This window comes from Oryctolagus cuniculus, chromosome 1 (assembly GCF_051225735.1).
Source record: "Oryctolagus cuniculus isolate XC-2025 breed Fujian yellow rabbit chromosome 1, ASM5122573v1, whole genome shotgun sequence".
Classification (NCBI taxonomy): domain Eukaryota; kingdom Metazoa; phylum Chordata; class Mammalia; order Lagomorpha; family Leporidae; genus Oryctolagus; species Oryctolagus cuniculus.
In genome coordinates, this window is record NC_142867.1 from 228,926,577 (window position 1) to 229,495,031 (window position 568,455).

General features: G+C 48.8%; 12 protein-coding genes, 2 long non-coding RNA genes and 1 other non-coding gene across 76 annotated transcripts in view; 8 read left to right on the forward strand and 7 right to left on the reverse strand.

The window, feature by feature from the left end:
* OLFML2A (olfactomedin like 2A) overlaps positions 1-25,139 on the forward strand; it is a 32,991-nt gene extending 7,852 nt beyond the window's left edge. The window contains exons 3-8 of the mRNA XM_002720458.6: positions 9,090-9,197; positions 12,725-12,925; positions 14,600-14,846; positions 17,191-17,421; positions 19,703-19,888; positions 21,014-25,139. Coding sequence (XP_002720504.2) covers positions 9,090-9,197; positions 12,725-12,925; positions 14,600-14,846; positions 17,191-17,421; positions 19,703-19,888; positions 21,014-21,618 — 1,578 coding nt within the window. The 3' untranslated portion in view covers positions 21,619-25,139. The remainder of the gene's footprint in view (positions 1-9,089; positions 9,198-12,724; positions 12,926-14,599; positions 14,847-17,190; positions 17,422-19,702; positions 19,889-21,013) is intronic.
* Positions 25,140-52,272: 27,133 nt separating this feature from the next.
* Positions 52,273-56,008, forward strand: WDR38 (WD repeat domain 38). Its single transcript, XM_002720436.6, has 9 exons — positions 52,273-53,004; positions 53,479-53,599; positions 54,185-54,301; positions 54,386-54,483; positions 54,750-54,830; positions 54,949-55,080; positions 55,169-55,318; positions 55,548-55,595; positions 55,697-56,008. The coding sequence occupies exons 1-9, from the start codon at positions 52,738-52,740 to the stop codon at positions 55,883-55,885; spliced, it is 1,203 nt and encodes a 400-aa protein (XP_002720482.5). The 5' UTR covers positions 52,273-52,737; the 3' UTR covers positions 55,886-56,008.
* RPL35 (ribosomal protein L35) lies at positions 55,999-58,528 on the reverse strand. Its single transcript, XM_008273329.5, has 4 exons — positions 58,472-58,528; positions 58,012-58,148; positions 57,348-57,429; positions 55,999-56,182 (listed from the first exon to the last, which is right to left on the reverse strand). Exons 1-4 carry the CDS (start codon positions 58,472-58,474, stop codon positions 56,033-56,035), a joined length of 372 nt encoding a protein of 123 aa, XP_008271551.1. The 5' UTR covers positions 58,475-58,528; the 3' UTR covers positions 55,999-56,032.
* Positions 58,529-62,211: 3,683 nt separating this feature from the next.
* Positions 62,212-67,775, forward strand: ARPC5L (actin related protein 2/3 complex subunit 5 like). Of its 2 annotated transcripts, XR_011382131.2 has the most exons (5): positions 62,212-62,502; positions 65,650-65,722; positions 66,239-66,415; positions 66,599-66,693; positions 67,243-67,775. XR_011382131.2 is itself a non-coding variant. In XM_070056888.2 (4 exons), exons 1-4 carry the CDS (start codon positions 62,354-62,356, stop codon positions 67,303-67,305), a joined length of 462 nt encoding a protein of 153 aa, XP_069912989.1. In that variant the 5' UTR covers positions 62,218-62,353; the 3' UTR covers positions 67,306-67,775. The 2 variants fall into 2 exon arrangements, 1 of the variants encoding a protein (XP_069912989.1); XM_070056888.2 differs by lacking the exon at positions 66,599-66,693 and having other exon boundaries at positions 62,218-62,502.
* On the reverse strand, positions 63,783-65,643 carry LOC149128891 (uncharacterized). The gene is made up of 2 exons (XR_016212053.1): positions 64,756-65,643; positions 63,783-64,571 (listed from the first exon to the last, which is right to left on the reverse strand). It is a non-coding gene; the product is annotated as an uncharacterized LOC149128891 (long non-coding RNA).
* Positions 67,776-68,764: 989 nt separating the features above from the next.
* Positions 68,765-138,165, reverse strand: GOLGA1 (golgin A1). Of its 13 annotated transcripts, XR_016211979.1 has the most exons (24): positions 138,018-138,072; positions 137,184-137,267; positions 136,024-136,247; positions 125,412-125,502; positions 122,572-122,646; positions 121,192-121,289; positions 119,455-119,487; positions 116,157-116,285; positions 113,301-113,470; positions 112,718-112,829; positions 107,643-107,768; positions 105,157-105,252; positions 93,320-93,415; positions 91,700-91,849; positions 91,096-91,191; positions 79,882-79,971; positions 78,974-79,076; positions 78,732-78,865; positions 78,367-78,510; positions 72,119-72,178; positions 71,478-71,648; positions 71,016-71,102; positions 70,448-70,600; positions 68,765-70,363 (listed from the first exon to the last, which is right to left on the reverse strand). XR_016211979.1 is itself a non-coding variant. In XM_089302531.1 (23 exons), exons 4-23 carry the CDS (start codon positions 125,445-125,447, stop codon positions 70,520-70,522), a joined length of 2,073 nt encoding a protein of 690 aa, XP_089158657.1. In that variant the 5' UTR covers positions 125,448-125,502; positions 136,024-136,247; positions 137,184-137,267; positions 137,955-138,165; the 3' UTR covers positions 68,765-70,519. The 13 variants fall into 13 exon arrangements, 11 of the variants coding, with proteins under 11 accessions (XP_089158657.1, XP_008271545.1, XP_069912915.1 ...); XM_089302531.1 differs by having other exon boundaries at positions 68,765-70,600; positions 122,572-122,632; positions 137,955-138,165; XM_008273323.5 differs by having other exon boundaries at positions 68,765-70,600; positions 137,955-138,164.
* LOC149128892 (uncharacterized) lies at positions 137,971-152,884 on the forward strand. Of its 2 annotated transcripts, none has more exons than XM_089302596.1 (3): positions 137,971-138,318; positions 138,610-138,787; positions 150,332-152,884. In XM_089302596.1, the coding sequence occupies exons 1-2, from the start codon at positions 137,971-137,973 to the stop codon at positions 138,745-138,747; spliced, it is 486 nt and encodes a 161-aa protein (XP_089158722.1). In that variant the 3' UTR covers positions 138,748-138,787; positions 150,332-152,884. The 2 variants fall into 2 exon arrangements, with proteins under 2 accessions (XP_089158722.1, XP_089158724.1); XM_089302598.1 differs by lacking the exon at positions 150,332-152,884 and adding an exon at positions 144,257-147,426.
* Positions 139,111-305,114, reverse strand: SCAI (suppressor of cancer cell invasion). 14 transcript variants are annotated; one of them, XM_089302557.1, is made up of 20 exons: positions 304,913-305,114; positions 304,310-304,354; positions 260,617-260,671; positions 247,748-247,773; positions 221,441-221,572; positions 200,902-200,997; positions 199,934-200,020; positions 196,831-196,929; positions 192,031-192,127; positions 190,216-190,314; positions 189,925-190,077; positions 183,265-183,366; positions 182,945-183,046; positions 181,871-181,949; positions 180,072-180,171; positions 177,659-177,740; positions 162,598-162,670; positions 158,937-159,110; positions 158,637-158,737; positions 139,111-147,813 (listed from the first exon to the last, which is right to left on the reverse strand). In XM_089302557.1, the coding sequence occupies exons 5-20, from the start codon at positions 221,545-221,547 to the stop codon at positions 147,667-147,669; spliced, it is 1,698 nt and encodes a 565-aa protein (XP_089158683.1). In that variant the 5' UTR covers positions 221,548-221,572; positions 247,748-247,773; positions 260,617-260,671; positions 304,310-304,354; positions 304,913-305,114; the 3' UTR covers positions 139,111-147,666. The 14 variants fall into 14 exon arrangements, 11 of the variants coding, with proteins under 11 accessions (XP_089158683.1, XP_089158681.1, XP_089158690.1 ...); XM_089302555.1 differs by lacking the exons at positions 247,748-247,773; positions 260,617-260,671 and adding an exon at positions 233,836-233,924; XM_089302564.1 differs by lacking the exons at positions 247,748-247,773; positions 260,617-260,671 and adding an exon at positions 233,836-233,929.
* Positions 291,223-291,327, forward strand: LOC127485122 (U6 spliceosomal RNA). The gene has a single exon (XR_007912297.2). It is a non-coding gene; the product is annotated as a U6 spliceosomal RNA (small nuclear RNA).
* A 4,029-nt stretch (positions 305,115-309,143) lies between the features above and the next one.
* PPP6C (protein phosphatase 6 catalytic subunit) lies at positions 309,144-345,032 on the reverse strand. Of its 2 annotated transcripts, none has more exons than XM_002720442.6 (7): positions 344,884-345,032; positions 328,114-328,209; positions 320,409-320,474; positions 318,138-318,279; positions 313,011-313,090; positions 312,624-312,833; positions 309,144-311,826 (listed from the first exon to the last, which is right to left on the reverse strand). In XM_002720442.6, exons 1-7 carry the CDS (start codon positions 344,956-344,958, stop codon positions 311,578-311,580), a joined length of 918 nt encoding a protein of 305 aa, XP_002720488.1. In that variant the 5' UTR covers positions 344,959-345,032; the 3' UTR covers positions 309,144-311,577. The 2 variants fall into 2 exon arrangements, with proteins under 2 accessions (XP_002720488.1, XP_017205585.1); XM_017350096.3 differs by lacking the exon at positions 344,884-345,032 and adding an exon at positions 344,240-344,812.
* A 23-nt stretch (positions 345,033-345,055) lies between these two features.
* RABEPK (Rab9 effector protein with kelch motifs) lies at positions 345,056-380,362 on the forward strand. Of its 10 annotated transcripts, XM_051837133.3 has the most exons (9): positions 351,969-352,095; positions 352,615-352,747; positions 356,321-356,379; positions 361,221-361,378; positions 362,489-362,641; positions 367,330-367,491; positions 375,132-375,281; positions 379,637-379,786; positions 380,055-380,362. In XM_051837133.3, the coding sequence occupies exons 3-9, from the start codon at positions 356,327-356,329 to the stop codon at positions 380,339-380,341; spliced, it is 1,113 nt and encodes a 370-aa protein (XP_051693093.3). In that variant the 5' UTR covers positions 351,969-352,095; positions 352,615-352,747; positions 356,321-356,326; the 3' UTR covers positions 380,342-380,362. The 10 variants fall into 10 exon arrangements, 7 of the variants coding, with proteins under 7 accessions (XP_008271529.3, XP_069912970.2, XP_069912966.2 ...); XM_008273307.5 differs by lacking the exons at positions 351,969-352,095; positions 352,615-352,747 and adding an exon at positions 345,056-345,329; XR_016212067.1 differs by lacking the exons at positions 351,969-352,095; positions 352,615-352,747 and adding an exon at positions 345,107-345,412 and having other exon boundaries at positions 367,330-367,576.
* Positions 364,172-365,157, forward strand: LOC149128893 (uncharacterized). Its single transcript, XR_016212070.1, has 2 exons — positions 364,172-365,020; positions 365,068-365,157. It is a non-coding gene; the product is annotated as an uncharacterized LOC149128893 (long non-coding RNA).
* A 2,022-nt stretch (positions 380,363-382,384) lies between the features above and the next one.
* Positions 382,385-386,488, reverse strand: HSPA5 (heat shock protein family A (Hsp70) member 5). The gene is made up of 9 exons (XM_051836812.3): positions 386,430-386,488; positions 386,098-386,332; positions 385,767-385,998; positions 385,363-385,500; positions 384,944-385,056; positions 384,463-384,853; positions 384,105-384,342; positions 383,656-383,823; positions 382,385-383,277 (listed from the first exon to the last, which is right to left on the reverse strand). The coding sequence occupies exons 2-9, from the start codon at positions 386,217-386,219 to the stop codon at positions 382,715-382,717; spliced, it is 1,965 nt and encodes a 654-aa protein (XP_051692772.3). The 5' UTR covers positions 386,220-386,332; positions 386,430-386,488; the 3' UTR covers positions 382,385-382,714.
* An 8,314-nt stretch (positions 386,489-394,802) lies between these two features.
* GAPVD1 (GTPase activating protein and VPS9 domains 1) lies at positions 394,803-494,997 on the forward strand. 11 transcript variants are annotated; one of them, XR_016212124.1, is made up of 26 exons: positions 394,803-394,956; positions 421,344-421,560; positions 423,104-423,947; positions 427,726-427,812; positions 429,649-429,783; positions 429,933-430,122; positions 436,317-436,477; positions 447,268-447,397; positions 450,544-450,669; positions 452,170-452,343; positions 457,297-457,437; positions 458,531-458,622; positions 459,135-459,254; positions 466,840-466,917; positions 467,056-467,426; positions 470,426-470,513; positions 471,390-471,470; positions 476,833-476,955; positions 478,242-478,371; positions 480,980-481,089; positions 481,381-481,540; positions 483,411-483,598; positions 485,185-485,398; positions 488,196-488,268; positions 490,148-490,345; positions 491,870-494,997. XR_016212124.1 is itself a non-coding variant. In XM_017350057.4 (26 exons), the coding sequence occupies exons 2-26, from the start codon at positions 421,376-421,378 to the stop codon at positions 492,008-492,010; spliced, it is 4,401 nt and encodes a 1,466-aa protein (XP_017205546.2). In that variant the 5' UTR covers positions 394,803-394,956; positions 421,344-421,375; the 3' UTR covers positions 492,011-494,997. The 11 variants fall into 11 exon arrangements, 7 of the variants coding, with proteins under 7 accessions (XP_017205546.2, XP_017205547.2, XP_017205548.2 ...); XR_016212129.1 differs by having other exon boundaries at positions 447,268-447,334; XM_017350057.4 differs by having other exon boundaries at positions 458,531-458,665; positions 466,822-466,917.
* Positions 494,998-545,081: 50,084 nt separating this feature from the next.
* MAPKAP1 (MAPK associated protein 1) overlaps positions 545,082-568,455 on the reverse strand; it is a 259,582-nt gene continuing 236,208 nt past the window's right edge. For 13 of the 15 annotated variants that reach the window (XM_089302685.1, XM_089302680.1, XM_017350085.4 and 10 more), the window contains 2 exons: positions 550,706-550,803; positions 545,082-546,469 (listed from right to left, as the gene is read on the reverse strand). In XM_089302685.1, the coding sequence (XP_089158811.1) occupies positions 546,344-546,469; positions 550,706-550,803 (224 nt within the window). In that variant the 3' untranslated portion in view covers positions 545,082-546,343. The remainder of the gene's footprint in view (positions 546,470-550,705; positions 550,804-568,455) is intronic. The other 2 variants (XR_016212148.1, XR_016212147.1) reach the window with 1 other exon arrangement.

A 568,455-nucleotide genomic window follows, 5' to 3' on the forward strand; every position in this document is an offset into this window, starting at 1 on the left:
GGCCAGGGCTGGGCCAGATGGAAGCCAGGAGCCTGGAGCTCCATCCAGGCCCCACACGTGACCTGGATGGGGCCAAGCTCTTGGGCCATCTTTCGCTGCTCTCCCATGCACATTAGTAGGGAACTGGATCGGAAGTGGAGCAGTGGAGATTTGAACCAGTGTGCATATGGGATGTCATTGCAGACAGCAGCTTAACACACTGCGTCACGATGCTGGCCACGATTTCTCTGGATTCTTGAAGCATGCTGTAGAATGTGGGATCCTTGTCCTCACGTTATAGGCGAGAAAGCTGAGGTTTGCAGGAGTTGAGTAACCTGATCCAGCTCTCCTGATGCCGGCGGGGGGGGGGGGGGGTGGCCTTGAACATCCCCAGCTCACAAATACAAAATTTGAAATGCTCCAAAATCCAAGACTTTCTGAGTGCCAACATGACTCCAAAAGTAGAAAATTCTACACTGTAAAGCTTTGTTTTATACACAAAATTATTAAAAATATTGTATGTATAAGGTATATATGAAGCAAGTGAGTTCCATATGTAGATGTGGGTCTATCCCCAAGATCTCTCTCTCTCTCTCTTTTTTTTTTTTTTTTTTTTTTACAGGCAGAGTGGACAGTGAGAGAGAGAGACAGAGAGAAAGGTCTTCCTTTGCCGTTGGTTCACTCTCCAATGGCCACCGCGGCCGGCGCACTGCTGCCGGCGCACCGCGCTGATCCGAAGGCAGGAGCCAGGTGCTTCTCCTGGTCTCCCATGGGGTGCAGGGCCCAAGCACTTGGGCCATCCTCCACTGCACTCCCGGGCCATAGCAGAGAGCTGGCCTGGAAGAGGGGCAACCGGGACTAGAACCCGGTGTGCTGGAACCGCTAGGTGGAGGATTAGCCTAGTGAGCCACGGCGCCGGCCATCTCTTTAAAAAAAAAAAAAAGATTTATTTATTTATTTATTTGAAAAGCAGAGCTACAGAGAAGCAGAGGCAGAGAGAGAGAGAGGTCTTCATCCGTTGGTTCACTTCCCAGATGGCTGCAACAGCTGGAGCTGAGCTGATCCAAAGTCAGGAGCCAGGAGCTTCCTCCAGGTCTCCCACATGAGTGCAGGGGCCCAAGCACTTGGGTCATCTTCCACTGCTTTCCCACACCATAGCAGAGAGATGGATTGGAAGAGGAGCAGCCAGGACACGAACCGGTGCCCATCTGGGATGGCGACATCATAGGCAGTAGCTTTACCCGCTATGCCACAGTGCCAGCCCTAGCGTCTCTTTCATAACTTCTGTTATGACTGTTTCATGTAAAGACCGCAAGGACTGGCATGTGAGCCTGCCAGTCTATGGATGCTGGCACAAGATACGAGCCTCCTGGGTCAAAGATAAAGGAGTTTATTACTCACAGCGAATACCCATTTCTCGTTCTTCTCCCAGCTCCAGTTTCAAAGGGTGATCAGTGAGGACCGGACAACAACACCTGCCTACACATACTTAGAGAACCTGAATCTTTTATGACAGGCAGCGGGTGGGCCTGCCCTGTCCCCTGCAGGGAGATGCCGTCCCACTTCAGGACAGGCAGACGGATGGGAACTGTCCGCAGAGCCACTCCATGCAAGACACTCGGAAAAGCAAGAGACTCATGAGGATTAACCCCAACATTCGGCTAAAAAAATCTTCTTTAAACTTAGCTCCAGTTTTATTTTTGTGGCACCTAAATGGCTGCCAGAACTCTCACTAGTGCTGAGGGAGAGGAGAAGAGACGTTTTGGGCCCAGGGGCTTCTTCACTGCTCGCCTGTCCTGGGATCGCCTGTCTACCTGGGGCCCCGCGAAGGCCATGGGGACTCCAGGTACGCAGGCCACAGGCCAGTCCTCCACAGCAGGGCAAACCCAGCATCTGCTCCACTCACTTCTCAGTAAGCGAGCTGTGAGCATGGCGTGAGAACACAAGGCCCTTTCATAAGTGCTGGCGTGGGGCGGGAGCGTTTGGCCTGGTGGGTGATTAAGCCACCAGTCGGATGCCAGCTCCCGCGGCTGATTGCCTGGGTTGGATTCCCAGCTCCGGCTCCTGACTCCCGCTTCCTGCTAACACAGACTGTGGATTTCTGTCCCTCACATAGAAGGCCTGGATTGAGTTCCCAGCCCCAGCCTTTGTGTCCTCGCTGCCCTTGGCCGTAGCCCGCATCCGGGGAGTGAACTAGCAGATGGGAGTGCATGCATTTGCTCCCACTCACTCATAAATTGATTAAACTAATAACAAGCAAACAGAAAAAGCAGGCTGTTTCATTCTTGCTACACCCTTCCGCGAGAGGGCTTATGACTACCAGCTTAACTTGGGCGGGGATCTGAGGCCCAGAGAAGGGTTGTGACTTGCCTAAGGTCACATAGCCATGGCCACCACGGCAATTACTCACCAGGAACCTGAGGGCTGCAGGGGTCTCACTTGAGCCTAACAGAACTGGAGAGGGAAATGCTGGGCCTGACTAGCAGGAGGGGCTGCAGGAGAGGAGGGTCCCTCCAGACCAGCAGTGTGCACTTGAAGGGTGCCCAGAGAGAATCGGGGAGCAGAGGCCCCAGGGCTCGGGGCTGGGCTCCCTCACTCTCAGCAAAGGTTCTCTGTGTGTGCCCCCCGTGGGAAGAGGCTAAGAGGAGCCCATGTGTTGGGGCACCCACCCTTTATCCCACTCCCCTGGGTTAGTAAGCACAGCTGGGGCTTGGCATGAGCGGCCAACTCTGTAAGAGACAGATCCACCAAGCCTCTGCTCGGGGCGGCCGGCTGCAGGGCTCTGCTTCTCACCTCCCCACTCCTTTGCCATCTGGACAAGGAGCAGTCGTGGCTCCATTGTTGAGGAGCCCCCAGGCTTGGGAACACAGCTGCTGACCCTGACTGGGGCGGCGTGCTCAGTGCTGGGCCAAGGGACGTGGCAAGGATCCATGGGAGGACTGGGGAGGGGGTGGTGTTGGAGCTGAGGCAGAGCAGGATCATGAGCATCTGGGTGGGGGCAGGGCAGGGGTGGGGTGGCAGTGCAGGTGCCTCCCCCACCCCCACCCTTCTCAAACCAGCTGCATGAAGAACCAGTGATTTTTGTTTGGTTTTTGAAAGATTTACCTATTTGCATTTAAAAGGCAGAGGCACAGAGAGAGAGATCCTCCAACCACTGGGTCACTCCCCTAATGGCTGCAACAACTGGGGCTGGGCCAGGCTGAAGTCAGGAGCCTGGAACTCCATCTGGGTCTCCCACATGGGAGACAGAGGCCCAAGCATTTGGGCCATCCTCCAAGGTCCTGCAGGGAGCTCAATGGGAAGTGGAGCAGCTGGGGCGGAGGCTGGTGGCAGACCAGCCGCGGAGTAGGCTGGCTACAACACCCCACCTTCCCCCTCACCTCCGGCCTTCAGCACAAGCCGTACACTTTGCAAGGAATGGCCTTTCTGGGCAGCTCTGCCTGATGTGTGCTTCCCACTCCCAGCTCCACTCAGGCAAGGTGTCCTCCTGGCATTCTTTCCTGGTCCACGCCTGCTCCAGACAAGCTCAGGTCCCGTTGCCCTCCCCCCCCCCCCACCTTTCCCCTCCCCACTAGTGATCTGGGCCCTCTGCTTTGGACACCTGCATGTCACTGCCCGTGTCCCCCGATGTGGACACCCGTGTGTCACTGTGTCCCTGACAGCCTGTCGTGGATCACGGGGACTCATGTTTGTCTTGCTCGCCTGGCCCAGAGGAAGCGTGCTGATCAGAGGGCAGTAGGGGGCCACGGAAGGCCAACTAGCAGGGGAGGGACCCTGTCAGAGCCAGGCTTGGCGACCCCAGAGGCAGCAGAGTGCAGATGGGAGCTCGCTGGGAGTCCTCTGGAGTGGCAGCTGTCGTGGCTGGTGTTGGTGACGCCCTTCCTGGGTGCCCAGTCTGTGCGGAGTTTGGCCCACACACCACCACCCCTTATCAGAGCCCTGTGGCTCCACCTCACAGTGAAGGAAGCCAAGGTACACAAGTATCTAAGGGGACCGGCGCTGTGGCGTACTGGGTAAAGCCGCCACCTGCAGTGCCCGCATCCCATATGGGCACCGGGTCAAGTTCTGGCTACTCCACTTCTGATCCAGCTCTCTGCAATGGCCTGGGAAAGCAGTAGAAGATGACTCAAGTCCTTGGGCCCCTGTACCCACGTGGGAGACCCGGAGGAAGCTCCTGGCTCCTGGCTTTGGATAGGCACAACTCTGGCCATTGCGGCCATTTGCGAAGTGAGCCATCAAATGAAGACCTCTGTCTCTCTCTGTCTCTACCTCTGCCTCTCTGTAACTCTGCCTTTCAAATAGATAAATATTTTTTAAAATGTCTATGGGCATGGTTTTCAAACTGTGTTCCACAGAGCTTTAAGGGTACCACACAGCCTTTCAAGGTCAAGGCAGGGCTGTAGGGGAGCAGAGAACTCCCGCCTCCACTGCAGCCTTCCACCCCTTTTTTCCGTTTTGGAGATCAGGTTCTGCTCAGAGAAAAGCTCCCGGGCTTAAAGTAGCTTAAACACCCCCGGTACAGGGAGAGTAAAACCCTTATGAACATTGCTGGCCTTTGCAGGACCCTGAGAAGTGCCACAGGGCTCAGGGCGGGGCCATGTTGGAAGTGGGGCCCGGCAACTGCCCTGCCCCCAGAAGCCAGGGGAGGCTGCTTGACCGGAGAGCCCCCTCATCCTCTCTCGGGCATGTTGGCCATCTAGAGAGTGTGACATCCTGATGAAGTGTGACAGAGAGGGCCGGGGAGGGTCAGCTGCAGGACAGAACCCTGGACCAGGCCAGAGAGGCTGACCATCTGCTCCAGGCCCTGCTGCTGACAAGTTTGCGAGGCCCTCGCCCACTCCTGGCCTCTGTTTCCCCTTCTGAACACGAGAGGGGTGCTGGGCTGGGCTCTGCTCCTGGCTCCAGCATTCAACAGCCGTGGCCCGCGGACAAGTCACTCCAGTCTCTGCCGCGGTCTGTAAGGTGCGGAGTGTTGTCGTGCCCTGTGTTAGGTTGAGTCCCTGGGAGCAAGCCCTGAAGACAGTATTCTGGTGCAAGAGGTGTGTTACGAAAGTGCACCCCGAAAATGCTGGCCACGCAGTGGGAGAAACAGGGCAGGGAGGGGAGGACACATGGTGTCTTAGCCCACTTTTCTGTGGCTAGAACAAAATTCCTGAAGCTGGGCAACCTAGGAAGTAAAGAGGTGTATGTGGCTTGTGATCCCAGGGGCTGAAGGTCCAAACGGCGTGGTGCCAACATCTTGGTGAGGAGGCCTGGCTGCATCACAACGTGGCTGAGAAGCAGACACGGTTATGCACGTGGGATGACCTTGCATTTTAACAGCCCACTCTCGGGACCCGTATTGTAGTACAGTGGGTTAGGCCTCCGCTTGCAATGCTGGCATCCCATATTGGAGTTCTGGTTCAGGTCCCTGCTGCTCTGCTTCCAATGCAGCTAATGCACCTGGGAAAGCAGTGGAGGATGGCCCAGGTACTCGGGTCCCTGCCACCCACGGGGGAGACCTGGATGGATTTCTAGGCTCTTGACTTCGGCCTAGCCCAGCCCTGGCTGTTTGGGGCGCGATCCAGGAGATGAAAGATTTCTTCCCCTCTCTCTGTTTCTCTGCCTTCCCAGTAAATAAATCAATCTTAAAAACAAACAACAACAACAACAAAACCGTCCTCCTAAGAAGTGACTCACTCCATCAGTCTCTGTAGGGGCAAGGGACATTTTCCCCTCCTACCTCTGGGACTAATTACCTTGCACTAGGCCCCACCTCTTTTTGTTCTAAGACTCATTCATTTATTTGAAAGAACTACAGGGAGGGATTGACAGCGAGAGATCCTCCATCTACTGGTTTCCTCCCCAAATGGCCACAATGGCCAGAGCTGCACCAGGCTGAAGCCAGGAGCCTGGAACTCCATCCAGGTCTCCCACGTGGGTGGCAGGGGCCCAAGCGCTTAGATCTTCTTCTGCTACTTTCGCAGGTGCATTTAAAAGGAGCTGGATCAGGAGTGGAGCAGCCAGGGCACAAGCCGGCACTCATATGCTCTGCCAGTCACAAGCAGCAGCTTGCCCACTGTGCCACCCCTAGGCCCCACCTGGGTTTTTTTTTTGTTTGTGTGGGGAGCAACTCGGACTAGACTAAGTTACTGGAATTAAGACTTATTCTATGCATCTGCTCTCCCACAATATGGCGCTGGGAGAGAAGAAAACAGCTTCTACACAGCTGCCTCCAGTTCAGCAGATAAACTGTAGGACTTGCTCCTGATTGGAGGAAAGCAGCATACTCGGCGTGTGGGCAGCCGAGTTGGGATTGGCAGAGGAGGACTATAAAGGAGGAGAGAGACGGCATGCACCAGGAACATCTAAGGGGAACATCTAAGGGGAACACCTGTGCAGCCCCCGAGAGAGCCGGCCGGCGGAGTGCCGCTCCCCCGCGGAAGTGGGGAATGTGGCAGGGGGAACCGCCCTTCCACGGAGGTGGAAGGGTCGGTAGCCAACCTGGGAAGAACCAGCAGCAAACCCGGGGAGGGCCGAGCAGACGAAAGAACAGCGCAGGGTCCTGTGTCGTTCCTCCACGAAGAGGGGGAGCGACAGTTTGTTTTTTTTTTTTTAGATTTATTTATTTGAAAGAGTCACAGAGAGATAATGAGAGACAGAAAGAGAGATCTTCCATCCACTGGTTCACTCTGCAGATGGTCACAATGGCCAATGCTGAGATGGGCCAAGGTCAGGAGTCAGGAGCTTCATCCAGTTCTCCCAGATGGGTAGCAAGGGCCCAAATACTTGAGCCATCCTCTGCTGATTTGCCCAGGCCATTAGCAGGGAGCTGGACCAGAAGTGGTGCAGCTGGGACTCGAACCAGCAGCCATATGGGATGTGGGTGTCACAGATAGAGGCTTTACCCGCTATGCCACAGTGCTGGACCCCCAACCTCTTTTGCTGTTGTTCTTTAAAATCTTTATTTCAGATGTCCATTCCAGCAGAATTGAGATAAAGCTTCTTGTACATGCACCCTTTTTTATAAATTCAGAACATGAAATGTTGAATGAATATTGCAAACTGTAAGACATAATCAAAGTGCTCAGCAAGGGACCAGAAGAAAAAGACAAAAGACTTAGGGATTAGGTTAGGTTTCCAGTGCAAACGTGAAACAAGAATAAGGGTTTGGTGTTGCTAATTTTCTTTCTTTTATTTAAAAAATATTTATTTGAGAGGTAGCATTTTATACACACACACACACACACACACAGAAAGAAAGAGGTCTTCTGTCCACTGGTTCACTTCCCAAATGGCCGCAACAGCCAGAGCTGGGCCAATTGGAAGCCAGGAGCCAGGAACTTCTTCCTGGTCTCCCACGTGAGTGTAGGGGCCCAAGCAGTGGAGCATGGCTCCAGGGCAGGGAATCAAGGACTTGGGCATCTTCTACTGCTTTCTCAGGCCACAGCAGAGAGCTGGGTTGGAAATGGAGCAGCCAGAATGCGAACCAGTGCCCATATGGGATGTTGGCGCTGCAGGCAGAGGCTTAGCCTACTACACCACAGCACCAGGCCCTGCTCATTTTCAAAATGGCTCTTCTCCAAGTCTTAATCTCTCTGTTCCCCTTCTCCTAAAACCTAAGAAAGCCTTCATTATGCACTGGACGTGCAGAATACATAAAAACCAATCGGACAGGGAATGGCCAGGTGTCTTTATAGGTAGTCTATTTGTCAGCAACCTGTAAGCCACTGAAAGAGGAACTCCATATCCAACAACAACAAAAACCCCAAAGCTCTGTTTGGCTGGGGAGGGGTAGCAAATACAAAGCTGGGGGTAGATCCGTGACCCCGAGAAAAGCCTAAGCACAGGAGCGGTGGGAGCTCTGAGCTGCTCCAGGAACGCAGAAGCCGAAGCTGAGAAACAGAGCGAGCGTCTGCAGGCCGTCCGGGCAGGCTGTGTGCTATGCAGTCCACTCTGGTCCACTCGGGGAAGCTTCTCGCCTTTTACTCTCTTGCCAAGACGGGCACAGTCTTCAGCGTTGGCACAAACCCTTCTTGTGCTGCGGAATGCAGCTGCAGCTTCAAAACCGTCCGTTTTTGAAAGCATGATTGTCACCCAGGCAGCAGCGGCCGTGACTGCTTCATTTCCCATCAGCTTTGGTCTGGAATAGTTCTGGTGGCTGGCAAGTTCAAGCTCATGGCCAGTGCCGGCAGATTTGGTGTCTAAGGTAGTGCCTTCTCGCTGTGTCCTCACCTCTGGCTGTAGGCCCCGCCTCTTAGAGAGTCCACCTCCGCACTGCCACACTGCGGGCTTTACTGTCAGCTCCTGGCAAGGACGTGGTCTCTCAGCCTGGCCCCCAGGAGAGCCCCACCGCAGGGGTGACAGTGCGTGTTGTCCCCTGGAGCTAGGGGGCTGCACTTTTAGATACCTGCCCAGTCAGCCGTAGCCTCAGGGGACTAAGCAGCTCTCTGAAAGGAGTTAAGGTCATAGGCCCTTCAAAGAGACACACAGCAGCTGGCGCTGTGGCGTAGTGGGCTAAGCCTCTGCCTGCAGTGCCCGCATCCATATTGGAGTGCTGGTTCAAGTCCTAGCTCCTCTGTTTCCATTCCAGCTCCCTGCTAATGTGCCTGGGAAAGTGGCGGGTGATGGCCCCAGTACTTGGACCCCTGCTACCCATGTAGGAGAGCAAGATGGATTTCCTGGCCCCTGCTTTTGGCCAGAACCAGCAGATGGAAGATCTCTGTCTCTGTCTCTGTCTCTCACTCACTCTGCCTTTCAAATAAATAAATTTTTTAAAAATCCTAAAAAGGGAGACACTTGGAATCAAGGGATGGGAACAGGACACAATGAGAGGGATCCCTGGTGATCCAGACTGGCTCCAGCAGTGCCCACTGCATGCCTCACAGGGCTGTTAGCAGGCAAAGTGACATAGTTCTTCCAAGTCCCAGCACAGGGCCTGGCACCTGCTCCAAAGCCGGAAGCTGTTGCTTCTCTTGTGACCACTGCCGGGCTGGGGCTAGGAGAGCTGAGAGCCCAGGCAGGCTGCTCCGAGGTCCTGGGCGTCCCAGCTACAGTGGTGCCCCCCTTGGGCCCTCTGGGCCTGGCCGTGTGTCGCACCCTTTGCCTGACCCTCTCCCTCCCACGTGCAGCTGCAGTCCATGGTGGATCTCTTGGAGGGCGCCCTGTACAGCATGGACCTGATGAAGGTGCACGCCTATGTCCGCAAGGTGGCCTCCCAGATGAACACGCTGGAGGAGGTAAGGGCAGGGCTCCCCCCTGAGGCTGGGCTGGTACAGCAGCACCTGGGCCTTGGAAACTCAGGTAGCCATTGGAAGCTGGACTCCTGGGGAGGGTTGGGGAGGGAGATGCAGGCTGCAGGGTGCAGCTTGTTGGGAAGAGGGGCCAAGTGTTCTGTGCTGGCTGCAGTGAAGGGCCTGTCCCCTGGGGACAGGGACAGAGTTGGGTGAGCGTGGGGGTTCCCGCCGTAGGTTCAAAGCGTGCATCTCTGCGGGCACAGCCTGGCCTCCACCTGTTTCCTGCATCCGGCCTCTGCCGGGCTGCTGGGAGTCCGGGGACGTGCGGCTGCCAGGAGTGGGCGTGGGGGCTTCCTCTCCCAACTTCCTTCCCAGAGGGAGGGGGCACCTGGGCATCCTGTGCCCCGGGGGGGAGATTAACCCCTTACCAGCCCCAAAGTTGGGGTCATGGTGGCTCTCATTCAGAAGGGCCAAGCCCATGCCAGCATGGGAGAAAGCGGACATTCGTTGACTTCCATCCATGTGCCTGTGTTTCCTGAGCACCTAGTATGTGCCAGGCTCTGAGGTTGTCCTCGTGTGACCCTCTCTCGGATAATCTCAGGAAGCACTAACTCGCTTCACAGAACTCTGAGCCAGGCTGAGCCTGTGATCTGGCTGCGCCTGGAGCAAATCAGAAGTCGTTTCCGCAACCACAGAGAAATGACTGCTAATGATCTGCTGTTCTGCATTATCTCTGATTTGATTCTGTTAACCAGGATTCACTCAGCGATAACCCTATGGGGAATTTTTAAAAGAAGACTTTTTTTTCGCAAGGCTGGAGGAAGTGGAGAGCACAGCCTCCCCTCTTCCCTCTGCCAAAGGGAAGACCCTCCCGGGGGCCGCAGCAGCTTGGGGTCCCAGCTTCATTCTGTTATCCTTAGCCCAGCAGCTTGCAGCTAAGGATGATTTTTGCAACGCTTTTGGCTGTCACACTTTGCACGGGGGTCAGGGTGGATGCTGCTGACGACTTCTGGGAGTGGCCAGAGATGCCGCCGACCACTCTGCCATGCACAGCCGTCCCCAGCAACAAATGTCAACACTGCCGAAGTTGAGAAGCTCTGCCCCACTGGCTTTGACCTCCCTCCGTCCTTCCTGGAGTCTAGTTTCAAAAGCAGCTTCATGTTCCTTAGCCTTTCCGGGCCTCGAAGTGACCCTGATTCCTGCCAGGCCATCAGGACTCCCAAGCGCTGCCCAGCGGATAGGGCCAGCCCGGACAACAGCCCTGCCCGGGGGGTCCCCTGGCACAGAGGGCTGTCAGGGAGAGGAGTGCTTTCGCGGGCCGTCTGTTCCCAGCAGATTCTGTTCCCAGAACTGACCCTAGTCCCAGGGGGCAGGGTGGGAGCCGCTGCATCCAGCGAGGGCAAGCTGAGGCCGAGCAGGAGAAGGAGGCTGGGAGTGGAGGCAGGACTCCACCGGGGAGGGGCGGGGCTCCTAGGCCTGGGATCTGGGAAGACCAGACACACACCATCTATGGTGCTGGGGCCTTCTATAAAAGGAAGGCCTTTATGCATTACTTGCATACAAAAAAGTGATTGGAAAGTAGCAGAAGACTGGCAGCAACTTCTATGACCACAGTAGGGGATTGGCTGAAGAAGTTACAGCCTGCCTGGACCCTGGCTTCCTGGGGAGCCCCTGAAAAGGCCGGGGATCACTATGTATACAGACATGGGGATATTCCCAAAGTAGGCCCCACAAGAAGGCAGAGCGTGGAGGACACGTGCGTAGCTGGGCTTTGGTCAACAGTAGGCCACGTATGCCGCAGGGGTCCAAAAAATTCCCATCACTTTTTATTGTAATTTGTTTTGTTTAAGATTTCTTTGTTTATTTGAAGGTCAGGGTTACAAAAAGCGAGACAGCTTCCTCATTTAGTACCATGAGCATATATAACCTATGTCCTTGTTCTCCCACTTCTTTTTTTGCTTTATTTATTTGAAAGGTAGAGTGACAGAGAGAGAAGGGGAGACAGAGAGACAAAGAGACCTTCCATCCACTGGTTCACTCCCCAAGTATCCACAATAGCCAGGGCTGGCTGAGCCAGGTCAACAGCGGGCCAAAGCCAGGAGCGCAGAACCCACCTGGTCTCCCATGTAAGTGGCGGGGACCCAGATACTTTGACCACCATGCACTGCCTTTCAGAAGCATCAGCAGGGAGCTGGACCCAAAGTGGAGATGGGACTGGACCCCAGGCGCTCCCGTATGGGATGTGGGCATCCCAAGGGGCAGCTTAAACTGCTGCACTGCAATGCCCTCCCCTCTTTCACATTTTTAAAAGATTCATTATTTATATTTTTTGAAAGAATTACAGAGAGAGAGAGAAAGAGAGGTAGAGACAGAGAGAGAAATCCTCCATCTGCTGGTTCACTCCCCAAATGGCCACAATGGCTAGAGCTCAGCTGATCAGAAGCCAGCAGCTTCTTCCAGGTCTCCCACATGGGTGCAGGGGCCCAAGCACTTGGGCCATCTTCTACTGCTTTCCAAGGTGTATTAGCAAGGAGCTGGATGGGAAGTGGAGCAGTTGGGACTCAAACTGGCACCAATATGGGATGCCTGTGTTGCAGGCAGCAGCCTTACTGGCTATGCCACAGCACCGGCCCCATCTTTTTCACTTTTTAAATTAAAAAAAATCAGTAAGTGGGGCCAGCACTTTGGTTTAGTACGTTAGGCCTCTGCCTGCAGTGCCGGCATCCTATATGGGCACTGGTTCGAGTCCCAGCTGCTCCACTTCCCATCCAGCTCCCTGCTAATGGCATGGGAAGGCAGTGGAAGATGGCCCAAGTGCTTGGACCCCTGCACTCATGTGGGAGACCTGGAAGAAGCTCCTGGCTCCTGGCTTCGGATTGGCCCCGCTCTTGCAGCCACCTGGGGAGTGAACCAGCAGATGGAAGACCTTTCTCTCTGTCTCTCCCTCTCTCTGTCTGTAACTCTGCCTCTCAAATAAACAAATAAATCTTAAAAAAAAAATCAGGGGCCTGGCACTGTGGCATAGCAGGTGAAGCTGCCGCTTGCAGTGCCAGCATCCCATATGGGCACTGGTTCAAGTCCTGGCTGCTGTACATCAAATCCAGCTCTCACGCACCTGGGAAAGCAGCAGAAGATGACACAAGTCCTTGAGCCCCTGCACCCACAAAGGGGATCCAGAAGAGGCTCCTGGCTCCTGGCTTTGGATCAGCTCAGCTCTGACCGTTGAGGCCATTTGGGGAGTGAACCAGCAGATGGAAGACCTCTCTCTGACTCTGCCTCTCCCTCCCTCTCTCTCTGTAACTCTGCCTTTCAAATAAATACATACATCTCTAAAAGAATCAGTAACTGCAGTGGCTCTCAGAGCACGCTCTGCTCCCCTCGTGCTCTGGGTACTACCCCGTGCCTGTACCCCAGCATCCCACTCGGGACCCCAGGCAGCAGGGCCTGGTGGCAGAAGCTGGGGTGTCGCTCCGGGGTCGGGGTTCAGAGAGGCAGCGGGCCCGGGAAGGACCTTGACTGTGCCCACACAGAGCATCAAGGCCAACCTGAGCCGGGAGAACGAGGTGGTGAAGGAGAGCGTGCGGCATCTCAGTGAGCAGCTGAAGCGCCAGGAGAACCACTCCGCCATCATGCTGGGCATCAGGAAGGAGCTGTCCAGCCTGGGCCTGCAGCTGCTGCAGAGAGACGCGGCTGCTGCCGCCCCCGCCGCGGGCCCCGGGAGCAAGGCTCAGGTGAGGCCCCCGCTCGGCCGGTGGGGCACTGCATGGCTGGGTGTAGGAGCATCCCCCTGGGGACCAGCGTGGTAGAGGGCTGGGGCCTCAGGATGGCACAGCTGACGAGTCCGTGGCAGGGCAGGGGACAGACGTAGCTCCAGCCAAGAGGGGGTGGTCTTAAACCCAGGTGCTTGGCTTATTCTCATTCCCAAGGGTCCACACTAGCTGGGATGAGCTTATAGGGATGACCCTGCCTGCTCTGGTCTCCTCTGGGAGACCAAAACTGATTCTCGCCTCCTCTGCTGTAGGTGGCTGGGCCCTGGGCAGGGTGAGGCCTGCTCTGGAGTAGCTGAGCAGTGTCCTGGGGGCCCCTGCAGACCAATACCAGTCCATCCCACCCAGCCTTTGGTGGAGGGCTCCTGTGGCAAACACCCAGGCATGGTGTCTCCAAGCTCGGGGCAGCGTGAGCACAGCTGGCCGGCACAGATAACACATGGCACTGGCTTGGTAAAAAGCCCTGCCGTGAGGCAGACCAGCTGCAAAGATGGCTGCCCATCTAGGCGGATAAACCTGGAAGAGGAGCTGCCTTTGGGTGGCCACATTGCACAAAGGATCCTTCCTCGAGGGGGCCAGGCCAGGGCATGTGACTTGGCAGAGGCAGTGTAGACAGGGTCCAGCGCCATCCGTGCCCCTCTAGCCAGGTGGCCATGGGCGGGACACAGCCCACTTGCCTGGTCCACAGTGGCCTTGGGTTTTAGTAAGCTGTGGAAGAAAGGAACTCACATTTGTGGGATTCCTTCTCTGAACTTGACTTTCTCAGACGTTATCAGTTAATCCCATAACCACCCGCGGGGCAGGAGCACCCCCGCCTATCTGGCAGACCAGGAAACGTGGAGAGAGGCCGGGCAGAGGGCGGGCTCTGAGCCAGGGCTGCCCAGCTGCGCTGCCGACATCGTGACAATGGAGCCATGTGTGTCTGCAGCAGGGATGGCCTGGAAGCTGATAAGGCGCGGAGGAAGCCTGTGTCTTGCCCAGAGCTGGCTTCCTGCAAGTCCAAAGGCGCGAGCGAGCGCCACCTTGGCAGCGGCACGGGCGGTGGCGCCTAGATACTGTACTCACCGTGTCCGCTGGAGCTGCTTCCTGACAGTGGGTGACGTCACAGGCCCTCTGTTCTGGTGCCAGGCCGTATCACAGGCATTTGAACAGGAAGTGAAAATAACGAAACTCACAAGACGTTAGAACCTGGACATGCAGTAGGGGTGACAGACCCTCCCAGTTTGCTGAAGCATTTCCCAGGATGTGGGATTTGTGGTGATAAAACTGGGACCATTCCAGACACTCTGGGGTGAGCTGCCCAGGGGCCCAAGAGCCTCTCCTCTGCCCGTGAGCTGAGACCAGTGAGTGCGAGGCCGGGCTGAGCAGCCAGTGGGGCCAGGAATCTAACCTGGCAGGCCGAGCCTCGGCCATGCAGGCCATGCAGGGGAGCTGGGGAGCTGAGTGGGGCGACGGAGGCAAACCAGTTGCAGGGTAGCACTGAGGGAGGGTGAGGAAAGCTGCAGCTTCCTAAACACATGGGGTGTAAGGCTGGGAGCAGCAGGACCACCTGCCACCCCCGTGCACTGGGCCACCCCAACCCCCCCCCCGCATCCTTCCTGCCCCTCCCCCGAGCGTGAGACTCCCCTTCTCTCCCAGGGCGCAGGTGAAGGGAAAGGCAAGGAAACCAACAAGTACGGCAGTGTTCCCAAGAGCTTTGCAGACAGGGGGCTCCCGAAGCCTCCCAAGGAGAAGCTGCTGAAGGTGGAGAAGCTCCGGGAAAGCAGCAGGGGCCGGTTCCCGCAGCCCACGGCCAAGCCCAGGGCCCTGGCCCAGCAGCAGGCGGTGGTCCGCGGCTTCACCTACTACAAGGCTGGCAGGCAGGAGGCGACCCAGGCCGCCGCTGGTGAGTCGGAGGGGAGCAGGGCCCCTGGGGTTGGGGGCTGATGGGCGGCCGCCCCCCGGCACCTTTCATCATCTCTGCAGTGCCACAGCCCCAGGTTTCCATTCCAGGGTTCAAGTACCCATCATGCAACGGGCATAACCCACTCTTGAGGTTCTTGGGAGCAGTGCAAGGGGCACTCAGTTTCTGGCCAGTGCTGACCACTGTCTCTGCCCTCACTGGGCCTTTCTTTATCCATTCAAAGGTTTGCTGAGGGTCTGTTTTGTACCAGGCCCTGGGGAATGACAGAAACACAGTCCCTGCCCCCACAGAGCTCATAGTCCGGTGGGAAAAATCGAGCCCCAGCCAAGCAGCTGTCGCAGGTGGCCATGGGAAGAGATGCAGGGACCTTGGATACCACCCTCTGGCCCCTCCCCCTCTCAGATGCTCCAGGAAGGACCCTCAGAGTCTAGAATTTTCCTGCAGCTCCCTGCCTCTTTCCAGGAAGGGCGACAGTGTAATTAACCAAGAAATAAGATCCGAGAGTCCCCAAATCTCCGAGCCATCCCCACTAGCTGTGGGTTCTGACTCCCCCCTCGGGGGCCCTGCCCAGATGCCTGCTGTCCCCAGATGACCCTAAAGGACACCCCATACCTTTCCTCCCTTCCCGAGTCCTGCTGACCACGCCTTCCAGCAAAGCCCTGTGCCCGGCCCATGCCCCAGGGGCCAGAGAGGTAGAGAGGTCAGAGACCAGCCTCCTGCAAGAGCCTCCCCACCCCCACTTCTTGGCCTCTCAAGGCCCAGACCTTGGTGCTGACTGCTGGACTTGCTGTCTACCAACTCAGCCTGGCCGCAGCACAGGGCCTCTGACCTCTGGCTGGGGCACTGCTCAGAGACAGCTGGAGGCATGTGACTGCCAGCCGGGCCTGTGGGAACAAGCCCCCTGCCCTGGCAGGCCGCCGAGGCCGCGCTCCCCTGCAGCTACCCTGACCAGAGGGACTGCCCGTGGCTGGGCCTGGCCAAGCCCCTGTGCAAAGAGGAAGCCCAGCAGGACACAGAAAGGAGGAAGTCAGGTCAGGTTCCTGGCACCAAGGGTCTTTGTGCCCCGCCCCCGCCCCTGCCAAGCGTGCAGGCTCCTGGGGGCCAGACCACCCCAGGAACAGCCGTGCCACCCCTCCGTGCTGGGAATCAGTTTTCTGAGCGCTTTCTCGCATGTGGCCATGTTTGTGCAGGCAGCAGCTGGATCGTACAGGCAACAGGACGGAGAAGTGGCGCAGCAGGGCTGGAACACGGGTCAGCAGGCCGCCCAGCCTGTCCCTGGGGCTGAGGGGCCTTTGCCCCCTGGCCGTGTGGCATTAGTCTTCCTGCCTTCCCGGTCCACCCAGCCCCGAGAAGGGGGGCATGTGTGACCCAAGAGTCAGCCCCCTGGGAGCTGCCAGAGCCTTCCAGTCAGCCAAAAACCTCCTGCCGTGGGGATTGGGGTGGGGGCCGATGCCGCCTGAGGGGTGGGAGATGGGGGTGAGTGCGGGAAGGAGAGAGGGGTCCCAGAGGACAGAAAGTTGGTGGCACCTGGCCCTCGCTGCCTGAGGGAGGTAGGAGAGGCTGTGAGACGGAAGGAGGGGTTTCTGCCTCCTGGAATAGAATCCAGCCCACCTAAGTGAGCCAAGTGCTGGGCACTCGGAACTCAAGAGCTTGCTGTTTGGCTCCTGCTGTTTGTCCCTCAAATTGTGCAAACAATTTTTTTTAAAGATTTATTTATTTATTTGAGAGGTAGAGTTACAGACAGAGAGAAGGAGAGTCAGAAAGAGAGAGAGAGAAGTCTTCCATCTGCTGGCTCACTTCTCAAATGCCCACAGTGGCCAGAGCTGGACCGATCCGAAGCCAGGATCCAGGAGCTTCTTCCAAGTCTCCCATGTGGGTCCAGGGGCCTAAGGGCTTGGGCCACCTTCTGCTGCTTTCCAGGCCATAGCAGAGAGCTGCATCGGAGCCAGAGCCCTTTGGGATACTGGCAGCTTTATCCGCTATGCCACAGCGCCCCCTATGCAGACATTTGAATTCATTTTCCTCATGGGAACACAACAGCCTAGCCCACCACTTGGCTAGGCCCACCAAAGCGGGGGCGGGAGGAGGAGGGGACACTCATCCCGGCCACCCAGCTGTGCGAGCTGGGGCTAGGCTTGGTGTCCAGCTGCTGGCCTGAAGTCCTTCCCGCCTCCCTCTTCGAGGCCTTTCGCTCTCTGGTGTGGGGAGGGCCCCCTCTCCACTTGCCCCAAACCTCAACGTGGCAGGGAGCCCCGTGGGCCTGGGGGAGAGGTGGCGGCGGCAGGGGCTGCGGGGCTGTGAGCACAGGGTCTCCTCCTTTCTGCAGACAATGCCCTGAAGGGTACTTCGTGGCTGGAGGTGTCACCCAAGGGGGAGGCCAGGTCACCGGAACCCAACTCGGCCGAGCAGGATGAGGCAGAGCCCTGGCCCTCGGAGGGAGCAGACTTGGCCCCTGGTATCGCTTCCTCGAACACTGACACCCCCACCACCACCCCGGCTCCCACCAGCACCGCCCTGCCCACCGAGCCACCTTCGCACTCTGAAGCCCCCAGCCGAGGTGAGTAAGCCTGGCGGGGGAGGGGGCGGTTGGCGACCACAGCCGTGGCCAGGTCGGGCTCATGGCCTGATTTCGTGTGGCCCTCACGCTAACTGGCTTTTCCAGTGTTTAAAGGCTGCCAGGAAAAAAAGGAGAGGAATGACCAAGGGACGTAAGTGTTGCGCATGGGCTGCAGAGCCTACAATAGTCTCTCTCTGGCCCTTTATGAGAAAAGACTGCCGGCATTCAAAAGTGGACATGAAACAGGTGTACTTTCAACAAATTCTTTTTTTTTCGTAAGATTTATTTATTTGAAAGGCAGAATCAAAGAGAGAGAGTCCCCATCTGCTGGTTCACTCCCCCAAATGGCCTCAACAGCCAGGCCTGGGCCTGGAGCCTGGAACTCCCAAGCACTTGGGCCATCTTCTGCTGCTTTCCCGGGCATGTTAGCAGGGAGCTGAATCAGAAGTGGAGCAGCCAGGACTCAAACTGGAGTCCATAAAGAATGCTGGCATCACAGGTGGCAGCTTAACCTGCTGTGGCAGAAAGCCAGCCCCAATACATTCTTAAAATGTCACCTAGAGGGGCCGGTGCTGTGGTGTAGTAGGTTAGGTAGGCCTCCCCCTGCAGTGCCAGCATCCCATACGGGCACCAGTTTGAATCCCCGCTGCTCCACTTCCCATCCAGCTCTCTGCTGTGGCCTGGGAAAGCAGTAGAGGATGGCCCAAGTGCTTGGGCCCCTGCACCTGCATGAGAGACCCAGAAGAAGCTCCTGGTTTCGGATTTGCCCAGCTCCAGTCGTTATAGCCATTTGGGGGTGAACCAGCAGGTAGAAGACCTTTCTCTCTCTCACTCCCTCTCTCTGTAACTTTGCCTCTGAAATAAATAAATATTTTTAAAAAGTCACCTGGAATCCCATCATCAAACCCAGCAATAATTCATTTCTCTAGTTCCTCTGTCCAGTCTCCGGTCTTGTTCTCATGTCCACATTTAAAGTTGTGACCTGGGTCTCATGGTGAAAGTCTTCCTCCTCATTCCATCGATGGCTCCCGCCTGGGGGACAAACCTTCAGACCACGCCCTGCTGTGGCCCAAAGGCATCCCCGCTTCTTCCAGAGGGTCCACCAGCCATGTGGACCACAGCTCCAGCGCCAGCGGTTTCACCCCAACACTACTTCCGAGCTGAGAAAACTGGGAGTGACCTAGCGAGCTGATGGGAGGGGCGTGGTTCAGTGACTGAAAGGACACAGCTGTCTGGTGGCCTGGCGGGACCCAGAAGCCACATCATTAAAAGGCTATTTAGCCAAGTGAGGAATTGCTGGGGGCAGGGGGAGAAGCGCACCCACGAAACCGTGTGCTGGGAGGCCTCGCCGCCCCCGCCCCTGCCCTGCGCTGGAGACAGAAAGTGTCCCGAAATGTCTTCGCATCGTGGAGTTTGTTGAGATTTTATTTGCTTTTTTTCAGGCTTAAACATTTTTTTGGTTGGCAAGTACAAACGTCCTCGTATGTTAGGTTCTGACGTATGCGTACATTACGAAGTGGTGAAGTCCAGAGTATTAGCTCACTCCCTTTTTTGTGATGCAAGCCCTTAAACCCTGCTCTCCCGGGAGTATCCAAGTGTGTGAGACCCTCGCTTCTTCCTCCTGCCTGACCAGCACTGAATCCTCAGACCATCACCTCCCTCTCCATCCACCCGCTGGACCCACCGCTCTGCTCACTGCTGCTACGAATTTGACTTTTTATGATTCCACATCCAGTGGAGAATGGAAATCTGGGAGGGGGGGAGTGTAAGATTTATTTTATTTATTGGAAAAACGTACAGAGGGAGAGGGAGAGAGAAAGAGAGGTCTTCCATCTGCTGGTTCACTCCCCAAATGACTGTAGCGGTCAGGGCTGGGCCAGACCCAAGCCAAGAACCTGGAACTCCATCCAGGTCTCCCACGTGGGTGGCAGGGACCCCAGGACTTGGCCCATCAGCTGTCGCTTTCCCAGGCGCGTTAGCAGGGAACCGGGTCGGCAGCAGAGTAGCCAGGACTCACACCGGTGCTACAGCGTGGGGTGCTGGCCTCCCACACGGAGCTGCCCACTGCACCACAATGCCAGTGCCATGAGAGTGGAACTGGAATGGTTTGTCCCTTTCTCTCTCCTCCTTTTCTGAATGCCCCGTGTTGGCTATGACAATCAGACATTTCTTTGATCGCTGGGAAAGCAGTGGGGCAGGGGGCAGGGGGTTGCCTACAACAACAGAACCTCAGGAGGGTGTGGGTCGGACCCAGTGGGCCTGTGGCCCTTGCTTCCCACAGGCAGGGAGGCGAGCTGTGAGGGCACCCTGCGGGCCGTGGATCCCCCCGTGAGGCACCACAGCTACGGGCGCCACGAAGGAGCCTGGATGAAGGACCCCACGGCCCAGGATGACAGGATCTACGTCACCAACTACTACTACGGAAACAGCCTGGTGGAGTTCCGCAACCTGGACAACTTCAAGCAAGGTCGGGGCCTCGGGGACGGGGACAGAGCAGGCCTGAGCAGCCTGGGGTCGGGGGTGCGGGTCCTGGGGACTCGGCCCTCCTTTGCTTTCTGGCTTCCTGCAGTCTGGCCCGGCCTGGGTACCAGGCCAAGAACTGCAGTGCCATGGTGACCGAGCTGGCCGTGGGGCTGCCCCTGCCACTGTCACCAGCCACTCCATGCGACCCTGCGCTCGCTCTGTGCCGCGTGCCCTGCGTGTGTCAGCTCTGTCAGCTTCATCGCTTCATGAGGTGCAGGCTGTCACCTGTCGTACACGTGGACAGGCCTCAGGCTGAGGAGGGCAGGGGCCAGGAAAAGGCTGCTGTTAGCACAGGGATGGGCAGAGTTTTGGTTATCAGATCTGAGGCACGAGGTGGGGTGGGGCAGGCGTACCTTCCAGAAATCCGCAGCCTGGTGTGGGAAGAAGCAAAGCTTCTTAAAGAGCCGATTCCAGTACAGTATTGGTGGGGCATAGCGCACGGGGGGCCGTGGGAACCCAGCCTGGAGAACAGGGAAGGCGACGCTGAGCTGAGCCCGAGAGGAAGCCCTGCAGAAGGGAGAGGGAGGTGATCCAGGTGGGAGGCTCAGCGTGCACTCGGCTCTGGCATGAGAAGCAGCGGGATGGCCCGAGGAGGGAGGGAGACGGCGAGGGAGAAGGCTGGAGCCATCCTGCTGAGCCACACGAATCTGGCCTGAGCCATGGAGTCCCAGAGTCCCTGGAACAGCTAGAAGCCTTCCTCTGCCAGTGTAGCTTTGGCCTGGTTTCCGCTGAGCAGCCCAGAGGCTGGGGGAGGAAGCCAGTGACAAATACCAAGAGGAAGAAGAGTTCTGGAAGGGTACAAGGGAGGCCCCTGGCTCAGGCTGGGGACGTCAGGGAAGGCTTCCTGGAGGGGGCACCATTGGTGGATGGCTCTGAAAGGCATTTTCTCGGGGCGTGGTAGTCAAAAAGAGCATACGCAGAGCCCCTGAGACAAAGCACAGGGGCTGGTGTCACCCTGGGTCTGAATCCTAACAGGGCCATCCTGTGGCTGGGCGACCTTGCACGCGGGCACGCGGGCTGGGCCCGGGGGCGGGGTGTGTGTGACTGTCTGCCTCCCCCCCCTCCGCAGGCCGCTGGAGTAACATGTACAAGCTGCCCTACAACTGGATCGGCACGGGCCACGTGGTGTACCAGGGCGCCTTCTACTACAACCGCGCCTTCACCAAGAACATCATCAAGTACGACCTGCGTCAGCGCTTCGTGGCCTCCTGGGCGCTGCTGCCTGACGCGGTATACGAGGACACGACGCCCTGGAAGTGGCGTGGCCACTCGGACATCGACTTCGCCGTGGACGAGAGTGGCCTGTGGGTCATCTACCCCGCCGTGGATGACCGCGACGAGGCCCAGCACGAGGTGATTGTGCTGAGCCGTCTGGATCCGGGCGACCTCTCCGTGCACCGGGAGACCACGTGGAAGACGCGGCTGCGCCGGAACTCCTACGGGAACTGCTTCCTGGTGTGCGGCATCCTGTACGCCGTGGACACGTACAACCAGCACGAGGGCCAGGTCGCCTACGCCTTCGACACGCACACGGGCACCGACGCTCGGCCCCAGCTGCCCTTCCTCAACGAGCACGCCTACACCACCCAGATCGACTACAACCCCAAGGAGCGGCTGCTCTACGCCTGGGACAACGGCCACCAGCTCACCTACACACTCCACTTTGTGGTCTGAGCGGGGACGGCAGCAGGGGGGGGACGGCGACTCCTGCAAGGGACCCAGCCCACGTCTATTTATTGGGGGCCAGCCCGGTGGCAGCCAGGATGGCCGCCCCGACACCCAGTGGACATTGCTGGCTCCCGCTGGCAGAGCCCCGTGCTAAGTGTGTCCCACGCTCTTCCCCGTCTAGCCCGCACAGCACCTCCCTTGGAGGTGGGGACCATCAAGCCCATTTAACGCGAGTGGCATCCCTGGCCGACACACCTTAGTTGGGGTCAGGCCGGCTGTGCTGTCACTACAGGCCCACTTGAAGATGCTCCCCCGCCCTCTTTGTCATCCTTGGTCTGGGTCCTTCCCCGGGGCTACTCAAAGCCGGAGGTCTCTGCGGACGATGCATCAGTGCCCAGCTCTGGCCGCCACCCCAGGCCTCTGTCCTGGCTGAGCTGTTGGTGGCCCCAGGTTCCAAGCCCCCACCCTGCTTCTTGCCTTTGGCCAGTCCCCCACCCCACCGCGCCCACTGTCCAGCCCCATTCCAAGCCTCCGCCGTCACCTGGCCCCTGAGCAGGAACCACACCCCAGAGAAAATCCTGGCCCCGCTTCCTAGGGCCCTCCCTCCTGGGCTCGTTTTCTCTCATCCTCCGGCAGGGCCCTCATGGGTTTCCGCAGCTGCCACTGCCGGCCAAAGGCAGCTCTGCCAGGGCGGGGGGACTGGGCTGAGGCCGCCCCTCCACCCGGAAACACTGATGCTGGCCACAACCCTAAGTCCCCCCCTGGGGCCTCCGGGAGCCTTCAGGCCTGGGGTCCCCCTTGTTCTTTTCTTGGGGCCTTCCACCCCCAGCCTCTACACACTCAGGGATGCTTCCAGTTTGCCGTGAGAAGGCCCCTAACCTGAGGATGGGTGGTACCAGGACAGGCAGGCTCCCCCCACCTGCTCACTGGGTGAGGGGCCCAGCAGGCAGCCTGGGGGCCTGCAGGGGACAGAGCTTTGAGCAGTCGGGCCGGGGGAGGCATGGGGCTGCCCCCTGGCTGCCAGAAAGAGCCAAAGGGAGGCGTCAGGGAGCAGGGGTCTCTGGATTGGGCTTCAGAGCTGTTGGTGCCAGGGCTGGGGCTGGGAGCGACAGGTGGGCCACCTGGACGAGGGCTGATTGTGGCTCCCTGCGCCTGCATCCAGGCAGCCCGGGGCTGGACCTTCAAGCCTGCCTCTCACCTGCCCCGGACAGGATTTGCAGAGCGGGAAAGAGGTTCTCCAGGCCAATTCCCTGTCTCGCCAAAGAGAAAAGAGGGCCCAAGAGATTCAGAGGGTAGCTCGGAGTCACCCTGGGGACAAGACACGGCCGGTCCCTTCCCAGGGGCCTTTGTCCCCCTCCTTTGTCCTCCCAGCGATGGGCCACCTAGTCCCCAATTCACCCTGCACCTGTGACGGGTCCCTCCTGCTGGCCCCGCATACCCTGCAGACTGCAGTGGCATCTCGCCTGCCCTGCCAGCTCCCAGGGTATCTGGAGCTAAACACGCAGGTGGCCTGTTCGGCAATTGAGCTGCTCAGCCCAGAGGTAGCGCCGGCAAGGCCGCAGCCTCTCTGGCACCGTCAGGTGATGTTTTGGTTGAGCTGTAACTCACCACCCCCCCACCCCAAACAGCGGGGGTGATGACACCCAGCGAGCGCTGGCCTGACTCATAGGCAGGGACGCAGCCAGCCTCCCCCACCCAGCTCCGCTTACAGACTCTTCAGGGGCTGTGAGGCCCAGAGCATTCCCCCCCTTGGGTGTGGCCTTCACAAGGCTGTGTCTTTTTGTGACATCACAGGCCAACCATGTGAGACACGCCGGGGCCTCTGTCTTCGTGGGCCTGAGAAGGGGGAGGTTAGAACGGGGCGATCTCACACTCAGAGGGACAGCAGCGCTGTTTTCTGGGGCAGAGGATGCGGACCGCAGCCCCCAAGCAGCCCCAGGCCCCTTCTGTTCCCAGGCCCGTGTCTGTGGCTTGTGTGGCAGGTGCAACTGTCTTCCTTGTCCTACAGAATGCCTCAGTAGAGCCCGAAGAGTTATGGTGGCAGAGTAGCCGAGAGCCGGGTCCCAAAACCACAGGCGACGTGCCACAGGCCTGTCCCTGGGACGACACCTCCGTGGCGTGGAAGGCGCATTCTCCCACGTGTGCCACTTTTATAAATAAGGATGTGGAGGGGACAGCACAGCAGCTCAGTCTGTGGTGGCATTGGGGCTTCACGCTGGGCAGTGCTTGTGCCTGGCCAACTGTGTGCCAGTCTGGGGTGGCCGCAGCAGCGGTGGCTGTGACTTTGATCCGGTGTGGCCAGGCCACAGATGGCATCCACAGACTCGCTCCAGGAAGGAAGCTGAAGCCTTGTACACAGCCTTGACTGCCAAGCCAGCAGCTAGCCAGCTCCACTCAGGTTTGGCATTGCTTAGGAATTAACAGAAAATTTGAAGAGAAGGCGATTTTGTCCCAACAGGGAGGGGAGGCAGGGGACAGTTTTTGCTGTGGGGGACTGGAGCTGGCCCACAGCTGGGAACTTCAAAGCTCGGAGGGCAAGCTGACCCCTGCCAGCCTCAGCTTGGTTTTGTCTTGTCGCCACCTTGGCCTTTATTTTGGCCACAGGTGCTTCAAGCAAGGAAGGGCATGGACTTGGGAGGGCGACCTGCCTCACCCGCCCGTGCCACAAATGCACAGGAAGCTGTCACTCGTGTTTCTGAACAACGGGTGCATCTAGGCCTGAGCTGTCACCTGCTCGCTCTAGGGAGGGGAGAAGGGGCCACTGCCTTGGGGACAGGACGGAAGTGAGGCTGGGGGACCTGCTTGGGAGTGATTAAAGGGTTCCTGGAAGCCCCTTTGTTTTGAAGCAGCGTTTGCTTCCTGACATCACCGGAAACCACAGTTGGGGTCAGAGGGCCCTGGCACTGGGCAGCTGTTGGGGTCTTGGCTAGGGGTCAGTCTGGGAGCCCTGGATCGGGATCCAGCCCCGCCCCTGCTTGCTCCATGCTTGGGCCACTTCTTTCTCAGGCCGGGGGGTGGGGAGGGGGAGGGCATTAACGCCCTCCTGCAACTGAGGACTGGGGGCTTAGTGAGGACGGAGACCACAGGGCCCCCGCAGCACCACGGACATTCACAGTCACTCATCCACTCAGAGGCCCCGAGACTGGCACTTCTTTTCTCCATTACAGGTAACAAACCTCAAATTCAAAGAGGTTAAGCAACCTGCTCAGGGTCAGGGATCTGACAAGTAATTAACAAGGTTTGAACCAGGTCTGCTCCAGACCTAAGCCCCAAATGAGCAGTTGTCAGGAACCTTGTAACCAGTCATGTTTTCTTCTTTGCTCTGGCCACTGGGAAGCTCAAAGTCAAACCTGAGCTCATTTGTAACCATTGTTCTGAGTCTCCTACTGACTTCCCTTCATCCTAGCTTGGCTTTTACCTTATCTCTTCATTTTTATTCGGTTGTATCTATTTTTGTAAAGTTGCCACAATACCTTTTTTTGCAACAAGGTGGCATATGCCTAAATAAATAGATGATCAAAAGAAAAGCTTGATTTAAGAGTCTTATCTAAATGCCGTGTCCATAAACTTACAGCACACGCACTGAACTTTTCCAAAAGCCCTTAGTTTGATAGAAGAACTGGCCTTGTTACTCCACAGTCCCTGAAAACACAGGAAGGAAGAGCCTTGCAGAATGCTGCTCAGGCTGAAAACGACAGCCCTCCGGGTGGCGAGAAGACACAGGCGGGGCCCACGGGGGCTCAGACATGACCCTCGCCCCTCCCCCACTTTCTTGTGCCAGCTACAGAGACTGCGCTGTGGTGTACGTGCCCTCCTGGGTCAGAGGCAGAGCGGGGAGAGCTAAGACCAGGAAGAGGGGCTGGCAGGCAGGCTAGGCACCACCTGCCTGCTGGCATCCTCTATCAGGGCACCGGCTCAAGTCCTGGCTGTTCCACTTTTTTAAATTTTAATTTATTTGTTTGAAAGGCAGCGTTAGAGAGAGGCAGAGAGAGAGAAAGAGAGAGAGAGGTCTTCCATCCACTGGTTCACTCCCCAGATGGCCGCAAAGGCCAGAGCTACATTGATCCCAAGCCAGGAGATAGGAGCTTCCTCCAGGGTGTTCCACGCTGCAGGGGCCCACGGACTTGGGCCATCCTTTACTGCTTTCCCAGGCCACAGCAGAGAGCTGGTTTGGAAGTGGAGCAGCCGGGACTTAAACCGGCACCTGTATGGGATGCCAGCACTGCAGGCAGCGGCTTTACATGCTACACCACAGCACCTCCACTGCTGATCCAGCTCCCTGCTAATACACCTGGGAAGGCAGCAGAAGATGGCCCGAGTGCTTGGACCCCTGCATCCATGTGGGAGACCCGGATGGAGTTCTGGCTCCTGGCTTTGGACTGACCCAGCCCTGGCTGTTGTGGCCATTTGAGAAATCCAGTGGATAGAAGATTCTTTCTCTCTCCGTCACTCTGCCTTTCAAATAAATAAATCTTTTTTTTTTTTTAATGTTTTAAAGGGAAGCTTCATGTTACCGTAGTAAAGTGAAAGGCAGTATCAGTGACCATGACCCAGGGAGCTACACTGAAAATAAGCAACATTGAGTTACTCCGTCCGTGGACCCGGGGCCACAGCGCACGGGAAGAAGGGAGATCCACCAGAGGTCAGGGGACGCCAAAGCGAGCAGGCAGCCCGCCGACGTGGTCCTCGACAATCATGGGGACAGTGTGGGAGGAGAACGGCTCCCTCCTGAGTGACACAGTCGACTTCCTCACAGTGCCTTAGGTACTGCCACGCAGTCATCTCGAACCACTGGTGGGAGACTTGGCTTCAGACAGACCTGTGTGCACACGAATGCACACAGCCGAGCCTTGAGCAGGCCTCACTGGAGCTGTCCCTGTAATCCCTGCAGCAACCCAGGTCCCGCTCCCATTGCGACAGGCCACGCCCCGCACGCCTCACTCGGCTGACCCTGTCCCAAGCATGACTGGGCCCTGAGAAACCTGGACCACAGCCTGACGCTCCCCTGCAGGCCCTCAACCACTCGCAGTCCCAACAGCTCCCCCTGTCCCATGCTCCCCAGCCAGCAGGGCCGCTGAATCAACGCTGGCCCCTGCCCCTACATTAATTCCTAAACCTCCGCAGGGCCACTTCCCTCTTGTCATTCAGGTCCCTCTGGAGTGACCCTTCCCACCTCTCAAGGTAGTGACTAATGTTGGCCCAGCCACCTGCTCGCCTGTCTCTGTTGGCTACCAGGAGGTAGCAGTTGACTCGCTGAGGGTCTGTGAGGACGGAGCTTGCTCCAACCGCATCAGCAGATGTCAGCAAATGGCCACGGGACCTGCGTTAGGACCGTGGGCAAGTTCCTCCACATGGCGCGTCCTGCATTTATCCGCATGATAGTAACCAGTGAGGCCATCCGGAAGTCAGGTTCCACCCAGAAATCCCCAGAATGGGACCTCAGGTCACTAAGGCCGGCAGGCAGAGAGGACATTTCTGGTGGCTCTGTCCCACCTGCAGGTGTGATGGGAAAATCCACCTTTTTTTTTTTTTTTTTTTTTTTTTGACAGGCAGAGTGGACAGTGAGAGAGAGAGACAGAGAGAAAGGTCTTCCTTTGCCGTTGGTTCACCCTCCAATGGCCACCACGGCCAGAGTACCGCGCTGATCCGATGGCAGGAGCCAGGTGCTTCTCCTGGTCTCCCATGGGGTGCAGGGCCCAAGCACTTGGGCCATCCTCCACTGCACTCCCGGGCCACAGCAGAGAGCTGGCCTGGAAGAGGGGCAACCAGGACAGAATCCGGCGCCCCGACTGGGACTAGAACCGGGAAAATCCATCTTGTCTTCGGGGTAAACACTTGCCACAACTTGCACAGCCAAGAAAGCTGTCACGTTGTCATGGAGATAACACTGTCACAGCACCCCTACGCAGGCACACCACTTGGTGCCTCAAGCCAGTGTTTGTGGCTACTCCGTGGCCAGCAGAGGCCAGAGGCCATAGAGCTCTTGGGGCTGGACAAGTTTAGCTGTGGCCCCTATCAGCTTGGTTCACAACAACTCCTGCCAGGAAGAACAGCCACGAGGCTCATGCGACTCTGTAAACCCTTAGTGTGTCCGGCACACAGTGGGTGTTCAAGTAGTCACTGCTAATGGTTCCCAGCGCAGGGAACCTGTGGGCCATCCCTGCAGGTCTGTGGGCCCAGCATGGCGGTTTGCACCCCGGGACTGATTCCCTCTGTGTGCCAGGCATGGACACGAGCCTGAGAAAGTCTCATCCCCGCCTTGAGAGCATGCTGGGAGGCAGGAAGCCACGTTGGGCCAGCATGTGATGCCATGGGGGCCCATGCAGCTTGCTGAGGTGTGTGGCCTTCTCCAGGCCAGCAGGAGGCGCCGCGGGGCCCTGCAGTGGCTGAGCCTTGCAATCCATCTCCACATCACAGTCACCTTGAAACGTGTCCTTGGCTTCAGGACCTGGGACGTCAAGACCCTGAAATCTCCCTGTGGCCAGGGAGAAAGAAGAAAGAAATAGCAGGGGCCATCCGGAGGGAGTGCACCTGCTAGGAGCTTGCTCTGCACCCAGCACTCTCGTAGAATCCACCGGTGGCCCTATAGAATCAAAGCTGTGGCCGCCCACACTTCACAAACTGAGGCCAGATGGCTGCCCCACCTGTCCAAGGTCCCGCAGCTGGTGCTGGCTGAACCCAGTGCCACCCTCCCAAAGCCCCACGCCTGTGGTTCCCAACTCCAGCTCATGTCGGCTCCCATCAAAATCCCTGGGCACCTGCCCAGGTGCCCCCGAGAGCAACATAGCAGGTCTCGGGAGCAATGGCTGAGATGGGGTGGTGGAGACTGGGTCTTGCGTTCGGGGTGGAGGCCTCCTGATCCTCACCCCCTTGGCACTCAGACAAAGCACGCTGGCAGCAGGCATGGAGGGGGCATGACAGCCTCGACCTGGAGGCTGGTCCATGTCTCCCGGAAGACCAGAGAAAGAGGAGACACTCAGATGCCAGGCTGCACCCAGGGAAGTGTTCCCTGGCCTGGCTGTCTCTTGAGCAGGCCCGCACCCGGTGTGCCAGCCACGTCCCGCCATGGGGTGTCTGCCTGGATGGGGGTGTGCCCGACGCACAGAGCACAAAGGCGCCCTCCAGCTCCCAGCAGTGCCCAGACACTGCCCCGCCTGCCCCGCCGGCCTGAACTCTGCCTACATCTGGGGCCAGCTCCTTGACCTCCTGCATTCCTGCAGGGACCCTGGGAGGCAGGGACAGACGGGGCTTTCAGAAGGCACGCCTGCTGGCAGGAGCCGCCGTCACCAAGGACGATCTGCCAGGAGCACGGGGTGGCATTTCACGCGCCAGAGGTTGCCCGGCCCCTCCCTGGCCCCAGCTGCTTGGCTCCCAGGCTCTCATTCCAACTGTGCAAGCACAGAAACTGTATTCTCTTCACAGAGAGGGGCCTCTGCACCCCACCATCTGTGCAGAGCACCCCCCACCCAGCTGTCCACTCCCCCCTCCTCCAGCCAGAGGCCAGAGCCCTCCTTCCTCTTGGCTCAGCACCACAGCACATGAGAGGAGGCTTTTAGAAGTCAGGTTTCCCAGGTCATTTTTTTTTTAAGATGTATTTATTTATTTGGGAAACAAAGTTACAGACAGAGAGAGCATCCTCCAGGTCTCCCACGTGAGTGCAGGGGCCCAGGCACTTGGGCCATCTTCTACTGCTTTCCCAGGCCACAGCAGAGAGCTGGATGGGAAGTGGAGCAGCCGGGACTCGAACCAGCACCCAAATGGGATGCCGGCACTGCAGGTGGAGGCTTAGCCTACTCTGCCACAGCATGGCCCTTCTCAGGTCTTTGAGAGCCTGGAATTTTATTGACAGGGAAAGTGATTGTTACCAAGTTGTGCACCCCAATCTGTTCTGGCTCTCTGCAGGAGACCCTGACAGATGCAAACGGCTGCTGCAGCCGGAGGCAAGCTCCTGGTTGGAGAGGGCAGGGATTTGGGGGGCCCACACCCTCAGATTCCAGCACCCGCCACATGCACACTTCGGTGCGCTGCTTGAAATCTCTGGTCTCCGTTTCCCCACCTGTAAAATGGAGATAACAACCTTGAGCTTCCAGGAAACTTTGAGCCTGAAATGAGATCATTGGACTTGAAAAATCTCCATGAATGGAAGATGGGAAGCGGGCAGTGAGAGAGCTGGCCTCAAGAGGGAATTGGGCTGCCACCCTCAGGCCAACCCTCAGGGCCTCGGGTCGGGGTGGGCTCCGTGAATTGTTAGCAGGCACAAGAGCATCCTCGAAATGGCCTTCAACAGCAGGGAGCAGAGGGCACACTTCTTTGCCGCAGCATGTCTGCTCGGACTCGATTGCTCGAGGCTGTTTTTGTTAGCCAGCCACCCAGGCCCCATGCAAGGGGTGGTGGGGGTGGGGACTCTTGAGCGATTAGTAATGTCTGCTGTGGCAAGAGGAAGTTAGGGTACTGGGATGTATGCTACATTTCACCTCTGCTATTAGAGAACAAGGCTTAAGCGCACTTCTTCTCTAGTTTGTGCCTGGATTTGTGTGACCCACGAATCCCCACAGATCCTGCTGCCTTTTGCATCTTGCCCCCATCGCGAGCTGCTGGAGTGAACTTTGCAAGATGAAGATTTGCCCATTCCACTCCCTACCACTGTACCTTGGCTCCTCTATCGCCCTGAGGGTCAAATCCACGCTCCCAGGAGTGGCACTGAAGGCCTTCACCGAACACCCCAGTCTCCTCCAGGCCTGCTCGTTCCCAAACATCCCAACCTTGAACCCCACCAATCTGAGGCCTTCAAGAACCAGAGTGTAGGGAACTGCAGCAGCTTGGGAAAGCAAGTGTTTGTGCTTGGACTCCCAGGATTGGATCAAGATCAGAGGTCCAGCCCAGAGAACCCGCTTCGTGTGCTGCCTGAGAGTTTAACAAAGCAGAGGGGAAACCGCCCACGACCCCTGGAGTGCAGTGCGGCACAGCTGTCATCCTGCGCCCTCCTGACCACACTGACGGGATTAGCCCCTGCTGCCCTGCTCTCTCCTTGACTGCCCGTTCCAGGGCAAAGGCCTCAGCCAGCAAGACTTGGGGCACCGGCTGCCAGCCACCGCTGGGTGTGTCCAGAGTGCTCCTGACCAGGACCCCGGCCTGCAGCAGGGTCTCTGCCCTCCTGCCGGAGGTCACTGGGGTCTCCTCTCCAGACCCTCTTCATGTCAGCTCTTGCTGTTACCCTGATGACAGATATTTTCATTTTTTTCCCAAGATTTATTTTACTTATTTGAAAGGCAGAATGACCAAGGGAGAGAGGGAGAGACAGAGAAAGGAAGAGTGGTCTTCCACCTGCTGGTTCCCTCTGCATATGGCTGCAACAGCCAGGTCTGCGCCAAGTGGAAGCCAGGAGCCAGCACTCTATCCTGGTCACCACATGGGTGCAGGGGCACAAGCGCTTGGCCATCTTCTGCTGCTTTCCCAGGTGCATTAGTAGGGAGCTGGATCAGTAGCAGAGCAGCCGGGACTCGAACCAGCGGCTGGCGTTTCAACCAACAGCTTAATCCACAGCTCTGCTGTGCTGGCCCAGTGCTCATCTTTCAACTTTCCAAAGCACCTCCCCTGGCCAGGTGCGGGAACAGTGAGAACACAGAGGGGGCCCACGGAAGTGTCCATCACTGGGCACGACTGCCAACTCACCCAACCCGCTCTGTTGATGCTCCAAAGGCCAACCTGCTTTGCATGGCTGGGGGACAAGGACCTCGTAAGCCAACCTGGGCCCGCATCAGAGAGATTGACACAGCTGCCAAAACCGTGCTGGGGCAGCCATGCAGTGGGCCCCTTGAGGGACAACAGCTGCCCTCAAGAACAGCGTCCAGCTGGGTGACTTCGTTCTCCTTCCCAGTTTAACTTCTTACTTTGCCACCATGTCAGTTACAGGCACGTTCCAACAACAGCCTAAGTGGCTCCCGGTCACCCTCCCAGGTTCACCAGTGACAGCGTGCTGTTGTGTTTGCGCGCTCTGTCACGTGCTCTCTCTGTCTCTCTCTTTTTTCTGAGCCGTAGGAGGGTCGGGTGTCAAGACGGTTTCCTGTTGCCCCTGCAGGCTTCGCTGTGCATTGCCTGGGAATGTGGACGGAGGCACAACGCTGTTGGCGAAACTGGAACACGCGAAGTTGATGTGCTGCGACACTGAGTCTGCAGATCTTACTCAAATCTGGTAAAGTGTCCGGTCATGCCCTGAGCCGGTCCAAAGCCAGAGTCTACAGTTTCCTCCAGGTCTCCTACGTGGGTTTAGGGGCCCAAGTAGTTGGGCCATCCTCTGCTGCCTTTTTTTTTTTTTTTTTTTTTTTGACAGGCAGAGTGGACAGTGAGAGAGACAGAGACAGAGAGAAAGGTCTTCCTTTTGCCGTTCGTTGGTTCACCCTCCAATGGCCGCCGCAGCCGGTGCGCTGCGGCCGGCGCACCGCGCTGATCCGAAGGCAGGAGCCAGGTACTTCTCCTGGTCTCCCATGGGGTGCAGGGCCCAAGCACTTGGGCCATCCTCCACTGCACTCCCTGGCCACAGCAGAGAGCTGGCCTGGAAGAGGGGCAACCGGGACAGAATCCGGCGCCCCGACCGGGACTAGAACCCGGTGTGCCGGCGCCGCTACGTGGAGGATTAGCCTAGTGAGCAGCGGCACCGGTCCCTCTGCTGCTTTCCCAGGCACATTAGCAGGGTGCTGGGTCAGAAGTGGAGCAGCCGGGTCTTGAACCAGAACCCGTGTGGGATGCCGGCACTGCAGGCAGCAGCTTTACAAGCTCCAGCACAGCGCTGGCCCCAAAGTTGCCGTTTCTGAGGCGTGCAGCCCATTGATGTTGTGGGACATCCCCTGACTTCCGTTTGCCAGATGTTCTCTCATGATTAGCTTCAGATGCAGGTTACGCTCCTCCACGGGGGACCGCAGAAGGGGCGCCAGGCCTTCCTCGGGGGTTGCTATTCATTTGAAGCATTTGAAATATAGTTCAATAAGTCACAAATACACAGCTGCTGCATTAGAAATGTTAGTTTCAGGGCAGGCGGCGTGGTGCCGTGTTAAGCTGCTGCCGGGGATGCTTGTATCCCGTATCAGAGTGCCGATCTGAGACCTGGCTGCTCTGCTTCTTTGTTTTATTTATTTAGAGGTCAGGGCTGGCGCCGTGCCTCACTAGGCTAATCCTCCGTCTTGCAGCGCCGGCACACCGGGTTCTAGTCCCGGTCGGGGTGCTGGATTCTGTCCCGGTTGCTCCTCTTCCAGGCCAGCTCTCTGCTGTGGCCCGGGAAGGCAGTGGAGGATGGCCCAAGTGCTTGGGCCCTGCACCCCATGGGAGACCAGGAGAAGTACCTGGCTCCTGCCACCGGATCAGTGCGGTGTGCTTGCCGCAGCAGCCATTGCGGGGTGAACCAACGGCAAAGGAAGACCTTTCTCTCTGTCTCTCTCTCACTGTCCACTCTGCCTGTCAAAAATAAAAAAATCTAAATAAATAGATGTCAGAATTATGAAGAGAGAGAGAGAGAGAGAGAGAGAGAGAGAGAGAGAGAAAATCTTCCATCAGGGTTCACTCCCAAATGGCCAGAACAGCCAGGGCTGGGTCAAGCTGAAGCTAGGAACTAGGAGCTGGGCCAAGCACTTGGGCCATCTTCCACTGCTTTCCCTGGTGCTTTGGTAGGGAGCTGGATACAAGTGGAGCAGCCGGGACTAGAAATAGTGCCCATATGGGATTTGGGCATTGCAGGCGGCAGCTTAACTTGCTGCGCCCTGTCGCTCCCCGTCTTCGTGGAGGAACGACACAGGACCCTGCGCTGTTCTTTCGTCTGCTCGGCCCTCCCCGGGTTTGCTGCTGGTTCTTCCCGGGTTGGCTACCGACCCTTCCACCTCCGTGGAAGGGCGGTTCCCCCTGCCACATTCCCCACTTCCGCGGGGGAGTGGCACACCGCCGGCCGGCTCGCTCGGGGGCTGCACAGGTGTTCCTCTTAGATGTTCCCCTTAGATGTTCCTGGTGCATGTTGTCTCTCTCCTCCTTTATAGTCCTCTTTACCAATCCCAACTCGGCTGCCCACACGCCGAGTATGCTGCTCTCCTGCAATCAGGGAGCAGGTCCCGCAGCTTGTTGGTTGAACTGGAGGCAGCTGTGCAGAAGCTGTCTCCTCCTCTCCCAGCGCCATATTGTGGGAAAGCAGATGAATAGAATAAGTCTTAATTCCAGTAACTTAGTCTAGTCCGAGTTGCTCCCCACAGCGCCCCAGTGCTAGCCCTGGCTTCTCTGCTTCTGTTTTTTTGTTTTGTTTTGTTTTTGTTTTTACAGGCAGAGTGGACAGTGAGAGAGAGACAGAGAGAAAGGTCTTCCTTTGCCGTTGGTTCACCCTCCAATGGCCGCCGTGGCCAGCGCGCTGTGGCCGGCGCACCACGCTGATCCGAATCCAGGAGCCAGGAGCCAGGTGCTTTTACTGGTCTCCCATGGGGTGCAGGGCCCAAGCACTTGGGCCATCCTCCACTGCACTCCCGGGCCACAGCAGAGGGCTGGCCTGGAAGAGGGGCAACCGGGACAGAATCCGGCGCCCCGACCGGGACTAGAACCCGGTGTGCCGGCGCCGCAAGGCGGAGGATTAGCCTAGTGAGCCGCGGCGCCGGCTCCTCTGCTTCTGAGTCAGCTTCCTGTTAATGCGCCTGGGAGGCAGCAGAGGATGGCCCAAGTGCTTGAGCCCCTGCCACCCACACGGGAGGCCCGGAAGAAGCTCCTGAAAAAGCTTCTGGCTCCTGGCTTCAGCCTGGTCCACCCCTGGCTGTTGTGGCCATTTAGGGAGTGAACCACTAGATGGAAGATCTCTCTCTCTCTCTCTCTCTCTCTCTCTAACTCTGTCCTTCAAGTAAGTAAATAAATCTTTAAAAAAGGAAAAAGGAAAAGAAAAAACTCAGCCGTGAACGCATATAGTGAACACTGCTGGGCGTGCTCTTCTCGCTGACAGCTTGCCGCTGACCTGTGCCTGCCCCTGCAGGACGGATCGGGGAGACTCAGGAGCCCCTTCCCCTGCCTGGGCTGCCCTGGCCCGGGGCGTAGCAAAGCCTTGTGGAGACTTCGCTGGAAGCAGATAGACCTTGGCCTAGCGCCTGGAGAGTTGGACATGACCCCTTGACTTCACTGCGGTCATATGATGCGCATCACAGTCGGATAATTAAGAAAAGTCTTAGCGTGTGGTGATCACTGAGTACTCTAACGTGTTGTGGGTCGAGCATGAACTAAGAACCAGGCGTGGTGCAACACTGTTTTATTTAACCCTCAGAATGGCCCCATTTTACAGATGGGGAAACGTGGGGTTTCGAGAAATAATTTGCTTTTATTATCTTTTTAAAAAGTTAGTTATTGAAAGGCAGAGTTAGAGAGAGAGGAGAGAGAAGGAGAGACAGAGCGAGAGAGACAGAGAGAGAGAGAAAAGTCTTCCATCTACTGGCTCATTCCCCCAATGACCACAAAGGCCAGGCCTGGGCCAGGCCAAAAGCCAGGAGCCAGGACCTTCTTCAGGTCTCCCACATGGGCACAGGGGCCCAAGGACTTGGGCCATCCTCCACTTCTTTTCCAAGTGCACTAGCAGGGAGCTGGATCAGAAGTGGAGCAGCCAGGACTCGAACTAGTGCTCATATAGGATGCTGGCGTCGCAGGTGGTGGCTTACCCCATGGCACAAGAACACTGGCCCCAGTGATTTGTTTTGCAACTAGGAAGCAGGTGAGTTGGAACTTTAATCCAAATCTGACTTGGAAATCCATGCCTTGTCAAACACACACAGTCCCAGGGACGCTGAAGCTGTCAGGTCAAGGTTCCTTAGCAAGAACCTGTCATCTGGCTCCCTGGTGACTCCCAGCCAGAGGGGAGCCAATGCCTGGGAGTCAGGCCCGTGGAGGTGGACGTCTCCTTTGGTGGCTTAGAAGTCTGGGGCCCTCCCAAGCAAGAGGCACTCGGATTTTGCATATTGGCCAAGCCTGGGGCAATGAGCCTTTTTGTCCCCTCCTGGTAGGACCAGAAATGACAAGGTACCCAAGCCAGGCCCCTGGAACTGCGATTTCTCAACCTCAGTGTTTTTTGTTTTTGACAGGCAGAGTGGACAGTGAGAGAGAGAGACAGAGAGAAAGGTCTTCCTTTTGCCATTGGTTCACCCTCCAATGGCTGCCGTGGCCAGTGTGCTGCGGCTGGCGCACCGCGCTGATCCGAAGGCAGAAGCCAGGTGCTTCTCCTGGTCTCCCATGGGGTGCAGGGCCCAAGCACTTGGGCCATCCTCCACTGCACTCCCGGGCCATAGCAGAGAGCTGGCCTGGAAGAGGAGCAACTGGGACAGAATCCAGTACCCCGACCGGGACTAGAACCCGGTGTGCCGGCGCCGCTAGGTGGAGGATTAGCCTAGTGAGCCGCGGCGCTGGCAACCTCAGTGTCAGCTCATCTCTGTGGGGCCGTCCTGTGTGTTGTAGGAGGCTGAGCAGCAGCGCTGGCCTCTGCGCGTGACACGTGTTAGTCGTACCTCTGTCCAAGTGTGGCAACTGGTAGGTGTCTCCAGGCACTGCTAATGTCCCCTAAGAGGGAAAATCGTGACCAGTGGAGAACCACTGCTTAAATGTATTGCATGAATTTTTAAATTTTCAAAGGCAGAGACAGAGACAGACACAGAGAGTTCTCTCATCCACTGGGTCACCCCTAAATGCCTGCAAGTGTTGGAGCTGGGCCAGGGCAAAGCCAGGAGCCAGGATCCCAGTTCCGGTGTCCCACGTGGGTGACAGGCACTCAACAGTGGAGCCATCGCCTGCTGCTTCCCGGCGTGTGCGTCAGCAGGAAGCTGGAATCGGAAGCCGCGCCAGAACTCAAACTCAGGCACTTAAAAAAAAAAAAATTACATATGTGGTTTGCATTTTGCTTTTTATTAAGTTTCCACTTCCCAGTGGTATTTTTTAAATTTATTTATTTGAAAGTCAGAGTTACACAGACAGAGAAGGAGAGGCAGAGAGAGAGAGAGAGAGAGAGAGAGAGGTCTTCCATCTGCTGGTTCACTCCCCAAATGGCCGCAACAGCTAGAGCTGGGCCCATCTGAAGCCAGGAGCCAGGAGCTTCTTCTGGTCTCCCACGCGGATGCAGGGGCCCAAGCACTTGGGCCATCTTCTACTGCTTTCTCAGGCTGTAGCAGAGAGCTGGATCAGAAGTGGAGCAGCTGGGACTTGAACCAGCGCCCATATGGGATGCCGGTACTGCAGGCCAGGGCGTTAACCTGCTACGCCACATTGCCAGCCCCAAAGTACAGTCTTAATGGCTGCACCAAACACCCTATCACATTCATTTAATTTTCACCACGGTCATTGAGATTGGCACCCGTCTCTCCCCATTCTGCAGACAAGACCACTGAGGCACAGGTGGGTTCAGATCCTACCACTGGTGAGCAGTAGAGGAGGGGTTAAAACCTCAGCCAGTAGGGCGCAGAGGCCACAGCGCTGCCCTGCAGGGGGCGACCTTTCCGATCTGCCCTTTCAGGGAATAATTTGGCCAAATTTTTTCAAAAGGAAGCCTACAGACCTTCTGGCCTGCCCTCCCCTATGCAGGACTTCAGGACGCTGTTTGTTCGAGGATGTTCGTTTCGTCCTCACTGAGACTCTCCAGGAGCTGGGAACGCAGGAGAGACTCCCCACAGGCACCTCGGCGCGGCCCCCTGGGCCAGAGCGCGTGACCACGGAGCCTGAGCCACACTCTTGTTTCAGCCCCATGATTCACTCTGCAGGCGCTACAAAGGGTTAGGCGGATCTGAACTGACATACAAAGACGCCCCTGCTACTATAGTTAATTCTTCAAAAGATTAAAAAACCACATGGACAGTCGATTCTATTTTAACAGGATATGACCATATAGGGAAGGGGAACGTGCTATTTTATTTTTATTTGAAGAAGTGAAATTCTCTTTTTTTTCTTATTATTGTTTGACAGGTAGAGCTATAGACAGTGAGAGAGACAGAGAAAGGTCCCCCTTCCATTGGTTCACCCCCCAAATGGCTGCTATGGCTGGCACTGCGCTGATCTGAAGCCAGGAGCCAGGTGCTTTCTCCCAGTCTCCCATGTGGGTGCAGGGCCCAAGCACTTGGGCCATCCTCCACTGCACTCCCGGGCCACAGCAAAGAGCTGGACAGGAGAGGAGCAACCGGGACTAAAACCCAGTGCCCAGACGGGATGCCGGTGCCACAGGCGGAGGATTACCCAAGTGAGCCACAGCACCAGCCCTGTGAAATTCTCTTTTTAAAAAACACAGATAGGCCGGCGCCGCGGCTCACTAGGCTAATCCTCCACCTAGCAGTGCCGGCACACCGGGTTCTAGTCCCGGTCGGGGTGCCGGATTCTGTCCCGGTTGCCCCTCTTCCAGGCCAGCTCTCTGCTGTGGCCAGGGAGTGCAGTGGAGGATGACCCAAGTGCTTGGGCCCTGCACCCCATGGGAGACCAGGAGAAGTACCTGGCTCCTGCCTTCGGATCAGCACGGTGTGCCAGCTGCAGCGCGCCAGCCGCGGTGGCTATTGGAGGGTGAACCAACGGCAAAGGAAGACCTTTCTCTCTGTCTCTCTCTCTCACTGTCCACTCTGCCTGTAAAAAAAAACAAAAAAAAAAAAACAAAAAAAAAACAAACAAACAAAAAAAAACTCCTCTACCCGCTGGTTCACTCCTGAAATGCTCACAACAGCTGAGCCTGCTGAGACCAGGAGCCCAGATCAATCCAAGTCTCCCTCAGGGTGGCAGGTGGCAGGGACCTAATACTTGAGCCATCAGCTGCTGCCTCCCAGGGTGCGCGTTAGCAGGAAGCTGGAGTTGGGAGCTGAGCAGGGACTCAGACGCAGGCACCAAGTGCGTCCATGGGGATGTATTTGTCCCAAGTGGCATCTCACGTGCTGCGCCGACTGCCTGCCCTGGGAGAGTGCTGTGTGAACAAGTGGTGATGCTAGCTAGCTGCTCTCAAGGTGCACCTGCTTAGAATCTTAGCTGATGGGACGTTTGGTGTGAATGGGGAAGCCAATGCCAGAAGGGTGCATATTTGTGACAGCGTTTACGTGAGATGTCAGAGGAGGCAGATCCAAGGAGACAGAAAGAGGCTGGGACATTGGTTTGTGACTGCTAAGGGGCATGCTGCTGTCTCTCTAGGGGGAGAAGGTAACGAGGGTTCTAGAACGCTGTGACTCTAGCGGATGGCTGCAGCCATTCCAGACGCCGCAAGCTCATCGCTGGTACCCAGGGGCAGGAAAGGGATTAGCGGGTTTTTCCCAGAAGTCCCTCTGCACCCTGTTCCTTCCGCATCTATGATCAGAACCAAACCATCTGTCCACCCCATCTCGCCCAGACGCCTGGGGAATGAGGATCCCACCATCAGCTGCGACCCCTCAGGAGCCACCCAAGGAAATCTTTGTACTAGCCACGCTCACTGCCACTCGGTAACCAGGGGTGGCAACGTTTGATTCATGTCTGTCGCGTGGAGGCAGCTCCACTCTTCATCCCCAGGACCGGGGCAGAGGCTGGCACTGGGTGGGACCTCAGGAAACAGGGAGCGATGAATCAGTGCGTCCTAGGAGGCAGACGTGAGCTGGCTCTGGGGGTGCGGTTTCCCACTAGGGTGGGCCCCATGGCTTCTTCCGAAGCAGCTGAGAGGCGGGGCCTGGATCACTTTATTTTCCTGTCTGTCCTCCTCTGGCTGCTCAAATCCTTGTTAACGATGTGCTGAGCATCATTTACCCAGGGCTGTGTCATTTGGACAAAAACAACGCCTTGTTTTAATTAAATGAAGAAAAAGCATCCATTTTCCACGATGGAAGACAAGGAGGGATCCCAGCGGGTGCCAAGAATTTCTCCCTTCCCCTCTTTTCTTTGCCTTCTTCTTCCTCCTCCTCCTCTCCTGGGTTGTCTCCAATTTGTTACAAAAAGCCAAAAGGTTACACTGGGCTCAGGATTAAAAGTGAAGTAAAAGAGAAGTTTCCAGGAGAAAATGAAACAGGTGTTTTTATTTTATTTTTCATTTTCTCCAAAAGCAGAAATTTGGGGAGATTTGAAATATTTGGCTCTTTGGATGAAACCTTGGAATCTAGTCTCAAAATAGGCATATTAATAATTAGTATGCAAGGAAATATGCAGATTAGTAATTAATATGCAATGATGTGTTGGCTCATTCATTCTTTCATCCACTCATTCACCCTCTGCTGTCCTGGCCCATCCTGAATGGGAAGAATACAGAGATTTGGCCGCTGTGCCCCGGAAGACGGAGGCAGTGACAACCATCACTTGAAACCATGGTGGATGCTCTAATGAGCGGTGGATGGGAGTGATGTCAGGCAGAAGGTGACCATATCCAAGAAGAGGGAGGTTGGAGGTGGGTTTTGAGAAATACATAGAAGTTTGCCAGGGGAGGGCACTATAGAGCAGGGGGCCACCCTCAACCCATAGTGCCTTGGATGGAGTCCCACCTCCACTTCCGAGCCAGCTTCCTGCTCTGGGAGGCAGTAGACAGACGATGGCTTGGGTTCCGCCCACCTATGTGGGAGACCTGGATGGAGTTCCTGGCTCCTGGCTGTGGCCTTGCTTAGCCTCAGCTATTGTGGACAAAGGGGATTGAAACAGCAGAAGGAAGACCCTTCTCCCAACTCTCCCTCTCCCTCTGCTTTTCAAATAAATAAATAAATAAATAAATAACTTTTTTAAAAGAAGTTTACCAGGCAGTGAGGAGCTGGAAAGGCGATCCAGGCGGGGTGGGGGGAACAGCTGTGCCGGGCGCAGAGGCTGCCACAGCCCCGGGATCGGGTGCAGTGATGGAGAGCGCCGGTGCCTCCCGGCCTGCCTGGGTTGGAGCCCTGCCGCCCCCACCTCTCAGCTGCAGTTTTCACCCTCTCTCTGCCTTTGCTGGGTGACGGTCCCCTGGTCCCCGCAGCACCTGCCCCAGAGGATTGATGGATTCTTTTACCCAAACAGCCTGGACCAGCTCCTGCCCAGACAGGGGTTTGCTAAACTGTCAGCTCCTAGGTTCGCTATTATGGCTATCAGGCATGAGGCTGGACAGGCCTGAACGGAGCTGGGCCACCGCTGGGGGCCAAGGCAAGTTTTCACCAGTCGAAAGCCATGTTCAGACCAGGGTGCCTGCAGGGGAGGGCAGGGGTGAGGAGCGGGAGCCACCCAGCAGGGGAGGTGGGGCTTCCAGAAAGAGACCAAGGTGGAGCCGTGGGGCCGGAGGCGAGCAGCAGAGAGGACCCCGCCTGGATTCTGGCAGGGAGGGGTGGAAGCAGGTGCAGCCATTCAGGCAGGACACGTGTGGGGGCAGAAAATGGCAAACTGTCACACCCGTGGGAGAGCCCCGGCTGTGAACCACAGATAGGGGTGGGCCTTGTTCCCTCCCATCTCAGACCAACACCCTCCCCATCTCCTCTTGGGCTCTGAGCACTGGGGCCCCAGGCCCCTGCCCCCTGACCTCCCGGGGCCTTGCCTCAGCATCAGGAGGAGGAAGGAAGCACTTCCGGTCTGGCATCAGGCCCCGGGCGTGCCCCTTGTAGCACCAGGAGTGCCCACTCCGCCGGGTGTCGTGCTCAGGGCTTCCTGTTTGGGCCTGTATGGAAGGAGCCGGTCACTTCCACCTCACAGCCGAGGGCACGCAGGCCCAGAGAGGTGAAGGACTTGTCTGGGGACACACAGCTCTTCAGGGGGCCTGTCTGTGTGGGAGGGCTGGGCTCTCACGACGCAGACGGGGTTCCCAGTTTTCTTTCCAAGCTGCCTTGGGTGCCCCAACAGTAACACCAGAAAGCACAGAGATTGCATAAAGAGAGGGACTCTGAACGTGCGACCCTGAATTTTACATTTACAAAATGGTTTTTTAAAGGAGGTTGCAAGGCTCATCTGCTAAAAACATTGAAGCATAGTAACTTGGCGTTGGGGGAAGCAGGAAGCAGCGATTACACCGAGCACTGGCTTTGCACCAACGCTGCCAACGCCCCAGGCCTTCTGGGGAGCCCAGGCCCAGCCCCAGGCTGGCCCCGGGGGAGCCCCCGCCCCCTCAGGGGTCCTGGCCAAAGCCACTTCCTCGGCCTTGCCCGAGCTCAGGGCCTGCTGGGAAGCTGGCTGCCTTCCCGGCTGTGGCTTCTGCCCTGATGAGCCGGGAGCCGTCCCACGGTCCGAGGCCTGGCCCTGGCTGGCTCCTCGCCTCCCAGGGGAGGCTGCGGCCTGGAGGCGCTGGGTCCTGGGTTTGAGTCCCTGCCTCCCAGAGGCTCACCAGTCCTCAGTGTGGTCTCTGGAGCCAGGTCCTGGGTTAGAACCCAGATTCCAGCCCTTCCCCGTGCTGTGGCCGTGGGCACCTCACTGCCCCTGGAACTCTCCTGGTAGGATGAGAACAGAGCTGACCTCACAGGTACTCCGTGAGCTGTCACCAATCCAGTATGCTGCAAGTACTTGAAACAGTGTCTGACACGGTGTCTGACATGGTCTCAGGTCTGGTGAATGTGGGATACGATGCTACTGTGTCTTTTAAGAGGGCCCGTCACCTGCCCTGGGCCTTAGTTTTCCTATCTGTAGAATGGGAATGGCACCAGACCAAGCCCGGAGCTCTGATGAGCTGATGGATGCCTGCATGTGGATACTTCGCATGGCTTCTGTCAATTAGTAGCAAATTATTAGCGATGATTTTTATTACCCCAAGCCTCCCTGGGAGGTCCACTCTCTGGATAAATTGCCTGGGAAGGTCAAGTTCATGAGAAGAGAGGCAAAGTCAGGCCACAGAACAGAATTCAGAGCGAGGACTGCAAGCCCGAGGCACTGGAGGTGGCACCCAAGGGACACGGGCGGGTGGCAGAGGCTGGAGCCTGGCGGCCCACAGCTGTGGGAGAGGAGGCGGCGAGGGGCGCGGCCGTGCAGGGCGCAGGGCGGGGGAAGAGGGCGGGGAGTTGGTGCAGCCGGGAGCCGGAGCTGGGTGGGTCGGGGCCGGCTTCCCATCTGCCGCTGAGCTCAGGCCCGTCTCTGCCCCTCTGAGCCACACTTTCTTCAGCTGTCAAACGAGGCCCACGGTGCAGTCGGTGAACTCAACACACACACTCACGGGACTGTTGTGAGAAGCCAGAAGCCTGGGGAGGGGTGGGCCTGGGGAGGAGATGGCTGCGCATCCACCTGCCAGGGCCCCAGGCACGAGACAGAGGGTAGAGAACCCTGCTGGCATCTTGGCCTGCCTTCCTGGCTCGGCTCCCGCCTAGCAGTTTCCCGGGGAGCCTAAGGAGGAAGCAGGATTGCCAACCTAGAAGTGGGCACGCCCTGGCAGCAGCCGGGGCTGCAGAGGGGCCCCTGTGGGCGAGGCTGCCCTCCTGGGACCCGGCTGAGACTCCCAAGGACCCTTCCTCCGCCTTACCTGTGTCAGAAGCAACACAGACTCCCTCCAGGCCCTGACCCCCAGGGGTCTGGCCGAGAGGGGAGCTCTCCCAGGAGCCCAGCGCCCCCGGCACACCCCGCCCCCCAGCGTGGGGCACGTGTGCAGCTGCGTTTGTCCTCCAGAAGGTGCACCCTGCAAGCTTGCATTGGTGGCAACAGGTTTGTTCTTAGCTGTGCTGGGCGCTGACCTCAGCGCTGCCCACATAGAAGGTGGGTCCCCGAGCCTGCTCCTAGAAGAGCCAAGCCATCACTTAGCGTCACACTGACGCACTGACCCAGCCGGCCCAGGTCGGGGACCTCAGCGCTGTCTGGGATTCTGTGGAAAAGCACTGGCTTGGGAGTCCATACACGTGAGTTGTGCCTCTTCCAGGTGGCCTGGGACCGCCTTCTACAGCTCTGCTTCCCCAAGATCCTGGATGAGGGACATGTATGAACATAAACGCACTATTCCTTCTTTTAAGAAATTGGTGGGGGCCGTGTTGTGGCGTAGTGGATTAAGCTTCCTCTTGCAACACTGCTATTGGTTATATGGTTGCCGGTTCGAGTCCCAGCTGCTCCGCTTCAGATCCAGCTCCCTGCTAATGCACCTGGGAGAGCAGCGGAGGACGGCCCAGGTGCTTGGGCCCCTGCCACCCTCACAGGAGAGCTGGGTGTCCTGCTGGCCGGCTGTGCCACAGTGCTGGTCCTGGAGTTGTTTTTCTCAGCCTGTACTCTCTGAGCACCTCGGGCTCCCCTGTGGGCCTAACAAGGAATGTCTGTGGTAGATACTGACATGCCCATTCTACAGAGAGGAAAGTGGAGGCTGCCAGCGCACCCGAAGTCACCCAGCTGGAAAGCAGCCAAGGGGCAGGCATTTGGAGCAATGGGCAAGACACCACCTGGGACGCCCGCATCCCGTGTCAGGTGCCGGGGAGCCGGGGAAACCCCACTCCCAGTTCCAGCTTCCTGCCGATGTGCATGCTGGGAGGCAGTGGTGATGGTTCCAGTGCTTGGGTTCCTGCCGCCGGCGTGGGAGTGGGAGATTCAGATGCAGCTCTGGGCTCTTGGCTTCAGCCTGGCCCAGTGGTGCTGTGGCAGGTACTTGGGGAGTGAACCATCGATGGGAGATCTCTCTCCTCTCTCTCTCTCCCTCTCCCTTTCCCTCTCCCTCTCCCTCTTTCCCTCTCTCTCTGCCTTTCAAATAAAATGAAAATACATACATGTTTGAAACTATTCAAGAAAAGAAAAAGCAGCCCAGGGTTATGGGATCCCGCGCGCCTGTGGACCTCCGAGGCGGCACAGTGCCCATCCTGTGTTTTAGGTGAGGAGACTGTGGCCATGGCCAAGGCCGCACGCGGGGCTTGGACTGGAGACCGGAGCCCGGTCCCGGTGAGCAGGAAACTGAGGCTGAGGGCCCAGGGACTCGGTGCTGGGGTGGCGGGAGGCTGAGGCTCAGGCCTGTGGGAAGGGACGTGAGGCAGTGCACCTGCACTGGCCAGGACGGGGACAATGCCCCAGGCTGAAGGCGAGGCCGGGTCTGGGGTGGGGGCAGCTGAGCAAACATCAGTGTCCTGGTGCCTGACACAAAACGGCCTTGGAAACAGCTGGAGGCGGGGCGGGGGCGGGGCGGGGCGGGGCTGTGTGACAAGTGCCCCTCCCCCACCCGCGGAGGTGGAGGGGCCGCTGTTGCGGGGCATCCCAGCTGCCAGAGCTCTGGGCTTCTTGGGGAGGAAGCCGAGGCTCAGATGAGCCTGGGCTCACCCAGCCGGTCAGGTGCCACCCGTCTGGCTGCAGGGTGGAGGATGGGCCGGTGTCCCGCACAAAGTGCCAGGCCTGAGCAAATGAGCCCGGGAACCCACCAGTTGCTGCAAGTCAGCCCTGGAGAGCAGCCCTAGTCCAGAGAGGCCCTGCAAGGACTCAGCGTCACACGGCGGGCGGAGGCTGCGGAAGGGCCGCCCCCACCCACCAGCTGTCTCCTTGCAGGGCTGCACCAGGCTGGTCAGATTCCCACAGGGCACGGAGGCGCCAGGTGTGGCCGCGACAGTTGGAAGGGCAGGTGGGCAGAGGGGGCTGGTGGCCACAGAGGCTCCAGCGTCGATCGGACCCCGGGCAGCTGCTCTGCACCTGCTGGGGGCCCCTGGGGGGGAGGCTGGCAGTGACTCTGGTCTTGAGTCGCAGTCACGTGCTCTCCTGGGCCCCAGGCCTCCCCTCTGCCCTTGTACCTGACGCGAGGCCTGCTGTCACGTGGCATGCACGGTTGCATTGTTACTGTGATTATTACCCCCGTGACCTGGGAAGAAAAGGTCAGGGCCGTGGCCACTTGACCCTCGCTGAATGCACCCCCACCCCGTGGCTACGCCCCTCCCCCCACCATGGCTCCCCACTGCTCCCCGCTACTCGTGGCGACACCAGGCCTAATGGCTGTGAGACTGGGGTCATTTGGGAGGGAACAAGACCGGGGGCCCTGAATTCCACCCCTCGGCCTCCTCCTCCCCTTCCAGGGAGCTCTGAGGCCCCATTCGGCACCCTCGGGGTTCCACGACTCCTACTGTGAGAACCACTGCCCAGGGGACTCGCTCTAAGTCCTCAGCCATCCGGGACCCCAATTCTGGTTTCCCGGGGTCCCCTGGGTAACCAGGTGCCTGTCTTGTTTTGCATCTGGCAAATATTTTCTTATTTATTTATTTATTTATTTATTTATTTAGACAGGCAGAGTGGACAGTGAGAGAGAGAGACAGAGAAATGTCTTCCTTTGCCGTTGGTTCACCCTCCAATGGCCGCCGTGGCCGGCGCGCTGTGGCCGGCACACCGCGCTGATTCAATGGCAGGAGCCAGGTGCTTCTCCTGGTCTCCCATGGGGTGCAGGGCCCAAGCACTTGGGCCATCCTCCACTGCACTCCCTGGCCACAGCAGAGAGCTGGCCTGGAAGAGGGGCAACCGGGACAGAATCCGGCGCCCCGACCGGGACTAGAACCCCGTGTGCTGGCGCCGCAAGGCAGAGGATTAGCCTACCGAGCCGCGGCGCCGGCCCCAAATACTTTCTTAACCCCAGAGGCCGAGATGCTCATTGCCTCCTCCCAGAAGACCTCCCAGATTGCCCCATGAGGGCGCATTCCTCCTCCTCTGAGGTCTCCCATGCCCTGCAGAGCTCAGGTGAGGCCAGGGGCAGGGGTGTCAGGGTTGTCAGGGGCGTGGCTGGGAAGAACAGGAGGGTGGCCCGGATGGAGGAGGTGAGGGTGGACGGACACAAGGAAGGAGCTATGCAAAGAGGAGGTTGGGGGAGGACATGGTGGTGGCTCGTGACTGCTGTCCGGGGCCCCTGGGCTGGTGGCCCTGCCGTGGGCCTGGGTGGGGGGAGGAGAGGAGAGGTGTAGGCCTACTCTGAGGGCGGGGGCGGAGGTGTCTTCTGTTTATTTGGGTGTAACTGGGTGACGTCTCCCCTCTGAGGGCCCGTGGAGCCGACATCAGCGTTTGTGCTTCACGGAGGAAAAATGGGGTTCAGAGGAGAGGCCGCTGCAAGGACACTGAGTCCCCGGGCTGTCCCCAGCGCTCTCTCGGGGCACAAGCTGGCCGCAAGGAGCGGCGGGCGTGAGCTGGCACGGGCCCTGTGGCCTTCTCCCGGTGCGTGGATAGGTTTTGCCGTGAGCCTGTAATTAGAAGCTTTACAATTTAACACGTGGGCTCGTTTGCTATGAATGGAGCTGACAGGGGTGTGTGTTGGGGCACAGAAGGCAAAGCCACTGCTTGGGACGCCCCCATCCCGAATCAGGAGCCTGGCACGGACCCCGGCTCTGCCTGGACCCGGCTCCCTGCTGTCGCATCTGAGAGGCAGTGGTGTTGCACAAGTGCGTGGGCCCCTGCCACCCACAGGGGACACGGGATGGGGTTCGGGGTTCCCAGCTTTGACCTGGCCCAGACCCAGCCCTGGGCCCCCCACGGTGCCTAGCCCCCGCGGCAGCTGCTCCCACCCTGTGAGAGTCGCCGGAATGTGGGAGAAGCGGAGACCCTGGGTTTGACTCCTGGGGCTGAGGAGTGGGGGCACAGGCCAGGCTGTGCGGGAGGGTGGCAGGTCCCCTGAGCTTCTCTGGTTCCGCCGCTACCCAAACAGAATCATCATCTTAGAAAAACAGATACTAAAAATAGAATAAGACAAGTAAACAATAAACAAGACTCTTGTCAGGCTCTAGTCTGGCAAATGGTGCCTCGAAGAGGCAGAGCGGCAGGCGTGGCCCTGACGCTGCACAGAGCAGCCCGGAGGCCAGAGGCCAGCAGAGCAGAAGCCCCTCGCCCCTCCATTGCTGCGGCCAGGAGCCCAGCGCCGACCACCAGCGACTGCCCAGCAGGTGCCCTGGGAGTGCTCCCAAAGCAAATGGTGACCAGTGGTGCCAACAGAGGTCCCGGGCACTAAATCAGGCCACTCTTTTTTGAAAAAAAAAAAATATTTCAATAATTTAGGTTGTATTTATTTTATTTTTATTGATTTGAAAGGTAGAGAGGGACAAAGAGACAGAGATCTCCCATCCACTTGCTCACTCCCCAAATGCCTGTGATAGCCAGGACTGGCCCAAATAAGCCAGGAGCCCAGTTCTCTATCCAAGTCTCCCACATGGGTAAGAGGGACCCAGCTACTTGACCCGTCATCGGCCACCTCCTGGCATGTGCATCGGCAGGAAGCTGAGCCAGGACTTGAACCCAGGCACTGGATCTTTTGTACATCACTAAAGACTGATTTATTTGAAAAGCAGAGTGACAGAGAGAGGGAAAGCTTCCACGCGCTTGTTCACTCCACAGCAACAGCTAAGCCTGGGCCAGGCTAGAGCCAGGAGCCAGAAACTCCATCCTGGTCTCCCACATGGGTGGCAGGCGCCCACTGGGCCATCATCTGCTGCCTTCCCAGGCGCGTTAGCAGGGAGCTGGATCAGAAGCAGAGCCCGGCTGAGCCACAGCTCGGGCCCGGGATGCAGGGGTTCTAACTGCTGCACCACACACCCGCCCTTCAACCAAGCCGCTCTTGCCTTCTTTAATAACAGGTGCACTGGGCCCGGCCGCATGGATTTCTGGAAAACACAGTTGCTTTTCTTGCTCTCTTTGGGGCTACAAAGGAAAACTGGCTTACAATACAGTTGTGATTTAACGGTACACAGCTAACCCACACAGGAGGCTGGCCACACGGGGCGCTGGCCACACAGAGCCGGGCGCTATTTGCTATTGAGAGCGCCTTCCACGTATTAACCTACAAGCAAAGCCGAGGAATGGGAGGCACCGAGCAGGCCGCCGGCCCGAGGCCGCAGCCTCTGGGTGAGGGAGGCAGATTTGAAGGCATCTGTGCAGTTCCTGAGCCCACGGGTGCACAGGGCCCGAGATCTGCGACTGATTAACAGAGCGGGTGGAGGTGGAGACCCGGCTGTTACCAGGACTGCCGCTCAAGGCACCCCTTCCCCTCACCAAGGGGCGGCCAAATCACCCCAGCTGGGTCTACCATGTGCTCCTCCCGGAAGTGCCTCAGCTTCTCCCCGGGGTGGGGGGTGTGTGGCTCTGCCTCGCTGGCTTGACACCCCACCCCTGCCCTAGCATCTTTCCCATGATGCCTTTGGGTCATCCACGGTTTCTGCTATTTGCACCAGCCAGGCCAGCTGGAGTGGGAGTGGGGGGGCTACTGCCCCTTCCTCCCCACCCCCATCTCTGCTGAGTGAGTGTGCTCTCCCCCACCCCTGTGTTAGGCCCACAGGCTGGCGGGTGTGGTGGTGGCCAGGGTGCGACTGACCAGAAGTCTCCAGTGACAGGCCACAGGCTCTGGCCCTGCCCCTGCCCCACGCTTCCCCCATTTGGGTTTGGAACACAGAGGGCCCTCGCACACGTTTGCAGCTGCCGCCGTCGCAGAATCACTGCTCTGGGCATGCAAGGGGCTCTCACAGTGCTGTCGAGGCTGGATGTTGGCGGGGGGCCCAGCCGATGACATTTAGCCGGCGTCATGGAAGGGCTTGCGTGTGTGTCCCAAGAATCCATTGTGCAAGTCCCACACGGGGGAGGGAGAACTGGCCAGACCGCAGTGCGTGGGGAAAGGGCTCGCTGCATGCGTGGGGAGTAACGGAGCCCACCAGTAACTGGGGAGCCCACCAGTGCCTCCGGCAGGGCAGGCTGGGAGCCAGGGAGACTGCAGAGGACGCTCCCTTTCAGCTTGGCGGCCGCCCGTGCGCGAGGTTCAGGCTCTGGTTCAGGCGCCCACGCCTTAGGGGGCACAATGACAACTCACCGTGGATCCCGATAAGGGGTAGGGCAGGCTACAGGCAAGCCGTGGCGACTCGAGTGTACTGGTTACAGCTCAGGGACCGCTGGGTACATGTAACTGCAGGGGGGTCCTGGGGACGAGGCCCCAAAGACAGAGCTTTAGGGACTGGCTTTCGGAAGTCACGGAGGTGTTTTACGTTAGGGCCCTTTGGGGGGCAACCAACCCAGCCCAACTGGAGCTCACCCAGCTGAAAGAAGACTTTTTTTTCCCCTGAAGAATGATTTATTTGAAAGAGTAATAGAGACAGGGAGGAACACACACACACACACACACACACACACACAGAGGGATTTTTCTATCCGCTGGTTCATTTCTCAAATGACCACAACAACCAGGGCTGGGCCAGGTTGAAGCCAGGAGCCAGGACTCCATCCAGATCTCCCCCGTGGGCAGCAGCAGGCGCCCAGGGACTTGGGCCTCTCAGACACATCATTAGCAGGAAGACGGATCAGAAGCAGAGCCTGGATTCGAACTGGACATTTGGAGATGGGACGCGGGTGTCCCATCATGGCTCCCTCAACTGTGCCACAACCCCACCCTCAAGCAGGAATTCACTCTAAGGAAACGGGCGTGGGGGGGCACCGCAGGGACTGGAGCTGGGGGCAGGGGGCTGGGGGCTGGGGGCTGGGGGCTGGGGGCTGGCAGGAACCAGGGCAGTCGTCTGCGATATTCTCCCTCTCTGCTTTGTCTTCTGCCACAAAGCAGCTTTCTCTGCTCCTTGGTGAGAAAGTGCTGCCCAGTCTGAGCCCCACGGCCAGCAGCTTCACAAACTGTTCAGGACTGGGGGTGGGAGGCCAAGGAGTGGGGCGGGGCCAGGAATCCCGGGGCAGGCAGGGGAGGCAGGCAGCGGGTTAAGCCTCAGCCTATGACGTCAGTGTCCCACATGAGCGCCAGCTCCAGTCCCAGTGGCTCTGCTCCCAATCCAGCTCCCTGCTAGTGTGCCTGGGAAGGCAGCAGGTGGTGGCCCAAGAGCTTGGGTCCTTGCCGACCATGTGGGAGACCCGGATGGAGTTCTTGCCTCCTGGCTTCAGCCTGGCCCAGCCCTGGCTGGTGTAGACATATGGGGAGTGAACCAGCGGAGAGAAAACCTGTCTCTCCATTTCAAATAAATCAACCTTACAACAAAACAAAAGAACAAATGGGACAGGCGGAGGGGTGCCCCCTGCAGGCTGTGAGCTGCCCTGACCCACCCTGTCCCTTCCTCTCCCAGGTCACCACTCTGGGGTCAGGAGGGCCCCTCCTTCTCCTGCTTTCCCCAGGAGACCCGTGACGCCCATCCGTGGGCCTTGGAAGCGCAGGGCTTAGCTCCCCCACCCAGGTTTGCTCTTTGCTGAGCTGGTGTTCGTGGGGTGCCCCTCCCCGGGACATAACCACGTGAGAAACGCCCGTGCAGCTTCCGTCCTGGAACTCCTGGCAGAGCCCCTCCCCAGACAGCCCGAGCTGCAGTGGGCCAGGCTCCCAGTGGAAATTCCCCCCCGCCCTGGGGGGCCTGGAATCCCTGGGAGACACTGGAATCTGGGTCCCCATCCCATGTGCAGGGCCCGAGCCAGAGAATTTGTCCTCCCATCCCCATCACTGTGGCCTCCGTCCCTCCCCCGCGGTGTCGCCCTGGGCCGTGCCCTGCAGGTGTGACCTCCCCAGAGCATGAAGCCACAGAGCATCTGCTCACCAGCTCCCCTCGACAGCACGAGGCGTCCCGGGGCTGTGGGTCCCTTGGGTGAGCCTGGAAAGGTGTTTGGAGCTTTGGGTCTGGGTTTCAAGCCAAAGAGACAAAGGTGGCCCCCAGCGCTTTCTCCCGCTCTGGGTCCTTGTTGGACATCGGTCGCCCTTGACAGGCATCGGCTCGCAGACCCCACCCAAGGGGGGGTGAGTGTGAGTGCCGCTGCTTACAGACGGAAGTCCCCAGGCGTCGGGCAGCGTGCCCAAGGTCGCAGAGCTGGCAGCTGGCAGAGCCCTGCTTAACCCAGGCGAGGGGCCCTAGTGCCCCAGTGCCAGGGCAGGGGGCTCTGACTTGCCTGGGGGGAGGGGCGAGGGACAGCCGTGCTCAAGGAAGCAATGCAGGGGCAGGAGCTGAGGGCCAGGTCGCCAGCAGGACCCACAGTGATGAGTGGCCGGGCCCAGGTGGCAGTGAGGATGGACCGGGAAGAGAGGGCGGCCCAGAGGCAAGGCCAGGGCACAAGAGGCAGGAAAGGTGGGCCTGGGGTGAGGGCAGCTGCTTCCTGCTGCAGACTCCCCAGCTGACGGTCCAGGCCAGGGCTCTGCCCAGAGGGCCCTGTGAGTGACAGGCTGGCCTGGGGAGGGAGGACCTGGGCCTCTGCCCAGGGACTCGCGTGGGATGGGAGGGTCTGCGCAGACGCAGGGGAGAGGGCTGGGGCCCCAGCTGCAGGCGGTGTCTGGGAGCCATGTCCTCACGGGCGCAGCGTGGAGGGGGCCAGCTTGGTGTCCAGGGCCCTCTGGGAGCTGGGCTGGGGGGTGGGGCCGCCTCAAAGCTGCCATTGTCGCCTGCTGCCCAGCCTGACTGTCTGGGGTCTAAAATAGAACAGGGGCACAGCTGATCTCGTGAGAAGCTTCTGGCTAAGGGGCCGGGGTGGGGGTGGGGAGTGGAGTGAGTCACCGCTGGGAACCTTGGAGTTTGAAGCTCCCGGTAGCTCTGCGGCCCTGCCCCCACCCCCAGGGAGCCTGGAATCCGCGGGGAGCGCTGGGTCCTGCTCCCAGGGCGGGGTGGGAAGATGGACGGAGTCCTGGCCTCAGCTCCGCCCTAGGGGTCAATCCGCCAAGTCCTGTTGTGCCAGGGCTGTGAGGGCCCTGGAGCTCCGGGCAGGTGGCCCTAATATAGACCCGCCCCCAGTGGGAAAGACTGATGAAGTCCCAGCTCCGCACCTCTGAAGTGCACACAGTGAAACCACTTCAGCCAGGGCCTGGCTCCACCCCCCCAGAGGGCACACGTGCGCGAACACGTGGCACACCCCCACTTTCAAGTTATCTATTGTCACTCTTTGATTTCTTCATTTTATTTATCTGAGACAGTCAGAGGTGGACAGACAGGTCTTCCCTTCGTGGGTCCACTCCCCTAATGCCCGCAAGGGCTGAGCCCAGGAGGAAGTCAGAAGCCCGGAATTTGCTCCGGGTCTCCGCCGTGGGTGGCAGGGGCCCAAGCACCTGCGCCGTCACCTGCTGCCCGCTCAGAGCTCAGCAGCAGGACGCTGGAGTCGCTAGCAGAGGGGACCTCCGCGACCCCAGGCCTTTCTCCCCTTCTTACCGCCCTGCCTCGGCTGCCCCCGCCCGGACAAGAAGGATCTTGGCGGCCAGGGGTCGGACCTTATGTTTGGTTCAGCCCTGCAGTCCTGGTGGGCAGGGCTGTCACTCTGTCCCGACCGGGTCTGCGGAGCCCGGTGTGTGGGGCTGGCGCGCCCTCTAGCGGCCTCCCGAGCACCGTCTTGTCCCCACGTCGGCTGGCGGGGCGGCCGGCTCCGATGTCCGGCGATCCTGCGTGCTGCGGGCCCACCTGCCCGGAGCAGAGTTGCCTCCTCTGGCCTGCTCGCGTGGCTTTACCAAAGACCCCACCGCGGCTGCGCGCCCCGCCTCCATTACCATGGAGACGCATGTACACAGTTTCCTCTTCACGTCCATCCTGTCCAGAGCGAGGCCCCGCGGGCCGGCGGCCGATGCCCATGACCAACAACGCCCCAGGCAAGCTGGCCGTGAGGAGAGTGAAGTTCTTCAGCCAGCACCATGGCGAGGTGAGGCTCAGCGGGCTCCGCCCAGCCTGGGCGCCTGGGTCTGCCAGGTGGGGGCTCCGCGGGCTCTGAGGCCAGCGCTGAACCTTGGGTCTCGAGTGGACGTCACTGACTTTAGATGGTTCAAAGCAGGCCCTGGACTCCAGTTCCAGAATGGGCCTCAGGTTCCAAGCTCTGGTTCTAACCAGGACTCGAGTCTCCGGTCTCTGGCTGGAGGGCTGCAAGCTCCCGGGCTGGCTGCGTCCAGCTCGGGTTCTTGGCGCCGGGCTTCCAGGCCCTGGGTCCAGGGGAGGCCCCCGCCTCTGGCTTCTGGCTCAAGTTACAGAGGGTCAGCGGGTCCTGCACACTGGGCCCTGGTTAGAGTGAGGCTTCAGGTCCACGCTCCCAACCCAGGCTGCTGGGGCCGGAAGCCTAGGACTGGGGTAGGCAGACAGGCGTTCCTTGCGCCAGAATGGGACCTCTGTGCTCTGCCTCCAGGTTAATTTCTCCGCCTTCTCGCCCGACGGTCGGACACTGCTCACAGCCTCAGACGACGGCTGTGTGTACGGCTGGGAGACCCGCAGCGGGCGGCTGCTGTGGAGGCTGGGTGGTCACACAGGTGGGCTGCACGGCCTGGCTAGGGGGCCGCAGCCCACAGGCCTGTCCTTGTGTTTCGGCAGAGTGCGGGCAGGGCTGGGGTTGCCCACCCTAACAGACCTGCCTTGGAACCTACTTCCATCGTGGTAAACATCAACCACATCCCACTCTTACCATCTCAGCCAGCTTGCAGTCTCCGCCTCAGCTCCCGCTGGGTGGTGCTAGGTACATTCACTGGGTGGTGCTAGGTACATTCACGGCGCTGTGCAACTTCCAGAACCTGCGAAACTGTCCCCGTTCAACAATTCCTGCTCTGCTTTGACCTCTGGGTACCTCACTCAAGAGGGACAACAGTGTTTGTCTCTCTGTGATTGGCTCCAGTCACCCCTTTGTGACTGATTTTGGCCCACGTCACCCCATCAGCAGGGTCCCAGTTGCTGCACCACCGGGCGAGGTAATGCGCGCCCAGGGCAGACTGACGAGCGCTGTTCACAGGAGAGAAGTCCAGGCATTGGTTCAGGCCAGGCTGCCGCCCCAGAGTTGGGGTGGGGCTGGAGGCGGGAGAAGCCAGCAGGGGCCCAGGGCAGCCCTGCACTTGCTGCCCCAGGTCCTGTCAAGTGCTGCCGCTTCTCCCCTGATGGCCGCCTCTGTGCCAGCACCTCCCGCGACTGCACCATCCGCCTGTGGGATGTGGCGAGAGCCCAGTGTCTACGGGTGCTGGAGGGTGAGTGGGCTGGGTACGGGCATGGGCACGGGGGGCGGAGGGCCCTTCCCGACCTTGCCTGAAGCCCAGGGCTGGTGCCTGCAGGCCACCAGCGGAGCGTGGAAACGGTCAGCTTCAGCCCAGACTCCAAGCAACTGGCATCGGGTGGCTGGGACAAGCAGGTGATGCTGTGGGAGGTGCAGGTACGTGGCAGGCCAGGGCCTGCAGCCACACAGGCTGGGGGGGGGGGCAGTCCTCCTCTGGTTTTCCTCAACTGGGCCCATGTCAGGCTGCAGCCAGGCACTCACACGCCCCTCTTGTACCGAGGCCGGCACTCATCAGCTTGCCCTTGCTCAGGTGGCTCCCGGGAGGGGCTGGGCCTGAGCCCCGAGCCTAGCACTTGACACCCCAAGGCTCCCGGGCTGCTCGCTCCCCACGGCCTCCCACAGCCCAGGGCTCTCTCCTCCAGTCTGGCCAGAGGCTGCAGCTCCTAACTGGACACCGGGACTCTGTCCAGAGCAGTGACTTCTCACCCAGTGCCAACTGCTTGGTGAGCCTCGTCTGTCCCCTCCCTCTCCCTGAAGTGGCCCCAAACCCTTTCCACTTGGAGCTGAGCAGTGTGGGAAGATACGGGCTTCCCACAGCCTACTCATGGCCGGCTGCTGCAGGCCACTGGCTCCTGGGACTCCAGCGTGCGCATCTGGGACCTGCGTGCGGGGACCCCGGAGGTTTCCCACCAGGAACTGGAGGGTCACGGGAGCAACATCAGCTGCCTGTGCTACTCGGCATCGGGCCTCCTGGTAAGCTGGGCGGCTCTGGGTCGCGAGCTTGTCCCTCAGGAATGGGTCCTGGCCGTCCTGGGGCCCAGCGAGCATGCTGTCTGTGCAGGCATCTGGCTCCTGGGACAAGACCATTCACATCTGGAAGCCGGCGACCAGCAGCCCGCTTGTCAAGCTCAAGGGCCACACCACCTGGGTCAAGAGCATCGCCTTCTCCCCTGATGAGCTGTGGCTGGCCAGTGCTGGCTACTCCCACAGGGTAACCCATCCCCAGGCCCCCCCGCCTGGCCCCTCCCACATCCCCACTTGCCCTGGGGGGGGGGGGGCAGGGGCCAGACAAGGGTGCTGGCTTCCCTGGTGAGCAGCCAGCTCCAAGCTCTGGGGCGCTGCCACACTGCACTTTGTCAGCCATGGCCCTGGGACTCCCTGGCCGTGGCTTCCAAGGGGTCAGCCTGGCCAGTCCTCCTCTCTGACTGCTTGCCGTCCAGGTCAAAGTGTGGGACTGCAACACGGGCAAGTGCCTGGAGACAGTGAAGGTAAGGCCTGAGGCTGCAGTGCCCAGGGACAGTGTTCCCACGCAGGGGAGGCCAGGGCAGGAAGGACTCGCACCCAGAGCCTAGAGCCCTGCTTCTGGCAGGGAGTACTGGATGTGGCCCACGCCTGCGCCTTCACCCCCGATGGCAAACTCTTGGTGTCTGGAGCCGCTGACCAGTCAAGAGGCCAGGTCCACTGCTCATCCAGACCCGCCAGGGCCCCCAGGATGTACCAGCACCACAGATGGCCTGACCTCACCCCGTTCCCAGCCAAGGGTGCAAAGGTAGGGTAGGCCCAGAGAACTAACAGTGTCCTCAGATTCCTGTGGCCAGGACTGCCGGCTGGGACCTGACAGTTGGCGACCACAGAGCCTGGTCGGGGGGAAAACACGGAAGCATGGAGCAATGGCAGCCATTCTGTGTTTATTAGCAGCACGGGCTCAGGCCTTGACCGCGTACTTGCGCAGGGGGTACAGCCGCTCCTTCCGCTGCTGCTTCTTGGTCTTCAGGCTCTCCTCGTGCTTGTTGAGCCGGCGGCGCATGGCGCGGGTCTTCTTGGGCCGCAGGTCCAGGGGCTTGTACTTTTTGCCCTGGGAGACGGACAGCGAGGTGAACGTAGGCTCAGGACCACTGATCGTGGTGAGGCATGGGGCTCAGCTGCCAACATGGGCCGTGCAGACAGCAGGCAGCCCACCACGTGCGCTAGCCCGCTTACCCCTCCAAGCCAAGGCCCACGGGGCTCCCCACCTTATGCAAGACTGCTGCGTGATCCCCAGCCGTGGAGCCCAGCCCAGCAATCCAGCAGGGGCTGTGGACCACATCCTGGGGGCGCTCACGTTTCCAAGGCAGTGCCCAGGAAGCAGGAGGGTCGGCCTGGAGATGCTGGCAGTCTGAGCCTCCCAGAACACCTGGCCCGGCCAAGGCCGGTGGCACCCTGCTCCTGCCTTGGGCTCCAGGACAGCAACAGAGCCACCTGGTTTTGCCCTGCGCCCTCCCTCTGGCCCCACATGCCGAAGATGAAGGCAGCTCTCAATAGCCCTGCCTGCCCTGTGGGATCCCCTGCATATTCAGGCCACGGCCCTGTGCCTCGTCTCTGCTCTAGGGGCTCCCAGCCTTGTGGGGAAGACCAAGAGGGAGCAAGGGGCCTGCACACGGGAGAGCAAAGAGCCCAGGGCAGGCAAACATGGCGGTCACCAAAACATCAGACCGGGAACCGCCAGGCAGAGGGGAGGTGTGAGAGTCCCAAGTCAGAGCCCTGCGGGTGGGCGGGGAACAGCCAAAAGCTGCTGCACAGGGCGAGGCAGGCGAGCGCACACCCGCGCCCTCGCACCAGCAGCCGCTCCTAACGCACTGGCCCCTTAGCCCTCTGCTGCCCAAAGCTGCAGCCATTAGCCCCATGATAGACGCCAACCGTCTCCCCCGGTGCTGCCGAATCCTGCTAATTGATGGCAAGCACAAGAGAATGTCTGTCCAGATCCGAGGCCGAGGGGGGACCAAACGCTGGCCACCTCCCAGGTGCGCTCAGCCCGTCCACCCCAGGGCACTGTGCAGAGCCAGGTCCCCGCCCGGGACTGACAGGGCGAGAGGCAATTCTCAGGAACCGCTCCACCTGCCCGCACCCCCCAGCGTCTGCAGCCCACAGCCGCGCGGCCTGCCTGCCTGCCTGCCCGCCAGCCGGCCCAAGGCACTGGGAGAGGGTGAGCCAAACCCAGCCGTGACCTGGGGCCCAGCAGCCAAGCCCACCTCCAGGCTCACCTTGTAGAATTTCCTGAGGTTTTCTTTCTGGGTCTGGTTAATGACGGTGAGAACGCGGGCGATGGATTTGCGGACAACTCGACTGGAAAAGAATCGTCAGTGAGGCTAGGGAGGACAGACGTCCACGTTCACGGGAAAGAAGGGGTCCTGGGGGCGCCAGAGTGCAGGAAGGCTCGGAGCCAGGAGCGAGGGGCTGGGAACGGCAGCGCTTCCACGCGGAGGCACACGAAGGCCTCGCCAGCGCCAGCCTGAATGAAGCCACGGGAGGGAACCAGGCCGCCGGGCGGGGGAGGGAGCTGAGGCTGGGAGAAGCTGACCCGGAGTCCCACGGCACACGTGCAGGGACGGGGGCTGCACCCACAGCCTGCAGGACTCGGCCCACAGTCCTGCTCTCACAGCGAGGTTATTCTGTGGCCAAGGGGAGCGAGCCTTCACTGAACGGGAGAAAAACCTCTGGGAAGTGACCACGCCACCCATGGGCTTGGGATGTGGCACAGGGGGGCTCCCACCCAGATCCGGTGTCTGCAAACCCGCCTTCCCCACGAAGGCTCGTGCACAGAGTCCGCCACAGCTCAGAGCTCGCGGGGTGCCAGGCGCCCACGTGCACGCGGGGGGCAGGTGGGAGACGGGGTCCACGGCAGGTGCGGGGGGGCCGCTCACTCACATCTTGGAGAGCTTGGACGCCGCGCCGCCGGTCACCTTGGCCACGCGCAGCTGGGACAGCTCCACCTTCAGGTCGTCCAGCTGTTTCAGCAGCTCCTCCTTCTTCTTGCCGCGAAGGTCCCGGGCCTTGATCTTGGCCTGCGGGCAAGAAAGCGTCTGGGCCGGGGAGCTCGCGGGGCCGCCGCCGCTCCCCCCGCGCCGAGGCCGGGTAGCCGAGGCCCCGCGGCGCCTGGCAGGGCCACCCGCCCCATCCTGCAGGCCGGGAAGACGCAGGCCCCGGCCGCGCGCCTCTCCCCTGCCAAGTCTGACGGCGAAGGCTGTGGCGGTGCTCAGCCTTTCCCCGCCGCTGCTCTCATCCGGGCCCGGCTCGGGGATGAGACCCCGAGGCTCACTCTGTGTCCCTCCACGAAAGCCCCCGCGCCCCACGGAGCTCAGATGGCGCTCGATGCCCTCGCCCTCACCATGGCTGCACAACCCCGCCGCCGCCGCCGCTCGGAGGGAAAGAGGAAGAGAGAAGGGCTGACCTCCGCAACTGCTTCCGGGTGGCGGCGGCCGCGGCCAATGGCGCCGAGGTCCAGGGCCTCGAGGCCCCGCCTCTTCCTCCGCGCAGGGACGCGCCTCTCCCCGGCGTCCCGCGCGGGGCGGCCGCCGCGTCCCGGGTAACCGAGGTGACGTGAGTCAGCGTCGCGTTCTGAGCCGCGCTGCTCGGGACGCCGAGGCCGAGGGAGGGCCGGGGCCGGGCGGCGGCGGGCGGCTCAGCTCGGTGCTCGCCGCGGTGCCGGCAGACCGGAAAGGGCGTTCGTACTCCGCCTTTTTCGGGAGCCGACTGAGTTTCAAGTTCTTGCTGTTGAGACCCTTGGCGCCCCCTTCCCCTCTCGAGTCTGTGTGTATGAAGATGGGAGAGCGCCTGGCACGAGACCTGGTGCCCAGGGCTCGCTGCGGGCATCACCAGCGAACACTGGAGTCGGTCGGGAGAGAGAGAGGGACCCCCGAGCGGGGCAGGTGACCCTGGCCGCCCCGAACAGCGGGCTTCGGTCGGTGCCTCCGTGTTACCCGCTCGGCATTCAGAAACTCTGCCTCCCAGGGCTCCCTTGCTGCTGTCTGGAGCCCCCTCCCCTCCCGGCCTGCGAAAGCCACCCCCTGCGCGAGTGTCCCTCTGCAGTCCTCTGAGCCCCGGGCATCCTGAGTTCGATGGTGGCCACAGCCGGTCTGGAAGGTCGCTGGGGCGCCACCGCCTGGCTCAGTTTCTCAGCTGTCCAGGCCCAGTACTGGGATGCTTTGCCCCAGGTCCTGCAAGGCAGGCTTCCCGGAGGTGCCGGGGTTGGGGAAACAAAGCAGACAAGTGGAGCCTGCGCTGTGCGATCCAGCTCCCTGCTGATGTGCCTGGGAGAGCAGCGGAGGAGGCTCCAGTGCTGGGGCCCCTGCACCCACGTGGGAGACCCGGTCGAAGCTCCTGGCTCCTGGCTCAGGCCTGGCCCAGCCCTGGCTTAGGTCGAGGCCATTTGGAAGATCTCTCCTCTCTCTGCCTCTCCTTCTCATGCTGTAACTTGGCTTTCAAATAAGTTAAAAAAAAAAAAAAAAGACTAGGTTGGCATGGATTATTCTAGAATGGAAGTCTAGTGGTACCTGGGCTTTGCTGTCCTATTTTCCAAATGTTTACTCTTGTTAGCGATTTGCATATCTTTGAAGCCATCCGTGAGTCCCTTTTCTCTTACTGTCCACTCCGGTGAGCTCTGCCCTCCACTCCTGGCGCTCCCTGCCGTGAGCCACCACCATTGCCTACACCTGGGCCCGTAGGCCTGCTTTGCTCTTGACCCCAGCTGTATTCTCAGTACAGCCGCTAGAGGGCCCCTGTTCAGACTTCTTAAGTCAGAAGTCAGGCCTGGGCACTGCAGTCCTTTGGGAGTGAACCAGTAGAGGGGAGCGCTCTCACATAAAACCTTCCAGGGCTGTGCGTCCCATCTGCCTTCACCTCCCCCATCCTGTGTCTGCTGCTCCGGCACGGCCTGTTTCTGGAACATGCTGGGCCTTCCCCACATCTGGGCCTGTGCCTGGCTCCATCTCCTCGTCTCCTCCGACCACGTTGTACAAGGCACTCCCAGCCCCGTGTGACTTTTCCCCTCCTTAGCTCTCAGTCATCCTGAGTAGTATGCTAGTACAGATTCTAAAATCCTGTCTCCCTGACTGCAACAGAAGTTCATGACTGGGGCCAGCGCTGTGGTGCAGCGGGTTAAAGCCCCAGCCTGCAACGTGGCATCCCATATGGGCACTGGTTCGAGTCCCAGCTGCCCCACTTCCCATCCAGCTCTCTGCTGTGGCCTGGGAAAGCAGCAGATGATGGTCCAACTCCTTGGGCCCCTGCACCAGCATGGGAGACCCAGATGAAGCTCCTGGCTTCAGATCAGCTCAGCTCCAGCCGTTGTAGTCATTTGGGGAGTGAACCAGTGGATAGAAGACCTTTCTGTCTCTACCTCTCTCTGTATATAACTCTTTCAAATAAACAAATTCTGTGACCATGACCTGGAACCTTTCATTCTAGTTTTTCTGGATGCCATTTCCTTGTTTGTAAAATGGGTATTTCCAGTTTCTTTCTTTTTTTTTTTTTTTTAAGATTTATTTATTTGGGGCCGGCGCTGTGGCACCGTGGGTTAACACCCTGGCCTGAAGCGCCGGCGTCCCATGTGAGCACTGGTTAGAGACCCGGCTGCTCCACTTCTGATCCAGCTCTCTGCTGTGGCCTGGGAAAGCAGTAGAAGATGGCCCAAGTCCTTGGGCCCCTGCACCCACGTGGGAGACCCGGAAGAAGCTCCTGGCTCCTGGCTTCGGATCAGCACAGCTCTGGCTGTTGCGGCCATTTGGAGAGTGAACCATCGGATGGAAGACCTCGCTCTCTCCCTCTGTAACTCTGCCTTTCAAATAAAATAAATCAATGTTAAGATTTATTTATTTGAAAGGCAGAGTTACAGAGAGGGAGACAGATCTTCCATCTGCTGGTTCACTCCCCAAATGGCTGCAACAGCCAGGGCTGGGCCACGCCACAACCAGGGGCTTCAGTGTGTGTGCAGGGCCATCCCTGCTGTTTTCCCAGGGACGGTAGCAGGCAGCTGGATCGGAAGTGGAGCAGCCAGGACATGAACCAGTGCCCGTGTGGGATGTCGGCTTCCCCCACTACACCACGCCGGCCCCTCAAGTCCCTTATCAGGATAGTCTGCGGATACAAACTTCTGCTGTCACGCGGCCTTCCTGAGTCAGAAAACTTCCCAAGTATAGAGTTGAAATGCAAGAGGGCTTTGCCTGCCACGGACGAGAAAAAAGAGAGGACATGCCCCGGTTCACTCCCCACACGCCAGCAAGGCCCAAGCCTGCAGCCAGGAACTCACTCGGGGCTCCCAGGTGGGTGGCAGGGGCCGGCTGCCTCCCAGGGTGCACACAGCCGGAAGCTGAAAGCGGGGGCAGAGCCGGGACTCAGGCTCCAATAAGGGATGACTCCAATATGGGATGCAGGCTTCCTGCCGGCTAGGCCCAACACCAGCGGCCCCGGCAGCATTTTTATCTGCAGACACAGTTGAATGAGAAGTATTCAACAAATCATATGTGAAACACGAGCTTTAGCCTAAGGCTGAAGTCAGTTAACAGAACCTCTCCGGCAGCGGCCCAGGCCGGAACCCGACCCTGCCGCTGCCCTGCCGCCCAGCCCCCCAGCTCAGACTCTGGGAATGCCGCTCCCGGCGCGCAGGGCCCACGTCCCGGCCCTCCGGCCAACGACGGTAGCCCCAGGGCCATCTCCTCCTGGCGGCACGAAGTCGCCGCACCCTCAAATCAAAAGGGCTCCAGCGTCGTCAACCCCCTGGACGCGCTCTGCTTCATAACGGGGTCACCTGCTCTGGCTCAGTGCAGTGCGTTCGAGGCCCCCTCCCAGCAGAGCCGCGCGCGCTCCGTCCGGGGAGTGATGACCCCTGGACTCCGCGGCGCCGTTCCCTGGGAAGGAGCTCCTCGGAGAGAGAACCAGAGAGCGAGCGCAGCTATGGCGCACACGGCGTTAAGCCTGCGCGGGCACGAGGCATCCACACCCCGAGACGTGCAGACAGAGCCGACGAGGCACGAGGAGACCATCCGTGACACCGCCGCGCCGGCACGCCTCCACTCCCCTAGGCCGCGCCCTCCTCTGCGCACTTCCGGTTCCGGCGCAGACCGGAAGTGGGCGGGCCGGCGGCTGCGCGCGGAGGAGGTGGAGGCGGTGCCCGGCGGCCGCTTCCCACCCCCGAGCCGGAGCCGGTGCCGAGCGGAGCGGAGCCGAGGTCGGTCCGGGAGCGGAGCCGGCTGAGCGACGCCGAGCTCCCACCATGGCCCGGAACACCCTGTCTTCGCGCTTCCGCCGGGTGGATATCGACGAGTTCGACGAGAACAAATTCGTGGACGAGCAGGAGGAGGCGGCGGCGGCGGCGGGAGAGCCAGGCCCGGACCCTAGCGAGGTGGACGGGCTCCTGCGGCAATATCCTTCCCCGGCGGGGCGGTCCGGCCTCCGCGCGCGCTGCGGCCTGGGCTCCTCTCTGGTGCGGCCGCTCCAGTTCCCTCATGCCGGGCTTGGGCTCCCGCTGCCCTTCCTGTCGGTCCCGGCCGGTCAGTCTGTCTCCCTTCCGACCCGGCTCCCCTCTGCGCCGGGCCGCACCGCAGCAGCTCAGCCCTGGGCCTTGGGGCACAGCTCTCGGCGGCCCCAAAGCTACGGCGACCGTGCCTCGGGCCCAGGCCCCTCGCCCCCCATCGCTCCCTCCGGCTCTTGCGGGAGATCGGGCGGCTGCAGGGGCCGTCGGGGCCTGGGCCTCCCCGGTTGCCTGCACACCTTGTGAGTAGGCGGCGGAGGGCGGAGAGGCTGGGCAGACCCAGCGGGGAATGAGGGCTGCAGCCCGGGGCGGCCTGGGGTCCGAGGCCGTGCGCTCCTGCTCCCGAGTCGGCCGGCCCCTCTGCACGCCAGCCTTGCGCACCCGTTCCCATTTCCTCGGAGCGCCTTGGGCCCTGCACCTGCACGCTCCCGGCCGCGCTTCCCGAGGGAATTTGCCGGTCCGCAGGGGCAAGAGCGGCTGGTGTCGAGCTGAGAAGCAGCGCACGGCGCATGCGAGGTGCAAGGAGGCCCAGGGCTGGACAAGGCTGTCCGTGGCCGCAGAAAGCAGGCGGCTAGGGAAGATTAAAAATAGAGGTGATTGGCGCAGCCTGCCTGGGCCCGCCGCAGTCCGAGCACGGGAAACCGGCTCGCTGGGGCGGGCGGGATTTGCCTGTGCAGACGGTGGCAGAGGAAGTGCGTGCCCCTCCCCCGCCCCTGCCGGGCCGGGGCTGGAGGCTGCCGCCGCCGGGTGGAGGTCAGATGCCCCGCGTTGAGTCAGTTGACTCAGCTTGGAGGCCCCACTGCCTTCGGGAGGAGTTCTGCGCTCCAGCCCTCTGTTTGAACTAGAATGGGTTCCAAAGGTGGAGGCTCCAACCTGTATTTCCTGCCTGGCTCACCCTGCTGGGGCAGTGGGGCCGGGGAGGGGCCCCCGGGAGGGCCTGCTGGCGGCGGGGCCGCCGGCCGCAGCGCGCGAGCCCAAGGCCTGGGCAGCTGACGCCGACCTTGCTGTGCAGGGACTTGCTGAAGGGCGCCTCTCGCTCGGCCCCTGCCTGGTTTGGTTCCTCGGGCTGCTTGGAGGCCTAGGGTCCTCTGCTCCTGGAGGGTGTGCCTCTGGGGTCAGGGGTCAGGGAGCGGGAGGTGAGCGAGTGAGGACTGAAATCCTGGGACCCAGCTGGCGGGAGGAAAGAGCTAATGTTTATTGAGTCCTACCCTGTACCAAGTATTGGACTTTAGATAGCTGGATGTAAGCTGTAGAGTTTCTTTCTTTCTTTGTAAGTATTCATTCATTCATTTGAAGGCAGTAGATGTTTTTTTTTCCGCTGGTTCACTCCCAAATGGCTGCAATGGCCAGAGCTGGCCTGGTCCGGAGCCAGGAGCCAGGAGCCAGGAGCTTCAGCTGGGTCTCCCACGTGGGAGCAGGGGCCCAAGCACTCGGGCCATCTTCTTCTGCTTTCCCAGGCACAGCAGAGAGCTGGAGCACGCAGTGGCCTCACCTGCTGTGCCACAGCGCTGGGGCAGAGGGGAGAGTTGCAGAGGGAGAGGTTACTTGACTGGGGGGAAGGGGCTGCCCGTCCTAGGGCTGTACAGGAAATGTGATGGTGGGAGGCGCCCAGGAGAGGTGGAGGACCACGGCCGTGCGTGCACACAGACCAGTTCCGCGCCGCTGCGGCTGTGTGACCTCGCACAGGCACACACCTGTCAGCCTCTGCTGCCGCCTCTTCATGGAAGGCAGCCTGCTGGGTGCTCAGCACACGACCTGGACCTGAGCGGCAGCGAGGGATTGTGGGAAGCGCTTGGGTCTGGAGGCGAGCTGGACGGCTGGACCTCGCCACCCTCCAGCAGCTTCATGGCCTTTGAAACCAGAATAGCCTTGCTGGGAGGGGTTTTCCCCCGGGATGAGCCGCCGTGCGAAAGCCCCTGGCGGGTCCGCGGAGTATCAGTTCCCTTTCTTCCTGGGCCGCCTGTTGAGAGCAGTGGTTTGGTTCTCTGAGAGGGCCTCAAGCCTGCGGGGTGCAGACACCAGCTTCCCAGGGGCGCCCTCCCTGCTGCTCCCGGCTGCTGCAGGCCTTCCCTCGACAGCCTGGTGCCACTGAGGGCGCTAACAGGCCCCCGCCCACCCCTCTCCCCCGACCGGCCTTTGCCTACCGTCTCCGGATGATTGGGTTTGCCAGGAGGGCAGGCTTCAGTGAAAAGCATGCGGGCCTGTGTTCCTGTCAGCCCGGGACCCCAGGTTAGAGAAGAGGGGCAGAGCTCATCAGCGCTGCTGGCCTAGGGACCCTGGTTAGGCTGGGGGGGGACTGCAGAGCTGAAGTGCAGGGGCTGGGTCGCCGCCCAGTCTGAAGGCAGCGGGGCGCAGGAGGCCCAGCCCTGTCTGGGGGCTCCGTTCTCAGGGGGCCTCGCCGCACGGCGCAGCAGACACCTGGTCGGGCCTGGTGCTATTTCTGAAGCTTGTGGCTGAAGCCAGTGTTTCACATGATGTAACTCGGTTTAAAATAGGTGTCGCCTTTGGGGACTTAACCCAGATTGTCATTTTCTTTTGCATGCTGGGTATTGGCAAAGAATGTGGTATCAGGATTGCCACTGAGGTTTGGGCGGGGCAGAGTGGCTCCTCTGTGGGCCGAGGGTTCTCACAGACTGGCAGTCGGACCTCTCTGGCCACGGTAGCTCCTGGAAGAAAGAAGCGTTAGTGTCTCTTCATTCCTTTAGTAGTGGAATTGATACAAAGCATCCGTGAAGAATTAGGAGACTTCCGGTTGTGCCTTCCTGCTTCCCTTTGTAGAGAGATGAGAGAGGCCTGTGAGTGCCCAGTGGGGGCAGGTGGGGCGCTGGGCGGGGCCCCTGGGACCTCACTGCAGTTGGCCCTTAGGGGCAGCTGCTTTGTGGGGAGGCAGAGAGGCGCTGCCTGGGGCTCAGGCAGCTCCAGGCTGTGAAGCAGCTGGGCCTCGGGATCCTCGTGAAGTGCCCCGGAGCGGTTCGGATTGGGCCCACGGTGCGCGCGGACACGCTTGGCCTGGCTGACCTTAACGGATGCTGGTGCACAGGGGACATGCTTCGGGCGTTCCACGCCGCCTTGCGGAACTCTCCGGTCAACACCAAGAACCAGGCTGTGAAGGTAAAGGGGCGGGGCAGGGCCCCGTCTGTGTGTGCAGCTCCCGAGGGCCTCCCTCCGGGGACTTGGCCCTGTTCTGCTTCTGTGGGCTCTGAATGCACAGGGAATTTACGGCTTCTCAGAGTCCTGTTCACACGGCCTGGAAAGAGGACAGATTACACTGCTGGCTGCGGCCTCCTCGATGCCGGGACGCGGGTCTTGACGGGGGCCGCAGCGAGTCAGCCTGTGTTCTCGAAGGGGCACCTCCTCCTCCACCTGTCCGATCCTGGCGCCTGCCCAGGAAAGCACCTCCTCCATGGGAAGTGGAGGAACTCAGTTACTCGGTCATTGACAGGCAGTACTGCGTACTCTGAGCCAGTGGGAGAATCTTAGCCCACTTTTTTTAAAAAGCTGTCTGATCCTAGATCGAGTTAGAAACTGGGCAGTGCTTCTGGCGAGCTCCTCCCACTTGTGCCTACAGTGGGGCAAGGATGGGCCCGGCTGTGGCTCTGGGCCTCACGCGCGCTCTTTCCTCTGCAGGAGCGAGCCCAGGGCGTGGTGCTGAAGGTGCTCACTAACTTCAAAAGCAGCGAAATTGAGCAGGCGGTGCAGTCTCTGGACAGAAACGGCATCGACTTGTTAATGAAGTACATTTATAAAGGGTTTGAGAAGCCCACGGAAAACAGCAGTGCAGTGCTGCTTCAGTGGCATGAAAAGGTACGTGGACATGCCGGCCCCGTGCCCAGCCCCTGCCTCACCCCGGGCTTCAGCAGGCGCCCTGCGAGAGCCGGGGCCAAGCCTCCACTTGGGACCCTTGGTCCCCTCCCCCTCCCAGGGAAGCACCTGGTCGGGCTCTGCTGTCTCTGGTACACTCACTTTATAGCTGCTGCTTTGTGCCAGGCAGGACAGGGGGCCCTTGCTGTGTGCCATGGGTGCAGGTGACCAGGCGTGGTGTGGAGTGGCAGGGATGCTTCCTGGCTGGCTGGCGCGTCATGGTACTTTCTTTGCATTGGTGGAGTCAACTGCTGGGTGAGTGGGGTGGTCCTAGGATGAAGGCTGAGCCTCCTCGCCAGCTGCGAGGGCTTCTGGCCCCGGCCTCAGCAGGCCAGAGCGCGCAGTGGGCAGCAAACACGACAGTCATTTACCATGGCCTCGTCCGCCTGCCGCTCTTCACCTGGGTGCCTTCCGTCAGGCCTGCGTGCCCACTGCCCTGCCCCGCATGCCCCCTTGACAGGGGTCAGGCGCTGGGGGCGGGGCGAGCAGTCCCCCTGCGCGACGTGGAGGCCACTCCAGTGGGCCGGTGTGCGTTCCTGTGCCTCGGGCAGCGCTGGCAGCCTGGAAGCGAGGGACTTGCTGAGAGAGGAACTGTGGCTCTGCCGGGCGTGCACGGTGCCTGGGCCCGGGCCACTCCTGCTGCCGGAGGCGGTGGTCACGTCGCAGGAGTCCTTTCTCCGAGGGTCGGCACATGCGGTCAGGCTGGGGGGCGTGGGCCCGTCGTGGCCAGCCAGGTCTCACCTGACACATTTCCTTTTCCTGCTCCGCAGGCCTTAGCAGTAGGAGGACTAGGCTCCATTATTAGAGTTCTTACAGCAAGAAAGACTGTTTAAAAGTCAAAGGACTTGTTACCTCGAGAACTTTGGATGCCCAGGCCGGTGCAGAAGGGACTGACAATGGACCACCTTCCTAGGAGCGCCCGACTCGACTCTTCCAGGACTCGTGGCCACTGAAGTGTATTTTATTTTCAAGGTGGAGGGAGAAATCGTCTGTTTCCCAAATCCTCTGCAGGACCTGATCGTCTCTTTTGCCTTCGTCTACACAGTACTGCAGAACGGGCACTGGGACCGGACAGAGAGGCTGGCCAGCACTGGTCAGGTGGAGCTGTGCGTGCTGCCAGCTGAGGCTGGGGGAGGGATGGTTTGGGCAGGTGCAGACCCAAGGGCTGTGGTGAAAGGGACAGCTTGTGGGAAAACCCGAGTTTGTACAGACCCCCGACCTCCCGGGAAGGTGGGCTCTCGGGTTCGTTGTAAAGTGCCTGCTGCATCAATAAAGCTCTTGGCTTCTTAGTATACACATCGCGGTGTCTTGTCTCTGAAAGGTAGGGTGGGATGGGATGGGAACGAGAGAGTTTGGCTGTTCCAGGAACTCTGGACGGGCTCGAGAGCGTCCCTGCTTGGCCGCTGCGAGCCTCGGCTGAGAGGTTTGCTCAGTAACTGTTGTTCCTCACTCCTTTGACCTGGGTGTCACTCTGGAGCTCACTTAAGCGAATGCAGAGCCAGGCATTTGATGATCAGTCAGGTCTTCAGTCTGTGACTACACTTGGTCTGCGCTGAGGGTGGGCCTGAACACCCCTGGTTCCCAGCTCCGGCTCTGCTGGGTGCAGCAGCAGCGTGAAGCATCAGCAGGTTTTCTTTTCTTTAAGTATTTATTTGAGAGGGAGAAAGAAGCTGAATGAGAGCTTCCATTTGCTGCTTCACTCCCAAGTCCTGCCGTGGGCCCAAGCTCAATGCAGGCCCCCACGGGGGTGGCCAGGACTCAACAACTGTTCAGCATCGCTTCCGCCTCCCAGGGTGTGCACAGCAGGAAGCCAGAACTGGTAGCGGAGCTGGGATTCAAACCCAGGCACTATGGGATCTACTGTGGGATGTGGGGTCCCAAGCTCCTGCCCGGACAAGGGTTCTTAAAAGAACTAAAAGCCGGGCACAGGGAACAGCCAGTGGGTGCGAAGGAGGTGATGTAACCACTCACAGCAAGCCCTCTTTTCCAGCTCACGGGAGAGCTCTGCGCTGTCAGAGGTAGGGACCCGAATGCCTCTGCAAGCTCCTCTGACCAAAGCACCCCCCCCTCCCCGCTTTGTAGAATGACTGTGGTCTTTGGGCGGTAGGACTAGGCTGCTGGCTGCATTAAATTACACGTTCACCCAAACCTGGCTGAGTGGGGAGGGGTTCTTTCTGAAAGACAGTTCTGTAGCCCTTGAAGTATTGGAAACAAGAGACAATGTACTAGCAGCAAACCAGGCAAACAAGCACTGAGACAGCAAACCATCCAGGAAAACCCCCGGCAACTGCATCGGAATTGAAGCGCTTTAATCAAAAAGTGTATTGCACCACAAGTGAGTTTTCTACAGCAGTCTCAGGAGTACAATCCTATTTACAACACTGAGTGAGATCAAGAGCAACGTCCATAGAAAGGGCTATGTATACTGCCTTATACAGGACATTTTATACAAGTGAAAGTGCACGAAATCACTTAGAATGTTTACTCCATTCTTCCCCTTAAAGCTGAGGGAAATTCAACATGCAGGAGGAACCCTGAATCCGAGCAACTCCTCCCTAAGGGGACACACTCCTAGGCCCCAGGACACCTGAGGCGGGGGTGACCCGCCCCCGGGGCAGGAGAAGCCGGGCGGAGCAGACCCTGCCTCCCAAGTGTTACAGCTGCCCCAGCAGCTCGCACTCCTCCTACCAAAGTGACGGAGCCCAGGGGACGCCGGTTTCGTGTCGCCCACCAGGGAATGGAACGCAGCGTTCTGAGGGACCCGAGCGGCAGGCTGCCCGGCACTGCCCTGGCTGCTGTGGCGCGGGGCAGCGCCGGTGAGCTTCTGCCAGGCCTGTTCGGCATCTGCCTATCCGTATGTGCATGTACATACGTGCAGTGACCCAAAGCCTAACTGAGAAACACCTGTACGTCACTGGATACGGACACTCCAGCCACTCTTGTTCATTTAGCCAGCGAGACTCACTGAAGTATCAATCAATCAATGGCTTCCCTTTCAGCTGAAGGACGCGCCGTGTCCAGAACAAGCGTCTCTCCTCTCCTCAGCAGTAACGGATCCAAGCTCTGGGCGGCCGGCGGCGGGGGTGCTGTCAGCTGCTGCAGCAGTGCCACCTGGGCCTCTGGTGTCAGGGGCAGCCCCTCCCAGGGTTTGGTCCAGGCTGGGGGAGGGGCATTAAGCACAGGCTCCGGGCGGGGCCCAGGAGGTCCCCGGCCGCCCCGGGGCCAGCAGATGCGCAGGACGCGAGCAAAACCACAGAGGGACAGGACTCCTGCTTTTAGAAAGAATTTCCTCTTGATGCGCTCTCATTGTCCTTTAAGAACATCAGTTCAATGGATTTTCTAAGACAGAAGACATGTTTATAACAGCAAAGAACTTCAGCTATAAAAAATAGTTTAAAATGGTTTGCCAGCAACCTATCCAAGACAAGTACATTCATTAAAAAGGCCATTGAGTGTATTTGGTGCTACACTGGGATCGCTGTATTTGCTAGCTTTCTTCTGGACAGTGGAGATGCCGTCAGCAAGCTGCATGTCCTTCAGGCCACCTGGCCTCAGCGTGCCTTCGCGATGTGCACATCTGAGGGTCCAGGGGAGCGCTGTGTTCTTGGGAGGAGGGCTTGACCAGCCTTGGCTCCTGTGAACCCCACGCCCTGGCGGAGGGCCCCTCTAGAAGCCGCAGCACAGCTGAGTGTGGCCCGCGTCATCATGGTCAGCACCGCCTGAGGGCCGTGGCCACGGCTCTGCACGCTAACGGGATAGGCAGAGGCTCGGGTGCAGACAGGGTGCTGGCCAGAGCTGGGCTACCAGCAGCCCTGTGGCAGCCGGGGAGTGCCGGACCCTCCTGTTGGTGGCCAGACACAGGATCAGCTCCCTCCCGAGGTGCATGTGAGCCTGCAGGGAAGTGGGCCTTAAGTGTTGTAAACAATGTTTAGACGCTTGTACAAAATACTGCAGTTACAGTGATTAAAAACCCACCCAGACTGGTGTGTCAGCGAACTTTTCACAGAAAAAGAGTCAACCCACGGCGCTCCGTCCTCGGGTGCTTCCCTAGGACCACGGTATCCGAGGGTTTGAAATAGACGGCCGGATGCTGCCCTTGGGGGCTGGTCTGGACCCAAACCACGACATCTGCATTAGAAACAAGAGAGGCTGCTGAGCGCGGGCAGGCCGGGCACAGGAAGCAGCAGCCCCTGCGGCGGGCAGAGCAGTGAGGAGGGGGTGGTGCCAGGAACCAGTCTGCGGGGCCAAGAGCCTGTCCTCACGGCAGGAAACGAGGTGACAAGGGCAAGGGCAAGGAGTTGGAGGCAGCTTTTAACGTCTGGGAGCCGGGCCAGGCCTGGGGCTGCTGGCGCAGGGGCACCTCCCACACACGCTAGGCCTGCTGCACAGGCACAGCGGGCGTTTGGGCGTGCGGCTGACCTCACCGAATCCTTCCTAGGTCAAGTCCATCACCTGTGCACAACCGAGCGGCGGCAGGGCGGCAGCTGGTCCGCTGCAGGGCCGGGCTCGCTGGGTGGGGGAGGCCGGGCGGCGGGAAGCCTACCTTGTACTCCAGGGTCTCCTTGAGCATGCTCTCTTCCTCCTGGGAGAAGTTCAGCAGGACCGACACCGCCTTGATAAGATGAAAAGCCTGGAACAGAGTAAGTTTTGCTGTGGGGTGGGGAGTGGGGAGTCAGGGGGCTAAACAGAGCATTTCCTGTTCTCGCCTAGCAAGAAGTGGACGGTGGGCAGGGTTCAGGCCTTCTGAGGTGGAGCAGCGGCCGCGCTCCCCTGAGCTCCACGTCTGCTGGGACGTCCCAGGACTGCGGGCCGCGCAGTTCCCAGGGCTCTGGCCTTGGCGCCCAGGTCAGGGTTAGAAGTGGCTCCTGCAGCTCCCACCAGGAGCCTGTGCCCACCGAGCTCTCCCCTACCCGTCGCTTAGCAGGAGGCACGGCTGAGTGCCCACAGGAAGGAGGGGACGGAGGAAGTGGGCTGGGGGAGCCATGCACGCAGGGCTGCCCGTTACCTCGGATTCCCGACAGGACATGAATTTTAAAACAACGTGCTTAAGGTATTCGAAGTTGATCTCGCGGGCATCGGTGAGGTCGGCGTTACTGGTGACAGAAGGTGCCAGGGTTGGCATCTCAGGGCCAGGCTTCTCTCGAACATCAAAAAGCTCATTATCAGGTCTGATTTTCTAAAAAACCCAAAAACAAGAAAAGGAACAGATGCTATGGCACAGTCTTCAAGTTGGGTCTAGAACTTTTCATGGGAGGCCCAGCCTATCCCCAGTGGGTTCTTAGTGGCAAAGACCAGATCTGAGAAGGGCTCAGCTCCTCCAGGAGGGGGCGGGAGGTCACGGGAAACTCAGACACTGCTCTCCTTGCCAAGGACACGGCCCTGCGGCAGTAAGCCCCCAGCCTGGGGCCGGGGCTGTTCCTGTCTGCACAGAGCCACGCTGCCCTCTGGAGGAAACCCATTTCCAGGGAGGCTGCGGGCTGAGAAGGCAGGCGCCCGGGCTGCAGAGCCCTTCTCGGAGGTGGGTTCACAGAGGCAGGGCCGGCGCACCACCAGAGCCCCCTCCGATCAGAGAGCAGGGGCCCAGTGGGGATGCAGGGCGCGGGCGGGGGCCAGCAGGGGAGAGGGCTGTGCGCCTGGGGCACTCACCAGCTCCTTCTGCAGAGTCTTTCTGAGCTCCAGCATCCTCTGCTGCATCTGCTTTATGGTCTGAGACAAAGCCCCACCCCCACAAGGCCGTGGTTAGAGGCCCTCCTCCGCGGCTCTGTCCCCTCCCACCCGGGAGGGGTCTGCACCAGGCCCGCGCTCAGCTGCCTCAGCCACGTGCCTGCTGCTGTGGGGCTGTCCTATGTGCTCAACACTGCGTGCCACGCCTACTGCCGGCGGCGTCCTGGGCGCTCAGTCCTCAGGCCCCTGCCAGCACCGCTACAACCGCTCCTTCGCACTTGTGTTAGGTGAAGGAGGGCACAAGGCCAGACTCACGGCTCCCACCGTCACTGTGGTTCTCCTCAGACACCACAGGCATGTGCAATACTTACTTTTTATTAAATCATTTATTTGACAGGCAAAGTGACTGAGAGGGAGATACATTCCGTCCACCAGTTCACTCCCCAGATACAATACCCAGGTCTGGGTCAGGCCAAAGCCACGAGCCTAGAGTTCCATCTGGGGCTCCCATGTTGGTGGCAGGGGCCCAGGGACTTGAGCCACATTCTGTTGCCTTTCCAAATGCAATGCTTATTATTATTTTTTAAAGATCTATTTATTTACTTGAAAGTCAGAGTTACACAGAGGGGTAGGGGGAGGAGTAGGAACAGGGTAGAGGGAGGGGGAGGGCACTTGGGCCATTTTCTACTGCTTTCCCAGGCCGTAGCAGAGAGCTGGATCGGAAGCAGAGCAACTGGGTCTTGAACCAGCGCCCATATGGGATGCTGGCACTGCAGGTGGCGGCTTTACTGGCTGTGCCACAGCACCGGCCCCAATGCTTATTATGAACAGTGTGAAAGATCATGGTTTTTCTGCACAAGCCACCAACATTGGCTTTCATTTCTTTTTTTTATTTATCTTTTAAAAGATTGATTTATTTGAAAGGCAAACAGAAAGAGAGGGAAAGACAGATCATCCATCCAGTGGTTCATTTCTCAAAAGGCTGCAACAGCTGGGGCTGGACCAGGCTGAAGCCAGGAGCCAGGAACTCCATCTGGGTCTCCCACGTTGGAGCAGGGGCCCAGGGACTTGGACCATCTTCTGCTGTTTTCCCAGGTGCATTAACAGGGAGCTGGACCAGAAGTGGAGCAGCTGGGACGCTGGAGGCACAGGTGGCAGTTTACCCTGCTGGACCACAACGCTGGCCCCCGAGTTTTCATTTCAAGGAAAAGCTGGAGTTTGCTTTGGCTCCCCAAGAGACATAGCCAGGGCTGCTGCTGTGGTGTAGCAGGTAAAGCTACCACCTGCAGTGCCAGTGGAGTGGCTGGGACTTCTGATCCAGCTCCCTGCTGGTGTGCCGGGGAAAGCAGCTAAAGATGACCCAAGTACTTGGGACCCTGCACTCAGATGGGAGACCAGGAAGAAGCTCCTGGCTGGCACAGCTCCAGCTGCTGCAGTCCTTTGGGGAGTGAACTAGAGAATAGAAGATTTTTCTCTGTCTCTAACTCGGCCTTTCAAATAAATAAATCTTTAAGAGAGAGAGAGAGAGAGAGAGAGAGAGAGAGAGAGAGAGAGAGAGAGAGATATAGCCCCGCTTCTCCTGGGGAGTGAGGTCCTCAGTCAGAGGACTGTGAAATGTGTCTAGCTCCTCCCTTTCTGAGCATTTTTTCATTTTTTTTTTTTTTTTTTTTTGGACAGGCAGAGTGGACAGTGAGAGAGAGAGACAGAGAGAAAGGTCTTCCTTTGCCGTTGGTTCACCCTCCAATGGCCGCTGCAGCTGGCGCACTGCGCCGATCCGAAGCTAGGAGCCAGGTGCTTCTCCTGGTCTCCCATGCAGGTGCAGGGCCCAAGGACTGGGCCATCCTCCACTGCCTTCCCGGGCCACAGCAGAGAGCTGGCCTGGAAGAGGGGCAACTGGGACAGAATCTGGCGTCCCGACCGGGACTAGAACCCGGGGTGCTGGCGCCGCAGGCGGAGGATTAGCCTAGTGAGCTGCAGTGCCGGCCCTTTCTGAGCATTTTAAATGACCTGCAACATGGCCAATTTTATACAATTTTATAAAACGGCTCAGTGTGGTTTCAACTTGTATTCTCCTGGTTGACTATGAGGCTGGACCTCCCCTTAAAAGTACATTTACAGGGCCAGTGCTGTAGCGTAGCAGGTAAAGCTGCCACTTGTGGTACCAGTTCAAGTCCCAGCTGCTCCACTTCTGATCCATCTCCCTGCTGATGTGCCTGGAAAAGCAGCAGAGGACAGCCCAAATGCTTGGGCCCCTCCAACCAATTGGGAGACCTGGAAGAAGCTCCAGGTTCCTGGCTTCAGACCCGCCCAGCCCCAGCCATTGTGGTCATTTGGGGAATGAACCATGGATGGAAGATCTGTCACTCTGTCTCTCCCTCTCTCTCTCTCTCCATAACTCTGCTTTCAAATAAATAAATGCATCTTTAAAAAAAATACATTTACAGGGCCGGTGCTGTGGCATAGCATGTAAAGCTGCTGCCTGCAGTGCCGGCATCCCATATGGGCATGAGTTCGAGTCCCAGCTGCTCCACTTCTGATCTAGCTCTCTGCTGTGTCCTGGGAAAGCAGTGGAAGATGGCCCAAGTCCTTGGGCCCCTGTACCCACATGGGAAGATGTGGAAGAAGCTCCTGGCTCCTGGCTTTAGATCCACACAGCTCCAGCCACTGCGGCCAACTGGGGAGTGAACCAGCAGATAGAAGACCTCTCTCTCTCTCTCTCTCTCTCTCTCTCTCTCTCTAACTCTGACTTTCAAATAAATAAATAAATCTTTTTTAAAAAATACATTCACTATTTCATGTTACGCATTCTCTTACATTTTTGGTCCATCAATTTCTCTAATAATTACTATAAAGTCCTATTATGTGCCTGGTGCTATGTTAGAGGCTGGAGAAACAGCAGTAAACAAAACAAGACAAAATTTCAGCTCTCAAGAGGGAAAAGAATGAGTGAAAAACCACACAGACCATCAGAAGGTGCTAAGAGGAGCGAGAGAAAGACACAAGGAGTTAGGGAGCTCTGTGGTGAGGGTTCGGGGGCAGAAGCCTGCCTCGCTGCTGAAACAACACGGGGGAGAAGGACGGACGGAAGGGGGAGGGAAGAGCAAGAGCCATCAGAGCGTCTTCCAGACAGAAAGCTCAGCAAGGGCGAGGCCCTGAGGCCCACGTGGCTGGGGGCGATGCAGACAGAGGGCATGCGCTGAAAGGTGATGCTTCGCAGGCCGCTGCAAGCACTTGGACTTCTGGGACAGAGGAGTGAGGGGGAGCAGAAGTTCAAGGCTATCTTCTGGAGGAGAGAGGAGGAGGATAGGCAGTGGCGATGAGAAGCAGTAGATTCTGGCTCTAGTTTGAAGGCAGAGCCAAAGGATTTGCTGCTGATGCGGATGTAGGTGGATGCGGCCCAGGCTTCACCATGAGATAGGCTAGATGGCAGCACAGAGCGGCTAGGCGGCCTGGCGAAGCCGACGTTTGGCTTCAGATGTTCAAGGTTGGATGCTTGTTAAGACACCCAGAGAGGCAGGAGTCTCAGTGTGCACAGCCACTTGGGCTAGAGGCAGGCAGAGGGGACGCAGCAGCGTGGGGCGTGGGTGAGATCTCACGGCGGCGGGCAGCCTGCGAGGAAGAGGCTGGAGACACAGTGGGGGGAGGCCGACCCTCAGCTTAGGCCAGGCAGGAGAATCAGCAGTGGACTTTCGGACTTTGGAAACGTGGCCTGGGGGGGAAGCGAGCATGGGAAGAGTGGAAACGTCCAGGGCACAGTCACAGGTGTCCCGCAGGCTTGTCCCGGAGGGTGGCGGAGGAATCCGGCGGCGGCAGGGGGCTGGGAGACAAGTGCTTCTCCAAGATGGCCTGCATCAGCACAAACGATGGCGATGGCGCAGCCAAGGCAGAGAAGGGCGGAGTGATGCCGAGTGGGTGAGGAAGGGGTGCCCCGAGAGGTGGATGGAGGGGCACCACAGTAACAGGAAGGCCCAGGGCACGGGAAGTGACAGCTGTCTTGTAGTGGAGCGAGCGGGGCATCAGCGGAGAGCGAGGACAGAAGAGGCGGGAGCAGAGGAAGAGAGAAGCCACGCAGAAATGAAGCTCTGGGGTGGGCACACGGTGCCGCAGCTGACCACTGCTTGAGCCGCCTGCATCCGAGCATCTCAGCTCTGGCTCCCGATTCCAGCTTCCTGAAACTGTGCACCCTGGCAGGCAGTGGAGACAGCTGAAGTATTTGGGTCCTTGCCGCTCATAAGGGAGACCCTAATGGAGTTCTGGCCTCCCGGCTCTGGTCTGGGCCAGTCCTAGCTATTGCGAACACTTGGGAGTAAACCAGTAGATGGGATATATCTGTCCTCAAATAAATAAGAACTTTTTATAACTTTACAAACATTTGTTTATTCGAAATGCAGAGTTACAGCGAGACAGAGATCTTCCATCTACTGGTTCACTCCCTAAATGGTTACAATAGCTGGAGCTGGGCTGATCTGAAGCCAGGTGCCAGAAATTTTTCCAGGTCTCCCATGTGCGTGCAGAGGCTCAAGCACTTGGGCCATCTTCTACCGCTTTCCCAGGTGCATTAACAAAGAGCTGGATTAGAAGTGGAGCAGCCGGGACTTGAAAAGGCGCACAAATAGGATGCTAGTGCTGCAGGCTTTGGCTTTCTCTCTCTCTCTTTGTAATTCTGCCTTTCAAATGAATAAATAAATATTAAAACAAGAAATACACTCAGTATGTCATTTTTAAAATCTGTATTTAGGGGCCAGCGCTGTGGCGTAGGAGGTAAAAGCACCACTTGCGACACCAGCGTTCCTTATGGTCACCAGTTCGTGTCCTGGTTGCTCTACTTCAGATCCAACTCCTGGTTCAGAATGGCCTGGGAAAGCAGTGGAAGATGACCCAAGTGTTTGATCCTCTGCTACTCATGTGGGAGACCTGGAAGAAGCTCCTGGCTCCTGGCTTCCACCTGGCCCAGCCCTGGTCCTTGTAGCCATCTGGGGAGTGAGCTAGCAGATGAAAAATCTTTCTGTCTTTCCTTCTATGTAGCTCCAACTTTCAAATAAACAAACAAATAAATCTTAAAAAACAGAAAAGCCAGCAAGCTGTGAAGCCATGGTGAAGGGCGGTGCAGAGGAAGGGCCCTGAGAGCGGCAGGAGTGCTGGGCAGGCCAGCACTGCACTGGGCACAGCAGTCCTGAGGCTCGAGAGACCGGCCTGCGCGACGGGGCACCCCCCAGCTGTACTTTGGCTACAGGTGCGGAGCAGGAGTGATTTAACCAGAGTTGAGGTTTGGCCAGGACAGTGTGGGAGAGAACAGAGTGTGTCGGTGAGGCAGAGGCTAGGGGACAGGCGAGGGGATCCAAGCTGTGGAGGGAGGCAGGCAGGCCCCAGGCATGGCGAGGACGTCGGTCTGACAGACAGATCATGGCGGGGGCACGTGAAGCTCCCCAAGAGGCCCGGCTGAAGACTCGAGCATTCAGAAGGCGGCTGCAGTGCTCAGCCCGGGGGAGGAAGCGCGGCAGTCGCTGCCACAGAAGTCAGGGTCCTGGTGCCTGAGGGGACGGCGAGGGGCGTGGGGGCTGGGCATCCGGGATACAGGCGGTGTCCCGCCTGGTGTCCATGTAGCTGCATGCGTGTTTGCTTTTTATTACCTCACGGAACCATGCATTTGTTTTGAACACATTTCTGTGTGTACTTTGTATGTCACACGGGGGGGGGGGGAGAGTTTTTTCTTTTGTTAAAGATCTAGAAAAAAATGCACACAATTTGGGAGAATTATTTCTGTCCAGAGCACCGACCAGCCAGCACACTAAGATTCACAAACAACAGGATCCAATGAGGCCTGAGGTGACAGGTGCAGAGGCTGGGGGCAGTGAGTCACTGAGTCTTTACCAGGTACCACAAAGCTGACCCAGCAGTAACAGACTCCTTTGTTTCATCCTCTTCTCCCACCAAACACAAACCCTTAAAAGCAAGGATCAGTGCTGCCACTCCCAGCAGCAGAAAGTACAGAGGACAGACGAGTGGCCCTAGAGCCCGGCAGGGACAGCAGAGCCAGGCTTGGGCTCTGGATAGTATCTCAAGGGGGCGAGGGGAGCACAGATGGAAGAAGATGGAAGCTCTTTGGACCAAAGAAGTAAGACTTCCCAAGAGGTGCCGGGGCACCAACAAAACCCTGAGAGTGGCCCGAGGATTCCAGCCCCAGGCCAGGAAGAGAATGAGACCCACCGCCAAGGCACAGGTGCCCTCACCTTGTTCTTCTCGGCGAGTTGCTGCTCCAAGTCCTGCTTCTCCTTCTGCAACTGCCCTAGCTCCACAGCCCCCACCTCACCATTTGGCGTTCCTTCGGTGGCTGCAAGCTGGTATGCAGGGTCTTGCGTGGCTTTCACGCTCACCTAAAGGGTGGGGATGGCTGGTTGAGAGGCAGGACGGCAATACTGAAGCTCAGCTGCAGGTGAGTGGGGAGAGGAGCAGGCTCATCTCACAGGTGTGGCCTGGCGCGCGGGGACAGGCAGCTGGCTCGGAACCACAGGTAAACTATGGCGAAGGCCCATGCCCACGGACAATACCAGCCCTGCACCCTGCTGCCACACGCAGTGGTCCGGCTGGGACTTACGCGCAGTTCGCGGGGCTCCTGGCCCTGCAGCCCCAGCAGGTCCTCGCGGGCCGCAGCTTCCTCTGCCCTCAGGCTCCGCAGGGCCTCCAGCTCACTCTGCAGCTGGTGCAGCTGCAGCAGCGCAGACTCCTGGCCTAGGGTGGGCGGAGGCAGGCGTGCAGCGTGAGCCCAGGGCTCTCCCGCGGGGTGCGCTGGGGCCAGCTCAGGCGGGCACGCCGGCCTGGCCAGGGGCTGCCTCTCACCTTTCTCCAGTGCCAGAAGATCCTGCTCCTTCTGCAGCAGCTCCTCGGTTTTCTCCTGCAGACTCTGCTCCTTCTCGTCCATCAGAGCTGTCAGGTGGGCGGCCTTGGAGGAAGCGGGGTGAGGGAAAGCCTGTGTCCTGGATCCCAGCTCCCTGCCAGCAAGCTCTGCCCATCCATCACCCAGGGCCCCCGAAAGCCTCCTGGAAGGCCGCAGGCAAGCTAACCCCTGCTCCTGTACATGTGCCCAAGTCCGTTCTCCCTAGCACAGGGATGAACACCTCATTGTCCCCTGGCCCACAGCGGGCCAACCAGCGGCCAGCTGCCCAGACTTCCGACACTGCGTCACAGCCTGCCACACACCCCACACCCGGCGGGCGTTTCAGACCGAGTCGCTCAGGGCAGCATTCCAGAAGGTGTGCTTATCCTTTTCAGAGGCTACTCTGACTCAGATCTGTGAAAGACTTAGCAAAGCCCGGAGCCAGGTAACCAGGAGCTGTGAGGCCAGACGCTAGGCCTACCATCCAGGAAGACTCTTCCCACACTTCCTGCTGGAGCTCAGCCCACTTATGTGAAGCCTTCGTGGTCTGTGGGCAGCGCTGGCCCCCTCACGGCAGGAGAGTGCAGGAGGTCGGTGACATGGCCTGTCCCACAGGGAGCATCTAACACCGGACCCCAAGGCAGCAGAGGGCGTCCCATGTGGTGCAGCTTCTTTAGAGCAGTCCCCTCCTGCCCCCCCCACCCCCGCCTCCTGGAGCAGGTCCCCCCCACCTCCTAGAGCACGGGGCACCACAGCTGCCTGTGGTCCAGACCGGGTCCACGTGAACCGCTGCTCTGACCAGAAGGGGGCGCTCCAAGTCAGTCCCCTGGGGGCAGGCCTGGACCCCCACCTTGCCTCAAACAGGGCCCACCTGTTGCTGGAACTCTTCCCTTTGCTTCCGCACCTCCTCCAGGGCTTGGGCCATGGCCACACTCACAATCTCTCTTTGGCTCCATTCTTCCTACAATCCAGAAGAGAGGTAGGAGAGACAGCCCCACACCAGGTGACACCCTTTTAGCCGCAACCTCACATGCAGCCTTGCAGGGTTACAGGAAACCCTTCCCGCGGCCCAAGATGCCATGGCTGCCTGCTAGGCTCGAAGGCACCTGTGTCCTCCGGACAGCCTTCCAGCTTCTTGGCAAAGGGCACACCACTGAGGGTCAGCTTCCTGTGAGCACACTAGCCAGTACCCAGGCCAAGGCCAAGGGGAGAGACGTAGGCCCATGAGAACAGGAAGCTGGCCCGGGACAGCTGGGTCACAGGGAAATAAGCACTCATTGACTTTTCATAGGGCCGAATGTCACTAACTCATAAGAATTAGCCCATTTCATAGGAGAGAACACAGAGGTTCTGAGAGGTTAAGTGATTTGCCCAAGGTCCTAGAGCTAGGAAGTGGCACAGCCACACTGAAAGTCAGTGGCAGTCCAACCTCAGAGGCAGAACCTTTGGATACCAGAGCCCCTGGCCCGAGCGGTCTCGACCAGGAACAGGGCTGCCTCACTGGCCTTCTGCCGGGCACAGGACTGCCTCCAGGACAAACACACGGTCATCCTCCAGCATGCTGAGGCCATGCTGCAGCGCCAGCACCCGGACGTCTGATTTCTCAGGTGCTGGACACTGCTCACAGAGAAGCCCTGGATTGAATGTGGTGATGTGTGTGGCCTCTCCACCCAGAACCCCTCTCTCTTTTTGGTAAGAGCCTCATTGTTCTTGGTCCTGACTCCTGCCCTGAAATTGCACATGGTCTGGCAGCGCTGCGATACTGATACCCTGATTTTGCGGAATGTGACTTAGACCTGGCTCATCACAGCATCTCATCTTTTTTTCCTGTTGTTAAAGTTTATCTTGGGGCCGGTGCTGTGGCACAGAGGTTCATCCTCCACCTGTGGAACTGGCATCCCATATGGGTGCTGGTTTGAGTCCCAGCTGCTCCACTTCTGATCCAGCTCTCTCTCATGGCCTGGGAGAGCATAGAAGATGGCTCAAGTGCTTGGGTCTCTGCACCCGCGTGGGAGACCCGGAAGAAGCTCCTGGCTCCTGGCTTCGGATCGGCACAGCTCCAGCCGTTGCAGCCAATTGGGGAATGAATCAGTGGATGGAAGACCTCTCTCTCTCTCTCTCTCTCTCTCTCTCAGCCTCTCCTTCTTTCTCTGTGTAACTCTGACTTTCAAATAAATAAATCTTTTTTTTTTTTTTTATCTTATTAACCATTAGCTGCCTATCTATCTGAAAGGCCAAATGACAGAGAGAGGAGACAGAATCTTCCATATGCTGGTTCACTCCATAGATGGCCACAACAGCTGGGACTGGACCAGACCGAAGCTGGTGTCTGGTGTCTGGGGCCTGGTGTCTAGGGTGGGAAGCAGACTCATGTCAGCTCCATCCTGGAGAACTGCACTTGCTGCTTCTAATCCAGTCATGTTTGGTCCCAGAGAAATCCTCTTGAGGTCAGGGCTTACCAGCTTCCACTCCGAACCCCCAAGAATCAGCCAGTATAGAAGTGGGCCTTTGGCTTAGTGGTTAAGACACCTGCATCCCATATCGGAAAACCCAGGTTTGACACCTGGCGCTGGCTCCCGATTCCAGCCTCAGGCTAATGCAGACCCTGGGAGAGAGCAGTGATGGATCAAGCAATGAGTCTCTGCTACCCACCAGGGGCACGTGGATTGAGTTCCTGCCTCCTGGCTGTTGTGGGCATTTGAAGGGGGAACCAGTACATGGCAGACCTCTCTCTGTTTGCCTCTCTCTCTTTCTCAAACAATAAAAATCAGCCAGTGAGGGACTAGGCTGGCACAGGGGACAGGACATATGTGTCTCTAAGTCTGCTGCATCCTAGCACTGTGGCACAGCAGGTTAAGCTGAAGCCTGCAATGCTGGATCCCTCATCAGAGTACCAACCCTGGCTGCTCACTTCCTACCCAGCTTAATGCTTGTGCACCTGGGAAGGCAGTGGAAGATGGTCAAGTACTTGGACCCCTGCCACAAACGAGGGAGACCCGAATGGAGTTCTGGGCTCCTGACTTTCAGTGCTGGCTGTTGCAGCCATCTGAGGAGTGAATCAATGGATGGAAGATCTCTGTCTATCCTCTCTGTAACTCTGCTTTTCAAATAAATAAAATAAATCTTAAAAAAATAAATAAGACTGTGCTGGTGCCACAGAGCTCCCTAAGACCCCTGGGACCGAGGTGGAAGGCTCCAGGCCAGATCTGCTCAGCAGAAAGCATGGCCTATACTTTGCATGAGCTGCAGGCCACCTGCACACAGCAGCTCTCTCACTTAGGGATGCGCCTGGCAGGAGCTCACAGAACATCTGTTTTGAGAAATATGGATAAAACTATTCTAAATACATATGCACCTAATTACAGTGCTTCAAAATACATGAGGCAAAGACTGACAGAACTAAAGGAGAGACAAGGGCCGGTGCCGCGGCTCACTAGGCTAATCCTCCGCCTAGCGGCGCCGGCACACCGGGTTCTAGTCCCGGTCGGGGCGCCGGATTCTGTCCCGGTTGCCCCTCTTCCAGGCCAGCTCTCTGCTGTGGCCAGGGAGTGCAGTGGAGGATGGCCCAGGTGCTTGGGCCCTGCACCCCATGGGAGACCAGGAAAAGCACCTGGCTCCTGGCTCCTGCCATCGGATCAGCGCGGTGCGCAGGCCGCAGCGCGCCGGCCGCGGCGGCCATTGGAGGGTGAACCAACGGCAAAGGAAGACCTTTCTCTCTGTCTCTCTCTCACTGTCCACTCTGCCTGTCAAAAAAAAAAAAAAAAAAAAAAAGGAGAGACAAAGCCATGATCGTAGCTGACTTAGCACATTCCTCTCAGTAACTGACAGAACAAGCGTGCACACACACACACACACACAGAATATGCAGAAGGTTTGAATAATACTATCAACCAATTTGACCTAGTTGGCATTTACAAAATACCTATCAGCAGAGGACAAATATTGTTTTCAAGTGCAATGAAATATTGATCAAGACACACTACAGGCTGGGTCATAAAATCCGTCAATAAAAGAACTGGGGGGGTAGGGGGTTTGGCGTTGTGGTGTAACAGGTTGAGCCTGTGATGCCAGCATTCCATATGGGTGCCAATTTGAGTATCAGCAGCTCCACTTCCAATCCAGCTCCCTGCTAATGGCCTGGGAAAGCAGCGGAAGATGACCCAAGTCCTTATGCCCCTGTACTTCAACGGGAGACCTGAATGAAGCTCCTGGGTCCTGGCTTTGGCCTGCTCCAGCCCTGACCATTATGGCCACTTAGGGGAGTGAACCAGCAGATGGAAGGTCCCTCTCTCAGTCTCTCTCCCTTTCTGTGACTCTGGCTTTCAAATAAAATAAATAAATCTTTTTTTTTTTTTTTTTTTTTTGACAGGCAGAGTTAGATAGTGAGAGAGAGAGACAGAGAGAGAAAGGTCTTCCTTCGTTGGTTCACCCTCCAGATGGCCGCCATGGCCAGCGCTGCGCTGATCCGAAGCCAGGAGCCAGGTGCTTATCCTGGTCTCCCATGGGGTGCAGGGCCCAAGCACTTGGGCCATCCTCCACTGCCCTCCTGGGCCACAGCAGAGAGCTGGCCTGGAAGAGGAGCAACCGGGACAGAACCGGCGCCCCAACCGGGACTAGAACCCAGGGTGCTGGCACCGCAGGCGGTGAATTAGCCTAGTGAGCCACGGCGCCGGCCAAAATAAATAAATCTTAAAAAAAAATGAATTGAAACAATTCAGAGTACTGTCTGACCAAAATGGTACTGAAATCCAAATATCAAGGAAAATTCTCCAAACATTTGACAATTAGCCACACATTTAAAGTCTGTTGTGCTGGCTTCTGAGTCAGTGCCTCTTGGTCTGTACTCGGTAAAGCAGGGCTCAGGACTTCGCAAACCGTATCCGCTCTCTTTCTGCAGGTGCAGGTGAAGTGGAGCTGGACGGAGACGTGAGGGCGAGGGTGGGAGAGAACACGCCCTGCCCCTCCTGCCGGCTTCCTGCGGCATCGGTGAACGTCACTTCAGCACTCCTCTGGCAGCAGCCATGTTTTCCTGAAGCAGCTGCTACATCCATGTGGAGCCAAACCCATTCACTGGCTCATCCCGAACACGCTCACCAGTGCCAGGTCTGTGTCAAGTCTGTGGAGCTCTGTTTCTCATTCCCAAATTTAGTAATTCCAATTTCTTCACTGTGTTCCCGTAGTCCTGCATTTGGAAGCTTCCTGCCATGCCGCCTTCCTGACGTCACTGTTCTGGGACCAGCTGAAAACTTCACATTAGAATACCTGTTCTTGGCTGGGTACTTCTTGCAGGGGTTAAGCTGCTATTTGGGATGCCTGAATCCCATTTTAGAGGGCCTGGGTTCAAGTCCTGGCTCCGTACCTGATGCCAGCTTCCCAGGAATGTATACCCTGCCAGGCAGCAGGTGATGGCTCAAGTATTTGGGTTCCTACCACCCATGTGGAAGACCTGGATTGAGTTAACTGGCTCCTGGCTTCAGCTTGGCCCAGTCCTGGCTGCTGCAGACTTTCAGGGAGTAAACCAGGAGATGTGTGATATCTGTCTGTCCCTCTGCTTTTCAAACATACAAAATCAATGTTTTCAGAAGTTGGTTTTTTTTTAATCATATATTCTGAAATACCTGCAGTTCCTACCTTCTGACTGGACCATGTATGACACTGCAGGGGTTGGATTTTCTGTTTCTTCTGTCAGTATAATAGTTTCCTACTGTTGCTGTAACAAATTACTTCGACCTGACTTAAAACAGAAATTTATTATCTCACAGTTCTAGAAGCCAGAAATCTGCATGGACTCTAGTGGGGCTAAAACAAGATGTTAGAGAGACAGGTAAGAGAGAGGTCTTCCATCTGCTGGTCATTCTCCAAATGCCTAGCACAGCCAGGTCTGGGCCAACCCAAAACCCAGGAGTCCAGAACTTAATCTGAGTCTTCCAGATGGGTGGCAGGGACCTAACTACTTGAGCCATCACCCGGTATACACTAGCAGGAAGCTAGACTGGAAGCAGAGCAGTTGGAATTTGAAAGAGGTACTCCAATATGGGATGTGGGCATCCCAAGAGGTGACTTAACAGCTGAGCCACACACTCACCTCATGAATTCTGTTTCTTAATTGCAAAAAACAGGCTTTTATATTTTTATTACTGATTTTTAGCTTAACTGCACTGTGGTCAGAGAATGTAATTTAATAGCACTTCAATCCTTTGAAATTTCTTGAGACTTGCTCTATGGGCAATTTTTCCAAACATTCTATGTATATGTGAAAAGGATATATGAAGGTACTTCAAAAGTTTGTGGAAAATGGAATTAAAAGGTACCTTTGAGTTACTTTTTTGTTCCTTCTTTAATTTCTAATTATTCATTTATTTGAAAGGGAGAATGATGGGACAGAGGGAAAGACAGAGAGAGGAAGAGATCTTCTATCTGCTGGTTTGCTGCCCAGATGCTGGTAACAGCCAGGGATGGGCCAGGGCAAAGTAAGGAGCCAGGAACTCGTCTAAGTACTTGGAGTCATCACCTGATACCTCCCAGGATATACCTTAGCAGGGAGCTGGATCAGAAGCAAAGGTGAGATTTAATTCCAGGTACAGCCACCTATATTTTATTCAATGCCCAACCCTATATTTCATTTTTTAAACCTTACTTTCTATTCTCAATTAACTTTTTAATAAAAGATTTTATACATTTATTGATTTGAGAGGTAGAATTACAGAGAGGGAGAAACAGAGAGAAATGTCTTCCATCAGCTGGTTCACTCCCCACATAGCCACAACAGCCTAAGCTGGGCCTATCCAAAGCCAGGAGCCAGGAGCCAGGAGCCAGGAGCCAGGAGCCAGGAGCCAGGAGCTTCTTTTAGGTCTCCCACATTGGTACAGGGTGCTAAGCGCTTGGGCTATCTTTTACTGTTTTCCCAGGCCAGAAGCAGGGAACTGAATCAGAAAAGGAAGAGCCAGGATATGAATCAGTGCCCATATGGGATGCTGGCACTGCAGGCGGAGGCTTAGCCTACTACGCCACAGCACCAGCCCTTTTAATTGACTTTTCAAAACTCTGCTTTCCCCTTTTTATAAGACTGGAAGTTATACGCTCTTTTATTGCTTTTTTAGAAGTCAGTCTGGAGATTACAAAAACCATTTTTGTCTTATCAAAAGTAAGCCAGCAGAGGGGAACTCTCCACGTCTGTTGCTCTCTCTCTCTCTCTCTCTGACTCTCAAATGCCTACACATTTCATACTGAAGTGCCTGGTTTTGAGTCCTGACTCTATCTCCACTTCCAGCTTCCTGCTCCTGTGCACCCTGGGAGGTAGAAGTTCACTGCTCAAAGGGCTTGGGTCACCGCTACCCATGTAGGAAACCCAGACTGAGTTCCTAGCTTCTGGTTTTGGCCTGGTCCAGTCACAGCGGCTAAGGGCTTTTGAGGAATGAACCAGCTTTGGATTGGCCCACCTTGGCCCATTGTGGCCATTTGGGCAATGAACCAGTGGATGGAAGACTTCTCTCTCAAATAAATAAATAAATAAATATATTTTTTTAAAACAGCTTTATGAAGCTATAGCTGATGATCAACAAAGTGTATACTGAAGGTATGCAAGTTGACGAACTGTGCTGAAACTGATATGGGGAACAGGCAGGGAGTTAGGGAAAGTGAGCTGGAAGATTTCCCCACAACTTCTGTTTCACAGTCATGCACTTTAACTCCTTACATACCAATTCAGTCCACACTTCACCATGATGCACCTGCATCTCTCCCAGGGCTGGGAAAAAGGAGCTAACGTGATCAACAGGTCCAAGCTAAACTCCCCGTGGAGATGCTATGAAGCCCCCAGAAAACCTCAAGCACACAAAGTCCCGCCCACATTCTACCTATTTGTATACTCAATTAGGGCACCACTGCCGACTGCATAAGGAGACTGCTGGAAGTGGAAGTGCCCCTCCTCTCGCCTTCTGCCCTTTCTCATCATCGGCAGCTCTCTGGCCCTCTCACAGCAAGTATCTCTCCTTGTAGGGTTAGCTACCCTAGTGCCTAAATTTATATTACTCTCTGTCAATAAATTCTCTGATTTTTACATTTTATTTATGCCTCTGATTTGAATTCCTATCTCATATGGGTGCAAGGACTTCGAATAAAAACTGGGACACACATTCCTACAACAAAACTATCACTACAACAGTAAAAATATCCATTATCCAAAGTTTGCTTATGCCCTTCTATAATTTACTTAATTTATTTCACAATCTATCAATCTACTGTATTAATTTCAGCAAATTCATTTCTAAAATTCTACTTAATTCTTTTTCAAAACTGCTTTCATTAGTTTCCAAATCCCTGCTGAAATTTAGAATTTTGTCTTTTCTCTCCTTAAGCACAGTAAAGCACTGTCATATCTGAGCCCCTGTGAGTTTGTCTGTTCTTGTTGCTTTGTATTTTTGTTTGCCAGGTATCTTTGATTTTGTTTGCCTTTTCAGCCTCCCAAGAACACTAATAACCTAGGATTACTTCAATCTAAATTGGCTCATGAGGTTTTTCTGGCCATTCCTGTATCCTTACTTCAGTGCAAAGTCGGGCAGGTGTGGTGCTGGTTACTCCCTGGTCACCCTCATTCCTCCTGCATGTCCTCTTTTGTTCCAAACCAAAGCTTAAAGGCGCTCTCAGGCTGGACCCAAGGGAGTGGCTTAAAGTCCAACTTTTATTCTGAACTCTGAGAAGCTGTAAAAAGCTTAGGGAACCTTTCAGGTTCTCAGGTTCTCGAGATCAGTGAATTCCCTCAGAGCCAAAGCTGCTCCACACACCGGGCTCCCCTCTCCAGACAGGACAAGTCATTCTTCAGTACCCTGCAGGCTCGCCCACGCTTTTAAGCAGATGTTTTCCTACTGTGGCCAGCTTTTCTGGCAGTCCTCAGGGCCTGAGTCGGTCTGCACTGCCCAGTCTGCCTTTATTGGAAGTGGGAATACCTCTAGTGTCACTTGAACCTAGTCTGGTCAACTTTCCCCACTACTCCACAGCAAGTCTTGGTCAAGGCTGCCAGTGCGACGGCCGACTGCTGCCTGGCCAGTCAGCAGCACCTGACAAGGACGCGCTGCAGGACTCGGCCTTCTCCTGCTCCGGGTGCTACCCTCCCTGCAGCTCCTGCGGCGCCTGCTCTGCTGCCTCTTCCCTCTGAGCCCCTGAGCGTCCCAGGGACCTGGGCCTTCACTGAGTCCTTCAGCTGTGAATGTCATCCGATGAGCTCTGAATTGCTATCTCCCCTGAAGCACTGCTCTGACTTCTGGGCTTCCTAGCCAGCATACTACCAGATGTGCCCCAGTCACCCGGTTAGCCCTGAGCGGCTGGCTGTGATTTCTGCCCCCTCTCCCTGAGACACTGCACAATGTCTAGAGACACTTTCGGCTGCTGTCAGTGAGGGCTGCTGCTGACATCTAGTGGGGAGACCAAGGCGTTCCTCAACAGCCTGCAGTGTCCATCTGCAGCAGCAAAGCGCCCCCAACAGACTGATGCGGCCTCACATGTCAATAATGCTGACACTGAGAAACCCTGAGTCACAGGCACCAAACCCAGGACTTGTCACCAACTCCTTTTCCTCTCATCTCCTTATTTCATCAGTGTCAAGTCCTAAAAGCTCCATCTCTACAAAAGATCCTGAATCTGGTATTTCTTCCTCAATCCCCTGCTACCATGCTAGTCACCTCTCGCCTGAATTACTACCAAGCCTCCTGAAAGGATTGTTATTTCTGTCTGTGCCTCCCTTACAGAAAATTCTCCACATGGAGCCAGAAGAATCCTTTTAAAACAAACCTTCTGGCCGGCGCCGCGGCTCACTAGGCTAATCCTCCGCCTTGCGGCGCCGGCACACCAGGTTCTAGTCCCGGTCGGGGCGCCGGATTCTGTCCTGGTTGCCCCTCTTCCAGGCCAGCTCTCTGCTGTGGCCAGGGAGTGCAGTGGAGGATGGCCCAAGTGCTTGGGCCCTGCACCCCATGGGAGACCAGGAGAAGCACCTGGCTCCTGCCATCAGATCAGCGCAGTGCACCGGCCGCAGCGCGTCAGCCGTGGCGGCCATTGGAGGGTGAACCAACGGCAAAGGAAGACCTTTCTCTCTGTCTCTCTCTCACTGTCCATTCTGCCTGTCAAAAACAAAACAAAACAAAAACAAAACACACACACACACACACAGCAACAAAAAAAACAAACCTTCTACACCACATCTGTGCAATGGCCTCTTGTATGTTCTAATCCCGCCTCCTCCTTCCTATTCCTGCCACCAAGCTGAAGTCACACTGGCTTTCGTGCTGTCATTCCAACAGACCAATTTCCTCTTTAACAGCCTTTATCTTTGTGATTCTGTTATTATTATTTTCTAGAATATTCTTCCCTGAATACCCATCCACTTTGCTGGTCTCTTCCACTATTCACATCTTTTGCTCGAATGTCGCAAGAAGCTTCCTTGACCATGAGTTGGAAAGCGTCCTCTCCCTCCTCGGTCCCTCGCTTTGCTTCTGCTCTTCACAGCACTTCCTACCACCCACACTGGTTTACTGTCCTAGTCACAGTTCCACAGGGGAGGAAATTTGCCTGCTTCACTCACTGCTGCATCCCAGCACCTGCAGTGGGGCCTGGCACTTACAGGTACTTAGATTTGTTACAGGAATGCATGAGAAAACACGTGGCTTTGAAGTTCACACTTTCCACAATGCAGCCTGATTGTGTTAGTGCCTCAGCAGCTCATCAGATACTATTACTGAAAGCTTCCAAGGTGCAGGTGTCCAGCTCAGGTGTTCTCAGAGATCTATACCAAAGGACTGACTGTAAGATCATAATGTCAGGACCAAGCTGGGTCAGCACTATAGTGACCTATCATCCAAGGATGCTGTGAAAGGGGCCTGGGGAACCAGGAGACCTGTAACAAAGGGGGGGGGGGTATGGAGGGGACAGGCACTGTGATGCAGAAGTGTAAGCTGCTGCTTGGGATGCCTGCATCCTGTATTGGAATGCCTGGGATTGAGTACCGCCTGGGTTCCTGCTGCTCACATGAGAGACCTGGACGGAGCTCCTAGATGGTTGGTTTTGGTCTAGTCTAGCCCAGCCCTGGCTGTTGTGGGCACTTGTGGATTTTGGGAGAGATCTTTTTCTCTTTTCTCTTCCTTTGCCTTTCCAGTAAATTAAAACAAAAACAAAAACAGGCCAGCACCGCAGCTCACTAGGCTAATCCTCCGCCTGCGGTGCCGGCACACCGGGTTCTAGTCCCAGTTGGGGCGCCGGATTCTGTCCCGGTTGCTCCTCTTCCAGTCCAGCTCTCTGCTGTGGCCCGGGAAGGCAGAGGAGGATGGCCCAAGTGCTTGGGCCCTGCACCCCATGGGAGACCAGGATAAGCACCTGGCTCCTGGCTTCAGATGGGCGCAGCGCGCCGGCTATAGTGGCCATTTGGGGGATGAACCAATGGAAGGAAGACCTTTCTGTCTCTCCCTCTCACTGTCTAACTCTGCCTGTCAAAAAACAAAACAAAAACAAAAACAAAAACAAAAAAACACCAAAAACAAAAAAACCATACAGGTTTTCTAGCACCTGCCAGCCAAGCCCCTCTTGGCTGGCTGGGAAGGCTACTGTGGGAGGATCTCTCTTTCCTCTCCATCTATGTAAGTCTAGTGAATGAAGGAGACAGCTTCTAGTACACAGAAGGGGAAGGCCACCAATCCTGTTTCTTCATTCCTATACCCGATCCCTCTCTCTCTCTCTCTCTCTCTCACTCACACACACACACACACCCACACACCCCTTATGAACTTCAAGGCCCTGTCTTACTTGTCTATTGGAAGACCCAGCCAGAGAGGGCTGCTTGGACAGCATGACTTTCAGATCAGCAGCACCTCTAACTCAGTACGGACCCTGGGTTAAATTACACAGAACCTCAATGACACTGCCTGCCAAATGGGCGTGATTTTCCCCTTCGTTCTGGATGCAAGAGGACTCGAGGAGGTGAGAGTGTAAGCAGCTGCCTGGAAGAAGTACTGAACAAATGCTCATGGGACTTCAACTTGGCTATTCCAAACACGCACTGAAAAGACAGGAACGTTTCTGTGAAACTGATTCACTCAAATACCTTCAGCTTCTTTAGTTCAAACTGATGATGCTGTAAAGAACGCTCGCACTCATTTCTGCTCTCTTTAAGGGCTGCATTTTCTTGCTTCAGTTCTCTCTGCAAGTTGAGAAAAACACATATGAAGAAGGAAGACCTTAACTACCACAGTCCACAGTGTTCTGCACAGCCCTGGCTCTCTGACATGGTGCCTGTGAAAGGCCTTTTTTCTTGTTATTGCAGGGGTGCGAGAAGAGAATGCCAAGTAGGGTGGGAAAGAGCGAACCACTTGAAAAACTCCTCACAAGAAGGAATGAGGAACATGACCTCTGAGACCATGGGTCAGGACACAACCGTGGAAAGGGAGAGGCCATTAGGGAGGAACAATGTGAAATTCAGAAAGACAAAAGGCAGAACTCAGAGCAATGGCCACAAAGCACAGGAAGTTCTGTGGGCCTAAGGAGAAAGAAAATGCATCTGTCTGGAGTTCTCGGTGCTCACTGGAAGGTAAGCACTGCTCTAACAAGCAGGGAGGCCCAGCGAGGTTACACCAGCCAAGCCTGGGGCAGACGGAGCTGTGCGGGGGCCTGGTGCCCTCGGGGCCTCCCTGCACTCTTTCTTCACTCACCATGCCATGCTCTGCAGCTGTCTGGTCAGCGGCCCGCGCTTGCTCCAGAGCAGTGATCTGGGCCTCAAGGGCGTGGGTGCGCTCTGCGTACTGCTGCTCCAGGGCCAGGGCCTGCTGCTGCATGCGGCTGCTCTCCTGGCTTGCAGCGGCCTGTAGGCATACCAGAGGACAGCCAGTCATGGGGACAATGGTTTTCAGAGACAGCCTTATTCTGATGACCCAAAGATGGGTGTCTGCCCTGGGGCCAACGTTATGGTGAGCAGGTTAAGCCACTGGCTGCAATGCAGGCATCCCATACTGGCATGGGTTCAAGTTCTAGCTGCTCCACTTCCAATTCAGCTCTCTGCGATGGCCTGAGAAAGCAGTGGAAGATGGCCCAAGTGCCTTGGTCCCTGTACCCATGTGGGAGACCCAGCCCCAGCTGTTGCAGCCATCTGGGCAGTGAACCAGCAGATGGAACATTCTTCTCTGAATCTTCCTGTCACTTTGCCTTTCAAATAAATAAATGAATCTTTAAAAAGAAAAGAAAAGAAAAGAAACCGGGCTCCTTCCTGACAACTCTGGCCCTGGTGTAGCTGAGGATCTGTCTCCTGCTTCTGGTCCTTGGCCTGTCGTGGGAGGTGGAATGTGGCGCAGGCCTGGATGCCATCATTCCTTGGGGTGAGTGGGGACAGCACCGGGCTAAGCCCATCCTCTGTCACAGGCTTCGGCTGCTGCTACTCAGTGCCACCACTTCCACAGTGAAGCCAGGCACTGCTATTCGGAAAAGGTGGTCCTGCTACCGACTGCCTGGGAGACTGTCAATGCTTCTGGGTGGCCCAGTCCTCCCACGCTGGCTTTCTCTACTGAATGACGATGATGGCACACGCCTCTTGCTTATGCTGTAAGGACTGACTACAAACATGTGTACAGCCTTAGCATAATGCCTGGCCTGGGCAAGCATAAAATTAATGCTGGCTGCTTTTATTTCTCTGGCTTCTAACTTAGCACTCCACCCGGGGCTAAGCCGCTGCCATCTCCACACACCTGTTCTCCATGCCTCTGATGCAAGCTGAGCTTGACTGTTTTTGGAGGTACCATCCCTAACAGCCCTCGAGCTGGGCTGGGCTTGAAGGCCAAGTGTAAGGTGGATAGTGCCAGTCAGTCCAGTTCCCTGGGGAACTTGGGCCCCCAGGAAATCTTTTTTTTTTTTTTAAGGTTTACTTTATTTATTTGAAAGAATTACAGAGAGAGGTAGAGACAGAGAGAGGTCTTCCATCTGCTGGTTCACTCCCCAGCTGGCTGCAACGGCTGGAGCTGCGCCAATCTGAAGGCAGAAGCCAGAAGCTTCTTCTGGGTCTCCCACGTGGGTGCAGGGGCCCAAGGACTTGGGCCATCTTCTGCTATCCCAGGCCATAGCAGAGAGCTGGATTGGAAGAGGAGCAGCCGGGACTCGAACCGGCACCCATATGGGATGCCGGCGCTTTAGGGCAAGGCTTTAACCTGCTGCGCCACAGTAACAGTCCTAGCCCCAGCAAGTCTTGACTCCCTCTGCCTGCTGTTGCCTCTCTAAGGTCAGGTCCAGAGATGGTGGCAGATGATGGAAGGCATCAAAGGAAAACATCTGAAGTAACCACTCACCAGCTCCTGGATCTGTGCTTCCTGGGCGGCCATGATGGCCCTGCTCTGCTGGAGCTTCTCCTGGGAGGCCTGCAGGGTCAGCTCTAGGTCCTTCACCTGCGGGACAGAGCATTCCTTCTGTTCAAGTGGCGCTGAAGGGAGTAACCCAGGCTTCAAAATGCAAATCAATCCAAATAATGAAACAGGTGCATCACAGCCAAGATGTCCAATGAGAAAAAAGATACCTGTACGTCTAATATTATAAAAACTAGCATTCTAATGTCTTTCAGTTAGCCATTTCTAATTTATTTATATTTTATTTTTAATTTTTATAAAGATTTAATTTTTTGAAAGTCAAAGTTAAGGGGGATGGGGGGGGGGAGAGAAAGAGAGAGAGAATGAATGAGAATCTTCCATCTGCTAGTTCAATCCCCAAATGGCTGTAATGGCCAGGGCTGGAGCAGGCTAAAGCCAGGAGCTTCATCCAGGTCTCCCATGTGGGTACAGTAGCCCAAGCACTTGGGCCATCTTCTGCTGCTTTCCCAGGTACATTAGCAGGGAGCTGGATCGAAAGCAGGGCAATCAGGATTCAAAAAGATGCCCATATGGGATGCTGGACCTGTAGACAGCGGCTTAATCCACTACACCACAGCACTGGCCCCATCCAATCATTTTTCAGATGACTTTTCAACTTTGTGTATAGCTTTAATAAAACAATGTAAAACTTTGTATTTTTCCCCCTCAAATTTCCTTCTGTGTCCCAGTTTCATCTTGAAACCTTATATTATTTCCGCAAAGAGTGTTCCATAATTTCTGATCCACTTGTCTGTTGTACGGGCCCTTAATTTCCATTCTGTCTAAAAATAACGCAGTTAACATCTTCACACAGAACTTCTTGACCTTCAAACAGTCTCTCCAAAGTGGGATTACTGGGGTCGGCACTGTGGCATAGTGGGTTAAGTCTCTACCTGCAATGCTGGCATCCCATATGGGTGCTGGTTGGAGTCCCGGCTGCTCCACTTCTGATCCATGCTAATGCACCTGGGAGAGCAGCAAAGGGTGGCCCAAGTCCTTGGGCCCCTATACCAACATGTGAGACCTGGATGAAGCTCCTGGCTCTTGTCTTCAGCCTGACCCATCCCTGGCCATTGTGATCCTCTGGGGAGTGAACCAGTAGACAGGAGATTTGTCACTCTTTTAAATAAATAAAATAAATCTATAAAAAATGGGATTACCGCTTAAAACACAAATTTAGGTTTTATTCATTCCACAAAATCTGACTACATTAGACTACCTCCTGGTGCTGTATTGGGGCACGAGGTTGGCACAGCAGGATAAACATGCCAGCCCTTAAGGAGTCACTGTCCAGTACTGAGCAGGACCTGGGACCTGGCCCACAAAGGTGGTATTTTTATCTGACTCATGCTATCTTTACCAATTTCTCTTACAAAGCCTTCATGTTTACGGAATTAGCCTAACTTTGGGAGCTTTACTATTAAGTCATAAACACAGGGAAGGCTGTATCTTGGTAAAGGAGAGACAGACACCAAAGGAACAGATATTTTTAAGGCTTAGGTTTCTTACATATATTCAAACATAAGATTTAACTAAAACAGCTTTGTGAGAAAAGGGTTACTATTTTCATAGAGAACAGTCAGGTTACTTGTCCATGGTCACACATTTTAGTAGTGGGAGAGCCAGAACTAGCAACAATTTTTAAAATTTTTTTGAGCTCAGAAAACATCCACCTAAATATCAATTTAGAGACAGTGCTTAAGAAAGAGATCCTCAGAAAGTTAAGCAGAGTTACCCCAAGACATAGTGTCCTACTACTTAGTGTACACCCAGGAGAAAAAACACAGATCCACACAAAAGCTTCGTGCGCTACTGTTCACAGGAGCAGTGTTTATAATACCAAAAGGCACAAACAACCCAAGTGCTTATCAGTGGATAAGTGGGTAAACAAGAGGTGCTACACACACACAACGGGCTATTACTCAGCCTCCAAAGGGAATGAAATTCTGACACATGCTAAAATAGAAACACTACAAATACTGTGCTAGGTGAAACAAGACAGACAGAAAAGGACAAATATTGTATGATTCCCCCTTTCTGAGGTACCTAGAGTACTCAAATGCATAGACAAAAATCAGAATGGTGGATGCCAGGGACTAGGAGTAAGAAGGGGGAGTTACTGTTTTAATGAAGGTAGAATTTCAGTTCGGGACGATAGAAAATTTCTGGAGATGGAGAGTGACAATGGTTGTACAACAATGTGAGTATACTTAATCACAGTGAATTGTAAACTTAGAAATTATTAAAGTGGTAAATTTTATGTTATATATATTTTACTACAGTAAAAAATCATAAAGTATATTCTGAAATAGTTAGAACTGAACTATAATAAAATTCTTGAGAAAAATAGTTACAAATACATTTATCAGAAAATAACTATTTTAGAAATGAACTAAGCATTCAATTCAGAAAATTAGGAAAAAAATGAAGCAAATTTAAATAGGAAGAAAATAAAGAATAAAAATTTCAGGTGAAATCAAAGGCTTTTTCTTTCAAAGGATTAATGAAATAGTTCAGGTATTGCAACCTTTTTATGTAAAGAGCCTGTCTTTTTCTTTTTTAATTAACTAATTTATTTGAAAGGCAGAGTTACAGAGAGGCAGAGGTAGAAAGAGAGAAGTTTTCCATCCATTGATTCACTCCCCAAATGATTACAACTGCCGGAGCTGGGCTGATTCGAAGCCAGGAGCCAGGAGCTTCTTCCGGGTCTCCCACACTGGTGCAGGAGCCCAAGCTTTAGGGCCATCCTCTACTGCTTTCCCAGGCCATAACAGAGAGCTAGATCGGAAGTGGAACAGCTGGGACTCGAACCAGTGCCCATATGGGATGCTGGAACCGCAGGCAGAGGATTAACCTACTGCGCTACAGCGCTGCCCCAGCCTGTCTTATACTCTTTGTCACAACTACTCAGTTCCGCCACTGGAGCATCTACAATTTGTAAATGAATGGGCATGACTTTTAACTACACTGACACTGAGGGTCAGCTGGCCCAATCATAAGACAGACTTCTGGCAAGATTAATCAAGAAATAAATGCAAAATACAGAAATAATGGAATATAATATAGGTTAAACATTGTATCTTACATACTGTTAGAGAAAAATATAATGTTAAGAAATTTATGTGCCAGGGCAGGTCTTGTGGCACAGTGGATTAAGTTGCCTCTTGTGCATCTGGTAATAGAATGCCAATTCAAGTTCCGCTATTCCACTTCTGATCTAGTCCCCTAATGTGCGTGAGAAGCAGAACATCAGGGCTTAAGCATATGAGTCCCTGCCACCCCTGTAGCAGACCTGGATGGAGTTCTTGGATCCTGGCTTCAGCCTGGCTCCACCCATGAAGGGAGTGAACCAAGGAAGCAAAGATCTTTCTCTGCCTTTTAAATAACTAAATCTAAATTTAAAAAAACTATTATATGTGAATAAACTGGAAAATGAAGATAAAATGAAGGGCCCAGTGCTGTGGCGCAGTGGGTTAAAGCCCCAGCTTGCAGCGCCAGCATCCCATATGGGCACCGGTTTGAGTCCTGACTGCTCCTCTTCGGATCCAGCTCCCTGCTAATGCCTCTGGGAAAGCAGTGGAAGATGGCTCAAGCCCTTGGGCCCCTGCACCCAAGTGGCAGACCTGGAAGAAGCCCCTGGCTCCTGCTTTGTATCGGCTCAGCTCCAGCTGTTGCGGCCATTTGAGGAGTGAACCAGTGGATGAAAGACCTCTCTCTGTCATTCTCTACCTTCCTCTGTAACTGTCTTTCAAATAAATAAATCTTTAAAAAATATAAAATGAATCAACTATAAAATAAAAACGTCAACTTAGCTAAAAAAGAAAGAGGGGCCGGCACTGTAGCATGGTGGGCTAAGCCTCCGCTTGTGGCGCCAGCATCCCATAATGGGTGCTGGTTCATGTCCTGGCTGCTCCTCTTCTGATCCAGCTCTCTGCTTATGGCCTGGAAAAGCAGTAGATGGCTGGAGTGCTTGGGACCCTGTACCCGCATGGGACATCTGGAAGAAGCTCCTGGCTCCTGGCTTCAGATTGGCCCAGCTCCAGTCACTGTGGACACTGGGGAGTGAACCAGTGGATGGAAGACCTTTCTGTCTCTCCCTTTCTCTGTCTGGAAATCTGCCTCTCAAATGAATAAATAAATCTTTAAAAAAATAGAAAACTTAAGTGTAATATGTAGGAAAGACTGAAATGTTAATGAAAGATCTCTTTCCCCAAAAAACTGCAGGCCCAGATGGTTTTTATAGGCTTATCCTACCAAATTTATATGGGTATTAATTTTGAATAACATTTTTTAAAAATTTTTTTGACAGGCAGAGTGGACAGTGAGACAGAGAAAGGTCTTCCTTTGCTGTTGGTTCACCCTCCAATGGCCGTTGTGGCCGGTGCACTGCGGCCGGTGCACCGCGCTGATCCGATGGCAGGAGCCAGGTGCTTATCGTGGTCTCCCATGGAGTGCAGGGCCCAAGCACTTGGGCCATCCTCCACTGCACTCCCTGGCCACAGCAGAGAGCTGGCCTGGAAGAGGGGCAACCGGGACAGAATCCGGCGCCCCGACCGGGACTAGAACCTGGTGTGCCGGCCCCGCAAGGCGGAGGATTAGCCTAGTGAGCAGCAGCGCCAGCTCAATTTTGAATAAATTGTATCTTAATATAAATTGCTTTGGAAAAAGAAAGCACAAAAGCTGCCCAGCTCCTTTTTCTAAGGCTGGTGTAGCATGAGTCTAAAACTAGATAATTATAAGCCCATTCAACTTATAAATGCAAATCTAAAAATTCCAAGTAAAATATTAGCTAATCAAATTCAGACATTCATTACAAATTTCATACATCAAGAGGTTAATTACCATAGAAATGGAATACAGTGATGGTTCAGCATCAGAAAATCTGCTAATATAATTCACTGAATTAACAATCTAAAGGAAAAAGTATGATTTTTTAAATTCATGAAAATGAAAGCATTTGAGGGACCAGCACTATGCCACAGTGGGTTAACGCCCTGCCTGAAGTGCCGGTATCCTATAGGGGTGCCAGTTCGAGACCTGGCTGCTTCTCTTCCCATCCAGCTCTCTGCTATGGCCTGGGATAACAGTAGAAGATGGCCCAAGTCCTTGGGCCCCTGCACCCACGTGGGAGACCCAGAAGAAGCTCCTGGCTCCTGGCTTCGGACCAGTGCAGCTCCAGCCGTTGCAGGCATCTGGGGAGTGAACCAGTGGATGAAAGCCCTCTCTCTCTCTCTCTACCTCTCTCTGTAACTCTGTCTTTCAAATAAATAAAAAAATAAATATTTTTAAAAAAATAACAAGAAAATGAAAGCATTTGAAAAGAGTTCTATGTAGTCATGATTTAAAAAAAAAAAAAAAAAAGAAATCAGCAAACTGATAGGGAACCTCCTTATCTCAGTAAAGATTAAATACCAAAAGCCAACTTCAAATTTTATAGCAAACAAAGAAATCTCAGGCACATTCCTTTTAAGACTGAGAACCTGGGGAGAGCATTACGGCAGCGGGGTAAGCTGTCTGAAACCTCGGCAGTCCGCACTGGAGTGCCATTTGAATCCAGGCTCTTCTTCTGATCCAGCTTCCTGCTAATGCACACTCTGGGAAGGCAGCAAGTGATGGCCCTAGCACTTGGGTTCTGGCCACCCACATGGGGAAAGCCAGATGGAGTTCCAGGCTCCTGGTTTGGCTTCAGCCTGGCCTAGCCCTGGTTGCTGTGGACATCTGAGGAGTGAACCAGTAGATGGAAGATCTCTTTCTCTTGCTCTCTGTTGCTCTTCTTTAAAAAAAAAAAAAAAAAAAAAACAACAAAAACAAAAAAGACTGGGAACATTACAAGGCTGCTCACAATCACTGATTAATTGATTAATATGGTACCAGAATCCTTGCCAACACTACAGAGACAGAAAGAGGTATAAGCAGTGGAAAATTGGAGGTCATAACATAAGATAAAGTTATCATTATTTGGCCAGCGCTATGGCTCACTAGGCTAATCCTGCGGCGCCGGCACCCTGGGTTCTAGTCCCGGTTGGGGTGCCGGTTGCTCCTCTTCCAGTCCAGCTCTCTGCTGTGGCCGGGGAAGGCAGTGGAGGATGGCCCAGGTCCTGGGCCCTGCACCCCATGGGAGACCAGGAGGAAGCACCTGGCTCCTGGCTTCAGATCGGCGCAGCACGCTGGCTGCAACGCACTGGCTGTAGCGGCCACTTGGAGGGTGAACCAATGGAAAAAGGAAGACCTTTCTCTCTGTCTCTCTCTCACTGTCTAACTCTGCCTGTCAAAAATAAAATAAAATAAAATATTATCATTATTTATGGATGATATGTCTATCTGCCAAAGGAAAACAAAAAAAATTACACAATATTAGAGTAAGACAGTTTCACAGGAGTACACTGAAGATTCAAGATCAAAGAAAAATAGCACTTCCCTAGAATAAATAGAAATAACTAATTAAAAATATAATTAAGAATAAGACAGGGCCAGAGTTCTGACACAGCAGGTTAAGCTGCCGCCGGTGATGCTGGCATCCCATATGAGTACTGATTTGAGTCCCAACTGCTCCACTTCTGATCTAGCTTCCTGTTAATGCTCTTGTGAAAGTAGAGGAAGATGGTCAAAGTTTCTGGGCCCTTGCTACCCATGTGTGAGACTGGATGGAGTTTTGGGCTCCTGCCTTCAGCCTGGCTCAGTCCTGGCTGTTGTGGTTACCTAGGGAGTGAACCAGCAGGTGGAAGAACTCTGTCTCTCCCTCTCTTTGTAACTCTGCCTTCCAGATAAAAAAAATCTTAAAATAAAACAAAAAAAAGAAGAAGACAACATCAAAATATTAATACAAACTTTAAAGTTTCAAAGAATTTACCAAGAAAATAACACATCAGGAAAAACGTGAAGTTTTAATAAAGGACACAGAAATGAATCTGAATGAATGAAATTTATTTACATTTTTGGAAGGAAATACTCAGTGTTATAAAAATGATAATTACCTATAGTTAATGTATATATATAATGCAATCTCAATAAAAATTCAAGCTGAATTTTTTAGGAACTTAAAAACCGTAAAACTTTAATGGCCCATAAAGTAAAGACCTTATGGGAAACCAAGATAAAGTACAGACAAAACTAGCGTAACAACAACATTGTAGGGTCTGCACGCGAGCAGACAAGGAGACGGGAGGAGTTTATTAGAGGATGCACAGGCAAACTCATGTACAGGACACTTCATACAGGACTCGGCAGTCTGGGCCGTCCAAGTGGAAAGGATAGGCTGTTTACAAGACGGTGCTGAGCAACACGAAGCAAAGTAAAGCTAATCAGCACTAACCCCAAAGGCTGTGTGAGCATGGATTATTAGAGATTTGGTATGTAAAGGACACAATTATAAAGTAAAGTGAAAAAAATGTACAAGTTGATCTATATGACTGCGGAGCAGGGCTGGATTGATTAAATGGAACTTCAAACCACAAGCAAAAAGATCAATGACTCTGACTACGTGAAACAGCAATTTCTGTTTAATTCAGGGTACACGGATGAAGGTGACACACTGGCTCAGGACTGAAATGAACAAAGGATTAGGAACTAGAATATAAACTGAAATCTTACAAACCAAATAAGAATAGATTAAAACTTCCAAAGAAAACAAATCAAAAATATTAATGGGCAACTTCAAAGATTGACAGGCACATGAAAAGATGGTTAAACTCATTAACTATAAAATGCAAATTAAAGCAATGAACTATTACTACATATTTATTAGCTGGCAAAAGCTAAAAGCTAGAAAATGCCAATGCTAGAAAAGGCTAAGAGGCAGATTTAGGAATCCTCACGTTTGCAGGAGGAGAGCCTGGTGGTGCACCCTTTCTGGGAACAATCTTGTCCTACCTGGTCATTTTAGGGTATACACAATTTCTTCTTCTTCTTCTTTTTTTTTTTTTTTTTAAAGATTTACTTACTCATTTGAAAGGCAGAAGGACAGAGGAAGAGGGAGAGAAGATCTTGCTACAATGCCTGTACCTCTTTCTTTCTTAAAAAATGCTTAAAAGTTTTTATGCATATATTAAAATATCTATCTATCTATCTATCTATCTATCTGAAAGAGAGAGGGGGAGAGAGAGAAAGATCTTCCATCTACTGGTTCACTCCCCAAATGACCACAGTGGTCAGGGCTGGCCAGGCTGAAGCCACGAACTTTATCTGGGTCTCTCATGTGGTTGGCAGGAGCCCAAGTACTTGGGCCACCTGCTGCTGCTTTTCCTAGGCCATTATTAGGGAGCTGGTTGGAGATGGAGCAGCCAGGACTTGAACTGGTGTTCATATGGGATAACAGCATTGCAGCTGGTGGCTTAACCCATTACACCATGCCAGTCCCTTAAAAAAATTTTTTTTTTAAATTTACTTGAGAGACAATGGAGGGTAAGTGGGGGAGATGGATGGATGGATAGATGGATGGATGGATAGATATGTATGTAGGTAGGCAGGGAGGTAGACTGATTGAATGATTGATAGATATTGTATCTGCTGGTTCACTGCCCCAGTGCCTGCACAGCCAGGGTTTAGCCGGAGCAGAAGATAGGAGCTGGGAAACGATTCTTGGTTTCCTATGTGGGTATCAGGGACTCAACTGTGTAAGCCATTGCTGCTGCCTCCCAGGGTAGCAGGAACCTGGAATCAAGAGCCAAAGCCAGGATTTGAAACTTTTTTTTTTTTTTTTACAGATAGAGTTAGACAGTGAGAGAGAGAGAGAGAGACAGAGAGAAAGGTCTTCCTTCCGTTGGTTTACTCCCCACCCCCCAAATGGCCACTACGGCTGGAACTACACCGATCTGAAGCCAGGAGCCAGGTGCTTCCTCCTGGTCTCCTATGCGGGTGCAGGTGCCCAAGCACTTGGGCCATCCTCCACTGCCTTCCTGGGCCACAGCAGAGAGCTGGACTGGAAGAGGAGCAGCCGGGACAGAATCCGGTGCCCATAGGGGAGGCCAGCGCCTCAGGTGGAGGATTAGCCAAGTGAGCCACAGCGCCGGCCCCTGAACCTGGGTACTCTTGATAAGGGATGAGGACATCCTAACTGGTGTCCTGTAACTGCTAGGCCAAATGCCCATTCCTACATGTATCTTCCACCATTCTTAAGGAGAAAGGATGGGCTATTTATTGGAGTGGAATCTGTGGGGGCAGGAAAAAGAAAACAGTCTAAATATTTAGTATGTAGCAGGTAACTACAAAGTAAAGCAGGTTGGCACAATGAAGTGGATATAGTCTGAAGATACAGAAGCTGGCCGGCGCCGCGGCTCAGTAGGCTAATCCTTCGCCTTGCGGGGCCGGCACACCAGGTTCCAGTCCCGGTCGGGGCGCTGGATTCTGTCCCGGTTGCCCCTCTTCCAGCCCAGCTCTCTGCTGTGGCCAGGGAGTGCAGGAGGATGGCTCAAGTACTTGGGCCCTGCACCCCATGGGAGACCAGGAGAAGTACCTGGCTCCTGCCATCGGATCAGCGTGGTGCGCCGGCCACAGCGCACCGGCCGCAGCGGCCATTGGAGGGTGAACCAACGGCAAAGGAAGACCTTTCTCTCTCTGTCTCTCTCACACTGTCCACTCTGCCTGTCAAACAAACAAACAAACAACAAAAAAAGAAGATAGAGAAGCTGAAAGTAACAGAGAAGACATACCTATAAGTATATCATTTTCATCCTTTAAAAACACAGACACATAAGCCAATGTTAACCAACTTTAAGGCAACTCTATAAAAAAAGGATCTGTATTAACCACATTATAATGGTTTCCTCCTTTCTATGGGAGGGAGAGCAATGATGGTAAAAAGGGAATAAATAATTAAGAGAATAACTTTGGGGCAGATGTTGGGCACAACAGGTCAATCAGTCACCAGATACCCGTATCCCATATTAGAGCACCAAGTTGAGCCCCAGCTACGGTACTTCCTATCCAGCTTTCGACCAATGTGCCTGAGAGGCAGCAGAAGATGGCTCAAGTTCTGGGGTAGCCATCCAAATGAGACCTGGATTGAGTTCTGGGTTTCTGACTTTGGAACAGCTCAGAAGATTCATGCCCCTGTATTTGGGGAGTGAAGCACCGCATGGAAGATAATCTCAATCCCCCTCCCTTCCTCTCCCTCTCACACACACACACACAGAGACATATTTTCATTCTCTTTCTCCCTTTTGAGCAGATGAAAATAAAACTTATTATTATTATTTTTTTTACAGGCAGAGTGGACAGTGAGAGAGACAGAGAGAGAAAGGTCTTCCTTTGCCGTTGGTTCACCCTCCAATGGCTGCCGCGGCCAGCGCGCTGCGGCCGGCACACCGCACTGATCCAATGGCAGGAGCCAGGAGCCAGGTGCTTTTCCTTGTCTCCCATGGGGTGCAGGGCCCAAGCACCTGGGCCATCCTCCACTGCACTCCCTGGCCACAGCAGAGAGCTGGCCTGGAAGAGGGGCAACCGGGACAGAATCCGGCGCCCCGACCGGGACTAGAACCCGGTGTGCCGGCGCCGCTAGGCGGAGGATTAGCCTAGTGAGCCGCGGTGCCGGCCATAAAACTTATTTTTTAAAAAAGATTTATTAATTTATTTGAACATCAGAGTTACACAGAAAGAGGGAGAGAGATCTTTCACCTGCTAGTTCACTCCCCGGATGGCCACAATGACTATGCTGGGCCAGGCCAAAGTCAGGAACCCTTAGCTTCTTCTGGGTCTCCCGTGTGGGTGCAAGGGCCCAAGCACTTGGACCATCTTTCACTGATCTCCCAGGCCACAGCAGAGAGCTGAATTGGAAATGGAGCAGTCAAGACTCAAAACTGGTGCCCATATGGGATGTCAGCTCTGGAGATGACAGCGTAACCACTACGAACAGCTCCAGGCCCACAAATAAACATAAAAAAAAAAAAAAACAAAAAAAAAACTTTTTGTGGAACCATGATTATAATGGGGCAAGAAAGACACAGATGACTAATTCAATCCTGTGTAAGATTAAAAATAAAATAGTTTTGTCAAATGGAAAACCTCCGACCAAGGGGATTCTCAGGGGCCGGTGCTACAGCTTGGCGAATAAAGCTGCTACTTGCAGTGCCAGCATCCCACATGGTGCTGGTTCATGGCCCAGGTGGCTCCACTTCTGATCCAGCTCCCTGCTAACGGCCTGGGAAAAATAGCGGAAGATGGTCCACGTGCTTGGGCCTCTGCTAATGACCTGGATGAAGCTTCTGGTTTTTTTATTTTTTTATTTTTTTTATTTTTTTTTTATTTTTGACAGGCAGAGTGGACAGTGAGAGAGAGAGAGAAAGGTCTTCCTTTTGCCGTTGGTTCACCCTCCAATGGCGGCCGCTGCAGCCGGCGCACCGCGCTGATCCGATGGCAGGAGCCAGGATCCAGGTGCTTTTCCTGGTCTCCCATGGGGTGCAGGGCCCAAGCACCTGGGCCATCCTCCACTGCACTCCCTGGCCATAGCAGAGAGCTGGCCTGGAAGAGGGGCAACCGGGACAGAATCCGGCGCCCCGACCGGGACTAGAACCCGGTGTGCCGGCGCCGCAAGGTGGAGGATTAGCCTATTGAGCCACGGCGCCGGCCCAGCTTCTGGTTTTGGCCTGCCCTGGCCCCAGCCATTGCAGATGTTTGGGAACAAACCAGCAGACAGAAGATCTCTATTTCTCTCTCTCTCTCTCTGTGTGACTCTTTCAATCAATCAATAAATAAATCTTAACAAAACAAAACAGGGATTCTCAACCACACCACATCATTCAGCCAGGTTATCACCCAAGCACAGGAAACATAGGGAGTAAGATCAGTACCCGACTCTCCAATTCACCAACGGCACTGGCCTGGCTGCTTCTGGCTGCCAAGAGCTGCTGTCTGGTATCCTCCAAATTCTGCTCAGCAAGTGTTTTCTGTAAGTTGAAAGAAGAGTAAAAGAAAACAGTCATTTCTCCATTGCCTAAGTATTCACTGTATCTACAACATACTCATACAATGATTTATGCTGGGCCCAAGGGACATAAATATGCTAAAAAAATAAAAATTCCAGCTGAAGGGTAGGCTTTATAGCACAGCAGGTTAAGCTGCTGCTTGCAACACCCTCATCCCATCTGGAGTGCTGTCTTGAGTCCTGGCTACTCTGCTTCCCATCCAACTTCCTGCTAATGCATCCTGGGATGCAGTAGGTGATGGCCCAAATACTTAGGTCCCTATAGCCGAAATGGTTGTGGCCCAGTCCTGGCTGTTGTGGACATTTGGGGAATGAAGCAATGGATGGAAGACCTCTCTCTCAGTTGTTCTATCATATAGATGAAAATAAATAAACATTAAAAAAATCCAGCTGAGGGGCCATCACTGTGGTGGAGAGGATGGCCCATGTGCTTGGGCCCCTCATCCATGCAGGAGACCCAGAAGAGGTTCCTGGCTCCTAGCTTCGGCCTGGCCCAGCCCTGGCCATCGCAGCCATTTGGGAAGTGAACCAGTGGATGGAAGATCTCTCTCTCTTGCTCCCTCTCTCTGTCTCTGCCTTTCAAATAAATAAATAAACCTTAAAAAAATCCAGCTGAGATATAATTCACATATAATATACACATAAACTTGACATAGTCCCTGACCTTGAGGCTGGGGCAAAAGACTAAGAAAACAATTACATAATGGAGTGTAAGAATTGCCAGCAAAGAAGGAGCACAGGGGAAGTGGGAAGCTTCTTGATTCACACAGGGGCTAGGAAAACACCATGAACCATGGGAATGTATACGAACAGCCTGCTACAACCAGGAAACTACAACTCCACAGAAGACAAAGAGATGATGGGTTTAGGTCAACAAATGAGACTAGAAAGTTAAGCAAAAGGGTCAGGTTGTAAGAGGATTTTTTTAATGTTACAAAAAAGAGTTTGAACATGATTTTATAGGCGACATTTTTCCAAGGGGCGCCTTCCACATTCTGGCACTAGACTGACCTGGGTGGTCATTAAACTAAAGGCCTTTCTCAAGGGCTACTGAAATCAGAACTCCTGGAGACAAGGCCGAGATCCAGATTTTAAACAAATTCCCTAAGTAACTCCACACACACAAGACAGTAACAGTAATGATGGCACAACAATAATTACTATAACACTAATAGCTGACCTTTCATGACGTCGAGACTTTACTATGTTCCAACCATGATTCTAAGCACTTCACATACTGTAATTCATTTACTCCTAACAATCCTGAGTTTGGTGCCACAATAAAAACAAACAGAGTAAGATAAAGTTACTTGCTCTAAGTCATAAGCTGGTAAGTAAAAGAAACAAAATATAAACATAGACATTTATTCTAGAAATCAACTTATAATGCAGAAACACATTCTACTCACTGGAGATTGTTTAAGGGACACGTGGAAGATGTTTAAGGGACTGAAATGGTTAGAAATGCTGTTTAGGAAGATGAGACTGGCAGTGAGCTTGGAAGACCGTGGCAGGGGCGAATAAGGAGATTGGTGCTGGAAACCCCTGAAGAGTAATAATGGTGGTGGAGATGAAGGGGGAGACACACACACTTTATGAGAGGCGGAGAGGCAAGGGGAGACAGTGAGAGCAAGCACGGGAGAGCAGGCACTCTCATCTACTGGTTCACCACCCAAAAGTTACCAATGGTCCTAGAGTTGGGGCCAAAGCCAGGAGCCAGAACTCGATGTAGGTCTCCCATGTGGGTGGCAGGGACCCAATTACTTGAGCTAAGACTGCTGCTTGAGATGGAGGTTATTTAGATGAAACTGAAGACTGAAACTGAGGGTCTAATCTAGGAAGAGCCTTTGATTTTGTTACTTTTGTCATGGTGAAGCCCATCATCCGGATACAAGGAGGAGGGGTGGAATGTGGGCAGATGACAAGCTCAGATCTGATGAGAAAATTCACCTACAACACTGCAAGGAAGCCAGCCCACTGAGCCTCCCCCAGCTAAGGAGAAGAAGCTGCCCAAAATAACTCTTGCTCATGCCAAAGGGCAGATGGTGATGACTTCCCCATGCCAATGCAGAGCACAACAGAGGGAAGAACCGGCAGTGCAGTCGGACAAAGCAGCCCAAGTGCTACCTTGCTAACTGTTCCGATTTCTGAACAGCTCTCCCCTTCTCTGGAAAAAGGCATGTCATACACAGGGGACATTCAGGCTGTTTTTGATGCAAGCTGAAAAACTGAAAGTTAAAGACAGCTCTCTTCTCACTAAGCTGCTTGCTGTCATCCAGCTCTGAAACTCTAAGACTGACAAATCACAGGAGTTACACCTTCCCGACACCGGTGGCTCAGAGTGAAAGTTACCTCTTTCAGGAGTTCTTGTAAATGCTCCTCCCCTGATAAGTTCAGTTCCAGTCTCTTCTCCAAGGATCCGACCTTCTCTTGCAAATGTGTGATGAGTCTGTCTTTGTCTTGAGTTTCAGCAGTGACCTGTGGGTGAATGCAGCAATCACACTACACTTCAAGCCCTCTCTTGTTCCCTTCTGATCTCATCATGGGCCAGTTGGTTTCCCCCCAGTCTCCAGATAATCAGGGGTCCAGAACGACACTTTGAAAGCTGTTGTTTAACAAATATTTATCATATGGCCCAACAATTTCATTCCAAAATATTTCTCAAAATAGATGAAAATATATGCCACACAGATATGTACATGAATGATCATAGCTGCTTAATTCGTGCTAGCTAAAAACTGGGAAAAACCTAAGTCCATCAAAGATAAACAGAGAGAAAAGAAGAGAAAAACAGATAAATAGATAATGTTGTATATCCAAAGAAAGGATAACTTAGGACTCAGCAATAAGAAGAAATGAACTGTACACACAGCAACAAGTAACTCTGAAAAGATAACTCTAAATGAGAGAGGCCAGACACGAGAGCACGCCAATGGTGTGACCCCATCTGTACGGAACTCCAAGGGAAGACAACGGCAACTGCAGGGACAGAAAGCATCAGTGGTTGTCAGGAGCTGAGGGTGGGGACCGACTGGAATGAGCACTGGGGAAGCTTTTTTGGGGTGATAGAAACATTCTATATTTCTTTTTAAAAGATTTATTTATTTTCAAGATTTATTTTATTTATTTGAAAGACAGAGTTACAGAGAGAGGTAGACACACAGAGAGGTCTTCCATCCACTGGTTCACTCCCCAGATGGCCGCAATGGCCGGAGCTGCGCCAATCCGAAGCCAGGGGCCAGGAGCTTCCTCCGGTCTCCCATGTGGGTGCAGGGACCCAAGGACCTGGGCCATCCTCCACTGCCATCCCAGGCTGTAGCAGAGAGTTGGATCAGAAGAGGAGGTGTTGGGACCAGAATTGGCGCCCATATGGGATGCCGACACTTCAGGCCGGGGCTAATTTAACCCGATGAGCCACAGCGCCGCCCCTAAAGATTTACTTTTATTTGAAAGACAAAGTTACAGGGGCCAGAGCTGTGGTGCAGTGGGTTAAAGCCCAGGTCTGAAGCGCCAGCATCCCATATGGGCGTCGGTTTGAGTCCTGGCTGCTCCTCTTTCAATCCAGTTCTCTGCTATAGCCTGGGAAAGCAGCGGAAGATGGCCCAAGTCTTTGGGCCCCTGCACCCACGTGGGAGACCCAGAAGCAGCTCTGGGCCCCTGGCTTCGGGTCGGTGCAGCTCCGGCCATTGCGGCCATCTGGGGAGTGAACCAGTGGATGGAAGACCTCTCTCTGTGTCTCTCTCTCTGTAACTCTTTCAAATAAATAAAATAAATTAAAAAAATAGTTACAGAGAGAAGTAGAGCCAGAAAGAGAGAGAGAGAGAGAGAGAGAGAGGGAGGTCTTCCATCCATTGGTTCATCCCCAAACTGACGCAATGGCCAGAGCTTCTTTTGAGTCTCCCATGCACATGTAGGGCTCAAAGACTTGAGCCATCCTCCATTGCTTTCCCAGGCCATAGCAGAGAGGTGGATCAGAGGAGCAGCAGCTGGGACTAGAACCGGTGCCCACATGGGATGGCGGTGCTTCAGGCCGGGGCTTTAACCCACTGCGCCACAGCGCCAGCCCCATTTTGTATCTCAACAGTGGCAGTCATCCTACGAGTGTACATGTCTCAAAACTCCCCATATGGCACCCCAGAAAAGTACGCCATTTCATTGCACATAAATCAGACATCATCAAATTGACTTAAAAAAAATAGAAAGAAGCCTCCTTAACCTGGTAAAAATCTACAGAAAATAAAATTTGTTGGGCAAACACTGGAAATCAAGAACAAAACAAAGGTGCCTTTTTTTTTTTTTTTTTTTTTTTTTTGACAGGCAGAGTGGACAGTGAGAGAGAGAAAGGTCTTCCTTTGCCGTTGGTTCACCTTCCAATGGCCGCCGCGGCCAGCGCGCTGCGGCCGGCGCACCGCGCTGATCTGATGGCAGGAGCCAGGAGCCAGGTGCTTTTCCTGGTCTCCCATGGGGTGCAGGGCCCAAGCACTTGGGCCATCCTCCACTGCACTCCCTGGCCTCAGCAGAGAGCTGGCCTGGAAGAGGGGCAACTGGGACAGAATCCGGCGCCCCGACCGGGACTAGAACCCGGTGTGCCGGCCCCGCAAGGCGGAGGATTAGCCTAGTGAGCCGCGGCGCCGGCCCAAAGGTGCCTATTTTTACAAACTGTGTTCAGTGCAGGACCTGACATCTTAGCTAACAGAATAAGGCAAGGGAAATAAAGTGTAAGAAGCAGAAAGAAACAAATGTCATTATTCACAGATAGGAACTCTAATAATAGAGGAATCTACAGATTATTACACTTAAGAACTAATAAACTATTCAAAAGCACGTATGTTAAACTAATAGCATTTCTATATGCCAAGACAAATACAAAAAGCAATTTTAAAAGTTACATAATTTACAGGCTCTAAAAAAAAAAAAGTGGGCAGACGTTGTGGTGTAGTGCATTAAAGCCTAAGCCTACAGTGCCGGCATCCCATATGGGCATGAGTTTAAGTCTGGCTGTTCCACTTCCAATCCAGCTCCCCGCTAATGCACTTGGGAAGCAGCAGCAGATGGCCCAAGTCCTTGGGCCCCTGCATCCATGCGTGAGACCCAGAAGAAGCTCCTGGCTCCAAATCGGCTCAGCTCTGGCCGTTGTGGCCATTTGGGGAGTGAACCAGCGGATGGAAGACCTCTCTCTCTCTCTCTCTCTATCTCTTTCTGTAACCCTGTCTTTGAAATAAATAAATAATTTTTTTTAAAAAAGCACCTAGGAATAAATTTAACAATATATAAATGTTTATGGAGAAAATTATAGATCCTTATAGAAGTTCTTATCTTACTGTAATTTCTACCATGTATTTTATAAATATTATTTATCTACTCAATACTAACAAGGACAAGAAAGAAAAACCCTAAGTCCAAATTTCAGTTCTTCACACTAAAACTGCCTGTGATACAGTGCTCCTGGAGCCCACGACAGATGCAGGCAGCCACCTGCTGTTCACACCAGAAACCCAGAATCACCTGCTACCTCAGTTCTCTTAGGGGCCCCAAGACTATTACATTAGCAAGTTCACCAGACTTTTCAAAATTTCTTAGTTACCTCCTCATCACTGTTATATTCACCAACGCTCTTTGTCAAAGCTACCATCATGTTACAGTCGGACAACTGCAAAAGCTTCCTAACTCCTAACAAGCCAAGAAACCCACTTCTCTCCCTCATTCTGTGTATCATTGTTCTGGCTTCCTTCTAGCTCCTTGAATGTGCTACTCCTTTCATTTGCCTGATGGCTTTGGTTCATGCCGTGCCCTGCTTGTAACCCTCTCCTGTCACCCCTTCCTCTCTGGCCTCAGCAGTACACCAGGTGTTACTTCCTCAAGACAAGTGTTTGGTGACTCTAAGACCAGAAGGCATCTGAGACCCTGTAATAGGATACCACAGCACCTTGCAGTTTCCCTCAGAGCATTCCCCACAATAATTACATATTTATGTGATTGCTGACTAATGTCTGACTTCCTCTATAGGCCACACGCACCACAAATTCAAGGGCGGTGTCTGTTTTGCTCAGCATAGCATTTCTAACACCTAGCCTAGCACACAGGATTCCTCAATTAAGATCCTTAGAATGAATGAGGGGCATTACTGTGACTAGTCTGGATTTCCCTGAGCCTCTTTTTTTCTGATTGTAACAAGGACGATGGTTCCCACTGTTATCAAAGGGTTCTCCACATCTCAAAGTTGTGTGTCTGTCCTCACCCTTCACTATTCAAACGGATTCTGTATCCTTCTGCCTTCTACTGTCCCACCCATTCATGACCTGTCCAGTTCGTCCAGGAAGATTTCTCCCACCCATGGGCTAGAAAGGCACGCCCTCGATGGCATACTTTTTGCATGTGAAAAATCTAGTTCCCTTATTTGGAATTTGCTATTTGTGGATTTTTTTCTTGTGTTTACTGGTGGTTTGTGTTCTGTAATAAAACTGTATGTCTTTGAGGGAAAATAACTGTATGTGTCCAGATTTTAAGTTCACTGAGGGTAGGAGCCTTGTATACAGTCATTCATTCATACAAAACTATTTTACTGGGTATTCCGTACTGTGAAGTGACAAACTGCAGTAGAACAAGCATGAGTTTTCAGGTAAGACAAGGAATATAACCTGTCTTGGTTCCTTTTTAGGTACCTGGAAGTATGACAATACTTAGCTGGAAGGGGTACTTATACTTCTATTTGCACAAAAATTATTGCACTGTAATCATGCGGTTAACTTGCTTCACTTGAGATTAGCACTTCTCAAGAGAAGGGTGATGGGAAGGATTAGATTTTCAATGAATAAACGATGCTGCTGGCATTGAGAACCCAGCATCCAGGAAAGCTAAATGCTTTGCAATCAAGGGATAATCACAAAATATAAACTATTCTGCTCAAAATGCCAGTACGTAGCATGTCACCAAGAAATACCATTTATACTCAATACTACTATATCACTCTCTATATTCTCAGAACTCAGCACATGCCTAGAGCAGAAGGACAAGAGATGTCAATCAGATGAAAAAACAAATGAGAATGATAGCACCTGATTATGTGCTCTGGAACAAAATGGACTAGAGCCAAGTGTGTCAAAGGTGCAACTCTGGCCACATCAACCATGACTTATGTTTTCTCCTGTTTAAGTTCCATCATGTGGTACTTTAAAGACATATCTGAGTAGGCCAAATGGAGTGCTTTAACAATCTGTTAGAACAATGCTGATGTCTGTTATGCAACCCTTGTTCAGCTGTGTGGCCATTTCCTTCTGAGTGTAATCTGGCTGCAGAAGTAGGGCAATGTGGGTTCCATGAGAAACATACTCTCAGCAATTACCTTGAGGATGAAGTTTGTGAGATTTTGTTTTGACCACATTCATGGACTTCTGGGAACCCAGGTCTACTCTCTGTACTTCACTTACCTTTTGCAAATCAATGGAAAGCTGCTGAATGAATGCTTGGAGCTCTTGTTCCTTTTGTTCCAGGGCTGTGATCTTATTTTCTGCACCTGCTTTTGAAGCTGTCACATGATCTCTTCATTGAAAGAAAGCAGACAATGAACAAATTTGGCTATCTCATCTATGACACACTTCCACAGGAAAATACAGATGATTCCTTGTATGTCAGGACTGCAAACATTATCAGCCACAGGAAGGTTATAAATGAAAAACACTTCTTGGCTCTCTCTGAAGCAGAAGTCCAAAGATAAAAAGTCCACCCAGGTTTAAGCAAGAAAACTGATCTGTCTTTGCTCACTCAGCAAGTTAAAACTAAAACGTTACTGACTTGCTCAGTAGGGTTGGAATGGTTCTGAGCCGGGGCAGGTGAAGGGCAGAGAGGGTGAGGGTCAGGGTGGGGGATCCTGAAACTGTTTGACAAGTCCAGACGCCTTTGCCAGCACTGAGATCAGCAAGTGTTGCTGCGAGCAATGGGGAAAGGTGGGTGGGCTACGGCCAAAGCTACACTAACACCTCTTCCCAAGCGCCCCACAGACCAAGCAAGAACCTCTGCTCTTCCAGCGTTGAGTAGTGTCTCTGCAATTCTTCCAGCTTCTGGCTTAAGTCTGATGACATCTTATGGGAAGTCATCAACTCTTCCTGGGTGCGAGTAAGTTCTCTGGTTCGTGCCTCCAACTCTTGCTCCATTTTCCCCAGACTTTCTTCTTTTGTTAAAAGCTGACACAAAAACAAACAGTTTCACTAGGCTACTGCTAAGAAAGAAACACTACAAAATAATCCAAGGGGCTAAGAAAGAAACACTACAAAATAATCCAAGGGGCCAGTGTCGTGTAATAGCAGATAAAGCCTCTGCCTGCAGGGTGGGCATCCTGTGTGGGTGCTGAATTGAGTCCCAGCTGCTCTGCTTCCAATCTAGCTCCCCTGCTGATGGTCTGAAAAGACAGTGGAGGATGGCCCAAGTCTTTGGGCCCCTGCACCCACGTGGGAGACCCAGATGAAGCTCCTAGTGCCTCGCTTTGGCTTGGCCCAGCCCCAGCCATTGTGGCCATTTGGGGAATAAACCAGTAGATGGAAGATTTCTGTCTCTCTGTGTCTCCTTCTCTGTAACTCTTTCAAATAAGTAAATGAAAAGAAGGAAGGAAGGGAGGGAGGGAGGGAGGGGGAGGAGAGGGGAAGAAGGGAGGGAGAGAGGAAGAAGGAAAGAAAGGGAAAGAAAGAGGGTTGACGTCACAGTGGGGCTGGGGAAAGGGCGCTCGACCGCGCTCCGGGCGTGAGGTTGCGGTTCCTGGGGTCGCCGGGCTCTGCGTAGGGTTAAGGTTAGTAGAAGGCAAAGCTTGGAAGTGACCTCCTGCCGGGTGCGCGGTGGGGCCCCCCCGCGCGCTGCTGAGCCGCAGGCGTTGGCCGCGGCCCCGGGCAGGGGGCTTTGGTGCCTGCGTCTGCGGATGCAGCAGGCTCAGCGCAGCTGCTTCCCAGGGCCTCGCGGCGGTTGGGAAGTGCAGGTACAGAGCGGAACCCCGGCCTCCCGGCCGCGGGGCGCCGCACCCCAGGGCCCGCACTCAGCGGCTTCAGGGACTTTCCACTACTATTAGTGGTCGCCGAGGGGAGGGCGGGTGCCCCAGCGAGATTCATGGATTCTTTTCCTTAGTTCAGTATAGAAATAAAAAGCCGGGAAACAATTTGCAAAGAGCAGAAACTTTGATTGGCAAGCTACAGAAAAAGCGTGTGGTCCGAGAGGAGACCCAGCGGGGACACGCTTTGAGGAAGCGTCCAGGGTTTTTAAGGCATTGCTGTCTGTTCCTTGGGTCGTTTGGGGGTTTCACATAGGTATGGTGATTGGCCTGGGGCTCATGGAAATGGGGGGGGGTCTCTTGGAAACAGCCCAGTTCCCCTGTGGGCTCAGCCCCTTCTCTGCCAGCTCTGGGCGGGAGACTGCAAGCACCCGGAAGGTGGGATTCAGGGCAGCACAGTTAGTGGGGGCGGCCGCAGCTCTGGAGACAGGCTGTGCAGCCGCAACTGCGACCTGCTGTGCAGGACACTGTCCCTGAGTCTGGGGGGCCCACACCCCAAGTACCAAGACGTCCCTCCGTGCAGACCACGCGTTTCTCGCGTTTTACTCTGTAAGTGGCACAGTGGCAGTAAGTGGACTTGATGTGCAGCCAGCTCCACTGCATGGCTCAGAGTTTATTAATCATTTTTAACTGCAACTCTATTCTTTCATGAAGAAAATTCTCAGTAAATTAAGAGAAGGGTAAATCTTTAGGGGGGGGCACACTGTGGCGCAGCAGGTTAATGCCCTGCCCTGAAGCGCCGGCATCCCATATGGGCGCCAGTTCATGTCTGGGCTGCTCCTCTTCTGATCCAGCTCTCTGCTATGGCCTGGGAAAGCAGTAGAAGATGGCCCAAGTCCTTGGGCCCCTGTACCCACGTGAGAGACCAGGAAGAAGCTCCTGGCTTCGGATCAGCACAGCTCTGGTCATTGCTGCCAATTGGGGAGTGAACCAGCAGATGGAAGACACCCCCCCCCCCCGCCACGTCTCTCCTCTTTGTGTAACTCTTTCAAATAAATAAATCTTAAAAATAAAAAAATAAAAAAAAAAAAAAAAAGAAAGGGAAAGAAAGAAAGGGAAAGAAAGGGAAAGAAAGGAGGAAGGAAGGAAGGAAGGAAGGAAGGAAGGAAGGAAGGAAGGGGAAGGGAGGAAGGGAAGGAGGGAGGGAGGGAGGGAAGAAGGACTAAAGATTGTTAACTGAGTAATGATTAAAATAAATTTGAATGAATGAACAGCCAAACATTTCAAGCATTTTTGTGGGTTTAAAAAGGGGCTTATTACCCAGCACTTAAGAAACGGAGGGTCTGGTGCTGTGGCTTAGCGGGTAAAGCCATTACCTGCAGGGCCGTCATGTCATATGGGTGCCAGTTCAAGTCCTGGCTGCTCCATTTCCAGTCCAGTTCCCTGCTAATGTGCCTGGGAAAGCAGTGGAAAATGGCCCAACTGCTTGGGCCCCTGCACCCACATGGGAGACTCGGAAGAAGCTCCTGGCTCCTGGCTTCAGATCACCCCAGCTCTGGCCGTTGTGGCCATTTGGGGAGTGAACCAGCAGATGGAAGATCTCACTCTCTCTGCAACTCTGCCTTTCAAATAAATCAATAAACCTTTTTTTAAAAAAAAGAGGAAGAGAGACCTGAGCTTCTGTATTCACCCTGTCTCATGGGTGGGGGGGAGGGGAGGGAAGGAAATACATTTCAAACAGAATTTTCTCATTTTAATAAATTAAAAACACACATATGACTAGTATCAGTGACTACTGGGGTACGTTTATTAGAAATTAGGGATTAATAATTAACAAACAAGAGTAAATAATCATGTCTTTATGTTTGGCTTATGAAACAAAAATGTAAACATACCATGTGCTTTACTTTACTTATTTCCTGCTGCTGGAACCCCTTTAATTCATCCATCTCATCTCTTCTTTGGAACAGATTCAAACTCTGGTTCTTCACTTCCTGTAACTGAGCTGTCAGAAGCCTTTTTTCCTATTTGGAAGAAAAGGACATCAACTCAGGCAATTAAACCACTAGGAATCAGCAGTTAGTGTGGGCATTTGGCCTTGTGGTTGATACATTCAGGTCCACATCAGAGCTCCTGAGTTTGATACCTGGCTGTGGCACATAACTCCAGCTCCCTGCTAACGCAAACCTTGGAAGGCAAGTAGTGATGGCTCAAGCAGCTGGGTTCCTGCCACCCACATGGGATAACTGGACTGAGTGCTCAGCACCCAAATTTTGCTCCGGCCCAGCCCCAACCAATGTGGGCATTTGGAGAGTGAAATCAGTGGACAGAAGATCTGTCCTGTCTCTCTGCCACCCTTTTAATACATACAAACATAAAGAATCCTTTTATAAAGATGTTTTAAGTGATAATTATTCATAAGAAAAACAACAGCAGCAATTATTTAAACCTTTAAAGTTCTTAAGTCTGCTTAGCAATTTCAGACACACATTTTACATGTCTAGTCTTAGATTAAATGGGCTGAAAACATCAATAACTGGAGCTACACAGAATCCCTCCTCCAGTGCTGACAAATGCTTTTAAGTAGAACTGAATTCAGTTAGCAAGTTAAAAAAATCAGACATATCTAATGTGAGTTACAATTTACTTAATGATAGCTTTTTTTTTTTAAAAAAAAAAGATTTATTTTATTTACTTGAAAGAGCTATAGAGAGAAGTAGAGACAAAGAAAGAGAGAGGTCTTCCATCCACCGGTTCACTCCCTAAACAGCCAGATAGGCTGGAGCTGAGCCAATCCGAAGCCAGGAGCCAGGAACATTTTCTGGGTCTCCCACGTGGGTACAGGTGGCAAAAGACCTGGGCCATCCTCCACTGCTTTCCCAGGCAACCATCAAGGAGCTGGATCAAAAGTGGAGCAGCTGGGACTGGAACTGGTGTTCATATGGGATGCTGGCATTGCATGCTGGGGCATGCAATCCCAGCTGCTCCACTTCCGATCCAACTCGTTAATGCACCCAGGAAAGCAGCAGAAGGTAGCCCAAGTGCTTGAGCCCCTGCACCCATGTGGGAGGCTGGAAGAAGCTCCTGGCTTCAGCCTGGCCTAGACCCAGCCATTGCAGCCATTTGAAAGTGAGGCAGGAGATGGAAGATTTCTCTCTGTCTGTCTGTCTCTGTCTCTGTCTCTGTCTAAGCTGGGAGATGGGAACTCAATCCATATCTCCCACATGGGTTGCAGGGACCCAATATTTGAGCCATCACGCTGCTTCCCGGTGTCTGCATTAGCAAGGAGCTGGAGTCAGGGGCTGAAGCTGACCATTGAAGCCAGGCACTCTGATGTGGGATGAAGGTATTGTAATCAGCATCTTAACCTCTGGCAGGCCCAACCCTAACATAATCTTAAGAGTTTCTTTAAAAAAAAAAAAAAAAAAGATCTCTGAATTAATCTCTGTCTATATTTAACACCAGCACTAACAGATATGTTAGAGGATTTTTTCCCTAAGCACACATTTCTTTGGGACTTGAGTATTTTGTAATCCTTTCCTTATTAAAAAACATTATAGAGCATTTTGATAATGATAATCACATTTCTACAGAACAGACAAAGAAAATCGTTGGCATGGCCAGCGCCGCAGCTCAAGAGGCTAATCCTCCACCTGCGGTGCCGGCATCCTAGGTTCTAGTCCCAGTTGGGGCACCAGATTCTGTCCCGGTTGCCCCTCTTCCAGTCCAGCTCTCTGCTGTGGTCAGGGAGTGCAGTGGAGGATGACCCAGGTCCTTAGGCCCTGCAACTGCATGGGAGACCAGGAGGAAGCACCTGGCTCCTGGCTTCGGATCAGCACAGCGCGCCAGTTGCAGTGCACCAGTCGCAACGCGCCGGCCGTAGCGGCCACTTGGAGGGTGAACCAGCGGAAAAAGGAAGACCTTTCTCTCTGTCTCTCTCTCTCTCTCACTGTCTAACTCTGCCTGTCAAAAAAATAAATAACTAAAGAATATAATAATATATATAATATAATATAATATATAATAAATAAAGTTGGCTTAACTTGATGTTTTATCAAAAGAATGCAACAACTCATGGGGTGGTAGCAGGCAGCTCTCTGCTATGGCCTGAGAAAGCAGTAGAGGATGGCCTAAGTCCTTGTGCCCCTACACCCACGTGGGAGACCTGGAGGAAGCTTCTGGCTCCTGGCCGTTGCAGCCAAGTGGGGAGTGAACCAGTGGATGGAAGAGCTCTCTCTCTCTCTCTCTGCCTCTCCTTCTCTCTCTGTGTAACTCTGACTTCAAATAAATAAATAAATCTTTAAAAAAAAGAACGCAACAACTATAAAATTCATCTATTCAATAGACAGTAAATATAGTTTGGAACTGAATATATCAATCTAAAATAATTTTCCTTCCATGAGGATTAATTTAGGAGTACTCAGAGAAAACAAGAAATCAATTAGGAGCACATAATTCAAGCTAAGAGAATGGACTCTAATGCTTAAAGTTAAATTTTTTTCCAATTGTAGGTTTGAAATTTTATGTTCTGTTCAAATCCTGGAGCCAGGGATATTTTACTTAAGGCCCCTACAGTGTCATATCACACAAGCTCTGCAACTAGAATAAGCACTTTTCTTCGTCTGTGGCCAGCTGCTCGGTGCTGATCTTGAGGAATGCCCTCCTTTCCACTGCTAATGTTATCTCGGGGTCAGTCACAGCCCCAGCAGGAAACAGCAGGTCGCATTAGGTATCCTGGGGCTGGTTTAACAAAGGGACTTATCAGAGCTGCAGGCTGAGGAAGAAAGGTCAAAAGAAACAATGTGCTGGTAAGAGCTGGGCATAACGGGGCAAATGGACAAAAAGGTTACAAGAAACGCAGGGAGAAAAACTATGCCCAGCAAAGGTTCAAATGAAGCTGTGACTTTTGGCCATGGGATGCAATGAATCAGACGGTGGACAGAGGTGGGGGGAATAAACCTCCCCATCACATTCTTCTTCCACTTAGTCCTTTGTGTCCTTAACCCTGTACCAGTATTCAGGGACACAGAGAAAAGCAAAGGGTGGAGAGTCCCACAGCAGGGGCAAGGAGGAGATCCAGCTCTTCAAGTCCGCGCTGTCACCATTAGTACGCTGGTTACCAAAGAAAACACTCTCCAAGCTCCAGAGATGAGACCAGCACCAGTGAAGACACGAACATAAACACAAACTAACCTTTTCGAGGTGGTCCATCTTTTCTAACCATTCCTAAAACAAAACAACAAAAAGTATAGTTTCCAGGGAAGATTATCTGTTATACCAACATATTCAGAAAATAAAACCCCACTGCCCTCAAAAAGCAACCAACCCAAACAAACAAAAAAGCAAATTAAAAAAAATCAGGAACTTGACTTAATATTAAGAAGGCCAAGAGTTTCAAAAGAAGAAAAGGAATTTTCTATAAAATTCTGCAACATAAATATATTTACAGATTGTCACTAAGTAGAGCAATGAAACAAACTGTATCTGCTGTTCTTAGGCAGCTTTTCAGCTTACTCTTACAAGTTTTCTCATGCATGGCGTTATGATTTCTTGGGAGTGGATGGCTGGGACCAGCTGAGCTGGGTCACTGCAAATTATGTTTAAAAATTAATTTGGCCGGCGCCGCGGCTCACTAGGCTAATCCTCCGCCTTGCGGCGCCCGCACAGCGGGTTCTAGTCCCGGTCAGGGCGCCGGATTCCCGGTTGCCCCTCTTCCAGGCCAGCTCTCTGCTGTGGCCAGGGAGTGCAGTGGAGGATGGCCCAAGTGCTTGGGCCCTGCACCCCATGGGAGACCAGGAGAAGCACCTGGCTCCTGCCTTCGGATCAGCGCGGTGTGCCGGCTACAGCGTGGCGGCCATTGGAGGGTGAACCAACGGCAAAGGAAGACCTTTCTCTCTGTCTCTCTCTCACACTGTCCACTCTGCCTGTCAAAAAAAAATTAATTTATTAAAAGGGGAGGATTGAGGATGTTCAGTAGTTCCTGATAATCATTTTCCTTCTCATTTTGATTTTAAATATGTGTTTTATGCCATCTTATATAACACAAAGGAAAAGGAATTATGCCTGATTCACAAAATAGGGAGAGGAGTAACCACTGATACAAAAAGTCATGTCCTGCTTGCCTAGAATCAGAACCCACCAATTTTAGCTTTCTTCATTTACATACACCCATACTATAGTTATTCACTGAGTATGCTGAGTGATGTTTTTTCTGGCTAGTAATGGCCCTAGGGGATGAATATGCACTGTAAACCCAGCCAGCCAACCACTCTACCTACTGTAGCTGAAATAAATTATATATTTTCTTAAATAAAATATAATAAACTGACCCAGTCTTATAAGTCAGGATTATTACAATATAGTGATGCTTATCTCAAATTTAAAATGCCATTTGTTATCTTGAGTAAAATATGCTTCATAATTATTTTAATAGCGAGTAATAGTATTATTTCCCTTTTTTATCACACATTTGGCATCTTCAATGGATGGTCCTGTTTACATTATGGGAGTTCCCTCTGTCATCTGGCTAGGGTTGAAGACACTTGGGAACAGAGGTTAGAAGAACATGTGCATTATGGATTATGACTAGCTCGACAATAACTTTGCCAGTACAAAAAGCAAGTGTTTTGGGTTGGGGCTCTGAGAAAGGTTTTTAAAGGGCAGAGACTTTCTCCTTATTTGGGGACTCACCATCAGATCACGGATTATGGACACATTACAAAGCTACACAGATGCAAAGGACGATACTCACATTCTGGATCTATTCCGTGATTACACTGTACATTTTCATAAGTTTACAAGATCATATGAAATCTTAAAGAACTTAGGAAAGTTGTAAATATTTTCTACCAGGTTATGTCACAATTTTTAAAATCATGTAAGTAAGCAATATCTTTCCATCATTCTTGGGCATTGTCAAATATAAAATACCTGGTCCTTTCTGGCTAATGCCAAAGCCAGTCCTTCTGCCATTTTGGCTCTGTTGGCTTGGAATGTCTCATTCTGCTCTTGAAATTTCCGCATGGAAGCTGTTAACAAAGAAGCTCTATTTGAGACATGGAAATACTTCAGAAAGAGCATGACAGAAAGCTCATGTGATTACAACTGTCATCAAATGAAAAAAGGCCAGGATTGCATGAGTGGATTATGACAACAGGAAAGTCTGATCCATCTTGACTTTCTAGAAGAATCTTTTGGCCTTGGTAATAGATCACTTTGGTTTGTTTGTTTCCTTGTTGTTTTTGTTTTTTGTAATATTCAAGTGTATTCATAGAAGGAGATTCAACAAGGTAACTTTTTAAATGGTACAGTGATAGAATACTGAGCTAGGTAAGTTGCCAGAAAACACTAATGTTGTTTCCAATCACAGCTACTACTTGTTTATCAGAAAAAAAACAAAAGCAAAAATCAGAACAAAGCTAAACAAAAAAATCTTTATTTTCCTTCAAAAAATTTAGTACATATTATATTAACAACAAAAAACACCCATTAACTTTATAGTTCCATTAGCTTATTTCTTCAACAGTACTTAAAGAAGAACACGAGAGTCAGGGACAAAATCTCTGTTGTATTACTGGGGAAGAGATGACAGGTATGTTCCCCAGTTACTCAACCCCGCAGCAATGAAGCTGTGGTTAGAATCCATCTCCTGGCTGGTGCCGTGGCTCACTGGGCTAATCCTCTGCCTGTGTGACGCCAGCACCCCGGGTTCTAGTCCTGGTTGGGGCACCAGATTCTGTCCTGGGTGCTCCTCTTCCAGTCCAGCTCTCTGCTGTGGCCTGGGAAGGCAGTGGAGGATGGCCCAAGTGCTTGGGCCATGCACCTGCATGGGAGACCAGGAGGAAGCACCTGGCTCCTGGCTTCAGATCGGTGCAGCGCGCCGGCCGTAGCGGCCATTTGTGGGGTGAACCAATGGAAAAGGAAGACCTTTCTCTCTGTCTCTTTCTCTCTAACTCTGCCTGGCAAAAAAAAAAAAAAAAAAAAAAAAAAAAAATCCATCTCCTGATCTAGAGCCAAGGGCCAGATGCTAGATTTTACTAAAACTTCATGTAGCCAATAAATGGGTCAATTGGACACAGACAAGCTGGCACACATACTGATCTCTTCCCAAGAAGCATACCCGTAAGACATAAATATAAGCCGTATACTTGTAAGTATCAGACAAATGTTATATTAATCTGAATAAGAAGTACACTCCTTATAAAACAAAGATATGAGCTCTGATGAAAGACAAACTTCACAATATACTATTGCTTCATTTAAAAAAACTAAACCCTGAAAAGATTGAAAAAGCAGGAAAAAAATACGTACAATCCTGATGTTTTTCTAATGCAATCTCAAGCTTCTCTTTTATCTTCTGCAAGTTTCGGACCTGTTCAGCATAGTCTTGGGTGAGGTGATGCACATACCAGGAATGGACAAACATCAGGAAAGGAGGTTAATTAAACACAAAAATGAGTGAAAATGAAGATGATTTTCTCGATCTGAAAACCATTCCTGTTAAGGAAAGCTAGGTAGACAGCCTCCCATTAACAATGAACACAGGTAAACAGGTATAATACAAAGTATCCATGGTGAAATGGTGAACACAGACAGGCAAATCTGTTCAGCCTCCATAGAGTACATGAATTAGGCATGTACTGGTTCTCAAAAATACCTTGTTGTGGCAAACACAGCATTATTTCATTATGTAACTTCAAATCTCAGTGTTCACTCTCCGTTGTAGCCCTAGCAGTAGGACAGATCAAAGGTAACCCATTGCACAGCTTGCCTGTCGTCTGCACCTGTAACAGTGGTCAAAGCACTAGCCAGCATGTTAGCATCATACTGTCTTTCCAGTAAAAGTACTGACTTCCCTAGAAAGGTGAGATCCTTTTCTACACAGGAACTGACTCACCTATGCTATATTAAAACTGAAAGTCAGAATTAATTTCCTGGGTGGCCAAAGACAGCATGGTATAGGGAAAAGTAGAGTAGTTCAAATTACAGCATTGTCAGTCCATAGCAGGGACTGTAAGCAAATTATCAATCTAAGTATTAGTTTCTTCATATATTAAATGATATTAATCATACCTACCTCAATGGATGCATTAGATAATATTTTACACAGTTCAAATGCTTTAAGAGCACACAGTGGCACGGTGGCATAGAAGGTTAAGCCTCTGCCTGCAGTGTCAGCATCCCATATGGGCACTGTTTTGAGTCCTGGCTGCTTCACTTCTGATCCAACTCCCTGCTAGTGCACCTGGGAATGCAGCAGAGGATGGCCCAAGGGTTTGAGCCTCTGCATCCATGTGGGAGACCAGGAAGAGGCTCCTGGCTGCTGGCTCCGTCTTGGCCCACCTCGGCTGTTAAGGCCATTTGAGGAGTGAACCAGCAGATGGAAGATCTCTCTCTCCCTCTCTCTCCTTCTCTCTCTGTATCTCTGCCTTTCAAATAAACAAATCTTAAAACAAACAAACAAACAAACAAACAAAAAAAAACCCATAGTGCTCATTATTCTCACTAAGCCTGAGGCAGAGTTGCCAGCACCTAAGTGGGCTCAATAAATGTCAGTTCTCAGCCAGATCTGCAACATCCCGGGGCTCAATGTGGAAGACAATGAGGAGGGGGGCTGGGCACCCCGTGATGCAGGGCTGGGGTGGGCAGCACCTTCATGGCCAAGGCTGGAAGTCAAATCTAATAAAGTTCTTTCCACCCCAAAACTAAATTAAATACATGAATAAATGAATGTCACTTCCCTTCCTTGTCCCTTCTCTAACACAAATCAAGCCCAGCTTTTCTTCCTTTCGTATTAGGGAGGTATGGCTTATTTCCTAATTACCTCACCAACATCAAGCAAATACAAGGTTATTTCACCTCTGTTGCTATTGTACTTTCTAACAGGAGTCACAACATGGTTACTGAGTACGAACCAGCATGAACTCTAGCATCAAGCATTTTTGAGTATGGATTCCAGCTCTACTACTTATTACTTATGTGACCTTAACCTTTCTATGCCTTATATAGCCACACTGAAGATAAAATGATTACCATGTACTTGTGAACTATGTGATGGACTTTTGATAGTTACACAAATTTTCACATACATTTGGTGGACTTTAGTCTACTGATTTTACTGCAGTAAAAGGGGCATAAAGCCAACGGACAAAAAGAGACACGAAAATCACAGACCACTTCACAGGATGAAACTTCCAAAATGTCTCCACCGGCAGAAACAAAAATAAGAATTCACCGTTTAATCATGAACATGCCCTACTCTGGCCAAGGAAATAATGGGAGCTGTGTAAATTCTAAACTGCACACAAAACAGGTAATGCGAATTATAGCTTTTAAACAAGTGTCAGAAGTGGCCCAGGGGCCAGCACCGTGGCACAGCAGGTTAATCCTCCCACTGTGGCACCGGCATCCCATATGGGTGCCGGTTCTAGTCCTGGCTGCTCCACTTCCGATCCAGCTCTCTGCTATGGCCTGGGAAAGCAGTAGAGGATGGCCCAAGTCCTTGAGCCCCTGTACCCGCTTGGAAGACCAGGAAGAAGCTCCTGTTTTCGGATCTGCCCAGCTCCAGCAGTTGCAGCTATCTGGTGAGTGAACCAACGGAAGGAAGACCTGTCTGTCTCTCCCTCTCACTGTCTGTAACTCTACCTCTCAAATAAAAAATAAATAAATAAATAAATAAATAAATAAGTGGCCCAAAGACCCAGAACAGCATTTGCACATGTGCCTTGAAGCGCAGCTAGTGACAATACAGTGCAAAGCAGTGCAAAGCTCTTTCTGGTGCTGATGGAGCCAACAGCTGTTTGCCATTCTCTCTGAATCCTATTCCCCACCCTTGTCCACTGAGACCCAGGTGTGCTAACTGTGGAAGACGGTCAAATCTATTCTATATTTACTTTGAATACCTTTATCCATGGTTAGAAACCTCAGGAGCAGAAAAATTATTTTTTAAAAATAAACTTTCGAACTCAGTTTTGTACATATACTATTCAACACACTACAAGAAGGGAACAACGAGGGGCAAACTGCTTTTTAGTAAGATCAAAATGATAGTTTAAAATAACTATGAAGTGATTCTAACTGGCTACTTTATAGGGGAGTGGGTCAGGCAAGGCGAGTGCACTACTGTTTGCATTTTGTGTTCTTAGACATACCAGAAAGTCTGGCTTCCAATTTCCGTATCTGTTCATTCCTTCTCAAAAGCTGGGACGAGAGATCTTCTCTAGAACTGCTACCGTCAGAAGCCTGTTGAGATAGACACAGGAGAGGTTATGTTCACACACGTCCAGCAGTGTGAGCCTGCACCACTAAGCCACAAGGCTCCAACGCTGCTTTAGGTTCCATTACACTTTACTACTAGTGGTCACTGAAAAGTTCCTTAACTGGGCCCTAGCTTCTCCATCCAAAGTGGAAGAAACACTACCTCCCTCTGTAACGGGAAGGAGAGATGAGAGGTTATATGTGTTCACATGTGTGCACTACTGGAATAAATGACAGGAGATAAATCCACTATGATTACATTAGGTAAATATACAGTATTTTAAAAATTTGCAATAATAGGGGTGGGTGCTGTGGTGTATTGAGTAAAGCTGCCTCCTGCAGTGCCGGCATCCTATATGGGCACCAGTTCGACTCCTGGCTGCTCCACTCTTTGCTATGGCCTGGAAAAGCAGTGGAAGTCCTTGAGCCCCAGCACCCGTGTGGGAGACCCGGAAGAGGCTCCTGGATCCTGGCTTCAGATCGGTGCAGCTCCAGTCATTGTGGCCATCTGGGGAGTAAACCAGCAGATGGAAGACCTCTCTCTCTCTCTCTCTCTCTCTCTCTGCCTCTCCTCTCTGTAACTCTTTCAAATAAATAAATAAATCTTTAAAAAATTTGGAATAATAAAAAAGAAAATCATTTATCTTTCCAAAGGTAGAATCTTGGGGAAAAGATAGGGAGGGAGTTCTTTAACAAAGGATCAAAGGCAGTCCTATGACTGAGAATCCATCACTGACACGGATAAAGATTCAGAATCCTCATCAATAAAACATAAAAGTGAAAATCAGTGCTTTAAAATGCAGACTTACACAGGTTATATACATTCAGAAAAATCAATATATTAAAAGACATCTATATTCCCCAATAATCCAGATTACCCTAAAAGTTATGGATACTACCATTACTTTGAGTAGTGCTGGTGATTAGTAATAAGCAACTTCTATTTAAAGATTTATTTATTTGAAAGAGTTAAAGAGAGAGGACAGACAGAATCTTCCATCTGCTGGTTCACTCCTCAATTGACCACAATAACCAGGGCTGGGCCAGGCCGAAGCCAGGAGTCAAGAGCTTCTTTTGTGTCTCCCACAGGGGTGGTAAGTGCCCAGGTACTTAGGCCATCTTCTGCTGCCTTCCCAGGTGCACTGGAAGGGAGGTGCAGGGGCCGGTGGTGTGGAGTGGTGGGTTAAGTCACTGTCTGCAATGCTGGTATCCCATATGGGCACCAATTTCAGGTTGCTTGACTTCCAATCTAGCTCCCTGCTAATGTGCCTAGGAAAGCAGAAGATGACCCAAGTACTTGGGACCCTGCCCCTACGTGGGAGACCCAGAAGAAGTTCCTGGCTCCTGGCTCCTGGCTTCGGACCAGCCCAGCTCCAGCTGTTGAGACCATTTGGGGACCAGTGGACAGAAGACTTCTCTCTCGCTTTGTCCCTGTCTCTCTCTGTAACTTCACCTTTCAAATATACAAATAAATCTTTAAAAAAAAAAAGCGGGGGGGGGGGGGGAGGAGGCCTGAATCAGAAGTAGGGCAGCTGGGTCTCGAACCAGTGTCCATTAGAGAAGCCAGCACTGAAGACCACAGTTTAATTTGCTGTGCCACAGTGCTGGTCCCAATAAATGACTTAAAAAAAATCTGTAACTACAAAAATTTTCAAAATATAGAAAAGTAGGGAGTATAGTTTAAAGAATTTCCTTGGGGCTGGTGCTGTGGCGCAGATTAATCCTCCGCCTGTGGCGCTGGCATCCCCTATGGGCGCCGGTTCTAGTTCTGGCTGCTCCTCTTCCAATCTAGCTCTCTACTGTGGCCTGTGAGAGCAGTGGAAGATTGGGCCCCTGCATCCACATGGGAGACTGGGAAGAAGCACCTGGCTCCTGGCTTTGGATCAGCACAGCTCCGACCCTTGCGGCCATTGGGGAGTGAACCAATAGATGGAAGACCTTTCTGTTTCTCCATCTCACTGTCTGTAATTCTACCTCTCAAATAAATAAATAAATAAATAAATCTTTTTTTAAAAAAACAACTTTCTCCATCTACTTTAACAATTACTGTATTTTTCCATATTTGTTTCACCAGTTTTTTTGCTTAAGTAGTTTAAAGTAACAGATATCATGACTTTTCAAATTCTCTTTGTTAAGCATTACTAAAACATAAGGACATTTTTCTTCATAGCCACAATACCATTATTGTAAATATAATACTAGACGCAGTCTTTTTTGAAAACCTTTTACTGAAGGTATACAAACTTCATGCATTTTACTAGAGCTAGTCTTTTTTTTTTTTTTTTTTTAAGATTTTCATTTATTTATTTGACAGGTAGAGTTACAGACAGTGAGAGAGAGACAGAGAGAGAGGTCTTCCTTCCGTTGGTTCACTCCCCAAATGGCCGCAACGGCTGGAGCTGCGCCAATCTGAAGCCAGGAGCCAGGTGCTTCTTCCTGGTCTCCCATGAGGGTGCAGGGACCCACGCACTTGCGCCATCATCTGCTGCCTCCCAGGGTATGCATTAACAGAATGCTACATCAGAAGCAGGGGAGCTGGGACTTGAGCTGGCACTCCCGAAACAAGATGCACACATTCCAAGCAGCAGATTAACACTGAACCACAATGCCTGTGCCCATGTGTAACTTTTTCATAATACGCATTTTCTTTTTTTTAATTTTTTTGACAGCCAGAGTGGACAGTGAGAGAGAGAGAGACAGAGAGAAAGGTCTTCCTTTGCCGTTGGTTCACCCTCCAATGGCCGCTGTGGCCGGTGCACAGAGCTCATCCGATGGCAGGAGCCAGGTGCTTATCCTGGTCTCCCATGGGGTACAGGGCCCAAGTACTTGGGCCATCCTCCACTGCATTCCCGGGCCACAGTAGAGAGCTGGACTGGAAGAGGAGCAACTGGGACAGAATCCAGCGCCCCAACCAGGACTAGAACCCGGTGTGCCGGCGCCGCAAGGCGGAGGATTAACCTAGTGAGCCGCGGCACCCGCCGCATAATACGCATTTTCTAAGAACTTTTTGAAAACTCTCAGCTATTACTAGTTGTCTAATCCATCTGGATTGCTATAACAAAAAGCCAGAAAATAGATGGCTTATAAACAAAACACCTTTGCAGTTTGACAAGCCTAAGAACAAGGTGCTGACAGATTGTCCCTGGTAGACAGCTGCTACCTGTGTCTTTGCATGATAGATAGGGGAAAGCAGTTCTGTGAGGTCTCTTTTATAAGGGCACAAATATCATTCATGGGGGCTCCTCCGTCATGATGTAACCATCACATTGGTGATTAAGTTTCAACATACAAATTTTGGGAAGACACAAACATTCAGAATATAATACTAGTATCTTAAGAAGCTGTTACAGCCCGTGGCACAGTAGGTTAACCCTCTGCCTGCAGCGCCAGCATCCCATATGGGTACTGGGTTCCAGTTCCAGCTGCTCTTCTTACAATCCAGCTCTCTGCTGCGGCCTGGGAAAGCAGCAGAGGATGGCCCATGTGCTAGGGCCCCTGTACTCATGTGGGAAACTGGGAAGAAGCACCTGGCTCCTGGCTTCAGACCGGCACAGCTCCGGCTGTTGCGGCCATTTGGGGAATGAACTAACGGAGGGAAGACCTTTCTCTCTGTCTCTGTCTCTCCCTCTCACTGTCTGTAACTCTACCTCTTAAATAAATAAATAAACAAAATCATATATAAAGTCATATATAAATAAAATCTCATATATATGTATTTTAAAAAGCTTTTACAATCATTATGGTTAGGGCCGGTGCTGTAGCATAGCAGGTAAAGCTGCCGCCTGCACTGCTGGCATCCCATATGGGCTCTGGTTCTAGTCCTGGCTGCTCCTCTTCCGATCCAGCTCTCTGTTGTGGCCTGGGAAAGCAGTAGAGGATGGCTCAAGTGCTTAGGCCCCTGCACTCACATGGGAGACTGGGAAGAAGCATCTGGCTCCTGGCTTCGGATCGGCGCAGCTCCGGCCATTGTGGTCATTTAGGAAGTGAACTAATGGAGGGAAGACCTCTCTGTCTCTCCCTTTCACTGTCTGTAATTCTACCTCTCAAATAAATAAATAAAATCATATATATATATATAAAAAGAAGCTGTTACAATAATTATGGTTAGGGCTGGCAGTAGCATAGCAGGTAAAGCCGCCACCTGCAGTGCAGGCATCCCATATGGGTGCCGGTACAAGTCCCGGCCACTCCACTTCTGATCCAGCTCTCTGCTATGGCCTGGGAAAGCAGTAGAAGATGGCCCAAGTCCTTGGGCCCCTGCACCTACAAAGGAAAACCTGGAGGAAGCTCCTCTCTTTAGATCAGCACAGCTCCGACCGTTGCAGCTAACTGGGAAGTGAACCAGTGATGGAAGACCTCTCTCTGTCTCTCTCTGCCTCTCCTTTTCTCTCTGTATAACTCCAACTTTCAAACAAATAAATACATAAATCTTTGAAAAAAAAAAAAACAACAACAATTATTATGGTTGGCGAGATACCCTAGGTCTCAGCTAAGGACTAGGAATAGCGATGAAACAGTCTCTCCCTAAATAAGCAGCAGCAGCAACTACTGATGAAATGCTAAGAGCCAGGCACAATGCAGAAGAGAATTATCATCACAGGACTAAGACTGCTCGCAGGTTTGGCTGTTGGCTGCCATCTGGGAACTTGGATTTTGGAAGGATTCTCACCATTGCTGATATGAATGCGTGTGGGGAGCAACTTGGACTAGACTGCTACTGGAATTAAGACTTATTCTATGCATCTGCTCTCCCACAATATGGCGCTGAGAAGGGAGTAACAACTTCTACGCAGCTGCCTCTCGCCAACTTGAGTGATGACCTGCAGGAGCTGATCCTGCAGGAGGAGAGCAGCGTACTCGGCGTGTGGGTAGCAGAGTTGGGATTGGCGGAAGAGGACTATAAAGGAGGAGAGAGACAACATGCACGGGGAACATCTATCTGAAGGAACCTGTGCAGCCCCCGAGAGAGCCGGCCGGCGGTGTGCCACTCCCCCGCGGAAGTGGGGAAAGTGGCAGGGGGAACCGCCCTTCCACGGAGGTGGAAGGGTCGGTAGCCAACCCGGGAAGAACCAGCAGCAAACCCGGGAAGGGCCGAGCAGACAAAAGAACAGCGCAGGGTCCTGTGTCGTTCCTCCACGAAGAGGGGGAGCGACAAATGCGTGGCTGTGCCTAAACTGCAAAACTGTGATTCATGCTGAATACCTGCTTTCCCTCTGGAGTCTGGACTTTTGATAGATTTAGAGCTGCTGTGAACATGACCAGCATCCAGTGAAAACCCTGGACACCAAGTCTCCAATGAGCTTAATGTTGCCTCATGGTAGACAACGTGTTACAAGCGCGGTTACAAGTTGCTGCTGAGGGACTCGGGAGTGCCTGACGTAATCCCACCACGAGAGGACTCTGGGAAGCCTGGGTCTGCTTTACTCCAAGCTTTGCCCACGAGCTTCTCCTTTGGCTGACTATACTTTTCTTCCTTTCATTGTAGTGCATGGTATCACTGACTAAAACCTTGAGTCCTGGGAGTCCTCCTAGTGAAAGACGGAACCCGGCATGGGCATCCCTGACACACATACTTACATAAAGATAGCCAGAGTTCTGTTTCTGATTTTACAGATGTGGAAACTAAGGCATAGAGAAGTGAAGGAACTAGGGCTAGCACTGTGGCACAGTGGTACAAGCTGCTGCCTGCAATGCCAGCATTCCCATACCTGGAGCACTGGCTCGAGTCCCAGTTGCTCCACTTCCAATCCAAATTCCTGCTGCCACACCTGGGAAAGCAGTAAAAATGGCACAAGTACTTGGGTCCCTGCCACCAGATGAAGCTGCAGGCTCCTGGGTTTAGTCTGGCCCAACCTTGGCCATTGTGGCCATTTGGGGATTAAGTCAGTGGGTGGAAGATCTGTTTCTCTGTCTCTCCCTGTCACTTTTTTTTTTTTTTTTAAAGACTTATTTATTTGAAAGGCAGAGTTACAGAGAGGCAGAGGCAAAGGCAGAGAGAGAGAGAGAGAGAGAGAGAGAGAAAGTCTTCCATCCACTGGTTCACTTCCCAAATGGCCACAACAGCCAGAGCTGGGCCAATCTGAAGCCAGGAGCCAGGAATATCTTCCAGGTCTCCCAAGCGGGTATAGGGACCCAAGGACTTAGGCCATCTTCTACTGCTTTCCCAGGCCATAGCAGAGAGCTGGATTGGAAGTGGAGCAGCTGGAACAAGAGCCAGCACCCATATGGGATGCCGGCACTGTAGGCAGCAGCTTTACCCGCTATGCCACAGCTCTGGCCTCTGTCAATTTTCTTTTTAGGTTTATTTCATTTATTTGAAAGGCAGAGAGTCATAGAGAAAGAGGGAAAGAGAACTTGATTTTCTATCTGCTGGTTACCCTCTATTACTTTTCCTAAGGCTCCTGGTTAGTGAGAGAGACAAACAAGGAATACTGCAGTCTAATTGGTGCTATTACAGAGGTGAGCCAGAGACAAGGCCCCAAACTCAGCCTGGAGGGGTAAGGGGTAAGGGACTGTGAGAGGGGCACTCTGGATTAACGGGGCTTCCTGCAAGTCACATGTGAGCTGAGTCTCGAAGGATGCATACGAGTTTATCAGAAGGAATGCAGGAATGAGAGAGAGAGAGAGAGAGAGAGAGAGAGAGAGGCACTTATCAGAGAGGAACAGTATATGCAAACATTTTCCGACACAAATGAATGTGTCCTCCAGGAAGTACAATAAAGTCAATCTGGCTGAAGCACAGGGTAGAAAAGTGGAGTGAGATGAGGCTGGGCATGTGGCCTGTGACAACATCCTGACAGCTCACTATTGCACTATAAAATGAATTTTCATTTTATCCTAAAGATGATGGGGAAGCCACTGAGGCAAGCACTGGAGAGATAAGAACAAATCTACTTTTAAATTTTTTTATTATTATTATTTTTTTGACAGGCAGAATGGAGAGTGGGAGAGAGAGAGACAGAGAGGTCTCCCTTTTCTGTTGGTTCACCCCCCAATGGCCGCTGCAGCCGGTGCGCTGTGGCCGGCGCACCGCGCTGATCCGAAGCCAGGAGCCAGGTGCTTCCTCCTGGTCTCCCATGTGGGTGCAGGGCCCAAGCACTTGGGCCATCCTCCACTGCATTCCCGGGCCACAGTAGAGAGCTGGACTGGAAGAGGAGCAACTGGGACAGAATCCGGTGCCCCAACCGGGACTAGAACCCGGGGTGCCAGCGCCACAGGCGCCAAGTGAGCCGTGGCGCCAGCCAACAAATCCACTTTTAAAAGATCACTTTGGGGGCCGGTGCTGTGGTGCAGTAGGTTGACACCTTGGCCTGAAGTGCTGGCATCCCATATAGGCGCCAGTTCTAGTCCCGGCTGCTCCTCTTCTGATCCAGCTCTCTGCTGTGGCCCGGGAAAGCAGTGGAAGATGGCCTAAGTCCTTGGGCCCCTTCACCCACTTGGGAGACCCAGAAGAAGCTCCTTGCTCCTGGCTTCAGATCGGTGCAGTTCTGGCCGTTGTGGCCAGTTTGGAAGTGAACCAGTGGATAGAAGACCTTTCTCTCTCTCTGCCTCACTTTTCTCTGTGTAACTCTCTTACGATTAATAAATAAAATCTTTAAAAAAATCACTTTGGAGAGTTATTGGAGGCAGGGAGCCCAGATAAGTTGCTATGTTTGTCCAAGAAAGAAAAGCAGCCTGAAATAAAATGGAAGCACCAGTGAACGTAAACGTACCAGTAGAGCGGAGTGGAGAGGCAAGTTTAAGAGACCCCGGAAAACGGAAGCCAAAACACTTGCTGACTGACTGGACACCAGCGAGTAAAAGGAGAGGAAGAATCTAAAATGCAACCGAGATTCCTAGCTGGTGCCTTGGAGGAGGAAGACACACACCTGGAGTTGGAGTTCAGAATCTGAGGAGCCGCAGGAAGGCATCTATTTGTGTAATATATGCAGCTGGATGTAAGTTCTAGACACAGGGAGTAAGGATGAAACAGCATACACATTCAGTTCAAAGAGACCACCCGAGAAGACTCAAAGCAAAGTAGTCCCTGAATTCAGGTCACTCCCTGGATCTGGAATACATTCTAGATGAGGCTCGTCATTTAGCATGTCAACAGGAAGACGAAGCAGGCTCCCCGCCACAGCACTGACACTGTATCCTGCAGCCTGGGGAACACAGGTGCACGCACAGTATCTGTTAAAGGGAGGAGCCAGTGATAATCTAGATCTGGTAATCCTTATTGCTCCGCTCCAATTAACCTAATAGCTTCTGCCACGTTATCTGACCCGGGATTCAGAAGAAAGGAGGAAGATGACTTATTGGGTCATGGAAACCACTCAAATGTCTATCACTGGGAGAAGACAGAGATGAACTGTGTTCACTTCAAATGCTGAAATCTTATACTGCAGTAAAAATAAATGAATCACAGCTTCACGTAATACAGATACATTCTGGAAACATGTTGAGTTAAAAAAAAAAAAGTCCAAGAAGATTATGGCAAGATATAACTTTTTATAAAATTCAAAAGCAGTACTAAAACAACACATTTATGAGGTAAACTTCAAAGCTTACCTCATAAATAAACTATAGATAATGATGCAATATTAAGGTTCAAATAATGTTTACTGTAAATAATAAATAGCCATTTATGAGGAACTTCAAAAAGTTAATGGAAAGAAGCTAAGCTAACTTTATTGCAAAAAGTTTTGAAACCCATGCATGTTTTTTCATAACACATGTTTTCCATAAACTTTTTGAATAATACATACAAAGTTTAGAACAACAGTTACCTACGGGGTAGATGGGGGAGAGGAAAGGTGGAAGAAGGGTGCACAGCTTCAACAGTAACAATAATGTTACTTCGCTGGATGTGTGCTCTGACTCTATAGATTCCTTACATATATTCTTTTGTATATAGAAAGCATTATAAATTACTTTTTTTTTTTTTTTTTGACAGCCAGAGTGGACAGTGAGAGAGCGAGAGACAGAGAGAAAGGTCTTCCTTTTGCCATTGGTTCACCCTCCAATGGCTGCTGCGGCTGGCGCGCTGCGGCCGGCACACCGTGCTGATCCGATGGCAGGAGCCAGCCAGGTGCTTCTCCTGGTCTCCCATGCGGGTGCAGGGCCCAAGCACTTGGGCCATCCTCCACTGCACTCCCTGGCCATAGCAGAGAGCTGGCCTGGAAGAGGGGCAACTGGGACAGAATCCGACGCCCTGACCGGGACTAGAACCCGGTGTGCTGGTGCCAAAAAGTCATCTAACTTGGGGCTGGCGCTGTGGCGCAGCAGGTTAACACCCTGGCCTGAAGTGCTGGCATCCCATATGGGTGCCGGTTCAAGACCCGCCTGCTCCTCTTCCGATCCAGCTCTCTGCTGTGGCCTGGGAAAGCAGTAGAAGATGGCCCAAGTCCTTGGGCCCCTGCACCCACTTGGGAGACCCAGAAGAAGCTCCTGGCTCCTGGGTTCAGATTGGCCCAGCTCCAACTGTTACCATCTGGGGAGTGAACCATCGGATGGCTGACCTCTCTTTCTCTCTCTCTCTACCTCTCCTCTCTTCTGTGTAACTCTGACTTTCAAATCAATCAATCAATCTTTTTTTAAAAAAAGTCATCTAACTTGAGGACCCTGCTATATGTCAAAGATACATTTGAAATCTTCAGTATAACATTTCCCTAATATAGCAGCAATCTCATTTTCTGAAATCTTACCAAACAATGATATTTTACAAAGAAGATAATGTAGTCATGGGTGCATGTTCCCATCAATTTTCCCCAAAAAACAGCACATTCTGACTAACCCATACCACAATCCAGACTAGTCAGGCAACAATGACATAAAGTATCTGTGTCTGCAGATAAAACACGCCCCAACATTTTGACGGATAAATGTAAAGGAAGATACATGAGGTATATAGGTGGAAAAATACTATATAGGCAATGTAGATAATATGGAAAGGAACTCATAAAAGATAAGGAAAAACAATAGAGCATTTTAACAATAACAACCAAACATTAGCAAAAAGGCATCTCAGAGTAGGAAGAAGATGTGCAGGGGTCTTGTGCAACTACAAACTACAAAAGATATGAAATAATCATGCAATTTTAAAGTACGTATAAAAAGGAATCCCGGGGCAGGTGCTGTGGCACAGTGGGCTAAAGCCGCAGCCTGCAGCGCCAGCATCCTATATGGGTGTTGGTTCGAGTCCCGGCTGCTCCACTCCCAATCCAGCTAGGGCCTGGGAAAGCAGCAGAGGACGGCCCAAGTCCTTGGGCCCCTGTACACGCATGGGAGACCCAGAAGAAGCTCCTGGCTTCGGATCAGCTCAGCTCTGGCCATTGTGGTCATTTGGGGAGTGAACCAGTGGATGAAAGACCTCCCGCTCTCTCTCTCTCTGGCTCTACTTTGCTCTTTAACTCTTTCAAATAAATAAAATCTTAAAAAAAAAAAAAAAGGAATCCCTGGAATATTATTTTTCTTAAAAAATTGAGTCTGCACCAAATATTATTAAAAACTAAAGAAGATACTCACAAAGTCGTCTCCTGAGTCAGCGCCCATGGAGGCGACCGACTCCTTGCTCACGGACCGTGGAATCCTAGCGGCACCTCCAGGCCTCTGAGCGCCAGCACTCTCTTCTGCAATCTTCTTCTTCAGCTTTGCGAACATTGCTGCTGTGTGGCTTCCCTGCACCGCGGCCGGTTCCTGCCTCACTGCAGTAGTCCTTAGGTCAGCGGCCAGGGTCCAGACACAGGTGCCTAAAAAGTTTCAGACATCCCAGCTAGCTGCCTTCCCACATAAATGTGGGCCAAGGGCTTATGGCAACATAGTATCTATAAACTAGATGGAAGCGATATCTGTAAGATAACACTGGAAAGATCCCCTGCCCGAGTTGCTGCCTTAAGCTTTAGGTTTCAAAATGAAGTTTCATAACTTACACGTAAAGGTAACAGAACATAATTACTAAACCTTTAAAAGGCCCTGGCTGCTTTCTATATGGACACACAGATGAGGAAATCCAGCCTCAAGGTGAAGTAATCTATCAAAGACTGTGTGGCTAAGCGGCAGGGCTGGGATCTGGGCACCGAACTCTGACTCACAGGCCCTACTTTTGTTCTTCTTAATTAGACCATAGTGGCTATGGCATATGACACATTTAGTAAAAGTTCCCAGGTCAAACACTAACATCATATAAGCATGACTGAACGCTTTTGAATCCTTCCTGTAATAATAAGCTTAACTAGCGTGTGTGTGTGTTTTTTTTTTAAGATGAAGGCAGAAAACATATGTAACTCAGTAAGAGGAAAAGATGTAACATTTTATGTTCCCTGTGGTCTGCAGAAAGCTCATCACTTTAAAAAAAAAAAACAAAACAAAACAAAAAAAAAAACAAGCAAGCCAGAAGATTCTACTATGATCATTCTTAAACTGTTCCTGGAAATGTGTGGTTTGAGTCTGAAAAAATGACCTCAAATCACAGTTTTCCTTCTCAGTGTTTCACATGATATCCAAGCACCTTTTCCTTCCAACACGGTCTGAAGCATGGCTGTTCTGGGTCCAGCCTTAACTTTCCACGGCCTGTGGACGCTGTTCAAGCTCTGCTCTAAGACCTACAAATGACTCCTTACCGCCTGGGATCACCTGTGAAACCCCTACAGTTCATCGGAAGCTCTCCCTGCAATGTCCTTACTCACCCGGTTAAGACGGCCGGCAGGTCAAAGCTCTCACGAAGACCAAGATGAAACACGTTGGGTATCTTTCAAGTACAAAGCCAGAATCTTGGGGGGCGGTGGTGGGAGATGAGTGCAAGGGAAGAATTAAGTCGGGGAGGGAAAACCTGTCACTGCCCGACTCCAGGCGGGCTAACCTCGCTCACGCTGGTCTCCTACAGTCTGGAATCTCCCTAGAGCTGGAGTCGCTCAACGCAGTCAGTGTCTAAATTCACTTCTAGGCAGCCCTGAGCCAAACTGCAACGCGAGTTCCGGTTTTCCAGAGCCGGCTTAGCTCTCAGCTGATTCTGGCCCTCACACACTGTTTACCTGGCCAGACCCTGGGCTGTCTGGTCACGGACGCCTAAGGCAGTCGCTGAGAGGAAGGACGGCAAAGTTAGGTTTAAAAAAAATTTTTTTTTAAAAAAAGAAAGAAGATGCTGACGCCCAGGATGGCGGGCAGGGCGCTGCCAGGCAGTTGGGAGCCCACTCCCTCAGCCCCCGCCAGCCCCGCCGGTGCTCCCACTGCCAGGGCTAGCAGCCGACGTCTCTCTCATCTGGAAGCAGGGAAACTGAAGCCCACTGGCGAGGAGGGACGTGTCCAAGGTCGCGCAGGGAGGAATCTCAGGACCCGAGGCGCCAGCCCCCCAGGCCGGGGCAGCCCGCCTCCGCCCCCATCCTCGCCCTCCCAGTCCCCAGGTACCGCCCCCCGCCTAAGGTCTCGGGCAACCCCGTCCGGGGCGCTTGGGGACAGACCGAGGACACCGGGAGAATGGGGGCGAGGGGCGGCTCCAATCCCCGGAGCTTCGGGTCGCGCACCTGCCGCTCTGTGGGCACCCGGCAGAGCACCGCCTCCGGGGCCTCTCGCGAGCGCCGGCCAGCGTCACCAGCCCCCACCGCCAGCCGCGGAGCCGGAGCAGCGACCCGGAACCGCACGTCCCCCGGCGCGCCGGAAGTGGCTGCGCGCGGGGCTGGGCCGCCGCGCGCATGCGCCCGCGTGCCCTCCGCGGCGCGCGCGCGAGCTCTGGGGCGGCGGTTGGGCCGGAACGGCTGGAGGGCGCGGGCGCCGGGCCTGGCGCTCGCTCAGGCGGACTCGCCACGTCAGCGGCCGGCCAGCCCCGTGGGTGACAAATGCGTCGTGGAGGCCTTTCACCTGTCTTTGTGAACGGGGTTGGTGTAGAGTCGAGGAAGTGGGAGGAGCCTCGTGGCAAAGGGAAGACCCGCTGTGTGCCGCGGGCTGGATGGAAACCCCGGGCCATGGCCGCCTGGCGCCAGCCCCGCCGCGCGCCGCGCAGCTGCCTGGTCACTGTGTCTGGGTGATCCCGGGAACCCTGGGGCTGCAGAGACTAGTTCTGGGATCTTGGCGATGTGAGTGGCGTTTCAACTTTTGTTGTCTGTGCCTTAACTGTAGGTGCTACCTTTTCCATCGCAACCCAGCACACGTGTAAACGGCACCTGGGAGAAGCTTCCAGAACTCTGCCCGTGTTCTGAAAGTACTCGGATCTGGTTGGCGTTTGAAAAATCCGCTGGGGGCAGCCCGCTGTATTAATCTCAGTATCCACTACTGATGGGCCGCCTCCTTTTAACACGTGAGGAAAGTCTAAAGCGTGCAAGTGCCTTGTGCGTGGCCACAGTGCCCATCAGTATCCTAGGTCAGGTCTCGAGTCCTGCCCCAGCCCCACCGCCAGCCAGTGCACCTGATTTTTCCAGTCTGACCACCAGGAGAAAGGCGGGGGTGGGGTGGGGGTGGGGGTGTGTGAAGCCCAGGGCTCTAAAGAGATATACCAGCTAGAGTAAGAAGCATCGAATCTGCAAACCCCAAACAGTTGGCAGCATCTGGGGTGCCAGCTGAAGGAGGCAAACCCTAACAGCTTACCTCTTAAACCGTCAGCAGTTCTGAAGTACCAAAAAGTTTAAGCAAATAATGTTTATTTTTATATTGATGATACACTTAATATATATGTGGATCAAGATACAAAATTCATTTACAAGAGTTCACACCTGATGTATGCAGTCACATTCCTAGAGAACATTTATCAATGCAAAAATTGCTTTAATATACTGACAACAAAAATCGAATACTCTGTAATCTTATTATTCATAAACATCAAAACAATAGTGTTTAACTTTCCATCCGCTAGTATTTTAGTGCCCTAAGGTGGTGGTCACCGTATAACAGAAGAAAATACTAGAAAGCCCACTGAATCCGCTCTGCAGAATCACAGTGTTTACTCAGTGAAGTAGTGAAAGGCTTGCTATCTTTTATGACAAATCACGTATCATACAAGAGTCAAGTGTGATGAGCTCAAGAAAATAAAATCTCGCGAGAACTTTTCAATTTCTAAAACCTATGAAGTATTAACCGTAACAGACAATGCAGAAAAAGGCTGCTGGAAAGGAACAAAACAAAACAATCCCTATTTAAGAGAATGTATGGCTTAAGCGATTTAGAAACAACAGACAAGAACGTTTACAATACCACAAATGTTCAAGGCAATTGATATTGACAGTATTGACTTTCCCCCTTAGTCACTGGTAGTAAATAACGCCTTCAGAATTTATTCTGGTAACATAAAAACATCCAAACGGTTTGCTGTCTTAAGAAGAGCTGAGCTAATGAATTTGGTTCTAAAATTATCACCCACAATATCCACATTTCAATACAAATGAACAACAAAGACTAGGTCTCAAGGATTACACTGATTTGTGAACATCTAGAGAGGCAACCAAATAGCTTCGTTATCGGCATGACAGATTAGCAGCACTTGGATAAGAAGTGTGACATGGACATTATTGTGCTTCAGTCTCTGGAGGAGCGCTAATGGAACTCTAATCCCTACAGTGCTAACGATTCTATAACATTTCAGTTACAGACAAGCACAACTGTTTTAAATAGTATTTCACACCACTAGAAAATCAAGTAATTAGGTCCTTCAAATATAGTGTTTGCTGTGATTTAAACAAGTGCATTTCTACCTGATACTCATAATGTAGATAATAGCTTCAAAATTGTAGACAGTTTTCAGGGGAAAAAGATCAAACATAACTTCTTTTAACTCCTATTTGATTAACTTAACCTTTAGTGATAGTTTGAGTAATATGAATGATACTCAACTTTATGAGGGGAAAAAAATGCATGGCCTGAGGTGACGAACAACCTTTACAGCAAAGTAAAAAGTGATTTATAACTGCTTCATCTGATTCCATGTCTAATATAACCCCTATTTTATACTGGTGCTATGCAATGAAGAGACTATTTGTAAAAATTTCTTCACTTGTAAAATCTACTATGAATATGTTAGGACATTGTATCTGCCTTCTCTATTATCTAACATCTTTCTATCTCAACTGGAAGAACCCTGAAAAATATAAGACTCTGATAGTTGAACAGCAAGGTTTATTAAAAACAAAAAAACAGTTGGATTAACTAGCCACAAGGTCTATGTGGCAAAAAGTGTTTCCAGGTAACTCTTGAGAAGCCACAAGACTCAAGTTGTAAGTTTACACTTGGAAGGTGATTTTAATGATGACAGTATTAAAACCACCAAAAATTTCAGGAAATAGTAATAAAAATTCTTATTGTTCCACAGCACTTTAAGCCTTTTTTCCTGCAGATTTTCAATATATCACACTACATACTTTTAATTTAGAAAAAAATTAGTAGCATACAAAGGAGGGTGGGAATAAAATTTTGAAAAAAAAATGATAGTTATTTTCTCTATGGTTTGGAAGTACTTGGGATTACATATCATTCCATATTTTAAAATGGCTATTCATACTGATTTGAAATTTGAGAATACTTATGATTTGAATTTTAATGTTTATAAATCTCAATGTTCAATCATGGACAGGTGGACATTCATAATAAAAGCTTCAAGATATATTATGATTTAACATCAAAATTTAAATATGCATCACTGCAGACCTACTAGAAGGCTAGCCATAATTCCTTACCTCACGCAGAGTGATAAAAACTCGCTCTATTGACTGTCATTCTGTAAGCCAATGAGAAAAGTAAAAATCTGAAATTATCAGTAAATAATGTTATACTTAAAAAGATGATTGTCTTAGGATATAGACGGTGTATCTACCAAAACAGGAAGAATACTCCCAATACATAGTGTGTTCTAAGATCAAATTCAGGGTTAATGATTTAAGTGAATCTGTGGTATATATTACACTGTACTTCAAACTATTTAAAAACTCTGAATCTACTGTTCAAATGTTGTTAAAAATCACCCTGCTTAGAGCAGTCTGATAACTAAAAATTTTAAAAACCACAAAAGAAATTAACAAAGATATTATAAATTAAGAAATGGTGCTTCCATCAGTGGTAAAGTAACAATGTTATGTAAAAATGGAATTCTTCTCAAAAGTCAGTATTACACCAAACTAGTAAGTGAAAAGTACCAATTTTAGATTAAGAAAACATTTTGTATTTACAAGATTCTAAAGAAAATATTTCTATGGCACCAACAAATTATACTTCACACATTTACCTTTACCTAATTAAGCGCATTTTCCCCTCTATCTGCTGGCACCTTTACTGTCAACAGGTGATTGATTGCTTTCACACATCAGTTATTTGTCCTTAAATACAAGGCATGCTTACGTGAGTCTTTGTGGTTAAAAACTTGAAACTGGAAGATAGTGGAACATTGTTTTGAAACTCTAGTTTGAGGAAGATCATTTGTTTACCATTTTTAATGTGAGTGGTCGCAGAATCTCAGAAGTACCACACAGAGTATCAGTGTGGGAGAATGGGAGAATGGGGGAAAGGGCTGCTTTTCTAAGTAATTCATTTCTTACTCAGCTGCAGTTACTGACTTCCCACAGTTAGAATCAGAGGCTGTAGTCACAATACAGTCTTTTGGCATTTTTTTCATTGCTGATGTTTTCAAATTAGTGCCCACACTGAGCGTGAGTCAATTCCCTGAATTTTAAGTAGCCTCGTATCTGTTCTCTCCAATTGCAAAAAAAAAAAAGTTATAAAACAACAGAGTATCAGACCCTATGGACATTTTCACTGACTTCTCAAGAAAAAGGCTGTAATTTTAAATTTAATACCATAATTGAATTGCCAATAGTAGACTAAGAAGAGGAAATGTACCATTTAAAACCGACTCCTGAACTAATTTCCCTCTGTAGGATCATTTTTAAATGTTGAATCAATTAGACTTAGTCTTCTGAAGAGTAGGGCAAAAAGTTGCTTTGCAAGTTGCATTTTGTCATGAAAAAATAACCTTAATTTCTCCAGTGAGCGTTTACTATGTACCCGAATACATCTCTTAACACTCACTCTATGCAAACATGTCAGTTGAAGACAGACAGGAGTAAATGAACACTGATACTCTGCAGTATTCCATAGATTCACAGGTTGGCACTGCACATATCCTCCCCAAACCTATCATCCTTGGTAAACATCTGAAGGCCCGGATTGTGATAGCATACCATCCTAATATTGAGAACTCTATGTGTGAATGTATCATAAAATGGTAGAACACAAGTGGTCTCACAGAGACAGAGCAAAACGACTGGAGGCATCTGATTCACCTGGAGCGCCTTCTCAGATGAGCACACTCATCTTGGGCATGCCGTTCCAGTAAGAAAAGTCTGTAGCTGGAAATGCCGACAGCTGCTGCAGACACACGGATTAACAACGTCCCGCTCCTCGCTGAACCCCATCCCACCGAGGACGGGCCTTCCCTTAGCTCATGCCCCTTTCACTGCCTCACAGAGACACGTACACAACGAGGCACAGTGATAAAAAAAAAAAGTTCCAAAATTAAAGTTCAGTATCAGGTATTGAAATGATAACTAGGAATATATTTTGCCCCCTTAAAGAACAATTTCCTATTTTAAATGTGAGTCAAGTGAGTTTTCCCAAAGTCCCTTGATTAAGTAACAATATAATTTCCCATTCAGTAACAGTACTCAAATGTGCGTCAAGAAAATAAAGAACTAACACACCTAAAGAACCTGCTGGTGTCTCAGTTTCACATACTTAGGCATTTCATGTTTATATCATGAATTTATCATCAGTTTAAATTTGAAGAAGGGTTTAAAGCTAAGAATGTCCAGCTTTCTGTTAAGATCTTCATATCCTAATTTCAACTCCAAATTAGCCCATTTATCCCAACACAAGCCCCTCAAAATAGAAGCTTGTGAATGAGATACAACCGCAACCTAATTACAGCAGCATGAACAATGCCACTAGGATGTCCTCACAGAACTTAAATAAATTCAGCCCACAATGGGTATGGGTATATAATATACACATACTGTATCATTGCATACCAAGATATTTACACGTATGTACACATATACAAAAAGTATACACATAGATTGCATTTAGCATCACAAAAATATACACATGCCATTGCAAATAAAACAAGAATTTCAAATAAATAAACTCAGTAAGAGTCCTCAATGTCAATACCCTTTGTACTCTCGAAACACACAAGAACCAGAACAACCAAAATATCACTAAGAGGCTCAAAGCATTCATATCTGCATCATATCTCTCAGAGGGTGGGGAGGTGGTTCTGAATCATTGGTAGGGGCCAAGTTTGCATATCTTGGCACCTTACTGCACTTACAGTCAAGAATGATCTGGATATCAGGCTGATTATAACTCTCCGTGGATAACTAAGCATGAGACTTTTCAACTGGGTCCAAACTGCTTTTTTACACAGTTACTGAATCACAGGTCAGAGATTAAACTTGAAGAATGCTAGAGAAACTCCAAAACTGATATATAAATAGGATTTGTCACTTTTCCCTTTGTCTCAACTAAATTCGGTACAATTAGCATCTATTCTGCTTCTGTTATCTCGAAACATTTCAATTTGGTAAAAACATAAAGGGTATGATAAATTCTGTGCTTTGAGAAGTTTTGAGAGCACCTTTCTAGGAGGAAAACACGTATACACACTCAAAGACAAAAGTAACTGGATTTTTTATAATTTAAAACCTTCAAGGCCTGAGTGGCAACCCAAACCAAACCACAGCTTTTTATGCCAACTTATAAATCTCCAGTTCCTTCTCGCTTGTTACAGGGAGCAAGCTGTCCGAGCTACTTGCAGACTGGACTGCGATGGGATTTGAGTTTTAGTTCTACCTCTATCAGAGTAACAGCGACATTTTGGATTGAGTTTCTCCTCAGTATCAGGAAGGATAGTCACTTTACTGACTTCAGAAATACACAGATAAAGAAAAATTACATTGTGCTTCCTTTCCTTCTGTACGTAACTGACTTCTTGGAATTGCATGTATTCTATATTCTGAAGGGAAACCAGAGACTAGATCAGAATCTCCAGGCAGAGTTTGAGCAATTTGAAAGCAAAGCAGCACTCTTTCCCATTGCTTTGCTCTGTTCTTAGTTCCAATACTTAAATTTTTGTGAATTATAAAATTAAATAAACAGGGCTTAAAATTTTTATATTTATACAGGAGAGGCCTATGCCCTTAAAACAATAGATTCTTTGCCATTGTCATGTTGAGCCCATTGAATGACTGTCCATTTACATTTCTCCTTCCTTGATTAAAATAAAACCTTAAAATGTAGAAGCTGGATAAAGGATACTACAAGGGGTCATTAAACTCTATGTGTGTTTAAAACCTCCATGATCAAAGTAAAGGGAAAAAAAAAAAAGACAAGACAAAGAAACACAAAGTGTGCAGATGTGAAGTTCCACTGAGGTTGATCCGGATCACTCTTTTAAAGAGTTGTTCTCTAAAAAACAAGAGACCCCTCAGCATGCTCCAAATGTCTTCTGGTCTACTAACCATCTTCTAACACAGACTTGTCCAGAAGGGAATCTGGAGTAAAGTGGTTGCTCAGTATACATTTGAAGGCATTAGCAAAGCAATAGTTTAGAATTTTCTAGGGCCACGCCAAGACTCAATAGGCTAATCCTCCGCCTGTGGCGCCAGCACACCCGGTTCTAGTCCCAGTTGGGGCGCCGGATTCTGTCCCAGTTGCCCCTCTTCCAGGCCAGCTCTCTGCTGTGGCCCGGGAGTGCAGTGGAGGATGGCGCAAGTGCTTGGGCCCTGCACCCCATGGGAGACCAGGAGAAGCACCTGGCTGGCTCCTGGCTTTGGATCAGCGCGGTGTGCTTGCCGCAGCAGCCATTGGGGGGGTGAACCAACGGCAAAGGAAGACCTTTCTCTCTGTCTCTCTCTCTCACTGTCCACTCTGGCTGTCAGAGCAAAAAAAAAAAGGAATTTTCTAGCACAGTTTCCTCTCTTTGAAGATTCAAGATCACTTCAGTCTACTTTAGATTTTTTTAACTGTCAGTAAAAAAATCGCATTTACATAAACTGAAGGGCAATGTCATAATCCAAACCCTTGTTGGATTTTTAAGATATATGTGTTTCTAATCATAAAAGCTCTAGTTTCTCCAGGGAGTCTCTCTGAACTAGTTTCTAAAACAGCTAAGGGGGACTCAGATATTTTCTTGAACAAAATCTAGGTAAATATGACCTAGAAATGAAAATGGAAATGTTGTGTATACTAAAAACAAGGAATCCAGTTTTCCTCACTGTAGAAGTGAGGATTTCAGTATTTTTGGAACCAAGAATTCAAATTGTAGAATTACTGAGTTGGAGAGGACCCTGGACCAACCCTTCATTCACAGTTGAGAGTGCTGAAGAGAAAAGAAATGAAGACACTGTGACCAGGAAAGCCGGAATCCAACACACAGCTCCCAGTCCTCAGACGAGTGTTCCTTATGCTTAGCAGGTGGGAATAAAGACCAGGACAGTAAATACTGTGGTAAACATCAGAGAACAGGAATATATATGTTGGCTGGACTTCACTAGCATAGAACCTCAGGGAACTTCACACAGAGGTCAGAAAACTCATGACAGTATATCACTAGCGTCCAGTAAGCACTGTCACAAAGGGAGAGCTGCGGGCTTTAGTATGGTACTGAAGAAAGGAAAGCAATCTATCTGAACAGGAAAACCCACCAGCAATGGAAACCTCTTTCCAGGGTAACCCTGCTCGAGTTTTCTGAAACACTGTTTGAAAGAACCAACAAAAATATTTTTAAAAAGGAAATATAACACGTCAAAGACCCCAAATCCAAGAAATTTTCTCAAGGCCTCAATGGAAAAACCAGCAAAATGGAGCTGGTATGGGAATAACTTAGACTCAAATTATCCTCCATGCCAGAAGTGAAAGTCAGTTAAAGATATTACAGGAACATTTCCCTAGGGACACAGGAAGGGGGTACCAAAAGCAATCACCTCATTGCACCTGGGACTGCCAGAGGTAGAATATGAGCCTAGACAGAAATTAGGTAGGAAGGCCTTTCGAAACATAGAATTCCCAACTTGAATGCTGTGCAATCAAAATAGGGAAGAATCCTAAAATGTCATAGCTGTTGTCTGTGAAATTATGAAGGGGATGACAGGGAAGAAAAATGCAAAAATCTTTATATATTTTTTAAATTAAAAAAAGGGCACGAATATAAAATTCTAAATACAGGGAGTTTGAACAAATCCTATTCCCAAATTGTCAATGCAAAATCAACTTACAGTTTAGGGTCACACACAGCTACCCCCAACTAAAGTTTGTACCTGACTGTGAAGTCTCATAAATTTGAATTAGGCAAAAACAATTAAAAACTGTACTGTTTGCCACGGGCATCAATGCAGCTTTAAACCTGATCTCATAAACTCAGAGTTTACGGTGGAGACACTGTAGTAGGCAACCAACAACCTGATGTTTTGACCGAAATATTTAAAAGTTGGTGTTTTTTCCATTTCCAGCAAAGACTACAAAGAAAACAAAATATGCAAATTTCATGATAACACAGTGCTCACATGTTCCAAGTAATATTTATCATCTCAGGTCTCCAATTAAAGATTTAGTTTTCAGATGCAAATCAATCCTCTACAGTTTCTGAAACTTTGACAGTGTTTAAAGGAATTAAATAATTTGAAGAACTGTCTTGATCATGCTTCGAGAATCACACAGATTTCTACCTACTAACTTGGAATGAAAAGGAAACCCATGGCAGGACTCTGTTCTTGATTTTCGGTAGTCCATGCTGGCTCGTCGCATCGCTACGAACAATTTTGTATTTTCCAAAATCAGACATTTAAGGTCCAAGTGTAAGAGCTGGATTTTCCTCATTATACAAAAATAAATGATTTACTCTTCTCATGATGAGAATAGTGACTACTGGAGTGTAGGGTTAGATGTTGGAGGTAAATACCCATACCTCAAAACTGAAAAATAAAAATTCCAAGATTGACTTTTTTAAAAGATCTGAAAGATTGCATTTTAAAACAGTTACCCTAAAAGTTTGAATATTTTTCTTTTCAGTTTCTTTTTTAAAACGGTGGTCCTAAATTAAAAAATAAAAACTAAGTAACACCACTATGTGTCTGTCATCACATTAGAAAACTGCACCATTTAAAATCTGTGGAAAATGAGAAACTGTTTCAACAAGAGGGTTTAATAGTCCTCTATGGTATTCTCAAAGAACACGTTTCGAACATCCAGAATGGATGCCAATTCCAAAATGTGCTTCTGCAGGTGAGGGTTCTCCACTGTTTCGTCTCTTGGCAGTTGTGGATATGATTCGGGGTAATTTCGTGTTTCCTGGTAGTGAAAGAAGAAAAAAGTCAAGTTTTAGAGTCAAATGGCAGAAAATTGCACTGATCTAGTATCAGGAGTAAGTTCACCTGCACTGTTTTCCTTCATGTTAGTATGAATCTTATTGCTAATATATTTGTTGAACATACTGAATGGCTCTTAAAATGATCATGTCGCATGACTCATTTGGCGGGTCGTTCCACAGATGCTCACTGAGGCCCGCTGTTTCCTGGGATTATAATCATAAAGAAACCATATTCATTCCTTCCTGCTGGAGGCAGTCTTTGAATGAATAGACAATGCAGTGGAAAATAAAATGGGGAAAAGACATTGACCTTGGACTTAGAACCTCAAGAAATTTGAGCTAAATAAACACCTTTCTTTATAAAGTTAGCTGTCTCAGGATTTTGTTACAGTGCCATAAAGCTGACTACACAGCACCGAAAGGGTCGATTAATTACAAGAGAAAGAGGCAGTGTTAACAAAGACCATGAGGGGCTGGCGTTATGGCACAGCAGGCTAAGCCATGGCTTGAGGTGCTGGCACGCAATGTCAGGGCACTGGGTCGAGTCCTGGCTGCCGTTCCCAATCCAGCTCCCTGCTAATGTGCCTGGGAAAGCAGTGGGCCTCTGCCACTCACAAACCAGACTGAATGGACTTCCTGGCTCCTGCGTTTGGTCTAGCCCAGCCCCCCACGGCTGTAGCCATTTCTGGAATCAATCAACACATGGAAGATCTATCTCAGTCTCTCTCTGCCTTTGAAATGGATCTTTTAAAAAATGACTAAGATTTCAGGAACAGATGACTAGAGAATAGAGTTGGTAGCTACTGAAGGAAAAGAGAAGTAAAGGAGGAGATAACTTGGGGATAGTATAACCTATTTGCGGTAACAGGCGATACAGAAAGAACCGTCACACAAGCAGAATTAGAAAAATCAAGGCTGTATCTCAGGAAGACAGTTTTCAGCAATAAATGTACAACATGAAAGTGATGAGATTTCTCAGAACATCAGAAAAAAAAGTGGAAAAAAAGTTCAAGAGGTACTAAAAAGTGAAGAAAAATCAGAAAAATACAATTAGAAAAAAAAGGAATAATAAAAACCTGACATGGAAGCAAAAGGTGCACTCTTTGAAGAACCAGGCAATTAACTGTCCCCTGGAAATTATTCATTTGGCTATTTCTACATATTCCCACATATTGAAAAATATTTGGAGGAATAAATTACTACTTTTCTCAGCACCTCACAAAGTTGAACCCAAAACAGATCTTCAAAATACACAAGGGAAAACCAAACTGAAATGAGAAACCAGTTCACAATTATAATTAAAGGTTAAAATACTCCTGGTCTCAGGCATAGAAAAAGCAGACAAATACTGTAAGAATACAGAAGATATAAATAACATGAGTTAAATCAAATTGAAAAAGTTCACATTTTACAGGATTCCGTCTAAGAAGATTAGAATACAAAGAATCCTGGGGTCAGTGCTGTGGTGCACCTGGCTAAGCCTCAACCTGCAGTGCAGGACTCCCATATGGGCAATGGTTCAAATCCCAACTGCTCCTGTTCCGATCCAGCTCTCTGCTATGGTGTGGGAAAGCAGTTGAGGATGGCTCAAGTGTTCGGGCCTCTGCATCCATGTGGGTGACCCAGAAGAAGCTCCTGGTTCCTGGCTTTGGATCAGCTCAGCTCTGGCCATTGCAGCCATCTGAGGAATGAACCAGCTGATGGAAGACATTTCTCTCTGTCTCTTCCCCATCTCTGTAACTCTACCTCTCAAATAAATAAATAAAATATTTGAAAATTTTTAAATAAAATAAAGAAGCAAGGATTTATTCTTTAAAAACATACAAAGGATTATTTTCAAGTGCAGAAAGACTATTTACCAAGTTAAATCACATTCTGGGTCATAAGTCTCAATAACCTGAGTCATAAGTCACAAGTTTCAATAACCTTAAAAACAGTAAAATACTACAGCTAAAACAGTGCATAAAAAGTCGAGTGCACCTGTGCTAAGTATTGCACAATTGCTTTCACTGAAATATCAAAACAACCTCATGAGACAGCTATTGCTACCACTATTTTACAGATAAAGAAAGTGAGACTAAGTTGCATTAAGATATCATTCATACAAGTCATTAATTCAAAGTGTATAATTTGGGGCCAGTGCTACAGTGCCAGTATCCCATATGGGTGCCAGTTCAAGTCCTGCTTCACTTCCGATCCAGCTCCCTGCTAATGCACCTGGGAAAGCAGCAGAGGATGGCCCAGGTGCTTAGAGCCATGCACCCACATGGGGGACCCTGAAAAAAGCTCCTGGCTCCTGGCACGGCCATTTGGGAAGTGAACAGTGCAGGGAAGACCTCTCTGTCTCTGTAACTATTCTGAATAAATAAAATAAATATTGAAAAAAAAATTAAAGTATATATTCCATGGGGCTGGTGCAGCGGGTAAAGATGCAGCCTGCAGTGCCGGCATCTCATATGGGCACCAGTTTGAGTCCTGGCTGCTCCATTTCTGATCCAGCTCTCTGCTATGGCCTGGAAAACCAGTAGAAGATGGCCCAAGTCCCTGGACCCCTGCACCCACGTGGGAGAACTGGAGGAAGCTCCTGGCTCCTGGCTTCAGATCGGCCCAGCTCTAGCCATTACAGCCAATTGGGGAGGGAATCAGTGGATGGAAGACCTCCCTCTCTCTCTGCCTCTCCTTCTCTTTCAAATAAATCTTTTAAAAAAATGTAAATACTCCACGGTATTTCATATATTTTCAGGTTTGTGCAACTAGCACCACAATTTTGGAACATTTTCCTCCAGAATGAAGTCCTGTGAACTTAGGATAACCTTCCCATATTGGTTCCAACACCCCCCTCCCAGCTTTGCACAAGCACTAATCTATTTCTACAGATTTGCCAGTGCAAACATTCCATAAAACTAAATCATATAATATGTGGTTGGAACCTTGGTTGTGGTGCAGTGGTTTAAGCTGCCACCCTCAAAGCTGAGGCCAGCATCCCACACTGCTCCAATCCTGACTGTTTACTTCCTGCTAATGCACCAGAGAAAGCCCTGGATGGCGGCCCAAGTACTTGAGCTCCTGCTTCTTCTGTTGGAATTCTGGATGGAGTTCCAGGCCCCTGCGTTTGGCCTGGCCCAGCCCTGGCCACTGCAGCTTTTTGGGGACTGAACTAGTAGCTGGAAGATCTCTCTCTCTTGGTATCTCTCTAGTTCTCTGCAACTCTGCCTTTCAAATAAATAAACTTTTTAAAAATGGAAAATTGTAAGCAGTATCAACAAATACCAACAAATTAGGCAAATGCCTTGAAAGATACAAATTATTGCAATTGAGCAAGAAGAAACAGAAAACATAAATATCCCTTTAAAACTGGATTAATAATTTAAAAATTTCCCAAAAGAAAACTACAGGAGTAAGTGGCTTCACTGATAGAATTCTAGCAACCACTCAAGGAAGAGACAGTAAGAAATTAAAACATTCTTTTCAGAAACAGAAGATAATGATATGCATTTCAGCACAATAAATGTGGCCAATATCACCCTGATAACAAAACCACATGAAAACATGCCACAAAAAGAAAATTAAATTCCAAAACCAGTCATAAAAACAGATGCAAAAGTGTATAATGAAATATTAGCCCGCTGAACTCAGCAATGTAAAAGGAAGATATGTGAGCACAAAACTGGTTTAACCCAGGTAAGTGAGGCTGATTTAACCTCAGAAGAGCAATTAAAGCTATTCATCATATTAACACAATTAATATATATTAATCAGTCACAGAAAAAAAGTACTTGACAACTTTCCATATTGATTCCTGATAAAAGCTTTGTGGAAATTATGAAGAGAAGGGAGCTCAGTCAATCTGATAAAAGATATCTATAAATAACCAACAGTTAGCACTATAGCTTATGGTAATGTTAAAAATTCTCCCCCCAAATCAGGAACACAAGGATGTCCATGTCCCGTTCTTCTAGTCATCATTTGATTGGAAGATCTAGCCTTGGAATAAAGCACAAAAAAATACAAAAGGCACACAAACTGGAAAGGAGGCAGTAAAATTGCTTTGTTTGAAGATGACATGGTCATGTATGAGTACACAGAGAACCTTAAGGAATGTGTAAAAAGCTAAAAGAACTACTAATTTAATAAGGTCAATTTCAATTTTTTTTTTTCAAATTTATTTCAAAGGCTGAGAGACAGAAACAGAGGCAGACAGAGAGAGATCTTCCATCCTCTGGTTCACTCCCCTCCCCAAATGTCTGCAATAGCCAGGGCTGGACTAGGCCAAGGCCAGGAGCCCAGATCTCAATTTGGGTCTCCCCTGTGATTGGCAGGAACATAGGCACCCAGGCCATCAGCTGCTGCTGCCTCTCCAGGCAGCTGGAATGGAGGCAGAACCAGGCCTTGAACCTAGGCATTCTGAAATGGGATGCAGGAATCCCAAGCAGGGTTTTAACTGCTGCACCAAATGCCTACCCTACAAGGCCAGTTTTTAAAATTGCATTTCTATTTTTAGTTATAAATGATGTAAAATGAAATAAAAATAATTTTATTTTCAAAGCAATATAAAACAAGAAATATTTTAGAATACATTTAGTAAGACACATATAGTTCCTCTATGATAGAAACTACAAAATCAGGGTTGGCGCTGTGGTATAATGGATAAGGCAGTTACCAGCTAGTGCAATGCTGGCATGCCATATGGGCGCCGGATCGAGTTCTGGCTGCTCCACTTCCAATCCAGCTCTCTGCCATGGCTTGGGGAAGCAGTAGAAGACAGCCCAAGTGGTTGGGCCCCTGCACCTGCATGGGAGACCTGGAAGAAGCTCCTGGCTCCTGGCTTCAGATCAGCCCAGATCTAGCCATGTGGCCATTTGAGGAGTGAACCAGAGGATGGAAGACCTCTCTCTCTGCCTCTGCCTTTCAAATAAATACATAAATAAATCTTAAAAATAAGAACTACAAAATTAGGGCCGGTGCTGTGGCATAGCAGGTAAAGCCACTGCCTGCAGTGCCGGCATCCCATATGGGTACCGGTTTGAGTTCTAGCTGCTCCACTTCTTTTCTTTTTTTGACAGGCAGAGTGGACAGTGAGAGAGAGAGACAGAGAGAAAGGTCTTCCTTTTGTGGTTGGTTCACTCTCCAATGGCCGCCGCGGGCGGTGTACCGCGCTGATCCGATGGCAGGAGCCAGGTGCTTCTCCTGGTCTCCCATGGGGTGCAGGGCCCAAGCACTTGGGCCATCCTCCACTGCACTCCCTGGCCACAGCAGAGAGCTGGCCTGGAAGAAGGGCAACCGGGACAGAATCAGGCACCCCGACTGGGACTAGAACCCGGTGTGCCTGCGGCGCAGGCGGAGGATTAGCCTGTTGAGCCGCGGCGCTGGCTGCTCCACTTCGGATCCAGCTCTCTGCTATGGCCTGTGAAGGTAGTAGAAGATGGCCCAAGTCCTTGGGCCCCTGCACCTAAGTGGGAAACTCAGAGGAAGCTTCTGGCTCCTGGCTTCCGATCAGCCCAGCTCTGGCTGTCGCGGCCAAAACTACAATATCTTGCTGAGAGACACGTTGACAACCTAAATTAATGGCAATACATACCATATTTATTAATGGTACAATTCACTATTATAAAAATGACAATTCCCAACAGATTGATTATATATATTCAAAGCAATCACAAGCAAAATGTGAAATTGATGCCAAAATTCATACAGAAATGCAAAGGACTGGAGCAGAAGATGGCAGAATAGGGAGGGAGCTTACTGCTCTGGTCCAGGGGAAGACAGTTTAACAACATGGAGAGAGTGCAATCTCAGGGAGGAGTTAGGAAGAGAAGGGCAGAGGAAACTTCACTCAAATTAGGAACACTGGATCCGTGTGGAGGGTGTAGACGCACACAATTCAGCAGCCCAGCAGCGAGAGCCTCAGCACCAGCCTCGCAGAGTGAGGTAAAACCAGACCGCAGCGGCCCAAACCACGGGCATTTAAGCTGCGGGAAGAGCCTGGTGTGAGCCTGGCTGGGAGCCCTGTGGGGGGCAGTATACTGCCAACCTACAGGGACAAAACGGGGCATGCTTCTCTCTTCAGTAGTAGTGTCCTGTAACTAGCCAAGAGTGGACGGGTGCCATTTTGGACATACATAACAGCTGTGCCTGCTCTGAGCACAGCGGCCAGCTGAGAGGAGACCCCTGAGTCTGGCTGGGAGAACTGATGGGGTGGGGAGGCTGGGTGATTTACCACACCCAATTTGGGAGTCACCGTGGACACTCCCCTTGTCCCGGAGCACTAAACAGAGCTCCCTGGCCACACCCTGCACCCGTCTCAGGGAATTCACTGAGTGAACAGATAGAACAGACACCCCACTATTCACAAGGACAAAATATAAACTACCAAGTATCTCCACAAATGCCTAAAAATAAATGCAGCAATTCAAGAAACGAGAATAAGGAAGACAACAGACACCCCAAAGGAACACAACAACGCATCTACACTAAATATGAAAATGAAGAGGTTGAAGAAATACCAGAAACAGAATTCAAAAAATTGATCATAGGGTTACTTAGAAGTAATCAGAAGCAAATTCACAAACTAAGGAAATCCATACATGACAAGAAAGAAAAATTTTCCCATGAAATTGAGACTTTAAAGAGAAATCACAATGAAATATTGGAAATGAGGAATTCAATAGATCAAATACAAATGCGGTGGAAAGCCTTAACAACAGACTCGGTGAGGCAGAATAAAGAATATCCAAGTTAGAAGACAAATCTCTGGAAATTTTATACTCAGACCAAAAAACAAGAAAAAATTAGAAAACTATTAAACAGTGTTGGAGATCTATGGGATACTATCAAACGATCCACCATATGGGTCTTAGGAGTTCCTGAAGGAGTGGAAAGACAGAATGGGTGAGAAGGCCTTTTAAGTGAAAAAATTATAGAAAACTTCCCTAAATTAGAGAAAGGGATGTCCAAGTACAGGAAGCACAGAGAACTCCTCAAAGACATGACCAGAAAAGATCCTCACCATGACACATTGTAGTCAAACTCTCCACAGTAAAACATAAAGAGAAAATCCTAAAATGCACCAGAGGCTGGTGCCGTGGCTCACTTGGCTAATCCTCCACCTGCGGCACTGGTACCCCGGGTGCTAGTCCCGGTTGCTCCTCTTTCAGTCCAGCTCTCTGCTGTGGACCGGGAAGGCAGTGGAGGACGGCCCAAGTGCTTGGGCCCTGCACCCACATGGGAGACCAGGAGGAAGCACCTGGTTCCTGGCTTTGGATCGGCAGAGCGCCAGCCGTAGCGGCCATTTGGGGAGTGAACCAATGGAAGGAAGACCTTTCTCTCTGTCTCTCTCTCACTGTTTATAACTCCCTCTCTCTCACTAACTGCCTGTCAATAAATAAATAAATAAATAAATAAAATGCACCAGAAAAATACCAGCTTTCTTTCAGAGGATCTCAAGTTAGACTCTCAGCTGACTTCATCAGAAACACGACAGGCTAGGAGAGACTGGTGAGATATAATCCACATCTTAAGAGAAAAAAACTGTCAACTCAGAATACTGTACCCTGCAAAGCTCTCATTTATGATGAAGGTGAAATAAAGACATAACAAACAGAAATTGAAAGAATTTGCCACCACTCATCAGCCTTACAAAAGATGCTTAAGGATGTGCTACACACAGAAACACAGTCATCACTATGAAAGGTGAAGGCAGAAAATCTCCCAGCAAATATATAAAGGAAATCCAAAGTAAACAACAGGAATATTTATGGAAAAATGGCAGAACCAAGTTGCTACTTATCAATAGTCATTTTGAATGTAAATGGCTTCAACTCTTCAGTTAAAGACACAGACTGGCTTAATGGAAAAAAAATCAAAATCCATCTATTTGCTGCCTACAAGAAACACATTTCACCAACTAAGATGCACACAGACTGAAAATGAAAGGATGGAAAAAGATATTCCATGCTGGGGCCAGCGCTGAGACACAGAGGGTTAACGCCCTGGCCTGAACTGCTGGCATCCCATATGGGCGCTGGTTCGAGACCCACTGCTCCACTTCCTGTCTAGCTCTCTGCTATGGAAAGCAGTAGAAGATGGCCCAAGTCCTTGGGACCCTGCACCGATGTGGGAGACCTGGAAGAATCTCCTGGCTCCTGGCTTCAGATCGGCACAGCTCCAGCCGTTATGGCCAATTGGGGAGTAAACCAGCGGATGGAAGACCTCTCTCTCTCTCTCTCTCTCTCTTTCTCTCTCTCTCTCTCTCTGCTTCTCCTCTCTCTGTGTAACTCTGACTCGCAAATAAATAAATAAATCTTAAAAAAAAAGATATTCCATGCTAACAGAAACCAAAAAATGACCTGGTGCAGCCATCCTAGTATCAGACAAAACAGACTTTAAACAAAAACTGTTAAAAGAGACAAAGAAGGGCACTATGCAATGATTAAGATATCGGTTCCACAGGAAGATGTGACTATAATAAATGTATATGCACCTAATTACAGGGCACCTGGCTATTTAAAAGAAATGTTAATGGATCTAAAGTGAGACACAGACTCCCATACAATAGTAATGGGGGATTTCACTACCCCACTTTCAGCAATGGACAGATCACCCAGACAGAAAATCAGCAAGGAAACAACAGTTAATCTACACTATAGACCGAATGGACCTTTTCATCCTACAATTGCAGAATACACCTTCTTCTCACCAGTGCATAGAACTTTCTCTAGGATATACCTCAGGCCAGGCCATAAAGCAAGCCTCAGCAAATTCAAAGGAATCGAAATCACACCATGAATCTTCTCTGACCACAATGGAATGAAGCTGGAGATCAACAACTTGAGAGTCTCTAGAACACATGCAAACACATGGAGACTGAACAGCCTGCTCCTGAATGAACTGTGGCTCACAGAAGGAATCAAAAGAGAAATCAAGGCCGGCGCTGCGGCTCACTAGGCTAATCCTCCGTCTTGCGGCGCCGGCACACCGGGTTCTAGTCCCGGTCAGGGTGCCGGATTCTGTCCCGGTTGCCCCTCTTCCAGGCCAGCTCTCTGCTGTGGCCTGGGAGTGCAGTGGAGGATGGCTCAAGTGCTTGGGCCCTGCACCCCATGGGAGACCAGGAGAAGTATCTGGCTCCTGCCATCGGATCAGTGCGGTGCGCCGGCCGCGGCAGCCATTGGAGGGTGAACCAACGACAAAAGGAAGACCTTTCTCTCTGTCTCTCTCTCTCTCTCACTGTCCACTCTGCCTGTCAAAAAAAAAATAAAAAATATTTCTTTAAAAGAAAATATAAAGGCAAGCCACAGAATGATATAAAATATAGCCAATAAGCACATGAAAAATGGTCAATATCATTACTGAACCATGAAATGCAAGTTGAAACCATCAGGTACACTTACATATCCAAGAAAATGGTCATAATTAAAGTCTGACAATATCAAGTGCCAACAAGGATGCAAAGCAACTTTCAGACTCTGTTCAGAGGAGTCAAAAATGGTACAACCGCTCTGAAAAAAGATCGCAGTTTCTTATAAAATGAAATACATTGCTACACTATGATCAATATACAGAAAGAAATAAAAATAGCAAAATATACTTTTTTTTAAAAAAAGGATTTATTTATTTATTTGAAAGTCAGAGTTACAAAGAGAGAGGAGAGGCAGAGAGTAAAAAAGAGAGAGAGAGAGAGAGAAAGAGAGGTGTTCTATCCACTGGTTCACTCCCCAATTGGCCGCAAAGGCTGGAGCTGTGCTGATCCGGAGCCAGGAGCCAGGAGCTTCCTCCAGATCTCCCATGCAGATGCAGGGGCCTATGGACTTGGGCCACATTTTACTGCTTTCCCAGGCCACAGCAGAGAGCTGGATTGGAAGTAGAGCAGCCGGGACTCAAACCAGCATCCATATGAGATGCTGGCACTACAGGTGATGGCTTTACCTGCTATGCCACAGTGCCAGCCCTACAAAATGTACTATTAAGTCAAGCAAAAAACTTGAAAACATGAAAACACTCCACAAAGGAGAACACAGAATAACACACAGAAGTTGTCCAACCTCAAGAGCAATCTGGAATGAAAATAAAAAGCACAATGATTTACCACTTTACAATGCCAGATTCATAGAAAATATGAACCATGACTGCACCACTGTAAGGAACGACTGGGGAAATGGCAACTCTCAGACACTGCTAGCTTGAGTGTCGGCTGGTGTGGCCACTTTGGAATACAGGTTGGCATTAGGTACTCAAGTTGAAGATGCTTACTCCCTTTGGCCTTGCAATCCCAGTATTAGGTATATTTCCCCAGAGAAAATCTTTCATATGACCATCAGGAAATTGATACAAGAATTTCACAGTGGCATCATTTACAGAATAATAAAACACCAGCAACAACCCAAGTGTCCATTATCAGTGGAGCAGATAATTTGTGATGTATGGTCAAACAACGCCTCATATAGTCAGAGCTACGTAGTCTTCAATTGGGCTTCGTCTCAGGAATATCATACTGACTGAAAAAAAGCAATGTGGATCCATCAATGCGCAGTGCAGAAATTCAAACAGGTGTGGTGAAACTATTCACAAGAGATGAACATAAAGTTGAGGATGACAGCTGGAGCTGAGAGGACCGCAGCAGTGACAGTGGACCACTTCTTGAGTAGGATGCAGGTCCTCAGAATGTTCCTTATGCCATCTTTTCACCAGACACACTGATTTGCAAGCATTACTCTGCATCTATTCAAACTTCAACATAATTAAAATACAATACATGATTCTTAAATAAACAAAATGGTAAAATTTGTCTTTAAAAGTATTCTCTGCCTACCCGAAAAATCTTGTGCATCCGCATGGTAGCTGAACAAAAGATAAATCTTGTGAGAAGCAAGCGAAGAAATTCATCTCCAAAAAACTGGAGGAATGCCTGATCTGCAAAGAGGAGAAAGGTGACAGTAAAAGGCTGCTTGCATGGAAGTAACAACTCAGAGGGGGAAGGAGACTGCAGGAAAGCCTCTCGACTCCCCTGCCTGGGATTAACACCTTCACAAGGCCAAACAACTTAAAATAAGCAACAATTTTAAGCCATTCTAATACATCTGGTAAGTGTGCAGTTAGATTAGTAGGGTACCTATTGAACGTGAATGTGTCAGTAGCTGTGCAATATCGCGGTTGATTTTTCGAAGATATTCTTGACACTTTTCCCACAGGCCTCTACGCATGCTTGACAATCCAGAGACAAATAGGAAGGCCATTAGAGGATTGTTCAAAAAGAGAGTGAAGAGGCTACCTCGTTGAGATTGATCTGTAATAACAAACACGTTTTATATATATAGACAACAGTTTTACAGAAGAGATACATATGAGGAACATTTAATACACTGATTGAGGTAGAGAGTTAAGACCTATATCATTAAATCATAATGCAACAAAACAAATTCTGCATTAAACTTTAAAATCCACCCAGAATGTCACTTTCTGCTAAGCAAACTTAAAAATAACTGATTCCTAATGCTCTATCTGTAGCCTAGACCAAATTCCTTAGGTCTAGCATTGTACTACCCCACAGTAGCTAGTGAATATTTAGAATGTGACTGCAGCCCACTGTAAATACACACCAGATTTCCAAGCCTTAATATGCAAAGACATGCTGTTAACACCCATTTCACCTCTTTCTTTTTACTTTTTAAATGGAGGTTCCACCAGACAACTTAAGTTACTGCACTCAGTCTAACTCTTAGCAGTGCCTCAAACTCAGAATGTCAACAGTTGAAAGCAAATTCTTTCCCTTTTGTTCTCTAAAAACATACTTCTCTTCAAATATCACTATTTCTACCAGTAACACAGTCAGAGATCTGGAAGTCTATTCCTACCGCCTTCCTCTCCCACACCCAGTGCACTGCCAGTCCGGTTGGTCTATGGGCTCAGTGTCTTTGGAAGCCAGCTACTCAGCCATTCCCCTAGCTCTGGCTCCCACCATTTCCTTATTTCCAATCGATGCCCTTTCTAATTCATTCTCCACGGGTTAAGTGGAGAGTTTCCATGTTACTCGTTGATTCAAAAATCTTTTGCTGTTTTCCCATTAGTCTCTACTTAAACAGCTTAACAAATCTTAGAGGGGTGTTATCACTTTAGGCCACAATTCTAAACTCTACTCTTTGGCCAGAAGGAACTACTTTAATTGCTGTAAATGTTCCAAGAACTCTCTTACCTCAGGCTCATAGCAGGTGCAATTTCTCTGCTGGAATCTCTTGTTCAGGCTTTCCCCCTCTCCCATCTAATCCTAAATGTCCTTAACGTCCACTTTAGATGTTGTCCTGGCCCCTTCCTTCACCCTCCCTGCCGGTCAGGAGTTCCTAGTAGTGTTTGTGTACCTCTGCCTAGGAGACACGGACAGCACTGCAGGAAGTGGCTGCTAGGCTGTCTCTGTCTCCCTGGAGACAGGAGGATGCGTGAGGAACAGAACTGTCAGGGCAGAGTGCCTAGCTCCGGCATCTAGCATAATACTTGACAAAACACGTGTTGAATAAATGTTTGTTAATTGAATGAAGTAACTCCTGGCTAATGAGAGAAAAACAGGCACTAGGTACCAGATGTGCAAGAAGCTTGTTGGGCATTCCAATTAGTTCTTCTGACCAGATAGAGGGTCAACCCCTTTTGCAGAGGTGAATAGCAATAATGCCTATTTGAATAAATCCAAAATGTTTACCACAAAAGAATTTCCCATCTGCTTATATAATTAAACAATTCATTTAAGGTAGTAGAGATCTATGTTTTATAGCACAAAGATCGGATACTGGACCAAAAAATGTTAAGGAACTGTACTACAACTAAGCATATTAAAAACAAGGATAGCCGGGCTAGCACTGGGCACAGTGGGTTAGGCTGCCACCTACAACTCTGGCATCCCACATGAGTCTCGGCTGTTTACTTCCGATACAGCTGCCTGCTACTGTGCCTGGGAAAGAAGTGAAAGATAACCTAAGTACTTGAGGCCCTGCCACCCACGTGGAAGTCGGGGATAGAGTTCCAGGCTCCTGGATTTGGCCTGACTGAGCCCTGGTCGTTGTGGCAAATAGAAGATCTTTCTCTCTCTGTCTCTCCTTCTCTCTAACTCTGCCTTTCAAATAAATAAAGTAAATCTTTAAAAGCAAAACAAAGTGAAACAATGATAGCACATATTGAGTACTTACGGTGTACCTACCATTATTGTATCAGGTAGGTAATATTATTATTTCGATTGGATAGATGAAGAAGCTGACAGACTGGCTGAGTAATTTCCCAAGGTCAAAAAGCTAGTAAGTGGCTAAACCAGGGTTCAGTTCAATCAGTTACCGCCAAAGTCTGTGCTTTTCTCCTCGAAACAATCTTCAGACCAAATAATCTTGGTATTAACCATCTGACCACATAATTTTAAGTACAGCTCCATTATGATAGAACAGACTGGTAGCAAAAAGTACTCTTAAAAAATTGGAAGGGGTTGTACTGCGCCAGAAAAGCTAGCAGGATAACAAAATCTCAAAGCAGGAGGATTTGCCATTGTTTTGAAGGTAAGTTCTATCCCTTAGTAATTTGACTCTTAGCTCTGTGAACTTACTATTTCTCCATGTTTCTCCCTGGGAAACAGAAGAACTTACCTTCAAACAACGGGAGAATCTCCAGCTTCTCTCAGGCATTCACTTCCTGTGTCAAGCTATGTCAGCAGACAGGCTTCCGGCTGGTAAGCGGCAGTAAAGTGCCGTCTCCCACAGAGACATCAGCACTATCCAGTCAGGGAGATAGTGAGACAGTGACAAGGACTGCTAAGACGGCACTACGGCTTATTTAGTATTTCACCTACTAAATGGTGGGGAGCTCAATGGTGTGTGTCACCTTGAAGGACAATCCACTGAGGACAAAATTTTAATTTTCAGCCATTGGAGAAGTGGCCAAAACACTAACCTGTCTGGCAGGCAAACCATAGAAGAGGTTCTTTTATGCAAGAAGTACAAGTAGAACGTGAATAAAAGAAACTCTTTAAGTTGTGCCAGTTAGGATATCCTAACTCTTATACTCAAGCTGAGAAGTTTTCTAGACCAGTCATCTTCTGGTCTTAGAAGGTGCCTATACTATATAATCAAAAGATCTAGTAAATCGGCCGTTGCCGTGGCTCACTAGGCTAATCCTCTGCCTGCGGCGCTGGCACCCCGGGTTCTAGTCCTGGTTGGGGCGCCGGATTCTGTCCCAGTTGCTCCTCTTCCAGTCCAGCTCTCTGCTGTGGCCTGGGAAGGCAGTGGAGAATGGCCCAAATCCTTGGGCCCTGCACCCGCACGGGAGACCAGGAGGAAGCACCTGGCTCCTGACTTCGGATCAGCGCAGCGTGCTGGCCGTAGCGGCCATTTGGGGTTGAACCAATGGAAGGAAGACCTTTCTCTCTGTCTCTCTCTCTCACTGTCTAACTCTGCCTGTCAAAAAAATTAAAAATCTAGTAAATCTACATTACATGGCCGTGGCAAGTCAGCCAAAAAAACACCTATAAAACAAATTTCAAAGTATATAAATCAGGAGATCAATAGCAAGGAACAAGACCATTTTCTCAGGGGCAAATTATCTCAAAGCTTAACAGCACCGAATGAAAGAACTCCAGTTATTGTGAAGGCTTCAGGGTGTTTTGCATTTTGACACCTGCCACGTTAAACATCAAAAACTCACAAGTGATCATTATGGGAGGAAAAACAAAGATCAGTATTATTCAAAATGTAGACAGTGGTTATTAGCGACCTATGAGGACACCAGGTAATGAGGGAACATACCTTGTAAAGCTTTTGGATATGCTGTAGGAGAAAGCAAGCACACTAGGGGCTGTCCAAACAAGTTTGTGAAGTTCTGTAATATACAAGAATTTAAAACTGGCATTAAAGACCTACCAAAAACCGTTTCTTAGAAATTTTCCAAAGCACATCATTTGCATAATGACTGGGCCCGTTAATTCAAGAGTAGATACAGAAACATCAGTAAGAGTTGGAGACTGCCATTCATATACAATTACCATGCCTCGTAGGCTCTCTTAAAGGTTTTCAGTCAAAACAATAAAGTAAGTGATCAACTGATTTTTCAAATAAGGGCATCTATATGTTGCTGCAGGGAGAAATCATGTCGCTGTCTCCACAGGCTCCTCCAGTGGGCAAAGCATACTAGTGCGAAAGAGCAAATGTTCCAAGATCTAGGATCAGGCTCTCAGCCTCCAAGGTGCCCAAAGTGATTTCCAGGCAGGTAAAGAATGGATCCATCTCTTAGTGTGGCTCATTGCAACTGTTCAGATAGAATGATGCATAAAACTGTAATGTCAAGGTGTTAATTTATAATGAAAATTGCACTAACATTCAAACTACAACTCTGTATAATTAAGGCTATCCTTTCTCTAAGGGTAGATCAACATGAGAAGTAAAATCATAAATTGTTTGTTAAAACAACAAGAAAGATAACACTCCTGGAAGTAAATTTAATAAGAAATGAAAAAAATAACTATAACATACTCCTGAATGACAAAGATGAAGACTTGAACAAATGGAAAGAGATATTATGTTCTTAGAGATGAATCCATTCTAAAATGTCATTACACCAATCTATTAAAGTTTGAATCAATCTCAACAAAAATAACCACAGATCTTTTTTCCCCCTACAACTACAAAAGGTAAATCTCAGGTTCATGTAGGAAAATTAATTATCCAGGAAGACTCTAAGAAAAGCAAAGATGGAGAACTAGACTCATCAGATATTATAATACACTTTAAAGCCTCAGTAATTAAAAATACATGGCACTGATTCAAGGGTGGATTAGAATCAATAATCCAGAATTAGACCCCCAAACATTTAGGACTTCTGTATATATGATAAAGGTAAAAACTCAAATTGGTCAGGAAAATTGGATAGCCATCTAGAAAAAAAGGTGGTTCTCCTCATCTCCCACCCCCATATACTAAGATAAATTCCAAATACAGCAAAGATTTAAATGTAGAAAATTAAATAAAAGTGGTAAAAAAATATAGTAAGAGACCTGGAAGATCTTCCTATTATGATGAACTAAGATTAATAAACCTAGTTATTATATACAAGTCAAAAGCCTGTGCATAGTGAAATACAGCTTAAACTAATCAAAAAACCCAAATGATGGGGCTGACATTGTGGCACAGTAGGGGTGAAGCTGCCACCTGTGACACTGGTATCCCATCTGAGCACCAGTTCAAGTCCTGGCTGCTTCACTTCTAATCCAGCTCCCTTTAATGCGCCCAAGAAAGCAGTGGAAAATGGTTCAAGTACTTGGGCCCCTGCACCCACATGGAAGACCCAGATGAAGTTCCTGGCTCTTGGCTTCAGCCTGGCCCAGCCCCAGCTGTTGCAGCCATTTAGGGAGTAAACTGGCAGATGGGAGATCTCTCTCCTTCTCTGTCTCTCCGCCTCTCTCTGTAACTCCACCTTTCAATAAATAAATCTTAAAAAAAAAAATACAATGATGAACTGAAGACAATGTGAAACTCACATTCTAAAAGATTAACCTCAATATATAAAGAGTTTCTCCACACACATAAGAAAACAACCTACTGGCCCAATAGAAAAGGGGGTGGAAGATAACAGAACTCACAGTAAAGAAAGATAAATGGTTCACATATATGAAAAGATGATCAACCTTACAGATAATAAGAGAAAAATCAAGGCTATACTGAAAATACTGCTTTTTTACCTGTCAGTTAAGAAACAATTCCAGAAGTTTAAGACTGTACACTGCTGGCAAGAATGTGGGACACACACACTCAAAGGTAGATGGCAGGAATATAACTTAGTACAAACATATTAGAAAACAATTTGGTTGTATCCATTAAATTCAAATGCACATGTGATTAACACAGAACTTCCAAAACTGGGAACGCTGCCTGCACATAACACTCTCTAACCCAAAAAATAACAAAAATTCAGTTGTTCCTTGAAGCACTGTTAGCAATAGTGAAGGATTGAAAACAACTGAATAACCATTCGAAAATACAGTGAAATATGCAGCTATGAGAAAGAAATGAGTTCTTGGGTTTGGCTATCGCAGTGCAGTGAGGGAGCTTGCACTCCACACGGGAGTGTCTGGGGTTAGTCCCACCTTCGCTTCCAGTCCAGCTTCCTGTTAATGTGCATGGGAGGCAGCAAGTGATGGTCAAAGTACTTTGTTTGCTACCACTAATGTGAGACATCTGGAAGAGTTCCCGGCTTCTGGCTTCTGCCACGGCTGTTGCATGTATCTGGGAAATGAACCAGTGGATGGAAGATCTTTTCTCCCTCTCTGTGTCTCTTTCTCTGTCACTCTTTGAAATAATAAATAAATAAATACTTAAAAAAAGTTCTTTATAAAAATGATATGAAAGATCTTATTTCTTATTAAATGCAAGACAATACAGAAGTGTACACAGGATGCTACCATCATTTACATAGCTAAGAAAACTAACAACTATATATATGTTTTGTTTTATATATGCATTTGTTATAATGCCTTGAAGGATAAACAAGAAACAGTCAATAGTGATTCCTGACAGGAAGAGATGGGTGAGAAGAGATTTCACAATATAGGTTAAGCAGGTCCATCACTGTGATGTAGCGGGTAAAGCCGCCGCCTACAGTGCCGGCATCTCATATGGGTGCCAGTTTGAGTCCTGGCTGTTCCACTTCCAGTCCAGCTCTCTGCTATGGCCTAGAAAAGCAGTGGAAGATGGCCCAAGTCCTAGGGCCTCTGCACCTGCGTGGGAGACCTGGAAGAAGCTCCTGGTTCCTGCCTTCGGATTGGCGCAGCTCTGGTCGCTGTGGCCAATTGGGGAGTGAACCAGTGGATGGAAGACCTCTCTCTCTGCCTCTCCTTCTCTCTCTGTGTAACTTTAACTTTCAAATAAATAAATAAAATCTTTAAAAAATCTATATATATAGGTGAAGCCTCCCTACTGTAAAAATCTGAAATGCTCTGAAATCCAAAACTTTTGAATAGTGACAGTTTGGGATCTGGAGCATTTTCAGATAGTTCTAAAAAAGAACATTGATTTCCCAAGCTCTCCTTTTCCTCTGCTTTCCTAGCTAGCCAACCACTTTCTTCTGACTTCTTTCTGTTTGTTTTTTTTTTTTTTTAAAAAACAAAACAACTTTATTTTCATCTAATTGAAAGGCAGAGACAGAAAGAAATCTTCCATTTGCTGGCTCTTCACCAAATGCTTGCAACAGCAGAGCTGGGCCAGGTAGAAGCCAGGAGCCAGTAACTCCATCCTGTTCTCCCATGTGGGTGGCAGGAGTCCAGACTTTTGAGCCATCATCTGCTGCCTCCCAGAATGCATTTGCAGGAAGCTGTATTGGGAGTGGAGTAGCTGGTTCACAAACCACACACGGGGAATGCGGGTATCCCAAATAGTAGCTTAAACCCACTGTGCCACGATGGCCACCCCAGACTTATTTTTTAAATACTGTGTAGAGAAGAGTCAGCACAGTAGGCACAGGCTTTGAAAGGTTTGCTTAGTAGCTGACCATTGGTCGGCTTCTGAACACTTAGCTGAGGGGAGGGGTCACACGATTAGCAGAATTGGCAGGAGAGGTTCACCTTGCCTAGACTGTGCAGTCCAGATGGCGTAGGCTGAACCTCTGTTTTCCTTCTAGGAGGCTGACATTTTGATGTGAGCCTGGTAGAGCACCCACATGACCAGTTCCCAATAAAAACCCTGGACACTGAGTTCCTAACAAGTGTCCCTGGCAGACAATATAATCCGTGTTATCACAGCTCACGGCTGGGGGATAAAGTGCATCTTGTGGACTCTGGGACAGGATGACCGCGACAGGACCCTCATGAGTTTGCACCTGGTTTTTTTCTCTACTTCATCCAGGGACCTTTCTCTTTTGCTCATTTCGCTCCAACTCCTTTTACTGTAGTAAGTCATAGCAGTATGACCATATGCTATGTCCTGTGGGTCTTTCAGCAAATCAATGGACCTGGGAATTATTTTGGGTCTCCTACTTGGGTGGCAGAGGTTCAAGTATTTGGGCCACCTCCCGCTGCCTTCCCAGGTGTATTGGCAGGAAACTGGATCAGAAGCTGGATTACAAGCATGGCAGCCAGGACTAGAAATCATATCTAACCATTTTGCTGAATGGATAGTTACGCTAGATAGTTACAAATAGTTGGGTTTTTTTTGGGGGGAGGAGTGATTCCTTTGGATTTTCTAAATATAAATCACACTATCTACAACTAATGATTTTTTTCTCGCTTTCTGAAATTTGTATCTATTATTCCTGTTTTGTTTCTCCTTTCAGAAGTCTGAACAACTTTTGTTACTGTTTTATTTTAAGAATGTTATAGAACTCTTGTCAAGACCAAAACAAGTGTGTGTGTGTGTGTGTTTTTTTTTTTTTTTTTTGACAGGTAAAGTGGACAGTGAGAGAGAGACAGAGAGAAAGGTCTTCCTTTTGCTGTTGGTTCACCCTCCAATGGCTGCCGCGGCTGGTGCGCTGCAGCCAGCGCACCGCGCTGATCCAATGGCACGAGCCAGGTACTTATACTGGTCTCCCATGGGGTGCAGGGCACAAGTACTCGGGCCATCCTCCACTGCACTCCCGGGCCACAGCAGAGAGCTGGCCTGGAAGAAGGGCAACCGGGACAGACTCCGGTGCCCTGACCTGGACTAGAACCTGGTGTGCTGGTGCCGCAAGGTGGAGGATTAGCCTAGTGAGCCGCGGCGCCGGCCCAAAACAAGTTTCTATCACAATAATAGCAAGTATTGCTTTTTTTCTTGCCAAGTTTCATTGCAAATACTATCAGTGTTCCTAAGTATAAAGTTGGGTATTAAATACAGAAGTTCGTCTCAGAATTTGGTGTTCTAGTTAAGAACAGACACTGAATTTTATTACATTTTACAAAATGACTACAGATACGCAGTGAGTTTTATTTATCCTTATGTCACAATATTAATATTGCTTAATTTTCATATATTTAGCTTTAATGCATGATTCAGATACTCTTTTGGCAGATATTCTGATAATAAGTCTATTTCTATTTACTAGTATTTTATTTAGATTTTTTTTTACCATATACTACCAAGCTAATCAGGGTAGAGTTGTGTGTGTTTTTAGTGTGTGTGTGTGTGTGTGTGTGTGTGTGCTATTTTATTTTTAGAAATACTGTCATTTTATAGTCATTCCTACCAATTACTGAATACTATCTGGTTTCTGATAGGCTTCTTAGCTCCTAACCTATAATCATAACAATCTTATAAATATCACTACTGGTAACCTATTTTATTATTATTATTATTATTTTTAAAAAGTTTACTTATTTATCTGAAAGCAGAGTGGCAGAGACTTCTTCCATTTGCTGGTTCACTCCCTAAATGCTCACAGCAGCCAGGGTTAGGCCAGGCTGAAGCCAGGAACTCCATTTGGTCTCCCATATGGGTAGCAGGAACCCAGGTACTTGGGCATCATTCACTGCCTCCCAGGAGCATTAGCAGGAAGCTGGATCTGAAGCAGAGAACAGCTGAGTTGAACCAGGCACTCTGATACAGGATGCAGACGTCCCTGGCAGCAGCTTACCCTGCTGTGCCACAGTGCCTGACCCCACAAGCTATTTTACAGAGAAGGAAAAAGGCTCAGTGAATCCAAGGATATACTCAGGCAGCACAAGTGTGAAGCAAGACCCTTCCCTTACACTTTACACAAAAATCTACTCAACATGGATCTAAGACCTAAATATACGACCCATACTATCAAATTATTAGGGAACATTGGGGAAACTGCAAGACATTGGCACAGGCAAACAGTTCTTGGAAAAGACCCTAGAGGCACAGGCAATCAAAGCCAAAATTGACAAATGGGATTACAACGAATTGAGAAGCTTCTGCACTACAAAACAAACACTCAGCAAAGGGCAGAGGTAACAGACAGAATGGGAGAAATTATTTGCAAACTATGCAACTGATAAAGGATTAATAACCAAAATATATAAAGAACTCAAACTCAACAACAACAAAACAAACAACTCAGTGAAGAAACGGGCAAAGGATTTCAAATCAAAGCCACAATGAGGTTTCACCTCACCCCAGTTAGAATGGCTCTCATACAGAAACCAACAAATAACAAATGCTGGCAAAGATGTGGGGAAAAAGGCACCCAAATCCACTGTTGGTGGGAATATAAACTGGTGCAGCCACTATGGAGGACAGTATGGAGACACCTTAGAAATTTGAATATAGACCCACCAAATGACCCAGCCTTTCCACTCCTAGGAATTAACCCAAGGGAAATGAAATAAGCATCTAAAAGAGTTATCTGTACCCCCATGTTTATTGCAGTTCAATTCACAATAGATAAGAAATCAACCCAAATGCTTGTCAATGAAGACTGGATAAAAAAATTATGGGATATGTACACCATGAATTACTAAACAGTGGTAAAAAAAATGAAATCCTGTTGTTTGTAACAAAATGGATGAAATTGGAAAACATCATACTTAGTGAAATAAGCCAGTCCCAAAAGGACAATGTCACATATTCTCCCTGATCTATGGTAACTAATAGAACACTAAAGGTAAACTATAGAAGTGAAATTGACACTTTAAGATGCAATGATGTTGAACAGCCCTTGCCTTGACTGTTGAGGGGAAGTTTTTTTCCTCATACTATCTGTTGAACTCTTTACTTAGTATAGAGTTAATCTCATGAGTATAAAGTTTATACTTTATACGTGGCTCAATAGGCTAATCCTCCACCTTGTGGCACCGGCACACCGGGTTCTAGTCCCGGTCGGGGCACCGGATTCTGTCCTGGTTGCCCCTCTTTCAGGCCAGCTCTCTGCTGTGGCCCGGGAGTGCAGTGGAGAATGGCCCAAGTACTTGGGCCCTGCACCCACATGGGAGACCAGGATAAGTACCTGGCTCCTGCCTTCAGATCAGCACGATGCGCCGGCCGCGGCAGCCATTGGAGGGTGAACCAACAGCAAAGGAAGACCTTTCTCTCTGTCTCTCTTTCTCTCTCACTGTCCACTCTGCCTGTCAAAAAAAAAAAAGTTAATTAAAAATAGATCTTAGTGAAAAACAAGAATGGGAAGAGAAGAGGGAGGGGAAGAAGTATGGGAACGCAGATACAGTGGGAAGAATCACTATGTTCTTAAAGTTGTATTTATGAAGTGCATGAAGTTTGTATACCTTAAATAAAAGGTTTCTGGAGAAAAAAAAGAAAATGAAAAAATAAAAAGTAGCAGGTAAAAATGCACAAGATGCAAAATAAGTTCTATAGTTTCATCAGATGGAAAGTACTACATATGAAAACACAGCACAGAGTACAGTTAACAGCACAGACTTTACAGCAAAATGCTGTTTGTCCCAACTTTGGCATATACTAGTTCTGTGTATGACCTTCAGCAACTTAACTTTCATGTGCCTTCCTTTCCTTATCAGTAAAATGAGAATAATAAAAGTACCATACTGGGTTGTGTGAGGATTAAATGTGTATACATACAGTGCATGGCACCAGTAGTCCCGATATAAAAATTACCTGTCATGATTATCTAGAAAAATAAAGTAAGAAAGGTACCTAAAAAATGTTGAGGAGGGCTGGCATTGGGGCACAGCTGCTTAAGCCAATGCTTGCAATGCCAACTTCCCATATTGGAGCACGGGTTCAAGTCTCTGCTGCTCAGCTTCCAATCTAGCTCACTGCTAATGAGCCTGAGAAAGCAGCAGATGGTGTAAGAAGTACTTGGGTCCTTGCCACTCATGTGGGAGACCCAGAGGAAGGTTCTGGCGTGTGGCTTCGCCCTGATCCAGTCCCATCTACTATGACCATTTGGGGAGTAAACCAATAGATGGGAGCTCTTTCTCTCTGTCTCTCCCTCTCTCTCTTTACCTCTTACCAATCAAATAATCTTTTTTTAAGAGCTGAGGGGGGATACATTTTTTAAAAAATATTATTTGAAAGGCAGAGATACAGTGTGTGCGGGAGAGAGGGAGAGGAAAAGGAAGAGGGAGAGGGAGAGGGAGAAGGAGAGGGAGAGGGAGAGGGAGAGGGAGGGGGAGAGGGAGGGAGGGAGGGAGGGAGGGAAGGAGGGAGAGAGGGAGATCTTCCATCTCCTGCCTCACTTTCAAATGGCTGCAATGGCTGGGTCTAGGCCAGGATAAAACCAGGAGCTTCTTCCAGTCTCCCACATGGGTGCAGGGGCTCAAGTCCTTGGGCCACCTTCTGCTGCTTTCCTGGGTGCATTAACAAGGAGGTGGATCGGAAGTGGAGCAGCTGGGATTGCATGCCCCAGCACTCAATGCCAGCATCCCATATGGACACCAGTTCCAGTCCCAGCTGCTCTACTTCTGATCCAGCTCTCTGCTATGGCCTGGGAAAGCAGTAGGTGGCCCAAGTGCTTGGGCCCCTGCACCCTCATGGGAGACCTAGAAGAGGCTCCTGGCTCCTGGCTCCTGGCTCCTGGGCTCCTGGCATCCACAACGGAATGTTCTTAAAAGAATCACACAGAACTTACAAAAGTGAAAAACACCATAACTGACATGAAACTCAACTGGCAATTTAACAAGTTAGACAAAGATGAAGCAAGAATTTAGAAACAGCTAGGTTCAAATAAACTATACAAACAAAATGATGGAAGAAAATACAGACACGAGCTTAGGAGATGTGGAAGACATAGTGCAATGTGTACCACACGTATTTAATAAGAGTTCCCGAAGGAGAGAGGCTAGGATGGAATCATATTCAAAGAGATGGGGCCAGTGCCATGGCTCACTTGGTTAATCCTCTGTCTGCGGCGCCAGCATCCCATATGGGTGCCAGGTTCTAGTCCTGGTTGCTCCTCTTCCAGTCCAGCTCTCTGCTGTGGCCCTGGAAAGCAGTGGAGGATGGCCCAAGTGCTTGGGCCCCGCATCCACATGGGAGACCAGGAGCAAGCTCCTGGCTCCTGGCTTCGGATTGGCGTAGCTCCGGTTGTAGTGGCCATTTGGGGGTTGAACCAACAGAAGGAAGACCTTTCTTTCTGTCTCTCTCTCTCTCTCTCTCTCTCACTGTCTAATTCTGTCAAATTAAAAAAAAAATTAAAAAAATATTCAAAGAGATGATGGCAGAGAACTTCCCAGCAGTACTGAAAAACTCTAGCTTATCAACTTAAGAAGTCCCAACTTTGGCAAGTACCAAGGGGCTAAGCCAAACCATCGCAATAGAACTACAGAATGCCAAGAGCACAGAGAATGTCTTTCAAAACAGCAAGGAAAGGAACGAGAGTGAGGCTGACGGGCAGAAGAGATCTCACGTACCAGAACCTCGTTGTGGACCTTTTAATAGAACGGAGCAATCTGCAGACGTCACAGACTTCAGGAAGAGGCTGTTTACATAAATATGCCTGTTTTTACAAACATGGAAGTCATGTTCACTGGCAGGGATCCGGCTGCTATAAATATTTAAGTGCTCAAAAGGATTTGCTTCCAAGGAAAAGACAGCTGAATCAAGGGCATTTATTTTTTTTTAACTTTCACTACTATTACATTACTAAAGGTAAGGCCAATCAACTTGCCTGGTTTATCTCAAAGGAAATCTAAGAGTCACATAGAGGCCACTCCTGTCACACAGCTCTCGGGAGTAGTTCAATCACTCTCCTCCAAAACAGGGTTCAGACTAGTGTGCAAATGAAGCAATGAAGCAGACTGGTTCTGGGAACATCGGTGAGATACTGAACATCCAAAGGGAAAGTTTCTTTAAGCATGAAGGAAGGACAACAGGGCCTTCAATTAATCAACCAACATAAGAGACACAGGTAACAAAGATATATGCATATAGGGGCTACGAAAGCAGCAGAAGATGGCCCAAGTGCTTGGGTCCCTGCTCTCATGTGAGAGACCCAGATGAAACTCCTGGTTCCTGGCTTTGGTTGGCCCAGCCCTGCCAGCTGTGGCCATTTGGAGAGTGAATCAGCAGATGGAAGATCTCTCTCTGCCTCTTCTCTCTGTAACTCTATCTTCCCAATAAATAAATAAATCTTATATAAACATACATATATGTATACGTATATGTATATACATATAAACACACACACATTTCAGAAAGAGACGACATGTTGGTAACAATTACATTCCAGTCAGAATAGTTATATTTTATCTGGTAAATGTGACAGCCCATGTTATAATACTGACATGAATTACCTGGTTTGAATGAGACAAGGCCTGGCTACACCCTTGTTGTTTTCAACCTGTTTGCTAGACTGCATTCTGAAATGGCAAAGACAAGTAAGGATGACAATACTGAGGAAAGTCACGAACACGAAAGGCACAGACCGCTGGCATCCCATAGCAGTTCTCTGCCCACTTCCGATCGAGCTCTCTGCTAATGCACCTGGGCAGGGAGTACAAGATGGCCCTAGTGCTTGGTCCCCGCCCACATCTGGGGGAGACGGGGTGGAGTTCCAGGTACCTGGCTTCTGCCTGGTGGAGCCCTAGTCATTGCAGCCACGTGGGGAGTGAACCAGAAGATAGAAAATTGATCTTTCTCAGTCCTCCTTCTCCCTCTAACTCTGCCTTTCCAACAACTAAATCTTTTTTTCTTTAAAGGTTCATTTATTTAGTTGAAAGTCAGAGTTACATAGAGAGAGAAGGAGAGGAAGAGAGAGAGAGGTCTTCCATCTGCTGGTTCACTCCCCAGATGGCCACAATGGCCTGAGCTGCACCGATCTGAAGCCAGGAGACAGGAGCTTCTTCCAGGTCTCCCACATGGGTGCAGGGACCCAAGTACTTGGACCATCTTCTACTGTTTTCCCAGGCCACAGCAGAGAGCCAAATTGGAAGTGGAGCAGTCAGGACTAGAACTTTTGCCCATATGGGATGCTGGCACTGCAGGCGGCAGCTTTACCTGCTGTGCCACAGCACTGGCCCCTCCAACAAGTAAATCTTGGAAGGAAGGAAAGAAGGGAGGGAGGGAGGGAGGGAGGGAGGGAGAGAGAGATAGATAGATAAATAGATAGATACAGGCAACCCCAAAAAGAAACAAATCAATGCAGAAGAAAATAGACAGCAGGCAGGGAGAAGGATTTTTAAATGATCACCGATATTCTCAAAGATAAAAAGCAAGATAATTATAAATGTGTGATACAGGTATATGTGTGTATAATAGGTATATGTCTGTATATAAAGAAATACTGGATGCTGGAAAACATTGCACCAGTCTTCCAAGTTTAGAAGGGAAATAATTTCTAACCTGTACCAAAGCCATCATTAAAATATGAGAGTAAATGAGAGACACCTGCAGAAGCTATTTAGATCACAGTCACCTTTCTCAGGAAGACGCTGTGCCAAAATAAGACGGTGAAGCCAGAGAGAAGACAACACCAGATTCTGGAGCAGAGTAGCCAATACAGCAGAGCCGCCAGGATAAGAATGAGGGAGATTCTGCAATGAGGGCTGTGTAGCACCAGGGAAGGGCACCAGGCCAGGTGCTCTACCCCGCAGACAACTCACCTCAAAGACAAACTAACTAAGAGACCAGCTGTCTAGGCGAGCTGGAAGAAGATTCAGACAATTCATGAGAGGCTGGGTAGGGCTGCTGATAAGTTCAGAAAAATAACACGGACGGAGAAGTAGTTATTTCAGGAAAAGTGCAAATTGCATATGAAAGGACAAGTAATCAGAGTTTACTAGGTAGCTAAGTTCCTATAAGCGTTTTACAGTTATAATAACATAAGCACAGATATTCAGTTAAGATTATATGGATAATATTATCTTTACCAAAATCATCTATTGTGTAGATAGAAGTATGGAAAGGATACAAACTTGAGTGGAGAATGGGAAAAGGAAATAGAGCTGCACCTCTCTTTCATAGCAGGAAATCAACTCATAATGCCGAAAACTGATGAATCAAGAACTATCAATCCTAGCATATTATTTAGAAAAATGGTGGATACACATCAAAGTAAAAATCAAAACAATCAGCAAACAAGCATGGAAGTTTTGGCTGCTGGGAAGAGGCAAAGAAGGGCAGGCAGGAGAGCAGGAGACAACTGGTTTCAGACAACCTCGAGGAACATCCTGCCCACGTGTCTCTACCCCTGACAGCTCGCTGGAAGCAGTCTCCAAAAAACACTGACAGCTAAGGCTCAGCCCAGGGCGAGTGAATCATAGGAAACGGGGTCCAGCCACAAGGGCTCTGCATGTTGCTGATGCACAGGAAAAATTGAGAACCACAGGTTTATGTGCATGTGTTACTTACATAAAAACAAAAAAGTAACATTTAAGTGAAGAAATATGTACAAAACACTGTGTTTCAATGAATAAAACATGTATGAAACATACATGTAGTCACAAAACATCCATATGGATGAAATATAAAAAGCAAGTACTCAAGAAACAATATAGAAATCACCAGCTCTTTTTCATTAAAAACTTGCAAACGGTAATTTGAGACTTCTTTGCATATGCTTTTGTGAGAAAAGTTTCAGACACCTTCATATATTATCAGAGAGAAGGGCATACTTGAATTAAATTCTTTAAGTATTACTATTTTTTTTAAATGTTATTTATTTTTATTTGAAATGAGGAGAAACAGAGAGAGACAGAAAGAGATCTTCCACCTACTGGTTCACTACCCAAATGCTTGGAAAGGCCAAGGCAGGGCCAGGCTGAAACCAGGAGCCAGACCTCAAGCCAGGTCTTCCACATGGTGGCAGGCACCCAAGTACTTGAGCTAATACATGCTGCTACCTGGTACACGTTAGAGGGAAGCTGGAATTGGAAGCACATCAGCACTCAGACATTCAGATGTGGGATGTGGGAGTCCCAAGCAGCACCTTAACTGCTGTGCTAAAGATCCACACTAATAAGATTTTTAAAAAGACCAAATTGGTCTGTGCCATGGTCTGATATGACTACTACATATGCAGCCCTCATTTCATTTCTGATCAGTATGTTCCAGACAATTAATTCTTGATAGACACCACATGTGCCATCAATGCAAACAAAAGCCTCTTTCTGTTCCACGGTTGTGCTGGGCACCAGAATATTGAAATTAGAATCAAATCATGGCAAATAATTGAGTCAATACATTTCCAATTACGCACAATGGTGTTAAAGATCAGCATCCAACACTCATTCTACATCCAAACTGCTCTAGAAATAGCAGGCCCATACAATGAATGACACTGTCGAGATGAAAAAAGGTGGTCTCCAATCATGTCCAATCAGGCTGAGAGAAATGAACAGGATGTTGAAACAGACTACATGCACGCTGGATCATGTTAGACAATACATGTGACCTGGTGTAGCCACACATTCTGCCTCATCATCCAAACTGTGGTATAACTGATTCCTTTCACTGGCAATCATAGAATGTTTCTTTTGAATTCTGTGAAGACAAAATGCCTGGCCTCTTCTATTTTTTTTAGGTTTAAGTGGGGGTAGCCCCTAAACTTTCCCTTCAGCAGTCTCTCATCCTCTCTCCCAACCCACAAACCACCACACATAACTTATTAAAGGATACAGCTAGCTTTCCCAATAATCAGAAGTTGTAATATTAAACTTGACAAAATGGGTAGCAAGAAACACTCTGAAAAATTCAGGGTAGGTGGAACACTCCTGGAATTCAGAGTTTAATTTTAAAAAGTGAAACTGAACATGAAAACTAAATGAAAAACATACACGTTCAGTGGTCTTCGCTCCCAGACATTTCCATTGCTCTCCTGAAATAAACCTACAAATGGTGGACTTTCCATCTAATTGCAAGGATGAACACATACAACAGAAGCAGTTTTTAAACATGCGTCCAGAGTGTTTCTGTACATTTATCACCTGTGAATCATTTCAACCAGGTACAAAGGACTATGTGTTCACTTCTCTGTAAATTACTACAGTGGAGTTCCAATATTCAACCTTAAAGTGTTTGGCTGCTGGCATTCTTTTTGATCATTGGTTCAAAGACTGGCATGTTAAGCCACCACTGTGGCATTGGCAACCCATATGTGTGCCAGTTCAAGTTCTGGCTGCTCTAATTCTGATCCAGCTCCCCTGCTAATGGCTGGGGAAAAGCAATGGAAGATGGTCCAAGGGCTTGGGCCCCTGCCACCCATGCAGGAGACCCAAAGGAGGCTTCTGGCTTCTGCCTGGCCCAGCCCTGGCCATTGTGGTCATTTGGGGGAGTGAATCAGTGAATGTGGACAATCTCTTTCTGCCTTTCCCCCTCTCTCTCAGTAACTTTGCCTTTCAAATAAATAAATAAAGAATTGTTTTTTAAAAAAGAAAGAAAGTCATTACTTCAATAACAGGTATACATATAAAGCAAAGGAAATTCAAGTTAGACCTCTGTTACTTATTTCAACATTCAGGGCCATCTGTCTTTTCTGATTCTCTCTCTCTCATCCCTCCCTCCCCACACACAGTGTATGTGAAACAGTCAGTCGATATTCAAAGACTACACCTGTATAACACGAGATAGAAGTTTCACTCAAACTGCAGCAGCTCAATATGTAGATGGGAAAAAGTTTCAGAACTAGGAAGTGAAATGAAATTCACCCATATACCTCTACCTCTAAAATGAAAGTTATTCTGGGTTATATAACAAAAATAAACCTCCCACCAGAGATCTTGGAAATCTTGAATTTTTTTTTCCTGCAGGAGGATTTATTATTTTCCTCTGAGTGTCCATTCATGCGTTTTCTTCTTGTTTCTATTCATAGCACCAGATCCTGACTAGCATGCACAACCTCAAAAGAAAAGAAACACTAAATACAAACTGTAAAATCAAATCAAATAAAGCAAAACAAAAGGCCCACGTCAAGAGTGGGAACCTCTGGGCTGGTGCCATCAAGTCTCCAGGCATCCGCGCCGGCGGAGCTCACCTTGTAGGCAACGCTATTGGACGAATCCACAATGATGAACAGGGGCTTCCTGGTGAACGGATACAGATCTCCAGGATGAAGGCTGAGAAAACAACAATGAAGAACTGTGTCACTGCACTGGCCGAGCCACAGAGGCTCAGAAATCTTATTCTTCAGTTTGGTCTCCTCCTATCTCTTTTTCATCACAGCAATAGAGAAGAAAACAATGATTGATTAAGCAAAGGACAAAAACTTATGCATTTAGTGGAATGGCCAAGTTACTTTTATTTGAAAAGAGAAAAAGTTCAGACAATCAGTTCTCAAGAATATCTAAGCTGAAGAGAAATCTATACATTTAAGGATGACACACTCAGCACGGAAATCTCAAGAGTTAGCATATGGAACTTATCTGACATTTCAAAGCTCTTTGTGACAATGTGCTTTGAAAACAAGAGGTAATAACACAGATTAGTACTTCAGTGTACTTCTCAATCTCTGTTTTACAGGCTTCTGATATTTCAAGCTACATCTTATTGGCAATGGCAAGTAGGGAAACCCCTTCTACTGCTCTTTACACTTCCTCTGGACGCCTGCAACGGAAATCCCAGGGTGCTTGCTGCAGACTGCACCGCTAGCCCCCAGGCCACCTGCTGGACCCACAGGCTGAAGCCCAGTCCCACGCATTTGTGAGGCCCTATTTAAGGCAGCTGGAATCCTGGTGCATGCTCTTCCCAGGACAAAGTGTATATGTATATAAATATTACTGTAAATGAACATAAATATACAAAATGACATGACAATGAGCAGTATCTTCAAAACTCAATGTTTCAAATACAAGTCATTTTTAACTGAAAAACAATAATTGCATATATTCACGTTGTACCACACCTTGATTTGACATATGTATTCACTGACTAGTGATTATCATGACCAGATGAATCAACACCTCCATCCCCACATAAGATGTGTGAGTGTGTGTGTGTGTGTGTGTGTGTGGTGAAGACACTTAAGACCTACTCTTTTAGCAGGCGTGTAGTAAGCAGCACAGCACTGCTGACTTTGGCCGCCATCCTGGTCTTCAGCTCACCAGAACCGGGGGTAATACACCTTGACCACCGTCTCCCCACTCCCCCTAGTCCCCCATCTCGGGCAGACACCACTCTCTGCTTCTGTGAGTTCAACTGCTTTAGATTCCACATGTAAGTGAGATCACGCATGGTCTGTCTCTCTGTGTCTGGCTTATTTCACTTAGCATGATGACGTCCAGGTTCACAAACGCTAGGACAAACGGCAACACGTCCCTTTTTTATGGATGAACACTTCATTCTATACACACACAAGATATTAAAAATTAGGTTTTAATTTTTATTTATTTGAAAGGGAGAGTGGAGGAGGAAGGGGATGGAGAGAGAAGGATCCTTCATCTGCTGGCTCATTCCCCAAATTCTCACAACATGATGCGCCCCTGCCCCAGCAGGGGTGAAGGTGGCGCTCTCCCTTGTGGTGGCAGGAACCCAATCAGCTGAGCCGTTGTAGCTCATTATACACTCCCCTGGGGTCTGCATTGGCAGGAAGCAGCAATCAGGAGCCGGATCAGGGAACTGAATCCAGGTACTTGTTATGGGACACAGGTACCTTACTGGCATCTCATCTCTCTTTTTGAGAATAGCCATCCTAATAGGTGGCAGTGGATAACCTCCTTGTGCTTTTGATTTGCATTTCCCTGAGGATGAGTGATCTTGGGTACCTTTTCATATATTTGTTCAGTTTTTCTAATATAAATACTTGACAACTAAGGTAAATGACAGCACTAATGTGTGGCTTGGGCAACTTTAGCTACTATACATACTCTAACACATGTACTTGCCTGCCCTCCCTTCCCCACAGTTTTGGACAAGTCCAGTTTTCCTTATAACCAGACTACTATCTCTTGGATAGAGAAACTCTATCACCAGTAATAGCCAAAGCAGTGAAGGGACTTCTTGGGAAAAAGAACAAGCTTTCACAGACAAGAATTCTACTGGAAATTGTACAACTGAGTTCACTGGTGCTGTAGCGTACCACCAGAACCTTCCAGTAAGAGTTCGTACTGAAGCTAACAGGTATCATGTGCTGTTGTAGCATTTATTTCTGAACCTATTTCCTGTCTTCTCCAACTAGAATGCAAGCTTGTTTTCTGAGACCTCCCCAGTGACTAAACAGCCTGACACATCATGGATACTCCATAAAATATCTGTTCAATGAACATCAACCCCAAATACTAATTTCCTGTGATAGTCGGAGCCTAAAATATTGCTGGAACCCAAATGAGGGCTATTAGCACTAGTTGATTTGGAATCTTTCTAGTACTAGACAAAAGTCCCCCTTTCACTTAATAGTTTAAGAGAAAGAGAGCTATACTTTTTACATAAGTGGGAGGTCCCGTAGTACATACCAGTGCATCTCCTTGTGTGGTTGATTCCGTTTGTGGATAGCATCTCCATTTATAATATCGCGGTTACTGTTAGTAAGCACACCTCCAAAATCGTAAGGACCTATAAAAACAAGGAAAAGAATCCTAGACTTCAGCTGGAGAGCGACGGTAACCTGCTGTTCAAGTGTAAAATCACTGTGTGAACCTCTCATGGACACAGTGCAAGATGTTTATAAAACATTTGAATTATTTTCAAATTTAACATTTTAATGTAATGCAGTATTAAATGAGTTCAGCAGGTTGCCTGTTCAAGATCTTTTAAAAAATTTGATGACTCAACAGTTCTTCACCTAGGCTACCATGAAAAATAAAGCAGGAAGCTTCTGCATGCTAGGACTCCAAGCAATAAAAGGGACGAAGACCCAGGATGTCCAAAATGACTTACTCTTCAAGTAAAATGGAAGTAACGGGTTCAACAAAATTATTTTACAAAGATGGTTGCAGGCTGAAAGCTTAATCTTTTAAAAATAAAATTTTAAATAAGACACTAATTGTAAAATTTTTGGGAAAAATTGAAATGGAATTTGAAAATTCTCGTTGAAAAAAGCCTTCATTTTTATGAGCTACATTGTCAAGATTTAATATGTGGAAAATTCATTATTATTACAATTTTATCAGCAACTTGAATTATGGTTCTGATGATAATCCTATCCAGCTGGTCATATGAATTAGCTGAACTCTTTTCTAAACCAAAGAGCAACTGCAGTATGTTTGGACAGTCTCTCTTAAAGGACTACTCATTTATAACCTATGGTATGTTGAAAAAGAAGAGACCGATATGTTAAACGGTGAAAAGCCTGATTTAACAATATATGTTAAGCTACAGAAATCATTATAGATAAATAAAGTCACAAACTTTATTACCAAAAAAAGTAAAGTAGTTTAAGATTTAGTATCACTTTTAATGTTGTGTTATATTCTATCCCTTTAAGAAAATCACTGCAAGTGAAACACTACTGAGATCTATTTTGTTCCTTCATTTTTAGCATTTTCAGAGAAGCTGTAGGTCATGCAAGGAAGATGGCAGGGACATGCATTTTATAAAGGAATGCAAATTTCAACAAACAGATGAAGAGGAAAATGTTACAGATGTCGAGAAACTTTTTCCCCCAGATAAAGTTTTAATGGCCGTGTTTTTTCATCTATTCACCAATTTCTGGACTCAGATTCTGGACAGTTTTAAGTTTTTATTCTGAAACAGCATCCCAGTATTCTATAGATTAAATCCATAGAAACAAAATAAAACAAAAAAAAGAAAGGATAGAAAAAAAATCATAACAAGGACTTGAACTTTCAGTTACAAAACTGCATTGATTTCTACAAGGACTTTTGGCCCTGGTACAGCCACTGACTGGCCGGGTCTTCTCATGATGTGAAGCAAATAATCAGGCTTGGTTACACCATCAGCCTTTGCAAATTCAAAATGTTGAACTGGAAATATAATATATACCCAGTTTATTTATATATTTAATTATATATATGATGCTTTATACATAAAGTTTTTAATAAGTTTGATAGTGAAGCATGCATTTAATATCTGAATTTTCTGATGACTTTTGTGCTTCAACATGCAATATTTCATCAAATAAAACAGACTGGAGGTATCTGAAAGATTGCCAAATTTAATAAATGGGCCAGGTTGCAAATCTGGAAGCCTTTCCAGCAATCTTGAGAGGGTCTGTGTGCTGTGGGCCATTGTCTTGTAGAAAATAAGGAGAATTCAAGCCCTGCTCACGACAGGGAGCATTCCTTTATTGTACCTTCACTATCAGAACGACCTGTGGGGAAAACGCCAGTGGCTGACAGGTAAATCAGAAGCACGCTGTTGGCAGGCAGCTCCTGAAATGAAAGAGAATCACAAATACAAACCAGCAAATGGAAAAACCAGGCAGCCGCATTTAGAATTCATGATGAAGCTGTAGGGGAAACAAGAACCCAACTTAATTGCCTTTTTTTTTTTTTTTTTTTTTTTTGGTGCTTCTGAGGTAAAATGACCTACACAGTACGGATCCATTATTAATCTATAATCTGGGGCTGACACTGTGGTGTAGTGGGCCAAGCCTCAGCCAGCAGCAGCACTGGCATCCCAAATGAGTGCCTGTTCAAGTCCCAGCTGCTCCACTTCCAATCCAGCTCTCTGCTATGGCCTGGGAAAGCAGTAGAAGAGGGCCCAAGGACCCACGTGGGAGACCCGGAAGAAGCTCCTGGCTCCTGGATTTGGATTGGCGCAGCTACAGCCATTGCAGCCATTTGGGGAGTGAACCAGCAGATGGAAGACCTCTATCTGTCTCTCCCTCTCTCTGTCTATAACTCTGCCTCTCAAATAAATAAAATCTTTAAAAAAAATCTATAATCTATCACAACTGCCACACTCTGTGAAGACATTCTCTGCTTCCACAACTCCATTTGGAGAATGTTCTGGGAACACCTGAACTGGAGAAGTAATGATCCTGACTAAGGATGGGCACCTCTGGGAAGCACATCCCTATTTCTCCTAGTTGCTTCAGACGACAAAATGTTTCACGGATTCCGTGCCTGTGCAGTCTGCTCAGGTCTGCGTTGAGTATTACAGCTAAAGGTGTTTAGTAATAAACGCCTAGAGAAAGGAGAATGATACTTAATGTTCTCATTAATCAACAGTGAGGAACATTCACAGTACCGTAAGGGATCTCTATTCCCAAATAGCTTTGATCAGGATCTTCATTCTAAAGTCAGTTTTTCATTTTTCATATTTTACCGAAACTCCTGACGCACCTATTCAGAGAAGAGAGGCTCTCGCATTGCACTCAGGGGACACTGTCCTTACAGGACAAACACTGCTGGGTCACACATACCTTAAAAGATGCTGCTAAGAACGTGTACAGCTGGCTGAAGGTTGGTTTGTAAAGGAGATACTTGTGAGGATTTTCTCGTCTGGTAGGCTTGTCACCTGATTCCTGCATTTTCCCAGAGAAGACAATATCATAAAAACTATATTTGACACATAATTATCTATGCTGTTTCCCCTAATCTTTCGATCAAATATCCTCTTTGCTCAAAATTGCTGTCACTATGCAGATCTGCTTCTTTGTGTCGTATCAACAGAACCCACTATTCACATTTAAGGCATTTGTTGAAAAATGGGCTGAGAACAGAAGTGTCAAGAGAAGGTCACCTGCATTCCTGGTTTATTCATCTGGGAAGCTAAATTCATTGGCTCCCTCTCCAAGGCTTGCAGCATCCGGAACATGTCAACGGTCAGTTCACTGAACTTCACCTGCAATGAACACACACCTGGTCATTAATGTGGCAGGTAGACCTTGAACTCTTTAACTGCACTGTTTAGCCCTGATGTTTCACGTGCAGGTAATTACACTGGGAATCTTGTTAACATTTCATTATAAAATTTGTAAGACAGAGAGGCTGAAAGAATTGTACAATGACACTCATATGCTGATCATCTAAACCCTATAATTAACATATTTAATATTTGCTTCAATATACATCTCTCATCTCTGGATATCACTGTTTATCCATCAATATCTTCAATTACTTTTACAAAGACACATAGATTTATATTAGCTCCTACAAAAGATGTTAACTTCTGGCAAGTCAGGCTGAAATATGGTGGTGGTCCGTATTCTACAATCCTTCAACACATTTTAACACTTTACAATATTTAACATGGCATCCTTCTCCATTTTGAAAATTACTTATGGGGCCAGCACTGTGGCATGGAAGGTTAAGCCTCTGCCTGTGATGCCGGCAACCCATATGGGTACCCATTCAAGTCCTAGCTGTTGTTCTGCTGATCCAGGTCTCTGCTAATGACCTGGGAAAGCAGCAGAAGATGGCCCAAGTCGTTGGGCCCCTGAACCCACGTGGAAGACCTGAAGAAGCTCCTGGCTCCAGGCTTTGGATCGGCTCAGCTGCGGCCATTGTGGCCATCTGGGGAGTGAACCAGCAGATGGAAGACCTCTCTCTCTCTCTTTTGTTTCCTTCTTTTCTTTCCTTCCCTTTCTTTCTTCCTTCCTTCCTTCCTCCCTCCCTCCCTCCCTCCCTCCCTCCCTTCCTTCCTTCTCTATCTTCCAAATAAATAAATAAATAAATCTTTAAAAACAAGAAAAATACTTATACAGAACTTAAGGTAGGCACACGAGGATTAAAAAAACAGATGAGAATTTTTAAAGTATCTGTATCTATGAAATTAAAATTTACTTAGTTAAGGCAACAATCAGGTTATGAAGGTTAGTTGCTAGAGTTTCAAACATCTAATTCATTTACTATATTTTTAAGCAGACTAAAGAAAAAATTTAATTCTCCTCCAACTCAATTTTCACAAAGCAAAGTTGTAAAGGTGTTATTTCCGACTGGAGTTTTCAGAAATGTGACAAAACTGCCCTACAGTGCCAGACACTGGCCACACTGCCACCTGTAACACGAAAACATGAAAGACTTACACCTGATCTCTCGGGCGAGGGATCAGAAACAACAACCTGGCTCATGTGTCCTTTGCACTTTCTTGAAAATCTGACCCATAAATGATTCAAGAGATTTACAAATACTTGTTTCAGCCTGATAATAACTACCACCCCTTTTGTTTTGTTTGTTTGTTTGTTTATTTATTTATTTATTTATTTATGTGAAAGGCAGAGTTGCAGAGAGAGGGAAAGACAGAGAAGAGAGATCTTGCATCTGCTGGTGTACTCCCCAAATGGAGGCAATGGTCGGGGATGGGCCAGGTCAAAGCCAAGAGTCAGGAGTCTTTTCCAGGTCTCCTACATGGAGGGCAGGGGTCCAAGCACTTGAGCCATCTTCTGTTGCTTTTCTAGGCGCACCAGTAGGAAGCCGGATCGGATGGAGATGAGACTCAAACTGGTGCACATATGGGATACCAGTATTGCAGTGGCTGCTTAATCTGCTGTGCTGCAATACCAACCCAATAGCTACCTCTCGTATACCAATTATTTTCATGTCAAAAGAGCACAGACACTCCATACTTCAAGCTTGTTGATTTCGAAATCTTACCCCAGAAACCCTGAATTTGAAATTCTCTATCCCTTCCCTTTCTTTTTTTTTCTTTTTAAAGATTCATTTACTTATATGAAAGGAAGAGCAACAGAGAGAGAGAAGGAAAGTCAGAGTGAGATCTTCTGTCACTAGGTCACTCCCCATATGGTCATGTGGACTGGGGCTGGGCTGGGCCAAAGCCAGGAGTCTGGAACTCCATCCGAGTCTCCTATGTGGATGGCAGCAACCAAGTACTTGAGCCACCAAGCACTGCTTTCTCAGGCACATCGGCAGGGAACCGAGAGCGCCCAGGACTCAAGCAGCACTCCAACATGGAACGCCAGCACCACAAGCTAATTGCCTAATCTGCCTAAGCTGTGTGCCACAACGCCAGCCTGGAGGCTGCTCTTTCTTTCTTAATGCCGAGTTGAGGCCCTTTATTCTTTCGACTGCTCACTGTCTAGCCCGGGGATGCTCCTTCGCCATAGTCCCCTCAGGAGGTAGCTTTGTTACATTCCATACCAAGTAACAAGGTTCGGTGACGGATATCACCACATATCTGAATGTACAACAAACCAGAACCTACAAATCTTCCTCCACATCTACTCTTTCCATACTTCCATGTCCAAGGACATCTATATGAAAATTCTAACCCATACTTCACACCAAACAAAAATAGTTTCCACATAGATTATAGATCTAAATATAAAAGGTAAGAGTCTAGATAAGAAAATAACAACCATGACCACTGAACAAGCAAAGATTTTTTAAAATAAAGGACAAGAAATAGCTTTTAACGTATACAAAGAAAATTATAAATTAGGTTTCATTAAAATTAAGGGGACAGCACTGTGGCGCAGCAGTTTACGCTGCCACTTGAGGTGCCTGCATCCCATATCCACGTGCAGTTCAAGTCCTGGCGCCTCTGTCTCCAGAGCCAGCTTCCCGCCAAGGCACCTGGGAGGCAGCAGACGAAGGCCCGTGTTTGGGCTGCCGCCTCCACATGGGAGACATGACTGGGGTTCCAGACTGCTTCAGCATGGCCCAGCCCAGGCTCTGCAGGCATCTGGGGAGTGAACCAGTGGATGGAAAACTGTCACTCTTTCAAGTAACTGAAAATAAATACACATTGGAAAAATAAGTAAATACAATTAAGGAGACTGTTGGCAATGTGGAGCTCCCATCTAAAGAACCGTGGACAATCCCACCTCCACACAGTACGCCAACCTCAGGCTCACCTTCACCCTAAAGGCACAGAGCACTGTGTGTGAAACTGACACCCAGAACTAATTCACCTACCTTCAAATTTGTCCCAAGAAAAATGAAACTATGGTTGCACCAGAAGAAGACCAGAGCCCATTCAAACCTATTTAGTGGCCCAAGGAATGGACTTCTCCGTGCCAGTCATTCGCACAGCTTCTGCAAGGGCCCACCCTCCCCACCTCTGACACCCTCCTGTGAGAAGCCTACCTGATTTCATTCTGACCTTTAATTCACTTTGCTGCCCTTGGAAAAGGATTTTTTTTGAAATAAAAGTAACCAAAATGCTCAAAAAAGAAATTAAGGATTTCTGTTCACTGGAATTTCAGTACGGGGGCACACAGTAGGCACACAAGAAGTATTTTGACTAATGTAAATTAATAAAATTTTATCTATAAATTTATATATAAAGTATTTAGAAATAAATAATATATACTATATATACTATTATATATAAATAAATTATTTTAATTAATTTATATATAAACACAGGGACACTAAGAAGACAATAAAAGCCAGGCCACAGAGTAGGAGAAGACACTTGATACTTAAATTTAACAAAGGACTTTTAAGCAGAACATATTAGGAACTCCTATAAATCAATAAGAAAACAGGGGCTTGCATCATGGTGCAGTGGGTTATACTGCCTCCTGCAATGCTGGCAAGGGGAGGTTCAAGTCCCAGCTGCTCCACTTTTCATCCAGCTCCCTGCTGGTGCACCTGGGAAACTAATGGAAGATGGACCAAGGGCTTGGGCCCATGACACCATGTGGGAGGCCTGGATGTTGCTCTAAGCTCCAGGTTTTGCCTAGTTCAGCCTTAGCTATTGTGGCCATTTGTGGAGTAAATAAGATTTACGATCTACCTGTCTCTCCCTCTCTCTCTGTAACTCTTCCTTTCAAGTGACTTTTAAAAAATTAAAAATAATCAAGAAAACATTGGAACTGCTGTAGGTGAAGTGGATATACCAATTTATACTTCTACCAATAAGATATGAAATACCTAGCTTTTGTACAAATGTGTCAGGACATGCTATCATTACCAGCTTGTCTGTTCGGTCTTGATTTTAGCCATCCAGGTGGGTGATCTCATTTAGTTTTAATGTGTACTTGTTTGATAAGCAAAATTCTCTTTGAAAAAAAATCAATAAAAATAATAAGCCTTCAGATAGTATAACTAGACAAGCAATAAATGTGTTTCAAAGTATGTCCACTGGGGTGGGTGTTTCCATATGGGCTTGATGCCTGGCTCCAGCTCTCTGCTAATGCAGACCCTGGGAGACAGCAGTGCCAGCTAAAGCGACTGGGTTCTTGCCATCCCCAACCACAAAGGAGATCTAGATTCAGCTTCTGGCTCCTGGCTTTAGCCTAGCCCAGTGCCACCTGTTGTGGACATTTGGGAAGTAAACTAGAGGATGGAAACTCTCTATCTCCCACTCTAATAAATATTTTAAAAATAAGAAATCTGTTCCCTTATGTATGTGTATATATAATTTCAAATTTGTTTTAATGGTTATAATAGCCAAAAATGAAGGAATTCTAGGAAATGTTAACAATGAACATGATAGGTACAAGGATAGGATACAAAATCAAAACTTATATATTGGGGCCAGTGCTGTGGTGTTGTGGGCAGGTCTCCCATCAGACCCAGATCCTTGAGCCATCACCTATTGCTTTTTGCAGGGTGCACACTAACAGGAAGCTAGAATTGAAAGTGCACTGGGAATTGAACTCGGGTACTCAAAAATAGGATACAAGCGTCCCAAGCAGGTTCTTTTTTTTTTTTTTTGGCAGAGTTTGACAGTGAGAGAGAGAGACAGAGAGAAAGGTCTTCCGTTGGTTCACCCCACAAATGGACGCTACGGCCGGAGCGCTGCGCCGATCCAAAGCCAGAAGCCAGGTGCTTCCTCCTGGTCTCCCATGGGGTGCAGGGCCCAAGCACCTGGGCCATCCTCCACTGCACTCCCGGGCCACAGCAGAGAGCTGGACTGGAAGAGGAGCAACCGGGACAGAATCCAGTGCCCCAACGGGGACTAGAACCCGGGGTGCCAGCGCCACAGGCAGAGGATTAGCCTAGTGAGCCGCGGCGCCAGCCCCAAGCAGATTCTTAATAGCTATACCAAATACCCAATCCAGAACTTCACTTTTGAAAAATGAACTCAAAACAAAACTCTCCCTTCTTTTTGCCAAATTTGAAAAGCAATATATAGAAATTATGGAAAGTTTATAGAGTTGTAAAGAAAGCATTTAAAATCCCCCATAATTTTGCTTTAAAGAAAAATTTTCTCAGGGCTTGCACTGCGGTATAGCAGGTAAAGCCACCACCTGCAATGCCAGCATTCCATATGGGCACCGGTTAGAGTCCCAGTGGCTCCACTTCTGATCCAGCACTCGGCTATGACCTGGGAAAGCAGTAGAAGATGGCCCAAGTGCTTGGGCTCCTGTGCCCACATAGGAGACCTAGAAGAAGCTCCTGGCTCCTGACTTGATTGGCCTAGCTCCAGCCATTGTGGCCATTTGAAGAGTAAAATAGCAGATGGAAGACCTGTCTTTTTCTCTCTGCCTCTGTCTCGCTGCCTTTCAAACAAATAAATAAATCTTTAAAAGAAAAAAAATAACACATACAGGAAAATAAATTACTGGTAACTTTTCCAATGTCCCATAATTTACAGTAAGTTACATTTCTAGCACATTAAAATCTCATCAACATGGGATAATTCTGTCATGGAAAACTGGGAAATTCACTTAAAATTATTTATTTAAAAGGTAGAAATGTGGCCGGCGTTGCGGCTCAATAGGCTAATCCTCCGCCTGCAGCGCCAGCACACTGGGTTCTAGTCCCAGCAGGGGCTCCGGATTCTGTCCCAGTTGCCCCTCTTCCAGGCCAGCTCTCTGCTGTGGCCCGGGAGTGTAGTGATTGGAGGATGCCCCAAGTCGTTGGGTCCTGCACCCGCTTGGGAGACCAGAAGCACCTGGCTCCTGGCTTTGGATCAGCGCGATGCGCCGGCTGCAGCACACTGGCCACGGCAGCCATTGGAGGGTGAACCAACGGCAAAGGAAGACCTTTCTCTCTGTCTCTCTCTCTCTCACTGTCCACTCTGCCTGTTAAAAAAAAAAAAAAAAAAGGCAAAAGTAAAAGGCAGAAATGCACAGAGAGATAACAATCTTCCACCTGCTGGTTCATTTCCCAAATGTCTCCAACTTCTCTCTCTCTGCCTCTGCCTCTTTTTAACTCTGTCTTTCAAATAAATAAATAAATCTTTAAAAATAAAAAAAATTTTTTTTCTTCCCAATCTTTTTGCCATGCATATAGTATTATTACATTCTACCAGTGAAATAGTTGTTTTCATAGCAAGTTTATTTTCACTTAAGTTATCATGAGTATCTTCCTAAGTTGTTAAAATTTGTCCTAAACTATTCAGTCATCCACACTCTAGCCATACAGGCACATAACATAATTTAATTCACCATTTCCTAATAGATGAATGTTAGAAATAATTTTGTGGTCATCCAAAGCACTATTTTCCCAAGTGAATTTTAAGCATAATTCCTTCACAATTCTTTACCTGATTATTACAATTACCAATAATGAGTGCATCAGCCAGAGACAACTGTCCCACAATCATGCCTTGCTCCAGCAATGGCGCTCCTGTTTCAGCCAGGCGATTTGATGTGATAACAATGGTATTATCATCGTTAAGTACCATAACAGGGTCTGCCTAAAGAAGAGGGCAGTGAGAAGTTAATGACAAAATATCAAGAGCATAAATTACTCCTTCTTGTTGACACAGACACACAACAAAAATCCTGCGCACACAGCCATTCATACTCATCCATGTTTCTTATCAAAAACTGACCTCAATGAAAGCTGCCACTTCTTGAAGCACCAAGTTCCATTCCACTTGATCTTCAGTATTAAAGCGGTGAGTATAATCCTCAATTTCATCTGACAATTCCTGATTTTAAAATATCACAAAGAAAAAGGATTATAAAAAAACATAAAAATGTATGGTTACATTGTACCATATTCTTGACAGATATTAATATAATTGTTCAATTACGATTAGTACACAATATATTTTTTTAAAGATTTGAGAGGTAGAGTTCCTGACAGAGAGAGACAGAGAGACAGAAAGGTCTCCGATCTGCTGGTTCACTCCAAATGGCTGCACTGGCTGTAGCAGGGCCAATACAAAGTAAGGAGCTAGGAGCCTCCTCTGGGTCTCCCACATGTGTGCAAGGGCCCAAGCACTTGGGCCATTTTCCACTGATTTCCCAGGCCATAGCAGAGAGCTGGATCAAAAGAGGAGCAGCTGAGACTAGAACCAGCACCCATATGGGATGCTGGCACTTCAGGCCAGGGTTTTAACCCATTGCACCACAGTGCTGGCCCCAGGAAATAGTCTTAATAGTAAGTGGGGTTAGAGGATAATAGTACTATGCAGAGTTACTTCTGTCCAAACAAGCATGTTGGGACTGAAACTATGGCGTAGCAAGTTAAGCCTCCTCTTGCAGTACTGACATCCCATATGGATGCTGGTTTGAGTCCCCATTGCTCCACTTCTGATCTAGCTCCCTGCTAAGTGCCCAGGAAAGCATTGGATGATGGTCCAAATCCTTGGGCCTCTGCTCCTGCGTGGGAGACCTGGAAGAAGCTCCTGGCTCCTGGCTTCAGTCTGGCCCAGCCCTGGCCATTGTGGCCATCTGGGGAGTGAACCAGTGTATGGACGACTTCTCTCTTTGCCTCTGCCTTTCCCTCTCTCTAACTCTGCCTTGCAAATAAATAAATAAATCTTTAAACACAACTACAACAACAAAACAAGCACGCTGTGGCTAAGTATAAAAAATGAATATGTATGCCTTTGAAACTACTGACTAGAGTGCAACCAGAATGCAGCGTGCAGAAATGAGACAGAAAGCGGCTCCTGGGTACGCTGAACTCAGTTACCACAGTGAATGAAGGGAAAAACTAAGTGTTGTTCACAACACCGTTGTGGACCATCTGTTCTATTTTTGGACTCAAGTCAATTATTTTCTCTTAAACCAAATTTATTTTTGTTTCTCACAGCTGTGAAATAAAAAACAAGGTGCAGGGACAAAACCTAGGAATTTAGATAATTATCTCCGATTCATTATAAACGTGTTAAAATGTGGAGAGCTGGAAAATATTTTTTCATTACTGCTCAGAATTAATATAGTCTTCTATATTTAGATACATAAAAAGTACTGGAGGGGCTGGCACTGTGGCACAGCAGGTTAACGCCCTGGCCCGAAGCGCTGGCATCCCACATGGGTGCTGGTTCAAGACCTGGCTGCTCCACTTCCGATCCAGCTCTCTGCTATGGCCTGGGAAAGCAGTAGAAGATGGCCCAAGTCCTTGGGCCCCCACACCCGCGTGGGAGACCCGGAAGAAGCTCCTGGCTCCTGGCTTCGGATCAGCACAGCTCTGGCCATTGCAGCCAACTGGGGAGTGAACCATGGATGGAAGACTCTCTCTCTCTCTCTCTCTCTCTCTGTGTAACTCTGACTTTCGAATAAATAAATAAATCTTTAAAAAATTTTTTAAAAAAATGAAAACAAAAATAAAAAGTACTGGAACCGAAAATCTACTTTTCAAAGACAAGCCACCTGTAAGCAGTTAGAGAGATTTCACTCTTTCACAGTGGCTTTACCTTCACTAGCTCCTTCACGACGTCCATCTTGTTGAGAAGAAGACAAACCACGATAAACCTCGCGTAGTACCGCAGCTTCTTGACCACCAGCTCAGGCCTGCGGAGCACAGATGGAAGGCCACTCGTTACATTCAAAAAGGGTCTATGCTTTCTTGATTTTTCCAATTTTCCGTGGCTAAATAACGCATACAACATTAACACAGGTATTTCTTCCTTTAGCATCTGTCTCACTTTTTTCTATTTCCTTTCCTGCCTACTGTTAAAATGGTTAATAATGTGTGCTGAAGTTGCACATTCTCCTTATTTTCATTAAAAACATCTTTCTCAATGTTTGAACAAGCAAACTCTACCTGCTGTAGGCCTGGTCCCCACAGTAAGTGGATCTAACAACATGGTGTAATTCCTTATCCCTTTCTCCTTTCAGGTCATGTCAGCTAGGATTCTGTCCCCTTTCTACTTTAATTATCTTAACTAACCACCAGTCAGACAACTATAAAGTCCACCTCTAGGAAACAAGGAGTTAATTTTTTCTCACTAGTGCTTCGTGTACACCTTTCTTATAGTTTCAACTTTACTCTTCATGGTTTTTTTCTGTCACCAAAACCAACCACATGCCGCAGGGCCAACAAAACTTTAGGGGCTTCTTGACTTTCTTGACACCTAAGCTGTCTATTTAAAAGAATGGCTGATCATAAATGCAAGATTTCTGGGTGTCTGGGAACACACAGTATTTTAGGCTCTTTAGCCAATTACAGTGTCAGAAGTGGATCCATAGGCTGGCATTGTGGCATAGCTGGTTAAGCCGCTTCCTCCAATGCCAGCATCCCATATAGGCACCAGTCAATTCATAGCTGCTCTCTGTCTGATCCCCCTCCCTGCAAAAGGCCTGGGAAAAGCAACAGAAAATGGTCCAAGTGCCTGGGCTCAGGTCACTCCTGGGGGAGACCCAGATGAAACTCCTGGCTCCTGGATTTAGGATGGTTCAAGCCCTGGCCACTGTAGTCATTTGGGGAGTGACCCAGCGGACAGAAAACCTCTCTGTCTCTCCGTTTTTAAAAATAAAATCTTAAAAAAAAAAAAAAAAAGACTCAGACCTGAAGGAAAACTAGTAGAAGGATAACATGAATACAGACTTGCAAAATTAATGATTTAATTCCTATAGTTTTTGATTAACAACAACAACAAAAATCAGGTTTTATGAATCTCTATCAGGGATCATACAACCAACAAATTTTCTGCAGAGGGTCAGATAGTAAATATTTTTAGCTTTGCAGACTGCATATAGTATGTGTGATATAATTGTCTTTCCCTTTCTTACAACGCCTTCAAAATGTAAAATCAATTCTAAAACAGCATGGGCTCAATCTGCCTTCAGGCCATAGTTTGCCAACCCTTTAGTAAATAAACGCACAGAGATGGGTAGAACTGTGCTAAACAGCAAAGCACAGATGAAATGTGTTCAGTGCTGTCCACTCACGCACATGACCAGCCATCCCAATCAAGACTGATAACCTGACCCACAGCCCACTGGCCACCGCCATATCCAACTGCGGAAGAAAAAGTCCGACCCTCATTGGAAAGGTCCACATTGAGTTCTCCTTATCCCAACCTCCACCAGCAGGAAGTGCCAAAGCTTCCCAGTCCACGTACATATTCCCACCCTACAACAACTTCAAAACTGTCAACACCAATGCTGACACCAGAGCTCCTCACAACCTTCTGGACTCCTCCGTTCCAGCCTCTGTCCAACCTGCCAGGCCCACTGCTCCTGAGACTCGAACTTGAACTATGCCTTTGCCTGTGAAGCTGTTCTCCCTGATGGCTAATTGCTACATCCCTTACAATGCTCAGAAACTTTGTCTTCTCCAGGTCCCACTCTGGCCAGGTTCAGCCCTGGCTGATTGCAACAGTCAGGGTTTGCAGCAACTAGGATGAGGGATTGCATGGTATGATATCCTCCATTAAGCAAGATGGGCCCATGGAATATTCTGAGAGGTGTCCCTGCCTGAGTGACCGCTGAGATGGGCCATCTCTTCTGGCCTCTAAGTAATAATCTTTAGGTGCTGAGACAGTGCAGAAAAAGTAAACTCACTCCCTATACAAAGAGAAGATTTTTGCCTTTTAAATGAACTGTGAAATAATGGACTAGGTTCTTATTTGGTTTTATTTGCTGACGGCTGCTGGTTGCTACTTTGGCTGGCACCTCTTGCTCTATGTAAACGAAGACACAACCCATGGACTGAGCAAAGCCCAAGCACAGAGAACAATGTCAGGATCTCCTGTGCTGGATTATCCTTTGATTCCAATTTCCTGGTGCAAAGCAAGAGATTTTGTCATCCTGTTTCCAAACAACCTTACCTCTGTTAATCTGCCCTGCTCTAGGAGGCAGCAAAGGAAAATAATTCAGATAAGGTGTTTGCTATTAATGTTGAAAATGATTGCAACAAATCAAACTGTTGGGCTTTAAGCCAGGGGGGGACCCAAGGCCAATTTCCCTTCTGGCAAGTTATAAAATGCAGAAAAGTGAATTACACAAGATATTTTGCTATTACTTAAAATAATTCTCGGCCTGGACGCATTTTTAATGCTGATAAAATGTTGCACAGCCCTTTTGCATTTTTCCTCTTTTCCATTTCTTAGGAGATAGATCATTTCCCTCATCAAGAATTAAGACAGGTGGGGCCGGCACTGTGGTGTAGTGGGCTAAGTCTCTGCCTGCAGAGCTGGCAGCCCATATGGGTGCAGGTTTGAGTCCCAGCTGACCTGCTCTATTTCTGATCCGGCTCTCTGCGATGGCCTGGGAAACCAGTTAAAGATGGCCTGGGTGCTGGGGCCCTGCACCTGCATGGGAGACCTGAAGAAGCTCCTGTCTCCTGGCTTCAGAACAGTTCAGCTCCAGCTGTTGCAGCCAGTTGGGGAGTAAACCAGCAGATGAAAGATTTTTCTCTCTCTCTGCCTCTGTCTCTGTAACTCCGCCTTTCAAATAAATAAATCTTTATTTAAAAAAAAATTAAAATAGAGGCTAGTGCTGTGGCATAGTAGGCTAAGCTTGCGCCTGCAGCGCCAGCATCCCACATGGGTGCCAGTTGTGTCCTCTTCTGATCCATCTCTCTGCTATGGCCTGGGAAAGCAATAGAAGATGGCCCAAGTCCTTGGGCCCCTGAACCCACGTGGGAGACCCGGAAGAAGCTCCTGACTCCTGGTTTCGGATCGGTCTGGCCCAGCTCCCATCGTTGCCACCGTTTGTGGAGTGAACCAGTGATGGAAGACTTTTCTCTCTCTCCCTCACTAATAAATAAGTTAAATCTTTAAAATAAAAAAAGTATTAAGACAAATTGTGGAACACAGACACAAATGAAAGAAATTAGGGTTGGGGGGAAATGTGAAGCAACTATAAGAAAAGGTAAAAGAAAAGTAACCGAAGAAACTGACATCAGAGGATGACAAAAAGACATCAGAGGAAGGAAGAATCCAACATCTGCATTACCATTGTTGTAGCAAACTCCCCTAGACAAGTTTGAACAAGATGCACAGAAAACAAAAGGGATGTACAAAAGTGGGACTTTCCCCCAAAATCTCGCTGGTTAGCTGGAAGCTGACAATAGCCAACTGCAAAGTGTTCTCCTGAGAAACAGCCAAAGCTATGTTTCCCTCCACTGCTCAGAAGACAATCTTCCCACTAGGAGAAGAGAGAGAACATCCAGACCTTGAACTTTCCCTTCCAAAAATTCCTAGAATGCTAGCAACGAAGATTCTCCAGCACTCCCCTGATCCTTCCATAACTGCACCTTCATCTGGAATCAGTAACAGCACAATCCACTGGCACGCATACGTCCCGGGCCCCTATTAGAAGACAATCTTCTGAAATGAACTTGCACACTTCCTTCTCTTTTTGCCTCTCCCACCCAAGTGTCTGCCACAGAGTCAGATATAGATGTTCAAAAGATTTTTACTGGGAATGAATCAACTCTACAGGATTTTGTTTGTTTTTTGACAGTACAGCTTCCCAACTGCAGAACACTGGTGGGTTTACAAAAGAAAATTCAAAACTGCATTAGCAGTCTTTTCCTTGTCCTGCAGGACAGCTGTCAACAGGCTTTTGAAGATATTTGAATTAAGACTACACAAACTGGGGGCCGGCGCTGTGGCACAGTGATTAAAGCCCCGGCCTCTGTGCCAGAATCCCACATGCACGCTGGTTCAAGTCTCGGCTGCTCCACTTCCAATCCCGCTCCCTGCTAATGCACCTGGGAAAGCAGTGGAGGATGACACAAGTGATTGGGCCCCTGTACCCACTTAGGAGACCCAGAGGAAGCTCCTGACTCCTGGCTGTGGATTGGCCCAGTTCCAGCTGCTGCTGCCATTTGGGGAGTGAACCAGTGGATGGAAGACCTCTCTCTGTCTATACCTCTCTCTGTAACTCTGTCTTTCAAATAAATAAAATAAATCTTTAAAAATAAAAAAGATTACACAGGCTAAAAAGGAACAAAGGTGGTTAGCTAAGCCTTACTGTGTAGCTGTTTCTTTTCTAGGAAGGCTGTGTGACCCCTGTTTCTCATAGAGAGGTAACTCCCAGCCCTCCTTTGTGCTCTGAATCGAGTCTGGTATTGTGACGTCTGTTACAGCACCGACATCCAGTACTGCTTTCAGGTGATCTATACGTCTGAATGCTTTAGATGGCCTGGAGATAGCATGAACACAAGTTTTAAGTCAATGTGTGCTTTTCTGTATAATTCCCACACAGACTGATGATTTTGAATGTTCTATCCTCGTGTTTCCAGAAGCACAGTGGAGGCATACCTGTCTTCTTTGTTGACTTGAGAATAATACGATCTCTGTCTGATGGCAGAGTAGAAGGAGAAAGCCTCGTTCAGGTAGCTGGTCTCAGACGTGCGTAAGCTGTGAGACAAAGAGCATTTTGAAACAGCTGGAAACTCTTCACCATGAGAAACTTGCTCCATATTGCCTCACTGTCCTAAATTTCAACCAGCAAAGCAGTATGTCATTCTTAACATATATAATCATAGTAATAATAATAACATCCCCCCGGTGCTGGTGCTCCCAAGCCTTTAGTGATGTCAACCCAAAGATCACATTCTTCTCATTCTTTGCAGGGCTGCCCCGGTGAAACCCACCACCCTGCTGGACTGCACCTTCGTGACCTCCCCAGGTGCGTGTCATCACTTGTCCTTCGGCCCATTCAGTTTCTTCCCTGAGAGAACTGAGCAGTGGATTGAGCCATCCATACAGATCCTCAGGGGGTGCTGACAGGCCATTTTTTCTGTTTAACATTCACAGTTTTACGAGGGACTTTTAGAGCACACATACTACCCAAGGGAGGGATTTTAATGGTGGGACTGGGGGATGGCATGCCAAAACAGAGCAAGAGGAAGGGATTGTCTTGCCTTTTAAGTTATAAATGGTCCAAGCCTTTTCAATTGTCTGCTATCTTTCCCTGATAATGAAATTTAAAGTCCTACAGGAATTCTCTTCTTTCCTTGACTTAAGGGTGGTTCTACAAAGGTACTTCAGAAAGTTCACGGAAAAATGGAATCAAAAAGTAAGTTTATACTCCACTAATCCACAGAGGCACAGTCCAAAGATAAAAGCCATCACAGGGGGGGAAAAAAGGCCAACAAGTATCTGCACAAATGCCCACAAATAAATACAGCAACTCAAGAAACAAGAATAAGCAAGACAACATGACACCTCCAAAGGAACACGACACTTCAACACCAGAATGTGAAAATGAAGAGACTGAAGAAATGCCGGAAACAGAGTTTAAAAAATTGATCGAAGGATTACCTAGAAGTAATCAGAAGCAAATCCATAAATTAATGAAATCCATACATGACATGAATGAACATGTTTCCCATGAAATTGAGAGTTTAAAGAGAAATCAAAATGAAATATTGGAAATGAAGAATTCAATATATCAAATAAAAAATGTGGTGGAAAGCCTTAACAGACTAGGTGAGGCAGACGGAAGAATATCCAAGTAAGAAGGCTGGAACTTTTATAGTAAGACCCCAAAAAAGAAGAAATTAGAAAACTATAAAACAGTGTTGGAGATATATGGGATACTATCAAACGGCCCACCATATGGGTCTAAGGAGTTCTGAAGGCGTGGAAAGACAGAATGGATAAGAAGGCCTTTTTAGTGAAAAAATTACAGAAAACTTCCTTAAATTAGAGAAAGAAAGGGACATCCAAGTACAAGAAGCACAAAGAACTTCTCATTGACATGACCAGAAAAGATCCTCACCATGACACATTGTAGTCAAACTCTCGAAGTGAAACATAAAGAGAAGATTGTAAAATGCACCAGAGAAATGCCAGATTACTTTCAGAGGGTCTCGAGTTAGACTCACAGCTGACTTCTCATCAGAAACCCTACAGGCTAGGAGAGAATGGTGAGATATATTCCAAGACTTAAGAGACAAAATTATCAACCCACACTACTGTACCCTGCAAAGCTCTCATTTATGATGAAGGTGAAATAAAGGACTTCCGTAACAAGCAGAAATGGAAAGAATTTGCCACCACTCATCAGCCTTACAAAAGATGCTTAAGGATGTGCTACACTCAGAAACACAGAAACATGGTCATCACTATGAAAGAAGGTGAAGGCAGAAAATTTCCCAGTAAAAGTACAGAGGAAATCCAAAGTAAACAATAGGAACATTTATGGGAAAACGGCAGGGAAATGGAAATTCCTCTGGTTTTTCTTCTGTAGTTCCTTAGATTTCAGACTATCCTGTTACTGGGAATCTGGCCACATATTAAGGCATCTGTTTTTGAATCTTTTTAAAAGAAGACATTGATTTTATTGGGCCATCTTTCTTTTTTCCTTCTCTTACTACATACCATTTGTGTGATTACAGTGTTAAGTCTTAGTTCTTATGTCTTTGGGAAGAAGAGTATTATCAGTTGTTTTAAATAAAATTTTCCCTGTCTTTGAAGCACAGTCCACACGTTTGTTGCTGTCACAAAGGAAAATACTTAGGTTTGCATTACTTGAATACTTGAAAATTGAAATTGATAAAGATACATCATGCAATGAATTAGGTTTTTGTTTCTGGATAAAATTAGAAATGAACCATGCGTGTACAGGATGAAAATGGTAGTGCTTATAAGCACTATGAACCTTTCTGTGTTCCAGGCTTCCAAAATTCAAGTGTTTACTAAACTTTTCTCCTGAAACCCTACTCTTCTTTTCTGTGCGTCATGCATTTTCTCTTGTTATCGATGTTGTAAAACAGCAGAGTTAAAGTGTTATCATATCTGTGTTCATTTTGAATCCCATAGCTTTTCTAGTTAGGAAAAGAATAGTCTCAAAAATACCCTTAGTGTCACTTTTTTGGTTAATATTTTACCTACTAATGATATTATTTTAGATACCTTTAATTATTTTAGTAAAGTATCTACAAAAATGTAAAATGTTACGTATTGTATTTGAATTAGTTAATGAAGAGTAAGGGAAAAAACTAGCTTACTGAGACTGCAGAGGTTCCATTAGTTAAATTTCAAAATGTGTAATAAAGGAACTTTCAGAGATCGGGTTAGACCCGACAGTATCCTTGAAACCAGCTCCAGTGACGTGAAAAGGAACCTGGGAAGCAGTGCAGGACATATGAGGGCATTTACTTGCCATCGTTGTGGTTGTGGTGTGCTCATACTTAAACACAGTAGTGACACACTGACCTTCTTGTTGCCCAATAATCTGGAGTACTGTCTTACATTTATCTGTACTAAAATAACTCTAAATTAATGGAAACTACAAAGAAGAAACTTTATGACTATACAATTTATTCCTCCAGCAGGGAGAAACCCTACACACAGATCTGGATGCTGGGTTCGAGTCAGGACAGTATTTTATTCTTCCCACGACCACATCACTTACTAATAATGGTAGTATAGCTGCCCAATCTTGGAAGCAATTTCCCCTATTTGCCACCGCTTCAAGCCATACCGATTATCCAAGACTTGTCTGTTTTATATAGGAAACAAGAAAATACAAGTAAGAGATGACAAATTTCAGAAAGAACCAAATCTGTAATTAGCAAAGCTCATGAATTTTTCATGAGATTTCAACATAATCATTCAAGTAGATTCAAAAAGCATTTATTAAATGTCTATTTAAAGTAAGTCAAAATATAAAAGAAACCACTTTGAGTTCTGTTCACAAAAATGAGAAGAAACAGGCCCCTTTCCACCAATTTTGGCCAGTAAACAACATGCATTCTGGAACAAAACACAGGGTTGGTGCTGTGGCATAGCAGGTAAAGCCACCGCCTGCAGTGCTGGCATCCCACATGGGCACCGGTTTGAGACCCGGCTGCTCTACTCTTGATCCAGCTCTCTGCTACGGCCTGGGAAAGCAGTGGAAGATGGCCCAACTGCTTGGGCCCCTGCACCCACGTGGGAGACCCAGAAGAAACTCTTGGTTCCTGGCTTTGGATCAGCCCAGCTCTAGCCGTTGCAGCCATTTGGGGAGTGAACCAGTAGATGGAAGACTTTTTCTCTTTCTCTCTGCCTCTGCTTCTCTGTAACTCTGCCTTTCAAACAAATAAATAAAATTAAAAAAAAAAAAAAAAAAGACCAAAACACAACATATCCCACCTATGTCAGGGTTAACTTGCAGCATTCTAGATAGAGCACTGTCTTTAAATATCAGACCAGAATATGACATCTTAAAGTCTTAGGTAAATAAAAGAAAAAAATCAGTTTGCTTTCATATGGGTCACAAGCATGAGTACATAAATACAGCAGTTAGCAAGCTTCGAGGTAAAAGCACCGGGGCAGTCGCGGCCACACTGTGACTGCTGGGAGAGGGGCCTTCAAGTGTCCTGCGACCGGGGGCTCCTTTACCGATGCTGCTGCTGGAACTTCCACAGCTTGGTGTAGACATCAAAAGTTCTTCCAAAGTAGGACTGCCACTGCTTCTGCCCATATTGTGGCAAATCTCTGAAATCACAAATAAGCATGTGTTAATTTCACATCTCTTAGTCTTGTTATGGTACAAACTGGACGGTACACAGTACTTACATCCAGGCTTTCTTTAAGTAGAAAGCAGACAGCTGTAGGAGCAGCCGTCGTTCTCCAGCTGGGAGCCTATCCTTCGCAGAGGCCTCCCTCGGGGCTCCCAGCACGGCACCCCTTTCTATCCGAGATCTTATTCACACGCGTTCACATACTGGTGACCACCAAAAGCTGATCTTCAGGTAAGAGTTAGGCAGTGTGAAAAACACTGCTTCAGGGAATATATCTAGAAGTGAGTGGGTAGCTATTTCTGTATCTTCCTTTTTGTTTTTAGTTTTTTAATTGTAAGATTAACAATTTCTAACATTTTGCTATACTCACTTCATATGTGGGTACACACATATACATATATGCTGTTTTGTCTTAAAAGCAAGGGTGTTAATATCATAAAATGTGGGGTTCATAACAATGATCATAACACGGGGAAAGGAAAGAATGTTGTCATAGGCATGGTATAATTCAGTGATGCAATATTTATATACCAAATACTATGACACCCACACAATTTTTATACTCTCTCCATATATATTAACTCCTACAAATGAGAAAAATCATATCTGCACCCTCCTTTTTTATTTATTTGGCTTTTAAAAATTATATATATTTTTTGACTGGTAAGACAAAACTAGTATTGAAGTCCTCAAATTTTCCCTTATACATGTTTCTCAGCTCTTTGTTCTCTTCCTTGGTCTATTTTTCTATTTTCTCATTAACAATCTTCTAAATAGTACAACTTTGAAAGTCTAGCATGCTTCCTCTGTTTCAGGAGTGCCTTGTCTACTCTTGGTTCCTTGTATTTACATGTAAATATAAACTTTAAAAATCAATGTATCAGAGTCCTACTAAAAAACCTTAATGAATTCTACTGAAAACAAAATGAATCTAGAGATGAATTTAGTGCCAACAGTATCTCTTTCTATTTATGTTGAAAATATTGTCATGAAACAAACTTTATAACTCTTTCCATACAGATCTTGGTTCAAATTATTACAAGGTCTCAAACTTTTTTATTGTTTTTGTGAAAGGTACTACTAAATTATACACTCTCAACTAACCCCATCCCAAATGCAAAATGAAAGTATCTCAATAAAGTTGTTGTTTCTTTTTTTAAAGTATCATAATAAAAAATTAAAAGAGATCGGGCATTCAGTCAAGATGCCTGTGTTCCATATCCGAGTGCCTGGTTTCATACCCAGCTTCCTGCTGCTGTGGACCCGGAAGACAGCAGGAATAGCTCAGGTGGTTGGGTTCTGCCACCTACACGGGAGACCTACACTGATCACTCACTGAAGGCACTTGGGGAGTGAATCAGGGGATGGGAGAACACCCCCTCACACACCCACACTCTCCTCTACATAAAGAAATAAAAATATTGAAGAAGCACCCAAGAATGGTACATCTTTTGCAAGCACTTAGACATAATTATAATACAGCTCACGGAGGACAGAGGTCCTGAATGGGGAGTTAGTGCACAGTGACTCCTGTTGTTAATTTAACAATTAACACTCTTATGCATGATGGCAGTGATCCCTGAGGCATTTGACATGAGCAGCCTAAAAAAAAGAAGTGAAATTAACTTCAAGATGCAATGACTTCGAACACTCCTTGTCTTGACTGGTGAGGAACAGGTTTTTTTTTTGTTCTTTTTTTCCATGTAAATTGTTGAACTCTTTACTTAGTATAGAGTTGGTCTTCTGTGTATAAAGTTAGTTGAAAATGGATCTTAGTGGAGAATGGGACTGGGAATGGGAGAGGGAGGAGGAGGAGAGGTGGGAAGAATCATTATATTCCTAAAGTTGTACTTATGAAATGCATGAAGTTTATATTCCTTAAATAAAAGGTTTTTTTGGGAAAAAAAAGAAATAAAAACAGAGGAAGGCCATCAACAGATGAGATTTCAATAGTTTTCTGGAAGAACAACTTTAGATGAAGAAATACCAATATTCTTTTCTGCCATTTGACATCCTGGCAGGAAATAGCACACTCAAATGGGTCACTGAGAAAGGGTTAATAAAGCGCTGCAATGGATTGAACAAGTACAAGGAAACCGACAGGGAATGCTGAGGCGCCCAGGAGCGAAGGCACCAGCCCTTAGATCTGACAGCAAAGAGGGAGCAGGAAAGACAGACTCTCCAGTGGAAGCCAAGTGGAAGAGAGAGGGCAAAAAAACCTGCTGGTGAGGCCACTGCAGGTGCGTTTCCTAGGGTGTGCACAGAGGCACAGGGTCAAAAAGTAGGTCTGTAGGGGCCTCCTGTGCAGCCCCATGACTTAAATAACAGAGCAGACAAAGCTGGAACCTAGAAAAACGTGAAAGGAGCCAACCCACAGAGGGAGGGGAAAAGGAATAAAAGGTGCTGTTTCAAACTAAGAGATCAACTAAAGGTTTATGTAAGAACCTTTCTCCTCTAACGCCATCCCAAATGCAAAATACCTAGGCAGTCACATTGCTTTCCAAGGCACAGAGGGAGGGAGGGAGAAGACCGGGAGAAAGCAGAGGAAATGAGAGAGGCTTTTCACACAAGAAACTAGATCAGCTCCTATGTGGCGTGAGATGGGGGTGGCTCCAGGATCAGGCCGACTTGCTCTGCATGGAGAGAATCTTTCAGGCAGCAAACCCTGCCTGAGCACTATGGTCACACACAGTGGTCACGGTCAGACCCTCGGTTAAGTCACTGAAGGAAGGTCTGCAACACGACAGAACATGGTTAATTTGGAGCTCAAGATAAAAAAAAGAATAATCTACTACTCTCGGAATTTCTTCTTACAATTTTTATATATTTGAGAGGCAGAGACAGCTACACAGAGCATGCTCCCATCTACTGGTTCCAAATGCCCACCACAGAGCCAAAACCAGACCTCCCACAGGGGTTGCCTCCCAGGGTCTCTACTGGCGAGGCTGGCAGCACGAGCTGGAAGCAGGCTCACGATGGAATGAGGGCATCTTCACCAACAGGCCAAACACCCGCCACTTAGAATTTCCCCATTCATCAGAGTAAGAACAAGATTTACTGAGCAAACGGTTTCAGAACAAAGAGGTCAGAAATTTTTTAAATTATGGTTGCTGAAATAAAACAGTTCTTCATTGGAAGAGATTTAAGACACTGTTGATGAAATCTACAAGAAAGCTAAAGAAAAAACAAGATGGAAAATAGATAGTAAAGTGCCAGAGAAAAGATGTAAGAGCCAAAAACTGGAAGAAGAACAAAGTTCACAAACTGAGGACCTACCAAGCACCAACTAGATGGAGAAAAATTACTCATCTTTGTGAAATTTCAAAACAGGAAGAATAAATCACAAGGCTATAAGAATCAGACTGCACCAGACTTTATCAGCAACACTGGATTTAAACCTAGGAAAACTGCTTCCAAAGCTCTATTAATCAGGAGTTCAGCGCTAAAAAACAAAATGTTCAGACAGGGACCGATTGAGAAACGGCCCCTACACGCACCCTTTTAAGAAGGTGCCGAGGGGGCTGGTGGTGTAGAGTAGCGAGTGAAGCCGCCGCCTGTGATGCCAGTATCCCATATGGGATCTGGTTCATGCTCCAGCTGCTCTACTTCTTTTTTTAAATTATTTAATTTTTTAATAATTTAATTTTTTTAAAATTATAACAGGTAGAGTTAGAGAGAGACAGAAAGAAAGGTCTTCCTTCCGTTGGTTCATTCCCCTTAAGTCTGCAACAGCCAGAGCTGAGCCAATCTGGAGCCAAGAGCCAGGAGCTTCTTCTGGGTCTCCCATGTGGGTGCAGGGGCCCAGGCACTTGGGCCATTTTCACTGTTTTCCTGGGCCATAGCAGAGAACTGGATCAAAGAGCAGCAGCTGAGACATGAGTCGGCGCCTATATGGGCTGTCGGAGGCTGACCCCACTACACCACAGCATCGTCCCAGATCCAGCTGAATTTGAATCTAACAATGAATTCCTTTGAGTCATACAGTTGAAATACAGAGAAGGAAAGGGAACCAGAGCTCAATTCCTAGCTCTGCTCCACACGATTTGCACACAGTCACATGTCAAAATGCTATTTATCATTCCTTTTCAACCTTTACATTCTATATGTAGATAACATGCAAGATACTTGACTATGATTCTGGAAGGTTAGGTAAATACTATGTTCCATGAATAAAGATGTAAAGTTATGACTGACTGAAACTGAGGATGGAAGAAGAGCAGGAAAGGTGGGAGACACAGAGGGTGACACATTTCCTCATCTCGAAAAAGGAGGAGTCAAAGAGATGCCATCAATATGGTCTACGGGTTAAGGGAGTGGCTGCTAACCATCGAATCTGGGCATGGGAATGCTACGCTTCACATGCTCATGTGTTATGTGGGACAATCACAGGGGCTAAGTCACAGGCTTAGTGAGAAGAGGGAATGAGCCCACGCGTGTAAAGAGCAAGGAGCAACAGACAGCACTGAACAGAAACTGAGAAAGTGCCAGACGGTACCACTGCCATGATTAAGATGCGGAAAGGGCACCACTGGTAGGGAACTGTGGATGTGAATAAGAAAATGAGAAAACCGAGAGCAGTGGTAAGATCAGCTCGGAGGGTGTGGGCGGGGGGGATTAGACAGCCGTGGGAAGTCCACGGAACAGGCCCGCCACGTGGTAAGCACTCACAAGGTAGTCACCTGCAGTAATGCTACCATGCCACTAGCTCTGCGGGGAGTAAGAGGCAGGGAGAAGAGCAGCTTTAAGTCAAAGGAAACCTTCACTTGTCATAATGCAATCAATGGAAAATGTACAAACAAACCAGGGAACAGAGCTTGAGAGACACATGCATACATGGGGGAACTAAAATTGGAAATGGGCCAGCATTGTGGCATAACAGGTTAAGGCACTGCTTGTGATGCCAGCATCCAGCACTGGAATGCTGGACTGAGTCCTCCCCTGGCTGCTCCATTTCTGATCTAGCTTCCTACTAATGCACCTGGGAAAGCAGCAAATGATGGGCAAAGTACTTGGGTAGATGGAGTTCCTGGCTCCTGTCTTTAGCCTGGCCTGGCCTTGGCTATTATAGGCATTTGAGTAATAAACCAGTGGATCTCTTTCTCTCTATTACCTTCCTTTTCAAGTAAGAAAATAAATGAGCCAAATTACACACACACACACACACACACACACACACCGCCCTTGGCCAAAGCCACACCTCCTTCATGCAGCCTGGACAGCTCCTGGTCCACGGCCTCTCTCAGATGCCAGCTTGGCCACGTGTTTCTCACCATGCAGCAGGCTACCTTGGATTTGTTTACTTGGTTGCAAGGATCCCAAAAGCCCCCAAAGAGAGAATAAGCTCTTTGTACGTTTTTCATTTCAAGTTTTTGCTTATTTTTCACTGTCCCAATGGCCAAAGCAAACCACAAGGCCCAGAGGCAACAAGGGAGGGGACTATTCACAGGTATGGATACAGGGAAGGGAATCATTTTTATATACAATCTATCCCAAAGATCTTTGGCTTCAATTTTCAATTTTAAGAATAATATAAATCTCCTAGGAAACGAAAATACAATAAAGCACATAAATCAAGATGTAAAAAGGGCTGGCATTGTGATGCAGCAAGTAATGTCGCCACCTGCAACACTGACATCCCATATGGGTGCTGGTTCAAGTCCCGGCTGCTCCAGTTAACTAACGATCAAGCTCCCTGCTAATGTGTCTGAGAAAGCAGCAAAGGATAGCCCAAGTCCTAGGGCCTCTGCCATGCCTGTGAGAACCCAGAAGAAGCTCCCAGCTTCTGGTTTTGGCTAGGCCCCGCCCTAGCCACGGCAGCCATTTGAGGAGTGAACCAGCAGATGAAGATCTCCCTCTCTCTCTTTCTCTCTCTTTCTGTCTTTCCCCTTCTCTTTGTAACTCTTTCAAATAAATAAATCTTTTTAAAAAATGTAAAAAACACAATTGCTTCTTTCTTAGTTCTACTCTCCAGAAATAACCAGCTTTAAGAAGCATTGTTCGTGGCTGGCGCCGCGGCTCAATAGGCTAATCCTCCACCTAGCAGCGCCGGCACACCGGGTTCTAGTCCCGGTCAGGGCACCGGATTCTTTCCCGGTTGCCCACCTTGCAGGCCAGCTCTCTGCTATGGCCCAGGAGTGCAGTGGAGGATGGCCCAAGTGCTTGGGCCCTGCACCCCATGGGAGACCAGGAGAAGCACCTGGCTCCTGCCTTCAGATCAGCGCGGTGCGCTGGCCGCAGCAGCCATTGGAGGGTGAACTAACAACAAAAGGAAGACCTTTCTCTCTGTCTCTCCCTCTCTCACTGTCCACTCTGCCTGTCCAAAAAAAAAAAAAAAAAAAAAAAAAACAAAAAACAAACAAACAAAAAAAAACAGAGCAGCTGGGACTCCAGCAGGTGCTCTGTTAAAAAAAAAAAAAAAAAGAGGAAGCATTTTTCGGGTCGGCGCCGTGGCTCAATAGGCTAATCCTCCACCTAGTGGCGCCGGCACACCAGATTCTAGTCCCGGTTGGGGCGCCGGATTCTGTCCCGGTTGCCCCTCTTCCAGGCCAGCTCTCTGCTGTTGCCCGGGAAGGCAGTGGAGGATGGCCCAAGTGCTTGGGCCCTGCACCCCATGGGAGACCAGGATAAGTACCTGGCTCCTGCCTTTGGATCAGCGCGGTGCGCCGGCCGCAGCGCGCCAGCCGTGGCGGCCATTGGAGGGTGAACCAACGGCAAAGGAAGACCTTTCTCTCTGTCTCTCTCTCTCACTGTCCACTCTGCCTGTCCAAAAAAAAAAAAAAAAAAAAGAAGCATTTTTCTATGCATATTTAAGCATTATGTGAGTTTTTCCATTATTATACACAAATAAGATGAGACTATACATAATGTTCTACATCTTTTCAATTTAATAATATATCAGGTTTCTTAGTACAATAAGCAGAATGAGCAAACTGATTTAACCCACGCCCTTCTAACGTACTGTCTCTAGTTTGTCCCTGTTATAACAATGCTGTAATAAACACCTTCATACTAATAAACTGGATTAGCTATGAATGACCAGTAAATTTCTGCAGGTGAAATGAAAAAGATCTGTGTTTCTGTACCAGACCTGAAGACAATGAATAAGAAAGCAAAAGGTTTTCCTACCTGAAATTTTTAGGCACACACAGCAAGAAAAAGCTGGAAATTACTTGGGAGCTGGATCGGAAGCAGAGCAGCTGGGACACACACCAGCACCCAAGTGGAATGCTGTGTTGAAGCCTGCAGTTTCACTCGCTACAACATAATGTAGGATCCTTTCTACACTTTTAAATTCATTTCCATGATGCTTATGGCAAGAAGAAATTCACTTCATATTACAGAAATAGGTATAGTATAGGTATTTGTTTCATTTATTTATTTGAAAGTCAGAGTTGCATAGAGAAAGGGAAAGAGAGCGAGCGAGCGAGCACTTCCATCTGCTGATTCTCTTCCCAAATGGCTGCAATGACCAGGGCTGGGCCAGGCTGAAGCCAAGGAGCCTGGGACTCCATCCAAGTCTCCCACATGGGTGGCGGGGCCCATGTACTTGGGCCATCTTGGGTGCATTAGCAAGGAGCTAGATTGAAAGCAGGGTAATTGGCACTCAAACTGGTACTCCAATATGGGATGCTGGTATTGTAAGCAGGGCTACTTAACCGGCTGTACCACCATGCTGGCTACCTATTTAACAAAGTTTTATCAAGGACCCAATATATGTTGAATATTATCCTAGGTTCTAGGTTACAGAGAGAAGAAAAGACTAAGAGATCTTCCATCTGAGGGTTTACTCCCCAGATGGCTACAACAGCTAGGACTGGGCCAGGCCAAAGCCAGGAGTCAGGAGCTTCATGGGTCTCCCCTGTGCATAGCAGGGGCCCAGGCACTTCAGCCATCTTTCACTCTTTTCCCAGGTACATTAGCTAGGAGCTGGATCAGAACTAGAGCAACTGCGATTCCAAAATACACCACAGAGGGCAGTTTAACCCACCGCGCCACAATGCTGGCCACAAGTTTTAGTTTTCAACATTTATTGTAAGGTTTCCTCTTTTTTATGTCCAGATGGTCCCTAGTGAAAGGCTGCACTACAAACACCTAATCAGATATTTAAGTGGAAGTTGCTACTAGGATCTTTAAGACTCCTACAAGCAGCTGCTGCTGGGAAACTGTATTGTTCTATAACCGCATTTGGCAGAAACATCAACTTTTTGACAACTGGAAATTACTGGATGCTTCTTTAAAGACATTTAAAGTCTTTAGGCAAATTTTCAAGTAAGCATTAGCCTGCACATTCCTTTGTGTTCCCAGACTGACAGATTTAATAAATCTCAGTAATACACCCTGTTAAGGAAGGAAACAGAACCAGAACTCTGTTTTATTTCATGACTCCATAATTTCAGAAGAGGCTGCAGTGCAAGGGAAATCTGCATGAGGGCTTGAAGTACATAAAAGGTGATGTTAAAGACTACAGTAAGGCCCCTAACAGCCAGGTGTAATAGACAGTATTTTCTGGTTTACAGCCATGACCAATGTTGGTTAAATGCTACACTATTTTCATGACAAGAACTGAGAACATCTACTACTCTAGGCTAAAGAATCAGCTATAAACATAGCAGTTTCTTTTCAAAATAAAATTAACTTTTAAAAATTTCCTAAAGCATAAGTCCTATCATCACCACTTTTCTAATGCAAAATATCATAGAAGCTAATATATAAACTCACCATAATATGATTAGAATTTAAAATTAGCCAAGGTAGTGTATAAAAGTATTTCAGACAAATTCTCTTACTATTCAGAGCTTGGCTCTGTTTTCAAACTCTGAATACATCACTGGGTCATTGTCACTGTCAGTAGAGATGCGAAATCAATGGTCCATAGAATTAAATTAAATGGGGCTTGGTGAATTACCCCATAAGCCAAATGACCTTATATTTCATATTTTGAAAAGCCACCTGTGTTATAAATTGGCAGTTCACATTGTTTTACTAAGGATTTAGAGGAGAGTGAAAGTATGAGATTCACCTCCCCATTTTTTTAAAAAAAGATTTATCTATTAATTTGAGAGAGAGCGTGAGAGCGAGAGCTATCTTCCATCCACTGGCTTATTCCCAAATGCCTGCAATAGCCAAGACTGAGAGCCAGGCCAAAGCCAGGAGACAGGAACTCCATTTAGGTCTTCCATGTATGTGGCAGGGTCCCAAACACTTCAGCCACCTTCCCACAATGCATTAGCAGGGAGCTGGATTGGAAGTGGAGGAACTGGGACTTGAATTTGCACTCTGATGGGAGATATGGGCATCCCAAGCAGTGGCCTAACCTGCTGTGCCACAATGCCCTCTCCTCTCAATTCTCAATCCTATCAACAGAAGTCAAGAGACTATGGCAGGAAGAAATGCACTGCAATGATTAAACCAGATTCTTAGAGATGTTTCAAATATAACATTGAGATGTCAGAACTCAGGAAAATTTCCTGCAAGTTTCTATAAATTCACCATCACTACTAAAACAAAACACCTAATAACACTATCTACACATAAAAGTCAAGACCAATGGACACTTTTCAGTCCTCCCTGTGGTATGCCACTGTCTACCACTTCCTCACCATCCTGTAACTTGGTCTTCTTTCTGTTCTTAGAATCTTTGTCTTGCCTTCCCTTTCCTTAACCCAGTTCTTAAATGGCTGGCTTTCCTGGGTATGCATATACATGCCTGTATCTACACACACATACATACACATATGCTGCTTGGGACTCACGTCCAGTAGAGCTATGATACAAATTTCAGCCTTCTAACACCCAATCCAGTGCTCCCTCTTTCCTACCGCATGGGATGACCGTCCAGTCAAGTTATTTCTGTGAGCTCAATCTGCTCTCCTGGTCTTAGGATGCTGCTGACCCCCAATCAAGCTGTGGGCAAAGGCCAAGCAATGAAGCAACCTGTGTGACTCAGGCCTGTGCAGGTCCGGGAGTACACTGCCCTCACACATTGCTGTTTACACAGAGGGTACCTGGACAACAGGGGCAGTCTTCGTCCAGTCCATGCTTCCATGTTCATGTATACTACACAATGTAGCGTTTGTGACCTGTAAAACTGAATGGCTTGTTTCCTTGTTTAACCATTAGCATTTTGTCAAGTCCACTGGAATATCCAGCTTTTAAATTTAGGTCAGGAGTGGGTCTGTAAGTTTGAAGGTGCACAGCTATTAAGTGGCTCAGGCTGATAAGGTTTGTATTTCCCTTAAAGAAAAAATACCTTAATAACACCACTGTATCAACCCTTTCGATTAAGCTTTCCCTGAATGATAGAGAAAAAATGTGCAAGAGTGTTCCTTACTTGAAGGCAGGCGCCCAAGTTACCTTTGCGTGCTGCCCCAGCTCCGTGCCTAGAATGTGCTGGCACACAGAAGACACTGAGTATACTGTTCCATTCCTAAGGACAGCTCATGAAGTTGAGTAGCTCTGAATAATCACTCCTATTTTGGATTTAGATACACCCAGTCAAATAAAGGCATGGAATGGCATCCGCTCCTCCTGTAAACCTGCTAGGGTTTGGGGCCCTCACTGGTCCTGGCAAATATCTGTGACTGTCTTGCAGGTATGGTGATATCCAAAGGAAGTCTACGAATGTGCATTCCTCTCTGAATAAAGGGAACATGGGCAAGAAGCTAAGACTCAGACGGCCTTCATTCCTATAGTCCGGTGTTGTCTGTGTTTGGGACCCTTACTCCTACATTAAGGAAGACTTCTTGGAAGCAGCACTTCCCAGGTTAAACTCCACCACATTAACACAGGCTATGACTTTATTCATCAGAGCTTTGGTCTTCTCAACTGTAGAACCAAAATAATAGACACTAATAAGGTTGTTATGAAGATTTAATGAACCTGCCAGGATTCTTAACACATCCTTTTTACTTTCTTTATATTCCTCCTTGAGGATCTTAAAAATTAACCACAAACACCCTTCTCCCTGATCTAGCTGCCACCAGCAACTTAAAAGAGGAAGCAAGACCTTTGTTTCTAATCAGAGCTGACAATTAAGATCTTAGGGGGAGGTTAATTTAGGAGACCAAGCTATACTGGCCTTTGATAGTTAAAAAAAATAATTACTGTTATTTCAACTGGAGGTTAGGATATTGGTTAAGATGCCTGATGAGAATGCCTGAGTTCAAGTGAAAGGCAGAGCAAGAGAGAGACAGGGAGACGAGAGATCTTCCATCCACTGGTTCACTCTCTAAATGGCTGCAACACCTGAGGCTGGACCAAGCTGAAACCAGGAGCCAGGGGCTTCATCTGGGTCTCCTACTCAGGTGGCAGGGGCCTGAGTACTTGGGCCATCTTCTGCTGCTTTCCCAGGTGCATTAGCAGGGAGCTGGGTTGGAAGTGGAGCAGCTGGGCCTCGAACCAGTGCTCTGCTATGGGATGCCCAACACTGAAAACAGCTTTACCCACTGTGCCTCAGTGCCAGCCCCCAGGCTCCCAACTTTAGCCTGGCCCAGTCCTGGACATAAGCATTTGAGGGATGTGCCAGTGGATGGGAGCTTTTGTCTCTCAAAAACAAAAGAAACTACTGAAAAACATATGGATTGATGTTTTTGTTTAATACATTGATTTAGAATTTAAATAGCTGAATTGATGGATTCTGGGGAAATGGAGTCTGAATCAACTCAGAAACCTTCCAGGCCGGCACCGCGGCTCACTAGGCTAATCCTCCGCCTTGCGGCGCCAGCACACCGGGTTCTAGTCCCGGTCGGGGCGCCGGATTCTGTCCTGGTTGCCCCTCTTCCAGGCCAGCTCTCTGCTGTGGCCCGGGAAGGCAGTGGAGGATGGCCCAAGTGCTTGGGCCCTGCACCCCATGGGAGACCAGGAAAAGCACCTGGCTCCTGCCATCGGATCAGCATGGTGCGCCGGCTGCAGCGCACCAGCCGTGGCGGCCATTGGAGGGTGAACCAACGGCAAAAGGAAGACCTGTCTCTCTGTCTCTCTCTCACTATCCACTCTGCCTGTCAAAAAAAAAAAAAAAAAAAAAAAAAACCCAAACTTCCAAAAACAAACAAAACAATCAGATAATAAAACCAAAAAAGCAGAGGCAACATTTTCAGCAAAAGTACATTGGGTGAAGTGTTTACCCTCAAAATTCCTACATAGACATTTTGCGTGTGGGTTTTTTTTTTTTTAAAGATTCATTTATTTATTTGAAAGTCAGAGAGAGAGAGATCTTTCACCCTCTGGTTCACTCTCCAAGTGGTCACAATGGCCAGTGCTTAACCAGGCGAAAGCCAGGAGCCAGGAGCTTCATCCAGGTCTCCCATGTGGATGCAGTGAGCTGGAACGGAGCAGCTGACACTCAATGTGGGGCTCAGATGGGATGCTGGCGTTGAAGGCAGAGGCTTTACCAGCTATGCCATAATGCTGGCCCCTACACTGAAATTCTAAGCTCTAGTGTCCCCCATAATGGCCTCTAGGTGGGGATGGGGCTTTAAACAGGAAACTGAGTTAAAGTGAGGCCTTAGGTGGACACGGATAAGACTTGTGTCCTGGGATTAGGAGGCACACAGAAATGCCAGGGGTGAACATCACAAGATGTAGCAAGAGGGCTGCCTTCTGCAAGTCAGGAGCTACAGAAGGAACCGGCCCTGCTGACACCTGGGTCAGACTCCAGCCTGCAGAGCCAGCAGGGAACGAGCTTCTGCTGGGGAAACCGCCCCATCTGGAGCCCTAACAAACCAATACAGGAAGTAAGAAAGTAGCAGTCAGATCCCGAATACAGAGCAACAACGCCCCTACCTCCAGCATCTGTGCAGGAAGAGACTGGGGAAGCAAATGGGCACATCTGACGGACCAATGAAAAAAGAACCCCCAAACAGCCGACTGGGATTCACCAGATTGCACACTGTGCCATTCCGAGAACAGAATCTAAAACCGGGAGGAACTGTGCCCGAGTTAACAGCCACAGCTGCTTATGAGCACTGGAAATCTGGGCTCTCACTCTGCAATGTATGTGAGCATAAAATATTCACTGTGTTTCAAAGGCAGTATTTAAAAAGGGATGCAAAACACCTCACTAATAATTTTTTTTTTTTTGACAGGCAGAGTGGACAGTGAGAGAGAGAGACAGAGAGGGAAAGGTCTTCCTTTGCCGTTGGTTCACCCTCCAATGGCCGCCGCTGCAGCCGGCGCACCGCGCTGATCCGATGGCAGGAGCCAGGATCCAGGTGCTTTTCCTGGTCTCCCATGGGGTGCAGGGCCCAAGCACCTGGGCCATCCTCCACTGCACTCCCTGGCCATAGCAGAGAGCTGGCCTGGAAGAGGGGCAACCGGGACAGAATCCGGCACCCCAACCGGGATTAGAACCCGATGTGCCGGTGCCGCAAGGTGGAGGATTAGCCTATTGAGCCACGGCGCCGGCTCTCACTAATAATTTACCTATGTTGATTGCATGTTGAAATAAAATGCTTTTGATATATACACTGGATCAAATAAAATATATTATTAAAATAAACTTTGAGGTGCACACTGTGGGTTCCACACCCCATACTGAAGTGCTAGTTCTAGTTCTAGCTACTCTGAATCCAATACAGCTTTCTGCTAATGTCCCTGGAGGGCAGCAGATGATGACACAAGCACTGGGGTTTCTGCTACCCACTCGTGTAAAACCTGGATGTAGTTTCTCTCTCTAGGCTGCCACCTGACCCAACCCCAGATGTTACAGGCATTTGGGGAATAAACCAGCAGACAGAAGAGCTCTCTTCTCTCTCCCTCCCTGTCACTATGCCTTACAAATAAGTAGATTTTGGGGCCGGCGCCATGGCTCACTTGGTTAATCCTCCACCTGCAGTGCTGGCATCCCATGTGGGCAGCAGGTTCTAGTCCCAGTTGTTCCTCTTCCGGTCCAGCTCTCTGCTGTGGTCCGGGAGGGCAGTGGAGGATGGCCCAAGTGCTTGGGCCCCTGCACCCTATGGGAGACCAGGAGGAGGCACCTGGCTTCTGGCTTCGGATCGGTGTACCTCCGGCTGTGGTGGCCATTTGGGGGGGGGGGGGTGAACCAATGTAAAGAAGACCTTTCTCTCTGTCTCTATCTTGCTAACTATCTGTCAAATAAAAAAAAATTTTTTAAAGTAGATTTTAAAAGAAAATTCAATTGTTTCTTTTTACACGTGTTAATATGGTTAGAAAATTTAAAATCACATTTGTAGGTTGTATCAAATGTCTATTTGTTGGGCCAGCACTGTGGTACAGTAGGTTAAACTACCACTTGCAGTTCCGGCATCGCATATGAGCACCAGTTCAAGTGCCAGCTGCTCCACTTCCAATGCATCTCCCTGTGAATGCACCTAGGAAGCCTCAGAAGATGACCCCAGTGCTTGTCCCTGCCACCCACGTGGGAGGCCCGGAAGAAGCTCCTGGCTCCTTGCTGTGGCCTGGCCAAGCCCTGGCTGTAATAGTCATCTGGACAGTGAACCAGTGGATGGAAGATCTCTCTCTCTCTCTCTCTCTCTCTCTCTCTCTCTCTCTCCCTGTCTCTCTCCTCTTCCCCCCCGCCCCGTCCTGTAACTCTGCCTTTCAAATAAATAAATAAATAAATAAATCTTTTTAAAAAGTCTATTTGTCAGTGCTTTCCCAGACCTTGCAATCAAGGTTACTACTGCACCCTGGTGGCAGTCCACCTCAAATGCAAGCCCAGTTCCTCAGGTGTCAAGTTACACAGAATGAAAGCCAACATCCTCAGCTCTTATGCACAGGTTAGGATAGAACCTCTGAAATAACAAGCAGTTTACTGTCGCTGTTTTGCCTGTAGGAGAATATTAACTTGCTGAAGAGGGAGGATGAGAAGAAAGAGAAAGGGAAGAAAGAAAACAAAGGCTAAAGGAGGGCAAGAAAGGGACAGTGGGACAAATTGTTAATTTCTCAGTTACCATCTCCTATTTAGGAACAACTACATCCTAAAAATAGGTCTAGAGGAAGCACTGACTGGGGCCAGCCACTGGCACAGTAGGTAAAGCCGCCACCTGCAGCACCGGCATTCCATGTGGGTGCCAATTTGTGTCTGGCTGCTTTTCTTGCGATCCAGTTCTGTTTGTGGCCTGGGAAAGTAGGGAGGATGGCCCAAGTCTCTGGGCCCCTGCACCCACCTACGCGGGAGACCTGGAAGAAACTCCTGGCTTCTGGCTTCATTCTGGCCCAGCTCTGGGTGTTGTGGCCATTTGAGGAATGAACCAGCCAGCAGATGGAAGATCTGTCTCTCCCTCTCTGTAACTCTGCCTTTCAAGTAAAATAAATAAACCTTCTTTTTAAAGGTTTATTTATTAATTTGAAAGGCAGAATTACATAGAGAAAGAAGGAGAGGCAGAGACAGAGAGAGAGGTCTTCCATCCACCAGTTCACTCCCCAACTGGCCACTGATTGGAAGCCAGGAGCTTCTTCTGGGTCTCCCACGTGGGTGCAGGGGCCCAAGGACTTGAGCCATCTTCTACTGCTTTCCCAGGCCACAGCAGAGAGCTGGATTGGAAGTGGAGCAGCCGAGACTAGAACCAGTGCCCATATGGGATGCTGGCAGTGCAGGTGGTAGCTTTAGCTGCTATGCCACAGCGCTGGCCCCAATACGTCTTTAAAAAAAAAAAGGGAAGCACTGATTTATGATTTTGATAGAAAAGACATTGATAATTTCTTCCTTGAGTATTACAACTATATTTAATAAAAACAATTTTTAAATTATTTTTACTTAAGACCCATCACGTGGTATGCTTTGGTGGAAATATTTAAATAGCACCCAAGGCTTGTTTTCATTCTGCATTTGCTCCTCTGGAGTCACGCAATTACTGACGTGAAAGCCTCTTCTTTGGCAAAGCATCCTGAGTTAGGGATATCACTGACACACAGCTGTGTCTCCCAAATACAGGTCTTGAAACGCTGCCTTACATAATCCCAAGTATTCCATTCTTCTCTGGCAGTCTCAGTCACCATAGTAACCAGAATCCGGCAAGCACTTGAGCTTTTGATCATTTTCCGACGGTATTCAAAGCTTTTTCTAACAATATTCTCCCTTCATTACAGCTGTAGCTACACGTGAGCACTATTGTAAGCAAGACGCCATTCATTTTGTTCAGTTCTTACTCTCTGGGCTGTTCTCTTATACAGTAAACAGAAAGAAGAGCTAATCTGTCATGCATATATTGTGAGCAGGAATTTGCAGTCAAGAAAAATACTCCATTAAGCTGTTTGCAGTTGGGAAAATGAAAGCTCTGACAATTTTGATGAACAGCTTAATGTGAGGTGTAAAGACAGACCTCCAAGAGTGGAACGAGAATTTATTACAGCCCGGATGAAACATTAAGCAGATCCGAGCCTTTCATGCAGTGAGCTGCACAGTGCATTTTCTCACCCCGCTCATAAAGAGTTCAGGAGTCCGTGTGAGAGGGAACACAGGGGGGCTTCAGGGGTGCTGTGTTCCGTTTCTTTATCTGATATACGTGAGTGTGTTCAGTTTGTAAAAAATACACATCTGGCAGGTGCACATTTCTTCAGTATGTTATCTTAGGTAATAAGTTTGATATCCAGTGTATGAGATGAAGTGTGAACAAGAAACCACAAAGGAAAGCTAGCAGAATGAGGACTCTCAGTGAAAGGCGCGTGTGCGAGGGTTGGGGAGGGGGGTTACACCCTTCCAGCTGGATCCCCACCCCACCCCCAGCACCCCCGGTGCTGCTCCAGACAAGCACCGTGATCTGGTTCTTATTCACACCAACACTGTGGGTTGGGGAGGCAGCAATAACAACCTCTCCTCTTAACTATTCCAAAAGCAACGCACAAAACCTGTGTCACTGCTTCAAAGTAGAGAGGTGTTTAACCCACAACCACCAGAGCTTTCCTTCAGGGAGAGAAGTGGGAGAGTAACGTCGAGAAGGGTGCCACACTCACCCCCCACCACCACCCAGGGGAGTTGTAACAAAGACCTAGCGGATCAAGGGGGCCCTTTCCAAGCAAAGTCTAAAATCGAACAAAGAATGTTTTCACTGATACAGCAGCACAGAGAATACACACAGCCTCACGCAGTAAACACTGAGGGAAAAACCAGTCCCTTGGAAGAGAGAGGCCAACTTGGGCACTATGAGCAAGTGGTTCCCACTAAGGGGTATTACAGCACGGATGTAAGTGTGATACGAAATACTCACTATAGAGAGAATCATGTAATAAACAGTATTTTTGTAATTTGCTTTTTATTTCTCATTTAGTCAAATGCCACGGACAACTTTTCATTTCTACCTCTACCAAAATCTTTTAATAGTTCTTTGCTAGAAGTTCTAGTTATACAGGTATGGAGTCACATAGCATGATTAAAACAGAGACATCGGATTTTCTTTAAAGATGACAAGAATCAGGGGTGGGTTTCTGCTGCTGGTTAAGATGCCCTCATCCCACACAGGAGTGTCTGGGTTCCATTCCGGCTCCAGCTCTTGACCCCTGCTTCCCACCAACGTAGGGATGATGGCTCATGTAGCTGGGTTCCTGGCACCCACCTGGGAGACCCAGACTGAGTTCCTGTCCTTGGCCCAGCCCTGGCCATCACAGGCATTTCAGTGTTGAGTAAGCAGATGGGAGATCTGTCACTGTCTGTCTCTCTGCCTCTCAAATAGCTTTTTGAAAAATGAAAAGAATGACAGAGCCAAAGTACTGACCTCTCAGTAAACCACAGATCTATGTTATCCAACATAGTGTTCCCTAGCAACATCTATTTTTGGTTGTAGCTATTAGAAATAATTAAGGCATTAATTAATAAGTACAGGCATTTGGCATGGCAGTTAAGATGTTGATTAGGATGCACATATCTCATGTTGGAGTGCCTAGGTTCAAGTCCTGGCTCTGCTTCCTGCTAATGCACACTTTGGGAGGCAGCAAGTAATGGCTCAAGTAGTTAGGCCCCTGCCACCTGAATGGAGATCTGAGCTCCTGGTTTTGGTATGACCTGGCCCCGACTCTTGCAGACATTTGGGGAATGAACCAGAGGATGGTAAATCTGTGTGTCTCTCTGCTTTTCAAATAAAAAAAATAAATAAATAAAATAAACATTTTTAAAAGGAATTAAGGCTTATTTAAATCGAAAAAAGGTCATTCATACAAAACAATGAAAATAAATCCTTGGTGAATTTCTTTCCCACTCTTCCAGGTGACAGGAGGATCATCAGATTTTAAAACAGCGTATGAAGAAGATCCTACTCTGCATTGGAAAGGAATCCCTGATTTCCAGGTAGATCATGATATCCGCAAGTTACACACAGGGATATTTCATTTTAATGAAGGAAGTATAACAGGTAAAAACATTAAATAATATGAAAAATGATACGTATTATAAAGAAAATTAAATGACTATAGGGATGAGAGACTGAAAGGGCAGCTTTAAGATAGGAAAGCCACTGAAAAGTCATTTGACAACTTTGTATCACCTTTTTAACTGGAAATATGTTTTTTAAAAGACAAATTTACTGCTTTAAAAGTAAACCTGGGGCCGGCGCCACGGCTCACTAGGCTAATCCTCCGCCTCGCGGCGCCGGCAGACCAGGTTCTAGTCCCGGTCGGGGCGCCGGATTCTGTCCCGGTTGCCCCTCTTCCAGGCTAGCTCTCTGCTGTGGCCCGGGAAGGCAGTGGAGGATGACCCAAGTGCTTGGGCCCTGCACCCCATAGGAGACCAGGAGAAGCACCTGGCTCCTGCCATCGGAACAGCGTGGTGTGCTGGCCGCGGCGGCCATTGGAGGGTGAACCAACGGCAAAGGAAGACCTTTCTCTCTGTCTCTCTCTCTCCCTGTCCACTCTGCCTGTAAAAAAAAAAAAAAAAAAAAAAAAAAAAAAAAAAAAAAAAAAAGTAAACCTGGCCAGTACATTTCCACACCAAAGTATATAAAACACAATTATAAAAGATAAAAGAGGGGCTAGTGCTGTGGCATAGCAGGTAAAGCCGCTGCCTACAGTGCGGACATCCCATGTTGGGGCAGGTTCGAGTCCCAGCTGCTCCACTTCTGATCCAGCTGCCTGTTGATGCACCTGGGAAGGCAGTGGAGGATGGCCCGAGTGCCTGGGCCTCTGCCCCCATGTGGGAGACCTGGAAGAAGCTCCTGCCTCCCGGCCAAGTATGGCACTGAGGTGCTCCCACGTGGAACATGGGCATCCTAGCCGAATGCCCTCCCGACCCTGAGCATTTTACCTATAGCAAGAATTTGTTCAGACTAGATCTAAGCTAAAGAAACTTTAGGTATGAAGTAGGTGAATATCCCAAGAATCTTAAGAACTAAAATAGAGGCTTAATTATTGAAATAAAAAATGGTGCAAAATTATTTACCCACCTCATACCAAGAAAATACAAAGACACATTTTGACAAAGACACACATGGGTTCAGCTCCCAGTCTGCTCAGGGTACACAGCACTAAACTAAAAATATCACTGTCTACAACATTCCATCACTACTTTCATCAACAGGTATTTTATTCTGAAAACTGAAAGAACAAAAACACAAGTAAACAATGCAGAAAAATGCAACAGGAGCTGTACATCCAATAGCACAGCATTCCTACGCTCCCAGGACCTCAGTGTCTTGAAGTGTAAAATCAGATGTCAATCAGGTGTGGTATGAGCAAGCACAGAAAATCACCTAACAAGAATACCCCTTTTCAACAGGAGTAAAGCAATGTAAGTTACCTTCCTTACAGTTTTCCTCTTAGAATAAAGAAATACTGTCAAGGAAAAGTAAACTGATCACTTCTAGTACAAGGGTACTTCAAAAACTCCATGGAACATGCAATTAAAAGATATAGTTTGGTGCAAAAAAATTGAAATCCATACAAGAGCTCTTCAATAAGTTCATGAAAATGTGTACTATGAAAAAAAAAACTATGCTTGGATTTTAAAAATGTCTTTGCACCAAAATAAACATCTTTTTTTAAAAAAAAAATTTATTTATTTGAAAGTCAGAGTTACACACAGCAAGAAGGAGAGAGAGAGAAAGAGAGAAAGAGGTCTTCCATCTGCTGGTTCACTCCCCAATTGGCAGCAATGCTCACAGCTGCACCAATCTGAAGCCAGGAGCCAGGAGCTTCCTCTGGGTCTTCGCATGTGGGTGCAGGGGCCCAAGGACTTGGGCTATCTTCTACTGCTTTCCCAGGCCATAGCAGAGAGCTGGATTGAAAGTGGAGCAGCTGGGACTCGAATCAGCGCCCATATGGGATGCCAGCACTGGAGGCGGCAGCTTTACCCACTACACCACAGTGCCGGCCCCAATAAACATCTTTTAATTGCATTTTCTACAAGCTTTTGAAGTACCCTGTACAGATATTTATATAACATTCTATGTGTAGCTTTCAGAAATTTCCCGCACATCAGTTTGAAAAAGCATGCAAAACTAGAGAAAAGCTTAGAGCAGCCAGAGCCCACTGACCTTAAGCCATTGAACAGTTGCTTAGATTTATCCAGAAGGTAACAAAAATCCGTAACTGTCTTCCTCTCCCCCTGAGGGATGTCATCTTCAGCACCTCCAGAGGACATGATTTCTTTGAGAGCAAATTCAGTCCTGTAGGAAAACATGCATTTAGTTATCCTGCACTAAGAACCAAGAGAGAAACAGATTTTAGTTATGTCACCTGATAGCATTCAGAGAGATACAGAATTCTGATCACAACCAATTCATCAAAATAATTTAATTAAGATGGCTGTTGGAAAATAGATAATCTCATTTCATAGTGGGAGTGAAAATCAGCAAAACAATATTGGAAAAATAATTCTCATCATATTCTTTCTTTTTTTTTATTTATTTTTTATTTATTTATTTTTTTGACAGGCAGAGTGGACAGTGAGAGAGAGAGAGACAGAGAGAAAGGTCTTCCTTTTGTCGTTGGTTCATCCTCCAATGGCCGCCGCAGCCGGCGCGCTGCAGCCGGCGCACCGCGCTGATCCGATGGCAGGAGCCAGGAGCCAGGTGCTTTTCCTGGTCTCCCATGGGGTGCAGGGCCCAAGCACCTGGGCCATCCTCCACTGCACTCCCTGGCCACAGCAGAGAGCTGGCCTGGAAGAGGGGCAACTGGGACAGAATCCGGCGCCCCGACCAGGACTAGAACCCGGTGTGCCGGCGCCGCAAGGTGGAGGATTAGCCTAGTGAGCCGCGGCGCTGGCCATCATATTCTTTCTTACAACACATATTACTTGCTGCATGTTATGTTCTGGGTATTCTTCTAGAAGGCCAACAACCTGGAACACTGATCCTTTCACCTACTTGTTTATTTGCTCCATTCTGCAAATCTATCTAGGAAATGAAATGATCATACAAATATAAAATACCTTATCCACATTTTTTCAGTAATATAACTTTAAAAACTGAAAACCTAAAGAAAGAAACCCAAAACAGGAAATGGTCAATTACATCATAGAATACTAACCCCTACACCCAGCCCTATCACTCACTAACTCACAATTAAGAAGGCGAGACAACAGAATGAGGACTCTTCAACATAAAAGGGATATAAAAATTACACACACACGGATATATATCACAACTATCTTTTATTGAGTCCAAACCATCTCCATATGTAGTCAATTATATTAGTCAGCCATTTAAAGATGGTGGGTTCCTGGCAAGTATGTGTATTATGACCCTACCACTAAATTCAAAAAAATGCATTTGTGTTTACACAAAGACAGAGATCCCTGGGGCAAGAGAGGGAAGCCTGGTCCAAGTGCAGGGTAAAGAAACAGGCAGGGTAGACGAGGGCCCGAAACCAGAGATGGAAGCTGGGGTGTGGTATGGTTATTTTGGTGAATATTTTTCTCTCTAACGTTGTCCTGAACAGGCAATTATGGTCAGAAGGCAGGAAGACTGTCAGCACGCCTAGAGCTGTCAAGGGGCTTCAGGGTAGCACCAAGGTGGCACCGGAGCCGGCTGGCGGGGGGTCCGTGACATGCGTGGACAGCACTGGGTGCTCCCTGCATGCTCACAGGTTCCCTCTTCTCACCACCTCTCTCCACACTGCCCAGACCAGAGCAAAACAGATCCTGAAAAGGACTGGCCCAGGAAGAGGTGTCACGCTGTAACACACAGCCCTTTTGGCCCTGGGCAAGTCCTGTCCTCTCCACCCTGAATCCAACACAGGCATTCATGGGACAGAAAAAGAAGAGTGTGAAACAAGCTCAGTGAGGGAGGGTGTTACAAATAAAGCAGGAAGAAGATGTCACAATGAAGCAAATAAAAACCTTGGTATGAAAAATACAAACACTGAAATAAGGAACTTGGATAAAGAGCAGAAAGGATAATGTTGAAAAAAATGAGTAAGCTAAAATACTAGGTTTAAGGTACTCTGCCAAAACATTATCAGGAACACATGAAATAAATAAATGAAAACTCAAGAGACATGGGATACAGAACTAGGGAAATAAACAGCCACATAACATGAGGTTGCTTCACCAAGCTCAGGGAGGCGTGGGGGCGTCTGGGATGCAGCCTGGGATGCCTACACCCCATGCGGAAGTCCTGGCTCTACTTTCTGATCCAGCTGCTTGCTGATGTGCACCCCAGAAGGCAGAGGATGACGGCCCAAGAACTTAGGAGACCTGGACTGAGCTCCGCCCTCCTGACTGCTGTGGGCACTTGGGGCGTGAACCAGTGGTTGCAAGATCTCCGTTTCTCTTTGTTTCTTTCTATCACTTTCTTTAAAAATGAAATTAAAAAGTTGTTCAAAGTTAGCGCATGCAGACAAGGAATTTACAAATACTTAACTGAAAATCCTATGCAAATATTTTTTAAATGTTTGTATCAAAATAGACTCCATTTCCCATGAACTTCTGGTAATACACAGCACACTTTCTAGTATATACAGGAGAGAAAAAAATTGAATGAAGACATATTTGAAGAAATAATGACTAAATCTCCCAGAATTATAAAAAATATAAGACATCAAACTGAAAAGACTAAAAAGAATGGGAAAGAATAACAGAGATAAAGGCATAATCTTACAGCTAGAAACATTAAAGTAAACAACAAATCCAGAGAGGTCCTCTCTCCTTCCTAAACAATTCAGTCCTACAGCCATTAGTGGGTGCCCACGTGGAGAGAAGCCTGCATGGACGTTTATCACTAGGATGAACACACCAGACACCTAACTCCTGGCTTGTAACATCTATCATTTGTGGGGCCGGCACTGTGGCACAGTGGGTTAATGCCCTGGCCTGAAGTGCCAGCACCCCATATGCACGCTGGTTCGAGACCCGGCTACTCCACTTTCAATCCAGCTCTGCTATGGCCTGGGAAAGCAGTAGAAGATGGTCCTAGTCCTTGGGCCCCTGCACCCACGTGGGAAGACCGGAAGAAGCTCCTGGCTCCTGGCTCCTGGCTTCAGATTGGTGCAGCTGTGACCGTTGCGGACAATTGTGGAGTGAACCAGCGGATGGAAGACCTCTCTCTCTCCTCTCCTCTCTCTGTGTAACTCTGACTTTCAAATAAATAAATAAATCTTAAAAAAATATTTATCATTCGCCAGTAAAAGGAACCAGACCTCCTTGGAGAAGTGTAATTGGCTAATGACAGCACTATGGTAGGATATTTTTGTGCCAGAAAGCAAGAAAGTACTCAAACAACCAAGGGAGACATGTCAAAAGGACATAAGCAAGAAAGGATGACAGGGACATGTCCAAACAACACAGGATCTAGCAGGAGGGACAGCACACTGGCCAAACCAGGGATAACCTCAGCAATGGAATAACTGCAGCAATGGAACAATCTATTGGATAAATAAGAAACCAAGAAGCATTACTGGTATAAATAAATGAGTGAACCAAAAGAACGTTTCATAGTGAATGGGATGGCTTCGGAGTATTTCTCCTCAAAATATAAATCAATTCTAAAAAGAAAGAGTAACTCACAGCAGTAAAACTTGGCAGGTACCGTCTGGATCAAGGGCTCAAAGCGAACATCTGTAGTAATCACACAAGTCAGAGTCCTGGACAATGAGAAGGGATGTGCCTGCCAAAACTCTAGCCCCTGAATTGAACCAGGAGGAAACATTCTACAAAATAACCAACCTGTCCTAATCAGAAACATCTCAAAGTTTCTTTCAAGGTACAATGCTGACTCCGAACTGGATTCTTCGGCTACAAAGGATGTTACCGAGCCCACTGGTAAGGCTGGAACGGATCCAAAGGCTGGACCGGAGTGATGTATCAATGTTAATAAGGAGGCTGTCACCACTCACCAGTTACAGGCAAAATACAAGCCTAGTGCCACAAAACTAACACATTATGAGGCAGGTGCTGTGGCACAGTGGGTTAAGCTGCTGCGTGGGATCACTTCATCTCATAATGGAGTATCTGTTTGTTTTTTTTTTTAAGATTAATTTTATTTATTTCAAAGGCACAACAACAGAGAGAGAGGAGAGACAGACAGAAACAGATCTTCCATTGACTGATTGACTCTCCAAATGGCTACAACAGCCTGGGCTGGGCCAGACAGAAGCAAAGAGCCGGAAATCCACACGTGATCTCTCCCACGGGTGGCAGGGGCCCAGTACCTGCGCCATCCTTGGCTGATTTCCCAGGAGCATTAGCAGGGAGCTGGCTCAGAAACGGAGAAGCCAGGAGGTGCTCCAATAGAGGATGCTGACGTCACAAGAGACGGCTTCACCTGTGGTGCCACAATGCGCCCGCGTGCTAATGCATCCTAGCTGGCAGCAGGTGATAGGTCTGCCACCCACACAGGGGCACCAGGCTGTCGTTCCTGGCTGCTGACTTCAGCCAGGCCCAGGTCTAGCTGTTGCAGGCATTTGGGGAGTGAATCAGCAGATGGAGATCTCTGTTTCTCCCTCTGTCTCTGCCTTTCAAGTGTGTGAAGATAAATAAATGAACATTTTGAAAGATATGTACTATTTATAGCAACTGAGAACACACTGGAACCAGTATGTCTGCTAGAGGCAGTGTAAAATAATTCAAACCTGTGTATTTCACTGAACAAATAAGGGGACATAAAATGGTCATTCTGTTAGATTCAGCAATTATACTTGTGGGAACTTACCTTCAGAAAGATGCTAACTGTCACCATTGGTAAATTATTCACAACACAGGAAAATGGTCAAAAAATGCTAGCTTGCTGGATAGCCATAACATAGCACCTGCCATCCTTCAATGTGTGTTCTTTCCCGTATCACCTGACACTCGCAAATGCCTCTTCTCTAATCTCACTGAACTGTCTGCAGGTGTCAGGACAAACCCTGCTCTCATACAGCATCATGATTTTACATATTATTCATTCTAGCTATTTGGTTCACCTGGCAAATTTATATTCATAGCTCAAGACATTCAAATGACACCTTTTCAGTAAAATCTTGCTTGACAATCTACTCTCTCCCTGGCACCTACCTGTGAACAAGTCCCTGGCGGGTTTTTCAGTTACTCCACAAAAAGTCAATCAAATATAACTACATGGGGTCTTTAAAAAAAAAGTCTGTCTCACCCTCTGGATCCACAATGTTCAGCTCTGCAGTCATTAGTCACATGTGGCTGTTTAGCACTTGAACCATGAGTACTCTCAAATCAATGCACTGATAAGTACAAAGCAGACCAAATTTAGAAGGTCTGGTATGGAAAAAAGGCTGTAAAAGATGCATGAATAATTGTTATATGGGTTGTATGTTGAAATAGTATTTTTGTTTCTGAGTTAAATAAAAATATATTTCTTTGTTTTTTTTTTTGTTTTGTTTTTTTTTTTGTTTTGTTTTTTTTTTTTTGACAGGCAGAGTGGACAGTGAGAGAGAGAGACAGAGAGAGAAAGGTCTTCCTTTGCCGTTGGTTCACCCTCCAATGGCCGCCGCTGCAGCCGGCGCACCGCGCTGATCCTGGCAGGAGCCAGGAGCCAGGTGCTTTTCCCGGTCTCCCATGGGGTGCAGGGCCCAAGCACCTGGGCCATCCTCCACTGCACTCCCTGGCCATAGCAGAGAGCTGGCCTGGAAGAGGGGCAACCGGGACAGAATCCGGCGCCCCAACCGGGACTAGAACCCGGTGTGCCGGCGCCGCAAGGTGGAGGATTAGCCTATTGAGCCACGGCGCCGGCTTAAAAATATATTTCTAAAATTAATTTCACCTGTTACCTTTTTAAAGTTTATTCATTAATTTTTATTTATTTAAAAGGTAGAGTGAGCGACAGACATGTTTCCTTTGCTGGTTCACTCTCCAAATTTCCACAACAGCTGTGGCTAGGCCAGGCTAAAGCCAGGGGCCTGGAACTCCATCCAAGACTCCCAAGGGGTGGCAGGGATCCAACTACCTGGAGTATCACCTGCTGGAGGCTGGTATCAAAAATGGAAGCCAGTAATCCTCCGCCTTGCGGCGTCGGCACACCAGGTTCTAGTCCCGGTCGGGGAGCCGGATTCTGTCCCGGTTGCCTCTCTTCCAGGCCAGTTCTCTGCTGTGGCCCGGCAAGGCAGTGGAGGATGGCCCAAGTGCTTGGGCCCTGCACCCCATGGGAGACCAGGAGAAGTACCTGGCTCCTGCCATCGGATCAGCGCGGTGCACCGGCTGCAGTGCGCTGGCTGCGGCGGCCATTGGAGGGTGAACCAACGGCAAAAGGAAGACCTTTCTCTCTGTCTCTCTCTCACACTGTCCACTCTGCCTGTCAAAAAATAAATAAATTAATTAATTTAAAAAAAAAATGGAAGCCAGGACATGAATCCAGCCACTGAGGTATGTGACACAGGCACCCTATGTGACATCTTCACCACTGTATACTCACTCTGCTTTTTACTTTTTAATATGGTTTATAGAAAATTTAAAATCACACATGACTTGCTTATATCTCTATTGAACAGTGCAGTGCTAGACTTGAATCTGAAGAGCCAGTATAGTCTTTATCTTATCTTTCTGTCTCCCACAATAAAGCACACACATATATACCACCTGCACATACCATGTATATAACAAACGTTTGTTGAATGAATGAATGAAATGAATGGAAATAAGGGAGAAAATCTATGTATTTATAATAGTAGAAAGCTTTAAGTAATTTTGAGTATTCCTACTATAATGGAATATTTAATTATGAGCTGGTCATTCCACAGCCTATTAGCACACAGATTCTAGCTATGTATATTATGCTATTTAAGAAAGTGTGTGTGTGCTTTTTAAGATTTATTTTATTTATTTGAAAGGCAGAGTTACACAAAGGGAGAGACAGAGAAAGAGTGAGAGACAGAGGGAGAGAGATCTTTCATGCGGTGGTTCACTCCCCAGATGGCCACAACTCCCAGGGCTGTGCCACATTGATGCCAGGAGCCTGAAGATTCTTCAAGGTCTCCCACATGGTGGCAGGGGTCCAGGCACTTCCACTGCTTTCCCAGGCCATTAGCAAGGAGCTGGACTAGAAGTGGAGCAGCCAGGACATGAACTGGCATCCATCTCAGGCAGCGGCATAACCTGCTACATCACAAGACTGGCCATGCAAAGTGTGTTTTGATACACTAAATCACAAAGAGAGGGAGAGACACAGAGAGATCTTTCATCCACTGGTTCACTCCCCAGATGTGATAACAGCCACGACTGGACCAGGCCAAAGCCAGGAGCCACAGCAGGGGCCCAAATATTTGGGCTAGCCTCTGCTGCTTCTCCCAGGCCATTAGCAGAGAGCTGGATCAGAAATGGAGCAGCCAGGACACGAACCGGAGCCCATATGGGATACCAGTGTCACAGGCGGCAGTTTTACTTGCTATACCACAATGCCAGCCCCAGAGTAGCATACTTCTCCAAAGTAGTTTCAATTGTCTTGCATGACAAGACAATCATACTTATGTTTATCAAACCTTACAATATTCTGTCATAAAAGATAGTTTGTATAATTTGACTTTTTTGGTGTTCCTGTTCAAGTATTCTAAGTACACCCCAGTATTTTATAAGTCAACGCACTCTTACTTGTAACTGCCACTTAATGACATTCTGCCTTAATGGTACAGAAACCAGGGCCTCATGCCACACCAGACTATAAATCCATTATGGAATAAATCCATTCTACATCGATTCTTTTTTTTTAAAAGATTTATTTATTTACTCGAAAGTCAGTTACACAGAGGAGAGGCAGAGAGAGAGAGAGAGAGAGAGAGAGAGAGAGTGAGAGTGAGAGTGAGAGTGAGAGAGAGAGAGGTCTTCCATCCGCTGGTTCACTCCCCAATTGGCTACAATGGCCGGAGCTGTGCCGATCTGAAACCAGGAGCCAGGAGCTTCTTCCAATTCTCCCACATGGGTGCAGGGGCCCAAGGACTTGGGCCATCTTCTACTGCTTTCCCAAGCCATAGCAGAGAGCTGGATCAGAAGTACAGCAGCCGGGACTCGAACCGGCACCCGGCGCTTCAGGCCAGGGCGTTAACCCACTTCGCCACAGTGCCAGCCCCGTGAATGATAGAGTATTTGGGCCATCTTCTACTGCCTTCCGGAGTATTAGCAGGGTCAGTCAATAAATTTTAATGATACACCTTGCATGATATTTTAAAACTGTGATAAGAGGTTTAATGTATTAAGAAAAACCAAGCGTCACTTAAGAACATTATCTTGCTAAGGTTATTTTCCATTTTTATAAGCATAATGTTAAAATATCAAATTACATGGTAGATTACATAATTTCGACTAATAATCTCAAACAACACAAATTAAAATAATTTTTTAATTAAAAAAGAAAAATACCATGTTAAAACTATTAAGAGTTAGAGGGTAGAGTGGTTAAGTCTCTGCTTGGGATGCCCACATCCCATGTCAGACTGCCAGTTTTAAGGCTGGCATCCACTTCCATTCCAACTTCCTGAGACTGCATTGTCGGAGTTGGCAGATGATGATGGCTCAAGTGCCTGAGCCCCTGTCATCCAAGTGGGAGACCTAGACAGCGTTCTAGGCTCCTGAATTCAGCCTGGCCCAGCCCCAGGTTGTTCTAGCCATTTAGGGAGTGAACCAGGAAATGGCAGATCTTTCTGTCTCTCTGCCTCTCAAACAAACGAACAAGTCATTTTCTTTAAAAGGTTAAAAGTAAAAGTATGGAAAACATACATTTGGCAAACATTAATCAAAAGGGATGAAATACAGCTATGTTGTTATCAAGCAAAATTAAATGTAAAGAAAAAATCTGTAGAGATGAGAGTATTTCTTTATCACAAAACGTTGAACTCAATACATAATTCTTAAAGTTGTATGCAAGTAACAACACAGCTTCAAAGTAGAAACACAAAAATGGATAAAACTAAGTAAAGCAACAGAAGAATCCACCATTATAATGGGAAATTTAGGACATATCCTTCAGCAACTGAATGAGAATCAAATCAAAAAAGAATTATAGTAAGAGTTTTTTAATTCTCACTTTTAATACCTGTCAATCACCCAACTGAAATACAGGGAATCATGTACTTAATGACTGTAGAATACATATTTTTTCACATATAAGTGGAAAAATTATAAAAACCATTTCTATGCTAGATATAAAACAAGTCTCAACTTGTTGCAAAGATCTAAAATCAGAGTATACATTCTAAACACACTGCAATAAAATGAAAAAATCAATAGAGCAAAATGAGAAAAATTTCTATTTGGAAATTTATATATGCATTAAAATAATTCACTGGTCAAAAAGAAACCATAGGCCGGCGCCGCGGCTCACTAGGCTAATCCTCCACCTTGCGGCGCCGGCACACCGGGTTCTAGTCCAGGTCGGGGCGCCGGATTCTGTCCCAGTTGCCCCTCTTCCAGGCCAGCTCTCTGCTGTGGCCAGGGAGTGCAGTGGAGGATGGCCCAGGTGCTTTGGGCCCTGCACCCCATGGGAGACCAGGAGAAGCACCTGGCTCCTGCCTTCGGATCAGCGCGGTGCGCCGGCTGCAGCGCGCCAGCCGTGGTGGCCATTGGAGGGTGAACCAATGGCAAAAGGAAGACCTTCCTCTCTGTCTCTCTCTCTCTCACTATCCACTCTGCCTGTCCAAAAAAAAAAAAAAAAAATCATAATTAAAATTAAAAATACCCTGAACTGACTGACAAAAAAAGCATTTGGATACAGAGAAATCTATGTTTAGGGAGAAATGTATGTCTTCAAATACATTAGAAAAGAGGCTGGAAAAAGAACAGCCAATTAATCCCACAGAAAGAAGACTGAAATAAATCTACATAAAAGGGAAGAAATTAGTTAAATACAAAGCATGCACACAACAGAAATGAGCAGGTATAAAGCCCGGTTCTTGGGAGACCAATAAAACCCTGGCAGAGTGATGCAGGGGAGTACCCCAAATCAGAAAGATCCAAGGGCACAAGAGGTTGTCACAGGAATATTGTGAATAGCTTTATGCCAATCGAATCTATTTGATCATTTAGGTGAAACAGACAAACACTTCACAGGAAACCTCATCCAAAAACCAGAAATTTTGAATCCCTTTCTCTCTAGTCAGGAAACTGCCTAATCAGAAACCTACCAACGATGAAAATTCCAGGTCCAGATGGCTTTACCAGCAAATTACACAAAACATTGAAAGAAGGAAAAAAACGTAAACCTTACACCAGCTATTGCAGACAATGGAAGGAAAAACACTGCAGCACAATCATTTTGTAAGGCCAACATAACTTTGATACCAAAACCTTGACAAGGATATTATAAGAAAGGAAAATTATAGACCATTCTCAGTAATAAACACAGATGCAAATATGCTAAACCAAATGTTAGCAAATCCCATTCAGCAACATATAAAAAGGACATGACAAAACTGGGCTTATTTTAGGAATATGAAGTTGACTTGATCATTGAAAACCAACCACTGTAATTTACCACATAAGTAGAATGAAAGGGAAAAATCATGACAGCTTCTTAACAGATGCAGAGCACGCATTGGGTAAAATTTCACAGTGACTCACAAATAAGAAAAAATAACTCAGGAAACTGGGAACAGAAAGAACTTCTTAATCACAGAGAACATGTAGTTAAAAACCATCCTATTTACTTAAATGTTGATCTACTTCCTCATGAGATTTTGAACACCTGATGTCATGAGGATCTGAAAACATATGGAATAAAAGAAAAGTGGGGCCAGCGCTGTGGCCAGCGCTGTGGCGCAGTGGGCTAAGCTGCCACTTGGCGATGCCTGCGTCCCGTATCTGAGTGCTGGTTTGAATCCCGGTTGCTTCATTTCCAACACAGCTCCCTGATAATGCACCTGGGAAAACAGCAGATCCAGCTTCCTGCTGATGTGCCTGGGAGGGCAGTAAATGATGGCAGTGGAAGATAGTTCAAGTATTTGGGCCTCTGCCACCCATGTGGAATACCTGGAAGAAGTTCATGGCTCCTGCCTTCAGCCTGACCCAATCCTGGTTGTTGCAGGCATTTGGGGAGTGAACCAGCAAATGGAAGATGTCTCTCAGTCTCTCCCTCTCTGACACTTTGTCTTTCAAATAAATGAATAAATAAATATTTTTAAAGTGAAACTTCAAAAATGATGTATCAAAAATAAAAAGTAACTAAGAATAAATAGATGAAGATATACAAGATTTCATCATAGAAAACTGTAAAACACTTAGAAATAAAGACCTCTAGAAGATTAACAATATACCATTCTCTTAGTGACGGAAAGTCTCAAAATTGTAAAGACTGGGGGCTGGCACTCTGGCATAGCAGGTAGAGCCGCCACCTATTGGGCCGGCATCTCATATAGGCACCAGTTTGAGTCCAGACTGCTCCACTTACGATCTACCTCCCTGCTGATGGTCTGGGAAAGCAGTAAATGGAGTCAGTCCAAGTCCTTGGGCCCCTGCACCCACATAGGAGACCTGGATGAAACTCCTGGCTCCTGGCTGGAATATCTCTCTCTCTCTCTCTCTATTTTCTCTTCTCTCTCTGTCTCTGACTTTCAAGTAAATAAATAGATCTTTAAGAAATACATTACTACTAGCATCTCTTACTTATCTGTCATCTCTTCTAAAGTCACCACTCTCCCAAATAAGCTATCAAATGCCGTAATTTGTTTGGTACTTTTTATTTTGGAATTATGTGGAATGTACTATTTAAAGATTTATTTGCAGGAGTCACAGAGAGAGAGGGAGAAATAGAGAGAGAGAGAGAGAGAAAGAAAGAGAGAGAGATCTTCCATCTGCTGGTTTACTCCCCAGATGACCACAACAGCCAGGACCTGAAGCCAGGAACCAGGAGCTTCTTTCAGATCTCCCAAACACTTGGCCATCCTCTGCTGCTTTTCCCAGGCCATCAGCAGGAAGCTGCATCAGAAGTGGAGCAGCTGGGACTCGAACCAGTGCCCATACGGGATGCCAGCATTGCAAAGCCACTATGCCACAATGCCGTTCCCAATACTGTACTTCTTGACCTGGAGTTAGCACTGGGAAAATTCACTGAGTTATTATTTATGTACTTCCTGACTGTGTTATTCTTGAATTAAAAAGACCTGAAAAACAGGAAGGAAAGAAGGAAGGAAAGAAGGAAGGAAGGAAGGAAGGAAGGAAGGAAGGAAGGAAGGAAGGAAGGAAGGAAGGAAAGGATGAAGAAGGGAAAAACACCAGATCCACACGTTTTTACAAGTGATTTTACTAAATATTTAAACAGTGAATATACTTTACTCCCAACAATTACTTTAATGAGGCTAACATAACCTTGACACAAAATCACAGAAAGGTGATACAAAAAAAGCAAACTCACAGGCCTAACTCCTTACTATACAAACAGTTCTTACAGCCCCAAATGCTTATCATATTAGATCATCAATAACTGATAATTTAACATACAGCACCAAAAACAATCTCATTGGTTTACTAATAAATAAATGGTGAATTATGACTTACGACCTGATTTGGAAGTAGAGTCTTTGCAGATGTACTGAAACTTAAGGTGAGGTAACACTGGAGTGGAGTGGGTCCTTTATCCAATGTGACTGCTGTCCTTATGACAAAAGAAGCAGAGACACAGAGAGAAGAATGCCATGTGAAGACACAGGAGGAAGGCAGTTGTGTGAAGACGGAGGCAGAGACTGGAATTATGCAACTCCAAGCCAAGGACTGCCAAGGATTGCTAGCAACCAGCAGAAGCTAAGAGAGGAACAGATTCTTCTGAGCTCCAGGAAGAACCAATTCTGCAGCAATTCACTTTTACTCTGGCTGCCTGCACTGTGACAGCACACATTTCTGAAGTCTTAAACTGCCTGGTTTGTCATGTCATTTTGCCTTTCCTTTGTATTTCTGAGATGACTGATGAAGTTCAGGGCCTGTCATTCATTCCAGCAGGCCCAGGAAACTAACAGGTATTTAATCCTTGGAGTCCTCTAGCACATACTACGACATGCACAGACAAGCAAACGAGCGATGATGGGGATAACAGCCAAGCTTAATCTGTTAAATACATAAAATTTAGCAAATTACTGACCAGCCTGTTGACAGTTTTTTTTTTTTAGATTTTTGTTTATTTATATAACAGGCAGAGATAGAAAGAAAGAGTTTTCCCATCTACTGGCTCACTCCTCAAATGCCTGCAACAGCCAGGGCTGGGCCAGGCCAAAGCCAGGAGCTGGGAATTCCATCCATGTCTCCCACATGGGTGGCAGGGACCCAAGCTACTTGAACTATCACCTGAGACTCCCAGGGTGCACATTAGCAGAAAGCTGGAATCAGGAGCAGACCCAGGAGTTGAATCCAGGCACTTTAAAATGGGATGAGGGTGGCCGGCGCCGTGGCTCAATAGGCTAATCCTCCAGCAGGATGAGGGTATCCCAAGTGGTACCTTACCTTACTAGGCCAAATACTTGCCCCAGATGGTTTTTTTTTTTTTTTTTTTTTTTTTTGACAGGCAGAGTGGACAGTGAGAGAGAGAGACAGAGAGAAAGGTCTTCCTTTTGCCGTTGGTTCACCCTCCAATGGCCGCCTCAGTCAGCGCACCGCGCTGATCCAATGGCAGGAGCCAGGTGCTTCTCCTGGTCTCCCATGGGGTGCAGGGCCCAAGCACTTGGGCCATCCTCCACTGCACTCCCGGGCCACAGCAGAGAGGTGGCCTGGAAGAGGAGCAACCGGGACAGAATCCGGCGCCCCGACCTGGACTAGAACCCAGTGTGCCGGCACCGCAAGGCGGAGGATTAGCCTAGTGAGCCGCGGTGCCAGCACCCCAGATGGTTTCTATAAGAAAGAAATCTTGAGAGAACATGGTGTAAGTCTGTACTGCATCGTACAGTCACAATGGCAGTGGACAAAGCCTTGACTAGTTCAGAAGCCTGAATAAGCCTGGTTCTTCTAACACTTACTACTTACGTGATCATACACAAACAAAAAAAACTGCAGTTAACACTTTGAGCTGTAGAGTTTTCTTTTGTCTTGTTTTACTTATTAGAGAGAGAGAGAGAGAGAGAGAGAGAGAGAGAGAGAGAGAGAGGGACAGATAACTTTTCAAGCCAGGGCTGTGTCAGCACAAAGCCAGGCACCAGGAATTCCATCCAGACCGCCCACGTGGGTTGCAGGAACCCAGGTGTTTGAGCATCTTCCACTGCCGTCGCAGGAACACCAGCAGGAAGCTGGATTGGAAGGACGGGAGTGGTTGGATACCAGGCACGCTGACAGGAGACGCGACATCCCAAGCTGCACCATCACGCCTACTTTGAATCACAGGTATTTAATCGACAGAAACAAGCAATGTACACCTGTCTTGACAAGCTCAGGTAACTGTTGTTAACATAAAAAAGACATTCTAAGCCGGCGCCGTGGCTCAATAGGCTAATCCTCCACCTTGCGGCGCCGGCACACCGGGTTCTAGTCCCGGTTGGGGCGCCGGATTCTGTCCCGGTTGCCCCTCTTCCAGGCCAGCTCTCTGCTATGGCCAGGGAGTGCAGTGGAGGATGGCCCAGGTGCTTGGGCCCTGCACCCCATGGGAGACCAGGAAAAGCACCTGGCTCCTGGCTCCTGCCAGGATCAGCGCGGTGCGCCGGCTGCAGCGGCGGCCATTGGAGGGTGAACCAACGGCAAAAGGAAGACCTTTCTCTCTCTGTCTCTCTCTCTCACTGTCCACTCTGCCTGTCAAAAAAATAAAAAAAAATAAAAAAAATAAAAAATAAAAAAAAAAATAAAAAAAAAAAATAAAAAAGACATTCTTGGGAAAGGTGTTTGAGGCAGCAGGTGAGACGGCTGCCTAAGTCGCCTGTATCACATATCAGAATGCCTGGATTTGAGCCCCACCTGCACTTCTGATTGCAGCTTCCTGCTGATGTATACCTTGGGAGGCAGCAGATGACGGCCCCAGCCCCTGGGTCTCTACCACCCGTGTTTGAGACCCAGACTGAGTTCCAGGTTTTCCAGTGTCAGCCTGGCCCAGCCCAGGCCATTGCAGGCATTTAGAGTCAACTGGTTGACAGGAGCTCTTTCCATCTCCCTCCCCCAATCTCTTGTCTCTAAAATAAATTGGAAAAAAAAAAAAAAAAGAAAGAATAACCTTGCGATTAGACTCAATGGGGAAATATGCCAACAAAAAACTTTAAAGTACACAAGAAATAAAATAAAAACATAATAAAACATTTATTCTGACAGAGAACAAAAGGCATTTATAGAAGTCATATGCTAAGAAACAGACCTTTTATAGTGAGTTCAGACTTTAAAAAAGACTTGTAAAGACATGAAATGATTGTATAATTAAGCATGAACATAAAACTGTAAAAATGGAATATTAACATCTACCTTACGAGGCTACTGGACAATAAAATGATGTAAATGAAACTGCCCCATAAATTATAACGTACTCTAAAATTGAGCTGTAAAATCTTTAAAAATGTACTCAGAAATAACATAAATTTAAAAACATAAGTACAAAAAAAGGTTGGACATGTGTATGTGGGGTGGTGATGACGACAGCCACTGAAACGGAATCGGGAGCCACTGCTCGGAGCAGCTGGTGCTCCTAGCACAAACACGTCACAGAGTTGCAAAGGCTGCTCCGTCTGGAGCAGAGCATATCTTCAGTTATCAGGGTAGCAGAAAAACACCATGAATTACACATAAATTATTTTTAAGATTTATTTATTTTGGGGAGACCCAGATGGAATTCCAGGCTCCTGGCTTTGATTTAGCTGAGCCCTGTCTATCGGTGGGCATTTGGGGAGTGAACCAAAGGACGGAAGATCTCTCTCCCTCAGCCTTTCAAATAAAATGAAAATAAATAAAGTATGTATTTGAAAGGCAAAACAACAGAGAGAGAAAGAGAGCGGTCTTCCATCCACTAGCTCAATATCCAAATGCCTACAACAGCCAGGGATGAGACAGACTGAAGCCAGCAGCCTAAAATGTGGTTTGGGCATATGGAGGTGGCTATCTCCCAGAGTGCTCAACAGCAGGAAGCTGGAATCAGCAGCAGGGCCAGGGCTTAAACCTAGGCACTTCCTTCAGTATGGGATGTGGGCATCCCAGGGGGCATCTTAACCAATGTGCTCAAATATTTGCCCAACAAATTACTTTCTACACACAATCTCTCTTTTATTCCAATGTGACATTGAAGTTACACACTATTAATAGTAATTGGAAGGGAAATGCACAGGTGCCAAGCTTCTCATTGCTCAAGGTGTTGAGAAACTGAGTAGCACCAGGAAGGCAAAAAGAATTGGAAAAAAACAAAGGTGCCGGCCGGCGCCGCGGCTCACTAGGCTAATCCTCCACCTTGCGGCGCCAGCACACCAGGTTCTAGTCCCGGTCGGGGCGCCGGATTCTGTCCCGGTTGCCCCTCTTCCAGGCCAGCTCTCTGCTGTGGCCAGGGGCCCTGCACCCCATGGGAGACCAGGAGAAGCACCTGGTTCCTGCCATCGGTTCAGCACAGTGCGCCAGCCGCAGTGCGCCAGCCATTGGAGGGTGAACCAACGGCAAAAGGAAGATCTTTCTTTCTGTCTCTCTCTCTCACTGTCCACTCTGCCTGTCAAAAACAAAAACAAAACAAAAACAAAAAACAAAGGTGCCGGCAGCAGTATCATCAGAGCCACGGGTTGAAATACTGTCCAGGAGACTATTAAAATATCATTTTGTTGACCAAATGTAAGCAGAAAATATGTGTTTAATACACACAAAATACAAACTTCGATATTAATTCAACTGAGACAGCACAGCCAACAGAAAGCACTGCGGTGAAAGGAAGGGGAGGCAGGAAGAAATGAGCGCACACAGCTGGACAAAACACAGCAGAACGGGCACAGGTCAGAGTGGATGTGGTCCACGTGGCATGTCCCACACTGGCTGTGGCTCAGCCACACCAGCACGGATGCTAGTCCACACGGACTCAGGCAACTGGGCTGTGATTTAGTAGAGGCGCTCAAGCAGCGCATTATCTTGCCTACCCGGGGCCACAGGTGTGCAAGTATGTTTCCATGCCGGTGCCAGAAAGGAAAACTAAAGAGGACAAGAGACAGGGGAAAGCAAGCAGGAGACTGTACTGAGGAAGATTCATGCAGTCAAAATGCAGTCATAACAGGGCCGGCGCTGTGGTGTACCACGTAAAGCCACCACCTGCAATGCTGGCATCCCATATGGGCACCAGTTTGTGTCCCAGCTGCTCTACTTCTGATCTAGCTCCCTGCTACTGGCCTGGGATAAGCAGCAGAAGATGGTCCACGTGTTTGGGCCCCTGCCACACATGTGGAAGACCAGGAGGAAGCACCTGGCTCCTGGCTTCGGATTGGCGCAGCGCCAGCCATAGCAGCCATTTGGGGAGTGAACCAACAGAAGGAAGACCTTTCTCTCTGTCTGTCTCACTCTATAACTCTACCTGTCAAATACAGTCATAATGTTGCGCAACTATCACTGCTGTCTGGCTCCACAGCTACTCTTTGCATCTTGCACAACTGAAAGTCTACACCAACTAAATACCACTGCCCTCTCCCCTCAGCCTCTGGAAACCATCATTCCACTTTCTGTCTCTGATCCTTACTACCCTAAGGACTTCCTGTCGGTGGGATTATACAGTACTTGTATTTGTCTTTTTGTAACGTGCTTATTTTGCTTAGGCATACTGGCCTCAAGGATCATCCAAGGTTGAACACGTGCAGGTTCTTCCTTCCTTTTAAAGACTTAAAAATAGCCCATGGTATGTATAAGCCATCGTTTGCTTGTGCATTCATCTGCTGATGGGCACTTGGGTTGCTTCCATGTTTGTAAATAACATTGCTGTAACACCGGTACACAAATATCGCCTCAAGAACCTGTTTTCAACTCTCGGTTGTATATACCTAGAAGTGGAATTATTGAATCCTATAGTTATCATTCTATCTTTAATATTGTGAGGAGTTGCTATACTGGGCTCCACAGCGGCTGTACCATTCCACATTCCCACTGAGTACGCTGAGAGTTCTAATTTCTTCACTTCCTCACCAACACTTGTCATTTTCTAGTTTTTTTTTTATTTTTTACACCAGCCATTTGAATGGTGTAGGGCAGCATCTCCTTGTAGTCTGATTTGTATTTCCCTAATGATGGGTGATGCTGAGCACCTGTACATGTGGTTACCCGCCATTTGTGCATCTTCTCTGAAGAAATGTCTTTCTTATTGCTCTATTTTCATACAGCAACAAGATACTTACACAATGTACTTTTAAAACAAACGTAATTCATATCAAATAAAGATCCTGTAATCCAATCATCTGAGAGGGTTTTTACTCTAAGGGACAAGGGGAACAGTCCTGCACTCAGCAGGCTGCAGGGTTCTGTTCTTCCAGATACTCTCAATTCTCTCGAATCCCTGAGACACACTTTTTAAAAAATCTTTTTGTTTTATTTGAAAGGCAGAGTTACAGACAGAGGAGAGAGAGAGAGAGAGAGAGAGAGAGAGAGAGAGAGAGAATCTTCTATTCACTGGTTCACTCCCCAAATAGCCGGGACTGGGCTAGGTCGAAGCCAGAAGCCAGGAGCTTCTTCCGGGTCTCCCACGCAGGTGCAGAGGCTCAAGGACTTGGGCATCTTCCAGTTTTCTCCTAGGCACATTAGCAAGGAGCTGAATTGGAAGTGGCGCCCACAAGGGATGGTGCAGGTTTAACCTTCTACACCACAACACCAGCCCCAAATTCACTTTTAGTTTCTCTTACTTTCAGGATAGTTACTACTTCCTTCAGTGACAAAGAACTGGTACAGTGTTGTAAGAATTATGGGTTTGGGGCCGGCGCCACGGCTCACTAGCCTAATCCTCCACCTAGCGGCGCCGGCACACCGGGTTCTAGTCCAGGTCGGGGCGCCGGATTCTGTCCGGTTGCCCCTCTTCCAGGCTAGCTCTCTGCTGTGGCCAGGGAAGTACAGTGGAGGATGGCCCAGGTGCTTGGGCCCTGCACCCCATGGGAGACCAGAATAAGTACCTGGCTCCTGCCATCGGTTCAGCGCGGTGCGCCAGCCGCAGTGCGCTGGCCATTGGAGGGTGAACCAACGACAAAAGGAAGACCTTTCTCTCTGTCTCTCTCTCTCACTGTCCACTCTGCCTGTGAAAAAAATTTTTAAAAATAAAAAACCAACCAAACAAACAAAAAAGAATTATGGGTTTGAAGTTATACTGGTCGCCAAGTTCAAACTAAAACATGTACTACTGTGTGCCCCACCATGATCTAGTATTTTGTAAAGACCCAATAAAATCGAGACTCTAGAGGTGAGTGCCCTGCCTACTGGCTACAATGCTGCTCGGGATGCCCATGTCCAATCCCAGAGAACTCACATTCAAGTCTCAGCTCTGCTCCCTACTCCAGCTTTCTGCCACTGTGTCCCCTGGAGGCTGCAGGTGATGACGCAAGTAGTTGGGTCCCTGCCACTCATGTGGGAGACCTAGATCAAGTCCCCAGCTCCCACCTTTGGCCTTGTCACAGGTACCTGAGGTGTGAACCAGCACATGGGAGATATCTCTCTCCCTCTCCCCTCCCTCCCCCCTCCCTCCTCTCTCTCTCTCTCCCTCTTTCAAATAAACAAATAAACATTTTTTATAAAACTAAATGTTAGGGGCCGGCACCATGGCTCACTTAGTTAACCCTCTGCCTGTGGTGCCGGCATCCGTATGGGCGCTGGTTCTAGTCCAGGTTGCTCTTCTTCCAGTCCAGCTCTCTACTTTGGCCCGGGAGTACAGTGGAGGATGGCCCAAGTGCTTGGGACCTGCACCCGCATGGGAGACCAGGAGGAAGCACCTGGCTCCTGGCTTTGAATCGGCGCAGCACGCTGGCCGTAGCAGCCATCTGGGGGGTGAACCAATGGAAGGAAGACCTTTCTGTCTCTTACTGTCTGTAACTCTGCCTGTCAAATAAAAAAAAAAAATCTTTAAAAAATTAAATAAGTTAAATAAAAATCTAAGAACCCCTTAAAAGATAGTTATTATCTATAGAGTGACAATTGCCTAAATTGCATATTTTGTCTGTAATAAGTTCAAAGCACAAGTGGTAAGAGAAAACTTACTATTTCTTTCAGCAGTAACTGACTGGTTGTATTTCTTTTGTCTTTTAATATTCCATTGTACAAATACACCAAAATCTGTTTACCCATTCATCAGCTGATGAACAGACTGTTTTCACTCTCTGGTTACTATGAATAGTGCTGCTATGAGCATTTGTGTACAAGCTTTTATACGGACAAATACTCTCTGTTGGGGAAACTCATATCCTTGTAGTAGAACTGCTTGGTCATAAAGTAACTCTGTGCTTAACCTTCTGAGGAACCAGCAGCATTTTCCAAGTCTGCACCATTTCACGTATGAGCAGGTGTGAGGCATCCTTTTCCTCCACACATCCTCGCCCACACTTGTCTTTCTGGTTGTGGCCATCCTGGTGGGTATGAAGCAGTGTCACCCTACGCTTTTGATCTGCTAATGGTTCTGAGCATCTTTTCACAGGATTATTGGCCCTTTGTATCTCCCTGGAATAAATGCCTACTCAGATCCTCTGTTCATTTTTAGTGGGTAGTTTTCTTTTTACTGTTTTGTTGTTAGAGTTCATTATATATTCTAAATAAAAGAACCTGACCAGATTATGATTTCCACACAGATTCTTGCTTTCTGTGAGTTGTCTTGCCATTTTTCTTGGACTGGTTGTATTTCTGTTTTTAATTTTGTCATAGACAGTTTTTATTTTTGTCAAAATAATATACATATATCCAATTGAAAATTCAACAGTACCCAGTAACCCTCTAGGGAAAAGCAGCGACAGCCTGCTGGCTCAACCTTCGCCTTCCAGCCGCACACCCCAACATCAACAACTCTCAGCTCTCCTGGCTGTCCCACCTGGAGGTTACCTGTAGTCCAACGTAAGAAGCTTCTCTCGGCTGGCACCACGGCTCACTAGGCTAATCCTCCGCCTAGCGGCACCGGCACACCGGGTTCTAGTTCCGGTCGGGGCACCGGATTCTGTCCCGGTTGCCCCTCTTCCAGGCCAGCTCTCTGCTGTGGCCCGGGAGTGCAGTGGAGGATGGCCCAAGTGCTTGGGCCCTGCACCCCATGGGAGACCAGGAGAAGCACCTGGCTCCTGCCATCGGATCAGCATGGTGCACCGGCCGCAGCGCGCCAGCCATGGCGGCCATTGGAGGGTGAACCAACAGCAAAGGAAGACCTTTCTCTCTGTCTCTCTCTCTCACTGTCCACTCTGCCTGTCAAAAAAAAAAAAAAAAAAAAAGCTTCTCTCACGATGGCTTAGTTTGTCTATTTTTTTATATGAAAGTTTATCCATAATGACAAGTAAGGATGTGATTGTCTAATAACTCCCAGAGCCCCTCCCCACATCATTAATTCTATCAGCATCAGTTATACCATGATTTGGGATTGTATCAAACTTTAAACTTCATCTATTGGTTACATTGGTAACTAATATTTATATCAGAAACATTTTTAACACTTCATTACATGACATATAGTAGGGTATTAAGAGGGAGGAAAGACCAGCATACAACTGAGAAGGTTCCTCAAACATCTTGAATTAGAAACTGGCTGTACTTTTCAAATCCTGTTCCTCCCTGCTTAGTAAATAATTTTTCACGATTCATAGGCAAATGCTATACAGTAAATGTTATACTGTTTAACTTCATAGAAATACATCAGATCTTTTTAACTACTTCAATTACTCCTTAGTTCAGGAAACCCTACTCACTGGGTCTGTGCATAAGTCTGCTCTTCTGTTGACACGGTGACAGCTACAGAAGTTATAAGATGACACATAAGAAAGTCTTGTTGGGGCTGACACTGTGCCATATGGGCTAAACTTCCGCCTGCAGTGCCGGCATCCCATATGAGCACCAGTTTGAGTCCTGGCTGCTCTTCCGGTTCAGCTCTCTGCTATGGCAGAGAAAGCAGTGGAAGATGCCCCACGTTCCTGGGCCCCTGCACCCACATGGAAGACCCGGAAGAAAGCTCGTGGCTACAGATCAGTACAGTTCTGGCCACTGCAGCCATCTGGGGAGTGAACCAGGGGATGAAGACCTTTCTCTCTGTGTCTCCCTCTCTCTGTCTATAACTCTACCCTTCAAATAAATAAATAAATCTTAAAAAAAAAAAAAAATTCTAGTCAGTGTCCAAACCTAGATGTGCTAGCAACATGCTATGTGGATGACTTAAAAAAAAATTTTGGCATTTCATGGGACATGAGGATAAGGGTATTAGGCCCCGAAGTTCATGGCTTAAAATCTATTTATCTAGAGAGGAAAATCTTAAAATGTTTATTTAGAGGGAAGTTCATGGTTCCTCAGTTATTTACAACTGAAGAGAGGAAGGAACAGGCAGGGGCAGTAGAAAGCAAGCTCCCCAAGGCGAGAAACAATGCCAGACCTCTCACACACTTCATCTTCACTCCCACGTAAGGCCTCTCACACACTTCATCTTCACTCTCACGTAAGGTAGGCATTGTCAGGTGACAAGACAGCCTCACCTACGTCACTTATCAGAATGACACAGTTAGAGAGGGACTTCAACGCCATGCAAAGATTATCCCAAAGCCCACGGGCCTACATCTCATTTCCATTAAAAGGTATAACATTATGGTACAGAAAGTGCTCAAAAACAGTCAATAAAAAGTAGCAAATGTGAAAACTGGAAATTTATATAACAGTAACAGCCATTGCTGGCTCATTCTTTCAATTAATCCTGAGAGTCTCTAGTGCCATGTACTTTTTCAAATGCCAGAAGACAGCAGGGAACAAAATGGCAAAATCTCTGCTTCCAGAGAGTCTAGTTTCTAGTGGAAAGTAAGACAAAGGTAAACTAAAACACACATACAGATAATATTCTGAGCGGTAAGAAATACTAGGAAGAGGGAGTGACTGGGGCTAGTATGTTAGAGTAGGCTGGGGACACCTGAAAGGACATCTGGACTAAGGAAGCAGGGAGCCAGGCATGGGCATGGAGATTCCGGACTTAGCACCAAGGTGCCCAGGCCTCTATGCTTGCTGTTCACAGGAGCAGGTTCTCCCTAGAAATAAAACACTAAAGAAACCCCAGCTCCTCATGAGTAAACATCAACAGGATGCATAACCGCTGCTTTCTGAGCGCCACATAAAAGGCAGAATAGAGGCCCACATCTGGATACTCGGTTTCTAGGCTCTGCCTCCTGGCACAGGCCTGAAACCGCCCCTCGCAGTGTAGCGACCGACCACCCAAAGGGAGCCCGAGGTCCACCCACCAACTGCCTTTCCCTAATCTGCCAACGGCGCCAGAGTGGCCACCGGCAGGCCCTTCGGGAGCTCCCTTGGACAAGTCACTGTAACTCACTCATCAAAGCAGTGCTCACAGGCCTGCCTGCTGAACGAGAGAACCAGGTTCATTATGTTCAACTAGATTTTACACTAAAGTTTATTTAAAAGGGGCTATGAGATCACAACCTTTTTATTGTTCTTTATCTTAATGGTGATCAAAATTTTTAAATCTAGGAAGTTGAAATAAGGCCATGTGAGGAACACTGCACTTGGATTCTGAAGACCCAAGGCCCACCATGGTCATATGACTTACAGTGTCCTCTAACTTCAGTTTCCTCATTCGTGAAGTGGAGGTGAGAACACTACACCATCTCACCAAGCTGTTGTGATAAATTCTACTCAAACGTAACTTTTTTCTTATTAAGAAATCAAGTTAAGAAGCAAATGTAATTATAATAAAAATAGACAATGTGTTCATTAAGGAAGACCTTACAAATATCAATAGGCTTTAGGTTTTAAGAAAAATATTAGGGTTGTGCATTTAAAAAAAATAAACTCCACTGCTGCTGAGTTTCACCTGTTCCTTCCGCTCACAACCTTCTGTGAGTGTTAAAACGCCCACGTGGGTAACAGCATCACAACGAGAAGGGGAGACAGCAACTAAGGAGTTCTCACGGGAGGCACAAACGCTAACCTCAGCAAATCCTTTTCTCCTGGAGGTTGGTCATGCTCACGCTTCTGTTGAGTCTCTAGTCTCAGCAGACTCAGGGAGGTCCTTAGACAAGGAAGCAGTCATTTTTTTTTTATTTGAGAGGCAGACAGAAGCAGAGGGAGCTCCCATCCACTGATTGACTCTCCAAATGTCTTCGATGGCTGAGACCGGGCTGTGTCGAAGCTGGGAGCCGTGAACTCAGTCCAGGTCTCCCTAGTGGGTGGCACTGACCTAATTGCTTGAACTATCACCTCCTACGGCCTGCACTGGCAGGAAGCCGGAGTCGGGAGTCCAACCCAACTAATCCACTGCAGATATCTCACATGTGAGGCTAAACACTTGCTCTAGGAGGTAGTAATATTTTTTAAAGGTACATCTAACTTCTTTATTATAGGAGGTAGTAACTTTTTAAGCAATATAGAAGTTACTAAACTGACTTAAGTGCCACCATCTACAAAAAACTTTTTTTGGATCACCCTTGTCAGAAAAAAAATTGTTTTTCTCTGAACTCTTAACTGACTTTACACATAGAGCTCAGCTGCCTTGCATCAGTTTCTGGGGTCCATTCATTGCTGTGACGGCACCACGTCACTGTGTGCGGTCCCTTCTTCCTCAGAGCACCCTGCGAAAGGGCCATGAACAGCGTTCCCAGAAGACTCCAGAATCTGGACTGATCACAGGCAGACTGTTCTAGAAGCTGGAGACACTGTGCATGTGAGCATGTGTGTGTGTGTGTGTGTGCGTGTGCAAGAGAGAGACAGAGAATGTAAGATAGCAAACATGGCCAGAAGTAAGGAAAAGTGACCAAGGCAGGGACTTGAGACTCTCCCAAAGTCGCAAGGGTTTCTCAAGCGTCTAGGAGGGAATGCCAAATAACCGGCATTACAAGCATGCAAAAATGGTGCACGTTCAATCTTCTGAGAAAGAAATCCACCATCTGATTGGCCTAGTGGAACAGGAGGAGCTGGGAAGGATTTTTCTGAAGACAAAGAAAACCCTTAAAATTTAAGAGCCTTAGCCAGACTTCTGATTAAAAAAAAAAAAAAAAAAGAAAGAAAACCAGATTAATTTATCAGGAGACTCCCAGTGGAGCAGGGTGCATTCTGCAAAAGATATATTTGGAGGCAACATGGCAGAGTGGTTGGGAGCACTGGTGTCAAACTGCCTACGTTCAGATCCTGGCTCTGCCACTCACCACTCAAATAGAGCTGCGTGGTCTTAGCTAAGTTACTTAACTTGTGCCTTGACGTCCCCATATGCAACACGAGAACAATTAACAGGATCTGCTTCTTAGGACTGTCAGGAAATCAAATGATTCATTCGCCATCTAAACGGGACAATTCTATGAACTAAAAGGGACACTTAATGATAAAATCTGGACTGTGCAAAAACTCAAAGTGTACCAGGCAAATCAGGACATATGGTCACCACATAAATAAGTGTTAGAAGTAAAAAACCGGGGCCAGTGTTGTGGCACAGCAGGTTAAGCTGCGCCTGTGACACCGGCATCCCATATGGATACCAGTTTGTGTCCTGGCTGCTCCACTTCCAATCTAGCTCCCTGCTAATGCGCCTGGGAAAGCAGTGGTAGATGGTCCAAGTACTTTGGCCCCTGCACCCATGTGCCAGACCTGGAAGAAGCTCCTGGCTCCTGACTGGTCCAGCTTATGCTGTTGCGACCATTTGGGGAGTGAACCAATGATGGAAGATTCTCTCTCTCTCTTTCTGTAACTCTGTTTTTCAAATAAATAAGTAAATCTTAAAAAAAAAAAAAGTAAAAAAAGAAAAAAAAAAAACACAAACTAAGCCAGGCCAGCGTTATAGTACAGCAGGATAAGCTGTCACCAGCATCCCATATCCCATGTGAGCTCTACTTTCAGTGCAGCTCTCTGCCATGCCTAGGAAAATCAGCAGAAGTGGCCCAAGTACAGGGACACCTGTCACCCACATGGGATGAGGTTTCAGGATCCTGACTTGAGCCTGGCCCAGCCCCAGGTAATGCAGTCCAGCAGATGGAAGATCTCTCTCTCTTATCATTTCAAATAAATAAAATAAATCTTAAAAAAAGAAGTAAGTGAAGAAAGCAAAATTCCAAGCTTCAGTCCTTTATATAGAAACCACCTATAAGTTCAGACACCAAATGTCAACATCTGAATTATCCTCTCACCCATGCGCATGTTAGACCTAAGTAAACATACCTAGCTTTTTTGGGTAAATAAATGCTAAATGGCAGTTGAGTTGAGTGATATGCCCATCAACCTTGAAGCAAGATTGCCTCAGTATTGGCACCAAGCATCCAGCAAATACTAAGGATGTGCTAATGGCATCGGGCAGGAAGTTGGTAAAATGTGGCCCTCAGGAAGCCCACCTCCAATTAAGTGAGGAACTCCGCCAGGTACATACCCCTAAGTAGTGCCCACAGGCCAGTGCTGCAGCAAAGCAGGAGAACATGTCGGGAAAACATTGGAAAAGATGAGAAAGGCAGTTAGGAAGAGACATCAAGTATTCCAAGGCATCTCCAGATAGGTTAAGACATTCTAAAAAGGTAAAACAAAATTAGCATAAAGTATTTGTAGCACATGGCTGTTGTTTGGCCTAGGTTGCATCCATTTCTCTCTGTAAAATTAGTGCTCTTTCATTTTATATATTCTCATATGAAACAAAAAGCCCAACCAGGAAGAGCTCATACAGAAAGAGGGGAGAGAGGAGAGAATTAACCAGGGAAACTGATAACCCTGTGTGTGTGACAATGGCTCCTGGGGCTGGTGCTGTGGCAGAGCAGGTTAAAGCCCCAACCTGCAGCGCCAGCATCCCATATGATACCGGTTTGAATCCCGGCTACTCCACTTCAGATCCAGCTCTCTGCTAACGAGTCTGGGAAAGCAGTGGAAGATGGCCCAAGTCCTTGGGCCCCTGCACCCATGTGGGAGACCCAGAAGAAGAAGTTCCTGGGTTCAGATCAGCCCAGCTCTGTCTGGCCATTGCTGCCATTTGGGGAGTGAATCAACAGATGGAAGACCTCCCTCCCTCTCTCTCTCTCTGGAAGACCTCTCTGTCTCTCTCTCTCTCTACCTTTCTCTGTAACTCTTTCAAATAAATAAAATAAATATGTCTTCTTAAAAAAAAAAAGTCTTCATGTTTTAGAGATGCATGCTGACATATTGACAGAGCATATTTACAAGCATTTAGCCCAGTGGTTAGGACACGTGAATTCCGCAGTGGAGTGTCTGGGTTTGACAGCTGGCTTCGGCTCCTGACTCTTGCTTCCTGTTAATGGGCAGTGATGATGGCTCAAGCACTGGGTTCCTGCCACCTACCTGGGAGACCTGAGTTGAGTTCTCAGCTCCTGCCTCCAGTCCCAGCCCAGCTCCAGCTGCTGCAGGCATTTAGAGATTGAACTAACAGAAGGGGGCGTGCTCTCTCTCTGTGTCTCTCCAATCAAAAAAGAAAAAAGGTGCTATTTACAGATAAAATGATGTGATGCCTGAGATATATGCTTCAAAATACTCAGGATGAGGTAAGCTGCTGTGGATATACAGGAAATAAAACTGGTCATGATTGGGCAATTATTTATTTAATTTAATTTGTGTTTTCATAAGAAAAAGGAGTTTTTTTTAGTACATCTCTATAGTAGGGTCCCAATTTTATAAACTCATTTCCATTTTATCTGTGTTCACCTAATGCTAATAATTATGGTTATTTCTGCATGGTGAGTTTTGAAATAGCCTTATTACTTCATCTTTAAACTTTCTACACTGTTTGAATTCAAAAATAATAGTTGTGTGTTGCTTCCCTCAAAATGATACGTATATTTACTTAATTTATATTTATTTTATTTCACTTATTTGAAAGGCAGAGAGACAAAGACACAGTAAAAAACCTCCCAACTGCTGGTTCACTCCCCAAATGCCCACAACAGCTGGGCCTGGGCCAGGCCAAAGACAGGAGCCAGGTCTCCCAGGGATCAGAGGCAGAGCCAGGATTGAAACTCAGGAACTCGGATACGTGGTGTGGGCATCCACGCGGAATCTTAGCAACGGCGTGCCTACTTTGCTCTCTTGTTCCTAATTCCATTACTAATGCTCTACTTGGAGTTCAGACCACCTCAAGTAGATAAATGAATTTTGCTGCTGTAGATACAATGATTCAGTAAAAATATATTGCTTCTGACACTTCTCTTCTTTTATCCATTTTCAAAGCCTGACACTACAAACCTTAAGCTATATATAGCACTAAAATCTTAAGAATATGGCAGAAAGCAGGGTAAGGTTATGTAATCCAATCTTCTTAAAATGTACTACTCAACCTTTGGTCAAATTAGACAGCCCCAAAACATGCCCCAAAGTAGAGGAACCCATTGAGAGATGAAAGTGCAAAGGATAATGTAATTATGGGCTAGCTTCTTACCACTCAGAATGACATCTACAGGCCAGCGGCATCAGCATCACCCTATGCTCAATAGAAAGGCAGACCTACTAAACCAGAATCTGCATTCTAACAGCTCTCTAGATGATTTCTAAGCATATTAAACATGAGAAACAGGGATTTGGCTATTTTTATACAAACTTGCTTTAAGCTGAAATTAATTGGGTTGTATTTTTTTTAGAAACCTTTTATTAAATGACTATAAATTTCATGAGTACATCTTTAGGAATACACTGATGGGCTGTATTATAATATAGGAAATAAGTTTCTTTCGGAGGGAGGGAATGATAGATGTTTTAACTACCCTTACTTGAACATTACTCTATTTTTACAACATTGAAACATCTTGCTGTATCTCATAAACATGTACAGGTATTATGTGCCACTTAATATTTTTAAAGTAATTATGAATATATATATATACATACTTATAATTTCTGTCTATAAAATGATTCATTAAATGGCCATCGGGAAGATATAATCATATTTAGATCACAGACTAGAATTAATAATAGCAAGCTCAGGATGAAATGTTTATGTAATCTTTAAAAATGGCATACCAGTGTTTACTTTTCATTTTCTTTACTTTTTAGTATAGTAGGTAACGTGACCATTATGTACTCTCAGGCTTGTTTTTGGATTTTTCAAGAAATTCTCCTAGAGGCAGGCATTTGGCACAGCAGTCAGGCCTAATCCCGTGCACAGTGCCCGGGTTTGAGCCCTGCCTCAACTCCCAATTCTCGCTTCCTATCAATGCACACCTGGGAGATGATGGCTCCAATTGCTGGGTCCCTGCCACCTGTGTGGGATACTCAGGTTGAAGGGAATAAGCTCCTTATGCTTCAGGGGAAGAAAAAAAAAAAAAAACTGTAAGATTACAGATTAGCCAAAGAGTAAGAGAAAAATTAATGGATTCCACCTTCAACACCACCCCAAAGAACTACTTAAAATCTCACAAAGCTAATCTCTACAAAGAAAGAAACATGATATAGCTTATAAAATCAAACTGAGAAATCCAAAGACTCATTTATAAGGGATTCTTCCCATTAAGAAAGAATTATCTCTCTGGATAAAGAATAAAGCTAGTCTGAATAGCATAAAGTTACAGTTCCTGAACAGAATTGATAATCCTGGAAAATTCTTTGTAAGATTTATTTATTTGAAAGGTAGAGTGACAGAGAGGGGGAGACACAGAGACCTGCTGGCTCACACTCCAAATGGCCACAAAGGCCAGGGTCGGACCAGGCAGAAGCCAGGAGCTAGGAGCCTCTTTCAGGTCTCCCACGTGGGTGGCAGGAACCCAAGTACTAGGCCATTCTCTACAGCTTTCCCTGACACATTAGCAGGGAACTGGATCAGAAGTGGAACAGCCAAGATTCAAACTGGCACATCAGAAGCAGATACAGATATCTGGGACTTACTCTCAGCTATGAAACGGGAGGAATGAGAGGCCATATTTTTTAAAACTACTCTAGCCATTCCTGATGATTACTCCATTTGAAAATCACTTTCCTAGGGGTATTAAAAATGATCATGTTTTCTCATTTTTTAAAAATAATGGATATGCATTTGACCTACTTCAAATAACCGCTATGTAAACTGCTACCATACAGGACTAATGAGTGCTGGAACACAAAGCTCAGATGACAGCTGGTCCATGTATTATCAGTTAACTACACTTAGAAAGAAGCGGGTTAGCTGAGCTGGCAGCAATCACTAGTGCCTTGAAGGAAACGAATCATTTGGGAATGCCGAGCCATGCCGCAGCTCTAGGATGACATCAACCAACAACTCCCCTCTGCACCACCGTGTGCACCGTGGACATTTTCCTTAGATGATCACTGCCGACTTGTCTGAAATATCTGCTGCACAAGTTCCACTTCCTTGTGCTAGTGAAGACTGCACAAAGACGCCTAGAAAAGCCCAGATTTCAAGAAAGAAAGAAGAAAAGCAGGAGAGGAGGGAGGAAGGAAGATTGTTCCGCAGACAACAATCTTAGCAGCCTCTTTTGGAATGCTCCATGAATCTGACTGCCTTTCCCTCGCCCCTGTCGCTATCCTAATCCACTGCGGAGCTTCAAGACTCATTCTCCCTTCCTCCACTCTTGGATTCCCGCTTTATTCTGGACACAGCAGCCAGAGTGATCTTTTAGGCTTATGTATTATTTTTATTTATTTGAGAGACAGAGAGACCTCTCACCTGCTGGTTCACCCCTCAAAGCCCTGCCAGAGGTGGGACCACGTGGAAGCCAGGAGCCAGGAACTCAATCCAGATCTCCGACATGGGTGGCAGGGACCCATCACCTGCAGTCCCCCAGGGTGTGCGTTTCTCAGGTAATTGGAGCCAACAGCAGAGTCAGCAGGTGCTCTCAGGCACTCTGATATTGGATGCAGGAGTCCCCAAGAGGTGGTGCCGAACACCCGCTCCCAGCATGACCTCTGTCAAGGACTTTGAGATGGAACAGTGACTCCAGAAAGGAGAGGTTCAGAAACCATTCCTCCAACAGCAGCGACAGGAGGGCTCGGCAATGCATCTGGGCCAAGTCCCCCATGGCTTTGGCAGTGATTCCGGACCTTTGAGTCCATGGGTTCCTGCCTTTTCCTGAACCAGATTCTCCAGCCTTCCCATCAGCGCTGGGGGGTACTTGACTGTCTTCCACACATTCCTTTCCTGTTCAAGTTGGCAGGAGTTAGGTTTGTAATTTTCAATCAACAACCCTTCCTGGAACAATGCCATGCCTTTATTAAAAAAAAAGACATAAAACTCACCAGGTTTAACCTTCCAAAATGTTTATAATGAAAAAGCAGCAATTCTAGACATCATTCACCATCACTCATCTTTTGAAAACAGCTTTCAAAGTCAACAATTAGCTTTATTTATTACTTAATTAAATACAACCTTCTACCTGCTCTATGCTTGGATCTGGGCAGCAAAAAATGGCTATAGAAACTCACACAGTCACACTAACTCGTCTCACTTTCAGTTCACGGCTACAGACAGACACGCCCAGTGTATTTTCCGAGTCTACTCACTCGTGGCTTTTCTAGAACACTATTTCACACGTTCTGTCTCCTCCAACATCCAATATCATGTCCCCCCCTCCTCACTTTCCAGCTGATGGCAACTGTTTTAGATGCCACTGAAAACCGGAAGCAATCAGCGCGGGTCTTTCGTATGTAGCCAGCCACCTCTGTACCACATGCTCCTATCTGCAGTCATATATGTTACTCTGTCTTCTCTTAACCGTAAAACCAACTCCTCCACTTATGTATTCAGCTTTCATATCCCCTTCAGCCAGGCAACTGTTCTCTTCCTACAAGATCACCAGTTGTCCCCTCTCTACGGGTAACATCAGCACACAACAACTGCGCTATCTGCCAACTTAAAAATTCTTCTTTCCTCTTTCATGCTGGTTCCCTACCTTCCTTCACAGTATGATTCTTTTTTATTTTATTGTTTATTTATTTATTTGAGATTATTTGAGAGGCAGTTAGAGACAGAGAGAGACAGAGAGCTCTTCAAACCACTGGTTCACTCTCCAAATAGCTGCAATGGCCAGAGTTGGACCAATCCAAAGGCAGGAGTCAGGAGCTTCCTCCAGGTTTCCCACTCAGGTGCAGGGGCCCAAGCACTTGGGCCATCTTCCACGGCTTTGCCAGAGAGCTGGACAGGAAGAGGAGTAGCTGGGACACAAATCAGTGCCCATATGGGATACCAGCGCCACAGGCAGAGGCTTAGCCCACTACGCCACAGCGCCAGCCCCCACAGTGCCAGCCCCCACAGCATGACTCTTAAAGACTTGTCTGAATGGCTGTATCCACTTTGTCTCCCATTTTCTCATGAATATACATTGGTACATTCGGATCCCACCCCATCTTTCCAGGAAGCACTGCTTGTCAATACTAATGATCTGCATAAAGATAAATCCAATGGGCAATTCTCAGTCTTTGTGTTATGTTACCTATCAAGAGCAATGGACACAGCTGATCAATTTCCTCTTCTCAATACACTCCTATTTGCCTTTTTTTTTTTCTTAAGATTTCTTTATTTGAAAGGCAGTGTTACAGAGAGAGAGGGAGAGAGAGACAAAGAGAAATAGGAGAGATCTTCTGTCCGATGGTTCACTACCCTGGGGCCAGGCCAAAAGCCAGGAGACTGGAACTCCTTCCAGGGCTCCCATGTGGATATAGGAGCCCAAGAACTTGGGCCATTTTCCATTGCTTTCCCAGGTACATTAGCAGGGGGCTGGATCGGAAGCGGAGCAGCTGGGACACAGATGGGGACTCCTGGTTTGTTGTAGGCTGTGGCTTAACCCACTGTACCACAATGCTGAACACCTATCCCCTATTTCTCCTTTTACTTCACTGGCTCCTCCTCCTTAAGTCTCCACTGGTAGTTCACCTCATGACCCAACCACAACTGCTGGAATGCCCTGTGGCTCAGACCTCTACACATTCCATAAATGACAGCACACACTCTCATGGCTTCTAATACCAACACCACACTGGACCTATGCCCTGAATTACAGCCTCCATTTTCCAACCTCTTATTAGACATCTCCATCAGTTTACCACATCCAAAACTGAATCCCAGACACAGTCTCCTACTTTGAACTGCACAGAAGGCCAATCAGGATAAACACTATTCTCTTTTGCATTCACATGTGGCCATGTAACTAAATCATGGCCAATGAGATTTGAGCAGAAATATGTATGTCACTTCCAGAATTTTCCTTAGGGGAATGGATGCGTCCTCTTCCCCCAGACATCTCTCCCCTTTTCCTAATGGGAATTTGGACATAATCCTGAACATCGCAGATGCACATGTGGACAGTAACTCAGTGAGGGCAGAGCAGCAAGACAGAAGGAGCCTGATCTCTGTGCCATACTATCCCCAGACAGCTTAAACTGGACGATGACAAGAACTATACCTCTAGCTTGTTTAAGTCCCTGTAACTTGGGTGACAGCTGCAGGTGCTGTCGGGGCTCTGCTGCCTTCTTCCAACCCCAGGCTCTCACCAGCAGGCCACCAGTATTTCCTGGGTATTGACTCATACCTCCCCCCAAGGGCGGGCCCTTGCGCACTGACTGACAGGTATGGAAATCCAAAGGCTCCACCTTCTTCCTCGGGTCCCCAAGAGGAAGTTCCAGAACTCCCCTGCAGGACTGAGCAAAAGCTGTCCCTCTTGGAGGTTTGGCTTGATAGTGTATTATTCCTTGGCCTCCAGCCTCCTTCTCTCACCCCCACTCCACTCCTTACGAGGTTTCCCTGAAACTCTTCCTAGTAAGTCATTTTCCCCTGAATCCTTTTTTCAAGTTCTGTTTCTGGGAATGCACTATGAGGCAGTGTTGAAAATTTTTCACCCCACTGAATTTTTGTCCCAAGACCATGAAGAATGAGGCACATGGACAACAAAGAGTGAGCAAAGCAAAGGAAGTGAGTGAAAGTTGGGAGGGGTCCCGAGAGGGGTTGCTGGTGAAGCTTCCTGTCTAACGGGTTTTAAGTGAGGGGACTTTCCCTGTGTTAATAAGGTGAAAATCTTCTATTCTTAATTGGGCCACTCAGGGAGCAGCTGCTAGAATCTTCTTTTTGCACAGATGTGCTAATGAAGTGAAAATTAAAGCCCTCAGCTCAGAGGTCAGAGCCAGAGCACCTCATCTTGCACAGGCGGAGTTGGCAGAGTGCTCCAACAGTTCCAAAGTGGTCAGGTTCTCCAGCTGGTACAACATCATCTGACGATTGCCTGATCCTTCCTGGGGTCTCCCAGTCCCTCTCTACCTGCATGTATTAAGAATGTCTGTCTCAGGGGCCAGAGACGTGGCCTAAGAGGTTAAGCCCCTGCCTGAGATACCTCATCACATACGGATGCCAGTTCAAGTCCTGATTGCTCTGCTTCCAATACAGCTCCCTCTCATGCACCTGCGAAGGCAGCTGTCTGGGCCCCTGCTAACCACACTGGGGACCCGGATGAAACTCCCGGCTCCTGGCTTTGGCCTGGCTCAGCTCTGGCCATTATGGCCATCTGGGGAGTGAAACAGCAGGTGGTAGGTCTCTCTGTGTGTCTGTCCCTCTCTCTTTTTCACTCTGACTTTCAAATAAATAACTATTATTTTTTAATGTTTGTTTCCTGTCTCCATTAGTAGTACCCTACTTCCCTAACATTCCCTAAGGCTCCTCATAGTCAACAACTATACACCCCTCCAAATCTTCTCTTTACAAAATCAAACATAATTCTCTAAAATGCAAACAGAGCTATATCATATAAACCACACAACATGGCTTTTTTACTTAAAATATTTCATGGACAACATCCCATGGCAATCATATATACATATAAATCATTATTTTTTAGAACATATGATCACCTAAAATTTAAAGACCTAAATATATTACCAACATTTTTGGAGGAAGTGAAGGAATTTAAAAAGATGGGGATTTTTTAGCTCATCCTTGTAGTTCTGTTCATCAATAAAAAAAAAAAGATTATAGTATATATACATTGAGTTCTAAGAACAATAAAAGAAGCATTAAAATTTTTGCTAAAAGTAGAAAAAGTACATTATTCTTTTGGTTCTTTAAACTTCTTAAAAGACTGAATACATTATATATATATATAATCTTCAGTACATTAATATTTAAGTATATAAAGACAGTGACACATATAAAAATATCAAGATGTTCTTCAAGTCTTGTGGTTTAAGAAGACAGGAGAAAGAAGAATTGTATGAAAGTCTAACAACTTGAGAAGTTTGATGTTTCTAAGAAATATCTTTTTGCTATTGACAAAATATAGTCTCGGGGGGGGGGGGGCGGCACTGTGGCAGAGGAGGTTAATCCTCCACCTGCGGTGTCGGCATCCCATATGGGCACTGGTTCTGTCCCGGTTGCTCCTCTTCCCATCCAGCTTTCTGCTGTGGTCTGGGAAAGCAGTAGAAGATGGCCCAAGTGCTTGGGCCCCTGCACCCTCATGGGAGACGGGAAGAAGCACCTGGCTTCTGGCTTTGGATCGGCACAGCTCCAGCCGTTGCAGCCATTTGGGGAGTGAACCAATGGAAGGAAGACATTTCTCTCTGTCTCTCCCTCTCACTGTCAATAATTCTGTCAAATAAATAAATAAAATCTTTTAAAAAGTAAATAAATATTTAAAAAACATAGTCTGGATATTTCAGAAAGGTATATTGCTTGAATTATACCTACATCTCAAGGAAGAAGAGACTATATAAGTAGATGTATAACACTCTTGAATGAGGAGACTTTTAATCTCATTTGGAACTGTTCAATATGACGTAACAAATACTTTGGCGAGTGAATAACCTATGACAGCATAATTTAAGATGCTAAGATGAGGCATCTGCACTAATTAGCTTCTTGTTCCTACAATTTAATAGCGAAGATAGCTATTAGGAAGGAGGAAGGTTTATTTTGGCTCATAGCTTTGAAGTTTCACAGTCCAAGATCAGGCGAGCTCCATTCGGCTACCCAGTTAGGCCAGTGCATGGCAGAGGTAGCGTGTGTGCTGAGAAAGGAACATGAGCCGGTGCCGCGGCTCACTAGGCTAATCCTCCGCCTTGCGGTGCCGGTACACTGGGTTCTAGTCCCGGTCGGGGCACCGGATTCTGTCCTGGTTGCCCCTCTTCCAGGCCAGCTCTCTGCTGTGGCCCGGGAAGGCAGTGGAGGATGGCCCAAGTGCTTGGGTCCTGCACCCGCATGGGAGACCAGGAGAAGCACCTGGCTCCTGCCTTTGGATCAGCGCGGTGCGCCGTCCGCAATGCGCCGGCCGCGGCGGCCATTGGAGGGTGAACCAACGGCAAAGAAAGACCTTTCTCTCTGTCTCTCTCTCTCACTGTCCACTCTGCTGTCAAAAAAAAAAAAAAAAAAAAAAAAAAAAAAGAAAGAAAAAGAAAAAGAAAAGAAAAGAAAACGAACAGCTAGGACCAACTCAACTGTTGTAACCAACCCTCTCTGAGAACTTCCCTCCAAGGGCATGTCCCCGACTGACCTCAGGACATTCCACTGGGCCCTCCTCCTAGACACCATTAACTGGATCAAGCCTCCACCTTCCAGCTCCACCAAACCATGACTTTGAGATTTAAACACCTGCATGAGTACGGGTACCATGGCAGCCAGATGTACTCACACTGTGGGCAGATTAAGAAATGGAGATCAGATTTGGAGGAAACTTCCAAGACGGTGTTTTTCCTATTTGCACACTGCGAAGGGAAGACTCTAATCTAGTTATTAAACCTTCACTCGGTCTGCGCTAATAGTTACTGTGCCAAAAGCAATTACACAGGCTAGAATCAGAGATGTGAGGGTTTTGTTGCTCGTTTAGTAGAAGTCAGATAATTCCTGGGTTTGTGTATATGTGCCCTTTTAGCTTAATCTCTCCCACATGTTTGGGGGAGTGGTTAAGTTGCCTCTTGAGACATCTGCATCCCTTATCAGAGTGCCTGGTTTGAGTTCCAGCTACTCCGCTTCCCATGCGGCCTCCTGCTAATGCAAATCCCAGCAGGCAGGAAATGACAGCTCAAATACTTGGGTCCCTGCCACCACATAAGAGACCCAGATTGAGTTCCAGGCTCCTGGCTCAGCCTGGCCTAGTCTTGGCTATTATTGGCATTTAGGGAGTGAATAAGCAGAAACAAGATCTCTCTGTGTCTGTCTCTTTCTCTTTGTCTTTCAATATAATAAAAATAAACAAATTTAAAAATTAAAAAAACTGGGGCTGGCACTGTGACATAGTAGGCTAAGTCTCCACCTGTGGCGCCAGCATCCCATCTGGGCACCACTTCACGTCCCAGCTGCTCCTCTTACGATTCAGCTCTCTGCTATGGCCTGGGAAAGCAGTGGAAGATGGCCCAAATGCTGGCTCAGCTCCAGCCATTGCGGCCATCTGGGGAGTGACAGTGGGTGGAAGATCTCTCTCTCTGTCTCTTCCTCTCTCTATCTGTAGCTCCACCTCTCAAAGAAACAAATATAATATTTTTAAAAAATTTAAAAATTGTCTCCATCCTGTTTCAACATCCTTTTGATTGGCAAAATCATAGAATAAGAAAATAACAAGGGGTGGACATTTAGCCTAGTAGTTAAGATGCTAGTTAAAGGTCTGGCACGTAGTACAGTGGGTAAAGCCACAGGCTGGAACACTGGCATCCAATATAGGCACCAGTTCAATCCCGGCTGCTCAACTTCCAGTCCAGCTCCCTGCTAATGCACCTGGGAAAGCAGTGGAAGATGACCCAAGTGCTTGGGTCCTTGCCACCCACACTGGAGACCTGGATGGAGTTTCAGGCTCCTGGCTTTGGCTTGGCCCAGTCCCAGCCATTGGGGGTTGGTTATTTAGGGAGTAAACCAGGAGATAGAAGAACCCTCTCTTTCTCTTACCCTCTGTAACTCTGCCTTTCAAATCCAGAAATAAAGAAAGAAGGAAGGAAGGAATGTAGGGAGGTAAAGACACAGCCGATGGCCCCAGCATCCCGTATGGGCACCAGTTCAAGTCCCAGCTGCTCCTGGTTCCTAGCTTCAGATCAGCCCAGCCTTGGCCATTGTAGCCATTTGGGGTAAACCAGAAGTTGGAAGACCTCTCTCTGTCTCTCCCTTTCTCTCTCTTTCTGTAACTTTGTCTTTCAGATAAATAAATAAATCTTTAAAAGGACAGAAGAAAGGGAGGGGGTAAGGAGGGAGGGAAGGGAGAAGGGAGGAGGGGGAGAGGGGAGGAAGGGAGAGAGGGAGGAGGAGGACAGGCTTCCCAGCGACCACTGTCTCCTGTCACACTCCAGCAGTCCCAGGCCCCTCTCAGACTCAGCACAGGCAGGTGGGCCTATTCAGAGGCAGTTAATAATCAGAAACATTGTGGCTGGCATTGTGGCTTGGCAAGTAAAGCCACTGCCTGCAATGCTGGCATCCCATATGGGTGCCAGTTCATGTCCCAGCTGCTCTAGTTCTAACCTAGCTCCTTGTTAATGGCCTGGGAGAGCAGCAGCGGATGACCCAAGTACTTGGGCCCCTGCACCCACAAGGGAGACCTGGAAAGAGCGCCTGTCTCTTTAAAACACACACACACACACACACACACACATTATTTTATTTAATTGGAAAGGCAAAGTTACAGAGAGGGGGAGAGAATCTTTATACCTCTGGTTCACTCCCCAAATGGTCACAATGGGTAGGATTGAGTCAGACAGAAGCCAGGAGCAAGGAGCTTCTTCTGGGTGAATGCAGGGACCCAAACAGTTGGGCTATCCTCCACTGCTTTCCCAGGCACATCAGCAGCAAGCTGGATTGGAAGTGAAGCAGCTGGAACTCAAACTGGCTGGCGCCTATATGGGATGCCAACATTGCAGGCGGTGGCTTTACCCACTATGCCACAACACAGGCCCATAAACCAACCTTCCTTCCTTCCTTCCTGCCTTCCTTCCTTCCTTCCTTCCTTCCTTCCTTCCTTCCTTCCTTCCCTCCTTCCCTTCCTTCCCTTCCTTCCCTTCCTTCCTTCCGTTGTTGTTGCTGTTGTAGTTGTTGTTGTTGTTGTTGTTAATTTGCTGGTCAAGCCACTGTCTGAGACATGAGCTTCAGTCCAGACTGCTCTACCTCCCATCCAGCTTCCTGCTGGAAGGCAGTGGAAAATGGTCCAAGTGCTTGTGCCTGGGTCCCTTCCACTAGAAAGTTCCAGGCTCCCGAATTTGGCCTGGCCCAGTCCAGACTATTGTGGCCATTCTGGGAGTAAACCCATGGATGGAGGATCTCCCTTTCTGTCTTTCTCTCTGTAACTTTACCTTTCAAATAAGTAAAACAAATCTTTAAAAAGAACACACTGCTGTTGAAGACACCCATGTCCTATATCAGAGTACCTGGGTTCAATAGCAGGCTCTGGCTCGTGACTCCAGCTTCGTGCCAAGACAGACCCTGGAAGACAGTGATGAGAATTCAAGTAAATGGGTTCCTGCACCTACATGGGAAACCTGAATTGAATTTCCAGTCCCAACCCTGGCCACTACAAGCACTTTGGAGTAAAATCAGTACATAAGAGCTCACTTCAGGGCTGGTGCTGTGGCATAGTGGATAAAGTCACTGCCTGCAGTGCTGGCATTCCATATGGACACTGGTTCAAGTCCCAGCTGTTCCACTTCCGATCCATCTCCCTGCTAAGGGAAAGCAGTAGAAGATGGCCCAAGTCCTTGGGCCCTGCACCCATGTGTGAGACTCAGAAGAGGCTCCTGGCTCCTGGCTTCGGATCAGCACAGCTCCCACCATTGTGGCCAACTGGGGAGCATACCAGCAGATGGAAGACCTTTCCTCTGTCTCTCCTTCTCTCTCTCTCTCTCTTTTTTTAAATGAGCTTACTCCTTCTCTCTCCCTTTCTCTCTATCCCTGTCCCTCTCCCTCTCAAAATAAAATTAAAAAAAAAGGCGCCACGGCTCACTAGGCTAATCCTCCACCTGCAGCGCCGGCACCCCAGGTTCTAGTCCCAGCTGGGACGCTGGATTCTGTCCCGGTTGCCCCTCTTCCAGTCTAGCTGTCTGCTGTGGCCCGGGAAGGCAGTGAAGGATGGCCCAAGTGCTTGGGCCCTGCACCCGCATGGGAGACCAGGAGAAGCACCTGGCTCCTGCCTTTGGATCAGCGTGGTGCGCCGGCCGCAGCGGCCATTAGTGGGTGAACCAACAGAAAAAGAAGACCTTTCTCTCTGTCTCTCTCTCTCACTGTCCACTCTGCCTGTCAAAAAAAAAAAAAAAAAAAAAAAAAAAACTCCAAAATTACCCTAAATATATGTGCCCAATATTGTCTTTGATACAAACATTTTTAGACTATTTCTTTAAAAGTATTTATTTGCAGGGAATTTTGTTGAGATGTGCAGAAGTAATCACAGTTCCTTAAGATTTATTTCTGATACTGCTAGCTATGTTCTTGATGTCATGTAATTGAGAAAAAATAGAGAAAATATACATAAAGACACTCCTCCAAATTAAACTCACCACAAAGAAATTCCTACAGAATTGTTATGAAAAACAATCATTTTAATAGGACAAAATATCAGATACATCATGGTCATTGGTACCTGGGTTTAGGCTCTGGCTATACCTAAACATTTTGGTTTTGGGGTGAATAAAGAACACGGGACAATCACATACCTATTAGTGAGGCAAGTTAAGTTCTAATTTCCACCTATGAATGTGACTAATCTATGTACCTTAGATCAGTGGACTCATATAACATTTGTCCTCTTATGCTTCAGTGTAGGCTTATGTCATTCAGCATGTCTTCCAGATTCATCTATGTTGCAGCATGGATCATAATCTCATGTATTTTTACAGCCCAGTAATATTCTACTGTGTGAATACACTTCATTTCACTGATGTGTTCATCTATCAGTGGACACTGCCATTGTTTCCATCTTCTGGTTATTGTGAATAACGTTGCTCAAACAATGGTATTCAAAGATGCTTGCATCTTTGCTTTCAATTCCTTTGGGTATAAACCCAGAAGCAGAACTGCTGATTTTTTTTTTTTTTTTTTTTTTGAGGAACCTCTATACTCTAATGCAAGACTGCAAAGCACAGATAACAGCAGGTCCTGCAGGTCCTTGAAAAGCAGCTCTTGTCTCTTGTGTTGATTATTCACAAAGCCTGCATTTACCCCAGAGTTGCCACTTGTAAGTTGTATGTCAGAAATGATCCAGCATTTCACATTCGGAAAGGGAAAATAGTAGCAACAGCAGCACCATTTATGGACTCTTTACCCCATGCCCAAGTCTGAGCTAAGAGCTTTGTATAGATTCTTGCATCAAATCCTCATGACAATTCCACTGGGTCCTACTCTCCCCATTTACAGATGAGCAGACAGGTTAGAGAGGCCACATGACATGTCCATAATCACCAGGCAGAAAGTGTCAGCATCCCAACTCAATGTCGTATGTAAGAGTCTGTCTCTGCTGTAATCACCATTCTCTCAGCAATCATTTATTGAAGGTATATGAATGATGTGGCACTGAACAAAAAATAAACTAGTTCTGGCCCAGTGAAAGTTAGCTCTAGTCAGGGGACACAGACAGTACAAATACATAAGGAAATGGTGTGTTGTATGAGAACACAAAGGAGCTACAGTGGAAACAGGTCACAAAAGCCCTCACCGAAATGATGTCTGAGCAAAACCTTGAGGGAGTGACAGAGGCCCCTGATGGAAGCCACACAGATTACTCCAGCCAGAGAGAGCGGCAGTACCCAGGCCCCAGGCCTGCTGCCCGATGTGTCTGCACACCTGCCGGAAAGTCAGGTTCCCCAGGGAACCAGCCACAAACTGATGCAGAGGGGATGCGGGCAGGGCAGTGCTGGGAGAAGCAGCTCACGTAAGGCCACGTGGGGCTGGAAGGACTCCGACATGTAAGCTGAGAGAAATGAAGAGCCACTGGCACATTCTGGACGGAGTGACACGATCTGGATGATGCCTGAACAGGATCACAGCGGCTACTGCGCTGACAGGAAGTCACTTAGGAGGCTATTCTGACCACCCAGCGCGAGTTGGCCTGGTGGCAATGGAGAGGGCGGGGAATGTTTCAATTCTGAATATTTTCTAGAGGTAGTTGTGAGGTTCCCTGATGTACTGGATGCAGAGGATAAGAAAAAGTGAAGAAGGAGTCCAAGGATTTCCTTCTGAGCACCTGGAAGGAAGACACGGCCACTGTCTAAGATGACATGTGTAAGAAAAAGAGGCGAGAGGAGACAGAATATGAACTCGCAGCCACACTTAATTTATTCAGAGAAAACAAACTTGCAGAGGTTGACCAACTGCCAGCGTGCACACAGTCCAAAATAAAATGTGGCTGATGGCCCAAAAAGTGGATGACCAACTGCTGGCACGCACAGACCGAACATGTGGCAGAGGGCCCAGATCCCAGCAAGCTGGGCCTTTTTATATCTGAGGTGGGCTAGGGGTAGGGGGCAGCAAAGGTTAAGCGTCTCCATACTGGTTCTTCAAGTTTGGCCCTCTGGCTTCCAATCCTGGGAAAGAATGCAGTGGGGGGGGGGGGGTGAGGGTGGGGAACAATATAGGGTGTGAGACTGAATTGGTCTCTTGAAAGAAGGCAGGGGTAACAAGACCCTAAAATGGCTGAGGTTTATGTTCTTGTTCCATCAATAGGCATCACAGGTCTGGAGGGACTATTAGGATTGCTCCTAATGGATGTTTGGCACTGCAGGTAAGACACCATTTGGGATGCTGCATCCTATTTCAGAGTCCTGGACTTGAGTCCCTGCTCCGCTCCTGATTCCAGCTTCCAGCTAATGTGCACCTCAGGAGGCAGCAAGTGATGGCTCAAGTAGTTAGGTCTCTGTCAGGTGGGCTTGGATTGAGTTGCTGGCTCCCAGTCTCTGCCTGGTCCAAGACCTGGGTGGCGTGGCATTTGGGGAGTGAACCAGTGGATGGGAGATTCATTCCCTCCCTCTTTTTCAAATAAATTACATAAATAAAAACTTTTTAAAAAGGAGTTCTTCCTCAAGTGGGCTACATTTAAGAAGTTGTTACAGGCCAGCACTGTGGTATACTAGGCTGAGCCTGCACCTGCCGTGCCAGCATCCCATATGGGCGGTGGTTCTTGTCCTGGCTGCTCCTCTTATGATCCAGATCTCTGCTAATGGCCCAAGTGCTTGGGCACCTGTACCTGTGCAGAGACCTGGAGGAAGCTCCTGGCTCCTGGCTTCAGATTGACTCAGCTCCAGCTGTTGTGGTCATTTGGGGAGTGAACTAGCAGATGGAAGACCTTTCTATCTCTCTCCTCTCTCTCTGTAGCTCTCTCAAATAAATAAATAAATAAAACTTTAAAAAAGGAAATTATTGGAACTCTAAGTAAAAATGTAAAAAAAAAAGGAGTTGGAATTTGAGTCTAGAGTTTAGGGGAAAAGTGTGGGTTGCAGTTCCAAATTTGGGAGATGGCAGCCTATTGTAAGTATTGCCTGCTAATACTGATCTTTAAACACACTAAGTGCTGGGGCAGGCATTCAGCTTGGCTGTCAAGACAGCCACAGCCCACACTGGAGTACCTGCGTCTGATTCTCCAGATCCAGACTCCAGGTCCCCTCCATTGCAGACCCTGGGAGGCAGCAGTGATGGCTCAAGTAATTGGGCTTCTAACACCCATGCAGAAAACATGAAGTACATTCCTGGCTTCCAACTTCCATCTGGCCTGGGTGTTTTGGTAGTGAAACAGCTGATGGAAGTCTCTCTCTCTCTCTCTCTCTCTCTCTCTCTCTCTGCCCCTCAGCATCAAAACGGAATCCACCTAAGTACAGGATTATAAATAAATTTATATTAGAAATAAATTTGATAAAATTAACTAAAAGTTTAAGGTCATGATTTAGGATCAACCAAATGTGCCCGACACTAGAGATTACAAGGATGAACACACAGAAGAAGACAGCCCAGAGATTCCAGTGCAGCCTTTCCTAAATGCATTCCTCAGTGTTAACAGTTGTTAAGAAAGGAGGGGGGGAGTCAGCTAAACAGCTTGTGTTTTCCCCTGCAGATTTTTTTAGACTTTAACAAATTATTCTGAAGTGTGACTTTTGAAGAAGAGATATATCCAGCTGTTATTCAAACTTGTTGGCTGTTTTTGAAGAGTATGTTGCAAATGTTCTTGTCTAGGGTGAGGATCTCAACCACAACACTTCCAAAGTCTGGGGCCATCTGGGAGGCGGAGCCACGCACTGTAGGATGTTGAACAGCACCTGGAACTCTACACACCAGATGCCAGGAGGACAACCTCACCTTGTGACCCGCAAAAATCTCCAGACATTGCTCAATGTCCTAGGGGGTGAGGGGTGGCAGGGAGAGACCCCGGCAGATAATCAGTGATCTAAAATTGTAATAGTATGTTCCCTTGGGGCCAATGCTGTGGCATAGAGGGTTAAGCCACTGCCTGTAACCCCAATATCCCATATAAGCACCAGTTTGAGTCTCGGCTGCTCCACTCCAAGCCAGAGCCCTGATAATGCACTTGGGAAAAGCAGCAGAGTACCTGGGCTCCTGCAACACACATAGGAGTTGGGGATGGAGTTCCAGGCTCCTGGCTTTGGTCTGGCACAGCCCAGCTGTTATAGCCATTTGAGAAGTGAACCAGTGGATAACAGATATATGTTTGTCTCTGTCTCTCTCTAACTTTGCCTTTCAAATAAATAAAATTTTTTAAATGTTCCTATAGAAAAAGAATGGAAGGATATTCTTTTTTTTTTTTTTTAAGATTTATTTATTTATTTGAAAGGCAGAGAATTACAGAGAGGTAGAGGCAGAAAGAGAGAGAGAGAGAGAGAGACTGACTCCCATCCACTGGTTCACTCCCCAAATGGCCGTGATGGCCAGAGCTGAGCCAATTCAGAACCAGGAGCCAGGAGCTTCTTCCGGGTCTCCCACTTGGGTGCAGGGGCCCAAGGACCTAGACCATCCTCTATCGCTTTCCCAAGCCATACCAGAGAGCTGGATTGGAAGTGGAGCAGCAAGAACTCTAACTGGAGCCCATAAGGGATGCCAGTGCTGCAGGTGGTGGCTATTTTTATTTAATTGGCAACAGAAAAATCTAGTCGATCCACATGGATTACCTCAATGAAACCCATTTTCCCGACTTAAACCAAGGCCATTAAACAAGAATGTCCTCACTTTCCCCTCCAGCCCCAAACTTACCTCCCCTCATTCCTCCTCTTCCAGGAAAGAGCTGTGCACCGACAACGTTCCCGCAGGGCTCAGAGCACACCTGCCTCTCAATTATTCACCTCCCACTAGGTTTGCTCTCTCCCTCAAGCTCCACACATGCTAAGGTTTTCACTTTCCCAACTAGAACAGGTGGAACCGCTTCCTCTTCCCCTTTCTCTCCATTTCTATATGATGGCTGTGGTTTGAACGTGTCTCCCGAAAAGCGTGTGTGGGAAATGTGACCCCTGTGCCAGGAGGCGGTGAGATGGGGAGGCCTCCCCCACCCATGAACAATGCACAGCATTAAACGTTCTCTCTTGCCTCTCTCTCCTGCCCTTGGAGCCTCTCACCACGCAATGACACAGCAAGAGATCCTTGCCTGAAACAGGGCCCTGCACTGAGATGGCAAAAGAATGAGCCAACAAAGTTCTGTTCCTCATTAACTGTAACCATAATAGAGGCTTCTTCTCTTCCCTTCTTTTCATATTCTGACTTGTTAGAACCTGTTAGCCATGGAGGCCTCAACCCCGAAAGGGGATGAAACTGGGCGTGGATGGATAATCCAAAGGCTAGTGGAATGTTTACTGCTTGGAAAAGCCCTGCACCTGGGACATTTCAGACTGCTAGGGGTACACGTCCCCCACACCTTCGCAGGGCCCATGCGGCACCCTGCACCTCCCCCAACAAACAGCATAAGCCGGGACTCTGCCTGCTGCCCAAATGGTAGGAGGCCTGGCTTCAAACCCCTGCCCTCTGTCCAGGCAGGCTGAACCCCTACTCCGTCCTGTATCCCCTAAAATATTGCCTTTTCTACTTTATCTGGCCACCTCCTCACCTTCTTCGAACTCTAAAATCCTAAAACAAAAACCAACCACTGACACTGTGAAATGCATGTGATGGTGATGTGACTAATAATGTTTGCATAAGAATTTTCAGAGGAGCCACCCCACCCCCCACCCCCGCAACGCTAGAATCCTACATGGACTCTGGGTTGAGTTCCAGATGCTCCACTTCCTATACAGCGCCCTGTTAATGTGCCTGGGAAAGCAGTGGAAGATGGACCAAGTGCTTGGGACCCTGCTCTTGGCTCCTGGCTTTGGCTGGCCCAGCCCTGGCCATTGCAGCCATCTGGGCACTGAACCAGCAGATGGAAGATCTCTCTCTCTGTAATTCTAACTTTCAAAATAAAATAAAAAATTTAAAAAAAAAAAGAAGAATTTTTGGAGCCCACTGAAAGGAGATGACTGGAATGGCAGACCCTGCTCCCAGCTAAGGAGGAAGCCTCTACCTCACTGATGTTAATCTGCCACCTGATTGCCACCTAGATTTCCCGGACCAGGACCATCAGAACAAAGCCTGAAAATCTGCCTGATTATCAGTTGACTGAACTCACTGGTTTTTGTTTTGTTTTGTTTGTTTTAAGATTTATTTATTTATTTGATCTGCTGGTTCACTCCCCAAATGGCCACAGCGGCAGGAGATGCACCGATCCGAAGCCAGGAGCCAGGAGCTTGTTCCATGTCTCCTACATGGGTGCAGGGGCCCAAGGACTTGAGCCATCTTCTACTGCTTTCCCAGGCCATAGCAGAGAGCTGGATCAGAAGAGGAGCAGCCGGGACTCGAACCGGTGCCCATATGGGATGCCGGCACTGTAAGTGGCAGCTTTACCCGCTGCGCTATAGCACCAGCCCCTGAACTCATTGGTTTTTTTTTGTTGCTGTTGTTGTTCTAACTCCCCCTGCAGCTACCCTTTTTCCTTTAGAAATCCTTTTTGCTGGCTTGTTTAGCAGAAGGAGCACATTTTGGACCCAGAGATGTCTCTCTGGCCAATACTGCCGGCTTTCTGAGGTCAGCCCTTCACTCTTACCAACTCTTGTCTCTGGAGAGTTGGCTGTCCAGCGTGGAGCAGCAAGAGCCTGAACAACTGTCTGCTAACAAAATTACCCAGTCTCAGTGGCTCCGCTGCAAAAGAGCTAAATTTTCACAGGAATCACCTTAAACTCACAGCCTCCATCTCGCCTCACACTTACCTCTCTACCTAATAAAATCCAGGTCCACAGCCAAAGATCGAGACTCACACCTGCTCAGAGGACTGGTCTTCCCCAGGTCCTTCCACTACCTGGCACCAACTAGTGCTGGAAATATTCTTGAATGAACTTCTGAAGAAAATATTTGACCAAATATGCAACCTATGCCTGAATCCCTTGACGTTACTCTCCCAGACCTCTGGCCTCAGTGATGGCTTTCCCTCAGTCTGTCTCTCTCTCTCTCTCTCTGCTTCTGTATCCACTAAACACAGGCAGTCCTCCGGGAGGATTTTCACTCCTCTTCTAAATGATTTCCATGACTCCAAGTACCCCCAGGAGTAATCTGTTTACCTCTGACTTCATATTATAGTTTGAGTTAAGATTTTTTTTTTAGGAGCCAGGTGGCAGATTTTTACTACAAGGAACCAGAAGTAATGTGAACATCAACAACTGACAACCACCACTGCCAAAAAAAGGTGTCTTCTACATGCCAGGCACAGAAAAACACATTTTATAATTACTAATTCAATTTACTCCTCAAAACCCTATCAAATAGGCCTGGGTATTCCAACCCCATAAATGAGGCTACACTTTCAGCAAGGTTAAGTAGCTTTCTTATGTAACTAGTAAACTATAAAGTAGGAGTAGAACTAGACTTGACGTCAAAACCAATTTTCCTAATCAACTTATACTATTTCATTTATGTCTCAATTTTTCCTCAAAATTCAATTCTCTTAGATCTTCCTGAATTTTACAAACTTAAAAGGCAATTTAAGGTCAACATTGTAAACTGTACAATCCTGGTTTCAGTTTTAAGAAAAGCACTATTTTTCTAAGAGCCTTAGTGCTAAATGGAAGTCAGTGCTATATAGTCCATCTCCGAGCCTGCAGGCAGAATTATATCTAACCCATTCCAGACAGATGGGGATCTTCTATTTTTAATGATATCTAGGAAAAGAGATTCTTGCCTACTAAATTTAGACAGTGAGCCAAAGGAAGGAAGTGTATCTAATTTTATGCTCCATATAGCTACACCTCCACACATACTTGGCAATATGTATCCTAACAGAATTATTACCAGGGGAAATTACACTAAAAAACTACAATCCAAAGGATTCAAGTAGACTCTTTACATTGATAAGACAATAAAATTATTCTAGTCCAAAGCATAATGGAGTTGGCATCATAACAAGTCTCTTTTTTAAGATTTTTTATTTCTTTAAAAGGCAGAGTTACAGGAGAGACAAGGAGAGAGGAAAGAGAGAGATAGATATCTTCCATCTGTTGTTTCACTCCCTGGACATCCACAATGGCCAGGGATGAGCCAGGCCAAATGTAGGGAGCTTCATCCAGGTCTCCTACGTTAAGTTCAGGGGTCCAAGTACCTGGGACTTCTGTTACTTTCCCATACACATTAGCAAGGAGTTAGATCAGAAGTAGAGCAGCCAGGACATGAATCACCACTCATGGGGATGCCTGCATCATTGCATGTGGCAGCTTAGCTGGCTATGCCACAACGCTGGCCCCATAACAAACCTTCCTACTGTATTAAAATCTGCCAGAAGTCACTGGGAGAATGACAAGGAGAGTCCAGTATGACCCATGCATGTTACATGTCTAACTAGTTTTAAAAAGTTAACTTTTTATTTATGTACATATATTTTTAGCAGTAAGAATGCTAGCAAAGTTTAACAAAGAGGATACACACCTGACAGGCCAGGTGGGCATTTCGGCAAAGAATCGCGAGCCCAGTCTGCTTACAGCTCGAGGCAGGGGCCACATTTCTTCTCCCACTCCCTCTCCTGGGATACTGCTGGGTGCAGGGCTTTCTGGGCATGGACTTTGTGAAACTCCCCCCAGGACTTTCTGATCACAGCGTTGCTGGACCTAACAGCCCTCCTGGCACAGAGCAGTCTTGGTTCCACTAAGCTGGCCCCCAGGCAGGATCCAGATCTTAACAGAGCAGGGGCATAACTGCATCTCCAGTTAGCAACACTTTCAGTTTACAGTTACGTCTCTGCCATAATTTCTCCTTAGCACTAGCCTTTAAAATTCAAACACTTCATAACCCCCAAAAGACTCCATTCAGATTCTCCCTGTCAGGACATCTTTGCTGGTTCTCAATATGTTAAAGGAAAACCAAGCAAAACAAAAAAATTCACAAACACTGTAAAATGCAGACATTTCTGTTGCTGTGTTTCACTGAAACACTATCTCTATGCACTATTAGAGCAAAAAGTTAAAATCAATTTAAGATAAATTTCTTGAAGAAGTTACTGGCTAGAGCTGACACCAAAGTTTAAATGGACTTAATTCATATACTTTCCCAAAGTAACCATGTGAAGAAGGGCTGCAGGATCTGGTGCTGTGGCGTAGAGGGAAGTGAGTGGTTAGCCTCCCGGTTAAGATGCCAGCCCCCACTGTGGCACAGCAGGTAAAGCCGCTGCCTGCAGTGGCTTTACCATCCCACATGGGCGCCAGTTCAAGTCCCAGCTGCACTACTTCCGATCCGGCTCTCTGCTATAGCCTGGGAAAGCAGTGGAAGATGGCCCAAATGCTTGAGCCCCTGCACCACATGGGAGACCTGGAAGAAGCTCCTGGTCCCTGGCTTCGGATCAACACAGCTCCTGCAGTTGTGGCCAATTGTAGAGTGAACCACGGATGGAAGACCTCTCTCTCTCTCTCTCTGTGTGTGTGTGTGTGTGTGTAACTCTAACTTTCAAATAAATAAATAAATCTCTAAAAAAAGAGAGAAAGTCATTAACATATATATTTAAAAAAGAAAAAGAAAAAAAGGAGGGCTGCAGTGTTCTTTCACATAACATAAACCCCGGGTCAAATCATACTCTAAAATCAAGTTCATCGCCTTTTTAATGATTAAATGAAATTGCAAAGCAAATTACCACATAAGCAAAACTTTTGACCTCCATTATCACATTAAAATCTGGCACAGTCTAGCAATAAACCCAAGTTGATAAAGCTAGGGAAATGCCTGCATTAAATTAGCAGGGCAGTATTTGTACAACTACGAAAACCCCAGTCACAGTTAAACCATCTCTTAAAAAAAAATTATTTCATCATAAATAGCAAATGCCAAAGAATGAAAATATTGACATGACCCAAAAAGGCAAAACCACCAAATACTTTTTTCGAAAATAATTCATGTTGTTTACCAAAAGATAGCATCTATTTCAAAAAAAAAAGATTTATTTATTTATTTATTTGAAAGTCAGAGTTACACAAAGAGAGAAGGAGAGCAGAGAGAGAGAGGTCTTCCATCCGCTGGTTCACTCCCCAATTGGCCACAATGGCCGGAACTGCGCCAATCCGAAACCAGGAGCCAGGAGCTTCTTCTGGAGCTCCCACATGGGTGCAGGGGCCCAAGGACTTGGGCCATCTTCTATTGCTTTCCCAGGCCACAGCAGAGAGCAGGATCGGAAGTGGAGTGGCCGGGACTTGAACCATTGCCCATATGGGATGCTGGCACTGCAGGCAGCATCTTTACCCACTATGCCACAGCGCCCACCCCAACAGCATATATTTCTAATGTAAGCATAATAATGAGGTAGGAAATTTGTGGCCAAATGGTACTTTCCCCAATCTGTTGTTTAGTGAATGATCTGATCTGACAATGAATTGGAATCAAGGGACAAGTTTTGGGGCTGGCATTGTGGATGGAACAGCGGATTAAGCACTGCTTAGGATACCTGCACCTCACACCAATCTCTGCCACTCCACTTCTGATCAGCTTCTTGTTAATGTGCAGGGGGGGGGGGGGGGCTCCAATTGTAAAGGAAACAAAGTTGCTAAGCCTTAGCTCCACAAGACCGCTAAGCAAGTTTGCCACACTTTCGCATCCCAGTGATTCAGCGTTTCCAACAATCCAAGATGGCCCCCGGGGAAGGTACCTAGCCTGACAGGAGACTTCCGTATTTGTGAACAGTATGTGTCCTCGGCTGTGATAGGCCCTTGAGGGCATGCCCAGCTCGTGTCCTGCCTTACCTTTCAGCTGGTTGGCTCGGTTCCCTTGTGCCCTGGACAGCCCCCTTTCTGTGTCTATAAAAGCTCTTCCCATCCCAATAAAGTCAAGAACCCGGCTGCGCCCTGGGCGTTGACTGATCTCCCGGCTCTGGTGTGGTTCCTTTGCCACCGACACTCATCATCCCACTCGACCCCTGAGCTCCCCAGGCTGGCCCTGAGGAGCTCTATCGGACCTGCTGCCCCGTGACGAGCAGCATGCCTGGGAAAGCAGTGGACAATGGCACAAGTACTTGAGCCCTGGCCACCTATGTGGGAGACCAGGATGGAGTTCCTGGCTCATGGCTTTGGCCTGTCCAAGATCAAACTGTTACAGTCATTTAGGGAATGAACCAGCAGATCGGGTGCTATCTCTCCCTCTCTATAACTCTGCCTTTCACAGAAATAAATAAATCTTTAAAAGGGGAGGGGAGGTTTTCTTTTGTCATAATCTAACTTCATAATCATTATTTTAAGCCACCTAAGTGAAAACCTGTTATAAGCATAAAGTATGCCAAGGATATGTTCCAAGACCCCCCAACAGATGTGGAAAACCACAATGGTACCATATGAGTCCCAGCTGCTCCACTTCTAATCCAGCTCTCTGCTAATGGGCCTAGGAAAACAGCAAAAGATAGCCCAAGTTCTTGGGCCCCTGCCACCTACAAGGGAGACCTGAATGGAGTTTCAGGCTTCAGGCTTTGGCCTGACCCAGTGTCTGGCTGTTGTAGCTATTTGGAAAGCAAAACAGAGATAGAAAATCTTTCTCTCTCTTTGTCTCTCTCTTTCTCTCTCTAACTCTGCCTTAATAAATCTTTAATAAATCTAAAATTCTAAAATCTAAAATAAATCTTTAAAAAATTGCTAGCATAAATACTCTTTTTTTTTTTTTTAAAGCTCTAATGGCCCTAATGGCCAGAGCTGGACCAGTGCGAAGCCATGAGCCAGGAATCCATCCAGGTGGGTGCAAGGACCCAAGGACTTGGGCCATCTTCTGTTGCTTTCTCAGGCTTATTAGCGGGGAGCTGGACCAAAGCAGAGCAGCTGAGACTCAAAGTGGCACCCACATGGGATGCTGGCATTGCAGCATCAATACTCTTATACTTTGGGACTCTTTTCAAGTTACTTGAACACAGGCACTATGAGATCCTGACAGTGGATCTGATACCTTAGTTGGTCTCCAAGTGACTAACGGGCAGCATACACAACATGGATAAGCTGTAAAAATGGGAGGCTCACATCCAGGCAGGGCAGAGCAGGATGGCAAAAGACTTCGTCAGGCTACTCAGAATGGTACACAATTTAAAACTTATGAATAGCTTGCTTCTAGAAGGTTCCATTGAATATCTTCATACTATAACTGATCACAGGTAACTGAAACTACAAATGGTGGGTAAGTAGGACAGGGACAGGACAGGAACAACTGTGTTTTAAACTAACAAACATCTTAAAATTTATATCAAAATGGCCAAATTCAAAAAAATTGAAGAACAAAAATGCTTCCTTTTGTTTGGCTATGCAGTAGCAACTTTATAACACCAGTCTCCCCAGTGTCTGCCAGAGGCTTGGTTAACTTTTCTCTCAGCTGTTTCTCTGTCCTCCTCTGATCTGGGGGCAATTAGCTGCTATGATTCCAACTCACATTTTATCACAAAACAAGCTTTTATTACACATTAAAGTAAGCCATCTTAAACACTTAGGGTTTTTTTTTAATAACAGCTTAATTAAGATATAATTCACATACCAAAAAGCTCACCTCTTTATAATTTATGATTCTGTGAACGTCAAGGAACACTCAGGACAGAAGAGGAGAGTGTGTGTCACCAATGCAGAAGCAGCTCAGTAACCTAAATGCTTTAACAACAGCATCCTCTCAATTCTGAGAACCTCAATCAGCCACCTTCATTTAACGTAAAGTGTCAACAATACTTTATTTCTGAATAATCATCTTCCAAGGCACTTGACGGTTTTTACTCTGGACTGCAGGCAGAGAACACACTCATTTCTTAAAACCTAATTTATTTTCATTTATTTGAGAGGTAGAGTAAGAGAGAGAGAGAGGTCTTCCATCTGGTGATTCACACCCTAAATGTCCACAACAGATGGAGCAGGGCCAGGAGAAAGCCAGGAGCCCAGAACTCCACCCGGGTCTCCCTCGTGTGTGGCGGGGACCCACGCCCTCGAGCCAGCACCTGCTGCCTCCAAGGGTGCACGTGAACTGGCAGCTGGACTGGAGCAGAGGCAGAGCTCAAGTCCAGGGACTGCAGTACGGGACTCAGGCGCCCCAGGCAGCAGCTTAACTGCTGCATCATAGGGCCCGCCTCCAACACACCCACTTTCAGAAGTCACCCTGTGGTGAGAAGACCTAGGCCATCCAACGCCTTTAAAATAAACAAAACTAGGGCACAACGGGTAAAGCTGCTGCCTGCAGTGCCGGCATCCCATATGGGCACTGGATCAAGATCCAGTTGCTCCACTTCTGATCCAGCTCTCTGATATGGCCTGGGAAAGCAGTGGAGGTTGGCCCACGTCCTTGGACCCCTGCAACAGCGTGGAAGACCCAGAAGAAGCTCCTGGCTCCTGGCTTCGGATCAGCTCAGCTCCAACAGGTGCAGCCATCTGGGGAATGAACCAGTGGATGGAAGACCTCCCTCTCTCTCTCTCTCTCTCTCCTCTCTCTCTCTCTCTCTCTCTCTCTGTCTCTCCTTCTCTCTCTGTGTAACTTTGACTTTCAAGTAATTAAATAAATCTTTAAAAAAATAAACAAAACTACAGGTAATTACTTTGGCATAACTGCTTATATATGTTCTCTACATTTCCATTTTGGTTTAGAAAATGAAATTTAAATTACCATTTTTTTTTTTTTGACAGGCAGAGTGGACAGTAAGAGAGAGAGACAGAGAGAAAGGTCTTCCTTTGCCGTTGGTTCACCCTCCAATGGCCGGTGCGCTGCAGCCGGCGCACCGCACTGATCCGAAAGCAGGAGCCAGGTGTTTATCCTGGTCTCCCATGGGGTGCAGGGCCCAAGCACTTGGGCCATCCTCCACTGCACTCCCTGGCCACAGCAGAGAGCTGTTCTGGAAGAGGGGCAACCGGGACAGAATCCGGCGCCCCAACTGGGACTAGAACCTGGCATGCCGGCGCCGCAGGGCGGAGGATTAGCCTAGTGAGCCGCAGCGCCGGCCCATATTTTATTTCTAAGGACTTAAGTCCCCTCTCTTTAGAAATTTCCAAACCCTAATATGAGGAGATAAACACTTTCTGGGAAAACGATACAAATAAGTCAATATTTAGCCAACATGACCTTTGAAAATCTCTTAAATTCTGGTTTAAATTTCATACTTTAAATTTTGTTAGCTGTAGTTAACTCTGAATGTCTATTCAACATACACCCATGATAAAAAATACAAGCACTGCCGGCGCGCGGCTCACTAGGCTAATCCTCCACCTTGCGGCGCCGGCACACCGGGTTCGAGTCCTGGTCGGGGCGCCGGATTCTGTCCCGGTTGCCCCTCTTCCAGGCCAGCTCTCTGCTGTGGCCAGGGAGTGCAGTGGAGGATGGCCCAGGTGCTTGGGCCCTGCACCCCATGGGAGACCAGGAGAAGTACCTGGCTCCTGCCATCGGATCAGTGCGGTGCGCTGGCCACAGCGCGCCAGCCGCGGCGGCCATTGGAGGGTGAACCAACGGCAGAGGAAGACCTTTCTCTCTGTCTCTCTCTCACTGTCCACTCTGCCTGTCAAAAAAAAAAAAAAAAAAAAAAATACAAGCACTGAAACATTCATTTCCAAGGGCCTATTCATCCAGCACAAATGTTAGCACCGTGAGTTTTATTTCCCATCTGACATTCATAGGAATCTGGTTTGACAGCTCCTCTGTACAATTTCTGCTCTGGTCTCTCTGGACTCCCTCCACACAGGAGAAGGCTGCTAGGTAGTATTTCTTTTGGCAACAACATATTTTACAGAAACCGACCTCCAGCTGAACCCTTTCCCCTCAAACCCACATTCTTCCCTAACATGTGAGTCTTAAGTCCTGTGTAACAAAATGGACAGCTTGCATGATACTGAAATGTTACCCATTCATTAATTTAATCCTGATAACAGGTTTCAGAACAAGTTATAATCTCTCTTAAATAGAAATTAAAAAAGTTTTGATAAATAACATTCTACATTTGAGTTACTTTTGTTTCTTTCAACTGCCCTGGGCAACTGAATCACAGGCAGATATCAATTCTACCTGGTTTTAAGAAATAAAAACATTTTCACTGTAATCTAAAGGGACTGGCGTTGCGGTACAGCGGGTAAAGCTGTCAGCTGCAACACTGGCATCCCATATGACCCTGATTCATGTCCCAGCTGCTCCCCTTTCGATCCAGCTTCCTGCTAATATTCCTGGCAAAGCAGAGGAGGATGGCTCAAGTTCTTGGGTCCCTAAACCCACATGGGGGACCTGGAAGAAGCTCCTGGCCCTGACTTTGGCCTGGCTCAGCCCTGGCCATTGTGGCCAATTTGGGAGTGAATCAGCAGATGAAAGATTTTTCTTTCTCTCCCCACTTTCTCTAACTGTGCCTTTAAATAAATAATTCTTTTTTAAAAAAAAGCAATCTAGAAAAACAAATGCAACAATATGAATTATACTTCCAAAAAGTGACAGAAAGGAGAGAGAGAGAACTATTTGCTATCAGCTGGTTCATGCTGCAAATGCCCTCAACAGCCAGGGATAGGCCAGGCTGAAGTCAGGAGCCTGCAACTCCATTTGGGTCTTCCACATGGGTGTCAGAAATTCAAGTATTTGAGTAATCGTCTGCTGCTTCCCAGGAACACTACTAGCAGGGAGCTGGATCAGAAGTGTGATAACCTGGCACTCCAACATGGGATGCAGCCACCCCAAGCAGCAGCTTAACTCCCTGGTTCACAGGAAGGGCCCACTCTACCTTATTATTCAATACATACCCCAACCCACTTTCCCTAATAAACAATAATCTATTACTGAGGAAGTAAAATGTACATTTAAATACTGACAAAGCCCAGTGACCTACTGAAGCAACTACTTAATTCAATTATCTCCTTATAAAACTTCAACATAAATAAATCCAAGTATGCTTTAATTTAGTTCAATATCTATTTGGCCCTAAACAGCAGATGATATAAAGTACCTGTTAGTGTTCCACAGGAGAAGACAAAAGAGTACAGAAATTTAAACATATATAATACGTTGGTATGACATAGTTAAAAAAAAAAAAAAACAGAATTGGAATAAGATATATGGCCTTGAACAGATCATTAGTGTCTTAAAAAAAACACCACTGACCAAAATAGAAACAAAAGCAGGCCGGCACCGTGGCTCAATAGGCTAATCCTCCACCTAGCGGCACTGGCACACCGGGTTCTAGTCCTGGTTGGGGCGCCGGATTCTGTCCCAGTTGCCCCTCTTCCAGGCCAGCTCTCTGCTGTGGCCAGGGAGTGCAGTGGAGGATGGCCCAAGTGCTCGGGCCCTGCACCCCATGGGAGCCCAGGAGAAGCACCTGGCTCCTGCCTTCGGATCAGCGCGGTGCACCAGCCGCAGCGCGCCAGCCGTGGCGGCCATTGGAGGGTGAACCAATGGCAAAAGGAAGACCTTTCTCTCTGTCTCTCTCTCACTATCCACTCTGCCTGTCAAAAAAAAAAAAAAAGAAAAAGAAAGAAAGAAAGAAAAAGAAACAAAAGCAAATAGAATATCTAAATAGTCCCCTAATAAAAAAGTAGAACAGGGTAGGCACTGGGTTAAGTCACCACTTGGGATACCCCCATCCCATTTCAGTGGCTGGGATTGGATCACACCTTCATTTCCAATCTAGTGTCCTACTAATGTGTCCCCAGGGCACATGAGGGTTCCCGTCACCTATGTGGGAAACCAGTTAGAGTTCCTGGCTCCTGGCTTCAGCCAGATCTGGTCCCAGCTGAGCATTTGAGATTAACCAGCAAATGGCATGTATGTATGTATGTGTGCGTGTGTGTGTGTGTGTATATATATATATATCCCTCTCTCTCTTTCTCTCCATTGTTCTGCCTTTCAAATAAATAATAAACAGATCTTTATTAAACAGCTGTTGAAATGAAATCACTACACAATTTTATCGAAGAATTTATGTAACCATTTAAGGAAGAAAAATACGAATATTATGCAAATGTTTCCAAAGAAAAAGGAACATTTCCCAACTCATTTCAGAATTCTCTATAAACTTTCATAAGGACAATCTTGAGAGCAAAACCTTTAGTAGGTATATGAACCAAAATACAGATAAAAAAAAACCTAAGACATATCTTAAAAAACTGAGCCCAGAGCCGGCGCCGTGGCTCAATAGGCTAATCCTCCACCTTGCGGCGCCGGCACACCGGGTTCGAGTCCCGGTTGGGGCGCCGGATTCTGTCCCGGTTGCCCCTCTTCCAGGCCAGCTCTCTGCTATGGCCAGGGAGTGCAGTGGAGGATGGCCCAGGTGCTTGGGCCCTGCACCCCATGGGAGACCAGGAAAAGCACCTGGCTCCTGGCTCCTGCCAGGATCAGCGCGGTGCGCCGGCTGCAGCGGCGGCCATTGGAGGGTGAACCAACGGCAAAAAGGAAGACCTTTCTCTCTCTGTCTCTCTCTCTCACTGTCCACTCTGCCTGTCAAAAAAAAAAAAAAAAAAAAAAAAAAAAAAAAAAAAAAAAAAAAAAAAAAAAAAACTGAGCCCAGCAATATATTAAAAAAAGGATCTGGGGTCAGCATTGTGACACAGTGGGTTAAGCCACTGCTTGCAACTCTGGCATCCCATATGGGTGCCTGTCCAATTCCCAGCTTCTCAGCTTCTGATCCAGCTCCCTGCTAATGTGCCTGGGGAAGCAGAGGAATATGCCCCCAAGCATTTGGGACTCAGATGAATCACCAGGCTCTTGGCTTTGGCCTGGTCCAGCCCCATTCATTGGAGCCATTTGGAGAGTGAACCAGCAGATGGAAGATCTCTCTTTTTCTCTCTCTCTATACATCTGCCTTTCAAATAAAATAAATCTTCTTTTAAAAAAAGATCATGACTGGGGCCGGCACTGTGGCGTGGTGGGTTAAAGCCCTGGCCTGAAGCGCTGGCATCCCATGTGGGCACTGGTTCTAGTCCCGGCTGCTTCTCTTCCGATCCAGTAGAAGATGGCCCAAGTCCTTGGGCCCCTGCACCTATGTGGGAGACCCGGAAGAAGCTCCTGTCTCCTGGCTTCGGACTGGCGCAGCTATGGCCTTTGCGGCCAATTGGGGAGTGAACCTTCGGATGGAAAACTCTCTCTCTCTCTCTCTCTGCCTCTCCTTTCTCTGTGTAACTGACTTTCAAATAAAAATAAATAAATCTTTAAAAAAAAAAAAAGATCATGACTAACTTAAGGTTTATTCCATAAATGTTAGGTTGGTTTAATATTAGAGATTTTTTAAAAGAAGAAATTCTATCCATTAGCAGGGGAGGAGGGAAAGGAACAAAATCCTATGATCATCTTAATAGACACAGAAAAAGCATTTGATAAAATTAAACATCCATTCCAGATTTAAAAAGATCCCAGGACTTCTACTTCCAATAAGATGTAATAAGGGCCATATTCACCCTTCTACCAAAAACAACCAAAAGAAAACTGATTAAAGGACTAAAAGCAGCTGTCAGTTCTCTGTACATTAGACAACAAGGAACAGTGATCTTGGAGAACAACGTGGAGGACAACAGCCCAGTTCATTGTCTTGAGAGCGTGTTCAGAGTGTGGCACATGAAAGGGAAACCCAGGCAGAACCCAAGATGTCCTGAGTGGGAAAGACAGGACTGAGAGTCCATGGAGATCAGGCAGCTGGAGCTCACAGAACAGAGAAAGCTGCAGAGAGAAAAAGCCAGAGATCTCGAGGGAGCTTCTCTTCCGTACTCTGCCAAGCACCGATCAACCTTTGATTGGGAGCAAACTGCCAAAGGCATAGGAAAACATTCGAAAGGACTGCTGGGAACAGTATCTGCAACCCACACACAGAAACGAAAGCCTGTCCATGCCAGTCAGACTTGGAAATCTTCTAATTTCCTGATAAGGTATACAGAATGGTCTTGCCATAAAAGAAGAGGATGGGGGCCAGCACTGTGGTGCAGTGGGTTTAGACCCCAGCATGTGGCACTGTCATCTCCTACGGGCACCAGTTCGAGTCCTGGCTGCTCTACTTCCAATCCAGCTCTCTGCTATGGCCTGGGAAAGCAGCAGAAGATGGCCCAAGGTGCATCCACATGGGAGACCTAGAAGAAGCTTCTGGCCCCTGGCTTTGGATCAGCTCAGCCCTGGCCATTGCAGTCATTTGGGTAGTGAACCAGCGGATGGAAGATCTCTCTCTCTCTCTGGCTCTACCTCTGTCTGTAACTCTTGTCTTGCAAATAAATAAAATAATTCTTAGAAAAAAAAAAAAAGTAGGCTGATGCCGCAGCTCAATAGGCTAATCCTCCACCTGCAGTGCCGGCACACTGGGTTCTAGTCCCAGTTGGGGCACCGGATTCTGTCCCGGTTGCTCCTCTTCCAGATCAGCTCTCTGCTGTGGCCCGGGAAGGCAGTGGAGGATGGCCCAGGCCCTCGGGCCCTGCACCTGCATGGGAGACCAGGAGAAGCACCTGGCTCCTGGCTTCGGATCAGTGAGGTGTGCTGGCTGCAGTGGCCATGGGGGGGCAGGTACCAATGGAAAAGGAAGACCTTTCTCTCTGTCTCTCTCTCACTGTCCACTCTACCTGTCAAAAAAAAGTAGAGGATGGAGCCGGCGCCGCGGCTCACTAGGCTAATCCTCCACCTAGCGGCGCCGGCACACCGGGTTCTAGTCCCGGTCGGGGCACCGGATTCTGTCCCGGTTGCCCCTCTTCCAGGCCAGCCCTCTGCTGTGGCCAGGGAGTGCAGTGGAGGATGGCCCAGGTGCTTGGGCCCTGCACCCCATGGGAGACCAGGAAAAGCACCTGGCTTCTGGCTCCTGCCATCGGATCAGCGCGGTGCACCGGCCGCGGCGGCCATTGGAGGGTGAACCAACGGCAAAGGAAGACCTTTCTCTCTGTCTCTCTCTCTCTCACTGTCCACTCTGCCTGTCAAAAAAAAAAAAAAAGAAGCAAGCATATGAGAAAAATCAACCAACCAAAGCCAACCCAGAACTGATATTAACATGGTTACAATGACAGAGGTAAGCAACTTTTCCTGTAGCAGGCCAGAGAGTAAATCCTTTAGGTTTTATAAGCCATTCAGTCATGGGCCTAACCACTCAGTGCTGCTCTTGGGTTTGTCACGCGACAAACAGGATATACAAATAACCAATAAATATACACAAGGGTGCCTGACTTCATCAATCACCAGAGTACAGATTAAAACCACACCGTGCCCCAGTAACAACAAGCATATTCAGTACCCAGATCTTGGCTAGTAACATCATTCTCTAAAGGAGGAAAAAGGCATCTTCGGGAAATGTCTGATTCCATGACTGAAGCAGAAAATATACAAGACGTGTCTGCAGCATCTTGCAGTGCCGGAGCAAGGAAGTACTTTAAAAAGTAACAAAACAGGCCGGCGCCGCAGCTCACTAGGCTAATCCTCCGCCTTGTGGCGCTGGCACACCGGGTTCTAGTCCAGGTTGGGGCGCCGGATTCTGTCCCGGTTGCCCCTCTTCCAGGCCAGCTCTCTGCTGTGGCCCGGGAGTGCAGTGGAGGATGGCCCAAGTGCTTGGGCCCTCCACCCCATGGGAGACCAGGAGAAGTACCTGGCTCCTGCCATCGGATGAGCGCGGTGCGCCGGCCGCAGTGCGCCAGCCATTGGAGGGTGAACCAATGGCAAAAGGAAGACCTTTCTCTGTCTCTCTCTCTCACTGTCCACTCTGCCTGTCAAAAAAAAAAAGTAACAAAACAAAACCCATAATGATGGTGGGATGCCAAAAGGACATAGCAGCCAACTGAAAGAGCTCCCAACAGCCAACACTGGAACGATCAGAGCAATAAAATAAGTGAAGTAGAATTGAATAACACAAGTATGAAATAAAATATCCATATAACCCAATTATATACATATAGGATTAAATAGAGATTATAGACAAAGGAATGGGGAAAGAAGAGGCAAATTTTCCATGAGGAATTTAAATTTATTCTGTAGACAGTCTGCCTTCAAAGAAGTGGAGCTAAACCTTCTTTAAGTGTAGACTGTACATGGAACTTCCTTATAAAGACTACAGTATGAAAAAGGGTAGCAAAAGAGTAAGTTAACAGTAGACCTGGGGCCGGTGCTGTGGCAGAGTGGGTAAAGCTGCCCCTTGCAGTGCTGGCATGCCATATGGGCGCCAGTTCAAATCCTGGCTGCTCTACTTCCGCTCCAGCTCTCTGCTGTGGCCTGGGAAAGCAGTGGAAGATGGCCCAAGTGCTTGGGCCCCTGCACCCATGTGGGAGATCCGGAAGAAGCTCCTGGATCCTGGCTTCAGATCAGCGTATCTCCAGCCATTGCGGCCAATTGGGGAGTGAACCAGTGGTTGGAAGACCTCTCTCTCTCTGCCTCTCCTTCTTTCTCTGTGTAACTCTGACTTTCAAATAAATAAATAAATCTGTCTCAGGCACGTGGCCAAGCAGAACATCGACAGAAGTAAGTCTGTGGGGAGCTTGTACCCATGGTATCACATGATGGGAGCATTTTTATCTCTGTGGTCCTCCTCCCTAAAACTTTGTAATCCCCATCTGATCACGAGAACACCACCAGACAAATCCCAATCTAGAGACAGTCTACAAAATGCCTGACCAAAACTCCTCAAAACTGCCAAGGCCATCAAATATAAGAAAGGCCCAGAAACCATCACCGTCAGGAGGACCCTGAGGAAATGCGATGACTAAATGTAACGTGGTGTCCAAAGGAGGACAGAAAAAGGACATTAGGCAAAGCCTAAAAAAATTAATAAAATGTAAATCTTAGTTAATAATATTTTTAAAGTAAATATAGGTTTTCTAATTATATGCTCATTATAAAAGCAGAACAACAATTATCCAGATTTCTATTCCCTGGAAGTAATCATATAATTAATACTCCAAGGACATGGTTCCCAGACTATGTACTCAGACACCTCAAGGACCTGAGGTCAAACTGACAAGGATGCTGCACCACAGCACCAGCCCTATATCATTGTTCTTTAAAGTCCATATATGTCACACAGACCTTTCTGGCGTGTGTGTGTGTGTGTGTGTGTGTGTGTGTGTGATTTCATTGTAAAATAACTAAGGGGTAGGCATTTGATGCAGCGACTGACGAAGCGGCTTAGGATGGCCACATTCTGCATCAGAGTCAACGGATGCAAGTCCCAGCTCCACTTCCAATTCTAGCTTCCTGCTAGTGTGCACCGTGGGAGGCAGCAGGTGATGGTCCCAGTCCTTGGGCCCCTGACGCCTGTACAGGAGGACCAGACTGAGTTCCAGGCTCCTGGCTGAGGCCCTGGCTGTAGGGTCATTCAGGGAGCGGCCTGTGAAGAAGCCTAAGGGCAGCTGCTTCCAGGGGATTGTTCTGCAGCTCCCTCATGGCCTGGCTTCTCTCCTTCTGCGAGAGGAGCACCGGCAGTTAACGAGGCCAGCTTCCCTCATCCTCTCCACCGTGTCCCCAGTGATAGAGCTGCACAGGACTTTGCCACCAGCAGGCTCACCACTGCAGCATGCTCACGGACCTTCCCCCACCGCCACCCAGACTGCAGGGGTCACACCACATTTTCCAAGTCAGTTAAAATGGGAACTTCAGCTGCTGCCTGTTCTGTGAGACCGGCAAGAACAGCAGAGACTTGATGCCGCTCACGCTCACTCTTCCACAGCCACGCTCATGAACTGCTTCTGCCTTGCACCCCGCGTGCTTCCTCTTGTGCGAAGGCCATTCCTTCCCTAGCACACTGTGCAGGTGCCCCCGGCTGGATTTTTTTTTTTTTTTTTTTTTTTTGACTGAATAGTTATTTCTGGGAAACCTCTGCACAATCCCTCTTCGGCAGGACCATGCTGCAAAGTCAATCGACTGCCTAGCAGGTGAATTAACTGCCATCTGCTGCCAGTCAGGTCTCTGACTTCAGTTTCTGGAAGCAGACTTCTGGCTTCCAACTGATTACGTTAATTTTCTACATGGAATGTCTGTCCACAAAATTCACACATTAACAAACATGACTGCTTGTCAATACAGAGGAGAACATGAGATGGACAGCCATGTGGTGTTTTTTTTTTTTAAGATTTATTTATTTATTTGAAAGCAGAGTTACAGAGATAGAGAAGGAGAGATGGAGAGAGATCTTCCATCCACTAGTTCACTCCCCAAATGGCCACAACAACCAGGGCTGGGACAGGCCAAACCCAGGTGCCAGGAGCTTCTTTCAGGCATCCCATGTGGGTGCAGGGGCCCAAGGACTTGCGCTATCCTCCACTGCTTTCCCAGGCACATTAACAGGCAGCTGGATCAGATGTGGAGCATCAAGGACTCCAATCAGCACCCATATGGGATGTGGGCACTGTAAGCCGTGGCTTAGCCCGCTGCACCACAGCACCGGCTCTGACGGGCAGCCATCTTCTTCCCCACTGACCGACCTCTATTTTGGAAGAATCTGTTCAGGGTGCTTCAATAGTGGCCTGGCGCATTTCTCAAGCCACTTAGGGAAAGGTAAGCAACAGCTCTATTGATACGTCTTGGGGAAAAGTTTCTAGATTTCTCCTGTCATGCTGGCTAAACGTTGAACTCCTCAATCTGCTTTTCAATGAAGAATCTCCGTAAGTTTCAGGTTTTGAAGCTCGAACTTTTCCTTTGTCGTCACAACTGTAGAGTGTGTTAGCCTTAATGTCTGGGTCCAGGTACCTGTCTGCAATTCAGCCGCCATGGCTTTCCAGAGGCCTTGCCTCAGCGTGTGGCTAATCTCCAAACCCCCTTAAAGAGCAGGTAGCAAAGTGCAAAACCCACAGGGAGCCACCTTGTGGACACAGGAGGCCCAGGCAGGAGGGACAAGGGGGCAAGGCCTCAGACTGTGCAGGCATGGATAGGTGCTTGTTCCCAAAACTGTTTACAGTCTTCAGTGTCCTTTATAAAGAAGAAAATATCCCTGCCCTAATAGAGTTTACGTTTTAGCAGTGCAAGGAATACAGAAAGCAAAACCCAGAATGAAGAACAGGTTGGGGGTAAGGTGGGGGGGGGAGTTATCCACATATATACTTCTTATTTAAAAAAATAAAAAAACAGATTGCATTCGGGGTCTTCTGTGTGTGGCAGGGATCCAAGTACTTGGGCCATTTTCTGCTGTCTTCCCAGGCACATTAGCAGAGAGCTGGACGGGAACAGAGCAGCCAGGGTGCAAACCGGGCTCTGCTATGGGATGCCGGCATCACGAGCAGGGGCTTAACCCACTACAGCACAACGCCAGTCTCCCCGAGGTACTGCTTATCATTAACGGACACACAACCTTCCAAATTAGAACAGCACAAGAATGGAATGATCTGGGCAGGGACGTTATTAGCCAACTTTTGCTTCCTTGTTTCAGACAACCCCATAACCTGATAGATACGCAATATGAAAATCAGTGAGAAAAGAATCTATAAAGAAAGAGGACACCTAGTCTACTTTTCCTCTCTTATGAGACTATCAGTGCCCCTGCAGGTGGAAACAGATCTGGCTCTTACAGCTGCGGCAGTTCAAGACTCTGGAAAAATGGAATACTAATGCAGCTACCTACTGCTACATAACAGCAAGAATCTTCAGCATGCTCATGAATCTGCAGTTGGGGTGGCTTGGCTCTCCTCTCGTAGGCATCTACTGGGTCATTCGGGTAGGATCTGGGTGGGTCAGGATCAGCTTTTGGGACAGCTGGTGCATGTGGCTGACAGGCTGAGCAGGATGTTCGCTGGGAGCCTAGTTGGGGCTGAGGGCCAGGAGCTTCAGTGTCTCTCTTTCACAGGCCTCCCATGTTGCCGGGGCTCCTTATAGGGCAACATGATAGCTAAATTCCAAAAATGAGTGTCCTAAGAGAGAAAGGAAGACACGCAGGGCATTCTGTATGCCCTAGCCCCGGCAGTCACATGGCATCCTGGGAGCAGTGCTCTATTGGAGACAACTGCAAAGGCCTGGCCTGCTTTAGTGACAGGCACAGGGGCTGCACCTGCATGTGGGAGGAGTGCCCAGGCCACACTGTAGAGTGAAAGATGGTTTAGCTATTGCAGACACGTAACCATGTAGGGAGTGAACCAGCCCATGGAAGATCTTTTTCTTTTTTCTGTTTCTCCCTCTCTCTGTCACTCTGACTTTCAAATAAATCTTTAAAATAAATAAATAAAAATTTTAAAAAGCAAATGGTAGAGAGATTAAAGACAATAACCTGGAGTTTCCCTCTCCTTGATGAAATGAATTCAATGGCCTACAAATAATTATCTTCAGAATCAGATGATATCAAAGAATAGAAGAAAAGTTACATAGTTCCCCAATTAAAAGAGCAATAGAATAAGGAAAATAAGTAATCTCTCACTAAAAATCAAATACATGGAGCTGGAAGAGACTTCTGACATTCCTTAGTCTACTGCCTTTACTCTCAGAGCTACAGAAAACTGAGCCATCTCATCTACCTCGCAAGGAAGGGCAGGAAAACTGCTTATTTTTAGTAAAATTCTAATATGCATTTTTAAAATTCACTCAACTCATTTCTGTTGTTACTTGCAGTAAAAAAAAATCCTCAAAGATGCAAACAGTGTCAAGTTAACGGCCAGGAAAGCCAAGCTGCCTGAATCCTGTTTCACAGGAGGATGGACAGGTAGAGAACAACAGGTTACATAATAAATGTTGGAAAAGAAACGAACCAAACCCCGAGGGCATGCAGCGTGCCTAGAAACCTGCCCCGGCCACGGCCACGGGATTTCACAAGCACACTGCACCATCCTCTCACCAGACTCGGTCTGACAGGATGTCACCCTTACGCTGCACCTCTGCTCATATCCTAGAGCTAGAAATGTCTCCAGCCATCATTCCACTCACTGGTTTCCAAAATTTTCATATATATATATATATATGTGTGTGTATATATATATATATATGTATATATACATATATATATAGATTGCTTATAAGGAACCCGCTCACATCGTGATGGAGACTGAGAACTCGCAAGATCAGCAGTGAGCCAACTGGAGACCCAAGAGAGCCACAGACGCGGTTCTGGTTCAAACCCGAAGGCCTGAGAACCAGGAACGACAATGGTGTCAGTTCCAGCCCAGGAGCCAGCAGGCTCAGCAGCCCAGACCTCGTTCCCAGTACCGGGCCCGTGAAGACTGAAGCTCAGTGCGAGGAGTCAGAAGGAGCTCCCCTTCTCGGCTGTTTGTTCTAGGCGGGTCTTAGACGACTGGATGGCAGTGGAGAATCCGCTTTCCTCGGTCTACTGATTCAAATGTTCCTCTCATCCAGAAACCCTCTCACGCACGCTCAGAATAATGTTTGGACAAAGGTCCAGGCATCCAGCGGCCCAGTCAAGTGGACACATACAATGGGCCATCACTGTACTTGGCTCTGATTGTCCCACTCTTCCTCAACTTCAAACAAGGAGTTGAAATCTGACTCCACTGTGCCACCAACTTCCAGCAATTCCTTTAACAAGGGCAAACACAAGTAGGAGACTGACTAATTCCCAGTCTGTGAGGATGGACAGAAAACAGTGCAATGACTCGGAAATGAGGACTTCACTGTCTAGAGTGAACTGCCTTTCCACACCTTCTGTCATAAGACAGCTGCTTCCACCACACACACACACACGAACGCTCTCTCTCTCACACACACACACACACGCTCTCTCACACACGCGCTCTCACACACACGCTCTCTCGCTCTCACACACACACATGCACGCGCTCACACACATACACACACATGCTCTCTCTCGCTCTCTCTCACACACACACGCTCTCTCTCACTCTCACACATACACACATACATACACACACTCTCTCTCGCTCTCTCACACACACACGCTCTCTCACACACGCGCTCTCACACACACACACGCGTGCCCTCTCTCGCTCTCTCACACACACATGTGCTCTCACACACATGCTCTCTCGCTCTCACACACACGCTCTCTCGCTCTCACACACACATGCACGCTCTCACACACATACACACACATGCTCTCTCTCGCTCTCTCACACACACACACACTCTCTCTCACACACGCGCTCTCACACACACACACGCGCGCCCTCTCTCGCTCTCTCACACACACATGCTCTCTCTCGTGCACGCGCGCGCGCTCTCTCTCTCTCTCTCTCTCTCTCACACACACACACATACACACACAATCCATCAGAGACCTATCCAGAACGAGAGAAACTCAGCCAGACGTTGAGCCCCTTGTGTACAACGGAGCCGGTGCTGAGAGACAGAAGACTCTCCAAGGAAAATCACGGGCTCATATAACTGAGCCTTTGTGCAGCCAGGACAATGAGTCAAGCTGTTGGCTGCCGCCGCAGTCATCCCAAGGCTCAGCTAGATTAAGAGGACCCCTTCCAAAGTCACTCATGTGGGCCACTCCTGAGGCTGCCAGCGTCGGATCAGCATCCAGCGCACTCGTGGTCGCTGGCAGGTCTTGCTTCCTCACCACATGGCCCTCCACTAGGCTGCTCGTTCGCCTCTATCCAGGGCTGCCTCCCCAGAGCAAGTGATGAGAAAGGGAAAGAGAGACAGCGAAGGAGAGGGAGGCAGGGAGACCAAGGCAGAAGCCACAGTCTCTGTATAACCCAAGCCTGGGAAATGACACCTCATCACTTCTGCCTTATTCTGTTCACCAGGAGTCAGTAAGTCCTGCCCACACTCAAGGCAAGGAGAATTAAAGTCCATCTTTTAAACAAAGGAGAATCAAAGAATTTGTATACTCATCTTTAAAACCACCACAGGGACTAAAGAAATACTGAAGAGAAAACCCAGCTGGATCAATTATTAAAACATCAATGGGTGCTTGATTTTCACTGAATTCCCCGATCCCCAGCCAAGAGTCCTATTTGCTTCCTGGCCTCAGGGGAGGTTTGTGTTTGTTTTGTGAAAATGTGAATTCCGGGACCAGCTTCGAGGTTAAGCCACCACCTGAAATGCCAGCATCCTACATAGGCTGCTCCACTTCCAATGCAGCTCCCTGCTACTGCACCTGGGAGAGCAGCAGAGGATGACCCAAGTGCTTGGGACCTGCTACCCACATGGGGGACCTGGCAAAGGCTCCTGCCTTCTGGTTATGGCCTGGCTCTGCCCTAGCCAGCTGTTGCATTTATTTGGGGAGTAAACTAGCAGATGGAGAATCTCTCTGTCTCTCCTCTCTCTCTACAACTCTGCCTTTCAAATAAACAAACAAATCTTAAAAAAAAAAAAAAAGAAAGAAAGAAAGAATGAAAAGTCCATGTCTTGTAGGAAAGCCATATGTTTGGGTTAGGAATACACAATTTCTATAACAAAGAAAAAAATCAATTCTACCACCTGTTCACTTTTTTTTTTAATAGCTTCCTTCCCTGTCATGGAAGAAAACTGTCTTTTTTTGACAGGCAGAGTTAGACAGTGAGAGAGAGAGAGACAGAGAGAAAGGTCTTCCTTTTCCATTGGTTCACCCCCCAAATGGCCGCCATGGCTGGCGCTGCACCCATCCGAAGCCAGGAGCCAGGTGCTTCTTACTGGTTTCCCATGTGGGCGCAGGGGCCCAAGCGCTTGGGCCATCCTCCACTGCCCTCCCAGACCACAGCAGAGAGCTGGACTGGAAGAGGAGCAACCGGGACAGAATCCGGCACCCCAACCGGGACTAGAACCTGGTGTGCCAGCGCCGCAGGTGGAGGATTAGCCTAGTGAGCCAGGCCACCGCCCCACCAGTTCACTTGATTTCTCAATAGACTCAGTCATAATTGGTTTTATAGATTACCTGTATGTCAGGATCTTATCCCAACTGTGTGCTACTCAACTTTTATCAAAAGGCTAAAGAAGGAGCCGGCACTATGGCACAGCGGTTTAAATCCCTGGCCTGAGGGGCTGGCATCCCATATGGGCGCTAGTTTGAGTCCCGGCTGCTCCTCTTCCGATCCAGCTCTCTGCTATGGCCTGGGAAAGCAGTAGAAGATGGCATAAGTGCTTGGACCCCTGCACCCATGTGGGAGACCTGGAGGACGCTCCTGGCTCCTGGCTTCAAATGGCATGGCTCTGGCCATTGTGGCCATCTGGGGGGTGAATCAGCAGATGGAAGACCTCTCTCTGTGTCTCTACCTCTCTCTGTAGCTCTTTCCAATAAATAAAATAAATCTTAAAAAAAAAAAAAAGGCTAAAGAAGAGAAATTACATTTATGGAAAATTATTGAGGGACACAGTTTATAATCTACTTCCAGATTTGTTGCTTTCAAAATTATCTTGGCCGGTGCCGCAGCTCACTAGGCTAATCCTCCGCCTGCGGCGCCAGCACCCCGGGTTCTAGTCCCGGTCGGGGTGCCGGATTCTGTCCCGGTTGCTCCTCTTCCAATCCAGCTCTCTGCTGTGGCCCAGGAAGGCAGTGGAGGATGGCCCAAGTTCTTGGGCCCTACACCCGCATGGGAGACCAGGAGAAGCACCTGGCTCCTGGCTTCGGATCAACGCAGTGCGCAGGCTGCAGCGCACTGGCCGCAGCGGCCATTGGAGGGTGAACCAATGGAAAAGGAAGACCTTTCTCTCTGTCTCTCTCTCTCTCACTGTCCACTCTGCCTGTCAAAAATTTTTTTTTTCTTTCGGTGCTCTCTTGGGCAGCACCTACACAAACTGGAATGATGCAGAGCAGGCCAGCATGCCCCCGGGGCAAGGAGGACAGGCACATTCGTGGAGTGGTCTGCATTTTTTCACTATCTCTTTCTCTCTCTCCCTCTCTCTAACTCTTTCAAATAACTAAACAAATCTTTAAAAAAATATTTTTAGGTCACATAATCCTTTCAAGCAAACTTCTACCAAAATGGAATTTCAGGATATAAGACGGGGGCAGGTATTTGGCGCGGAAGTTCAGACACTGCATCCCATACTGGAGTGCCTGCTTCCTATCCCAGCTCCTCAATTTCTGGTTCAGCTACCTGCTGATGTGTACCCTGGGAAGGCAGCAGACGGTGCCTTGGTAGCTGAGTCCCTACTCACGAAGGAGACCTGATGGCTTGAGCTCCCCGCTCATGGCTTCAGCCTGGCCCAGCACCACCTGCAGTGGGTATCTGGGGAGTAAAGCGGCAGATGGAAGATATCTCTTTGTCTTTCTCTCTGTCTCTCTCCCCCTCTTAAATAAAATAAAAAAAATAAAATATTTGAAGTATAAAAAGGACAGAAGAGTGATGTTAGAAAGAACACTTCCCCTTAGAAGAATGGCTGATTCCAAGTCTAAGCTTACCTGTGGAAATCTGAATATTGAGGAGATGTCTGATGACACTTAAGCAATATTGTTCCTTTTAAAGTCACTGTTAACAGTACTGTGGTTATGTATTCTAAAAGAGTCCTTAGCTTTCAACAATTCATGCTGAAATATTTAAGGTGAATTAGATGCTAAATGCAACGGGCTTCGGGTGCAGCAGGGGTGCGAAGATAAAACAGGAAGCCCGGTGATGACCAACTCAGGTTCACGGGAGTATTCTAAGTGCGTCTGCACTTGAAATTCTCCACATTAAGAATATACACATTCATGCACAAAGTAGAAGCAGGGCCTACAGGCCAGCCTGCTTATCTTTCTCTGGCCACTCCAGGCTCCCCACCCTCCAGAGAGCCCTTGAATGAGTCCCAGGGGATCCCTGGGCTCTCTTCAATGCCCTTGCAAAGTCTATGCTCGACTCTTCCAGGTTCCATTCCTGAACAGAGTATTACCATGAAAACGCTGCATACCTTGACCGCGCTATCTTGGTGGCTGCAGGATGTGCTGTCCCAGCACTGAGTGCTGGCACGGCGCCCTCAGCTTTCACCGACACGTGCTACCAGAAACCATCCCCAAAACCACTGCATCCGGCCGGCGCCGCGGCTCACTAGGCTAATCCTCCGCCTTGCGGCGCCGGCACACCGGGTTCTAGTCCCGGTCGGGGCGCCGGATTCTGTCCCGGTTGCCCCTCTTCCAGGCCAGCCCTCTGCTGTGGCCAGGGAGTGCAGTGGAGGATGGCCCAGGTGCTTGGGCCCTGCACCCCATGGGAGACCAGGAAAAGCACCTGGCTCCTGGCTTCTGCCATCGGATCAGCGCGGTGCGCCGGCCGCAGCGCGCCAACCGCGGCGGCCATTGGAGGGTGAACCAACGGCAAAGGAAGACCTTTCTCTCTGTCTCTCTCTCTCTCACTGTCCACTCTGCCTGTCAAAAAAAAAAAAAAAAACAAAAAAAAAACAAAAAAAAAAACCACTGCATCCGATGCAGATGCTGCTGAGGCAAACGCCATCACAGAGGTTCTCCCGTGTCTCAGCAGCAATTAGAAAATGTCTGCTCAGTTTTCCACAGAACCATCTCTAGAATATCGCAGTGTCTCACCAGAGAGTACAGAGATCTCTCTCGGAGAAAAACCCAACACCTCAAAGAGAAAGCACAGCGGCCTGTTTCGGCACCGTAGCACTGTAACATTCCATTCCTGGCATTGCATTCAACATGCTCTCCGAGGCTATTCCACTCATTTTCACGACTTAGGTCACCTCTAAATCTGGACCCCAAGTCCTAATCTCTCTTCTCAGCAACAAATCTGTATTGTTTACTTCTTTGCTTACAGATGGTTCATTCAAGCACCTCACACTTAATAGAACCAAAAATAAACTCATACTCTTACCCCTCCAACTTGATTTTGCTCCCACATATGCTGTCTGGATGAAAAATGCTCCCACTCAATCTATTATTCAAATTAAAACCCCCTCAAGAAACTGTTAGGAAAATAAACAAGCCATAGACGGAATAAAACATCTCCAAAACACATACCAGGTAAAACACTATTTCTAGAATATATAGAGAATTCTTATAACTAGAGAAGAAGACAGGCAACTGATAAAATAATAAAATGTGGGAAATTTGACACGTCATAAATTTTTTTTAAGATTTATTTATTTATTTGAAAAGCAGAGTTATAGAGAGAGAAAAGGAGACACAGAAAGACATCTTCCACCCGCTGGTTCATTCCCCAAATGGCCACAATGACCAAGGCTGAACCAAGCCAAAGCCAGGAGCTAATTCCACATCTCCCACATGGGTACAGGAGCCTAAGCACTTAGGCTGTCCTCTGCTGCCTTCCTAGAGGCATTAGCAGGGAGCTGGATGGGAAGTGGAGCAGCCAGGACTTGAAACAGGGCCCGTATGGGACACGGCACTGCAGGCTGTGGTTTAACCTGCTGAGCCACAGTGGTATGCCCAGAAGTTTTATGAATAACAAATTAATTATGTAAAACTACTCAAAATCATCAGCATCAGAGAAAGGCAAATTAATGCCACAGGCTATGTGCCTCCAAACACCCTCCAAATGGCAATCAGTGGTGCTGCTTTCAAGAGTACACGTGTGTTTCACAACTCGTCACACTGCACAGTCTAGATATGTGCAGCCCACTGTTATGTTAGCAATACCCCAATAAAGTGGTTTAAAAGAGAAAGAATGACAATACCAAATATTGGTGAGGATATGGAATAAATGCTAGCAGGATGCAATATGGTACAGCCACTTTGGAAAAAAATCTGGCAACTTTAAAAATACATACTTGCCCTAAGACCCAGCAAGTCCACTCCTGGTCATCCACTCAGAGAAATGGAAACACGTGTCTGAACAGACCTAACTCAAATGTTCCTAACAGTTGTCTTCAGATTAGCCAAAAGCTGGAAAGAAGCCAAGCAGCCATCAACTGGGGAACAGATATAAACAAGTGGTGGTACAATCAGACAATGCAATGCTCTTCAGCAATAAAAAAAGAATAAACTACAATTATAAATGATAATGTAGATGAATCCCAAAAGCATTATGCCAAGTGTTAAGAAGGCAGACATAAAAGACTGCTACACGATTTCATTTATATGAAATTCTGGAAAGGTAGTGATAAAAATAAAGATCAGAGGTGGGAGTCTAGCGCAGCACTGAAGAGATGCTTGGGTTGCAGTCCCAGTTCCAACTCCAGCTTCCTGCTCATGTGCACCCTGTGGGGGAGGTGAGTGATGCCTCAAGTACTTGGACACCTGCCACTCATGTGGGAGACTGGGACTGAGTTCCTAGTTCATGGCTTCAGCATGCCCAGCTCTGGCTGTTGTGGGCATTTGGGGAGTGAACCAGTGGACTAAGGATATCTCCCTGTCTCTCTGCCATTCAATAAAAATTAAAATAAATAGGGGCTGGCATTGTGGCGTAATGGGTTAAGCCTCATGTCTCAGCAGTTCCACTTCCAATCCAACTCTCTGCTAATGTGCCAGGAAAAGCAGCAGAAGAAAATCCAAGCCCTTGGGCCCCTGCACCCATGTGGGAAACTCAGATGAACCTCCAGGCTTCTGGCTTTGGCCTGGCCCAGCCCCAGTCTTTGTGGCCATTTGGAGAGAGAACAAGCGGATGGAAGATTTCTCTACTTTTCCCTCCTTCTTTCTCTGTAACTCTGCCTTTTTAATAAATAAAATAAATCTTTTTAAAAAATGAAAATACAGGACTGAAGTTGTGGTATAGCAGATAAAGCAGCTGCCTGCAATGCTGGCACCCCATATGGGTGCCTATTCACACCCTGGCTGCTTCACTTCTGATCCAGCTCATTGTTCATGTGCCTGGGAAAGCAGTGGAAGATGACCCAAGTGCTTAGGATCCTGCTACCCATGTGGGAGACCTGGAGGAGGCTCCTGCCTCTTGGTTTCAGCCTGACCTAGCCACAGTTGGCCAAGGCAGCTCTTTGAAGAGAAAACCAGCAGATGGAGAGTCTCTCCCTCTCTCTAACTCTTTCAAATAAATAAACAAATCTTGTGGAAAAGAAGAAATGAAAACAATTTTTAAAAATGAAACAAAGTCCAACAGTTGTGAGTCATGACCACAAGGGAACCCTGGCAATACGGGGTTGGAGGGCCGTTGCTGTGGTGTAGTGGGCTAAGCTTCCACCTGTGGCGCCACAATCCCATATGGGTGCCAGTTCAAGTCCCGGCTGTTCCACTTCTGATACAGCTCTCTGCTGTGGCCTGGGAAAGCAGTAGAAGATGGCCCAAGTCCTCGGACCCCTGCACCTGTGTGGAAGACCCAGAGGAAGCTCCTGGCTCTTGGCTTGGGATCAACTCAGCTCTAGCTGTTCTGGCCATCTGGGGAGTGAACCAGAGGATGGGAGAACTTTCTCTGTTTCTCTCTCTGTAACTCTACCTGTCAAATAAATAAATAAAATCTCTGAAAAAAAAAAAAAATACAGGGTTGTAGGACAGCAGTAGTAACGTTTCTGTATCACGACTGCAGGGGCAACCAGTCACAGATCACACAACTGAGCACAGTCGGAGCGCTGCAGACTGAGTGCTGAGAACCACTGCATGCAGATAACACCTAACAAAGCGGATTTTTAAAAAGACTAGAAGGTAAGGCCAGCGCTGTGGCACAGCAGGTTAATGCTGGCATCCCATATGGGCGACAGTTTGAGACCTGGCTGCTCCACTTCCAATCCAGCTCTCTGCTATGGCTTGGGAGAGCAGGGGAAGATGGCCCAAGTCCTTGGGGCCCGGCACCCGCATGGGAGACCCAGAAGAAGCTCCTGGCTCCTGGCTTCTAATGGGTGCAGCGCCAGCCGTTGCGGCCAACTGGGGAGTGAACCAGCGGATGGAAGACCTCTCTCTCTCCCTCTCTCTCTCTGTCTCTCCTTCCCTCTGTGTAACTCTGACTTTCAAATAAATAAACAAATCTTTAAAAAAATAAAAAGACTAGAAGGAAAAAGCAAAATAAAAATATTTAGGCGGATGACAGTAGCAGCTATCATTTCCTGAGTCGTCACTGCATGCACCACGTACTTCACGTGCGTTAGTCCATCGAATCATCTCAACTGCCACCCACAAAGGGGGATGCCGGCTCACTCTGCAGGAGGCACCGCTCTAGGTACTGGGACGACAGTAGTAAAGGAAACAGACAAAAACCTCCACACTCACCGTGCTGACGTTTAGAAGACAGGACTGATTCTACAAGGTGGACGCTACCACTACTCTCATTCTGCAGAAAAGCGAACAGGTTCAGAGGCTGATACTGCCCCAGGAGCCCAAAGCTAGCACTGGGAGAGCTGAGACTCGCACTCTTGCCCAGGAGCTCCCAGCCCGAGTGAATTCTCAGATCCAGAGGCTGTCCTGGGGGGTGCAGGATGTTCAACTGCACTCCTGGCCTCTATCCACAAGACGCCCCAAGCTGGAACAACCCAAGAAGTCTCCACTGTTAAATGTGCCCCAGGAGGCAGCCTCCACCCCTGTCAGCTGGAAGCATTGCTTAGTCTGGCACCCACACCTCACACTGGCCTGGTTTGGGGCCTAAATTTGGCTCATGAAGACTTCATCTTTGGGCAGTTTACATCCAGGCTCTCCGTCATTTCAGCAGTCACACCACCTCCTTGATTAATCTTCTGAGCCTTCAGGGACTACAGGACTGTCTATGGAAACTGCCCTCTCTGTCAGTATACAAAATTACTACTACCCTTTGTATGTACTGTATACAGTATATAATAGTGTATATACTTTGTATACTGTATACTATTAACCTTTGTATATACTGAATATATACAGTGTATACAGAATATACAAAGTTGTTACACTATCTCTTACATCAGTGTCTGTCTCCCCCACTAATTTATGAGTTTTTCCCCTGCAGGGCCCACATCTCACTCATGCCTAAAACCCCAAAGCCGAGAACCAGAAAGCATTCAAATGTTTCCCAACCAAATTACATATACCATCAAAGTGATGCTTGGATTCTTCACCAAAAAAAAAAAAATAATAATAATAGTAAAAGCCCGCAAATAATACAATAAAGCTCTCAATGTAAATTCTTTCCAAATGGGGCTGGTGCTGTGGCACAGTGGGTTAAGCAACTGACTGTGATACCAGCATCCCATGTGAGTGCCGGTTTGAGTTCCGACTGCTCCTCTTCCAATCCACCTCCCTGCTGATGGCCTGGGAAAGCAGTGGAGGATGGCCCAAGTCTTTAGGCCCCTGCACCTATGTGGGGGACCCGGTAAAAGCTGCCTCTCAATAAATAAATCTTAAAAAAAAAAAAGATTCTTTCCAAACACACAGGCCATGTTCCCAACAGGTTCTGAAAAGATTCTCTTAACTCATAACCCAAACATTATTCACAGATATACTGAAGTCTTCAGAATTTTCAAAAAAAAAAAAAAAAAAACCATACAGAACTCACGTTCCCTAATCTAGAAACTCCGTTCAGTCCAGTACAATTTATCACGGGCGTTAAACAGTACCCTGCTATTTTGGATCACCCAAGCCTCACTGTATACTAATTCCTCTTGCCACCAATTTATTGACTGGCTCACTAGTTATGAAGTTCTTCCTCAGTAACGTCTTCAAAAGGTAACTCAGCCACTAACCAATATCTATTAAAATAAATGATTTCTCACTAACTACTCTAAAATCATACTTCAGCAAGTGCTTTCCAAAATATAATAGAATATATGATCCTCAACAACTCTGCACAGCAGTCAACTTGAAGGGGTGCTTCAGGCTCCATTCAATAAACAAACCCATCCTGAAGTGTTCATCAGACAGATATCATTCGATATCGAAATTTCTATAACTACAACATGAAATCGACACATTGTATCTCAGAAAGTTTGGATACAACCATTACATTCTTTAATGTAGAGAGCTGGAGCGGAAGTGGAGCAGCTGGGACATCAAACCGGCACCCATATGGGATGCTGGCACTGCAGGTGGTGGCTTAACCCACTGTACCACAACACTGGCCCCATCTTCAGGGTCTTAACTGGCCATTTTATTTTCTGTTCTTAAATGAACTCAGAACTATTTTCTAAAAACTCATGGTCCTGCCCAAAAGACTTTTAAAAATGGATGCTGGGACCAGTGCTGTGGTGTAGCAGGCTAAGCCTCTACCTGCAGTGCCAGCATCCCACGTGGGTGCCAGTTCATATCCTGGCTGCTCCTCTTCCAATCCAACTCTCTGCTGTGGCCTGGGAAAGCAGCGGAAGATGGCCCAAGTGCTTGGGCCCCTGCACCCATGTGGGAGACCCAAAGGAAGCTCCTGGCTCCTGGCTTTGGATCAGCCCAGCTCTGGCCATTGCAGCCATTTGGGGAGTGAACTAGCTGATGGAAGACATTTCTCTCTGTCTCTCCCTGTCTCTGTCAGTAACTCCACCTCTCAAATACATAAATAAATCATAAAAAAAAAAAAGTATGCCAGCTGTCCATTCCAAACTCCAGACTTGACTAGGATCTGACCAGAATCAGACATGCAGAACACAGAACACATGCTCTCATGATTCCTGGCTGAGACCTTGAGCTATTTTAAACTCATTGTTGTCTGGATGCTAATCGAAACTTGGTTATGAGAAATATTCTGAAAATTGTTTAAGGACTCATTCATACAATAATTCAATAAACTTTTTTTTTTTCATTTTATTTGAAAAGACACAAGAGAAATATCATCCATCTACTGGTTCACTCCCCAAATTCCTAGAACAGCCTGGGGTGAGCTAGAGTCAATCCAGGTCTCCCACATGAGCCATCATCTGCTGCCTCTCAGGATGGGTTTTTACAGGAAGCTAGACAGCAATGCAGTAGCTAGAACTTGAACCAGGTACTCCAATATGAAATATAGGCATCCCACAGGGTGACTTAACCATTGTACCACACACCTGGCCCCAGTAAACCACCTGCTAAGCATCAGGCACTACTCCAGGTGCTGGGGACAAGCAGTGAACAAAACACCCATAACTGCAGCACATACATCCCTGTCTCTGAACCAAGCCACAGGTTACATCACTTAGGCCCTTGGGAAAGTGTTCGCTGGCAATACCTCAACTTACATTGAACAGCATTATTAGAAGCAACTTTTACAAACTCACTATTATATTTATCATTGGGATCACAGTGTTCCCACTATGACGACGAGTGAGAAAAATGTGTATCAGATCCAACAGTCAAGAAAAGTTATGCTTTTCTTCAACAACACATTTGATTTTATAGACATTATGAATCTGGAAATTGAACTTTATTTTTTTCACTTTATTCCAGGAAACTAAGAGCCAAATAAGGAAGCTACCTTTAGTAACTGTGCAATACTTTCTGGTCTACATACTAATTTTGCCCCTTCTTTAATTTTAGTTTTCTCTCATTTTTTCTTTGCCTTAATTTCTTTTTTTTTCAATCCTCTAGACTGTATACTTTTTTTTTTTATGACAGGCAGAGTGGATAGTGAGGGAGAGACAGAGAGAAAGGTCTTCCTTTACCATTGGTTCACCCTCCAATGGCTGCTGCGGCTGGCGTGCCGTGGCCGGCGCACCGCACTGATCTGAAGCCAGGAGCCAGGTGCTTCTCCTGGTCTCCCATGCGGGTGCAGGGCCCAAGCACTCGGGCCATCCTCCACTGCCTTCCCGGGCCACAGCAGAGAGCTGGACTGGAAGAGGAGCAACCGGGACAGAATCCAGCACCCTGACCGGTACTAGAAACCTGGTGTGCAGGCACCGCAGGCAGAGGATTAGCCTACTGAGCCGCGGCGCTGGCCTAGACTGTCTACTCCTTTTTTAAAGATTTATTTATTTATTTATTTATTTACTAGAGAGGCAGAATTACAGAGAGGTAGAGGCAGAGAGAGAGAGGTCTTCCATCCTCTGATTTATTCCCTAGATGGCTGCAACAGCCAGAGCTGTGGGTCTCCCATGGGGATGCAGGGGCCCAAGGACTTGGGCATCTTCTGTTGCTTTCCCAGGCCATAGCAGAGAGCTGGATGGGAAATGGAGCAGCCAGGACTTGAACCGGCGCCCATATGGGATGGCAGCACTGCAGGCAGTGGCTTTACCCACTATGCCACAGTGCCGGCCCCAGACTGTGTACGTTTTGAAGAGGGGGGAAAATAAAAGGCATATGATGATTGCTTTTTAACCTAAATTTCATTGTTTACTTTCTATGTAGCAACCCCTTAGTGGGGTTGGACTTTTTAAGATTTATTTGAAAGTCAGAGTTATAGAAAGAGAAAGACAGAGAAAGAGATCTTCCATCCACTGTGCACTCCCCAGATGGCCACAGTGGTCAGGGCTGGGCCAGGCCAAAGCCAGGAGCTTCATCCAGGTCTCCCACAAGGATGGCAGAGGCCCAAGCACTTGAGCCATCTCCACTGCTTTTCTCAGGCCTTATCAGGGAGCTGGATTGGAAGCGGAGTAGCTGAGACTCACACTGTGCCCAGGGGATGCAGACGTTTTAGGTGGCGGCTTTAGCTGCTAGGCCACAACAGGGGTTGGACGATTATTTCCATTATACAGATGAGGAAGCTGAGAGTCACTGCTATGTAAACTTTTTTTTTTTCTTTTTTTATTTTTTAGACAGGCAGAGTGGACAGTGAGAAAGAGAGACAGAGAGAAAGGTCTTCCTTTGCCGTTGGTTCACCCTCCAATGGCTGCCATGGCCAGCATGCTTTGGCCTGCGCACCGTGCTGATCCAAAGGCAGGAGCCAGGTGCTTCTCCTGGTCTCTCATGGGGTGCAGGGCCCAAGCACCTGGGCCATCCTCCACTGCACTCCCTGGCCACAGCAGAGAGCTGGACTGGAAGAGGAGCAACCGGGACAGAATCCGGTGCCCCGACCGGGACTAGAACCTGGTGTGCCGGCGCCGCAGGCAGAGGATTAGCCTATTGAGCAGCGGGCCGGCCAACTTAAACTTGCATGTGATCTTACAACTTGTATTTGACAGAGCTGGATTCAAACAGTTCAGATTACACATAAGGGTATGCACAGTCTCCCAAGGGAAGGAGGTAGAGCAGAGGAAGGGGAAGGAGGGTGGGGAAAGCCTGCACTGGGGACGTGACGTCTGAGCCCAGGTTTAAGGGAAGGAGCCTGGGAAGGAGAAGTATTCCAGGAAGAAAGAATTCACGTCAATAAGAACCAAAGCACGGAAAGAACGTAAGTTCTGGGAACGGCATGCGAAGCAGGGTCACTTAGCGCAATTTACTCATCTCGAAGTCGTCATCTGAAAGTAAAATCACAGCAACTAGACAGCTAATGGGTCTGTAAGTGGCATCTCCGTGGCTGGAAAGGTAGGTGCAGGTGAAATAAAGGCGGTCCTTTTACATGATTAGGCTAAAACAGTCTGAATTAGGTCCAACAGGCCACGTGGAACCACAGAGGATCCTCCGCGTGAGGATGACTAGGTCAGCTTGAATGGACCACACAGGATGGGGACAGGGACGCGGGTCAGGCAGCTACTCTAAGGGTCTGGTGGTGGGATAACGAGAGGTAAACCACAGCTGTCCAAAATACAATGCAAACCACATAAGCAATGCTTTTTATTTTCTGATAGCTATATTAGGAAAAATAAAAAGAAACAAGGAAAAATAAGTGTGGTAGTAGCTTCATTTAATCGAATACACATAAAATATTACTTCACTATATAATTAACATAAAATTATTAATGAGGAATTAAAAAAAAACATTTGAAAGGCAGAATGACATAGAAGGAAAGGGAAGGGAGGGCAGGGCAGGGTGAGAGAGAGGGAGGTAGATAGATATTCTATCCACTGGTCCACTCCCCAAATACCCCAACAGCCAGGGCGAGGCCAGGTCAAAGCCAGGAGCACAGAACTCCATCCAGGTCTCCCACATAGGCAGCGGGGTCCCAAGTTCTCGGGCCACCATCTGTTACCCTCCTAGGTACATTAGTAAGAAGCTGGATGAGAAGCAGCTGTCCCGAGTGGCAGCGTAATCCACTGCCCACTCCAGTAATGAGAAATTTTACATTCTTTTTTTGTAATAACTTGAAATTTAGCATGTGTTTTGTACTTATTTCAGAATCTAAATCTTCATCAGAAATATTTGGTATATGTTTAGACTTATAAGCATTTATAGATGGAAGTGAGTGGTTAGCCTCCCAGTTAAGATGCCAGCCCCTGCTGTGGCACAGCAGGTAAAGCCGCTGCCTGCAGTGGCTTTACCATCCCATATGGGCGCTTGTTCAACTCCCGGCTGCTCTACTTCTGATCCAGCTCTCTGCTGTGGCCTGGGAAAGCAGTGGAAGATGGCCCAGTGCTTGGGCCCCTGCACCCACGTGGGAGATTCGGAAGAAACTCCTGGCTCCTGGCTTTGAATCAGCCCAGCTCCAGCTGTTGCAGCCAATTGTGGAGTGAACCAGCGGATAGAAGACCTGTCTCTCTCTCTCTCTCTCTCTGTGTGTGTGTGTGTGTAACTCTTTCAAATAAATAAATAAATGTTAAAAAGAAAAAGAAAGATGCCAGCCCGAGATCGGGTGTTTTGGCTCGGACGCCAGCTTCCTCCTAGTGCAGCCCTAGGGGTGGCAGTTGATGGCTCAGGTAACAGGGATCCTGTCACCTGCCCGCAGACTCCAAGCTGGAGCGTGAACCAGCAGACGGGATCTCTGACTCGCAGACAAATAATTCTACAAAAATGTGTGGAATAAATCCTCTTCTTCACTACTAAAGGATAATTCAGTGCAGTGCACTTAAGCCCTCTGTTTCCAGTTTTTCTATTTTTCCATGTGAGTTTGTTATGGTCGACGGACAGTGGAAACATATAGAGCAATTAAAAACCTATTTTTAGGCTGGCGCCCCAGCTCACTTGGCTAATCCTCCGCCTGCGATGCCAGCACCCCGGGTTCTAGTCCCAGTTGCTCCTCTTCCAGTCCAGCTCTCTGCTGTGGTCCGGGAAGGCAGTGGAAGATGGCCCAAGTGCTTGGGCCCTGCACCCACATGGGAGACCAGGAGGAAGCACCTGGCTCCTGGCTTCAGATCAGCACAGTGCGCTGGCTGTAGCAGCCATTTGGGGGGTGAACCAACAGAAGGAAGACCTTTCTGTCTCTCTCACTTTCTAACTCTGCCTGTCAAAAAAAACAAAAAACTATTTTTAATGGTATATATATTAGAGGCATGACGGTATGACGGATAATAGCTTAAGCTCTGGAGTCAGACTGGATTCAAACCCTGGTTCTAACATGTATTAAATGTGTGATCTTGGCCAAATACTGACATCTTAGGCCTCAGTCCCTGGGTGACACAATACACTGCACACTCGCAATGCTTTGAGGATTACAGGAAGTACATATAATGACTTGCACATAGTATCTGGCACATAAACACCAGCTTTTCAAACATGATGGAGAAGTGGAAAATTTTTTCAGAATACGCTATATGATATATGATCTTGGCTTTTTAATTTTTTTTCATTTTTATTTAGGCAGAAGGCTGGGAGAAAGAGAGATCATTCCAATGCCTGCAACAGCCAGAGCTGGGCCAGGACAAAGCCCTTAAGTCTGGGTCTCTCACATGGGTGCCGAGGACACACACTCTGTAGCCATCCCCCGCTGCCTCCCAGGCTGTGCAATCGCAGGTGGCTGGAGCGGAAGCAGAACCAGGACTCAAACCCATGCACTCTGACAAGGGGGTGTGGATGTCTTCACTGTATGCCAAACACCTGTCCCAGAAGTTGAAATTATGACTAAAGTAAAAAAAATAAATAAAAATAGGATTTCTCAATTCTCCATGTTTCCCACCTTATTCTAGGCAGGAAAAAAAAGTGTAGAGGCAGCAATTTTAAGTCCTCAAAAGAAAAACCTTGCGGGCCAAATAGAAAACTTCATCCACTGACTGTGCAAGCATGCAGGACGGCACAGGTGCGGCCAAGCGACCAGGGACACACGAAGCCACAGAGGAAGGCGCTCTCGCCTTACCTGCTTTTCCGTTTCCGAGGTGGTTTCTCCACTGTGCCAGTCAGTCTACAGAGCAAACAAATAAGACGGTAACTCCAACTCCCGTCCAAGAGCCGAGCTGGGCCCTGCACCCGCCGGGACCCGACCCGACGAACGCCCCGTCCCCCCAGCGCCCGCGCAGCCTCCGGGTCCGTCACCCCATCCCCAGCCTCTGTTCGTCACAGCCCAGCTCCCCCAAACCAGCCGCCTCCACCGCCTCATTGTCTGCCGCGTCACCCCCGCAATCCCCCCAGCCTCCGCTCTCCCGCGCCCACCCCCTCCCGCCCGTGCACGGCCCCTCCGGGCCCCGCCCCTCCAGGCCCCGCGCCCCCCGCATTCCACGGCCCCTCCGCGGGGCGCGCGCCCTGCCCTTCCCGGCCCCGCGCCACCAGCCGCAGCTCTCGGCGCCCGTTCCTCCGCACGCCCCTCGCCCGGCCTCCAGGATGCGATCGCCGCTCAGCCCGCGCCCCCGGCCCTCGGCGCCCCCAGCCCTCCGGTGTCGGCGCCCCGAGTCGCTGCCCCTGGGCCCGCGCCCTCGCCCCCGCCCGATCCCCAACCCCGGCCTCCGCCCGGCTCCCGCCCCACCTTGGGGCCAGGCGACTCCGCGGCTGCTGGGGCTGCCGGGCTCCTCTGACCATCCGGCTCCGGCTCCGCCGCGGGAGATGCTCCGGCGGCCGCAGGGCTCGCTCGGCAAGCTGAGGCGGCGGAGGCTGGAGTAGGCGGAGAGGCGGGAGGAGGGCCTCGCGCCTCTGCCAGACTTGCCGCAGGGCCCGCCTCCTCCGCGCCTTTCCTCGGCTCCCATTGGCTGGGGCTTTAGTGTGGCCGAAAGCCTCGCAGCCGATTGGGCGCTAGAGCTGTCACATTCCGCGCCGCCTACCCACAGGTTTGGTTGAGACTGCAGGTGGCAGCAGAGGTGCCTTAGAGGCTGCTAGCGGGACCGGAGAAGACCTGAGCGCCACCGTGCGCCGGAAAGTAGGATCTGCAAGTCTGGCGCAAAACACCTGCCCGCAGGTTCTTTGGGGGGCTCTGCGTCATTCATCCCACACACCTGCTAGCGCCTCCCACCTCTGCACCACGCCAGGACCAAAAGTCAAGCAATGCAGTTTCCAAAAATTCCTCTGACAGGTGCGACAGTGAGGCACTTCTCCCAAACGAGCTTTCTTTTTGAACCACCTCAAATGCGGTCTCTTGTCTCTACAGCTTGCTGAAATGGTCTCGCAGCTCACAGCTAACCCTCATAGAAGATTCAGACATAAAGCTGTAAGAATCCACCAAAATAAAGCAGTTTGGATGCTCAGTCCTCCGCAGGAGAGATCCCCAGTTTGGGTGCAGGCTTTGAAGAATGCAAGATTTTTTTTTTTTTTTTTAAATCATCATGAATTAAAAATCAACACTGCAAACAGAATTGATGCCATAATTAAAAGCAACATGTCTCATTTTGGAAGGCCAAAACAAAATTGATGCCTGGGTGTGTGCTAACCATCCTGTGACACTACAGATAATGGTTAAGTTCTAGTTAATTTTAAAATAAATTTCATGCAAAATTACCAATACATAAGCACAGTACTAGCTACCTTTTTCTACTTTAACAAGGCTAGCCTTGTAAGTATAAGGCACAGCTAAGATATCAGCAAATTCTCTAAGGTGGTGAAGCCTCTCAACAGCCCTATTCCTGAATACGGTTTTTCATTGGTAGGTTCTCATCATCTATTTGGGTCTGGGAGGCAGCCTGAGTTTCTCCTAAGACATTACCATTAGAAAATATTTTTTCTGATGTGAATGCCTAGAATACACATCAACAGCCAAGGGATAAATCTTTCATATATCCATAAATGGCAAAAAATTAGGATATTTTTCCACAAAAAGGCTGCCCTTTATTTGAGATGGTTATTTTTGTGTCTGATAGTAACATGGCCTTCCTCTTACAAATACTGATGGCAAACTGTGCTGGTACCACTTACACAGCTTTGATAAGGAAAAATGTTGCTGAATCTCCATTGGTCCCCCAAATTAATTTTATGACACTGTTTGCTTCAACCCCCACCCCAAACAAGTGTTTCTACCTATATTATCAAGCCACAGAGAGAGAAGTCCAGGATAATTTGTCAACCAATGGGGAGGCTCGTAAGATATTAAAATTCTCTGCCTGCTCTTCAACATCTTCTGTCATTGGCCAACTCTCCGAAGCTATTCGTCCTCCCACTGAATACCCTCAAGTGTTATCCTCGTGATGTGTCCAAGTTCTGGTAACCTCTGCTTCTGTGTTCTTACTCTGTAAGATACATACAACCCATTATTCCAGCCCATATTAAATTTACACTCCCTCTTTTTAATCCTCCCCAGTTATCCCATCTCCCATTTAACATTTCCTTCCACAATGAATTGTAATTTAAAAAGCTGCAAGACGGACAGCTGCTTGGCAAGTTGAAGATGCCAATTGGGACTACACTCCATATCAGAGTGCGTAGGTATGAGTCCTGCCTCTGCTTCTAACTCCACCGTCCTGCTTACACACAGCTTGGGAGCAACCAGTACTGGCCCAAGTGTTTGGATCCCCACCACCCACAAGGGAGACTCAGACTGAGTTCTGGGGTCTCCTGGCTTTGGCCTGGTTCAACCTCTGGCTGTTGCCTTCATTTGGGAAGTGAAACAGTACAATCTCTCTCTGCCTTCCCAATAAATTTTTAAAATTTTGTTCCCAATTAAGTTTAAAAATTAAAAAAACCACAATATAGTAGCAATTACATATTATCTCGGATTATTACTTCCTAACTACACTGAAGCAGCAAATGTTGCATGAGCATGAACACTCAATAAACGGCAGCTTTGGGTCAGGAACTGAGCTCTTTGTGTGTGGAAACAAGATTCAGAGAACCCAGCTTGCTCAGGATCACAGAACTACAGTAACCAAGACAACTTAAGATAGCAATAGTTTACAATGTACTCTGGTGTGCCCTACAGGGTTCAAATTCCAGCTCCCCTGTGCAACCTGGAGCTAGTTACCTAGCATCTCTAAGCCTGTTTTCTTACTTGGGGTTAAAAAAAAAAAAAAAAAAAAAAAAAAAAAAAGATATTCACATGTCCACAGAAAGGATATCACAAAATAGGGCATATGTGGCAATGGCCAAATGCACTCTGCACAGGTTAGCTGCTACTGCTGCAGGGCACAGCTGTTTGCCTTGTTTTGCTTTTTAAACTCGATCTGGCTGTATTCTTTCCACTATTCCATGCTTTCTGCAGTCTTGTATACCCCTTCCCATTTACAGACAACAGCAAAGTGCTGAAAATCAAAGTGCTACCCAGGGAATGAATGGAATACTTACATGGATAATTTGGCTGACATACACAAAATCTTCTATAAATGTCATACATTTTTGAACTAAGAAAACACTGGAGAGATCCATGCCAGCCTAAGTTTTCTCTCACAAAGGAAAAAGGCATAAATTCACCAACTGATCAGAAAATAGAAAACAGGAGCACGAGGAGCCAACCTTCCTCAGAAATCGAGTGTGCATCGGGTTCAAGTCCCAGCTGCTCTGCTGCCTATCCAGGCTCCTGGTGCGACCTGGCAGATGGAAGATCTCTCTTTGTCTCTGTCTCTCCTTTTCTCTAACTCTTCCTTTGGAATAAAATCTTAAAAAAAAAAAAAAAAAATTCTGGGGCTGGCAAGGTGGTGTACATCCCATATGGGCACTGGTTCGTGTCCTGGCTGTTCCTCTTCGATCCCAGCTCTCTGCTAATGACCTGGGAAAGCAGTGGAAGATGGCCCAAGCGCTTGGGCCCCTGCATCCGCATAGGAGACACAGAGAAACTGCTGACTTTGCATCAGCTCAGCTCCAGCCATTGCAGCCATTTGGGGAGTGAACCAGCAGATGGAAGATCCTTCTCTCCCTCTGTCTATAACTCTGCTCTCAAATAAATAAATAAAATCTTTTTGTAACAAACCCCGTGGGGCTGTCATCATGCTAGGGGTTCCCAATGTTTGGTTTTGCTGTTGTCCATGGCAGACTGTAAACACACAACTGAAAGAGCTGTGGTGACCTCCTGGAGCACAGCCCTGGGCACTACGTTCAGGCCACGATAAATCCCACCTTTCAGGAACTGGAACACAGCTCAGAGTCTAATGCAGAATGGAAAAAAGTTTCACTTTTGTTTACCAGTCAAGCAACCAAGTAAAGGAAGAAGCATTTTTTAATTTAAATGATGTTATATAAAATGCTAACTTCTTGTCAGGACATACTACAGACTATGCATTGGATGAAATTATTTTTTGACAAACTTCCTATAATCTTTTTATTAATTTACACTGAGGGAAGATAGCACCTTTCATCCAAAGAACTGAAGGTGCTTTACAAACATTACATTTAAAAAACAATTACATTTAAAAGTCTGGATTCTTGCTGTTAAAGCTCTGACTCCTGGAAGCTGACGGAAAACAGTTGTATTTCTGACAACGAATGAGGCTCAGACAGAGTCCTGATTTGCTTTTAAGATACAGGCATTTTCCAAAACCTGGTGCTGGGCTTACAAAGCAAAAACACACACATCGTAACACAGCGAACAGTGTTTCAAACCTTATTTCAAAAGCGAAATCCAGAGTTTAAGATGTCAGAATCTCCCAACAGTTCTAGACATCCAGACGGAATAGGAGCTGAAGTACAGTTGCATATGAGGTGTACTCTCGATCCAGGCTTGTTAGGATCACACTCAAAGGAACACATTTCAGGTAGTGAGATTTTTCAGGGAAACACATTAACCTACAAAAAGCTAGCCACGAGAGGAAAGGAAGCAAATGGCAATTCAACGTAGACAGTTCTCACTAGAGCCTAGGACACTTTATTTAGAAACCAAGTATATCATCATAGGCAAATAAAAATAGTTCTTACCCCCATTAATACAACATAAGGGATTTTACATTCAGACTAGATATAGGGAGTAACAGGCCCTCCTGCCTCCAAATCCACCACCTGCAAGTTTCTTCCACCACATGATTGCTCCATATGGTACATAGCCCTTATTTATCAGAGGGGTCCAAATATTCCTTTCAGTCTTCACAAAGTCCAAGACATTCACTCTTTCTTCCCTTTACATGTCTAGTAGTAAAAACTATTTTCTCCATGCAAAAAGCCATTATTCGGTTGAAGAGATACCAGGCAAAACAGAAATGGCAGATCAGGAATGGACAGAATATTATTGGCACATGCCCAACTAGTGACAGACAAATGCAGTACGCCATGACCTACAAATAAAAGTCACATTACAGGGATAATGAAAACAACTACATCAAATTCAGCTAAGGGGTGTCAAACGGGAAGGGAAGGCTGAGGGTTACCGATTTTATTGGTACAACTGAAAAGCAGTGGAACGCAAGAACTTAAATACAAGTTATGGTTAACAGGGGGCAAAAAAATACTGTAGAGAGCTGTTCAAAGACCACACCAAGTTGTCTGCATCGTTATTTCCAGTGTTTCACAATTAGTAAAATACACAGCTACATATCCCTGTAAGATAAAAATAACTTTCCACCTGAATTACACTGGAGTCAGAGCAGTAACACATTAGTGTTACTGGCCCAACATTAGTTCAAGTGTGTGCAGCAAATGTCTTAGCCACTTCTTTATATAGCTATACAATTAAAAACTGTACAAGGAGCTGAGTGGTTAGGGGAAAAAAATCAAATCAAAACAGTATTGTGCTCATTCAATAAAAGGAAACCCTGATGAAAAATTATGTGCCAAGAAGCTTAGACTATAAAGATTTTTATTGCATTTTTAGGTGACCTGGAAGTTTTTATCCTGAAGGGGAAACGTTGGTTTTCAAAACCACCTGAACAGATGCTAAAGTGCTTTATTAATTGGCTGGCTTCACATGGATTTCCTGGAATGACAAGAATTAATTATTAGCAGTAAAGGGATACCACGTTTTCACAAAATGGTACATTCCAACATCATTTACGACTACAGTCATAAGAGATACTGGAATACTTGTCCTTATTAAAGTGGACAGTTGCATATCAAGAACTGATCATCACAACCCTTTGGATATTCAAATCACTTACATAAAGCCGAAATATGGTATCACAGACCTTTACAAAAAAAGGACAATTTGTTTCTTGCTACGCTTCAAATAATCTGTTTCAGATTACAGTTTACAAATACAAGAGACCTGACTTTTCAACCTTTCCAGTTGCAGTTAAAAAATGAACACTTTCTGAAAGTTAAGGTCAAGTGTTACAGCAAGAGAATGACTACTATTGAAAAGTACACAGATTTTACTTAATGATACTCATGATAGATTGTAAACTGGATCAATCGCATTCTACTCAACTGGTATCAAATGAACACATCAGCATTACAAGTATTAAATGTTTCTCTATTACTATAGAGGATATAACCAAAACATTAATATGGCAGTTACGTTCTTTAGGCACACTTTAGTGATTTTTTTTAAAATAAATACTACTTAATTTCAATTGAAGTTTTAAACTCAAAAACCATAGGGCCAAGAATTCTAATTAGGAAAAAAGAACGGTAAGCTAACAATGTAAGCTGTTTAAAATTTCTTACACTTAACCTATCTGGATTTTATTTAAGATTACTTTATTAAAAAATACAAGGAATTTGAAAAAAGATCATTACAATTATTTTAATATACAAAGTCATACGCTGTAGCAGTTTTTAACTAAAATTTAAAAACACAACAAGGAGGGCAGCCCTTTAGACCAATTTATTTTATATCCATTTAAAATATCATCCAACAAAGGACAACGGAAGTTTACAGCTGGGACAGGTGTACATAACTCGAGGCATCTGTAGTCCATCGTGCCCACTGAATAACAACTTTGCTGCTGAAATTTCTTAAAATTTACCAAATTAAAACAAAAGGCTCAATGATACAAAAGGTGTTTTCGGTGTAATTGTCAATTGGCTTTTTTAAAAATGGAAACACATCCTGTTTCCCCAGACCAGTAAATATGCAAGAGCTACATGCAGCAGTATGTGTATTAAGACATTTCTCAAGTCTTCTCAAATGAGTCCAAGGTGGGGATGGGATGGAGGAGAAATTGATAGAAAAACATTGCTATAGACACCATAACAAACAATAAACTCAGATAATTTAAAATCAAAAAAAGGCAAGAGGCAGCATTTCAGCAGCAAAGTGCTCAATAAAAAGTATACTGCAGAGGGTAATACGAGAGAGTCGGGGGAAGAAGAGGGTAGAGAAGTGGGTCAGCAGGATGGGCGAAGGCCTCAAAGGAAATACGGCGTCGTCGTTCTGGGAGGGATAACACGTTCTGAATCTGGAACTGCCCGGAATAACTTTGGTTCTCTTGTATTTACATCTTTGAAGACCATGATTGAAGCAATATTTCCACAACGATAGCAGTAATTAGGAGCAGACCATACTGTTACCAGCTTTTCATCAAACATAAATTTATAGCCTTCATGCACTAGTTGATGTGCTCTGCAGATGAGTTTTAGGTTGTTGATATGAACAAACTGCAATTCAGAAAAACTTTGTAAGCATTCAGAAAATCTTTTGAATGTGGCCTATAAGATATAAGGTACAATCATTTAAAATATCGAATTCTGCTGAAGTTCCCATAATTTTACAACCTGTTCTATAATTATCCCTGTAAAATTTCAATACATCAGGCACAGTCACTTTGGCCTGAAGCAATTACAGAGCTACAGACATCATACAGCCACATAATTTGATGTTTCTGGAAGAGTTAGATGAGTACTACCGTATAGGAACAGTTTCACTTTTACAGTTAATAAGAAATATTTGTATCAATATAATATCAGTTACTGAGAATGCAGTATATATAGTTCTTGAAATAATTATCCTTCTTTTGCAACTTGAGGAAACAAAGGCTGAGCCTGGATAAACAGCATACCCAAGTTCCACTGATGGACTCAACCCATGCCTCCATTATGCGGAAGCCTTCCCAAAATGCCATCATCCCATGTGTGCACATGTGTGCGTTTAACTGAAAACAGTTGACCTTCAAAAAGTTGCCTGTCTTGCCCATGCTGTCGTGTATTTAACTGCCACATTTGAAAGGAAAGGAGCACTTACTGTATACACAGCACAGGTGGACTCTGGAGTAGGAGCTTTCACAATTAACCACTATGGAAAGGTATGTGTGAATAAACCAGACTAGAAATGGGATATCCATAGCGCCCACAGTTGGAGGAAACTAGACTACAAATTTGCTTTCTAAGGCCAACATAATTCTGTACACAGTCCATTAGCAACCAACAAACTATTTTTCCAAAAATGTTGACTTTACCTCATTTGTGACCTTTGCTCCAAAAAGCCAGCCTGCTCCTCGGGGGCTGATCGCCCAGGTGTCCACATCCTCAGGGTCCGACCAGACCAGGTCACAGAACGCTCCTTTATGAGGGATTTCCTGATTCCGCTCGATAGTTCGAATCTGATCCAGTGTTTTGATATCAGGAGATAAACCACCATGAACACACAAAATCTGCTCATCTATTAACTAGCAAAAAGAAAAAAACAATAAAGAGGTGAATGTATAATAAACTCAGCCATATCTAAATTCATCAATGAATGCTAAAGATATCAATATAACTGACATGACCATCAGATAAAAATATGTAGTAAGTCACTGACAGGAAAACAGTTGAGGTTTTTAAAAAGATTCATAAAAACCTACAGCTGCTACTGTGAGCATGTCGAAAACTTTGGTACAGTATCTCCAGGCATTAGCATTTCCATATTTGGTTTGGCACTCATCTGTGAAAGAAAAAGAAAAATTCTCATTAATGAAGCTCTGAGTTTGCTGATAAAAATAAACAATGTATCCAGTACTAGAGCAGTCTTAAGTACAAAAGAAATTCAGCTTAAACTGGGATGGCAAATTATGACACATACTTGGCTCTACATACAGCACCTATCTCTGAGTGTGTGTGTGTGTGTGTGTGTGTATGTCTTAAGGATATGGTCTTGCTTTTCATTCCAGAAATGGCCCTAAGAAGCAGCTGAAATTATTGGCCAAAATGCTATCATCAGGAAGAGCTAAAAACTAATTTCACGCAACCTAAAGCAAACACTTTTGGCAGTTATGTTAATATTAGGCAATTTCATCAAACAGATTAATTTATTTAATGTGACTACCTTATTACAGCAGGATAATCAAATCAAATAAATTAGAAGATCCATAATTATAGAAGCATGAGTAATTCCTAGCTCAACATTTCTCAGGCCCAAGTTGTCTGCTCCGAGATTTTCTGTAAACTGTACAAGTAAACACTTAACTCACTAGGTACACTTGTTGGCCTTGCTGAAGACAGACTGTTCATCAGATTTTGATATATTCCCAGCTGAATCCTCTCTGCTATGTTGTTGACAGGATACATATCTGTTCTTTTAATAAACACTATCAACCTTTGCTATGCAGTTTCTTAATAAAAAAAAAAAAATCTAAGAAGGTTTTGGTGTAGCAGTTAAGATGCTCCTTAGGGGCCGGCGCCGCGGCTCACTAGGCTAATCCTCCACCTAGCGGCGCCGGCACACCGGGTTCTAGTCCCGGTCGGGGCGCCGGATTCTGTCCCGGTCGCCCCTCTTCCAGGCCAGCCCTCTGCTGTGGCCAGGGAGTGCAGTGGAGGATGGCCCAGGTGCTTGGGCCCTGCACCCCATGGGAGACCAGGATAAGCACCTGGCTCCTGGCTCCTGTCATCGGATCAGCGCGGTGCGCCAGCCGCAGCGCGCCGACCGCGGCGGCCATTGGAGGGTGAACCAACGGCAAAGGAAGACCTTTCTCTCTGTCTCTCTCTCTCACTGTCCACTCTGCCTGTCAAAAAAAAAAAAAATAAAATAAAATAAAATAAAATAAAATAAATAAAAAAGATGCTCCTTAGGAGGAAGGTGTTGTGGGCAGCCAGTTCAGTTGCCACTTGGGCCATGTGTGTGCCCAGGCCAGAGTGAGGGTTTGAGTCCTAGCTACTCTGCTTCCAATCCAGCTTCCTGCTGAAACGTCCTGGGGGCAGCAGATGGTGGTTCAAGTGCATGTGCCCCTGCCATGCATGTGGGAAACCTGGAAACCTGGATGGAGTTATGGGCTTCTAGCTCTGGCCTGGCCTGACCCAGCCCAGCCCAGCCCTGGGCATTTGGGGAATGAAATAGCAGATGAAAGAGATCTCTCTCCACCTTTCAATCAGATGAAAAAATAAATATTTTTTCAAAGATGAAGCTTAGGATGCATGCATTCTATAACAGAGTACCAATCCAGACTCAGCTCCTGATTCCAGCTTCTAGCTAACACATATTCTGGGAAGCAACAGGTGATGGCCCAACTACTTAGGTTCCTATCACCCCTGTGGAAGACCCAGGTTGAGTTCTTGGCTTCTAGCTTCAACCTGGCCCAACCCTGGCTGTTGCAGGCATTTAAGGAGTGATCTAGCAGTTGGGAGATCTCCCTATCTCTGTCTTTCAAATAAATAAGTAAGTAAGACCTAACATACCACATTATCATAAGTACCACTAAAAATGGTATAGGAAGGAGACTAGGCTATCATCAATCTTCATCATTTTCTAAATTTTATTTCTGTATGAAGCAAGACCTTACATAAACTTGCCATGAGAGATTACCACTGAGCTCCTTTTGCAGATGCTTTGCGTTTTTACTTTTTACACAGGCAAAGCACATGGTACTTAATAACTGCACAATATATTCTTATCAGTGTGAAATAAAGATCCAAGATAATTCATAACTATATATGGACACTTTATTACTTTAATTTTAATCTAAGTTCCATAACTAAAATCATTTCCTTCCTATGGGCTTTCTGGCTTCTCTTATTAAATAAAACCACTCTAAAAACACTAGATAAAGACAGCTTTGGGATCAAAAAAAATATAGTACTAGATCTTGTGCTATTGTCATTTTCCTCAGTCAAGACATATTTTTTTTTTAAAGATTAATTCATTTATTTATTTGAAAGTCAGAGTTACACAGAGAGAAGAAAGGCATTGAGAGAGAGGTCCTCCATCTGATGGTTCCCTCCCCAATTGGCCGCAACAGCTGGAGCTGTGCTGATCCAAAGCCAGGAGTCAGGAGCAAGATTCTTCTGGGTCTCCCATGTGGGTGCAGTGACTTGGACTTCCATGACTTGGGCCATCTTCTACTGCTTTCCCAGGCCATAGCCAAGAGCTGGATTGGAAGAGGAGCAGCCAGGACTAGAACCAGCGCCCACATGGGATGCTGGTGCTTCAGGCCAGGGCGTTAATCTGCTGCGCCACAGCGCCGGCCCCAAGATATATATATATTTTTTAAAGATTTATTTTTATTTGGAAGTCAAAATTAAACAGAGAGGAGAGGCAGAGTGTGTGTGTGTGGGGGTCCTCCCTATTGGCCGCAACAGCCAGAGCTGCGCCCATCCGAACAGTCACAACTTATTAATTAAAATGTCTTCCTTAGTGCTAGCATTGTGGTGCAGTGGGGCTGAGCATCCCATGAGCACCAGTTCAAGTTTCAGCTACTCCACTAATGCACCTGAGAAAGTAGCAGGAGATGCCCCAAATAATGCCAGCCAGGTTGGGTAACCCAGATGCAATTCCAGGCTCCTGGCTTCAGCCTCGCCCAGCCCCCGCTGTTGTGGCCATTTGGGGAGTGAACGAGTGGACAGAAATCTCTCCCTCTGCTTTTCCCTCTCTCTTTCTAACCTTCCCTTTCAAATACAATTAAAAAAAAAAAAACAACTTTAAATAGATACGTATTCCCAGCTACTTCACTTGCAATCCAACTCCTGATGCTAATGTGTCTGGGAAGCAGCAGATGATGGTTCAAGGATTCTGAGTCCCTGTGACACACATGGGAGACCTGGATGGAGCTCCTGGTCTCAGACTGGCCCAGCCCTTGCTTTTGCAGCCATCTGGGGAGTGACCAGTAGATGGAAGATTCTCTCTCTTTCAAATAAGTAAATATTTTTTAAAAATCAGTCCTATATAGGGCCAGTGCTGTGGTATACTAGACTAAGGCTCCGCCTGCAGCACCGGCATCCCATATGGGTGCTGGTTTTTATCTCAGCTGCTTCTCTTCCAATCCAGCTCTCTGCTATGGCCTGGGAAAGCAGTGGAAGATGGCCCAAGTACTTGTGCCCCTGCACCCATGTGGGAGACCAGGAAGAAGCTTCTGGCTCCTGGCTTCAGATGAGCTCAGCTCTGGCAGTTGCAGCCATTTGGGGAGTGAACCAGAGGATGGAACACCTCTCTCTCTGTCTCTACCTGTGTCTGTAACTCTGCCTCTCAAATAACTAACTAAATAAAATCTTTAAAAAACAGCATGTGTACTAAATTCTAAAAAAATTCGCCCTATATATAACATTAGTCTTATATACACAGGTTTAGCATCCCTAATCAGAAATGTTCCAAAATCTGAAATGTTTTGGGTGCTGACATGATGCCATAAATCTCCGCAAGATGTTAGACAGCCACTTAATAGTGCTGTTTTCCTGAGGGGATACAAAATTTACCCACTCATAATTACAACACAATCCATAATTAATGATGCAACAAAGTAAGTAAATATCTCAATGTAAAAGTACACTAAAAATATTATATAAAATTACCTTCAGCCCAAGTGTATAAGGTGTTTATGAAACATAAATGAATTCACAGTTAGACTTGGGTCCTATCCCCAATAATGTCTCATTATGTATATGCAAATATTCCAAAATCCAGAAAAATCCTAAATCCAAAACACTTCTGGGCCCAAGCATTTCAGATAAGGTCTACTCAACCTGTATAACAGCACATATAACATTAGTCATATATATTATACACGTTAATCTTATATATAACACATAGTAATGTGTTGCCTAACAACCTTTCTGCCACAGTGGACTGCATATGAGATAGTGGTCTGCTAAGACTGTTTCACCAGGATTGTACCACCTTGTGAGACACTGTAGCATCTCAGTCTGCAAATATACTCCGTGACAGCTGCACCAAAATTACTTAACAAAACACTTCTCAGAAACTATTTCTGCCCTAAAGTGATGCATGGTTGTGTGATATGAAAAACAATCTTAGTTTTGCTTTCATTGAACCTTAGTATGTTATCCAAAATATTTTCAAAAACATTATCAAAAATTTTATTTAAAATACTATATGATATTTTGTGAATTAAAATCAAAAGTTACTCGTAGAAAGGAAACAAACATTAATCATCTAACTTTACATTTAATGACTGAGTTTTGCTTCTAACCCCTGAGACCTTAGCGTCCCTGGGGCCAACTCAGAGATTTGTGTATGTAAAAGAATATATCTAACAGTAACTGAAGGGGCTGGCACTGTGGCATAGCAGGCAAAGCCGCCGCCTGAAGTTCCGGCATCCCATATGGGAGCTGGTTCCAGTCCCAGCTGCTCCACTTCTGATCCAGCTCTCTGCTATGGCCTGGGAAAGCAGTAGAAGATGACCCAAGTCCTTGGGCCCCTACACCCACATGGGAGCCCTGAAAGAAACTCCTGGCACCTGGCTTCGGATAGGCCCAGCTCTGGACATTGCAACCATTTGGGGAGTGAACTAGCGGATGAAAGACCTCTCTCTCTCTGCCTCTGTGCAACTCTTTCAAATAAACAAACAAATCTTAAAAACAAACAAACGAACAAAAAAACAGTAACGGAAAAACAATTCCAGGTTCCAGAGTTGTAGCATGGCAGGCTAAGCTGCTGCCTGCTACTCCAATATCCCATTTATATGGAACATATTGAGACTTGCACAGCCCTTTTTCAAAGAAGAAAGTAAAATAATATTTGGACTCAGAGAAACAGAATGTCTTACCATAAAATCCATACACCTGTGTTATCTGTCTACTCTCATGATTTCCTCGCAAGAGTGTAATACGATCAGGCCATTTAGCCTTTAGTGCGAGAAGGTAAGTGAAGGTCTCCAAGCTGTAGTAACCTCTGTCTACAAAATCACCCTGTAAAGTAAAAGCCTACAGTTACAACAACACAACAGTGGTAACATTCTCTTAAAATTATATCAAGGTGTGCAAACAAAGACACATCCCAGAATAACAGCAATAAAGAATTATACATTGTATTATTTGGAAACTAGGTTTCAACAAAAAAATTCAAATATTAAGTAAATCAAACTGTGTTTATGATTCAAGAGAGGCCTATAAGAATCTGCCATATATTTCTCTCAAGGATTTTCTCTGTGAAATCATTATTTCAATCCTCTATTACTGACATTAGAAGATGCTAAAAGTTATGTGTGAATACAATTCTTTAAATTAGTTTTAAATTTTAAAAATTACTTTAGCTGGGGTTGGTATTGTGGTACAGTGGGTTAAGCTGTCACTTTAATACCAGTTTCTCATATCAGAGTGCTGGTTCAGGTCCCAGCTGCTCTGCTTCCCATTTAGTTCCTTGCTAATGGGCCTGGGAAGGCAGCAGCAGATGGCTCAAGTACCTGGACCCCTGCCGCCCAGGGAGATCACGACTGAGTTCCTGGCTCTGGCTTCAGCCTGTTCCAATCCTGGCCACTTAGGCACTGAACCAGAGGACAGAAGATCTCTCTCTCTCTCTCTCTCTGCCTTACAAATAAATAAATAAATATTAGGAAAAAGTCATTTTTAACTGTATCAAAAGAGCTGCCTACTTGAAGTAAACTTTTTTTCTGAAAAGCAAATACTCTATGTACAAATGTCCTGTTTTATGATGAAACAGCACACTTTCCATTAATCTTTGTCTTGGACCAATATGACACCAAAAGCAAACAGTTAACAGATTAGGAAGGTGGCCCAGAAACTTTCTGAAGGATGATAATAATGGAAGGATTCAGAAAACATTCAACAGTAACATGACATTCGAAAAGGAAAGTACAAATACCCCCCTTAGTAGCTATGTGTATAAGGGGACGGCAAAATTTTGTGGGAAAATGGTATTAAAAAATAAGCTGAGGGGACCAGCGTTGTGGCTTTATGGCATAATGGCTTAAACTGATGCCTGCAACACAGGCTCAAGTCCCAGAAGCTCTGATTCCAATCCAGCTCCCTGCTAATGTGCCTGAGAGGGCAGAAGAAGGCCCAAATCCTTGGGGCCCCTGCACTCATGGAAGATCTATCTCCCTAACCCTCCCCATAACTCTGCCTTTCAAATAAATAAAATATATCTTTTTAAAAAATAAATCAATCAATCAAGGGTACAGCAGATTAGGTTTCTGCCTGCAGCTGCCATCCCATATGGGTGCCAGTTTGAGTCCTGGCTGCTCCACTTCCCATCCAGCTCTCTGCTATGGCCTGCAAAAGCAGTAAAGGATGGCTCAAGTCCTTGGGCCCCTGCACCCACGTGGGAGACCCAAAAAAAGCTCCCGACTCCTGGCTTCGGTTCGTCCCAGCTCCAGCCATTGTGGACATTTGGAGAATGAACCAGGAGATGGAAAATTTCTCTCTGCTTCTCTCTCTACCTCTCTCTCTGTAACTCCGCCTTTCCAAATAAAAGAAATCTATTTTAAAAAAAGTTTAGGGTAGGCATTTCACCTAGAGGTTAAGACACTTACATCCTCTAACAGATGCCAGTGTTAGATACCCAAGTCCAGCTCCTGACTTCAGCTTCCTTCCTAATGTGACTCTGGGAGGCAGAGGCGTCCATCCAGGTACTTGGGTTCCTTCCTTCATGTAAGAGACCTGCGTTTCCATTTCCCAGCTTTACCCAGCCCAGTTCCAGTCACTAAGAGCATTAAAGCAATGACGAGGGTATGTCTCTCTCTGCCTCTTGAATAATTTTTTGAAGTTTATTTTGGTACAAAAATATTTGAAATCCACACACTTTTTTATAAGATGCATTTTCCCTGTGTTTTCAAGTAATCTCACATGTGTGTATATTCATCCATCCACAGGTTAATAAGAGATGAAAATGAATGCTCAAAAAGTTTACAATTATTCTCAATTAGAGGATACTGGCAAAATGTAGAAAAATAGATAAGCACTTTTTCATATATTTAAATAGCAAATGTCATATGACAATGGAATCATGCAACTTACATGTAATAAATCAAATCCCTTCCATTTTATATAAGCACATGACATCACCGGTGTTTACATACCATAAATATGTAGTTTGTGTCAGGAACCTGACCTCCAGTTCTGAATAGTTCACAAAGGTCATAAAACTATTAAAAAAAAAAAGCAGTATATACTGATTATAAATTCTAGAGCAAAATAATAAAGCTGAGACTGAAACATATAAACAATCAGCTAATTAAGAGAACTCCAAATATTTACTTCTGTAAGAAGGAATAAAGTGTAAGCAAAACTGCTAAGCACAGTTTCCAAGCCTAAAGAAAACCCACTAAATAACTCAATTGCCATAATCATTCATAGATGACTAATATTACAGGTCCTTCCTCTCAAATTTCACCCATATATCTCAATTATCTCTCGAGAATTTCTATATCATTTTTTAAACCAGTTATTCAAATTCTAAACATGCTAATCTAAACATCTCACCCACATTAAGCATCTTATTTTAATGATACAAAAGTTAACACAGCAAATAGATAACAATTTTTTTCCTAAAAACTCAACATGGAGGGGCTGGCACTGTGGCACAGTGGGTTAAAAGCCCTGGCCTGTAGTGCCAGCATCCTATATGGCAGCCAGTTCAAGTCCTGGCTGCTCCACTTCCAATCCAGCTTTCTGCTAATGGGCCTGGAAGAGCAGCAGAGGATGGCCCAAATCCTTGGACTCCTGCACCCATGTGGGAGATCCAGAAAAAGCGCTGGCTTCTGGCTTCTGACTGGCTCATTGCGGCCATTTGGGTAGTGAACCAGCGGATGGAAGACATCTCTGTCTGTGTCTTTACCTCTCTCTGTAACTCTTTCAAATAAATCCTTTTAAACAAAAACAAAAACAAAAACAAAAACAAAAAACTAAACATGGAACCTGAGTTGTGGCATAGCAGTTTAAGCCAGCACCTGCAACGCCGGCGCTAATTCAAGTCCCTGCTGCTCCACCTCTAATCTATCTCACTAATGTGCCTGGGAAAAGCAGCAGAAGATGGCTCAAATACTTGGGCCCCTGTGCCCACGCAGGAGATCTGGAAGAAGCTCTTGGCTCCTCGCTTCAGCTTGGTCCAGCCCTGGCCATTGAAGCCATTTGTGGAGTGAACCAGCAGATGGAATGTCTCTCGCTCTGCCTCTCTTTCTCTCTAATTCTGCCTTTCAAATAAATACATCTTAAAAAAAACAAGGTGGCTGCCTAAAAGTTCGACTCAAAGAGCCATGTAAATACTTTTCCTTGAGTAAACCATCTTTCTCTGGTGTGCAGTAAATATGATTTATGCATTCTTCCTATGTCATCATATGGAATATTCAAAAGATATATATATATACTTAGGTAGACAGTTAATAAAATTAATATTTACTGCACCACTAAAGGCATCTTGGAGTGAAACTAGCATTTATTTTACTGTGCCTATGTATGAATACAGAAGTCAATGATCACTAGCATAGTCTGTACCACTTCCTTGATTCATGTGGAGGCAAAAGCAATTTTACCACTTTAGGCACCTCCAAGGGTCTATGTAGGCCATACTTGTGAGGATTTGTGAGCTAGATGAAGTCTCTTAACTAGCTAGTATGTGGCCAAGCCAGGATCTAAACCAACCTATGTTTGACAGTGAAGTCTGTAATCTTCTCACTACATTATACTGCTTCACTCCTCAGCTCATGCTTGCCAACATGCTGATTCAGATTCAAACCAATACTGCAATTCTAGAATGGCCCCAGGACAGGGACAACTGTACAAGTCTCAAAGGATATAGCTCACTTTCAATCTAATTAGCTAACAGATGTTATGGCGCTGAAGTCCATGTTTTTGTTTTTTCCTTGTGTGTTTTTTTGTTTTTTTTTTAAAGATTTATCTATTTATTTGAAGATTTTTTTTTTTTGACAGGCAGAATTAGACAGTGAGAGAGAGAGCCAGAGAGAAAGGTCTTCCTTCCATTGGTTCACCCCCAAATGGCTACTATGGCCAGCGTGCTGTGCCAATCTGAAGCCAGGAGCCAGGTGCTTCCTCCTGGTCTCCCATGCAGGTGCAGGGCCCAAGGACCTGGGCCATCCTCCACTGCCTTCCCGGGCCACAGCAGAGAGCTGGACTGAAGAGAAGCAACTGGGACAGAATCCGGCGCCCCAACTGGGACTAGAACCCGGGGTGCCGGCACCACAGGCGGAGGATTAGCCTAGTGAGCTGCAGCGCTGGCCTATCCATTTGAAAGGCAGAGTTACAGAGAGGCAGAGAGAGAGCAAGAGAGAAGTCTTCCATCTGCTGGTTCATTTCGCAAATGGCCACAACGGCAACAGCTGGACTGATCCAAAGCCAGGTGCCTGGAGCTTCTTCCAGGTCTCCCACATGAGTGCAGCGTTCCAAGTATCTGGGCCATCTTCTACTGCTTTCCCAGGCCATATCAGAGAGCTGGATCAGAAATGGAGCAACCAGGACTCGAACTGGTGCCCATATGGGATGCCTGCATTGCAGGTGGCAGCTACCCGCTATGGCACAACACCAGCCCCAAAGTCCATGTTTTTAATCAGCGATTGCTTTTAAGAGTCAAGTACAAGGGCCGGGCTTGATATAACAGGTAAAACTGCCACCTGCAATGCTGGCATCCCATATGGGTGCTGGTTTGAGTCCCGACTGCTCCACTTCTGATCCAGCTGTCTGCTATGGCCTGGGAAAGCAACAGAAGATGGCCCAAGACCTTGGGCTCCTGCATTAGCATGGGAGACCTAGAAGAAGCTCCTGGCTCCTGGCTTCAGATTTGCCAAGCTCCAATTGTTGTGGCCATTTGGGGAATCAATCAGTGGATGGAAGATCTCTCTCTACCTCTGCCTCTCTCTAACTCTGCCTTTCAAATAAATGCATAAATTAAAAAAAAAAAAAGAGTCAAGTACAGGGGCTGGTGCTGTGGCACAGAAGGCTAAGCCTCTGCCTGTGGCACCAGCATCCCATATGGGCGCCAGTTCAAATCTTGGCTGCCCACTTCCGATCCACCTCCCTGGTTAACAGCCTGGGAAAGCAGTGGAAGATGGTCCAAGTCTTTGGGCCCCTACACCCACATTGAGGTCCAGAAGAAGCTCCTGGCTCCTGGGTTTGGATCACCCCAGATCCAGCCTTTGCAGCCACTTGGGGAGTGGATGGAAGACTTCTCACTTTGTCTCTCCCTCTCTCTGTAACTCTGCCTCTTAAATAAATAAGTAAATCTAAAAAACAAACAAACAAAAACCTACACAAACACTTCCATTTAAAAAAAAAGGACAAGAGAAACAATATTCTGAGTTTGGTAATAGTGGTTAAGGAACATGTATAAGAGAAACGAAGTGGGCCGGCGCTGTGGTTCACTTGGCTGATCCTCTGCCTGCGGTGCCGGCAATGAGGGTTCTAGTCCTGGTTGGGGTGCCGGGTACTAGTCCCGGTTGCTCCTCTTCCAATCCAGCTCTCTGCTATGGCCTGGCACCTGGCTCCAAGCTTCGGATCAGCGCAGCGCTGGCCGTAGCGGCCATTAGGGGAGTGAACCAACGGAAGGAAGACCTTTCTCTCTGTCTCTCTCTCACTGTCTATAACTCTACCTGTCAAAAAAAAAAAAAAAAAAAAAAAAAAGAGGAACCAAGTGAGTTTCAAATCTCAGCTCTGCTCCTTAGTAACTATGTGAGTTTAGACTCTACAAAATGACCTTATCTCTGAGAATTCTTGAAAAGATACTGACACATAGTGCAGAAAAAAGCACTTTGTTAAACTTAAAACACAGATAAATGTTCAGAAGAATTGTACATTTGAAAAAGTATGTATATTATGAAAGTATAATTTCTTGATTTTGATTTATTTTAGTAGTTTGAAACTGTCTTTTTCTGATCTCTGATCACAGCTGTGTTGTGGCACTGCAGGCTAAGCCATCACCTGCAATGCTGGAATTCCACGAGGGCTGGTTTGAGTCCTGACTGCTCTACCTCCAATCGAACTCCCTGCTAAAGCACCTGGGAAAGCAGAAAACGGCCCACGTGCTTGGTCCCTTGCTACCCACACTGGAAACCCAGACAGAGCTCCAGCCTGGCTCCAGCTTAACACAGCCCCAGTCATTGAAGTCATTTGGGGAGTGCACCAGCGAATGGAAGATTTCTAATTGTCTTTTATATAAATAAATAAATATCTTGATAACACAAGTAACCCCTTAGTTTTAATATCATAACCAAAGGAAAACATGACCTGGTTTATTCCAGTTTTGAGGACTGTTTTAAGGCACTGCTTATGAGGATCTTCTATGTCAGGGGTGGGGAATCTTTTTTCTGACAAGGACCATTTGGATATTTATAAAATCATTCATGAGCCACAGAAAAGTTTCAACTTAAAAACTAGCCTGCTGGCCAGCGCCACGGCTCAATAGGCTAATCCTCTGCCTGCGGTGCTGGCACCCCGGGTTCTAGTCCCGGTTGGGGCGCCGGATTCTGTCTCGGTTGCTCCTCTTCCTTTTTTTTTTTTTTTTTTTTTAATACAGGCGGAGTGGACAGTGAGAGAGAGAGACAGAGAGAAAGGTCTTCCTTTGCCGTTGGTTCACCCTCCAATGGCCGCCGTGGCTGGCGCACCGTGCTGATCCGAAGGCAGGAGCCAGTGCTTATCCTGGTCTCCCAAGCGGGTGCAGGACCCAAGCACTTGGGCCATCCTCCACTGCACTCCCGGGCCACAAGCAGAGAGCTGGCCTGGAAGAGGGGCAACCAGGACAGAATCCGGCATCCCGACCGGGACTAGAACCCGGTGTGCTGGCGCCACTAGGCGGAGGATTAGCCTATTGAGCCACGGTGCTGGCCTACTGATTGCTCCTCTTCCAATCCAGCTCTCTGCTGTGGCCCGGGAGTGCAGTGGAGGATGGCCCAAGTGCTTGGGCCCTGCACCCACATGGGAGACCAGGAGAAGCACCTGGCTCCTGGCTTCGGATCAGCGTGGTGCACCGGATCAGCGTGGTGCACCAGCTGCAGCGGCCATTGTGGGGTAAACCAAGGAAAAGGAAGACCTTTCTCTGTCTCTCTCACTGTCCACTCTGCCTGTCAAAAAAAATTAAAAAATAAACTAGCCTGCTTGAGGCCAGAACTGTGGTGCAGCGGGTAAAGCCACCACCTGCAGTGCCGGCATCCCATATGGCTGCCAGTTTGAGTCCCGGCTGCTCCACTTCCAATCCAGCTCCCTGCTTACGGCCTGGGAAAGCAGTAGAAGATGGCCCAAGTCCTTGGGCCCCTGCACCCACATAGGAGACCTGGAAGAAGCCCCTGGCTCCTGGCTTCAGATGGGCGCAGCTCTGGCCATTGTGGCTATCTGGGGAGTGAACCAGTAGATAGAAAACCTCTCTCTTTCTGTAACTCTGACTTTCAAATAAATAAATCTTTAAAAAGAAACTGAACAGTCATTCAGAGTCTGCTATATGCATACGTTGAAGTTGGAACAATAGGACCAGTAATGTATTATGAACAATGAGGTATTTTTTTTAAGACTTATTTATTTACTTGAAAGTCAGAGTTACACAGAGAGAAAAGAGGCAGAGAGTCAAAGAGACAAGGTGGGGAGGAGGTCTTCCATCCGCTGGTTCACTCCCCAGATGGCCACAAAGGCTGGAGCTGCACCGATCTGAAGTTAGGAGCCAGGAGTTTCTTCCAGGTCTCCCAGGGGGCCAAGGACTTGGGCCATCTTCTACTGCTTTCCCAGGCCATAGCAGTGAGCTGAATCAGAAGTGGAGCAGCTGGCACTCGAACCGGCACCCATATGGGATGCCGGCACTGCAGGCGGCAGCTTTACCTGCTACGCCACAGCGCCAGCCCCACAATATAGTATTTATGATTGCCTGTGTCATCCGTGCAGTTACTCTGCCTTAAATATGACTGCAGAATTGTGCGTGAATTGACTCTGATTAGGGGATGCTCCATGAGTAAATCCTATTGACTGCTTGCAGGGCTGTTTACCTTTTGGCTTTTCATGCTGTTTTCTGGAGAGGGAGCTTATAATAAACTTGACATCTGCATGTCATCAGCTCCTAGACAGAGGCCCCATTATGTCATCTTTGATCTGTTAAAATTAAAGTTCTCTAGAGTGACTTTAGGAATGGGTTTCTTAAAATTTCCATGTATATTCTCTGTAAAAGGATAATAAATATTTGTGTTTTGTTTACATAGAAAAGGGGTGGGGAACATCTGGCCTGTGGGCCATATAGGCCCATGAAATCATTTAGCTTGGCCTGCCCAAACAACCACAGGTGGGCTTCAAAATTAAAAAATTTATAAAGCAGGCTATTTTTTTTTTTTTTTTTAATTTGAAAGTCAAAGCTACCCAGAGATAGGAGAGGCAGAGAGAGAGAGAGAGAGAGGTCCTCCATCCACTGGTTCACTTCCCAACTGGCCTCAATGGCTGGAGCCCCTACTGTTCAGGTTTTATTTCCCAGTTTAAAAAAAAAAAAAAAAAAAAAAAACCCACAGGGGCTGGTGTTGTGGCATAGTAGTTAAATAAATAACCTGCCTGAAATGCAGGCATCTCATATGGGAACTATACATGTCCCGACTGCCCTACTTCTGATCCAGCTCCCTGCTAATGGCCTGGGAAAGCAGCAGAGAATGGCCCAAGTGCTTAGGCCCCTGTACCCTCATGGGAGACCTAGATGAACCTCCTGGCTCCTGGCTTCTGCCTGGCCCAACCCTGGCTGTTGCAACCATCTAGGCAGTGAACCAGCAGACAGAAGGTCTCTGTCTCTCCTTCTCTTTCTGTAACTCTCAAATATTATAAATACATATAAGGGTTCCAAGTTGGTTGAACACTTAGAATCCAAAGGTAAGGTGTGGCCCCCCATTACTGCTTTGAAATTCTTACCAACAGAAACGCAACAGATGAAAAAATGAATTAAATCTTTTTCATCTCATTCCATTAGCAATCTGCTGTGAAATCATGCACCAACAATTTTATTTTCCTGAACCTTTGCTATTCTCATTGCCACTAAAGAAATGATACATTTTTTCTTTTTTCTTTTTCTTTTTTTTTTTTTTTTGACAGGCAGAGTGGACAGTGAGAGAGAGAAACAGAGAGAAAGGTCTTCCTTTTGCCGTTGGTTCACCCTCCAATGGCCACCGCGGCTGGCGCGCTGTGGCCAGCACACCGCGCTGATCCGAAGGCAGGAGCCAGGTGCTTCTCCTGGTCTCCCATGGGGTACAGGGCCCAAGTACTTGGGCCATCCTCCACTGCACTCCCTGGCCACAGCAGAGAGCTGGCCTGGAAGAGGGGCAACTGGGACAGAATCCGGTGCCCCGACTGGGACTAGAACCCGGTGTGCCGGCGCCACAAGGCGGAGGATTAGCCTAGTGAGCCGTGGCGCCGGCCAGAAATGATACATTTTCAACAATGTATGACATGAATAGACTCAAAAGAAATGAACAGAAAGCACAAATGTGGGGAGAAGTACCTAAAACCAAAACATCTCCTACTATTACTAAGAGCAGCTCAAGTTTGTATTTTATATCTTCCACTCCCACCATTCCACAGAACACAATGCTACATTCTATTCACTTTCCAAGTGTTATTTCAACAAACTCCTCGAACAATTTGACTACTGCTTTTATTCACCAGAACAGGAAAAAAGGAAAAAAAGGAAAAAAGTCACAGAGACTGAGGCAACCTAGCTAACCATCAGCTGTTTTCTGTTGTCATTTTAAATTCTGCAGCAAAAATGTTAATACAAATGGACCATGAACACCAAACGTAAAAACCTGCTCATGAAATTTTTACCTGTCCATGTATGTCTCCACACACTGTCACTGGTGTTGATACTGGTTGAACGTTTGACTCTTCTAAGAGGAGGTCACAAACATAGTCACATAGCCGCTGTAAGAGAAATAAAATGCAAGCTTTTACTAAAATATTAAAAATAAGGATCAAATAGAAAATAAACAAGGACATACTTAAAAGGATTAAGTACATATATGTGTGTGTGCATATATATGTGTGTGTGTGTGTGTATATATGTATATATATATATATATATATTATGATTTATTTATTTATTTGAAAGGCAGAGTTACAGAGAGGTACAGGCAGAGAGAGAAGTCTTCCATCCACTGGTTCACTCCCCAAATGGCCACAATGACTGGAGCTGAGCCAATCTGATGCCAGGAGCCAGGAGCTTCTTCTGGGTCTCCCACACCGGTGCAGGGGCCCAAGGACTTGGGCCATCTTCAAACACTGCTTTCCCAGGCTACAGCAGAGAGCTGGATCAGAAATGAAGCAGCCGATTCTTGGATCGGCACCTGTATGGGATGCTGGCACTGCAGGTGGTGGCTTTACCCGTTACACCACAGCACCAGCCTCAAGTACATAGTTTTTTAAAGATTTATAATTTATTTTGAGGGTCATGGAGAGACAGAAAGAGATCTTCTGGAGCCACCATTGTGGTATAGCAAGTAAAGCCTCTGCCTATGATGCTGGCATCCCATATGGGCTCCTGTTAGAGTCCTGGCTGTTCCACTTCTGATCCAGCTTCCCACTAATGTGCCTGGGAAATCAGTGACAGATGGCCCAAGTGGTTGGCCCCTGTACCCACACTGGACACCAGGAAGAAACTCCTGGCTCCTGGCTCTGGAATGGCCCAGCTCCAGCCTTTGTGTCCATTTGAGGAGTGATCCAGTGGATGGAAGTTTCTTCTGGGTCTACCACATGGGTTGCAGAGGCCCAAACACTTGGACCATCTTCCACTGCTTTTCCCAGGCCATTAGTAGGGAGCTGGATGGGAAGTAGAGCAGCCAGGACATGAACCCATATGTGATACCAGCGGCTTTATCCACCATGCCACAACACCATCACCAAGACTAACTATATTTGTTAAATATTTTATTTACTTTAGCCGCAGGGACACAGAAAGAGAGCCAGTTTCCATCTGCTGATTCACTCTCCACGGTGGCCAGAGTTGGAGCTGACACTGGATGTTAGGAACTCAATCCAGATCTCCCACCTGGTATCAGGGACTCAATTACTTGACCCATCACCATTTCTTCCCAGGGTCTACGTTAGTAGGAGGCTGGAGTCAGGAACCAGAGTCAGGCACTAAACCCAGGCAGCCCAACCAACTGAAACAGTAGGCCAAATGCTACTCCTAAGTATACTGTTCTTTTTAATGTTTGTTTATTTTCTTCAATTCGAAAAGCAGAGTGACACATAAAGAATGAGCGGGAGAACAAGTAAATGCACTATCTTCCACTGTCAGTTCACTCCCCAAATGCTTGCAACAGCCAGGGAGAAGCAGAAGCCAGGAGCTTGGAACTCCATCCAGGTCTCCCTCCTCTTTGGGTGGCAAGAACCCAAGCACTTGAGCCATTATCTGCTGCTTCCCAGGATGCATCAGCAGGCAGCTGGATAGGAAGCAGAGGTGTTAGGACAGGAACCACCACTCCAATATGGAATGTGGGTGTCTCAAGCAGCACATCACCCACCTCCCAAGTATATACTTTCTGACAAGAAAAGCAACTATTCTGCGATGATTCTAGGGTTAGATGTCTGTCAGCTTCACATAACACTTAATAATGCATAAGAATGACACAAGGACAGGACCAGCATTGTGGCACAGCAGGCTAAACTGCTGTATCCAATGCCATCATCCCATATGGGCACAGGTTTGAGTCCTGGAAGGTCTACTTCTGATCCAGCTCCCTGTTAATGTGCCTTGGAAAGTAGTGGGAGATGGCCCAAGTACTCGGGTCCCTGCCACCTATGTAGGAGACCCAGATGAAGCTCCTGGCTTTGGCCTGGCCCAGCCCTGGCAGATTCAGACATCTAGGGTGTGAATTAGTGGATTGAAGATCTCTCTCCATATCTTCTTCTCTATATATATAACTCTGCCTTTCAATTAAATAAATCTTTTTTTTCTTTCAAAAAGAATGATATAAGGACTATTCCAAAAGATAAACTCCCTTGCTAATTTTATAGTAAATAATTCTAGAAGTAAATATTTTTATTTGCTAACTTAAAAGTAAATTGTGTAGGCTGGCATTGTGGCACAGCCAGTTAAGCCACTGCTTGCGATTTCTGCATCTCATATGGGTGCCAATTTGAGCCCAGGCTGCTCCATTTTCAATCCAGTTCACTGCTAATGCAACCAGGAAAGCAACAGAAGATGGCCCTGTACCCTGGTGGAAGACCCAGATGGAGTTCTGGGCTCCTAGCTCTGGCCTTGCCCAGCCCTGGTAGATGCACCTGTTTGGGGAGTAAACCAGTGGATGGAAGATCTCTCCCCCTCTCCGTAACTTTGCCTTTTAAATAAATAAATATTAAAAAAAAAAAAAAAGTAAATTGGGGCTGGTACCGTGGCTCAATAGGTTAATCCTCCATCATGGTCTACTACTTCGCAATAAAAAGAACTACTGTCACAAAAATTGAATTAATTAAAAGCGACTTATGATGGGGGGGGGGGGAACCTGTCCCAAAAGGTTATATACTGTATGATTCCATTTATACAACATTCTTGAAATGACACAATTACAGAAATTGGTAACAGATTAGTGGTTGTCAGAGGTCCAGGAGTTAGTGTAGCACACAGAAGTAGGTGTGGCTGGGGCAGGCGCTGTGGCACAGCAGGTTAAGGCCCTGGCCTGAAGCACCAGCATCCCATATGGGCGCCAGTTCCAGTCCCCGGCTGCTCCTCTTCCGATCCAGCTCTCTGCTATGGCCTGGGAAGGCAGTAGAGGATGGCCCAAGTCCTTGGGCCCCTGCACCCATGTGGAAGACCTAGAACAAGCTCCTGGCTCCCTGCTTTGGATTGGTGCAGCTCCAGGCATTGTGGACATCTGGGTAGTGAACCAGCGGATGGAAGACCTCTCTGTCTCTACCTCTCTCTGTAACTCTTTCAAATAAATTAAATTAATCAAAAAAAGAAGTAGGTGTGGCTATAAAATGGTAACAAGAGGAATGTTGGGCCGGCACCATGGCTCACTAGGCTAATCCTCTGCCTGAGGCACTGGCACCCTGGGTTCTAGTCCTAGTTGGGGTGCCAGATTCTGTCCCGGTTGCTCCTCTTCCAGTCCAGCTTTCTGCTGTGGCCTGGGAAGGCAGTGGAGGATGGCCCAAGTGCTTGGGACCTGCACCCGCATGGGAGACCAGAAGGAAGCACCTGGCTCCTGGCTTTGGATTGGTGATGCTCGCTGGCCGTAGCGGCCATGTGGGGGGTGAACCAAGGAAGGAAGACCTTTCTCTCTGTCTCTCTCTCTCTCTCTAACTCTTCCTGCCAAAAAAAATAAAACAAAATAAATAAATTAAAAAAAAAAAAAAAAGAGGAATGTTGTAGTGACAGAACCATGCTGTATTATATGGAATATGGTGCTTGATACATGAGCCTATAGGTGTAATAAAATCTCATAGAACTAAATGTACACATATCAATGAATACAAATAAACCTGAGAAATATGAACAAGATGGTGGGCTGTATCAATGTCAACATCCTGGTAGTAGTACTGGTAGTAGTATTGTATTATAGTTTGACAAAATGTTATTACTAGGGAAAACATTAAATGATACCTGGGACCTTTCTAGATTGTCTTACAATTGCATGTAAATTGACAATCATTCCAAAATTAAAACTGGAATTAATTATAAAGTGCAAATCTAAAATTAAAGAGTCAGGATAGGCATTGTAGTACAGTAGCATCTCATATCAGAGTACTGTTCAAGTCCAGGCTGCTCCACTTCTTCTTCTTTTTTTTTTTTTAAGATTTATTTTATTTATTTGAAAGTCAGAGTTACACAGAGAGAGAAGCAGCAGCAGAGAGAGAGAGGTCCTCCACCTGCTGGTTCGCTCCCCAAATGACCGCAACAGCCAGAACTGGACCAATCCGAAGCCAGGAACCAGGAGCTTCTTCCAGGTCTCCCACACAGGTACAGAGGCCCAAGGTCTTGGGCCATCTTCTACTGCCTTCCCAGGCCACAGCAGAGAGTTGGATTGGAAGTAGAGCAGCTGGGACTTGAACCAGCGTCCATATTGTATGCTGGCACTGCAGGCAGGTGGCTTTACCAGCTATGCCACAGTGCCAGCCCCTGGGTTGCTGCACTTTTGATCCAGCTTCCTGCTAATGCAGAAGTCAGCATGTGGGAGATCCAGATGGAATTCCTGATTCCTGGCTTCAGCCTGGCCCAGGTCTGGCTGTTGTGACCATCTAGGAAGTGAAGTAGCAGATGGAAGATCTCAATCTCTCTTGATACCTATCTCCTTTCAACCTTATCCCCCACCCCACTGTTCTCTTTCAAATAAATAAATCTTTTTTAAAAAGCTGGGATGGGTATTGTGGCATAGCAGGTTAAGATGCAACGTGGGACACCCACACCCCATATCAGAGTGCTGGTTGGGTTTCTGGCTACTCCCCGCTAATAATACACATGGGAAGCAGCAAATTATGGCCCAAGTACTTTGGCCCCTACTACCCATGTGGGAGACCTAGATGGAATTCCTGGCTCCTGGCTTCAGCATGATCCAGTCCCAGCTATTACAGCCATTTGGGGGGAGTGAACCAACAGATGAAAGAGCACTTCTCTCTCTTTCTCTCTTCCTTTCAAATAAATAAGTCTTTAAAAATTAAAGAGTAGCTGGCGCCGCGGCTCACTAGGCTAATCCTCCGCCTTGCGGCGCTGGCACACCAGGTTCTAGTCCTGGTTGGGGCGCCGGATTCTGTCCTGGTTGCCCCTCTTCCAGACCAGCTCTCTGCTGTGGTCAGGGAGTGCAGTGGAGGATGGCCCAAGTACTTGGGCCCTGCACCCTATGGGAGACCAGGATAAGTACCTGGCTCCTGCCATTGGATCAGCGTGGTGCGCCAGCCGCAGCGTGCCGGCCACAGCCGTTGGAGGGTGAACCAACGGCAAAGGAAGACCTTTCTCTCTCTCTCTCTCTCTCTCACTGTCCACTCTGCCTGTCAAAAAAAAAAAAAAAAGATTTATTTATTTGAAAAGCAGTGTTACAGAGATAAGGTAAGACAGAGAGATTTTTCCATCTGCTGGTTCACTCCCCAAATGGCCACAATGGCGTGGCTGGGCCAGACCATAGTCAGGAGCTTCATCCAGGTCTCCCACATGGGTGGCAGGGGCCCAAGCACTTGGGCCATCTTCTGTTGTTTTCCTCGGCGCCATCAACAGGGAGCTGGAGTGCAGCAGTTAGGACTCAGCACTGAAGGCAGTGGCTTAGCCCACTGTGCCAAAGCACTGGCCCCTTCATCCCAATACATTTTTTTTTTTTTTTTTTTTGGACAGGCAGAGTTAGACAGTGAGAGAGAGAGAGACAGAGAGAAAGGTCTTCCTTTGCCATTGGTTCATCCCCCAAATGGCTGTTACAGCCGGCGCGCTGCACCAATCCGAATCCAGGAGCCAGGTCTCCCGGTCTCCCATGCGGGTGCAGGGCCCAAGCACTTGGGCCATCCTCCACTGCACTCCCGGGCCACAGCAGAGAGCTGGACTGGAAGAGGAGCAACCGGGACTAGAACCCGGTGCCCCATCTGGGACTAGAACCTGGGGTGCCGGCACCGCAAATTCACCAAACTTCAATAATAACTCCAGTAATTTTTATAAGAGCAAATGGTGTTTTCTGTTTGTTTCCAAGTTTGCTCCATAAGGCCTACATGTTGTCAGTTACTTGTCTCATTCACACCACCTTTCAGATTTCACATCTTTAAAAAAAAAAAAAGTAGCAGGTTTGAGATAGATGTTTTGCAGGATGGGTAGGACATTTCTTGAGAGGCCTACATCAAAGTCCCTTGGTTTAAGTTCTGGCTCTGGCAACAGTTCCAACTTTCTCCTAATGCACACCTTGGAGTCAGCAGGTGGCAGCCAAAAACCTGAGCTCCTGCCACTCACATGGGAGAAAGACTAAGTTCCAGGCTCCAGATTTGGAGCGGCTCCAGCTGTTACAGGCATTTGGGGAGTGAATCGGAAGATCTCTATGTGTGTTTGTGTCTCTCTGCAAAGGCCTAATTTCCATCAGTGAGAGTCAAAGCCTGTACCATGAATACAATTGGACTATTTCCTGCCTAATGCATCCTCTAATAGGAGCTTCCAAAGCTCACCATCCATTCGTTTCTCCATAATGCATCTGAGAGGTAAGTTCTCTACTTCCTACAATGTTTATCTCCCAACTTCCCACGCTCAGGAAATGTAAAATGTGGGCTCCACTATATACATCCCCGATAAAGATCAGTTATTAAAATATCACTCTAAAAATTTTTTTTTTAATTTCACTAAATTCTACCCTGAAGTAAGCCACACTGCCCTCTAGAGGCCTGTGCTTATCCCTACACTATTCTGCCCTTTCCAAGTTGCTTCTCAAACTGCACTGTAGTGGTGTGTACCACTACATGCCAAGTCTCCTACAGAGCTTGACACAATGTAGATCATAAAGAAGATACACAGATATAGAGTTAACAATAGCCTTTAAGAAGGACCCAGAGTTAGAACTTTTCTCTGCTCCCCATCAGGGATACAAGCAATTTCCCTGAGCAGCTTGTTTGTTTTTTTAATCATTTCACAGACTTTTTTTTAAAGATTTATTTATTTATTTGAAAGTCAGAGTTACACACAGAAAGGAGAGGCAGAGAGAGAAGTCTTCCATCCACTGTTTCACTCCCCAATTGGCCGCAATGGCCGGAGCTGCACTGATCCGAAGTCAGGAACCAAGAGCTTCCTCTGGGTCTCCCATACGGGTGCAGGGGCCCAAGGACTTGGGCCATCCTCCACTACTTTCCTAGGCCACAGCAGAGAGCTAGATCAGAAGTGGAGAAGCCAGGTCTCAAAGAGACGCCCATATGGGATGTCGGCACTGCATGCAGCAGTTACACCACAGCGCCGGCCTCACAGACTGAATTTTTCACTTCCATATTTATGTAGGCTCCTGGAAAGCTTAGGGCCTAACCTCTGAGAAGTAAACTGCTCACAAGAGTCCATAGCCTCAGTACAGATCTGAAAGTAACAATGGGCTGTAAATTGAAGATTATTATGAAACTCTCAATCTCAAAGGCTGAGTATTTGGAAAACACATGTAAATCACTTTTTCTTCAACCAGAGCCCAGATACGCTAGCCAGAGTAAACTTACAGCTGCCTCCCATGCATGAATCTCCCCACTGAGAATGCAGCGAGCTATGTCTCTAAGTCAAAGATGATGCCTCTCACCTCAGTTCAGCAGTACCTTCCAAGTCCTTATCATACACACACAAAAACAAGAAAAATCTATGAAATCTCAGTATATGTAGATTGCCATCTGCAAACACGGTGACCTCATACAGCACAGTCTTGCCACAGGCAAGACACTTGCCCTCTCCTCTCAGGCACTTCACACGCATCTTCGTGTTGCTGTCTGTAGAAAGCATGGCTTCGCTTATGCTCTGCAACAGTCTCTGAGACAACAATCTCAACTCTGTCCAAAATTTAGGGCAAACTACACCACCCTCCCCTTATACCCAACTACCTCTTCATTCTTGAGTAAGAAGGGGTTCACAGCACCCATTCTTAGGAGATCCTATTTCTTCTCTCTACAGTGTCCTGAAGATACTTGTTAACAGTCCTATTTCCTGTTCCCATCTCCCTGTTTCCTCTTGCACCTCAAATACAGTGTTCTAATTTTTAAAAATTACTTATGTGGCAACCGCTGTGGCATAGCAGGCAAAGCCACTGCTTCCAGTGCTGGCATCCCATATGGGCGCCAGTTCTGATCCAGCTCTCTGTTGTGGGAGACCCAGAAGCAGCTCCTGTCTTCAGATCAGCACAGCTCCGTGCACTGTGGCCATCTGGAGAGTGAACCAGCGGATGGGAAGACTTCACACTCTTACTCTCTCTCCCTCTCTGTAATTCTGCCTTTCAGATAAATAAATTTTTGAGGGGTCGACACGTAGCAGGTAAAGCCACCGCCTGCAGTGCAGGCACCTCACTCCACTTCCAATCCAACTCTCTGCTATGGCCAGAGAAATCAGTGGAAGATGGCCCAAGTCCTTGGGTCCCTGCACCCACGTGGTAGACCCAGAAGAAGCTCCTGGCTCCTGGTTTTGGATCAGCGCAGCTCTGGCCATTGCAACAATCTGGGAGTGAACCAGCAGAAGGAAGACCTCTCTCTCTCTCCACCTATGCCTCTCTGTAACTCTGCCTTTCAATTAAATAAATAAATCTTTTAAAAAATTATGTTTAGTTGGCCAGTGCCGCGGCTTACTAGGCTAATCCTCTGCCTTGCGGTGCCAGCACACCGGGTTCTAGTCCCGGTCAGGGTGCCGGATTCTGTCCCGGTTGCCCCTCTTCCAGGCCAGCTCTCTGCTGTGGCCAGGGAAGGCAGTGGAGGATGGCCCAAGTGCTTGGGCCCTGCACCCCATGGGATACCAGGAGAAGCACCTGGCTCCTGCCATCGGATCAGCGCGGTGCGCTGGCCGCAGCGCGCCAGCCACGGCGGCCATTGGAGGGTGAACCAACAGCAAAAGAAGACCTTTCTCTGTCTCTCTCTCTCTCACTGTCCACTCTGCCTTTCAAAAATTAAAATTAAAAAAAAATTATGTTTAGCTGATTTTGCTATATAAATATACCATTCCCTGTATTTACTTTTGTGTATGATATTTATAAAATACCTTCAGCTTAATAAATAAAAATGCATCTAAAATATCTTACACAACATTTCTTTAGTCTCTAGGGATCTGAGATGACAATGTGATTCATATCCTTAGAATCCAGAACATAGTATCTATATTTTCAGGCTACACAGAGTCTCAATCATGGCACTTACTAATTCTTTGTTGCATAAGGTTGCCATCCTGTACCTTATAAATGTTTAACAACCTCTCTGACTTCTGCATTCACTGTCTACTCACGCCAAGTCACTGAATTGTGACAACCACAAATGTCTCCAGAGATTGCCAAATATCCAGAGCAGAGGAAGGCATGCAAGATTGTCCCCAGTCAGAACCACAGATCTAGATCTTTTTCCTAAGCTTAGTAAGACGGTACGACAGAAAGTTCATGGAGGGGGCCAGCACTGTGGTGTCACAGGGAGGTTAAGCTGCTGCCTGAAATGCTGGCATCCTATGAGCACCAGGTCAAGCCCCAGCTGCTCCACTTCTGATTCAGCTCCCTGCTAATGAACCTGGAAAGCAACAGTGGATGACCCAAGTGCATGGGCCCTGTCACCCACTTGGGAAACCCAGGTGGAGTTCCAGGCTCCTGGCTTTGGCCTGGCCCAGCAACAGCCATTGCAGCCATTTGCAAAGGGAACTAGCTCATGGAAGATCGATCGATCTCTCTCTGTCTCTCTCTCTCTATATATATATAGATATATAAACTCTACCTTTCAAATAAATAAATCAATCTTTAAAAAGTATGTTCATGAAATATGGACTGAAAGGATACTCAAGTTTATTTTGGTGCAAGAAAAAACTTTGAAATCCATCCACATCAGTCTTCAAAATGTTCATGGAAAATGTGTATTTTGAAAGAATTATGCATGGAATTCAAAACTGTTTCACACCGGGGTGGGCATACAGCTTATTGGTTAAGATGCCATTCAAACACTGACATCCCATATCAGAGTGCCTGGGTTCAACGTCTGGCTCCACTCCTGGCTCCTGACTTCAGCTTCCTGGTAATGCAGACCCTGCACGGTAGCAGTGATAGCCCAGGTGGTTACGTTCCTGACGTTCACATGGGAAACCTGGATTGAGTTCATGGCTCCCAGTTCTGGCCCAGCCCCATCCCAGACCACAGCAGGCATTTAAGAAGTGAACCAGTGAATGGGAATGTTCTTTCCTTCTCTCTCTACCTCTCAAAATTTTTAATTTTTTAAAGTATATTAATAAAAGGTAGAAATGCCAGTTTATTGGCCTCATGTTCCATGAACTAGCCTACGTCTGTCTTCTCAGCACCACCTCCAGTCACACCAAAAACTACTTCAAACTCCCCAAACAGGCCATGCTCTTTCTGATGAGGCCAAACTGCCACTCGTGGTATTTAATTTGCTTGCATATTATTTCCTTGCCATTTTGCCTATCTGAACTTGGCTCACTCTGCCACAGCTCCTCCTCTGTGAAATCATCCCCAGCTCTTGAATTAGATGCTGCCTCTTCAGTTTTGCCAACCCCCTGGACAGCCTCCTGTTACAGAACCCACCACACTGTAATGATCACTGTTTACCTCTCTATCTCCCTTACCGTATCGACAGACCTCCAAGGCAAACGTAAGTATCTGATTCTACTCCTGGCACTCACAGGGAACACCACTTGACGTAAGTGGCTATTTAAGAAATGTGTGGGTGTGGACATTAGGCACTGCAGTTAAGGGACCACTTGGGAAGCCTAAATCCCATTTGGGAATGTCTGGGTTCCAGTTCTGGTCCTGCTTCTGACTAACTGCTTGTCCACAGGAAGGCAGCAGGCGATGGCTCAAGTACATGGGTCCCTGCCACCCATGTGGGAGACCTGCAGTGAATCCCAGGCTCCTGGCTTCAGCCTGGCCCAGTCCTGTCTGTTGTGGGTATCTGGGGAGTACACATGGGATAGAAGATCTCTGTCTCTGTCTCTCTGCCTTTCAAATAAATAAAAATAAGTAAGATTTTTAAAAATAAAGAAATGTGTTTTGTAAAGCATTGTACAGTTTAACAAACTGATTGCCTATCTCACGCAAAGCAGTATTCTAAAACTGTGGAACATAAAAAATAAATGAATAATTGTTCCACCCCTCAAGAAGCTTGCAGCCTAATAATGGATACAGCCATAGCTAACAAACAAGGCAGAACACTCAAGTGGTAAAATGCAGAAATAAACTACTATGGTGGGGGTCAGGCACTGTGAGACAGTGGGTAAAGCTACCACCTGGGACACCCATACCCCATATCAGAGCGCCAATTCAAGTCCTGGTTACGCCACTTTCAATTCAGCTTCTTGCTGATGCAGCCTAGGAGGTAGCAAATGATGGCTCAGGCCCTTGGGCTCCCGCCACCAACATGGAGCTCCTGGATCCTGGTCTCAGGCCAACCGAGGTCTGGTTGTTGCAGGCTTTTAGGAAGTGAACCAGGCCGGCGCTGTGGCTCACTTGGTTAATCCTCCGCCTGCGGCGCCGGCATCCCATATGGGCACCGGGTTCTAGTCCCGGTTGCTAATCTTCCAGTCCAGCTCTCTGCTGTGGCCCGGAGGGCAGTGGAGGATAGCCCAAGTGCCTGGGCCCCTGCACCCACATGGGAGACCAGGAGGAAGCACCTGGCTCCTGGCTTTGGATCAGTGCAGCTCTGGCCGTTGCGGCCATTTGGGGGGTGAACCAACCAAAGGAAGACCTTTGTCTCTCTTTCTCTCACTGTTCTGTAACTCTATCTGTCAAATAAAAAAAAAAAAAAGTGAACCAACAGAACAAAGATCTCTCTCTCTCCAACATTTTGCCTTTCAAGTTGATAAAAATAATTAATATATTTTTAAAGAATTATTGGCCAGCGCCGCGGCTCACTAGGCTAATCCTCCACCTGCGGCGCTGGCACCCTTGGTACTAGTCCCAGTCGGGGCGCCGGATTCTGTCCCGGTTGCTCCTCTTCCAGGCCAGCTTTCTGCTGTGGCTCAGGAGGGCAATGGAGGATGGCCCAAGTCCTTGGGCCCTGCACCCGCATGGGAGACCAGGAGAAGCACCTGGCTCCTGCCGTAGGATCAGCATGGTGCACTGGCTACAGCGGCCATTGGGGGGTAAACCAATGGAAAAGGAAGACCTTTCTCTCTGTCTCTCTCTCTCACTGTCCACTCTGCCTGTCAAAAAAAATTATTGAAAATTATTTATTTATTTGAGTTACACAGAGAGAGAAGGAGAGGCAAAGAGAAAGAGAGAGAAGAGGTCTTCCATCTGCTGGTTCACTCTCCAACTGGCCACAATGGCCTGAGCTGCGCCAGTCTGAAGCCAGGAACACCTATGGGTCTCCCACATGGGTACAGGACTTGGACTTGGACCATCTTCCACTGCTTTCCCAAGCCACAGCAAAGAGCTGGATCAGAAGTGAAGCAGCTGAGACTCGAACCGGTGCCCATAGGGATGTTTGCACTACAGGTGTCAGCTTTACCCGCTATACCACAGCACCAGCCCCATAAATATATTTTTAAATATTCATTTATCTGAAAGGCATAGTTACAGAGAGGCAGAGGCAAAGAGAGAGCAGTCTTCCATCCACTAGTTCACTCCCCACATGGCTACACACTGGCCGAAGCCAGGCGTCAGGAGCTTCTTTTGGGTCTCCCACATGGGTACAGAGGCCCATACACCTGGGCCATCTTCTACTGCTTTTCCAGGCCATTAGCAGGGAGCTGGATCAGAGGTGGAGCAGCCAAGACTCAAACCAGCGCCCATATGGGATTCCAGCACTGCAGGCAGCAGCTCTACCCATATGCCACAGCGCCAACCCCAATAATAAACACTTTTAAAAAGTAGCGGAGCCAGAAGCTCCTGGCTAAAGATGGGCTCAGTTCCAGCCGTTGCTGCCAACTGAAAGTGAACCAGTGGATGGAAGACCTCTCTCTCTCTCTCTCTCTCTCTCTGCCTCTGTAACTCATCTTTAGAATAAATAAATAAATCTTTAAAAAAAAAAAAAGTGCTATGGATTTCCAGTGTTGGGGTACAAACATTTCTAAAAGTTCACTTTTTAAAATGTGTAAAGCTTTATAAGTTTTGAAGCTCAGATTCGTGAGCATCACACATGGCACCATTATAGCTGGTTTTCCAGAAGACACAGCACAACGTGATTCTGAGGACAAGACAAACAGAATGCCAGACATCAAAAAGGGTCTTAAGGGGCTAGCGTTGTGGCACAGTGGGCTAAAGCCCTGCCCTTAGTGCCAGCATCCCATGTGGGTGCCAGTTTGAGTCCCGGCTGCTCCTCTTCCCATCCAGTTCCCTACTAAATGAGCCTGGGAAAGCAGCAGAGGACAACCCAAGCCCTTGGGCCCCTTGCACCCATGTGTGAGACCCAAAAGAAGCTCCTGGCTCCAGCCTGACCCAGCCCTGGGCACTGCAGCCATTTAGGGAGTGAACAAGTGGTTGGAAGACCTTTCCCCCTCCCTCTGTAACTCTTTCAAATAAGTAAAATAAATCCTGGGCTGGCGCTCAGGAGTAGCAGGTAAAGCCGCCACCTGAAGTTCCAGAATCCCATATGGGAGCTAATTCGAGTCCCGGCTGCTCCGCTTCCGCTCCAGCTCTCTGCTGTGGCCTGGGAAAGTAGAAGAAGATGGCCCAAGTGCTTGGGCCCCTGCACCCACATAGGAGACCCGGAAGAAGCTCCTGGCTCTTGGCTTTAGATCGACCCAGCTCCAGCCATTGCAGCCACTAGGGAGTGATCCAATGGATGGAAAACTTCTCTGTCTCTGCCTCTGCCTCTCTCTAACTCTGCCTTTCAAATAAAATCTTTTAAAAATAAATAAATTTTTATTTTAAAGTGACTACCTTGGAATTTCACAACTCATGTTACTTACCTGAGGAGACACTGGTATTCTCCCAGTTCATTCTCAGGACCTGTCTTCAGCTCCTCAGTAAAATAAGCTGAATAACTAAATGCTCAATTTCCTCACCTAGGAGTCACCTTCAGAACCACCTAGGCACCAGAGTCGTGGCACAGTGGGTTAAGCCACTGCCTGTTTTGCCAGCATCCCACATGGGTGCTGGTTCAAGTCCCAAGTCGGAAGTGGAGCAGCCGGGTCTCAAACTGGTACCATATGGGATGCGGGCATCACAGCTGGAGACTTAACCTGCTACCCCACACTGCTGACCCCCCAAGTTGTAGCCACTTTCATGGACTAACAGTTAATGTGATATTTCTGGAACTTACTCTTACGCTGCATGTCTGATCCAGCTCCCTGCTGATGTGCCTGGGAAAGCAGCAGCCTGTACCCATGGAGGAGACACAGATGGAGTTCTGGAGGCTGGCTCAGCCTGACCCAGCCCTGGCCTTTGTGGCCATTTGGGAAGTGAACCAGCAGATGGAAGGTGTCTCTCTGTGTATCTCTGTCTCTCTGTTACTCTTTCAAATAAGTAAATAAATCTTGAAAAAAAAATTTTCTAAAAATTCAGACAACCTTCAAGTTATAGACTCTCTCCTCCAAAAGTACTTACATATTCAGCAAACTAGACTTTTAGTATATGTGCTGCCAAAGCGAGCACCAAACTAGACTTTTATCACTCCTTCTTTCACTTAGCAACTTATGAAATCTAAACCATCTATTGAGCTCTGTTGTCCACTCACTCTCAGGTACTTTATTCTTATTCCCTCAAAACAGGCAGATTCGACCTGGTACTAGTATTTTGACCATTTCAAATTCAGTTATAAAGAACTTGTTATCACACCTGAACATCCTATGTATTTATTATTTAATGTTGCACCTCTAACTTCTAATAAACTTAAAATACAAATAAAAATTTACTTTCCTTTCTACCCAAACAAGTCTCTTCCATCATGTTCATTAAGTGGCCCCAATTAATTCTTTCCATCCTCTAACAGAATATTTTCTACTGACTTGAAAGCATCAAAGGTGCTCCTAGAGTATTTTTTGGTCTGCCTATTTTTAGTTTGTACTTCATGCCAAGAAAAAGAAACATAAATTAAATTTCTTTAAATACTCTGGAGGTGCCGGCGCCGCGGCTCACTAGGTTAATCCTCCGCCTTGCGGCACCGGCACACCGGGTTCTAGTCCCAGTTGGGGTGCCGGATTCTGTCCCGGTTGCCCCCCTTCCAGGCCAGCTCTCTGCATGGCCCGGGAGTGCAGTGGAGGATGGCCCAAGTGCTTGGGCCCTGCACCCGCACGGGAGACCAGGAAAAGCACCTGGCTCCTGGCTTCGGATCAGCGTGATGCGCCGGCCACAGCGCACCAGCCGTGGCGGCCATTGGAGGGTTGGAGGGTGAACCAACGGCAAAAGGAAGACCTTTCTCTCTGTCTCTCTCTCTCACTGTCCACTCTGCCTGTCAAAAAAAAAAAAAGAAAGAAAAAAAAAATTTTCCAAAACAGAAGTCTCTAACAGAGAAAAATCCAGAATTTAAGTAGTTGCTCAGAAGATATAAAGTTTATTAAGAATCAGATGCAAATAAATACAGTCCAACTATGTTTCAACAGGAAATAAAATGGTTTAATAATTACTTCCTTCAGATAACGTTTAGCAGACTAAGAGATCTAAAGAAAATCCAACTGTTTTTCAAGTAATTTGTGTCCCACCTCAAGGTAATATCAAGACATATTTTCTGAAACTGAAATCACAAAGTACAAAACGGCTTTAAACATAACAAATGAAAACAGAATTCCACATCGATTCATTAACATGCAATGAATTCACCAAAAAGATGAACAATGCTACCAGCAGAGGCCTGGCCAGTTCTCCATGAACGGGTTCCCAATGCTGGCTACACAGCACGCGTCTGAAGCACTGGGAGCAGAAACACTACACTACCATTAATAAAAGCTGTCCTTAGTGAAGCTATCCTATTAAAAATGGGGGGGGGGGGGGACGAGAGTGATTATCCCAGCATAAGCACATACAATTCATTTATATTCACATCAGGCCAGGGAACCTGAAAAATTTTGCATACTTGTTGAGTGAGGTTAAATATCAACTTCCGGTACCAAAGGATATAGCAAAAACACAAACACGGTCACATCTACTTTTGTAACTTTACAACCCACGGCTTAATGAAAGCATGAAAAGCACTCGAACCGTTTACAGCTTACCCACTTAGCACAGAGCCCATCAAAGTTAACAGAACAAATGAGACACCGGCACTAGCGGGTAACCGCTGCTGGAAACCCAAGCACTGGTTTCAACAAAGCACAGAAACGCTTTTCCAAAATTATCCGACCCCGACTCCTGCACCCACACACACAATCCCACCACTCGGGCAATAACAAGCAAAAAGTCACCTTCTTCCAAAAAGCCAAGAAGTGGGTTTCGGGGGCACGACTTCCAGGCGAGCAAGCTACTGGTATCTGCACACTTTACCCAACACCGCCACAGACCGGGATTCCCAGCTGAATTGGCACGAGAGCCAGCACGCCCAAGGAGCAATGTGGAGCGGCGTACGGAGGGACACGACGTCCTCTTACTCCGCTCGGGCCCCGCCGCCCCGCCGGACCTCAGCGACCCCGGGAGCCGGCCACCCGCGCTCCTGTCACCTCCGGGGAGCACCACCCGCTGGGGCTCGACTCCGGCTCCGGGGCTCGGCGCTGCGGCTGGGGAAGAGCGGGGTCTTCCCGGCGAAGCTGTAACGGCTCCGCGTCCAGGGGCAGCCCGCAGGCCAGGAGGGGCGACCCCGGAGGAGAGCCCGCGACAGCCCTCGGGATCCCCGGCGGGGGAAGCCAGGACAGCATCCGGGCACTCGGGCTCTCCCGTCTCCCCGCGTGACGCCGAGCCCGAGGGTCGCCTCCCACCGCGGAGGGCTCTCCACCGCGACAGGACTGGACACCCGGCAGGGGTCCCGCGGAGAGAGGAAGGGCGGACCGGCGGGCGCCCCACAGCCGGAAGGGGCGAGCCCCGCAAGCGGCACTCCCGCCCCGGCCGGGCTCACCTTCAGGTCGTTTTCTGGCAGGTACTTGCACAGCCGCGCTATCTCCACATACTTGTCCAGGTCTAGCGGCGCCATTTTAGGAGGAACAAGCCGCGGCGGCGGCGGCGGCGGCGACGGTACTAGCGGCGGCAGCGGCGGAGGCCGAAGCCGGAACTCTCCCTACGTCACGTCCGGCCCGTGAGTGGCGTCTGCGCAGCGACGTTAAAGCTTGACCGGATTCTCCGCGCCGCCCCCGCACGTCCCGCGCCCTCGCTGACTGATCCCAGGCTGCAGCCCGAAGAGGTCCCCTCAATTCCGCCCGCGAAACCTGCTGGGACCCGTAGTTGCCTGCCGCGGGGGTTGCTGGGATTTGTAGTTTTCAGTTGGGGCCGGCTTCTCTTTTCCTCCTCTTCCCGGTACTTCACCCCTGGAGACCCGGCGAGGCTTATCGGAGGCAAAACGGCGAAGTAGGTGACCTGAGCGTTCTGTGGCTTCTCGTTGCGACCCTTTTAGGCCCTCTCTCAACAGGACATCCTCAGTTAGAAATTGGGTAAGCCTGCCCGTAGTAGCCTGGTTGCGCCTTTCCAAGGTTTTGCAAAAACCTCGGTTAAACCTGTGGCGGAGAAGCCGAACTCCCAGTCGTCTGGTCTTGAGGATGAGAAAGGAAATGTCAAAGCGTTTCTTGTACCGGATGCCGCAAGGGTTCTCTTATTCTGTGTTTTCTTCCCCGCCCCACTCCCCTTCCCCATTAATTCTCATGATTGCTGGGAAGGTAAGGCTTGGAGACCCTACGTAACTTGCCCCACATCTCACCGGAAACGAACGGTAGAGTCAACATTGGAAAACAGGTCAGCTGGCTTAAGCAGACCTCCGTGGGAGTCCCACGAGGGAGGGAGTTTAATGTTGTGTCCCCAGCCGCAGTAAGATCACCTGGCACTGAGTAGGCCTTCAGCATTCATTGAGGCATTCGTCATTCCGCAGCTGTTTACCGAACACCAGCCATGGGCCAGGTACAACTGCAGGCGCTTGGGATACGCAGTCAACATAGTAGACAAAGACGGTCGTCCACAGCCTGTGGCTGACAGCTAGGACGGGAAGACACCATGCTGCCATCAATGCATAGCGTTTGAGAAAGTGACGTGTGCTAGGGGAACAACGCGGCAGAGTAAGGACATGGACTTTGAAAGCCATCTAAGAAGTGGGGGAGTTGCCCATGCAGCTACCTGAGGGATATGATAGGGAGGAGCTGGTGCGGAGGCCCTGAGGTGGACGCCTATCTAAAGTCTTCGGGAAACAGCAAGATTTGTGTGGTTGGAGCAGAAGTGAGAGGAGTAGGAGAGATCAGAGAGAAAAGGAGAAGAATACTGTGGTTTTTTGTTTTGTTTTTTAAGGATTTATTTATTTGAAAGTCACAGTCACACACAGAAGGAGAGAGAGAGACAGTGAGAGAGGTCTTCCATCTGCTGGTTCACTCCCCTAATCAGCCACAATGGCTGGAGCTGCTCTGATCCAAAGCCAGGAGTCAGGAGCTTCTTCATGGTCTCCCACACAGGTGCAGGGGCCCAAGCAGTTGGGCCATCTTCCACTGCCTTCCCATGCCACAGCAGAGAGCTGGATCAGAAGTGGAGCAGCCGGGACTTGAACCAGCACCCATCTGGGATGCCAGCACTGCAGGCGGTGGCTTTACCCACCATGCCACAGCGCCAGCCCCTGCTTTTTTTTCTTTTAAATGAAATGGACTGCTATTGCAGGGTTTTTAGCACAGGAGTAAAATGATGTAGCTTGTTGTAGAAGGATCACTCTAGCACTCTGGGGACTCCTGGAGGGCGATGGTTGCACTGAGAGATCAGTTGGGAGGCTGTCACATGATCCAATCATAATAGATGTTCAAGAGCTGGCATTGTTGCAAAGTGAGTTAAGCCAGCAATTTCTCTTTTTTTTTTTTTTTTTTTTTATTTTTGACAGAGTGGACAGTGAGAGAGAGAGACAGAGAGAGAAAGGTCTTCCTTTTGCCGTTGGTTCACCCTCCAATGGCCGCCGCTGCAGCCGGCGCACCGCGCTGATCCGATGGCAGGAGCCAGGAGCCAGGTGCTTTTCCTGGTTTCCCATGGGGTGCAGGGCCCAAGCACCTGGGCCATCCTCCACTGCACTCCCTGGCCATAGCAGAGAGCTGGCCTGGAAGAGGGGCAACCGGGACAGAATCCGGCGCCCCAACCGGGACTAGAACCCGGTGTGCCGGCGCCGCAAGGTGGAGGATTAGCCTATTGAGCCACGGCGCCGGCTCGCCAGCAATTTCGACACCAGCCCTGGCATCCCATATCAGAGCGCTAGTTCCAGTCCTGGCTGCTCTGCTTCCCATCCAGCTCCCTGCTAATGCACCTTGGAAGGTGGCAGAAGATGGCAAGTACACGTAAGAGATCAGGACGGAGTTCCTGGCTCCTGTCTTTGGCCTGGTCCAGACCTGGCTATTGAAGCTATTTGGGGAGTAAACCAGCAGAAGAAAGACCTCTGTCTCTCCCCATCTCTCTCACTCTGCCTTTCAAATAAATTTAATAAATATATGTTTTAAAGGAACAGATTGTAGTAAATATTTCTTGCTCAAGAGACCCTAGACTGGGATCAGCTCAGGAAGTTAAACCTCCGCCTGCAGCACCAGCATCCCATGTGGGCACCTGTCCCTGTTCTGGCAGCTCCTCTTCCCATCCAGCTTGCTACCTGTGGCCTAGGAAAGCAGTGGAAGATGGCCCAAGTGCTTGGGCCCCTGCACTCACATGGGAGACCCAGAAGCAGCTCCTGGCTCCTGGCTCCTGGCTTTGCATGGGCCCAGCTCTGGCCTTTGTGGCACTTGGGGAGTGAGCCAGCAGATGGAAGACTTATTTCTGTCTCCTCTCTCTGTCTATAACTCCACCTCTCAAATAAATTAAATATTTTTTTTTTTAAAAAAAGACCCCAGACTGAATGCCCTAAAATGTATCTTCAGGGCAGTTAGCTAAACTTTAATGACATTTTTTTTGAAAAAAAGATTTATTTATGTGATAGGCAGTTACAGAGAGAGAGAGAATCCTCCATCCTCTGGTTCACTCCTCAGATGGCTGCATCAGGCAGGGCCGGGCCAGGCCGAAGCCAGGAACCAGGAGCTTCTTCCATGTCTCCAACCTCTTGGGCCATCTTCCACTACTTTCCCAGGCCATTAGCAGAGAGCTGGATGGAAAGTGGAGCAGCTGGGACTCAAACCAGCACCCATATGGAATGCCTGTGTTACAGGCGGCGGCCCCATCTGCTACACCACAACACCTGCCCCTTAATGAGATTTTTTTTTTTTTTTTTAGGATTTATTTATTATTTGAAAGGCAGAGTTACAGAGAGGCAGAGGCAGAGAGAGAGGTGTTAGAAACACTGGTTCACTCCCCAGATGGCAGCAATGGCCAGAGCTGAGCTGATCCAAAGCCAGGAGCCAGGAGCTTCTTGCGGGTCTCCCATGTGGGTGCAGGAGCCCAAGGACTTGGGCCATCTTCTACTGCTTTCCCAGGCCACAGCAGAGAGCAGAAGTGGAGCAGCCGGGACTTGAATCAGCGCCCATATGGGATGCCAGCACTAGGCAGCGATTTTACCCATTACACCACATCATCGGCCCCTATTGAGATCTTTGAGTCAAGTTTTTTTTTTTTTTTCAATTGTTATCTAAGTCGGAAATTGTTTCTTTTTTTTTTTTTTTTTTTTTTGGACAGGTAGAGTTAGTGAGAGAGAGACAAGAGAAAGGTCTTCCTTCCGTTGGTTCACCCCCACAAATGGCCGCTACGGCCAGTGCAAAGTGCCAATAGAAGCCAGGAGCCAGGTACTTATCCTGGTCTCCCATGGGGTGCAGGGCCCAAGCACTTGGGCCATCCTCCACTGCACTCCCTGGCCACAGCAGAGAGCTGGACTGGAAGAGGAGCAACCGGGACAGAACTGGCGCCCCAACCAGGACTAGAACCCTGTGTGCCGGCGCCACTAGGTGGAGGATTAGCCTAGTGAGCCGCGGCGCCGGCCAAAATTGTTTCAAAGTAAAACTAATTGTAAAAAGTCTGTTGCAGAGCAGAATGAATCATGTCCACAAGCATTCATTTCTTTGTTCATTATACAAATTGTTTTATCTTGCCTATGATGTGAGTGAACGAAAGACAGCCCTGCCCTAATGGAACTTACGGTCTGGTAGGGGAGACAAATAGTAAACATATAAATGATCAAATATTTAATTGCAAAGTATGATTAGTACTTAAAAGGGAAAGAAAGTACTTGAGTAGGAAAAATGGCGCAGAAGAGACCATCATAGGCTGGCAAGACAGTGGAGGCAAAGCATACAGCCCTAGCAGTAGAGGCAAAGGCCAAATACCGGCTGCAGTGTTCTCAGCTCCAATGTGGAGATAACAACAGGCCTGCCTCTTACAGAGATAAGAGTAATCCTACCTGGTGAACTTGACTCAGAACAGTATCTACTCCAGAGTCGAGTGCAGTGTGTTAAGTTTTGTGTATCATGTGGTCAGGAAAGAACTTTCTGAAGAAATAACATTTAAGACATTAGAAAAAAGAAAAAAGAATATGCCCAGAATTTCTTGGAGAAAAAAATTCCAAATGAGGAAAAGATGCTATTATTCTTTGCCTTTATTTTTTAAATTTTTTTTTTTTTTTTTGGACAGGCAGAGTGGACAGTGAGAGAGAGAGACAGAGAGAAAGGTCTTCCTTTGCCGTTGGTTCACCCTCCAATGGCCGCCGCGGCTGGCGCGCTACGGCCGGCGCACTGCGCTGATCCGATGGCAGGAGCCAGGTGTTTCTCCTGATCTCCCATGGGGTGCAGGGCCTAAGCACTTGGGCCATCCTCCACTGCACTCCCTGGCCACAGCAGAGAGCTGGCCTGGAAGAGGGGCAACCGGGTACAGTATCCAGTGCCCCGACCGGTTTAGAACCCGGTGTGCCGGCACTGCAAGGCGGAAGATTAGCTTAGTGAGCTGCAGCACCGGCCTATTTTTTAAATATTTTTAAAATTTTATTTATTAGAAAGGCAGAGTGACAAGAGAGCAGAAAAAAGGAGTGTAAAAGAGATCTTCCATTTGCTGGTTTGCTCCCCAAATGGCCACAATGACCAAGTTAGCCAAACTAAGGTCTCCCATGTTGATGGCTGGGGTCCAAGCACCTGGGCCATCTTCCACTGCGCTCCCAAGCACATAGCAGGGAGCTGGATTGGTTGCAGAGCAACTGGGACCCAAACTATCACCTGGGTATGGGATGTCTGCCATGCAGCCAGTGGCTTAACCTGCTATACCACAACATTGGTCCTTGGCTTGCTTACTTGTTCTCTCTCTCTCTCTCTCTCTCTCTCTCTCTCTCTCTTTTATAACCCTCTTTGGAAAGTTGCTGGTTTACTCTTCATCTCTGAACCTCATTCATTGGGAATAAATCCTACTCAAGATAACTTCTCAGAAGTGGGAAGGAAAATAGGCAAATAGACATGTGTATTCTTTATGAAGTGCTTAAAGGGAAGGTGTCATTAGCATCCACTGTTTGCTTGCAAATGAGCCGCTGAACAGTGCGGTGGTGTCCCCTCTTATGAAAGATGGCAGAACGATGTGCAGTAAGAAGCTTCCTCTCGCAGACCCGCCTCACTGAGTGACCCTCACCCTTCACGTCCATAGCAGACAGGAGGAAAGCATCTCTCAGGGGCAGGGCAGAAGACGTGATCAACACACCCAGTTTTGACTGGAGACAGCCTACCGATGGCTTTGACTGACAGGCATTCTTAGTCTTCCGCAGAGCAGACTTGGGTTCCTGATTCTACCACTTACATAGGTGAATCATTTCAGACATTCTTTCCAGCATTCTCAAATGTAATTTCCAGCCTAAGGGCATAGATCCCAGATGAAAATTGGCTGGAGGCCGGCGCTGTGGCTCACTTAGTTAATCTTCCGCCTGCGGCACTGGCATCCCATATGAACTCTGGTTCTAGTCCTGGTTGCCCCTCTTCCAGGCCAGCTCTCTGCTTGTGGCCCGGAAGTGCAGTGGAGGATGGCCCAAATGCTTGGGCCCTGCACCCCATGGGAGACCAGGGGAAGCACCTGGCTCCTGGCTTCGGATGGGCGCAGTGCCGGCCATAGCAGCAATTTGGGGGGGGGGGGGTGAACCAATGGAAGGAAGACCTTTCTCTCTGTCTCTCTCTCTCACTGTCTAACTCTACCTGTCAAAAAACAAAAAAAAAATTGGCTGTTGCTATTCACCCAGAAACCTCGTCCAGTGTTTCCCCTCTAGCCTGGCACCTTGAAATTGGGCTAGTCAAGAGACGCAGGAGCCGTCAGAGCATTCTGCGGCTCTCAGCAGAAATTTCCATCGAGGCGTTCATGAACACACGGCAGAGCCAACCTGACCCTGATTCTGCTTCCTGAAGAAACGACTGAGTCAGTCCTCCTAGGCTCTTTGGCATTATTAGGGGAATGCACAGACTCCAGGGTGTGAAAGTGGATCAGCCGCAGGCCTTGAATTCCATTTTCTCTAAGTGTTGGTTATAGTCTCAAATAGATAAAACATTGACCAAGTCCTGTCTGCCCAGGAGGTGTACTATCCTCCTCCTATAGGTGAGGAGAGGAGGGTCCAGTGAGGGTGGTGGGCTAACTCGACTCTGGGAGCCCCTGTCTCCAACCTCACATGTGTCCTCCGGGTCCTAGGATGGGACGGTTTCACATACACTGCAGTGAGCCCCCTCTCTTTTCGGGAAAGTCTCAAGTTCTGAACGGGATCAGAGACACTGCCGATGAACACACCTAGAAAAGTGGCTCGTTTAAGGCCAGCACCAGCACGCATCATCTGCATTTCCCAACGCAACCCGCACCGAAACCTTAGTGCACATGGCCGGCCACACCATTCCTAGCAGCCGCTGTAACTGAAAACGTAGCTGTTGACCCCTGCACGCAGGATGCTGCCTAGGCATCTGGTCACCCAAGTGCACACTCACCCCCCCCCCCCCACTCTCTTCCAAGTGGTTTCCAAGTAGACGAGGCTAGTTTGCTCCCTCGGGAGAGGCGGGCCCGGCGGACCCCCGACCCCGGGGAGCTGCGTTCAGGCCGCGCAGGGCCAAGGGGCGGGGCGGACAGCGGGAGCCGAGCTGTCGGCCCCGGCGCTCTTCCGGGCCCGGGGGCGGGGCGAGGGACCAAGCCCCGTCCCCGCTCGGGCGGAGCCACGGCCCGCGACTGGCCTGAGCCGCCACAGGTAACGTGGTCCCGGGTCGGGGGTCTGGGGCCTGAGCCGCCGCGGTCCTTAGGCAAGTGGGCCTGAGCCCCGAGGAACGGGCAAGGGACGGTCCCCTTGGGGTCCAGCCTGGACACGTTGGCCGAAGGGAGCCGGCCAGGTCTCTCCCGACCCTGTCTCCTACCCCCTGGAGCTGCCACCCCGGGGAGGGCGGGCAGCGGAGCGGTGAGAGTGGAGGGGCGGCCGCGGGGGAGTCCCCGCCCACGTGCGGGCCGCTCCTGTGCGCTCCGGACAGCTCGTGGCCTAGGCCGCGGTGGGGTTTATCCATTAATTCACACGTTATGCGGGTCTGGTGGTTAGGTTCTTTGAATGAATCTGACCGGCCCAGCACTCTAGGAATTTAGTGGAATCTAGCCTAGAATCCATTCAAGAGATATTTATTTATTTATTTAAAGATTAATTTGAAAGTAACACGGGTTGGTGGGGTCGGAGAGACAGGGAGAGAAAGAAGCATGTTCTATCCTCTGTTTCACTCCCCAGATGCCTGCAAGAGCCAGAACTAGGCCTGGCTGAAGCCAGGAGCCAGGAACTCCATCCTGGTCTCCCACCTGAGTGCAGCAACCCAAGTACTTGGGCCAGTACAGAGAAGTCAGGACTTGGACCTGGCACTCTGGTAGGGGATGCTTAACCTGCTGCACCACGACACCCTACCCACCCCTCCAGAGGCTGTTAAATGGATCATTACATTCAAAGTGGTACCTGCAAGGGTGTTGTCTGAGTAAGCAAGTGCTTGAAGAAAGTTCATGGAAAGATGAAATTAAAGGATAAGGTTCATTTTGGTGTAAAAATAATTTGAGGGGGCTGGTGCTGTGTTGTCAGCTAAGCCTTCCCCCGTGGCTCCAGCATCCCATATGGGTGCAGGTTCATGTCCCAGCTGCTGCTCTTCTGATCCAGTTCTCAGCTTATGGGCCAGGAAAGCAGTGGAAGATGGCATAAGTGCTGGGGCCCTTGTACCCACATGGGAGACCTGGAAAGAAGCTCCTGGCTTATGATTGGCCCATCTCCAGTCAATGCAGCCATTTGGGGAGTGAACAAGCAGATGGAAGATTTCTGTCTCTTCCTCTCTCTAACTCTGCCTCTCAAATAAAATCTTTAAAAAAATAAATAAAAATATGAGCCGGCGCCGTGGCTCAATAGGCTAATCCTCCACCTTGCGGCGCCGGCACACCGGGTTCTAGTCCCGGTCGGGGCGCCGGATTCTGTCCCGGTTGCCCCTCTTCCAGGCCAGCTCTCTGCTATGGCCAGGGAGTGCAGTGGAGGATGGCCCAGGTGCTTGGGCCCTGCACCCCATGGGAGACCAGGAAAAGCACCTGGATCCTGGCTCCTGCCATCGGATCAGCGCGGTGCGCCGGCTGCAGCGGCGGCCATTGGAGGGTTAACCAACGGCAAAGGAAGACCTTTCTCTCTGTCTCTCTCTCACTGTCCACTCTGCCTGTCAAAAAAAATAAATAAATAAAAAAAAAATAAATAAATAAATAAAAATAATTTGAAATCCTTGCAAAGTGTTTTTCATAATCTACATTTTTCACAAGCTTTTTTTTTATTTTTTATTTTTATTTTTTGACAGAGTGGACAGTGAGAGAGAGAGACAGAGAGAAAGGTCTTCCTTTGCCGTTGGTTCACTCTCCAATGGCCGCTGCAGCCGGCACGCTGCAGCCGGCACACCGCGCTGATCCGATGGCAGGAGCCAGGTACTTATCCTGGTCTCCCATGGGGTGCAGGGCCCAAGCACTTGGGCCATCCTCCACTGCCTTCCCGGGCAACAGCAGAGAGCTGGCCTGGAAGAGGGGCAACCGGGACAGAATCCGGTGCCCCGACTGGGACTAGAACCTGGTGTGCCGGCACCGCAAGGCGGAGGATTAGCCTAGTGAGCCGCGGCGCCGGCTCACAAGCTTTTTGAAGAGCCTTATCTGCATAGATTTCAAAATTTTTCACCAAAATAAATATCTTTTCATTCCATTTTCCCATGAACTTTTTAAAGTCCCTTGGTAGATCTACCTTCAAAGCAGAAGGAACTAGCTTGGGAGAGTGGGGGTAGAAAGCAATAAATTGGAGAAAGTTTATTTGAACTGGGCTTAGGAGGTTGACTAGGAGTTTTCATGTTTACTGGAAAGGAAGGGAGGCCAGCCCTGTGCCACAGTGGGTTAAGCTGCCACCTGCAGTGCCAGCATCCCATAGGAGTACCAGTTCAAGTTCTGGCTGCTCCACTTTTGATCCACCTACCTGCTAGTATTCCTGGGAGGGCAGTGGAAGAGGGATCGAGTACTTAGGCCCCTGCCTCTCATGCAGGAGACCCCGATGAAGCTCCTGGATTCTGGCTTCAGCCCAGCCCAGCCCCTGCCATTGTGGCCATTTGGGGAGTGAACCAACAGATGGAAGATCTCTGTCTCGCTCTTTCTCTCTGTCTCTGTCTCTCTCTTTCTCTGAAAGTCTGCCTTTCAAATAAATAAATAAATAAATGGGGAGGGGGAGGGGAGACATTCTGGATAGGGGAAGTCGCACAGGCTGCAAGTTGTGAAAGTACCTGCCCCACGATAGAGAACAGCAAAAAGCCTAATCTTATTGCAAGAGCTGTGATTGGGGGGTGTTTGAGCCTAGAAGGCTTTGCCAAGATTTCTCCTTGTGTTCAGTATTTCTCAGCCTATTAAAATGTTTTATCTATGGCTGGCGCCGTGGCTCACTAGGCTAATCCTCCCCCTTGCGGCGCCAGCACACGGGGTTCTAGTCCTGGTTGGGGCGCTGGATTCTGTCCCGGTCGCCCCCCTTGCAGGCCAGCTCTCTGCATGGCCCGGGAGTGCAGTGGAGGATGGCCTAAATGCTTGGGCCCTGCACCTGCTTGGGAGACCAGGATAAGTACCTGGCTCCTGGCTTCGGATCAGCACGATGCGCCCGCCGCAGCGCGCCGGCCGTGGTGGCCATTGGAGGGTGAACCAACGGCAAAGGAAGACCTTTCTCTCTGTCTCTCTCTCACTCTCCACTCTGCCTGTCAAAAAAAAAGTGTTTTATCTTTATTATTATTCAAAAGGCAGAGAGACAGATGAGAATACAAGAGCTTCCATCTGTTGATTCATTCCACAAATGCCTGCAACTGGTAAGACTGGGTTGGGCTAAAGCCATGAAATGAAAACTCAGTCCAAGTGTCCTACATAGGTGGCAAGGACCCAACTATTTGCCATCACCTGCTGATGCAGGCCCAGGGTCTGTATTTGCAGGAAGCTGGGATTGGGAGCCAGAACAAGGAACCAAATCCTGCCACTCATATATGAGATGCAGATACTTTAACTACTAAGCCAATCACCCACCCCTGTTTCATCTTGGGTTTTTTTTTTTTTTTTTTTTTTTCAAATTTATTTATTGGAAGAGAGCTATATGCTCACTCTCCGAATGCCTACAACAGCCAGGGTAGGCTAGGCCAAAGCCAGGAGCCAGGAGCCAGGAACTCTGTTCTAGTCTTCTACATGGATTGCAGGAACTCAGGTACTTGGTCCATCATCTGCTATCTACAAGGTGCATTAGTGGGAAGCTGAATAGAAATTGAGGAATAGGGGTGAGCGCTGTGGCACAGTGAGTTAAAGCCCTGGCCTGCAGCCCCGGCATCCCATTTGGGCACTCGTTCCAGTCCCAGCTGCTCCACTTCTGATCCAGCTCTCTGCTATGGCCTGGGAAAGCAGTGGATGATGGCCCAAGTCCTGGGGCCCTTGCACCCATGTGGGAGACCCAGAAGCTCTTGGCTCCTGGTTTCTGATCGGCCCAGCTCCAGCTGTTGTGGTCATTTGGGGAGTGAACCAGCAGATGGAAGACCTCTCTGTCTCTCCCTCTCTCAAGTAAATAAACAAATCCTCTAAAAATTTTTTAAAAATAAATTAATCAGTTGCAGGGGCCAGTGTTTGGCACAGCGGGTTAAGCTGCAGCCTGTGATGCTGGCATCTTCTATAAACCTGGTTCAGGTCCTGGTTACATTGCATCCAATCCAGCTCTCTGTTAGTGTGCCTGAGAAAGCAGCGAAAGATAGCCCAAGTGCTTGGACCACTGCTACCCACATGGGAGACCCAGTGGAATTTCTGGCTCCTGGCTTCAACCTGAACCATCCCAGACTGAATCAAGGAGGATGACTGGATTTGTTCTGTGTTTTAGGAAGATGATAATCGTAAATGTCTAAAAAAATGCCTGTCTTTCTTATGCCCAGGACGCCATGAAGGAGCTGCCAGTCTTGGAGCCTGGAGACAAGCCCAAGAAAGCAACATGGTCCGTAAGGAAGGATTCAGATACAGAAAAAGAGTTTGTGTTTCATTTATGAGTAGTTTACTAGCATATTTGGAGTTGATGAGAAAGAGTAGAGATGAAATGGCAGCTTTTGGTAATTAAACTGAGAAGGTCTGCAGGGGGAAGATGGGAGGTGATAATTATCACAGAGCAGATGCTGATTTTATTATAAGCCATTTACTAGGGAAAGTAAGGCACTGACCATCTGCCATCTTTAGCTGCAATGCTGGGTCTTCCCTTGAGCTGTGACTCATTTTTAAGGTTTTTTAGGGAATTGGAGTTGGATTAAACTGGCCTCACTGTTTTCTTGGCTGCTTGTTTAACCAACCCTTCATTCAGCATCCAACACTGGTCTGACAGGCAGCTGCCGTGTCGGCGCTAGAGGTCCAAAGGCAGCCACTCCTGTGTGGCGGGAGCTGCAGACTGAGCAGGAGACAGTGGTAACAGGTGGGCAGTGCTGTGGCTGGGCTCACAGAGGCTGCTGGGGGGTGGCAGTATTGCCTTGGTCCCTTAAGGGAGCCTCCCATCTGACTTCTGTTACCCATCTTGCTTTAAACCCAACTTATATTGTAATCATGGCATTCCCTAGTTTAAGTCCCTTTTGTGCCTCCCTATTGGTCTCAGGGTAAAACTAGGCTCCTTGAGCTGCCCCCTGGGCCCTGCGTAATCTGTTTCTGCCTGTGCTTCCCACATCAATCCTCTTACTCACTCCTTTGTTCTCTTCCTCTTCCTTTAACACGTTGTGCACTGTGCCACTCAGAAGTGTGCCGATCCTTCTGCTCGGACCAACCACTCTTTCCTTCCACCTTTCATCCCTCTCTTTGCCCAGCTAATTTCTACTCATACTTCCCATCTCAGTCCAAATGGTGCTTCTTCAGGAAGCCGCCTCTGCTCACCCCAGTAGCTACCTCTGTTTCCAGCATAAGGCCCTCCTGTGATTTGTTCTCAGAATACTACAGGTGCAAACCCTGTGCCCCTTTATGCCACCCTTGAAATGAAGTGATATTCACAAGATTGTCTAAGGCTTCTCTTCTCACTTGTTGTAAGAACTGTGAAGGCAGGAACTTTTTTTTTTAAATAATATTAAGAAATTTAAGGTGCTGGTGCTGTGGCATAGCGAGTAAAACCATCTCCTGCAGTACTGGCATCCCATATGGGCGCCAGTTCAAGTCCCGGCTGCTCCACTTCCGATCCAGCTCTCTGCTATGGCCTGGGAAAGCAGTAGAAGAAGGCCCAAGTCCTTGGGCCCCTGCACCCACATGGGAGACCTGAAAGAAACTCCAGGCTCCTGGCTTCGGATTGGCCCAGATCCCAGCCGTTGTGGCCATTTGGGGAGTGAACCAGCAGATAGAAGGCTTTCTTCTCTCTCTCTCTCTCACTCTCTCTCTCTCTCTCTTTCCCTCTATCTCTCTGCAACTCTTCCTTTCAAATGAATAAAAATAAATAGATCTTTTTTAAAAAAGAAAGAAATATAAGACAGCACCAGCAGAGCCTTAAACTAGCAGTGGAGCCCCAGCATGGTTAATGCTGTGCAGTTGCCCAAGTCACACACCCAGGAAGCTGCCTCTGATTCCAACCCGGTTTTTACTTCCCCGGATCAGTACAAAATGGGTGCAACAATGGGCCTGACTGGCTCCTGGAGCATGGCTCTTCCATTCTGATTTTCTGACAACCAGGAGACCTAGTACCAAGAAGACGGCTTCTCAGTTCTCGGGGCTCATGCAGCGGAGAAGCACCCTGCTCCAGGGGCCAGGCTCTTCCCTTCCCACACTCATGTGGTTTCCAGTGATTATGCTGTGTAGTATTCAGTGAAAAGGAATTTGGTAGTCTGCCCCCTCCAGACCAGTACATAGGGAATGAGTCAAGGCTAAATCAGCCCTACTTTAAAAGAAACAACTGTTCCTAAATGACATGTAAAAGTAATAAACGTTATTTGAGCGTTTATATCAGTGACTATGCTAAATCCTGTTTATTTATTTTTTCTATTTCACTAGTATACATTATATTTTTTTTGTACTCTGTTACCACAGCTCAAGGTGAACATATGATATTTGTCGTATTTGTCTTTTTGGGACTGGCTTATTTCACTAAGGATAATGCTTACCAGTTGCATCCATTTTGTTGCGAAAGACAGGATTCCATTCTTTTTAGGGCTTAGTAGGATTCTGTAGTGTACATATACCACATTTTCTCTTTCTAGTCACCAGTTGATGGGCATCTGGGTTGAGTCCATTGTGAATTGAGCTGCAAGCAGGGACTTTTTTTTTTTTTTTTTTTTTGTCTTATTCACTAACTGGTTGGTTGTGTGCTCTTGGGTAAGTTACTTAACATTTTAACTGTTGGAAGCCACAGTTTCTCAGTTATAAAACTCAGATGATGATAATAATGCCAATCCGCAAAGTGCTTTTGTACCAATTAAGTGGAACTGGAGCTGTAATGTAGTTAGTAGCATGCATAGTTCATTGTTAGTACAGGTTGTGTCTCTCTTATCTGAAATGCTTGAGACCAGAGTGTTTATGAGTTTTGGAATATTTCCATAGACTTTATTGGTTAAGCATCCTTAATTTGAAATGCTGTTGAGGGGCCAGCACTGTGGTAGAGTGGGTAAAGCCACTGCCTGCAGTGCCAGCATCCCATATAGGCGCTGGTTCGAGACCCAGCTGCTCCACTTCCCATCCGGCTCCCTGACATTCAAAAAGTTAAGGTTTTGAAGCACTTTGGGTTTCGGATGTTGAGATTAGAGATGCTCCACCTAGAAATTATTCAGGTTGTGATGGGGTATGTGTTTGTGGACATCAAGAGCGGTCTGAACTAGAAGTAGAGACCTGGAAACCACTGATGCATGTATAGACAGATGGGCACTGAAGCTCTTGGTATAGATAAAAGTGATTAGACAAGCAAATGCAGAGTAAGGGAAAGAATCCTGAGGGTGCTGAGTGAGGAAGAGCTGACAGGGAAGGAGTCAGAGAAGGAAACAGAAAAAACTGCCAGAAAGGTGGGGAGAGAAACAAAGGGGAGAGGTGTAGGGAAGCCAGACCAGAGGAACAGGACAAGAAGGACAGCGGGGTCACGAGAGCCAGTTACTGAAGAGTTCACTAAAATAGGGCCTAAAAACACCGGTGGAGTTTTCTTTTCCAGCCAAGATGCTTGAAGTGTGTTTTTTCAAAAATCATTCAGAATAACTTTAGAGAGTAGAATGACTGGATCTTGTACTTGGTTTTTCCAAAGTTCTGGTTTGGTTTCTATCAGGGTGAGCTTTGTGTATAACGTGGAAATGCTCAAAAAGTCAGTTAATCCAGGAGAATATGTGCAATGGTAGGAGCCTTGGAGCTGTAGGTTTCTGGGTGATTGCGCATCGAACAGTAGCCACCATTGGCTGAATCCTTTCCTGCACTGTTATGAGGATGTTTTCTTTTAGTCTTCACTGTCAACTTTTTTTTTTTTTTATCTTTTATTTAATGAATATAAATTTCCAAAGTACGACTCATGGGTTACAATGGCTTCCCCCCCCATACCGTCCCTCCCACCAACAACCCTCCCCTTTCCCACTCCCTCTCCCCTTCCATTCACATCAAGATTCATTTTCGATTATCTTAATATACAGAAGATCAGCTTAGTATACCTTAAGTAAGTATTTCAACAGTTTGCTCCCACACAGAAACATAAAGTGAAAAATAATAGATGATTTTTTTAAAATGATGATGAAATCAGATCAGACCTATTGTCATGTTTAATCCCAGTGAGAGTCAAGTTGGGAATTGATAATTTCTTTCTTTTTTTTTTTTTTTTTTTTTTTTTTTACAGAAGATCAGTTTAGTGTACATTAAGTAAAGATTTCAGTCGTTTGCACCCCCATAGAAACACAAAGTGAAATATACTGTTTGAGTACTCGTTATAGCATTAAGCCTCAGTGTACAGCACGTTAAGGACCGAGATCCTACATGAGGAGTAAGTGCACAGTGCACTGTCAACTTTTTTAAAAATAATTGTAATGTAACGCTGAAGTTTACTCTTTTTTTTTTTTTTTTGGTTAAATATTTACTTATTTACTTGAGAGGCAGAGTTACAGACAGAGACAGGGAGACAGAGAGAGAAGTCTTCCATCTGCTGGTTCATTCCCCAAGTTGTTGCAATGGCCAGAGCTGCACTAATCCAAAGCCAGGAGCCAGGAGCTTCTTCCAGGTCTTCCACACAGGTGCAGGGGCCCAAGGATTTGGGCCATCTTCCACTACTCTCCCAAGCCATAGAGAGTGCTGGATTGGAAGTGGAGCATCCAGGACTTGAACCAGCACCCATATGGGATGCTGGCACTGCAGGTGGCAGTTTTACTCACTATGCCACAGTGCCGGCTCTGCCACTGTCACCTTTTAAAAGGAGAACTACTTCTATTCTGATTTGTAAAAAGAGGAAGGTTAATAACTTCCAAAAGGTAAATGACTTCCAAAGGGTCATACACTAAAAAGTATTTAAGGTAGGACTTGAACTAGATCTGCTTGAATTCACAAACCATGGTCATAACCTCTATACCAGTACACATTTCTGAGTGTCAGTTTCCATGTCTACCAAATGGGAATGATCACTAGCTCAGTGCATCCCCACTACATTCCCACGAGATGAAAGTGTGATAGAATTGAAAAGCCAAGGACTGTGACCAAAGGGAAGGCGTTGTTACTAGAAACAGGGAAGTGCTGGTTTGCTGCATACAGTTTAAGTGTCTATGTGTAAGACTTTTCGTTGCCATGGCATTTCATGAGGAATGGAAAGAACACGCTGCTCCATTGACTCTCTGCTCAGGCCTTCTAAACACATCTTCCCTTTGGCAGGTACACCTTGACTCCCCATGGAGAGAGCCCCTGTGCTCGAGTTGGCCACAGCTGCTCCTATTTACCCCCCGTTGGCGATGCCAAGAGAGGGAAGGTCTTCATTGTTGGGGGAGCAAATCCAAACAGAAGCTTCTCGGATGTGCACACCATGGATCTGGGTAAGACCAGCAGCTGTGGGGCACAGCTGGCTTTGTGCATCAGCCGTGACTTAGAGCATTCCTAGGTGTGGCAGTTCAGATAAGACAGCAAGTGTTTTCCTCTAAGAGATGAGCATCACTGACAAGTCCCTGAGATCTCAGCAGACTCCTGGCACACATCCACCTGACAAATGCCCCTTTGTTTTAGGAAGGAAAATCCTTATGGACCCCTGGTCACCCAGCCTTTCGTACATCAAGCATTTCCTGGGGAAATGTCCACATAGCTAGTTAACCACCAGGTCCTCCCATCTCTCATCCTCATGCCTGTCTGGTCATTTTCACTGTTACTACTGCCTCTTAACTAGACTTACAGTGTCTTCATTGGTCTCCCCGCTTCCAGCTGTACCCAGGTAGGCCAGTTAAGGAGCCTGCATCCCATGTCAGAGTACCTGGGTTTGCGTCTCAACTCCAGCTCCCAAGTCTAGCTTCCTGCTAGTGCAGACCCTGGGAGGCAGGGGTGATGGCTCAATTGAGTCACTGCCACCTATGTGATAGAGCTGGCCTGAGTTCCCCAGGCTCCTGACTTCAGCCTGCTGTCTCTCTTTCTCTCAGATAACAAGTATAATGTCTAATAGGTTCGGTATTATTGTTCTGTGAACTTGTTTTAGTCATAACTCATTTATTACAGATAACTTAAAACCAGCAATAAATGGAGGAATGTACTTATATAGCTAGAGGAATATTTCGCCAAAGTCAAGGGCAGAAATACAGCACAGCCTCCTGAGAGAGTAGAAGCAGTGGCTCTGATTGGTCCATTCTGGGTCAGGTGACTACTTCTGATCCAATCAGCCAAGGCTAGAAAGTTAAGTTGTTGTAGAAACGTGTTGTCTGGGATCTACCCGGGTGATTGGGAGAATGGAGACAGTTTCCATGGACAGGGTCTATGGACCAGGCAGACAGTGCCCCAGAGTGTCTCCTGCCATACCTTTGGGAGCTTAACCACCTTCTCTTTCAGTGACTTGGTGGTTGCTCATGTTTGCTTTGGCCCTTTTCTCCTCACTGCCCTCCCCAAGTTTGTCAGTGTAAGCAGTTGGCAGCCCCAGTATAAGAACGGGATGAAATGTCTTCTAGGAGCGCACCAGTGGGATCGGGCCAGCTGGGAGGGCCTCTTGCCCCGGTATGAGCATGCCAGCTTCATTCCGTCCTGCGCTCCAGACAGTATCTGGGTGTTTGGAGGTGCCAACCAGTCAGGCAACCGAAATTGTATACAAGTCCTGGAACCCGGTAAGTAGCCAAAGCTTACTTTATTTACATGCATACACAAATCCAGTAATAATTACAGTAAATTTGGATTGTACTGATTAATCCATTTAACTTTGCTGACCTCATAGATCATAGGAATTTTAACTTGTAGCAAATCTGAAAATAATAGAATTGTATATACATATTTGTAACATAGACAGTTATCAACTCCTTAAGTGTCAAAGCTGGAAAAGACTTTAGAAAACAGCTATGCTGAGGCTGGGGCTGTGGCATAGTAGGTTAAGCCTCCGCCTGCAGCGGCAGCATCCCATATGGGCACCATGTTTGAGTCCCGGCTGCTCCACTTCTGATCCAGCTCCCTGCTAATGGCCTGGAAAAGCAGTGGAAGATGGCCCAAGTGCTTGGGCCCCTAAACCCATGAGGGAAACCTGAAACAAGTTCCTGGCTCTTGAAATCACCCAGCTCTGGCTGTGGTGGCTATTTGGGGAGATGGAAGACTTCTCTATCTGTAACTGCCTCTCAAATAAATAAATCTTAGGAAAAACAAAAAAAAAACAGCTATTGCTGCAATAAGTATCTCAAGTCTGTGGAGACAGCGGTGACTGAGCTGGGCTAGAACCCAGCTGCATGTCCTATAATGCACAGAAAGCCTCCATAATAAAGGATCACCTGGTTTAGGGGCAGACGTTTGGCACTGTGGTTGAATGCCCCTGGAGATACCACATCCCACATCAGAGTGCCTGGGTTCCAATTCCAGCTTCCTACTAATACAGACCCTGGGAGACAGCTGGTGATGGCTCAAGTAGTTGGATCCCTGCTACCCAAATGGGAGACCTAGATTGAGTTCCCAACTCCGAACTTACACCTGGCCTAACCCAACCATTGCAGGTATTTGGAGAATGAGCTATTTGATGGGAGAGATCTGTCTCACTCTGTCTCTGTGTCTCGCTGACTTTCAAGTTGATTAATAAAAATGTAAAAACTGAAATTATCTGGTCTAAAATGTTCAGAGTGTCAAAGTCAAGAAACCCTGATCTCAATCCCCTTAGTGTGTTTTAGCCCAAAGGGCAAAGTTCCTGGCTGATGTCACTGGCAGTTTTGTCATAGAATAGTCTGGAAACGTCACTACTAACAGGAGGTTGTGGTGTATTCTATTGGCTTCACCTTCTGAGATCTCAGTTACCCATGGTCAGCCATGGCCCAAAAATACCAAATGGAAAATTCAATGAAAAATTCTAGAAATAATTATGTTTTAAATAATTTTTATTGTAATATATTGTTATAATTGTTCTATAACTCTAGTATTGTTAATTTCTTACTGTGCCTACTTTATAAACTTTTTATTTAAAAATTTATTTAAAAGGCACAGTTAGAGAGAGAGATCTTTCATCTGCTGGTTCATTCCCCCGCATGGCTGCAGCTGCCAGGGCTGGACCAAGCCAAATCCAGGAGCCAGGAGCTTCTTCCAGGTCTCTCAGGTTGGTGGCAGAGACCCAAGCACCTGGGCCATCTTCCACTGCCTTCCCAGGCACATTTCAGGGAGCTGGATCAGAAGTGGAACAGACGGGACTCAAACCAGCACCCATATGCAGTGCCATCTTCACAGGTGGCAGCTTAACCTAGTGTGCCACAGCACTACCCCTTATAAATTAAACTTTGCCACCGGTATATCTGTATGGGAAAAAAACATAAAATAGATCACATTTTCCACTGTCCATATTTTTGACATCCACTGGGAGTCTTGGCATGTATCCCCTGCAGTTAAGGGGGCGATTCTACTTCCTTTCTATCTTTTCTCTGCATTTTAACAAGTCTGAGATCAAACATACATACCGTACACACACACACACTCACACACACACGCACACACTTTTGTACCTTTTTTCATTTTATTATTTAAAACATTATTTATTTGAAAGGCAGAAAGACATGAGTCAGAGAGACAACTAGATCTGCCATCATCACTGGTTTACTCACTGAGTGCCCGCAACAGCTGGTGATGGGCCAGGCTGAAACTGGCAGCCGGGCCCTCCATCTGGGTCTCCCAGATGGGTGGCAGGGACCCAACTCTTGAGCTGTCACCTGCTACACTTCAATATGGGATGCTGGCATCACAAGTGGTAGCTGAACTCACTGTGCCACAATGCCAGGCCCTTAAAAATGTATTTATTTATTTTCATTTCATTTGAAAGGCAGAGAGATAGATCTCCCATATGCTGGTTTATTCCCTAAATGTCTACAACAGCTCAGACAGGGCCAAGCTGAAGCCAGGAGCTACAAAGTCCATCCAGGTCTTCCAGAGGGGGCAGGGACCCAAGCACTTGAGCCATCACCTGCTGCCTCCCAGGATGCAGGTTATCAGGAAGCTGGACCAGAAGAGGAGGCGGGACTTGATCTCAGGTGCTCCTACATGGGATGCCAGAAGAGGAGGCGGGACTTGATCTCAGGTGCTCCTACATGGGATGCCAGTGTACCAGGGGCAACTTAACCTCTGGCACCACAACACCTGACCCTAGAAAGTATAATTTGACACCACACCCAAGAAATATAAAAATATAAGTGATTCATTGGTTGCTTTTGTTACCAAGGCGAGTTCCTTAATGGCTTAGGGCTCCTTTGCGATTAGTTGTACTGTGTTTTTTGTTTTGTTTTGTTTTGTTTTGTTTTGTTTTGTTTTGTTTTTATTCATTTAAGAGACAGAGAGACAGACTGAGAGACCTCCCACCCACAGGTTTATTCCCCAAATTCCCACAACAGTCAGGACTGGACTGGACTGGACTGAAGCTGGGGGCTAAGAACTGAATTCTCCCGTGTGGGTGGCAGGGACCCAGTACTGGGGGAGCCTTCACTTGCTGCCTCCCAGAGTGTGTTCCAGCACTAAGCTGGAACTGGAAGCAGAGTTGGAACTTAAACCCAGGTACTCCAGTGCAGGACTCGGGTGTCTTAACAGCCTTTCAACCACTAAACGCCCCCTGCTATGCTGGTGTTTGACTGGCAGCCACCCAATCACTGGATCTTCTGACCCTGGAGATTGTGTGCCTTTTAACCCTCCTGAGGATCTGGAAGTCATCCCTGGTCTGTAGTTGTAGAAGCATTACATTTTCCTTCGGGCATAGACTCAGACTTGTTTAACCTTCAGTTCATGTTTGAGTTCCACATGTTGCAGATGCTCCATGTAGCATTTATGTATTGAATGCAGATGTTTTACAAATGGCACAAGATATCCCAGGCAAGAGGTAGGCATTGGTTAAGATGCTAACTGGGTTGCCTGCATCCCATATCTGAGTACCTGGGTTCAGTCCCCATCTCTGGCTCCTAACTCCAGCTTCTTGCTAATGTAGACCCTGAGAGGCAAAGGTGATGGCTCAAATAATTGAGTTCCTGCCATCCAGGTGGGAGACCTGCATTGAGTTTCCTGCTCCTGTCTTGAGCCCTGGCCCAGCCCAGCCATTGCAAGCACTGGGGGAGTGAACCAACAGTTGCAAGCATGTGTTCATTCTTTCTGTCTCTCTCCTCCCTACCTCTCACTGCCCCCCATCTCTGCCTCTGAAATAAATAAATATTTTTAGAATATTTATATATTTGAAAGTCAGAGTTACAGAGAGAGGGGGAGACAGAGAAAGAGACCTTTCATCTGCTGGTTCACTCTCCAGATGGCCACAATGGCCAGCACTGGGCCAGGCCAAAGCCAGGAGCCAGGAGCTTCTTTTAGGTCTCCACATGGATAGCAAGGGCCCACACACTTGGGCCATCCTCTGATGTGTTCCCAGGCACATTAGCAGGGAGCTGGATTGGAAGTGGGGCAATCAGGAGATGAACTGGCACCCGTTTGGAATTCTGCCATTGCAGGTGTTGGCTTTACCTGCTACAACACAATACCAGTCCGTAAACAAATAGTTTTTTTTTTAAAAAAAGAAAGAAAAATAATTCATTCTTGGTATGCTGTGGAGCAAGTATGGGACTCATAGATCTGAGTTCAAACCCTGCCGAGCAGCTCACAAGTGCTGTGACCTGGGGAAGAGGATTTAAGTTTTCTAGCTCCGGTGTCCTGTCTGCGGAGTGGAACTACTTTCCATCCACCTCCTGTGGCGAGTAGAGACAGTGGGGCTGGCAGAGTACTCAGGAGGAGGGCGCCGGTTAATGCACCTGTTCTGTAAACTCCATGCTTTGGTCTAAGAGGAAAGATGCTTCTGTACACCCACCCAGGCAGCAAAGTTTTATTCTCAGCTTGGAAGAGTGTTGCTGAGACAGAGCAGCCATGTGCTGGCCATGTTACTTTAAACAAGGTGTCCGTGTATATCTGCTTCAACTTGTTTCTCTGTATAACAGGAAAACTAGGAAAACTGGCATTCAGTTAGCAATTGCTACTTAGTGTGGACTGTTATTCTTTCTGCTGAAATTGTAATAACATTGTTTTCTTCCTTTTAACAGCCACAAATTTTCTGGGAAATTTGGTGAATGGGCACAGGGCAAGGATCAAAGGCAGAGTGGAAAAGGGTTCAGAGAGGGTATTCAGAGGCCTCATTCTGGACTGTGCTGGTGGCTTTGGGGGGATTTTGGTCTGTCTGGGAAAAGTCTAAACATCATTCTTACTCCTTGACATTTTTTAATCTGAGTATGGGATTGGGGTTTGAAAGGTGACTCTGTCCAGCTCAAGAGTCAAGGTCAAGGTCAAGGTCAACCTGGGTGCTTGTCTTCTCTCAAACCAGAAACCAGGTCTTGGAATACGCCAGAAGTGACCAACCTTCCACCATCTCCAAGAACATTCCACACATCGTCGGCAGCCATTGGAAGCCAGCTGTATGTCTTTGGGGGTGGAGAGAGAGGTGCCCAGCCCGTGCAGGATGTGAAGCTGCATGTATTTGACGCAAGTATGGACCGACAGGCACCTCAGGGCTGCCACCTAGCGGGTCAGGGCCACCCCGGCCGGCGGCTTACCTGATGTAGGAGGCAGAGGTTAGAAAATAAAACCTTGGCTGAGTGTCTCATGTGGAGGCTTCACTGGTATATTCACTAGCTCTGATCTTCTTCTCCAGCACACTTTATACTTCAAAAGGTAGTAATTGGGGCCAGCGCCATGGCTCACTTGGTTAATCCTCTGCCTGCGGCACCGGCGTCCCATATGGGCGCCGGGTTCTAGTCCCAGCTGCTCCTCTTCCAGTCCAGCTCTCTGCTGTGGCCCGGGAGTGCAGTGGAGGATGGCCCAAGTGCTTGGGCCCTGCACCCCATGGGAGACCAGGAGAAGCACCTGGCTCCTGGCTTTGGATTGGCGTAGCTCTGGCCGTGGCAGCCATTTGGGGGGGTGAATCAACGGAAGGAAGACCTTTCTCTCTGTCTCTCTCTCTCTCTCCCTGTCTAACTCTGTCAAATAAATAAATAAAAAAGTTTAAAAAAAAAAAAAGGTAGTAATGATCAATTTAGAAAACTGAAAACTTAAACAGCGAGCTGCGAGCTGGTGCTGTGGCATAGTAGGTAAATCTGCCGCCTGTTGTGCCAGCATCTCATATGGGCGCCGGTTCAAGTCCCAGCTGCTCCACTTCTGATCCAGCTCTCTGCTACGGTCTGGGAAAGCAGCAGAGGATGGCCCAAGTCCTTGGGCCCCTGCACCCCCATGGGAGACCCACAGCTCCAGCTGTCGCAGCCATCTCTGCCTCTGCCTCTCTGTAACTCTGCCTTTCAAATAAATAAATAAATCTTAAAAAAAAGAGAAAACTTAAACAGCATACTTTATAAAGTAAAAGTTCTCCCTTTAACCCTTCCTTTCTATTCCCCGGAGCTAAACCCTGATAGCAATTCCTACTGTCTCCTTCCAGACTTCCTGATATATTTATAAATCCTATGTGTATGTGAATATGCACTTATATTTGAATTTTCTATGATTTTGAAAAGTTACATAAAAAACTTAAAACACATACATGGAATCCAATTATAAATAGTGTTCGACAGCTTGCTTTTAGAGGATGGGGTAGATATTAATCAAATGCATCAACTGTGACCCCAGACAACCTGAATGAGCACCAGATCTGACAATGCTTTGTGCTATTTCAGGCAAATTAGTTAATCTCTCTGGGTCTTAGTTTGCTGGTTTGTTAAATAGAGATCATAGTAGTCCTTATTTATTTATTTGAAAGGCAGAGTTACAGCGACGCAGAGAGAGAGAGAGAGTTCTTCCATCCACTGGTTCACTCCCCAAATGGCTGCAACGGCCAGAGCTAGGCTGATCCAAAGCCAGGAGCCAGGAGCTTCTTTCAGGTCTCCCACTCAAGTGCAGGGGCCCAAGGACTTGGGCCATCTTCCAGGCCATTGCAGAGTGCTGGATCAGAAGTGGAGCAGCGATGGGCTGCCGTCACTGCAGGCAGCAGCTTTACCTGCTATGCCACAGTGCCAGCCCTGAACATTGATGTTTATATAAGTTACAAACATTTATGTGGGATAGATGCTGAGAAATGCAATTGCTGAGTCAAAATGATACACACATTTAAATTAATTTTATCTCTCTCTTTTTTAAATATTTATTTATTTGAAATGCAGAATTACAGAGAGAGAGGGAGAAACAGAGCAAGTGAGCAAGAGAGAGAGAGGGAGATTATCCATCTGTTGATTCACTCCCCAAATGGCCACAAAAGCTAGGACTGGGCCAGGCTGAAGCTAGAAACCAGGAGCTACATCTGAGTCTCCCACATGGGTGGCAGGGGCCTAAGCACTTGGCCCATCTTTTGCTTTCCCAGGTGCATTAGCAGGGAGCTGAATTAGAAGTGGAGCAAAGCCGGCGCCGTGGCTCACTAGGCTAATCCTCCACCTTGCGGCGCCGGCACACCGGGTTCTAGTCCCGGTCGGGGCACCGGATTCTGTCCCGGTTGCCCCTCTTCCAGGCCAGCTCTCTGCTATGGCCAGGGAGTGCAGTGGAGGATGGCCCAGGTGCTTGGGCCCTGCACCCCATGGGAGACCAGGAAAAGCACCTGGATCCTGGCTCCTGCCATCGGATCAGCGCGGTGCGCCGGCTGCAGCGGCGGCCATTGGAGAGTGAACCAACGGCAAAGGAAGACCTTTCTCTCTGTCTCTCTCTCACTGTCCACTCTGCCTGTCAAAAAAAAAAAAAAAAAAAAAGAAGTGGAGCAGCCAGGACTGAAGCTAATGTCCATGTAGGATGCTGGCACTCCAGTTGGCTGCTTAACCCACATGCCACAGCATCGGGCACGGAGATCTCTTCAAGTTGTTGCTTAAGGAATGTTTACTTATAATTCTGTCTCTTACTAGTAGGCATTTATAATAACAGTCTACAAATATTATGTGACAGAAATACTTTTCATCCATGTTTCACAGTAAAGATACAGCCCTTTTCAAGAAAATTCAATAAGTAACACTGCAAACTTCCACAATAAAATTGTGAGAACCACAGTACAACTTTTCACTTTCCAGACATAATAGGCTGTATTATTCTTATAAAGCAGTTTTAAAAATTTTAAATAATATCACTTTTTAGTAAATAAAGCTATTAGAAATAAATTCTGTATTTATAGTATGTAGTATTGTACACGTGTATATTTGTATATAATATTATCACCCCAGAGTTACTATTAATACCACCATGCATTATCACTTTTTTAAATATCAGAGATAACTTTATATGTAATATTTATTAAGTGTTTCCCTATGAGGTTGCCAAGCCTTCAACTTTTTTTAAGATTTATTTTATTTATTTGAAAGACAGTTAGAGAGAGGGGAGTTACAGATGGAGATATCTTCCTTTCACAGATTCACTCCCCAAATGGCTGCAACAACTGGGGCTGAGCCAAGGTGAAGCCAGGAGTTTCATCCGGGTTTCCCACATGGGTGCAGGGGCCCAAGGACTTTGGCCATTTTCCACTGCTTTTTCCAGGTACATTAGTAGGGAGCTGAATTGAAAGTGGGGAAGGGGCCAGCGCTGTAGCGTAGCCAATAGAGCCACCATCTGCAGTGCCGGCATCCCATGTGGGCACCAGTTGGAGACCCAGCTGTTCTACTTCTGATCCAGCTCTCTGCTATGGCCTGGGAAAGCAGTAGAAGAAGGCCCAAGTGCTTGGGCCCCTGCACCCACATGGGAAGACCCAGAGGAAGCTCCAGGCTCCTGGCTTCGGATCGATGAATCTCTGGCTGTTGCAGCCAATTGGGGAGTGAACTAAGAACTCTCTCTCTGCCTCTCCTTCTCTCTCTGTAATTCTGACTTTCAAATAAATAAATTAATCTTTAAAAAAAAAAAAAGTGGGGCATCCAGGACTCGAACCAGCAGCCATTTGGGATGCCGGCATTACAGGCAGAAGCTTAACCAGTTATGCTATAGCACTGGCCCCTTCAACACTTTTAATAGCTACATGGTGTTCTATGATGGCTATATCAAGTTACCATTCATCGTTGATGAATATGTAGGCAATTCCCAATTCTTCTATTATAAATGACACTATAATGGATATATTTATGGAGAAATCTTTTCAGATTTAATTTTTTAAATAAGATTTATTTTATTTATTTGAAAGAGTTACAGAGAGAGGTAGAACCAGAGAGAGAGAGAGAGAGAGAGAGAGAGAGAGATCTTCCATCTGCTGGTTCACTCTCCAAATGACCACAACAGCCAGAGCTGAGCTAATCAGGAGCCAGGAGCTTCTTCAGGGGCCCAAGGGCTTAGGCCATCTTCTACTGCTTTCCCAGGCCATAGCAGAGAGCTGGATCAGAAGTGGAGCAGCCAGGACTCGATCTGGCGCCCATATGGGATGCCAGCACTGCAGGCTGGGGCTTTAACATGCTGCACCACAACACTAGCCCCCAGATCAGTTTAAATTATATTCCCTGGGATACTGGGGGCTCCTCGAACAACCAAGCCAGGCATGCCATAATTCAAAGCTAAATTGTTTGGCAGACTTTGATTTCAAAATTTTTTTTTTAATTTTTTTTATTTATTTTTTATTTATTTTTTTTTGACAGGCAGAGTGGACAGTGAGAGAGAAAAGAGAGAGACAGAGAGAAAAGTCTTCCTTTTGTCGTTGGTTCACCCTCCAATGGCCACCGCATCGCGTTGATCCGAAGTCAGGAGCCAGGTGCTTTTCCTGGTCTCCCATGGGGTGCAGGGCCCAAGCACCTGGGCCATCCTCCACTGCACTCCCGGGCCACAGCAGAGAGCTGGCCTGGAAGAGGGGCAACCGGGAAAGAATCCAGCACCCCAACCGGGACTAGAACCCGGTGTGCCGGCGCCGCAAGGTGGAGGATTAGCCTATTGAGCCACGGCGCCGGCTAGATTTCAAAATTTTTTTAATAGACCTTTAAAACTGGAGTGTTGGAATGACGATTAATTTCCCAGAACTTCTGTATGAACAGTTTGGCAGATATGAAGGGTTGCCTATCACAGAATGCCTCTGCATGGTTAGTAGATGATAACCATCTCTGTAACTGTAACTCTCACGTATTGACTCTCAGAGCCCATGCTTTATGCACATTCTCTCATCCGATCTATCTCAACCCTAAGAGGTAGGTGTGTCGGATAGCATCTTTATCCACATTTTAGAGCAGTAAAAACTGAAACTCAGGGAAGTCACTGGCACAAGGACACAGTTGTTTGACATAACTCCAAATCCTACATTTTTTTTTTTTTTTTTTTTTTTGGACAGGCAGAGTGGACAGTGAGAGAGAGAGACAGAGAGAAAGGTCTTCCTTTGCCGTTGGTTCACCCTCCAATGGCTGCCGCGGCTGGCGCGCTGTGGCCGGCGCACCGCGCTGATCCGATGGCAGGAGCCAGGAGCCAGGTGCTTCTCCTGGTCTCCCATGGGGTGCAGGGCCCAAGCACCTGGGCCATCCTCCACTGCACTCCCTGGCCACAGTAGAGAGCTGGCCTGGAAGAGGGGCAACCGGGACAGAATCCGGTGCCCCAACCGGGACTAGAACCTGGTGTGCCGGCGCCGCTAGGCGGAGGATTAGCCTAGTGAGCCGCGGCGCCAGCCCAAATCCTACATTCTAACCTTTATCCTATATTGCCATATCAGGGGCTCTGCTCATTTATTTGATTTTAAAGTAGTCTTTTTTTCGCCCCTACCCTTCCAGCAAATCAAAGATACTGTTTTGAAAAAAGACTTTGAGGGGCTGTCAGAGGAAAAAGTAAACCCATTTATTTTGGGGGACAGTTCTAGGTTGAAGCTCAGGGGCAAACTTTTTTTAAGCTTTTATTTTTTTTAATTTGACAGTGTGAGAGAGAGAGAGACAGAAATTTTTTTTTAATTTATTCATATAAAAGAACAAATTTCATTTATTTCACATATATAGGTTTTTTTAAAAGATTTATTTATTTGAGAGGCAGAGTTACAGAGAAGCAGAGGCAGAGTGAGAGAGGTCTTCCACCTGCTAGTTCACTTCCCAGATGGCTCTAACAGCTGGAGCTGTGCTGATTCGAAGCCAGAAGCCAGGAGCCTCTTCCAGGTCTCCCATGTGGGTACAGGGGCCCAAGGACCTGAGCCATCTTCTACTGCTTTCCCAGGCCATAGCAGAGAGCTGGATCAGAAGTGGAGCAGCCAGGACTTGAACCAGTGCCCATATGGGATGCCAGCACTGCAGGCATTGTCCTTACCTGCTACACCACAGCACTGGCCCTTCATATATACAGCTTTAAAAAAAAAAAAAGATTTATTGATTTATTTATTTCTTTGGGAGTCAGAGTTACACACAGAGAAGGAGGGGCAGAGAGAGACAGGTCTTCCATCTACTGGTTCATTCCCCAGTTGGCCAGAATGCCCGGAGCTGTGCCAACCCAAAGCCAGGAGCCTGGAGCTTCTTCTGGGTCTCCCACGTGGGTACAGGGGCCCAAGGACTTTGGCCGTCTTCCATGGCTTTCCCGGGCCACAGCAGAGATGCTGGATAGGAAGTGGAACAGCCGGGCTAGAACTGGCACCCATAGGGTTTTACCCACTACGTCACAGGGCTGGCCCCTCGCATACACAGTTTTAAGAACAATGAGGGGGCCGGCGCCGCGGCTCACTAGGCTAATCCTCCGCCTAGCGGCGCCGGCACACCGGGTTCTAGTCCCGGTCGGGGCGCCGGATTCTGTCCCCTCTTCCAGGCCAGCCCTCTGCTGTGGCCCGGGAGTGCAGTGGAGGATGGCCCAGGTGCTTGGGCCCTGCACCCCATGGGAGACCAGGAAAGGCACCTGGCTCCTGGCTCCTGCCATCGGATCAGCGTGGTGCGCCGGCCGCAGCGCGTCGGCCATGGCGGCCATTGGAGGGTGAACCGGCGGCGAAGGAGGACCTTTCTCTCTGTCTCTCTCTCTCACTGTCCACTCTGCCTGTCAAAAAAAAAAAAAAAAAAAAAAAGAACAATGAGGGGCTGGTGCCGTGGCTCACTTGGTTAATCCTCTACCTGTGGCACCGGCATCCCATGTGGGTACCGGGTTCCAGTCCCAGCTGCTCCTCTTCCAGTCCAGCTCTCTGCTGTGGCCTGGGAGGGCAGTGGAGAATGGCCCAAGTGCTTGGACCCCTGCACCCGCATGGGAGACCAGGAGGAAGCACCTGGCTCCTGGCTTCATATCGGCATAGCTCCGGTCGTAGTGGCCATTTGGGGAGTGTACCAATGGAAAGAAGACCTTTCTCTCTGTCTCTCTCTCACTGTCTCTGTCAAATAAATTAAAAAACATTTAAAAAGGACAATGATACTTTTCTTATTTCCTCCCTCTCTCCTCCTCCCTTTCATATTTTAACTTTCAGTTTACTTTACAATCACAAGATTAATCCTCCAGTAAATAAAGAATTCAGCAGGCAGGTAGTGGAAAGACCACTGTTCTTCAGGAGCATAGACAGGGGCTATAAACAATAATCAAATCTCAATATTATCTAGAAATTTCACTCATATGCATTACATTTTTTTTTACTCTATGTATTAGACACATTTGTCTTTTTGGATGTGGAGAAAAGATACCTAACTCACTATTGGTGGGAAAGTATACTATATGGAAGACAGTATGGAGATTTCTCAGAAATCCCACTTCTAGGAATTTACCCAAAGGAAATGAAACCAGAATTTCACAGTTATCTGTACCCCCATGTTTATAGCAACTCAGTTCACAATGGCTAAGATACGGGGTCAACCCAGGTGTCCATCCACTGATGACTGGATAACGAACATGTGGTATATGTACACCAGGGAACACTCCTCAGCCAGAAAAAAGAATGAAATCCTGTCTTTCACCCCAAATGGATGCAACTGGAGACCACTGTGCTTAGTGAACTTTTAAAATTCAAAGCAAGGCTGGCTTCCTGTTGCCAAGCAGAGGGACAGGCTTGTCAGTGGTGGGCTCTGCAGCCTTGAGCATGTCCAGCCCGAGACTGGACAGGCTGTAGAGGGAGGGAGCCTGGACTGGGTTGGGGAGTTGGGGTGAATGACCTCACATTCTCTTCCTGCTCGGAGCATCTCTTGCTCGCTAGGAGGTAACAAGCCTGCATTTCTCACGTCCTTGCTTTGTAGTTTTGCCATTTGACGCCAATGAACTTTGCTTTCCTAGATACTCTGACTTGGTCACAGCCAGAAACACTTGGAAGACCTCCTTCTCCCCGGCATGGCCATGTTATGGTGGCAGCAGGGACAAAGCTCTTCATCCATGGAGGCTTGGCAGGCGACACGTTCTATGACGATCTCCATTGCATTGACATAAGTAAGTAGGGGGAGGCATGGGGGCTTGTCTGCCTGACATTGTAAAAGCGTCTCTGGACGAGCCTTTCTCTTACAGTGAGTGACTCAGCCAGCTGGTAGAATCTTCGCTAGATTCTGCCAAATGCCTGAATAATATCAAATAATAATAGTGATACATGCAATCATTCCTGAGCACTTACTGTGTGCATGGGTATTTATTATCTCTTAGCCTTCCAACACCCCTGCTCTCTCACTGCAATTCATTATGCTTTTGTGTTACCCAGTGGGATTTCCTTCAGGCATTAGCCCATGGGGGGCCTGGATAGGGTGCAGTGTTGGTCTGGAGGTAGGTGGCCAGAATTGTCATACCAAACAGTTGAAAACCCTGTTGTTGGAGAGTACATGAGCACTCTCTGAGTACCTGAAGGGCCAGTGTGGATGCCCTGGTGGACCTGGGCTCTTTCTGGGTCATTCCTTTGGGCCATGAGCTCCCTTAGGGCAGGGACTTTGTCTCGTGTTCCCCAGTCCGTTTCCAGCACTTAGCACAGTGACTGGTAGAACGTGGTGACGAGTGCACTTCTGTTCATGAACACAATTGGATGTGTTCTGTGTTGCTCCCCACCACCCCGACTGGAACAATAGGCAAAAGGCACAGGAGCGCCAATGCAGAGTAGGCTACCTTGCCAAGCACTGGGTTTTCTGGTTGGGTGACATCTGAAGCCAGGGGACACTGGATGGAATTCCTGTTTTGGCTAGAATTTTGGCCAGTTTGGGTGATTCTTCCCTCCTAGCCTGAGTTGCTGGGCCCTGCTTTACATTCACAAATGGAGCTGTCTTCACAGAAGCATCCCTTGAAGGCAGTCAGATGGGTTTATTTAAGATAATATGAAAGATCTTTTTTAAAAAAAATTTTAATGTATTTGAAAGGTGGAGACAGGGAGAGAGATATCAATCTTCTATCTACTGGTTTCCTCCCCAAAATGCCCACAATAGCCCGAGCTGGGTCAGGCTGAAACCAACCTGGAACTCAATCTGGGTCCCCCAGGTGGGTGGTAGGAATCCACGTACTCAAGCTATCATCTGCTGCTTCCCAAGATGCACCTAGGAGGAAGCTGGATTTGAACCCAGGCCCTCCAGGATGGGATGTGGGCATCCCAAACTGTGTCTCTACCACTGTGCCAGATGCCCACCCCAGTGTTTTTTGTTTAAGATTTATAATTATTGAAAAGGTAGAGTTACAGAGAGGGATAGAGAGAAATTTTTCCATCTACTGGTTCACTCCCCCAAATGGCTGCAATAACCAGGGCTGGGCCAGGCTGAAGCCACGAGCCAGAAATTCCACCCTGATCTCCTCTGTGGGTGGCAGGGGCCCAAGAACTTGGGACATCCTCCTCTGTCTTCCCAGGTGCATGAGCAGGGAGCTGAACTGAAGTGGAATAGCTAGGACTCGAATCAACACTCTGATAGAGGATGCTGCCTTCACACAATGCCAACCTCCCAATGTTTATTTAAAAGTTTTTTTTTTAAAGATTTATTTATTTATGTGAGAGGCAGAGTTACAGAGAGAGAGAGAGAGAGAGAGAGAGAGAGGTCTTCCATCTGCTGGTTCACTCCCCAAATGGCTGCAATGGCCAGAGCTCTGCCAATCCAAAGCCAGGAGCCAGGAGCTTGTTCCAAGTCTCCCACATGGGTTCAGGGGCCCAGGTACCCAAGCTATCTTCCACTGCTTTCCCAGGTCATCAGCATGGAGCTGGATGGGAAGTGGAACAGCTGGAGAACAAACTGGCATCCATATGGGATTTCCGGTGCCGCAGGCAGAGGCTTAACCTACTATGCCACAGAGCTGGCCCCAAGCTTTATTGGTTTGAAAGTCAGAGCTACAGAAAGGGAGACACAGAAAGATTTTCCCTCTTCTGGTTCACTCCCCAGATGCCCACAATGCCCTGGGCTGGGCCATGCCAAAGCCAGGAGCCAGGAGCTTCATGTGCTCTCCCACATGCGTATAGCAGGGGCCCAAACACTTGGACCATTTTCTATTGCTTTTTCCAGGCCATAGCAGGGAGCTGATCGGGATAGAGCAGCCAGGACTTGAACCGGCACCCATACAGGATGCCATTGTCACAGGTGGTAGCCTTACTCGCTATACCACAGAGCTGACCCCTAGTGTTTATTTTTAAAAAGAAAATTCTCGGGCCAGCGCTGTGGTGTAGTGGGTAAAGCCACCGCCTGCAGTGCCAGCATCCACATGGGCGCCGGTTCAAGTCCCTGCTGCTCCATTTCTGATCTAGCTCTCTGCTGTGGCCTGGGAAAGCAGTAGAAGATGGCCCAAGTCCTTGGGTCCCTGCACCCATGTGGGAGACACAGAACAAGCTCCTGGCTCCTGGCTTCAGGTCGGCACAGCTCCAGCTGTTGCGGCCATCTGGGGAGTGAACCAGCAGATGGAAGACCTCTTTCTTACTCTCTCTGTCTTCTGTCTGCCTCCTTCTCTCTCTAACTGATTTTCAAATAAATAAATAAATCTTAAAAAAAAAAAAAACCTTTCTCTTGTGCTGAGGAACTGCTTTCTGTTTTTTCTACTTACCCAAATGGTTCTCTATCCCACCCTTTTTTAAAAGATTTACTTATTTATTTCAAAGGCAGAGTTACAGACAGGGAGAGGGAGAGGGAGAGAAAGAGAGAGAGAGAGAGGTCTTCCATCCACTGATTTACTCCCCAAATAGCCTCAATGGCCAGAGCTGTGCTGATCTGAAGCCAGGAGCCAGGAGCTTCTTCCAGGTCTCCCACTTGGGCACAGGGGCCCAAGGACTTGGGCCGTCTTCTGCTGCTTTCCTAGGCCACAGCAGAGAGCTGGATCGGAAGTGGAGCACCCGGGACTCAAACTGGTGCCCATATGGGATGCCAGTGCTTCAGGCCAGGGCATTAACCTGCTGCACCACAGCTCCGGCCCAGATATCCTAACTTATTTAAATGCTTGTTTGAGGCAGGCATTTGGCCTAGCAGTTAAAGACACCCACATCCCACATTAGAACACCTGGATAGATACCTGCCTCCAGCTCCTGATTCCAGCTTTCATGCTATTCAGACTCCTGTAGGCAGCAGAGATTGCTTGAATAAATGGGTTCTCGTCACCCACAAGGGAGACTTGGAGTGAATTCCCACCTCTGTGTTGGCTGTTATGGGCATTTGGGGAGTGAACCAGCAGAGGTGGGAGCTCTGCTTCTCTCTCTCTCTTTTTTTTTAAATATGTATTTATATGAAAGAGTTACACAGAGGAGAGGCAGAGAAAGAGAGGTCTTCCGTCTGCTGGTTCATTCCCCAGATGACCGCAACGGTAGGAGTTGTGCCGATCCAAAGTCAGGAGCCTCTTCTGGGTCTCCCACACGGGTGCACAGGCCCAAGGACTTGGACCATCTCGTACTGCTTTCCCAGACCATAGCAGAGAGCCAGATCGGAAGTGGAGCAGTTGAGACACAAACCAACACCCGTATGGGATGCCAGCACTGCAGGTGGCAGCTTTGCCCGCTATGCCACAGCACCAGCCCCATCCTCTTTTTTTTTTTTTTTTTTTTTGACAGGCAGAGTGGACAGTGAGAGAGAGAGACAGAGAGAAAGGTCTTCCTTTTGCCGTTGGTTCACCCTCCAACCCTCCAATGGCCGCCACGGCTGGTGCACTGTGGCCGGCGCACCACGCTGATCCGAAGCCAGGAGCCAGGTGCTTCTCCTGGTCTCCCATGGGGTGCAGGGCCCAAGCACTCGGGCCATCCTCCACTGCACTCCCTGGCCACAGCAGAGAGCTGGCCTGGAAGAGGGGCAACCAGGACAGAATCCAGCGCCGCGACCGGGACTAGAACCTGGTGTGCCGGCGCCGCAGGCAGAGGATTAGCTTATTGAGCCGCGGCGCCGGCATCCTCTCTTTTTAAAAACAAGTTTCAGTGTGTCTTTGAAACAGTGCAAGTGCAGGTTAGGAGTAGGCACAGAGGCAACTCCTTAAAGTATTAGGGAACACAGGTTTTGGCTCCCAACCTGAGTACAATTGTAGTTCTGCCACTTCTGTGGCTCGTGCGCACACACACACGCATATGCACACACACCTTACCTATCTCTGGACAGTTAAGGAACAGAGATGAAGGCTACCGTAAAAAGTGTATTTCTTGGTTGCTCTGAAGACCACCATCAAACACCCGGGATGCCTGTTAAAATTCTGGAGCACTGAGCCTCTCCCCTGCACTACCATCAGTATTTTAAGCACCCAGGTAATTCTTACGCCTGCCAAAGCCTGTTCTGTTGCTTCGGAGCTCTCAGCCAAACCGCATTCGGGTAAGTCTGAAACCGCGTTTTAGCCCCTGTGTGCCAAAACATTTTCCTTTCTCTGGGCAGGTGACATGGAGTGGCAAAAGCTAAGCCCCACTGGGGCTGTTCCCGCAGGCTGTGCTGCCCACTCGGCTGTAGCCGTGGGGAAGCACTTGTATGTCTTTGGTGGAATGACGCCCACAGGAGCACTGGACACGATGTATCAATATCACATAGGTGAGCTACTGGCACCCAGTCTTTACGCAGATGTGAATGTCCCTTGAAAAATGCTACAGTGCTTTAGCTTTCCATTGGGTTCTGTGTAAATCCAAAGGAATGAAACTAAACATCCAGGCAGGGGCTTCATTAAAGCAGTCACTTTACTAGTAGCTTTCCCCCCTTGATTTCCTTTTTGTTATGGCTGAGCTGATGCTGTAAATAACTGAGCATTTCTGGAAATTTCTTAACGTAGCTTAACAGTCTTTCCTCGCCTCCTCCAACATAGAAAATCAACATTGGACCTTGCTTAACTTTGATACTTTTCTACCTCCTGGACGACTGGACCACTCCATGTGTGTCATTCCATGGCCAGTGACATCTGCTGCTGAGAGGGAGGATCCAGCCCCTGTCCACTGTGAAGCCGAGAAGGGCGTTTCTGATGACGGAGGGATGACCCACTGTGGTGACTCATGTGAGGAAAGTCAGACTGATGTACTGCTGTGTTTTGTATTTGGTGGGATGAATACAGAAGGGGAAATCTATGATGATTGTATTGTGACTGTAGTTGACTAATAAAATTCAGGTTTTTTCAGAGATTTGTTTGAAAGTTAAAGTGACAGACTCCCAACTGTGGCTCACTCACTTCCCAAATTGCCACAAAGTCCAAGGCTGAGCCAGGCCGAAGTCAGGAGCCTGGAACTCCATCCAGGTCTCCCATGTGGTTGGCAGGGGCCATCTGCTGCTGCCTGCCCAAGTGTATTAGCTGGGAGCTGGAGCCTGCGTTCACGGGATGCCAGCGTCGCAGATGGTGGTTTAACTTGCTGTGCCACTCCAGCCCCCAAATTCACTGTCAGCAACTCTCAGAAAAGTGAGACACTGCTATACCTCCAATCATAGGCACTACATACCCGGGTGGCTCTCATCTATCAGGTAGGTCAAACTGGACAGGCCAGTGCAACAGGCATTTTACTAGCAGGACAGCCTAGGAGAGCGAGATTTGATTACTACGCTTACTATGAACAGTTTGTGGAGTCAGTCATTGGCCACACCATCAGCTGTATACATGAGTACACGTTTACCAGTTTAAGTCTTCAGGGTATTCAGCAGCTGCTTAGAAAGGAACAGACTGTGGGTGCAGGGTAGTGCAGGCCATCAGGGTCGGGGTTACAACTGCCTCTTGAAGCTCCTAATTATAATTACTCCTTCCTCTCCTCCCCAGGGCACATAGCACTGCAGGTTAATTTTAATATTTGCAATGGGCTTGACCTGCAGACCTCCTGTTACTACACTCCATGCTGGTCCAAATGCTTCTGGGACAGTGCAGGAGAGGCCTGTTTTAACACCCCTAGCAAATACTCAGCCAATTGCCCATCTATAATATCTGCCCTTGGGCAGTACTGGATTTCACTAGACAGTCTGCCCTTTAATGATCCTACTCTAGCCCACCCCCTCCCTCAGAAAACCAAGCTAATCTTACACCTGTCTTGACAAAAACCATTGCCATGGCCGGCGCCACAGCTCAGTAGGCTAATCCTCCACCTTGTGGCGCTGGCACACCGGGTTCTAGTCCCGGTTGCCCCTCTTCCAGGCCAGCTCTCTGCTGTGGCCCGGGAGTGCAGTGGAGGATGGCCCAAGTGCTTGGGCCCTGCACCCCATGGGAGACCAAGAGAAGCACCTGGCTCCTGCCTTCAGATGACCGCGGTGGCCATTGGGGGGTGAACCAACAGAAAAAGGGAGACCTTTCTCTCTCACTGTCCACTCTTGTCAAAACAAACCACCCACACACACACACTGCCTAACCCACAATCAGTTGGGGGCTGCCTTGGTGTAGTTTTGGTGTCCCCATCCTAGATCCCACCCCAGTACCACTAATGAGAAATTTAAGGAATGTTAGGGATTTTTTTTTTTTTTTTTTTTTTTTTTGACAGGCAGAGTGGACAGTGAGAGAGAGACAGAGAGAAAGGTCTTCCTTTGCCGCTGGTTCACCCTCCAATGGCCGCCGCTGCAGCCGGCGCACCGCGCTGATCCTGGCAGGAGCCAGGAGCCAGGTGCTTTTCCTGGTCTCCCATGGGGTGCAGGGCCCAAGCACCTGGGCCATCCTCCACTGCACTCCCTGGCCATAGCAGAGAGCTGGCCTGGAAGAGGGGCAACCGGGACAGAATCCGGCGCCCCAACCGGGACTAGAACCCGGTGTGCCGGCGCCGCAAGGTGGAGGAGAATGTTAGGGATTCTGACACATTTATATCCTAAAATTACAAACTAGGACCAGTATGTAAAGTTAAATTATCAGGTCAATTCTTGGGAATTCAAGAAACTACAAAGCATCAATAATAAAGTCACCAGCAAGGAGAAGAATTTTCAGATGTGTTTAAGAGTTTTGGGCATCCCCAAATGGCCCTTGCCTAGATAAGGCTATGGGTGAACCTCCTTCCCATTTTCTCAGATGAAGGCTAAGCACATTCTCTGGCAGTACGTAATGGAAGTGGTTCCTTATTCTCAACATCCCAGTATTTCCCCCCTACCACCACACCCTAGAATCTAACCTTAAGTTTTAGTTATCTTCTTGAAATAAATGATTGATCTAATGAGAAGCTGCTCACAAAAATTAGACCAGTGTAAATAACAAACATTTATTGGTGTCACTTATGGTAGAAAAAAGTTCCTACACCAGATGCACATGACCCAGTTGTTAAATAGAACATTTCCAAGGTGAACACACCCCCTAACCCAATGTTAAGATGGCCAATTCCTTCTGTCCCCCCACCCCAAGACATGTGAGCAACTGCTAATGAAAAGCAGTAAACAGCCACTTGGGCTATAGCATTTTCAACTCCACTCCGAGGTGAAGATTCCAATTACATTCGAGACTTAAGTTCTCTCAATTTTCTCCTAACAAAAGTTCCTGAGTCCAGTATTTACAATGTTACAGCACTAGCAGATCAGTGTCTACAACTCATCTTTTTCTGCTGTATCCTCTTCACCAGTTGGAGGAGGGCCTGCACTTCCATAGAGTTTGCTGATAATTGGCTGAACAATTTCTTCTAGTTCCTTCTTTTTAGCTTTGAAGTCTTCAATGTCAGCATCTTGGTGGCTTTCCAGCCACTCAATCTTTTCCTCCACAGCTTTCTCCATGGTTTCCTTATCTTCAGAGGACAGTTTGCCTCCCAGCTTCTCTTTATCGCCAATCTGATTCTTCAGTGAGTAGGCGTAGCTCTCCAGCTCGTTTCTGGTGTCAATGCGCTCCTTGAGCTTTTTGTCTTCCTCAGCAAATTTTTCAGCATCATTAACCATCCTTTCAATCTCCTCAGGTGTCAGGCGGTTTTGGTCATTGGTAATTGTGATCTTATTCTTGTTCCCCGTGCCCTTGTCCTCAGCTGTCACACGAAGAATACCATTCACATCTATCTCAAAGGTGACTTCAATCTGCGGGACTCCACGGGGAGCAGGGGGAATTCCAGTCAGATCAAATGTACCCAGGAGGTGATTGTCCTTCGTCAGAGGTCGTTCGCCTAGAAGTCACACACAGAAAAGCCTGTTATTGACAAACACAGTCATCCTCGTCCCTACATTTCAGGTAGGGCTATAGTGGTAAGGGCACTTCATCAAGTTGAGTCCACAAAGAGCAGCAACTGGGACTAAGTTACTAACAGAATCTCCTCTACTTTCCAGCATGGGATTTTCATTCTTGTATTCCAGAAGCTGGTTCGGAAGTTATTTTAACAGGAAAAAGTGCTAAATAGCTAGATAAGTGCTGACTGTGAAACTCAACAGCAAAGGACCCCCCCACCCCAATCTGAAAACAGCAGCTACTTCTTTCACTAGCTACTGTAATAAAGAACACAAAATAAGTTAAACATACTACAGTATTAACAAACGCAAGTAGTTACCTTCATAGACCTTAATTGTAACCGTTGGCTGATTATCAGAAGCTGTAGAGAAGATCTGAGATTTCTTGGTGGGCACTACAGTGTTTCTTGGAATTAGTTTGGTCATGACACCTCCCACAGTTTCAATACCAAGTGTAAGAGGACATACATCCAGCAGCACCAGGTCACCTGCAAAATAAATTAATCACTTTAATTCAAAAGTTACATACACTACCAATCTCCCCATGAACTAAGGTTATCTTTTCTCTTACTGTCTGGCTAGGTTCTAAGCACAAGCATTTTAGAGGCAGTGAATGAAGACATTTGCTAAGGACCTTGAGACTGCTCTGGCCTTGTCTTCACTGGACACTAGTTGTGACCTTACTGCTCACAATCTATTGTTTTCTAAAGCAACAGCTAAGTCTCCCCATCGAGATGCTGAGGTGTTTTGAAAGATGCTAATGACCTACCTGTATCTTGATCACCAGAGAGTACGCCAGCCTGGACGGCAGCACCATACGCTACAGCCTCATCTGGGTTTATGCCACGGGATGGCTCCTTGCCGTTGAAGAACTCTTTAACCAGTTGCTGAATCTTTGGAATGCGAGTAGAGCCACCAACAAGAACAATTTCATCAATGTCAGACTTCTTCAAATCAGAATCCTCCAACACTTTCTGGACAGGTTTCATGGTGGACCGGAACAGGTCCTACAATAAGAGATGGAGTCACTGTGATGCCTGTTATACCCAGACAATGTCTAGATATCACCATCCTAAAGTCAGAGTCTAACTAGATCTCATTAGCAAAGCAGAAACCACAAAACATACCATGTTCAGCTCTTCGAATTTAGCCCGAGTCAGGGTCTCAGAAAAGTCTTCTCCTTCATAGAAGGACTCAATTTCAATCCTGGCTTGATGCTGGGAAGACAGAGCCCGCTTGGCCTTTTCCACTTCACGCCGGAGCTTCTGCACAGCTCTGTTGTCTTTCCTGACATCTTTGCCAGTCTTCTTTTTGTACAGCTTGATGAAGTGCTCCATGACACGCTGGTCGAAGTCTTCCCCGCCCAGGTGAGTGTCTCCATTAGTGGCCACGACTTCGAAGACACCATTGTCAATGGTGAGAAGAGACACATCAAAGGTTCCACCACCCAGGTCAAACACCAGGATGTTCTTCTCTCCCTCCCGCTTATCCAGACCATAAGCAATAGCAGCTGCAGTACTGGTAAGAGAATGAAAAGGCGGGGAAAGCTTAGTCAAATTCACATTTCCCATATGTGGCAAATGTGCCCTATCATCGAATTTCACTTACGGCTCATTGATGATCCTCATAACATTCAGTCCAGCAATAGTACCAGCATCTTTGGTTGCCTGACGTTGGGCATCATTGAAGTAGGCTGGTACAGTGACAACTGCATGGGTAACCTAAAAGGAGGGTAAGTATATTTTGTCACATGGTTTAACCTTTCAATTATAGCCAAACTATCACTTTAGTAGGTAAGCAAGTTCACAAGTAGGATAAGCATAACACATACAATTTCCCACACATGGAATTGCACGTAAAAACACATGAAAAAGTGTCTAGTATTTTGTTTGGCCTACAGTAAAAGCACCAATTACACCTGACCCACACGGATGTCATTCAGATTCAAACGTTTAAAACCATGAAGGCAGCTATACATACAAGTCAATAACAGTTAACACACTTAACACTGCGCTAACAAAACTTACCTTTTTTCCCAGATAAGCCTCAGCAGTCTCTTTCATTTTAGTGAGAACCATGGCAGAGATTTCTTCCGGAGCAAATGTCTTTGTTTGCCCACCTCCAATGTCAACTTGAATGTAAGGTTTAGTTTTCTTTTCCACCACCTAGTTAAAGAATGATTATCACTTTCAGACACAGAAGTGATGCCATCTCAAGTCTTAAAAAAGGACCCGCTGTCTTCCCGGTTACTCGGCCCCTCAAGGGGTCCATCTCCCTAGTTTCAGTCTGCTAACACACTAGAGTGTTAGGAAGTAGAAAAAACATTGAACACATCCCCGACCCCGCCTGCACATCGCTTCGCCACCGCTTGCTAACCCTGAACTAACCCCCCCACCCCCACCCCCAGTCGGGATGCGGAGCCCGCGCAGACCTTGAACGGCAGGAACTTGATGTCCTGCTGCACGGACGGGTCGTTCCACGTGCGGCCAATGAGCCGCTTGGCGTCGAAGACGGTGTTCTCGGGGTTGGACGTGAGCTGGTTCTTGGCGGCATCACCGATCAGCCGCTCGCCCTCAGGGGTGAAGGCCACATACGACGGCGTGATGCGGTTGCCCTGGTCGTTGGCGATGATCTCCACGCGGCCGTTCTTGAACACCCCGACGCTGGCGGAGAAACCCAAACAGCCGAGGCGTCGGCATCGCCCTGCCCACGCCAGCCCCGGCGGCCCCGCCCCGCCCTCCGCGGCCGCCGACCCCACTCACCAGGAGTAGGTGGTCCCCAAGTCGATGCCGACCACCGTGCCCACGTCCTCCTTCTTGTCCTCCTCCTCGGCCCGCGCTGCACCGAGCAGCAGCAGCACCGCAGCCACCAGGGAGAGCTTCATCTTGCCGGCGCCGTGTGCCACTGGGATGGCTGGCTGGCAGGCAGGCAGGCAGGCAGGCGTCGCGGGCAATCGAGCCACAGGCCGCAGCACAGAAACGCAGCGAGCTTCCCGACCTGGAAGCGACAGGGGCCCGAGGTCGGTAGGAGCCGCCAGCAAGGCGAAGGCAGGGCCTGGAAAAGTGGGCCCGGAGCCGCAGGCCGCGGCGCTTACCTCTCACGCTCGCGAAACCCCGAAGCTAACCTGTCCGTCTGCTGTCCTGGCCGGTGTCTAGCGCGCCGTCGCCGCCTCTGCTTATATACCCTCCCCCCAGCCCCGTCGTGGAGGACGCCGATTGGTGAAGGCGCTGCTCGTGGAGGCCGTTGATTGGGCCAGGCCACCAAGCTGGCCACCGCCGATTCGAAGCGGCCTCCTCCGCAACTGACGTCACAGCTACGCCTCCTGGGCGGGCTCATTGGCTGCCGGTCCTTCCTAAAAGCAACCAATGAGAAGCCACATCCGTCCTGTGCGCTGGCCTTATTGGTTCAGAAGCTGCCTGTCTCTAGTGCGACCTCTTACCCTGAGGCGGTTTCCGCCGGTAACCGCTCAAGGTCCCGCCTCTACGATGGGCCCTCGGGGGCCGGAGGCGCTCTGGCGTGCCGGGTCTCGGGGGCGGTGGGATCTGAGTCTTTTACTACCTGTCCTCCCCTCCTCTGTCCATCACCCCAAAGCCGGGAGCGGCTGTCTCCCCCCCACACCCCGGGTTCTATCCCGCCTCAGGAGTGTGTTCTCAGCACAGATGCTGCGACCACCTCAGAACACCTTTCTCTCCCCTTTGCGGCCAGGACCGGCGCCGGCTTGGGCGTCCGAGCCTCAGGACCCTTTGTCGCTCAGCGTCCCGCAGCTGTGGAGCTGGGGCCTGGCGCGATCTCTGTACGACCGCGAATCGCACGGTCCCTATGTTCTGTCGCCCCTGCGCCCCTGCCCAGCTCTCCTTGTCTTTCCAGGCCTCTTCACAGTGGCCTGCCCTGCGGTAAGTCACAGGACCACCCCGGCCAAAGCCGCTGCCTCCTAGCTCTGAGCCCCCTCCGCACCGTGTCAGCCTCGCTCGGGACCGTACCGCTCCTCAGCGCCCCTGCCCTGCCCATCTTCTCCCTTTGTGGCGCAGATGAGCATCCCTTAGTCACCTTCTGTCTTCCTCCCCGTAAAAGATCTGATGTACTAAATGCATTTGGTCGGCAGAAGTCTTGGTAACGCCTCTCTCCTCTTGTATAACATCCTGTTGCAAAAAGTAATAGAAGCTACCGTGAAAATACTGAGACCAAAAGAGGTGGACTAGGCGAGTCAGGGTTAACAGGCAGGTTGGCTTCACTCCATCGCCAGTGCCCTTCCCAGCTTTTGACAAAATTCATTCATTCAACAAATGTTTTTGGAGAACCTGCTATCAACGCAGCAAAGCCCTGATTCACAGTATTTCGCGATGCTCACTTAGTAACTGATGATCATCCAGGGATGGATCCATCCGTTTACCCACTAAATGTTCCTGAGATTTCGTGGACATGCTGTGTACAGATAGCACCGGGACATCTTCCAGCTCACTAGTATGTTGAGTCAGTCCTCAAGAATTTTCCTTCTTTAATGCTCCTCAAAGGTTATACTGGTGACTCAGAGGGGACTCCATCCTTACTCCAGGGGTTGCATCATTTCTTTCAACAGGGCTTGTAATACTGTAGCAACACTGACCCTTCGTGGGGTTGCATCAGTCCAGCATCAAGGTGGAAATCAGCATTTAGCCACATAACAGGTTCATATTTCTTTTTTATTTTTTTAAAGGTTTATTTTATTTATTTGAAAGAGTTACAGAGAGAGGTAGAGGCAGAGAGAGAGGTCTTCCATCTGGTTCACTCCCCAGATGGCCACAACAGCCGGAGCTGTGCCAATCCGAAGCCAGGAGCCAGGACCTTCCTCCACGTCTCCCACGTGGGTGCAGGGGCCCAAGGACTTGGGCCATCTTCTACTGCTATCCCAGGCCACAGCAGAGAGCTGCATTGGAAGTGGAACAGCCGGGACTTGAACTGGCGCCCATATGGGATGCCATCGCTTAAGGTCAGGGCTTTAACCTGCTGCACCAGGGCACCGGCCCCATACAGCTTCATATTTTAAGCAGGGTTTCCATGTATCACAGTCCATTTCCACTTGAAAACAAAGCTCTGTTTCAGCCTCACCTTGAGGGACAGAGTAAACACTTGAAACTCTCATTCTGATTCCTAAAAATGGTATCTGGCTAATTCCCAAAGGTAATTGAGTACATTGATGAGTGTAGTCTCTTCAAAGCCAAGTGCTTTGGGCCTGGCGTTGTGGCACAGCGGGCTAAGCTGCCACTTGTGATGCCAGCACCCTGTACCTGAACACACAAACCGGAGTCCTGACTGCTGCACTTGTGATATAGCTCCCTGTCTGCAGTACCTGGGGAAGCAGCTGATGACGACGGCCCAGGTACTTGGGTCCCTGCTGCTCATGGGAGACTCATGGGGGAGCTCCTGGCTGCTGGCTTTATCCTGGCCCAGACCTGGATGTTGTGGCCATTTGGGGAGTAAACAAATGGATGGGAAGATTCCCTTTATCTCTCTCTTTCCCACTGCCCCCCTCATTGCTCTGCATTTCAAATAAATAAATAATCTTAAAATCATTTTATGTATATTATATTTTATAGTATTCTCCAAAGCAGGGCCATTTATGGATTGACTAGGAAAGTAAATAGACAAAAAACTGGCTTGGTGAATGTTAAATATTGACAACGATGTTGAATTCTCAATATTTAACAAAGTGCTAGACACTAAATATTATGTGTTGGCCGGTGCCATGACTCACTAGGCTAATCCTCCATCTGTGGCACCAGCACCCTGGGTTCTAGTCCCGGTTGGGGTGCCAGATTCTGTCCCGGTTGCTCCTCTTCCAGTCCAGCTCTCTGCTGTGGCCCGAGAAGGCAGTGGAGGATGGCCCAGGTCCTTGGGCCCTGCACCCACATGGGAGTCCAGGAGGAAGCACCTGGCTCCTGGCTTCCAATCTGCGCAGTGCGCCAGCCACAGTGCGCCAGCTGTAGCGGCCATTATGGGGTAAACCAATGGAAAAGGAAAACCTTTCTCTCTGTCTCTCTCTCTAACTCTGCCTGTCAAAAAAATATTTTCCCCATAATTTTTTCCTTTTTTAAACTTTATTTTGAAATCACTACAGATTCACAGAAAATTGCAAAAATAGCAGTTTCATGTCCCATTACCCAGTTTCTTCCAATGACGACATCATCTATGGTTAGAAAAAACAAGAAATTCACATTGATGCACTGCTTTTTTTTTTTTTTGATGCACTGCTTTTAAATAAATACCTTATTTTTCACCATTTTAAGCCTACATTTTTTTAAAAAAAGATTATTTATTCGAAAGAGTTACAAAGAGAAGGAGGTGAAAAGAGGAGAGAGGTCTTCCATCCTCTGGCTCACTCCCCAATTGGCTGCAATGACTGGAGCTGGACTGATTTGAAGCCAGGAGCCAGGGGCCTCCTCCAGGTCTCCCACTCGGGTGCACATTGCTTTCCCAGGCTATATCAGAGAGCTGGATTGAAAGTGGAGCAGCCAGGACTCGAACCAGTGTCCATATGGGATGCCGGTACTGCAGGCAGCGGTGGCTTTACTCACTATGCCACAGTGCCAGGCCCTGTATTGGTATTTTTTTTTTTTTTTTGACAGAGTGGACAGTGAGAGAGACAGAGAGAAAGGTCTTCCTTTGCCATTGGTTCACCCTCCAATGGCCGCCGCAGCCAGCGCGCTGTGTCCGGCGCACTGCGCTGATCCGATGGCAGGAGCCAGGTGCTTCTCCTGGTCTCCCATGGGGTGCAGGGCCCAAGCACTTGGGCCATCCTCCACTGCACTCCCTGGCCACAGCAGAGAGCTGGCCTGGAAGAGGGGCAACTGGGACAGAATCTGGTGCCCCGACCGGGACTAGAACCCAGTGTGCTGGCGCCGCAAGGTGGAGGATTAGCCTACTGAGCCACGGCGCCGGCTTTGTATTGGTTTCTGTTCATGTATATCACCTAGCTTATAAGTTAATTGACTCAGATGAAACACTAATATTTCCACAGGCTGTGGCTTTCCACAGTTAAGTATGCAGTACCATTCCAAAATTTCCCAAACTATAGATAAAATATGTAAAATCAGGTCATAAATGAAGCCCTTATTTCTTCCCTTCCATCAGCATCTTCCAAATCTTTGTTTCTTCTTTGAGAGGGTCCTGTTTTTCTTTTTGGCGCGGTTTGCTTGCACATAATTGTCATGTTTCTTTCCTAAGTGTACATACATGATAACTTAAAATGCTGCTTTTCCCAGGACATGTACATTGTAGTTGGGATGCTTTGAGGAAGAGCCTCCAAATGCAAAGGCATGAGGGTGTTGGACTGGATAATCTCCAAGACTCTGAGTTCCGATTACTCATTTAGACAGAAACTAATGTTTGTCATATACTGGGCAGTTTGCCAGATTGCAAGGAGGCCGTGGTGCCCTCAGGGAGAACCGCTTATTGACTTTGTGCAAATTTCTCCTTGAGTTAATACCTTTAATTCAATATATCTATAACTAACAGTGAAGTTTGGGGGCCTCTGACAGACCCAGTGATAGTGTTTCCGTCACCTGCCATAACCCCTGCTTTCTTGTCTTACCTCTAATTTTGACTGTACACTTAAACAGGAAGGAGAACATTTTTAAATTCTGAATTTGTCAGTGCTCTGAGATTCTGAAGCAGACAGTTTACTGGAAAGTGTGGAGTCTGAAGAACTACTCTCTAATCCTGTCATGATCTAGTATGAATTTTGTGGTGATGGATGTGTAACTTCATATCCCTGCATATCAAAGAAGGCTGGATGGTGAAGTAGAAAGAAAAGGACTTTAGGGCTGGCGCTGTGGCGTAGCGGGTAAAGCCGCAGCCTGCAGTGCTGGCATCCCATACGGACGCCGGTTTGAGTTCCGGCTGCTCCACTTCCGATCCAGCTCTCTGCTACGGCCTGGGAAAGCAGTAGAAGATGGCCCAAGTCCTTGGGCCCCTGTGCCCACGTGGGAGACCTGGAAGAAGCTCCTGGCTCCTGGCTTTGGCTTGGTGTAGCTCCAGCCATTGCGGCCAACTGGGGAGTGAGCCAGTGGATGGAAGACTCTCTCTCTCTCTCTCTCTCTGTCTCTCTGTGTGTGTGTATGTGTGACTCTGATTTCAAATAAATAAATATCTTTTAAAAAATAAAGAAAAGGGCTTTTGACAAGGTTCACTATATATTCATCCCATTCATTTAAAAGGCAAAAAGTTGGGATGGGTGTTTCATCGAGAGGTTATGATGCCCTTTGGGACACCCATGTCCCATATCAAAGTGGCTGAGTCAAGAGTCCTAGCTCTGGTCCTGGTTCCAGCTTCCTGCTAATGCACACCCTGGAAAGCAGCAGATGATGGCTCAAGTACTTGGGTCTTTGCCACCCATGTGGGAGACATGGTTTGAGTTCCTGGCTCCCAGTTTTGCCCTGGCCCAGCCCCAGCTACCACAGGCATTTGGGTAATGAACCAATGGATGAAAACTCTGTCTCTCAAATAAATAAAACAAATATAAGTAGCAAAATAAAAAAATCCAAAAAGCAAATATTTATTTCAGGCAGTATGCCAGGTGCGAGTGAGACAGTGGAATTCTCTGCCCTCAGGGGATAGTATTTATTTATTTGAAAGGCAGAGTTACAGAGAGGCAGAGGCAGAGAGAGAGACAGAAAGCCTTCCATCCACTGGTTCTCTCCCCAAATGGCTGCAATAGCCGGAGCTGGGCTGATCCGAAGCAAGGAGCCAGGAATTTCTGGGTCTCCCACATGGGTGCAGGGGCCCAAGGACTTGGGCCATCTTCTACTGTTATTCCAGGACATCACAGAGAGCTGGATCAGATGTGGAGCAGCCAGGTATGGAATCAGCAGCCATATGGGATGCTGCCACTGCAGGTGGTGGCTTTACCTGCTACGCTACAGCGCTGGCCTCAGGAATAGTATTTATTGATTTGAGCAAATTTTCACCTTTTGAGTTTACTTTCCTGTGTATAAAAGTTGGTGAGAATAATACGTACTCCACATTCTGTAAGAATTACTGTTGTGATCCATATTTGTAATTGGAGAGTTGTATTCCTTGGGTGTGCTGCTGGAAAGAAGATTAAAAGCTGCTTATCTCATTAAAGTTCTTCATTTAAAAAAATTTTAAAAAATATTTATTTGTTTGAAAGGCAGAGTTATGGGGCTGGCATTGTGGCATAGTGGGTAAAGCTGCTGCTGCAGTGCCAGCATCTCATATGGGTGCCGGTTCCAGTCCTGGCTGCTCCATTTGTGATCCAGCTCTCTGCTAGTTCACTTGGGAAAACAGTGGAAGATGGTCCAAGTGCTTGGGACCCTGCATCTACGTGGGAGACCGGAAGAAACTCCTGGCTCCTGGAGTCGGCCTGGTTCAGCCCTGGCTATTGTGGCCATTTGGGGAGTGAATCAACAGATGGACGATCTCTCTCTCTCTCTCTAGGTGTGTCTCTCCCTTTCTCTCTCTCTGTAATTCTCCCAAATAAATAAATTTAAAAAGAAGAAGAAGAAGAAAAAGGAAAGAGAAAAAGAGAGAAAGGCAGAGTTACAGAGAGAGGGAGATTCCCCAAGTGGCTAGGCCAAAACCAGGAGTCAGGAACTCCATCCAAGTCTTCCACTTGGGTGGTAGGGGTGCAAGCACTTGGACCATCTTCTGCTTTTTGAGAGACATTAGCAGAGAGCTGGATCAGAAGTGCAGCAGCCAGGACTTGAACTGGCGCTCATATGGGATGCTGGTGCTTCAGCCAGCAGCTTAAAACTGCTGTTCCACAATGCCAGCATGTCAAGTTCTTCATTTGCAGGTGACAGATTGGGCTTAGACCAATCAGCTGACCAATTCAGTTCTCCCTTTTAATAAAGATTTATTTTATTTTTAAAGGCAGAGTTATATATATAGAGGGAGAGATAGAGAGCTTACCATCTGCTGGTTCACTACCCAAATGGCTAAATGGGCCAGGCCAAAACCAGGAGCCTGGAACTCCATCTGGGTCTTCCTGTGCGTGCAGGGACCCAAGCACTCGGGCCATCGTCTTCTGCTTTTCCAGGTGCATTAGCTGGGAGCTGGATCAGAAGTGGAACAGCTGGGACTCCAACAAGGGCTCATATGGGATGCTGGCATCGCAGGCTGTGGCTTAACCCAGTGCAGCAGAATGCTGGCTCCCCAGTTCCCTTTTAACTTAGCACACACAGTGATATTCCTTCAGGATCCTTAAGACCAGGACTTCTGAGGCCTTTTCATCTCCTCCTGGCCGTTGTGTCCCAGCCCCTCTAGAGTACTCCATGTTCCAGCACCCACTGCGATTGCATCTGTTTTGCCAAGGCTGGGTTCCTCCTTAGCAATCCACAAATGGCATCTCCTGTCTTGAAATCCAGTCATCTGTCAACTCCCAAAGCATCACCTCCTCCATTATGATCATGGCTTCAACTTCACGAGGCCTCCCCTCTGGGTATCTCTAGTGGGGACTCGAACCGGTGTCCATATGGGATGCCTGCACTGCAGGTGGTGGCTTTACCTGCTATGCCACAGTGCTGGTCCCCTTGCCTCCTTTTTATCACCCCACTAGACTTCCTGGCCTTGTAACAGCTGATAAATAGTCTTTGATTGCATTGAAATCTCCAGTCAGTTGGATGGCAACATGACAGCAATAACACCTGACCAGCTACCAGAGAAAGCTATTGTGGTAATAAAATGAGGCAATAAAAATGAAGCAAATTCTGGCCATTTTTAAAGGGGCCACATCAAGGAGGGTGATTAGAGGGAAAAGCAGTCTGGGAGTCGGCTCACATTTGAAATAGTTGGGGACGTGGTTATTATTACTTTTTCTTTAATTTTTGCCTGCAGACACCCAGCGTTGGAGGACATAACCACTGTTTTCGAAGTGGAAAACATTCTGTCTAGCTAGCCGAGGTACTAGCAAGGCGAGAAAGAGAAGGGAAGCTGATTTCAGCTCAGCAGGAGGCAGAACTTGACAACATTAAGAGCTGGCCGCAGGACTGAAGGTAGTGAGCTCCCTGAAATTTGAACTGCGGAAACTCGAAGCTCCTCCAAAATCCCCGCCTCTGAGCTTCCAACCCCAAGCTTTCCGTGACCGCTCAACAAAAATTAACTGAAGTCAGTTCACTTAAACCCCCCGTGTGAAGTTTCGTGATCTATAACGTGCACACTGAGACTCCCAGGGGGAATTTTTGATCCTGGAAGTCAGATCGCACCCCCCACACCAAACGCGGGCGCTTTTAGCAGAAAGGGAGGGGCGCTTCCTCCAGAGCGGAACCAGGTGTCGCCGGTCATGGAAGACGTAAGGCGCCCTCGGCTGTCACTTCACACACGCCGGCACTGCCCGCACGCGGAAGTGAGGGCCCGCACGTCGCGAACAACTTTCCGGAAAAGGCGACCGGGCACCCAGACGCCCACGGCCCAGGCAGCCGGCACCGCGGGGCCGGACCACCGATCCCAGGGGCCCCCGCGGCGCCGCGCACGCGCGCTGGCGTGGCAGCAGCGCCGCCGCAGGACGCAGAGAGGCCAACCCGCGAGTGGCGGCGGCGGCGGTGGCAGCTCGCGGCGAGAGTGACGGCTCCGCGGCCCAGCGGCTGTCTGGCCGAGACCTCGGCCCTCGCCTCCGCAGGCGCCCCTCGGTGAGTGCCTGTCCCGGGTTAAGCCGCGTGAAGTGCGGGGCTCTCTTCCTTACCGGGCGGGCTGCTCCGGCCTAGGGCCGCAGCCGGCGCCTGACGGCCGGGCCGCCGGCTCCAGCTGACCCCTGAGCCCCGGGCCCCTAGGCCATTCCCTTGAGTGGCGGGCGACGTGGGTGTCGGGGGAGCGCTCGGCGGGGCCCACAGCGGAGCGGCGGCGGCGCGCAGGGCCCGGGCGGCCACTGGCGGACGAGAGGGAGGGACGCGTGGGGGATGGGATGGGAAGGGACCGGAGGACCGCGGGCCGGCTCGGGTGGGGGCCGGCGGCCAGCACCTCGCGGGTGGGGAGCTGAGACCCGGAGGCCCGCAGGAGAGGGTGTCGCGGCTCGGGAGTCTTTCGAGCCGGACCCACAGGTCTAAGGGGCAGCCCACCTGGCACAAACGCACGCCCTGTGCTTGGCAACTTTTCGCTCGCTGTTGGCGGATCCCGTCCCTCTTCCTCCCGCCTCACCTCTCATTGACTTGCGGAATTGTAGTGGGCACAGACCACAGAAATGCATAGGGTTCTGTGTATAAATCTGCGTAAAAACGGGGACGGGCTGATGTTCAGATGAGAGCTGAGTCTTAAGTGTTTTCAGTTTTAAATTTGTGACAGAAATCACAAGTTTTTGAGCAGCTTTGAACCAGAGAAATTTTTTTTAAAGCCTGGGTTCATCAATGGATAGAATTCAAGGGGTCTTTTACGTAGAATGGGGATAAAAAGACTTATTTATTTTTATTAATTGCTAACTGAAATATTTAATTAGCTTCTTTGGATTTGTGATATTCTTAGACCCATGGCTAGAACTTGTTATTTAAAACTGCACATGTGTTACCATATCAGGTTTTAAATTGTATTGCTAATATTTCAGCATTATTTGTTCTCTTTGCAATCACATGTATTTAATTATGCTTTTAAAAGTAATTTGAGGGGGCCGGTGCTATGGTGTAGTGGATAAAGCCACTGCCTGCAGTGCTGACATCCCACAGGGGCGCCAGTTCAAGTCCTGGCTGCTCCACTTCCTAGCCAGCTCCCTGCTGATGTGCCTGGGAAAGCAGCAGAGGATGATCGCTGTCCTTGGGCCCCTGCACCCACTTGGGAGACCCGGAATAAGCTCCAGGATCCTGGCTTTGGATTGGCCTGGCTGTGGCTGTTACAGCCCATTTGGGGGGTGAACCAGCGGATAGAAGACCCCTCCCGCTCTCGCTTTCTCTCCCCTTCTCTCCCCCTCTGCCTCTCTGTAACTCTGCCTTTGAAATAAATAAATCTTAAAAAAAAAAAAAAAAAAAGTAATCTGAGAAGGGGACCATCAGCTTCACCAGGCCACCAAAGATGCCCGTGGCACAAAAGGATTATGGACTCCTGAAAAAGCATTAAGCTTTTTGGAATCTGTAAGTCTGCATGGAAGGATATTTAAATCTTTAGGTAAGAAAGAAGACAAAGCAGGCAAGATGATAGGTTAGGCAGAAGAGAATTTGGCAATCAAGGAACTAAAAGTTTGAATTAGATCAGAGTAGTTCTGAAATATAGAATAGACCCCAGATATTTGGGTCAGGTCATTGGGGAATCAGCAAAATAATCTCGGGAAGAAAGGGAAGTGAATGTTTCAACCCATAAATTTTTATTTTTTATTTTTTTAAAGATTTATTTATTTGAAAGGCAGAGTTAGAGAGTCAGAGGCAGAGAGAGAGAGAGAGGTCTTCCATCCACTGGTTCACTCCCCAGATGGCCACAACGGCCGGACCTGTGCCGATCTGAAGCCAGGAGCCAGGAGCTTCCTCCAGGTCTCCCACGTGGGTGCATGGGCCCAAGGACTTGGGCCATCTTCTACTGCTATCCCAGGCCACAGCAGAGAGCTGGATCAGAAGTGGAGCAACTGGGACTGGAACTGGTGTCCATATGGGAGGCCTGCACTGCAGGTGGTGGCTTTATCTGCTAGGCCACAGTGCTGGCCCCCATACATTTTTATTAAGGCACCTCCTTAGTTCCAAGTAATTGAAGCCCTGCAAACTCTTGTGTAAGATATGCAAGGACATTGTAATGTTTGCTGTTCTAAATCATGTAGAGTGTTGTGCGGGGGAACCCTAATTTTTCTCTTTAGTTGAAAAGCAACAGAATCTTTCTTCAGCTACCGTTAATTATTGCTCTTCTTTTCATATGTGATGGGAAGTACTCATATAGATATAGAAGTAGAGGGTTGAGAAACCATTTTCTTTTTTTAAGATTTATTTTATTTATTTGAAAGAGTTAAAAAGAGAGAGGGTGAAGGAGAGAGCACTCTTCCATCCACTGGTTCACTACCCAAATGGCCATAAGGGCCGGAGCTGGGCCAAGTGGAAGCCAGGAGCTTCTTCTGGGTCTGCCACATGGGTGCAGGGGCCCAAAGAGTTGGGCCATCTTCTGCTGCTTCTGCAGGCACATTAGTAGGGAGCTGGATCAGAAGTAGAGCAGCCAGGACGTGAACTGGCATCCATGTGGGATGCTGATGTTTCATGTGGTGGCCTAACCTGCTCCGCCACAATGCTGGCCCCAAGAAGTTATTTTTCTTGAGATTCTGGTTCAGATTCTTATAATGCTGCTTCATTTGGCATTAATTTTCTCACTGACAGTCATTCTGTATGGCTTGAAATTTGCACCTGTTTGTAAAGCACCTGCCTGTCAACATCTTATGTGAGATTTTTTTTATACACTATGAAATAATAGCAGTAGTAGAAAACCACTGCTGCACACTTTTTCTGAGAGAAATAAAGGGTGACTATGAGAAGCAAATTATTTTATGAAACAGGTAGTTGGTGTTGAAAGAGTTGACTGAACTGAACACACCACAGCACTGGCTGAAGGAGGTCTTCCCTTCTCTTGTGTGCCCTTACACTGCCCCTTGTTTTCGTTATAGCACAGACCCATTTAGTGTCATTTTTGTATTTGAGTTTTTAAATCCTTTTTTTTCCTACTTGAATGTCAGCTCTACAAGTATAGGGCCTTTGTCTTCACAGTTGTGCCAGAATAGGGGCAGCACCTAATAGGTGCTTAGTAAATATTTGTTAAAGAAAGAAATGACTGAGTTAACTTATGGGAGATAAGATTTCTGTTTCTAGGAATAAAGTATGTTCATTTTAAAATTATTTTTAGGGGACAGTGCTGTGGCTCATTTGGTTAATCCTCCGCCTGCAGTGTCGGCATCCCATATGGGCACCAGGTTCTAGTCCCGGTTGCTTCTCTTCCAGTCCAGCTCTCTGCTGTGGCCTGGGAGTGCAGTGGAGGATGGCCCAAGTGCTTGGGCCCTGCACCCACATGGGAGACCAGGAGGAAACACCTGGCTCCCGGCTTTGGATCGGTGCAGCACTGGCTGTAGCAGCCATTTGGGGGGTGAACCAATGGAAGGAAGACCTTTGTCTCTCTCTCTCTCACTGTCTGTAACTCTTACCTGTCAAAAAATTATTTAAAAAGATTTTTTTAGAGAGATATTTACTTGCTAGGAAAGAGGAAGAGACAGAAAGCTTGAGCTCAGTCTCTGTCCACTGGTTCACTCCTCAGAACAGCTACAACTGCCAGGCCAGAGCCAGGAGCCAGGAACCCTGTCCTGGTCTCCAACATGGCTGGTAGGGGCCCAAGCACCCAAGGCATCTTCCGCTGCCTTTCTGGTGCATTAATAGGAAACTGGATTGGGATGCTGGCCTTACAGGTGGTGGGTTAACCCCCTGTGCCACATCGCTGGCGCTACATCTTACATTTTTTAGAAAATAGGAAATTATTTCCGAAACACTATGTAGTAGTTATCCTTAGCTTTCTGTGATGATGTAGTAAAAGGAAGTACCTGTAGGTGAAGTTCTTACTTTGCCAAAGTTCTTGTACTGTGTAATCCTAGGTGTGTTATTTTAGATCCTAATGACTTGTCTGATATGTTCAGGACCACGGGAAAAAGGAAAAAACAAGCAGTTCTAGAAGGGATACTGGTATTAGTATTAGCCCTGAATTACAATTAGCATTGAATTACAGTAGTGTTGCTTCATTTGGCATTAGTTTCTCACTGACAAATCACTTGTGTTTAATTAAAGAAATGGAAATAAGAGGTAAGTGAGAAAGCTTTTTTCACAGCAGATTGGTAAAAACTCTGAAGTCTCTAACAATATAAAATATTGGTGAAGATGTGGCAAAAATGGGAATTTTAGAAACTGTTGGTGGAATATAAATTTAATACAGCAACCTTTGGAGGCAATAGTATTTGTTGTAGTTACCAAAGTTGAAAATGGGCATACCCTACCCCATAATTTCATAATGATGTCTGTGAGGGAATAGGAATGGGAGGTGGTGACATAGTGGATAATATCTAATTTTTTTTTTTGTTGGGGGAGGGGGTGACTAGAAGCAACCGTAACAGTGTTAACAGTTAATTCTGGGTGGCAGAATACAAGTGTCAAATTATTCTTTGCACCTTTCCCTATATTCTGTTTTTTTTTTTTATTCTATAGTTTTAAAAAATTATTTATTTAAAAGGTAGAAAAATGAGAGAGACAGACAATAGGATATTGCTCCTACACTAGAATCTAGTGGACATTATCTTCACCAAATAGCCAAGTTTATATCAATAATGAAACTGGCATCATGTACCTCTGATTTGATAGGTTGAGAGAGACCTAAAATCACCTGTGTTATCATTCCAGCCAAAAATGACTGTGAAGGAATGTTGAGACAAATCCAAGTTGAGCATTTTATAAAACAAGTAGACTAAATACTTTACAAAATATTATTTCATGAAAAACTGGAAAAAGGCTGGAAAACCATTGTACATTCAAGGAGACAACTAAATGTAGTGCAACTTCCTTAACTGGATCTTGGATCCAAAACAAAACAAAAAAAACTAAGGACAGTATTGGGAAAATGGACAATGCCTTAAATATAATATATCCATGTTAAATAGCTTGAGAATTACAGCTGAACCGTGGGTATGTAGAGCTCCTTGTTTGGGAAATACATGCTGAAATATTTCGGGGCAGAGTCCTAACTCGGAAGTGGTTCAGTCTGGTGAAGTAAACATGGCAAAATGTTAACAATCAGCTAACTTAAGGAAAGGGTGTGTGGGTGTTTATTGTATTACACTTCTGGAAGGTTACAGTTTTTCAGAGGGTTGGGAAATAATATTTAAAAGTTACAGACTTCAGGTAGGCATTTGGTGCAGTGGTTAAGATACTGTTTGGGATGCCTGTATCCCTTACCAGAGTGCCTGATTTGAGTCCTGGCTCTGTTTCTGTTTCCAGTTTCCTGCTTGTGTGCACCCTGGAAGGTAGCAGGAGATGCTCAACTAGTTGGGTCCTTGTCACTCACATGGGAGACCAGATGGAGTTTTGGGCTCCCGGCTTCAGCCTGGCTGCAGGCATTTGGGAAGTGAACCAGTGGGTGGAAGATCTTTCTATGTGTGTCTCTGTCTCAAATAAATTTTTAAAAATTTTAAAGTTTCTATTGTAAAGGTCTTTTTTCCTTTGTAACTAATAAATAATCTGGAAAGTGATACTATTTTCTCAGAGTCATAGTTTTTCTTCATTAATTTTTTAATTTGCTTATTTGAAAGGCAGAGTTACAGAGAGGCAGAGAGAGAGAGAGAGAAAGAGAGAGAGAGAGAGATATCTTTCATCTGCTGTTTCACTCCCCAAAAGGGTGCAATGATTGGAGCTGGGCCAATCTGAAGCCAAGAGCCAGGAGCTTCATCTGGGTCAACCACGTGGGTGCAGGGGCCCAAGCACTTAGATCATCTTCCGCGGCTTTCCCAGGCCATAGCAGAGAGCTGCATCAGAAGTGGAGCAGCTGAGACTTGAACTGGTGCCCATTTGGGATGCTGGTGCCACTGGCAGAGGCTGGAAGCTTAGTGCACTGTGCCACGTTGCTGGCCCCTAAGCCGTTTTTTAAATATAAGACTTTAAGTATGTTCTTGCAACTATACAAACAGGCATGATGTCTTGTGTTAATGTAACATGCTTGCTTGGTCTTGCCCCCGTGTTAATACCTGTACACCCACGCAGGAGCCTGGTGGGAAGCATCTCGAAAAACGTGTTCAGAGCCGGCGCCGTGGCTCAATAGGCTAATCCTCCACCTTGCGGCGCCGGCACACCGGGTTCTAGTCCCGGTTGGGGCGCCGGATTCTGTCCCGGTCGCCCCTCTTCCAGGCCAGCTCTCTGCTATGGCCAGGGAGTGCAGTGGAGGATGGCCCAGGTGCTTGGGCCCTGCACCCCATGGGAGACCAGGAAAAGCACCTGGCTCCTGGCTCCTGCCAGGATCAGCGCGGTGCGCCGGCTGCAGCGGCGGCCATTGGAGGGTGAACCAACGGCAAAAAGGAAGACCTTTCTCTCTCTGTCTCTCTCTCTCACTGTCCACTCTGCCTGTCAAAAAAAAAAAAAAAAAAAAAAAAAAAAAAAAAAAAAAAAAACGTGTTCAGTTCCTTTTCCTACTTTGTCTTAATAATTATTTTCTGTGAGTCTTTGAAAGGATTAAACCATGGTTTTCCTATTGGAAAATTTAAAAGACAAAAAATTAGTCAGTGTTTATTAGCTTTTTTCCCTTTTGTCAAGATCAGAGTCAGATAATATCTAAGCCATTTTAATTTTGACCAAATAGGATTTTTTTTTTCCCCACTTTTTAGGACAGTCTAACCTCCTCTAGTCTCAGCCACTCTGAACTGTCTCCTTTTGCTTTCTAATGCAGAACTCTGATCTCTTCTTTGGTTTTACTTTCATAATTTATAACTCTTAACTACCTTACAAAAATACAAAATAATCTAAAAGTGCTTAAGACAGAATTGCAGAATGTTTGCAGATTTATGTACAGAAAAACTTGAGAAAGAATAAATTTTTGCAGAAACTATTTCATCTTTGCTGTCTCTTGTAGAACCCAAGGAATCTAACTTTGACTCTCCTTTTCTGAAACACAGTGCCTTTTAATATCTAACCATTTAAGGTTATAATGGGCCAACTTGAATTTTTAATTTATTTGAAGAGTGACAAGAAAGAGGGTGAGAAAGAGATCTTTCATCTGCTGGTTCACTCTAAATGCCAATAGCTAGAATTGGACCAGGCCAAAGCCAGGAGCCAGGAATTCCATCTGTATCTCCCACATGGGTAGAAGGAACCCACGTACTTTGATCATTTTCTGCTGCTTCCCAGGCACATTAGCAGGAAGCTGGATCTGAATAGAGGTGGCTGGGGCTGGCATTGTGGCACAGTGGGTTAAGTTGCCACCTGCAATGCTACATCCCGTAAGGATGTGGTTCAACTCCTGGCTGCTCCACTTTTCATCTAGCTCCCTGCTAATGTGCAGCAGAATATGGCCCAAAATACTCGGACCCCTATCACCCATGTGGGAGACTTGGGTGAAGTTATAAGCTCCTGGATTTGGCCTGGTCCAGTCCAAGCTGTTGAGGCCATTTGGGGAGTAAACCAGTGGATGGACGATCTCTTTCTGTCTCTCTGTCTCTTTCTGTAATTTCAAATAAACAAAATCTTGCAAAGTAAAACAATTTTTGAGGCCCTTGCTGTGGTGTAGCACAGGTGTAGCGCCTGCAGTGCTAGCATCCCATGTGGGCGTCGGTTTGATTCCCGGCTGCTTCACTTCTGATCCAGCCCTTTGCTATGGCCTAGGAAAGCAGTGGAGGATGGCTCAGGTCCTTGGGCCTCTGCACCCACATGGGAGACCTGGAGGCAGCTCCTGGCTCCTGCTTAGGATTGGTGTAGCTCAGGCTGTTGCGGCCAGTTGGGGAGTGAACCAGCAGATGGAGGACCTCTCTTTCTCTCTGTCTCTGCCTCTCCTCTCTCTGTGTAACTCTGACTTTGAAATAATAAAAATAAAAATCTTAAAAAAAAGATGTCTTTTTTTTTTTTTAAAAAAAAAAGCAAAACAAGATTTTAAAAAACCTTAAAAAAAAGGTAGAGGTGGGTCTTGAACCGGTCACCCCAAAATGGCTGTGGATATCCCAAGCAGCAGCTTAAACCCACTGCGCCATGATGCCTACCCCAGAAGGTGACTTCTTAAAACTTCTCTATGAGTAAGTTTCTGTTCCATTTGTTTCAAAGCATCATAGTAATAGTAAGGATAATTTTTATTGGTTTTTGTCTTTTTCTCAAGCATTATATAAACTTCTTGAATTTATGAATTCCGTAATTCTATAGAGGCATCTTAGTGGTTAATTTCTTTTTGAAAAGCTCTTGTAACTACCTAGATAATTTTTTTTGTAGTCTAGGAGGGTTTTTTTTTTTTTTAGGTAGGACAGAGTCGATGGCAGTAATGCTGTTTGAAGTTTGATAATGAATACTTGGAGTTTTTATGAAGTGCAGTTCTGGTAAATGGGATGAGATGTACATGACAGCCTGCTTTCCTTGAGTCCTGAAACAAGCCTTACCCGTATTCCAGCTCAGCAGAAGTACAGCTGAGGCTCAGAGTTCCTTCCTGTTGTCCCTTTGGTTGTTTTGTACACCCGCTGTATTTATGGAAGAAGCTAAGTTTATCCACGGGACCAAAGCTTCCTCAAAGCCTGTGGGTGGTGACATCTGCTCAGAAGGTTGCGGAAGGTTGTGAGGGTTTTAGATTTTTCTTAGTTGTTTGGTTTATCTTGATGTCAAAACTTACATCTTAGTGAGTAGTCATTAGAGATCATTGAATTGGAAGAGATTAGATTTGGTGGTATTTAATTTCAGACTAATAAAATTAATGGAGGTTTATCTAATTGTGAAAGTTTCTAATACCCATTTCTAATTGGGTGGATATTTTGTGTCATTTATTTCCTCTGGGAAATAAAGTCATAAAATTTGAATGCCATTACAGTTCTGCTTATTAGTGTATAACTTATTGTTGAATTGCCTTTATTGTTGCTTTTTTTTAAAGATTTATTTATTTGAAGGTAGAGTTACAGAGAGGGAAGTAGAGACAAATCTTCTATCTACTGGTTCATTCCTCAGATAGTCGCATTGGCTGGCTGGCCGTTTGACTGGAAGTGAAGCAGCTGGGACTAGAACCATATGGGATACTGGCACTGCAGGCAGCAGCTTAACGTGCTGTGCCACAGCGCCAGCCCCTATTATTGCTCTTAAAATTGCTACATCATTCAGTCATTTAGAAAAAAAAAATTTTTATTTTTTTCATTTTATTTGAAAGGCAGGCCAGCACCGCGGCTCACTAGGCTAATCCTCCACCTTGTGGCGCCGGCACACCGGGTTTCTAGTCCCAGTCTGGGTGCCGGATTCTGTCCCGGTTGCCCCTCTTCCAGGCCAGCTCTCTGCTGTGGCCCGGGAGTGCAGTGAAGGATGGCCCAAGTCTTGGGCCCTGTACCCCATGGGAGACCAGGAGAAGCACCTGGCTCCTGCCATCAGATCAGCGCGGTATGCCGGCCGCGGCAGCCATTGGAGGGTGAACCAACGGCAAAAGGAAGACCTTTCTCTCTCTCTCTCACTGTCCACTCTGCCCGTCAAAAAAAAAAAAAAAAAAAAAAGAAAAAAAAAAGAAAAAGGCAGACACAGATCTTCGATCTGTTGGTTCACTCCCTGAATATCTCCAACAGTCGGGGATGGACCAGGCCAAAGCCAGGAGTCCATAATTCAGTCCAGGTCTCCTTTGTCAGTGGCAGCTCCTGGAATACTTCAGCTGTCACTTACTGCCCTCCAGGGTGAGCATTAGCAGGAACTGGGAGGAGCCAGAAATCCAACTAGGCGCTTTCGTGCTAAGTAATGGGGATACCAGGATGTCTTTAACCCTACTTCAGGGAACTTGGAGCCAAGTTGTGAAACAGCATTTTGTTGCAGACAGTGTAAAATGCAATGAGAGAGGGAGGTTACCCCAAATGAGGAAGTGTCTGAGTACAGAGAATGACCTATAAAGACTCCTCCGTTTGAACTGAGTTCTGTCCTAAGTGGAATTTAACTGACTAATGAAAGGAGTGGGCAAAGGATTCTAAATACAGGGTGATAGAAGTCTGGTCTGTGAGAACCAGTCAGAATTGTCATTAGAATGTCATGTATCCCTGGGAAAATGTGACCTCTTTAAGGCCATGTCTTGCCTGTCTTGTTCCTCAGTATTTAGCACAAAGTAGGTCTTCATAACATTGTTGAATGAATGTGTAAAGGAAATGTGTTAAATAGAGCTTATGGCACCTGTCCATCCAATGAGAATGAACTCATTTCAGTATATTATTAATGCCTAAGAATTTTTATTTTATTTTTTAAATGCTGTCTTTTTTTTTTTTTTTTTTAAGATTTATTTAATTATTTCAGAGGAGTTACAGAGAGAAGGAGAGAGGGAGAGAGAGAGAGAAGGGCTGGCGCTGTGGCATAGTGGGTCAAGATCCCACATGCAGTGCTGGCAACCCATATGGGTGCCGGTTTGAGTCCTGGCTGCTCCACTTCCAATCCTGCTCTCTGCTATGGCCTGGTAAAGCAGTAGAAGATGGCCCAAATCCTTGGACCCCTGCACCTGTATAGGAGACCTGAAGAAGCTCCTGGGTTCTAGCTTCGGATCAGCTCAGTTTTGGCTGTTGCAGTCACTTGGAGAGTGAACCAGCAGACGGAAGACCTCTCTCTCTGGCTCTGCCTCTCTCTGTAACTCTCTTTCAAATAAATAAAATAAATTAAAAAAAAAAAAAGAGAGAGATCAGTCTTCCAACTGCTGGTTCATATCCCAATGGCTGGGGCTAGGCCAGGCCAAGGCCAGGAGTCTGGAGCTCCATCCATGTCTCCCACATGGGGAGCAAGGGCCCATGTACTCAGGCCATTTTCTGCTGCCTTCATAGGTGCATTAGCAGGTAGCCTGATCAGAAGTGGGGCAGCTGGGATCAAGCCAGTGTTCATATGGGGTGCTGGTTTGCAGGCTGCGGCTTAACCCACTGTGCCACACATCGGCCCCGATTTAGGGTTATTTAGTGTCGTAAGAGCAGAGGGAATGGACTCTGTTGTCAGGAGTTTCACCAGAGCTTCACAGAGGGTAGAGCTTTGGGGGCTGGGTTTTAAAGGGTATGTCTGAGTTCATTGAGGATAGGGGCCTTCCAGGCCTAATGGTAGCATTTGCAAATGTAGGTGATGTTAGGATATAGTAGGGCAGCAACATCTGATTTGGAGGAAGTAGAGAAACAGTGAGGTGAAGTAGGAGGTGTAAAAAGAGAGACTTCACGGCTGAGGGGTTGATGGCATTTCATGGACTGTGGTGAGTAATGTCAGCAGCAGCAAGGAGGACAGGAAGGAGACGGATGAGAATGTCAAGTGAATGGGAAGAGTTGGCTGTGAACTAGATGATCATCTTCAGTGTGTACTAACCTTTTCCAGTGGAGAACTGTTTTCGTCTTATGTTCACAGATTAGAAGGCACCAGATGACATTGTAAGAGTGCAAGTCAACTCTGACAACGTTGGTGACTGTCTAGGCTCAAATGCCCACCGAAAAATCTCAGCTGCGAGAGTTTTGCAGCCAGCTGGGGAGCCTGGGTCCATAGTGTTTGTCTCAGTGTCGATTATGGGCTTGCACCACATATTGTCTAATTCCCTGTTTTCTGTTGAAAAATTTGGATTCCAGAAAGATTATGGAAATTACTAGAAATTATATAGCTAGTTTTGAGCTCATAGTATACTTTAGAGTACTGTACCAAGAACTTTGTTAGTACTGTAAGTATTGAAATATTCTTCACATGAGGGCTTGCTGTGTGCTTTTCAAGTAACATTCTGGATTAATTGTTGGGTACTTTAAAAAAAACTTTCATATATTATTTCTTTCATGGAATTTGAGTGAATTTAGATTATTTATTTAGTCCTGAAGTCTGGCTAAACAGTTTTTTGTCTTGGAAGTTTCCCAAGAAAGGGAAGTTATCCATATACTGTCTTACATATTAAGAGTTGTTGAAAGAGTGGAGCGATTATAAACAGCAACCTTGGCTGTAGGCCATAATTATAGTCCTCATTGTTGGCAGGTGAGTGGCTTAGTGGTTAAAAACTGGGTTCTAAAGCTAGATAACCTAAATTATAGTCTCCATTTTGCCAGTTACAGATTTGACTTTGGGACAGATTGCTTAATTTTTTCAGTTTCCTCAGGTGTAAAATGTGGATACTTTATGTTTTTCTGGGGCCTGTGTTGTGGCATAATGAGTTAAGCTCATTATGGTTGCAATGCCAGCATCTCATATCAGAGTACTGGTTTAAGTCCCAGCTGCTCTGATTCTTTTCTGCCTCTCTGCTAACGTAAATGAGAAAGCAGTGAGAGAGGCCCAAATACTTTGACTACATGGTTGGAGTTCCAGGCTTCTGGCTTCCGGTTGGTCCAATTCTGGTGTAGGGCCTTTTGGGTAATGAACCAGTGGATGGAAGAAGGTATTTCTTCTGTCTCTCCTTCTCTCTGTCACTCTTTCAAGTAAAATAAAAATCTTAAAAAAAAAAAAAAAAAGAATATCTTTCAGGAATATTCCATAGGATGAATGAGAATGTTCATGAAAATAAATAGTTGGGGTCTGGCACATGGAAACGTGAAATGTGTAATTGTTACTGCTTTTTTTTGGGGGGGGTGGGGACAGGCAGAGTTAGACAGTGAGAGAGAGACAGAGAGAGAGACAGAGAGAAAGGTCTTCCTTCTGTTGGTTCACCCCCCAAATGGCCGCTACGGCCGGCGCTGCGCCAATCTGAAGCCAGGAGCCAGGTGCTTCCTCCTGGTCTCCCATGCAGGTGCAGGGCCCAAGCACTTGGGCCATCCTCCACTGCCTTCCCGGGCCACAGCAGAGAGCTGGACTGGAAGAGGAGCAACCGGGACAGAATCCAGCACCCCAACCGGGACTAGAACCTGGGGTGCTGGTACCACAGGCGGAGGATTAGCCTAGTGAGCTGTGGCACCATCCGTGTTACTGGTTTTATTTACTAAACATCTATATACTTTATTACCACCAGTCAATTAAAATTCTTTTCCTGGGACTGGTGTTGTGGCACAGCAGGTTAAGTTGCCACTTGTGATCCTGACATCCCAAATTGGAGTGCCAGTTTGAGTCCTAGCTACTGTACTCCTAATCCAGCTTTTGCTAATGCTCCTGGGAATGCAGCGTATGAGCCCAAGTACTTGGGTTTCTGCCGTTCATATGGGAGACCAGGATGGAGTTCCAGCTCCGAGCTTTGCCCTGGTCCAGACCTGACTGTTGCAGCCATTTGGGAAGTAACCAGCAAATGGAAAATCTCTCTCTCTCTCTTGCTCTTTCTCTCTCTCCTTCTCTCTCTCACTCTGCCTTTCAAATAAGTAAATAAATAAATCTTTAAAATAAAACTGTTCTCCTCAAGCTCAACCATTACTACCTGCGGCGGTTTATTTTTATTTTTTATTTTATTTACTTATTTTTTGATTTATTTTTATTTATTTGAAAGAGTTACAGAGAGAAGTAGAGACAGAGAGGTCTTCCATCTGCTGATTCACTCACCAGATGGCCGCAATGGCCAGAGCTGCGCTGATCCAAAGCCAGGAGCTTACTCCAGGTCTCCCATGTGGGTGCAGGGGCTCAAGGACTTGGGCCATCTTCTACTGCTTTCCCAGGCCACAGCAGAGAGCTGGATTGGAAGTGGAGCAGCCGGGTCTTGAACCAACACCCATATGGAATGCCGGTGTTTTAGGCCAGGGTGTTAACCTGCTGTGCCACAGCTCCGGCCCCCTGCAACAGTTTTAAAAATAGATTCACTGTATGGTAAAAGTTAATATAAAAACTGGCTTTTCTAAAAACAATTCTGTCTAAGAAATATATCTGCCTTGCTTCAATTAACCAGAAATTAGTGCAGAATATAAACAGCTAAGGAAATTAAAAAAAATTTTTTTTGAAAGATGGAGTTACAGAGATGGGGAATGACAGAGAGAAATCGATCTTCCATCCGCTGGTTCACTCCCCAAATGGCTACAAAGGCTGTTGCAGAGCCAGGCCAGAGCCAGGAGCTTCATCCAGGTCTCCCATGTGGGTTCAGGGGTCCAAGAACTTTTTTTTTTTTTTAAAGATTTATTTTTTTTTTATTTATTTGAAAGAGTTACACAAAAAAGGAGGCAGACAGAAAGTTCTTCCATCCACTGGTTCACTCCCCAATTGGCTGCAGTGGCTGGAGCTGGGCCAATCTGAAGCCAGGAGTTTCTTCTGGGTCTCCCACATGAGTGTAGGGGCCTGGGGGCTTGGGTTATTTTCTACTGCTTTCCCAGGCCATAGCAGAGAGCTGGATTGGAAGTAGAGCAGCTGGGACTAGAAGCGGCATCCATATGGGATGCCGGCGCCCCAGGCAATGACTTTACCTGCTTTGCCACAGCTCCAGCCCCCCAAGTACTTTTACAGAAGCACCTTCCACTGTTTTCTCAAGCACATTAGCAGGGAGCTGGATTGGAAATAGAGTAGCCAGGACTGGAATTGGTACCCGTGTAGGGTGCTGGCATCATAGGCAGCAGCCTAACCTGTTGTGCCAAAACTTCAGCCTCAGCTAAGGAAATTTCATGTCATGAAGTTTCTGTATTTCATTTCTGATCACAGAGAACTGAAAGAAAAGTATTTTTAGTGTGATGGTTTATACACTGTTTAGTGTGTTACCAGATGTTATTTGGGTTCTGGAACATTGTATGCTGGTTGGTCCCTTTATAGATGGTAGTTGTTTGTGATAAATTACAGTTTCAAAATGTTTTTGGTGCTGGCGCTGTGGCATAGCTGGTAAAGCCGCCACCTGCAGTGCCGGAATCCCATATGGGTGCTGGTTCGAGTCCCGGCAGCTCCACTTCTGATCCAGCGCTCTGCTGATGGCCTGAGAAAGCAATAGAAGATGGCGCAAGTGCTTGGGCCCCTGCATCTGTGTGGGAGACCTGGAAGAAGCTCCTGGCTCCTGAGTTTGGATTGGCTCAGATCCGGCCGTTGTGGCCATTTGGGGAGTGAACCATCAGATAGAAGACCTTTCTCTCTGTCTCTCCCTCTCTCTGTCTATAACTCTGCTTCTCAAATAAATAAGTAAATAAATAAAACTTAGAAAAATTAAGAAGGTAGTACAGTGTTGCCATAGACACTGCCAAGTTCCCTCACTTATATATATATATATATATATATATATTTTTTTTTTTTTTTGACAGGCAGAGTGGACAGTGAGAGAGAGAGACAGAAAGAAAGGTCTTCCTTTGCCGTTGGTTCACCCTCCAATGGCCGCCGCGGCCGGCGCGCTGCGACCGGCGCACCGCGCTGATCCGATGGCAGGAGCCAGGAGCCAGGTGCTTTTCCTGGTCTCCCATGGAGTGCAGGGCCCAAGCACCTGGGCCATCCTCCACTGCACTCCCTGGCCACAGCAGAGGGCTGGCCTGGAAGAGGGGCAACCGGGACAGAATCCGGTGCCCCAACCGGGACTAGAACCCGGTGTGCCGGCGCCGCTAGGCGGAGGATTAGCCTAGTGAGCCGCGGCGCCGGCCTATATATATATATTTTAATTTTATTTATTTATTTATTTATTTTGACAGGCAGAGTGGAGAGAGAGAGAGAAAGGTCTTCCTTTGCCGTTGGTTCACCCTCCAATGGCTGCCACAGCTGGCGCGCTGCGGTCTGCGCACTGCGATGATCCAAAGGCAGGAGCCAGGTACTTATCCTGGTCTCCCATGGGGTGCAGGGCCCAAGGACCTGGGCCATCCTCCACTGCACTCCCTGGCCACAGCAGAGAGCTGGCCTGGAAGAGGGGCAACTGGGACAGAATCCGGCGCCCCGATGGGGACTAGAACCTGGTGTGCCGGTGCTGCAAGGCGGAGGATTAGCCTATTGAGCCACGGCGCCGGCCCCTCACTTATATTAGTAGTTTCATTTGTTATAGTTGATGAACCAATATTGATACATCATTATTAACTAAAGTTCAGACTATACAGATTTCTTTAGTTTTTATGTTCTTTTTCTTCCCCAGAATCCCACTTAACATACTATATTACCTTTAGTTGTCATTGTGTGATTTTTAATTGGATATCATTGTATGATTTTTTTTTAAGATGTATTTTATTTATTTGAAAGACAGAGTTACAGAGAGAGGTAGAGACAGAGAGAGAGGTCTTCCATCTGCTGGTTTGTTCCCCAGATGGCCGCAACTGCTGGAGTAGAGCCAGTCCGAAGTCAGGATCCAGGAGCTTCTTCCAGGTCTCCCACGTGGGTGCAGGGGCCCAAGGAGTTGGGCCATCTTCTACTTTCCCAGGCCATAGCAGAGAACTGGATCGGAAGAGGAGCACCCAGGATTCGAACTGACGCCCATATGGGATGCCAGCGTTTCAGGCCAGGGCTTTAATCCACTGCGCCACAGCGCTGGCCCCTGTAAAAAAATATTAAATGACGCATTAACTTATTTGCAATTGATGCTTTATTCTCAAATTTCAAAGCCATCCTGTATGTGGTGAGGCATATTATATTTCTAGTAATACTCTTAGATTTAAGATAATTGACATTTAATTTGCTTTTAGTGAGTCTTTTTTGAGTGTAGTTTCCATGATGTTAGCAATAATCTGTCTTACCTCTTTAGTTATGACTTTGCTATTTCCTGCTTATTTTCATGAAAAGGTTCATTTTCATCCATCGTATGATGGAGAAAGTTTGTCTCATTTTCTAGTGGAATGCTAAAATGTTTTAGATGACAATAAAAACGGTCTCCTACATTATGCAGTTATTTATGCTTTACAGTTCTTTGACAGCTTACCATGTGAGGAAGGGAAAGGCATTATCTCAGTTTGAAGATGAGGAAATAGAAGTGTGGGTGCAGTCACTAGCCACAGGTCACATTACCAGTAGGTGTCAGGACCCAGTCTTAAGTTGCTCGCACCTTCTGACTCTAGTTACTTTCCACTATGTTGATTAAATTAGTCTGTGTGTAATATAAGAAAGTAGGAAGTGATACTCTCTTATTGACTCTGTAATACTGTTCCTAATTTATCAGTTTAATAGAGATGATCAGTTTGTTTGAACTCTGTCTCTTAGAGTTTAGAATTATTTAAGATATATAACATTAACTTGGAATACCTTTAATTAGAAATCCTCTACAGTGAAAACTTGAAAATTACAGTGATTCTTTTTTTTTTTTTTTTTTTTTTTTTGACAGAGTGGACAGTGAGAGAGAGAGACAGAGACAGAGAGAAAGGTCTTCCTTTGCCGTTGGTTCACCCTCCAATGGCCGCCACGGCCGGCACACCGCGCTGATCCGATGGCAGGAGCCAGGTGCTTCTCCTGGTCTCCCATGGGGTGCAGGGCCCAAGCACTTGGGCCATCCTCCACTGCACTCCCTGGCCACAGCAGAGAGCTGGCCTGGAAGAGGGGCAACCGGGACAGAATCCGGCACCCCGACCGGGACTAGAATCTGGTGTGCCGGCGCCGCTAGGCAGAGGAATAGCCTGTTGAGCCGCGGCGCCGGCTCAGTGATTCTTATTCCATAAAAATTTTGAATTTTTTTTTTTTTGCTTCAGCAACCTTTTGAGTCATAGTAGTCCTTTATTTTATTATTTAATTTTTTAAAATTTATTTTACAGGTAGAGTTATAGACAGAGAGAGAGAGAGAAAGGTCTTTCTTCCGTTGGTTCACCCCACAAATGGCCGCTACAGCTGGAGCTACGCCGTTCCGAAGCCAGGAGCCAGGTGCTTCTCCTGGTCTCCCATGCGGATGCAGGGCCCAAGAACTTGGGCCATCCTCCACTGCCCTCCTGGGCCACAGCAGAGAGCTGGACTGGAAGAGGAGCAACTGGGACTAGAACCCGGTGCTCATATGGGATGCCGGCGCTGCAGGCAGAGGATTAACCAAGTGAGCCACGGCGCTGGCCCCAGGAGTCTTTTTTTTTTTTTAAAGACCAATTTTTTTTTATTTAAAAAAAATTTTTTTTTATTTATTTGAAAGAGTTACAGAGAGAGTTAGAGCCAGAGAGAGAGGGGTCTTATATTCTGCTGGTTCACTCCCCAAATGACTGCAACAGCCAGAGCTGAACTGATCCAAAGCCAGGAGCCAGGAGTTTCTTCTGGGTCTCCTACACGAGTGTAGGGGCCCAAGGAGTTGGGCCATCCTCCACTGCCTTCCCAGGCCATAAACAAAGCTGTATCTGAAGAAGAGCAGCTGGGACTCAAACCGGCTGTATGCGATGTTGGTGCTGTAGGCTGGGGCTTTAACCTACTGTGCCACAGTGCTGGCCCAGGAGTCCTTTTAGTTAACATCTGTGATAGATGTTTCCTCTTTGGAATTTTTAATGTGTTTTATGTAACAAATTTTACCTTATCAGGATATGCTTCCTCTTCATGTTGTGGGTTAGAGTAGGTATGTTTGCTTATCAAGAATTGGCAGACTTTGACTGTAAAGGCCAGATAGTAAACTGTTTAAGGTGTGTGGCTCTTATGGCCTAGGGAGAACTCTGGCAACTATTTAGTTCTGTGATCATAGACAGTATGTGGGTAAACAAATGATCATAGCTGTGTTCCAATGATACAAACAGGCAGCAGGCTAAATTTGGCTCACAGCCATAGTTTGCTGGACCCTTCTCTGTGCCTCATTATGGAAGGATACACCAACTAAAATCTCCCCACTGGCCTGTCAGTCATAAGTGTTAATAACATTAGTTGAAGAGCTTGAACTTTTTCCTTAATATGCATGGATATAATCTCTTATTTTTGTAGACGTAGAAAATGGTACTGAACTAAGTCAAGTTTTTAATCACTTCAAAAATAAATTGTCTAACTTGGAGCATGCTTGCAAATTTCAGGAAAAATTATGTTTATTATTGTTGGGTAAACCTAATGTTAATTTTTTAAAATACTATTTATTTATTTGGCAGGTAGAGTTACAGACACAGAGAGAGAGAGAGAGAGAGAGAGAGAGAGAGAGAGAGAGAAAGGTCAGGTACCACATTAGAAGGGAGCTGGATCAGAAGTGGAGCAAAAAAAAAACAAAAAAAAAACAAAAAAAAACAAAACAGTTCCAGATTAGTGGTAATGATAACCAATGCCTCAAGATTTCTTTTTTTTTTTTTTTTTAGACTTATTTATTTATTTGAAAGTCAGAGTTACACAGAGAGAAAGAAGAAGGAGAGGTAGAGAGAGAGGTCTTCCATTTGCTGGTTCACTCCCAAATTGGCCGCAACAGCTGGAGCTGCGCCGATCTGAAGCCAGGAGCCAGGAGCTTCTTCCACATCTCCCATGCGAGTGCAGGGGCCTAAGGACTTGCGCCATTTTCTACTGCTTTCCTAGGCCACAGCAGAGAGCTGGATCGGAAGTGGAGCAGCTGGGCCTTAACTGGCATCCATATGGGATTCTTGCACTGCAGGTGGCAACTTTACCTGCTATACCACAGTGCCAGCTGCCTCAAGATTTCAGTTAGAATTTATCACTAAGGGCAAACTATATCATTAGGAAGGAAGGTTTTATTGAGCCAAATCTTGGAAATGAGAACAAGTAGATAATATAGGGCCTGATATAAATATAAGCATGGGAATGAATTGAAAATAAGAATGAGGAGCTGGCCCCAGTGCCAATGGTCTTTTTTTTTTTTTTTTTTAGATGTATTTTATTTGAAAGGTAGAGTTACAAAGAGAGAAGGAGAGACAGACAGAGGTCTTTTTTTTGTTTTTTTTTTTTAGATGTATTTTATTTGAAAGGTAGAGTTACAAAGAGAGAAGGAGAGACAGACAGAGGTCTTTTTTTTTTTTTTTTTTTTTTTTTTTTTTTTTTTTGACAGGCAGAGTGGACAGTGAGAGAGAGAGAGACAGAAAGAAAGGTCTTCCTTTGCCGTTGGTTTACCCTCCAAGGGCCACTGCGGCCGGTGTGCAGCACCGCGCTGATCCGATGGCAGGAGCCAGGTACTTATCCTGGTCTCCCATGGGGTGCAGGGCCCAAGCACCTGGGCCATCCTCCACTGTACTCCCTGGCCACAGCAGAGAGGTGACCTGGAAGAGGGGCAACCGGGACTAGAACCTGGTGTGCTGGCGCCGCAAGGCGGAGGATTAGTCTAGTGAGCCGTGGCGCCAGCCTAGACAGAGGTCTTTTATCCTCTGGTTCACTCTGCAAATGGCTGCAACGGCCAAGGCTGGGCCCAGCCAAAACCAGGAGCCAGGAGCTTCATCTGGGTCTCCCATGTGATTGCAGGGCCCTGTCCTGTCCTGTCCTGTCACTGGAGTCAGAACATTTGTTCTTTCTTTCCATTGCCCATTGCAAGGTTTCTTGCCAATCAGTAATTTCTTAGTCTCTTGATCTTGTCCCTTTCCTGCCATCCTTTTCCTTATTCAAGAGTTCATGGTGTCAAATATAAATTTAGTCATGCCAAATCACTTAAAAAGTTTTCCCATCACCTACAGGGCAAAGTCCAAGTTTCTTAATGGTAGGAGGGGTCTCCAGTAAAGGTTCTGATCCTGCTCCCTGCTGGTGCACCTGAGAAGGCAGCAGAAGACTGCACAAGTGTTTGGGCTCCTGCTACCCATTGGGAGACCTGGATGGAGTTCCTCACTCCTGGCTTCATTCTGGCCCAGCCCTGGCTTTTGGGGCATGAACCAGCAAATGGAAGATTTCTTTCTCCCCCTGTGTCACTCTACCTTTCAAATAAATAAATTTCTTTTTAGGCAAATTTTGTAGGAAATACATATTAAGAAAAAACTATGCATGGATCTTTCTGTCTGTCTGTCTGTTTGTCTTTCTAGATTTATTTTTGGGACCGGCGCTGTGGCTTCGCACCAGTATCCCATTTAGGCACTGTTTTGAGACTCAGCTGTCCACTTATGATCCAGCTCCCTGCTAATGACCTGGGAAAGCAGCAGAAGATGGCCCATGTGCTTGGACACCTGCACCCACATGGGAGACTTGGAAGAAGCTTCTGGCTCCTAGCTTTGGATTGGCCCAATTCTAGCCATTGCAGCCATTTGGGGAATGAGCCAGTGGATGGAAGACTTCTCTCTCTGTCTTTCCCTTTCTGTATCTATAACTCTGCCTCTCAAATAAATAAAAATGCTTTATGGCTTGGACCGTCTTGCTGCCTTCTCAGGTGCACCAGCAGGGAGCAGGGTCAGAACCTTTACTGAAGACCCCTCCTACAGTTAAGAAACTTGGACTTTGCCCTATAGGTGATGGGAAAACTTTTTAAGTGATTTAGCATGACTAAATTTATAAATTATAAAAAAATAAAAATGCTTTATTTATTTGAAAAGCAGAATTACAGAGAGAGAGGGAGAGACTCACATAGACAGATCTTCTATCTGATGGTTCACTCCCCAAATGGCTGCAATGGTTGAGGCTGTGCCAGGCCAAAACCAGGAGCCCAGAGTTTCCTCTAGGTCTCCTATGTGGGTGGTAGGGACCCAGGCATTTGACGCATCTTCCAATGCTTTCCCAGGTGCAATAGCAGGGTGCTGGATCAGAAGTGGAACAGCCAGGTTTTGAACCAGTGCCCATAAGGGATGCTGGCATCGCAGGCAGCGGTTTAGCCCACTGTGCCACAACACCAGCATCCTATGCATAGATTTCAAAAATTTTTGCACCAGAATAAACTTGTATTTTAATTAATTCCATTTTCCATGAACTTTTTGAAGTCCCCTGATACACTTTCTCCCCTCTCCCTAGTCCTCACTCTTCACTCTTAATGCATACACAGATCGTAGCAAGCTGCACGTAGACCTCTAAACATGCTTTGTGTCGTACGTGAGCCTTTGCTTAGTTGGCTCTCTCTGTCCAGAATTGTAACCCACACCTATCATCTTTATTTCTGGCCAATTCTCCACCCTAACTCCCCTTCCCCTCCTTTTCTCAAGTAGGTTCAGGATTCTCCCTCCTCAATCATTCCCTTTTTCTCCCTACATTACATTGTGCACACTTTTAGTATGATACCCATAATATTTTTGGGTAGCCCTTTGCTTACGTGCCTGCCTAATTCTATTAGATTAGAAAGTTCATGAGGGCACATACTAAGTTCTGTCCTTTTTTATATTCTTGGCGCCTAACAAGTTGATTCTGTCAGGCACAAAATAATGCAAATATTTTGTTCATATTTTATGGATTAAAAAAACCCAAGAGGCTCAGAGAAAATGCATTATAGGCTCAGGACAACAATTAGTTAATGAAGCATATGGGTTTTTAACAACCATTTCAATACTGTCTTCATTAATGATAATACTTCTCATAACAATAATACTTCTCACAATTAAATCCATCAGGATAAGGATTCTATTCTTAGCCTATGGACTTAGAGCCCCCTAGTGGATGTCAGAATTCCCACATGGAAGTGTACAAAATATTTGCCTTTTCTGTAGTGAGTAAGAATACAAGTTTTTTTTTTTTAATGTACACAGATCCTTTTGTGGCTGATTCAGAGGAAAATCAACTTGTGAAGGAGATATAATGATTACTTTTTAATTTTTTATTTATTTTCATTTTAGCTTTTCAGAGGAAAGCAATATTAGGGCCCCAACTGCAGGAGATTTAAAATAATAGCTTTGTGGGGCTGGTACTGTGGCTAAGTAGTAGGCTAAGCCTCCGTCCGTGGCAGCTGCATTGCATTTGGGTGCCAGTTTGAGTTCCAGCTGCTCCTCTTCCAATCCAGCTCTCTGCTAATAGCCTAGGAAAGCAGTGGAAGATGGCCCAAGTGCTTGGGCCCCTGCATCTGCGTGGGAGACCTGGAAGAAGCTCCTGGCTTCAGCCTGGTTCAGTTCTGGCTGTTGTGGCCATTTGGGGAGTGAATCAGTGGATGGAAGAACTTTCTCCCTCTCTCTCTCTAACTCTGCCTCTCAAATAAATAAATAAAATCTTAAAAAAAATAATAACAGCTTTGCACAGTTCAGGGGAATTGGTAAGGTATAAGAAAGTGTGTTTTTTTTTTTTTTTAAGAGGAGTTTTATTGATGGCAAGAAAGTGTTTTTTGAAAGTAAGTAAATTCAGGTTAGATGGTAATATCTGAAGATTTCCTAGTCATAAATTTAAAAAAAACTTAGAAACTTGACATAAAAATTTAAATTAAAAAGCCTATTTCTTTTCTTTTTTCTTTCTTTCTTTTTTTTTTTTTTATTGACAGGCAGAGTTAGACAGTGAGAGAGAGAGACAGAAAGGTCTTCCTTTGCTGTTCGTTTACCCTCCAATGGCCGTTGCGGCCGGTGTGCTGTGGCCAGTGCACCGTGCTGATTCGATGGCAGGAGCCAGGTGCTTATCCTGGTCTCCCATGGGGTGCAGGGCCCAAGCACTTGGGCCATCCTCCACTGCACTCCCTGGCCATAGCAGAGAGCTGGACTGGAAGAGGAGCAACCGGGACAGAATCCGGTGCCCCAACTGGGACTAGAACCCGGTGTGCTAGCGCCACAGGCAGAGGATTAGCCTATTGAGCCGCAGCGCCGGCCTAAAAGCCTATTTCTTTAAATAAACGTGGCTTTAAATATATTTCTGGCTGCTATAGTAATTTTAATTCTTAATGAGAACTTATTTCTAATTTAATGACTATCTGTATCAAGACACACAGCACTATGTTCTATTATCTATGTCACACCTGTTTTTGTTGTTGATATAAAATATTGTGGTCTGGCAGGCATTCTAGGTTTTGAGGGTACAAGTTAAAAAATGTTTTAAAATATATGTACTTTCTGAATCTATATTCTATATAGAGTTATTTCTTTCATTCCTTTGGCAAATACTCGTTCAGCTCTGGTTGTGAACCAGGCCCTCTCCTATACCCTGAAATAGTAGCTATGAGTAAACAGAACAGACAAGCATTGGCCTTTGCCAGAACGTGATTCACATGCAAGTAGATACTTGTAACATGCTTACTTTAACACGTTCTTGCAAAAGTGGAATTAAAAGATAATTTTGGGGCCGGCGCCGCGGCTCACTAGGCTAATCCTCCGCCTAGCGGCACCGGCACACCGGATTCTAGTCCCGGTCGGGGCGCCGGATTCTGTCCCGGTTGCCCCTCTTCCAGGCCAGCTCTCTGCTGTGGCCAGGGAGTGCAGTGGGGGATGGCCCAAGTGCTTGGGCCCTGCACCCCATGGGAGACCAGGAGAAGCACCTGGCTCCTGGCTTCGGATCAGTGCGGTGTGCCGGCCACAGCGGCCATTGGAGGGTGAACCAACGGCAAAAAGAAAGACCTTTCTCTCTGTCTCTCTCTCTCACTGTCCACTCTGCCTGTAAAAAAAAAAAAAAAGATAATTTCGGGGGCCGGCATTGTGCAGTGGGTTAAGCCACCACTTCCAAAGCTAGCATTTCCTGTGAGCACTGGTTCAAATCCTTGCTGCACCACTTTTTTTTTTTTTTTTTTTTTATTCCATTTATTTGAGAGGCAGAGTTACAGAGAGAAGAGGAGACAGAGAGCCTTCATCTACTGAGTTACTCCCCAGTTGGCCACAACAGCTGGAGCTGGGCCGATCTGGGCTGATGTGAAACCAGGAGCTAGGAGCTTTCTTCTGGGTCTCCCACCTTGGGCAGGGCCCAAGCACTTGGGCATCTTCCACTGCTCTCCCAGGCCACAGCAGAGAGCTGGATGGGAAGTGGAGCAGCCACATGGGATGCCAGCACTGCAGGCCAGCTTTAACCTACTGCGCCACAGTGCCAGCCCCTGCTTCACTTTTTTTGTTGTTGTTGTTATTTTTTTTTGTTATTTATTTATTTATTTTTTGAAGGCAGAGTTAGAGAGACAGAGAGAAAGGTCTTCCTTCCGTTGGTTCGCCACCCAAATGGCCACTACGGCCGGCACGCTGCGCCAATCCAAAGCCAGGAGCCAGGTGCTTCTCCTGGTCTCCCATGCGGGTGCAGGGCCCAAGCACTTGGGCCATCCTCCACTGCCTTCCTGGGCCACAGCAGAGAGCTGGACTGGAAGAGGAGTGACTGGGATAGAATCTGGTGCCCCTACCGGGACTAGAACCCCGGACTGGCGCTGCAGGCGGAGGGAGGATTAGCCTGGTGAGCTGCAGCGCTGGCCTTTTGTTATTTTGATATATTTTTTTAAAGATTTACTTATTTATTTATTTATTTGAAAGGCAGAGCTACAGAGAGGTTCACTCCCCAAATGAATGCAATGGCTAGAGCTGTGCCTGTCTGAAACCAGGGGTTTCTTTTGGGTCTCCCATGTGGGTGCAGGGGCCCAAGGACTTGACCATCTTCTACTGCTCTACTGCTTTCCCAGGCCATAGCAGAGAGCTGGATTGGAAGTGGGCAGCTGGGGCTTGAACCAGCAGGTGGGATGCCGGCACTGCAGGTGGCAGCTTTACCCTCTACGCCACAGTGCTGACCCCAGAGAATAATTTTCTAAATAGAAAGTTGAACTGAGTGACCTGAATGGAATGAAGCTTTGCAGCTGTCTGGAGGAATAGGCTTCCAGCTAGGAGATCAGCAACTGCAGAGACTGAATGGGTGAGGGCTGTGCTTGGCCTGTTCAAGGGATAGCAAGGAGGCAGCTGTGGCAGGACTTCAAGAATCACGGTAGAATGGTGGGAGATAAAGTTGGAGAAGTAGCTGGGGTAGATCTTGTAGAAACTTCCCATTTCATCCTATGTGTAAAATAAAACTTTTGGATAGTTTCTAGTAGAATAAAGTCACCTAATTTAAGTTTTTTTTTTAAAGATTTATTTATTTATTTGAAAGAATTACACACAGAGAGAAGGAGAGGCAGAGAGAGAGAGAGAGAGGTCTTCCATCTGCTGGTATGCTCCCCAGTTGGCCGCAATGGCCAGAGCAGTGCTGATTTGAAGCCAGGAGCCAGGAGCTTCTTCTAGGTCTTCCATGTGGATGCAGGGGCCTAAGGACTTGCTCCATCTACTACTTTCCCGGGACATAGCAGAGAGCTGGATCAAAAGAGGAGCACCAGGACTTGAACCAGCACCCATATGGGATACGGGTACTGCAGGTGGCGACTTTACCCACTGTGCCACAGCCCCAGCCCCCTAATTTAAGTTTAAAGGTTTATTCTATGGCATGTAGAGGAACAGACTTTAGAATACAAGAAAGAAAGCAGGGACATCAGTTGGGCAGTGGTAATTACACAGGCCTCCAGATAAGAGATTGTGGTGGGCTAGTGATGGAGGGGGCAGAAGTAGTCAGATTTGAGATATATTTTGAAGATAGAATCAACAGGATATATTGTCTGTGTGGTGAGTGAGCATGGGCATAGTCAAGGGTAACTCCAGGGTTAATAAATAGACACTCAACTTACAGTGTTTACAGTGGCTAACTCCCATCAGTGGCCTTATTGGGAACTTTTTTTTTTCTTTTTGCTTATCTGCATTTACCAGTTTTTCTAGATGGAATGGGTTATGCTTCTGTAATACAAAGTACATAGATTATTTTAAAATTAGAGCTAGCAGTGATACTATATTAATTCTTCATGTGTTCTCTCACCCATTCTGATTTTTGAAAAGAATTTAAATTATATAACCTCTTAAAATTTGTCCTTTTATTTGTAGTGATTAGCCTTTGTACCTTTCCACATTTGAAGATGGTGAAGCTAGATATTCATACTCTGGCCCATCACCTCAAGCAGGAGCGCTTATATGTAAACTCTGAGAAACAGCTCATTCAGAGACTCAATGCGGATGTTCTTAAAACGGCAGAGAAGTTGTATCGCACAGCATGGATTGCAAAGCAACAGAGAATTAATTTGGATCGGCTTATCATAACTAGGTAAAGATTTTCTTTTTTTTTAACCTTTATTTCTCAAACTCAAAGCTTTATTTCACAGGTAAAGATTTTCAAGTCTTTTGTGAATTGCTATGAATGAATCTATCTCAAATAAAGTGCATAGCTTAACTCAGTAAGTTTCAAGTTTTCAACTCTGTGAATGTTTCAATGACATATTTATTGCAGAGTTACTATAAGTGGTTTATTTATTGCTCATTTTAAGTCTTCATAGGTGTCCTGTGTATAGGACAATGGTACATAATGGGTTAGATGGCTTAAATTACTAAAATTGAATCTTTGCTTATACTGTATTTAGAGTTTATTTTTTAAAGATTTATTTATTTGAAAGAATTACAGAGAGAGGGGAAGACGCAGTGAGAGAAGGATCTTCCATCCGGTGGTTCACTCCTAGAAGGCTGCAACAGCCAGGACTGGGCCTGGCCCAAGCTGGGAGCCAGGAACTTCATTTGAGTTTCCCATGTGGCCTCAGGGGTCCAAACACTTGGGCCATCTTCCACTGCTTTTCCCAGGCCACTGGCAGGGAGATGGATAGAAAGTGGAGCAGCTGGGACATGAACTGGTTCCCATATGGAATGCTGGTGTCGCAAGTGGTGGGTTTACCAGCTATGCCACAACACTGAGACCTATTTTATTTATTAACTTAAGTACTACTATAGAAATTTGTAATTTAACCATTAATATTTTTACCATACCAATTAGATTTTATTTATTTGACAGATAGAGTTAGACAGTGAGAGAGAGAGAGACAGAGAGAAAGGTCTTCCTTCCGTTGGTTCACCCCTCAAATGGCCGCTATGGCCAGAGCTACGCCGATCCGAAGCCAGGAGCTGGGTGCTTCTTCCTGGTCTCCCATGGGGATGCAGGAGCCCAAGCACTTGGGCCATCCTCCACTGCCCTCCTGGGCCACAGCAGAGAGCTGGACTGGAAGAGGAGCAACCAGGACAGAATCCAGCACCCATATGGGATGCTGGCGCCGCAGGCAGAGGATTAACCAAGTGAGCCATGGCGCTGGCCCCCAGATTTTTTTTTTTTTTTTAAAGATTTATTTATTTCCAAGAGTGACAGAGAAAGTAGGTGAGAGAGAGAGCGCGAGCTTCTGTCTGCTGGTTCACTCTCAAGTAGCCAGGTTTGAGCCAGACTGAAGCCTGGAGCCAGGAACTCCATCCTGTTCTCCTTACATGGGTGGCAGGGTCCCAAGTTTAGGTTATTTTCCACTGCCTTCCCAGACACATTAGCAGGATGCTGGATTGAAAGCAGAGTAGCCAGGACTCGAACCAACGCCCTGATATGGGATGCCATCATTCCAAGTGATAGCTTAATCTGCTCTGCCACAACACCAGCCTCACTCCTTTGTACTTCTTAGTTTTGTCTTTCTCTATTCATTCAGATGCTGTTGATCTAAAAGATTTTAGCAATTCAGAGTGATCTCTTTGCTGGACCTATAATTCACACACATTTCCATGTTTCATATATAGTTTATGTGTCATGTTATTAATATTACTATTTCTTGTCTCATTTTCTGCAGTGCTGAAGCTTCCCCTGCTGAATGTTGCCAACATGCCAAGATTTTGGAGGATACACAGTTTGTTGATGGATATAAACAGTTGGGTTTTCAGGAAACTGCTTATGGAGAGTTCTTGAGTCGATTAAGGGAAAATCCTCGTCTTATTGCCTCCTCTTTGGTTGCTGGAGAGAAGCTTAATCAGGAGAACACACAAAGTGTTATTTACACCGTTTTTACCTCCCTATATGGCAACTGCATTATGCAAGAAGATGAAAGCTACCTCCTTCAGGTTTTGCGATACTTGATTGAATTTGAACTTAAAGAAAGTGACAACCCCAGACGCCTTTTGAGGAGAGGAACTTGTGCCTTCAGCATCTTATTTAAACTTTTTTCTGAAGGACTCTTTTCTGCCAAACTTTTTCTCACAGCTACTTTACATGAGCCAATCATGCAACTGCTTGTTGAAGATGAAGATCATTTGGAAACTGATCCAAACAAGTTAATTGAGAGGTTCTCCCCATCTCAACAGGAGAAACTCTTTGGGGAGAAAGGCTCAGATAGATACAGGCAGAAGGTTCAAGAGATGGTGGAGTCTAATGAGGCCAAACTGGTAGCTTTGGTGAACAAATTTATTGGTTATCTCAAACAGAACACATACTGCTTTCCCCACAGTTTGAGGTGGATCGTGTCACAGATGTACAAAACCCTTTCCTGTGTAGATAGACTGGAAGTTGGGGAGGTCAGGGCAATGTGTACTGATCTCTTGTTGGCCTGCTTCATTTGTCCTGCAGTTGTCAACCCTGAACAGTATGGGATAATTTCTGATGCTCCAATTAATGAGGTGGCACGGTTTAACCTGATGCAGGTATGCTTTTGCTATTCGTAGTGATTGGGCATTAGGGGATGGGAACAGAAAATACGACGACAGTACTCACATGAGTATTTTTACCATTCCTTTTCTTCAGACTGTTGCTTCTTTGGACTTAAAAGCAATCATATTGAAAAATTTAAATGTAGTCCTAAAACATTTTGTGTTAGTTTTTAAATGGAATTTTCACACACTTGAATGTCTAGTTGATTAAATTTTCTACAAGTCCACCATCCCTCTTCTATAATTTCAGAATGCAGAATGAAAAACTGAGAATGACATTTATATTTCAGTTTGTAGCAAAACCTAAGCTGAACTAACATGAGGTTATTTCTAGTTGTTAGGTAGTTTTTGTGACTAAAGTTTTTTTTTGTTTGTTTGTTTGTTTGTTTGTTTTTTTTTTTTTGCAAAGGGAGGCTACCTTATGTGCTGTATATGTTGTCTTAGATAATGCACTAAATTACATTTCTAAAATCTTTGAGTTCTAAAGTGTGAAACTCTTCTAGACCTAAGAGTTTCATAAAGAGGATTTTTACATGTTTTTTGTAATCATCTGAAGTCATTTTAGTGTTTATTTAATTATTTATTTGAGAGGCAAAGTTACAGAGAGAGGGAGAGACCGAAAGGTTTTCCGTTTGCTGGTTCACTCCCCAGATGGCTGCAATGGCCGGAGGTAGGCCAGGCTAAAGCCAGGAGCCAGGAGCTTCTTCCAGGTCTCCCACGTGGGTGCAGAGGCCCAAACACTTGGGCCATCATCTACTGCTTTCCCAGGCCATCAGCAGAGAGCTGAATTGAAGGAGGAGCAGCCGGGACTAGAGCCAGTGCCCATATGGAATGTCGGCACTGCAGGTGGAGGCTTAACCTACTTCCCCACAGCGACGGCCCCTCGTTTTATTATTAGTTTGCAGAATCTCTTCATCTTATCTCCCAGAATAAAATCTTAGATGAAGCAGTTAGGTTTTTCAGAATATATTACTTCTGGATGACTTCAGAGATAAGCTTTTTTTCATTATTATTCAGGTGTTTTTTTTTTTTTTTTTTTTTTGCTTTTTCTTTATCTATCACATTGGGGTGTTTAGTAATTCACTATATAGAAATCCTTGAGGCTGGCGCCGCAGCTCACTTGGCTAGTCCTCTGCCTGCGGTGCCGGCACCCCGGGGTTCTAGTCCCGGTTGGGGCGTCGGATTCTGTCCCAGTTGCTCCTCTTCCAGTCCAGCTCTCTGCTGTGTCCCGGAAGGCAGTGGAGGATGGCCCAAGTCCTTGGGCCCTGCACCCACATGGAAGACCAGGAGGAAGCACCTGGCTCCTGGCTCAGATTGGCACAGCGCGCCGGCTGTAGCGGCCATTTGGGGAGTGAACCAATGGAAGGAAGACCTTTCTCTCTGTCTCTCTCTCTCACTGTCTAACTCTGCCTGTCAAAAAAAAAGGAAATCCTTGAAATAAAATTTTTAGTTTTTTTAATCATCTGTGAAATATTATTCTTATGACATGATGCATTTGTAGTTTTATTTTTGTTATTCTGTTAGAGATTGAATCACATATTTTCAAAATGAGTAAAAAGGAGGGTTGTCCTTGATGCTAACATAATGATGCTAACAATAATGAAGCCTGGAGCCTTCAGTCATAGTGGATTCACACTTCACTTTTGGCAGTAAAAAACTTGTTCTGTGAGTTAGTATCTACTCATAGCTGATATTCTATAGGAATTGTAGGTTTTTTGTTTTTTAAAGATTATTTATCTGAAAGGCAGAGTTACACAGAGGCAGAGGCCGAGGCAGAGAGAGAAGTCTTTCATCTGATAGTTTACTCCCCAGATTGCCTCAATGGCTGGGGCTGGGCTGATCTGAAGCCAGGAGCCAGGAGCTTCTTCTGGGTGTCCCTCGTGCAGGGGCCCAAGGACTTGGGCCATCTTCTGCTTTCCCAGGCTGTAGCAGAGAGCTGGATTGGAAGTGGAGCAGCTAGGACTCATCAAACGGGCGCCCATATGGGATGCCAGCACTGTAGGCGGCGGCCCCAAATTGTTTGCTTTTAAATCTAGGGAGAAAAATCTTTTTATTTTCTTTTAAAAGATTTACTTATTGGTTGAAAGGCAGAGATAAAAGAGAGCAGAGAGATAGAGAATGAGAGAGTGCTTCTGTCTGTTGGTTCACTCCCCAGATGTCTGCCAGAGCTGGGTCACACCAAAGCCAGGAGCTTATTTTGGGTCTCCCATGCAGGTGCAGGGGCCCAAATACTTGGGCAATCTTTAGCTGCTTTCCTAGGAGTACTAGCAGGGAGTTGGATTGGAAGTGGAGCAGCTGGGTCTTGAGCTGGTGCCTATATGGGATGCTGGCACTGCAGGCAGAAGTTTACCTTCTTTGCCACAATGCTAGCCCTTCAGAAAGAATGCTACCTCAAGTGCTTTGTGAATTCTAAAGGGAAAAGTACTTTAAATAACAACAACAAAAACTTTTTTTTTTTTTTTTATTTTTTTTGACAGGCAGAGTGGACAGTGAGAGAGACAGACAGAGAGAGAAAGGTCTTCCTTTTGCCGTTGGTTCACCCTCCAATGGCCGCCGCTGCAGCCGGCGCACCGCGCTGATCCGATGGCAGGAGCCAGGAGCCAGGTGCTTTTCCTGGTCTCCCATGGGGTGCAGGGCCCAAGCACCTGGGCCATCCTCCACTGCACTCCCTGGCCATAGCAGAGAGCTGGCCTGGAAGAGGGGCAACCGGGACAGAATCCGGCGCCCCAACCGGGACTAGAACCCGGTGTGCCGGCGCCGCAAGGTGGAGGATTAGCCTATTGAGCCACGGCGCCGGCTAACAAAAACTTTTCATTGTTACTTGAAGTGCAGAGAGAAATATAGACAGAGATTTTGCATCCTCTGTTTTGCTCCCCAAATGTCTGCAATAGTCGGGTCTGGGCTATGCTGAAATCAGGAGTGGGGAACTCAGCCTTCCATAGGTGACAAGGACCCAAGAACTCGAGCTGTCATCTCCCTTCCAGGGTACACGTTAGTGGGAGGCTGGAATTGGAATTGGATGGAAAGCTGGGAGTCAAACCTAGGCATTCTGATTTGTGATCAGGTGGCATTTTTTTTTTTTTTTTTAAGATCTATTTTGCTTTAGTTGAAAGGCAGAGTGATAGAAAAAGAGAGGCAGAGAGAGAGAGAGGGATCTCCATTCACTCCAAAGGGCTTTAACAGCCAGGTCTGGGCCAGGCCAGAGCCAAGAACTCTTATCTGGGTCTTCCACGTGGATGCCTTTCCAGGCACATTAGCAGGACTGGATCAGAGACAGAGCAGCTGGGATCCTGACAGGGGATGCTGGCGCCATACTTAATGCACTGTGCCTCAATGCTTGTCCCATGTGCCGCGTCTTAACCACTGTACAGAATGCCTGCCCCAGGAAAAGTACTTAATATTGAAGTAATTTAATAAGTGAGTCACCTTTTATAAATCAGTTTAAAAATTTCTAGCACATGAATAATGTGATACTAGCACACTTACTTAGTGTTGATATCTTAGAAGTGAAAGCAAATTTTTCTATAACTCTTAATCTATATAACTATATAATCTATAACTTTTAAATCTTTCTATAACTCTTAATCTAAAAATAGTAAAAACTGGCATAGATAAAATACCCATTTTACTGAGGACCTTGTTTTGTATGCCCAGGCAGGTGGTGAACATATTTTTATGAACCAGGTTTTTAGACTAGTACAGAAGTGCTTTTGTAGAGAAGAATTTATGGGTGTCTCTAGCTGCTATCCCCTACTGTTGCTTTGGATTGCAGGTTGGCCGCCTTCTGCAGCAGTTAGCAATGACCGGCTCAGAAGAGGGAGACCCCCGGACAAAGAGCAGCCTTGGAAAATTTGACAAAGTAAGATTGAACCCTATGTTTTGTGGACATTGCTTACAGAAAATTCTGCCAGATTCTTAGTTGAATTTGCTTAGTTGTTTATAAACTAATGTTCCTTATAATTAACTACAGTTTTGGATTAGATTTTGATGAAAGATGTCATTGAAAATCACAAATTCTTCAGTAGACTTTTTTTTTTTTTTTTTTTTTTTTGACAGGCAGAGTGGACAGTGAGAGAGAGAGAGACAGAGACAGAGAGAAAGGTCTTCCTTTGCCGTTGGTTCACCCTCCAGTGGCTGCTGGGGCCGGTGCGCTGTGGCTGGTGCACCGCGCTGATCCGATGGCGGGAGCCAGGTACTTATCCTGGTCTCCCATGGGGTGCAGGGCCCAAGCACTTGGGCCATCCTCCACTGCACTCCCTGGCCACAGCAGAGAGCTGGCCTGGAAGAGGGGCAACCAGGAAAGAATCCGGCGCCCCAACCGGGTCTAGAACCTGGAGTGCCGGCACCGCAAGGTGGAGGATTAGCCTAGTGAGCTGCGGCGCCGGCCTTTAGTAGACTATTGAGCAGGTAGCATTGTAGTAAGCATCAAAGATCTGCTAAGATTCTTTTGTTTTAAAAAGTTTGTTTTTTAAAAATTTGTGGATGTAATGAAGCAAGAATAATTGTATAATTTTAAGTATATTTCATAAATGAATATTTATGGCATTGTTCAGTTAAAGAAAAATTTAATCATATATTGAGTAGGATGTATATTAAATTTGGCTTTTTTTTTGAGAGTGTTTTTATGTGTTTATTTATTTTTTTAATTTATTTTTTGACAGAGTGGACAGTGAGAGAGAGACAGAAAGGTCTTCCTTTTTCCGTTGGTTCACCCTCCAATGGCCGCTGTGGCCGGTGCGCTGCAGCTGGCGCAGCGCGCTGATCCGATGGCAGGAGCCAGGTGCTTCTCCTGGTTTCCCATGCGGGTGCAGGGCCCAAGGACTTGGGCCATCCTCCACTGCACTCCCTGGCCACAGCAGAGAGCTGGACAGGAAGAGGAGCAACCGGGACAGAATCCGGCACCCTGACCAGGACTAGAACCTGGCGTGCCGGCACTGCAGGCGGAGGATTAGCCTATTGAGCTGCAGCGCCGGCTGTTTTTTTTTTTTTTTTTTTTAAATTAATTAATTTATTTGAGAGACAGAGTTACAGACAGAGGGAGAGTCAGAGACAGAGAGAGAGAGGTCTTCCATTCTCTGATTCATTCCCAGATGGCTACAATGCTGGAGTCTAAAACCAGGAACAAGGAGCTTCTTCTGGGTCTCCCACATCGGTGCAAGGGCCCAAGTAGTTGGGCCATCTCTCACTGCTTTTTCAGGCCATTAGCAGAGAGCTGGATCAGAAGTGGAGCATCCAGGACTTGACTGGCTCCCATATGGGCTGCTGGCGCCACAGTGCTGGCCCTCGAACTTGGCTAAAAATGAAAAGATGATACAGTGAAATTTCAATTCTCACCTCTAGTCTTTCTTTCCTCCCTGAAAGGGTCTTGAAATTATCAGTTTTCTGTGTATCATTCTAGAGGTCACATGTGTACAAGCAAAGTTCTACATATATTCTCCCACCCGGCTCCATTCCTCCCCTTTCACAAAGGGAAGCCTAGTGTATATACTGTTCTGTGTTGTTTGTTTTGTTTACCAGTATGTCTTGCAGATTATTCTATGACAATATATAAGAGTTTACTTTTTTTTTTTTAAATGTTGGGCTTAGAGTAATTCTCAAGAAGTTAATACTTTTGTGTTTTTTTATCCACCTTAAAAACTTTATTCCAGGATTTTCAAGGGTGATATTTCACTGTGGTCATTTCCTGTTTTGACAGAGCTGTGTTGCTGCTTTCCTTGATGTTGTGATTGGGGGCCGTGCAGTGGAGACCCCTCCGATGTCCGCCGTTAATCCTCTGGAAGGGTTAAGCAGAACTGTGGTTTATATAACCTACAGTCAACTTGTTACTCTGGTAAAGGCTTCTTCGTTGATAGAATTTGCTCATAAGTCATTTAGCTAAGCGTGAGCAGTCACAGATGAGTATATTGTGTAAGAAATATATATTGTATTTGAAAAATTGATTTTAGAAGCTAAAGTAAAAATTGATTTTACTTTTGCCAGGTGAATTTTATGAAGAGTGTGATGTCTGGAGATCAACTGAGAGAAGATAGAATGGCTCTTGACAATTTATTGGCAAACCTACCCCAGGCCAAACCAGGAAAAAGCAGCAGTTTAGAAATGACGCCCTACAATACTCCTCAGCTGTCTCCAGCAACCACTCCAGCCAATAAAAAGAACCGATTACCTATAGGTAAAGAGAATTTCTCACATTGGGGCTCTTCCTTAAAGTTGATATTTTTTAGTCTTTGTTATTGTTCTGTATTTTGGATTATTGTTTTAAATACTTGGAAAAGTCTTTTCATGTTTATTGCTAGTATTTCAATTTTTAAAAATTACACCAGATTGAGCCGGCGCCGTGGCTCAATAGGCTAATCCTCCACCTTGCGGCGCCGGCACACCGGGTTCTAGTCCCGGTCGGGGCGCCGGATTCTGTCCCGGTTGCCCCTCTTCCAGGCCAGCTCTCTGCTATGGCCAGGGAGTGCAGTGGAGGATGGCCCAGGTGCTTGGGCCCTGCACCCCATGGGAGACCAGGAAAAGCACCTGGCTCCTGGCTCCTGCCAGGATCAGCGCGGTGCGCCGGCTGCAGCGGCGGCCATTGGAGGGTGAACCAGCGGCAAAGGAAGACCTTTCTCTCTCTGTCTCTCTCTCTCACTGTCCACTCTGCCTGTCAAAAAAAAAAAAAAAAAAAAAAAAAAATTACACCAGATCGATGAAAGTGTATCAGTAGACTTTATCTAAACACATTTTTCATAATTAATTGAAATTATGCCAACTACAGTATACTTTAAATTTAAGCATTTTTTCCTTAAGAAAATGTTGAAAATGTTATTTGTCATAGTTAATTTTTGAATTATGTAATCCTCTCCTTTTCTAAAGTTCTAAATAATAAATGTAGCAGTCTAATAAAGTAGAAAATAATAATTACTGTGTTTTCATTGTTTTATTAGTAATTAGTAGCAACTGAGCTAAGATATCTTAATACTATAAAATAAAGAAAAAGTTTCATTTTGTCAAGTTTAGTCATTTAAGAATTATGTCTGACCTTTATCTGCTTAGTAACTGTTATCTGTCCATACATACACAAAATTAATTGAGCACGTGCCATGTACCAGACATTGGGTAAGGACTTTATAAATGCTGTTTCATTTAGTCCACACAAAAACTCTCTGAAGGTATAATCAGTATTTTATACTTGAGGTGCTGTTAGACACTGGGGTTACAGAGAACATGGGACATACCCTCATGCTCAGGTTACTTGCTCATAGTCTAGTTGAAGAGAACAAGAAGAGACCAGTACCCTTTGTCCTATCTATTCTGATGGAGATAAGCATGGACTTATGGAGATTCTTAACTTAGCCAAATGATGAGGGTTTCAGGAGAAGATTGTGGAGAAAGTGAAATGAAAGATTTTCCATTCACTGGTTCACTCCCCAGATGACTGCAATGGCTGGAGCTGGGTCAGACTGAAGCCAAGAGACAGGAGCTTCTTCTGGGTCTCCCACGTGGGTGCAGGGGCCCAGCACTTGGGCTGTCCTCTACTGCTTTCCCAGGCACACAAGCAGGAAGCTGGATCAGAAGTGGAGCAGCCAGGACTCGAACCAGAGCCCATATGGGATGGTGGTGCTTCATGTGGCTTCACTGTGGCTGTGCCACAGTGCCAGCTCCAGAACCTGTATTTTCTCTTGAAGGGGAAATGAAAGCTGACAGAGTGAACAAGATGAGGAAAAGTGTGTAGGCCATGGGAGCAGGCATATTTTAGTGTCAGCTTAGTAATGAGGAACTAAGCAGCACTTCATGATCATAAATAGCTTGTTATAATTTATAAAGAATGGGATTTTATTTTTAAATTTCCATGAGCTAATTTGTTAAGAACTGTTGGTTTCTTTCTTTCTTTCTTTATTTTTTTTCTTTAAGATTTATTTATTTATTTATTTATTTGAAAGGCAGAGTTACAGAGAAGCAGAGGCAGAGAGAAAGAGAGAGACCTTCCATTTGCTGGTTCACTCCCCAAGTGGCCAGAATAGCCAGGGCTGGGCAGAGCCAAAGCCAGGAACCTGGAACTTCTGGGTCTCCCATGCGGGTGCAGGGTCCCAGTGGCTTGGGCCATCTTTTACTGCTTTCCCAGGCCATAGCAGAGGGTTGGATCAGAAGTGGAGCAGCCAGGACTGGAACCGGCACCCATATGGGATTCAGGTACTGCAGGCAACAGCTCTACCTGTTGCACCACAGCGCTGGCCCCAAGAACTGTCAGTTTCCTCAAATTAATCTATTGTACATTTAATGTAATATGGAATTGCATCATCAACAGGAATGTGATGTCATATTCTTCAAGTCTTTGGCCGGCCTTCCTTCCTTCCTTCCTTCCTTCCTTCCTTCCTTCCTTCCTTCCTTCCTTCCTTCCTTCCTATGTTGATTTGAAAGGCAGAGTTACAGAGAAAGGAGAGACAGGAGAGATCTTTCATCCACTGGTTCATTCTTCAAATGGCCACCACAGCCTACGCTGAAGCCAGGAACCAGGAGCTTCATCTGGGTCTCCTCTGTGGGTACAGAGATCCAAGGACTTGGGTCGTCCTCCACTGCTTTCCCAGGCACATTAGACTCCCATATGGGATGCTGATGTAGCAGTGGGCAGCTCAGTCTACCCACCACAAAGCTGGCCCCACGTTGTTGGCTTTCTTCATCAACCCAAAATGTCAGTGTTCATGATTAAAAATAGAAGAAAAATGAAACATAGAGCTTAGTGATTTTTAATATTGTGGACTATATATGCTTTGTTAACATGAAGAGTTAAATGATTTTTGGTAGCTCAGCTATTTTATTTTTCCATTGTTCTCTGCTATACACTAAATATTTCATTTCCTATCATCCAAAGGTATTATTAAATATGGATCTAGTGGAAAGTAAATTTCAAATGGTTTCCAAGTATTTTTTTTTTGACAGGCAAAGTGGACAGTGAGAGAGAGACAGAGAGAAAGGTCTTCCTTTGCCGTTGGTTCACCCTCCAATGGCCACCGCAGCCGGTGTGCTGTGGCCGGCGCACCGCGCTGATCCGATGGCAGGAGCCAGGTACTTATCCTGGTCTCCCGTGGGGTGCAGGGCCCAAGTACTTGGGCCATCCTCCACTGCACTCCCTGGCCACAGCAGAGAGCTGGCCTGGAAGAGGGGCAACCGGGACAGAATCCGGTGCCCCGACCGGGACTAGAATCCGGTGTGCCGGCGCCGCAAGGTGGAGGATTAGCCTAGTGAGCCGCGGCGCCGGCCCCAAGTATTGTTTTATATAGTCACGAGACCTGGTCATTGCATTTATTTTGTATCTTGTACTATGTGTCCATTGTTCAGAGGGTTGATTTTCTTTTTGTTTAATGTTTTCGCAACCCAGGACAGCAGTTAGCAGCCATCACTCCTGGGATTCCTTAGCCACTAATCTCACTGCTCATATCACACCTAGTAGCCCCATTTAGTGGGTAGTAGGCTTTTTTTTTTTCTAATTAAAGATCTATTTATTTATTTGAGATGCAGAGTTACAGACAGAGTGAGGGAGAGAGAGGTCTTTGATTCGCTGGTTCACTCCCCCAATGGCCACAGCAGCCAGAGCTGGGCTGATCTGAAACTGGAAGCCAGGAGCTTCTTCCATGTCTCCTGTGTGGGTACAGGGGCCCAAGCACTTGGGCCACTTGCCAGTGCTTTCCCAGGCCATTAGCAGAGAGCTGGACCAGAAGTGGAGTAGCCGGGACTTGAATGGCATCCAAATGGGATACTGGCACTGCAGGCAGAGGCTTTACCTACTATGCCGCAGCACCAGCCCCTAGGCTGTTCTTATACAACTTTTACTTAAGAAGTAAAGCGTGCTCCATATGTTTGTCTCTTTTGCTGTTTATAGATTGCTACATGAGGCTGGTGCCGCGGCTCACTAGGCTAATCCTCTACCTGTGGCGCTGGCACCCGGGTTCTAGTTCTGGTTGGGGCGCCAGATTCTGTCCCGGTTACTCCTCTTCCAGTCCAGCTCTCTGCTGGCCCGGGAGTGCAGTGGAGGATGGCCCAAGTCCTTGGGCCCTGCACCCACATGGGAAACCAGGAGGAAGCACCTGGCTCCTGGCTTTGGATCTGCGCAGCACACCGGCCGTAGTGGCCATTTGTGGGGTGAACCAACGGAAGGAAGACCTTTCTCTCTGTCTCTCTCTCACTGTCTAACTCTGCCTGTCAAAAAAAAAAAAAAAAAAGATTGCTACATGAAATTTGATTACTTGTATTTTTATAAATTATAGAGTTTATTAATACTGATAGACCTGTTCGTGGAGTTGTGCTTTAGTTCATTAAAATAATTGAGTAAAAAAACTGAGAGCCAGCTAATAGAGATGTGAGTGGGGCCTATTTTAGACTTTTGGAAATGGGTATGTGTTCTGAATTTTCAGACAAAGGTAATTTATCTGCAGCATTGTAAAGAAAAGATGATTTGTATATCTGCCTCTTTCTGTCATCAAGGAGGTCAGCTTTCACTCAAAGTAAAATTGAAAGATTTTTGTTACTATAGAATGCTTTTGCTTCCTATTTTTTATTTCCCACTGCAAGAATTTCTACTCAGTATTCTGTTTGCATTTGGATTTTCATGCTTCTGAAAGAAAATAGAAACTTTTCCCAGAAGATACTCAGAGAAACTGTTACAAACTATCTATATTGTTCAGTGACCAAAAGTTCTTGAAAAAGCTATAGGGTGGATTCTTTTATTAAAAAGAAAAAATATTACTTGTTTACTTATAGATGGGGGAAGCACCTTTACTAATTAAGAATGTATTAACAAAACAGAAAGGGCCTCATTTAAAAAAAAGTTTTATTTATTTTATTTGAAAGGCAGAGTGACAGGGAGAAAAAGAGAGGTCTTCCATTTGCTGGTTCACTCCCCAGATGGCCAAGCCCAGCTAGCCTAGGCTGACACCAGGAGCCAGGAGCTCCGTCTGGGTCGCCAACATGGGTGGTAGGCACTGAAGTACTTGGACCATCATCTGGTGCCTCCCAGGATGCACAGTAGCAGGAAGCTGAATTGGAACTGGAGATGAGACCCCGTCCCAGGCACTTTGATAAGGGATGTGGCCATCTCAATCAGCGGCTTACCCTGTTATGTCCCAATGCCTGTCCCAGGACTTCATATTTTATTTTTTTCACTTTTTTAAAGTTTTATTTATTTGAAAGGCAAAGTGACAGAAAAGTTTTTGTCCACAGTTCACTCCCACATTTCTAGGCATATTAGCAGGAAGCTGGATCAGAAGCAGAGCAGCTGGGGCTGAAATGGGCAGTCCAAAATGGAATGCCAGTGTCCCAAGTGGTGGCTTAACCCGCTGTGCTATAATGCTTGTCCCAAAATCTCATATTTTAAACATTAGGAAAACTTCCCTTTTGTATTTTTGGAAAGAAGTTTATTCATTTCAGGGGAGAGAATATGCTTTAAAAAAAAAAAAAGATTTATTTAATTATTTGAGAGGCGGAGTTAGAGAGAGGGAGAGAGACAGAGAGAAAGACCTTCCATCCTCTGGCTCGCTGCCCAGATGACTGCAGTGGCTGGAGCTACACCAGTCTGGAGCTAGGAGCTAGGAGCTAGGAGCTTCTGGGTCTCTAACCAGGTGCAGGGTCCCCAGGACTTAGGCCATCTTCTACTTCTTTTCCGAGGCCATAGCAGAGAGCTGAATTGGAAGTAGAGCAACTGGGACCAGAACCAATGCCCAAATGGGATGCCAGCACTGCAGGCAGTGGCTTTACCCGCTACGTTACAGCGCTGGCACCTGGAAAATGTGCTTTTAAAAACTTAGTCTGGGAGCAGGCATTATGGCCCTGTAGGTTACACTGCAGCTTCCAATGCCCACATCTCATATCAGAGTACTGATTTGAGTCCTGGAAACTCAACTTCCAATATAGCTTCCTGCTAATGAGCCCAGGAAGGCAGCAGGTGATGGATGGCCCAAGTGCTTGGGTTCCTGCCACCTATGTGGAAAACCTGGATGGAGTTGATGGTTCTTAGCCTCGGCCTGGCCGAGAATATGCTGCTGCTGCATTTGGGTAGGGAACTAGTGGATGGCCATCTTCCGCTGCTTGCCCACATACATTAGCAGGGAGCTGGATTGGAAGCGGCATAGCGATGACTTGAGCTGGCACCCATATGGGGCACTAGCAACATAGGCAGCAGCTTTACTCACTACACCACAGTACCGGCTCTGTTATCAGTTTTGAAAGAGATTGAGTTTCTGGTTCGGTTTTTTTCTTACTCATATTTTCACCACTGATTTTTTTCATGCTTGCATAAATCTACACTAATGGAAAATACATTTCTGTATTTAGAGTACTATTTTTATCATTTTCTTTCTGTAAATTATTTTATTTGCAATTTTTTATTAGCTACTCGGAGCAGAAGCCGTACTAATATGCTAATGGACCTACATATGGACCATGAAGGATCATCTCAGGAAACTATCCCGGAGGTACAACCAGAAGAGGTGTTGGTCATTTCCTTAGGGACAGGTCCCCAGCTTACTCCAGGAATGATGTCAGAAAACGAGGTATGAGTCTACTGGTGCGTGTAACTTACAGCCATAATTATTAAGAAATCTATATTGTTTTCTTTAAATTAGTGATCTTTTGCTTCTGCATTTGCTATGTTTGCTTCTATATTTGTGTCTTAGTTCGATCAAGGCAGGTTTGATATCTCGTGAGGGTCTGTTTCCTGGCTCCTAGATGATACTTTCTTGTTGTGTCCTCACATGGTACAAGGGGCAAGCAAGCTTGCTTGTGCCTATTTTATAAGACCACGAATCCCATCCATGAGGGCCCTAACCAATGACCTAATCCTCTATCCAGAGACCCTACCTCCAAATACTATATCATCTTGGTGATTAGGATTTCAACACTTGAATTTTGGGGGAACACAGTCATACCATAGAAAGGCATTTAATGCATAATCTTCATTATATTCAATGAACCCACCGTGATGTGCCATTAGATGCCAGTCTCCTTGTGAACTGTTGTAGAAGCACTTCACATTAATACATCTGTGGGCCGGCGCCGCGGCTCACTCGGCTAATCCTCCGCCTTGCGGCGCCGGCACACAGGGTTCTAGTCCCGGTCGGGGTGCCGGATTCTGTCCCAGTTGCCCCTCTTCCAGGCCAGCTCTCTGCTGTGGCCTGGGAGTGCAGTGGAGGATGGCCCAAGTGCTTGGGCCCTGCACCCCATGGGAGACCAGGATAAGTACCTGGCTCCCGCCATCAGATCAGCACACTGCACCGGCCGCAGCACGCCAGCCGCGGCAGCCATTGGAGGGTGAACTAACGGCAAAGGAAGACCTTTCTCTCTGTCTCTTTCTCTCACTGCCCACTCTGCCTGTCAAAAAATAAAAAACAAAACAAAACAAACATCTGTGGCACAGAAGTTGGTGAACAGGTCCACAACAAAGTAATTTTTCCTTGTAGTACAAAAAACTGTGGTGTGGAAATTGAATAGACTTTTCCTGTAATTTATAGGAAATGTTTTGTTTGTTTTCTGTCCAATGGTATACTAGCGGCATTTCTGCTCAGAATTATTATTTTTTTTAAATTTTGGCCAGTGCTGTGGCTCACTTGGCTAATCCTCCACCTGCGGTGTGGGTACTCCGGGTTCTAGTCCTGGTCAGGGTGCCAGATTCTGTCCCGGTTGCTCCTCTTCCAGTCCAGCTCTCTGCTGTGGCCCAGGAAGGCAGTGGAGGATGGCCCAAGTGCTTGTGCCCAGCACCCACATGGGAGACCAGGAAGAAGCACTTGGCTCCTGGCTTTGGATTGGCGCAGTGCTGGCCGTAGCGGCCATTTAGGGGGTGAACCAATGGAAGGAAGACCTTTCTCTCTCTCTCTCTCTCTAACTCTGCCTGTCAAAAAAAAAAAAATTTATTTATTTGAAAGGGAGAGTTACAGAGAGGCAGCTGCAGAGAGAGAGAGAGAGAGAGAGAGAGAGAGAGAGGTCTTCCATTTAGTGGTCTGCTCCTCAGATAGCCGTAACTGCCATATATTTTATTACTCTGAATATGTTGCTTGTGTCCTGGAAGAAAACCATTTTTTTTAAGATTTATTTATTTTAATTGACAGAGTTACAGAGAGGCAGAGAGAGAGAGAAGGAGAGGAGCCTTCCATGCACTGATATACTCCCCATATGGCTGCAATGGCTGAGCTGAGCTGATCTGAAGCCAGGAGCTTCTTTTGGGTCTCCCATGTGAGTGCAGAGGCCCAAGGACTTGGGCCATCTGCTACTGCTTTCCCAGTCCACAGCAGAGAGCTGGATCGGAAGTGGAGCAGTCGGGACTCGAACCGGTGCCTGTATGAAATGCCAGCACTGCAGACAGTGACTTTATCTGCTATGCCACAGCGCCGGCTCCCAGTTTTTTTTTTCCCCTTATTATTTGGTTGGTCAGGAAAAAATGTAAAAGACAGCTGCAAAGAAAACCCAAGGAAATAAAGTCTTTAGAGGAAATGAGGCTGGAAATTTGGACATCAGTTCTAAGTATTAAAAAATATTTACTTTGATAGGGAGAGGGAGATAGATCTTCCATCTGTGGTTCACTCCTGTATAGCTGCAATGACCAAAGCCGGGAGCCAGGAGCTACATCTGGGTCTTCCGTGTGGGTGGCTGGGGGCCAAGCACAGGCCATTTTCCATCTGCTGCTACTTTTCCCAGCCCATTAGCAGGGAGCAGGATTGTACCGGCAGCAAGCATATGAACCAGTGCCCACATGGGATGCTGGTGTCATAGATGGCAGCTTTACCTGCTATACCACAGTGCCAGCCCATTTTAAGATAGGCATTGGTTTTTCTTTATTTTTAAAGATTTATTTATTTGAAAGAGTTACACAGAGATGGGAGAGGGAGAGGGAGGGAGAGAGGTCTTCCATCTGATGGTTCACTCCCCAGTTGGCTGCAGTAGCCGGAGCTGCGCCGATCAGGAGCCAGGAGCCAAGAGCTTCTTCTGGGTCACCCACATGGGTGCAGGGCCCCAAGGATTTGGGCCATCTTCCACTGCTTTCCCAGGCCACAGCAGAGAGCTGGATTGGAAGTGGAGCAGCCGGAACTCAAACCGGCGCCCATATGGGATGCCAGTGCTTCAGGCCAGGATATTAATCCACTGCACCACAGCGCCAGCCCCTGTTTTTCTTTATTTTTAAAGAAGACAAAGTTAGAGAGAGGGAGAGGTAGATCTTCCATCTGCTGTTTCACTCCCCAAATGGCCGCAACAGCCAGTGCTGGGCCAGGCAGAAACCAGGAATCAGGATCGTCACCTGGATCTCCCACGGGAGTGGTGGGGCTTAAACACTTGGGCCTTGTTCTGCTGCCAGCCCCTGAACTTTAATTTTTTTTTTTTAATTTTGTTTATTTGAAAGTGAGATATAGAGCGATCTCTTCATTTGCTGATTCACTCCCCAAATGACTGCAACTGTTAGAGCTGGGCCAGACTAAAGCCAGAAGTCAGGAGCTTCTTCGGAGTCTCCCACATGAATGGCAGATTCCCAGGTACTTGGGCCATCCTCCATTTCTTTCCCAGATGCAGGGAACTAGATTGGAAATGGAGCAGCTGGGACTCTAATTGGCACCCATTTGGGATGCCAGTCCTGCAGGTGGCAAGTTAACCCACTGTGCCACAGTTCTGGCCCCAACTAAGCTATTTATTTATTATTTAAAATATTTTTTTTTATGTATTTGAAGGGCAGAATGACAGAGAAAGGAGAAGACAAAGAAAAAGAGATCTTCCATCCATTCATTCACTTCCCAAATGACCACAATGGCTGGGGCTGAGGCTTGGGCATGTAGAAGCCAGTTGCCTGGAGCTTCTTCCGGGTCTCCCACGTGGGTGCAGAGGCCCAAGCTCTTAGGCCATTTTCCATTGCCTTCCCAGGCATGTTAGCAAGAAGCTGGATTGTAAATGGAGCAGCCTGGTCTCAAACTGGTGGCCATATAGGATGCCAGTGTTGCAGGCAGAAGCTTAACCTGCTAATGCACAATGCCAGCAACCCCAACTAAACACTTTATTTATTTATTTATTTATTTATTTTTAAAGATTTACTTTATTTATTTGAAAGAGTTACAGAGAGAGGTAGAGACAGAGAGAGAGGTCTTCCATCCTCTGGTTCACTCCCCAAATGGCTGTAACAGCCAGAGCTGTGCTGATCCGAAGCCAGGAGCCAGGAGCTTCTTCTGGGTCTCTCACGTGGGTGCAGGGGCCCAAGGATTTGGGCCATCTTCTACTGCTGTCCCAGGCCACAGCAGAGAGCTGGATCAGAAGAGGAGCAGCTGGGACTCGAACTGGCGCCCATATGGGATGCCATCGCTTCAGGCTAGGGCTTTAACCTGCTGCACCACAGTGCCGGCCCCCCAACTAAACACTTTAAAGAAACTATTTTAAGTATACTTAAAGGGCTAAGGAAACCATGGACAAAAACAAAACAAAACAAAAACTAAAGGAGAAACCAACATAACAAGTTTTCACCAAACAGAGGATATCAGTAAAGAAGTAGAGATTACAAAGAGGAGCCACACAGAAATCCTGGAGGGGCTGGCGCTGTGGCGTGGAAGATTACACCTCTGCCTGCAGTGCCAGCATCCCATATGGGTGCTGGTTCAAGTTCCAGCTGCTCCACTTTCTATCTGGATTCCTGGTAATTCACCTGGGAAAGCAGTGGAGGATGGCCCAAGTACTTGGGCCCCTGCACCCACATGGGAGACCTGAAAGAAGCTCCTGGCTTTGGCCTGACCCAGCCCTCACTGTTGCAGTCATTTGGAGATTGAATCAGCAGATGGAAGATCAATCTCTCTCTCTCTGTCCCTTTCCCTCTCCTTTTCCCTCTCTCCTTCACTCTGTATTTCTGCTTTTCAAATAAATAAATAAAATATTTTTAAAAAATCTTTGAGTTGAAAAGTACAAGTGGAATAAAAAATTCTTTAGAGTGGTCCACTAGCAGATTTGAGCAGGCAGAAGAACCAGTGGACTTGAAGATGAATCAGTTGAGATTATCGAGTATGGGAAACAGAAAGAGCACAAGAGACAAAGGACATTTTGTGAAGATAAATGCTCAATTCATCCAGTAGTTACAGCCATTATGAACGCATATAACCCAACAGTAGCCCGTAGTATGAAGCAAAACCTGACAGAATTAAAGGGAGATGTAGATGTAGTTGAGAATTTGGTAACCTACTTTCTATAATGGATAGAACAACTAGACAACAAAGATTAATGAAGGATTTGAACACTGTAAACCTAACTAGACCTAGCATGCGTTTGTAGAGTACTCCACCCAACTATATAGCACAGCAGACATTCCTCTCAAGTGCACAAAGAACATTGTCTGTCTTTAGACCATATATATTAAGCCATACTGCAAGTCTCAACAAGTTTAAGAAGATTGGAATCATAACAAAGCATTTCTTCCAGCCACAATAATATGTACTAAAAATCAGTTAACAGAAGGAAAACTGGAAAATTCAGAAGTATGTGGAAATTAAATGTACTCCTGACAAATAGATGAAGAAGAATCAGAACATGGGAGGTACTTAGAGAGGAATGAAAATGAAGGCCGGCCGGCGCCGTGGCTCACTAGGCTAATCCTCCGCCTTGCGGCGCCGGCACACAGGGTTCTAGTCCCGGTCGGGGCGCCGGATTCTGTCCTGGTTGCCCCTCTTCCAGGCCAGCTCTCTGCTGTGGCCCGGGAAGGCAGTGGAGGATGGCCCAAGTGCTTGGGCCCTGCACCCCATGGGAGACCAGGATAAGTACCTGGCTCCTGCAATTGGATCAGCGCGGTGCGCGCCAGCTGCGGCGGCCATTGGAGGGTGAACCAATGGCAAAGGAAGACCTTTCTCTCTGTCTCTCTCTCTCACTGTCCACTCTGCTTGTCAAAAAAAAAAAAAAAAAAAAAAAAGAAAATGAAGGTCGACATACCAGACTTGATGGGTACAAGCTATGCTCACAGGTTAAATTTATAGCTGAAAATGCCTATATTCTTCAGGGTTCTCCAGAGACAGAACTAGAAGGTTATGTATATATAGATAGATGACAGGACTTACTAGGAAACTGACATGATTATGGCAGCTGAGAAATCCCACAGCAGGTTGTCTGCCAGACCAGAGAACTTGGGTTACCAGCAGTATGATTCAGTCCAAGTCCAAAAGCCTAAATCAGGAAAGCCAATGGTATAAGTCTTTGTTCAAGGCCTAAAGCCTGAGAACCTGGGGAGGAGCTCACTGGTTTAAGTCCTGGTGTTTGGACACGCCTGGATTCTAATGTCCGAGGCAGGAGTCAAGTGTATCCCAGCTTGGGGGTGGGGAGAATTTACCAGTTACCCTCATTTGTTCTGTCTGTTGCTCCAGCTGGTTGGATGGTGCCCACCCACATTGAGGGCAGGTCTTCCCTACCTGGTCCACTCAGACTCACACTAACATCTTCTATAGACACACAGAATAGAATGCTTTTCTAGGTTTTTAGCTGCTCCTTAATTCAGTTAAGTTGACATCTGAAATTAAGTATCATAATGCTTATGTTAAAAAAATAAGATTTTGGAGCCGCTGCTGTGGTGTCTCAGGAAAAACTGCCAGTATCTCATATGAGTGCCAGTTTGATACCCAGCTGCCCCACTTCTGATCCAGCTCTGTGTTAGACTTAGGAAAGCAGTGGAGGATGGCCCTGCACCCACGTGAGAGACCTGGAAGAAGCTCCTGGCTCTAGGCTTTGGCCTGGCCCACCTCCAGCTTCATCGTTACAGCCATTGGGGGAGTGAACCAGTGGATGGAAGACCTCTTTTTCTCTCTCCCTCTGCCTCTCTGTAACTCTGCCTTTTCAAAAAAAAAATTTTTTTTTTCATTTTTTTTAAATTGAGGTGGTGTTAGTATTCTCTTCATTTTGATGCCTGTTCCATGAATTGCAGGACTTTTTTTTTTTTTTAAATGCTGTGCCCCTGGGACCGGTAGAACTTTCTAGATAAATGCTTTTGTTTTTGTTTTTAAGATTTATTTATTTTGAAAAAGAGAGAAAGAGAGATCTTCCATCCACTTGTTCACTCCCCAAATGGCTGCAGCAGCCAGGGCTGGGCCAGGCTGAAGCCATAAACCAGGAGTTAGAACCAGGTCTCCCACATGGGTAGCAAGAGTCCAAACACTTGCCATCTTCTGCTGCTTTTCCCAGGCCATTTGCAGGGAACTGGATCAGAAGTGGGCAGCCAGGACATTAACTGGCACCTCTATGGGATCTAGGTGTCACAGGTGCAGGTGTCACAGGTGGCTAGTTACTTTAAGAACCAAAGCTGTCCTCACTCACATGCAAAAGGCATTTCTCCCCAGCTAAGAACTAATAGACTAGATTGATTTAAAGTTTTTTCAACTCTTCTGTGGTTTTAATTTAGCTTAGAGTTTCTAGATTCTTTGTAGAGACATGAAATTAGAATTTTGTGTTTTATGTTCCAGTGTGAATGGTTTCAGTAGCTTTCCATATAATATCACAGAATTGCTTGCTTGGCAATTTTGGCACAGTGGGTTAAGCCACTGCCTGCAATGCTGGCATCCCATATGGGAGTACTATTCGAGTCCTGGCTACTCTGCTCCCAACCCAGTTTTCTGCTAATTTGCCTAGGAAAGCAGTGGAAGAAGATGCCAATGCTTGGGCCCCTGCCACCCATGTGGGAAACATGGATGGAGTTCCTGGCTCCTGGCTTCAGCTCGGCCCAGCCCCAGCCATTGCAGCTGTTTGAGAGAGTGAACCAGTGGATCTCTCTCTCTCTCTTTCTCCCTCTGTCTCTTCCTTTTATTAGTCTGCCTTTTAAACAAATAAACAAACAAAAAATGATGCCTTTGAGACAGGCAGATCCCATATTAGAGTGTCTGAATTCGAGTCTCAGCTTCCCTGCCTCCCATCCAACTTCTTGCTAATGCACACCCGGGAGACAGCAGCTGATGGCTTAACTGCTTGGGTCCCTGCCACCTATGTAGGAAACCCAGATTGAGTCAATCTCTCTCTCTCTCTCTCTCTCTGTGATTTTCTTTCTGACTTTCAAATAAATAAATAAATCTTTTAAAAAAGAAAAGTTCTAAATTGGGGCTGGTGCTGTAGCATAGTGGGTAAACCTGCTGCCTGCAGCATTGGCAGCCCATATGGGTGCTGGTTTGAGTCCCAGCTGCTCCTCTTCTGATCTAGCTCCCTGCTAATGCACCTGAGAAAGCAGCAGAAGATGGCCCAAGTACCTGGGCCCTCTGCAGCCACATGGGAGACCCGGAAGAAGCTCCTGGCTCTTGGCTTTGGCCTGGCTCACCTCCAGCCATTGTAACCAGTTAGGGAGTGAACCAAAAGATGGAAGAGTTCTCTCTCTCTAACTCTGCCTTTCAAATAAATAAAATACATCTTTAAAAACAGATCTTCTAAATTATCTGAAAAATACAAAATTGAAAATGCTTATGTCTAATTTCACACAAGTAGGAAATACCTTTTTAAATGACTTTGTAAAAGCATCACACATATAAATGTATAGAACAATGTAAAAAAATACCTAATTTACTCATTAATGGAAAGCCAAGGGGTTGGTGCTGTGGCTTAGTGGTAAAGCCTCCACCTGCAGTGCTGGCATTCCATCTGGGTGCTGGTTTGAGTCACGGCTTCTCCACTTCTGATCCAGCTCTCTGCTATGGCCTAGGAAGGCAGTAGAAGATGGGCCAACTCTTTAAGCCCCTGCACCTGTATGGGAGACCTGGAAGAGGCTCCTGGCTCCTGGCTTTGGATAAGCTCAGCTCTGGCTATTGTGGCCATTTGGGGAGTGAACCAGTGGATGGAAGACCTCTCTCTCTCTCTCTGTCCCTGGCTCTCTATAACTCTGCCTTTCAAATAAATAAATATTTTTCAAAGATTTAATTATTTATTTGAAAGTCATAGAATTACACAGAGAGAGGAGAGGCAGAGAGAGAGAGGTCTTCGATCTGATGGTTCACTCCCCAGTTGGCCGCAACAGCCAGTGCTGCGCCGATCCGAAGCCAGGAGCCAGGAGCTGCTTCTGGGTCTCTCATGTGGGTGCAGAGGCCCAAGGACTTGGGCCATCTTCTGCTTCCTCAGGCCATAGCAGGGAGCTGGATCAGAAGTGGAGCAGCCGGGTCTCGAACCGGCACCCATATGGGATGCTGGTGCCTCAGGCCCAAGTGCTTGGGCCCCTACACCTTTGTGGGAGACCTGGAAGAAGCTCCTGGCTCTTGGCTTCGGATCAGCACAACCCTAACCATTGCGCCCAATTGGGGAGTGAACCAGTGGATGGAAGACCCCCCCCCCCCCCTTTCTGTAACTCTCTCTCAAATAAATTTTTAAAAATTAAAAAAATATATATTTATTTATTTATTTGAAAGGCAGAGTTACAGAAAGAGGAGAGACAGAAAGAGATCTTTCACCTGCTAGTTCACTCCCCAAATGGGTGCAGCGGCTGGGGCTAGGCTGGTCCCAAGCCTGGAGCCTATAGCTTCTTTTGTTTCTACCACATGGGTAGCAGGGATCCAAGTACTTGGGCCATCCTCTGCTGCTTTCCCAGGTATATTAGCAGGGAGCAGAATAGAAGTGGAGCAGCTGGACGGTGAACAGGCACCCATATGGGATGCTGGCTTTGCAGACAGAGGCTTAACCCACTAGGCCACAATGCTGACCCTGAAAACATTATACAAAGGCCATCAGCTCTACACTAGAGGTGGCTGTGAAATCATTCTTCAGCTTCTTCTGTGGCAATCAGGTCAGGGTTTAAATGGAATGGATTTGATCCTGGTGGCTATAAGGACATGATTATGTGTTATTTCTGCTTGAATTAGTTTATTGACTTCTGAAAAAATACACTGCAAATTTAATAAGTCATTTACCATGCCAAATGCAGTATGTTTCTTTTTATTTAGTCCTGAACAATGCCACAGCATACTTACTGCTACTGTCACCATTTTATAGATGAAGAACCTGGGGCTTAGAGAGCTTAAACAGTTTGTTCATTGTTGCACAGTTAACCCGTGACAGACTAGGACCAACCTGCTGACAACAAAGCCTTCTTGATCCCTGTAGTCCTATCCATAGCTCCTCAGGTGTCTGACAGCCTATTCAGTCTCTTAACACTGGATGGGTAATGGAAGGGCATTCCTCCATTTTTAACTGATATACTCTTTTTCCAGGGTAATTATAAGCTTGATAGCCCTTATAAATGAATTTTCAGGTGAAAGTATAATTTAAGGGTCCAGAGTTGTGGTACAATGGATTAAGATGCTGTCCGAGGTGCCGCATCTCATATGGGCACTGATTCGTGTTCAGGCTCTACCACTTCTGATCCTGCTTCCTGCTAATGTGCCTAGGAAAGCAGGCGAAGATGGCCCAAGTGCTTGGTCCCTAGCACCCACATGGGAGACCTGGAAGAAGTTCCTAGATCCTGGTCAACCTGGCCCAGCTATAGCCATTCTAGCCCTAGACATTGAGGCCATTTGGGGAATGCACCAGTAGTTGGAAGATCCGTCTGTCTGTCTCTCTTTAATTCTGCCTCTCAAATAAATAAATCTTTTTTTGAAAAGGTATAATTTAAAGGGCTGGTGTTGTGGCATAGTGGGTAAAAGCTACTGCCTGCAGTGCTGGCATCCCATGTGGGCACCTGTTCAGGTCCTGGCTGTTCCACTTCAGTTCAGGTCTCTGCAATGGCCTGGGAAAGCAGTAGAGGATGACTCAAGTCCTTGAGCCACTGCACCCATGTTGGAGACCCAGAAGAAGCTCCTGACTCTTGGCTTTGGCCTGGTCCACTGCTGGCCGTTGTGGCCATCTGGGGAGTGAACCAGCAGATGGAAGACCTCTCTCTCTCTCTCTCTCTCTCTCTCTGCTTCTGCCTCTCTGTAACTCTGCCTTTCAAATAAGTAAATCTTTTTTTTTTTTAAAGTGTTAAGAGGAATTTAAATAAGCATCCTGTAGTTTGTTTTCTTTCCTTTTTTTTTAAATTTGAGAGGTAGAGTTAGACAGTGAGAGGCAGAGACAGAGAAAAAGGTCTTCCTTTCATTGGTTCACTCCCCAAATGGCTACAATGGCCAGAGCTGCGCCGATCCAAAGCCAGGAGCCAGGTGCTTCTTCCTGGTCTCCCACGCGGATGCAGGGCCCCAGTCATTGGGCCATCTTCTACTTAACCAGGCCATAGCTGAGAGCTGGATTGCAAGAGGGGCAGCCGGGACATGAACTGGCGCCCATATGGGATGGTGGCGCCGCAGGCAGAGGATTAACTTACTGTACCATGGCACTGGTCCTTGTGGTTTATTTTCTTATCAGTGATGTTTCATTTGTGATAAACCCAAATTGACATTTTATTTTTCAGGTCCTAAACATGCAACTTTCGGATGGAGGACAAGGAGATGTCCCTGTTGATGAAAACAAACTCCACGGTAAACCTGATAAAACCTTGCGCTTTTCCCTCTGCAGTGATAATCTGGAAGGCATATCTGAAGGTGAAGGGTTACTTCATTCAAGGAGTTGTGTGATTCAAGTAATGTTTTGTGTTCTTTAAAGGAGCCTTATAAATTAGAATTATACTATCTGTGCCTCTCACTGAAGAGAGTAAAAATTTTCCTTTAATGAGCTTGAACAGCTGACTGTGAAGATTGTTTTCTAAATAAAACTAAGATAGTGAGAGGCCTTTGGTCATATAAAACAGAGAAAATCTAAGTCTTCTTTCAGACTTAAAAATAGAATAACAAGTTTTGTTTCTCTATATTAATATATACCAAAGCTTATAGAGCTCCTTTAGAAGGATGTAATGCATGTATAAATGGGAAAAAAATAGATGTATTTGTATTTCAGGATGTTGTATATAATTTTAATGTCCTTCATTTCTTTATTCACATATCCACACCTTTATGAAGCAGAATATAATGCTAATAGGAATAAAAGAGAAACATTTTTTTAAAGATTTATTTTTATTATTTGAAAGACAGAGTTACAGAGAGAGGTAGAGACAGAGAGAGAAGTCTTCCATCCGCTGGTTCATTCCCCAAATGGCCACAATGGCCGGAGCTGAGCTGAGCTGAAGTCAGGAGCCAGGAGCGTCTTCTGGGTCTCCCACATGGGTGCAGGGGCCCAAGGACTTGAGCCATCCTCTACTGCTTTCCCAGGCCACAGCAGAGAGCTGGATCTTAAGAGGAGCAGCCGGGACTCGAACTGGTGCCCATATGGGATGCCGGCACTTCAGGCCAGGGCTTTAACCCGCTGTGCCACAGTGCCGGCCCCAAAAGAGAAATTTTTTTTTTGACAGAGTGGACAGTGAGAGAGAGAGACAGAGAGAAAGGTCTTCCTTTGCCATTGGTTCACTGCCTAGTGGCCGCTGTGGCCGGCGCACTGCAGCTGGTGCACCACGCTGATCCAAAGCCAGGAGCCAGGTGCTTCCTCCTGGTCTCCCATGGGGTGCAGGGCCCAAGCACTTGGGCCATCCTCCACTGCACTCCTGGGCCACAGCAGAGAGCTGGCCTGGAAGAGGAGTAAGCGGGACAGAACCTAGCGCCCCGACTGGGACTAGAACCTGGGATGCTGGCGCCGCAGGTGGAGGATTAGCCTATTGAGCCATGGCGCCGGCCAAGAGAAAATTAAAAGCCAAGAATGTGAAGTGACAGTATATCATTTTTGGAGATGTTTATTTTCTACTTGAAAGGCAGAGTGGCACAGAGAGACAGAAAGAGATTGACGTCTGCTGGTTGATTCCTCAGATGCCCACAACGGCCAGGGCTGGGCCAGTATGAAGTCTGGAACCCTAAACTCCCTCTGGGTTTCCCACATGGGTGGCAGGGGCCAAGCTAACAGGCCATCGTATCTGCTTCCCAGGATGCATTAGCAGGAAGCTTGACTGAAAGTCAAGGATGGGGCTGACACTGTGGCAAAGCGGGTTACTCAGCTACCTATGGTGCCAGCATCCCATCTGGATGTTGGTGTGAGTCCCAGCTGTTCCATTTCCAATCCAGCTCTCTGCTAGTACAGCTGGGAAGACAGTTGAGGATGGCCCAAGTACTTGGGCCCTGCCCCCCATATGGGAGACCTGGATGGAGTTCTTGGCTCCTCCTTTGGCCTGGCCCAGCCCTAACTGATGTGACTGTTGGGGAGTGAACCAGTGGATGGAAGATAACCCACTTGCTCACTCACTCTCTCTAACTCTGTCTTTTGGATAAATAAATAAATCTCACAAGGAAGAAAGGAAGGAGGAAAGAAGGAAGTTAAGAGAGAGAAGCAGAGGGAAAAAGAGAAGATAAGGTAAGAAAGAAGAGCCAGGAAGAATCAAACCTGTGCTCTAACATGAGCTGCCACATCCCAAGTGGTAGCTGAATCCCTGTGCTACAACTCTTGCCCCCAAATTTTTTTTAGTAAAAAGAAAGTTCAAATTTACAATTGTTTAAAAGTAAACAAAAAATGTGATAACTTCTCCATTTACTAACCTTTTAAAAAAATCACATAAGTATTGTATGTCATTCTAGAAAATGCAGAAAAGAAATACATTTATCTGTACTCTCATCATCCTCTTAATTACAGCTGACATTTTGGTTTATTTGTAGCAAAATTAGATTTATGCTATTTTATGTCCTTGTTTGTTAATGTAACACTAACACTTCTTTTTGTAATTTTACAATCTTAATTTGTTTTAGGACTTATTTTATTTATTTGGAAGGCAGAATGACAGAGAGAGGTAGGGATGGAGGAAGAGATTGAGAGATTGAGATCGTCCATCTTCTGGTTCACTCCCCAGATGGCTGCAACAGCCAGGGATAGGCCAGGCTGAAGCCAGGGTCTTAAGTACTTATTCTGTCTCCTGCTGCTTCCTAGGCACGTTAGCAAGGATTGGAAACGAAGCAGCTGGGATTTGAACTGGTTCTTGGATACGCGATGCAGCATTGTACCCACTGTGCCACAACGCTGGCCTCTACATTCTTAATTTTTTTTTTTTTTTTTTTGACAGGCAGAGTTAGACAGTGAGAGAGAGAGAGAGAGAAAGGTCTTCCTTCCATTGGTTTATCCCCCAAAATGGCCACTACGGCTGGTGTAATGCGGCTGGCACGCTGCGTGATCTGAAGCCAGGAGCCAGATGCTTCCTCCTGGTCTTCCTTGTGGGTGCAGGGCCCAAGAACTTGGGCCATCCTCCACTGCCTTCCCGGGCCACAGCAGAGAGCTAGATTGGAGGAGGAGCAACTGGGACAGAATCCAGTGCCCTAACTGGGACTAGAACCCTGGAGTGCCGGCGCCGTAGGTGGAGGATTAGCCTATTGAGCTGTGGCGCCGGCCTACATTCTTAATTTTTAATGGCTGTTTTCTTTAACTTCAAATGAGCATATCATAATTTATTTCAATATCTTATGAGTAAGCATGTATATTGCTCCTATTTTTCAGATATTATAAGAAGCTCTGTAGCACGTAACCTTAGACTAATTTTTGTTTAGTGACTTAGGATAAATTCCCAAAAGAATAATTGCTGGCTCAAAGGGCATGTATATTTTTAAGGTATAGATGCCAAATAAAGGGATTTTAATCAATCTTTAGTTTCTTATCAAGGCATGGAAACTTGGGTGATAGCTCATGGCTGTTTTAAAAGGATAACTCATTATAAACATTTCTCCAGGTCCTTCAAATCGCTCCAATTCAGTATCCTCTCTAGACCTGGAAGCAGAGTCTGTGTCAGAACTAGGAGCAGGACCTTCTGGAAGCAATGGTGTTGAAGCTCTACAGCTGTTAGAGCATGAGCAAGGTAAAATGAGGTTGAGCATAATTTCCCAAGCAGTAAATAATTCCCCGATTGCAGGATACACAATGTTTGCATATAAGTTGACAGTTCAGTCAAGAGAATAAATTTCAGATGATTAACTAGGGACCATTAAACTTGCATTTATTCATGGTTCCTTGAGTTCTTAAAATGTTTAATTGATAAGTCAATTGTTTAGGCTTAAATTACATAGAATAATTAATGTGAATTACTTTACATTCTGTAATATTTGGTATTTCAATTCTGTAATATTTAAGGGATAGAATGATAAATACTCGGGGTCAAGGAACTTAGAATAGGGACAGAATGGTACACAAATGATTAAATGTATGTAAAAGTGCTTTGGCAATTTTGAGTGAGGGATACATGTGGTTGAAAGGATAGAGAAAAGTTTATTGGAAGAAAATACCAGCCTTAAAGTTTGGCTTATATTGCAGCTGGCAGAAGTTGGAGACAGGTTATTCTAAGAGAAGGATGAGCAAGTTAGAAAGGTGGAAAACCACAGTACTTGTTCAGGGATTGTCGAGGGAAATAGGTGAAGTGAGGACTGAAAAGTGCGTGGATCCCTGTAGTGGAGACAGGAAGCCTGTACTTTAGTCGCAAGCCAGAGGTAGGAAAGTATTTAGTTAGAGGGGAGGAGAGGGTGATATCCTTTTGTGCTTTAAGATTAATCTGAGAAAGTTATTTGAATTTGCCCACTAAAGACCACTTGTTTAGGAAAATATGCCCTCAGCCAGCTTTGAGGCAATAATTCTTTACTTTAGCATGAATCAGCCAGGCAGCCTTTAAAAATTCATTTACCAAGTCTCAATGTTTAGAAATCCTTGTTTGGACCATTTTTAGAAAGGAAGAACATTGCCCTTAGAGTGTGTTTGGCTTAAATAAAACTGTATTTTCCTGGATCCATTTGTAAGTGTTTCAATTAGGATTAAAATAAGAGAAACCTAAAGTAACATAATCTTACAGCAGAAGCTGAATGAATATTACCTTGTTAACAAGCTTTCTGGGTACATCTGATATGGTTGGCATTCTACATTTTGTGAAATGTTAAAATGTTGACTGAGGGAAATTGGTCTGCAAAGGAGAGAGAACTCTAGAATGCAGAGGGGAGTCATCTAAGTCAACTGAAAAACATTTTGTAATATGGGTTTATCAGTTAACTATTGGCATAATAGTGTTATATAACAGACCACCCCCAGAACACTGATTTTTGCTCTTAGGTTTATGGATCAGCTGGTTGGTTCTTGATCTGGGCTAGGCTCAGTCTTGCATTCATGGTTGGCAGTGGTCAAATAGGGCTCTCTGCTATTTTTAAGTAGGGGTTCAGCTGGTCAAAGGGGAGCTGACTTGGCTAGTGAGGTCTAGGAGGGTACTACGTGCTTAGTTTTGGTAAAATGTACAACTTGAAGTTCAAAGACATCAAGTTGTTTAAAGTTGAATGATAGCCTTGCTGCCCTTTAAAATGCTTAATTTTGTTTCCAATAGCAACAACACAAGATAATCTTGATGATAAGCTAAGGAAGTTTGAAATTCGTGACATGATGGGACTAACAGATGACAGGGACATATCAGAGACAGTGAGTGAGACCTGGAGTACAGATGTTTTGGGAAGTGACTTTGATCCAAACATCGATGAAGATCGACTACAAGAAATTGCAGGTAACTGCTATTCAGTATTCTGGAACATTGATGTTTATTATTATTATTATTTTTTTTTTTGACATGCAGAGTTAGACAGAGAGAGACAGAGAGAAGGTCTTCCTTTCCGTTGGTTCACCCCCCAGATGGCTGTTATGGCCAGCACACTGTGGCCGGCATGCTGTGCCAGTCTGAAGCCAGGAGCCAGGTGCTTCCTCCTGGTTTTCCATGCGGGTGCAGGGCCCAAGCACTTGGGCCATCTTCCACTGCACTCCCGGGCCACAGTAGAGAGCTGGGCTGGAAGAGGAGCAACTGGGACAGAACCAGCTCCCCAACCGGGACTAGAACCCGAGTGCCAGCGCCGCAGGCAGAGGATTAGCCAAGTGAGACGCGGCGCCATCCAATGTTTATTCATTTCTACTCACCCTTCATGGGAGGGAGTGTTAGTGTCTTGACGCACACAATGTTTGTGTTAGAACTCACTGGTAAACTCTGATAAGTGTATAGAACAAGGTGTAAGGCATATGGATGTTTACTGCACTTAAATACAGGTAATATTTTTCAGCTTCACATTTTATTTCCACTGATCCCGTAACATGAGAAAGGTGTTTTTTTGAATTAGCTTCTTGTCAAGTCTTGTTTGTAGGGCATGTGCATGTTTAGTCTGTGATGAATGTATTCTCCTCCTGAGACTAAACACCTCATCTTAAGATGAAATTTTTTTTTTTTTTTAAGATTTATTTATTTATTTGAAAGTCAGAGTTACACAGAGAGAAAAGGAGAGGCAGAGAGAGAGAGGTCTTCCATCTGCTGATTCACTCCCCAGTTGAATGAACGGCCGGAGATGCACCGAATCAAAGCCAGGAGCCAGGAGCTTCTTCTGGGTCTTGCAAGCGGTTGCAGGGGCCCAAGGACTTGGGCCATATTCCATACTTTCCCAGGCCATAGCAGAGAGTTGGATTGGAAGAGGAGCAGCCGGGACTTAAACCGGCACCCATATGGGATGCCGGTGCTGCAGGTGGCGGCTTTACCCGCTACGCCACAGTGCCAGCCCCTAGATGAAATTTCTTATAGATTATAGCCATAAAATCTTTTTAAAAAAGATTTATATATTTATTTGAAAGACAGATATATAGAAAGAAGGACACAGAGAGATCTTCTAAATTCTTACTTAATTTTCATGAAAGCCTCTGGCGGGAGATGGTATCACCCACTGTATCCACAAAGAAACTAGTTCAAAGAGGTTAAATTTTTTTTAAAGATTTATTTGAAAGTTGGAGTTACACAGAGAGAGAAGGAGAAGCAGAGGCAGAGGCAGAGAGAGAGAGAGAGAGAGGTCCTCCATCCGATGGTTCACTCCCCAACTGGCCGCAACGGCCGGAGCTGCGCCAATCCGAAGCCTCCGGATCTCCCATGTGGGTGCAGAGGCCCAAGCACTTGGGTCATCTTCCACTGCTTTCCCAGGCCATAGCAGAGAGCTGGATCGGAAGTGGAGCAGCTGGGACTTAAACTGGTGCCCATATGGGATGCTGGCACTGCAGGTGGTAGCTTTACCCACTATGCCACAGTACCAGCCTCTAGCTATAAAATCTTATTGAAATAATGTGTACCAAAGTTCTCTAGAAAAAAAAGCGATTCAGGGGCTGACATACTGACATAGTGGGTAAAGCTGCTACCTATGATGCTGGCATCCCTTGTGGGTGCTGATTCTTGTGCTGGCTGTTCGCTTCTGATCCAGCTCCCTGCTAATGTATCTGGGAAACTAGCAGAGGATGCCCAAGTGTGTGGGCCCCCACCACCCACGTGGCAGAACAGAAGTCCTGGTTCCTGGCTTGGGCCTAGCCCAGCACTGGCCATTGTGGCCATTCGGGGAGTGAACCGGAAGATAGAAGATTTCTCACTCTCTGTTTTCTCTCTCTCTTTCTGTAGCTATGACTTTCAAAATAAAGAAGTTTTTTTTTATTCAAATCCAAAGGTTAACCAGTTTTTTTTTTGTCAAGTTTATTGAGGTACAACTTACATATTAAATTTCACCCTTTTTAGGGTATTGTTTTATGAACTCTGAAAGATTTATTATATCTTTTTTTTTTTTTTTTGGACAGGCAGAGTGGACAGTGAGAGAGAGAGACAGAGAGAAAGGTCTTCCTTTGCCATTGGTTCACCCTCCAATGGCCGCCACGGCCAGCGCACTGTGGCCGGCGTACCACACTGATCCAATGGCAGGAGCCAGGTACTTATCCTGGTCTCCCATGGGGTGCAGGGCCCAAGCACTTGGGCCATCCTCCACTGCACTCCCTGGCCACAGCAGAGAGCTGGCCTGGAAGAGGGGCAACCGGGACGGAATCCGGCGCCCCGACCGGGACTAGAACCCGGTGTGCCAGCGCCGCAAGGCAGAGGATTAGCCTAGTGAGCCGTGGCGCCGGCTATTATATCTTATAACTACAAGCTTCATTTTTTTTCTTTTTAAAAAATATTTATTTGAAGATTGCCGGGAGAAGGAGAGAGAAAGAGAGATATCTTTGATCCAGTGGTTCACTCCCCAAATGGCCACAATGGCGAGTGGTGGGCCAGGGCTCAGGCTGAAGCTGAGAATCTGGAACTCCCACATAGGTGGCAGGCGTCCAAGCACTCAGACCATCTTTCTCAGCTTTCCCATTGGCAAGGAGCTGGATCTGAAGTGGAGCATTTAGGATTCAAACTTATGCTCTTATATGATGCTGGTGTTGCAAGCAGTAGCTTAGCCTGCTGTACCACTATGGTGGCCTGTACATTTTCTTTTTATTGATCATTATTTTAAATGTGTTTATTTATTTTAAAGACAGAGTGGAGGAGAGATAGGGAGGTATCCTCCATCTACTGATTTACTTCCCAGATGGCCACAACAGCCAGGTCTGGGCCAGACTGAAGCCAAGAGCCAGAAACTCCATGCTTGTCTCCCACACGGATGTCAGGGGCCCAAGTACTTAGGGCAACTTCCACTATTCCAAGCACATTGCCAGGAAGCTGGATTGGAAGCAGAGCAGCTGGAACTTGAACCTGTGTCCTACTGTGGACTGCCAGCATGACAGGTGCTGGCTTAACCTGCTGTGCCACAACACTGGGCCCTTCATTTTCTTTTTAAACATGGAACATTTCAAACAAATACAAAAAAATGTATTGAGTCCATTAGACCCAGCTAATTGCTTCAACAATTAGAAATACATGGCTGTTGTTTTTCTGTTTTCCCAACCACTCCTCCATTATGTTTAGGCAAATCCCAGACATTATTTTACTTGTAATTATTTTGTAGTATATCTTTGAAAGGTAATTTTTTACCAGAACATTTTGCCATTTCCATACACTAAATTAGAATTATATTTTATTAATTTAGTCAGAAGTAGAGTAGCATTCTAATACTTGAGTATTTTAACATGGTCATACAGTAATGGTTAATCCTTTTTTTAAGATTTATATTTTATTTTATTTGAAAGGCAGAGTTACAGAGAGAAGAGGAGAAAGAGAGTCACTGGTTCACTCCCTGAATGACTGCAATGGCCAGGGCTCGGCCAGGCCAAAGCCAGGAATCGGGAACTACTTCTGAGTCTCCCACGTGGGTGGCAGGGGCCCTGCAACTTGGGCCATCCTCACTGTTTTCCCAGGCACATTAACAGGGAGCGGGATCAGAAATGGAGCAGCTGGGACTTGAACTGGTGTTCATATGGAATGCCGCTGTTGCAGGTGGCAGCTGATTGCGCTATGCCAGAGTGCCAGTCCCAAAAGATTTCTTTTTTTTTTTTTCCATTAAGATTCATTTTTAATTATCTTTATATACAGAAGATCAACTTAGTATATACTAAGATTTCAACAGATTGCACCTACACAGACACACAAAGTATAAGGTAGTGTTTGAATACTAGTTTTACTGTTAATTCGCATAGCACAGTGCATTAAGGACAGAGATCCTGCATGTGGAGTAAGTGCTCAGTGATGTTGATTTAACAATTGACACTCTAATTTATGACGTCAGTAATCACCCGAGGCTCTTGTCATGAGCTGCCAAGGCTATGGAAGCCTCTTGAGTTCACAAACTCCGATCTTATTTAGGCAAGGCCAGAATCAAAGTGAAAGTTCTCTCCTTCCTTCAGAGAAAGGTACCTCCTTCTTTGATGGCCCGTTCTCTCTGCTAGGATCTCACTCACAGAGATCTTTCATTTAGGTAATTTTTTTGCCACAGTGTCTTGGCTTTCCATGCCTGAGAAACTCTCATGGGCTTTTTAGCCAGGTCGAATGCCTTAAGGGCTGACTGAGGCCAGAGTGCTGTTTAGGACATCTGCCCTTCTATGAGTCTGCTGTATATCCCGCTTCCCATGTTGGATTGTTCTCTCCTTTTTAATTCTATCAGTTATTATTAGCAGACACTGGTCTTGTTTATGTGATCCCTTTGGCACTTAATCCTATCCAGAAGACTTCTTAATTGATTTTCATTCCGTGTGCCAAAGTGTATTGTTCCTGGCAGCAGGTTACATTTGCAGTTGAGTGAGTGCTGTGAAGATGCGTGCTTTCTGCTTATCTATTTTATTGCTCTGAATATGTTGATGATGTCCTGGAAGAAAACCATTTTTAACCCTTGTAACTTTCTATAGTTAAATCTCTTTAAAAGATTTTAATCTTTTAAAGTTAGTTAGTAAGAAGTTGAGGACACATGTAAAATTTGCTGAAAAACCAAGGGAAAAGCTAGTTGACATGACTTGACCTAATGATATGTGGTTTCTCTATGGAGAGTCAGTTTCTCTATGGAAAAGAGGATGTGCTATTGTGACTTAAGTGAGAATTGGTGTTTTTAACAGTTCGCTTGATTGAAGTGATTCTTACTTTGGCTTCTTTCTTATGAGCAGAGAGAAGATGTTAGCTTAGTGTTTGCTTTGACCTTTGTCTACTGCTGCTGCTTTTTACAGCCAATCTTTGTTAACCCTTTGCTCCCCACCGGTTATACAGGTGCAGCTGCAGAGAACATGTTGGGCAGTTTGCTCTGCCTCCCAGGCTCGGGGTCAGTGCTTCTGGACCCTTGCACTGGTTCTACAATTTCAGAGACAACCAGTGAGGCTTGGAGTGTAGAGGTATTGCCAAGTGATTCAGGTTAGTATGCTGACATTGTTTACATTTAAAATATCTGTGCAAATGAAAAAGCAAAGTATCCTAACATCTGAGTTACCTACATCTTGTTAAATATACATTTGATAAGTCTGAGACAATCACATTGCTAAGAATTTCAGAGGGAAAATTAGTTTAACACATTTTCTGTCCATTAAGAAAAAAAGGCAGTATTGGCAGGCATAGACTGAGGTGGCACGTGCCTTCTGACCCTCTGTTCAATTATTTTGGAAACAATTGTTTTGTAAATGTTTCCCACTAATTCTTCCTAGGGTAAGGTGGCAACATAACTCAAGCATGAGTCTTTGACTATCTTGTAATGTAACCGTGTTTAAATTTATTCCAGGGGAGAACTTGACTCTTTTTAAAAGATGTTTAATGTGTTTGAAATATGTTGAAATTGAGACTGTGGTCCTGAGGATTCTTTGGTGTGGGGATATTGTGAACATATATAAAGTGTTTTGTACTTTCTCTTATTTCATGTATTGCATTTTAGTTTTTTTTAATTTGATTGTGAAATCAAATCTTGCCTTCAACTAAGTGTCAGCTACAGAATGCAGATATTATGCAACTGTCTGTCTGCATTATATTCTGATTTACTTAGGAAGAATTGAGTGATCCTGTTACATGTTTTATAATGTCAAAGCATTTAGACAGTCCATGGCCCTACCACCCTGAACACACCTGATCTCATCTGATCTCCAAAGCATTTAAACATGCTAATCTTGTCAGGATATACGGGGGTAGGGGCAGTAAGGATGAACTGACCACCTATTGAGTGACCATAGAAGTTATTATTTAGTTGATTTAATGCTAAGCTATTCTGTACTCTCTTGTCCAGTTTGCGTGTTAAACGATATCATATTCTGAGATTAATGATACAGAAACAGTTTTCATCTGTACACAATGAACTGGCCTGTATTGGGGTGAAATCTTTAAACACTTGATCTAACTAGCTTAGCCAGCTGACCAAGACTTAGAAATCTGTTTACAGTGATTTCATTCATGCCTTGGTGGCTTTGTTTATCTGGCATCACAAAAGCTGAAATCACTAATGTAAAACCTGTCTTCTGTTTAGAGGCTCCGGACCTAAAGCAAGAGGAGCGTCTGCAAGAACTGGAGAGCTGTTCTGGACTGGGCAGCACATCAGATGATACGGATGTCAGGGAGGTCAGTTCCCGCCCCAGCACACCAGGCCTCAGTGTTGTGTCGGGTATGTCTGTCTTGTTTTAAGGAATAGGGATTTGAAGGTGTCATCACTCCATCCCCTATTTGTAAGCATAAGAGACGTGTTTTATATAACAGCTGGTTGATTTCAAGGCGACAAAATTATTTCTGTGGCACTTTAAATCTTTGAGAACTTTAATGTAGCTTTGTAGAGCCTGTTGAAGTACTTGGCAAGTAGTTCCTCTGCAACTCTTTCTATTCTTCGTAGTCTCTACTACTGTATTTAACTATACATAATTCTGATTATGCTGTGTAAAGCAAGGTAAGCATGTTTTAGCAACATTGTGATAGATGTAATACTAAATAAGTCACATGTATAGAACTTAGACACGGAAAATTTGAGAATGTTTAAATTTCTTCAAACTTCATACACTTTTTATGTGGTTATTTTCTTCTTCTTGCTGTTTAGTTTTTTCCTGTTTGTTTTTTTTTGTTTGTTTGTTTTGTTTTTTAAGGCATAAGTGCAACCTCTGAAGATATTCCCAATAAGATTGAAGACCTGAGATCTGAATGCAGCTCTGATTTTGGGGGTAAAGATTCTGTCACTAGTCCAGACATGGATGAAATAACTCATGGTAAGAAGGGGAAATGAGAATGATTTTAAAATGATCGTATTTGGGGGCTGGCGCTGTGGTGTGATAGGCTAAGCCTCTGCCTGTGGCGCCGGTGCCAGTTTGTGCTCCTCTTCTGATCCAGCTCTCTGCTAATAGCCTGAGAAAGCAGTAAAAGATGACCCAAGAGTTTGGGCCCCTGCACCCAGATTTGCTCAGCTCCGGTCATTGCTCCATTTGGGGAGCAAACCAATGGATGGGAGACCTCTCTGTGTCTGTAACTCTGCCTCTCAAATAAATAAATAAAACCTTTAAAGAAAAAGATCATAATCATGATTAAAACTGGTACCGTTGAGCCGGCGCCGTGGCTCAATAGGCTAATCCTCCACCTTGCGGCGCCGGCACACCGGGTTCTAGTCCCGGTTGGGGCGCCGGATTCTGTCCCGGTTGCCCCTCTTCCAGGCCAGCTCTCTGCTATGGCCAGGGAGTGCAGTGGAGGATGGCCCAGGTGCTTGGGCCCTGCACCCCATGGGAGACCAGGAAAAGCACCTGGCTCCTGGCTCCTGCCAGGATCAGCGCGGTGCGCCGGCTGCAGCGGCGGCCATTGGAGGGTGAACCAACGGCAAAAGGAAGACCTTTCTCTCTCTGTCTCTCTCTCTCACTGTCCACTCTGCCTGTCAAAAAAAAAAAAAAAAAAAAAAAACTGGTACCGTTATACATTGCTGGTGATAATATCAATTGATATTTAGCATTTTGGGGCATAGTTTGTCATGTATATTTAAGGCATTACATTTCATATTCTAAATTGGATTGAGTTCCACTCCTAACAATCAGTGATAAGGAAATAATTCCATGTATGGAGAAAGTCTTAAGCACTTAGGTAGGTGTTCTTCATAACATTTTATTTTATTTTATTTTATTTTATTTTATTTTATTTTTTATTTATTTGACAGGTAGAGTTATAGACAGTGAGAGAGACAGAGAGAAAGGTCTTCCTTCTGTTGGTTCACTCCCCAAATGGCTACCACGGCCAGCGCTGCACCGATCTGAAGCCAGGAGCCAGGTGCTTCTTCCTGGTCTCCAATGGGGGTGCAGGGGCCCAAGTACCTGGGCCATCCTATCCTGCCTTCCTGGGCCACAGCAGAGGAGGAGCAACCGGGACTAGAACCTGGCACCCATACGCGATGCCGGCACGGCAGGCGGAGGATTAACCAAGTGAGCCACGGCGCCAGCCCCAGGATTTATACTATAGATAGAAAATGGGGGCCGGCGCCGCGGCTCACTAGGCTAATCCTCCGCCTAGCGGCGCCGGCACACCGGGTTCTAGTCCCGGTCGGGGCGCCGGATTCTGTCCCGGTTGCCCCTCTTCCAGGCCAGCCCTCTGCTGTGGCCAGGGAGTGCAGTGGAGGATGGCCCAGGTGCTTGGGCCCTGCACCCCATGGGAGACCAGGAAAAGCACCTGGCTCCTGGCTCCTGCCATCGGATCAGCGCGGTGCGCCGGCCGCAGCGCAAAGACCGCGGCGGCCATTGGAGGGTGAACCAACGGCAAAGGAAGACCTTTCTCTCTGTCTCTCTCTCTCACTGTCCACTCTGCCTGTCAAAAAAAAAAAAAAAAAAAAAAAAAAAAAAAAAAAAAAAAGAAAATGGGAAACAACTTAAGAACTAAAAAATGGAATGACTAAGTGATTTTCCTGTAACTGATTATAATTTATGCAAGTATTTTTTAATGCTTTTAAAATATGAAATAACTTGGAGAAATACTTAGAACATAATATTACATGGAAGATTTATTTTCTAGAATTTTATATACAAGACAATAAAAGATTAAAAACCATAAGCATAGGGAGAGATCTGGAAAGAAGTACCAAAATGCTAGTAGTGATTTTATAAGGGGAGTGGGTTCTGAGGAACCTTTTCTTTTTTTACATTTTTTTTCTGAACCAAGCTTTTTTTTCTTTTTTAAGCTTTGACACTATTGATATTTTGGGCCAGATAATTTTTTGTTGTGGGTCCTCCTGTGCATCCATCCTGTGCATTTTAGAATGGTTAGTAGCACCTCTGGCCTTGACCAGTAGTGCATGCCCCCACCTCCCTGAAGCTGTTTCAATCAAAAATGTGTCCAGACATTGCCAAACAATTCCTTGTGAGGAAGGAGAGCTGCCAGTTGAGAACCACTGTTCTACACCTGCAGTCTTTTTTTTTTCTTTTTAAAGTTTTTTTTTTTTTTTTTTTTTTTTTTTTTAATTTTTGACAGGCAGAGTGGACAGTGAGAGAGAGAGACAGAGAGAGAAAGGTCTTCCTTTGCCGTTGGTTCACCCTCCAATGGCCGCCGCTGCAGCCGGCGCACCGTGCTGATCCGATGGCAGGAGCCAGGATCCAGGTGCTTTTCCTGGTCTCCCATGGGGTGCAGGGCCCAAGCACCTGGGCCATCCTCCACTGCACTCCCTGGCCATAGCAGAGAGCTGGCCTGGAAGAGGGGCAACCGGGACAGAATCCGGCGCCCCAACCGGGACTAGAACCCGGTGTGCCGGCGCCGCAAGGTGGAGGATTAGCCTAGTGAGCCACGGCGCCGGCCCTAAAGATTTTATTTATTTATTTTTTGAGAGGCAAAGTGACAGAGGGAGAGACAGAGAGAGAGGTCTTCCATCCACTGGTTTACTCCTCAAATGGCTACAACGGCTGGAGCTGGGCAGATTCGAAGCCAGGAGCTTCTTCTCAGTCTCCCAGATGGGTGCGGGGGCCCAAGCTCTTGGGCCATCTTCCATTGCTTTCCCAGGCTGTTAGCAGGGAGCTGAATCAGAAGTGGAGCAGTCAGGACTTGAGCTCACACCCATAAGGGATGCTGGTGCTACTACTACATCTTGAAGTGTGGTCTCCATGGACCTATGAGGATCCTTAAGACCCTTTTGGGGTGGGGGAATACAAGGTCAAAACTGCTTTCATTAGTAATATGGAGGGCATTGTCCTTTCTCACTGTGTTGACATTTGCACTTATGATGCATAAAGAAAGATAGGTAAAACTTGCTGGGGCCTTAGACTGAAGCAGGGGCACCGAACTGTACTATGAGTTGTTGCATTCTTTCACAACAGCACTGTGGCATAGTGAGGTAGAGTCACCACCTGCTCTGGCAGCATTCTATATGGGTGCCAGTTCGAGTCCTGGCTGCTCTACTTCTGATCCAGCTCTCTGCTGATGGCCTGGGAAAGCAGCAGAAGATGGCCCAAGTCCTTGGGCCCCTGCACCCACGTGGGAGACCTGAAAGAAGCTCCTGGCTCCTGACTTCAGATCGGTCCAGCTCCAGCCGTTACAGCCATGTAGGGAGTAAACCAGTGAATGGAAAACCTCTCTCTCTTTCTCTCTGCCTCTCTCTAACAATACCTTTTGAATAAGTAAATTTTTTTAAAAAAAGTTTTACTCGGGGCCGTTGCTGTGGCTCACTTGGTTAATCCTCCGCCTGCAGCACCGGCATCCCATATGGGCATCGGGTTCTAGTCCCGGTTGCTCCTCTTCCAGTCCAGCTCTCTGCTGTGGCCCAGGAAGGCAGTGAAGGATGGCCCAAGTACTTGGGCTCCTGCACCCGCATGGGAGACCAGGACGAAGCACCTGGCTCCTGGCTTCAGATCGGCACAGCATTGGCCATGGCGGCCATTTGGGGAGTGAACCAACGTAAGGAAGACCTTTCTCTCTGTCTCTCTTTCTCTCTCACTGTCTAACGCTATCTGTTTAAAAAAAAAAAAAAAAGTTTTACTTATGATTGTCTTTGATGAAACAATGAAAATTATTTTTTTATATCTCAACCCTTGAGTACACATAGTTTTAGTATTCTGTGTAAAGAGATAGGAAGTAGGGGCCAGTGCTGTGGTGCAGTAGGTTAATCTTCCACCTGCAGTGCCGGCATTCCATATGGGCGCAAACTCTAGTCCTGGCTGCTCCTCTTCCAATCCAGCTCTCTGCTATGGCCTGGGAAAGCAGTAGAGGATGGCCCAAGTGCTTGGACCCCTGCACCCACATGGGAGACCCAGAAGAAAACTCCTGGCTTTAGATCGGCACAGCTCTGTCTGTTGTGACCATTTGAGGAGTGAAGCAGTGGATGGAAGACGTTTCTCTGTTTTTCCCTCTCACTGTAAATCTACCTCTCAAATGAAGAAAACATTAAAAAAAAAAAAAAAAAAAAAGAAAGAAAAAGAAATAGGAATTATCCCTGATGGATTGTTGATACTCTGAGATAGGATGAGAGGTCTTGAGGAAAAACATGTGAGTGATTATGTTTTGTTTTTTTGTTTTTTTGTTTTGTTTTGTTTTTGTTTTTGTTTTTGTTTTTTTGACAGGCAGAGTGGATAGTGAGAGAGAGAGACAGAGAGAAAGGTCTTCCTTTGCCATTGGTTCACCCTCCAATGGCTGCCATGGCCGGCGCACTGCGGCCGGCGCACCCCACTGATCCGAAGGCAGGAGCCAGGTACTTATCCTGGTCTCCCATGGGGTGCAGGGCCCAAGCACTTGGACCATCCTCCACTGCACTCCCTGGCCACAGCAGAGAGCTGGACTGGAAGAGGGGCAACCGGGACAGAATCCGGCGCCCCGACCAGGACTAGAACCCCGTGTGCCGGCGTCTCTAGGTGGAGGATTAGCCTATTGAGCTGCGGCGCTGGCTAGTGATTATGTTTTTAGCCTAACTAGAGAGTTTTTTTTTTTTTTTCATTTGTTTACTTTTTTTTTAATATAATTTTTACTTGAATGACTGACAAACTGTGGTTTGAATGAAAATATATTTGGGAATTTGACAGTTATTGAAAATCAGCTGAATGGGAGACCAGGAGAAGTACCTGGCTCCTGCCTTCGGATCAGCGCGGTGGGCCAGCCGAGGCGGCCATTGGAGGGGGAACCAACAGCAAAAGGAAGACCTTTCTCTCTGTCTCTCTCTCTCACTGTCCACTCTGCCTGTCAAAGATAAAATAAAAAAATAAAAATAAAAATAAATCAGCTGAGTCTGACACTTTTGATAATTTGTGCTTGTTGTTTCAGCTGAGTCTGATACAAATTGGTAATTTGTGCCAATGATAATCTTTCAGATAGAAACTAGAATTTGGGATGCTTTCACCCACCTCTGAGCTTGACAGCTTCCTGTTTGTTTTTTTAAAGATTTATTTATTTATTTTTTTTTGAATCTTTTTTTTTTTTTTTTTTTTTTTGACAGGCAGAGTGGACAGTGAGAGAGAGAGACAGAGAGAAAGGTCTTCTTTTTGCCGCTGGTTCACCCTCCAATGGCCGCCGCTGCAGCCGGCGCACCGCGCTGATCCTGGCAGGAGCCAGGAGCCAGGTGCTTTTCCTGGTCTCCCATGGGGTGCAGGGCCCAAGCACCTGGGCCATCCTCCACTGCACTCCCTGGCCATAGCAGAGAGCTGGCCTGGAAGAGGGGCAACCGGGACAGAATCCGGCGCCCCAACCGGGACTAGAACCCGGTGTGCCGGCGCCGCAAGGTGGAGGATTAGCCTATTGAGCCACGGCGCCGGCTAGATTTATTTATTTATTTTTAAAGTTACAGAAAGAGAGGGAGGGACAGAGAGAGATTTTCCATTCACTGGTCTACTCCCCAAATGACCACTACAGCCAGGGCTGGGCCAGGCCAAAGCCAGAAGCCAAGAGCTTCTTCTAGGTCTCCCATGTGGGTGCAGGGGCCCAGGGACTTTATCCTCCATTGCTTTCCCAGGCATATTAGCAGAGAGTTAGCTCTGAAGTGGAATTAGCTGGGACTTATACCAGAACACATGGAATGCTGGTGTTTCAGGTGGGGGCTTAACCCACTGTGCCTCAGTGCCAGGCCCCCAAGCAGCATCTTAACTGCTGTGTCAAATGCCTGCTCCCTAAGCATTTCCTAGTGACATAACTATTAACTAGAGCGGAAAAGGAAAAATCAAAAAGCATAATAATTGTTTAGTATAAAAATATAGCTTCAGGCTAAGAAATTTTGTTACCAGTTTCTTTTTTATATTTGAAAGTTTTAGCCTCTGCAAAATCATCTATTTTAATATTTCTGTCTTTGATATTTTATCTTTTTTTCTTTTATTTTTTTTAAAGACTTATTTATTTATTTGAAAGTCAGAGTTACACACAAAGAGAAGGAGAGGCAGAGAGAGAGAGAGAGAGAGAGAGAGGTCTTCCATCCACTGGTTCATTCCTCAACTGGTCGCAATGGCCGGACCTGCATCAGTCCGAAGCCAGGAGCCAGCCAGGACTAGAACCGGCGTCCATATGGGATGCAGGCACTGCAGGCGGCGGCTTTACCTGCTATGCTACAGCGCCGGCCCCTGTCTTTGATATTTTAGACATAGGCTTAGAGGAATCATTTTGCTCTAACTTAAAATTGTACACTTTAAAAGTTTCATAATGTAATGTAATATTCATTTTTCTAACTTTTTTTTTAAATCTTCTGAGGGTACTATTAGAATTTAATTTTTTTCAGAGATTGTGTTTTTTAAAGGTTTATTTACTTATTTGAAAGAGTTACAGATAGGCAGAGGCAGAGAGAGAGGGGGAGAGAGATTTCTTTACCCACTGGTTTACTTTTTCTTTTCTTTTTTTTTTTTTTTTTTGTTGTTGTTGTTGTTGACAGGAAGAGTGGACAGTGAGAGAGAGAGACAGAGAGAAAGGTCTTCCTTTGCCGTTGGTTTACCCTCCAATGGCTGCCGCGGCTGGCGCGCTGCGGCCGGCGCACCACGCTGATCCGATGGCAGGAGCCAGGTGCTTCTCCTGGTCTCCCATGGGGTGCAAGACCCAAGCTCTTAGGCCATCCTCCACTGCACTCCCTGGCCACAGCAGAGAGCTGGCCTGGAAGAGGGGCAACCGGGACAGAATCCGGCGCCCTGACCGGGACTAGAACCCAGTGTGCCGGTGCCCCTAGGTGGAGGATTAGCCTAGTGAGCCACGGCGCTGGCCATACCCACTGGTTTACTACCCAGATGGCCTCAACAGCTAAGGCTGGGCCAGGCCGTACCCAGGAGCGAGGCATTCCATCTAGGTCTCCACATGGGCAGCAGGGTCCCAGGCAAATCTGGCCATCTTCTGCTGCTTTCCCAGACACATCAGAGAGCTGGATTGGAAAAGCACCTAGGAAAAGCAGCGAGGCACTCATATGGGATGCCAGATGCCAGCCCCGTAGGTGGTGGCTTACACTGTGTTACAGCACCAGCCCCCAAATTTAAAACTTTATAACCGTTTTATTTACACCCCTTCTATAGATAATATTGCCCTTATTTTTGTATGTGGTAGGAAGGTAATGCCCAGGGAAGCCCTGACATTCTCAAAAATTTGATGGTTTAGATCTTCTGGTCCTGTGCCTCTGCAGTAACCGTTATGTTTGCCCGTTAATAGTAATTGATGTGTGTGTGCTAGACCCTTTAGTGTAATGAAAATCCATGCATGAAGACAAAACTGTAAAATGAATTTCAAATGATCAGAATATAACATTTATTAGTTGTATTTTTTTCTGTATGCCCTGAAGTTCTAACTGATCAAAAAAGGAAAATAAAGAACCCTGGAACCCCTTTCACTGTGTTAACCCTCTGACTGACTGAATTCTGCTTGGTCTCACAGTCTGCCCTCCTGTTGCAGGCGCCCACCAGCTGACCTCCCCTCCTTCTCAGTCAGAGTCTCTGCTTGCCATGTTTGATCCACTGTCTTCACATGAAGGTAAACTAGTGAAATGAACTTTGTGATTCTTGTTACAGACAGAAGAAAGAAATTAAAACCCTTTATCCTTTATGCATTCGTCAGATTTGTTTTCTCAGTTGCAAATTTATTTCTAAGAATTTTTTTGCTGTGTTGCAGGAGCTTCTGCTGTGGTAAGGCCAAAGGTTCACTATGCCAGGCCATCACATCCACCACCAGATCCCCCAATCCTGGAAGGAGCTGTGGGAGGAAATGAGGCCAGACTGCCCAACTTTGGTTCCCATGTTTTAACTCCTGCTGAAATGGAAGCATTCAAGCAGAGGCATTCTTACCCTGAGAGATTAGTCCGCAGTAGGAGCTCAGATATAGTGTCTTCCGTCCGGCGACCCATGAGTGACCCCAGCTGGAACCGCCGTCCGGGGACTGAGGAGCGAGAACTCCCTCCAGCTGCAGCCGTTGGTGCTACTTCTTTGGTGGCTGCACCTCACTCATCATCTTCATCTCCGAGTAAAGACTCCTCAAGAGGAGAGGTATGAGACGCAGGCCATGTGGCGTTCGCTTGTTGTGGTCACCTTCAGTGTTGTATCTGCCTGGGTCTCTTGATACCTTAAGTGAATATGAACTAGGTAGATTAAGAGTGAGGATGGAGTACAGTCCTTCTTTGAGATGATTTGTCAGTCTGCTGTTCCCAGGACCATAGCCCATTGGAAACCTAGGCCACTTTGATTGTGTGGTAATACTGTCTTATATTTTTTGGACATTTTTCTCCAAACAGTTTTAAATATAATTTCATTAAAACCTTACAGTACCCCTCTGAGATGATGCTAGATGTGTTTTTATGTTTTATTTTGAATCAAGCATAGAGTTAGAAAAAAGTTGAAAATACTCCTATGATAAAAGAGCGTTTTCCCACAGTTTCAGAGTAAGCTGCCAGCTTGAGGCTGCACCCTCTCTGAATACTGAGTTTCCTACAAACAGGCACCTTTCCTGCATGTCCTGTATGGCCTTCAGTGTTAGGCAGTAAGCACTGAGTTACTGCTGATTCTCACATCACATGTCAGAGTCCCCACTTGTCCCTCTGACATTCTCTGTAGTAAAAGAATTTCGTTCATAATTGCATGTTGTTTTTAGTTGTCATGTTTTCTCTTCTAGTCTTGAACAGTTTATCTTTCCTTAACTTTCATGATCTTGTAAAACTGTAGGCCAGTTCTTTCCGAGACTCCTTTATTTGGGGTTTGTTTGCTCTTTCTCACGATGAGATTCAGGTTATTCACCTTTGGCAGGAACATGACTGACATGACACTGTAACCTTTTCATTGTATCCTCTCACATAGCTTACAGTATTTTTAAAAAAGATTTATTTTTTGTATTTGAGAGAGTTATAGAGAGAGGCAGTGACAGAGAGAGTGGTCTTCCATCTGCTGGTTCACTCTCCAAATGGCCACAATGGCTGGAGCTGAGCCGATTTGAAGTTAGGAGCCAGGAGCTGCTTCTGGGTCTCCCACATGTTGGGCCATCTTCTACTGCTCTCCCAGGCCATAGCAGAGAGCTGGATTGGAAGAGGAGCAGCCAGGACTAGAACCGGCACCCAAATGGGATGCTGGCGCTTCAGACCATGGCTTTAACCCACTGTGCCATAACACCAGCCCCATAGCATACAGTATTAATTTCTTGCATTACTATGGTGTTGCATTCAGATCTTTTGATGAAGGATCCTTTGTCTGCGAGACATCCCCACTGTAAAGTACTCCTTTTCCCTGTGTAACTAGTAAGTATTTTGTGCAAAAGTACTCTGAGAATATGTAACTATCCCGTGCATCAATTTTTTAAATGTATTTTTAATTACATTTGGTTTTCTTTTTTAGTCCCTGGCTTGTTACTATCAAATATTTTGATGTTCGATGGTCCCTGATGTGGCCAGTGGGAGCCCCTTCGCGTTCACTGCTTGGTTCTTGTGACATGCCTCTATCATTCTTTGAATATTGCTTTCCAACACAAAATGTTACAAGCTTACGTTGTACTTCATCTGCCCTACTCCTGGAATCAGCCATTTATCCAAGTAACCCTGGTTTCTTTCAGTGAAAAAAATGGGTTTTAAATATTGAGATCTCAATACAGTACTCATTGCTGTCAGTGTGTGGCTGCTCTCAGAACTTCTTTGTGGACAGAGCTAGGGAGTGTTTGTGTGTGTACACATTTACCTGTGTATTTCTGTATCCTTCTCTGTGTGGAGAGAACTGTGAGCTCACACAGACACATTCGGTTTTAATCTGGAAACAGCAGGCTTTGTTTCATCTTTTCCCTTTCCATATTTGTTAACTCCTTTCCCCAACGGTGAGAAACCTGCTTTCATTATTGTTCACATCATCATGTGATCAGTGCCCCTTACGTAATCAATTTCACATCCCCATTACTAACTTTTCCTTAGCACAGATGCCTTCATCTCCCCACTTGGGTTCTGATCCCCTATTCACAGGGATCCCCAGAGAGAAGGTATTTTTAGTCCCAATTTTGTAGATTTAAAAATAGAAATTAGGTGATTTGTACACAGTCACATGATCGGCTAGTAAAGGAGTCATGGCTCCTGCTCTTTACCCTGTGGTCTCGATGACAATGTGGCTATATTGGTACTCAAAACATGAGCTTTGTAGTTTGTCAAATCTCGGTCTCAGCTATGCCACAAACAGGTTGTGTAACTTTGGGGAAGGTAGGAGGATAACCTTTTTTGGTCTCATATTTTGCATCTATAAAAAGAGGTTGGGGCCAGTGCTGTGGTGCAGTGGGTTAATCCTCCGCCTGCGGCGCTTGGCATCTCACATGGGCACCGGTTCTAGTCCTGGCTGCTCCTCTTCCAATCCAGCTCTCTGCTATGGCATGGGAAAGCAGTAGAGGATGGCCCAAATCCTTGGGCCCCTGCACCCACGTGGGAGACCTGGAAGAAGCTCCTGGCTCTTGGCTTCAGATTGGTGCAGCTCCAGCCATTGTGACCATTTGGGGAGTGAACCAATGGAAAGGGCTTTCTTTCTGTTTCTCCCTCTCACTGACTATAACCCTACCTCTCATAGTACATCTTTTTTTTTTTTTTTTTTTTTTTTTTTTTTTTTCAAAAAAAGGACAGTTTTTTTAACAGACATTTAAATGATAGCTTTTTTTTTTAACGGCACATAGTACATCTTTTATTATTTTATTATTATGCATACTACTGCTACTTCATTGCTACTTCTCTAGAGTTTGTTTGCACTGCATTTACTTACTCCATATGTATTTTCTGAGTGCTTATCTATGCTGGGCTCTCTACAGTTCATTAATAGTAATAAGACAGTACCTGCTGTCAAACCCTCAAGCAGATCAAGTCTGGTTCTTGAAAGGTGTATTTCCATGTTCTAGAATTGCTTCCATGGTAGTAAGAACAGTTTTGCTTCTAGGCAAATAAGACTGTTTTTTGTATTTCACAGATGTACCAAAATCTTTTTCATAGTAATTTATTCTGCTGCCCAACTCCAAATAAAGCTTCTAACTTTTTCCACAGACTGAAGAACGCAAAGATAGTGATGATGAGAAATCAGACAGGAACAGACCTTGGTGGAGAAAACGTTTTGTTTCAGCTATGCCTAAAGGTAATTTTACAAAATATTAAAGTGCTGTGTTAACTACAGGAAGCAAAGTTCCCAAAATCTCTTTGAGAGAGAGCCCATGTCTCAACACTCTGTAAGGCTTGCTGGGCGTAAGCTTCTAGTTGTTTTGAGGGTATAGAAAATGGTTTCACTGTGATGAATGCTAGGGCAGAGCTTTAGAAATGTTCTTGAGAGGGGGCACAGTTTTATAAATGGAAGTGGCTGCTAGGTGGTGGTAACTTCATATGCTATTGAAGCTAAACAGAGGACTTTGACATAGGAATTGCTATTATTTTTGTGGAAGATGGGATGTAATTTGTAATTATAACATTGAAAATTCATCCTTTACATTCTTATTGTAAATTTAAGCTCTTTATGTGTGTTCATTGAGAATGCTTATACCCTGAATATTAGTGAATGTTTACTTTGGAAGGTGGTGTATAAAATTATTTGCTTTTTTGGTAAGTAGCCTGGCGTCATTTGATTGACAGAAGCCTCTCTTCCTGAAGGAGAGCTCATCCAGGAGTGAAGCTGGGCTGCTTCCGCTGGCCTCTCCCAGGAGCTCCCGAGAGATGCTCCAGGAAACGAGCCTAGGAGTCTTGAACGTGCTGTTCATGAGCATAGATCGAAGCATTCGATTTAGTCCCACTGGATTCCTATTAAGTCATTCTTGCTATGGCCACTGACTCCAAAGCAGATTCTGAAAGTTTCTTTAAGAACCTTCAATGCTATTTTGAGAACAATTATTGGTCAGCACTTAGAATTTCTTAGCTTTTAAACTTTTCATCCTCCTTTCACTTAGAAATGTTGGCACACCCAGTAACTTCCAAGTAGTGCAGTATGTTATATGTCACACTACTGACTTTATTTAATTTCCAGCTCCTATACCATTTAGAAAGAAAGAAAAACAAGAAAAAGACAAAGATGATCTGGGGCCTGACAGATTCTCAACACTCACAGGTTTGTAGACCCATGGACTTCCTGGCTCCTTCATTCCCAGAGCACATATTTCATAACACTTTTTATTGGGTGCCATAAGCGTTGCCATTTTAGAAGGGTGTGTCTGTGTGTGTACAGTGGGGAGTGTGTTCTTCGTAGCTCTGTGGTTTCCAGTGGGTGGCCACAGTGAATCCCAGTGTGCCCTTCCCGCAGACTGCCACCACCATCATCATCCTCATTGTCATAACTTTGTTTACCATGAGGCCCCGATCCTGAGCCTCTCTCTAGGCCCACACTACAGCTCGCCATCTAGTGGGATGATGGCAGAGTGCCTTCTAGGAAAGTGTGGTGATGGTTTTAGTGATACGCATGCTGCATCTTTGGATCATTGATTGAGTCGTTTTCCCTAACATTGATCATTGAATTCGAAATTTATTTCTATCTGTAGTTTGATCTGGTTTATTCAGGATCACAGTGGAATTCTATTTTATCTAATCATTTTTTGTGTGTGATAAATTACTTATTTAAATAGTATCATAAATGCCAGGACAAGTGTTTTGGCACAGCAGTTCGAATGCCATGTGGGGTTCCTGTATCCCATTTCGGAGTGCCTGGGTTCCAGTCCCAGCTCCACTTCTGTTCCAGCTTCTTGCCAGTACACACTCTGGGAGGCATCTCAAGTAGTTAGGTTCCTGCCACTCGTGTGGGAAACCCAGATTGAGTTCCAGGCTCCTGGTTCAGTCTGGGCTAGCCCTGGTCTATTTCAGGCATTTGGAGAGAGAACCAGCAGATGGAAGCTCTCCTCCCCCTACCCCATAAATACATGAATATTAAAAAAAAAACCAGTCACTATAACAAAAGTATTTTAAAATTTTACTTTTTTTTTCTTTTATAGCTTCAACCACTTTAACATTTTATCTGAACCAAGGAAAACACAACTTGGGATTAGTCTCTAACCTTACTCAGCTTTTGTATTTCTGAGTTCTTTTTGGCACATCAGAAATGAGCTTCCCCAAAGGAAAGAGTTTGAGAAGTAGTGTTAATGACTCAACCTAGAGTTTGATAACCGTAGATTATTTCCGGTGGCTATAGAGCATCTAGAGGGAATTTCATTTCTCACCTCTTTTCTTCTCTTGATTTTAAATGATGTTATCCTACTAATTAAAATGAAGATTTTTGTTGTTATTTAAAAAAAAAAAGCGGTATAGTGCCAGTAAAATCCCATTTAATGCATGTTGCCTAATACCTACTCTGTATATTTACGTATGTCTCTATGTCCTTGCATATACCTTCCTGCTCTGTCTGATAGTGTAACTTGCCTGGAATAGTGGTTCTGAACACCAGCAAGTGTGCCTACAAGCCAGGGTTCCCTGCTGAGGGCAGCCAAGCCTGTCTTAACCAATTAACAAATAGCTTGTTGGCCATCTGACTCATGCCAGTCACTGTGCTAAGTGTGGTGGATATTATGCTAAATCCCACATGACATCAGTTCATCAGGGCCTTCCAGTTTGATTGGAAAGATTTGGGAAGACATTGTCCTTTTGGAAAATAATTTATGTATCCTTACTATGTTCATGTGTTCAGAACACCAAGGTTTACAATGGATTACTCTTTTTTTTTTTTTTTTTAAGATTTATTTATTTGAAAGGCAAAATAACAGAGAGTGAGAGAGAAAGCAGTCTTGCATCCATCGGTTCACTCCCCAAATAACTGCAGTGGCTGGTGCTGGACCAGGCCCAAGCTAAGAGCCTAGAACTCCATCCAGGTCTCCTGTGTAGTGGCAGGGGTTCAGCTACCTGGGTCATCCTCCACTGCCTTTCCAGGCACATTAGCAGGAAGCTGGATTGGAGCTGAACAGCTCGGTCTTCAGCTGGCACTCTGCCTGGGATGCCAGTGTCTCAAGCAGCAGCTTAACCCCGTGCACCGCAACTCTGGCCCCTACACTGGATTACTCTTAATGCAACCTCATGTTTTAAAAATGTTGAATAGGAGCTGGCGCTGGGGCATAGCAGGTAAAGCTGCCGTCCGCAGTGCTGGTATTCCATATGTGTGCCGGTTCGAGTGCCGGCTGCTCCACTACTGATCCAGCTCTCTGCTGTGGCTTGGGAAAGCAGTAGAAGATGGCCCAAGTCTTTGGGCCCCTGCAACCGCATGGGGAAAACCCGGAAGAAGCTCCTGGCTCCTGACTTCAAATTGGCACAGCTCCAGCCGTTGTGGCCAATTGGGGAGTGAACCAGTGGATGGAAGATCCCTCTCTCTCTTTCTGCCTCTCCTTCTCTCTCTGTGTAACTCTTTCAAATAAAAAAAAAATTTTAAAAAATGTTGAATTAGGCCGGCGCCACGGCTCACTAGGCTAATCCTCCGCCTAGCGGCGCCGGCACACCGAGTTCTAGTCCCGGTTGGGGCGCCGGATTCTGTCCCGGTGGCCCCTCTTCCAGGCCAGCCCTCTGCTGTGGCCAGGGAGTGCAGTGGAGGATGGCCCAGGTGCTTGGGCCCTGCACCCCATGGGAGACCAGGAAAAGCACCTGGCTCCTGGCTCCTGCCATCGGATCAGCGCGGTGCGCCGGCCGCAGCGCGCCGGCCGCAGCGGCCATTGGAGGGTGAACCAACGGCAAAAGGAAGACCTTTCTCTCTGTTTCTCTCTCACTGTCCACTCTGCCTGTCAAAAAAAAAAATGTTAAATTAATAACTTCAGAGAAGTTGCAAATTATTTTTTTAAAGATTTATTTATTTGAAAGGTAGAGTTAGAGAGAAGAGACAGAGAGAGGTATCGTCCATCCTCTGGTTCATTCCTCTGATGACTACAATGGCTAGGGTTAGGCCAGGCCAAAGCCAGGAGCCAGGAGTTCCACCTGGGTTCCCAATGTGGGTGGCAGGGACCCAAACACCTGGGCCATCCTCCACTGCTTTTCCCAGGCCACCAGCAAGGAGCTGGATTGGAAGTGGAGCATCCATAAATTTAATTGGCACCCATATGGGATGCTGGCACTGCAAGCAGTGGCCTCAACCACTACACCACAGTGCCAGCCTCTAAATTTTTTTTTTTTTACACCATCTTTGGGCTACATATTTTTTTTTGTTCTTGTTGCTTGGAATAGAAGCTAAAGAGTAATTTTTTTCATAAAGAATACTGTTTTTGGGTGTGAGTTAAGCAATTTAGCTTCCCTATTAGTACAAATAATTTTCCTATCACTCATTGAAAAGTTATCATTAATTGCTTCTCAGACTTTTGGCTAAGATCAAGTGTGAAAAGTTGTCATTAAATCAGTTTTCAACTGTTTTGAAAGAAAATTTCTGGAGCCAGCATGTGGTATAACATTTTAAGCTGCCTCTTGCAATGCCAGTATCGATATGGGCTCTAGTTCAAGTCCCAGCTGCCCCAGAACCTGCTAATGCACCTGGGAATGCAGCAGAAGATGGCCCAAGTGTTCGAGTTCCTGACAACCAACTGGGAGACTGGAAGAAGCCCTGGCTCCTGGCTTCAATCTGGCCCAGCGCTGGCCCTTGCAGCCATTTGGGGAGGGAACCAGTGGATGGAAGATCTTTTTCTGTGTCTCTCTAACTCTGCCTTTTGAATAAATAAATCTTTTTTAAAAAAAGAAAAAGAAAAGAAACTACCCATATTCCTGCTCTTCTCACCGCTGTGATTTTCCTGTTCTCTCCTAGTCTTTCTCAATATTTGTACATGGCTCTTTGAGGATTGAATTAGATTGTATATGTAATAGTTTATATTCTTTTCTTACCACATGTTAATTTATAAACTGCTCTCTCAATTTATACTTGACATAGTTGTTTTTTAAATCATTTTTAGTGGCTATAAAATAGTCATATGTTTCTGCTACACTATAAGCATTCTCTTGTTCTGTATTTAATTGTCCCCCATTTTTTACTATGAAAATAGTGCTCACATCCTTATAAGTGAACATTTTTTTAAGTTATTTATGGTTAAGAATTTTGAGAGTGGTGTTAATAGAAATAAAGGTTTATAAGGAACATTATGGCTGTCACTGTCGTTAGCTCAACTGTATAATCTTTTTCAGAACTTTCAACAGCATTCAAAAGTGGTTACTCAAAAATGTTCACCCTCCAAAACAGGATTCTATCATAATAAAGGTTTTTCTTTATTTATTTGAAGGTCAGAATTACAGAGGGGCAGAGGCAGAGAGAGAAAAAAGTCTTCCATCCACTGGCTCTCTCCTGAAATGGCCTTAATGGCTGGAGCTAAGCTGATACGAAGCCAAAAGCCAGGAGCTTCTTCCTGGTCTCCGGTCTTCCCTTGTGTGTCCAGAGGCCCAAGGATTTGGGCCATCTTCCACTGCTTTCCCAGGCCATAGCAGAGATCAGTAGTGGAGCAGCTGGGACTAGAACCGGTGCCCATGTGGGATGCCAGCACTGCAGGCGGCAGCTTAACCCACTATGCCACAGCACTAGCCCTTTGATAAAGGTTTTATCAGTTCACATTTTGAATTCAAATTGCATTATAGCAAAAATACTGATTTCTGTGGAAATCCTGTCTTCCTAATTACTACAGTTTTGTGGAGATATGATGCCTGAGAGCATGCTACATGCATTCTCTAGGTCTTGATTTCCTCTTCTGGAAATTGATAAAAGGAGCCCCTTGTTAACATTGTTTAATGTTAAATAGAAATAGTCCATGAAAGGTGCTTAGCACAGTTCCTGGCATGTGGTAAGTGCTCAATAAATGTTAGCTGCTATTAACACATGTGCACATATTTAATCTAGTGATTTTTTAAAAATGAGATTCTACCAGAATGTGGACATTTATGATTGCCTGTTGGCCTGGATGTGTGTCACCGTGGAACTTCATTTTGTCAGCAGATCTAACAGGTGCTGTATTCCAGCAGTAGTACTGTGATGCTGAGGTTTAGTGAGACAGAACATGAGGATGCACAGTTTTCAGGTGTGCTGGAGAGATTTGTGAAAGAAGAATGCAGAAAGATATTTTTGTTATTATTAAAAAATATTTATGTTTGAATAGTTCTTTTTTTCCTCCTTGAGCATAGAGCTGTCAATAAATGAAATCTACCTATAAAAAGTATTGTTGGAAATTCTATTAGTGTGAATTGCTCATGACAGTGATTCGAATGTAAGCACTTAAAAACTCATCATCCATCAGTCTGCACTGAATTCTGGTGATGATGAGAAAGTGGAGCTAACTGGTCTCTGTTTCCTGCTTTGGCAAGGCTCTCAGACCTAGAAGTGGGATGAGTAGGCAGCTGCATGGTGCCTCTTAGCATTGAGATATGTGCTCTTTTTAAGTCTTACCTCCTAATCTGCCTTTGGGATTATGCTAATGGTGTCCTACTAATGTCAGACTTGAACAAACTAAAGAACTAATCTTCTCACTGTCCTCTCCCCACAGATGATTCCAGCCCTAGATTAAGTGCACAAGCTCAGGTCGCCGAGGACATTTTGGACAAATACAGGAATGCCATTAAACGGACCAGCCCCAGTGAAGGAGCAATAGCGAACTATGAAAGTACAGGTAAGAATCATGATAGAGATTTGAACAGTAACTTTTAAATCACAGTGATAAAAGTAGTTTGAACTTAAGTAGCCTTTAAAAGAAGAGCAAGTGAAATCAGTTTATTATCTCAAAATTGCAGACTTGGTAACCAAACCAGATTAAATTGATGTCCCTCTCCCAATAAGCCTGGGTATCCCCATATGCTTATATGTGTTAGACTTGTTACCCCATGAGGTTTTTTTTTTCTTTTCTTTTTTTTTTTCTTTTTTTTTTTTTTTTTTTGACAGGCAGAGTGGACAGTGAGAGAGAGAGACAGAGAGAAAGGTCTTCCTTTTGCCGTTGGTTCACTCTCCAATGGCCGCCACAGCTGGCACGCTGTGGCCAGTGCACCGCGCTGATCCGATGGCAGGAGCCAGGTGCTTCTCCTGGTCTCCCATGGGGTGCAGGGCCCAAGCACTTGGGCCATCCTCCACTGCACTCCCGGGCCACAGCAGAGAGCTGGCCTGGAAGAGGAGCAACCGGGACAGAATCCAGCGCCCCGACCGGGACTAGAACCCAGGGTGCCGGCGCTGCTAGGTGGAGGATTAACCTATTGAGCCGCGGCGCCGGCCATCCCATGAGTTTTGGGTGAATGGTTCAGAGGGAATTAGGGCATGCTTTTTAAACTGTGTAGAACTGTACTTTTATCTAGTTGTACAGCTGAGTTTAGCCTGGGAGACTATTTTTTTAAAGATTTATTTAATTATTTTGAGAGGCAGAGTTACAGAGAGGCAGAGGCAGAGAGAGAAAGAGAAGTCTTCCATCTGCTGGTTTACTCCCCAGATGGCTGCAATAGCCAGAGCTGAGATGATCTGAAGCCAGGAGCCAGGAGCTTCTTCTGGGTCTTCCATGCAGGTGCAGGGGCCCAAGGACTTGGGCCATCTTTTACTGCTTTCCCAGGCCATAACAGAGAGCTGGATTGGAAGTGGAGCAGCTGGGACTCAAACCAGTGCCCATATGGGATGCTGGCACTGCAGGGGGCAGCTTTACCTGCTATGCCACAGTGTCAGCCCCACCTGGGAGACCTTCAGGATAGTTATCCATTGTTGCTTAGTACATATTTTTTAAACGATTCTCTTTTCCTCGTAGTGGAATTCTCAGTAGGTGTCAGAAAAATAATGATATAGCCCCTAAGATAAATTAAGCAGAAACCAAAGTAGATAAAAGCATACCTAGTATACTGTGTGTATTTATGCCTGTATGTGCATAGAGTATCTTCTGGGAGAATCTCCAGCAAACTGGTAACACAAGTTGGGTTTTTTTAGAGGTTCTGGGTGATGGTGAAAGTGCACATGATTCTCCTCGGGATGAAACGCTACAGAACATCTCTGCCGACGATCTCCCTGACTCCGCCAGCCAAGCAGCCCACCCTCAGGAGTCTGCTTTTTCTTATAGGTATTTCTTTCATGGGGTGTTCAAACTTTTGGGTTTAAACTTTGCCATCACCATCGCTATAGCGAAAAGAATACTCATTTCAGATGATTGTTTGAGTCACTTAATAAATGTCTAAAGTAGAGACATAAGAAAGAGATGCTATTAACTAGGAAGACTGTTTTAGTTGTGGATGCCATGTATAAAAATCTCTACTTCATGTATTTTTTTCTTAAAAGATTTACTTATTTATTTTAAAGGCAGAGTTAGAGGAGGAGGCAGAGAGAAAGGTCTTCCATCCACTGGTTTGCTTGCCACATGGCCACAACAGCTGGAGCTGGGCCAATCCAAAGCCAGGAGCCTGGAGCTTCTTCTGTCTCCCACGTGGGCGCGGGGCCCCAAGGACTTGGGCCATCTTCTACCGCTTTCACAGGCCATAGCAGAGAGCTGGATTGGAAGTGGAGCAGCTGGGACTCAACCCGGCACCCATTTGGGATGCCGGCACTGCAGGCGGCCACTTTACTTACTACGTCACTGCTCTGGCCCCTCTTCACATATTTTTAAAAAACTCATATGCTCAAAGGAGCCACAGAAGCAATTTAAATTAAATAGATTGCAGGGCCCCTGCCCAAGTAGTGCTGCCGGCCTGGGCGAGAAATACTGGGAGAGAACAGAGGCAGTTCAGAAGTGGGGTCAGCTGCAGGTTTGCAATAACCCACTGTCTCCTGCTGGGGCCCTTTCATTTGTCATCATGCTTGTTCCTGGGAAGATTTCTCTTTTTCTGTTTAAAACTTTATTTATTTGAAAAGCAGAATGACAGGAGAGAGGCAGAGACAGAGACAGGTCTTCCATTCTTCAGTTCATTCTCCCAGTGCCTGCAATAGCCAGACTAAAATCAGGACCTCAGAACTTGATCCAGATCTCCCACATTGGAGGCAGGACCCAGTTGCTTGAGTCATGACCTATAGCTCCTCAGGCACATAAGCAGGAAGCTGGAGTCAGGACCAGAGATGGGATGAGAACCCAGGTACTTCCGTATGGGTTGTAACATCCCAAGTAGCTTTTGACCAAATGCCCGCCCTGGGTCTAATGGGGCTTGAGAAGGTTAACGACTTCAGGATCCTAAAGATTTTGCCCTTGTTTGATAAACTCTGCTTGCTCAGACAAGGAGTAGCAATTTTAAAGCCCTGGTTATTTCTTGTGAACTTTGGAAATTCCCTCGCTTTTTCCCTTTAACTTTTTATTCTAGAAATTCTCAAACATGCGCAGGAGTGAAAGAATATAATGATACTCCTCTTACTTATATTACCTACTAATTTTATTACCTACTACTTATATTACCTGCTAATACATGGCCAATATTATTTCATATTTATACTCTCCTAATTATTTAAAATAAACTTTTTAAAAAATATATTTATTTGAAGGAGTCACAGAGAGAAGAGAAAGAGAGACAGAGAGATATGATCTTCTATCCTCTGATTCATTACCCAAATGGCCAAAACAGCCAGAGCTGCTGGGCTGGTCTGAAGCCAGTAGCCAGGAGCTTCTTCCAGGTCTGCCATATGGGTGCAGGGGCCCAAGCACTTGGAACATCCTCTGCTGCTTTCCCAGGCACATTAGCAGGGAGCTGGGTAGGAAGTGGAGCAGACAGGACTCAAATCGGTGCCCTCATGGGTCCCCTTATGGGATATGGCACTGTAGACAGCGCTTGATCTGCTGTGCCACAGTGCCACTCCTAAAATAGACTCAGTAGTGTATCATTTTGTTATAATTATTGTTTTTCCCTACAGTAAAATTGCACAGAGTTTTTTATTTTAAGCCTTTGCAAAGTGGGTGAAGGTTATAATTGATCAACTTGATTTCTACTCTGCTCATTTTACAGGAAGGGAACCAGTAGGGAACCATTAGGGAAAGAGAGTTTGTCAGAGGAAGTGGACTAGACACACTTGCAGAGAAGGAAGCCCTTGGCCTTCCTTTGGGGTATTTGGACTCCTCTCTTTGGAAGACAGTTTTGAACACTGAACCAGAGGAGAATAGACACTAGCAAATAGAAGCAGCTTGGTGGTGTCTCCCAGTCTGAAGTGCTGCCTGGTCAGGGGTGGAGCGACACCGTCATGCTGGTAGTGGGTCAGGAATTGGAAGCAGATTTTGGCCTGACACTAAAGGCTCAAGCAGTTGAGCATTGGAAAGGGCTTCTTGCCAGGCACAGAGCTTGTCTTGGGCAGGAGCAGCGTCTCAGAGATGTAGAAGGAAGGCAGCCGTGATTTCAGTGTTAGGGTTTTCATAAGCTCTGTGGCCCTCCCCTTCCCAGGCATAATGGGCTTTTCTGGTCTTCTCACGGTGCCTGTTGTAGCCCTTAGCACATGATGAGAGGTCACAAAGGATTTGTTGTTTGATTCTGCTGACGGCAGAGGGGGCCCTGCCCAGGGCACTGTTACTGCTGTTCTCTGTGGGCAGGTGGAGGGCTTCCTCTTTGAAGTGAGGTGTCAATAAGTAAAAATTATCCTTTTCAAATAACTATTTGAAGATTTGAGTCCTGAGGTAGCAAATTAATTTATGTAGTAATATTCATAAATGTGACTATACCTGGATAAAGAAATAATTGTATTTTCTACTCATTTTTTTTCAGAGATGCAAAAAAGAAACTGAGGCTTGCCCTTTGCTCTGCGGATTCCGTAGCCTTCCCAGTGCTGACGCATTCAACAAGGAATGGGTTACCAGACCATGCAGACCCCGAAGGCAAGCTGCGAAATCGTTTTCTTTCCCCCTATATTTGCCTATTGAACCTGTGAAATTGCTTGTATGCCACTGTTTAAACCATACAGCAGTTCTAGGTAGTTTAACAGTATTAGTGTCACTTAAGGGCACTTTGGGTACTGATGGTTTATTGAAGTAGTTTCCTATTGGGAGTGGCAGTATAGCTTCATTCAGTTGATACAGAGTAAAGTAAAACTGGGCATCTCAAATGCTAGCCGGTTACTACAGCCTTTGGAAACTCTCAGTAACAAAATTCTCATATTTTTTCTTTAGATAATGAAATTGTATGCTTCTTGAAAGTTCAAATAGCTGAAGCAATTAATTTGCAAGATAAGAACTTAATGGCCCAACTGCAAGAAACAATGCGTTGTGTGTGCCGCTTTGACAATAGGACGTGTAGAAAACTGCTGGCATCTATTGCTGAGGACTACCGGTAAGAAACCCAACCTTCGCAGCCTGGAGCTTACAGCCTCATTTTTAGCTACAAGTTTCTTTTCAGCTTTATTTCAGGAATAACTCCAGGCCTACCACAAAGTACTGAGCTGTGTTTACCGAGGCGCAGATTTGCAAGCAGCGCGTTTGGGTGGTCTGGAAATGCGGCTCTGGATGAGCAGCTCGCACTAGCAGAGAAGTGCAGCTCACTTTAGCTTTCCACAGAAGCAGATAAAGGAATGTCGTAGATTTTGAGCCCAGCATAGAAGTAGCGTGTCCTCTTCCTTCTTTTAAAAGGGTGGTGGGAAAGACTGCTTTTCTGAGCAGAGAGGCAGGAGTTGTCTGGGAAACGCCACCCTTCTCTGCCGCAGGCCCTGCAGTGTTCCAGAGATGGATGCCACTGGTTGTTAGAGAGGCCTAGGGACCAAGTGCCCCAATGGTCGGTACATTTAGACTATAAGTAAACAAACAGTGGGGATGACCTTGGGGAATATAACCTTACATTTTTGTTTTTTTAGTCTCTGACAGTCAGTTTCCTTGTAGGTATGAGGTCCTACCAGCATGAGACAGTGATCCTATTTAAAATAAACCAGTGTAAAAGAAAAATAAATAAAATAAGCCAATGTGCCAAAGACTTATTAAGATGTAGTGAGTTCAGTAGCTGAGTGTTCAGCCCAATGGATGATATTCTTCACAAACATGCAAAAATGGTTCTGTTTCCGGGCCGGCGCCGCGGCTCACTAGGCTAATCCTCCGCCTAGCGGCGCCGGCACACCGGGTTCTAGTCCCGGTCGGGGCGCTGGATTCTGTCCCAGTTGCCCCTCTTCCAGGCCAGCCCTCTGCTGTGGCCAGGGAGTGCAGTGGAGGATGGCCCAGGTGCTTGGGCCCTGCACCCCATGGGAGACCAGGAAAAGCACCTGGCTCCTGGCTCCTGCCATCGGATCAGCGCGGTGCGCCGGCCGCAGCGCGCCGGCCGCGGCGGCCATTGGAGGGTGAACCAACGGCAAAGGAAGACCTTTCTCTCTGTCTCTCTCTCTCACTGTCCACTCTGCCTGTCAAAAAAAAAAAAAAAAAAAAAGGTTCTGTTTCCTTCTTTCTTCTGTTTCCTTGAAAGGCAGAAGAAGAGAGAGACAAGCTCTCGTCCACCGGTTCACTCCCTAGATGCTTACAATGGCCAGGGCTGCATCTGAGTGAAACTGGGAGACAGGAAGTCAATCCGGGTCTCCCATGCGGATGGCAGAGATCCACCCAACTACATGAACATCATCTGCTGCCTCTCAGAGTTACAGTGTGGGATGCAGGTGTCTGAACTACCTGCTTTAATGCCCAGTCCTGGTTCTGTTTCTTGAGCTAGCAGCATAATTAGTCCCCAAGACACTTGTCTGCAGACTGAGATGCCAATTTATAAACCCAAAAATTAGGAAGTACTTTTTTTTTTTGGACAGGCAGAGTGGACAGTGAGAGAGAGAGACAGAGAGAAAGGTCTTCCTTTGCCGTTGGTTCACCCTCCAGTGGCCGCTGCGGCTGGCATGCTGTGACCGGCGCACCGCGCTGATCCGATGGCAGGAGCCAGGAGCCAGGTACTTATCCTGGTCTCCCATGGGGTGCAGGGCCCAAGCACTTGGGCCATCCTCCACTGCACTCCCTGGCCACAGCAGAGAGCTGGCCTGCAAGAGGGGCAACTGGGACAGAATCCGGTGCCCCGACCGGGACTAGAACCTGGGGTGCCGGTGCCGCAAGGCGGAGGATTAGCCTAGTGAGCCACGGCGCCGGCCAGTACTTTTTTATTTTAAAGAAAAGTTAGGACTCAGTCTCCAAAGAAAGTGTGCACTGTATATCTTTGATGTCCTGCAAAGTGTCTTTCTTTTTAGGAAAAGAGCGCCATATATCGCCTATCTCACTCGCTGTCGACAAGGTCTGCAGACAACACAGGCTCACCTGGAAAGGCTGTTGCAAAGGGTTTTGCGGGACAAAGAAGTAGCCAATCGATACTTTACCACCGTCTGTGTGAGGTTACTGCTTGAGAGCAAAGAAAAGAAGATCAGGGAATTCATTCAAGGTAACTAACTATCTTCAGATTAACCATGACTCCAGCCAGTCTGTATTGGGAAAACTGGGACATTTTGTTTTGCTTTGCAGTTTGTTCAAACATCTGTGTGCTTTACCACAGTTCCTTAACAGCTAGTAGTTTTAGAGATGCGTAGTAATTAAACTTTGGGCCCCTGTACCCGTGTGAGGTGTCAAGCCACTTTGATGTCAAGCCACTTACTGCATTTTTCTCCTGGATTGGAATATTTATTTATTTTTTTATTTTTTTGACAGGCAGAGTGGACAGTGAGAGAGAGAGACAGAGAGAAAGGTCTTCCTTTGCCGTTGGTTCACCCTCCAGTGGCCGCTGTGGCCGGCGCGCTGCAACCGGCGCACCATGCTGATCCGAAGGCAGGAGCCAGGTGCTTCTCCTGGTCTCCCATGGGGTGCAGGACCCAAGCACTTGGGCCATCCTCCACTGCACTCCCTGGCCACAGCAGAGAGCTGGCCTGGAAGAGGTGCAACCGGGACAGAATCTGGTGCCCCGACTGGGACTAGAACCTGGTGTGCCGGCGCCGCAAGGCGGAGGATTAGCCTAGTGAGCCGCGGCGCCGGCTGGAATATTCATTTTTTTTAAAGATTTATTTTAATTTTTTTGAAAGGCAGAGTTACAGAGAGAGATCTTCCATCTGCTGGTTCTCTCCCTAAATGCCCTCCATGGCTCGGGGTGGGGCAGGCTGAAACCAGGAACCAGGCACTTCCCCCCAGGTCTCCCACATGGGTCCAAGGGCCCAAGCACTTGGGCCATCTTCCTCTGCTTTCCCAGGTGCATGGGATCAGATCAGCTGGATCAGAAATGCAGCAGCCGGGACTAGAACCGGCGCCCATGTGGGATGCCGGCACAGCAGGTCAAGGCTTAACCCTCTGCACCACAGCGCTAGCTCAAGATTTATAGATTTCTTAGTTTCTCCTGATTTTAAAAATTTGGCTGCATATTTTTCTTTTTTTTTTTTAAAGATTTATTTATTGTGGGGGGAAAAAGCCACTGTAATCTGAAAGCTGTACTTTGGAAATTTGTATTTATTAAATAAAAGTTAAAAAAATAAATAAAGTCAATCAATCATTCTCTCAAAAAAAAATTTATTTATTCATTTGAAAGTCAGAGTTATACAGACTAAAAGGACACATCCCAATACTTTTGGCTTTAAAATCATGATGTCTGCATTGCTAGTGACTATGTTCCAAGACCATGCCTCACTCCACAGTGGATGTGTGAAATGTGGTACTGAACTCTGTGTGCAACACTGATAACTGAATGCTCTTATTGGCTCATGGGCAGGTAGTAAGTAGAGCATGGATGTGCCATACCAAGGGATGATTGACATTCCAAGTGGGACTGAGCAGAATAGCTCAAGATTTCATCACACTGCTTAGAATGCTGTGCAGTTTAGGATTTATGGATTGTTTACTTCTGGAATTTTCCATTTATTAGTTTCACACCTCAAGTAACGAAATATGGAAAGCAAAACCATAAATAAGGAAGGACTAACTACTGTAGTTAATTTTTTTAAAGTTATTCAGATAGTATATTTTTAAAATTATTATTTTGCATTGGAGACTTTCAGAAACTCACAGCAGCTGATGATAAAACTGCTCAGGTAGAAGACTTTCTGCAGTTCCTGTATGGTGCCATGGCCCAGGATGTCATATGGCAAAACGCAAGTGAAGAGCAGCTGCAGGATGCTCAGCTGGCCATCGAACGGAGTGTGATGAACCGGATTTTCAAGCTGGCTTTCTACCCTAATCAGGACGGAGACATACTTCGTGACCAGTGAGTGCTTCTACATTGAGTGCCTGTTGTCGCACTGTGAGGGATGTGTCAGATAGCCTCATATTCAGCAAGCTATCCCTGTGATTTAGGGCCTGAAAGTAAAAGGAAATGCACATTACCACTTTTCACCCACCAGATATATGATCGGAAGGCATAGTAGTACCCATTGTCAGGGATGTGGGCAGTCAGGCTGGAAGAAGTGTGTATGGGTGTGGCCATTTTGGATTGCACTGCCTAGGGTGTTCTTCCCTGCCCTCTTTCTGTGTTTAACTCTTACTATCATTCAGATCTTTTTTTTTCCTTTAAAGAAATACCTAAGTTAATCAAGGGTGTTTTTGTTGTTGTTATTTTAAAAAGATTTATTTATTTGAAAGGCAGAGGTACAGAGGGAGAGGAAGAGACAGATCTTCCATCCACTTGTTCAGTCACAGAACGGCTGCAGTAGCCACGGCTGGGCCAGGCCTGAGCCAGGAGCTTCATTCCTGTCTGCCACATGGGTGCAGGGGCCCAAGCACTTGGGCCATCTTCTACTGCTTTCCCAGGCACAATAGCGAGAAGCTGGATCAGAAATAGAGAAGCTGGGTCAGAAATAGAGAAGCTGGGTCTCAAACTGGCACCCACTACACCACAACTCCAGCCCTTAGCCTTTCAGTTCTTGACTCGAGCCTCATTTTCTTGGGAAACCTTTCCTCACTAGATCCTGGTATGGCTGTCTCAGGCCTGGGCACCTTTGTTTTTGTTTGTTTGTTTGTTTTTAAAGATGTATTTATTTATTTTGAAAGGCAGAGTTACAGAGAGGCAGAGGCAGAGAGAGAGGTCTTCCATCCATAGGTTCACTCCCCAGATATCTGCAACGGCCGGAGCTGTGCCGATCCGAAGCCAGGAGTTGCTTTTGGGCCTCCTATGTGGGTACAAGGGCCCAAGGACTTGGGCCATCTTCTGCTGCTTTCCCAGCCCATATGGGATGCTGGCACTGCAGGTGGCAGCTTTACCCGCTATGCCACAGTGCTGGCCCCAGGCGCCTTTGTTGTTGAAAAATAATTTGCCATTTTTTTCAGTCTTGGTAAAACTCAGCCCAGCACAACTGACGGTTTTTTGAGGTGGCAGGTTGTCCTGTGCATTGTAGGGCGTCTAGTGGCGTCCTTGGTCTCTCACACTAGATGCTAGTAGCAGCCACCAGTGTGATGGCCAGACACTGTCTGCAGACATCACAAACCTCTCCTCGATCTTCAACACTGCTTTTTTTTTTTGTTTTTTAAGATTTATTTATTTATTTGAAAGAGTTACACAGAGAGAGGAGAGGCAGAGAGAAAGAGGTCTTTCATCCAATGGTTCACTCCCCAGTTGGCCGCAATGGCTGGAGCTGCACTGATCCGAAGCCAGGAGCCAGGTGCTTCTTCCAGGTCTTCCACATGGGTGCAGGGGCCCAAGGACTTGGGCTGTCTTCTACTGCTTTCCCAGGCCACAGCAGAGAGCTGGATCAGAAATAGAGCAGCTGGGTCTCGAACTGGCACCCATATGGAACGCCAGCACTTCAGGCCAGGGTGTTAACCTGCTGCACCACAGCGTCAGCCCCCATCACTGTTTTGTGTGAATGTTTGATGAATGCTACCTTCTCCACTAGAGTGTCCCCTCTGTGAGAGCAGGAAATAGTGCTTATATTCACTATACCACAGTGCTTAGCACAGGGCCTGGCTTCTAGTGTGTGTTCATTACATATTTAATAGAAATGAGCATTAACCTGAGTATCATTAAACATCTAGAATGGTGACATCAGCTCTTTTAAGGCAGGGAAACCATAGAGGATTTGACATTTTTATTTTCCTCTTTCTTGAGCATCGTGACCTATTTTGCCCTAAGCATGTTGAAACTGTCACTGATGGTTTCCTGTGCCTGGTGACTCTCAGGGTTCTGTGTAATAGGATCTCAGGTGGGCTGTGAGTGGTTTATGTAAGATTTTCCTATAGAGAGATTTTTAAGACACTGCCTATGTATATTTGGAGAACTCATTTTTCTAGGACATGGGTTAGCATCAGTCCAACCTGCGTCCCTTGAGTGTTCATAGTCTCAGGAGCTGTTAGCTCAGCCACATGTCTGTACATAATACGCCCTGCTGTTCTCTGCAGAACACCAGGTTTTAGCTTCTGACATGGGACAGGAATGGGAACATTCAAATTGTACTTAATGCAGAGAGGAACTGCAAAGCAGATTCTTTTTACCCACTCCTCCATAGCATTTCTACAAGTTTTACAGAATGTGAAAGTGGACACCGTGTCCTGGAAGGAACGCTAGAAGCCAGGAAGCTCAGTTTAGCTCCTGCAAGTCACCCTGTGGAGTCTTAGGCAAATCCGTTACTGTTTGAAGCTTCATCATCTTCATATACAGAATGAGGGGTTGAGCAGGTGACTGGGGCCATTTTCTACCTAACATTCGTGGTCTTTGTTTCTAGCTACACTCTACTTCTCCCTTTTTTCCATCTGCCTTTTCCTCTACTTTATTTAGTGGTGTATCCAAGCAGCTCCTGGGCTCAGGGTTCCTCTCCTGTGTGTCTTGAAATGCACTCTTAGTCCAGGAAAGGAGGACTTCCTCCTTGTCTCTGCGTCTCCTCAGCTCACTCCCTCAGCATTTCTAAGCAGAGCCTTTTTTGACAAGAAAGAAACTTATAGCTCAACCGTAATTGTAATCCGTGTGTAGAAATAAGATTAAAATGTCCTAAACATTTTGGAAAATATTTTATGATTTGGATAGCTTATTTTCTGAAATGTGTGTTTATGTATATATTTTTGTGGATTTTCAGGGTTCTTCATGAACATATCCAGAGATTGTCTAAAGTAGTGACTGCCAATCATAGAGCTCTTCAGATACCAGAGGTAATGCAGGTTTCTGTGGTGTGTGTGATAGTAACCAACCGCTGTGTGATAGACCACTGCATAGTACCACTTTTTCAAGGAGCTGGAATATGATAAAATATAATTCAGTCTAACCTTCAAGTTTCCAAAGGTGATTCTGGGAGACATTCTCTGGCATGAAAAGGGGCCTGAGAGCCTGCAGGGAAGAACCCTTCCCTGAAGCCCCTCAGGGCCAGGTAGAGCCTCATCCCAGCCCTGATGTCCCGGGCCAAGGTGGCCATCGGTGCTTGTGTAGTCAGGTCATGCTGGAGGAAGGGCTGGTGTCCTGCAAAGAGTGTGAGAACTGCTGTTCCAGGACAGGGCTTGGATTTCAGCTCAGATTCTCTCTAGTTGTTGAAACCAGTGGTTTTGTGTGTGTGTGTGTGTGTGTGTATGGTTTTTTTTTTTTTTTTAAGATTTATTTATTTATTTGAAAGAGTTACACAGAGAGAGAAGGAGAGGCAGAGAGAGAAGTCTTCCATTCACTGGTTCACTCCCCAGTTGGAGCTGCGCAATCTGATGCTAGGAGCCAGGAGCTTCTTTCTGGGTCTCCCACACAGGTGCAGGGGCCCAAGGACTTGGGCCATCTTCTACTGCCCTCCCAGGCCATAGCAGAGAGCTTGATCAGAAGTGGAGCAGGGACCGGCGCTGTGGCGCAGCGGGTTAAAGCCCTGGCCTGAAGCGCTGGCATCCCATGTGGGCGCCGGTTCGAGTCCCGGCTGCTCCTCTTCCGATCCTGTTCTCTGCTATGGCCTGGGAAAGCAGTAGAAGATGGCCCAGGTCCTTGGGCCCCTGCACCCACGTGGGAAACTCGGAGGAAGCTCCTGGCTTCAGATCAGCAAATCTCCGGCCATTGCGGCCATCTGAGGAGTGAACCAGCAGATGGAAGACCTCTCTCTCTTTCTCTACCTCTCTCTGTAACTCTGTCTTTCAAATAAATAAAATAAATCTGAAAAAAAAAAAAAAAGTGGAACAGCCGAGACTCAAAGTGGCACCCATTTGGGATGCTGGCAGTGTAGGCAGCAGCTTAACCTGCTACACCACACTGCTGGCCCCAGAAGCCAGTGTTTTTACCTATTACATCTCTCATCTCTTACAAAATAAGAAAACAAGAAAATTTCAGGTATTTTAAGTTTTTAAATGAAAAGCTCTACTAATAAACATTAACTTGCATAAAATTCTTAACAGTCTGTTTCTGGAATCTGTTATTTGTAGAAGTACTGCAACAATGGTGCATATGATTTTTAAAAAATGATTAGGAGCAAGTGTTTGGTGCAGCAGTTAAGTGCAGCTGGGAACCCCTGTGTCCCATGTTATGGTGCCGTGGGTTTGAGTCCTAGCTCTGCTTCCTGCTAATGCGCGCGCGCCCTGGCAGGTAGCAGGTGACTCACGTACTTGATTCCCTGACCCAGATGGGAGACCTGGATTGAGGTCCTGGCTTCTGGCTTATGTCTGGCCCAACCCTGAGTGTTGTGGGTATTTGTGGCTTTACCCCCTATGCCACAGCACCAGCCCCCCATCCCTAATTTTACAATTATCCTCTTTAGTAACTTTTTTGTGCTTTTGGAATCAGCTACTACATATAGAGAAGTTCCTCTTTAGCTATTTAATGAAGATAATTGTTTGAAATGTTATGCATTCTGGGTTCTGTGTTATATATGCCCTTTCTGTATTAATGGATGTATGGGTTGCTGTATTTTAAAATGAGGAGCAAATTATTTAAAAGTTAAAAGCTTCAATCTTGGATGGAAGGGGAAAGAACCCACTTTGCCCTCTACTTCCTGACCTGAAGGCTCAGTGCTGAGCCTTCAGTGCCCAGGGTTGCCGCTTGATTCAGGGTCTGTCTGTTGTCCTAACCTAGGTTTACCTTCGGGAGGCGCCCTGGCCATCTGCACAGTCAGAAATCAGGACGATAAGTGCGTACAAAACGCCCCGGGACAAGGTGCAGTGCATCCTGCGAATGTGCTCCACGATCATGAACCTCCTGAGCCTGGCCAACGAGGACTCTGTCCCTGGAGCTGACGACTTCGTCCCCGTGCTGGTGTTTGTGTTGATAAAGGTGGGCCGCGTCCTGCGTGCAGTCAGAGCTTGTCTGTCCCGCTGAGCAGGGGGCAGGGTGCAGCTCGGCGTGACGTTACACACTTTGGCTCTTCTCCAGGGTTCAAGCTCTGTGTAACCCAGAAGGAAAGTATCAAATGTTGGAACTTGATCTGTCCACAAGTTAGGGTGGAAGCCACTAGATGAATGAACACTCGGGCTTCTAAAGCAGTGCCTGAGGTTCATGCTTGGAGCTCAGTGTGTAATGATTGAGTGGATGGATGAGGGCAGGCTCTTAAACATTTCTTCTTTCACATGAAGTTCTTTGTAGTGCTTGGCATATGGACCACCAAATTTACCAATCATTTCTCCTCTTTTAGCCTTTTATCTTGCAGTAAATTATTTTAAGAAGTACTGACATCTCTTGTCCTTTGACTTTAAAATTACGGTTTTATTATTTAAATGATTTATTTCAGATATTTTGTGGGTTATCATGCAGTGTGGGTGCACATATCCACTACGTGACTGAATCACTCAGGGATTCCCGTCAGCTCAGCCATCTGTTGGTGTCTAAAGTGTGTCTGACGTAGTCCTGTGTTTAATTCCTAATATTTCGGCCGGCGCTGCAGCTCACTAGGCTAATCCTTCGCCTTGCGGCGCTGGCACACCGGGTTCTAGTCCCGGTCAGGGCGCCGGATTCTGTCCCGGTTGCCCCTCTTCCAGGCCAGCTCTCTGCTGTGGCCCGGGAAGGCAGTGGAGGATGGCCCAAGTGCTTGGGCCCTGCACCCCATGGGAGACCAGGATAAGTACCTGGCTCCTGCCATCGGATCAGTGCGGTGCGCCGCCATCCAGCCGTTGGAGGGTGAACCAACGGCAAAGGAAGACCTTTCTCTCTGTCTCTCTTTCTCACTGTCCACTCTGCCTGTCAAAAAAAAAAAAAATTCCTAATATTTGCAGTAATTGCAACCTGAACACTTAGCTTGCAGATGCAGCTCCTCCAGGCAGGTTTTGTGCTGCCTCCTCTCATGATCTCTCTGGTCCCTCTGCAGAGCCAGTTGAAGCTGGTTTTAAGGAAAAGGCCTTTTAACTTGTTAACAACCAGTGTCCGTTCTCTTCATATGAAAAAGGTGACAAGTGAGAAGTTCTGTGTTACCTCCTACAACAGAGGGAGTATTATCTGTTAATCTTTCTTCTTTCTTAGCTGACTCTACCTGAACTTGCCAGATAGAACTCAGTTTGCGTACAGTATTTATTTCTTTGTCTACCATTCTGGAATCCTGGGATGTCAGACCACTGGAGTTCGTTTGTTCTCCTGTGAGACCAGTGCAAGTTGCAGCATAGGAAGTTCTAGAAAGTACAGTGAAGTTGGTACCTGGGTTGCATTTCCTGTATATGGTTGTTACAGTATGTAGGAGTTACAGATACTTCCAAAAATTGCATTTTGGATTATTTTCAAGAGGGCTGGTATCTCTTTCTGAGACACTTAAATAATTTTGCAGAGCTCTACCTCCAAGGAATTGACTCCTTTTCTTTTTCATTTCTCTAGGCAAATCCACCCTGTTTGCTGTCTACTGTACAGTATATCAGTAGCTTTTATGCCAGCTGTCTGTCTGGGGAGGAGTCCTACTGGTGGATGCAGTTCACAGCAGCAGTGGAATTCATAAAAACCATCGATGACCGGAAGTGACCAAGACTAAGGCCCACCAAAGAGGCAGACTGTCAGTTGGGCAAATAGATCTCTAAGAGAATGAGCCAGCTGCTCTGAAGGCTGAAGATTGTTTTTGTATAGTACTGTACAGCATTCAGACATTTTAAAATAGATCTTTACTAAACAGATGAATGAGCTAACAAGCAGGTTCTCTTTTCTTTGGGCTCTTTTCCTTTCTGGGTTACATATTTTCTTTCCTTGTCCCCACGTAGAAAATACTACTGCAAAAAGGGACCACTTTTTTGGGTATTTTGAAATATTTTTAAAAAACAAAATCTCATAGAAAATTCCTAGACTTCCATTCATGGATACCTGTTCTTTCCTTATATTTTAAAAAAGAACAATACACCTCTTTTAAGATGCTGTCTTACCTGATTTGCATCTAATGGAAGCAGAGTACCAGCCGCACCGAGGATTGTAGTAGTGGTGCATTAGTGGCATTATCTATAAATACACTCACCTAAATGGAGAAGCTAAGAAAGAAATGTAAATATAATATATATTTATATTCGATGTGCCAAGGACATCTCAGATACTAATAAACAAGGAATATTGCTGATGGTAGGTTGTGACATACTGTCTTGTGAAATGGTTTCCTTGACAAAATTTAAGCTGAGCTTAAAAGCAAGAAACAGAAATACACAGAAGTATTTATTAACATGGACTAGTTTATTGAACTTTGTAGGTGTGGAACTGGATCCATACACAGGGCTGCCTTTGATGAGGAGTGTAAAAGTCGCAGAGTAAGTCACTTGGACATGTCTCACCCTGGAAGTGTCTGGACTCTCCAATGGGCATGCGTTACGTAAGGACAATAGACACCTAATGTGTTATGGTGGCACTTCTCATCTGAAATACTAACCATACTGTAGAAACCCCAGACAGAGCTCCTTACAAACCTTTAATTGTAATATATTTTTGATGATTATTCACATTGAATGCACAGACCAGGAATTCAGTGAATGTCATTTTTTTTAAACTAATTTGTATTGTCTACTCTAGTGATACAAGTTTACTAGTGATGAACTATTTTAATCAACCACACTACTCTTATGGGGAAAAGTCTATTTTGGCAGGTTTCTGTGCCTTTATTTCCTTCTTCTGGAAAGAAGCCCGTGTTTCAGTAGTCTGATTTGTGTTGTGTATCGATTGTTATCAGGAGTGGGTTTTGGTGCCTGAGCCACTGGCCAGGGAGACACAGCAAAGCTTCAAGCACAAGTCATGTACATGGGCCACCCGGGCTGGCCTCACTCAGCTTCTCAGGCCCGGGGCTGCGTCCCTTGTTGTTGGCGGCATTTCCAGACTTTTCTAAGGGAGCCAGGGCACGCAGCCTTGAGTGGGTGAGTGCAGAGCCATTTGCCCCTTTCATAAAGATCTGTGTTTCCTAAGGCCTAAAGAAGCTGGGTTTGCTTTATGCCTCCACCTCTTCTCACTCATTTATTTAAAAATACCAAAAGTAATACGTTGTATGGGAGTGTGGGATGTGGTTTCTGTCTTATAGGAGAGATCAGACGTAAACCAGTACTACAGAATGTCCATTTGAATGTCAAGAGAGCCGTGCACAGGATCATACTGCCGTGTCAAACCTGTCCAGGTACTAGAAGTCAGATTCCATCATCAACACAAGACAGGCTGTGACATGGTACCTGAGACCTAGACGGGAGTCCATGTACTTCAGCCTTGATTCAGTAAATATTCAATCAACAGTAGACTCTGGGTAGCTGAAATGCACTGTTACGGGATTTAGCTCATAAATCAATGAGTGTTTTCCTCCACAAGGGTTGCTAAATATATTTCATGTTACCACTGTGGAAATAAATGCAGATTGGACATCGCAGCAGGACTGTTTTCTGTGGAAGAGAAGCTGTGGCTTTGGGGTCGGGAGCCAGCCTGGAACAGGAGAGCGGGCTCTCGAGTGCTTGAGCCAGTGGTGAGGGTAGAATTCGGCCCTGGTGGCACCTCCTGGCTCGCTGCTGGCAGATCAGGGCCCAGCTGCTGCAGGTGGCTGAGTGTCCCTCGGGCACCCTGGCTGAGGAAGCACCGCCTCAGCCTCACCATCGCTGCCTTCGGTGTGGCAGTGGTGGCGGTCAGACGGGGGTCTGGTTCGGTTCTGCCAGGGAAGAGGAATGGTTGTTCTTCAGTGTTCCCAGCCCTGGTCGTGTGTGAAAAGCACCTGTGGGACGCGGTGGCAGCCACCCGTTGTTACACAGCATTTACAAGGTTAATGGATGTTAAATCAGGAGAGAGTGGGTCAACTCACTGACGTCTTGTAGAATTAACTTCTCTAAGGGAAAAGAAAAATCAATTTGTATTTTGCTTTGATGTTCTACTTCTGGAAGTAATAGAAATAACAGAGAAGACGACCTTACAAATGTCTTTAGAAAAAACCAAACCAGTAAACACTGTTTCCTTTTCTGCATTAGATAAAATCTCAGCCACAGTGATTACTTTCTTCTGCTTTTCTTTATAAAACTTGCTTTTGAAAGCCTTTTATACAGATGGTTCAACTGCGGTAGTCAGGGGGTTGGGCTGTCTGAGGCATTGGCAGTAGATGTGATGCCGGTTTTCTCTCCTGTGTCTGTGACCTGGAAGCTGGGCAGAGTGGACTTTACAGACAAATGTCCCTGAGTTGCAGGAGAGAACAAAACCCAGGCCAAACAGCAAGACCTAGGAAGCTGGAGCTGACTACATGCCAGACCGCGATACCCTTTTCCTATTGTTTGCCACGCGAATTCCAGTTTGGGCCAAGAAAGGGTCAAGTTGGTGTTCCAAATGTTTGAGGCTTAAAACTGTCTTGGGTGTGATAAGAGCACGTGGGGACATGTGCTCGGAACCCCTGGTGGGTTGCATGGAAGTGATAGAGCGTCGTGGAGGTCACAGCCTCAGTGTGTGTGCCCTGGACGTGCCTCCTGCCTCTCCAGTCCCCGCTTTGTCTCATTAAAGAGAAGTCTGTTTCCCTCTTCTGATGACTGTATTTTGTGTGGAATTACTATAATTGGTGGGGTGGGGGGCAGGAATAATCTTGATGGGCAAAGAATTTTTACTCAGTGGATGAACTAAATCAATGATGAGATATTTGGAATAATTTGAATGCCCAGCTGCCGAGATCTTTGCCAGATTGATGCTTATTTATTATGCTTTAGAATGTACATTACCCAAGAAGTAGGGTGGCCAGGAATAGCTGTGTTACTCTTGAGAACCCCTGGAGAATTGAAGATAGAGTTTGCTTCCTTTAAGGTTGTGGCTGGGCTGTGGCGGCACTGCTACGTCCCCAGCTCCTGGGCTGCAGATGTGAAGTCCCAAGCCAGAGGAAGGCAGGGCCACACGCCTTAAGAATCCACCTCTGCTGGGCTGGTACTCTGTCTTGCCTGCCATGTTCTTCTTGTCTTTGCCTGTATGAAAAAGCTTTGTTCTGCCTCTCCTCTTGAAACCTCTAACACCTTTCTGTCAGCCTCAGTGAGCTGGCACAGCCTTGTCTGTGAGTAGGAAGCTATCCCGACCCCTAACATGATTACTAATGTGTAATAGCATCCAGCAAAACTGATTAAAGAGGGAGAGCAGTTTAATTCACTGGGTTTTATGTTTCCATCATCTATAATGTGTTCAGAAGCTTTTCTGAAAATGTGACTTCTTGAATGTTACTGATGTTCGTGAATTCCTGCTTGCCTTTTTACCTGAACAGCCTCGTGTTTGTTGAGTGTGGCCAGAGAAGGAACTAGAGTGACCCGAGAGTGAGGACCCAGGTGGTCTGGGAGTGACGACGGCTCCTGTTGTAATGCACTTTCTGACTGGCCCCTGAATATGGTAGCTGTTCGTCAGCCTTGGTTCTGAAAGCCAGAGTGTTGGATGTGGTCACAATATTCATGAAGCCTTCACACATCTCTTCAGCAGAGGGAAGTCACCGGTAACCAGGAGCCCCAGCTGGCAGGAAGCTGCCATCCCTGTACTGTGACAGTGGGTTTAGAAGGAAGCATTTAAAAACTGGCTTAAGACCCAGTTCTCATTCCTTCTTTTTTTTTTTTTTTTTTTTTTTTTTAAGATTTTATTTATTTATTTGACAGGTAAGTTACAGACAGTGAGAGAGAGAGAAACAGAGAGAAAGGTCTTCCTTCCGTTGGTTCACTCCCCAAATGGCCGCAATGGCTGGAGCTGTGCCGGTCTGAAATCAGGATTCCTCCTGGTTTTTCAGACGAGTGCAGGGGCCCAGGGACCTGGGCCACCCTTCACTGCTATCCCAGGCCATAGCAGAGAGCTGGACTGAAAGAGGAGCAGCTGGGACTAGAAACGGTGCCCATATGGGATGCCGGCACCGCAGGCGGAGGATTAACCTACTGTGTCACCACGCCGGCCCCTTCCTTCTGTATTAAAATGAATTCTGTGACTTGCTTTGAGCTGAAAATGGAATTCAGTGTTTCTTGCCAACTTGAGTTGCCTGTGTCTCTTGGACTCCTGCTATGATTATGCCCACCGGCCCTCCGTCCAGGACAGTGGCTCTGTAGCTTTTCCCGGAGGATGCTGAGCTGGGCATCCTGCTGCTGTCCCGGAGGAGATGAGTGGAGTTGGAAGCCAGGTCCAGAGTGCTCTTGGAGGCACATGTGTCCTCTCCCTAAAGATTAAAGTTTTTTTTTTTTTTTAATAAAGATTTTATTTATTTGAGAGGTAAGTTATAGACAGAGGGAGAGACAGAAAAAGGTCTTCCATTTGCTGGTTCACTCCCAAAATGGCCGTAATGGCCAGAGCTGGGCCGATCTTAACCCAGCAGCCAGGAGCTGCTTCTGGGTCTCCCGTGCGGGTGCAGGGCCCAAGCACTTGGGCCATCCTCCACTGCACTCCCTGGCCACAGCAGGGAGGTGGATCAGAAGTGGAGTATCCAGGACTTGAACCAGCGCCAATGTGGGATGCTGGCGCCACAGCCCCAACATTAGTCTTCAGTGAAGAGATTTTGCTTCAGTTATTTCACTGCAGAAGAATCCTTCTATCTGTTTACAACAGTAAAATGTAATCTGTAGACTTTTGAAAAATTGACCAAAGAACAATATATTGACTAAAAAAATCTGTGGATGTGGCAGTCCAGGAAGAATCTGTGCTAAGATGGAATCGCTGTCAGTTCCAACTTATTGGACCTGGTGTAGATGATGAACTTGAAAACTGGAAATCTTACTCCTTTTCCTTTTTATTTATTTATTTATTTATTTTGACAGGCAGAGTGGACAGTGAGAGAGAGGAGAGAGAGAGAGACAAGAGAGAAAGGTCTTCCTTTGCCGTTGGTTCACCCTCCAATGGCTGCCGTGGCCGGTGCGCTGCGGCCGGCGCACCGCGCTGATCCGAAGGCAGGAGCCAAGTGCTTCTCCTGGTCTCCCATGGGGTGCAGGGCCCAAGCACCTGGGCCATCCTCCACTGCACTCCCAGGCCACAGCAGAGAGCTGGCCTGGAAGAGGGGCAACCGGGACAGAATCCGGCGCCCCGACCAGGACTAGAACCCGGGGTGCCGGCGCCTCAGGCGGAGGATTAGCCTAGTGAGCCGCGGCGCCGGCCCAGAAACAGGAACTTCTATACATGGATTTCTCAGGTGACCCTTACTGCTGGGAGGTTGAGAATACCGGGAGAGCCCGTGTTTCCTAAGGTGTCAACCAGTGGCCCTCCTACCTATGTCGTCCTCCTGGAGGTGCTCATGAAACTGCAAATTCATGTCCCCCCCACCCCCATGCGGTCAATTTCTGGAGCAGATCCTGGAAAAATGCATTAGCTGGCTCCCCATCTTTAGCTCACTAAGATTTGCAACCCGTTATGAAAGTATCCAACTCTTTCTTTAGCATTTTTTGTCTTGATTTTATTTCTTTTTTTTTTTTTTTTGACAGGCAGAGTGGACAGTGAGAGAGAGACAGAGAGAGAAAGGTCTTCCTTTGCCGTTGGTTCACCCTCCAATGGCCGCCGCTGCAGCCGGCGCACCGCGCTGATCCGATGGCAGGAGCCAGGAGCCAGGTGCTTTTCCTGGTCTCCCATGGGGTGCAGGGCCCAAGCACCTGGGCCATCCTCCACTGCACTCCCTGGCCATAGCAGAGAGCTGGCCTGGAAGAGGGGCGACCGGGACAGAATCCGGTGCCCCAACCGGGACTAGAACCCGGTGTGCCGGCGCCGCAAGGTGGAGGATTAGCCTATTGAGCCACGGCGCCGGCCTGTCTTGATTTTATTTCAAAGAGGTTTTCTTGTTTTAAGATTTATTTATTTGAAAGGCAGAATTACAGAAAGAAAATCTTCCGTCTGCTGGTTCATTCTCCAGACGGCTGCAACAGCTGGGGCTGGGCCAGGCAGAAGCCAGGAGCTTCCTCTGGGTCTCCCTTGTGTTTGCAGGGCCCCAAGCACTTGGGCCTTCTTCTGCTTTCCCAGGTGCATTAGTAGGCAGCCGGGTTGCAAGTGGAGCATCCAGAACTTAAACTGGTACCTATATGGGATGTTGGGTTTCACGGGTAGCTTAACCGGCTGTGCCGCAGTGCCAGCCCCAAGGCAGAGACTTTACCTGCTGGCTCACTCTCCAGATGACTACAACAGCTAGGGCTGGGCCAGGCTGAAGCCAGGAGCCAGAACTCCAGCTGGGCCTTGTGGGTGGCTGGAACCCAAGTACGTGAGCCTTTACCTGCTGTTTCGCGAGGGTGTGCACTAGCCAGAAGCTGAGAAGTGGAGGAGCAGGCACTCCAGTGTGGGACTGGGTGGGCATCTTAGCTGCTGTGCCAAACACCCCTCCGAGGAAAGCGTTCAAGGTGCTTGGCTGCACAGCTCCTGGGGGCACGCATAGGAGCGGGTGGAGGCTCCTCCCACCCAGCCGGCCCACTTCCTCCTTGAAGGGTAACTATGCTCACCGCCTCCTGGCTCTGTAGCAGCCTTCTCTCCTTAACCTCCCCTCGCTAAGCTTCCGCCGGGCTCATGGTGGTGCTTGCTTCGTCTTCCTCCGTGGGAGCTTCAGGGCGACTCTTCAGGTTCCGTGCTTTGTGTCCATCATGGGTGTCCCAAGGCCTCTGACTTTTGCTCCTGCTCAGAGTTGAGAGACCCTCCCCCTCTGCTGCCTCTGCTCGCTGCAGGCAGCGTGTGGCCCCCGCTCCTGTGTTGGTTGTCTCTGTGGCTCACCTTCGTCTTGATGGCTGACAATGCTGTGTTCCTTTTCTGGATGGGCTGGTGACACGGAGAGGCTTCGTCGGCTTCTGCTTAGGACTAGCAAGTTTGAGTGAGCCAGGCAGTAGGGGCGGGGTGGGGGAGGTCCGGCCAGCACAGAGTCCTCCACAGCAAGGCTGGGCCACATCCAGGAGGCTGGCTCACTCCTGCCACTCACCACGGAAAAGCCCTGGCTGCAGGCCAGCTTCCGGTGCCTGCACAGTTCTAATCTGAGCTCTGCCTCGGACCAGACCTAAGGCAGGCGACGGCTTTGAAGGGCAGTTCCTGATGCGGGCTGTAGAGGGAGCTACAGAAAGTTCATAGGAATGTGTATGTGAAAAGCTACACGGGTTAACAGTTTTTGCACCAAGATAAACATCTTTTACTTCCATTTTCCCATGAACTTTTTTGGAACCACGCTCACACTGCCTTGGTTCCTAGCTTTTGTCATATCCATGCACCAAAGCCTGAACTAATCTCTGCATGCTAGACTTGACGTTGGGACGGGCACCGCGCGGTGACGCCACAGGGGCCGCCCCTGGAGCAGGCTCGGAAAGTGCAGACTCTTGCCACATCTGACCTGGCATACTGAGGGTGCCTGGTCCGGCGGGAGTCCTGGGAGGTGCCCCTTGCCTTGGACCCAGCAGCACTGGCTGTGACAGGTTAACCAGCTGTGCAGACAAATGGCCCACACATAGTTACAAGGGCACGAGTCAGGGCCGAGGTCATGACTGACAGCTGCAGTCACTCCGGAAGCTTGACGTGCTTCTCTTCGGCGAGGCTGCCCATCCCGGCGCCCACTCACACATCTGCCGCCGTGTCCTGGGTCACTCCAACTCCAGGAGGGGCCCTGAGGAAACCTCCCTTGGCCCTGGCATCTTTACCGCCCTTGGCTGCTTTCCACACCTTCCTCCTAGAGCCCCTTCTGCTAGGTGCCCTTAATTAATGGAGTCCAATTAGGCCCCTCTGAAAGGCTCTTTTCTGTTTGGTTTCCTGTTCTTGTCAGATGCAAGCCTCCCTTCTCCAGCGCCACTCAACCCCAGAAAAGTCACGTTGACCCCCCAAAGCTCCGCCCTCCGCCTGCCACCACGCCTTTGCTCTTCTTGCTGGTCACCGCCGGCCACTGCTGTGCCCTGTCCCTCCCCCACCAAGAGCCCCAGCCCTCTGCATGGCTGTGCCCTCCTCGGGGATGAGGTGTCTCCAAACCCTTGCAGATGGGAGTGGGTGAGGGGAGACGGCCTACCCTCACGACAAGGATTCCCCTACCTTTTCCTCCAAATGTGGCCCCTGTGGGGACAGGGACTGGGACTCCGCACCACCACCATCACCACCACTCTACACGTGTTCCGGGCTGGGAGCCCAAGCCCATGATCTCCCCCAGGTAGATGGGCCCTGGGTCCTTCCCTATAGCTCCTGGCACCCGGCTGTCCTCTGTGCCCAGGCCCGAGCAACAGAGGGGCAAAAGTCCCTGTAGGAGAGCTGCGTGCGTGGACCCCTGGGGAGGTCAGGCCGGGGGCCATGGGCATCGGGCCCAGGCCTGGCTCCTGCTTTGCCCCCCCCCCCCCTTGCCCATCTGGTCCAGCGTCAGGGTCTGCCACTGAACTGCTGGGCCACGTGGGGCTGAACAACAAGAAGATGGAGCCCAGGGCCAACCCGAGGGCAGAGGTCGTGCCACGCCTGTGGCCTCTCCTGTGCCTGCTCCCGCCCACTGAGCACGGGGCAGGCAGGGATGGAGAGGCTGCCAGGCGGGGCCTGATTGCAGCCCCCGCCCTCACTGGTGTTGAACCCACTCTGAATTTAGGTGGCAGCTAGAAAGTGGGGTCCTCTGGGGGGCAGGTGCTGGGGAAACCCCGGCACTTGACCCCTCCGCAGGGGCTTCCCCCAGAATCCGCAGTCCCTTGGGCTGCTGTCCTGGTTGACCAGTTTCCTCCCAGGCTCCTGGTTTGCTGTTCTTGGGTGACATCTTGTGGCCATTGGGTGAAACCGCTGCTGAGCCAACGCCGCCACCACCGTCAGCCTTCCTGGGAGGAGCCAGCCGATGGGTGGGCCGGGCAGCTGGGGTGGGGGGCAACCCCAGCCCCCTTCCCTGAGATCTGAATGGACCCCAGGGGTCCCTCACATCAGACAGGAGTATACCACCTTTGCCCACCCTGTGTGGTGGCAGGGAATCATTCAAGTTCGTGGAATTGAAAGATGTTTGTTTCAGTGCAAAAGGTTTTGGGACCTTGCATAATTTTTTCACAATACACATTTCTGTGAACCTTTTGAAGCCCCCTCGTACGTGGCACTTTTCTAGAGCAGGCCAAGGTCAAGGTTGCTGTTAACCTTGTAGGTAAGACAACAGCCCTGACACGGAGCCAAGGACTTGAGCCCAGTGCTGATGGGCTCCAGGCTCCAGGCTCCAGGACCGAGCTGGCCTTGGTGCTGAGAGCTGCAGGAGCCTTCCTGCCCGTGCTCAGGGGAGGCCAGGCTGAGGGTCACTACCACGCATGGTGCTCTACCCGCAGCCCCTCCCACCCGGGAGTGGGTGTCGTTAGCCCCATTTCACAGATGAGGACGCTGAGGCTCCAAAAGTGAAGAGGCTTCCAAAATAAACGGCATAGCCGGGATCCAAGTTCACACTAGAGGGTTCCCCAGTCTGCTTTCAGCTAGCAAGACCTTGGCTGTCCTTTCCGAAACCAGCCTCACGAGGACGGGGCCGGATCTCGGGAGCTGAGCAGTGGAAGCAGCTTTGCCAAGTGCATGGGATGGTTCCTCACTGTCCACAGCCTGGTGTATGCTGCTCCTCATGCCTGGCAGACCCTCGAGGGCAGGACTGGGTACCCACGGCATGTGTGGGGCCCTGGGAGACCCTCAGGGCAGGGCTGGGTACCCATGGCGTGTGTGGGGCCCTGGGAGACCCTCAGGGCAGGGCTGGATGTCCACAGCGTGGGTGGGGCCCTGGGAGACCCTCAGGGCAGGGCTGGGTGCCCATGGGTACATGGGGCCCTGGGAGACCCTCAGGGCAGGGCTGGATGCCCTTGCTGTGTGTGGGGCCCTGGGAGACCCTCAGGGCAGGACTGGGTGCCCACGGCATGTGTGGGGCCCTGGGAGACCCTCAGGGCAGGGCTGGATGTCCACAGCGTGGGTGGGGCCCTGGGAGACCCTCAGGGCAGGGCTGGATGTCCACAGTGTGGGTGGGGCCCTGGGAGACCCTTGAGGGCAGGACTGGGTGCCCATGGGTACATGGGGCCCTGGGAGACCCTCAGGGCAGGGCTGGATGCCCTTGCTGTGTGTGGGGCCCTGGGAGACCCTCAGGGCAGGACTGGGTGCCCTTGGTGTGCCTGGGGCCTTGGGAGACCCTCAGGGCAGGGCTGGATGCCCACGGCATGTGTGGGGCCCTGGGAGACCCTCGAGGGCAGGGCTGGGTGCCCACGGGTACATGGGGCCCTGGGAGACCCTCAGGGCAGGGCTGGGTGCCCTTGGTGTGGGTGGGGCCCAGCGTGGAGCTTGGCAACCTTGGGCATCAGCAGACCGGAGTGACTTGTATCTCTGGAGGAGGAGACTCACTTTGCCACACGTGGCTCAGGTCTACGACCAGGGTCATGGCCCCAGCAAGGACACTGGGAGTCGGGGTGGGGTCCTCCATGGAGCCCGAGAAAGTGGCAGGGCTGTGAAGGCAGAGGGACAGGTGAGAGAGCGCCTCCAGGTGACAGTGGCACGGCTCCCCCTCTCCGCACGCAGATGGAAGACGAATGCAAAGCCCTGTGCCGCGTGAGGGGCTGCCTGCAAGCCCCGGGTGAGCAGGGAAATGTTAGGGTTTGGAGCCTGAGCGGCAGCCCAAGCGCAAGAAAAATGGTCCAGGGCGCCCGGGAGCTTGGCAGGAGTTCGCAGACAAACTGGGGCAGCTCTGCACGCAGGAGAGGCGGCCCTGCCGGCCGGGGGAGCCCCAGGACCCAGCCTGGAGCCCCCGCAAGCTGTGTGGGTGACCACAGCCTCCCCTGCCCCTCCTGTCAGGCAGGGCTGACACGGACCCTGGGTCTCACCTTCCCACACCGGCGAAATCCGTTTTTCTCCATAGGACTGCGGCGGGGCCGCAGGCGCCCGTCACACAGGCACGGTGGACCAAGAAAGGTTTGCTGAGCGAATTAGCGATGTCGACAGGATTGCAGGGGGCGCGTTTAACTCACGTCAGGTGCTCCGTAAGCATCTGACAACGCATCGGCTAATTGCAAATCATGCCTATTTATCCATTAAACAGGGCCTGGGGGAAATTCAAAGAGGCAACACTGTCTCAACTTCATTCAATTTGCAGTCTGTGATTAAACAGAACGCAGCTGCCAGACTCCGGAAATACCACCCAAATTCCGCCTTTTCCCTGGCTCGGACCGACCGCCCCCCGGAGGGCCAGCCCTGTCCTCATGCCACAGCCGCACTCTTTTCAGACCTGCAGCTGCTTATGACTTTGGGCTAGGCCTTTCACCAGCCCATGCCTCGGTTTCCTCATCTGTGAAATGGGTTCATCTGACAGCGTGTCAGGACTCCGAGGGGAGTCAGGGAGATGCTGGGTGCTCAGGGGCTGTTCCAGAACCCTCTGTGCTCCTCCTCTGGCCTCGGGCACAGCTGGCTGTCACTAGGAAGAGGCCCCAGGGTCCCTGGACCGCCCAGGACCAGGAAGGGCTGCATTGGCTGCTGCCAGCTGGGGGCAGCATGGAGCTTCGTACCCAGCGCTGGATCCCACCAGACTGGGGTCTCCTCTTCTCTTTTCTTTTCTTTTCTTTTTTTTTTTTTTTTAAGATTAATTAATTTATTTTGAAAATCAGAGTTACACAGAGAGAAGAGGCAGAGAGAGAGAGTCTTCCATCTGATGGTTCACTCCCTAAGTGGCTGCAATGGCCCAAGCTGCGCCGATCCGAAGCCAGGAGCCAGGAGCTTCTTTCGGGTCTCCCATGTGGGTGCAGGGGCCCAAGGACTTGGGCCATCTTCTGCTGCTTTCCCAGGCCATAGCAGAGAGCTGGATCGGAAGTGGAGCAGCCGGGACTCAAACCAGTGCCCATATGGGATGCCAGCTCTTCAGGTCAGGGTATTAACCCGCTGTGCCACAGCACCGCCCCCCCCTTTTAAGATTTGTTTATTTGTTTGAAAGGCAGTTACAGAGAGGCAGAGAGAGAGAGAGAGAGGGAGAGAGGGAGAGAGGTCTTCCATCTGCTGGTTCACTTCCCAAATTGCCACAATGGCTGGAGCTGTGCCAATCCGAAGCCAGGAGCCAGGAGTTTCTTTCGGGTCTCCCACGTGAGTGCAGGGGCCCAAGGACTTGGGCCATCTTCTACTGTTTTCCCAGGACACAGCAGAGAGCTGGATTGGAAGAGAAGCAGCCGGGACTTGAACTGGCGCCCATATGGGATGGGCAAACATCCCCCGCTGTTTGCCCAGGCACATTAACAGGGAGCAGGTTTGGAAGTGAAGCAGCCAGGACTCGAACTGAAGCCCATATGGGATGCCGGGGTCACAGGTGGTGGCTTAGCCTGCTGCGTGGGCCACAACCTGGTCCCCTGGGTCTCCACTTGTCTGTGACCCTGGGAGACAGGCATCCCTTCTGGGATGGGGTGACCAACGGCCTTGGTTTGCCCAGGATGGAGAGGCGACAGGACAGTTGGTCACCCCTCCCTCGGTACTCCCGGAACCTCTCCTGACCCAACTCCCTAAAACAAACTAAAAATAGACCTGACTCTTCCCTCAATCCCTGAAGCCCTCTGGGAGGTGCAGGGTTCATTTATCCTCATCGCTAAGTGGTCAGGAGCAAGCAGCCAGCGCTGGTTCAGCTTCACGCTTCTCGCACAGCGCCCGCGTCTGAACCCCCAGCTGCTGACGTGGGGAGAGGGTCCCGTGGCCACAGCAGGAGCTCGGGGCTCTCGTGCCTTGTCCCTCCGGGGCCCCTGGCCCTCAGCTCAGCATGCAGTTCCGCCTTGGTCAGAGGCTCCGGTGGTGGGGCAGGGTCTCCAGCCGGGAAGTGTGTGTGTGGATCCCGGGGGGTGTGGACACGTTCAGCCCAGGTGCCTCCTTCCGTGCCCGCACGTGCCTGTGTGGCCGATGGAATCCAGCGAGATGACCCTCGAGGGCCACTTCAGCTCCGTTCCAATTAGCGCTTTTATTGTGGGGCTTGCATGTGGGGGAGCCTGCATCCTCTGAGCCGACTGGTCAGCGGCATTCACGGCCCTCCTGCTGGCGTTTCCCAAATGACCTTGAACGCAGACAGGCTGCCTTCCCTCTCTGCCAACCGAGGGGCTCTTCCTCGGCCCCCTCCCCCCGGAGGCCCCTCGGTGAAACACCCCATTTCCCAGGGCTCCCCGCGGGGGGCCTGATGGGTTTTGAGCCATGTTCCGTGCCCCCTACGGTTTCTAAAACATACAAATCATTCTGGCTGCACTTCTGTGTTTCATTACCAGGAATGCACATTTGAAAACAACAGAGGGTGAGGTTTAAAAGCAACATGCAATTTTTATTACATATATCTCCAAATCTGCCATTAGGCCCGTCCCCGCGGTGTTATTGACCTTGATTCTTTCTCATTTGCATCCTGCATTTTTCATCCTTTGGAATATGGTGTTTTGGGACTTCTCCATCATTAAGTGGATTTACAGCAATTTCCCTGTGTGTTTTCTCCAAGGGATTCTGTTATGAGATGCACATTAAATCTCCATTAATACCTCATTATCCGACTGATAAGATTACCATGATAATGAGGCAGAAATTCTAATTGTTTCACTTCTTATTGTGCCTGCCATTTAATCCTTTACTCTACCTGGAAGTTGGTCACGAGCGGGTGGGCGCCAGGCTACAAAGGCTTTTCCTATTGGAAGCGCGGAGGCTGGGATCGGTCTGATCGATGGTGGCCGCGATGGAAGGGGCGGGGGGACGGTGTGGCCGGGAATCCCCACTGGGCAAAATGATTGGGGGTGGGTGGGTGGGAGGCTGTGGGGGGCCCTGGCTGGATGTAGGGAGCTGCCTCAGTGAGTCTCATACATGCTCACACACATGCACACACGTGTTACACACATACACACACATCCTCACATATGCCCAGATACACACACACACGTAGGCTCAGATACACACATGCACAAGACACACACACGTGCTCACACACATGCACACACATATGCCCAGATACACACGTGCACACACAGCACATGCTCACCTACACAATGCACACACCTGCACACAGACGCACACATGCACGTGCTCACACACAGACACATGTGCTCACACACATGTACCCATATGCACACACATACGGGTACCTGCGTGTGCACACATGCACCCACTCCTGGGCACACAGGCAGCTCAGTCACTGGACCTCCTGCGTTACTTTCCCTTGGCCTGGACTCCCCCTTCCAGAACATTCCTAGCTCCGGCACACTCTGTGAACCTGCCTTCCAGATGGATGAGCTCCTGGGACAGTCTGAGGCACCGGGCCAGGAGGCCCTGGCGGGGGAGGGCGGGGCCGCTGCCTTGGGCGGAGCCTCTGCCGGGGCCTCCCCGCAGGCAGGGCGGCTCCGGCTCCCCAGGTGTCTCATCCGCCACAGCTCAGGTCCCTCCGTGTGCCGCGGGGCGGGCGCTGAGAACCGTCCTGTGGGGCGGGCTGTGCAGGAGACGCCCCTGCGGTGCTGCGTGGCCGCAGACGGCACGGGCCCTTCCTCGGCCTCCCTCTCACTTCTGCCGGCTCCCGGCCTGCGGGGCAGGGGCTTGGGGGCCGCCCGGGGGCTGGCAGCCTCACAACAGAGGCTCTGGGCCGGGAGAACAGCACGTCAGGGGCCCCGTCCCGCAGGGCTGCGGTGCCTGGGCCAGCCTGCAGGGTGGGGGCAGGCAGGGAGCGCCGGGGAGCAGGGCAGGCTCAAGGGTCTGGCAGGGCAGGCTGCTTTCCCAGTGGCCTTTGCGTTTGCTAGCAAGGACCACAGAAATTCCTTCACTGTCCTGCAGGCCGGAAGTGCGCAGCAGGGTGTCCCGGGCCAGGCTTCCTCTGAGAGCCCGGGTAGAGCCTGTGCCCGCCCCTCACGTTGCTGTTGGCTGTGCTGCAGTGCCTCACCCCCGACTCAGCACCCCCAACCCGCCCCCCCACCTTCTCCGGGTGTCTCCCCTCTTCCTATCAGGACCCCCTCACGTCCTCACCGTAGCTACTCTGCCCCTGCAAAGACCCTGCTCCCAAATGAGGCCGGCTTCCCTGGCACTGGCCCTCGGGATCGCGCCATAGCTGTTGGGGAGCTCCACACGCCTTCTGAGTAGCTCCTGCAGCTGAACAGAGACTGGGTGTGGGCGGGCGCTCAGAGGCTGCCGCTGGCCACACTGCAGTGAGGAGCCCGGGGCCCCTGCACCTGCGTGGGAGGCCTGGGAGAAACTCCTGGCTCCTGGCTTCTGCCCGGCCCATCGCCAGCCGATGCAGCCATTTGGGGAGTGAACCAGTAGGTGGAAGATCTCTCTTCTCTGTCTCTCCCTCTCTCGATATAACTGACTTTCAAATAAATAAATAGATTAAAAAAAAAAGAGAGTTTCCCATATATGGATGGCTATTCCGCATTTATCCATTCATCTGCCAGCTGTGTTGCTTCTACAGCTTTTCTGACACAAATGGCGCTGCCGTGAATGTGCTGCACAAACCCTTTTTTGTTTTTTGCCTGGCAGAGTTAGACAGTGAGAGAGAGACAGAGAGAAAGGTCTTCCTTCCGTTGGTTCACCCCACAAATGGCTGCTATGGCCAGCGCGCTGCGCCGATCCGAAGCCAGGAGGCAGGTGCTTCCTCCTGGTCTCCCATGGGGTGCAGGGCCCAAGCACTTGGGCCATCCTCCACTGTCCTCCCGGGCCACAGCAGAGAGCTGGCCTGCAAGAGGAGCAACCGGGATAGAACTGGCGCCCCGACCAGGACTAGAACCCGGGGTGCCAGCGCTGCAGGCGGTGGATTAGCCTAGTGAGCCGCGGCGCCAGCCGCACAAATCCCTTCTCAAGGCTCCGTTTGAGGTGCAGCTGGGCGTCGATGCCAGGGCCATACGGCACTGCTGTAGCTAGTATCTGAGGAGCCGCTCTGCCTTGATCCGCAGCAGTTATGCCTCTAGTGATACACAAGAGTCCGGCTTCTGTCCTCACCGGCACTCCTGATTTCCGGATTTTTCTTCTTTAAAAAAATAACCATCCTACTGGGCGTGAAATGCTGTCTCACTGTTGTTGCTGTTTTAAGATTTATCCGTTCTGTTTGAAAGGCAGAGTGAGAAAGAGAGAGAGAGTCTTCCAGCCGCTGGTTCACTCCCCAGATGGCCTCATCGGCTGCAGCTGGGCCAGGCAGAAGCCAGGAGCTTCTTCTGGGTCTCTTATGTGGGTGGCAGGAGCCCAGGGACTTGGGTCACCCTCCGTTGCCTTCTCAGGCACGTTAGCAGGGAGCTGGATCAGAAGTGGCGCAGCTGGGACTTGAACTCGTGCTCCCATATGGAATACGGTCGTGTCACAAGCAGCAGCTTAACCCGCTGTGCCACACCACCTGCCTCTCTCTTTGATTCACATTTCCCTGATGATTAGTGCTGTTGAACACCTTCTCATGTGCTTGTCTTCCATTTGTGTCTCTTTGCCCATTTTTAAAGTGGTTTATTTGGTCTTTGTTGTTGAGTTGTAGGAGTTCTTTAAATATTCTGGATATTCCCATATGGGCGCCAGTTCGTGTCCTGCTGCTCCACTTCCAATCCAGCCCTCCGCTGTGGCCTGGGAAAACGGTGGAAGATGGCCCAAGTCCTTGGGTCTCTGCACCCGCATGGGAGACCTGGAAAAGCTCCTGGCTCCTCACTCCTGGCTTCGGATCAGTGCAGCTCTGGCCGCTGCGGCCATCTGGGGAGTGAACCAGTGGATGGAAGACCTCCCTCTATCTGTCTCTGCCTCTCCTTCTCTCTGTGTAACTCTGGCTTTCAAGGAAATAAATAAATCTTTAAAAAATAAAAAATAAATATTCTGGATATTAACCGCTTACCAGAATATGATTACAAATGTCTCCCCCGATTTGATAGGTTAACTTTTCACTTAAAAATATTTCATTTTTTGGAAGGCAGAGGTGTGGGGGTAGGGGAAAGAGAGAGAATCAATCATTTATACGCTGGTTCATTTCGCAGATGGCTGAAATGGTCAAAGCTCGGCCAGGCAAAGCCAGGAGCCAGGAACTCCTGGGTCTCCCCCGTGAGTGCAGGGGCCCAAGCACTCAGGCCACTTCTGCTGCTTTCCCAGGCATAGCCGGGATCTGGTTTGGAAGTGGAGCAGCCAGGACACATAGAAGCACCCCTAGGAGATTCTGGTGTTGCAGACAACACTTTACCTACTATGCCACAATACCGGCCTGAGAGAGACAGAGAGGGAGAAGCTAGCTAGCTGCTGGTTCACTTCCCAAATACCAGCAAAGGTGAGAACTGGACCAGTCTGAGCCAGGAGCTAGGGCTTCCGCCCGTGTCCCCATGCAGGTGGCAGGGAACCAACAACCTGAGCTATCACCTGCTGCCCCCAGCACGCATGTTGGCAGGAAGCTGGCACCGGAAGTGTACCTGGGGCTGGTGCGTGCCACGGCAGTGCGGGATGTGGGTGTCCCGAGCAGCCCCTTACCCACGGCACTGGAGGCCCACTCCTTTTTGCTTTCTCAATAATTTTATTTGATACACAGGTGTTAATGTTGATAAAGTTTGGTTTTTCTATTTTATCTTTTGTTGCCTTCATTTTTTAAAAATAAAGATTTATTTACCTGAAAGGCAGAGTTACAGCGAGAGAGAGAGAGAGACAGACAGAGATCTTCCATCTGCTGGTTCACTGCCCACATGCTGCATTTCCCAGGCACATTAGCAGGGAGCTGGTTTGGAAGTGGAGCAGCCAGGACTGGAACCAAAACTCTTATGGGATGCTGGCGTGGACGTCAGAGTAGGGGCTTAACCCGCTGCACCGCAACACTTGCCGTGCCGTCGCTTTCTTAACGGTATCTTAACAAGCTCTTAACTTTAATGAAGTCTAATTTATCAGTTTTTCTTTTGTACTTTTCATATTGTATTTAAAAAAAGAAACCCTTGGGGCTGGCACTGTGGTATAGTAGGCTAAGCCTCAGCCTCTGGTGCCAGCATCCCATATGGGCACTGGTTCAAGTCCCAGCTGCTCCTCTTCTGATCCAGCTCTCTGCTGTGGCCTGGGAAAGCAGTAGAAGATGGTCCAAGTCCTTGGGCCCTTGCACCCATGTGGGAGACCTGGAGAAAGCTCCGGGCTCTTGGCTTTAGATTGTGGCCATTTTAGGGGTGAATCAGTAGATGAAAGATTTCTCGGCCGGCGCCGCGGCTCAATAGGCTAATCCTCCGCCTTGCGGCGCCAGCACACCGGGTTCTAGTCCCGGTCGGGGCACCGGATTCTGTCCCGGTTGCCCCTCTTCCAGGCCAGCTCTCTGCTGTGGCCTGGGAGTGCAGTGGAGGATGGCCCGAGTACTTGGGCCCTGCACCCTACGGGAGACCAGGATAAGTACCTGGCTCCTGCCTTCGGATCAGCGCAGTGCGCTGGCCGCGGCGGCCATTGGAGGGTGAACCAACAGCAAAGGAAGACCTTTCTCTCTGTCTCTCTCTCTGACACTGTCCACTCTGCCTGTCAAAAAAAAAAAAAAAAAATCTCTCTGTCTATAACTCTACCTCTCAAATAAATCTAAAAAAAAAAACAAAAAAAAAACAAAAAAACCCTCAAGATCAGAAGGATTTTATCCTGTTTTCTTCTAGAAGCTTTGGAGGTTCAGGTTTTCAATTTACACCCACGAGCTTCCTGGGTCTGTTGTTGGTGTCCTTCATTAACTTTGTGACCTCAAATGTTCTCTTCTTCTGGGATCCCAACCACACGTATTTCAGGCTGAGCAACATTGTCTTGGAACTGTTGGATGCTCTGTCCTGTTTCCACCTCCCCCCCAAGTTTTCCTCTTTTGAGTTTCAGTTTGGCGACTTCTCTTCACCTCTGTCCAGGTTCACTGATTTTCTCTCGGCTGTGTTGAGTCTTTCTTTTTCTTTTTCTTTCTTTTTTTTTTTTTGACAGGCAGAGTGGACAGTGAGAGAGAGACAGAGAGAAAGATCTTCCTTTTGCCGTTGGTTCACCCTCCAATGGCTGCCACGGCTGGTGTGCTGTGGCTGGCGCACCGCGCTGATCCAAAGCCAGGAGCCAGGTGCTTCTCCTGGTCTCCCATGGGGTGCAGGGCCCAAGCACTTGGGCCATCCTCCACTGCACTCCCTGGCCACAGCAGAGAGCTGGCCTGGAAGAGGGGCAACCGGGACAGAATCCGGCGCCCCGACCAGGAATAGAACCTGGTGTGCCGGCGCCGCAAGGTGGAGGATTAGCCTAGTGAGCCGCGGCGCCGGCCTGTGTTGAGTCTTCAGATGGACCTGTGGACGTCGCTCTCTTTGATGATGGCATTCATTTCTAGCACTTCCATTTTTTAAAAGATTATTGTATTTGAAATTAAAAGTTACACAGAGAAGGAGAGACACAAAGAGAGAGGTCTTCCATCCGCTGGTTCACTCCCCAATTTGCCACAATGACCGGAGCTGCGCCGATCCGAAGCCAGGAGCCAGGAGCTTCCTCCAGGTCTTCCATGCGGGTGCAGGGGCCCAAGGACTTGGGCTATCTTCTGCTGCTTTCCCAGGCCATAGCAGAGAGCTGGACCGGAAGTGGAGCAGCCGGGACTGGAACCGGTGCCCATATGGGATGCAGGCGCTGCAGACGGCGGCTTCACCCGCTGCGCCACAGTGCCGGCCCCTCTAGCATTTTCCTTTTATTGTTGTAGTTTCTCTCCCTGTGATGGAATCCCCCGGCCGTTCACACATGCCGTTCACCTGTCCCCCCCGAGCCTTTCGCGTGGTGATCGGAGTTATCAAAGCTCCTGCACTCAGCTGCTCCTCAAGTGGCCAGCGGCTTCGTCCTGAGGAACTCATCACAAGGTGACCAGGGGGAAGTGGGAGCTGCGTTTCGTCCCCCTGTGCAGGAACCGTAGAGCCTTCGAGGCCCACCAACAGTGCAGCGCCGTGTGTTTTCCTTAGGGAAAGAGCAAAACTCAGAACTTGAAGGATGGTCACTACCACGTGTCTATCACCTTCCACTATCCCAGTGTCACAAAATTGCAAGTTGGGGGCTGTCGCTCCTAGGCTTCCTATCCGAGTCACGGCACCATTATCCCTCCTAGCTTTCATATCCGAGTCACGGCACCATTATGTCGCTCCCCCTCTTCACGGAGGAACGACACTAAACCCTGCACTGTTTTTTGTCTGCTCGGCCCTTCCCAGGTTTGCTGCTGGTTCTTCCCGGGTTGGCTACCGTCCTTCCACCTCCGTGGAAGGGCGGTTCCCCCTGCCACTTTCCCCACTTCCACGGGGAAGTGGCACACCGCCGGCCAGCTCTCTTGGGGGCTGCTCAGATGTTATCCGGATGTTCCTGGTGCATGTTGTCTCTCTCCTCCTTTATAGCCCTCTTCCACCAATCCCAACTCTGCTACCCACACGCCGAGTATGCTGCTCTCCTCCAATCAGGAGCAAGATCATCAGGTCATGCAGGTCATCACTCAAGTTGGCGAGAGGCAGCTGCGTAGAAGCTGTTTACTCCTCTCCCAGCGCCATATTGTGGGAGAGCAGATGCATAGAATAAGTCTTAATTCCAGTAACTTAGTCTAGTCCGAGTTGCTCCCCACAGGGGGCTGTCTGGAGTTGCAGTATCTGGGTCCTACTGAGTCTGAGTCTGTTGATTGCTTTACCTTTTTTTTTTTTTTAATTTTTTTCTTTATTTACTTGAAAGGCAGAGTTACAAGAGACAGGAGGAGATACAGAGAGTGAGAGACAGACAGACAGACAGACACAGAGAGATCTCCCACCCATTGGTTCACTCCCCAAATGGCCACAACAACTGGGGCTGAGCCAGGCTAAAGCCAGGGGCCAGGAACTTCTTCCAGGTCTCCCACGTGGGTGCAGGGGCCCAAGGACTTGGGCCATCCTCTGCTGTTTTCCCAGGCTCACTAGTAGGGAGCAGGATCAGAAGTAGAGTAATGGGGTCTTGAACTGGTGCCCATAGGGGATGCTTGCATTGCAGGCGGACGTTTACCCTGCTACAACACAGTGCCGCCCCGACTGCTTCGCCTCTTGACAGCGTGTGTGTGTGTGTGTGTGTTGGCCTCGCCTCTCTGCGTGTCTCATAATTCTGTTTGAAATCTGGACATCGAGTGTAGAAGTCTGCTCTTCCACCAGGCCTCTCACTGGGAAGTTGAGTCCCTGCGGTCGGGACTGCTGGGGCTGGTCACCCCCAGTGCCGCCTGTGCCACTGCTGCGCCTTGCCTACGCGCCACACACACGTCTTCTCCGATGAAGTGTCTTAGTCTACACAGCGGGGCGGTGTGACCTCCCTGGAGCGGTGGTCTCCATCACTTGGTCCGGCTTCAGTTTTCGTCAGGAGCTGGGGTCTCCCAGCCACAGCTGAGAGTCTGTGGGATGTATTTCTGCCCTCCCACCAGGGTTCAGAGAGTTTTTCTTTTCTTTTCTTATTTTTTTAAAGGATTTATTTATTTGAGAGAGAGAGAGAGAGAGAGAGAGAGATCTTCCATCTGCTGGTTCACTCTCCAAATGGCCGCAGTGGCTGTGACAGAAACCAGGTACCCAGAACTCCATCTGGACCCCCCACACAGGTGCAGGGGCCCAGGCACCCGGGCCATCTTCCACTGCCTGCACAGGAGCATCAGCAGGAGCGGGATTGGAAGTGGAGCAGCCGGGACTCGAACCAGGGCTCACACGGGTACCAGCATTGCAGGCGCCAGTGCCACGCTGTGGCCACAGCGGCAGCTCAGAAGTGTTTCTCTGTGTGATTCCCGCGCCTGCTCTTGGCTCCGCTCTTTCTCAGGGGAGGCCTCCCCGTACTGCCTGGCTCCTGGGGAGGTCCTGGGGGAGGCGCCGGGGGCGGTAGGAAGCCCCCACGTCTGCAGCTTTTTGGTGCATCCCCCTTGTCGGAAGAACAAAGAGAAGCGGGAGCGAGCAGAGGCCACCGACATACTTGCAAGGTCCCGGCTGGATGGCCCTGTGAGGACCCAGCCCGCTGTGACCTCCCGTCGGGCCCCACTCCCCACCACTGCTGCTCTGGGGGTCACGTTTACAGTGCGCGCTTTTGGGGGGCCTTGTTTCAACCTCAGCGGCTGAGCTATTCTTAGCTTGCGGGCTAAGACTTTGCTAATGACCACCTCGGCAGGCGCTCCAAGTCTGGCGCTGGACCTCCCCTGCGTGCCTCTGCAGTGCCCTGCTCTGCCTCATGGGGCACGTGCTGGAGCCCCCTGCAGCCTCCTGTAGCCTGAAGCACTGGGCTGGAGGGGTACAGCCAATCAGACCCGGGGAGGCAGCGTGAGCCCTGGGCCTGCTGTCTGGGGCTGCAGCTGCCTGAGCTGGGGTTGGGGTTAGGGTTAGGTGAGCTGGGCCTGTTCGTGCTGTGACGCTCATCCATCCATGTCTGCAGCCCCACAGGTGGCACACTGGCCCTACTGTCGGTGTCTGTGCGACCGCAGGCAGACCAAATCCTGGCTCTGCCTCTTACCATCTGTGACACCAAAGCTAGGTGAACTCCCTCTCTCTCTCTCTCTCTCTCTCTCTCTCTTTTTAAAGATTTATTTATTTGAGAGGCAGAGAGAGAGAGAGAGAGAGAGAGGTCTTTCATCCGCTGGTTCACTCCCCAAATGGCTGCAATGGCTGGAGCTGGGCCAAGCTGAAGCCAGGAGCCAGGAGCTTCTTCCGGGTCTCCCATGTGGGCACAGAGGCCCAAGGGCCTGGACCATCTTCCACTGCTGTCCCAGGCCGTAGTAAAGAGCTGGATGGGAAGTGGAAGCAGCTGGGACTCGAACTGGCGCCCATATGGGATGCCGGCACTGCAGGCCGGAGCTTTACCGGCTATACCACAGCACCAGCCTGGAACTCCCTCTTTTGAGCCTCAGGTTCCTCATCTGTGAAATGGGAACAGTTCATCTGCAGGGCGGGCATCTGTCCAGCCTTGACTGGGCAAGGTGCCTGGGGAACTGCTGCCAGAGAAGGGCGCTGCCTCTGTGCACCTGCACCCCTGTGATACCCGGGGTGTACCAAGCCCGGGTCAGTCCACTTTGCATTACTACAGAGAAATACCGAAGTGAGCTGTCTCTATAAAGGAAAGAAGCTTTTTTAAATGATTTTTTTTATTTGAAAGGCAGAATTAGAGAGAGAGAGAGAGAGAGAGAGAGAAACAGAAACAGAGAGGAAGAGGTCTTCCATCCTCTGATTCATTCCCCAAATGGCTGCACGCTGGCGGAAGCCAAGAACCAGGAGCCAGGAGCTTCTTCCTGTCTCCCACGTGGGGGCAGGGGCCCACGCACTAGGGCCATCTTCCACTGCTTTCCCAGGCACATTAGCAGGCAGCTGGATCGGAAGTGGAGAAGCCGGGCCTTGAACTGGCGCTCACACGGAATGCCAGCATCGCAGCTGCGTCACAGTGTCGGCCCCTTTTGCACCATTCCTTTAAGCCGGCTGCTTCAGGGTGATGGGGAACGAGTGGTGAGTCATTGAATCCATGGGCCCAGTGCGTGCTTAATTTACAGCAAAATGAGTTCCCTGGAGAGAAGCGGAGCTGCGGGCCATGGTGAGGGCAGGTGAGTGCATGGGTGGTGTTTTCTCAGGCTGGGCAGAGGGAAGCCAATCCACATGTGGGTAGGTGTCTGCAGATCAGCGGCTGGCTGACCTGGGAATGGCGTCAGAGAGGGGCTGGCTGGGGCTGTGTGACCTGCTGTGGAAGGGAAAGGCAATCAAAGCCCCTATGGTGCAGAGTGTGAACGTGGGCGGAGACCACTGCAGCCCTGGGGCTGGAGGGTGAGGGCGCGCCCGCCCCGCCAAAGCAAGAGAGAGGAAGGCACAGGGTGCAGGGACCAGCTCCAGTCACTCCCCGGTGGAGTGTTCGATGACTACCACTGTTCTCTGAGATCCCCTGGCTTCTGCGTGGACCCTGTAGCTGAAGGGTGGTCAGCTCTCCTGTGTCCTCCCAGTCCCCCACGGTGACACCAGCCTCAGCCATCCCTCCGGGAGGGGGCAAGGGAAGATCCTTCCGGTCTGGTCTTCGGCCTCTGGGGAGCTTCCAGTGGGCTTTACTGCCAGAACAGCCCTCACTCTGTAGGTCAGGGAACCACCGGTTGCTGGGAGTGACAGTCCCACGGTGCATTCCAGCACTGGGAAAATAACCTTGAGCTGTGGTAGGTCCCGGATGCCGTGGGTCCCGGATGCCGTGGGTTCATACGAGCAGGATCTGGGTAAAGCTCTCCTAATTAGCTGACATTCTGCAGCGTTGTTAACATCTCCCAGCCACCCCTGCCAGGCACCAGCTATGTGAGAGAAGCTGCCTCGGCTCCCCCAGAACAAACCCACTGGTGGTGGGGCAGCACTGAGTGCTCTCAGCTGGTGCCACAGCAGCGGGAGAATCTCCTGCTGAGCCCTGCCTGATCCCTGGGCCCCCCACGTACGAACACAAGGAGCTGTGGTTGTAAGCGGCAGCAGACACCCAGAATGCTCCCAGAGCCTTCACTGACGGGGCCGCTGTGGCTCTTCAGAACTACTGTCAGTGCAGATCCACACCCAGTAACCCTAAAAGCGTTATTTCTCGTCCCCTCTGCACCGTTGCGTGGTAAATGGCCTCAGGTCCCCTTCGCGGGAACTAAGAGGAAGAGTTATTTGTTTAGTCGTAATTTATTTTGCATTTTATCTGAAAGGCAAAGAGAAGGGGAGAGACAGAGAGGGGAGAGAGAGAGAGAGAGAGAGAGAGAGAGAGATTTTCCATCCAATGGCTCATGCCACAAATGCTCCCAACAGCCAGATCCGGGGGCCATGCTAAAGCCAGGAGCCTGCAGCTCAATTCGTCTCTTCCGAGGGTGGCAGGGACCCGAGGACTTGCGCCCTCCCTGCTGCCTCCCAGCGCGCACCTGAGCAGGACACTGGTCAGAAGCAGAGAAGCAGAACGCAGCACAGACACTCAGGTGTGGAAGGAGCGCGCCCAAGCGGCGCCAGAGGGCAGCCCACAGCCCACCCTCTCGGCTGCAGCCTTTCTCCGCTGCTTCCCGTGGCGGGGCTCTGAGTCTGCGAGCCGCTGTCTGGCTCGTCCTACTCTAGTGTGGCACCTGGAGGACCCCGGGGGTGCAGGTTTCAATGATGGAACCGAACAAACCCTCAGGGCCGTTCCAGTCACGAATCCAGAACCGCAGCTTGGTGCAGCCCACCAATGCACTGGGCCAGACTCAACGCTGTCCCCAGTCACCCACACAGGCATCCCCGGGCCTCTAAGGGACTGCGTCTTGCAGTTTTGGGCACATGGGATGCGTCCTTGTGGGGATTGCTTTGTGCCGGATCCCCCACGGCTCACTATAGGCCCTCAGCTATGGCTGTAGATCTAGAATCAATGAGAGGTGGGCAGGCTTGAGGATGACCCCCACTGCCCTACACGGACCTCCCTCAGGGGGCGTATACGATTCCCCTGGCATGGGAGGGCCTGTGGCCATCCCTCAGAGCCGGAGCTGGGAAGTCCGCCGTGAGCTCCTTTTTCTCTCCGGCTTTCCAGTGACCTTGGGAGTGGCCCAGCAGCCCCCCTGGCGCCTCTGTCCTTTATCTCCCCTGACAGGTGCGTGTAACTCCAGGGAGGTGAGCGTCTACTGCTGCAGCCGTGGGCCACCAGTGTCCCCGAGCTCTGGCAGCAGGGTCCTTAATGTCCCTGCAACCACTCGGGCCGGGGCCAGTGGATCATCCCGAGGATTCTCCTGCCGACAGCCGAGGTCGCCTGGAACCGTGTCAGCAGGGCTTGGTCCAAAAGCCGGCCTCTGTGGGTCTAGGTAGCTGCACATTTATCATGGGAGGGGCCTGGGAAGTGAGGGTGCAGAGAAGGCGTCTCTACTAGGCGGTGCCAGAGGCCAGCCATGTCCGGCCGCTGGCAGGGATTGGGGGGGGGGTCCTGGAGGAGATGGTGGGGTGGCTCCAGCCTCTGCATAGCCGCCGTCTCTGTGGCTGCTTGGCGGGGCCTTCAGAAGGGGCCTGGGGCCGCTGTCGGCCAGCAGGTGGATACAGAGTGGAGGAGGCGCCTTTGGTTCGATCTGGTTTGTCTCCTCCAAAACTCAGGTTGGGGTTTAATCCCATCGTGAGGCCTTCCAGGGGTGGACTTGTCACCGAAGTGTGGGGTTTAGAGGCGAGACCTCTGGGAGGTGATTAGGGTTAGGTGAGATCTTTGGAGTGGAGCCCCCGACTCAATTCTGGCAGCTTGATGACAAGAGGGAGAGAGAGCGTGTGCGGCCGCGTCTCCTGCCATGTGGTGCCCTGCAGACCGGGGCTGTGCTGGCCCCTTCGTCTTGGACCTCCAGAATCATGAACCAAAAGAAACCTAAAAATAAAACAAAGCAAAAAACACTTATTTGAAAGTCAGAGAGAGAGAGGGGGAGAGACAGAGAGACATCTTCCATTTATTGGTTCACTCCCCAAGTGTCATTAATGGCTGGGGCTGGGCCAGGACAAAGCTGAGAGCCTGGAACTCCATCCCAGTCCCCTGCATGGGTGCAGGGGCCCAGGCACTGGACCATCTTCCTCTGCTTTCCGAGGCCTTCAGCAGGGAGCTGGGTCAGACGGGACTCGAACTGGTGCCCGTATGGGATGCTGATACAGCAGGCGGCGGCTTCACCTACTGCTCCACAGTACTGGCTCCTTACCCCCTTGCCCCCACCTTTGACCCAGAAATGGTTGGATAAATGCACAGAAGTGTGCACAAGGATGTCCGAGTTGTGTTGGAGTTGATGGTGTTTGTAAGAGTAAGGAATTGGAAGTCGCCGAAACAAGCAACAGCAAGGCCAGAGGGCAGAGGGCACAGGGTCAGAAGGGCAGAGGGCACAGGGTCGGAAGAGCAGAGGGCACAGGGTCAGAGGGCAGAGGGCACAGGGTCAGAAGGGCAGAGGGCACAGGGTCAGAAGGGCAGAGGGCACAGAGTCAGAAGGGCAGAGGGCACAGGGTCAGAAGGGCAGAGGGCACAGGGTCGGAAGGGCAGAGGGCACAGGGTCAGAAGGGCAGAGGGCACAGGGTCGGAAGAGCAGAGGGCACAGGGTCAGAAGGGCAGAGGGCACAGGGTCAGAAGGGCAGAGGGCACAGGGTCGACTCGAAGCTCTCGAGATGACTGACTTGTGATCACTCGCTCACACTCACGTGGCCCGCCCACGGCTCTGGGGACACGGAGGTGAGTCCTGTTGTTGGCCCCACTGTTCAGACAAGGGAACAAAGGCTCCGGATGGCAGGGCCAGGATTCTCTCAGCTCAGTCGGATTCCAGGGAGCCATAAAGAAAGGAAGCCAGGAGTCTGGGTAGGAGTAAAGGAAATCGGGAGTGATTCCCTTTTTTATTGCTTTTATTAAGCATATGAAGCGCATACCCCAGGGTGTGCTCAGTGCTCGCAATGGCAGCAACTCTCGCAATTACTTTTTCACTCCTCCTGCAAGAGAAGCGAGCAGGCACCTCCGAGGCACAGCGCGGCTGCGAAATTTCCCTCTCTCGCATCCGCAGCAGGACTCTGGGGCCGTCCTGTCTGGCTCGAAACCCAGACCCTCTGCTTTCTAGTGCTGTAAACTTTAGCGAGTGATTGAACCTTTTTTGGCCTCAGTTTCACTTTCTTTAAAATGGGGATAATAATAATAGCTGTCTCACAGGGTGGTTGTATGCATTAAAGAAATTATTTACATCAAGAACAAAGGCTAGACCTTGGCACACCGCAAGTCCGACATCGGCGTTTGCTTAAAAAATGGCACACGTGCTGCACACGCACAACTAGGAAGTGGTTCGGAGCAATCAGCGCACGTATCAGAATGTTGTTACATGTCTACGCCCGATTTGTCAGTCTCACATGGTGCGAGCTACTGCATAAACACACTCATACAAATTCATAATGATAAATATTTAAGAATGTGTGCGGCAGTGCTATCTGTAAGGAGAAAAAATGGAAAGAGCGCAGGTGTACCTCAAAGGGGACTGTTGAAGTACGGTACCATTTACCTGGTGAAAAACTGCCCGCAGGAGAGGAGGATGAGTTAGTTATTCGAGGGGCAGGCAGGGGGCGCTGTAGTTAACGCAGCACTGGGACAGCTGCATCCCAACCTCAGGGCCCGGGTTCCAGTCCTGGCTCCGCTCCTGGGTGAGTCCACTTCCTGCTAATAGGAGGCAGCAGAGGAGGGCTCAGCACCCGAGTCCCTGCCAGCCACATGGGAGGCCCAGGTGGAGTTCCAGGCTCCTGGCTTCCGCCTGCCCCAGCCCTGTTTGTGAGCCTTTGAGGGGAATGAACCAGTGGACGGAAGATTTCTCTCTGTCTCTGTGTCTCTGCCTTTCAAATAAAAAAAAAATAAGAAATTTTTTAAAATTCAAAGGGTGATTATTGCATCAGTTGTAATCTGAGATTGCTAACACGCACCATCTGTGACACAAAGAGGCAGAACGGCCGTCTCAGACGGCTCGGCGCGACGCCACGCTCTCGAGGCACAGTTGAGCCATGGCGACAAAGATGCCTGGCACACCGTGGGTGAAGCGCGCGGGAGCTGGTGTTTGCAAACGTGGCTGCTGCAGGCGTGGCCGGCGCGGTGAGTGAGGGGCAGGGACGCGGGACCCAGGCTGAGGACGTCTGCAGCTTCAGGTTTGGCTGGCTCCGACCCTGCTGGCCGGGGGAGCGCCCAGCCATGGCGGCGCGGCCACCGGTCGTCCTCACCAGGCAGACGCGGCCTCGCCTCCCTCGCTTCCGACCCCAGCTCCGCAGCCGCCCCGGGGGATACTGGGTGGAATTCTGATCTACCCTGGCGCCTGGTCTCCACGTGGGCAGCCATCAGGTCACCACACTGTTCCTGCAGGCCTTTTCCTGGGGCCCGGGCATGCTCTCTCTGCCTGAGGGCCTGCCCTGGGAGTGCGTGTCCTCGCCCCATGGGAAGGGAGGGTCCCCATGGCCTCGCTGAGCCTGAAGTGGATGGCGCACCTGCCTGGTAACCCTGGTGGACTGTTTGCTCGCAGACTGTCACCGCGGGCCTGGGCAGACCTCGTGCCTGGTGGTGGATGTGACACTGCCAGGCCCAAGGTGGGCACTCAGGTGGGCACAAGGTGGGTAGGCACTCAGTGCCGGGGCTGCAGCCGCCGTCAGCAGGCACCGGGTGCCCGAGCTGGCCATGCAACCCGGAGACGCTCACCAGGGGCATCTTAGCGGCGAGGCCGACTCTGCCCCATCCCAGTCTTCACGAAGCACAGGATTATCGTGAAACCTCGAGCCGGGACTCACCTGGCCCGGTGCTGGCCTGGGGCCTTGGTTGTGGGCACCAGGGGAGCTCCTGGCTTCTCACACCCACCTGGAAGCTCAGCGGGGAGCCAGCTGCTGCTTTTGTATCTAAATTTTTTTTTAATTGGGAAGAAATATACATAGAATTTTTTAAAAAGATTTATTTATTTAGTTGCAAGGTAGAATTATATAGAGAGGCAGAGACAGAGAGAGAGAGGTCTTCCATCCTCTGGTTCACTCCCCAAATGGCCACAATGGCTGGAGCTGGGCCGATCTGAAACCAGGAGCCTCTTCCAGGTCTCCCATGTGGGTGCAGGGGCCCAAGCACTTGGGCCATCTTCTACTGCTTTCCCAGGCCACAGCAGAGAGCTGGATCGGAAGGGGAGCAGCTGGGACTCGAACGGGTGCGCATATGGGATGCCGGCAGTGTTAGGAGGTGGCTTTACCCGCTACGCCACAGTGCCGGCCCCTATAGAATCTTCATTTGCACCATTTTAAGTGTGCGGTGGCCTTAGGCCCGTTCACACTGCTGTGCAACCGCCGCCACTGGCCATCTCCAGAACCTTCTCACGTCCCAAGCTGAACTCCGTCCCGGTACACGCAGCACCTGCTTCCTGTTCCGCAGCCCCGGGGAACGCCGGTGCGCTCCGCGTCTGCGAACTTCGCGGCTCTGGTCCGGTGGAGAAGCAGCAGCAGGACAGCGCTTGTTCTTTCACACGCGGTGTATTTCGCTCCGTGTTGTGGTCGCTGAAGTGCTCCCTGGCTCACGCCTGTGGTCGGCGCGCGCTGGCACCAGGCCTGCAGCCGCCCGGCACCGTGGCTGGCGGCCGTGGCCGTTCCAGACGCTTCGTTCTGGACCGGCTCTCGGCGCCTCCCTCTCCGCGGTCCCGAGCAGAATTGCTGGGCGAGGGTTAATCAACATTCAGTCATGTTTCCAAGTTTAAATGGAGCATTTGTTTAATTATGTGTAAGTAGCAATACATTGTGGCCATTATCTAAATCACTATTTTATTTCCTGGATGTGGTTTCATAATGCGGGGTTTCTGCTCCGGCCTAGCGTCATTAGCAGAGAAGAGTTAATGAATATAAAAGCGTAAAGGCTAATTACACTTTAATTTACAATCATGGGCTCATTTTGGGACCACATGAAATCTGTTTTGAAAACAATTACAAAAAAAAAAAAAAAAAACCCACTCTTGCCCTGGTAAGTGGAGGGACCCCGGCCAGGAGCCCGGCTCTGTGTGCCACGCCGCGGCTGCGAGGCACTGCTGGCACTGGGCCCCTCCCTGGCGCCATCACCGGGAGGCTGCTGAGGCCAAGTTCAGAGCCCTGTGACTCCGGCTTTTGTTTGCAGCAATTTTCCTCTCGCCATTGGTGTCTGCGCGGGTCTGCCGTGGAGAGCGGCGGAGCCCTGGCTGACCCGGCCATCCCCACGGGCTCCCACGAGGGCGGCCAGCGGGAAGGGAACCAGCCGGGGTTTCTGGGTTGGGGTAAGGGTGATGTTGGGAGGGTACTGCCATTTGCCAGGTCTCCGTCAGGGGCCGATGCAGTGTTTTCCTGTTCTCATCCCTTGACGTTACCTGGCCGCGGCTCCAGAGACGTGGGTTCGGTCTGAGACGTTTAAGGGAAGCGGAGACTCCTGTCCGCCTTCTCAGGTGTGGGAACGGCGTTGGGGTTACAGCCAAGGGGGCCCCCCGTTCTTGGGTTGAAGGCTCCTGCTGTCTGCCACCTCCAGATGGCTCGGGGGTAAGGACGAAATAGAGAGAGAAACAAAGGGAGAGAGAGCGAGAGCGAGAGAGAGAGAGCGCGCATCATCACTGATGGTGGAGGGGGGAGGGTGTACAGCTGCTCCGTGTACAATTCTTTCCATTTTTCTGTGTTTTGAAAAAAATCATGTATCAGCGGGAAAGGAAAGATACCGTCTCTCCTGACCACAATAGCCTTTGTTTTATTTGTTCCGTGTTTTTAGATTTATTTATTCATTTATTTGACAGGCAGAGTCAGAGAGAGCGAGCAAGAGAGAGCAAGAGCGAGTGAGCGAGAGAGAGATCTCACATCCACTGGCTGGGCCAGGTCTAAGCCAGAACTCAGGAACTCCATCCGGGTCTGTGAGGGTGTGCAGGGTCGGAGCACCGCCCCCCCCCCCCCCGCTGTCTCCCCAGATGCCTTAGCAGGGAGCGGGGTGAGAGGCAGAGCAGCAGCCAGGACTTGAAGCAGCGCTCTGATGTGGTGCTGGTGCCGCAGCCGACGGCTCAACCCGCTGAGCCACTTGTTTGTTTGCTTTTTTTTTTTTTTTTCTTTTTTTTTTTTTTTTGACAGGCAGAGTGGACAGTGAGAGAGAGAGACAGAGAGAAAGGTCTTCCTTTGCCGCTGGTTCACCCTCCAATGGCCGCCGCGGCCGGCGCGCTGCGGCCGGCGCACCGCGCTGATCCGATGGCAGGAGCCAGGAGCCAGGTGCTTCTCCTGGTCTCCCATGGGGTGCAGGGCCCAAGCACCTGGGCCATCCTCCACTGCACTCCCTGGCCACAGCAGAGGGCTGGCCTGGAAGAGGGGCAACCGGGACAGAATCCGGCGCCCCAACCGGGACTAGAACCCGGTGTGCCGGCGCCGCAAGGCGGAGGATTAGCCTAGTGAGCCGCGGCGCCGGCCCTGTTTGCTTATTTTTAAGATTTATTTTTATTTATTTGGAAGACAGAGTTACAGAGAGAAGTAGAGACAGAGAGAGAGAGAGGTCTTCCATCCGCTGGTTCACTCCCTAGATAGCCTCAACAGCCAGAGCTGTGCCAGTCCGAAGCCAGGAGCCTGGAGCTTCTTCCCGGTCTTCCACGCGGGTGCAGGGGCCCAAGGACTTGGGCCATCTTGTACTGCTTTCCTAGGCCACAGCAGAGAGCTGGATCGGAAGAGGAGCAGCCGGGTCTCGAGCCGGCCCCCATATGGGATGCCAGTGCTTCAGGCCAGGGCATTAACCTGCTGCACCACGGCACTGGCCCCTGCTCCACTTGCTAAGCAAACTCCTTTCCTCCCACGGATAAAAAGGTGTGTTTGATGAAGGCCCTCGTTTGCCTGGATGATTTTAGGTTATGGAGCAGTGGAGCCTAGACCAAGAACCAGATAATCAAACAAGTGATTATCGGTGAAAAGGGAAAAGAGGATGTGGCCCTTGGTCACGCGAGCCCCTGTTTGGTCTCTGTGAAGACCTGGGATTGTCAAGAGGAGGCGTGGTCGGCAGTGGGCGGGGCAGTCACCTTTCTCCTCCTCTTTAAATGTTTATTCAATTTCGAGGCAGAGAGAGAGAGAGAGAGAGAAAATGCTCCCATCTCTCACTCAGTCCCCCAAATGCCCGCGATGTCTGGAGCTGGGCTGGGGCCTAAGTGGGGAGTTTCGAGCTCCATCTGGGTCCCCACGTGTGTGGCAGGGACCCCACTACCTGAGCCATCACCATGGCCTCCCAGGGTGTGCACTCAAACCCAGGCACCGGGCTGCGGCTTCGGGCACCCGGCGTGTTAACTGGGGTCTTGCGGCAAACAGCCCTTCCACCTGTCGCCTTTGATCCCAAGTGCTCAGTTCAGGCTGGGCTCGACACCTGGTCACTTAGAGACTGTCCACCAGCTGTGTCCGCTCACAGCAAGGGGGCAGGAAAGGGGTCCTCGCTTCGACGGCTGGTGCACAAATGGCCACCATGCATCGTTCGTATCACAGATAAAGCCAGACGTGGGGCAGGTGTTCAGTGTGCTTGGGACGCTCCTGTCCCACATAGGAGCAGCGGGCTGGAGTCCTGGCTGCTCCGCTTCTGATCCAGCTTCCTGCCTGTGCACATCCTAGGAGGCAAGGGATGGTGGCTCTAGCACTTGGGTCCCTGCCAGCCGCATGGGCAACCTGGGTGCGGTTCCTGGCTCCCAGCTTTGTCCCGGATCGCAGGGCCACGGTCCCCACCCTGGACCTCACGAGGTTCCCTTGGTGGCACCCCGCTGCCATGCTTGGCCTGGCTTATGCTACATCCAAAACGGTCTTCCTACACCGAGCACGGGACAGACCCAGCCACCCTGAGCCTCCACCACGCCTCTGGGCCGGGCGCAAGGCCGGCCCTGCAGCTGCGGCTCTGGGACCTGCAGGCGGCCGAGGCGAGGCCCTGGGAGCCAGGAGGCGGCAGCCAGCGTGCTTCCTCCCAGCTCCTCCCTGGACAACTTGGACAGTGGCTCGGTCTCCTCTGCAGCTCCAGCTCCTCCAGCCCCGGGTCCCACCTTCTGCCCCCTCCTCCTCCTGTGGTCCCCGCCCCAGCCCGGGAGGGGCGTGGCTTCCCCTTGGGGTGGTCTCCACGTAGGGCTGCCCCTCCCTTTGGACTCCTCACGCCTCTGACCCCTGGCCTGTTCATTTCCTGTACAGAGTCCCCTGGGGCACTGCCTGGAACACAACATGACTTTTCCTTTGGAACCTCAGTTTTCCTATCTATAAAGTGGGATCGGGCAGGCGTTGGGTCCAGTGGTCAAGGCTCTGGCTAGGATGTCTGCCAGGTATCGGAGCCCTGGGTTCCACTCCTGCCTTCAGCCTCCTGCTGTCCCTCGCTGACCGTTCCTAGCTGAGCTTCCAGCTTCAGTCCTGGGCCCGGGCTGTCGTGGGCATTTGGGGCATGAACCAGCAGGTGGGAGTCCCCTCGGTCTGTCTCTCTCTCCCCTCTCTCTGCCTCCCAAACAGATGAATCCATACGTTTGGGGTCGGGACAAGCATGGTGTTCTCAGGGCGGTGGCCTGCTCCCTGCAAGTCAGCGGCTCAGAGATGGCGGCAAGAGGCCCTGCGGCTGCAGACACTGCCCTCTCTTACTGCCACTGCCAGTGACATCGGCGAGCGTGGCACAGGCCGCAGAGGGGCTGCTGACACAGGCGCATCACAGCGTTCCCGGTGCCACTGCTGTGGCTGCTCTGGGAGCCTGGGCAGTGACCCTCTCCCCCGGCCCCCTTCCCCGGCAGTCCCGCTGGCCAGCCCTGACCCGCACTGTGCAACCGGATCACAGTCCCCCTTCTGGGCCCTGGAGGATTGATCTGAGCCTGCGTCCGAGGGACATGGGGCAAACCCTGTGCCTCCGGGCATGCTTGGTCCCGCTGGGGGGGTGTTGCCAGGGGTCCTGTATTGGAAGTGGGGTCCCAGCGTGCTGATGGTCAGTGGTGCAGGCCCTTTAAGAGCTGGGCCAGGGCTGGTGCTGTGGCAAAGCGAGTAAAGCTGCTGCCTGCAGTGCCAGCATCCCATATGGGCGCCAGTTCGAGTCCCAGCTGCTCCACTTCTGATCCAGCTCTCAGCCAAGGCCTAGGAAAGCAGTGGAAGGTGGCACAAGTCCTTGGGTCCCTGCACCTGAATGGGAGACCTGGAAGAAGCTCCTGGCTCCTGGCTTCGGATCAGCCTAGCTCCAGCCATTTCGGCCAATTGGGGAGTGAACCAGTGGATGGAAGACTTCTCTCTCTCTCCCTCTTCCTTTCCTTCTCTCTCTGTGTAACTCTGACTTTCAACTAAATAAAGAAATCTTAAAAAAAAAAAAACTCTCTTAAGAACAATCAAAGAGATCTTTAAAAAAAAAAAAAAAAAGCATTGGGCCAACGGTTCAATACCCAGCTGCTCCACTTCCGATCCAGCTCCCTGCTAGTGCACCTGGGAAAGCAGCAGAGGGTGGCCCAAGTGCTTGGACCCCTGCACCCACGTGGGAGACCTGGAGGAAACTCCTGGCTCCTGGCTTTGGCCTGGCCCAGCGCTGGCCATTGCAGCCATCTGGGGAGTGAACCAGTGGGTGGAAGATCCGTCTGTCTCCCTCTCTCCTTCTGTATCTCTGCCTTTCAAATAAATAAATGAATCTTAAAAAAAAAAAAAAAAAAAAAAAAAAACAAAAAAACAGCTGGGCCGAGGGGGAGGCAGTTGCTGCCCCGCCCCTGCCCTCCCTCCCAGCTGCTCCCGCCAGAGCCCAGCTGACCCGAGCGCCAGGCTCTCCTCTGGAACTCTCTTCTCACCCTGGACATTTCCTTGCGGTAACAGGAGCTGGGTTAACCCAGTGCAGGCCTGTGTGACTCTGCCTGCATTGCTTAACCTCTCTGAACTGCAGACAACACCTGCCTGTGGCTTCAGCCTCGCAACAAGCCCTTACCAAGCCCCCTGCGGGGCCACGGGGCGGCAGTGTGGCGGTGGGCTGTGGCCTGGGCAGATGGACTGACACCTGCCCCGGGGGCCTGGCACTGAGCGAGGGGCCACGTTCACCGCGCGGTCACCGGGCACAAGGCGCAGTGGGAAGTGCTGGGGGCCGTTGCAGCCTCTCCAGGCAGCTCTGGGCTGGGCGCTGCCCCAGGTCAAGGCCCCGTGTTTTGAGCACCCATGCAGGAGTCTGGTTAACTCTGCACGTGGGCACCGTGTCTGTGCCACCTCTGGCTGCCTGTTTCCTCCATGACGCCCTGTTGCAGGGTTGGGGGAGGGTGCGCGAGCTGAGTTCAGAGTGGGCGCCAGTCTCCTGCGAGGCCTGGGGTCTGCACCGGGTGTGGGGGGACCTCTGTGCCTTGGGAAGCGCTCAGTTATGGTATTTGGGGGTGGGGCACACTGGATGGCATCCCTGGAAGCAGCCCCCTCCCGCCTCTCTGCTGGCAGGAGGCCCCCTCGTCCTGCCCCAGGTCCTCAAGGCTGGGGGGATGGGTAGCTCCTTGCCCCTTTTGGCTTGGCTCTCCAAGAGCCGCAGGGCACAGGGATCCAAGCCGTGCACTGCACCATCCCAGGGGTGCTGTTCATATCCCAGGCATGGCAGATGTCCCAAAGGTAGAATAACTCCCTGAAAGGCGTGAGGCAGAGGTACAGGCGCCTTTCCTGACTCCCCGGGAAGCCGCACGAGTCAGAATCTTTCTGTTTTGGGGGAACGGCACCCACATTCGGTGAACTCCTATTCACCCTTTAATGTCCAGCACACATGATCCCTCCTCGGGAAGCCTCTACCCTGCGTGTTGACGTCACTGCCACATCTCCACCCAGGGCTCCTTTCGGCCACTCCCTGGCCTTTGCCTCTGCCCAGGGAGAAGCTTGTGGGCATCCTTTAAGGCCAACCTGGGCTCAGCTGGGAGCCCCATGAAGATGGGCAGGTGCCTACACCCTTGGAGCTGGGAAGGCCACTTGGATCCTCACCCACTCCCATTTTACAGAGAGAAACATTGAGGCCCATAGCAGTGAGGAGCTTGCCGGAGAGCCCAGGTTCTCTTATGGGGGTGGGCACAGGTTCCTGGCCTCCCCACTGAGCCTGTCTGCACCTGTTTCCACGGCAACAGGGGATGCAGGAGCAGTGCAGGGCTTCAAGGCATCTCCACCACCTGCTACCTCCCGATGTGGATGGAGCCATGGGCCCCAAGCCCTGCGAAACCGAGTCTCTGGCAGACTTGAGGTGGGAGCCGGGGTCCAGGCTAAGGACCTCAGGACCGAGGCCCCCCCCCATGCCTGGACCCAGAGTGACCGCCCGCCCCAACCCCACTGCCCGCACCCCTCCTCCTGGCATCCACTCCATCCTTCTGAGATTTATCCCCGGGCCTCGGAGCCTGCGAGTAATTTGCTGACAAAGCCCTGTCCCCGGCAGGTGCTTTAATTGGTTTTGTGGGAGCAGGTCTGGCGGCGGCTATTGAGAGGGAAGTAGGAATGATGGCGGAGCCGCCTCCTTTCTCTGCAGTGGGCACTGCGGGCATCTGTAGGGGGACGGGCGATCTGGAGGAAGCGCAGGCCCGGGGCAGGGAGCCAGGTTCTCTTGTGGGAGTGGGGGAGGGCACAGGTTCCTGGACGCGGCGCCCCTCCAGGCCTGGCTCAGCCCCGGGGGGGGGTCAGGGCTGGGCAGCTTCTCACATTGCCCAGGGCAAGGGCTGCTGGGATTGCGGGGGCCCCAGGCAAGGTCTCCCCGGTCTGCACACTTCCTCAAGGAGACTGCAGCCCCTCCCAGCGTGCGCCTTGTAAAGCACGCACCGGACCTGCCACTCCTTGGCTCCGGAAGCCACGGTCCTTCAGGGTCTGGCTGGCCTGGGCGGCTCTCCCCAGCCACGGCCCCCTTGCTCTGGTCCTCAGCTCCTTGGCTGGTGGGTTCCTGTATGGCCCACACTTTGCTGCCCCTTTGCTGCTCCCTGACTGGGGACAGAGGAAAGAGAGGCCCAGAAAAGTGAAGTCACAGCGGGGGGCTGCCGCTCAACCCCAGGCCTGTCTGGAGCCCAAGCTCCTGGCCTTGACCGTGACGTTCCAGATGGAACCAGCTGGGCTCCCTCTACGCACCACGCCTTCTCTCGAGATAACTATGCCTGCATTTTCCCACTAGCAGCTCCTACGCATCCATCAATGCCCACTTGATGTGACCCCTTGAGGAATCTTCCCTGACTCCTCCCACCTCTGATCTCCCCTCTGCACGCCCCCAAGCTTCATCTCAGCTCTGATTTCTGGCTCTGCTGTGGTCTCTGTCGGGGTCTGTCAGCTCCCAGATGTGCAGAGGGTGCCGATGCTGGGCTGGACTCCTGTCTCTCTGGGACAGAGGCTAGACCGCAGCAGGCTAGACCGCAGCAGCTCTGTGGCCCCGGGGTGTGCATCTGTAACACCAGTGAGCCCAGCAGTGGCGTCTGACACCAGGGCACTCGGGACCAGGCTTGCGCTGGAGCCCACGTGACTGTGTCTCATACGACGTGGGGGTGTGTGCGTGGCCACTCCCAGGGCCAGGCTGGGCCACGTCACAGGGTCCCTGCTGATGCCAGCCCAGCCTGGGTTCCAGGCGCTGGCTGGAAGGCCCTGGCAGAGCTTGGAAATCAGTCTGCATCCAGGGCTGCGTCTCACCTGCTCCGTGTGGGCGCCGGCAGCCCCTGGCCCGGCCTGGCCTCAGCTCCCACAATGCCATGCCCAGGGCTGACCACAGCAGGACGCCAGGAGAGGGCCCTGGGCATATGCACTCAGCACAACACTGGGTGCCAGCTCCCTGCTGGGCACAGGCGGGGATGGGGGCGGCTGACAGATCAGTCTAGACAGAGATAGATGGACAGCTGGACCCAGCAAGCTCAGGCCAGAGCAGAGGGGCCTGGGAGGGCTTTGGTCCGGGCGCCCATGGCAGCGAGGCAGGATGCCCAAGGCTCTCTTCCTGGGGTGATCTTCCTGAGAGTCTAGGACAGTGTTAAGCAGCTGGGTGCAGTCCCCGAGGGCCTGCGGGCAGGGGCGTGTGCATGCGGGGGTCCATGCCAGCAGGGTCGCGCGGTGGACTGGACCCGGGCCCCCCTCCCCCACAGAGGTCCCGGTGCTGGTTCCCCAGCGTGCAAACAGCGCCTCTTGGTGGCGGCGACAGCAGGCAGAGCAGGGCCTCTGCTCCCTGGGCCCTGGACAGCTTGGATGCCCGCTCTGCTCCACCGGGGCGCGTCTCAGCCTCAGGCGGGGCTGCCTGGTGCAGAGGGGAAGGGACTCCGGGAGAGGACGGGACAGACCCGCCACAGAGCCCCCGGGCGCCCCGGGCCGGGAAGCAACCCACGAGTCCGGCCCGTAGGTGGCGCCCCGAGGCTGCGGTTGGGCCTCCCTCGCGGCTGCCGCGGCCCGGGCACAGGGTGGCCGTTCTCGGGCCCGCGCGCTTCGGTTCGCGTGACCCCTGTGGCCATCGGACAAGCGACCCCTGGAGCGGCTGCCGGCCCCGCCGGCCCCACTGGCCGCCGCGCAGAGCCTCGGCGCCAAGGCTCGGGCCGCCGGCTTGCGCGCCCAGAGCTCCACGCCGCGGTGCCCGTGCGCGGGGCCCGGCGTCGGCGTGGCGGCCGCAGGGGGACAGGGCCGTGCTCCCCGTCGTGCACCCCAGCTTGGGCGCGCTGGGGTGTGGCCGCCTGCTGCTGCATCCTTTGTTCCCCGGGCTGGGGAGAGCGCGCGGCAGGCCCGGGGCCGGGAGCCGCAGGCAGGGGCCCCGGGTGGCCACGTCCCGCGTTGCGATGACTCCCCGCCCTCCGCAGGCCGCCCGCGCCTTCGCGGGGCGTCCTCTTGAGTCCGCTCCGGCCCAGGGTGGGGGACCAGCGCGCGGCATCTGAGGCTCCCGGGGCGTCCTCGCTCCAGGCCGGGGGGAGAATGGCTCCGAGGCGTGGGGCGGAGGCCGTGGACCCGTGGACCAAGGCTGGCCTTCGCAGGGCCTCCCAGCACGCCCTGGAGGTGGGCGGGAGGGAAGGCGAGACCCCGCCCTGGCGCGGATGTCCTCCTGTCCCCTGGGGCCAGAGATCAGTGGGGAAGGGTGGGGGTACTTCGCCCTTGGGTGCCAGCCTGGGCCTGGTGCACCCTCTCCCTTCTCCCATGCTGACCTTAGGGTCGGGCTCTGACGTCTCTCTGTGTCCCCAGGGCCTGGCGGTGGGGCATGGATGCCACACGGCCGAGGGGGTGTCTGGGTGAGCCACAAGGTGGGCCAGGGCACCTGTGGGGGAGGCGGCAGCGTCTTGGTCTAGGGTGACCTGAGCACAAATGCAGAGGACAAGGACGTGAGAAAGGTGGGGGTCGCTGTACGGGCCCCCTGCTGGCCCCACCCCTCAGGCAGATGGCCCGGGCCCTGGGCGTGGGCGGCCCGCATGGCCTGCCGCTCCCTGGGTCCTGGGCTTGGTCAGTTCTAGACCTTTCCCTCCAGCTGGACAGGGAGCCCTGGCGGGCCAGGGCGAGGGGAGGTGGCAGGCAGCGGGTGGATGGCTTTCCCGGAATCCCAGATCGCGCTTTAATAATGAGTTTCAGAATTAATGTCCATTCACGCCGTCTTCACTGTTCCAGCTCATTGGAAGATTAAATAAAAAGCCGAGCCCACCCCCCAAATGGAGGGAGGCCGGGTCCGCTCCTCCCCGCTGGGCGGCCTGAGACCTCCCAGGGAAAGCGCCTGCTGGCTCGCTTCATCCTGCGGGGCGCAGAGGCCCCGTCTCTTGCTCTGTGTTTAGCTGGTCATCTCTCCCGGGATCACAGACGCACCTGCCGCAGCCTCCCGCACTAAGGCCGGACAGGGGCTGGGATGCTCAGGGCTCTGCGGAGGGCGAGGGGTGGAGGGTCGGCCCCGAGGGGGAAAGTGGAGAAGCCACTGGCCACAGCAGGCCCGGCACAGCAGAGGCTGGGACGGACACAGGGAATGACCCTGCGTGCTGGGCAGGAGAGGCTGGCCGGAGGGCAGGGGCTGCGGGAGCCAGCAGGGGCGGTAGCGGGAGGGCCGTGCGCTGAGCAATCAGGAGACAGACAGGAGCTTCAAGGCACAGGGAGCAAATGGGAAACCAGACAGACGGGCTCGCGGCCTCAAACCAAAACCCTTCTATGGCAAAGGCAGCGGGGGAGGGGGGAAAATGTCCTGTCCATGTGCCACCTCCGCCTCCTGGGTTGCGGTGTTGTGGTTGGAGTCCCGGCCTCATACCTGACCCCCATCTCCTGGGGATGTGCACCCCGGGAGGCAGCGGGGCCCAAGCCATTGTGCCCCAGCACCCACGTGGGAGACCTGGATGGAGCGCCTGGCTCCTGCCTGGCCCACCCCAACCATGGCGGACATTTGGGGAGTGAGCCAGCAAATGAGAGATCTGTCAGTCTGTCTCTCTCTACTCCTCAAACATAAGAAAAAGATATTTTTAATTTATTGTTTTTAAAAAATGAGCAAAGGACCCGAGTAGATATTTTTCAAAAAGACACATGGAAATGCGAAAACCGCCCCCAGTTACTAATTGGAGAAATGCAAATTGAAGCCACCGTGGGCCATCTCGCACCTGTTAGAATGCCCATTCCCCCAGGTAGCCCATGCGGGCGGGGGTGCTGAGACGAGGGAGCCCTGCCACACTTCCGCTGGGCGCGCAAACTGGAGCGGCTGCTATGAAAACCAAGAGGCAGGTCCGTGGGAAGCTGAGGACAGAGTGACAGCCTGATCCAGTGACGTCGCTCATGGCAGGCAGCCAGTGGCCGAGGGCCGCCCGCCCCCCCAGGTTACAACAGCCCCGCTCCGCAGCGACCTGAGCGGCGCACACCTTGTGGCTTAGCAGATTGGCAGGGTATGCTGTGGCCTGGGCCGCCTGCCTCCCACAGCAGAGTGCGGGTTCGAGTCCTACCTCCTCCACTTCCAGTTGCGCTTCTTGCCGATGTGCCTGGGAGGTAGCAGAAGATGGCCCAGGTGGGAGACCCAGATGAAGTTCTGAGTGCCTGACTTCAGTTTGGCCCAGCTCTGGCTGTTGTGGCCATTTGGGAAGTAGGCCAGCAGAGGCAAGATCTCTCTCTCTTTCTCTCTCTCTCCCTGTTGCTCTGCCTTTCAAGTAGATGAAAATGTAAACATTAAAAAAGCCCAGATGGGGGCCGGCGCCGCGGCTCACTAGGCTAATCTTCCTCCTTGCGGCGCCGGTACACCGGGTTCTAGTCCCGGTCGGGACGCTGGATTCTGTCCCGGTTGCCCCTCTTCCAGGCCAGCTCTCTGCTGTGGTCAGGGAGTGCAGTGGAGGATGGCCCAAGTGCTTGGGCCCTGCACCCCATGGGAGACCAGGAGAAGCACCTGGCTCCTGCCATCGGATCAGCGTGGTGCGCGGGCCTAAGTGCGCCAACCGCGGCGGCCATTGGAGGGTGAACCAACGGCAAAGGAAGACCTTTCTCTCTGTCTCTCTCTCTGTCTACTCTGCCTGTCAAAAAAAAGAAGAAAAAAAAAAAAAAAAAGCCCAGATGGACAGGGAAAGAAAATGTGTGTATACTATATCATACGATGGAATAGTATTTGATCACTACAAAATTCTGTCATTTGTGACAATGTGGATGCACCTGGAACACATTGTGTTAAGTGGAATAAGCCAGGCACAGAAAAAGAGCAAACCCTGCGTGACCTCACTTACGTGTCAAGTCTAAAAAGCCGAGCTCGGGGCCGGTGCTGTGGCGTAGCAGGTAAGGCCGCTGCCTGTGAAGCCAGCATCCCACCTGGGCGCCGGTTCGAGTCCCAGCTGCTGCTCCACTTCTGATCCAGCTCCCTGCTAATGCACCTGGGAAAGCATCGAAGGAAGGCCTAAGTAGTAGGCCCCTGTGGGAGCTCCAGGTTCCCGGCTTCCGCCTGGCCCAGCCCTGGCCATTGCGGCCACGTGGGGAGTGAACCATCGGCTGGAAGACCTCCCCCTCTGGCTCAGTAACTCTGATGTTCTAAATAAACATTTTTTAAAGGTTGAGTTCATCGAAGGCGAGCTCCCCAAGCGTGGGTGCGGTGAGTGCGGGGTGGGGGTGGGGGCATCAGGGAGTGTCCGAGGGACAAGGTTTGTCAAGCCTCATCCTGCCGCAGGCGCTGTGCACGTGAGGGAGTTGCGGCCGAGCAGGGCCGGGAAGAGGCAGGAGTGAGGGCCAGGAGGGCGCTGGCCGCTCTGGGTTCAGGCCGTCTCCCTGTGCAGCCGCCGCGGGGACCTGCCCATCTGGGCAGCCCTTGGGAAGGCCGGCAGCCCCGGGGGGGGGGGGGCCCTCCTGCAGGGGGCTGCTAGTACAGCCAGGCCCAGGGAGCGAAGCTGAAACTTCCTGGGGACTTGCGGTTGGCTCCCGGCCAGGCTGCGTGGCTTCGGCCAAGAGGATTTGTGGGAGCAAGTGCGGCTGGCTTGTTTGGGTTCTAAGAGAGTCCAAGACATGTGTTTGGGGAGCCAGTGCAGTGGCACAGCGGGTTAAGCTGCCTCCCAAGACAGCGGCATCCGTGTGGCCGCTGGTTCAAGTCCCGGCTGCTCCACTTCCCATCCAGCTCCCTGCTAATGCGCCTGGGGAAAAAGTTGAAGATGCCCCAGGTGTTTGGACCCCTGCACCCACATAGGAGACCCCGAAGAAGCTCCTGGCTTCTGGCTTCCACCTGGCCCAGCCCTGGCTGTTGTGGTCATTTGGGGAGTGAACCAAAGGATGGAAGATCATCCCATCTGTAATTGTCTTTTAAATACATAGTTTTCGTTTGTTTTATTTTATTTTATTTTTTAACTGTTATTTAATGAATATAAATTTCCAAAGTACAGCTTATGGATTACAATGGCTCCCCCCCCCCCATAACTTCCCTCCCACCCGCAACCCTCCCCTTTCCCACTCCCTCTCCCCTTCCATTCACATCAAGATTCATTTTCAATTCTCTTTATATACAGAAGATCAGTTTAGCATACATTAAGTAAAGATTTCAACAGTTTGCACCCACATAGAAACACAAAGTGAAAAATACTGTTTGAGTACTAGTTATAGCATTAAATCTCAATGTACAGCACATAAGGACAGAGATCCTACATGAGGAGTAAGTGCACAGTGACTCCTGTTGTTGACTTAACAAATTGACACTCTTATTTATGGCATCAGTAATCACCCTAGGCTCTTGTCATGAGTTGCCAAGGCTATGGAAGCCTTTTGAGTTCACCGACTCTGATCATATTTAGACAAGGTCGTAGTCAAAGTGGAAGTTCTCTCCCCTCTCAGAGAAAGGTACCTCTTTTGATGACCTGTTCTTTCCACTGGGATCTCACTCGCGGAGATCTTTCATTTAGGTGTTTTTTTGTTTTTGTTTTTGTTTTTTTTTTTTTTTTGCCAGAGTCTTGGCTTTCCATGCCTGAAATACTCTCATGGGCTTTTCAGCCAGATCCGCATGCCTTAAGGGCTGATTCTGAGGCCAGAGTGCTGTTTAGGACATCCGCCATTCTATGAGTCTGCTGTGTATCCCGCTTCCCATGTTGGATCGTTCTCTCCCTTTTTTATTCTATCAGTTAGTATTTGCAGACACTAGTCTTGTTTATGTGCTCCCTTTGGCTCTTAGTTCTATCATTATGATCAATCGTGAACAGAAATTGATCACCAGGACTAGTGAGATGGCATTGGTACATGCCACCTTGATGGGATTGAATTGGAGTCCCCTGGTATGTTTCTAACTCTACCGTTTGGGGCAAGTCAGCTTGAGCATGTCCCAAATTGCACATCTCTTCCCTCACTTATTCCCACTCTTATATTTAACAGTGATCACTTTTCAGTTAAGTTTCAACACTTAAGAATAACTGTGGGCTGGCGCCGCAGCTCACTAGGCTAATCCTCCGCCTGCGGCGCCGGCACACCAGGTTCTAGTCCCGGTCGGGGCGCCGGATTCTGTCCCGGTTGCCCCTCTTCCAGGCCAGCTCTCTGCTGTGGCCAGGGAATGCAGTGGAGGATGGCCCAAGTGCTTGGGCCCTGCACCCCATGGGAGACCAGGAGAAGCACCTGGCTCCCACCATCGGATCAGCGCGGTGCGCCGGCCACAGTGCTCCAGCCGTGGCGGCCATTGGAGGGTGAACCAACGGCAAAGAAAGACCTTTCTCTCTGTCTCTCTCTCTCACTGTCCACTCTGCTGTCAAAAAAAAAAAAAAAAAAAAAAAAAGAATAACTGTGTATTGATTACAGTATTCAACCAAAAGTATTAAGTAGAACAAACAAACAAAAAATACTAAGAGGGACAACGTATTAAGTTGTTCATCAACAGTCAGGGCAAGGGCTGATCAAGTCACCATTTCTCATAGTGTTCATTTCACTTTAACAGGTTTCCTTTTTGGTGCTCGGTTAGTTGTCACCGATCATATGATATTTGTCTTTTGTTTGTTTTATAAAAAGGCACGGGTTTGGGGAGGGATGGCGAGAGCCTGGGACCTGCAGGTAAGCCCAGGGCTGCTGTGCTGTGCAGCCCGGGCTACGCCTGTGCCTCTCTGTGCTGCAGTGATCAACCGTGCCTCCCAGAGTCGCCTGCACAGTGGTGCGGTCGGGAGCTAGCGAGGGTGACCCCTGACAGGGCCGGCTCAGAGCCAAGCGCTGGTGCCCAGACAAGGGGGCCCTGTGCCCGGCCGCTGTGCTGTCAGCCAGCCTGGGCTTTCTCGTGGGAGGTGCTTGAACAGCCCGTCATGTGCTGTGCTGTGTCCCCGGCGCCCACCCCCAGGTTCCTGGCTGGAAGTCCTAACCCACGGAGGCTCAGAGTGCACCTGCTGCACCCGTGTCAGGAGCCAGGGCCTTTAAAGAGGTGATTAGGCTACAACAATAGCCTAATCAATGGGCCCTGGTGCAATAACGGGGCTCCTTTGAGGAGGAGACCAGCCCAGGGACACGCGTGGGAGGGCCAGGTGAGGACGCAGGGAGAAGACACAGCCCCCCAGTCTCAGATTCTGGACTCCAGACTGTGAGAAGGAGCCTGGGGCGCTGTCCATGAAGACACGCCCACCACGTTCACCTGCTTTGGTGGGGGGGGGGGCAGCACCCAGGAGCTGGGAGCAGAGAAGACACCAGACAGGGCATGAAAACCGAGCTTGAGACAAAGCATAAGGCCCTGAGGGCATCTGCCCCAGACGCAGACTTGGGCGCAAGCAGCCCCCAAACCCCCACAATGCAATGCACACACCTGCACTTCCTGGCTGCGCCTGGGGACTGGGGCGGGGCCTCTACCCCGCAGGGGTTCCAGGGCACAAAGACCACCCAGGAAGCCTCTGATAAACCCGTCCTGGAGTGGGGGGTGGGGTGGGGGGTGCTTTAAGAGCAACAGAAAGAGTAAGGGGAGGAAGTCCTTCCCTTCCCGGCGGCCCCAGGGCCTCCTGTGACTCCCTCCTCCACTCAGGCCGGGCTCTTGCTTTGGGGACTGGCTGTTGGGGCCACCCCTTCGGCCAAGGCCGTGGTCCTCTGACGGCCGACGCCAAGGCTCGCGGGTGCGCACAGAGCCCCAGGAGCCGGCGAATGGGCCGAGCCCGCCTCACGCTCACTCCCGCTGCATCTCCGACTTCCTCCTTGTCTGTGTCTCTGTGGCTCAGGCTGGGTTTCACGCTGGCCGGCGGCACCAGGAGAGACGGTTTGGCCCAGTGGGTTGAAGAGCACCTGCCACTGGCCGGCCGGCCTGGCGCCCTCGTGCCATCCGCCGCCCGTCTAATCCTCAGGATCCCCGCCCCCGCCCCACCCCCCCCCGGATTATTAGCCCAATGCACACACGAGGAAGCGGAGGCTCGGGGAAGGGAGGCCACCTGCCCCGTGTCACATGGATGGGCGATGACACAGCCGGAACACCCGCACGGGTCTGCCCGCCTCCAGAACGCTGTCCGTCGAGGATGTGTCAGGAAACGGGCTGCCCCTTAGCTGTGCGAGTCCCTGAGCGCCCTGGCCTCACTCTCCACATCTGCGCAGTGGGCACAGGCTGCGGTCAGGGCAGCCCTGGCCGGGCCCCTGCAGGTGTCTAGAGGCAGAGGCCACCGTCTCCGCGTGTGCAGGGGCAGGGGGTTCCCATCATCACTCAGCCCTGGCTGTGCCCGCCACGACCGTTCACACCACCAGAACTCAGGGCCACTGCCGCCGGGGCGTGCTGCGTGTGAGGCTCCAGCCGGTGTGTGCAAGACTGGGGCCGAGGCACCGAGCCCTCAGCACCACGGTGACCAGAGGGAGACAGAGGGAGGGGGAGGTGGCAGGCAACACAGCCCCCAGAGAAGGGGAACCCCTGCCCGGCTGCACATCTGATACCGGGCGGGGGGGGGGGAGGTCTCTGTCCACTCCTTGCAGGCAAAGGCCTTGACTAAGGTGTGACCTTGGGGTCGGAGCCCCCAGCTCCCGCAGGTCCTTCCCAGATGTCCTGGAAAGCAGAGCCCCTGGGCGCCAGTGGGTAAGAGCCCCGGGCTGTGCCAACTCGGCAGGCTTCCTGGAGGAGGAGGTGCTGACGTCGGGCCAGTGGGGACTGCCCTGCTTGGGCTTCCGGGGGGAGGCTGTGGACGGTGCCAGGGACCAGCTCCACCTCGCGGCTGTGCCCCTCCGGGCCTCGGTTTCCTCTCCCGGAAGGCAGGCCGAGGACAGCACCCAGAGGTGGCCAGGAGGGCCTGGCCCCGGGCGCCCGTGGGAGCCGAGGCCGAGAGCGGCTGTTCCTCTTCCCTTCCAAACCCGACTCGGGCAAATGCTCCTTGACCGGCCTCCTGCGGGTGTGTGGCAGACGCGACTTTGCAAATCAGATGTGACAGGGCAACGCGTGCCAAGATGGTGGCCAGCTGCTCCGCGGCGGCGGCGGCCCCCGGGCGGGCGCAGGTGCGCGGTGGCGGCGGCGGCTCCTGGCGGAGGTCACTCGCCCGCTGACGCGCCGCTGGGCCGGCACCGACCCGCAGCCTGGGCTCACGGGGCCCCTGCCGGCCCGTGGGACACAGCCCTTCCCGGCAGCGCGGGGTCCCGCAGGGACTGCCAATCTCTGCAGCCCGGCCCCCGGCCCCCAGGGATTGGTCCGAGGAATGACACGTGACCCTTGCCAGACCAATCAGAGAGCTGCCCTGGGACCGGATTCCCTGCATTTAGCAGAGGCGGCCCACAGAGGCCGGTGAGCCTGGAGTGCTCTGAGGTCTTGCCCCGCTACAGTGGGTGCCGAATGCGACCGTGGGGGACCCAGTGCCCGTGCGGAGGCCGCCCGCTCCACGGGGCGGGGGTGGTTTGTTATCTCTGCTCCCATGTCACAGGCGGCCATCAGCGAGGTGGGGACCAAGGTCCGGGCTGAGTGCCCAGGCAGACCCTGCCTCCCTGGACCAGGGGGCGAAGTCCCTGCCTCATCCCTCCCTGTCTTTTCCAGGGCCTTCGCCTGGCTGACCTTGGCCTGGCCTCAGGGAGAGGACAATCAGGGGTCTGCACCCTATGCCCCATGATGGGGGAGGGGCTTGGCACGCGCGCCTTGGGGGTCCTTGTTGGCTGGTGGGTGGGGCGGGGAGCAGAGCAGTGGAAACAGCACCTCTGCTCCCCGAATGCCACCTGCAAAGGTTAGCCCTATCCTGCCCGGAGCCCAGCGCTCCCACCTGTCAGCACCTGGACCCTCGGTGGCCACTCACCTGTGAGTGAACTCTGACCTTAGTCGGTCCCGTTTGGGGCAAGGAACCAGGCACAGAGAGGCCCGGCAAGGGGGGTGAAGGGCGCAGTCTGCAGACTCCGCAGCCCCTAGGCCACCCTGGCTCCTCCAGTCCCACTGCTGGGGGAGCCCCCCTCCCCCAACCACAGCCACCTGGTCCAATAAGAAAAGTGACCACTGGCAGCACCCCACGTGTCCAGGGCTTGGAGTGCAGAAGGGTCTCTCCCAAGATGAGGGCATGGGGGTGTGGGGCAACCTTGCTTGTCTTTCTAAGACTTATTTATTTATTTATTTGAAAGGAGAGTTAGATAGAGGCAGAGAGAGAGAGAGAGAGAGAGAGAGAGAGAGAGAGAGCGCGCCAGCTCTTCCATTAGCTGGTTCACTCCCCAGATGGCCACAACAGCTGGAGCTGGGCCGATTTGAAGCCAGGAGCCTGGAACTTCTTCAGGGTCTCCCATGCGTGTGCAGGGGTCCAAGCACTTGGGCCATCCTCTACTGCTTCCCCAGGCCACAGCAGAGAGCTGGATGGGAAGTGGAGCAGCCGGGACTCGAGCTGGCGCCCACGCGGGGATGCTGGCGCTTTACCCGCTACGCCACAGCGCCAGTCCCCTGCCCCAGCCCTTCTCTCCAATGCACGTTGGCCAGTCCTTGAAGAAAGCTAAAATTCTATGTTAAAAGGGCATTACATTCTGCCTTAAAATTTACATGGAAATGGGACATGAAGCTACTTCCAGCTTTCAGGAAGCTGGCCTGGAATGCTGTTCTTAGATTTGATTCGTTTGGAGAACTCACCCCACGGAACTTCTCACCTTTCTTGGAATTAACACATAAAGATGGAGGAGGAAAGGGCCAGCTGGTGGGCGGGGCCTCCCCGGGCCGACTCTGTGCCAGGGCTGTGTGCTGGGGCATCCCGGCCGTGGCTGCCTGTGCCAGTGCCCTGCCGGGCACCGGGGTGTGCACAGCACCTCCTCACCCTCTCCAGCTCCCTGAAGAAGGCGAGCCCCGCCCTGCCCGTGCGGACGAGAAAACAGCTCAGGATCACACAGCCTGGAGCAGTGCTCAGCCCAGCCATAAGGCCTGGGGCTGTTTCAACACCCCCCCCCCCCAACACCACCACCATGATGGGTCCCAGGGCTGCAGCCAGGTGTCTCTGGGTCCCAGTCTCTGCCTGCCCCTGCTCTGCGAAAGCTCCTGCCAGCCGCAGGCCCAGAACAGGCCTGGTCCCGGCTCCGGCTCAGGAGGAGTTAGGGCTGCAGCCTGGGCCCAGGCACGGAGTGGGACAGGCGGCCCCAGGTGGGGGTTGGGGGCAATGAGAAATCCTGGCCAGGACGGGGCCTGGCAGGCACCTGGAGGCCCCTGTGACGGGTCAGAAAAACGACTACACGGGCGCACTCGGTTCTCATCACAGACCCCTGCTGCTGTGGGAGTGGGGAGGTGGCGGCGGCGGCGGCTTGCCCGGCTCCCAGCCTCTCTCCCGCGGCCACTTGAAATACAATCCCGTTCCCCACGGATCACGCCAGGTGTTGCCCGAGCCCACCGCCCCAGGGGAGCAGCACGTGGCAGCTGTGACCCGGTCCCTGCGGCTTTCCCGGGCACAGGCTCCTCCCAGGGGCACCCTTTTGCTTCACCAGACACATATTTTAATCCCATGAACCTTTTCAAGTGGCTTCTTCATAACGCAGCACACTAAATCCAAGATGCCATGGCCAGTCTTGCTTTTAAAAGTAAATTAAAAAAAATAAACAAACGGGGTTGGTGCTATGGTGCAGTGGGTTGAGCTGCCGTCTGCAGTGTGGGCATCCCTTGTGGGCGCCGGTTCAAGTCCCTGCTGCTCCACTTCTGATCCAGCTCTCTGCTGTGACCTGGGAAAGCAGTAGAAGATGGCCCAAGTGCTTGGGCCCCTGCTCCCACGTGGGAGACCCGGAAGAAGCTCCTGGCTCCTATTGCGGCCGTTTGGTGAGTAAACCAGTGGGTGCAAGATCTCTCTCTCTCTCTGTGATTCTTTCAAATAAAATAATTTGTTAAACAAAATAAACTTGTTTTCTTGTGTTATCTGAAAGGCAGACATCTGCTGGCACACGCCCCAAACGCCCACAACGGCGTGGGCCAGGCTGAAAGCAGGAACCCAGAGCTCAGTGCAGGGCCCTGATGGGCGTGGCAGGGCCATCCCTGCTGCTGTGCCCGGGAAACATTAGCTGGAAGCAGAGCCGGGGCTTGGACCCAGGCACTGCTGATGTGGATGTCAGTGTCCCGAATGGCGTCGCAGCCCCGTGCCCACCACCATGGCTACTTGTGCTGAGGGTGCGGTTGAAGGTAGTGGCTGTTATCCCGAATTCATTGAAGGCAAGATAGGCGATCCCGGACAAGGCGCCACTGCGAGTGGCCTGCAAACGGTGACTTTGGGAAGCAGCAGACGTGAGGACTGGTTCCCAGACACCTGTGACCCTCAGCGCTGGCGTGGTTGCCTCTCCCGCCCTCGGAGCCGGCGTCCTTGTGGGACAGAGTCAGGACAAGGCTGGACCCGGCCCTGCCCATCTCCTTGAGGGCACTGCATGGACAGGTGTTTAATAACGACAGCTGTGAGGAGGACGGGGACAGGGCGGCAGGCAGAGGCCAGCAGGGGAGACCTGGGCAGTGAGGGAAGGGGATGCACCTGCGGGGTTTCGAGCTGGGGCCGGTGTGTGTGCTTTTTTCTGACTTTGGGGAGGATAAAGTTATGCAGATTTTAATGTCGGGTGACCGGAGCTGGCGCTGTGGCACAGTGGGTTCAGCTGCCGTGTGCAATGCTGGGATCCCACATGGGCGCCCGTTCAGGTCCCAGCTACTCCACTTCTGACCCAGCTCCCTGCTAATGCATCTGGCAAAGTGGGAGAAGATGGCCTGAGTGTTTGGGCCCGGCCACCCACATGGGAGACCAGGACGGAGTTCCAGGTTCCTGGCTTTAACCCGGCCCCGCCAGGTCATTTGGGGAGATGAGCTCTCTCTCTCTCTCACTTTCTTACTGTCATTCTGCCTTTCAAATAGAGCTTTAAATATATGTATAAAGAACTGCCTCTCTCGTACATTCTACCACGTGTGGCTACCACCTTCTGCCCACCCCTGCGGCGTGGTGGTCGGCGTGGTGGACGTGGTGGGGGATGGCATGCACCTTCTGCATTAAGCATTTGAGTCCCTGCTTTCAATTCTTCGGGGAACGCCCCAAGGCCGGCCGGGTATTTTCCATGTCTGCGGCCCGTGGTTTGTCCCGGGGAGCTGGTTACAGATGATGAAGCGGAGGCATAGTGGTTGGTGTTTTGCGGGGCCCGGCCAGGTGAGAGGCTGTGCAGTGCAGTGGTTAAAGCCAGGCCCATCTGACTCAGAGCCTGGCTTTAGCCTGTGGCCTCGGCGCCACACCGGTGAGCTCGCTGGTACCTGAGAAGCAGCTGCAGGGCGTGGGAAGAGCCCCTCGGGGCAGAGGTCTCGGCTGGGAGCTGGGAGGAGGGATGCCCCGGCCTCTGGCAGGTGTGGGTCCTGGGGTGCAGGCGGCCACAGGCAGAACCCCCTCTCTGGCACCCCCCTGGACGTGGCGTGGCCTGAGGGCACTTGCCCTCCTCAGGGGCTCACAGATCCAGGTCCTGATGCTGATCGCTGTACCCCAAAGTTCTGTACCCCTGCTCGGGGAAACAGGAGCCCTAGGAGCAGGCTTCCTGTGGGGCCCACCGCGGTGGGCAGCTGGTGGGGAGGGGATGGGATGGGCGGAGGCTGAGGGGGTGGGGTGTGCTGCGCCAGGCCCGGCCGCTGCAGTCAGTGAGCGTTGGCTGAGCATCACTCAAGTGGCCAAGGAGGGAAAGTGCAGAGCTGAGCGGCAGTGACCACTCCGGGCTCGGACTCTGGGTCTGTCACCAGAGGTGTACACGCAGAGGCTCGAAGACTCTGGGGCGGGGCACGCAGGGTGCTGGGGGCCCGAGGCATGAGCCGTCCAAGCCCCGAGAACTCACCTGGCGTGGAGGCAAGGACGGCCCCGGCCGGAGGTTGCCCACATGCAGCCCAGCTGGTGCACACCAGGCCTTTAGAAGACGGGCGGGGGTTCCCAGCGGCCAGCTGAGGCCAGGGCTCCAGGCGCCCGTGACAGTCCCGCCAGGCCACCCCGGCGGAGCGCGAGGCCCAGGCGGAGTGTTGTCAGGTCCGTGGTTTTCCTAGGGCACTGGCGGGAGCCCCACTGGTCACCGCACTTTGACCTGGATGCGTGAGTTCCCGCTTTGCAGAGCGTGGCACGGGGGAGGGTGCAGGAGACACTTCACCCTAGGAACGTGGGGCTGGTGTGTGGTGCAGGGTGAGCCACGGCTCGCAAAGGCTGCCTTGCTTCGGATCCAGCTCTCTGCGTAATGGGCTGGGAAAACACCAGAAGGTGGCCCAAGTGCTGGGCCCCTGCGCCCCCATGGGAGCTCTGCACGGAGCTCCTGGCTGCTGCCCCAGTCGCTGCAGCCATGCGGGGAGTGAAACAGTCGATGGAAGGTCTCTCTCCCTCTCTGCCACTCTGCCTTTCAAATAAATAAAAAATCTTTAAAATGCAACAGTGTAGGCACGGGGTGGAGGGGTGCTTGGCAGCCTGGGAAGTGGCCTGTGTGTGTGTGCACTCCCTTCAAGCTGCTCCTTAAGTGGACCAGTGCGTCTTCTGTGAGACGAGTGTGTTGGTGACGAGGGACACCCTGTCCTGCCGGGTGCATCTCAGAGACCCAGGGCACCACCGTGACTGCTGGCCACTGTCACACCCAGAGGCTCCCTGGGGAGTCCTGCGTCCCATACCCCAGACGCCCCGAATTCACAGCGATATGCGGAAGAAGGTTCTCGGAGGACTTTTATTTTAATATTGAATATGTCACAAGATTTAATGACCAAATTAGTCATTTACATTTTTCAAAGGTATCTAAATATAAAACTGCTAAAAATTCAAATACAGATAGCAAGCTACAAATAATATTTCTCTTGTCTCCGGGGCAGGTAGGAATGGAAGACGTTAGAAAAGGGAGCTGCTGTGGGCGGGACCAAGGTCAGACTCAGAGAGGAATTCAGCAGGATGACCCGGGCACACCTCTTCCTGTGCGACAGGTCACACGTCCGCGCGGAGAGACAGCCGGCCGGGCCCCCGCGGGGGACAGACAGCAAGCACGTCACCACGGCAGGAGCCCTGGTGAGGCTGGCAAGGTCCGCAGAGGCATCTGGTGTGGCCAGCAGAGTGTGGGGTGGAGGGTGCCTGGCTCCTTGTCGTGCCCGGAGCGGGATGGCAGGGTCCGCAGGGCTCCCTCTGCGGTGACAGCCGGCGGCGTCAGCCACTCGAGCAAGGGGCAGGCACTGTGAGGCGGTGAGGGAAAGGAACCGCCCAGGTCCCCAAGGCAGAGTCCAGGCCCCGGCGGGGGCCCTGCAGGCCTCGCGGGCCGTGGGCGCTTCCACTTGCTGCTTAGGTAACAGGAGCGACCGCTCTGGCTGGGGTGAGCGTCGCCCTCCCTCGCCCGGCGCCTGGTGCCCGTGGCAGGGAGCGGGAGGCCCGCACACGCGCTGGGCCCTGCGCCCTAACTTGGAGTCCGACGATCCTCGCAGCAAGTGCACTCATTTAAACAAATGGCATAGTTAAAGGTATTGACTAAGCCCTAAACATTTCTTCTGAGAAATCGAGCCATAGCTTTTCCAATCTGCCTGTTCAATATGGGAACAGATTTTCAAGAGACTAACATAATCAATCCTCCGCCCCAAAGAACGGTCCGTCATACCAGCCGTGATAAAGAGTGCGCCTGTTTATTAAAAGGAAAAAAAAAAAAAGAAATGTACATTTTTGTTCTTCATTTGCCTTAAGAAATTTGATCGAGTCGCACGGAAATGTGTGGGCACGGCTATGTTCAGCCTCGGCAGGCGCCGGGCAGCGCCACTGCCAATCACGCTGCGGTCCGTGGCCACGTGCTCAGCGCTCCAGCCTAGGGCGCCCCCGGCCCTGCGCCCTCCCCGCGAGCCCGTGAGCAGGGGAGCGGCCTCCCGCCCAGGACAGTGGGACGCGGGGTGGGGGCCAGGCGCCGGGCGGCGGCAGCACACTCAGGCTGGGGGCCCCGGTCACTGCTGCACGGACTTCTTCTCCCTCTGGAAGCTGAAGCTTGTGCGCCTGTTCAGTTTCCTTTGTTTCTGCGCAAAGTAGTCAGCGCGGGCAGTGCTTGCTCGGGATTCCAGGATGTAGTTAACCTAGAAAGCAAGAGGACAGAGCCGGTCACTCGCCAGCCGCTCCCTGCTCGCCCAGGGCAAAGAAAGGGGTGGCACAGGAGGACCTGCCTGGGCTGCGTGCCTCAGGACCAGGTGCGCGCTTGTGGCTGGAGTCCAGGCGTCATGGCCACCTGGCCGGCTGGGCGCAGAGCCCCTGTTTGTGACTGAGGAGATGAGGGGCCCGTCCAGGCCTCCCAGGCGCCGGGTGGGGCTGCTTTTCTGATTCCCGAGCCTTCATTCTGGCCCTGGCACAAGCCGCCTCCCAGAGGGCTGCGCACTGAGCTTCCTGGTTCTGCTCCCGGCCTGCTCTGGCACCCTGGTGTGCACACAACCTGCCTAGTCTCAGGTCACGGGGAAGAACAAGCCAAACAAGGCCCCAGTTTCCCCGGCGTCGGGCACGATGGGGGCACGGGGCAGGGCGCTTCCTTTGGTACCATAGCCCCCCTCACCCCCTAGCTCACTTAACAAGAAGCAGAGTATGGCTGGGGGCTGCGGCGGGGTGGGAGTTGCAAAGTGGCCAGGTCACCCAGAAATCAGCGTCAGAGCTGAGAGGGGCCACGAAAGCCGTGCGTGAGTGTAGGGCGCATGGCCAGGGCTGCCTCCCCGCACGGCTCAGGCCTCCCGCGAGCCCCCCGGGACCCTCTCCCAGCCACACACAGGCATCCACACACTCTGCCTGGCAGCTGGACACACTGCACTCACCAGTGCCTGCAGCACGGAGGACCTGCGTGGCTGAGCCTGGCCCTGGGCTCGGTTCCAGGGACAGATGAGTGAGACTTGGTCCCTGGCCTAGGAGCCATCAGGTGCCACCACAGGTACGGGAGTGCAAAGGAATGGGGTGAGGGGCGTCGGGGAGGCACGGGCCAGGGCGGCTCGCAGAGTGGGAGCAGGAGCTGGCTTCTCAGGAGTGTTTGGGTGTACAAGGGCGAGCGAGAATGAACACGCGTCAGAGCACGTGGGGACACAGCAGGGGGTGGCACTGGAAGTGCAAACGCTGAGCGAGTGGGGAGGACCCAGGGAAGGGTGCTGGATCCGACCCAGGCCCCCCAGTGGGGCTGGAGCCTTGGCTGGGTGGCTGCCTGTCAGGATTAATTCCCGTAATCCTCACGAAAACCTTAGGAGACGGGGTCACTGTCACCCTCACTGCAGGGGTGAAGGAGGCAGGGACACGAGCGCTCCCAGCCTCCCTGACAACGCTCCTGTCGCTGGCCCTGCCGGCCTTGGGCTGGGCCTTCCGCGGACGGCTCTCCTCCGCGTGGGCTGCATGAGGCGCAGAGGCAGGGCGGGGCGCCCACGCCGGCCCCCAAACTTTCTGCTCTGATAGCCACCAGCAGCAGGCGTCAGAGGCTGGCGCTGCGTGCAGAAGGCCGGCCATGCTCGGCCCGCCGCCTCGCCAAGTTACCAGCTGAGAGCAATAAATCATGCAGGCCGTGGGGCCGGCCTGACTGTTTGGGACGGTGCAGACTGTGCGGGGATAAGAGGTTTTATCATTCTTAATAAAAGCCATCTTGGATGACACTGTTTGCACACTCAGCCAGCCTAGTGTATTTCTGGCACATGGAACTCGACAAACGCCTTTCACAACGATCCCTAACATGCCAACTGCTTCCGGAATTTATTATCCTCCGTGCTTTGTGATAATCACATAGATAATTTTAATGGAAGATTAATGTAATAATCAAAAGATAAAAATGCCCTTTGGTCTACCATTAGCTGGTTAATATGCTGTGGCTTAAAACTTGCACAATTTTATGCACTATAGAGTGTTTCACTTTCAATGCATTTTACAGCTTAAGGCATAAAAATATAGGGAGTTTTCATGGTCAATAAAGCCACAGCCTCCATCACCGGATCACGAGAACGCGATGTGAAGAGCCCAATGCTTCCTCTGAGATTCATCTCCGAGCCCGCGGAATTCCGGGCCACACACAGCCTGGCTCGGTTACATCTGAGAGAGAAGAGGGCCCCCACACGTCCTCAGGCCTCGCTTCAAGCTCAGGTTCCGCCCTCATGTGCGCTGTGGCCTCGGGCCTCCCCAGCTCCTCTTCTACAAAACAGGGACAACAGTGCACTCTCCCCGGGCAGTGGGAGACGGGATGAGAGACTGGACGCGAAGGGTCTGCTCCCCGGCCGGCGCTCAGGCCGGGGGAGACATCGCCGTCTCCACGGGTCCAGCGACGCCGATGGGGCCCTGGCCCTGGTCTCCTCCCTCCCAGTGCAGGCTGGCGTTCTGGTCTTAGGCGACGCTTCTGAGTCCACGGCAGCCACAGGCACCGCTGTCCCGTCTGCGCCCCAAGGAGCCTCTGTTGGCAAGGCTTCTGCCGAATTCCGGGACACTCGAGGCCGGGCCTCGGTCACTTGGGGCTGGTGCGCGGCTCACAGGACACATGACACCATGACACCAAGGGGACGGCTGAGAAGCGACACAGCTAGCTTGTTGTGGAAGGCAGAGCTGGCACCGCCTGCGGGACCCTCAGCCGCTCGCCGCACAGCGCCGTGTCCCCGGCACTCTGCCGTGAAGACAGACGTCCCGGGGGGCGGTGGGGCTCGGGGTGCTGCAGGGAAGCGTCTGCTCCGGGGAGCACTCGGCCCTGCACGTGATTTCTCTGCACTTGATCTTCCACAGGCTCAGACGGAAGTCATAAAGCCGTGTTTCTGTCATCAATCTGCTGTTGTGAAAATTATTTTGATGTCAGACACAGGATTATAATTTTACTAGAATCCTTCTGAAGTCTTGAATATTTTAATGCTGGCTATAAAAACAGAAGTCCAGCCCCGGCGGGGTAATGGAGTATTTCTTTACCTGGTTCCTGAACGCTTTGCATAAGTTCCTTGTGCTGTCTTGTGATGATTTGGCAAGTAACTCTTTGCTCGCTGGTGGCGAGCACTCCTGGGCAGACACCTGTCCCCACGGCCGCTCCCAGGGGGCCCTGGCCAGGGTGGTCCACGAACCCTCCGCCTTCCGACCAGCCAGGCTGCGCGTCTCAGCCGCCGGCGGTCCTCGGAGCAGCTCCATCTTTTCAGTTCTCGCCTGGCACGAGTGAGTCTTCTTGAAGAGCTACTGGGAAGGAGTCTCCGCGGAAATCTCGCACACACCTGCTGAGGCCACGCGCGTCTGGGAGGCTGTGCCGCTCCGGCTGTGCCCATTTCTCAGGGCCAGGAGCCTGGCTCTCCTTTCATCTGGGCCTCACATCAGCCGGGAGATGGGAGGCTCCCTCTCCCTACCCCAGAGCTGTGAAGGTTCAGTGTGACAGGACCCTTCCGGCCCGCTGCCACCTGCCGCTCTGCGCTGTCCCTCAGGGTCTTAGCCACTTCCGTCACCGAAACTTGCTGACTTCCTGAGAAGGAACAGCCACCACCACAGGCCCTCTGCAGCCCCTCTGGGCTGCACTCTAGCGTCCTCTGGAGGGCGGGGCACACTATGTACCAGCATCCCCACCTCACGGCCCAGAGAGGCGGAGTGATGGCCCAGGGCCATGCACCCGGGGCGGGGGAGTCCTCTGACACACAGCTGTCTTCTCTCTCATCGGTCCACAGGAGATCTGGCTTGAAGGCAGGCTCTCGGTTTGGAAGAGTCTGGAAAGCACAGGTGCAGGGCTCCGTGGACTGTGATCCCCAGAGCCGCGCGGGACGGCACCTGGCACTGCTCTGACCTCTGGACCTGGCCTGGCCCGGCAGCCTCCCAGGCACCCTGTGCTCACCACAGGCTGCTCACAATTCGTGCCTCCCTGCTCTGTCCACACCGGTTCACCTCTGACCCCCCCAAGCCAGGCTGCGTGGCTCTTTAACCACCTCCTCTGTAGGCTCCGTCTCATTTCTCTGAGAGAACGGCTCTCTGGGTGTGCAGCTGTGGTGTCCCGGGCACTGGCCAGGCGCATGGGGCCCAGCGAGGCCTGTGGTGGTATGGCAGGTGCCTCACACTGCCAGCACCGAGGCGGGCAGGTGGCGAGCAGGTCGTTGGCATCACCTTTAGCACGATCAAGGTGAGTTCAAAACAGCAGTGATTTCCTGAGCGCGCTCCAGGAGCCGCTCACAGTGGCCGGCGGGAAATAAGTGGTGTAGAGTAGGAATAAATACACGCAGGAAGAATCCGGGTGCCGGGGGCTGGGAGCAGCTACACAGGACGGGGCAGCGACCCGAGGCCAGCATGGCTCCGGGCGTGGGGTCCCTCCTGAAGAGCTGGCGCCATGGACCTAGTCCCCAGGCTGGGGCACTCACCTTCAGCACGATTTCGTTGACCGTAGCAGCGTCAGATTCGAAGTAGAGGTGTTTGTAGTCATGATTGCTTAGGTACGTGAGTTTAAATATTGCGTGACCTGGAGGGGGAGAGAGAGAGAGAAGGCAGTGTGCGGGTGGGGTCGGGGCACTCCCCAGCTGGGCCTGACTCCTCGCCTCAGCTCTGGACTCCAGCCTCCTGCCGATGCACACGCTGGGAGGCGGCCATGACGGCTCAAGCGACTGGGCCCTGCCACTCTCTGGGAGACCCGGAACGAGTTCCCAGCTTTGGCTGGGTTCAGGCCGGTCCTCGTGTCCATTTGGGGAGCGGACGGAGCAGATGGGAGCTCCGTTTCTGTCTCCCAGGTTAAAAAAAACAAAAACAGTGACCTCAATCTAGATTCTTTCCTGGTCCCTTGCAGCCCCTTCAGAATGCCACTGTCACTCCAAGGGATCACTGGCCGAGGGAGGCCAGCCGGCGGTGCCCAGTGGGCAGCGTCCCCAGGAGGCTCCTGCTAGGCACCCAGTAACAACGTCCCGTCTGCTCCAACAGAGCTCCGCGCCTGTCCCCCACAATTCAGCAAGCTCTCTAGTAGCGCTTCCCAGCCGTTGTCCTTTTAATTGAAGCAGCGGCCGGTCACAGTTATTAATTAATAATACATCACCCACATTACTGTAAGTTCACCTCTTTCCCGGAGAAGTCTTCTTGGGGACTTTATTTACAGTAGCTAATTTTTCAGATCTCCAAAAATAAACTGATATATGTTGTACATTTGTGGCCAGAAAAGTTGAGCTGCTGGTATTTTATCCTGGAAACATCATTATGAAATACTAATTGTGACTATAAATCCTACACTGAAAAAATTAGCTAATAATTTCTGAAAAACCTCATTTTCAGTCACTTGATAAATTTAGCGCGCTCCTGAATCGTGACACTGAAATGTAAGGATTCCTGAGCGGAAGCTAACCACTCTGTTAACAGATAGATCACTTGTTCTAGATGCGGACATGAACCCGACACCAACAGGCGTGCATGTGTGTGTGTGTGTGTGTGTGTGTGGCCATGCTGGAACAGTCTTGTAGCTAGTGTCACCGCATGGAGGAACAGTACAGATGCACCTGCTGGCCATGTTGTGACCAAGCAGAGTCACCAACAAAGGACACAGAGCTGTGAAGGGCAAACAGCAATGTCCCCTCCAGGACGCCTGGCCGTGCCAGGCACAGACACGAGGGCCTAGGGCTAGGAAGGACCAGAAGGGCTTGGGGAGGCCCGCAGACCTGAAGCTTCGGGGTTCACTGACCACTGACAGGCGCTCTCAGAGCCCGTCTACAACACCTGCTCCCGCCTGTCACTGGCAAAACCCAACATCAACATGCGAGGGCGGGTCTCGCCTGAGCGACTCAGGTGCCCTAACAAACCTGTGCAGTTTGCAGGGGCCTCACCCCGGTCGCCGTGGGACTGAGGGCCTGTGGGCTCGGGAAGGGGGGCCTGCAGCTCCTCCGGGTAAGACCCACGTGAACAGCACAAAGGAGACCACCCCATGGCCAGGAGCTCCGAAGGGCCGCACGTCTGGGCCTCCCTGGGTATCTGGTGTGCCTTGGCGCTGTGTGTGCCCCCTCCAGTCACTGGCGCTCATTCCACATCCATCTGGGGGAGAGGGAGGCAGATGGCGGTGCTGGGGGCCCCCTCTCCGCCTCCCAGAAGCCTCTGACTTGTTCGTCCTTTCTAGTGAGAGCACGCACACCGTGACAGCGCACGGCACTTGCCCGAGCGCTCGGCTCGGGTCTGGGTTTTTAGCAGTGCCGAGCCACAGACGCTGACCACCAGCCTGCTGCAGCAGGAAGCCCTTCCTGCCGTTCCCCGCGCTGGCCCGCTGGCCCGCGGGACACAGCCAGCTCACTCGGAGATGCGTTGCTCCGAGCCGCCCCTCACTCCGGGAAGCCCACTGTGCAGGGGGTGTGAAGGGCACACTACATGTGATTCAGCTGCACGGTGAACTCTCAACAGAGCGGGCTGAGAAGGGAGCACATGGACACTGGCGGAACAGTTGATCAAAAGACCAAATAGCCGGTGAGCACAGGGTGGGAAGGGAGAGGGCAAACGAGCCCCTGGGTGGCAGCCCGCGGGCACTGCTGATAGGAAGGGGTAAGTGACGGCAGCAAATGGTTTTTGTAAAAGTTTGGCTGAGAAAAAAACGAGTTTTTTGAAAGAAAACGCAAAGTCTAGTATTCCAATTGATTCAAATTAAGTTTCTGGGATTGTTCGATTCTTTGGTAGTTACAGCAGGACCAAGGCCTGAGCCGTGAGCCTGGGGCTAGACCTGGGTGCAAGGCAGATGTCCCAGAGCCCAGGGTTGCCAGCATCTGTCAGTCACCTCCGAACTCTCCTACGCATCTCCTGCACAGAGCAAGGGCTCAAGGCGTCCCTGTCCTGACTCTCACAGCCGTAGGGGACTGTGACTTGAAGACAAACATGCCCGCTCTGTTGAAGGCTTGGTCTTTCTCGGGCCGCTCTGCGCAGCCCGGCTTCTGCAGAGCTGCATCATGGAGTGTGCTGGTGGCGCCTCCGCGCAGACGCCCGAACTCTGCCCCTGCCTCTGAGTGCCGCAGCATGAATCTGGCTACGCAAAGACGTATTCACATTTATGCGTTTCTGTTCAAAGGAAAGCAGAGGAGAGAACATAGCACTAAGCAGGAACTTATTAGCAGCACTGATCTCAGAAGCGGAGATGTTCGGGCTTTTGTGCTACAATTTATCTCCTGCATGATGAGTTTTAACTACAAGAGGCTGTGCTGAGAAACTGGGGGCGGCCATTCTACGACTGTGTACCCCCACCAAGACAGCTCCCCTGTGCGCACTCGGCAGCTGGCCACGGCTGCCCAGCCCCGGGCTCCCACACCATGTCTGTGCCTCACCTGTCTCAAACTCTTGGGCGCCCCCCACTCACCAGGAAACCCTCAGATAACCTTGAATTTCTCTTCAATAAAATATATTAAAATTACCAAACATTTGCCAGGCGGAGGGAACCCTCCGCGCCCCAGCCCATGCACAGCGCCACCCAGGGCCTCATTTCTGCCACTCCCAGTGCTGGCGTTCTCACAGCTGAGTCAGCCTGCACACACAGACGTGAGCCTGTTTTCAAGTTCACATTTCCTCATAGCTGCTCCCTGTCTTGACACAGTGCTCGCAGCCCTCTTCTTCACTAGCTCAGACCAGGGCTGAGGTTCGTGCTTCGCTCTGCTGGGCGCCAGGGCTACTATAAAATCCCTAGCAGTACAGAGGTGATGAAGGGCACCTTTGAGGAGGTCCTGCTCGTTTCTGGTCCCTCAGGCTGGAAGCGGGCGGTTCGCTCACTGGAAGTCTTGGGGGAAGTGGATGGGCAGAGCTGTGCCTCTCCGGAGGTCCTTCTAGAGAGGCGGACAGCTGCCAGCAGGGAGCTTGCTTGCTTGCTTATTAAAACTTTATTTATTTTTTTTTTGACAGGCAGAGTAGACAGTGAGAGAGAGAGACAGAAAGAAAGGTCTTCCTTTTGTCGTTGGTTCACCCCACAATGGCCACTGCAGTCGGCGCACCGCGCTGATCCAAAGCCAGGAGCCAGGTACTTCTCCTGGTCTCCCATGGGGTGCAGGGCCCAAGGACCTGGGCCATCCTCCACTGCACTCCCTGGCCACAGCAGAGAGCTGGCCTGGAAGAGGGGTAACTGGGACAGAATCTGGCACCCCGACCAGGACTAGAACCCGGTGTGCCGGCGCCGCAGGTGGAGGATTAGCCTATTGAGCCACGACGCCGGCCTAAAACCTTATTTTTATTTATTTGAAAGACAGAGTTACAGAGAGGTAGAGACAGAGAGAGAAGTCTTCCACCTGCTGGTTCACTCCCCCAGATGGCTGCAATGGCCAGAGCTGAGCTGATCTGAGATTCTTCCAGGTCTCCCACATGGGTGCAGGGCCCAAGCACTTGGGCTATCCCCTGCTGCTTTCTTAGGCCATTAATAGGGAGCAGGAGCAGGAAGTAGGGCAGCCAGGACTTGCACAGGCGCCCATATGGAATGCTGGTGCTGCAGGCTGGGGCTTTAACCTGCTATGCCACAGCGAGGGCCCTGGGAGCTTCCGTTTAATGTAAGTGACAAAAGGCAGTACTCCTTGGCACCCCACGGTGGCAGAGGCCCAGGGAACTGTAATGGCCTCTCCGCCCTCCGGAGCAGAGACCGCGTCTAACCTACTTACACTTCTGCCTGCATCTCTCAAACTCACTCTCACTTTGGCTCCTTCCAATAAACATAATTAAGTCTCTCTAATTATAAAAACTCCCATGGCAATGCAGTTTCCCTCCTTCCTCTAATTTACGGAAAACACTCTTGCTAAGGTCACTTTGCCCTCGGTGCTGAGACACCCAGCGCCCCCTCAGCTCCGTCTGCCACTTCTCGAGTCCCCTCCTCCCCAGGGCCTCGGCCACGTCCTGGGACAGATGTTGTCTCCATCTCCTGCAGCCTCCCTGACCTCTCTCTGCTCCTTAAACGCTGGTCCTCACCTTTGTCCCTTGAGTCTTGTCTTGTCCAGCTCTGGCTCCTGCTCTGTCAGGCTTGCCCCGAGGGTCTAACACTTCTGTGCGGGCAATCCTGAACCAGGGACCGGGGTACAGCTGCCATCCTCACACGGCATGCAGCACGTGTCTGGAACCAATGCTGACACCTCCCCTTAGGTCAAAAGCTGCTGGCACACCTTTGGTCCCCTGGTAGTCCTGAGACGCCCACGCTGCAGCCTGTGACCCGGCTCTGCCCACCGCATGCCTCTTCTCTGGCTTTCTCACTTCTGGTCACGTCTTCTTCCCGACCACCCACAGGAGTCATTCTCCTGAAACACACCATCTGGGCGCATCACTCCCCTGCCTAAAAGTCCACACTGCTTCTCTTCCTGTCGTCCTCTGAATGAAATCCAAGCTTAATGGGATGATTTCCAAAACTCCAATCTCTAATTCTCGAACTTTTTGGTCTTAGAAGCCTTTTACACTCTTCAGTATTACTGAGAAGCTCAAAAACTTTGCTTATGTGGGTTATGACAATCAATGTTTATTGTGCTAGAAATTAAAACTGAGAAACTTGGAGCCCGCTGTGGTGTAGCAGGTAAAGCCACTGCCTGTGGTGCCGGCATCCCAAATGGGCACTGGTTTATGTCCTAGCTGCTCCATTTCCCATCCAGCTGTCTGCTAAGGCCTGGGAAAGCAGAAGATGGCCCAAGTACTTGGACCCCTGCACCTGCAAGGGAAGACCTGGAGGAAGCTCCCAGCTCCTGGCTTCGAATCAGAGCAGCTCCGGCTGTTGCGGCCAATTGGGGAGTGAACCAGCGGATGGAAGACCTCTCTCCCTCTGCCTCTCCTCTCTCTGTGCAACTCTGACTTTCAAATAAATAATCTTTTTAAAAAACTGAGAAACTTAAACAACATTAATTAAAAATAATACAGGGGCCAGCACTGTGGTGTAGTGGATAAAGCTGCTGCCTACAGTGCCGGCATCCCATATGGACAGCAGTCATGTGGGAGACCTGGAACAAGCTCCTGACCCCTGGCTTTGGATCAGCAGAGCTCTGGCCATTGCTGCCATTTGGGGAGTGAACCAGCAGATGGAAGGCCTCTTTCTCTCTGCAGCTCTACCTTTCAAATAAATAAATCCTTAAAACAAAAAAACCAAAAAAACTAGGGGTCAGCACTGTGGTGTAGCGGCTAACACTGCCTGCAGTGCCAGCACCCCATACGGGCGCCGGTTTATGTCCTGGCTGCTCCATTTCAGATCCAGCTCTCTGCTGTGGCCCGAGAAAGCAGTAGAAGATGGCCCAAGGACTTGCTCCTATGTGGGCGACCTGGAAGAAGCTCCTGGCTCCTGGCTTCGGATCGGTGCAGCTTCAGCTGTTGTGGCCAGTTGGGGAGCTAACTAGCGGATGGAAGACCTCCCTCTCTCTGCCTCTCCTTCTCTCTCTGTGTAACTCTGACTTTCAAATAAATAAATCTTTAAAAAAAACTATAATAAATCTATTACAAGTTGACAAAAACATGTTTTTAATGAAAAAGTCTTATATTTCCCAAAATGAAGTTTAATAAGAGTAAAATTATTCTGTTTTTGAAATCCCTTTGATGTTTAGTTGAACAGAAAACAGGTAATTTGCTCCTGCATTTTATCTGTCATGACAAATTGTTTTGGTTGAAGTACATGAAGAAAGTCTAGGTTCACAGGGATATGTTTTGGGAAATGAGAACTGTATTTTAAGCTTTGTAAAAATTTTTTGATTTGAAAAAAAGGAGTTTCTTGGCCGGCGCCGCGGCTCAATAGGTTAATCCTCCGCCTAGCGGCACCGGCACACCGGGTTCTAGTCCCGGTCGGGGCGCCGGATTCTGTCCCGGTTGCCCCTCTTCCAGGCCAGCCCTCTGCTGTGGCCAGGGAGTGCAGTGGAGGATGGCCCAGGTGCTTGGGCCCTGCACCCCATGGGAGACCAGGAAAAGCACCTGGCTCCTGGCTCCTGCCATCGGATCAGCGCGGTGCGCCGGCCGCAGCGCGCCGGCCGCGGCGGCCATTGGAGGGTGAACCAACGGCAAAGGAAGACCTTTCTCTCTGTCTCTCTCTCTCACTGTCCACTCTGCCTGTCAAAAAAAAAAAATAAAAATAAAAAAAAAAAAAAAATAAAAAAAAAAAAGGAGTTTCTTAAAGGTTTGTTGCAATTGGCTGGCGCCGCGGCTCACTAGGCTAATCCTCCACCTTGCGGCGCTGGCACACCGGGTTCTAGTCCCAGTCGGGGTGCCGGATTCTGTCCCGGTTGCCCCTCTTCCAGGCCAGCTCTCTGCTGTGGCCCGGGAGTGCAGTGGAGGATGGCCCAAGTGCTTGGGCCCTGCACCCCATGGGAGACCAGGAGAAGCACCTGGCTCCCACCATCGGATCAGCGCGGTGCGCCGGCCACAGCGCGGCGGCCATTGGAGGGTGAACCAATGGCAAAGGAAGACCTTTCTCTCTGTCTCTCTCTCTCACTGTCCACTCTGCCTGTCAAAAAAAAAAAAAAAAAAAAAAAAGATTTGTTGCAATATGGAATCTAAAACCACATTAGGGATGGGCATTTGGCATAATGGTTGGCATTGTTTAAGATGCCTGAATTGAATGCCTGGAGTTTTTAAAATATTTTTTAGTTCATTTATTTGTGAGGCAGAGTTACAGACACAGAGAGGGAGAGACAGAGAGAAAGGCCTTCCGTCCACTGGTTTATTCCCCAAATGGCTGCAACGGCTAGCCAGGAGCTTCTTCCGGGTCTCCCACGTGGGTGCAGGGGCCCAAGGATTTGGGCCATTTTCTACTGCTTTCCCAGGCCAAAGCAGAGAGCTGGATTGGAAGAGGAGCAGCCGGGACATGAACTGGTGCTTATACGGGTGCCGGCGCTGCAGGCAGAAGCTTAGCCCACTATGCCACAGAGCCAGCTCCAAATGCCTGGATTTGATTCTCACCTCCTGTCCTGACTCCAGCTTCCTGCTAATGCAGACCCTAGGAGGCAGCAATAATGACTTAAGTAACAGGGTTCCTATCATCCACATGGGAAATCTGGACTGAGTTCCCAGTTCATGGCTTTGGCCTGGCCTAGTTCCAGTTGTTGTGGGCATCTGTAGTTTAGCCAGTGGATGGAAGTCTCTGTGTCTCCAGTCAGTAATTTTTTTTTTTTTTTTTTTTTGACAGGCAGAGTGGACAGTGAGAGAGAGAGACAGAGAGAAAGGTCTTCCTTTGCCGTTGGTTCACCCTCCAATGGCCGCCGCGGCCGGCGCGCTGCGGCCGGCGCACCGCGCTGATCCGATGGCAGGAGCCAGGAGCCAGGTGCTTTTCCTGGTCTCCCATGGGGTGCAGGGCCCAAGCACCTGGGCCATCCTCCACTGCACTCCCTGGCCACAGCAGAGGGCTGGCCTGGAAGAGGGGCAACCGGGACAGAATCCGGCGCCCCGACCGGGACTAGAACCCGGTGTGCCGGCGCCGCTAGGCGGAGGATTAGCCTACTGAGCCGCGGCGCCGGCCTTCCAGTCAGTAATTTTAAAATATAGGGTAGTATTTGGTGTTAAAGATGCCACCTTGGGGCTGGGGGAGGTGGTCAGCCTTGTGGTGCAGCTGAGTAAACCACCACTTGTCCTGCTGGCAGCCCATACTGGAATGCTGGCTCAAGTCTCGGCTATTCTGCTTCCTTTACAGTTCTTGCTAATGTGCCTGAGAAGGCAGCTGCAGATGGCCCAACATGTGCCCCGAGACCATGTGGGAAACCAGGGTGGTGTCCTGGCTTTGGCTTGGCACGGACCTGGCTGTTGCAGCCATCTGGAGAGTGAACCAGCAGACTGAAGATCTCTTTTTGTTGCTCTGCCTTTTCAAATACATACATACATACATAAAGTCATAAAAACGATGCGACCTGAGAAGCCTGCATGTGATATGAGCACCTGTGTTCCAGTCCTGACTCTGCTTCCAACCCAGCTGTCTCCTAACGTGCACCCTGGGTGGCAGCAGGTACTGACTCTACTATCTAGTTCCCTGACACCACAAGGGAGCCCCAGATGGAGTTCCAAGCTCTTGGCTCTGGCCTTACCCAACCCTAGCTATTGCGGGCACCTGGGGAGTGAGTCAGCTGATAGAAGACCTATCCCTGTGTTGCTCTTTCAAATAAAAAATGTATTTTTTAAAAAGGATAAATATGGGCTAGAGCTGTGGCACTGTGGGTTAAGCCTCTGCCTGCAGTGCCGGCACCCCATATCGGCACTGGTTCATGTCCCAGTTGCTCCACTTCTTCCGATCCAGCTCTCTGTTATGGTCTGGGAAAGCAGCAGAGGATGGCCCAAGTGCTTGGGCCCCTGCATCCACATGGGAGACAAGATGAAGCTCCTGACTCCTGATTTTGGCCTGGCCCAGCCTTGGCTGTTGTGGCCATTTGAGGAGTGAACCAGCAGACGTAAGATCTATTTCTCCCTCTCTCTCTGTAACTCTGCCTTTCAAATAAATAAATCTTTTAAAAAAAGAATACTACCATATTAATAAACTTTAATACCTTACCATATTAATAAACTTTCTGTACTCTTGTTACATTAAAATCTATTGGTTGGTCTTACACTTTGAATCAATCTTTTTTCTTGCCAGATTTCCTAATGTCAGGCAGGCCTGGGAAACATGGGTTCACTGAGTTATGGGAATCTTCCAAATAATGACATATTTCATTGTACAATGGTGAAAAAAAAATCACATTAATATCACCATTGAGCTCATCAGAAACAACTTTATGTAAAGAGAAGCCAAGCTCACAGAGGTGGACACAAGTTTACCAACAATCAAATTTCTATCTTAAAGCTTGAATTTAATTTCAGGTAGTAAACACTGTCATTTGTTTTCCTTGAAGTGCCAGGCTCATTCACTTCATTTTCAAGAAAATCTTGCTGGAAACCTAAGTTTGAAGAACCACAGTTTGTCAGTTGTTCCTTCAAGTAAAAATGGTGCCTCATGAAATAAATGGCAACTCAGACAATTATATAAGGGCTTTTCCTCAAGGTAAGTATTCTGCTTCTGTATGTAGCATTGCTACCTACGTGCACTTCAGGAAATTTACTAAGATTTTTTTTTTTTAATTCAAAAGGCAGAGTTACAAAGAGAGAAGAAGAGAGAGATCAATATTTGATTCACTGGTTCACTCCCCAAATGGCTGCAACAGCCAGAGCTGGGCTGATCTGAAACTAGGAGCTAGGAGATTCTTCTGGGTCTTCCATGTGGGTACAGGGGCCCAAGCACTTGGACCATCCTCTGATGTTTTCTCAGGCACATCAGCAGGGAGCTGGATTGGAAGTGGAGCAGCAGAGACTTAAACTGGTGCCCACATAGGATGTTAGCACCACAGGAGGTGGCCTTCCCCGCTATGCCACAGAGCCAGCTCCTGGAAATTAATAACAATGGTTTGTGGAGACTTTTTGAATATTCATGTGTATGTTAACAAAATACCACATGGCATCTTACTAACCATATTAGACTCAACTTCAGTATTTGAGATTATTCAGCTTTTAGAGAGATGATCTATATCTGGAAATTTCCACCTTGGAGGGGATTTGGTTGTGACAAGCTCGAATGTGCAAGTCCTCTGTGGGAGGCTGAGTTAGAACAAGGATGCCTCATACAACCAGAGGCACTGAGGGGAGAGCTGGGGTCGCCTTTACTTCTCTTGGTTCATTCTGTATAGTTGGCAGCAGTGACGCGGCAAGTATTCTTAATTTTTGTGTGTAGATCTGTGTGTTCAATGGGTGTTTTCCCCTCCAGTCTTTAACATTTCCTGTAGTCCAGGCTTAGTGGCAACAAAGTCTTTCATCTTTTGATGTTCTGAACTGTCTTTATTCACCTTCCTTTCTGAAGGACATCTTCACTGCATATAGAATTCCAGGTTGACGGATTTTCTTTTCACGCTTTAGAGGTGTCATTCCATCGCTTTCTGGATTGCATTATTTCTGATGAGAAGTCAGCTATCATTCTTTTTACTCCATATGACCCATCTTTTTTTAGCTGCATTTAAGATTTTTCTCTTTATTGTTGGTTCTCAGTGGTCTGATTACGATCTGCCTTGATGTAATATTCTTTACACTTACCCTGACTAGCCTTTGTTGGGCTTCCAAGACTGGTGGCTTAATATTCTTAATCCTATCTGACATTTTCTTCTCTCCATCACCAAGACTGCAATTACACAAATGTTAGAACACTTGATAGTACACTACACAGGATATACTATTTTCACCCATATTTTCTCTGTGCATCAGTCTGAACAGTTTCTTTTTAAAAATTTTTTTTTTGCCAGAAATCTTTTATTTAAGATAAACAAACTTCCAGCATTTCATAAATACAAATTTAGGAACATAGTGATTCTTCTTACCACACTCCCATCCTCCTTCCTCCTCCCTCTCCTCTTCCCATTCTTATTTTTTACTATTTTCTTTCTTTCTCTCTCTCTCTCTCTCTCTTTTTTTTTTTTTTTTTTTTTTTTTGACAGGCAGAGTGGACAGTGAGAGACAGAGAGAAAGGTCTTCCTTTTTCCGCTGGTTCACACCCCAATGGCTACTGTGGCCAGTGTGCTGCAGCCAGCGCACCGCGCTGATCCAAAGCCAGGAGCCAGGTGCTTCTCCTGGTCTCCCATGCAGGTGCAGGGCCCAAGGACTTGGGCCATCCTCCACTGCACTCCAAGGCCACAGCAGAGGAGCAACCGGGACAGAATCCGGAGCCCCGACCGGGACTAGAACCTGGTGTGCCGGCGCCTCAGGCGGAGGATTAGCCTATTGAGCTGCGGCGCCGGCCAAAGATCTATTTTCGATTAACTTTATACAAATAAGATTAACCCTATACTAAGTAAATAGTTCAACAAATAGCATGAAAAAAAAAAATGTCCCTCAACCGTCAAGACAAGGGATGTTGAAAGTTATCACATCTCAAAGTGTCAATTTCACTTCTATAGATAACCTTTTAGGTATTTGTCCTATTGGGACTGGCTTATTTCATTAAGTACAATGTTTTCCAGTTGTATCTATTTTATTGCAAATGACAGGATTTGCCTGTTAAGTCCTTTGTCCATTTCTTAACAGGGTTGTTTGTTTTGTAATTGTTGAGTTTCTTGAGCTCTTTAAATATTCTGGATGTTAATCCTTTATCAGTTGCATAATTTGCAAATAATTTCGCCCATTCTGTCAGTTGCCTCTTCACTTTGCTGAGTGCTTCTTTTGCAGTGCAGAAGTTTCTCAATTTGATGTAATCCCATTTGTCAATTTTGGCTTTGATTGCCTGTGTCTCTGGGGTCTTTTCCAAGAACTCTTTGCTATGCCAATGTCTTGCAGAGTTTCCCCAGTGTTCTCCAATAGTTTGATGATATCAGGCCATAGATTTAGGTCTTTAATCCATGTTGAGTGGATTTTTGTGTAAGGTAGGAGTTTTGCTTCATACTTCTGCATGTGGAGATCCAGTCTTCCCAGCACCATTTGTTGAAGAGACGTCCTTGCTCCAGGGACTGATTTTAACTCCTTGGTCAAAGATAAGTTGGGTGTAGATATGTGGATTGATTTCTGGAGTTTCTATTCTGTTCCATTAGTCTATCCACCTGTTTCTGTGCAAGTACCAGGCAGTTTTGATTACAATTGCCCTGTAGTTTGTCTTGAAATCTGGTATTGTGATGCCTCCGGCTTTTTGTTTTATAAGACTGCTTTGGCTATTCAGGGTCTCCTGTGTTTCCATATGAATTTCAGCATTGTTTTTGCTGTATCTGAGAAGAATGTCCTTGGTATTTTGATTGGTATTGCGTTGTAAATTGCTTTCGGCAATGTGGACATTTTGATGATTCTCCCAATCCATGAACATGGGAGATTTTTTCATTTTCTTGTGTCTTCTTCTATGTCTTTCTTTGATATTTTGTAATTCTCATTGCAGAGATCTCTGATGGCCTTGGTTAAATTTATTTGGGTATTTAATTTTGTAGTTATTATGAATGGGATTGATCTTAGAATGAACAGTTTCTACTGTTAAGTCCTAGAGGTCCCACTGGTTGTGGGAGCAGATTCTGAAACGGCTGCTAAAGATCCCAGCTCCTGGCTGGCGCCACGCTCAATAGGCTAATCCTCTGCCTGAGGCGCCAGCACACCAGGTTCTAGTCCTGGTCAGGGCGGCGGATTCTGTCCCAGTTGCTCCTCTTCCAGTCCAGCTCTCTGCTGTGGCTCGGGGAGGCAGTGGAGGATGGCCCAGGTCCTTGGGCCCTGCACCCGCATGGGAGACCAGGAGAAGCACCTGGCTCCTGGCTTTGGATTAGCGCGGTGTGCCGGCCACAGCGCGCTGGCCGCAGCGGCCACTGGGGGGTGAACCACTGGAAGAGGAAGACCTTTCTCTCTGTTTCTCTCACTGTCCACTTTGCCTGTGGAAAAAATAAGATCCCAGCTCCTGATTTTCAAAGGCTTGTCTTGCTTGTGGGTTGGACCCAGTGTCTTGCTTCTAATAACACAGTGAAAGGTCTTGGATGTCATTTCTGAGATCAGGTTACAACACTGTGACGTCCTCCCTGTTAGCACTCTCTCCCTGGCGAGTCAACCGCTATCCTGAGATTGAACTTGGAGATGACTGAGGCCCTGGCTGACATCCAGACTGCAGCCTATGAGAGTCTCTGATCCAGAAAGCCCAGCTAAGCTGTATGGGACTTTTTTTTTTTTTTTTAAGACTTATTTATTTATTTGAAAGGCAGAGTTACAGAGCAGCAAAGGCAGAGACAGAGAGAGAGTCTCTCTCATCTGCTGGTTCATGCCCCAAATGGCTGCAATGGCCGGAGCTGGGCCCATCTGAAACTAGGAGCCAGGAGCCTCCTCCCGGTCTCCATGCGAGTGCAGGGGCCTAAGCACTTGGGCCATCTTCCACTGCTTTCCCAGGCCATAACAGAGAGCTGGATCGGAAATGGAGCGGCTAGGACTCAAACCAGCGCCCGTATGGGATGCTGGCCCTGCAGGTGGAGGCTTTACCTGCTGTGCCACAGTGCCGGTTCCTGTGTTAGATTCTTGTCCTACCCAACAGTAAGACAGAAAGTGTTACTGTGCTTTAAGCAACTAAGTTTTGGGGTAATTTGGGATGTGGGTATCCCAACAGGTTATCCCACTGTACCACAATGCCTGACCCTGAGAGACAGACAGACAGACACACACACTCTGGTTCATTCCCCAGATAAGCACAATGGCTAGAACTGACTGGTCTGAACCCAGAAGCTAGGAGCTTCTTTCGAGTCTTCCACATGGGTACAGGGGCCCACACACTTGGGCCATCCTCTGATGCTTTCCCAGGCACATTAGCAGCAAGCTGGATTGGAAGTGGAAGCAGCAGGGACTCAAACCAGCACCTGTATGGGATGCCAGCATCGCAGGTGGCGAGCTTTATCTGCTACGCCACAGAGCCGGTCCCCTAGAACACATTTATAACAGCTATTTTCAAGCACCTGTCTGTTAATTCCATCACACGCGCCACTTGATCGATTTATATGGCAGATTTTCCTGCTTCTTAGCATGCCTAGTTTTTGACTGAGTGCTGGACACCATGAATATTGCATGTTGGAGTATCTGCACTGTGCTGTCTTCCTTCAGAAAATATTCAGCTCTTCATTTGCCAGGCAACTAACTCACTGTGGATCAGTTTGATCCCTTCAAGATTGCCTTAGAAGCTCTGCTTGGGAAGGAGCAGAGGAGTCTTTAACTGGCGGCTAATTTAGCCCTGCTCCTAGGGCACAGCCGTTCTGGAGTCACGACAGAGACCCCGCACGCCCTCTGCCTGGCCAGAGCTCCAGCTTACAGCTCCCCAGTTTTCTCTGAGTTGCCTATAAGGTTCCACCATGGACATGCACAGCTGAATACATGGTGAAAGACAGACAGGGCTCTATCTAGGGTTCTTTCTTAGTGTAGATCCTTCCTATCCATACTCTGTCCTGCGAATTTCTGTGGCATCAGCCACCTACAACTCTTGCCTGTCTCCCAGCTCAGACTCTTATGCCCTCCTTGGGTCACCCTGGAGGAAGGCTGGTGATGGGTTCACTTCATTTGTGTCCTTTCTCTCAGAGGCCATAGTCCTGTCCTGTTTCCCAATGTCTGAAACAGTTTCCTAGTCCTTTATGATAGACTGGCAGCAGTTACCCTGTGTCTGGAAGTTGCAGATGGGACCCTTGTAAGCCATACACATTTGGACTTTAATGAAAACGTGGCTTGGTTTTTCCATGTCTATAAGAATAACTTAAAATCTAAGCACCACATTTATTTATTATGAAAATACAATTTGGAACTTGGCAGGAGGCAAGGAAAAAGACTTTCTCCATCATTTCTCCAACTGAGAAAGCGTTCACACAGAGCTTTTCAGTAGGGAACAGCTCCTGCCTTTATTCTCTTCTCAATTAGGATCTCTTCTGATGTTACCATCAAGAAGAAGGAATTTGAGGAGATGGTAATCAAAATCTATGAAAATGCAAATGTATGCAAATTTTTATTATACCTAGATAACTGTTTTGTTATTATGGGTCCATAAGGCCCAAGTCAACAATTAAGTAAAAACTTAATACCAAGAAGGCTTCTCCCAGGGGGGAAAAAAGTTGATACCCTAGGGATCAGTGATGGCATCCTATATGAGAGCAAGTCCCCACAGCTCTGTTTCTGATCCAGCTCCCTGCTACTGTACCTGGGAAAGCAGCAGATGATGGCCCAATGGCTTGGGTCCCTGCCACCCACTTGGGAGACCAGGATGGAGTTTTGGGATCCTGGTTTTGGCCTTGCAGCCATTTGCAGAATGAGTCAGCAGATGGAAGATCTCTCTCTCTCTCTCCCTCATTTTCTGTCACTTTGCCTGTCAAATAAACAAATGTCTTTCAAAAAAAAAAAAAAAAAAGTTGAGGGGCCAGCGCTGTGGGCTAGCTGGTTAAGAAGCAGCGCTGGCATCCTATGTGGGCACTGGTTTGAGTCCTGGCTGCTCCACTTCCAATCCAGCCCTCTGGTAATGCTCCTAGTAGGCAGCAGAAGAGGGCTCCTGCACCCATGTGGGAGACCTGGATGAAGCTCGTGGCTCCTGGCTTCGGCTTGGCCCAGTCCTGGCCGCTGTGTCTAACCAGGGAGTGAACCAGCAGCTGGAAGATCGCTGTCTCTCCCTTTCTCTCTCTCTCTATCTCTGCTTTTCTTTTTTAGATTTTTATTTATTTATTTATTTGAAAGGCAGAATTACCGTGAGAGGGAGAGAGAGAGAGAGAAAGGTCCTCCTTCTGCTGGTTCACTCCCCAGATGGCTGCAACGACCACAACTGGAGCTGCGCCGATTTGAAGCCAGGAGCCAGGAGCTTCCTCCCGGTCTCCCGCACAGGTGCAGGGGCCCAAGCACTTGGGCCATCTTCTACTGCTTTCCCAGGCCACAACAGAGAGCTGGATTAGAAGAGGAGCAGCTGGGACTAGAACCGGTGTCCATATGGGATGCTGGCGCTGCAGGCGGAGGATCAACCTACTTTGCTGCAGGGCCGGCCCCATACCTCTGCTTTTCAAAAAAATAAATAAATATTTTTAAAAAGGGCAATATCCTAAAAATGTTTTCTACCTGACATCAGTATTCTAATCAACATAAGCAATTCTTCATTATTTATTGATAAGTCTAAATTTACCGATAATGTAAGAAAACTCACTGAGTATCCCAGCAAGGCTGCTTTCCTCAAAGACATCCTTTACATTATGCAAACACGCCCCCAAAGGCACCTCGAGCAACAGTAGGGCCTGATAGTGAGCAGCGGAGGAGCGTTCTTATCGCCTGTCGGGGGCTCACAGCAGGAGCTCCCTCTCCTAAATTCACAGTGCTGACCCTGGCAGACACCACGGCGCCGATACACGGCCCTCCCAGCAGCTACAGAGACAAGCACGTTGGTCCCATCTATCACGCGCTGAGGGGAAATGGCAACAGTAGTTTCAAGACAAGACGTTGGGTCTGCCTTGTCACCACAGCCTTGAGAGGCCTTCCACTGTGCCTCCACATCTCGTGTTCAGGAGCCACAACTTCGCTTGGCTGACTCCAACCTCCAGCAGCGCTCTGCCAGGCTCAGGACGCACAGGTGGAGTTCCAGAGCCATCAGCACTGACGACATCACAGGCTGCTGGGTTTCTGGAGGACGCAACTGGGAGCACAATATGCCCGGTGCAAACGCCAGGCGTCAGCCGGGGGTGACCAGTGCATCAGTGGGATGTGTGGTGGGGCTGGCTGAATTCTCAGGGGCCTGTTCCATGCTATCCAACTCCAGCAAGCTGTGTCCTGCAACAGAGCGGTGCCTGTGTATGTCACAGACCACAGCCCGATGTTACTGGAAACCAAGCTGCATCAGAGAAGCCAAGAGCGGAGCCTGGCGTTAGATGGTGGCGGCTGCCCCTGTTTACAGCTTTCCTCCACCTGGACCCCGGGCACACTCCAGGCCTTTCCCTCCCACACACGTGGAGGAACTGAGGGGGTCCCCTGGTTGCCCACACCCATCTCCCGGCAGCTCCCTTGTTTTGGAGGGAGATGATAAATAAATCAAAATGCACTAAGCAGCGCTTCCACAGGCACTCGCCTCCCCCACTGAACGTGCACCTCATCAATCACACTATTGTCTGCTTGAAAGGAGAACCTTGTAAATGTCGTATCCACTCAGGCCCAAGGAGAGGCGCATCCAAATGCAGCAAGGAGTTTTAATTGGATAGTGTAATTAAACTAAAAAACCCCAGCAGACTCCCTTTGACAGGATAGATGAAGACCCCTTTAATAGGGCTAGGAAACATATCTGTTAAAGGATGAGGCACTGCCTGCTCCTGATTGTGCTCAGGAGTCCTCTTATGAAGAGGCAATTCAATAACTGGGGCATTTAATATGTTAGAATCGGCTGTGTTCTGTAATCAGGCAGTACTTACCGTATTTGATCTGGAACTTAAGAAATAAGTCCTTGTCAGAGAATAAAAACAGAACACAGCTCGCCTACCTAACGTCTGGAGTGCCCACAGCCCCTGGGAGTCGGCTGGACCCTCCTGTGTGACAAGTCCATTGGTGTATACATACAGGGCCTACAGTGCGCCACCACGGCCATGAACTCATACCCACCTGCCTCAGAGCCATGGCTCATTCATCCTGTGGGGTTAACCTCATGTTCTCGGGAAAATCTAAGGAGTACAACAAATTTCTGGGCACCTCCTCCATTAAGAGCTGGAATGCCTGTCATGTCAGAGAG

Excerpts from the sequence above, each read along its gene's own strand:
- WDR38 (XM_002720436.6), top strand. The coding sequence starts at position 52,738 with ATGTCCGGCGATCCTGCGTGCTGCGGGCCCACCTGCCCGGAGCAGAGT. Across the intron at positions 53,600-54,184 it reads GAGGCTGGGTGGTCACACAG|GTCCTGTCAAGTGCTGCCGC; the intron begins GTGGGCTGCACG and ends TTGCTGCCCCAG. Across the intron at positions 55,319-55,547 it reads GTGCTGGCTACTCCCACAGG|GTCAAAGTGTGGGACTGCAA; the intron begins GTAACCCATCCC and ends CTTGCCGTCCAG.
- RPL35 (XM_008273329.5), bottom strand. Across the intron at positions 57,430-58,011 it reads GCGTCCAAGCTCTCCAAGAT|TCGAGTTGTCCGCAAATCCA; the intron begins GTGAGTGAGCGG and ends ATTCTTTTCCAG. Across the intron at positions 56,183-57,347 it reads ACCTCAGGAAATTCTACAAG|GGCAAAAAGTACAAGCCCCT; the intron begins GTGAGCCTGGAG and ends TCCGTCTCCCAG.
- ARPC5L (XM_070056888.2), top strand. The coding sequence starts at position 62,354 with ATGGCCCGGAACACCCTGTCTTCGCGCTTCCGCCGGGTGGATATCGAC. Across the intron at positions 62,503-65,649 it reads GTGGACGGGCTCCTGCGGCA|AGGGGACATGCTTCGGGCGT; the intron begins ATATCCTTCCCC and ends ATGCTGGTGCAC. Across the intron at positions 66,416-67,242 it reads TGCTTCAGTGGCATGAAAAG|GCCTTAGCAGTAGGAGGACT; the intron begins GTACGTGGACAT and ends CCTGCTCCGCAG.
- GOLGA1 (XM_008273323.5), bottom strand. The coding sequence starts at position 136,158 with ATGTTCGCAAAGCTGAAGAAGAAGATTGCAGAAGAGAGTGCTGGCGCT. Across the intron at positions 119,488-121,191 it reads CATTAGCCAGAAAGGACCAG|GAATGGTTAGAAAAGATGGA; the intron begins GTATTTTATATT and ends GTTTTGTTTTAG. Across the intron at positions 112,830-113,300 it reads TCAACGCTGGAAGAGCAGAG|AGATCATGTGACAGCTTCAA; the intron begins GTTCTTGCTTGG and ends CTTTCAATGAAG.
- LOC149128892 (XM_089302596.1), top strand. The coding sequence starts at position 137,971 with ATGGGGGCGAGGGGCGGCTCCAATCCCCGGAGCTTCGGGTCGCGCACC. Across the intron at positions 138,319-138,609 it reads GTCAGCGGCCGGCCAGCCCC|GTGCTACCTTTTCCATCGCA; the intron begins GTGGGTGACAAA and ends CCTTAACTGTAG.
- SCAI (XM_008273310.5), bottom strand. The coding sequence starts at position 304,965 with ATGGTCAGAGGAGCCCGGCAGCCCCAGCAGCCGCGGAGTCGCCTGGCC. Across the intron at positions 180,172-181,870 it reads AGGTCGTTCTGATAGTGAAG|GTCCTTACGATTTTGGAGGT; the intron begins GTACAATAAAGG and ends TTGTTTTTATAG. Across the intron at positions 177,741-180,071 it reads CCACACAAGGAGATGCACTG|CCTTCATCCTGGAGATCTGT; the intron begins GTATGTACTACG and ends TTGTTTTCTCAG.
- PPP6C (XM_002720442.6), bottom strand. The coding sequence starts at position 344,958 with ATGGCGCCGCTAGACCTGGACAAGTATGTGGAGATAGCGCGGCTGTGC. Across the intron at positions 328,210-344,883 it reads TGCCAGAAAACGACCTGAAG|CGGCTATGTGACTATGTTTG; the intron begins GTGAGCCCGGCC and ends TTTCTCTTACAG. Across the intron at positions 318,280-320,408 it reads ACACAAACTACATATTTATG|GGTGATTTTGTAGACAGAGG; the intron begins GTATGTAAACAC and ends TTTACTTTACAG.
- RABEPK (XM_008273307.5), top strand. The coding sequence starts at position 356,327 with ATGAAGGAGCTGCCAGTCTTGGAGCCTGGAGACAAGCCCAAGAAAGCA. Across the intron at positions 362,642-367,329 it reads TATACAAGTCCTGGAACCCG|AAACCAGGTCTTGGAATACG; the intron begins GTAAGTAGCCAA and ends CTCTCAAACCAG. Across the intron at positions 367,492-375,131 it reads GCTGCATGTATTTGACGCAA|ATACTCTGACTTGGTCACAG; the intron begins GTATGGACCGAC and ends TTGCTTTCCTAG.
- HSPA5 (XM_051836812.3), bottom strand. The coding sequence starts at position 386,219 with ATGAAGCTCTCCCTGGTGGCTGCGGTGCTGCTGCTGCTCGGTGCAGCG. Across the intron at positions 385,501-385,766 it reads TCAAGTTCCTGCCGTTCAAG|GTGGTGGAAAAGAAAACTAA; the intron begins GTCTGCGCGGGC and ends TTCTTTAACTAG. Across the intron at positions 385,057-385,362 it reads AGGCTTATCTGGGAAAAAAG|GTTACCCATGCAGTTGTCAC; the intron begins GTAAGTTTTGTT and ends CCCTCCTTTTAG.
- GAPVD1 (XM_017350057.4), top strand. The coding sequence starts at position 421,376 with ATGGTGAAGCTAGATATTCATACTCTGGCCCATCACCTCAAGCAGGAG. Across the intron at positions 423,948-427,725 it reads CACGGTTTAACCTGATGCAG|GTTGGCCGCCTTCTGCAGCA; the intron begins GTATGCTTTTGC and ends TTTGGATTGCAG. Across the intron at positions 471,471-476,832 it reads CAGATTCTCAACACTCACAG|ATGATTCCAGCCCTAGATTA; the intron begins GTTTGTAGACCC and ends CTCTCCCCACAG.